Source organism: Hyla sarda, chromosome 6, assembly GCF_029499605.1.
Source record: "Hyla sarda isolate aHylSar1 chromosome 6, aHylSar1.hap1, whole genome shotgun sequence".
NCBI classification, from domain to species: domain Eukaryota; kingdom Metazoa; phylum Chordata; class Amphibia; order Anura; family Hylidae; genus Hyla; species Hyla sarda.
In genome coordinates, this window is record NC_079194.1 from 121,271,105 (window position 1) to 121,847,820 (window position 576,716).

Genomic DNA, 576,716 nt, shown 5'->3' on the forward strand with positions numbered 1-576,716 from the left:
ATAAATCTCACCTCATAGAAATCAGTTTCTATTTTTGTGTGCCTATTATTGTTAAAATATAATAAAAATGAGCAGTTAAAAAAAAAAAAAAATTACAAAAAAAAATCAGATTCTGGGGATTCACCAACCACATCTGCTGGAAATTTTCAGTATGACAGTCCGAGCTCCATTTTTAGAATACAGAGCTACAGACCACCTGCAGAGACAAAATAAAGTTAAATGGGCACTGTCACCATCAATCAGACAGACGGGAGCGAGCGCATTGGCTCCCCGGCCACTGGCTGGGAGGCCACTCCTCCCGCACATCGCCGCCGCCGCCTCGTTGCCGTCGCTATCCCTGCACGCCCGCTGCCGGACTCTGCAGTAACTGCAAGTGTAATGAGGGAACAGGGTATGCGGGGCGCGGGGGGGGGGGGGAGGAGGGAATGGGCTAGTGCCGTAGGGGGGGAGGGGGACATCATGATACCATTTGTCTTTATATCATTGCAGGTGATTTAGAGCTCTGTATCAGACAATGTACTAAACAATGATTTCCATAAAGATATTGTAGTGACCAGCTCTGCTCGGTGCAGAGCTGTGCTTCATAATGCTGAAAGCCCTGCTCACTAATCAGGAGGCAGAGGCGTTGGGCCAATGACCTACTGTGGGCAGGACATGTAAACTGGGCAGCTGCTGCAGTCAGATGCCTGTGATAGTGGTTTACACCCTAAACTAATGTTTTGTTCTCTGATATCCCTATTGCTACTTAGTCCTCCTGTATCTGACCTTTGGCTTGTTTACTGACTCAGCTTCTGTCTTCTGATTTTGTGCAGCGCTACCCTATAGGTTTCACCCATTGCTATCCTGACTTTGCTCTGTGTGTCTGTCTGTGTATTTTTCTATTCTTCTGGTTCTGACCCATTGGCTTGTCTCTGGTTAACCCCTTTTTTGCTGTATTTGTACTATCTTGCCTGTTTGTTACTGACCCAGACTGTCTGACACTTCTGATACCCCTGCACTTTGTCCAGCACAGGGACCATCGCCCAGTGTGAATCTGCAGTTAAATGTGGAATTTCCAAGTAGGTAGGGACAGTGGTGAGGGTGCGCTCTAGGTCTGCACTAATCAGTACAGATTTTTGGACCAATATAGATACAATAAACAAACATAGTGCACAGTCACTTTAAAACCCCATATAGGGCATCTGGGGATGTAATAGCTCCCTCTAGCTTACTTTTGTTCGACAACGGCTGCACAGGTAAACTGAGGACAAGGCAACGAATCAATGCAGGATTTATACTTTTTCATGGAGTTAACTCCAGTTAAATAAATTGACCTTCAACAGTTAATTGAAGCTGACGCTCCTATTCCAGCCCCCCGCCGCACCTGTCAATACCCCGATCGCTTACATCTTAACAACTATTTCTAACTCTCTGTACAATTTGCGCATATGACTTAATAGTAAGGAGGAAAGAAAGTTATAGTTGTTCAGAAGAATGTAGTCTGAATATATAAAAGAAAAAGAAATGAAGGGAAAGACAACAAGAAAAATACCAAGTGCTTTGGTCACAAATGCCACTGGAAAAGGTGGTAAAATTAATTCTAAATTTGATATTTTAATTTTATTCAAAATAAATATCAAAGCAGCGGCAGATAATGAGAACATTTCAAGGATATGTTGAAAGCCATATATTTACCAGTTGCAATTAGCTGAATTTTAACTTGAAAACATTCGCCTCTGGCCCCATTTTGCTAAATAAACAGAAGCTGCATTACGGCTGACTTTGCACATTTCTGTCTATTACAGTAAGCAGCGCCAATTAGATATAATTAACCTTTTCGGGACTGTTTGAGCTCAGGACTCCATGCCATATTTGGTGTATTATTAAACTGAAGGAATTAAATGGTGTATCCCCTTTAGAAACTCATGTCACAAGATATATAGATATAATCAACATAAACTGTCGAGTCACTGTATATAGCCATTATATTGCTTATTTTGTACTGATCCTGGCTAATAGCCTGTATTATATTCCAGAGTTGAATCTACTATTCTATTGGTGAAAAAAAAATAAAAAAAAATTTACCAGCAGCACAGTACAACACTCACATATCATACAAGTTGTTACAGCTGTGGTGAAGTGGATCCACTAAACCTGTGAGGATGGACTTGCTGCGGCAGGCGTCACCCAGGTCGCTACCCGTGATACGACTCGTCCCCACAAGCAGCCGAGGTGTAACGTGGCACAAGAGGATGAGGCAAACATGAAGTCAAGACTGGCAGGAGGTCAGGGCTGGCGGCACTGTAGCAAGGTCAGGTCACGAGTTCAGAAGGCAGGCAGCACAAGAGCAAAAACCAGAAGGAAAAGGGGAGATCTAGCTCACAAAACTTGCAGTTAAAACGTGACTATTAAAAACATAGATGAACAAAGACCCAAGTGCATTAAAAACAGCACGCTGATGTGTTTTGAGCTGCATGGGGGCTCTTAATCGTGGCAGAGTGACAGTGTACAATAGTGGTTTATATACACTGATAGATGAGTTAAAATGATCCACACGTTTGCCCGCGTGGTGCCGGATGGCTGATTCAGCATGTGACGACAGATCCGGTTAATCCCGGCTTACACATGGGAAAAACCTGGTCTGGATATTCAAGTTGCAGGTAGAAGAGATATGCTGCAGTATCCCTAAGCAACGCTCAATCGGAAAAGGATCCGGCTAGAGCGCTGGATGAGTGGTAATCTGCATGCGCAGATAATAGACCATAACAGACGTATGTATATTGCAATATGAGCAACAATGTATGAACAGATGTCCACACAAAAGGACCAACTTATGGCATATCAGATAAAAACTGTCTGTGTAAGGCCTGCATGCAGTAATTTTTCCGCCACGATGTCCCGTCACTGTATCACGTCCGTAATGAATTACAGGCATATACGGGTGCAAATGGGCAGTTACAAAACCCCATAGGCTGCAATGCAATTTAGTTGCGGCCGTCAGGGGTTTTGGAACGGCAGGTTTTCCCCGAAATAGTGACGGAACTTGTGACGGAAGTTCCTAAAATGAACTAATTCATTGTGTGAAAGAGGCCTAAGGGACACAATGTTTAGAGTTCCTGACTGGATGCACAATAAACAAAGCGATTGTAAGTAAGGTCATTTTTGATAAATGCATGCACAAAATATCAATAACTTGCAAATTGCAATAAGGTGCAAGCATGCACATATACAAAACAAGGTTCTTGAGCTGACCATACACATCATAGTATCGGAACATGAGTGCATTACAAGTGTAAAGTAGAGCATATTACAAATGATAATTCATTATAGACACATAGCCTTATTAAATGAGCACATAATACCTGTGATCCAAGGAAGCATGCCACATCAAGGAAAAAAAAGGGGGGGGGGGGGATAATGTTATCTTGAACACAGGAATATCCTGTATAAGCTCACTAAGGAAAATGATACACAATAGTGATAGTGGGGAAAAAAATGATGATATACTTATACAAAATTAGCAACCTAGAGCCGCGACATTTGCTATCCTAATACTGAAAACAAAACAATGAAGTTATGGGATTCACAGAAGAGTTCCTCCCACTAATAGATATACATTAGATCATTGGTGTAATTCAGTCCATTGGGTGCACGGGAGTCCAAGGATAAAATCCAGAATGCCTCCCATGCATATACCAAGCGGGCCCAGTCACCTCCACGACGGGGTTGCTGAACTTTCTCAATACCCGTAATTTGTATGCAGGATGGGTCCCCTGAATGTACATCTCTGATGTGCTTGGTGAGACCTGATGTACATCTCATACCTATGGTACCTTTGGAGGATGTAATGCCTCTCATATGTTCTGCCACTGGAAGTTTTAATTTTATCGTGGTGCACCCTACATATTGGAGTGCACATTCTTTACACGTGGCCAGATATATGACATGGTTGGCATTACAGTTCATGAGTCCTTTAATTTGATAGCTGCGTTTTATAGTGGTGGAAGTGAAGGTTTTAGTATTGCTGACAAATTTACAAGTAGAGCAACATGATTGATTGCATTTATAGAACCTGTAGTTTACAGCCACGTGGCATCATTCCTTATCTCGCAATATTCACTGGGTGACAATTTATCTCGTAGGGATCTGGTACGTTTTACTACAAATCTAACCCCAGTCTGTTTGCAGTGGTAGAATCTTGAAGTAAAATTGGTAGGTGTTTCTGTATAATTTTTCGAATATTGTTAAAGTCCACAGAGTAAGCTGTTGAAAAAGTTAATTTGGACTGAGACCATTCTTGACATGATTTTGAGTTTTTTGATTCATTGGATAGATTATGCAAATATTGAGTTCTAGTTTTGCTATCAGCTATAGCTATTGCTCTGTGTAGTGTTGAAGGTTGGTATCCACGATCTGATAGACGTTTATTGATGTCATGTATGGTTTTATTGTACACCTCTGCTGTGGAGGATGCTCTCTTCACCCTTACATACTCTCCTATTGGTAAGTTCCTGACGGTATGTGATGGGTGGCAGCTTTTTGCGTGGAGAATTGTATTGCCTGAAGTCGGTATACGGTACATACTGGTATGTATGACCTTGGTAGTATTTTCTCCCATCAACGTGACATCTGGAAAATTGATGGTATTATTTTCCAAGTTACATGTAAATTTTAAATTGAAATCATTGTGATTCAGAAAAAGAAAATGCCTCCTCTTGGGTGCCTTGGGCACAGGAGTAAGGTCAGGATACGTAGCAATGGGGTCAGAATACATGGTAAGGCAAGACACAAGTGAATGCTTTCTCTAAGACAGTAAAGGCACAAAGATCAGGCAAAGATCTAAGGAAGTGTGGAAATCAATAGGGTCAAAACAGTTTAGCACCAATTAATTGTGCTCTGGCCCTTTAAGTCTTAAAGAGCCGGTATGTGCGCCCTAGTAGGCGGGGACGCACACGCCGGCAGACACAGTGTGGCCTCTGCAAAATGAAAGAAGCAATTGGATTGGTTGCTATGGGCAACTGGACAACTTTTCCTTTGCACAGGTTTTGATAAATCTCCCACACGTTTTTAACAAATTGTCACTGTCCAATTCCCCCTGTGTTTTAGTTACTAATGTGTCTAAAAACTCTGTATTTTTAAGTACAAAACCTTACTAATTACATGCCATAAAATTACCTGCAGATTTTCATGCATGAAATCTGAAGCAAATAAAATATGTATATACATTCCCCTTCAGTTCCCTACTTTACTTTTAAAAGGTTCAATAAGATAATGACACAAAAAAATTCTCACTTAAAGGAGTATTCCAGGATAGCAAAACTTATCGCGAGATCGCGATTGCCCCAGCAGCGGACCCCCTGTGATCTGAAACTCCTTAGGACAGGGGGATGTTTTTATATCCCAGGGTACCTCTTTAAGTTCACAAGGACTCTGGGCCAGTGCAAACCTGACACAGTGAAACAGAAAAGAAGAAAAGTATGACCGGCACTGCCTCTCGCTGTATATGAGGATCTAGGTGTGCAGATGACTGGCTGTGAGTTGCATATAGAGTAACGGTGGTGCTCTAGCTGGACACTGTGTAGCTCAGCAAAAATATGAAAGATGAAAATAGTTGGCAACTCACCAGTGCTTCTCACTCTTCTTTATTGAAGACAATACTCACATTTCACAAACAGCGGGGAGGGACACAGTGGGGGTATGTGGAAGGCGATAGCAGCCGTTGTTTCGCACGAGTTACGTTCTTCGTCTGGCCTTGACACAGACCTGTGGACAGTGCTATCATCTCACTGATTTCCAGGAACATGTCCCCTACATTGTTTACAAGGCCCAGCTCTGTACATTTAATAATGGTTGTGCCTGGTAAAACAATACAGAGCTTCCACAACAGCCACAGTCAATGATGTGGGGTCCTCTACAGCTTTAATATTGATAGCCTATTCTTAGTATAGGCGATACATTTTAAACAACAAGATAGCTCCAATAAGTGACTAATGTGCAGCACCAGTCAGAGGCACTCTGTATATTTCAATCAGCTGATGGTGGAGGTGCCAGTTTTCAAACCCCGCTGATCTGATATTGGTGGCCTATTCTATACATAATCCATTAAAGGGGTTATCCAGGAAACTGAGCTTATTTCTTTCAAAAACTGCTCCCTGTGTGTCTCCAGGTTGGGTGTAGTATTACAACTTGGCTCCATTCACTTCAATGGAACTGAGCTGCAGAACCACACCCAACCTAGAGACAGACAGGCAGCAGTTTTTGAGAGAAATAAGCTCTGTTTTTTCAATTCCTGTATCACCCCTTTAAGGTCAAAGTATAAAAAAAAAAACTTTAATCAAAAGCTCAGTTTAGCCTCATATGACCACTTTCAAAGGACCAAACCAACTTGGCCATACTTCAGAATGGAATTCTCCCCCGTCTGACAAGGTGCTCAGCCCATACCATTTTGTAATTTCCCACAGAGAGTTCTTTAAACCATACTCTTCTGCTATTACACTAACATATCTTTGTTTAACCATGAATAGTCTTAGCAATGTGCACTAGGCCCCAGCTTTAAGAAGAAGGGGGGGGGGGGGTCCTATGGCCACTGATTCACCAAGGAAGAAGAGAATGTCTGTGGAGTGGCACCTTCATACATACTGAGCCACTGACAACATCATGCCAGTCTGTTTCAGAATTTAGTAGGCAAGTTGTGGAAAACTTGAAGAAGACTAAGAGGGACTACAGCCTTCTGGTCAGCTATTGAATATAAGTATAAAACAGGCATAAGATCACATGCCTCCATAGTGCCTATTTGCCATAAATTGCCTTGTGTCTTTCTGTTCAGTGCCCACTTTCTGCACAGAAGGGAAGTAATGGGGAAATAGGTGACAAAAGGGTATCGAGGGGGCACTGAACAGAAGGTGATAATTGGGCCATTTTGCTGGTCTACATTCCCTATGAAAAAAAAAATTTTTACGCTTGCGATACCTTTGTTCTGTTGATCCTAATTCAGTACCATTCATGAGATTTACAATAGTTTACAATTTTTTTTTACTTTGTGACTCGTTTTTAATAATAACGTGTTTTTTAGCAATACAAACTATCAATGCTGTCCACATAGACAACTGTTTCATTCAATTTTCCTAGGATAAGAAGCTTGGCCTTCTGCCCACACCTGTCCTGTGCAAACTGAGTAAAATAAATAAATAAACAAAAACACCAAAAAATGGGGCAGAGGTACCAAAGGGCAATTTTGCACAGGGCACCATGCAGCCCAGCCCCTAATACACACTCAGTGGACAATGCCCAGGCTCAATAATTTTCCACAGGTCAGTCACAGGTCTTCTTGACACAAAGTCACAGGTATTCTTGACACAACGTGGACTATTCCATACTCAGACCCTTGGCATCGATATGCAACCTTTCATTTACTCCACTCTCTGTCCTATCAGCGCTCTGATGACATACCGTATATACTCGAGTATAAGCCGACCCGAGTATAAGCCGAGACCCCTAATTTCAACCCAAAATCCCAGGAAAAGTTATTGACTCGAGTATAAGCCTAGGGTGGGAAATACCTCATCCCCCCCTGTCATCATCCAGACCCGTCATTAACATCCTCATCATCATCCCCTTGTCATCATCCCACACATCCCCCCTTCATCATCCCCTTATCATCCCACACATCCCCCTTCATCATCCCCTTGTCATCATCCCACACATCCCCCCTTCATCATCCCCTTATCATCCCGCACATCCCCCCTTCATCATCCCCTTATCATCCCACACATCCCCCCTTCATCATCCCGCACATCCCCCCTTCATCATCCCCTTATCATCCCACACATCCCCCCTTCATCATCCCCTTGTAATCATCCCCACCCCCCTTCATCATCCCCACACCCCCCCTTCATCATCCTCTTCTCATCATTCGCCCTCAGTGGTCTTCAACCTGCGGACCTCCAGAGGTTTCAAAACTACAACTCCCAGCAAGCCCGGGCAGCCATCGGCTGTCCGGGCTTGCTGGGAGTTGTAGTTTTGAAACCTCCGGAGGTCCGCAGGTTGAAGACCACTGCGGCCTTCAACATCATCCAGCCCCCTCTCACCCCCTTTAGTTCTGAGTACTCACCTCCGCTCGGCGCTGGTCCGGTCCTGCAGGGCTGTCCGGTGAGGAGGTGGTCCGGTGAGGAGGTGGTCCGGGCTGCTATCTTCACCGGGGGCGCCTCTTCTCCGCGCTTCCGGCCCGGAATAGATGCGTTGCCTTGACAATGACGCACCTCTGCGTCGTTGTCACGGCAACGTGACTATTCTGAGGCCGGGCCCGAAGCGCTTAGAAGAGGCCTCCCCGGTGAAGATAGCAGCCCGGAACCACTATCCCACCGGACCACCTCCTCACCGGACAGTCCTGCAGGACCGGACCAGCGCCGAGCGGAGGTGAGTACTCAGAACTAAAGGGGGTGAGAGGGGGCTGGATGATGTTGAAGGCCGCAGTGGTCTTCAACCTGCGGACCTCCGGAGGTTTCAAAACTACAACTCCCAGCAAGCCCGGACAGCCGATGGCTGCCCGGGCTTGCTGGGAGTTGTAGTTTTGAAACCTCTGGAGGTCCGCAGGTTGAAGACCACTGCGGGTGGGGGAGTTCACTCGAGTATAAGCCGAGGGGGGTGTTTTCAGCACGAAAAATCGTGCTGAAAAACTCGGCTTATACTCGAGTATATACGGTATGCCTATGCCAGCATTACACTCTTTCTTGGCCTACTGCTGGTACTTCCTCCTGTTAGCTGGCAGCCAAGAAATCAATTATTCTTACTGACGGTTATTGGGACAGGGTATGGACCCAGCAACTTCCAGAAGGTCAGCCATCACTGCACTCCACTAATTTAGGCCTTTTGTTAAAAAGAAGCCTGACAAAGAAACATGAAAGCCGCCTGGAATTTGCCAAAAGAGAACCTATAGGATTTGCCGGCTGTGATAAACAAAATTCTCTGGTCTGATTAAATCAAGATAGAATTTTTTACCTCAATTCAAAGCATCATGTCTTGAGAAAACCACTGCTCATCACCTGCCCAATACTATCCCTACAGTGAAGCATGGCATTGGCAGCATTATGCTGTGGAGGTGGGGGGGGGGGGTAGGGTTCAGTGGCTAGGACAGGGAGACTGGTCAGAGTTGATGGAAAGCTGAATGGAGCAAAGTACAAAGTACGTGAGTAAAACCTAAAAACATTAGCGACCTCAGACTGGGCCGAGGGTTCACCTGTCAACAAGACAATGACCATAAGCACATAGCCAAGACAACACAGGAGCAGCTTATGGACGTCCTTGAGTGGCCCAGCCAGAGCCATGACTTGAAACCAATCAAACATCTTTGGAGAGACCTGAAAATTGATTATGCCAACAGTCCCCATCCAACCTGACAGGGACTAATAGGATCTGCAGAGAAGAATGGCAGAAATTCCACACATTCAGGGCTGTAAACCTTGTGGCATCATCCCCAGGAAGACTGAAGGCCCCAATCACAGCCAACATTGCTTCAAATAAGTTCTGAGTAAAGGGTCTGAATATGTATGTCCATGCAATATTTTAGTTTTTCTTTTTCAATAAATAAAAAAAAATCTTACATTCTGTTTTCAGTTTGTCATTATGTACTGAGTGCAGAATCATGTAGAAAACATTTTCTATATGTTTTAGCCTAAGACTGCAAGATAACAAAATAGGAAAAAGGTGAATAGGTCTGAAGATGAATGAACTGTATATACAAAGTATGAATATATTTTAAATAAGCAGATAATCAATGTACATAAATTACTTATTTTGCACTGACTCTGAGTTACAGGCTGCATTATACTCCACAGTGTGAATGTACACAAAATTAAACCATATTTTATAAGTAATCAATGCAGAAATCCAGTGTGGCATTGAGGCAGGATTGAGGGAAATGAAAGGATATTTTTCCCAGTCCTTTATTCTATGTGAGCTAGCAGACAATCATCAGGTACCTAATTAATGAGGCCAGCAGAAGTGTGGGAAGTCTGCATATAAGCAGGAGCGGACTGACAGGCCGGTCCATTCGGCCCTCGTCCGAAGGCCCGGACGGGGGAAAGGGCCCGCTGTCCGCCGCCTGCCACATTAAATAAAAATTATTTTTTTTTATCTAATTGCCCGGCACACACCCAAACCCAGGCCCGGCAGACACCCTGACCCAGAGAACGGTGTTGCTGGCTGCTGTTTGGCATCTCCCAAACAGCCACGGCAGCCCTGTAAGAGAACCGCAGTGGCTGCCTGGGAGATGCGCTTTGAACTCCGGCGTGGCGCCGCAGCGCGTGAGGTCACGTCACCATGGCCACGTCGGAGGTCACGTCACCGCGCCCACGTTGGAGCTCACTGTGCGCCCGCTGCCCTGCTCGCTCGTACAGGGCCCACTTGTCCTCAGGTTCGGAACCCCGCTTTTCCTCAGGTACGGAGCCCTGCTTGTCCTCAGTGTACGGAGCCCCGCTTGTCTAAGTGTACAGGGCCCCATGTGTCCTCAGTGTACAGGGCCTGCTTGTCCTCCGAGGACAAGCGGGGCTCTGTACACTGAGGACAAGCAGGGCCCTGTCCTCGGTGTACAGATCCCCGCCTTTCCTCGGTGTACAGATCCCCGCCTGTCCTCGGTGTACAGATCCCCGCCTGTCCTCGGTGTACAGGGCCCCGCCTGTCCTCGGTGTACAGGGCCCCGCCTGTCCTCGGTGTACAGGGCCCCGCCTGTCCTCGGTGTACAGGGCCCCGCCTGTCCTCGGTGTACAGAGCCCCGCCTGTCCTCGGTGTACAGATGCCTGGTGGGTGGCCAGGTGGGTGGCTTTTGAATTGTATAATTGTATGTATTTTCTACCTGCCTTTCACCGCTCCCTACATGATGGAACAGTCTGACTTAGTTATATGTGAAATATAACTTATATCTCTAAGGCTAGGTTTCCACATGGTTTTTTATTCTGGCAATTTTTGGTAAACTGCCACTGCAGTTTTTGAGCCAAAGTCAGAAGTGGATCCATAAGGGAGGAGAAATATAAGTCCTTCCATTATATTTCCCATTCCTTTTGAAGACACTTCTGGTTTTGGCTCAAAAACTGCAGTGGCAGTTTTCCAAAAACTGCCAGGGAAAAAAACCAAGTGGAAACTGACTGTGCCATCATGTAGGGGGCGGTAAAAGGCAGATAGAAGATGGAGTAGGCTTCCCAGCAGCACAGAGTATTTCAGACAGTCTGCCTCACTACAGTTCCCTCCAGAAATACTCTGTGCTGCTGTGCTATTTCTGTAATAAATCTAAGAGGCCTCAGCCTCACCCAAGCGGGGGGCAAAAAAGGTAAAGTGTGTGGCTTATGAATGGACTAGTTGCTATTTTCTACCTGCCTTTCACCGCTCACTATATGATGGCACAGTCAGAGATGAGTTATATATCTGACTGTGCCATCATGTAGTGAGCGGTGAAAGACAGGTACTCCTGTGAAAAACTTTTTTTTTTTTTTTTAAACAATTGGTACCAGAAAGTTAAACATATATTTAAATTATTTCTATTAAAATGTTATAATCCTTTCAGTACTTATTAGCAGCTGTATACTACAGAACAATTTATTTTCTCTTTAAGGGATTTCTTTTCTGTCACAACCACAGTGCTCTCTACTGACACCTCTGTCCCTTTTAGGAACTGTCCAGAGCAGAAGAAAATCCCCATAGCAAACATATGCTGCTATGGACATTTCCCAAAATGGACAGAGGTGTCAGCAGAGAGCACTGTGGTCGTGACAGAAAAGAAATCCCAAATAGAAGAGAATTTCTTCTGTAGTGTACAGCAGCTAATATGTACTGGAAGGATTAAGAATTTTTAATAGAAGTAATTTACAAATCTGTTTAACTTTCTGGCACCAGTTGATTTAAAAAAAAAGTTTTCCACCGGAGTACCCCTTTAAAGGTGAGTGGAGGCTGGAGGCAAGTTGGACTGGGTATCACAGACAGAGATCCCAAATTGGCACAAAAAGGAGGAGTTCAGTGTTTTAAGGCACTTGGGGGGAGATTCATCAAAACCTGTCCAGAAGAAAAGTTGCTGAGTTGCCCATAGCAACCAATCAGATGATTTCTTTCATTTTTGAAAAGGCCTCCGAAAAATGAGAGAAGCAATTTGACTGGTTGCTATGGGCTTTTCCTTTTCCTCTGCACAAGTTTTGATAAATCTCCCCCTCGGTGTAGTTAAGGTGATTGGCATTGCCATCCCTCAAAGTACCCCATAGCCTCAAGCGCACTGCACCTCCTATTCCTTTCTATGGCAAATATTCATATTTATACTGGGCGGGAATAGGGGAAGGGTGAGAGGTGGGGCCAGGGGTGGAGTCTTGCTGGGGGCCCTTGCTTTATTTGGTCCGGGGGCCCTGGGTGGTGTCAGTCCGCCCCTGCATATAAGGAAAGAAAACAGAATGGTCTGGACTCTTCCCAGAAGACAGCAAGGTGGCTGTCAGTGAGAGGCAGGGGTCCTTGCAAGGAGCATGCAGCCAGGCGCTGTCAGTGACCCACAACAGTTTTTTTTATCCTGCAACCTCTAATAAAGTTGGCAGGGATCACACTATAATTAGGCTAGGCAGAGAGAAGCATGGACAGGCACTATTGCATCAATGTACTAGGCAAGCACTACGAGGATCTGGAGCAGCAGATTGGCTAAACAGACTGACCAGGGGTGCAAGGCCCAAAATAGCAAACAGTAAGTACTAAACAAGAAGAAAAGAGGAGGCTGCACTCACCCTCTGGTTGAGTGCAGCCTACTCTTTTCTTCTTGTTTAGTACACTATAATTAGGGTCAACTTAAAGAAGTGTCATGGGGAAAAACGTTGTCAATCTCTCTCAGAACTGCATCGGGTTTCTTTTTGGCTGTTAACTTTATGAAGTTTTTGAAAATGCTTTGGGATAAACATTTTTAAGTGCCATAAAATGACAGTAAAATAGTGGCTGTAATCTGATTGGTTGCTGTGGCTCAGAATTACACACACATAATCCCCCAGTGGATTGAGAAGCCAGGAGAGGTAATTGTTACGCCGAGCGCTCCGGGTTCCCGCTCCTCCCCGGAGCGCTCGCTTCACCTCCTCCGCTGCAGCGCCCCGGTCACGTCCTCTGACCCGGGGCGCTGCGATCCTGCTGCTAGCCGGGATGCGATTCGCGATGCGGGTAGCGCCCGCTCGCGATGCGCACCCCGGCTCTCCTACCTGACTCGCTCCCCGTCTGTTCTGTCCCGGCGCGCGCGGCCCCGCTCCCTAGGGCGCGCGCGCGCCGGGTCTCTGCGATTTAAAGGGCCACTGCGCCGCTGATTGGCGCAGTGGTTCCAATTAGAGTTATCACCTGTGCACTCCCTATATTACCTCACTTCCCTTGCACTCCCTTGCCGGATCTTGTTGCCTTAGTGCCAGTGAAAGCGTTCCCTGTGTGTCCCTTGCCAGTGTTTCCAGACCTTCTGCCGTTGCCCCTGACTACGATCCTTGCTGCCTGCCCCGACCTTCTGCTACGTCCGACCTTGCTTCTGCCTACTCCCTTGTACCGCGCCTATCTTCAGCAGCCAGAGAGGTGAGCCGTTGCTAGTGGATACGACCTGGTCACTACCGCCGCAGCAAGACCATCCCGCTTTGCGGCGGGCTCTGGTGAAAACCAGTAGTGGCTTAGAACCGGTCCACTAGCACGGTCCACGCCAATCCCTCTCTGGCACAGAGGGTCCACTACCTGCCAGCCGGCATCGTGACAGTAGATCCGGCCATGGATCCCGCTGAAGTTCCTCTGCCAGTTGTCGCTGACCTCACCACGGTGGTCGCCCAGCAGTCACAACAGATTGCGCAACAAGGCCAACAGCTGTCTCAACTGACCGTTATGCTACAACAGTTGCTACCACAGCTTCAGCAGTCATCTCCTCCGCCAGCTCCTGCACCTCCTCCGCAGCGAGTGGCCGCTCCTGGGATACGCTTATCCTTGCCGGATAAGTTTGATGGGGACTCTAAGTTTTGCCGTGGCTTCCTTTCCCAATGTTCCCTGCATCTGGAGATGATGTCGGACCTGTTTCCCACTGAAAGGTCTAAGGTGGCTTTCGTAGTCAGTCTTCTGTCCGGAAAAGCCCTGTCATGGGCCACACCGCTCTGGGACCGCAATGACCCCGTCACTGCCTCAGTACACTCCTTCTTCTCGGAAATCCGAAGTGTCTTTGAGGAACCTGCCCGAGCCTCTTCTGCTGAGACTGCCCTGTTGAACCTGGTCCAGGGTAATTCTTCCGTTGGCGAGTATGCCGTACAATTCCGTACACTTGCTTCAGAATTGTCCTGGAATAATGAGGCCCTCTGCGCGACCTTCAAAAAAGGCCTATCCAGCAACATTAAAGATGTTCTGGCCGCACGAGAAATTCCTGCTAATCTACATGAACTTATTCACCTAGCCACTCGCATTGACATGCGTTTTTCTGAAAGGCGTCAGGAACTCCGCCAAGATATGGACTCTGTTCGCACGAGGCGTTTCGTCTCCTCGGCTCCTCTCTCCTCTGGTCCCCTGCAATCTGTTCCTGTGCCTCCCGCCGTGGAGGCTATGCAGGTCGACCGGTCTCGCCTGACACCTCAAGAGAGGACACGACGCCGTATGGAGAACCTCTGCCTGTACTGTGCTAGTACCGAACACTTCCTGAGGGATTGTCCTATCCGTCCTCCCCGCCTGGAAAGACGTACGCTGACTCCGCACAAAGGTGAGACAGTCCTTGATGTCTACTCTGCTTCTCCACGTCTTACTGTGCCTGTGCGGATGTCTGCTTCTGCCTTCTCCTTCTCTACAGTGGCCTTCTTGGACTCTGGTTCTGCAGGAAATTTTATTTTGGCCTCTCTCGTCAACAGGTTCAACATCCCAGTGACCAGTCTCGCCAGACCCCTCTACATCAATTGTGTAAATAATGAAAGATTGGACTGTACCATACGTTTCCGCACGGAGCCCCTTCTTATGAGCATCGGATCTCATCATGAGAGGATTGAACTTTTGGTCCTCCCCAATTGCACCTCGGAGATTCTCCTTGGACTTCCCTGGCTTCAACTTCATTCCCCAACCCTGGATTGGTCCACTGGGGAGATCAAGAGTTGGGGGTCCTCTTGTTCCAAGAACTGTCTAAAACCGCTTCCCAGTAACCCTTGCCGTAACTCTGTGGTTCCTCCAGTAACCGGTCTCCCCAAGGCCTATATGGACTTCGCGGATGTTTTCTGCAAAAAACAAGCTGAGACTCTACCTCCTCACAGGCCTTATGATTGCCCTATCGACCTCCTCCCGGGTACTACTCCACCCCGGGGCAGAATTTATCCTCTCTCTGCCCCAGAGACTCTTGCCATGTCCGAATACGTCCAGGAGAATCTAAAAAGGGGCTTTATCCGTAAATCCTCCTCTCCTGCCGGAGCCGGATTTTTCTTTGTCTCCAAAAAAGATGGCTCCCTACGTCCTTGCATTGACTACCGCGGTCTTAATAAAATCACGGTTAAGAACCGCTACCCCTTACCCCTCATCTCTGAACTCTTTGATCGCCTCCAAGGTGCCCACATCTTCACTAAATTGGACTTAAGAGGCGCCTATAACCTCATCCGCATCAGAGAGGGGGACGAGTGGAAAACGGCATTTAACACCAGAGATGGACACTTTGAGTATCTGGTCATGCCCTTTGGACTGTGCAATGCCCCTGCCGTCTTCCAAGACTTTGTCAATGAAATTTTTCGTGATCTATTATACTCCTGTGTTGTGGTATATCTGGACGATATCCTAATTTTTTCTGCCAATCTAGAGGAACACCGCCGGCATGTCCGTATGGTTCTTCAGAGACTTCGTGACAACCAACTCTATGCCAAAATTGAGAAATGTCTGTTTGAATGCCAATCTCTTCCTTTTCTAGGATATTTGGTCTCTGGCCAGGGACTACAGATGGATCCAGACAAACTCTCTGCCGTCTTAAATTGGCCACGCCCCTCCGGACTCCGTGCTATCCAACGCTTTTTGGGGTTCGCCAATTATTACAGGCAATTTATTCCACATTTTTCTACCATTGTGGCTCCTATCGTGGCTTTAACCAAGAAAAATGCTGATCCCAAGTCCTGGCCTCCTCAAGCAGAAGACTCCTTTAAACAACTCAAGTCTGCCTTTTCTTCGGCTCCCGTGCTCTCCAGACCTGACCCTTCCAAACCCTTCCTATTGGAGGTTGATGCCTCCTCAGTAGGAGCTGGAGCTGTTCTTCTACAAAAAAATCCTTCCGGGCATGCTGTCACTTGTGGTTTTTTCTCTAGGACCTTCTCTCCAGCGGAGAGGAACTACTCCATCGGGGATCGAGAACTTCTAGCCATTAAATTAGCACTTGAGGAATGGAGGCATCTGCTGGAGGGATCAAGATTTCCTGTTATTATCTACACCGACCACAAGAACCTCTCCTACCTCCAGTCGGCCCAACGGCTGAATCCTCGCCAGGCCCGGTGGTCTCTGTTCTTTGCCCGATTTAATTTTGAGATTCACTTTCGTCCTGCCGATAAGAACATTAGAGCCGATGCTCTCTCTCGTTCCTCGGATGCCTCAGAAGTTGATCTCCCTCCGCAACACATCATTCCACCTGACTGCCTGATCTCCACTTCTCCTGCCTCCATCAGACAGACTCCTCCAGGAAAGACCTTTGTTTCTCCACGCCAACGCCTCGGAATCCTCAAATGGGGTCACTCCTCCCATCTCGCAGGTCATGCGGGCATCAAGAAATCTGTGCAACTCATCTCCCGCTTCTATTGGTGGCCAACTCTGGAGACGGATGTTGGGGACTTTGTGCGAGCCTGCACTATCTGTGCCCGGGATAAGACTCCTCGCCAGAAGCCCGCTGGTTTTCTTCATCCTCTGCCTGTCCCCGAACAGCCTTGGTCTCTGATTGGTATGGATTTTATTACTGATTTACCCCCTTCCCGTGGCAACACCGTTATTTGGGTGGTCGTTGATCGATTCTCCAAAATGGCACATTTCATTCCTCTTCCTGGTCTTCCTTCTGCGCCTCAGTTGGCTAAACAATTTTTTGTACACATTTTTCGTCTTCACGGGTTGCCTACGCAGATTGTCTCGGATAGAGGGGTCCAATTCGTGTCTAAATTCTGGAGAGCTCTCTGTAAACAACTCAAGATTAAATTAAATTTTTCCTCTGCATATCATCCCCAGTCCAATGGACAAGTAGAAAGAATTAACCAGATCCTGGGTGATTATTTGCGACATTTTGTTTCCTCCCGCCAGGATGACTGGGCAGATCTCCTTCCATGGGCCGAATTCTCGTATAACTTCAGGGTCTCTGAATCTTCCTCCAAATCCCCATTTTTCGTGGTGTACGGCCGTCACCCTCTTCCCCCCCTCCCTACCCCCTTGCCCTCTGGTCTGCCCGCTGTGGATGAAATTTCTCGTGACCTTTCCATTATATGGAGAGAGACCCAAAATTCTCTCTTACAGGCTTCTTCACGCATGAAGAGGTTCGCGGATAAGAAAAGAAGAGCTCCCCCCGTTTTTTCCCCTGGAGACAAGGTATGGCTCTCCGCTAAATATGTCCGCTTCCGTGTCCCTAGCTACAAGTTGGGACCACGCTATCTTGGTCCTTTCAAAATTCTGTGTCAAATTAATCCTGTCTCTTATAAACTTCTTCTTCCTCCTTCTCTTCGTATCCCTAATGCCTTTCACGTCTCTCTTCTCAAACCACTCATCCTCAACCGTTTTTCTCCCAAATCTGTTCCTCCCACTCCTGTTTCCGGCTCCTCGGACGTCTTCTCGGTCAAGGAGATTTTGGCTGCCAAAAAGGTCAGAGGAAAAAATTTTTTTTTAGTAGACTGGGAGGGTTGTGGTCCTGAAGAGAGATCCTGGGAACCTGAGGACAACATCCTTGACAAAAGTCTGCTCCTCAGGTTCTCAGGCTCCAAGAAGAGGGGGAGACCCAAGGGGGGGGGTACTGTTACGCCGAGCGCTCCGGGTTCCCGCTCCTCCCCGGAGCGCTCGCTTCACCTCCTCCGCTGCAGCGCCCCGGTCACGTCCTCTGACCCGGGGCGCTGCGATCCTGCTGCTAGCCGGGATGCGATTCGCGATGCGGGTAGCGCCCGCTCGCGATGCGCACCCCGGCTCTCCTACCTGACTCGCTCCCCGTCTGTTCTGTCCCGGCGCGCGCGGCCCCGCTCCCTAGGGCGCGCGCGCGCCGGGTCTCTGCGATTTAAAGGGCCACTGCGCCGCTGATTGGCGCAGTGGTTCCAATTAGAGTTATCACCTGTGCACTCCCTATATTACCTCACTTCCCTTGCACTCCCTTGCCGGATCTTGTTGCCTTAGTGCCAGTGAAAGCGTTCCCTGTGTGTCCCTTGCCAGTGTTTCCAGACCTTCTGCCGTTGCCCCTGACTACGATCCTTGCTGCCTGCCCCGACCTTCTGCTACGTCCGACCTTGCTTCTGCCTACTCCCTTGTACCGCGCCTATCTTCAGCAGCCAGAGAGGTGAGCCGTTGCTAGTGGATACGACCTGGTCACTACCGCCGCAGCAAGACCATCCCGCTTTGCGGCGGGCTCTGGTGAAAACCAGTAGTGGCTTAGAACCGGTCCACTAGCACGGTCCACGCCAATCCCTCTCTGGCACAGAGGGTCCACTACCTGCCAGCCGGCATCGTGACAGTAATCACTTTTCTGCTCATGTTCAACCTTTTTTTTTTGTGGTTTTGTGTTAGTTCCTACAAGTCCATTAAAAATTACATTTCTAATCCTTTTTGCCACCTCTAATGAAACATTTAGCGGAAAATAAGCTAAAACACAAATGGTTCCCACATCAGAGAGCACTTTGTTTCGTTCTCCCATATATTTAGGACAGGCGTTGTCTTAGAATAGTTTGTACAAATTTCCAAACCATGAGGCAGGTCGTTCTCATTTCCATTAGCTCCACTATTCAGCTGGAAAGTTTTTATAATATTTGGACATGAGACCATTTATAGTATAAGTATAATTTATAGTATAAGTATAATTTTTATGAGAAGCTTCTGTTAAGGAGACTGTCCCCTTAATACAGAGCCCTTGATATAGATGACCATGAATGCACCACTGTAATACTTGACATATAGGGTACCCCAGTGAGAAGAGGATATGTGCCCTTCTTTAGTTTTTTTTTTTTTTATATAAGATATTGTTTATATGAGATACCTTTCTCTGATGGGTCATATTCTGGTGCCATTGCCATAAGTCATGAGAGTATCTTCATATTCATCCATAATGCTCCCACAATTACTGTTGGCAACTTCTAGGGATTACCCTGTGCCTATTAACCAGTACCGTATTTTTCGCCGTATAAGACACACTTTTTCTTCCCCAAAACTGGGGGAAAAAGTCGGTGCGTCTTATACGGCGAATACACCCCTATTGCGGCGGTCCCTGCGGCCATCAACGGCCGGGACCCGCGGCTAATACAGGACATCACCGATCGCGGTGATGCCCTGTATTAACCCTTCAGACGCGGCGATCAAAGCTGACCGCCGCGTCTGAAGGGAAAGTGACACTAACCCGGCTGTTCAGTCGGGCTGTTCGGGAGCGCCGCAATTTCACCGGGTTAGTGCTTACAGGACACCGGGGGGGAGGGACCTTACCTGCCTCATTGGTGTCTTCTCCGTTCAGGGATCCCCTGTATGCCGGCGCTCTCCTTCCTCGTCATCACGTCGTCGCGTACTTGCGTCGGCGTGCGTAACGACTTGATGGCGGCGACGGAGAGCGAGGATACCCAGCCGGCAGCAGAGACGTTCCAGAGCGACGGGGACACGGCGACAGCGATGGAGCGACATCCAGGGCAGCGGTGACGGGTCCGGAGCGGCGGGGACACGTGAGTATTACCTCCTATGCAGTGGTCTTCAACCTGCGGACCTCCAGATGTTGCAAAACTACAACTCCCAGCATGCCCGGACAGCCAACGGCTGTCCGGGCATGCTGGGAGTTGTAGTTTTGCAACATCTGGAGGTCCGCAGGTTGAAGACCACTATTGGGTTCAAAATCTTTATTTTTTTTGATTTTGCCCCTAAAAATTGGGTGCGTCTTATACGCCGGTGCGTCCTATAGGACAAAAAATACGGTAATAGCTACATTCTTCTCAGTACTACCATTCACATGGCAACTGTGGCAAAAAGTTGTTCTATACCCCTACTATTTGGCAGTTTAGGTGGTTTTTGAGTGGACACAGTGCCCTTATTTTTCAGAGTTCTTTACTCTGATAATCTGGTGTTTAATGTTGTTTCCACAGTATTTTTTTTTTTTTTACTAGTGACCTTACAGTGCTGCTAGCTGCTAGCAAGTATGAGTTTGTATTACATTTTTTATTGAAAGGGGTACTCCGCCCCTAGACATCTTATCCCCTGGCGATGCGGGGCCGGAGGCTTGTGCAGTCATGGCCACACACCCTAATGCTGTCATGGCTATGCCCCCTCAATGCAAGCCGTCACGCCCTCTCCCATAGACTTGCATTAAGGGAGCGTGGCCATGATAGCACAAGGGGGCGTGTCCATGATGGCACGAGCCTCCTGCGCTGCACCCGATGATCTAGACAAATGCCGGGTGCAACAGGGAGATCGTGGGGCCCTCCTGCGGCGGGACCCCCACGATCAGACATCTTATCCCCAATCCTCTGTGCAGCTCATTGTTTTACTGCACTGCACACTACTATAATCTAATTAGGCACACTAATGATCAGTGCAGTGAATATAGCTGTATTATGGAAGAGGGGCAGAAACCAAGTGCTACAGCCTCTATATATCTCCAGCTAAATATGTGGACTATTTAACCCCTTAAGGACCCTTGACGTGCGCATACCTCATGACACCCTGGTACTTAAGGACCCATGACGTACGCGTATGTTGTGGACAATTCCGGCCCCCGCCGTGCACCGGGCGGGGATCAGACCGGGATGTCTGCTGAAATCATTCAGCAGGCATCCCGTGCAAAGGCCCAGGGGGGGTCATCAGACCCCCCCATGTCGGCGATCGCGGCAAATCGAAAGTGAATTCACACTTGCGATTTGCGCGATTCCGGGTCATTTCAGGTCTATGGTGACCCGGAATAGAAGGGGGATCACAGGTGTCCAAGACATCCACAATCCCCCTGAAGGCATAGGAGTGAGGTGGCAGGGGTGCCACCCCTCCTATCCCTGCTATTGGTGGTCTAGACGTGACCACCAATAGCAGATCGGGGGCGGGGGGGGTTAACTTTCGTTTTCCCCGTCCCCACCCACAATAGGCGAGGCAGGACGGGGAAACCCGGCAGGGACTGGCGCCGAAGATCCACTTACCGATCCGGAGGCTGCGGGCGATGGAGATCGTCGTGCGGTGACAGAAATCGTCGGGCGGCTGGATCCTACGGAAGCCGGTGAGTTGCCTAGCGACATCTGGAGGGTACAGTCTGAGACCACTAGATAGTCTGGATGGTCTCTAACTGTAGCCCTCCAGATGTTGCAAAACTACAACTCCCAGCATGCCCAGACAGCTGTTCGGGCATGCTGGAATATGTAGTTTTGCAACAGCTGGAGGGCTACAGTTTGAGACCACTATCTAGTGGTCTCTAAACTGTATCCCTCCAGATCTTGCAAAACTACAACTCCTAGCATGCCCAAACAGCTGTTTGCTGTCCGGGCATGCTGGGATTTGTAGTTTTGCAACAGCTGGAGGACCACAGTTTGGAGATCCCTTTGCAGTGGTCTCTAAAACTGTAGCCCTCCAGATGTTGCAAAACTGCAAATCCCAGCATGCCCAAACAGCTGTCTCGGCATGCTGGGAGTTGTAGTTGCGTACCTCCAGCTGTTGCATAACTACATCTCCCAGCATGTCCTTTGGTGATCAGTACATGCTGGGAGTTGTAGTTTTGCAACAGCTGGAGGCACACTGGTTGGAAAACACTGAGTTAGATAACAGAACCCTACTGAAGGTTTTCCAACCAGTGTGCCTCCAGCTGTTGAAAAACTACAACTCCCAGCATGCATGGTCTGTTAGTACATGCTGGGAGTTGTAGTTTTGAAACAGCTGGATGTTTGCCCCCCCCCCCCCCAGGTGAATGTACAGGGTACCTTCACACAGGCAGGTTTAAAGTAAGTTTGTTGCTTCAAGTTTGGGCTGCGGCAAATTTTTTGCCGCATTGCAAACTCCTAGCGGGAAACTCACCGTAACACACCAGCGCAAACGTACCCTAAAATCTCTACACCAACACATAATAAAGAGTAAAACACTACATAAACACCCCCTTACACTGTCCCCCCCAATAAAAATTAAAAACATATTGTATGGCAGTGTTTCCAAAAGGGAGCCTCCAGCTGTTGCAAAACAACAACTCCCAGCATTTCTGGACAGCCACTGACTGTCCAGGCATGCTGGGAGTTTAGCAACAGCTGGAGGCACCCTGTTTGGGAATCACTGGCGTAGAATACCCCTATGTCCACCCCTATGCAATCCCTAATTTAGTCCTCAAATGTGCATGGTGCTCTCTCACTTCGGAGCCCTGTCGTATTTCAAGGAAACAGTTTAGGGCCACATATGGGGTATTTCCGTACTCGGGAGAAATTGCACTACAAATTTTGTGGGGCTTTTTCTCCTTTTACCCCTTATGAAAAGGAAAAGTTGGGGGCTACTCCAGCTTGTTAGTGTAAAAAAATAAAAAAAATTTACACTAACATGCTGGTGTGGCCCCATACTTTTTATTTTCACAAGCGTTAAAAGGAAAAAAAGACCCCCAAAATTTGTAACACAATTTCTCCTGAGTACAGAAATACCCCATATGTGGGCGTAAAATGCTCTGCGGGTGCACAACAAGGCTCAGGATTAAGAGCGCACTATGTACATTTGATGCCTAAATTGGTGATTTGCACAGGGGTGGCCGATTTTACAGTGGTTCTGACATAAATGCAAAAAAATAAATACCCACATGTGACCCCATTTTGGAAACTATACCCCTCACGTAATGTAATAAGGGGTACAGTGAGCATTTGCGCCCCACAAGTGTCTGACAGATTTTTGGAACAGTGGTAGGTGAAAATGAAAAATGTAATTTTTCATTTGCACAGCCCACTGTTCCAAAGATCTGTCAAACGCCAGTGGGGTGTAAATACTCACTGCACCCCTTATTAAATTCTGTGAGGGGTGTAGTTTCCAAAATAGGGTCACATGTGGGGGGTCCACTGTTCTGGCACCACGGGGGGCTTTGTAAACGCACATGGCCCCTGACTTCCATTCCAAACAATTTTTTTTCCCAAAAGCTCAATGGCGCTCCTTCTCATCTGAGCATTGTAGTGCGCCAGCAGAGCACTTGACGTCCACACATGGGGTATTTCCATACTCAGAAGAGATGGGGTTTCACATTTTGGGTGGCATTTTGTCCTATTACCCCTTGTAAAAATTTAAAATTTGAGGGAAAACTAGCATTTTAGTGGGAAAAAAAAATCATTTGCACATCCAAATTTCACAAAAAGTCGTCAAACACCTGTGGGGTGTTAAGGCTCACTGGACCCCTTGTTATGTGCCTTGAGGGGTGTAGTTTCCAAAATAGTATGCTATGTGTTTTTTTTTTTTTTTTGCTGTCCTGGCACCATAGGGGCTTCCTAAATGCGACATGCCCCCCAAAAACCATTTCAGCTAATTTTGCTGTTCAAAAGCAAAATGTGGCTCCTTCTCTTCTGAGCTTTATAGTTTGCCCGCAAAGCATTTTACGTCCTAATATGGGGTATTTCCATACTCAGAAGAGATGGGGTTACAAATTTGGGGGGGTAATTTTGTCCTATTATCCCTTGTAAAAAAAATTTTGGGGGAAAACTTGCATTTTAGTGAAAAAAAAATCATTTTCACATCCAACTTTAACGAAAAGTCGTCAAACACCTGTGGGGTGTTAAGGCTCACTGGACCCCTTGTTACGTGCCTTGAGGGGTGTAGTTTCCAAAATAGTATGCCATGTGGGTTTTTTTTTTGCTGTTCTGGCACCATAGGGGCTTCCTAAATGTGACATGCCCCCCAAAAACCCTTTCAGAAAAACTCACTCTCCAAAATCCCACTGTCGCTCCTTCCCTTCTGAGCCCTCTACTGCGCCCGCCGAACACTTGACATACACATATGAGATATTTTCTTACTCGAGAGAAATTGGGTTACACATTTTAGTAAGATTTCTCTCCTTTTACCCCTTGTAAAAATTCAATAATTGGGTCTACAAGAACATGCGAGTGTAAAAAATGAAGATTTTGAATTTTCTCCTTCAATTTGCTGCTATTCCTGTGAAACACCTAAATGGTAAAACAAACCTTTTGAATGTCATTTTGAATACTTTGAGGAGTACAGTTCTTATAATTGGGTCATTTGTAGGGTATTTCTAATAATAAGGCCCTTCAAATCCACTTCAAAACAGAACTGGTCCCTGAAAAATTTAGATTTTTGAAAATTTTGTGAAAAATCTGAAAATTGCTGCTATACTTTGAAGCCCTCTGATGTCTTCCAAAAGTAAAAACATGTCAACTTTATGATGGAAACATAAAGTAGACATATTGTATATGTGAATCAATGTATAATTTATTTGGAATATTAATTTTCCTTTTAAGCAGAGAGCTTCCAAGTTAAAAAAAAAAAAGCAAAATTTTCAATATTTTCCATAAAATTTTTGGAATTTTTCACAGAGAAATGATGCAAGTATTGAAAAAAAAAATTCCATTAACATAAAGTAGAATATGTCACGAAAAAACAATCTCGGAATCAGAATGAAAGGTAAAAGCATCCCAGAGTTATTAATGCTTAAAGTGACAGTGGTCAGATGTGCAAAAAATGGCCGTGTCCTACAGTGAAAATTGGCTGGGTCCTTAAGGGGTTAAAATCTGCCTAACTCAATATCAATAAATAAATTCCTACAAAGACTAATTGCAACAGAGAGCATGTATAGTAAAAAAAAAGTATAATCCTTATTGGAATACATAAAAAAAATACATTTTTTTTTTATAATCTAATTAGAAATATATCATTAGAAAATAAAAAAAGATTTGGGCAGGCCCTGGGGGTAGTCTCAGGGCTGGCCACGGTGGGCCTAGGCTTTTAAGCTGCCAAACTAAATTTCTGGTGGCAGCCCTATAGACAGTGAACACATTCTGTAATGATATGTGCCAGACATCCAGCCAGAATTGTGAAAAATCCCCATATTAGTCAGGCCAGAAAGAGTAAAAAAGAAATGCGTGCACTGCTGGTGTATGGGCCAAACCTGGCCAGGCTTCACATGCTGGGCTCTGGCCGCTTAGGTTAACCCTTTGTGTCCTGACCTGCTTCCTGACTTCTGCACTGTTTCGTGTTTTATTGTTTTGACCCTAATGCCATACACCTTATTCAGCATAAGGACCGGCACCATCAGCTTAAGCATAGACAGTTGGGGCTACCCCAAAAGGAGGTGGGCACCCCAAAAGTCGGGGACAGAGGTTTGGGCCAGTCCAGGGCTGGACTTTTATCTGCCAAATGTAAGAGGTGGACTTTATACCTGGCCAGCATGGTTTTGAGACGCCTATGGGTAGTCTTGGGGACAACCTGCTTGCACCGAGAACATAACTTCCTTGTGTGTACCCATCCATTATCAATGGTTTCTGTATGGGCATGGATAAGAATAGTGTTGAGCGGCATAGGCCATATTCGAATTCGCGAATATTCGCGAATATATGGACGAATATTCGTCATATATTCGCGAATATTCGCATATTCGTTATATCCTCGTTTTATTTTCGCATATGCGAAAATTCGCGTATGCGAAAATTACCATATGTGAAAATTAGCATATACAAAATTAACATACGCGACAATTCGCATATGCGAACATTAGCATATGCTAATGTTCGCATATGCGAATTTACGTGCGCCAGTCTCACACAGTAGTATTACAGCCTTCTTTACACCACACAAGCTGGAAGCAGAGAGGGATGATCACTGTGATGTGTACTGTGAAGAAAAAGAAACAAAAAAAAAACGAATATTCGTAATTACGAATATATAGCGCTATATTCGCAAAATTCGCGAATTCGCGAATATGCGATATTCGCGAATAATATTCGATTTGCGAATATTCGCGAGCAACACTAGATAAGAACAGATTTATTTAAATACCAAAGTCCAGAATTACATATTTTTGGTCACTTCGTATACCATACAAAAATGCATAAAAAGTGATTAAAAAGTCTCCATTAATACAAAAATGGTACTGATAAAAACTACATATCACGGCACAAAAATGAGCCCTCACACAGCCCTGTATAAGTTATAGGTGTCAGAAGAGGACAATTTTAAACATACTTACTTGTATACAAAAAGTTATAATGTTTTAAAAGAAGTAAAATAAACTAAAACTTTTTTTGGTATCATTGCATGGTATGGGCCTACAGAATAAAGTTAATGTGTCATATTTATTGAAAAATGTAGAAACGGTAGCCCACAAAATTTACAAAATGGCGCGTTTTTTATGGCCCACAAATATATATATTTTTTGTTGTAGATTCTATGGTGAAATGATTGATGTCATTATAAAATAAAATTGGTGGCGCAAAAAACAAGCCCTCGAATGGGTCTGTTGGTGGAAAATTGAAAACGTTATGATTTTTAGAAGACGAGGAGATTAAAAAAAGGAAAATGTAAAAATTTCTAATTCTTAAAAATGAAAAGTCCTCAAGGGGTTAATAAATCAAGCAATTTTTACACCTGTTTGCTTGTGAATACATCATAGGTACTTCAACCATATTTATCAAAAAGATGCATGTTCTTCATGAATAGCTAAATAGCATAGATCTATGCAAATTTCATAGTGTAGTCCAGGCTGGAGCGAGTTAGCTCCAAACAATCTTTTGTGGTCATTTTTGGAACTTGAAAAAAAAAAAGTGAATACGAAAAAACAACTGCAAAAGCCAAAACACTTGATTTCATATCAAGCACATTTAGCAAAAGGGCTGGTTAAAAATTTTTGTGAAAATGTTGACAAATGTACACAGAGTGCATGTGAGGTGACTGGATGAGGTAGCACAGATGTCATTGCTAGGGCCAGCTGGCACTTGTAGTCCCACATGCAGTAGGAAGCCTTTATCACAGAAGCTAGAGTAGATTTCTGGTCCTTGGTACCACTCTGGGGGCCGTCGCAAGTAAATAGAAGAGGGTCTGCACTAGTGTGTTGGTATCTGGTCCCTTGGGACACATCCTGGTTAATAATGTCCTGGCCAATGGTGCATGGGGTGCCCTTAATTGTTTATGTGCAGATGAAAATCAAGACACTGGGACTCAGAGTTGTTTGCAAACAGGTAACTTTACTAACTGATAGAACATTACAGGGTGGAGGTACACAACTTTTCGTATCATTCTTTTTATAAGAAGGGACCCAGCTTAAACAGTTTTAACAGTGGTTTCCAGTCATGAAAGGTGGTTTCTGGCAGTGAAGAGTTAACCTGTGTTTAGAGTTGGTTCCTGAGATGGTTGGATCCCTGAAAAGGCAACAAAAATTCACAATGGTTGTCTCCTGGCAGTAAAAGGGTGGCCTGGACAGACCGAATCTCCTTAAAAGCTACAGGCTGAATTTGTTACCCCCTTAGATGAAAAGAAGCTGGTAAAAAAAACAAAAAAGGTCAGAACACAGCTAGTATGCAGGTTGTCTGTAGTAAGCCCATGTAGTAGCCAGGCCTGGTTCCACACTACCCTGTTAAGTAGTTGTAAGATTTAAAGCAAAAAGAATGCTGTTCACCAGTGGGTGGAAGCAAAGAGCATCACAGTGTATGTGATTGGGGCTAGGTTAACTCTTCACCACATGGTATGATATAAAAGTGCAATTCACCATTATTAATAGCAATATAAAGTTACAGTTTAAAGAACATTAGTTACTCTGGTTATGCTTTGTCAGACCATAAGACAACTCCTGTAGTGGGTTACTGCACATGCAGGACAAGTGTTTTACCCTCAATTCTAAGCTTTCTGAATCCTCGCAGTCTGATTTCTTCCTAACCTTGGCCAATTGTTCCTCCTGGGACTTTAAAGGTGCATCTTTTTTCCCCAAACCAGACTCCAAGAATTTTCATGTCTAATTTTATGCTAAACTGGAAAGGGATAGAAGGAGCCGGATGCCATTCCCCAAAGAATATAGCTTCTGACTTCCCAGAGTTGACCTTTGCCCTTAAAGCCCAGCAAACTTCTTGCGAGCCTGGAGTGCTGACACCAAATGATGATCAGTGCAGGAGATTGTCACGTCATCCACGTATACTGAGCACTTGGCCTCATGGTGATCTGACCATGATACGGTGATCCCTATGATCTCTCCATTCTACCAGATGGACTCTGGAAAGCGTTCTAAAACACAATCAAAAAGGTGGGGAAAAAGGACAGTCTTCAGCAGCACTTTACTCTAAATATCTATCAGGTACATAAATGTACATCAGGTTACCATATGAAAAGAAGGTCATGTTTTGGGCCACACAATCCTTACTTATAGCACTTTACCAAAAATAAGGACTAGTGTTGCTCGCGAATATTCACAATGCGAATTTTATTCACAAATATCGCATATTCACGAATATAGCACTATATATTCGTAATTACGAATATTCTTTTTTTTTTCCCAGTACACATCACAGTGATCATCCCTCTCTGATTCCAGCTTTTGTGGTGTAAGAAGGCTCTAATACTACTGTGTGAGACTGGCATGCGAATTTTCACATGTGCGAAAATTTGCATATGCCAATTTTCGTATATGCGAATTTCCGCTTATGCTAATTTTTGTATATGCTAATTTTCGCATTTGCTAATTTTTGCATACGCAAAGTTTCGCATATGCGAAAATAAAACGCGAATATTACGAATATGCGAATATATGATGAATATTCGTCCATATATTCGTGAATATTCGCGAATTTGAATATGGCCTATGCTGCTCAAAACTAATAATGACCATATGGCCCAAAGCTTGTCTGTTTTCCATGTCTGCATGTGAATTGTCTCCTTCATGTTATTTACTTTGACTACTAGCTCCTCTACTATCAAATCCACATGCTCAGAATGGGCATCGCCACAGACATTCACAGCCTTTTTAGATTAGTCACCCACTGTCATTCACCTTCTGGAGGGTACCAGAAGTTACAAGAGGAAGAAATTGGGTATCCTACTACTATGACAGCAGGAGAAGGGGAGATAATGCAGGGGTGGGATTTAAACAGGTTCCCTGCTTGGTGTGAAGGATGCCCGCAGTGTAGCACATCACAGAAAATTATTTTTAGGGAAATAATCAAATATATTAATTGCCAAGTAAGAGGAAAGTGCTAAAGAAGTTTTTATTATGTGAAAATACACCTCCCATTATGACCTCAGCAGTGGTAAGGGAATGCTGAGAATTGTGTTACCCATCTGAGGTGACCCAGTACAGATTCACGTGTTCTTCTGAACTCCTACCCATCCTGTGTGGCAGATGCTGCTCAATGACCGTCATGGGTCCCTTCTTCTCAGAACTCTCTATCATTCACAGTATTATGCACAGCTATGCAATGGTTAATGTAATTTATTTTCTATGCACTGTTACCTTGGGTATCTATTGTTGCTAAGGACCTTGTGACTTATCCGGCCAACGGGATCTCTCTAAATTCCTCCCATATATAGTGAGGTCAGGGTTCATCTCTCTTTTTTGAGCTCCTGCTCTTAGTGCTGAGGTACAGTTTGGTGAGGAGTGAAGTCTGTCTGTGAGGTTGATCTGAAAGGAGGTGTTCGGGACTGACCAGGGGACAGGGAGAGTGAGCCCTAAACTCACCCTAAAACCGCTCTCCCTGCCTACTTACCCACTAACCCTAAACGGTGAGTCGACAACCAGGCGCCGGTCCCTCCCTGAACTAAAGTGCTGGGGCCGAATTAAAAACACACACTAATAACTAGTCGGTCACCAACCAGAAAACTAACAAGAACATACAACTCTATGATATATAAGTTCAGAGGACAAAGATCAGTGAGCAGCACAGAGGACACCATCAACGGACATGAACAGAGGACACTAGATCATTGGACATGAACAGGGGGGCGCAGTGGCCATGAACAGAGTACTCTATAGATCTGTGGTCATGAACAGAGGTCACTATAGATAAGTAGACATGTACAAAACTCAAGCGATCAGAATACAAGAACTGAAGTCAACAGACTGCAGGAACAGACAGGAATATAAATACTACAGGGCAGAATATAGTGAATTAGCAAACAGTTCATAAACTGGATATCAGAATAACGGCAGACATGCTAAAATGAACAAGACTAGACAGAATATAAGTATACAGCAAATCCTGGAGATGAAGGGGATGAACCAGAAGAACTGAGAGCCACTAAACCGAACGGGATCTATAGCTAAACAAGAATATAAATACAGGACACTGTTCACACTGGACACACAAACTGGACACTCCCCTCTACTAAAGGAATAGCCATTAATAATAAATCCAAATAGACTACTGACCAGCGGCACACACACCTCAGTGTGGTCAGGATGCTGGCCCAGTAGGAAAACAAATATAAAACACAGAACTTCACATAAACGGGTACAAGAGCAAACAGTGTGAACAGACATAACAAAAAGGATAGTAAATCCTAAAACCAACAAAAAAACACAGCTTAAAATCTACTAAGAGCATGCCAAATAATATAGCTAAAAGTGCATGAAAAAAACAGATATAGTAGATAAAAGTACAAACAAAGAGTGTTTCACCCAGCCTCCATTAACCCCATGTCCAACATGGTAACAAGTCATGGTATAATGATGTATCACCAGCCAACAGAGACTAGCCTGGGCTGACAATAAATAGACACACCCTAGCAGCTATTGGCTACCAGAGGCCTGGGCTTAAAACAACCAGGAAGTTTTAACTCTTCCCTAACAGGGAAGATAAAACTGGTTACAATACAGCAATATCAATAGGCTGTGTGTGAATACAGACCAATACATGACAGGAGACCTGAGGCCTAGTCCAGTAACCACACATCAACTACAAGTCAGCCCCACTACCAAGGTGAAAGTCAAAGCCTTGCGGTAAGCCTACAGTCTTTGGGATATTGTACAAGTCAAGTCAGCAAGTTAGTCAAGTCCAAGTCTCTAATGTATAGCGTGGGCTATATACAGCACAATTAACTATAAGTCCCAGCAAGCTGATAAGCTTCCCTAAGTTCACCCTGCAACTTCTTCACGCTGATCCGAGCTGTAACGGATTGTACCATCTTTCCAACTTCAGTAAAGCAAACCAGTTAACCATAACCTTGCATTGGAGTGATTATTTGACCCGTGCTTGGCACAGGTGAAGCTGGCCTACCTCAGGTGGTGTATAGATCAACCACGCCCTGGCGTCACCATAAGGTTAATTACCCCGTCCGACACCACACATCATCTATGCAGACTACGACCAGGAAGAGGAGAGTAAAAAAAGGGGGTACTGGACGAGCGCTACTGCTGAAATAAAATTGATGCGGAACGCTAATAAAGCACAGGACAGTTTATTATGGTTTAGAACAAACGGACAACGCGTTTCGGCACCAGCATGTGCCTTCCTCAGGTCCATAAAATGAATACTAAAAGGGTAGCACAATGGGTACAAGGATACATATCAATACCTTATCCATGGAATATATGTCAATATCTTGTACACAAACTACATGTCGATACCTTACACATGAAGACATTTAAGAGATTGTAATAAAACTGAGTATATACATGTGTATGCGTATATATGTAAAAAACGTCTACAGGGTAGTGGAAACCACAGAGGTATATATATGGTGGCTAAAAAATTGTAAAAAATATGTGTACATATCTTATTAAAAGTGTATATGTATATACATATGAACATACCGAAATTAAATATATAGTGTAGCATACGCCCATTATCATGGGAGTCTATGTATATGTCCAAGGGGCCTCAAAGCCTGGCATGCGGTCAGTACATAGTATGCAGGTATGAGTACGAGGAAATACACAAGTTAAAAAAACAGAGAGTTCATTTGTTGTTGATTTCATGGGAACGGATGGTCCAAAAATAAGTCCAACAGTGTCCAAACGTATCGCATATCCCTGATAGGGATGTGCGTGGAAATGAATGGGCATAGACCACATAATAATCATAATAATGTTCCCATCAGTATGCCGGAAATAAAAGTCCTGAATAGGGGGAAGAAGTCAAGATGTCCAAAAGTGGGATAGGTCCAGGGTGGGGAGGGACAAAACAAAAAATATACAAAATATCTATATATGAAAAAAAAAATTAAAAAATTAAAAATTAAAATTATATACAATAAGTATATATAAGTATGAAGAGTACGGGGGGGGGGGGGGGGCAGGTGAATCCTGGATGACAGTCCTGGGTTGGGGGGGGAGACAGGCAGAGATGGATAGCAGGAAGGGAAAAAAAAAAAAAAGGGGATCCTTTGTGCCAGTCCAGGGTAAGGGGGGACAGGCAGAGATAGATTGCAGGGATGAGGAGGGAGAACTCGGACAGTACTTACATTACGGCGTCCTGGAGCCTCTGAGATGTCACAACACTTCCCTCATACCTCAGAGATTCTGCAAGTCTGATTGAGGACCTCTCCAGAGTACCCTGGGAACCCAACTATCTATTCATCACATTGGATGTCACCTCTCTCTACTCGAACATTGCCCACGATCTGGGCCTGAAGATGACAAGAAAATTTCTACTCGAAACAGGCAAGTTTAAGGAAAAACAGATGGACTTCCTGATCAAGAGCCTCCATTTCATACTCACTCACAATGTATTTTCCAACGGGTACACCCTCTACCACCAAATAAAAGGAACAGCAATGGGGACCCGAGTGGCCCCCAGCTATGCGAATCTGTTTATGGGAGGTTTCGAAACGGAACACATCATCGGTTCACTTGCCTTCAACCCCCATATCGTCTACTATAAACGCTATATCGACGACCTACTCATAATTTGGAATGGAGAAACCACGACTGCAAATAACTTCATCCAACACCTGAACAAAAACCACTGGGGTTTAGAATTCACACCAACTATGGATCCAATCTCCGTCGTCTTCTTGGACCTTAATGTGAGCCATCAGCATGACAAGATTATAACTAAAACCCATTTCAAAAAAGTCGACACAAACAGCTTCCTAGACTTCCGCAGTGCACATTACAAAAATTGGTTGACGAACATCCCTCACAGTCAGTACAGGAGAATCTGCCGCAATTGCACCAATACCTCGGATTACAAAACCCAATCAAAAATTTTACACAACAGGTTCAAACAGAAAAACTATCCGTCCTCCATTCTAAAAGAAGCATTTCCAACTAACCTCAACGCAGAACAAAAAGATCTTCTACCATCAGCCGCTCCAAGGAAAGGCACCCCTGAACAAAACATCTACAGCTGCAATTTCATTACGACCTTTAATCAAGACCACAAAAGAATTAGAGATATCTTTGAAAGGAACTGGGGCACCCTACTTGTGGACCCAATACTTAAAAAACTCCTACCTGAAAAGCCGAAACTGACATTTCGCAGAGGAAAGACCATCAAAAATATACTAGCACCAAGCCGCCTCAGAAAAAAGAAAAAAACCTCCGAGACCACTACCCCCACCCCGGGGTCCTTCAAATGTAGGAGCAAGGGATGCCTTTGTTGCCTCAGTATCGAACATGGGAGGAAATCTTTCACGACCATGAACATTGGTACCTCCTTTGAGATAAAAACACATCTAGACTGTGGTTCCTCTTACGTAATTTACCTACTCGACTGTTGTTGCGGACTGTATTATGTAGGCAGGACCACACAGACCCTCAGGAAACGCTTGAACGGCCATCGTCACAATTGCAACATCGGACACCTTAAACAAAGCGTTTCCAGACACCTAATGGAGAAGCACAACAAAGACTTCTCATGCATCAGAATGACCCCCATCGAGCAGATCTCAGAAGATACAGAAAACAGACAGACCGCACTCAACCGCAGGGAGGCATACTGGATTTACAAACTGAAATGTCTCACCCCGGATGGCCTCAACGAGTGCATAGAACTTTAAACCACTCATTCATCACGAATCCCCCCCCCCCTTATCGTTTTTTTGTTTTTTTTTGACACCGCCAACCTCCTGGTTTCCCTCACACCCTTCCCCAGCTCCCCACCTCTACATATGTCCCACCTCCCCCCCCTCCTGCTCCATATCCACCCCTCATCTCTCCTCCTTTCTTCTGCTTCCTCTCTTTTCTCCCCTATCTTTCACTCCTCCTCTCCTCCTTTCACCCCACTCCTTTTCCACCCATGTCTCCCCCCCTCCTCTCCCCAGCATCACACTACAAGTCACTACACATTCCTTATGCTCCCTTCTCTATCTTTTACTCCTTCTCTCCTTCTTTCATCCCACCCCTTTCTATCTAATTCCTTCTTTCATCCCACCCCTTTCTATCTAATTCCTTCCCCTCCTTCATCTTCCCAGCACCACACTGCACTACACCACACATTCCTGACGCTCTTCACTCTTATCCTGCTTTTTTCTGCCCTTTCCTCATTTTCTTACTCTTTTCTGTTCACCCTACTCTTTATCCTCAATTTCTCCCCCTCCTCCTTCATTTCAGCATCACACAGATAACACACCCCCCTGCCCACACAGGGAGCACCACAGGCGCCTCCCTCTGGCTCCGATCGCGCAGCTCTATCAGCCGCCGCACGCCGGACCGGAAGTCACACATCGCGACTTCCGGTTACTCCCACCGGCGCTCCCATATAAACCTGAACGCCGCGAACCACACAGTCACGCCACCACAGCACACCAGAGGCTCCAGGACGCCGTAATGTAAGTACTGTCCTAGTTCTCCCTCCTCATCCCTGCAATCTATCTCTGCCTGTCCCCCCTTACCCAGGACTGGCACCCAGGATCCCCTTTTTTTTTTTTTTCCCTCCTTGCTATCCATCTCTGCCTGTCTCCCCCCCCAAACCAGGACTGTCATCCAGGATTCACCTGCCCCCCCTACTCTTCATACTTATATATACTTATTATATATATATATATATATATATATATATATATATATAATAATTTTTTTTTTTTTTCATATATAGATATTTTGTATATTTTTTGTTTTGTCCCTCCCCACCCTGGACCTATCCCACTTTGGACATCTTGACTTGTTCCCCCTATTTAGGACTTTTATTTCCGGCATACTGATGGGAACATTATTATGATTATTATGTGGTCTATGCCCATTCATTTCCACGCACATCCCTATCAGGGATATGCGATACGTTTGGACACTGTTGGACTTATTTTTGGACCATCCGTTCCCATGAAATCAACAACAAATGAACTCTCTGTTTTTTTAACTTGTGTATTTCCTCGTACTCATACCTGCATACTATGTACCGACCGCATGCCAGGCTTTGAGGCCCTTTGGACATATACATAGACTCCCATGATAATGGGCGTATGTTACACTATATATTTAATTTCGGTATGTTCATATGTATATGCATATACACTTTTAATAAGATATGTACACATATTTTTTAAAATTTTTAGCCACCATATATATACCTCTGTGGTTTCCACTACCCTGTAGACGTTTTTTACATGTATACGCATACACATCTATATACTCAATTTTATTACAATCTCTTAAATGTCCTCATGTGTAAGGTATCGACATGTAGTTTGTGTACAAGATATTGACATATATTCCATGGATAAGGTATTGATATGTATCCTTGTACCCATTGTGCTACCCTTTTAGTATTCATTTTATGGACCTGAGGAAGGCACATGCTGGTGCCGAAACGCGTTGTCCGTTTGTTCTAAACCATAATAAACTGTCCTGTGCTTTATTGGCGTTCCGAATCCATTTTATTTCAGCAGTAGTGCTCATCCAGTACCCCCTTTTTTTACTCTCCTCTTCCTGGTCATAACATATCCGTACACCTTCGCGGTCACGGACAGGGGATCTCGAGCAGCACAACTGCCAGCATCAGTCTCCACTTTACACCCGCCTGGTGAGGTGCTGTCCCCGTTGATAACCTCGGCGGGACATCACACCACCCAGGGTGTAGTGGTTTTCGACCAACTCATCACGCCGCCATCATCCACGAGAGACCGCCCCAACCTTTTTGCCTCTTCTTCACTATGCAGACTACAGCACTGATAGGACATAGTCAGGCAGAATACACAGTAATGTAAGTGATGTCTTCTCTACAGTCTTTCCTTTTCTTTTTCATATGGTATAGACCACAATGATTCTTCCAGCTACATCTTCCCGTCCTTGCAAAGTTTAATGTTCAGGCATTATTAGTTCTTCACTTTTTCAGCAGATCATCATCCTCTACATGAAGACGATAATTAATATAACACTGACAGACATTGTGCCACCTGAACACTGCAACACACTGCACCCTCTGATTATAACCCTACCAGACACTATACCCTCTGTATATAACCCTGCCACACATTGTACCTTGTGAATATAACCCTGTCACACACAGTGCCCTCTGAACATAATACTACTAGATACTGTAGCCCTTGAAACTATGATACTTTAGAAATTCTTTACAATATACACCATAACCATAAAATTAAAAACAGACTGTGCCCCCTGAAATCCATTTTAATAGACTGTGCCCCACAAATATATGAATTAAACACTGTGCCCCATATATAAATGAATTTACTGTTCCCCCATTAAGTATATAATTATATACCATGACTCCTTAAATGCCAGAATTATATCCTGTCACCCGCATATGCCATAATTTTATTCTGTTTCCCCCATAAATACCATAATTATATACTGTACCCTTAGAAATGCTATACTTATATACTGTGCCTCCATAAATGCCATAATTATGTACTGTGCCCCCCACTGTATATATTATACTTACCTGTCCCCTTGTTCACTCCTGCGCTTTCCTTACCAGGTGTCGATCTGGTTTCAGCTAGCCAGGCCTGTCACTGAGATAAGGATGTAGGCAGGATGATTATGTAATCAATAAATAAAGAAGGTTCCAGCTTAAGCTCTTCTTTATAAGGTTTTGTATTTTATTTAATCACGCATGACACACGTAAGATGCGTTTTGGCTATATGCCTTGATCAATTGTATAAATTAATAAAGGTGTAAAGCCAAAATAAGTCTTTCATGTATGATATGTGATATAATAAAACACAAAGTATTATAAAGAAGAGCTTGTGCTGGGACCTTCTTCATTCATTCGACTTGCCTTTAAGGGGGTCGGGGGGGGAAACTGGTGCCAACCAGTATTTTTCAGCTGCTGTATGCTCCAGAGGAAGTTGTGTAGTTCTTTCCAGTTTGACCACAGTGCTCTCTGATGACACCTCTGTCAGGAACTGTCCAGAGCAGGAGATGTTGCTATGGGGATTTTTTCTTTTTTTTTTTTGCTGCTTCGGACAGTTCCTGACACTAACAGAGGTGTCAGCAGAGAGCACTGTGGTCAAACAGAAAATAATTTCAAATAAAAAAGAACTTCCTCTGGGGCATACAGCAGCTGATAAGTACTGGAAGGATTTAGATTCATAAATCTGTGTAACTTTCTGGCATCTGTTCATTTAAAAACATTTCTTTTCCAATGGAGTACCCCTTTAATCCCTGTTACGTTATGCGCTCTGGCCACACACGCTGGCCGTGAGCGCATGGTCCCATTACCTGCTGCTGCCGGTGGGGCTGGGATTCGCATTGCAGGACGCGCCCGCTTGCAAATCCCAGCCCGTCACTCACCTGGTGCTTCTCCTGCCCCTGCCTCTGCCTCTCTGCTCCGGCGTGCGTGTTCCCGAGGGCACACGCGCCGGACCTTTAGGATTTAAAGGGCCAGTGCGCCCATTAGTGAAGTAACACCTGTGGCTCATTGATAAATTCCTCCACCTCCCACATTTCCCTGCCAGATCTTTGTTGCCCTATTGCCTGAGAGAAAGCGATCCTGAGAGTTGCCTTATCCCACCTGTGCCTCGAATCACCTCAGCCGCCATTGTGATCGAGCCGTACCAGGGGTAGCGACCTGGGTGCCGCCTGCCACAGCAAGTCCATCCCGCTTTGCGATGGGCTCTGGTGAAAACCAGCGGCAACTTAGACTCCGCTCCCTGGTACAGTCTGAGTCATCTACCACACAGGTCAAGTGGATCTACTATCATCAGTGTTCCAGTCTAAACGTGAGTGTTACAATCCCATAGCACAGCACTTAGGACTGAGTGTTGCTTGCTACCAACACACTCGTCTGATTATGTAATCATGCTGCCTACATCCTGGAATGAGTGCTGAGCGGTTCCTGCCATGACTGCCATGATACTGTCCCTGTCCTTCAAAGAGAATCTTTAGTAATTCCTAATAAGGCATTACTAAAGATACTACTTGAAGGACGAGGTTAGACTATGCAATCTTGCTGAATGAAGTTCTTTAGAGGATGTTGATAGTGATGTTCTTAGATGAAGAGTCCTCATCAACGTCTTGTTTAGAAGGCTTACTTGTCCATTGCTTGAGTTGACTTAGGCCTTCCGAAGTCAATCTTTGGCGGTAAAGATTTAAGTGGTTTTCTGTTCAGTACACTTTGATACACAGGATTGTCTCCTTCTCACTCTCATGGAGTGGCCCTACAAGTGGCTCTCATACAACCAATAGCGGCAATGGACTAAACTGAAATGAATCAATGATTTACAAAGGTATTCTGAGTGCAGGGGGTACCACCAGGGTTGTAACTTGTAGCTACTGGGCCCCGATGCAAAATCTGCAACAGGGCTCCATGTGCTCATTATAATACTGGTCTAATATAGGCCACATGTGCTTTGATGCCCCCTAAGGCACCAGAGCCCCCATACGACTGCTACCTCTCCACCCCCTATAGCTGCGCCCTAGGGTACCACCGAGCCACAGCTGCCTGCTGGAACCAAGTAAGGTGAAGATACATTATATCTCCAAAAGGAAGCTCCAAATTTCGATTTCTGTTTGGGTTTAATGTAGACAAAAATAGTTCTTAGTACAAAGTAAACCTTGTGATTGTTACAAGGAACACAGATCTTTTCTACAATTTTGACTTATCAAGCACAATTTTAATATGCAAATTAAACTATGAATAAAATTAAGTTAATACCTTTAATATGCAAATTATGGATTGCCATTTACAAGCAGTGTGCGCGAACGGCACCCAATTTGCAAGGGTGTTTCTGCAATGAAGCAGGAGGAATATTATAACACAATAAAATTAGGCTCCTTTGTGAGTTGTGTTTGTGTAGCTCGGTCGTCTTAGTACTATGTGGCATCTGACTGCTCACTGAATAACCTGTTCTTACTAACCAGTCCTCCATACCCTGAGACCAGGGGGAAGCTCAACGTGATTGGTAAGTGTTTTGTATCTTCTCTAACCAACACTTGTATGTATGATAGCATCTTCGAGCTGGGGGTAACATACTGAAATAATTTAGTAGTACTGTATAATTGTATTGCAAGGATCTAAGGAGGCACGTCTTTATTGTGCCAATGTTATTGGTATACTATGAGTTACTGAAGGCTGTGTGGTTGCATATCGGGATTATTGGTCATTGTGAGGTTTACTAGTGATATGAGAGAGGAACTTGGTGTAACATGGTAGCATTGTGAGACTGCTTTATGATATCTTGAGGTAATATAGTTGTATAGCAAACCTTGTGTGGCTTTAAATGCTAAAAAAAAACCTGCAGAATTTTTTGTGCTGCATTACTTTTCTTATGCAGTTTTATAGTGTTTTTCTTAAAAACTGTTTTAGTACATACGCTTATTTATTTATTTTTTTTGCGTTTGGTACAAGTCTTGTATTCATTGATCAACAAACATTTCCTCAAGTGCTTTTTCAAGGCTTTAAAAAAACAAAAACAAAACAAAGTAACTCTCTTCATGTTTGAAAAAATCATGAGTAAGAAAAAAAAAAACACTACAAACCAGCACTGCTGTTATATTTTCATAGTGTTTTATATTTCCTTATTGAAATTTAACATCAGCATTCATTCACTAAAATAAACTACCAGATATGAAGAATCTGGAAAAACACTGCAAAAAAGTTAAAAATTTTTAGGGGGGGGGCTATGTGTGAAGTCACCCTTAGGCTTTTAGAAGTCATTCCTTTATATTTACCATTCCTTTGGAATACACTTCTGACTAGTTTGGCAGTTTTCCAAAATATGCCAGAAAAATACATGTGTGGAAACCTAGCCTTATAGTAGTTATATTTTTGTACATAAAGGGCAGTATTATAATAGTAAAATTCTTGTACACTGGAGCAGTATTAAAGGAAAACGGTCATCCTGTTCACCAACACTTAACCCAATACATTGGGTATGGTGTGGGTGAACAGGAGACCGGTGCAGTGTCTCTGAGTAAAATACGTACCTACAGCTCGGAGCAGTGTCCCTTTGAAGGTCTGCTTCTTTCTTTGGTGAATTGAGCACAATTGATTACGTGAGCGCTCAGTAGGCGCAAGCTCTCACATGACCAGCACACATAAATATTCAAATTCACCCGGCGAGCCAGCCTCCTGTGCGCAATTCACTGAAGAAAGAAGCAGACCTTCAGAGGGACACCGTTCCGGGCTGCAGGTATATATCTTTATTTAAGAGCTGAGGTACTTGCTCTCAAGTCACAAGTGCAAGTAAAAAGTGTAAGTGTTCACACAAAAAAACGTGCACAATGATGTGGTCCATCGCAAGCCCTTCTCCAAAAGGAGAGAGGCCCCCCAATAAACCAAGCCTTTCGCCTCCGGGCCAAAAGGCACCTGCAAGGCTCCAGGTACAATGTCCCCTTTCACTGAAGCTATTCAGGGACCGAAAGTGCTCCTGGCAAACAACTGGGCAAAAACCAAGTTGTCACCGAGGGGCCAGTAAAACCGGCTTGGCATCCCTGCCAAAGCAAGGTTGCCTGGGGCATGGCAGGGAGGTGAGGAAGCTGATGGCCACACACACCTCCCCTAGACCAGCAGGAGGAACACCCAGAAGGGCTACCACAACCTGACTAATCCTAGTGCACAAACAGAACACAAACCATGGACACAGTGATAAAAATAAATACATAAATAAGTGGATGTGCGCTATGTGACACTGCCCTGACATCTAGCCAGATCTATAAAAATTCCTCGATCCTTGCTAGAAGGCCAGGATACTAAGGGTGAGTGCCCAGTAGAGTGAGAGAAAAAGTGTGTGCTATGTGCCATCCTTTAAGTGGGGCAACAAAGTTAATTAGTCACCACTCCCAGGGCACTTTTGCACCTCGCTCTTACTCTACCCGGACCTTAAGGCCAGATCCAGCAGGAACAGGTCTCAAAAGGGATAGCCGCAGCTCTCCACAGCCATCCCTGGTACACCTGCCCCACTGTGTGGTTCCCCATCCTGCCTTGGTGGTCTTCCACATCGCCAACTAACAGGAAAGGTATTATCTTAGTCAGAGACCCTGCATCGGTATCCTGTTCCCACACTATAACCCAGTATATTGGGTTTAGTGTGGGTGAACAGGATAACAATTTTCCTTTAAGCTAGGTTTTCACACAGGGTTTTTTCTGGCATTTTTTTGAAAAACTGCACTACAGTATTTGAGCCAAAACGTATTTAAAAGAATGGGATATATAAAGGAAGGACATAGCCCATGTTCACATGGCAGAATTTCTGTGCCGTATTCTGCATTGGAATCTAGCACGAAGATTTCGCTGCAGCAAAGTACCGTTGAATTCAACAGGATTCTGCTGCTCTGTGCACACAGCGGAATTTCTGTGCCAGATGTTTCTATCTATCTATGAGCAGTATTATTGTAGTTTTATTTCATGTACATAGGGGCAGTATTATAGTAGTTATATTCTTGTACATAGGGGCAGTATTACAGTTGTTTATCTATCTATGAGCAGTATTATTGTAGTTTTATTTTATGTACATAGGGGCAGTATTATAGTAGTTATATTCTTGTACATAGGGGCAGTATTACAGTTGTTTATCTATGAGCAGTATTATTGTAGTTTTATTTCATGTACATAGGGGCAGTATTATAGTAGTTATATTCTTGTACATAGAGGCAGTATTACAGTTGTTTATCTATCTATGAGCAGTATTATTGTAGTTATTATTGTAGTTTTATTTCATGTACATAGGGGCAGTATTATAGTAGTTATATTCTTGTACATAGAGGCAGTATTACAGTTGTTTATCTATCTATGAGCAGTATTATTGTAGTTTTATTTTATGTACATAGGGGCAGTATCATAGTAGTTACCGTATTTATCGGCAGCGGCGCCGGCAATGGGTGCCGCTGCCCCTTCTCTGCCCCTGGCTGTCGCCGACAGCCAGGGGGAGAGAAGGGGCAGCGGCACCCATTGCCGGCGCCGCTGCCCCGTTGCCTCCCCCCATCCCCGGTGGCATAATTACCTGAGTCGGGTCCGCGCTGCTCCAGGCCTCCGTCGTGCGTCCCCGGCGTCATTGCTATGCGCTGAACGGCGCGGCGCATGACGTCAGAGCGCCGCGCCGTGCATAGCAACGACGCTGGGGCAGCGGCGCCGGCAATGGGTGCCGCTGCCCCTTCTCTCCCCCTGGCTGTCGGCGCCGCTTCTCTCCCCCTGGCTATCGGCGCCGGCACCGATAGTCAGGGGGACAGAACGGGCAGCGGCGCCAATAACCAGAGGGTGAAAAGGGCCGACAGCAGCGCTCTAGACCCCAGGAAAGGCAGGGGGAGAGAAGCGGGCAGCGACGGCCTCTCTCCCTCTGCCTTTCCTGGGGGTATATCGGGGTATACACGCGCACACACGCACCCTCATTTTATCATGGATATTTGGGTAAAAAACTTTTTTTACCCAAATATCCTTGGTAAAATGAGGGTGCGTGTTATAGGCCGGTGCGTGGTATACCCCGATAAATACGGTATATTCTTGTACATAGGGGCAGTATTACAATTGTTTATCTATGAGCAGTATTATTGTAGTTTTATTTCATGCACATAGGGGCAGTATTATAGTAGTTATATTCTTGTACATAGAGGCAGTATTACAGTTGTTTATCTATCTATGAGCAGTATTATTGTAGTTTTATTTCATGTACATAGGGGCAGTATTATAGTAGTTATATTCTTGAACATAGAGGCAGTATTACAGTTGTTTATCTATCTATGGGCAGTATTATTGTAGTTTTATTTCATGTACATAGCGGCAGTATTATAGTAGTTATATTCTTGTACATAGAGGCAGTATTACAGTTGTTTATCTATCTATGGGCAGTATTGTAGTTTTATTTCATGTACATAGCGGCAGTATTATAGTAGTTATATTCTTGAACATAGGGGCAGTATTACAGTTGTTAATCTATCTATCTATAAGCAGTATTATTGTAGTTTTATTTCACGAACATTCTGGTCTTTTGTCCACTTGGTAATTATTCTCTGTTTAACACCGTGTTGTCACTTTGCTCCTTGTTCCTGGTAATTAGGTTTGTTTTCATGCTGCATACTACCTGTTACTCATTTTACTCTACCTTCCCTTAATTTTTCATTTCTCTTTTGCTTTCAGGCACACTACCTTTTTGAGTCTGGGCTTTATCAGGTGGTTGCTATGCATTTTTGTATATTGTTCTTGGTCTTGCTCAGACCCCAGGTTCTGTCTTTGTACCACAGAGTTGTATCTCTGTCATCATGACACATTTATGAGTTTTTTAAGTGTTTTAAATGTATGTCTGAATTTTGCATTCATGCATTAATAAGGAAAACCTTTTTATGATTTGATCTATATACACTTCTTTTTTGTGTAAATAATTGTGGTTTTGGTGTAGGATGCTTATTGCCTTGGGGACTTTAGTGTAATTGTATTACTCAGTAGGGGTGACATGTAATAGATTTAAATTAGCATTATTAACCCCTTAAGGACCGGGGCTTTTTCTGTTTTTTCATTTTCAATTTTTCCTCCTTAACTTAAAAAAATCATAACTCTTTAAAATTTTCACCTAAAATTCTATATGATGACTTATTTTTTGCGTCACTAATTCTACTTTGTAATGACATTAGTCATTTTACCCAAAAATCTACGGTGAAACGGGAAAAAAAATCAATGTGCGACAACATTTATGAAAAAACACTATTTTGTAAGTTTTGTGGGCTTCTGTTTTTACGCAGTACTTTTTTTTGGCAAAAATGACACCTTATCTTTATTCTGTAGGTCCATACGGTTAAAATGATACCCTACTTGTATAGGTTTGATTTTGTGTCACTTCAGAAAAAATCATGAATACATACAGGAAAATGTATGTTTAAAATTGTCATCTTCTGACCCCTATAACTTTATTATTTTTCTGTGTTCAGGGTGCTATGGGGGCTCATTTTTTGCGCCGCAATCTGACGTTTTTAGTGGTACCATTTTTGTTCTGATCAGACTTTTTGATCACTTTTTATTCACTTTTTTGTGGTTTAAAAAGTGATCAAAAATGCAATATTTAGGACTTTGGAATTTTTTTGCGCGTACGCCATTGAACTTGCGGTTTAAAAAGTGGTATATTTTTATAATTCGGACATTTCCACACGCGGTGATACCACATATGTGTATTTTTTATTATTATTTACACTGTTTTATTTTGTTACTAGGAAATGCCGGGTGATTCAAACTTTTAATGCAGAAGGGAATACCTGAAAGGGTTAACTTTTTTTTTTTTTTTTACACTTTTTTTTTTACAAGCTGATAGGTGCCATAGAGACCTATCAGCTTGCAATGGCTGATTTCATTCACAGACTGCTGCCTTGCCGTTGCATGGCAACAATCAGAGAAATCGGTGATCGCTCAAGCCTGGATCTCAGGCTTGAATCATTCAATCAGCGACCGGACTGCAGGAAGGAAGGTAAGAGACCTTCTCCTGTAGTACAGCTGTTCGGGATGCCGCGATTATACCGTGGCGATCCCGAACAGCTCCCTGAGCTAGCCGGGCACTTTCACTTTAGTTTTTAGCCGCACGGCTCAGCTTTGAGCGCACGGCTAAAGGGTTAATAGCACGTGGCACCTCAATCAGTGCCGTGCGCTATTAGCGGCGGGTCCCGGCTTCACTATGATGCCGGGCCCGCCACGATATGATGTGGGGTTACCGTGTAACCCCATGTTATATGGCAGGACTGGGACACATGACGTAGCGGTACGTCATGTGTCCTTAAGGAGTTAATAAAACTATTTTTTTATTAAATATATATGTGTGTATATATATATATATATATTTTTTTTTTTTTACACCTTTTAGAATCCTATACAGTGACCCCTCAACATACAATAGTTTCAACATACAATGGTCTTTTCTGGACCATTGTAACTTGAAACCAGACTCAACATACAATGTACAGACAATCCAGATCTGTGAAACGCGTCACAACTGGAGGAACTGACCAATCAGAATGGGCATTTTACTGGTAAATCACCTCTATTACTGAAGTGCATGCACTGACTGGCTGTCTGGTAGCGCCCCCTACAGTACAGGGAGGAACTACAAGTTCTGTACTACTCCTTTCCTGTGCCAGGGTTAGCTGCTCCTTTGGACACCAAGTAAGGGCGGTAGAGATGAGCGCACTTACAGTAAATTTGATTCGTCACGAACTTCTCGGCTCGGCAGTTGATGCCTTTCCTGCGTAAATTAGTTCAGCTTTCAGGTGCTCCGGTGGGCTGGAAAAGGTGGATACAGTCCAAGGAAAGAGTCTCCTAGGACTGTATCCACCTTTTCCAGCCCACGGGAGCACCTGAAAGCTGAACTAATTTACGCAGGAAAAGTCATCAACTGCCGAGCCGAGAAGTTCGTGACGAATCGAATTTACTGTAAGTTCGCTCATCTCTAAAGGGCGGCTCCATTTGGGACACTGTGTGTACTGTATAGAACCCCGAAGAAGCTCCTGTCCTCTACATAAACCATTGTTTCCCAACCAGGGTGCCTCCAGCTGTTGCAAAACTACAACTTCCAGCATGCCCGGACAGCCGCCGGCTGTCCGGGCATGCTGGGAGTTGTAGTTTTGCAACAGCTGGAGGCACCCTGGTTGGGAAACACTGACATAGACAGTGATTTACAGCTCCCAGCAGCTCTTTCTTACTTTTATATGGAAGGACTTTCTTTCTGTATTAGTTATCTACTTATTTATCTTTAATCCTCACCTTTTCCTATTTTATGGAACCAATTACCAGGTTTCCATAGAGTTCTGGCCTCAACCTACAATGGTTTCAACATACAATGATCGTCCTGGAACCAATTAATATTGTAACTTGAAGGACCGCTGTACTTACTAATACAGTGTCCTATAGTACGTTATGCTCTCTTAGTTATACAATTAGTATTTTGATTTAAGTAAAAATAATAAAACACACTGTAGTCCTACAGTAAGCCTATACATCTCGATTCTTCTATTAGCATTTGGTGCAGTCTGGAGAGGGTTAACAGTGAGTGTGAATGGGCTCTACCCCTCCCGTGTGCGTGTCCCTCCCAGGCCGGCTCGTGCGCCCTCTGGCGGTGATCGGCGGCACAGCAGCGCCCTGGGAAGCGAGATCGAGGCTGGAGTTCCAGTGGAAGCTGCGCTGCATTCCTTCCTATTCCATTCATGCTGAGCAGCTACATTGTATCACGGCGCCGGGACTCCGGACATGGCAGCGGGCGCCCGCTCTCGCAGTAAGTAGCCGCCGTGTTCGCCGTGTGCTCTACCGATGGAACTTTTCCTTCTCTTCCCCGGTTCCTGGAGAAGAAGGGGGGGGGGGGGGATCGCTAGAGAGAAGCTGGGAATCTGCAACGTGCTGCCGAGCATGATCGGGGGCTGTGAAACGCAGGAGCGGGGGATCGGGCAGTCTGGTCCTCCCCGCACTGGATCTGGTGCTGGCACTGAGGACTGTAACGTGCCGGGCACCGGGCTGGTGATCAGGACCCCGCACTCCTCACCCCCAGTGATTTATAGGGTTTGTGCCTATGATCCCCATTACCGGGCACGGGGTGGGAGGGTGCCCTGTGCCATGCTGCTGTACTGATTTCTGGGCTGCACATGTATGTAGCGCATACCCCTGGCTGGGTTAGGCACACAGTGTGCGGCGGTGCCCCTTGGTCCGTGCCATGCTGCAGTTGGTGGGCAGGGAGAGGCTGCACTGCGCTCACTTGGGTTGCACTGGTTGGTGGCAGGAGCTGGGGATGTGGTTGTATTGCTGATGTTTTCCTACACAGACTGCAGGGAGAGGGCAGCCAGGATGAGATGCCAGGCTAATAAAGTGCCCGCAATCCTAGGAAGGCGCTGGGCATCTCGGCTGACAGCTGACTAAGTGATATCATGTATACTTTGCTTATTGCCAACCCCTTGCCCATATCTTGAAGTTACTACGCCAAAGCCATACGTCCCTGGCAGACTTCTTGGCACCTATGCCACCCCACTTTCTATTCGCATTCCTATAGGATCATGGTTTGGGATGTTTGTTGTCAATGCAGATGGTGCTGGCAGTTTGGAAGCACTACTACCCCCATCCTCCTCTGCAGCAGTATTGTGTGTATACCAGGACTTGTGGATTGGAGTGGCTCAATACGTTGTGTGCGCAGAGCTGCCCTATAGGTTGGCGCCATACACCGGGTAAATGATCTCTTCAGGGGTTTGTTAACACCTTAGCAGCCAGACGGAGGGGCCTGTGGTGCAGTGAGCTCTGGCAGTGAAAGGGTTACGGTATGTGAGGGGGAAATTGGGCGGAAATCTTTTCCCCGTGTCCCCTCTGCGGAGGATCTCACCCGGGAGGAGCGGGCATGGTGGCGGCAGGTACGGGCAACCGGGCTCATATCTAGACGGGAGAGGAACTATGCCCGCCCTGAATATTCATTCTCTGCAGGAGCGCTGCCAGCTGTGTGCCAGCTTCCCCCCGGCCAGTGCTGCACCTGTGAGGAGACGTGTGGCAGCGCTGCTCCCGGTGCCCCGTGCGCTGTCTACAAATATCCGGGAGGTGTGAATGCCGCCCATAATACCTGCGTCCTCCGCTTGTGCCGGTCCGGGAGGATCTCTAGGAAGGAATGCGCTTTTTGGAGTCTGTGGGATTTGTTGGCACAGGGTGATGTTAACCCCTGTCTACCCATTCTGCCATGTCTAAGACTGGCACAGGCACCACTGGAAGTGTGAGTAGTCGTGTAGGCGGGTGAGTGAGCTTTGCATTGTCCATATCATTAATAAATGCATACACAGGTGTGTGTGTGTATATATATATATATATATATATATATATATATATATATATATATATAATCTCCATCCAGCTTATCCGTGGGTAAGAAATGGGCTTAGGGCAGGTACTTATGTCTGCGGCCCCTGGACTGTGTAGGATGTGATGAGGGTAGGAAGTAATAGACCAGATCCTAGGGGAGACATGTGGAGATTTCTGGAGGCTGTAAGTTCATACATAGTGTTACATGTCTGTGTGTATGTATGTGTATATATATATATATATATATATTATGTGTATATGTATACATACGTGTCTGTGTGTTCTCTCCACAACCTCAATACCCCAAACAATAATTGCATGTATTTACTGTATGTATAAAAAACCAGTGTGTATGGATTTATATATTTTTGTAGTGTATAAATGTGTGGGATGTGTGTGTGTGTGTGTGTGTATGTATATAGTATTATGTGATTGTGTGTATGTGAAACATATATAGGAATATGTCTGTTTGGTGTAGGATTACAAGCCAATACCTTAGGTGTTCACGTATATAAAATGTTACTATCCCTATACTCCCGCAATTATGTATGCATGTGAAAATAGATGAGATATACTAGTGTGTATATATAGATGTGTATAAATTGTGTCTGTGCATATTGCATGGTATGTAAATGTATAGAGGATATATATGTTTATAGACTGTATGTATGACTGGTATGTATGCATATACGTGTGTGTTTAAATGGGCTATGTGTATACATGTGTATGGCTGGAATGTATGTACAGTATATGAAAAGCATATATACACGTGTAGCTGGTATTTATACATATGGGTTTAGATACACATGTGTATGGCTGGTATGTATATGGGCAGTTTATATACACACACGTATGGCTGGTATGTATATGGGCAGTGTATATACACACACGTATGGCTGGTATGTATATGGGCAGTGTATATACACACACGTGTATAGCTGGTATGTATATGAGCAGTGTATATATACATGTATGTATATGAGCAGTATATACATGTGTATGGCTGGTATGTATACGGGCAGTGTATATACACACACGTGTATAGCTGGTATGTATATGAGCAGTGTATATATACATGTATGTATATGAGCAGTATATACATGTGTATGGCTGGTATGTATACGGGCAGTGTATATACACATGTACGATTGGTATGTATACGGGCAGTGTAAATACACATGTACAATTGGTATGTATACGGGCAGTGTATGTACATATGTACAATTGGTATGTATACGGGCAGTGTATGTACATATGTACAATTGGTATGTATACGGGCAGTGTATGTACATATGTACAATTGGTATGTATACGGGCAGTGTATATACACATGTACGATTGGTATGTATACGGGCAGTGTATATACACTGTAGACAGTTGTATGGCTGGTATATACATATGTATAGGATAAATAATCCCACTTGCTGAAGCATCTCGGCGTTACGGTTTGTGGCCGTCATGTCTTCTCCTCCTCCTCCTCGTTTTATGACCCTGCAGAGTATGTTGCTAGTAACTCTCCCACAATGCAGTCGTCCTCATTGCCAAGAATTAGAATTCTATTTTGCTCATTGTTTTCCAGGACAATCATTTATTGTCTTATATAGTCATGAACTCAGAAAAGGCATCAGTCATTTCTTCCCAGACTGTGGCGGTGGATCCTTATAATGGTCCGCACATATGTGCCGTATTGCCTGCCCAGTCTCTGCTATAGAAGAGCTGCAGTTTCCACCCCAATATGTTTGCAGGAGCCTTTATTCACGTTATTGCTTTCTCTACAGTACATGTTGCCCCTTATCACAGTGTAGTGCAGAGATATGGGTGCAGCCAAGGCCAGAGAGGAGAGACATTCCATCTGAAGCACAGATCAGAAACAAAGTTGCAGATCCATCCCCAGCCCCCAACCCATTACCCCCCCCCCCCCAATTTGAGATTTCCACATGTCCTCAGCAAATGGTTCTAAATCCTCCTGCTTTAAACTGTTGCAGCTGCTGGGGCCTTCTGACCCTGGTGCCCTTTAACCTGCCCCGTTTTGAAGTGGGGGTGGTGCACTCTTTCAGGGATAGCAGATAGACCAGAGAACACCTCTCTATCGAATTCTTTTAGAGAAGATATAGAACATCTGAAAAGATCATCGTGCCTATGGGTATGCCCGCTTTCCGTATTCACGATATTTGGCATGCCTCTGCCAGACTTTGCAGGTACCTGCCAAGTGGTAACGAGCGAATGTATGGAAGGCGGCAGCATAGTGTGCATATTTTTTAATGGAGTTGGTTGTCGGTGGTGCTTCGACTGGGGCATTTTAAGGTGACAATTAATTACACGTCATGCCTGCCCATTGATATGGCACAAGCCATGCCATCTGGGCACTAGAGGGTTATTTTTATTTCTTTTTTCTTGCTTCTATTCCTGCCCGGGATGCTCAGCAGTAGGTAGTGTAGTGACCTTTTTCCACAGCTCTTCCTACTGCTTCTCCGCTGTGGTGACCCTTCCATTTCACAACGCCCGTCTTCTCTTTAGGTCATTGACTTTTTCGGTAGAGGATTTATTTTTTATTTATTTTTTCTGCCTGCCGATTGCACAAAGCCGGGTATGAACAGGTATTGTTTTCAGATCATTCTTTATAGGGCTGCAGGACTACAATGCCTACCATGCATTGACTTGCATCTCTTGTTGATGTTGAATTAAATTAAAATTTTATCCTGTAGAATAGTGGTCTTCAAATTGGACCTCCAGCTGTTGCAGAGCTACAACTCCCAACATGCCCGGACAGCCGTTGGCTGTCCAGGCATGTTGAGAGTTGTAGTTTTGCAACAGCTTGAGGTCCACAGTTTGGAGATCACTGCTATAAAGTATAATAGCAAGCGTAACGGAACCTTAATGCTACACACCGGCAGATGGTATCTTCGCCGTCATGGCATGCTGGGAGTTGTAGTTTTGTAGCTGATGAGCTAGGGACCATTTTTATAGATGCCGTTTTGTTTAATTCAGTTTAAGCTCATATGTTTGCACCCAGGTGCATTGTATTGTAAGAAGGCTGGATTTGCTCAGTTTCGGCTTAGGTGGGGGTCCTTGTTTTGCCCCCACTCGTATGACCTGGGTAGACTTGTTTGGTTAGATTTTGAATAAAGCAGTATTGTTCCCTGGGGTGCCGAAAGAGAAATCCCGGGGACTGGTGCTGAGAGCTCGCTGGGAAAGTCAGGAAGGCTGAGTGACCAGGGATGGGCTCGGTGCAGATCTGTTTGAGGACTGGTTTGCCCAGCCATGAGTGACAAGTGGCGCTCTGCGGTGACAGACAGCAGGCATGCCGAGAAGTGTATTGCTTTTAGAGCTGCTTTGGACTAATGTATGACAACATGGAAGCATTCAGCCATGCAGCACAGTGGGCACTGTCTCTCCAAGGGTTTACGTTCTGCTGCAGTCATATGAATGGGAGCTGTTCTCGAAAGAAATTCTTAAAAAGATTCCATTCCATTAATCGGGTATCTGATAATCCGGCGCTTATGTACGATTTAGCAATACTTATAATTTGGCACCTATCTACTTCTGGATTAAAGATATTTTACTATATACACAAAATTATATATTATGATGGGGTGGGATGTATCAGATGGTCTTTTCCTAATGTACACAAATAAGTTGGTCTCGAACTTTCAATTGATTATACACTTCCCCCTACTATCCATCACTGGTGCCCCCGTAACATTCATTGTTGTTTCTAGTCGGCCCCCTACTGACCTATAAGGAAGAAGTGCCATAGTACCATTGTTAAAACTTTGTGTTTCCAAGGCAACCAGCATCTTCTTCATAGACATTTTTGTAATCTCTCATCAGGTTCGATGTTGTCTCTGAATCCTTTAATACATTGTCCTGTATTGTCGGTACCCAAGATCCATTACCAGACCTGCCATATAAGCTAATATATTATTGGTTGACAGGTGAAGTTTCATAGACACGCGGATTTGGGGCTATTGACTTTTTTTTTTTTAGGGATATAATCACTTAGTATATTTGCATTTGTGGGGCACAGATTGGTTCATTTGTTTTGAAATCCCTTTTCGTAGTACAATTTTGGAAATATCTAAATCTTGAACTTTTTCATGGTATTTTGACCACTGGGTGGCGCTGATTTGTATCTGTCTATGCAGGGCACTCCAGGTGTCCAGTCTTACTTTATCGGTAGACTGATTCATGTACTTACTGTATTTATATCTATCCTCGCCCCACCGCCATCTTGAATCCAGTTTTAGATCATATACAAGACTGACTTGTTTCTCCTACCATTATGGGAGCCATCAGTGTGTTGTAGATTTTTTGGATGGTTGTCTCATGTGTAGGACTTGTTCAATATCTACAGTAGGTGACTTATAATATTCACTTCATTTTACCCACTAGGTCGGTAAGCTTTTTGCTCTTATCTATGGAGGGAGCTTTTTGTTTGTACGAAATCTTTAAGTGATGTAAAGTTGGATTATTACAGTGATCCCTCAACCTACAATGGCCTCAACATACAATCGTTTCAACATACAATGGTCTTTTCTGCACCATTGTAACTTGAAACCAGACTCAACATACAATGCTATGGACAGTTCAGATCTGTGAAACGTGTCAATGGCTGGAAGAACCGACCAATTAGAATGGGCAATTTACTGGTAAAACACCTGTATTACTGAAGCGTATGCATTGACTGATGTCTGGTAGCGCCCCCCTACAGTACAGGGAGGTATTACATATTCTGTACTCTTTACCTGTACCAGGGTTACCTGCTCCTTTGGACACCAGGTGAGGGCGGCTCCATGTTACTTTTTTAGGACATTGCATGTACTGTACAGGACACTGAAGAAGCTCCTGTCCTTTACATAGACCAGTGTTCCCAAAGCAGGGTGCCCCCAGCTGTTGCAAAACTACAACTCCCAGCATGCCCGGACAGCTTTTGGCTGTCCGTGCATGCTGGGAGTTGTAGTTTTGCAACAGCTGGAGGCTCCCTGCTTGGGGAACACTGACATAGACAGTGATTTACAGCAGATCCTTATTACTTTTATATGTAAGGATTTGCTTTATCTAGATTTGTTATCTACTTATTTTTCTTTAATCCTCACTTTTTTTCCTATTTCCGGATGACATTTTGGTGGCTTCCGAACCAATTACCAGGTTTCCAGAATTCTGGTCTCAACATACGATTGTTTCAACATACAATGGTCATCCTGGAACCAATTAATATTGTAACTTGAGGGACCACTGTATTAAGCCATTCGTCGTACCTCCGATTGTTACTTTACTAGTCTGCCCTCTTGAATTCAGTCCTATAGCTTTATTGTATCTGTATTTCCGTCCCCTATCTTTTTTACGCTTTATAGTTTTGGTGTATGCCACCCTGCTGTTTGCGCCGCTTAATGGTGAAAGTGACATTTTGGCAGTGACGTCTCCTCTGTATAGATTGCCTGCAGCAGGCATAGTCCTCTACGGTGAGAAGGTGGAATCCATATAACTCCCTGGTTCAGCATCAGTGGAACGTGCGCTCTGTAGAGATACTTGCGCTGTAATATTAACCATATTTATTCCCCAGCCTGGGAAGAGAGGAGGTCCCTTACCAATCATATTAAGCCCTGTTCCACCAAGTGGCTTCTCTGTGTTTTGGCCTGCAGGGGAAATCTTATTGAATACAGTTATGAATAGTTAATATCATACACACATCATCGCTCTGCCGGGTCTGGGGTGAGAGGCTGCTTAACATCTCCGCCATCTATAGACTTAAATTGTTTTTAGCCATTATACGGAGTCAGTCTCTGCTGCCGCTGTGGATTCTCTATGTATTATCCATTTCCGGGGGAGATGTTTATTACATTATCTTCACATACATAGAATGCTTGTACTTGCTCTTTTTTATTTTATTTTACTGTATTGGCATATACATGTGTGTGTTTCTAGTATCAGGGCCCCAATTGATAGGGCTATCAGGTAGCGGCCACACATCCATAGGCCAAGTGATCCCTAGGCCCCGCCCCCATCTCCCTTCCCCCCCCCCCCATCTCCCTTTCCCCCCCCCCCCATCTCCCTTCCCCCCCCCCCATCTCCCTTTCCCCCCCCCCCCATCTCCCTTTCCCCCCCCCCCCATCTCCCTTCCCCCCCCCCCCCCCCCCCCCATCTCTCCTTTTAGTTTTATCATTTTTTGAATGACTCAAAGACCTGGCAAGTCTCCAGATTGGTTGGAGCAAATCGAAGCAGATACGAGATACAGCTTTCTATTTTATATCATGTTGTTTTTGGTGTTGGATAAATACACAGAACTTTTTGGGTGGTTTTTGTGAAACCGTTTTTAGTGGATAAAAAATAAATAAATAAAAGTAACATTTTAGTGTCCTTCTGTGATCCTGATCCCTATTTCTCGGTTGCAAATACATTTCTATAGATTTTAGCAGACCATTTCAGTAAGTAGGTTGTTTCTTCCCATGTATGGCCAGACAATATGAACATTCAGTCAATAAGTCCCCCCCCAAAAAAAAAAAGTAGTTTAATTCAATAAGTCAATACGAATAATAAGAAATCAGTTTTTAGCCTTATTTGTCTTCATATTCAGCATCTGGTTGTGTGGCACTATCATGGGAAGTGTTAGACTGGTGTCGGCATTGAAGGTCTGTGCGGTTTTGTCCGGTTAAATGGCGAACTTCATGAGGAAAACAATTAAAGCCCATGGTGTCCCTCGTGCTCTGTTCATGTAACAGATCGGCTGGGACAGTTTTTCTCATTGTTATGCTAAGTCATGGGGTAAAAGAAAACTCTGCCACTGGATTTGGTTACACGAACAAGGCCCGAGGGACACAATGGGCTTTAATGGTGTCCATTGGGTTTTCCTCATGGAGTCACACATTTTGCGGGACAGTATAGTACAGCAGGTATGGGGGCACCCAACGGAGCCTCCAACACAGGTGTGAACCAAGCCATAGGACCTTATAAGATTGCCTCACCTAGCAGTAAATGAGCCCTGATGTCATAGATTGGTGCTTTTTTACAGAGCCTATTACAAAGCCCGACAATTGAGTATTTGGCTCTGTTTAAAGGGTACTCCGGTGGAAAACTTTTTTTTTTTTTTTAATCAACTGGTGCCAGAAAGATAAACAGATTTGTAAATTACTTCTATTAAAAAATCTTAATCCTTCCAGTACTTATTAGTTGCTGAATACTACAGAGGAAATGTTTTTTCTTTTTGGAACACAGAGCTCTCTGCTGAATCAAGAGCACAGTGCTCTCTGCTGACATCTCTGTCCATTTTAGGAACTGTCCAGAGTAGGAAAAAATCCCCATAGCAAACATGCTGCTCTGGACAGTTCCTAAAATGGACAGAGATGTCAGCAGAGAGCTCTGTGTTCCAAAAAGAAAAGAATTTCCTCTGTAGTATTCAGCAGCTAATAACTAATGGAAGGATTAAGATTTTTTTTTTAATATAGAAATAATTTACAAATCTGTTTAACTTTCTGGCACCAGTTGATTAAAAAAAAAAAAAAAAAAAAAGTTTTCCACCGGAGTACCCCTTTAATAGGGCCCATAGTTAGGTGTTGAGCGTGAGTAGCATAGTGGCTGAGAGGTTAGCACCGTTGTCTTGCAGCTTTGGGGTCATGGGTTCAAAATCCAATCGGGGCAACATTATAGTAAGATCCCAATGGGGACAGAAACCAGTGTAATAATCTTTGTACAGTGCTGCAGAAAATATTAGTGCTCTATAAATTAAACCAATAAAATAAATTGTGTCTAGATTAGCCATCAGTGTACGGGAGCATGTGAAGTACTGATCTATGATGGTGGTCAGCAGTGTACGGGAGCATGTGAAGTACTGATCTATGATGGTGGTCAGCAGTGTACGGGAGCATGTGAAGTACTGATCTATGATGGTGGTCAGCAGTGTACGGGAGCATGTGAAGTACTGATCTATGATGGTGGTCAGCAGTGTACGGGAGCATGTGAAGTACTGATCTATGATGGTGGTCAGCAGTGTACGGGAGCATGTGAAGTACTGATCTATGATGGTGGTCAGCAGTGTACGGGAACATGTGAAGTACTGATCTATGATGGTGGTCAGCTGTATACGGGAGCATGTGAAGTACTGATCTATGATGGTGGTCAGCAGTGTACGGGAGCATGTGAAGTACTGATCTATGATGGTGGTCAGCAGTGTACGGGAGCATGTGAAGTACTGATCTATGATGGTGGTCAGCAGTGTACGGGAGCATGTGAAGTACTGATCTATGATGGTGGTCAGCAGTGTACGGGAGCATGTGAAGTACTGATCTATGATGGTGGTCAGCAGTGTACGGGAGCATGTGAAGTACTGATCTATGATGGTGGTCAGCAGTGTACGGGAGCATGTGAAGTACTGATCTATGATGGTGGTCAGCAGTGTACGGGAACATGTGAAGTACTGATCTATGATGGTGGTCACTGGTCAGCAGTGTACGGGAACATGTGAAGTACTGATCTATGATGGTGGTCAGCAGTGTACGGGAGCATGTGAAGTACTGATCTATGATGGTGGTCAGCAGTGTACGGGAGCATGTGAAGTACTGATCTATGATGGTGGTCAGCAGTGTACGGGAGCATGTGAAGTACTGATCTATGATGGTGGTCAGCAGTGTACGGGAGCATGTGAAGTACTGATCTATGATGGTGGTCAGCAGTGTACGGGAGCATGTGAAGTACTGATCTATGATGGTGGTCAGCAGTGTACGGGAGCATGTGAAATATTGATCTATGATGGTGGTCAGCAGTGTACGGGAACATGTGAAGTACTGATCTATGATGGTGGTCAGCTGTATACGGGAACATGTGAAGTACTGATCTATGATGGTGGTCAGCAGTGTACGGGAGCATGTGAAGTACTGATCTATGATGGTGGTCAGCAGTGTACGGGAGCATGTGAAGTACTGATCTATGATGGTGGTCAGCAGTGTACGGGAGCATGTGAAGTACTGATCTATGATGGTGGTCAGCAGTGTACGGGAGCATGTGAAGTACTGATCTATGATGGTGGTCAGCTGTATACGGGAGCATGTGAAGTACTGATCTATGATGGTGGTCAGCAGTGTACGGGAGCATGTGAAGTACTGATCTATGATGGTGGTCAGCAGTGTTTTTGGTCTCTTGCCTCTATGGAGGTGCTGTGGGATTTGGAATGTGGTGTCCTGGTGTCTTTTGTTACCTTTTAACTGAGGGATGGTGGGAATCTTAGCAATTAAATAGCTTCACAACTTAGGGACAGGGTTAAAGGTCGTCAGGGGAAGCCATGTGACTGTCTGTGAAAAAACTGATCCCATGTGTGACCTGGAGGGATTCGTCTTTTTGTTTGCATGAGTAGAGGGCGGATATCGCCAGGTTGTTGACCTGCTCTGAATTTAGAAATTTCTGCACTCCCCTCCCTCATTTACAAGTCTTTAAAACCAGTTTCTTGTGGACTCCCTGCTGGTAAATAGGGGGCTATCGTGTGGTTGCCCCCAACTGAGTGAAGCTAAAACTGCGAATAAAAGCACTATTACATTATATTTAGTGGAGCTTAATGAATGGCCTCACCCGGCTATTATTCAGTGTAAAATGGGATTTTGCATATAAACAATCATTTAAGTAATACAAATAAAACAATATAGAAAAACCTAATATAATTAAAAATATTTAAAACAATAAACAAAATAAAAAGTTTAAAAACACAGTTACATAAAATATTTAATATTAATATTTGGGTGAACCGGACTTTTCAGACTTTAGTATATGTGATTCACGCCTCTGGTGGGCTTTGGCCGACACACACCCACAATAACATTTTGAGGCTAGAAATCTTCAAAAAACAATAATAATAAAAAATTTCAAAAACGGATCCAGACCTGTATGTAACTGGTGCTGCGTTAATAAAGATGCAGGGTCTGATACACAAGGCTGATATGTTGATGTTGTACAGCAGGCCGCCGCGGCTATTTACATAAGAATAAATGTTGTCAAGTGCTTGGTAATGCCGTATAAATTAGCCACCTAGCTGGACTTTGTGTGTGAACAGAGAGGGCATTGAAGATCAGACAACCATGAATTATGTCACATGGACTGAAGGGTTTAATGTGCCCATCCACCTAGGGACACAATTCTGGCTGCACAGAATCCAGTTAGAAAAAAGAGGGGGTGGGGTGTATAAATTACAGTGCCGATGTTATGATTGAAGAACCCCCCCCCCCCCCTTCAGCCCCCAAGTGAAATACTTCAACACCTTTCCATTGTTTCTGGGCCGAAAAACATCATACATATATTTGGCTTGTCCCTGTCACAGTTTGATGTACTGTATATACTCGAGTATAAGCAGAGTTTTTCAGCACAATTTTTCGTGCTGAAAACACCCCCCTCGGCTTATACGTGAGTGAACTCTCCGCCCTCAGTGGTCTTCAACCTGCGGACCTCCAGATGTTTCAAAACTACAACTCCCAGCATGGGATGGCTGTCCGGGCATGCTGGGAGTTGTAGTTTTGAAACATCTGGAGGTCCGCAGGTTGAAGACCACTGCGGCCTTCGTCATCATCCAGACCCCCCCCCCCCCCCCTTTAGTTTTGTACTCACCTCCCCTTGGCGGGAAGGAAGGGTGAGCTGGTCCGGGCCATCTGTGCTGGAGGGATAGTCGTTCCGGTCTGTCCATCTTCACCGGGGGGGGGGGGGGGGGGGGGGCGGCCTCTTCACGCTTCGGGCCCGGAATAGTGATGTTGCCTTGACGACGACGCACAGGGACGTTGCGCATGAACGTCCCTGTGCGTTGTCGTCAAGGCAACGTCACTATTCCGGGCCCGAAGCGCGGAGAAGAGGCCCCCCTAGTGAAGATGGACAGCCCGGAACGACTATCCCTCCCCACTGGACGGTCCCTGACTCACAGATGGCCCGGACCAGCTCACCCTTCCTTCCCGCCGAGGGGAGGTGAGTAAAAAACTAAAGGAGGTGGGGGGTCTGGATGATGACAAAGGCCGCAGTGGTCTTCAACCTCCGGGCATGCTGGGAGTTGTAGATTTGAAACATCTGGAGGTCTGCAGGTTGAAGACCACTGTTCAGACATTGACAGGCGGTGATGATGAAGGGGGGGATGATGACAGGTGGTGATGATGGGGGGGGCTGATGACAGTCGGTGATGATGAAGGGGGGGAAATGATGACAGGGGGGGGATGATGTATTTCCCACCCTAGGCTTATAGTTGAGTCAATAACTTTTATTGGGTATTTGGGGTGAAATTAGGGGCCTCTGCTTATATTCGGGTCGGCTTATACTCGAGTATATACGGTATATGGCAACTGCTCCTTGAAGAAATGCAATAACAAAAATGTTAGCTAATGTTATGTGCTTACCAAAAATGTAAGTTTATTTTTTTTGGGTGGGGGGGTTAGTTGCTTAGGTTATATTTATATGAGCAGAATGCCTCATTCCCCGGAAGGATCCTTGATAGTCCAAGATGACTTCATAGTTATTTAAACATTTCCTGCTGCCAGACGAAAGGAATGTTTATTGAGATGTTTGCCAAAAAATACTTTAGTCCATGCATTGTATACTCTAGACATGATATCTTTGTATCATAAAGTTCTTAAACCCTCCATGGAACAAAACTTAGCTGCTTGGCTCAGGTGATGACCAGCCGTGGAGCCAGCGATTTTGTAGGTTGGACCTGTTTTTACATAGGCCTTAGGTTCATACTGGGGTCTTCTAGTAAAATTTGTGAAGTCAAAAAATGTATTATGTTTGTTCTTTTAATTCTTGGTATATGACAAGAAGCTAAGCACCCTTACGGTGTCCATTTTAGGACAGCATCAGCCGTCAGCTGTACCTCGCTCATCCTTCAGCGAAAACTGCGTCCCGCCTCCTCCCTCCGTCAGGTGTCAGCCAAAACCTTTGTCAACCTAAACTCTCAGATAAAAATGAAAGTGCTGAGTCAGCAGAGCAGAGCTTCGGCAGACCTGCTAGCACAGACAGTGTGTGATTGGCTGCCAGCACAGCTACTGTGGTTGATGGGAGGCGGTGTGCAGTCCCGCTCCACTGTTTGGACACACTTCTTTACAAACCCTAATCCTCTCATGTACCCAGCTTTTCCCGATTCCTGCAAAACAAACCTACGCTCTCAGCTTTTCCCGATTCCTGCAGGAATCGGGAAAAGCTGAGTATATAACTGTAGGTTTTGCAGGAATTGGGAAAAGCTGGGTACATGAGAGATTAGGGTTTGTAAAGAAGTGTGTCGAAACAGTGGAGCGGGACTGCACACACCCTCCCATCAACCAATCACAGTGTCTGCTGGCAGCCAATCACACACTGTCTGTGCTAGTAGGTCTACCGAAGCTCTTCTGAATCGGCACTTTCATTTTTGTCTAAGGTATGACAAATGACAAAGGTTTTTGCTGTCGCCTGACGGAGGAGGGATGAGGCGGGATGCCGTTTTGGCTGATGATGTCCTAAAATGGACACTGTACACCCTGGTCCTCACAGAAGCATGGGGATCCAGAATGGTCACCCGCTACTGGGGCCTGTTACTCATCAACCATTGAAAGTCATTTAAGTGTAGCCAAGACGTTTCTGCTTCTGGAGACCATTCGACTCTGATAATAATAAACATTCCACCTCTGTTGCCCTTTAACATCCTGTAACCCCATTATATAGTCTTTGAAAAGAAAACAGTACATTTCAGAAGGTGTGTTTGGAATCTGCCACCTACGGCGCATGTGGTTTTGTAGTTGCTTCCTGTAGCATTTTATCTTTACACTTGCACTATACATTCATATATGGTTTTTTGTCTGTTTAGCTGCAGCTGTAGTGTCAGGCTGGTTGGGGCATGTATAGCCGTACTGGTAGACATAACACCCATCAGTGACAGTCGTGCATACCATGAAGAATTATGTGGAGTCCTCCTTTTGTTTCTCAACCACCTGTGTAACCTTTTCAAGGCCCTGGAGCACTTGTCTTCATAGTGTCTCTTCGGGTTATGTTCAGCCAATATTGGAGGATTGTAAGTTTCCCAATATGTGAGGAATGTTTATTTCTTGTGGACCATGGGATAGGAATATGGACACCTATATACTAATATCAGAGATGTGATAGTGGAAGTTCAGCTCTGGTTAGCGTATGCGATTATTGGTGTAAACCAGTGGTCTTCAACCTGCGGACCTCCAGATGTTGCAAAACTACAACTCTCAGCATGCCCGGACAGCCAACGGCTGTCCGGGCATGCTGGGAGTTGTAGTTTTGCAACTTCTGGAGGTCTGCAGGTTGAAGACCACTGGTGTAAACCTTCAGAGGATGGGGCACCACAATGTTAGGTAAAAAGCAACCAGCTGGTAGATCAGTGTTTTTCAAGGAATATGGAGTATGGAAAAGTAGAAAAGGTCCTCTGCCCCTTAAAGAGGTTTTCCAGAAGTAAGCTAAATCCTGGATAACTCTTTAAAGGGGTACTCAGGTGGAAATCACTTTTTTTTCTTCTAATCAACAGGTGCTGAAAAGTAACAATTTGTAAATTACTTCTATTTAAAAATCTTCATCCTTCCAGTACTTATCAGCTGCAGTATACTACAGAGGAAGTTCTTTACTTTTTGAATTTCTTTTCAGTCTGACCACAGTGCTCTCTGCTGATGCCTCTTTCTGTATTGGGAACTGTCTAGAGAAGGAGCAAATCCCCATAGAAAACCTCTCCTGCTCTGGACAATTCCTGACATAGACAGAGGTGTCAGCAGAGAGCACTGTGGTCAGACAGAAAAGAACAACTCAACTTCCTCTGGAGCATACAGCAGCTTACAAATATGTTTAACTTTTTGGCACCAATTAATAAAAAAAAAAAAAAAAAATGTTCACCACCGGAGGACCCCTTTTAATGAAGGAGGTGATACTCTGTTTTGTTCTATTTCTTTTACTATGTGTCAGTTGGAGGGTAATCTGCCACTCCCATATGGTGTACATATAAGAACAACCCATAGGCTGGCCTTATTTAAAGGGATTATCCAGGAAAAAACTTTTTTTTTTTAATATATCAACTGGCTCCAGAAAGTTAAACAGATTTGTAAATAACTTCTATTAAAAAAATCTTAATCCTTTCAGTACTTATGAGCTGCTGAAGTTGAGTTGTTCTTTTCTGTCTAAGTGCTCTCTGATGATACCTGTCTCGGGAACCGCCCAGTTTAGAAGCAAATCCCCCATAGCAAACCTCTTCTGCAGTTCCCAAGACAAGTAGAGATGTCAGCAGAGAGCACTGTTGCCAGACAGAAAACAACAACTCAACTTCAGCAGCTGATAATTATTGAAAGGATTAAAAATTTTTTAATAGAAGTCATTTACACATCTGTTTAACTTTCTGGAGCCAGTTGATATAAGAAAAAGTTTTTTTCCTGGAATACCCCTTTAATGTCATTGGGAGACTTTGGTGGACATCATATTGGAGACTACAATTCTCATTGAGGGACATTTATCAATGTTTGCTTATGTATTCTTTTTTTTAGTAATTTTTTCCTTACTTTTTTTTTGCTTATGTGCGACGTATTTATCAACTGGTTTCAGCCTGTTGATAATTTTCTTTTACGTAAGCAATTTTTCCTTTTTTACTTTGGTAGTAGCTTTTTCTGCTCCATGTTTGAGCTGGAGTAAATTTAGTCAATTTTTAACGCTGTTGCGACTTTTTTTTGCGCGGTTGCGACTGTCGCAGTTAATAAATACCTGACTACCCGTAGTCCATTTTAAAATTATTACTACATAGTAAATTTTAGGAAAACTTGCTTTTCTCGCTTTCCAGTCAAAATGTCGCACGAAAAATCGTGTAGTCGCAGTTGCGACAATTTTGCGACAATTATAGTAAAGAAAACCTGACTAAACCCGTTGATAAATGTCCATAATTGGGAGTATATATTAGGGGTTAGATTTGGGATTCTGGCCTATTTATAATCTGTTTTTCCTGCTTTTGACTAATTGCTTACACACGGAGATCCTGAGAATTCCATTGTCCTGGTTGAGGTCCAGTGTTTGACATGGAACATACTTTCGATGTGATGTCAGCCATCTAGAGAGCATGTTTGTTTGGTGATGTTCATGCAGCGGCAGATGATTCCTATTAAGAAAACCTGCACATTTAGAGAAAAGAGAGTAGGCCTGGAACCCCCTTCACATCAGTCCTTCATTCGTCTTATTGTTAATGTGACCGTGGGCTGATTTTAAGTTGCTATTTATCCTTTGGAAAACTTGACGATGAGCATTAAAGTCTTTATAGGGGTTATCCAGGGATAGAAAAAGTTAACTGCTTTTTTTTTAAACCCCCCCCCCCCCCCAGTAACATCACCACACCTTTCCTCAGTTTGTGTGTGATATTGCATCTCTGTTCCATTGAAGTAAATGGGGTGGGGTTGTAATACTACACACAACCTGAAGACAGGAGTGGCACTGTTTTTGGATAAAAGTAGCTTTATTTTTCTAATTCTGGATAACCCCTTAAGGGTCTCTTCATACGAACAGTATTCTGCTCCGATTGGATGCGCAGGATTTCAAGCTGTGTTAAGTCATTCAGTTTACATTGAAATCTGCAGCAGAAAATCTGCGCAGAATAATGTATGTGTGAATAGACCCTAAAGGGGTATTCCAGTTTTATTATATATATATATATCATCCCCTATCCCAGTGTTTCTCAACCAGGGTGCCTCCAGCTGTTGCAAAACTACAACTCCCAGCATGTCCGGACAGCCGAAGGCTGTCCAGGCATGCTGGGTGTTGTAGTTTTGTAACAGCTGGAGGCACCCAGGTTGGGAGACACTGCCCTATCCAAAGGATAGGGGATAAGATGTATGATCGCAGATGTCCCACCGCTAGGGACCCCTGTAATCTCAGTGCAGCCCCCAGCATTCTGTGCCCGGGCCCTGCTTCCGAGACGGGGACGTGACGTCACGCACCCTCCATTTAGGTCTATGGGAGGGGGTGTGATGGCAGTCACTCCCCCTCCAATAGACCTGAATGGAGGGGGTGTGACCGTGACGTCATGTCCCCGACTTGGAATCAGCAACCGTCACAGAATGCCGGGGGCTGCACTGGGGTCGCGGGGGTCCCTAGCGGCGGGACCCCTGCGATTATACATCTTATCTCCTATCCTTTGGATAGGGGATAAGATATATAAACCCGGAATACCCCTTTTAATGTATGGGGAGAAGTTACAATGAATGTCTCTAAATTTGGAGAATTAGACCCATCCATGTAATGCTTATGCTGTCCATGTAATTCTTTATTTCTCTTATGGTGCCGTTATAGGAGATTAAATACTTTCTAGCACCATGTCAGATCTCAGTTGTTCATTGAGACGCTGATAATCAGTTTATTGTTGGATGATCTTCCTAACAAACAAGGCATGTGTAAAGACAAAAACCAGAGTAGAAAATGTAACTCACAAATGCTACAGCGCTATGTAGGACTACAAGGGCCAGCAGGGCACTATTTACTAGAAGCTGGTGCTCAGGTTTCTGGTATGAGATGCAGATTCTATTACTGCTCGAGGCGATGTCCTAGCACTCTTGCCGCATTCTACCGGAGGAAGCTTTGTTTCCAGGCCACTGGTATGGAGGATCCTGCAGTACACAGAACCGAAGAGTCTTATGATGAGTGATGGGGAAAAGTGTTATAGACGGCAGATTAATTATTGATCCGGCGGCTGTGAAGGCTCTTACATCTAATCCGATGGTACATAATAAATGTTCTTTATTCATATTGGGCTCTTCTATTACTGATCTGATGATATGAGAGTGCTGTGGATTTGGTGTGTCATCTTTATACCCCATTGTATAAATATGTGATATTCAATTAAACGTGCATCCCCGGCTGGTTGGTACGGGCAACTTTTCCTTTGCACAGGTTTTGATAACCCCCCCCCCCCCCCCCCCCCCCGGGTCCTTTCATAGCTGCTTTATTTTCTCTGGTAAAGCGGAGTGACTTTCACCATTGACCCTTCTGTAGAATTGCTGTCCAGATGACCCAGACTCCTGGGTGCAACAATGAAATGCTGAAGATATTTGCTTTCAGAAAACCCTAGTAAAGCTAGGTGACAGGCATATCCGTTGTCACTCAGCTTTCTCAGGAACATAAAATGTTGTCAAAATTGCAAGCTGCATGTTATAGATCAGTAAAAGCAGAGTAGTTTGATATGTAGATTTGTGGGACAGTTTCCATGATAACTTTATGTAGATCTCTGCTCATTTTGGGCTAAGTAGTTATGCGGGCGGTGATTGACAGCCATCTTTGTGTATAAGCTTACATGTGTGAAGAGCTGTCAATCACTCAGTAGGCTCACCTTCTTGACTACTTTGCACATTCTAGGCTAAGTAGTTAAATCAGTACCATGGCAAAAATGTTCCTATCCCCTAACCACAGGTTAGGGAATAAGTAGCTGCTCGCGGGTGATCAGACCACTGTGTCCAAGCCCGCCCCCCCCCCCCCCAATAATCTCTGAAACGTGACCCGGCGCTCAGTGAAGAGTGTATGCTGCAGATGGCACGCGATCAGTTCTCTATGGGAGGGCCGAAAAGACACATGTACAGCACTCGGCATCATCCGTCATCCCATAGATATAAATGGAGCGTGTGCCGTCTAGCGGTAGACTACTCCCGCTCCTCAGTGAGAGTACCAGGGTCCTGTCCCAGAGATTGCTGGGGTCCAACCACTACTTATCCCCTATCCTGTGTATAGGAGGTAAGTTAACTTTCGCTGGAGTATTCCTTTAAGTGGGCGGCCCTGCTTAGTGATTTATAGCTCACTCTACATGCCCACCTATACACACACATATCTGTTAGTCTCTATGAAGGACCACCCACATGACTACTTGGCCCAGAATAAGCTGAGGTTTACATGTATAAATGATATGTTAACCAGGAGCTTTTACCATAAAACTATATATATCAATCTGCTTAGTTACTTCTAGTCTATAACATGATGCCTGCAGATTGGACTGAATTTTCGATGTGACTGGTTCCCTTTAAAGGGGTATTCCAGGAATATTTTTTATTTGACTATGCTACAGGGGCTGTAAAGTTGCTGTAGTTCATAATATAGTGTCTATACCTGTGTGTGATGGGGGTCTCACAATTCTTCTGTGATTATCGCCCCAATATTTATTTTAACAGCACACAAAATTACTCCTGTCTTGAGATTTCCCAGGTTGCAGTGTGTCGAGAACCTGACTAGTGATGTCAGGTATCAGAGGAGGCTGTCCTGCTTCAATTTAGAAACAGCTGTAGGCCCCCTGGTTGGAAAACACTGTGTTACAACAATGGGTGGGGTGGCTGATGTGTTGGGAGGAAGGAAAGTGATCTCAAACTTTCAAGCATGGAACTGTGGGATATGTAGTTTAGAGAACAAAATCCAACAGGAAATACCCAGTTTTGGCAGGTAAGTACTAAAATCACTTTATGGTGGATAACCCCTTTAAGGCTTAGTTTACATCTTTGTCACTGCTTTCATTTTCCATGCAGTGCTTTACCTGATGTACCACTTCAGCTTATAATGAGGGGCATCGGGTTCCATTAAGGTGTTTGTCATTTTGATAGAAAACTTTTTCTGTCATATGTGAATCAGTCTTCAATAGAGGCTCTAATAAACAAGGCTCAAGTCATGCAGGAACGCGTGGGAACGTTCCAATTAGCAGGAGTACTGCAGGACCAGCCCTTGAGTGGAAATCTTGGGTGAGTTCCTGTACTTTTTTTTCCCAGGACTTGACCCATGCCAATAAATATATATATCAATGCCTAAGGGCTGTAAAGGACCTGTAAATTCCCACAAAATGCGAGCCCTGATCAATTAGAGCCTATTACAAGGGTGGACCAACGATTGCTGGATTTTTCTTGCGGTTCTCTTCTTCCATCATTTCGCTGGCCACACATCCCCTATAACATGGGGAGATGTGCGGCTGGCGAAAGATAATTTTATTTTATCCTGGGGGGGAGGGGGAGCGACTTTCGGTGTATACTTTAGATCCTGAGAAGGAATTTATTGGTGAAAATAAAACAATTATATATTTTTAAGGGTAGCATCCCCTTCTTTAGATTGAAAGCCTTTCAGTCTGAGGAAGGGGAGGCTACTCCGAAAACGCATAAGTGTTTTATTATCCACTTTGCTATCTACTTCGCTACCCCTATAACTTTAGGGTAATAGGCGCATGTATGATTTACATCAGCTGAGCATCCATCGTAAAGAGGTGTCTATTGCATATGTGGACCCTAATATAGGGTATACATACACTGCTCAAATGCTTTCGTCTTTACATAGTTGAATGTGCTGACAACAAAATCACACAAATGATCAATGGAAATCAAATTTATCAACCCATGAAGGTCTGGATATGGAGTCACACTCAAAATCATAGTGGAAAACCACACTACAGGCTGATCCAACTTTGATGTAATGTCCTTAAAACAAGTCAAATGAGGCTCAGTAGTGTGTGTGGCCTCCACGTGCCTGTATGACCTCCCTACAATGCCTGGGCATGCTCCTGATGAGGTGGTGGATGGTCTCCTGAGGGATGTCCTCTCAGACCTGGACTAAAGCATCTGCCAACTCCTGGGCAGTCTGTGGTGCAACATGGCGTTGGTGGATGGAGCGAGACATGATGTCCCAGATGTGCTCAATTGGATTCTTGTCTGGGGAATGGGCAGGCCAGTCCATAGCATCAATCCTCTTGCAGCAACTTCTGATACACTCCAGCCACATGAGGTCTAGCATTGTCTTGCATTAGGAGGAACCCAGGGCCAACCGCACTAGCATATGGTCTCACAAGGGATCTAAGGACCTCATTTCCGTACCCAATGACAGTCAGGCTACCTCTGACAAGCACATGGAGCTGTGCGGCCCCCCAAAGAAATGCCACCCCACACCATTACTGACCCACCACCAAACTGGTCATGCTGGAGGATGTTGCAGGCAGCAGAACATTCTCCACGGCATCTCCAAACTCTGTCACGTCTGCCCCATGTGCTCAGTGTGAACCTGCTTTCATCTGTGAAGAGCACAGGGCACCAGTGGGGAATTTGCCAATCTTGGTGTTCTCTGTTAAATGCCAAACGTCCTGCACTGTGTTGAGCTGTAAGCACAACCCCCACCTGTGGACGCCAGGCCCTCATACTACCCTCATGTAGTCTGTTTCTGACCATTTGATTGGACACATGCACATTTGTGGCCTGCTGGAGGTCATTTTGCAGGGCTCTGGCAGTGCTCCTCCTGCTCCTGCTTGCACAAAGGTGGAGGTGGCGGTCCTGCTGCTGGGTTGTTGCCCTCCTACGGCCTCCTCCATGTCTCCTGATGTACTGGCCTGTCTCCTGGTAGCGCTCTGGACATTACGCTGACAGACACAGCAAACCTTCTTGCCACAGCTCGCATTGATGTGCTATCCTGGATGAGCTGCACTACCTGAGCCACTTGTGTGGGTTGTAGACTCCGTCTCATGCTACCACTAGAGTGAAAGCACCGCCAGTCTTTAAAAGTGACCAAAACATCAGCCAGGAAGCATAGGAACTGAGAAGTGGTCTGTGGTCACCACCTGCAGAACCACTCCTTTATTGGGGGTGTCTTGCTAATTGTCTATAATTTCCACCTGTTGTCTGTTCCATTTGCACAACAGCATGTGAAATTGATGGTCAATCAGTGTTGCTTCCTGAGTGGACAGTGGGATTTCACAGAAGTGTCATTGACTTGGAGTTACATTGTGTTTAAGTGTTCCCTTTTTTTTTTTTTGAGCAGTGTACGTCTGGGTAATACACAAGGTGCTGAATTTCGGTCTATTTTTTTTTCCCCTAAATATTTTATTTTTGTCTAAATTATTATTTTTTTTTGGCAGATCAGAACAAAGATTGTTTTCTTGTCTGTCTGCTGATTGCTAGCCTCTTTATCCAATAGTTGTTTTGTATAATAAGGCCCTAAGACAGTGTTTCCCAACCAGGGTGCCTCCAAAACTAGTTTTGCAACAGCTGGAGGCACCCTGGTTGGGAAACACTGCCCTAAGAAATTGCAGTCAAGTTTTATTTATTTTTTTATATACTAATCAGACTTAATACAGTTTAGTAATTCCGGAATTAAACGTCTATGTGCTGTCTAAATACAGGCTATAACCTTGGCGCTTCCTGATTTTTAGTTACTTTTCTGAGATGGCGACTACTGAGAGCGATAAAATTCTGGCTGCGTCCATCAGTCGCTTGGATTCCCGTGATGGAGTGAATGGCTGGGTACATAAGTCACAGGACTGTAAACGACGCAGGCTGTAACCTGTACGCAGTCTACAGAGATACTCCAGGGGAAGAGATTTTGTGAAGTGATGGCTGTGCAGTGCTGGTAATATGAAATATTTAGTACCACTCTGGTGCTCTCGTGACGTTCCCCTCCTGCTTCTGTGGCTGACTCTGCTAATCTGAGGTGTACACGAGTCTTCGTGCCTGTCGTCAGCATTCATTATTAACGTGTTTTTTCCATCACTCCATATTCAGAGTGATAGTTAGGGTGTGAACATTCAAGTTTGAGCTTTTTAACCCCATCTGCCTCTCTGTGCATGTGTATAACAATGGCTGCATAATTAAGTATTCCAAATAATTAGTTCTTTGTCTTATACAATGATAGTAAAATAACATGCATGGCACTTCCATGTTATCGGTAGGACACAGCTCTAATACCCGTACTTTAATTGTAATGAACAACCAGGGCACTGGTCTGAGTAGGAGGCTCTATTGATGCCATATTTTAGATCTCCCATGGCCTCTTGTTTATCTCTTACCTATGCCATGTCCTTTAACTTTCCCAGTAATTTGTTCCCTGATGAACCTGGCACTACCCCAGAAGAAATGCGTTGAGACTTTGTTCCCTCTCCTGTAATATTCTTAACACATTGTGCATTGGGTATGTTGGATACGGACTATATTTGATAATTGTGTTTTTGGTGTGAACATTATGGGGACACTTGTTGACTATATGGTATGTCTTTATATTGCATGCATACTGATCAGTTTTAAATAATTAAAAATTTGTATTTTAATGTATATATGTGTGTGTGTATATATGTGTGTATATAACCAAAGATAGAGGAGGGAGCGGGCACTGTTAACGGACTTCAAGTCCTTTGTGGGTGCTCTGCTTCAATAGGTTCAAACTCCAAACCTTCTCAAAGTACAATCCAAAAAAAGGAAGCGGCGCTCCAAAGTACAAGAAAACGGTGTCCCGCCTCGGCCGGTGATAGGCTGAGGGCGCTGTCATGTAAGAAGCCGGCTTGCTCCTTACATGACATGATACGCTGATGGCAGTGTGATGTTCCTGTTCCCAGAAAGCAGCATGAAGATTGTAGCGGAGAACAGTTATGCCGATAACGGGGGAACGTAGGAAGGTGAGTCAAAGTTTTTGTTTATTTTTGCAGCCCAGGCACAGGAATATGTAAAATTAATCAGTACTGATGTCCTTTATTAATCATTTCCAGCGCCGTGGCACGCAGCTCATTCATTTAAAGCGCCAGCGGCTCTCAGGAGGATGGGGGAGCAGCACCTGCGGGTCACATATGATTAGCTCCCCGATGTGGGGGATAGTGCTGCAGCTAATTCATTGGTGGGGTGGGTATAGAGAAGCAGAGCAGCGCCCGCGGGTCACATATGATTAGTTCCCCAGTGGGGGGGGGGGGGTGTGAGGGAGATACCGTTAAATTCCGTGGGACCGCCATTACAAAAATACCATGATATGCGTTTTTGGTCATACCGCCCAGCACTACCTGATAGTAAACAGTTTAAGGATCATATTGGATGACAACAAGCTGAGATAGTGAGAATTGTATTGAATTCATCAAGTATATTGCGAAAAATATGCAATTTCATATTATACAAAGAATCCATTTAATTTCTATAATGTGATTACCCTATTAAAGTGATTATTTAGTTGAGTTATCCTTGCAGCTGCACCTGTAGGTTTGCTCCCATGGTGATGAGGTTAATACTCCTTTACTTTATAGGTCACCAGCCATACAGAATTTGCAGACATATTTCCCACATTGTCATGTGTGGGAGATGAGTATCAATTACTCGGTCATCTAGACCTGTCTGGCTACAAAGATCAGTGTATCACATTTACACCTTAGGCCGAATATCTCTGAGACACCTGATATGCTGTATGATCAGACAGCTGCAGGTCATCTGCGGCAAGATTTGTGGCATTTCTTAGGAGTTTCCCCATCCCCCACACCATCTTATTCAGTCATTTTGGGAATCTTGGTTGAAAATTCTGGTTTAAAGGGGTAGTCCGGTGGAAAACTTTTTTTTTTTTTTTTTAAATCAACTGGTGCCAGAAAGTTAAACAGATTTGTAAATTCTATTAAAAAAATCTTAATCCTTCCAGTACTTATCATCCTGCTCCACAGGAAGTTGCATAGTTCTTTTCAGTCTGACCACAATGCTCTGCTGACACCTGTCTATGTCAGGAACTGTCCAGAGCTGGAGAGGTTTGCTATGGGGATTTGCTGGCAGTTTCTGACATGGACAGAGGTGTCAGCAGAGGGCACTGTGGTCAAAAAGAAAATAACTTCCTCTGTATTATACAGCAGCTGATAAGTACTGGAAGGATTAAGATTTTTTTAATAGAAGTAATTTACAAATCTGTTTAACTTTCTGGCTGAAGTCTGCAGAATTGTGAATGCAGCTGTGAAGTATGAAAGCAAGGTCACTTAATAGTTTGAAGTTTTCTTTGCTTCTGCACACTTATCATATTGTTTCTGCTTATGAATTACAATGCCCTAATGTAATATTTATATGGCTCAGTGTGGCCTCATAACGTTGTATTATTGAGCCTACATAAATCTCTACACGTAGTATTAGAATAGCTGATGAGCACCATATATGACTGTTCATATGGAAACTATGTGGCTGATAACTTAAAGGGGTATTTTGGGGAAAAAAATGTTATTTTTTTTTCTCTTTTAGATCAACTGGCTCCAGAAAGTTAAACAGATTTGTAAATTACTTCTATAAAAAAAATCTTAATCCTTCCAATAATTATTAGCTGCTGAAGACGAGTTGTTCTTATCTGTCTGGAAACAGTGCTCTCTGCTGACATCTCTGCTTGTCTCAGGAACTGTACAGAGCAGAATAGGTTTGCTATGGGGATTTGCTTCTACTCTGGACAGCTCCCAAGACACTTCATCAGAGAGCACTTAGACAGAAAAGAACAACTCTACTTCAGCAGCTCATAAGTACTGAAAGGATTAAGATTTTTTAATAGAAGTAATTTATAAATCTGTTTAACTTTCTGGAGCCAGTTGATATATTAAAACATTTTTTTTTCCTGGATAACCCCTTTAAAGCAGTTTCCCCGTTACGATATTGTAGAGTCAACTGGAGATTGACGATCAATGAATAGTTAACATATTGAGGGTCTTGGCAGAAGATACATTTCCTTTTTAACTGTGCGCAGAGGACAGATTATAATGTAACATTTGAGGTTTTGGGAAAACGCGAAATAAGAAATCTTCAAAGCGGCATTTGCTTGGGGGGATCCATTTTTATTGGGTAATGGTCTCTTGTGATAGAGGAAGGTCTAGTAAGGGGGATGTATCGCTACTCTTTATACTGCTGTTCTGTCACTCCTCGCGTTCATCAAAGACTGACGTCTCATGTTTTTAACTTGAAAGGCCAAATTAAATGGCTGGAAACACAAACGTAGAGAGATGACTCTTGCCCTTTTCAGACCTGTGAAAATGTTTTCACTCTCTCTCCACTGACCATTACCTTTCTGAAAATATAAAGAAATGAAATGTGCCTAACCCCAAATGACTGTTTAACATTCCCATAATTCTCTGATTTATATTGTTTTGTTTAAAAAAAACATTTTTTTTTTTAATTCTTGGCAAGCTACAATTTTTATGTTTCATGTCACAAATGTAAAAAACTGTATAAAAAAAAAGTCCTAACCTTTTTACCTAGACTTTTTTTTTTTTGGTCTTGTCAAATTTGCTACAGTATTTTATCAGAGACCCCACAGCAGTACAGAGTATTTCAGAGGGATAGTGTGCTGACCTTATGTGAGGTCTGAGTTGCATAAAGTTAAAAGGGTACTCCACTGACCAGCATTCGAAACATTAATTCCGAACACTGTGTGTGCGCGCTCTGCGGGGAGTTGGCCACGCCCCCTCGTGATGCCACGACACCCCCCCTCAATGCAAGTCTAAGGGAGGGGGCGTGGCAGCACATGCCCCCTCCCATAGACTTGCATTGAGAGGGCGTGGCATGACATCACAAGGGGCCGTGGCCGACACTTGCAGCGCGCACACAGCGTTAGAAACGAAGTGTTCTGAATGCTGGTCAGTGGAGTACCCCTTCAAGGCTATGCTGTCATCTATTTGCTAACTCTGCATCTCCACCTAATATGCTTTCACCCTTATCGGCCCCAGTCCTCTATTGGGCCTCACAATCTACTTTACGCTCTTTTTGTGGAACCACTCTCACTAAAAAACAATTGTTCTAAATGTCCTTTTAGCAAACGATGGTTGTCCCAACAAACCTTCCCTCTCTGCCCATCCTGTGGTGGCCTCTGGTCGGATTCAGCTCAGTAAATCCTTTACACCCATTATGTGCTCCCACAGTCTTGGTGGTGGTACAGTATCCATACTACTTGGCAGAAGGATTATTAATATTGGTTTCCCTTATTTGGGCAGATTTCTTAAGAATTACAATTGAAGTACTTCTACGTTTACACAGAAGCCCTTTGGGTTGGTTGCTGGATTGTCAATACGTGAGCTAGAAGAAAATATGCAGAGTGTGTTTCCTCCTTGCTGGGCCTCCCCGGGTAGGACAGGGTGTTTTTGTATATGTAGTTATTATGTGAGGTAAATTTTAACTCCTTAGGCATTGAGGTTGGTTTGTCCAGGAACAAAATTTTATGTCTGTCTAAATAAAAAATAAAAAACTTAACTCACAAGCCCAATTTCCCCGCCTCTGTTTTGATGCTACCAAGTCCCATGTCTCTGCAATTCCTGATCTCTTTCTCAATGCAAGAAAATGGCGGTCAACCTGTGGGGACCTGAAGCAATGGTTGGCTGAGCAGATACTACCTTGTGTCAAGACAGACAAGGAAGCTGAGCAGGCAGAGCTCAAGTCCTACAGGAACGTGTGGGAACTGAGTTCCTGCACTTTTTCCACAGCAGGAACACCATTTCCATTAGCAAGAGTCCTGCAGGACCAGCCTTTGAATGGAAATCTTCGACGAGTTCCCACCCTTAACCCCCCCCAGAACTTAACCCCTGTGTGCAGGGGTATCAGGCATGTGAGTATAGGTTTGTTTTATTTACTTATTTACTAACTTTTTTGTTTTGTTTTCCTTTTTATTTAGCCCAGCCTTGCCACTTTTTAGACATACAAGAAAAAGTCCTTAGATGACCTCTTTAACGCAGAACACCTAGAAGTAGTGTGTTTACTATATCTAGCTTAATGCATTAGATTTATCATACCGCGTACCCCACTGATAAATTTGGTGCCATTTTTGCCTCTTTGTTCTAGTTTTATGCTGACCTTAGGATGGCATCAATACATTTCCATGTAACCAGTGAATGAACATTTAACTTTCTGTTCTTTAGAAAAAGTTTCCAGTTCTCCGAAGTTATTAATGAAGAATTGGTAATTACCCCCACCCCCCTCGTCCTCGAGAAGTATTAATTAATACCCAATCAGAGCGCGGGTTCCTGGCTGCTAATGAGCGGGGACCCAGCTTGATCAATAGTCCCTTGATATTCCTGAATAGATGGATGGAGCGGGGGGGGGGGGGGGGGGGGATCAATGCAGACAAAAGTGGCAGAGACTTAATAATACAGCAACTTGCTCCGATTGTGAGCGAGACATTGCCGGGTTGCTGGCCCAGCTGTGCGTGTTGTGAGATGATTTAACAGCTGGAGTTTTGCATTTTTATCTTCTTTCATGTGCGTATAAGCGGCTGATATTACAGGCAAGCAAGTGGCTATGTTGTAAAGCAATAAGTGACTAAACCAATAAATGACTAAACCCCCCCACACCGCCCCCCCCCCACACCGCCCCCCTTTTGTTTCGCTTACTGACTTCTGCACCTTACCCATTTGTAACCAACAGAGGAGGAAGGTTGGTGGACAATAAGTTCATGAAGCACCAGGTGGACAAAGTCTTCTGGCTGAATCTAGGATATCATTTCCAGGCTGCAGAAACTGTTAAGAGAATTTTTTCGTACCAGAATATGACTAGGGCTTGACCAATGGTGTTTAGTAGACATGAGCGAACTTACAGTAAATTCGATTCGTCACGAACTTCTCGGCTCGGCAGTTGATGACTTATCCTGCATAAATTAGTTCAGCTTTCAGGTGCTCTGGTGGGCTGGAAAAGGTGGATACAGTCCTGGGAAAGAGTCTCCTAGGACTGTATCCACCTTTTCCAGCCCACCGGAGCACCTGAAAGCTGAACTTAATTATGCAGGATAAAGTCATCAACTGCCGAGCCGAGAAGTTCGTGACGAATCAAATTTACTGTAAGTTCGCTCATCTCTAGTGTTTAGTCTCAACTGTTTACGTAATTCAGCATTTGCCTCATTTCCCCCCCCCCCTTCCCATAGAAATTGTTGCACAAGTCTTGCAGTTGACCCCTATAGAACATGATCTATAGCAGTGGTCTCCAAACTGTGGACCTCCAGCTGATTCAAAACTACAACTTCCAAGATGCCCGGACAGCCGTTGGAGTTTGGAGACCACGGATCATAGACACTGATGTTATAGACCAGTGGTCTCCAACCTGCGGACCTCCAGATGTTGCAAAACTACAACTCCCAGCATGCCCGGACAGCCTTTGGCTGTCCGGGCATGCTGGGAGTTGAAGTTTTGCAACATCTGGAGGTCCGCAGGTTGGAGACCACTGTTATAGACTGTTGATCCTAAAACAATAGAGCCCACCACCATGAATCTGTGCCCCTTTAACGGGTAATCTGCTGGAAAACATTGTTTTTTTTTTTTTGTTTTTAAATCAACGGGTGCCAGAAAGTTAAACAGATTTTGTAAATTACTTCTATACTTCCAGTACTTATCAGCTGCTGTATGCTCCAGAGGAAGTTATTTTCGAATTTCTTTTCTGTCTGACCACAGTGTTCTCTGCTGACACCTCTGTCCATGTCAGGAACTGTCCAGAGCAGGAGAGGTTTGCTATGGGGATTTGCTCCTGCTCTGGACAGTTCCGGACATGCACAGAGGTGTCATCAGAGAGCATCTGTGGTCAGACAGAAAAGAGCTTCCTCGGTAGTGTAGAGCAGCTGATAAGTACTGGAAGAATTAAGATTTTTAAATACGGTAGAAGTAATTTGCAAATCTGTTTAACTATTTGGCGCCAGTTAATTTAAAAAAAAAGAAAAAAAAATTTTTTTTCCACTGGAGTACCCCTTTTAAGGAGGATGTCTTGTATTCTTGTATATAGAATTGTAGCTTTAAGTTTGGCACTTATCTAACATACCTTGGTTACTTTTTGAGCCTGAAAAATCACCAAATCCTGCTCACACAGCTGACACCCCGTTGCAGTGTGTCAATCCATGCAATTCTCTGTATGCTAAACTGAGCAGCAGTTTACGTGTCTCCCATTCACTTTTATTGAAGAGCGTTCTTCAATAGACTGTCTTTCTACGAGCAGTGGGGATGAGTCTAGGCCGTGAAGTACACTCCAAGACTGGATAACCCCTTAAAGGGGTTGTCTGGTTTATAAAACTTCGTTTCAAATACCTTATTATAGCATTGAGTTATTAGAGGTGGAGGTATCCTCTTTTGAGAAATGGATCCCACTATCCTGGCAGAGAATGGCTACAATGACGCTTTATTGGAGGACCCACTGGGGGGATTTATCAAAACCTGTCCAAAGGAAAAGTTTCCCATAGCAGCCAATCAGCGTGTTTTTCATTTTTTAACAATGCCTCTGCAAAATGAATCAATCTGGTTGGTTGCTATGGGCAACTGCGCAACTTTTCCTTTGCACAGGTTTTTGACAAATCTCCCCCATTGTGTCCATGTGTTACAAGCACAGCTGTTGATTTTAGTAGACACAGTGTAATACTTCATTTCACACGTGGTGGCACTGCAAGGAAATTTAACACTTGCTGCTGAATTCCTATACATATAACAGCTGGTTACTAAGACTCCCAGTAGTTGGACTAAGTGCCCTATTAGGTGACCTGATGTAAATGTCCGGTGCTCCTATATGGAGCCTTTAACAAGACTCCTCATGTGGGTGGTGCTGGGCAAGCGTTTTGTTGGATACTTCCATCATTTGTTGGCCACACATCCCTTTTTAAATAGGGAGATGTGCGGCTTACAAAAATTTGTTTAGTCTAAAAAATATTATAAAGAATTTAAAATGTTCAGCCAACGAACGAGTGTTTGATCACTAGTCTGCTGATCGCTGGTCCTGTTACACAGGATGATATTGGCTTGTTCAACCTATAAATCGCTCCAGGTAATAGGTTCCCAGCTAGCATCTGCTAACAATAGAGGATTAGAAAAAAACAGACAACCCCTTTAAAGCACGCGCCAGGTCTCTCTATAGTTTTTATTCCTGTAAACTTCTAAAAGGTAGAGGAAATCGGGAGTGCTACCTGCAGCAATGATTTATTTTTTCCTAAAGACTTTCCTTCATCTGTTTCACAACTGATCTCAAATCTCTGACATGTTCCACATCCTAATAAGGTGTACGGCATTACTTTTCATTGCCAACGGCTGCGCGGAGTAGACGCGGTCATTAACATACCTGCTCCAGCTAATTATATACCAATTGTATTCTATGAATCTGCTGCCTGTGGAGTTCTCCGGGGTGTGGTAAGTGAGCTGCTGCACCTGCAGGATTATGTTACTTGTATGCGCTTACTTACCTCGCTATCCAAGGTGTGGAAAGGATGGAAGATATTTTGTTGTGTGAATAGAATTGATACGGGATGTGACGTTTGAGCCTGGGTGTATACACCCCAGTCAGCCATAATGGTCCAAGCACTGACTGGGGTGTCTACACTGACAGGTGAAATGAAGAACATTGATTATCTCATGATGATGGCGCCTGGCAAGGGGTGAGATATATTGGGGGGAAATGAACAGTCAGCTGTTGAAGGCGATGTTTTGGAAGCAGAAAAAATGGGGAAGCGACTTTCAGAAATGCCATGACTAGACTGCAAGGACAGAGCTTATAGAAATCAGCAGATCTTGTGGGCCTTTCTTGGTACAGTTGGGCACCAACTGCGCACGCATTTTATGCACTATTGAGTCCAAGGACATTTTTTCCCCATTTTCTGGATTGGTGGGGGTCTCAGAAAACGACCTATTGTTTGAATTACATTTTTATGTTCGCTATATTATTTAGTAATTTTTGGTCAGTTTCTAATTTTCTATTTTACTGTCTATATCTGGATACTGGCCAGCGGCAGGATGTAGGTGAAACTAAAAGTGCAATCCAATTGCCCAAATCTAGTCTATCTGATCAGGAGAGTTTTGGTGCTAGTCTCAGGAAACAAGATTGCAGCTGGTCAGAATAATGGTAACCCTTTCAAATAAATCTTGCAGTTTCAATTCTGGCCACTATGCCTAAAACTAACCTGTCACTTCCAGTTCCGTAGAGATTACTCTCCAGCAGTGCCTTTCTCATCATCATAGACAGAATTATTGTGAAATGTGACACCAGTCTATCCATAACATAGGTACACCCAATAGCTGTTGCTAACAAATAAACCTCTGCCTCCCTGTAGAATCACCTTTGAAAAGGTCACAGAGCATGCCCAGACTCCTTTCCCATTCAAGTTAATGGGACGGTTTCAGTCTATTGTTGCCTTTGGCCGTGAGGCTTGCTGTAAAGCATTTCTATAAATACTGTTAAAAACAGCTGGGGCAAGATAGTTGTCCCCCTTACTTATCTACAAAAAAAGAAAAATTAGAAAATAAAAAGATGTTTCAGTATCTGGCTCAGGAAAAAACAAAGCATTAGGTGATACATTTACTTTTAATAGTCAGGGTATTTTCCTTGAAATAAGACCCGATTGGACTATCATCTCCTTGATAAATGGTAGTGGGGTCTGAAAGCCTTGTGACCCCTTTTCACAAGTAAAGGCTGACATTGTTGAGCCATCTTATTTTTGCCTGTTGATCCCGGATAAGCAGGAAGCTGTCCCTTTTCCGGAGCACATCACCAGGAATTCATGATCTATTTACGGCTTCTTTTCCTTGGCCACAGACTTCAGAGCGGAGTCCAGAGAACATATTGAAACGCCTCACCAGCTCCTTGTTTCTCTAGGACACCTTCTGTTCTTCATTGATTAGCAGTGATCGCATATGGTCCCGGTATATAAGGGACAATAAGATCTCAATTCCTTTAGTGTTTGTGGCTTTAGTTTTGTGCTGTTGGGACTCTTGGCAGGACCTTACATGAGCACTTATAAATGACTTATGGAATGAAATCATTCATGTGGTAGGAGATATCTGTCCCTTTTGTTGATAGTATGGCTTACCAATACTATTAAATGCTAAAGCAGGGGGAGCAGATTTTCATTGTATACACGCTTTACTTGTAATAAACTACAATTATTTAACATTACCAGGGTTCTTACATCATAGACCTTTATGGCCGAATAATTACATGTATCATCTACTAGGGATCTGGCCTTCATTAGTCCTAAGAATAGGAATTATTTGTTCCCAGAAGACAAGTGACCACCCATTTTTGTGTCATTTTGGTTATTCTTGCAGTGTTTTTTTTTTTAGTCAAAGCCAGAAATGGCTCCAACAGAAGTATAATGGGCCGACAGGCTGCAAATGATGAGCACTGGTCTCTATCAGCTGTACGGTTGGGCTCTAAAGATCAATACATTGTTTGTGAGGCCCATTACATTTATAACTGTTTGCTGCATATCACCTGTTTACACAGGGCGATGTGCAGCCGACAACCATAATTTAAGTAGCCACACAATACATCCTTTTACAAGGGCCAGTTATTGGGAATAAGCGTTTTTAGGAATGCTCATTTACCCGATAATCGGCCTGTGTAAAAGTCCTTCCTGTATGCTTTTGATTCCTTTTGAATTAAAAATACTGCCACAAAAGCTGCAGTATTTTTCCATAAAAAAAACCTCTGCATAATACCACACTTGTAGGTTTTTAGAAAACCAAAATAAGGACCTTAAACACCCCCATCCCTTCTTTTGCTGTCTAGTTTGTAAGATTGCTTCAGCAGAATCAGGATGGTTGGCTAGTATGCCTTTGGTTAAGAAGAACATTTTTTATCGGCTGGGGGTCTTCCAGACCACCTCACTGGTATGATGCCCGATTTTCTTATACCGCTATCCAAACTGTCTGTATACATAAGCAGGAGGAGGCTGTGGTTGTAATTGTGACCTTGACTGACCCAGAAAAAGCCCTAATACAGGAAATGAATGTACTGTAGTGTGGGCTCCGGGCGGCCGCGGCTCATGTAATCCTTTGTTACAAGAGGCTTCCTTGTTATTTATATAATAATTTTATAGGGCTGATTGTTCTCTAATCACAGATCCTGTTCCCAATCCTGCAAACAAAATTACATTTAATAATTAAACCCGAACACAAACAACTGCAATTTTTTTAAAGGAATATTATTTATGTGGGTCCCAGGGCCGAGCGCCAGAACTGTTTAATTGGCTGACAGAACTTACAGGAAATCAGTTTAATGGATGCATGTTATGAAATGCGATTAAGCATCACATCTGTCATGTTAAGCTTATGGCAATGTGACTGTATAAGAACTCTATCATCCAGATATGATGAAATAATTCCAGTTATTGGGTAGCTATAACTTCTGTAATACTGCCCCCTATGTACAAGAATAGAACTACAACACTACCTCCTATGTGCAAGAATATAACTGCTATAATACTGCCCCCTAGGTACAATTATATGTATATACTATAATATTGCCCCCTGTGTACAAGAATATAACTACTATAATACTGCCCCATATGTACAAGAATATAACTAATATAATACTGCCCCTATATGCAAGAATATAACGACTATAATACTGCCCCCTATGTAGAAGAATATAACGACTATAATACTGCCCTCTAGGTACAAGAATATGTATATACTATAATATTGCCCCCTGTGTACAAGAATATAACTACTATAATACTGCCCTCTATATACAAGAATATTACTGTAATACTGCCTACTATGTGAAAGAATATAGCTAGAAGTCCAGATTGAAACTCCGAGTGGAGTTCCATTTAGAAATTCCGCTGGCAATGCCCTTCTGCTGCACAGTGCACACTGCTGAGTTTTCGAGGCGCACATTCCGCCCAGAAAATCCCCTCGAAAAATTCTGCCAGAATGTTGAACTTGTTCAATGTTGTGGTGGATCTTTGCTCCGCAGACATTGCGGTCTATGGATTGAACCTGCGCAGGTGATGTGGAGATCCGCACCACTGTCCTCGGCATGTTTTATGTTAGTAACATCCTACAGTACTAATCCATTTGCAGTAATGGATGGGATGGAGATCTCAACCTTCGTCTGTTTGGGCATGCTGCTAGTTGTAGTTTTGCAACAGCTGGAGTCAGACTAGTTGGAAAACACTGTATTATGGCATAACTACTTAATATTCCATAATAGTGTTAACCCTTTTACTGGATGTGTCAAGTAGGTGATGGCATCCCTCATTCACATCTGTAGTTTGCGGAATCTGTGTGTCAGAAGCGTCACTTCAGTCGTGGTCTATATCTGTACTATTGGAGATGAGTATGTGGGGGCACCCTAAATAGAACCCAGCCCCCCAATCCCTATTCTGTACCTTAGTATTGACCCTGGCTCCTGGTCTCCCCAGGTTTGTGCCCTTTTTTCCAAGTCTGTTGGCAGACTTCACCGGTGCCGCTATGTCTTTTCAGTTTTTTTCGACTTTTTCCTCTGTTTCCGTTGCCTTTTATTTGAAACCATCCTGATGGAAAGTTCCACCCACATCTCTGGTCCTCAATCATTTCTATCCAAGGGCTGAGGCCTGAGCGATGCCGATAGGCAAATGATTTGGTATTAAAATTCTTCACTTTACTGCAGCATTACAGGCGGCTTCGTGTGATTTAATATCTCCAATGTAATTCAGAGAATCCTGGACTCCTCATAAATCGTCGCTCCAGTTCACATGGTTTGTTTTGTGATTGAACCAATGAGGTTTTAATTTTTTGGCATTCGGCTGGAGGGACAACTTGTCGGGGGTGACGCTTGGTGAATAGGAGATCCTGGCGCTTCGGAATAGTAATCTTTTTAGGCCAATCTAATTGTGTTTGGGCTCAGCATGCATCCTTGGCTGATGTGGTGGTATGGAGAATTAGTATAGAGCAGTGTTTCCCAACTAGGGTGCCCCCAGCTGTTGCAAAACTACAACTCCCAGCAGACTTTGGCTGTCCGGTCATGCTGGGAGTTATAGTTTTGCAACAGCTGGAGGCACCCTGGTTGGGAAACACTGGTATAGAGTGATGAGTTTGTACGTATCTAAAACTTTCGGATAACTACAAGCTCCAGTATGGATTTTTGTGTTTTTGGTGCTGTAACTGTTTCTGGACAAGATATGTTCTAGCATCTTTACCTTGGTGCCTTGCTTTCTGTGTATGCCAAGATCTGTAATACTTTGGCAATTAAATGGTCTCACAGTCCTCGTACCCAGTTTAGACTGGTGTGTATGTATCATGTAAACTTGCCTTCTCTATGACTCTGACACAAACCAGTCACAGATATTTCAGACTAAGTTGTCCTGACTTCTGGAAACTTGAGGCCTCTTAAAGGGACAGCGTCAGTTATAAACAAATGTGCCTTGTGCTTTGAAGTCTTATAAATACTCTGCTCTGTGGTATAGATAGTAGATAAGTGGACAGCTTCAGTTCTTTGTGGCCATTATTCGTTCTCATTCTGACATGAAATGACGTCCCTCGAATCTTGCTGGGTGGTGAGACTACTTGTTGCAGTATATGTGCATGGATTGTAACGCAGCAATTCTGATGTATCTGTTCAAGTTCTAACTCTTCAGTCCAGATTTACTTAAATGGTCCAATCAATTATCTTTATCAGAATGGCTCAGGCTGATTGATAAATCTGTCATATTTGTACACTGTCCATGTTAAGTTTATGCCCATTATTAGTTGGCTTACTGTGCACCATAGATTTACACCAGAATTTTGGCACTCCTGTAACTTTAACTGAGAGGTGTGTCCAAAATGTGGCGCTTGTCACTCCCCACAACTGATGTCAAAAGTGCATGAGTTGTTTAGGATCCGGCGTTTAGCAATTGTGCATGCCTGAGAGGGATACACAGCAAGGTGTATTCCCCTGTCTCAACTTCTCAACATAATCAGACCACAGGTGTGCACGTAATGGGTGGCTTCCCTATGTCTATCTCAGGGCTCCGTCTCCTGAGTGTAGTAAACCATATATATAGAAATAGACATAGACTGGGAATTGCACTTAAAAAGTTCTTTATCTCCAAATTCATCCATGTACAAAACAGTAGAGAGATATACAGAACATAATCACCCGGTGCTCAATAGACTGCTCAGAGGTTATTCCACTCTGTGTCTTCAGAACCTTCCATCCCCGACTTGCTGCTTGCTGGACGGTGTGTTCCTGGCCATGTGGACGCTAATTCTGAGGGGGTGTGGAAACGCTCGCTGGCATGCGAGCTGCTGGACGTTTCAGGAGTCTCCTTCCTTTCTCAACGTGCACAGGAACTATGTTGAGAAAGGGAGGAGACTCCTGAAACGTCCAGCAGCTCGCATGCCAGCGAGCGTTTCCACACCCCCTCAGAATTAGCGTCCACATGGCCAGGAACACACCGTCCAGCAAGCAGCAAGTCGGGGATGGAAGGTTCTGAAGACACAGAGTGGAATAACCTCTGAGCAGTCTATTGAGCACCGGGTGATTATGTTCTGTATATCTCTCTACTGTTTTGTACATGGATGAATTTGGAGATAAAGAACTTTTTAAGTGCAATTTCCAGTCTGTCTATTTCTATATATATGTTTTCCCCTGTCTGGCACCTTCCACCATTAGGCGTCTGTCTTGAGATGCCGAATGAATGAAAACTGTCCCTTATAAAAGGGGTACTCCACTGGCCAGTGAACATTTAGTTCCGAACGATGTGCGTGCCGTCCACGCCCCCTCATGACGTCAGATCACGCCCCCTCAATGCAAGGCTATGGGAGGGTGCGCCACGCCCACTCCCATAGAATTAAATTGAGGGGGTGTGGCCTGATGACACAAGGGGGCGTGGCTGGCCCCCGCAGCGCGCACACAGCGTTCGGAACTAAATGTCCCGATCGCAGCCGGAACACTGGCCAGTGGAGTACCCCATTTAAATGAATGGGATCCGTTTTACAATAAGTTTCCCTCTGATGCTTTTTCTACAGTGCTCAGGAAACGCCGCCGGACAACGCTCATATGTAAAGGGGAGTGACACAGTTTACATGTGCAGATGTAAAATTAGGACCCTACATGTGTTGAATTGCTGCTGGTGCCATGTCTGTAAAATCATGGTCAGAATTGAGGTTGTAACTTCAGTGATTAGCTATGGTAGAAAAATAAATTAGCAAAAAATTTCAATTGTGAAAATTGAACAAGTCCTGACAATGTTGGAAATTTTGAAAATCCAAATTTTTTCTTTATTTTCATTTTTTTAAATTTAGGTTTTAAGGTTTTTCCCTTAGTGATAGCCAAATCTGTAGCTGGCAATTTAAACAATTGGAGGAACTCTTGGTCGAGCCCAGTAGGATGGATGTCTGTGAGGACAGTGTACTTTCCGGGTAGGAAGTTCTTGTTCACAGCACAGACTTGGTGCTGCTCTTCTTGCAGCTCTGCTTGGCTGCACTGGTTTGTTTTTGTAGTCAGGTGGGAATGGAGGGCAGACGTTGATAAATTTCCACTCTGTTCTTTGTCCTAGGAATGTATACACTGCAGAGTGACTATTTCCTATCCGTGCTGGAGTAAAGAAATGGCAGGTTATCAGTTTATTCATCCCAGTGATGTAATCCACTACTGCTGAAATTACATTAACTATATTAGGGTGATTGACATGACATCTTTATATTTGGAACATTCTTCCCATCATGCCTTAGAAAGGAGCACATCTACTCTAGCGCACTTTTCTGCCCCTTCTTAATGAATGCACTTTTGTTTTATTTTTGTCATTCACACAACAATATGAGTATAAACAAAAAAAACAGCTTTTGACAATTATTCTAACATTTTTTTTCTTCTTTTTGCAGGTATATCCCGGCTGAATTTTAGCACCATGCCCTAAATGAAGCTTTCAGTGGAAATACAGTTTAATAACCCCTACTTTTATTAAACCCTCCCTCCCCCCCCCCCCCCCCCAAAAAAAAAAATCCTTTAATTTATTTTTTTCTTTGTTATAATATTATTCTTGAAAATGTTGGTTCAGGTTAAAAAACCCTTTTCGTTACATTTATGGACCTTTTTATTTTTGGGGGGTTCCGGGTTTCTTGGAGGTGATGGATCCCCCAAGTCTTTTAGAACTTTTTCCGGAAGTGAATGGAGCTTGACTCACTTGGTGGTGCACAATAAAACTGGGGAAGTTTATTTGGGAGCTGTCAACAGGATTTTTAAACTTTCAAGCAACTTGACACTCTTACGCACCCATGTTACAGGACCTGTGGATGACAATGAAAAGTGTTACCCCCCACCTAGCGTCCAGTCTTGTCCTCATGGCCTTGTCACAACAAATAATGTTAACAAGCTGCTGCTAGTGGACTACTCAATGGACCGGCTTATAGCCTGCGGTAGTGCCTCACAGGGCATCTGCCAGTTCCTCCGTTTAGGTGACCTCTTTAAATTGGGAGAACCCCATCATCGTAAAGAGCACTACCTCTCCAGTGTCAATGAATCTGGCACTATGTCTGGAGTAATTATTGAGGTTCCCAATGGTCAGAACAAACTTTTTGTTGGAACACCTATTGATGGCAAGTCAGAATACTTTCCTACACTTTCCAGTCGAAAACTTTTGAACAGTGAAGAGAATGCAGAAATGTTTGGCTTTGTCTACCAGGATGAATTTGTGTCATCACAGCTGAAAATTCCCTCTGATACCTTATCCAAGTTTCCTACCTTCGATATATACTATGTATACAGTTTCAGCAGTGAGCAGTTTGTCTATTATTTGACGCTACAGCTGGACACACAGTTGACTTCACCCGATTCTACTGGCGAACAATTCTTTACATCCAAGATAGTCCGCCTTTGTGTGGATGACCCGAAGTTCTATTCTTATGTGGAGTTTCCTATAGGTTGCATGAAGGATGGTGTGGAATATCGCCTTATACAGGATGCCTACCTGAGTAAGCCCGGGAAACGGTTGGCCAAAGAATTGGGCATCTCAGAAAGGGAAGACATTCTTTTCACAGTCTTCTCACAGGGGCAGAAAAATAGAGTCAAACCACCCAAAGAATCCGTCCTCTGTCTCTTCACATTAAAGAAGATCAAGGACAAAATTAAGGAACGCATTCAGTCCTGCTACAGGGGTGAAGGGAAATTGTCCCTGCCTTGGCTCTTAAACAAGGAGTTGGGTTGCATCAACTCGGTAAGTTTGCTGCAGTTTACTACTTTTTATTTTTTTATCTCCTTCCTCAACGTGTAATAAAGTGTTTAATGAAGCTGATTCTCCATGTATATGGTGAATTGGGACATATTTTGCCTAAAGGAAAGCTCTCTGTACCATCAACAGTGATAGATCATCCGGGGACATCGTTAGTATTAAGGTGTTAAAGTCATAATCCCATAGTTTAAAGTTACCTGGATAGGGGATTACTAGGTGACCAATGGGGTCTGACAGGTGGGTCCCCCGCTCTCAATGGAGCAGGGCTATGCAATGTTTGGCTTCTTAACTTTGCTCCACAAACACTGAACGCTTGTTGCATATGCACAGTCCAATGCTTTCATTGTAGGGGACATTTCTCCTAAGTTCTGGGGTTTAACGGGGGTCCCAGTGGCCTCTATCAAAATAACTTTAATTGAGGGAAAACCTCTGTAATGAAAATATTGATATGTGTATTCATTTGTCACATTCTCTTACTGTCTGGATTGGTTTTAGGGTCAATTGGGATCTGAGCCTTTCCATGTACCATATAAAGGGGTTATTAAAAATTTGATTAAAGGGGTATTCCAGGCCAAAACTTTTTTTTATATATATATATATATATATATATCAACTGGCTCCGGAAAGTTAAACAGATTTGTAAATTACTTCTATAAAAAAATCTTAATCCTTCCAATAGTTATTAGCTTCTGAAATTGAGTTGTTGTTTTCTGTCTAACTGCTCTCTGATGACTCACATCCCGGGAGCTGTGCAGTTCCTATGGGGATATTCTCCCATCATGCACAGCTCCCGGGACGTGATAACATCATTGAGCAGTTAGACAGAAAACTTCAGAAGCTAATAACTATTGGAAGGATTAAGATTTTTTAATAGAAGTAATTTACAAATCTGTTTAACTTTCCAAAGCCAGTTGAGATATATATATATATATATATATATATATATATATATATATATATATATATATATATATATATACATACATATATAAAAAAGGTTTTGCCTGGAATACTCCATACAGCTTTTTTTTTTTGTCCATCAAACTCCATTGGTAGGTCTTATTCCATTAGTGTACACATTAAAGGGGTTGTCCCATCATTAAAAGTCAATCCTTTGTCCACAGGATCGCAGTGGGTCTGACCTTGGGGACCTGACTCTCCTGTAAGAATGGAGCAGAAATGTGCACTTGTGCTTACTACTTCACAACTGAATAACTGTTTATTCAGTTTTAAATTATTTTAACAATATGGAAATAAAAAAAAGCAAGCATATAAAATACACCATCTGTCCATTCTAATGGAGGCTCGGGTCCTCAAATTTGAGGATGTGATGGATCCCAGAGGTTGAACTCCCGTGATCAGACTTGGAAACAACAAAGAGCCTTGCAAGCTGGAAATGAATTATTACAGGGACCCCTAGGTTGTAAGTTTTTAATGGATTCAGTTATGTTTAAGGCGAGAATTTTAAATTGTATGTACAGTTTTTTTGCTACAACTTTTTTTTAAACTCTTTATGATAGTCAATTTTTAAAGGGTTATTGCAGCTTTATACATCTTATCCCCTATCCAATGGACAGGGGATAAGATGTAAGATCACAGGGGTCCCTCACGAGGGAGGGGCATGGCTGTGATGCCATGTCTCGGAGGCAGCGCCCGGCACAGAATGCCGGGGGCTGCACTGAGATCATGGGGTTCCCTGCGATCATACATCTTATCCCCTGTCCTTTTTGATAGGGGATAAGATGTATAAAGCCGGAATACCCTTTAACATTTTTGCTAATTTTGGCTTAATATCACTCCAGCCTGAACCAGACTTACTGTTTTATCTATTCATCAATAACATGAGCCTTTTTGATAAACTTGGGGAAAGTACAAATGACGTATGTGCCAGCAAACAAAAGCAACAATAACTTGATTTACAGAGACAAAGATAAATTCCACCCTATTTGTCTTACCTTGGTGCTGGATCTTCTTAAAGACACTGGGTTGAGACACTGATAATATCACCTGAACTTTTGCCTTGCTTTCCTAATTCACCTGTGATAAAGCAGTACATATAAACACTATTATTAATTATATATACAGCCTTTAAAATGTTTCTTCAACTTTTCGCTGTGCAACAATACACCATTTCATAACTTTGAACCCATGATATAGCCCAGTCCTAAGAACACCAGAAATATAAATGAAAAAACAACACCTAGGGCACAACACCTACAGTAGCGTCTGGAGAGAAAGATGTGGGAAGGCTGCCATGAGGAACTCCTGGGGGTGACGTCAATCAGTCCGGTAGGGGAATGATACGAGCATATAGAAAGTGGTTCCTCTGAATGAAGGTGCTTCTCCCAGTATGTGTGGGGTTAATATTTTATGATATTGCAACGCGTTTCAATCCCAAACTGGGATCTTCATCAGGCATCAAGAACCCCAGAAAGTCCAGTGCTGCAATTTGTAGTTTGGCCCAGGAATACTTCTCTAAAACAAATGTGGAGAGCAAGACCTCGAATGGAGCCTGCCTGGCAGAATTTATTCTTGGTCTTATTTGTTAGTGATCAGCACTAAACCCGGCTTTCAAATTGCTCTTGGGTTGTAGACACATTGTAAAGAGGCGAAATAACTGCACATATCTCTGCTGATAACAATGATCTTCTCCACTGATAGTTTTCCGACCAAAGCTTGTACATAAAAGCTTACTGAGGAATGGAGAGCCATACCGGTAAATTGCTTCTCTTTTCCAATAATTTTCAAGGAGATTTTTTTCTTCTTCTTGCGGTGTCTGAGGCGTGAGTGGTGAGACCTCATACTTACTAGAAAGACAGGGACTTGTACTTATAGTTGTGCAGCAGATTGGGCATTTCCACTGTCCTTAATACAGCACTGGTGGCAATATTATTTTGAGACCTCAAACTTATGTTTATTCATGTTTTTTTTTGTGATTTTTCAGGCTAGGTTAGTTTACTGCTGGGAGTTTATCGGGAATGATAATCGTTCTACAGATCTAAGTAATAACAGACTTCTGAGAGCTTGCATTTATAGCTGGGGATTAGAGCGAGGGCAGATCACTCCATCAATGAGAGCAGTATTTACACGCAGAACCCACTGCGTCACTTGCAATCATGGCATGGTATATATCTCAAGGGGGAACAGGTGGAGCCCAATGGTGCTTCACCTCTCACCTTTCCCATCTCTCCAGCAATGTTTTATTTATAGTATAACATTTCCAATGTTTTGCTGGGTAAGTAGATTTTTTTTTTTTTTTCATGCTTGAGAAGCCTAATCTGGATAATTAAGAGCACATCCACCAGGGAACATTGTTACAAGTTCTGCTCATTAAGAATGAGCAAAACAAGCAATGTCCTTGTAATAGAAGCTGAAGGATACTTAAAATATTGTTTGAATTTATTTATCTTCAAGTGTACCTGTCAGAATGTAAAGGAATGGAATAGTTCAGTCCCTGAGGAAATGCGAACCTCAATCCTCAACTAGACCATGCCTTGAGCCTTTGCTACAGATTACTTTCCATAGGTCATAAATGGGCGAGTAGAGCTGGGTGGTATGACCAAAAATGCACATCATGGTATTTTTGGAAGTTATGGCGCTCCCACGGTATTTAACGGTATTCGTTTCTTTCCCCCCCCCCACACACACACGCACGCTGGGGAACTAATCATAAGTGATCTGTGGGCGCTGCTCTGCTTCTCTAACCCCCCCCACCCACCCACCCAAATGAATTATCAGCCGCTGCGCTGTCCCCCACATCGGGGAACTAATCATATGTGACCCACCGGCGCTGTAAATGAATTAGTTGTGTGCCGCGGCACTGAAAATTATTAATAAAGGACATCTGTACTTTACCCGGGGCTGCAAAAATAAACAAAATAAACTTTGACTCCCTTACTCCCCTTCCATGTTCCCCCGTTGCACTGGTATCAGTCTTACTGTTCTCTGCTGCGATCTTCATGCTGCTTCCTGGGGACGGTGCTCAGCCTATCACCGGCCACAGCGATGTCCCACCTCTGCCGGTGATAGGCTGAGCACACTTTCATGTAAGGAGCCGGCTGGAGGCGGGACATTGCTGCGGCCGGTGATGCACTGACGGCTCTGTGATGTTCCCGTCCCAGGAAGCAGTGTGAGGCCGTTACCGGAGCAACCAGGGAACGTAGGAAGGTGAGTCAAAGTTTATTTTGTTTGTTCTTGCAGCCCGGGCACAGTACTGATGTCCTTTATTAATAATTTTCTAGTGCCACGGAACGCAACTAATTCATTTAAAGAACCGGCAGGTCACATATGATTAGTTCCCTGATGTGGGGGACAGCGCAGTGGCTGATAATTAATTGGGGGGGGGGGTGGTTTAGAGAAGCAGAGCAGCGACCACTGGTCACTTATGATCATGGGGACAGCCGTTGCGGCTGATAATTCATTAATTCAAAGGGGAGGAGGGGCCCGACCGGCATTGCGGTATGGGAAAAATTCATATAGTACAGCAAAAAAAAAATGAACCGGTATATCGCCCAGCACTATGGGTGAGAATAGAGCCATTCAAGATAGATGTACTCGAATATAGAATCATTAGCCTTTATTGTGTACAGTTGGTCTAAAGATTGGCAGATCTTTCTGGACTTTTGATGCCAATGATCTACTCCGTTGGTACGATACGCCAGCAGTCAAATTACTATGGCAATATTTAGCAGGCAGTTTTGTTTGGCCTCCAAAGTAATATAGTGTAATATTTAGGCACAAAGTCCACTACATTTACATTCCCTATATCCATGACTTCTGAAAACACCACCACCACAAAGACCACCTTTCTAATCCCCCTAGTGACCCAACACTTGAATAATCCAGTAAAGGAATTGATTCTTCTGGAGTAACTAATCCTTATAAAAATGTATGTTTATAGATTTTCCTGTCCTTTACTCTTGCTCAGAACTGTGATCAATATAAAAGAGAAGTGTATAATAATAAATAAAAATAGTTATATACATTTTAAACACTTGCTTTATATACTGTTTAGCCTGTGGGATTAGATTTTTTGAAGGATGCTTACTTGTAGTTGAAGTTTTGCTCGAGCAATACAGCCACAGCCTGACAAACTATGGGGAGAGTGAAATTCCCATAGATGTTTATAAATTCTTATTTCTAGTTTGCAGCTCTGAAGTGCCAATACACTTCGCCTGTTTTCACATATTGGCCTTATCAAGGTATGTCCACACAGAATGGTGATCCTTCAATCCACAGAGTAATATACAGATTTTACACTGTGAAGGGGGAAATTCATGTTCAAAATCTGCAACAGAAACTGACATGGTGTCAATATTAGAGGGGTATTCCGTCTCTATACATCATATCCCCCATCCAAAGGATAGGGGATAAGATGTATGATTGCACGGTCGTCATGCCTCCTCCCATAGACATGAATTGAGGAGGCTTAGTATGACATCACTATTGGCATGGCCGTGACGTCACGTCCCTGTCTCAAAGGCAGCTCCCGGCACAGAATGCCGGGGGCTGCACCGAGATGGTGGGCGTCGCCTGTAGCGGGTCCCCTATGATCATACATCTTATCGCCTATCCTTTGGACAAGGGATAAGCTGTATAAAGCTGGAATACCACTTTAACCAAAATTCAGGTCTAATTCCGGTGTAGAAACAGTCTGCAGCATTCGTAGGAGCTTAATAAAATCTGATCTCCATGCATGATATTCATGATGTTGTAAACTGCTGCGGTTTTCTAAGCACAGATCTGCTAGGTATGCATTTTCCTAAAGCACGGTTTCCCAGCCAGGGTGCCTCCAGCTGTTTCAAAACTACACCTTCCAGCATGCCTGGACAGCCTTCATAAATCATCCCACAGGTGATTGACGAACTTTCGTTAAAGTGGGACGTGAAAATGAAAAATTAGATTTTTTTAATTTTTTTACTAAAATGCTGATGTTACCCCAAATTTTTCATTTGCACAAGGGGTAATAGGTGAAAATGTTTTTCAAAATTTGTAACCCCATCTCTCTCAAGTAAGGAAATATCTCATATGTGGAGGTAAAGTGATCTGCGGGTGCACTAGAGGGCTCAGAAGGGGAAGCGACATTGGGCTTTTGGAAAGCAAATTTTGCTGAAATGGTTTTTGGGGGCCATGTCGCATTTAGGAAGCCCCCATGGTGCTAGAACAGCAGAAAAACACCAACATGGCACGCTATTTGGGAAACTACATCCCTCAAGGAATGTAACTGATCAAAAAGAACTCTAAGAGCCTCCATTTTTTGACCAAGAGTTCTGCTGGAACCTTCTTTTTTGTATACTTTGTATCTGCCACAGCAGCGTGCAACCGTGTATTAGGTAGTTGTGCTGCCCATTTTACTTTTTTTGTGTTTTTGCTATGCAAGTTAGAGAGAGAGGCACCCTCTCTAGCCATGCAGCCCTCTCTGTTTCACAGGAGGTTTTTAAGTTAATAGAGGATCCTGCATGTCACCCAGTCAGAGGCCATATGCCCAGCAGAGGTGAGTGGATTAAGCATGTTAGGGTCCCATCCGACAATAGGCCACCTCCGCGTGGTGAATGGGGGACACGTTTTGATCAAAAAGTGCGCTAAAAGCCTTAATTTTTTGACTAAGAGTGCTGCTGCAACCTTCTTTTTTGTATACGTTGTATTTGCCACAGCAGCGTGCACCCGTGTATTCCACTGTTCTGGCACCATGGGGGCTTTATAAACCCACATGGCCTTCAATTCCAGCCAAATTCTCTCTCCTAAAGCCCAATGGCACTCATTCTCTTCTGAGCCCTGTAGTGCGCCCGCAGAGCTTTTTACATCCACATGAGGTATTTCCTTAGTCAGAAGTAGTAGGGTTACAAATTTTGGGGGACATTTTTACCTATTACGCCTTGTGAAAATGAAAACTTTGGGGTAGCACCAGTATTTTTGTGAAAAAAAATCAAATTTTTCATTTTCATGTTCAACTTTAACGAAATTTTGTCAAACACCTGTGGGGTGTTAAGGCTCACTATATACCCCTTGTTACGTTCCGTGAGAGGTGTAGTTACCAAAATGCGTTTGTGTCAGAACCGCTGTAACCAGCAGCCACCCCTGTGCAAATCACCCATTTAGGCCTCAAATGTACATAGTGCGCTTTCACTCCTGAGCCCTGTTGTGCACCCACAGAGCATTTTATGTCCCCATATGGGGTATTTCCGTACTCAAGAGAAATTGCGTTTCAAATTTTGGGGGTCTTTTTTTCATTTTATCTCTTATGAAAACAAAGTATGGGGCCCATCCTATTGAGGGCCTTTAACTCTATCTCTCCTGACACCCCCCTGCCGCCAGCCTCTACGATGGCTCAGGTGGTAGTGTTGCCGAAACCTGAAAAAGACCCCCGCTCCTGTGGTAGCGATAGACCCATATCCTTGCTAAATGTAGACCTGAAAATGTATTCTAAACTCCTGGCCAATCGGTTAAATAGCATCCTCCCCACCCTCATACATCCCGAACAGGTGGGGTTTGTGCCAGGGAGGGAAGCCAGGGACAACACGATTAAAACTCTAGATATCATACATTATGCACAATCTCATAAGCTGCCCTTGATGATCCTTTCTCTTGATGTTGAAAAGGCCTTTGATCGTATGTCCTGGTCTTCCTTGGCACAAATCTTACAGGATGTGGGAATAGGCCCCACCTTTTCTGCCAAAATGTTAGCACTGTATGGCACCCCTACGCCTGCCTAAAAATAAATGACTCCCTTTCTACTCCATTTTCCATCCACAATGGCACTAGACAGGGCTTTCCCCTCTCCCCTCTCCTGTACATCCTGGTGATGGAACATCTTCTGGCTAGCATAAGAGCAGACCCTGACATCCACGGTGTGTCCGTCAGGGACTTTACATACGAATGCTTTGCCTTCACGGACAATCTTCTGGTGTATATCACTGATCCGCTGGTGTCCCTCCCATGTTTGATGTCCCGCCTGGCTGAATTTGGAGCCTGGTCTAATTTTAAAATCAATTTCTCCAAGTCAGAGGCTCTTAAAGTTTCCTTGCCTGGCCATACAGTGACCTCTCTTAAATTCACCTTCCCGTTTATCTGGCCTAGTGGCGGTATTAAGTACCTGGGAATGTGATCCCTCTGGATCTCTCCCGTCTATTCTCTCATAACTTTCCCCCCTTCTGGCCCGATTCCAGACGGAATTGGAGTCCTGGAACGGCAAAGACTTCTCTTGATTCGGCCACATTAGTATACTTAAAATGAGCCTATTGCCCCGCCTGCTAGATTTACTGCAGACTATCCCTCTCCACATACCTTCTCTGTACTGACGGCAGCTGCAGACGTGCTTTGGGTCCTTTGTGGGGGCCCCTGCTCGTCCTCTGCTTAACAGCCTTACTCTGACACGTCCCAAATCAATAGGAAGGGCTGGCCTCCCTGATTGTCATCTGTATTATCTGACCTGTGCCCATGCGTAAATTCTCGATCTGTTCCACAACAACACAGCCAAACTCTGGGCTCAACTGGCTAAGGACATTTGCCCCACAGCACTCTCCAACCTGCCTTGGACCTGGTCCCTGGCTTCCCAAAATATCCTCCCTATAATCGATAACCCACTGTTCCCATCTGGGTCATCCCTTAGCGGTGCTTTCTTTAAATCCACCTTGTCCAACCCCCTCTGTCTCCTAGCTGGAGTTGCACTCAAGCCTCTGTATGTCCTATTAGGGGATCGCCCATCATCTAATCCTGCTCCTTTTGCCTATCTCCAGCTACAACATTTTTATTCTGGCCTTCCTGTACACTTTACACTTCACCGTAGCATAACTCCCTTTGAGTGTTTATTCCTAGCCTTCTTGTACCCTCGTCATTCCATCTCCGCCATCTATGGCTTATTGCTGTCCCTCAGATTGGAGCCACTTCTGGCCTTTTGTCGCACCTGGGAATCCGAGTTGGGCAAAACATTTCCTCCTGATCAATGGTCTCGGTGCTTCTTTCTCACTCGTGAAGCTGTCATTGCCACGAAAGCCCAGGAGACGAGCAATAAAATGTTATTTCGATATCTGGTGCCGACGACGCTTCATCCTTGGTATCCTTCTGTCCCGAGCTCTTGTTGGTGCTCTGGTGGTTATGAGGGTACTATGATGCATATTTGGTGGAGTTGCCCCAAGCTTCTGCCTTTCTGGCAGTTGATCCTCTGGGTTATCCGGGATGTGACCGGGGTTCAGGTCCCTTCTAGTCCTGAGGCCATCTTGCTTTATATGTTTCCAATGGCGCAAGCAAAATATAAGAAGCCCCTCGAGCAACATCTCCTTCAGGCCGCTAAAACGGTTATCCCTAGATGCTGGAAAAACCCTGACCCTCCCTCCCTTGAAGAATGGTTTGCCGAAGTTACGCACATCAAACATATGGAAGAACTCCTGGTTGTCTACCCTGAGGATGTTACCAGATTCACCGCTACTTGGCTCCCGTGGTCTACTTTTTGCTCCTCCCCTGGTTACCGGCTATTGTGCTAATTCTAATTCCGCCTTCTCTGGTGCACCCGCCTGGGGTTGCATTCTGGGCGGTCTCCGCCCTGGCTGGTCCCCTTTGAGTGTCTGCCTGTTTGGTCTCCCTCTATTGTGTCTCCCCTTCTTTTTGTCTCCCCTGTATCCCTTTAGTGTTCTCTTGTCATGTCCTGTAGACCACCTTATGTCTATAACCTATGGCCTACCTACCTCCTCTTCCCCCGTGCCATATTGCCTGGATTATCCTTGCTCCTCACCTGCTCTAATCCTTTTCTCCAATATTTCTATATCTCAGTCCTGGCGTTAGGGGGTATCTTCATTACACCACCCAGATTTATCGTTAATATGGTATTTTAGTTTTATTATTTTGTACAATACTGTTCTCTGTTTATTCTGCCTTGTCCTATATTTTGGCCTACCAGGCCATTGCCTTATTACAATGCTTGATCATTTGTATCACTGTAATTACTTGCTTCGTTCAATAAACTTCTTTGAATTTGAAAGAAAAAAAATGCATAGATAAGGAATGTTTCCCAAAGTCGGTTTGAATATTGTGAATATGTTCACTTATTATTTTTTTCAGACACCTTTTTGTCCTCCCAATGTATTGTTTCTTGCAAGAGCATGGGATCATGTAGATCAAGGAGGTGCTGGTGTATGTGTGAAACACTGTTATATTGTGTGTGTGTGTTGCTGTTGGACATTACTGTGTGTTTTTTCGGAAAGTTAGTTGATTTGCAATTGTTGCATTTGCCACATTTATAGAATCCTTTCAGAGATAACCATGATCCTGACTTGGTTTCATGGTTTTCCGTAACGGGTTGTTTGGTTGTCGGTACTATTTTGATTCCGAGATTGGGTGCTTTTGTATATATTATCTTTGCAAAGCTGGCTCGAACCGCTGTATGAATTATTAGATCTGTTGGTCTGCAACTGTTAACTGACTTTGGAGCTACAGGTCTGAATCTATCCCTGTTTGCGCGCTCCCCCTCCACGAGGATGGCCTGACATCAGTGTGAATCGGCAGCGCCTGTCCAGGTTTGAGAAGCCAGCTTGAGACCACGGCAGCGAAGACAGCCTGAGACCACAGCAGTGGAGCAGATAAGAACGCCGACTACCAGATACTGGTGATTGGTACACAGTACCATAACTTCTATACTCACAATAATCTGTTGGTTGGGGGAGCCAAACACTCACAACGGAACAGCCCCGGATTTTATACTTGTCAAGCACTTTCATGTTCATAATACTTGAGCTCTGAAATACAGGAACATTGACGCTGTACTTTGCTATGTCTTTCTGAACAGCTGCAACCACACTCGTTAGTGCCCACTGTGACACTGTGTTCACTCACAGTGCGTATCCTACAGCCCTTTCAGGACGGAACACTAACAGACTTACATTTGATATTAATATCTATCGGTGTTCCCCCCCCCCGGTAATATTTTATTATTTTACTATAGGAGCCCCCAGTGGCTTGGTATATATTTATATTTTATTGTTCAATAAATTGATGTTGTTAATTGTTTTTGCCTATTGGTGTATCTGTTACATTGCACATTTTTGGGAGTATTAAGGCTAATTTTTTCACACTCAATCCAACCTCAGTTACCCCCTCTTTTCACATCACATTCACAGGAATATTTCTTTGTACTGATACACTGGGTATTACAATTCTATCCGTTTTGCCTGGAGTGTTGCTTTTAGGCAGCTTTTGTGTACATTCCCACCTGTCATAAATTGGTCGTAGCCTGCTGATGGATGGCATGGAAGTCACAGGGGATCTTACCTGTTTATTGAAGTTGGATAAATCGTCTAGCTGGAAGGAGTAATCGTGAAAACATACCAGTTTTACATTTGTTAAATGTAGTTGGTCGCCAAAGGCTGGGTATTGGCAATCCAGTGGATTCCCCTCTTGGAAGTTTTGTAGGTAAAGGGGTACACGGCTGAATATATATAGGGTGTCGGGATATTGGATTAGCAATGCTGGAGGCTTGACATTCACCTGCAAAACGCTGTTACTGCAGCCTTCTATCTCCGCACGAGGCAGGTAACAGCTGTCTGACATGTTAAAGGGGAGTTTGTTCTGCAGGAGCTCGCAGATCTGATTTTGATTTCAAACTAATTCAATATTGCCGACAAATGATGGAATTGTTACATGAGCGCTGGCAGTGCCGAGAGGATGAGCGGGAATTGACCTCGTACTCCTGGGGCGGACCTGGAACGCTATGGTAGAATGGTATACTATTAACCCTCTAAACACTGCAGCCCTCACCTGCAGTGCCTCATTGCGTTACCTATGCAGCTGAGCAGAGACAATATGGACCTGTTTCTGTAAAATCATAAAATAAAGTGTGTTCAACCAGTGATCTTATTTTGAATCACTAAATTAAATCAGGGACATGAAACCTGTGTATTGATCCGGAATGTATAGTCTCTCCCCTGAGGGGCGGTACCTTCACCTGCTGCGGTTAAGTGTTGAAGGTACCTTCACCTATCTTAAAGAAAACCTCTGTTAGGAAACACTTTGGAGGAGATATTCAAAAACTGTCTACTACAAAAACAGTTTTTGTTACCCATAGCAACTAATCAGTTTTGCTATTAAATGCTTTTTGATTGTCTCCTATTTGAGCCCAGATTTAGTTTTCATATGCATTAGAATTGTGATGCACACCAGGTAAAACAGTTATTAAGGAAGGTTTTCCTGTACTGTACTATCCTAAAGTAAAAAAAAAAAAAAATATTGGCCTAGTTTGTTAAGCATAAATGCCTACTCAAGAAAATTGGCATAAAAAAGTTGCATTTTTTTGCACAACTTAAAAGGGAATTCCAGGCCAAAACTTTTTTTTATATATCAGCTGGCTCCGGAAAGTTAAACAGATTGAAATTACTTCTATTACAAAATCTTAATCCATCCAATAGTTATTAGCTTCTGAAGTTGAGTTGTTTTCTGTTTAACTGCTTTCTGATGACTCACGTCCCGGGAGCTGTGCAGTTCCTATGGTGATATTTTCCCATCATGCACAGCTCCCGGGATGTGACATCATCATTGAGCAGTTAGACAGAATACTTCAGAAGCTAATAACTATTGGAAGGATTAAGATTTTTTAATAGAAGTAATTTACAAATCTGTTTAACTTTCCGGAGCCAGTTGACAGTTCTCAGTTATATCATTTTGAGAAAGCTGTATGGCAATAAATATAGCCATTACTACAGCTAAATCCTACAGTTGGAGGGTGTCACTCCGCTTTCCCAGACTTTGAGTTGCCTAATTTGCTTTGTTACTTATTGATTATTCTTACATTTAGGGGCAATATTCTGATCTGGAAGTGGCTGACTAGCAGTGTTGGCAGCCATATTACGTCACCTTATATATTTTTGATTTTATAGACAAATGCAGACATTATTGAGGTTCATGTTACCTCCATTGTCAGATAGTATGTAATGCAGTTATAATTGCTTTAGTATACACAGAAGGGCAGTTTCTCCACAGTGTTTTTTCTCTTGCAATCTGGAACTGCAATAAAGAGACTCGCTCGTGGTAACAAGAAGTGAATGGCGGAATGTGCTGGCGCCTTTACACCACGTCTTTGTTACATTGTAAAATCCCTTAACTGCCAAATGGATACATGTGACAAAAGCTGCAGATCGTTGGTTGTGTAAAGTGCTGTGTATATGGCACTAGCCTGTGCATACATAAAGTGCGCGGATGCAGCGAGAGCTAATTACCAGCGGGCCGTCTCGCTGCCTGCACGCTCTTTCTCCAACTCATTAATAAGATCAGCTTGTTTGGTTTTTGCTCCCCATGACTTGTCAGTGGGGAAGGGACATTCAGGGTTCCAGGTTTGGGATTAATCTCCCCCTGCTAGGACATCATTAGTGAGGTCTGTAGGATTTACTGAACACCGTGTGGCACTCTCTCTCTCCTGGCACTAATTATCATTTATTAACTTTATGTTGTCACTCAGCGGGCGCCCCCTTGGGAAATTAGCTAAGGAAGGAATCTGTGGAGGGAAGGAATTATCAGGAAGGTGGAAGGATGGGGGGGAACAGGACAGCGGAGTGCAGGCAGAAGACCCTCCTGTACAACCACATTAGGCAAGATCTAGGGTCCCTTTATATAAATATATGTATTCTTACAGTGAGGGGGAGGGATGCAGATACTTAGTTTATAGGATTTTAGGTGTTTTTGAAAGAATACAGCATTTCTAAAGATAGCTATAGACATTACCAGAGCTTAATCACAATGCATGTGACATGTTCTACAAGCTTCCAGTGAATGACCGGTGTCATTTGCGGAATGTCAGCTGCTCTAAATTGTGTCTGCATTCTGTGGTTGATGCTTGCACTGTGATCCGCCGTCATTATCATTCCTACCTTGATAAGTGTCTTTTTAAGCACTTGCTACTTATTAAATTGTCATACGAGTCACTTAACTTTACCTATTCGAAAAACTTCTTAAAGGAGTACCGTACTCTGGAAGGAAAAAATTGTGCCTGAAAAATATACAGATTTTCAAATTGTCCATTAAAAATCTCAAGCCTTCTAGTACTTATCAGCTGCTGTATGCTCCAGAAAGAGTTGTGTGGCTTTTTCTAGTTTAACCACAGTGAGATTTGCTGCCTCCTCTGTCCGTGTCAGGAACTGTCCAGTGCATGAGCAAATCCCCGTTGCAAAGCTCTCCTGTTCTGGACAGTTGCTGACATGAACAGAGGTGGCAGCAGAGAGCACTGTGGTCAGACTAGAGAGAACTACACAACTTCCTCTGGAGCATACAGCAGCTAAGTACTGGGAGGATTACAATTTTTTAATAGAAGACAAATCTATAGATTCTGGCACCAGTTGGTTTGAAAACATTTAGCGTACCCCTTTAATGGCCTTATAACATCACCTACATCAATGCCCATATATGTACTCTCATAATGCAGTTATAGATAGATTTAATAGATTTAGTGATTTTTATCCACACAAGGTCTTGCCCCTGATGGAAATTGAACAGAGAATTGTCATCAGAATCTCTCAGTAGTGCAGCCTCAGGCATTGTGTATGAAATGTTATGTGATCAGATCACAGACTTGGACTAGGACTACAAGGTATTTTCATTGTGCCAAAATAAATGCCATCTCATTCACCAACATTTTTGCTTGACTTGCTGTGATTCAACTTTATCATAGTTGCAATTTGGCTTAAAAAATAACAATAAAAATAGCTAAATCTTAGAGAAGTCCATGCTTGCAATGTTGCGATCTTTATGTTGCATTGACCAGAGTCTTCATGTAGCTCAGGCCTTCGAAGATATAAAAAAAATATGTATTTAGTACACACAAGGACCTTTTGTAATCTGTTCATAGGTCGTCTTTATGTATTGACAATGTCTTTCGAAGACACCGACGACCTGCGTCCCCCGGGGCTCAGCACAAGATCCATACCAATGTATCACAAAATAATGTTGAGCACATTTTGTATGTAAATATGAATTTGAATATATTTTGCAGGCTGCACGTTGACTTAGTAAAAAGCATAATGCAGTCATTGGAGAGGTCTGTGTGCGGGCTTGTAGCGGGTATGTGGGGGGAATTTAAACAAGACTGTAGGGCTGTGCTTGAGAAATGTCCAGACAGATCCTTGTATTTGTACAGGGGCCTAAGAAGAGGCGATGCTTCCTGTGTTGGTGCTCTGTTTTTCTGTATTGTGCTGGTATGATCTGTCCAGACAATTACATTCCAGCATCTCACACAATAATGTTAATGGGTTATTTCCATCATGTAAAATGATGGCATATTACTTTGTGATTGGCGAGTGTCTGATCTCTGGGATCCCCGTAGATCCTGAAAATTACTATTACTGTTATTATTTATTTTTATAGCGCCACACTTGCTAGACTTTTTCATCATATATTTGTGGTAAAATATTTTTCTCTGGATCTCGTTTCTGCTTTATTGAAAAGTGTGAAACCTTTTGTGAAAATACAGAGAATGACATCCTGCTGATTTTAAAATACACTTATAATTGTGAGTATGATCTTTGTACTGTGACAAGTGACATTACTCTGTGCATTATCCCAGTTCATTAGGTAGATCAAAGTAGTCTTTAATGAAGTATTCCAGAATGGTCCCCCCCCCCCCCCCCCCGCCCCACTAATATAGTGCAGTATAGGCTATAATGTAGAGGCTTTTGTGAATACCTGTTTTTATTGATGTGGCATGCATGTGTTGTCTATTTTGATTCCTATTTTCTCTCTGATATGGTTTCCTTTTGAATACATTTCCCATGATACCACTGGGTTCGCAAAGGCAGAGAGGGAGGATTCTTATCACTGCATTTGGTTAGAGTCCTATCTAAGTGAAGCAAGTAATAGATCAGTGAGAACTTCTGTCACCTAGCAATTATTATACAGTATAGTCTCCTACAGCTGCAGCCTGTCTCCTTTTCTGTTACTTCAGCTCTTATACACAGGAGGTTTCATCACACAGGATGCACACAGTAGATGGACAAGCAGTGTGATCAGGAGAGGTGTATAACTCTGCAGGTAATCATTGCACTCAAAGGGGGAGATATATCAAAACCTGTCCAGAAGAAAAGTTGCTGAGTGGCCCATAGCAACCAATCAAATCGCTTCTTTCATTTTTGAAAAGGCCTCTGAAAAAAATGAAAGAAGCAATATGATTGGTTGCTATAAGCAACTTAATACAGAATACAATTGAGTTCCTATGGCTTTCAGATATGGATCTGTGCCCGTACTTTTGGAGCTCCACCAAACTCCCCTATGCACTATAGGTAACACACAAGTGTATAGGGCAATTAGACAAGGCTGCACGCCAACTAAGCTTTACCGTAAAGGTGAGTTCACATTTGTGACATAACTCACGGTTTATGTAGAAATATTCTTCTTGTTCCCAAAAGTGAATAAAAACAAGAAGAATATTTCTACATAAACCGTGAGTTATGCCATGAATGTGTACTCACCTTTGTGGTAAAGCTTAGTTGGCGTGCAGCCTTGTCTAATTGCCCTATACATGTGTTACCTACAACTCAGCAACTTTTCTTCAGGACTGGTTTTGCTAAATCCCCCCCTAAGTCTCTTAGAGAGAGCAGACAATTTGTCTGTATATTAGGGAATTTCATGGTTGTCAGATCTTAGAAGGCAGATCAGAGCAGAAGACCCCGGGAGAGCGCCGGAGGCAGGTGAGGGGACCTCCATCCGCCATCTTGGCTGATCTGATCCCTGCGGCAGTGTAGCGGGCGATCAGATCAGCCATTTAAAGGAGTTCTCTAAGCTAAAACTTTTAAACCCCCGCTGTGCCCGGTCTGTAAAACTATACATAATAAACTTTCACTTACCTGCCTACAATCCTCCGTTGTTCCGATATCGCCGTCCTGTTCTCCGGTCCCGGTCTCTTCCACTTCCTGCGGGTCGGTGACTTCACTCTGCGCTCAGCCTATCAGCGGCTGCAGCAATGACCCGTCGCGGCCGCTGATAGGCTGAGCGCAGAGTGAAGTCACCGACCCGCAGGAAGAGGAAGCTGACAGGGACCGGAGCACGGGTGGCGATATCGGAAGAATGGGGGATTGTAGGCAGGTAAGTGAAAGTTTATTATGTATAGTTTTACAACCCGGACACAGCGGGGGATAAAAGATTTCAGTTGGAGAACTCCTTTTAAAGTGCCGCACTGCCACAGATGCCATGATCTGTATTGATCACAGCATCTGAGGGGTTAATTGCGAACATCAGCACGATCGCTGATGTCCCAATTACTGGTGCGTCCGCAGCTGCTGGACCTGCCGTGCATGAAGCAAGCGCAGTTCCTGCGCTCTCTTCTTAGCCAGGCCATAAATGTATGGCGATGTGCGCGAAGTTTCTCGCTGCAGTGCCATACATTTTTACGGCACATGACTTTAAGGGGTTAATATAAAATGGTATTATGGTTGTTTGTTGTCATGAACAATAGTTGGACATTTTTAGGTGAATATATATTTGTGGAGGCCTTCCTGTGCCCCTTTCATCGACCTCATAGCCCCCCGCGTCCCCCAACCTCCATGGCAGAGAATGAGTATAAATGTTTAGCTGGAGAATCCCTAACGAGGCGGTTTGATTTTAATGAGCTAATTGTCAGTGTAATTATTTATTGACGGCGAGGAAGCGCTCACTGCTGTGGAGGTTTTTTTTGCTGGTGTGCAGCTGTATTTGTCATTTCCCAGAGAGTTTGTTGAGACAAAGCAGGAAAGTAGTAAACAGCAGCAGCAGTCTTTTTATCCCTGTTACATATGCGGGAAGCAGAGAGCGAGCAAGATATCTGAATCTTGGAGTGATGATACACATTCACACCGGTACGGACGAGGGCAAAGCATCAGGGTGGATCTGGTTTTATTTTCCTTTAGCGTTAGTCTTAGTGTAAGTACAGTCCAGTGGCTGAATCATCTGGAAGAGCGACAACCTTTTTTTCTGATTTAGAAATGCTTACAGCATTTCTCCTATCCCCTCCCCACGCCTGTCCACAATTCATACAAAGTATATTTCCCTGTAGGGGGTCAACAGTGAACACGAGGTTAAAGACCAAGGTATATGGGTACATGAGTTCTTTAGGGAGAAAGAGGTTTAAATGTGTTGATTTATTTTTTCTCTATGAACGGTTCCTGGCAACCAGTCATCCCTCTCACCGATTGTTCACAAGCTTAAAGGGAACCTGCCACATTGAAGATGCAATCCAATCTGCAGGCAGCATGTTATAGAGCAGGAAGAGCTGAGCAGATCGATATATAGTTTTACGCAAAATTTCCAGTGTAGCTAGTAATTTTATTCATGGAAAACTCTGCTCATTCTGAGTAGTCAAGTGATCAAGTGGGTGGTCCTGCTCAGTGGTTGACAGCTGTAAGTCACAGTAGGGTGACCCACATGACTACTTATCCCAGAATGAGGAGAGGATTCCACGAAAAAAATTATCCTGAAACTTTCCCACTATGCTGCCTGCAGATTGGACTGTATGTTAAGTTTAGCAGGTTCTCTTTAAAGGGAATCTGTCAGCTCTAGATCGTGCTCAGAGCTCAAGTGTCAAGGAGGCTGTGCTGAGCCGCCTCCTTGACTTGACTGTTTGATGTACAGGTCCCATCTTCAAGCACTGAGCCATGTAAGAAATTAAAGCAGATAGGAGTGGGTGAGGGACAAGGAGGGACTCCTTAGTGCTGTACAAGATCTAGGACTGACAGATTCCCTTCAAACTGTCCAGGATCAGAATAACTTGACTGCTTCCAAAATAGCCGCAAACAAGTTGACATTTACTGAAATGAATAGAACTTTACTGTAATGCCACATACAATCTATAGTCTGTTGTGGCATTGTTTTTTGAAGACTGCCAGCATTTTCCAATCCTGGACAACCCCTTTAATTCAGTAACCGCTATCTTAGGTCTTGATAGTGAAAAAAGGTTTGTTACAATCCCACCCTCTATATAGCTATAAAAAAATTTCTTGAATGTTTTTGTAGGTTCTTTCACAAGCACTTGTGTCCCAATCAGTTTTAATATATATATATATATATATATATATATATATATATATATATATGTATATATTGTGTGCGTGCACTTGTACATTTGTCCTCTTTAGATTTGCAGTTAGCGCACTGAACTTTGATGTTAACCCTTTGGCATTGCCCAATCTCTCTACTCCCCTGCCGCACAGTCACATTCCCTAAAACCCTTTGAACTGCCAGTCAGGGGGCCGAGGGGAGCTGTGGTTGTTGTGGCAACATCTATCATCCCTTGGTGGCAGTGATATAAAGTGATTTCACGGATCACCGCATCTCCCAGCTCCCTACTCCATTCCTGCCATCCCCTTTTAACGTCGACTGGATGAGCTTGTGTCGCTCGGAGGCTCTGGTGGAGCTGAAGCACTGCAGAATATTAACTCATCTCTGAGTGGAACTGCAGGCTTTTGGAGGAATAGAGGGGTGCACAAGTGCCCTGACATGAGCTTTGCCCTAGCCATGTGTGGCACGTAGAGATAGGAAGACCTAGAAAAAAAACCAGGAAAAAACTAAAAGGAGTATTAAATATGTTCTTTTATAATGATGCATAATGTGTTTCTAGCTTCTCCCCCCCCCCCCCCCCCAATCACAGGTAATGTTATTACAGATAATGTTCTCTCCCCCCCCCATAACAGGTGATGTTCTCACCCCATCATCACAGGTAATGTTTCTCCCCCCCCCCCCCCCCCCCCATCACAGGTAATGTCCCCCCCCCCCATCACAGGTAATGTTCTCCCCCCCCCCCCCCATCACAGGTAATGTTCTCTCTCCCCCCCCCCCATCACAGGTAATGTTCTCTTCCCCCCCCCCCATCATAACAGGTAATGTTCTCCCCCCCCCCCATCATAACAGGTAATGTTCTCCCCCCCCCCATCATAACAGGTAATGTTCTCCCCCCCCCCCATCATAACAGGTAATGTTCCCCCCCCCATCATAACAGGTAATGTTCTCCCCCCATCATCACAGGTAATGTTCTCCCCCCATCATCACAGGTAATGTTCTCCCCCCATCATCACAGGTAATGTTCTCCCCCCATCATCACAGGTAATGTTCTCCCCCCATCATCACAGGTAATGTTCTCCCCCCCATCATCACAGGTAATGTTCTCCCCCCATCATCACAGGTAATGTTCTCCCCATTGCAGATAATGTCGTCGTACCCCATCGCAGATAATGTCGACATCCCCCATCGCAGATAATGTCGTCGTCCCCCCATCGCAGATAATGTCGCCCCCCCATCGCAGATAATGTCGCCCCCCATCGCAGATAATGTCGTCCCCCACATCGCAGATAATGTCGTCCCCCACATCGCAGATAATGTCGTCCCCCACATCGCAGATAATGTCGTCCCCCCATCGCTGATAATGTCCCCCCCCCCATCGCAGATAATGTCGTCCCCCCATCGCAGATAATGTCGTCCCCCCCATCGCAGATAATGTCGTCCCCCCCATCGCAGATAATGTCGTCCCCCCATCGCAGATAATGTCGTCCCCCCATCGCAGATAATGTCGTCCCCCCATCGCAGATAATGTCGTCCCCCCATCGCAGATAATGTCGTCCCCCATCGCAGATAATGTCGTCCCCCATCGCAGATAATGTCGTCCCCCATCGCAGATAATGTCGTCCCCCATCGCAGATAATGTCGTCCCCCCATCGCAGATAATGTCGTCGCCCCCCAATCGCAGATAATGTCGTCGCCCCCCCCCAATCGCAGATAATGTCGTCGCCCCCCCCAATCGCAGATAATGTCGTCGCCCCCCCCCAATCGCAGATAATGTCGTCGCCCCCCCCCCCCCAATCGCAGATAATGTCGTCGCCCCCCCCAATCGCAGATAATGTCGTCGCCCCCCAATCGCAGATAATGTCGTCGCCCCCCAATCGCAGATAATGTCGTCGCCCCCCAATCGCAGATAATGTCGTTGCCCCTCAATCGCAGATAATGTCGTCGCCCCCCAATCGCAGATTATGCTCTTCCTTGTACAGCACAAGATGCCAGTATAATGTATGACCCCTGATAGTTTGGGGTCCCAGCACTTGTTTCTTCTTTCCTCCTATGTGGCAGAAGACCCTTTGGTCTCCTCTAACACAATGTCCCATGCACCCCTGTGTTTAGTTATGTATATCATGTCTATTTTGTATGGCCAACTAGAAATTGTATTGTCTCTTTTATTCTACACTTTACATACAATAATAATGTCATTGGTTCCCAGATGGGGAAGTTTAGTAAAAATCACAAGTAGGCTTCCAGTCACTTGGGTAACCAGTCTTCAGTCAGTTTATCTGCATGTACCCATGCCTATCCTCTAGGTTGGGTCTCTTCACTTTCACTCTGGTTACTCTGGTATTGCTTTATGAAATGGTGTCTAGTGACTGTATCTTCCACCTCCTCTCCTTCTCTTGTCTCTGTATTAATACAGTCACAGAGCACTTAATAGCAAGATGGATCTATGGATCGGTGCCAGGGATAGTGTGGTACGCCATCCCCTCCTCCCTGTCTGCAGTGCTAGCACATCATGAAAAGAAAAGCGACTGTCCCATTACTGTAATATATCACCGTTTCACTTAAAGGGACACTCCAAACTGGATTAATGACCATTCAATTTTAATTTGATGGACTACAAACAAACAAATGGTCTTGTTACTGATGATAATCACATAAGTGGATACATATTATAGTTTACTTAAATCCGTATCCGCCAATATATTAGTCTACTACGTGAGAGGGGCCCATAGCACTGTGCATCCTGTTCATGGTTGTAATTCTTGAATTAAAGGTCTGACACAACTATGTAGGCATTGCAACATGCAATTTATATGTTTTTTATATGGTACTGTACTGGCTTCATGAGTAGTTGTCAGATAGTGGATGATACTTATAATGGCAAAGAGAACTGGCAGAAGAAGACTGCTCAGGGTCTCATATTTGCAGGATATATATAATATATAGTGTATATAGGGGAAATGCTGGTTATTCGTGTCTTGCCACATCAGGGATTTACTGTACTGCAATGCATCGATCTGGAAGCTGAGTAAATGGCATTACAAGGGACAATGCCATCCCTATTGGCAGGCAGCGTTGACCTTTCTCCCTCTGGCCAAAATGCTTCATTATCAGCACTTTTACTGTGTGCATAGCTCTGATCTACAGACTCACATTATACAGTGGTTTCTGAGAGCAGAATATTGCAGCGCTAAATATTATCATTTATCTGCTCTGTCACAAGCTGCATAATTTGCTGCTGTCCCTTTTGATAATGCCAAGCTTCCTCTCGGTCTCCCTGCGCCCCCCCCCCCCCCATTGCACCTGCCATATAGCCCTTTGTATCATGTAAAAAACAGTCTGGGAACAAGTAGGCCCATGCAACCTGGCACTCTGCTGCAGCAGCCATGATGAATATTAGCCAAGCGGGCAGGCAGAGCAGCTGGGCAGAGTTGGACTGGCTCATCCAGTGAAAGAGATGGACAGTGCAGCCAGAATGGTTTAACCCTTTATGATTTTTGTTCCTTTATCCTGAACTACAATGATTGTACCTGTATGGCTTTAAATGGCAATAATCTTGCTGGCCATATATAAGGAATACAACCCCAACCTAATGAAATTGAGTCACAAGTAGGACATATAGCCCCTTTAATTACACAATAAAATGATCATAGATACCATAAACCACATTTCTCAAGCATCCAGTTTTTTGTGTGGTTGTCCTGTAAAATGCCCCTTGAAAGGGATGTGGTTGATAATGAGCCCTTAAATGGGCATTCGGGGAAGGGCTTTTGGTCTTTCGGGCTTTCCTATGTGGATCACAGGTGGGGCTATTGGAAACAACTTCCCTCCGTGTTATAGCCTAGGTGATTTCTCTTCATTTACAAAACATTACTCCTTATCCCACAAACAAGCCTTGAAGTCTTGGCTACTAGGGATATCTCTTACCTGCAAACTGCTGTACACCACCTGTTAGGGGAATTCCGTCTCAAGCAACAGAGAGACCAAGACTGAACACAGAAAGTAGTGGCAGAGCTTAGTGTTATGTGGGAAGAAACCCCCGGGCTGTGTGTATGGAAGCAGAGCCTGGCTGCCGCTTCCAGAGGGTCCATGTTGTGATGAAAGGTAAAAGCAAATCTATAGTACTGTACTGTATAAATCATCCCCCAGCACAGTACTAGGTTTGTCACTCCCGTGTGCTGTCCTGTGATTTGCCACGGAAGTATTTAAATACAGACCTCAGGTAGGACTCCCTATACAAATACATACATTAGAGCAAACTTAGCTTAAAGAGGTTGGCTGTCCGGGGATGCTAGGAGTTGTAGTTTTGCAACAGCTGGAGACAAGCTGATTAGAAAACACTGTCCTAGAGAGAGTTGGCTCTGATGATGTGTTGCCATTCAGTGCTCTGGGATAGCTAGGTGACAACAGGAGTGGGACCTGTAATTTTCCATGCATCATTTGCACCGTGTGTTTTTATATTGAGATTTGATGCTTTTCAGCTCCAACCTTGACACCTGCCATCTGCCCTCTCCCCACTGACATTCGCCATGCCTGAAACGCCTTGCTGCTTCTCTTTACCGCAGGAATATATTGTTCAACTGAAGATCAGGGCACCTTTGTGTAGCCTTTATTTCTTTTCTTATTAAGGGAGCGTTGCTTTGAACTTCAGAGCAGGTGTAAGTTTATCCGTAGAGGCCCAGATTAACCCTTCACGTTGCTGATTGTTAATACAGGGGCAGATTTATTAGTACCGTACTAAAGTTAGCCGGGAAAAAACTAGATCATGCCGGAAGAAACATCACACCAAATGGCGCAACTTGTTACAGATCTATTTTGACCCAACGAAGATTGTACTCTATACAACTGTTTTACACAAAGTTATTGATTCTGGGTCATTTTATGCCACTTTTTATCCATGCCTCTAACTATACTCCTTAAGGGTAGGGACACATAGCACATCCGCAGCATATTTCACACTGTGCGAAATACTAGGAGCAGAGACACAGAGCTAACCCGCCACAGCCATAGGCTTACTGCGGGCCCTGTAAATCTCTCTTAAATATGGCCACACCAACTATTATATACCACATAGAAATGTATTCCTCAAGAAAAGATCCCAGGATCCAGCAGATCACTCTCTTTAAAGGGCTTATCTAGGATTGGAAAAACCTGGTTCGCTATTTCAATTGTTCTTTTGGCCAAAATGTCAGTGTCAAAGGTTTATCAAACTTAATTCAAGGGAATAGTGCTCGTGTTGCCCATAACAACAAAAGCACCTCTTAAAAATTAAAGCTAGATTCTAATTGGTTGCTATGGCGATTCTCTTATACATTTTCCCTGGTTGCTATGGATATGTTATCCATAGCAATCGGTGCTGAGAAAGTTCCTCACTCATAATCTCGCGTTGAATTTGATGCCAACATAAGGCATTGAAAATCAAAGTCCTATTGATTAATGGGACATTGCTTTCGGATTCCGCCATAAGGATGAAGATGGTTTATTCTATCGGCGAAACTTGGGTCCATGTTGGAAATTCCACTGTGTGCGCAGAATTTCCTTAGTGGGAATGTAACCTAAGGCCTTGTTCACACGGCATAATTTCCGAGTAGAATCCGGCGCAAAACCTATACTCGGAAATTCTGTTGCAGCAAAGTCCCATTGTCTTCAGTGCTATTCTGCCAAACTGTGCACACTGCAGAATTTCCGTTCTGAAAACATCTGGCACGGAAAACAAATTCTTAACTGTGCTGTGACTGGTTTGCCATTTGCAGCAAGGCCTTCTGTTTTTATTAAGGAGGAACAAACAAGAAAACGCCCTTCAGTGACTTCCCCGACATCTTTGCTCATGACAGAAAGTTGGGCTGTAAATTAGAGGTCACTTAGGAATCCATTAATAGAGCCGCTCTCTTTCCGATTCACTTTTTTGCCTCATTATGTCCTTCTGCTATGGAGAATTGGGCAAATGCATATTTAGAGGAAAATGACTATTTTATTATGTACCCTGGGTTTGCTATCTGTAAGCCCATTTCAGATCTCTGCGGGAAGCCATTGTGGTAGTAAACGGGCTGATATAATTAGTTTACAGACAGATCACTAGCGGGGTTAATTCTGTTGGAAGTTGTACATAATCAGTTACATTTCCTGAACGCCTTTTCTGGATTGCTGCTCGGGTTATTCCAAGTTTAGACTAGATGTCCATTTAGGGGGGTTCTGCCAAATGTGGCTATGCTGCATCTATCAGTTTTATGGACTATCCATCAAAGAATTGGCAAATTATAGTACAAGTTGTTGCATTATGCTGCCTAAGGCTAAGTTCACACCTGTGTCAGAGGCTCAGTTCATATAATCATACAGAAAAAAACACTGTGTGCCCTCCATAGTCATAGGCAGCCACTGACGACGTACCATCCTCCTTATCGACAAAACGTGGCGTCCCTTCAATGGTGACTGTTCCTCCAAGAGGCTGATTAAAATCCTGACCGCAGAAAACATATAAACACTGACCCCCTGAAGTCAATGAGCTCCAGTGGTAGCCACCACACGGGTGTGAAACTATTCTGAGATGTTAGTCACATGACCCTAGTCAACATCTTTGAAAAGGGGAAGGGCTTTTTATTTATTTTTTTTTTTTTTTATTTTTTTTTTCTTCAGGTACCCATTGGGAAAGATTTATCAAAACCTGTCCAGTGGAAAAGTTGCTGGGTTGCCCATAGCAACCAATCAGATTGCTTCTTTCATTTTTTAACAAGGTCTTTGCAAAATGAAAGAAGCAATCTGATTGGTTGCTATGGGCAACTCAGCAACTTTTCCTCTGGACAGGTTTTGATAAATCTTGGCAAAACTACAACTCTCGGCATGCCCAGACAGCAAAAGACTGTCTGGATATGCTGGGAGTTGTAGTTTTGTTGCAGCTGAAGGCACACTGGTTGAGAAACATTGGCGTAGGGGCTGATAGGAGGCACTGAGGCCTCCATTCTACTGCACTCTACCTTCTGCATGGCCATAGGTTTTAAAGGGGGTTTATTCAACTATTATTTATCAAAACCTGCGTGGAGGAAGAGTGGTGCAGCTGCCCTTAGCAACCAATCAGGTTGCTTCTTGCATTTTTTTTTTTTAGAGGCCTTTTTAAAAAATGAAAGAAGTAATCTGGTTGCCATAGGCAACTGTACCACTCTTCCTCTACACAGGTTTCAATAAATCACCCCCATAACCCATGAACAGGACAGGGGGGAACCCTCCGGCCCCCACCTATTGAGATGTACTCAACTTAGCAGTGGCGGCCATTTCAGCCAATAAACGACTCAGGTAGACAATAGCATGTGGCTACCCTAAGGCCATAACACACCATACATTCAGCCTATACTCGCGGTAGAGGCTGTGAACGTGATGTGAATGGGGCCAACTATATCCAGTGTAGACCATACACTATGAGCTAAACACATCTGTGGCACAAATCTCCATCCTGATAAATTGCTACAAATTATCAACCTGTATGGTGTATTACTTCACAGATAGATAGGATACAATGGTAGCGATACACTGATAGGATACAATGGTAGCGATCCATCAGCATTGAGGAGTACCAGGTTTGCACCTTATCTTAGGTTGCATTGCCACCGTGCTCCGACATTCAGGGTCAATTCAGCTCTTTTTTTTGGGTCTTTTTTGCGCCGAACTAATCCTGAACAGGTCGGCGCACAACTAACACCACCAGGTCCCAACAGATCCTATTTACATTTAAGGGGTATTCTGGTGAAAATCAATTTCTAGTGCCAGAAAGTTAGACAGACTTGTAAATTACAAAAGAAAGCAACAGTGTCCGGCACTGCTGGGGTAAACTTGTTGGGATTAGGGATGTAATGGGTCATGTAAGAGAACAGTGTAGAGATATGGTTGTGCTCTGGTTCGCTCTAAACAGCAATATTCCAAACTTCTTAATCCAAGGATAATGAAGAAAATGTAAATTACTTCTATTTAAAAAAAAAAATTTAATCCTTCAAGTACTTATCAGCTGCTGTATGCTACTAATGAAGTTGTATAGTTCTTTCCAGTCTGCCACAGTGCTCTCTGCTAACACCTCTGTCTGTGTCAAGAACTTTCCAGAGCAGGAGAGGTTTGCTATGGGGATTTGCTCCTTCTCTGGGTAGTTTCTGGCACAGGTTGATTCGAAAAAAAAAAATTCCACCTGGGTACCCCTTTAAAGGAGTAGTCCAGCACGCAATTTTCTTATTTTATCCGGTCCGGGCTGTAAAAAAAAAAAAAAAAGAAAACAAACTTTCTCTTACCTGCCCCAGGAGCTCCGGTACAGGTGTTCGGTCGCCAGGCTGTTTGCTTCTTGCTTCCTGTTAGGCTGAAGCTCCGTGTGACGTGCCAGGCTATCCCCGGCCGCAGCGATGTCCCGCCTCGGCCAGTGATACCCTGGCATGTCACACGGAGCTTCAGCCTAACAGGAAGTAAGAAGCAAACAACCCGGCGACCGAACACCTGTACCGGAGCTCCTGGGGTGCGTTGGCAGGTAAGAGTAAGTTTGTTTTCTTTTTTCTTTTTTTGCAGCCTGGACCGGATAAAATAAGAAAAGTGCATGCTGTACTACTCCTTTAATGGGGCGCATCTGGCATTAGGTATTTTAGGGGAGTTAAAAAAGACAAGCAGTATTTTTTTCTCTGCTCAACTCCTGTCCTCCTGCTGAAGCACCCTTTATTGGAGCACAATGACTGTGTGAATTTAGCCAAGATTATAATCTAGATAGATTATAATTATAAAAATGTGAAGTAATTTAACATGCAGATTCAATGTATTTATTTTAAATCGCTTTCACTTAGGGCACTGTATATGAAAAAGGGGGGTTAAGTATGTACCATAATATGAATGTCTGGTAGAACTATATGAATAGTACAGATGGACATAGGACCCTGTCCACAAGAGATGATGATATTTACGATGTAAATAATAATGCGCAAGTTGCAAATTTTATCTGAATGTATTTTCTCTTCTCTTAGCCCCTGCAGATAGACGACAATTTCTGCGGTCAGGATTTTAATCAGCCTCTTGGAGGAACAGTCACCATTGAAGGGACGCCACTTTTTGTCGATAAGGAGGATGGTATGACGTCAGTGGCGGCCTATGACTATCGAGGGCACACAGTGGTTTTTGCCGGTACTCGCAGTGGCAGAGTGAAGAAGGTAAGCGTGACATCCTACACTATATACTATGCATTGGTGTTTGTATGGGATGGCGTTTTGGCAGCTGGTTGAGGCCGCTGCTCCAGTCATTTGCTTGAGAACGCCAATTTGCATTATTGTAACCATTGAGGATTATGCAAAATGGGTAATTTTTTTTTTTTTTTTTTTATGTTTAAGGCCATTTGAGGTATCACTTTCCCCTAAAGTATCCATGTAAAGACATTGTAGGTTTGTATGGGGATTTTTAGGATAAGGAATAATTGAGGCAATGCAATTTGCCGCTCCCTTAATCCCTTACAGCGCCAGTGACATCAGGATAGATACACACATATGGATAGATACACTTCTTTTAGATTTCCAGCACCGGAGATATGTGACGAAAAGTAGAGATGGTGGGTGCAGGGTGGTTTCTGTACTTCACATCACTCATCTCATTGACAAACACTTTAATCTAAAATAGCTGATAACAGCAAACAATAGAGTGTGGTGATAGAATCGGATAACATATAGTCTATGTTCCCCCTGTTCCTCTCTTCCCCCCCCCCCCCCCCCCCGATCTTTATTTTTTTTTCATAGTTGCTGCCGAAAGTCATTGCTAACAGTCACATTTGGATGAATCATAGAAAATTGGCTTTTTAGTATTTTTAAAAAAGGAAACAAAACAGTTGATTTTTTTGAGGTGAGCGGCACTGAGCGTCTCCACTAATCAGATCTAGGATGTGCCGGTAAGCTGGAGCGGCTGTCACATCTCATTCTTTCGGTGACAGGTGTGGGCTTACGAGAACAATACATTTATCAGTCTGACTGATAAGTGGGGGTCGAATTGTAAAATTCTAAATCCCCCCCCCCCCCCCCCCACCCCCGTCTTTTGTTCTCATTGCCCAAATATTCTGTCACGTCTCCGCTGTAATTTTATCACTTTTGTTGGCATGTGTTGTGCATGGAACCTGGAATTTGCATTTGCTCGACTGGTTTCATAGTGATAATATGAGGATTTAAAAAGTGATTTCCGGTGTTGCTAAAATGCAGAAAGTCGTGTTCTCTCTATAACAACTTTTCTGATTTAGTGCGCCTCCTGCTGTTACAAAACCACAACTCCCAGCATGCCCGAAAACATTTATTTTGTGTCTCTTCTGTCACTTCAGCGGGTACAGCTATTCGGATGAGCATAGGTATGGAGACACAGCCTCTATTTATTATTTTTCCTCCATTACCTTTGATCAATGTATTCTAACGTTCCCTGTTATCAGCCATATCTCTGTATGTCTTCGCAAGGTTTTCACACACTGTTGCTGGTATTTTGGCCCATTACTCCATGCAGATCTCTAGAGCAGTGATGTTTTGGGGCTGTCGCTTGGCAACACGGACTTTCAACTCCCTCCAAAGGTTTTTTATGGGGTTGAGATCTGGAGACTGGCTAGGCCACTCCAGGACCTGGATATGCTTCTTATGAAGCCACTCCTTTAATGCCCGGGTGGTGTGTTTGGGATCATTGTCATGCTGAAAGACCCAGCCACGTTTCATCTTCAGTGCCCTTGCTCATGGAAGGAGGTTTTCACTCAAAATCTCACGATACATGGCCCCATTCATTCTTTTCTTTACTCGGATCAGTCGTCTTGGTCCCTTTGCAGAAAAACAGCCCCAAAGCATGAAGTTTCCACCCCCATGCTTCACAGTAGGTACGGTGTTCTATGGATGCAACTCAGCATTCTTTCTCCTCCAAACACAACCAGTTGAGTGTTTGCCAAAAAGTTCTACTTTGGTTTCATCTGACCATATGACATTCTCCCAATACTCTTCTGGATCATTTAAATGCTCTCTAGCAAACTTCAGATTGGCTCGGACATGTACTGGCTTAAGCAGGGGGACATGTCTGACACTGCATGATTTGAGTCCCTGGCGGTGTAGTGTGTTACTGATGGTAGCCTTTGTTACTTTGGTCCCAGCTCTCTGCAGGTCATTCATTAGGACCCCTCGTGTGGTTCTGGGATTTTTCCCACCATTCTTGTGATCATTTTGACACCACGGGGTGAGATCTTGCGTGGAGCCCTAGATCGTGGGAGATTATCAGTGGTCTTGTAAACCTTCCATTTTCTAATAATTGCTCCCACAGTTGATTTCTTCACACCAAGCTGCTTGCCTATTGCAGATTCAGTCTTCCCAGGCCTGGTGTGGGGGAAGCAGGACAGCTCTTTGGTCTTGGCCATAGTGGAGTTTGGAGTGTGACAGGTGTGTTTTGTGTTTGAGGTTGTGGACAGGTGTCTTTTATACTGGTAACAAGTTCAAACAGGTGCCATTAGTACAGGTAACGAGTGGAGGACAGAGGAGACTCTTAAAGGGGTACTCCACCCCTAGACATCTTATCCCCTATCCAAAGGATAGGGGATAAGATGTCTGATGGCGGCTTCCGAAACCGCTGGAGGCCCTCGGGCTAATACAATCCCGACCATGAGGACAGAAGATCGTGACGTCACGACTCCGCCCCTGTGTGACATCACACCTGCCCCTCAATGCAAGTCTATGGGAGGGGCGTGACAACTGTCACGCCCCCTCCCGTAGACTTGCATTGAGGGGGCGGATGTGACGGCGCACAGGGGCGGAGTTGTGACGTCACAATCTTCCGTTCTCGTGGTCGGGATTGTATTAGCCTGAGGGCCTCCAGCGGTTCCGGAAGCCGTTACAGGTGGGTGCCGCATGGTAGAATGCGGGGGTCCCCAGCGGCGGGACCCCCGCCATCAGACATCTTATCCCCTATCCTTTAGGGGGATAAGATGTCTAGGGGTGGAGTACCCCTTTAAAGAAGTTGTTACAAGCCTGTGAGAGCCAGAAATCTTGCTTGTTTGTAGGTAACCAAATACTTATTTTCCACCATAATTTGCAAAAAAAATCTTTAAAAATCAGACAATGTGATTTTATGGATTTTTTTTTCTCATTCTGTCTCTCATAGTTGAGGTTTACCTATGATGACAATTACAGGCCTCTCATATCTTTTTAAGTAGAAGAACTTGCACAATTGGTGGCTGACTAAACACTGTTTTGCCCCATTTCAGCTCACGGGAAGTCTAGAATCTTGCCTTTCACTATGGTTTTTCAATGCTAGTATACAAGAATTCTATTAAACTGTGCCCCTAGTGTTCTTGTTGTGTACTGCCAAAGATTTGTTTTCTTATGTTTTCTGCTAGCAATCACTTAAATTTGAGGAAGGACTTTTTATTATATTTTTGTCAGCTTTTGGTGTTTCATTACTATTTGACACAAGTTATTACTAATTAAAGCATAGAGAACAATTTCATAATCTGTTGTATCTATGTATTTATTTATTAGTATCTATCTACAGTATCTATCTCTATCTACTATATCCATCTACAGTATCTATCTATCTCTATCTACTATATCTACAGTATCTATCTCTAACCTATCTCTATTTACAGTATCTATCTACAGTATCCATCTATTTCTATCTACAGTATCTATCTACAGTATCCATCTATTTCTATCTACAGTATCTATCTACAGTATCTATCTACAGTATCTATCTACAGTATCTATCTATCTACAGTATCTTTCTATCTACAGTATCTTTCTATCTACAGTATCTTTCTATCTACAGTATCTTTCTATCTACAGTATCTTTCTATCTACAGTATCTGTCTAACTACAGTATCTGTCTATCTACTATATCTATCTACATCTATCTATGTATCTACAGTATCTATATATCTATGTATCTACAGTTTCTACATCCATCTATCTATCTACAGTATCTATGGTTTAGTGACTGTAATTATAACCAGGCCATATTGTCTGCAGCAGATTGGCATCTTTCACTTCATATCTGCACGCAATGTGTTAAGGCGTCTTGCAGTGGGCCATAAGTGGGATTGTGGCGTGCTCGGCACATCATGTCGCCAGGAAGCCTCTGCATAGCAGAAAAGCAAAATCTCAATATAGATCTGGCATTTAACCCAGCTGAAAGAAGCACTAGGAACGTGCGGCTGCCGATGGAAATTATTGTCCTCTTCTCTTCTGTGCTTTGCTGGTGAAAATTTTCATTCTTGTTTCCCCCCCCCCTCCCCCCCCTTATTTGGTTGGTGGGTGAATATTTTACAAGAAGTTTTTTTTTTCTATTAATCATTTGATGTATCAAATTATCAGGTTTTATCCTGCCAGATTATTGGAAGTATAGATCAAAAGTGAAGAAGCGCCTGGAAGTGGGCTGAATTTATTTTTTTTTACCCTACATGTTTTTGTATAATTGGCATTTGAATTGTATGGCTGATTATTAAAATAGAGATGGCATGGTTTTTATGAGCATTTCTATGTAGCATGTAGGCGTTTGTGTCTGATCATCTGGGTATAAATTATATGTGTGTATAATTTATGTGTATTATAGAAGATGCTATGAAGTAGATGCTTATGTATCTGACGGTTCAGGGTTGGGGTAGGATCGATATTTGATCTAAAGTGACAAACAGTGACTGCTCTCGAATTTCAGCTATTGAGCTCTAAATAGCAGGTTTGTAATAGGTCTTTAGTGTATCTGAGCCGAGGAGAAGGATAGTGGGGGTAGGGTGGGGATGACTGGCGATCAATGCAGAAAGTGAGCCAGAGACTGATACGTTCAATTATGAATCCGAGAAATGTAATGATTGTTTTGGTATTGTCTTTCCTGGCGCTAGTACTATATTATTTTTCACAAGGCAGTATTTCTTGAGAGGTCTCTAGTTACTAAGTCTTGTGTCCCATCATACAGTCATGGCCGTAAATGTTGGCACCCTGATGTTTTTCAAGAAAATTAAAGTGTAGCTCCCACCATCCATTTTTTTTTTCTGTCCCTGCCTATTGCCCATCTATCCCTAACCCCCTCCCTGCCTTTACATTTTTTTTTAATTATATTAAAATGCCTTTTTGTCTGCCTGGTAGTGTGCTCACTACCAGGCAGACTTCCCCAGCAGGCACCACGTCACTGATGCCTGCTGAGGCCGGCACTTCCGCCCTTAGCTCACTATACAGGGTGCCTCCAGCTGTTTCACCACTACAACTCCCAGCTTGCCCTGACATCTACTGGCTGTCAGGGCATTCTGGGAATTGTAGTGGTGAAACAGCTGGAGGCACCCTGTGGTGAAAACAATAACTTTGTTTAACCATCGCAGCAGTGCTACTTCGGGAGTGGCGGCGGCGCTCTCCCGAACCCCGCTGCTCCCCCACCCCAATCCTCCAGTGGTGAAGACTTACCGGAGGATCAATGAGCTGCCTCCGGACAGGGTAACGGGGGTGGGCGGGCCCGCGTGCGAGGCCAGTGGAGCTGGCCAATGCGTGCAGCCCCAGCTATCAGCGTGCTCGCTGTCGCCTGTTTGATTGAAAGGCGGAAGCGAGCACCGCAGTGACTGGATTTCGACTCATTGCCAGGCTTAAATGAGTCGAAATCCAGTAGTGACGTCACTGCAGAATGCATTCAGCCACTAGGAGGGCGACCCCTAGTGGACGAATTTAAAAGTGATTTTAAACTTGTTTAAAATCACTTTTTTTAATGAAAGTATATTAGAGATATGTTGTAATACTTAAGTACTACAACATATCAATTTTTAGATTTCATGACAGTGCCCATTTAAGTACTTCTCACAGAAAAGGATTGCAGTAACACATTTTTCTATACACATGTTTATTCACTTTGTGTGTATTGGAACTAAACCAAAAAAGGAGAAGAAAAAGCAAATTGGACAAAATGTCACACCAAACTCCAAAAATGGTCTGGACAAAATTATTGGCACCCTTTCAAAATTGTAGAAAAATAAGATTGTTTCAAGCATGTGATGCTCCTTTAAACTCACATTGGACAAGTAACAGGTGTGGGACAAGTAACAGGTGTGGGCAATATAAAAAAATCACACCTGAAAGCAGATAAAAAGGAGAGAAGTTCACTTAGTCTTTGCATTGTGTGTCTGTGTGTGTCACACTAAGCATGTGCAACAGAAAGAGAAGAGAACTGTCTGAGGACATGAGAACAAAAATTGTGGAAAAATATCAACAATCTCAAGGCTAAGTCCATCTCCAGAGATCTAGGTTTGCCTTTGTTCACAGTGCGCAACATTATCAAGATGTTTCCAACCCATGGCACTGTAGCTAATCTCCCTGGGCATGGAAGGAAGAGAAAAATGTATGAAAGGTGTCAACCCAGTATAGTCCGGATGGTGGATAAGCAGCCCCAAACAAGTTCCAAAGATATTCAAGGTGTCCTGCAGGCTCAGGCTCATTTTTAATAATATTATTACATAAAGTTTATATTTTATATTTCACTTATAATTTTTGAGTAGCTCCTTTTTTCTTTGGGTTCATTATTACTTGGAGTCTAACAAAGAGGCTGTTTTGCCTACGTCGCTAGGGGTTGAGGTAGATATATATATTTATTCTTTTTTACATGAATACCCAATTTTGGGCAATACCATACATTCCTAATACTCATTGATTTGCTCATACCCCACACAATAGTGCTTGTTTTCATGTTCTTGTTGTAGCATCAGTGTCAGCACGCACTGTTGACATTTTAAATGAAATGAAACACTATGGCAGGAGACCCAGGAGGACCCCACTGCTGACACAGAGACATAAAAAAGCAAGACTACATTTTGCCAAAAATGAACTTGAGTAAGCCAAAATCCTTCAGGGAAAATGTCTTGTGGACAGATGAGACCAAGATAGAGCTTTTTGGTAAAGCACATCATTCTACTGTTTACCAAAAATGGAATGAGGCCTACAAAGAAAATAACACAGTACCTACAATGAAACATGGTGGAGGTTCAATGATGTTTTGGGGTTGTTTTTCTGCCTCTGGCACTGGGTGCCTTGAATGTGTGCAAGACATCATGAAATCTGAGAATTACCAACAAATTTTGGGTCGCACTGTACAGCTCAGTGTAAGAAAGCTGGGTTTGCGTCCGAGATCTTGGGTCTTCCAGCAGGACAATGACCCCAAACATACATCAAAAAGCACCCAGAAATGGATGGCTACAAAGCGCTGGAGAGTTCTGAAGTGGCCAGCAATGAGTCCAGATCTAAATCCCATTGAACACCTGTGGAGAGATCTTAAAATTGCTGTTAGGAAAAGGCGCCCTTCCAATAAGAGAGACCTGGAGCAGTTTGTAAAGGAAGATTGGTCCAACATTCCTTCTGAGAGGTGTAAGAAGCTTATTGATGCTTATAGGAAGCAACTGATTTTTAGTTAGGGGACATTATTATAGTAGTATTTGTATATATAAAGCGATATTATAGTAGTTATATTCTTGTTCATATGGGGCAGTATTGTAATAGTTAAAGTCTTAAACATAGGGGGGTAGTATTATGGTAGTTAGTCAAATACATAGAGGCACTGTTGAAGTGGTTAAATTCTTGTACATACCGCCAGTATTATACCAGTTGTAAAGCTATAATCTTGTACATAGGGAGAAGTTTTATCAGAATGATATTCTTGCACACAGGGGAAGTATTATAGCGGTCCGTTTTTTTTTTTTTCTCTCTACATAGCTGCGCTATCTTATCAGTTATATTATTTGTGATTATTCCAAAATCATGGCTCTATGCTTAGCAATAACAGCTCACATAAAAAATGTAAAAAAATGTATTTTCATGGAGTCTAATAATTTAGTGGAGTTTCCTTTTAGCTCTTAAGCCTCATGTGTGTTCCTGTGAGTCGCCTTTGCGCACTTATCCCTGACATGGAAAATACTGTGGTCCTAACCTCTGCCCAGCTCCACTTCCTAGGTCTGTGATGATGCAGAGGCTTGTGTTGTGCCGTCTTGGATGACAGCCAGTATCTACCATAGCTTTAGTGGATGAGATACTTAATGCTGCATCATCAGTTATGTGATAGCCATGAGGCAGTTGGTGTATTCCCCCTCCATTCACTGACCTTCCATGAGGACAACCCAGGTGTTTGCCGAAAGATGAGAACCTGCAGAGGCGGCTGTGCCAGCACTCATGAGCTTTTAAGTATGTCAGACCGGAAACAGTAAAACTCGGTAGTATTTATGGTACTTATAACAAATTCACTATTCAGGAGATCAAGGGATTTTCCAGTGATTTATAAATAAAGTTAACAATTTAAAATTATAAAATTATGTTTTTGATTGACCCAGATTTCCTAGGTCTTAAATACCCCTAGGGATCTGTGAGGATCTATTCAGTGTGGCCTGGGCCAGGTATGTTTCTCATCACGTGCATCCTTTTAATTTAATTAAATTTTTGGCTTTGTTAACATGAATTATTGCCAGCTCTTTTGGCTAGATATAGTCTTGGATTCTTGTCTGAAGCATGGGATTATAGACAAGCATACCTCTTTATGCAGGGTCCCCCTCTGGTATGGCTTGCAGAATGCCAAGGAAGGGCCCTTAGGAGCCGCAGTTGGTATAATGCTCACATTATGCAGCAAACAAATGTCTGTTCACGCGTTTCAGCTCCTTGGGACATTAATCAATCACCAGGACCTGTCATGTTTCTTACTTAGGGCTTGGAAAAACAACTGGAGAGGGGCCAGAGTGAATCTTCGATAGAGACAAGCAGCTGATCTCTCACTAGGTCATGCAGATTCTTTACATGTCTTTTATGTGTCTAGCTTCTGTATTTCACAAAGAAGGTCGGCCATAAAGACCAGGTGAAAATGTCTTGTGAAAATTTACCCCTCACTATGTTAATTAAAACTCAACTTTTATTCCAACCAATAAAGGTGAGCAAAAAAATAGGGTGAAGAATAAAAACCCATCACTTTCATACACCTTTCTGTTAAATGTTCATGGCTGCTTTTTAGAGTACCTTTTTCCTGAGCACACCTGCAGTGTGTGCCAAGATGGTTGGTGTTTGTGCTGAACTTTAAAAATAACGTCACTTGACTTGACGTCCTCACTAGTTCTGCTCACTAATTCTGACATCACCTGCTCAGGAAGGGTGTGTCTGAGGCAAGCACAGAGCCCTCCCTCACTCGCCATGCATTCACTTTCTCCTTTGCTGTGCTGGGTCTCTTCATCCATTCACTGCAGGCTGCTGTCTAACCCCCTTCTCTCTATTTTCAGACAGGAGTCTGATAGAACAGGAGTGAGCACAGAGGAGTCCAAGTCCCACCCTCACTTACTGGACTTTGTTCTAGCCTGTGCTTCAACTGTGAAAGATGATGCTTCAACTGCACAGGATTATGTTCTGGATGGTCTGGGGATCCCTAGTTGTATTCTATAAAAAGGAGATACATTTTTTTTATGACATATATTAGAAAGATTAATGTTTTGTCAAGTTGTACAACATATAAAAAGTTTTTGATTTTGACAGAGCCCATTTTAACTATTATTTCTCAATAACCTGTGTTGGTAAAATGAATGGCTGTGGTCCAGTAGGTAGGAAAATCCTAATATAAATTAGCTGATTTGAACAGACATTTTGATTGGCGGGATCATCTCCTATCTGTCAAAAAATATTTGATTTATATAACAGGAAGTAGGCAAAATTGTTAGGCTGGGTTCACATCACGTTTTTGCCATACTGTTTTCAATCCGTTTTTCTAAAGAAAACTGTATGGCAAAGAAACGGATGGAACAGTATGGGAAAAAGTAAACCGCATGCGTTTTTAAACAGTATACTGTTTTTAAAAGTGCATACAGTTCCGTCAGTTTTTATAGAAAAAAACCCATACGTTTTTGAAAATGTTGTACATTTTTAATGGGAGGGGTCTTGGGTGGGGACTTTAGGATTCAAATGCGCATGTGCAAAGTAAAAACGTATAAGTTTTTCCCGTATGGAACCGTATACATGTGCATTTCCCATTGATGTCCATGTTAAAAAAAAAAAAAAGAATGCGGTTGCAGTACGGGTTGACCACGATTTTGTCTCCGGTTTAAAAACCGTACTGCAACCGCATATGTTTTTTTTTTAAACATGGACATCAATGGAAAACGCACATGTATACGGTTCCATACGGGAAAAACGTATACGTTTTTACTTTGCACATGCACATTTGAAACCTAAAGTCCCCTCCCATTAAAAATGGACAAAATTTTCAAAAACGTATGTTTTTTTTTCCCCTATAAATACTGACGGAACTGTATGTACTTTTAAAAACAGTATACTGTTTAAAAACGCATACAGTTTACTTTTTTCCCATACTGTTCCATCCGTTTTTTTGCCATACGGTTTTCTTTAGAAAAACAGATTGAAAACAGTATGGAAAAAACGTGATGTGAACCCAGCCTTACCAAGTACCACCAAGCTTTCATCCCCATAGGTAGATTGGCACAGAACAGAGAGTACAGAAAACTTGAGCAATCCCATGGGGACAGGGTTCCTGGGTTGACAGTTCTTGGCATCATCACACCATGCCTTTCTCTGTTTCATCCTGCACTAATAATCATCAGATTCATCAGATTTTTGGTGACATTTAAGCTTGGATTGGGAACCTACTGTTACAGCTACAGCATATTTTATGTGATCATGGAGTATTTGTAAGTCTCATGACATTCTCCTTATAGTAGAAGTTGGACTTGGTCCACTTAATAGTTCTATTCTATTTATTTTGTATTAAAACTCTATATTTCCTTTCCCAGGAGGCCTCTGAACTTTTATGGTATGCTGCAGAATTTAACACTTTTAGATTACATCATATTTCCTTAGTAAACACACGATAGGGGAAAACCTAAAGCTTTTTTTTTTTTGCAATTTTTTTCTGTTTCATTTTTTTTTTTTTTTTTAACTATCATAACTTGTCATAACTGGACAGATAACACCTATTACAAAAATACTATACCTTTTTTGAAAAAAAAAAGGTAGAATGCAAAAGGTTAGTGGAGCTCACGGAACGCAAAGCTTGAGGTTAACCGGAAGCGGACATATACACCCAGATGTCCCAACTAGAGATGAGCGAACTTACAGTAAATTCGATTCGTCACGAACTTCTCAGCTCGGCGGTTGCTGACTTTTCCTGCATAAATTAGTTCAGCTTTTCGGTGCTCCGGTGGGCTGGAAAAGGTGGATACAGTCCTAGGAAAGAGTCTTTTAGGACTGTATCCACCTTTTCCAGCCCACGGGAGCACCTGAAAGCTGAACTAATTTATGCAGGATAAGTCATCAACTGCCGAGCTGAGAAGTTCGTGACGAATCGAATTTACTGTAAGTTCGCTCATCTCTAGTCCCAACAAATAGAATCTATAGTAAACACAAAAAAGGGGATCGGTCCTCAAAAGCTTCCAGGGGTCCCGAAACTGGTACCTGACACAATGGAATAGGTGGGTGGCAGTATAGAATGGAAGAGTATTATAAAAAATGTTTATATAAATGTATTGATCATATTAAACATAAATAAAAATAAAGAAACAGACAGATCGCTGCAGGGCCTTTGAAGCCACCTCCTGCTAATTATTTGTATAGTAATATAAAATATAATTGAGAATAAAATTTTATATAAAATGACACTGAACTGCACATAAGTAAACAAATTCTATCAGCTGACAAGAAGGATTGGCTGCTCCTGAGACTTATCAAGCCTAAATATATATATATATTCTGCGAGGTCCCATAAAGATCAAACGTGCCTGTAGATAGAAAGGTACAGTAATTCCTGTGGAATAATGTTGGCTCTACGAGTGGCTAATAATGTTCCACAGGAATTACTGTACCTTTCTATCTACAGGCACGTTTGATCTTTATGGGACCTCGCAGAATATATATATTTAGGCTTGATAAGTCTCAGGAGTAGCCAATCCTTCTTGTCAGCTGATAGAATTTGTTTACTTATGTGCAGTTCAGTGTCATTTTATATAAAGTTTTATTCTCTATTATACAGTGGTACCCACAAGTTACAATGGTCGTCCCGGAACCAATTAATATTGTATGTTGAAACCGTTGTTTGTTGAGACCATAACTCTATGGAAACCTGGTAATTGGTTCTGAAGCCAACAAAATGTCATAAAAAATAGGGAAAAAAGTGAGGATTAAAGAATAATAAGTAGATAACTAATATATATATAAAGCAAATCATTACATATAAAAGTAAGAAAGATCTGCTGGGAGCTGTAAATCACTGTCTATGTCAGTGTTTCCCAACCAGGGTGCCTCCAGCTGTTGCAAAACTACAACTTTCAGCATGCCCGGACAGCCAACGGCTGTCCGGGCATACTGGAAGTTGTAGTTTTGCAACAACTGGAAGCACCCTGGTTGGGAAACAATGGTTTATGTAGAGGACAGGAGCTTCTTCAGGGTCCTATACAGTACACACAGTGTCCCAAATGGAGCCGCCCTTACTTGGTGTCCAAAAGAGCAGCTAACCTTGGCCCAGGTAAGGAGTAGTACAGAACTTGTAGTTCCTCCCTGTACTGTAGGGGGCGCTACCAGACAGCCAGTCAATGCAGGCACTTCAGTAATACAGGTGATTTACCAGTAAAATGCCCATTCTGATTGGTCAGTTCTTCTAGTTGTGACACGTTTTACATATCTGGATTGTCTGTACATTGTATGTTGAGTCTGGTTTCAAGTTATGATGGTCCAGAAAAAAACATTGTATGTTGAAACTATTGTATGTTGAGGCCATTGTAAGTTGAGGGATCACTGTATATATTTTATATTACCATAAAAGAATTAGCAGGAGGTGGCTTCAAGGGCCCTGCAGCCATCTGTCTGTTTCTTTATTAAATTTTTTTTTTAATTTTTTAATATCAATAAATTTATATAAAAATGTTTTATAACACACTTTTTTTTTTTTAACTCTATATACAACATGACAAAGACAAAATCCCTAACCTTAAAAAACATATATCCCAAGTAAACAGGAGGAGACCCCCACATACATATATATCAGAAGAAAAATTGTCCGGAAGGGTGGCACTGTCCAATAGAGGGTGCTCTGCTTCCCATGGTCTGACTCAAAAACCATAGATTCAAACAATGTAAAAAGTAGAAGAGCGGCACTCCGGTCAAATTATGAGATTTATTCCCCAATTTATGTTACAAAGTGCAACGTTTCAGCCTCCCCATGAGTCCTTTCTCAAGGCTTGAGAAAGGCCTCACGGTGAGGCTGAAACGTTGCACTTTGTAACATAAATTGGTGAATAAACCTCTTATAATTTGACTGGAGTGCCGCTCTTCTACTTTTTACATTGTTTATATATATATATATCAGATGGTGGTATTTACACAGAGGAACATACAGTATCTACACCATAGCATAAATCCCTAATAATCACCAATAGTATAATCAGTTATATAACCTCTCCAAAAATAATTAAATAGCAAAACTACCTGTAGTCTACATCCTCCTGCAATGTAGGGACCCCCGCCAACAACTCGATGCACATTTCGTGGAGGACCACTTCGTCAGGAGGTGATACTACCAAGCTACCCCTCTGTATACTTGGGGATATGCATTAGGGATTCTGTCTTTGTCATGTTGTGTATAGAGTTTTCAATAAAGATATAGTATTTTTGTAATAGGTGCTAACTGTCCAGTTATTTTGAGTGGTAGCAATGTAGGTTAAGTAGCATTTTGATAATCTGCCTATTGCACAGAAAGACTATATATACCTTTGTTTCCCCAAGATGGCAGCTTTCCTCCAAAAACTTATTTTTGGGGTGACAATGCGGAGCTGCAATACCACATGCAACCAGTATGCAGGTGTGGTGCTGTTTTATGAGCAAAGCATCATTTGTCCCAGTGGGACACAAAGCTATAATCTATCAGTCAGATGAATACAGCCATGCAGTGCCAAAATATGGGGGTATATGCTAGTATTGTAAAATTTACTCTGACATCTCATAATCCGGAAAGACTGATCAACCAGCACAAATATGTGTCACTTGACTCTGCGGAGAAAGAATGTGAGCTATAATTCTGCACTCAAATCCGAAGCGTGAAAGTTGTTGTACATTCAGACTATAAAGATATCTCCAGGGACGCTTTTCCCAGACTAAATACGCATTACATTATGTTCTTATTTTTTTTTTTTTTTTCACACTCAGCGGTAGAATTTAACAGGGGTGAAGGCTGCAGATGTTTTTTTTTTTTTATCTTGCATAGATATTTTTAAAAAATATATATATTTTTATGTCCCACCAAACCCCTCTCAAGTATCACAACATAATTAAAAATTGCTACATATGCAAAGTGTATTATGGCACCCAATACTTAATTTGCCCTTTTTGCTGTTTTGATGCGCAGCTTGTGTGGATGGATGGTACTGGTTAGAGATGAGCGAACTTACAGTAAATTCGATTCGTCACGAACTTCTCGGCTCGGCAGTTGATGACTTATCCTGCATAAATGAGTTCAGCTTTCTGGTGCTCCGGTGGGCTGGAAAAGGTGGATACAGCCCTAGAAGACCCTTTCCTAGGACTGTATCCACCTTTTCCAGTCCACCGCAGCACCTGAAAGCTGAACTAATTTATGCAGGATAAGTCATCAACTGCCGAGCCGAGAAGTTCGTGACGAATCGAATTTACTGTAAGTTCGCTCATCTCTAGTACTGGTGTGTTCTGTTCTGAATCAACAGGTCCGGTTATGCTTTACTGTAGAGCATTGTTTTCCCAACCAGGGTGCCTCCAGTTGTTGCAAAACTACAACTCCCAGCATGCCCAGACAGCCTTCGGCTGTCTGGGCATGCTGGGAGTTGTAGTTTTGCAACACCTGGAGGCACCCTGGTTGGGAAACACTGCCGTAGAGGTATACACAGAATAGTTAAGTGATTTTTTTTTTTGGAGGTACGGTACATCGATGATGATACTGCAGATTATGTATGGTCAATTGAGGTCAGCGTCAGCAGTCTGCCCTTCTGACATTGGCACACAGACCCTTCGCACCCTCCACCCCTGCAAGGCTTGTACTATTGATTTTCCTAAACCCTCAGCAGTCCTTTCCGAGAAGTTGACAGTCTTCTGCAATTGTAAGTGAAATGTGTGTTTTCAAGAATACTAATAGTGTTCCAGCTTACTCACGGAACTCCTCATGTGGTCAGTAAGCAGAGAATGTTCCATGCTAAGTGTATCTTCTTAATGCAGTGGAAGACCTGAAAGTTTGGTGCCAAATTCAGACACCCACCCATGCTGCTATATTTTTCCTTGCGAGGATTAGAGCGGTAAATGACAGCTCCAACGAAGAGGTCACTTTTTGGCCAGGGTAAAATAAAAAGGTAAAGGTGTGTGGGGGGATCATCTTACATTATGATATTGGACAATTATACTTTTTCTGAAGAGACAGTATTTTTGTGTAAAGAACATGGACAGGCATTTTGTTTCAACGTAGAAGCTTAAAGGGGTATTCCAGGAAAAAACTTTTTTTTTAAATATCCACTGGCTCCAGAAAGTTAAACAGATTTGTAAATTACTTCTATTAAGAAATCTTAATCCTTTCAATAATTATCAGCTGCTGAAGTTGAGTTGTTTTCTGTCTGGCAACAGTGCTCTCTGCTGACATCTCTGCATGTCTCTGTAACTGCACACAGTGGAAGAGGTTTGCTATGGGGATTTGCTTCTAAACTGGGCGGTTCCCGAGACATGTCCATGTGTCACCAGAGAGCACTTAGACAGAAAAGAACAACTCAAATTCAGAAGCTCATAAGTACTGAAAGGATGAAGATTTTTTTAATCAAAGTAATTTACAAATCTGTTTAAAGCGGTATTCCAAGCCAAAACTTTTTTTTTATGTATCAACTGGCTTCGGAAATTTAAACAGATTTGTAAATTACTTCTATTAAAAAAAATCTTAATGCTTCCAATAGTTATTAGCTTCTGAAGTTGAGTTGTTGTTTTCTGTCTAACTGCTCTCTGATGACTCACGTCCCGGGAGCTGTGCAGTTCCTATGGGGATATTCTCCCATCATGCACAGCTCCCGGGACGTGACATCATCATTGAGCAGTTAGACAGAAAACTTCAGAAGCTAATAACTATTGGAAGGATTAAGATTTTTTAATAGAAGTAATTTACAAATTTGTTTAACTTTCCGGAGCCAGTTGATATATATATATAAAAAAGGTTTTGCCTGGAATACCCCTTTAACTTTCTGGAGCCAGTTGATATATATATATATATATATATATATATATATAAAAAAAATTTTCCTTTTAAAGGGGTACTCTGGTGGACATTTTTTTTTTTTAAATCAACTGGTGCCAGAAAGTTAAACAGATTTGTAAATGACTTCTATTAAAAAATCTTTACCCTTCCAGTACTTTTTAGAAGCTGTATGCTACAGAGGAAATTCTATTATTTTTGAATTTCTTTTTCATCTTGACCACAGTGCTCTCTGCTGACACCTGATGCCCGTATCAGGAACTGTTCAGAGCAGGAGAAAATCCCCATAGCAAACCTATGCTGCTCTGGACAGTTCCTGACATGGATAGAGGTGTCAGCAGAGAGCACTGTGGACAAGACAAAAAATTAAAAAAGAAAAGCATTTACTCTGTAGCATACAGTTGCTAAAAAGTACTAGAAGGGTAAAGATTTTTTTAATAGAAGTAATTTACAAATCTGTTTCTGGCATCAGTTCATTTAAAAAATAAAAAGTTTTCCACTGGAGTACCACTTTAAGAGAGTGCCAGGAGTCAAAAAAGACATGCTTCTATATGGTTGCAAGGACAAAATTAATGTAGGAGCCTATTCCCAGGGGAACCCTTTTGGCCTCAATACAAAAGCAGCATCCTGTTGTGGTGATATTCCTATTTAATACCATCACACTAAATGGCTGCTGCTTCAGATGTGACAGTCCATGAATTGCAATGGGAGGCGGCTTTGGTTCAGTCTGAACTATTTTGGTCCAGAATTTTGCCCAGTGGAAGATGAGTGACTTCCTGAAAGCATCTTGTTCCTATAGATAAAGTTTTCCAGGCAACGTCACGCAGAGAAGATGGAAGTGATTCACAGTTTTGGGAGGTTGAGAGTATTTGGGAACAGGAATTTAGTAATCCAAAGTCATTTCCGGGACATGGGTGGGTGAGAATGCTCTGAACACGTACAGGAAGCCATCTTCAGCCACCATCATCCTCATTTATATTATAGTTCTATAGTCTTTTGGTATGTGGGAAATGTCTTTGGTGGCTCTTCATTATGGCGATGTGTTAGCTATAAATTCATTTGTCACCTATTGAGGTTCTTCAAAGCAGCTTTTTGTTAGGGCTTTTCTCGTCTGCCGAATCTCGCTGCTCCAGACCATTAGCTTTGTTTTTGAAGCACTTCCATGGTGCCTGAACAGTCATCGGGCTGCACTTAATAGTTTTGTTGGTTCAGATACTGAATAGAGACAGGTTCTTGCAAATTTATGTATATTCCCCATCGGCAACACAGAGGGCTGGTCCCCCTGGCCAAATATAGGATATTTCCTTTCCCCAATTCCATTTACATTGTCAGCTCTTTGGCTCGTTATATCCATATGTGATTTCAGGGGCACCAGCAGACCATCTCGTTTATATGGTAGCCTCCTGAGAACATGTGGGAAAGGGGGATTGGATATGTAGGATTTAAACTGCTTGATCCTTTTGTTTTCAGGGATATAAGCAGGTTCTGGCAATAGGTTTTTCCCCATTAAGTATACATGCATGCTGAGCATTTGCATGCAGTGTTTGGGAAATATGGCTGTCTGCTGAGCATTGTATGAGATCGGTTTAGTTTTTTGGGGGTATATTACTTTTAAGTAATAAATCTTATTCAGCACAGTTGCTGCTCCCTCCATGATTATGCAGTGGTAGATTGTAAATCACTGATATGGTTGAAGCTTAGCCCCCCCAATCATCCAATGAGTGGTTCCTCTAAAGGCCACTTCTCAGGCAGTGTCATTGTGTAAGTCTGCTGTCACAAACTACAAGTCTGAGGAAATGACCATGGGCTGGCATACCTGTGTAACCCAAACTCTTCCTATGTGGAGTCTGCCGGCCTGTTATAATGAGATGCTGTTGTTAGGACCTCCTAGATTTTTATTGCGGTGTAATTGATTACGAGAAAAGAAAGTGTTTTATTACCGTTTGGCTCCAGTAAATGGCTTCGGCAGAATACGGCCGGTGGATCCCCCCACCCTCCCCGAAAACATTTTTTTTTCTCTCCAAGATTGTTACCACAGCTTCTACAACCGCACCGTAAATGTCATGAATTTTTATTACCCTATTTCATCTCACTTTGTGTCCTTGTAAAATTGGGACCAGTGTGTTGTTGTTTTTTTTTTTTTCTTACCTTTTTTGTCCTTCGATTCACTTGCTTGAAATAGTTACTGATGGTGGAGCAAGCCATTGTGCTTGACCAGCTAATGTTTATGAAGCCATAACCTACATTATGAGTAAATTATATCTCAATGGCCTTGCTGGAGGCATCTGTTACCTCATGCCTCCTACTTGTAATGGTTGCATTGATTTCAGGTAATAAGATCTTTGCACAACAAGGCTGATTTTTTTTTCTGCAGCATGTTGCACGTTTTTCTTAAATCCCCAGCATGCTTTGCACTGTTTTTTTTTATTTATTTATTTTTATATAAAGTAAATTTTTTATTACCTTGGCAGTTTCTTTTTTTCCCTTTTTATTCTCGTTTTCTTTGCACATTCCCATACTTCCTGTGGTTTTTCTGTTTTCTTCCCCAAAGTCTCCCCCACCCCCTTATTCCCTCCCTGTTTGCTTTTCATGTTTTGGTGTAATATGTAGCAGATGTGAATCCCTGCACATGTATGTGTGTGTATTTATATCTTTGGGCAGCATAACAATAGTTGCGTTGTCTAAATTGTACGTAGTCACTTTTGTTGTGTTTGGGATAATTGCCGTTTAGTTTCATAACGAGCCAAGGGGGAGTGAAAATATGTGAGGTTTAGGAGACTGGCGGCCATCTTAAGACCTGGGGGGAGGTGGTTATGTATAAAGCTTGAATAATTCCTATATTTACTCTATATTGCTAGAATATTAATGGACATCCTATAACAAAGAACTCTTCCAGTCATAGATTATGGCTGCCAGGGGCATGTTAGTTATCAAGTCTCAATCCTGCTTATTCATTTCATGCCTTCCTTTTTCTTTGCCCTAATTCCTTTTTGTCATAGACCCCGATGATTAGATGGCTAGAGGGCGTAAAGTATCTTCTTGAGAAGACTACTAAGGTGGCTCATGGAGATTTATAGGCAAGAACATGAAAAATAGCCCCCCAACAAAAATAAGAGTAATACTCCTGTGCCACCTAGATTATCCATATGTAGATAGGTTTTGCCTTTAATATGGGTCTGAGAGGTGTTATATGACTTCTTAGGGAGACTGCCAAGTTGGCATAAAAGATTTATTGGCCAGGCAAATGGCTCTCCTCCAAAAGGAAAATGGCTAGCTTTCTAATACCACCTATTGGAAGAACTGTTAGTTAGCTTCTTCTTTTGGAAGAGATTCTGGCTTGGTTGATACCTTGTCATTTTTTCAAGATTCTTCAGATAGGTGGCAGTAGAGAGTCTGCTCTTATACTTCTGGAAGATAAAATCATTGCGTAGAATACCAGAATCATATTGAGGACTGACGGAGGCATGGATGAATGTGAGATCATAAAAAAAAAAAGTTGTAAAAGAAAAGCAAAAGCAATTTTTTAAATATTGGGTTCAATCTATAATTACTACTTAAATACTACTATTCCTTTTTTTCCTCAAAGTTCTTTTTTTTTAATATGAAATGTTAATGATTTTTTTTCACAACAACTTAACCTCAGGGGGGTGGGAGTGCGGGGGCAATATGCTATTGCGTGTTACGAAGCTACCTTAGTACAGTCAATAATATGCCCCTCCAAATGAAATGCTTGCTGACAAATAGTTCTCAAGAGTTTATCTAGTAGAACATGAAAACGCAAACCTTATAATTACTTCCCCTTTAAATTCTCCCAGCCATTGTTGAAGGTTGATTCTGGAGATATTTTCCGTCTTTTGAAGTCACATTTATGGAGGGGAAAAAGGTGTAATGGGCGAACATTTGTTTTTAATTTGTGTTTTAAACAGTTTCTATTTTCTCATGCCATAAAATATCAGCATTTCAAAGGCCCTGCAAATTAATTGAATTTCTTTTATCTGCAGAGGAATGCGTTCTGGTCTTATAGGCCGTTAATGGCTTATCACATTGCTTTTATAGTCCTTTTGTTGTAGCTGAATGCCGAGTGGTTGTTTTTTTCTGTTTTTTTTTTTTTTAATTTTTTATTTTTTTTGTATATGTGTTGAATTTTGATTTCATCTGAATGTAACCTGAAATTTAAATTACTATCTTGGCGATCAGATCTTTTATTAAACCATGCTTTTTAACAAGCCTACAAATGTTGTTTTAATTCACAGACCATGTACAGATTTTATGATTTTCTGTGTTCGCCGAGGTATTCTTTACAGGGACATTTATTGTAAGCTGTCATGTGCTGTTGGTGATGGCAGCCATCTTATGAGTAATGCAGGTAATCATAGAGATGCCGTCATAACTTAATAATAAGATGGTTTGTAGTCTAATGCGGAGTGGGATCTAAAGGGGCTCCTACTTGGGAAATGATCCTCAGTCTTAAAATATTGCAATGTTGCGCGCAGATGTTTTTTTGCATTTTTCTTTGTTCTTATTTCCCCCCCCCCCTTGATTTTGCTCTGTCTTTGTGGTCTCTGCTGCTTGCATGCTCTTCTGCTTCCTTTTGTTCTTTTTTTGCACGTCTGCTTGCTCATCTGCTTTTCTTCTAACTTGCTTACTTGCTCATTACTGTTCTCACTTGCCAGCTCTTTACCTGCACTTTCTCCTGTCTCACCTTGTTCCCAAGCCTGTTAGCTTGCAGGCATGCCCTTGCTTGTTCTTTCTCACCCCCCTGTTCTTTTCTGCTTTTTCTTCGAGAGAGCTCCAATGTAATATCTTCACCAGGCCTCCCACTTATTGTGGGACTTTTATAATGTCTACCTTTCCTCCTTGCTCGCCTATTCGTTTACAAGCTTCCTTTATTTACTCTTGCTCACCTGCAATCTTGCTCGTGTGCATGCTCCTCCTTTTACTGGTGGAACTTAAAGAGCCTATGGAAAATATGTACTAGGGTTTCCACCTACCATGGAGCCTTTATAATGCTAGCATGTCCTTATGTGGCAGAGGGGTCTTTGGGCCCTACAGGCCCTATAGCTAGGCCTCTGCTTCCTCACCATGTTGGTCTCTTAACAGTGTGGAATTAAAAATTTTGGAAATAGGTTTGTCCCTAGATTAAAAGTTATCCCCTTTGCTTCCCAATTCAGTGAGAGGACATTTGACCTCCATTCTTGTTATCATTGGGGTCACAGTGGTCAGACCCTCATGATCACCTACTTTTAGGATAGGGATAACTTTTGCTCTTGGGATAGCCCCTTTTGCTGATTTCTTTGAGGAAATATCCTGTTATGTTTTTAGTCGTGCAGTAGTGGCAGCTACATTTTATAGTTTTTCGGCTATTGGGGTTTATCCAGTGTCTGTCCTACCCTCCACCACTAGTTGTAATGAATGCAAAGACTGCTCACACATTTCGACAGCCTGCCTGTATGTGGATGTGTGAGATAATTATGGTGTATAGGTCACTGACTTCCTGTGCATCCTATATGGCATCTATATTAATATCATAAAGCAGCATTCATATTCCAGCATGCAGCTGCTGAGCAGGGACAGTCGCACTGTGTCCACCTCCTGCGCTTAATGGAAGACCTTACAGTGTGTCCTGCCAAAAGCCTGATGTCATTTGCCATATTTATCCAGCTGACCCCTGGGTGAGGGGTTACCTTAAGGGCATCCAGTTGCACAGGGCTAGTCATGTCTGGGAGCTCGAGCCAGGACAGGATCCTTAAGGTTTTCAGAGGCATCTTCAATTTCCCTGGCTGTGCAATCTCTGCAGAGTGGCAATAATTCATTGTTGCCGTATATTAAAGGTGACCTTGCTTGTCAGCTGGGAAGGGGCCAATGAGCAGGTTATTACTTCCTGCTGTTAAGCAGTTCTATTACACGATTAATAAATATTGTTTTCACTGGTGTTCTGGAGCCATGGTATTTCCCATCTATAGTTCCGTGGACTATTGCTCCATATCCAACAGACTGCCCCTAAAATGTGTAACTTTATTTAGATTTCTGTTATGAATGGAATTCCAGAAATACAGTAAACACTGACACAGGTATCGGAAGAATAGTAAGGAGGAGAGTGGGAAAGTGTAGATATCCTTGTACATCTATCCACATGTATACAGTGTCTTGTATAATTATTCACTTCTTTTGCCATTTTGAAAATTTTTTGTTACAGTTACAATTTAAATGGCAATAATAACAAAAATGTTGGATGGAGTCCATGCTTGGTAGAACCACTTTTTGCTGCAGTTACAGCTGTAAGTCTTTTGGATATGCCTCTACCAGCTGTCCAAGTCTAGAGATGGAAATGTTTTTGTTCTTGGCTAAAAAGCTGAAGTTTTGTCAGATTGAATGGAGACCGTCTGTGAACAGCAATTGTCAAGTATTGCAATAGTTTCCCAATTGGATACAGGTATGGGCTTTGACTGGGCCATTTTAGAACATGAACATGCTTTGATCTAAATCATTTTGTTGTATCTCTGGCTGTATGTTTAGAGTTTCTATGGGCTTTTTGGTTGCTTTGCTGATTAATTGTGTGCCTGGCTTGTCAGTTTGGGTGGAAGGCCTTGTCTTGGTAGGTTTGTGATTGTGCCATATTTTTTCCGGATTCTGATTATGGATTTTATGATGCTCTTTGAGATGTTTAAATGGGCACTGTCATTAAAATTATTATTTTTTGCATATGATACAGCAGGTAAAATAAATAAGATTTGTAATTTACTCCCTGTGAAAACCTTATGTCCCTTTTATGGCCTTACAAATCTGGCCACTAGAGGTCTCCCTTCTGGTCCAGACCGCATTCAGTCTGCTCAAAAACACAGACTTTGGTCTCCTGCTGGACTGGCAAGAGACCAAAGACTGGCAGGAAGTGTGGTCTGGACATAGACAGTGAAGAGCACTCTATCTCTGCTTGTGTATGAAACAGGGAGAACGAGTGCTATTCACTGCCTATGGTTAGACCGCACTTCCTGAGTTTGGTCTCCTACCAGTCCAGCAGGAGGCCAAAGTCTGTGCTTTTGAATGCGGTCTGGACTAGAAGTGAGACACCTAGTGGCCAAATTTATAAGGCCATAAGAGTGACATAAAAATAATTTTTTTTTACAGGGAGTAAATTACAAATCTTATTTAATTTATCTGCTGTATCATATGCAAAAAATACTTTTTATGACATTGTGTCCATTTAAAGCTTGGGATTATTTTATTTGTAAACTAACCTTCCTTTCTACTTCTCCACAACTGTATACATTATTCATAGGACAGGTATGTTAGTACTGATATTAAATTGCAGATAATTGCTAATTATGTGACTAGTGAAGTCTATTGGTCGCACCAGATCTTTGATGTAAATGATTTTGAAATCCATGTAATATTTCTCTCCACTTCCAAATAATGGTCAATTTTGTGTTGGTCCATAACATAAAAACGCAATGAATAAAATTTTAATCTGTGGTTATACTGTGACAAAATGTAAAAAAGTCCTAGGGGTGTGCATACTTATGCATGGCACTGTAGCGTCTGTGGCAAACCAGGACACAAAACAAGGGGGCAATTCATTGATTTTCCCTGGGGTACATTTTTAAGAATATAAGAACAGTAAGCAACCAAACTTCGCCTAAAAGGCTGAAAAAATGTGGTATGTGTCCCTAACATGCATGGTGAATGGGTACGCAATTTGTTCCCCTAAAATAAAAAGCCGCCCTTGTGACTAATCCCGTGACGGAGCTGCCTCACAATCTCTATTACTATAATAAGGTTATTATCTGCCATTCTCAAACTGTGGGCTCTGGTATTTCAGTGTGACCAACACTGCACAACTTTGTAATAAATCAGGCATCAAACTTGGCTGTGGAACTTCACGATCACTCTCCCGGGCAAATTTTTATTTGCTTCAGGCTTTATTTTTTTATTTTTTTTACCGTAGACATTTTCCTAGACTCAGCTCACATTGTCTTTTATCCCAGTAGAGTGAAAAAAAAAGTACGGTAATCAAAAAACAGTTCCATACTATTGCTTTTATTTATTCACATTAAATAAAGACATACAAAAAAAAAAGAAAAATTTGACTTTTTAAATAAGAGACAAAAAAAATGCCCTCATGTACCAGAAAACCAACAGTAAGAAAAACTAAACAAAAGCCAGCTTTGACAGGAGAGAGCTCTTGCTACTCCCATCAGGTGACGCATGACTTAAAACTGTTTAATGGAATGGTGGCTGCTTTTGCACGTGGCCCATTTTATGGAAATCTTTGGGAGCTACCTAAATATTTGCAAAAGTAGCCACCATTCCATTAAACTGTATGAAGACATGCGTCAGCAGATGGGTGTAGCATCTGCTGGCGCTCTCGATAGGGCTGCTCTCTTCTAAAACAGCGCCTCGCCTGTCCATAGGTTGTTTGATATTTCAGCTTCATCTATGCAGATGGGTCTGAGTAGCAATACCACACACATCCTGTAGACAGTTGTGGCATAGTTTTTAGTAGGAATTAACCTTGCTTTTCTAATTGTGGACAACCCCTTTAAGATTAATTTTATTAAATGTTTTTCTTTTATACCATTTTTTTAAGTGGTTAATAAAGTCATTGGCGCCACTAAATGCATTTACACAGCAGGAAGTAAAGAAATAACATTAGGTAAAAACAAATGTGCTGTAACCAATCAGATTTTCAGTTTAATTAGTGTGGACTAATAAAGAGACATACCTGATTGGTCATCACGGTCAAAGTGGTGCGGTGTAACTGTTGCCGGCAGCCTGTACATCAGCAGTGATTAAGTGTGGCCTACTATTATAGTCTATTTCTGCCTACAGTGACAGAGTTAGTAATAGTCCCAGAGGGGCAGGGGACAGGTTGAGGGGTGGGTGGCATTGTCTTGCACATATAGCGATTTGTTGACTGCTGTGCACTAGTGAAGGGCTCGGGGACAATAACCGAATATATGAAATGATAAATGTTTTGTAAGTGGATGTCACAGAATTAATTCCATTTCAGGGATTGTTGACAGCACAGAATCCACTTGAGTTTGTCTCTCGTCGTTTATAATGTCACTGAACTCCACAATGAAATTATTTGGCAGTAATTCAAGCTGCTCTGCGCATAACTCCGGCTGAGTCTCCTACAGTATCCACTGGGGGTGGGGAGTTCTGTCTAGGTGCAATGTGCTGCAGTCCCCAGGGGGGCAGAGATAGCATCCTTTTATATTTTTTGTCCTTAGGAAGCAGTTTTATAGTAGGTATGTTATTGTGTATAGGGGCTGAATCATTGCAGTTATATTATTGTACATAGGGAGCAGTAATATCATAATCATATTCTTATACACAGGAGACAGTATTATAGTGGTTACAATGATCATAAAGTACACTTACGAACTGTTAGTTTTAGGGATCGACTGATTATCGGTTTGGGCGATTATTATCGGCCGATAATCACAATTTTGGGCATTATAGGTATCTGCAATTACCTTGCCGATATGCCGATAATGCCCCGCCGCCCGCACCACTAAAGCACCCATCCCCAACCCCCCCCCCGACCCGCCGCACCGCGTCATACCCCCCACCACACCGTCCCGGCCCCATTGCCTCCCCCATCCCCGATTTTATAATTACCTGTTCCCGGGGCTGGGGTCAACGCTACTTCTGGCTCCTGCTGCGTCCTGCGTTACGCTGTGCGCAATGACGAGTGACGTGACGCGACATCACCGTCAGTGCGCACAGTGATAGCTCAGGAGGACGCCACTGGAGCCAGATGTAGAGTGGAGCCCGGGCCCCGGGAACAGGTAATTATAAAACCGGGGATGGGGGATGCAATGGGGCCAGGCGGTGCGGTGGGGGGTACGATGCGGCGCGGTGGGGCAGTAGGGGGCGCGGAGCGGTGCGGCAGTGGGGGGGGGGGGGGTTGGGGCGGTCTCGGTGGCGGTGATAGGACTCAGGACCCCCCGAACAGGCAGGGGGAGAGAAGCGGGTGGCGGCGGTCTATGGCACCGCATAAGCCGCTGCAGTTCATTGATTTAAAGCTCCCGCTTTAAATAACTTAGCCGATAACTTATACCGGAATATAGGTATAAGTTATCGGCTATCGGCCCTAACCTCCACAGATTATCGGTATCCCCCTCTTTTTGTTTTGTTTTTACTTGGTCAGCACTCTGCCCCTCCCCCTCAGCCCAGGCATTTATAAATTTGTCAGGAAGCTGCATAGGGCCCCATTCTTTCTTGCAGTCTCCCAGTCTCCCAGTCTCTGACTGGGAGCACATGGTAAGTGAGCTTTTACACCTGTTCACACTGGTGTGCTGCTGTGCGGCATCCATTGCTGCCACAGCGCCATGTCTGTGGGGAGATGCAGCCCTGGGACTGGTTTGAGTGGCATTGGGGCTGCTCCGCCAGTGGGTTGTTCCCCCTGTGAGCACTGGTGTTGCGGCACCCCTCAGTGCTACGCCATGTTATTCTAGGGACGTTAGAGACTCGCTACTTACAGGTGGCTAGTCGGCTTGCCCTTCATGATCATAAAGTACACTTTATAGTGGTTATATTCTTGTTGACAGGAGGCAGTATTTCTCTCTCTCGCTCTTTCTCTCTCGCTCTTTCTCTCTCGCTCTTTCTCTCTCGCGCTTTCTCTCTCGCGCTTTCTCTCTCGCGCTTTCGCTCTCGCGCTTTCGCTCGCTCTCTCTCTCGCCCGCTCTCTTTTTCTCTATCTCTATCTCTTTCTTTCTCTCTCCCTGGCCGCTTATTCATCCACTGACTCAGTGTTCCTCAATCTGTCATTTGGCGGTGGCACTCATTGACATTGGTTTCTTTTTCTATTTTCAGTTTTTTGTTATTTGTGTGTTTTTTAAAATTTACATTTTTTTTTTCATTTAGCAGAACTAAAGACATGACTTACTGGAAAATACAAATATGTATATGACTGACTTCCTGTCTATGGTTATTCTGCTTTTAAGTGAGTCACTTACATGTGATATGGATGACCAGCAGCTTCTCCACAGAAATCCTATAGTCTTAAACCGCTGCTTCTTAAAGATTTAAGTCAGCAAATTGACTTCCTCTCCTCAGAATAAGGTCAGGTGTTTATGACTCGGTGCTGGTAGGAGATTTCCCTCAATGGCTGACACAAGAGGTTTACAGCATTACAGTGCAGAGGTCCTATATTGGCACTATAGTGCTATATAGTGCTGGGGGGTTTCACATAGTTTGGGGGGGGGGGGGGCGTGCAACTGGTCTTTAGTTAGAGATGCCTTAAAGGGGTACTCCGGTGAAAAACAAAAAACATTTTTAATCATCTGGTGCCAGAGCATTAAACATATTTGTAAATTACTTCTATTTAAAAATCCTAATCTTCCAGTACTTATCAGCTGCTGTATACTCCACAGGAAGTTCTTTTCTTTTTAAATGTTTTTTCTGTCTGACCACAGTGCTCTCTGCTGACACCTCTGTCTGCTCTGAACAGTTCCTGACATGGACAGAGGTGTCAGCAGAGAACACTGTGGTCAGACAGAAAAGAAATCCAAAAAGGAAAGAACTAAAGAACTTTCTCTGTAGTATACAGCAGCTGATAAGTACTGGAAGGATTAATATTTTTAAATCTGGCTCCAGTTGATTAAAAAAAAAAAAAAAAATTCAATGGAGTACTACTTTAACTGTAAAAAAAAAAAAAAAAAAAAAGGGGGCGGGGGGGATAGCCATGGCCTGCACCCAATTGGTCACTAGAAGTAACAGTGGATGTGGACATGTCATTTCTCAATACTGAGCTGCACAATGAGTCTGGTGTCCCTCTCCCTTCTGAATTCTTGCTTTTTTACATTTCAGTCTTCCTGGCCCATTGTTCCGCACCCCTCCCATCCCCACAAGTATAAACATGTTTGGATCTGGGATTGTGCGGCTAATGAAAAAATGTCAGTGTATGAGAAGCCGTATTGTGCTCTTGCCAGGAGAGGCTGCTCCCATATCTCCTCTCTCTTTAGTTACACATAACGCCGTGGCCTGCAGGCATTGTAACGGAGTACACATACTTGTGTCAGGGATATGCTGGAAAAGTTTTGACTGATACCTGAAAGACCGGAGGCGTTGAGGTCACAAAGGAATTTTAAAAGGGTGGAAAATATGGGGGTTGGTCCGTAATAAAATATTCATATTATACTCTTAACAATATATAGCAAGTACAAAAATTCCACTAATACACCATATACTGTATAGAGGACACAGTCTCAGAATACTGTCATAATACCAATTTAAGAGAAAACTTAGTCTTTTTGTTTTGGGTTTTTGTTTTTACACCTCAACCCCTATTGTTCAAACAAGGATTCTCCTTTTGAAAAGTGTTTTTTTCTGGTATTGTGTTCTCTCCCCTATGTAGGGTTAAGTTTGCAAGGACCTGATTGTTGTATGTTTGTCTTAGACCTGTCGTTCTGAAACGTTTTTTTTTTGCCCGGGTACATGTTTGTGATTAATATAGTTGGTTATTTCAGCTTTATATGCTTTTCTTTGCTTCTTATCCTCTCCCCCAACAAGGTAGTCAACCCATTAACCAGGTACTGTATGCACCCCCCACCCATTCATTATCCAGATACTGTGTAACCCCCCCCCCACCCCCATTAGCCGTGTCCTGCATGCCCCTGCATTAGCCAGGTATGTCTGTTCCATTAGCCTGGTAGTCCCCTATTAGACAGGTATGTCCCACTATTAGCCATGTATGTCCCACTATTAACCAGTTATGTCCCCCATGAGCCAGGCATGCCCCTTAAAGCAGGCAGGTAGTTCCCATATTAGTAAGGTTGGGCTCTCCCAGTAGGCAGTTATGTTGCTCTGTTTCTACTCCTCTTTGGTGGGCAGCTGGGGAAGGTACCCGCTACATCAGCAGTTGTACCTGCACCCGGCACGTTCATCATTTCTGCTACCAGTAGACATTGCTCTCAAAGTGGCTGAGGGCGCCTTATTGCACTAAGATCAGGCAATCGCAGCAGCTTTAGAAGCAGTGACCAGTGGCTGCGGCTGCCATTACAGATTATTTTTTCCCATTTACCCCCAGAACTGCAAGTACCCCTGGCAGTTCACCTACCCCAGGTTGATAACTGCTGTCGTAGACTAACCCATCCCCTATAAAAGGGCCTTCCTTTTAAGGTCAAAACAGCAAACAAAAAGTCACTTTTTTCCCCTTGCTTATTATCACTGATCTTTTTTCATTAAGAAGAGGAGTCTATATAAAAGTCATTGTTGAAGCTTATACACTCCTTATACCGTTACTCCAAGCAAAGAGAAACCTCCAGGCATCGCTATTAAATCTTCATATCCGCATATTCTTACATTATTTTAAATAAGGAATTGCATTTTAAGTGATTGTAGAGACTTATGAAACATATGTTTTTCATGTTTAAGGGAGTGTAAACCATAAAGCGCTACTGTCACCAAGAACATGCTTGAGAAGCTGCGCACACAGTGTACTAGGTCTTCACAGGCATATTCTGTGCATACCATTATAAATACATTGGGCTGCTTTATACTTATCAAAAAATAGCTTTATAATTCCTCTGGGAGTCAGGCCAACAGTCGGAGTGGCGGGGTCCGCTCTGCTTCGGCGCAGCACCGCCTCTCTCGGTTATCATTGCGCAATTTATTGACAGCTGGGGGGATGCAGCAGAGCTACACAGGACCACCACAGGCAGGCAAGCCCTGTTTGTAGGCCAACTGAGTGAAGTAGCTGGAGGGAGGCGCTGCGGACCCGGGCTCCGCCTCGGACTGTTAGTCCGACTCCCGTAGGAACTATAAAGATGTTTTTTGCCATTTAATTTAATACCGGTATGCCTAGAATATGCCTGTGATGCCCTAGTGCACTGTGCACAATATTCACAAGAATATCTTTGGTGACAGCTGCGCTTTAAAAAACTGATTATCCCGCAAGATTTTACTATTTAGTCACTTTTCCCGATAGTCAGATGGTGGAAACTTTATTTCAAAAGGGGTGTGAAGGCTCACCCCAGTCTAATTCTAAGCCCCTCAGAACGTGCAGCTAGTCAACCAAATAAAAATAGCATATCAGGCATGCTGCTCGAGACTACAAAATAGTCCTCTAACTTTTGGGCTGCTGACTAAAAGGAACTGTGCCATCTTGTAAAGTTATCTATCCACAGGACCAAGAACTGGGATCTGTGATCTGCCATTCCATTCATTCTTTAGGGATCTGTGGAAACAGCTGAGAACAGTGGTAGTGACCCCTCTCACAAATAAATACTTGAGCAGCAGGGGTAGGAGATAACTTTACAAGATGGTACAGCCCCTTTAGGGTTAAACAATGTTTACAACAGTCTGTACTGGCTGCTTAAGACCCTTTTTTGTTTTGGTTTAATTGAGTTTCTTTTTTTGCATTCTACGTGGTCTTATAAAAAATCTTTGTGTGTGGACTCTTTCTGTGTTATTGAGTTATAAAAATTATTGTGGTTTTCCAGGCCTGAAGTTTTTGTTTCTTTCCAGTGCTTAAAGGATTAATAAAAATTAAACTATGGAAAAAATAAATTGGGCTTTTCTGCGAATGAAGTGCTGCTTCTGCTGTGCCTCCCAGCGCTGCTGAGCCACATGTGCTGGTTTATTGTGCACAACGCTTTGTGAGATGAGATTTTGTCTTTTTTGTTAATGAAATAAATGTGCTATATATATATATATATATATATATATATATATATATATATATGTATATATATTCCAGAAGAACAGCACTACTACAAAAAATAAAGAAATAAAGAGGGTGCTCGCAGAGACAAGAGCCTTGGTCAGGGGCTCACTCAGTATAGCAATCCAATGATTCCACAGCACACCAAAACGATTATTTAAAAAATAAACAGTGATTTATTCCATATCCAGTGTTGCAAATACGCTACGTTTCAGCAGCCTCTCGCTGCCATTTTCAAGCTCTGAAAATGGCGGCGAGAGGCTGCTAAAACGTAGCGTATTTGCAACACTGGATATGGAATAAATCACCGTTTACTTTTGAAATAATCGTTTTGGTGTGCTGTGGAATCATTGGATTGCTGTATATATATATCGCATGTATAATTGCTATTTTCTTTCATTTATTGAGCCCGCTGTCCATTCCCATACACTGACTCAGCCGGTCTAACCTGAATCGGAGGCCAGCTTTTCATTCTGCATAGTTCTATTCCTTTTTGTATCTGTGTATTGCAGATTCAGAGCATTATCCATGACAAAACAAACCTGTTTCTCCGGATATTGTCCTTTGTTTTTATAAGCCATTCCAGTGGAACGCACACAGCAAATATTCATCTGAAAGAACGCAGACCGCAGTATTAAACGAACAGGCGGGGACAAAGGGTTATTGTGATTGTTTTAAGGCAGTTTATATAGCTCTGTTTTATGAGAGGATTGTCGACTGGATAATGTTTTGTTTGTGCAGCGCAATATGGGAATTTTTGTTGTGTTATTGTTCATGGTGTAGTGCAAATATTGCCTATAGTAACCTATTACAATATTTGTTCACATTAGCAGAATTTCCTTGGCTTATAATGGAGCCATGTGCCAAACAGACAGAGACCAGCAAATCCTGTGGGGCCCCATTAACTTATATGGGCTAGGTTGAGTTTCCAGTATTTAGAGGGTGGTGCTCTTGATGGCAGAAATAAAGGAACACAGACAGAAATCCTGATGGACCTCATGTCTTTTACATAGTAAATGGAACTTAAAGAGTAACTGTCACCAAATAAAACTTTTAATATAGTGTTCCTTGTGTAATTAGAAGACACTTTCCCATTCACTTGCTTATAAAATTATCAACATAAATATGTTATAGAAAAAACAGCCAATAGGTGGCTCTGTTCTGTTCCCTGCCACAATTAATACAGTGAGTTTGGTCTCCTCCTAGCCTGGCAGGAGACCAAACTCAAGAAGTGCTTCTCTGCATGGAGCTTGATTGACAGCTACACAGACTGACAGCTGCACAGAGCCTTAGGGTGGATGCACCCCACGTTTTTGCAATATAGTTCCCGTATCAGGTTTTTGATGAAAAACGGATTAATCAAAACCGGACTAAATTGTATCAAAACGTGTGTACAAATTTCAACCCATATATGGTTAAAAACCGTATACAGTTTAAGAAATGATGTCCGGTTGCATGTTTTTTAAGGAAAAAAAACGTATTCGCTTTTAACTTTTCACTCCATTTTGAATAAAGTTTCACTTGTTTGATTGAAATTCCAAGAAAAAAAAAACTGTGCAAAGTAAAAAACTGGATGGTTCAAACAGAATGGAACCGTACGTACATACGGTTCTGTACGGTTCCCATTGACTCCCATGTTGAAAAAAATAAAAAAATAAAAAAATATATATACGGTTTTATGCAGTTTTTCACCCGGACCAAAAAACGTGGTAGTCTACGGTTTTGGGTAGGGGTAAAAAAAAAGGGACAAAACCATATAAGACGCAAAGCGGACTAAACCGGATGATGTGTTTGACATACGGTGTACAATGTTAAGTCAATGCATATGATTTTCTATACGGTTCCATATGGTTTTTTGAACTTGAAATCGTATACGGGAACTGTATAGCAAAAACCCTTACTTAAACATGCATAGAGCCTCACTGAAAGCTGCACAGAGCATGAGGTCTTCTATTCATCACAGCACTGCAACCATGTGAAGGGAGACAGTGGTCCCCCAGCAGGCTTCAGTGATGTCATGCCTTCTGGGAAAAACCCACTTACTCCTGCTGGGAGATTGCACTGTGAGCAAGAAGAAAGGTAAGATACACAGCTTTTTAAAACTCAGAATTTTTTTTAGGGGTGTTAGGAGTAGTTTAGAAAAGTTTATTTGGTGACAGGTACTTTTTAGGCCTTTTCAAATCAAGTAAAAATATGAGCATATGGGTTGCAGATGTATTTGGGCTTTTGGTTCACTTTGGGCTGGAGGTCAATCCTACCTGTAAACTGAACATTGTGCATGTTTGCCCAGATAACCATGGACTCCTCCATCCCATATGACATATGCCCAGATTTGCTTGGTACAGATGCCAGAACTGTTAGCTACCTTTTTGAGGAAAATCTGGGTTCACATATGTCTGGGGCATCAGGCTCAGTTTTTTGTTTTAGGGCCCAACTGATGGAAAATTTTTCAGTTGTCATCTGTCGTCTTTTTTTGTTTTGTTTGTTTTTCTTTTTTTAAGTGAGCTGGCTAGAAAATTGCGTAAATATGTATTGTTTTATCCGGCATCTGCACTAGTTCAATATGACAACTGATGTCAGGAATGACCCCATTGACTACAATGCGATTGGTTTGGCTCAGGTCTCCCTCAAGACTTTACCATGCCAAAGGCAAACTGAGTCGGATCGCCAGGCATATTGGAAGGAGCCCAATATTTCTGTCATTATTGCACTGATAGGAGTTTCTAGAGTTCTTTGTGGGCGCTTTCATGATGTCCATGTTGGTTGTTAACTTCTCATGAAACAATTTTATTTGAACTCTGTTGATTGAAATTTTAGAAACTTAAGGGCGATGCAAGTACTTTGAAGATTTTTTTTTAACTTTTCTTCTCTCTCTCTCTCTCTCTCTCTCTCTCTCTCTCTCTCTCTCTCTCTCTCTCTCTCTCTCTCTCTCTCTCTCTCTCTCTCTCCCTCAACTCTTTAGACAGAATATCTGCCTTTTTAAGTCTTATCTAAAGTACTGAAGGCCCCTGCCTCCCCAGTGTGAAGGCTTTGAGGTTCTGTTTGGCGCCCCCATCATGCCCGCCGTTACTTTTGTAGTTGAGAGAGACGGCCAAACAACTTCTGATTAATTCATCAAAATAAATAGATACACATTTCTGCGTCTTCACTCTGATTTCTCCTCCTCATTAAAAATGGATGAATCTGGAGCCATGTGCGCCGACTGATAGCGGCAGCGTGGTGTGATCATCCCACCGTTCTATTAACTGCTTTATTTCTAGCCCTTCTATGTGTGGAGGAAAAAGGGTTCATCAAATCCAACAAAACAATTCTAATAAAAATAGACGACAGATCTATATACAGAAAAACAATAACTTCACTTCTCTTGCCTTTAAGGGGAGTTAAAAATAGGGAGAATTTGCTTTGTGTCCAGAGAGGAAGCAGGAATCTGCTTCAGAAGGTTTTTTTGACACCCCTCCCCTCCCCTCCTTTTTATCTACTCTTTAAAGTTGAGAGGTATTTATCTAATACATCACTCCCCCTACAGACAGATTCAGTCTTCCCTTATTAAGCGTGGGAAACACATACCACATGTATACTACATCCCTGCTCATTTTAATGGTTTACTTAAATGTATAAAAAAAAAAACTGGAAAAGTAAACCAATGTTTACAAGAAAATTGTTAGACAATAGATGATAATTTAAAATGTTAAATAAAGCAATTTAAAAAACTGCGGAAAAAACACAAAACAATACGTCGTCTGTTACTGGGAAAGCTGGGTAATAACCAGCTGACCTAGTTCTCACAAAGATTTGTCCCCCTAGTGGCCATTCCTTTGAGAACTGACATGGGGGCCATATTAAGGTGAATACATTTTTTTTCATATCTTTTAAATTTAAATCTAAAAATCTTTTTATATGTAATCTTTGTGTCCGTACAGCTTGCGGTGTGAGCATGTGATAAGAATTTTAAAGCAGGCCGCGTGTGTCAGACAGTCAGGCGTAGGGATAAATCTACCTCTTGAAGAAAAAAATTCTCTGTACAGGATTTGTGCGGGATTAGAATGCATTGCCCAGTCTTTGTACTATACGGTGGAGACTGTGCGTGAGACCCTTTGATCAATGCATCGGAGGCCTCTGTCACAAAGGATTCTGGGTAATAAGCAGCTGCCTGTATTTAACACAAGTGACTCGGACCAATCCATTTTCCCATCTGCTAATGGTTTTTGCTATGTTGTGCATTTATGGTGACAGTCATGGGGCGCTTGGTGCCTAGTGAGTGTACGACCCCGATAATCTACTTTATAGACTGGTGATTACGATACTATGAATGGAATAGAAATGTTCTTTGTATGTCTGATACTTGGATTATTTCTGGTTTTTGCTGTGTAGGCAGCTGGGAGCCATGAATGTATGATCTATTACTTTGTCTGTCTTTGTGCTGATGGGCACTCTTATGGAACTTCCCTTGGCATCTGTGACAGACTTTTCAGTTCTGCAGGATGGTATAACACCCATTTGCCTCACAGGAAAAATAGGGGGCAGATGAATATGAACCAGCAGGGGGTGCCCATCTTAATTTAGTTATCCTAGGGATTACTGGATTATGACATTAAGAGGGATCCTGGATTATGACATTTCATTGCAGTTATCAACCATAGACCCAAGTTGCAGTTGTACCTACTTTCCCATATTACTAGGCTGTCTAAACTCCTGCCACTTAGAAAGCTGGGTTGAAGCCATTATTTCGGCTGTATTTGTGGTCTTCTTTTTATAACCACATTGAATCTTTTCTTTTATATTTGAATTGCTTTTTAACAATAATGTGACCTGTATGTAACATGTCTTATAGGCAGCCTTCACTATAGGCGCAGCTGTCTGTATTTGCGCTCTGCTTCTGTAAGTGGCGCGGCTGCCGAATCCAGCCTTAAGCTCTGACCCTCCAGCACAAACATATTTACAGTATCAGTAACTAAGTTTTAGTTCAGATCGCTGAACATCTGGGATGTATTAATATCCGTGCAATAAAGCCCCAGCTGTGTGATCCTGCGCGAATCCTCGTGTCAGCTTTTCCTTCTCCTCTAGGCACAGCTCCTCATCTTTCATGCAAATACACTCCGTACACAAAATATTACACGGAAACTAAAATCTACCATTTTCCCATACTTGTGGTGTCTAAATGAGAAGTGACATTCTCCAATATCATAAAGACATCATATTGTAACTCTGTCTCTGTCTTTATTGTCTTTAAAGGGGATGCCTACAGCTATGATCAGAGGGTGTTTAGGAGTCTGAGGTAGTCCGAAAACCTTCTTCTGCCTCACCAGAGGTATCAGTTGCTGCTCTGTTTTCCATACTTTACATTGCAGCTCTGCTTGTTTAGATTGACTTCTACCTATAATCACAAACATTGCAGCATGATGGTTAATGGAGAACTGTTTTTCATCAGAGCAGCAGAGAAGATATGTAAGGATCCTGCCTATAGATCCCATAGAAACCTTTTCAACCATGAAGGCTACATGGGTGGCATGTCACATGGCATCCTCTAATTTCTATCCTTTTTCATCAGCGGTATGTTCGGGATGAAGGATGGGATGATGGGTGGTACACAGCGCCATCTGTGACCTATAACCCCAAAGCTCCCAATAATATATTTATTTTGGCCAAGCCTACGTGGTTTATTGCCAAATGGAAATAAGCAGCTGTCATACTACCCAGTGTTGCTTATCTCTTTACTCTAATACATTTGGACGTGTGCTGATTCTATAAGTAAATTTATATGTTCTCCTTCAAGAGTATCTGTGACCAACCCAAATAAATTGAGATTGTTATTATTAAATAGCTCAGGATTCCCTGATCACACAACTTTTTACAGTTTCTTGATATGCTATATTCCTTCCTACGAAGATATGAGGGTTTATAATTAACTTTACAATTTAAAGAAACGGTCAGATGGGAGTGGCCTTAATTTTAATAAAGGCAATGACTGGTGATAGGTGGACGGTACAGTCAGGGGTGTGTATAAGGTATACATACCCTTTAATGTAAACATCCTTGCCCCCTGACTGTATAATCCCACCCATTACCTGATATTCACTTTCATTATTTAAATTAAGTTCACGCCCATCTGACTGATTCCCTGAATTGTCAGACAAACTATAAACCCTTATATCTCAGAAACGGAAGGGTATATCAAGAAACTGTAAATGGGTGTGTGATCAGGGCACCCCGAGCTATGAATGGTAATGCAAACCATTTTTGGGGGGTTGACCACAGGTCCTCTTTCAATTCTATTTGGTAACAAAACTGAAATTTAGACAGTACAATGTATTTTTCCAGTTCTGCTTTTGATGGTAAAGTTCACGTGGCAACAAACAATCTTTTTTTGGCAATATTTAGGAAGTTGTGGCCTTCTTCCTGGCCTTCCTGTGACCCTTGTCCGGGAGCTGTTTCAGCGCTGCGCCTGCAAGGATTGTATTTACACTGTGTAAGCATAAAGTAGCGGCTGCCGTTTCCTCTGTTATTTAATGGAATGATATATAAAAGTTTTCGCTTCCCAATTCTGTCTAGGATATGTGGGGTTGATGTAAGCCTTTGACCTGAAAAAGAAACCACAGAAAACCTCCTTACTAGTTGGTCCTCCATTACTATAATAAGTGCTGCCTGCCCTGTAGTTATCTGATTAATACCATAGTGCAGCAGCAGCTGATGTCCACCCTGCTGGACGTACGTGAAAGCAGTGATCATGGGGATGGGGGTGGAAAGATTTCCGGATTTCCTGTCCCTCATCCCATTAGAGAACACAACCACCATCTTTTCCTCATCCTCAAGTGACTTATAACAGGGAATCATAGATCATAATCTTTACAGCAAATGGATTTTCTGGTTACTTTTCCTGAACTGAAAAACCGTCTTATGTGTAAGGCTAGGTTCACACTGCGTTTTGTACTTACGGTTCCCATATACGGCTGGGAGGAGGGGGGGCTTAATCGCAGCGCCTGCACTCAGCCGTATACAGGAACCGTATTTAATGCATGTCTATGTGCCGACCGGAGTGAACCGCAGCCTCCGGTCGGCTGCGTTTTCGTCCGTATGCGGTTTCTCGACCGCAGGCAAAAACGTGGTCTACCACATTTTTGCCTACAGTCGGGAAACCGCATACGGCCGAAAACGCAGCCGACCGGAGGCTGTGGTTCACTCCGGTCGGCTCATAGACCTGCATTAAATACGGTTCCCCTATACGGCTGAGTGCGGGTGCCGCGATTAAGCCCCGCCCCCTCCTCCCAGCCGTATATGGGAACCGTAAGTACAAAACGCAGTGTGAACCTAGCCTAACATGGAGAAGATCTTGGTGCTTTCTGAGGTGGTGCCAGAGATTGCTAGACTCAGTGGGAGCCGAGCGGTGTTCAACAGTGGGTTCCAAACTATGGACCTTCAGCTGTTGCAAAACTACAACTCCCAGCATGCCCGGACAGCCAACGGCTGTCCGGGCATACTGAAAGTTATTGCAGAAAGCCCACAGTTTGGAGACCACTGTTGACTCTGTATATCGACTGAAATCTCTTTTATCCGACAGACACTTAGACAGTCATAGAGAAATGTATAAAAGGGGTAAAGTAAAAGAATAAAATGTGAAAGTGAAATTAAAGGGGTTATCCACCATAAGGGGATTTTAGTACTTAATTGCCAGAACTGGGTATTTCCTGTTGGACTTTGTTCTCCAAACTACACATCCCACAGTTCCATGCTTGAAAGTTTGATATTGCTTTCCTTCCTTCCACACATCAGCCACCCCACTCATTGAAACGCAGGATGGCATTTATCATTGTAGGTGTAAGTGAAGCATTTTTCTACATCTTTTTTTGGGTGCTGGTAATGTGTAGGAGTACCAAATTTATTAAATGCTCACAGAGCATTTGATACATTTTGTGCAGGTCACATTTTCTGAAATTTCTCTCTTCACATACACCAAAAAGCTAAGCGAAGTTTGGGCTGGTGTAGTTTTAGAGACTTTCCAGTGGCTTTGCGCTGTTTTTTGCGCCTTTTTTTTTATTTATTTTTTTACAAAAAGGTGCAGTTCATAAAACCCTTCCATATCATGTGTATTGCTAAAATCAGTGGATTGCAACCCAAAATCAGCAGAATTGTGTAAACCAAAAGGCGCAAATAAACCCTGCTTGTGCCTTTTTTTCTAGACCAAACAAACAGTCTAAAGGCAATGATAAATGTCGTCCACAGTGTTTTCTAACCAGGGGGCCTACAGCTGTTGCAAAATTGAAGCAGGACACCTGATCACCTGACTAGTGATGTCAGGTCTTGATGCACTGCAACCTGAGAAATCCCGAGACATGAGTAATTTTGTATGCTGTTAAAAATAAATATTGGGACGATAATCACAGAAAAATTGAGACCACCGTCGCACACAGGTACAGACACTATATTATGAACTACACTAACTTTACAGCCCTTGTAACATATTCAAATAAAAAAATTCCTGGAATACCCCTTTTAAGTCTGACTGCTGGAACACCACCACCAAAGTGGAGGCAGTGTGCGTGCTATTCGGTATCGTGTGGCCCATTTGGTATCACTCTCACGTGGCCCATTTGGTATCACTCCTAGGTCAAGGTTGGCACAGCTGATTGGAACCAAAGTCATCCAGTATTTGAAAGAGCGAGCACTTCTTTCTCTTCGTTTCAGCAGTTGGGGGCCTCTCATTGGTCCATCTCCCATCAATGGTACTGACAGTGATGTGTAGTGGATACTTCAGCGACGTTACGTATGACCTTTTTTTTTTTTTTTTCTTCCTCCTCAACAAACACAGTTTTTTCTCCTATGGATACCATGTGGGCTCCTCTATTGTCTGGCTTGTTTTCCCATGACATTTGGTGTAATAACTCCGTGCCCATTTATATGCCCTGCAAGAGAAACTGCCCGCATTCCTCTCTGAGGAGTTGCCCGGGTTGCCACACAATGCCATGCAGTCTGAACGGTTTGAAATAAACATTTGTTTTCTCAGGTTTTTGTGGACGCAACGTGACTGCGGACAATGTCATGTCTGTTTACAGAAAGGGCGGTGCGCGGGCTCTGTTGTGTAATGGATATGTGGGGTGAGACTTTGCCGGAAGGTGAGAGCCCCCATGTTTGTGTAAAGATGGTTGATGCTGGGTATGGTGCCAATTTTATTAAGACTTGAGGGGGAAGCCTGCATCTCTCAGTATCTAGAGCTTTTTCTGATATATGTAGGCCTTTGGTTTGTACATGGCCACAGTGTGGATCATAATGTGGTGCCTATAGCTCACTATGTCCCTGTACTGTACCTTGATATGACTCACGGTGAAGCACCCTATAGTATCCTAGAGAACAAATTTGTATGCTCCTTATGGTGTTCTCGTGGAAGGAGAATTCAGTGTCTAACTGCAAGCAGGGTTTTACAACTTGGTAGTACATTGCCACATAGGGATTCCAATCTAAAATGTAAAAGTGGCCTTGTGCTTATTTACAGGGAAGACGACATTGCTCTTTATTTTTGTAGTGGTAGCCATATTGAAAAAGTGATCACAGGAAGTACTGCCATATACGTTTATTAGCAAAAGGAGCTCTGTGCTGCAGGACAACTTATCCCCTATACAAAGAATAGGGCATAAGTGTCTGAGTACTTGGGGGTCCAACTGCTGTGAGCACCCATGTTCTCCTGCATGGCGTCTCGGCTATCTGCAGGAAAGGAGCTGTGTCAGCCATGGCCCTCTCCCATAGAGATGCAAGGAGGGGGCAAGTTGTCTCCACTTCGAAAATCGCACCTTGCAGGAGATAACACATTTCCGAAGGGTGGGCTCACATGTTCAGGTTTTTATCGTAATGGAGATTTCTAGTCTTCCTATGTAAAAAAATAAAATTAATTATAAAACTAATAACCATTAAAAACTAATAAAATATAAAACTCAACGTATGTATGTTCCAGCATAACTTTTGAATGGCTGTAGGTGTTTAGAGGAAGCATGGTACACATCTTCCCCAATATGAAAGGGTCTCCTGAAGTCCTATACAAGTCTATTGGACTTCAGCTACAACTCCTGATCGCGTTACTCTGGGGCTGTAGAGACTACATGGGACTTTAAAACAAAGTAGATGGGAAATGAGGATGAGATATGATGACGGGAGATGATTTGAGAGCGTCATTTATCATTTTTCTTCTCCCACAAGGTTTACGTAGGAAGACCGGGCAAGGCTGGGTACTCTGCCAGAAATTATATAAAAATCACACATTAATTTTTTTTATAGAATAAAGAAAACATAATTTCAAATATTGGTGATTGTATTTTTCTGTCTTTCTGTTCATTTTTCCATTCTCGTGAGACCCCTCCTCAGAGCTCCATAACGACTCCCCATCCAATTTCCAAGCGCCCGTTTTCGTAATTGCAGGTTTTTTGGTTAAGTGGCTTTTGCGGTGTTAAACTTGAGTAAATGCTCACCTCTACATCATCTCTCACAGATAAAAACACACACCAGTCAACACCGCTAATCTTATGCTGTTTCCTCATTTCAATGGGAGCCGCAGACTTGATTAACTGTGTTGCAAGAGCAAAATTGGGGGTTAGACGCGAGGCGGCCACTTAGCGGTTTAATAGCCTGGATTTGTGAAGGAGAAGCTCTTGCTTTTTTTCAGTATCTATTTTTTTCTTTTTTTTTGGTTAGTGAACCAAGCATTTGCTTTGTATCTCATGGTTATTATGCTATGTCTCAGATTCTTGATTATAATTCCATACAAGATTTTTCCGTACTGTTAATTTAGTGACTATAGTCACCAAACAGATTTCGGTTGTCTTGCTTTTGGTTAGGAGATGTAGTTCTGCATCAACTAGATACCCAAAGAATAGCACAACTCCTAGTGGTATAATTATCTGAAGGGGTAATATGCTATAGATCTGAATCTATAGTTTATCTGTTCCTCTATTCAGTTACATTATGTCACTACCAGTGCTGTATTCAGAATTTACTGCCCCAGTGTTGGGAACATTTTGTTCTGAACGCTGGGTGCAGGCTGCGGGGGTTGTGATATCATGGCCACACCTCCTTGACATCATGTCACGTCCCTTCAATGTAAGTCTGAGGAGGCGTGGCAGCCGCCACGCTCCCTCCCATATACTTGCATTGAGGGGGCGTGGCCGTGATGTCACAACCCCTACAGTCTGCACCCACAGTTTGGAACAAAGTGTTCCGAACGCTGGGGCAGTGGAATACCCCTTTAAGCCTTAGGCTTCAGGACATGGCTTCCACCACCTCAGTGGTGCTTTGAAGAAACTACTGTATTTTGGTATGCAGCTTTTGAGGTGACTAGAGTATTAACTAAAATTTAAAGGGGTACTCTGGTGGAAAACTTTTTTTTTTTTTTAAATCAACTGGTGCCAGAAAGTTAAACAGATTAGTAAATGACTTCTATTATTTTTTTTTAATCCTTTCAGTACTTATTAGCTGCTGAATATTACAGAGGAAATTCTTTTCTTTTTGGAACACAGTGCTCTCTGCTGACATCTCTGTCCATATTAGGAACTTTCCAGAGCAGCATATGTTTGCTATGGGGATTTTCTTCTACTCTGGACAGTTCTTAAAATGGACAGAGATGTCAGCAGAGAGCACTGTGCTCATGATTCAGCAGAGAGCTCTGTGTTCCAAAAAGAAAATAATTTACTCTGTAGTATTCAGCAGCTAATAAGTACTAAAAGGATTAAGATTTTTAATAGAAGCAATTTACAAATCTGTTTTAACTTTCTGGCACCAGTAGATTTAAAAAAAAAAAGGTTTTCACTGGAGTACCCCTTTAAAGACTAGTTTCACTTGGCATTATGCATCATGACGTTGTCTCTCACTTCTATATAGTCTGCTTTTTCAGATCTGCTGACGCCAACACAGACAGAGGAAGCCTTTTGACCATAAGAAAAAAAAAAGTAATTTCCTTTGCATAACAGAATTTGGTTTTAACCATTCAGCCCTTTATCTCTCCAGTGAAAGTGGTTTTTCACCGTTGCGGCACTAGAATTTAGTATCTTGTTTGCTTTACTCGCAGCTTAGTTTGCAGATACTTAGGTTTACTGTAATTTTATACATTCAGGCGTGAGTATTTGCAGCTCACCGCTCTGACCAAACTCTATCCACTAGATACTCTTACATTCAGGAAGTACAGCAAGACTGATATAAAGTCATGACCGAAGAACACTTCTGAAAACAGATATGTAGTAATTGTGAAAGGTGACTGTTTATAATGCAGTATGGGTCATATTAGCTGTACTGCTAGAACTGGAGATTAGAGATCCCAATTTAGTTACCACTAAGATTTTGAGTGTTCACCACTCAAGGTCACTATTAAATTGCCCATAGGCTTATAATGGAAACGGAATATATATTGTTAGGCAAGGTTCTACCCACCTTATATGTGTCAGTCTTTACTGTAATGATGGCGTTCTATTCACATACCAGAATGATAAGCGATATCATAGGGGGAGACAGTGCATGGAATTGTTTGAGGACACAATGAAATTCCTTGATGATCTGTAATACAGGATTATCAGGAAGGGAGCCTCGTCTCACTTTGTGACCCATTCACTTGTGAAAGTCATTTAGATGTTGTCATATGGTGTAAGCCCCCAGGGTTCTTTCTGAAGGACGAGAAGTAGCACGCTGGAATATTGCTTGCACAGCTGTATGTTTTACACAAGCAGCTTTTGTAGCTGTCTGGCCGCCATAGCCCCTCCTTGGGCCGTAGCTGGTAGTCTCCCGAGGGGGCTGACTCGGATTCTTTAAGTGCTGAACCCTTTTAATAATCCGAGTGGTTTTTAATTTATTTATTTCCTTCTTTGGTCGGGTTTGTTAAGTTGCTGAGAGAGTAATGGAAGGAGTTGTAGTGTTCAAAGGTTTGTTTAACTGGCCGGATAATGCAGCATATCCTTTGCCACAAGTCATAGAGTTTATCTACTGGTAAGCGGCACGTGCGCGTGTAGTTATGGAGCGGCATTTTTTACTTCCAGTTCTGTTGCGTAACTTGGCAGGTTGCCATTTAGGAGTCTGGAAAAGCTTTGTGATGACCACATTTGGGGCCATGTTGTCCAGCCCTTCCTACTTATATTACGTTATCCATAGTAACACCAATAATATAGACTGAATGGTACTCTTGTAGTTGCTTTTAAAGGGGTATCAACTGTTGCCAGAAAGTTAAACAGATTTGTAACTTACTTCTATTTAAAATTCTTAATCCTTCCAGTACTTATCAGCTGCTGTATGCTCCACAGGAAGTTATTTTCTTTTTGATTTTTTTCTGTTTGACCACAGTGCTCTCTGCTGACCCCCTTGTCCATTTCAGGAACTGTCCAGAGTATGTGCAAATCCCCATAGCAAACCCCTCCTGCTCTGTACAGTTCCTGATATGGACAGAGGTGTCAGCAGAGAGCACTGTGGTCAGACAGAAAATAAATTCAAAAAGAAAATAATTTCCTGTGGATCATTCAGCAGCTGATAAGTACTAGAAAGATTACGATTTTTAAATAGAAGTAATTAACTTTCTGGTATCAGTTTATATAAAAAAAAATTTCCACTGGGGTAACCCTTTTAAGAAAGAGCCTCTGTACTAGAACAAAACAATCCCCAATGTCTTTGCATCCAGAGCTGTAAATGGCATTAAACAGCAAAATTCCATTAATCTGGTATCCAATAGGCAAAGTGATCTGTCACTGTAAAATATAATAGTTGTTGTCGCCAAGTCCGTAGGTGGTGATGCCGTAGAAAGGAATAAATCTGTAAGATAATAGTGGAGGGGTCTCCACACTCACCAGTAGTTTGCATCCAAATAAAGTCACAGTGCGCATTTCGACAAACAAATGCCTACCTCACCTGTCTTAGGCAGCCGAGGAACACTTTTTTTTTACTTAGCGTGTCCTCCTGTACCTTTTATTTGGAAAACTGTGAAGTTGAATAAACGTGCATATTATTGGTGAATGCCGAGACCTCTACATATTATCTTACAGTTCTGTGAAGTAGTTTGGCATCTCACAATAAAATCAAGGCTAACCTTTTGAGCTATGTTCGAGGGCCCATGGCCAGAAGGGGGCTCTTGACTCCTTAATCATATACAGCAAATATTACGGTTTGAGTATGTTTACACGAGACTGAAATGCTCCAGCTTTTCCTAATTAACTTCAATAGGGAAGCCAGAATCTACAACATATATGTAGCATTTCCTTCCTGAGTATATTCTTTAGGTTCAGGGACAAACCATTGGTAGCAAGTTGTACAATTTAATTATTTTGGACTGTCTGACTTGAGGGCCTCTACCATTTAATAATCCAGCATCTAGAAAGCCCTAGCAATGCTGATAACATTATTTCTTCTTAACCTGTCATTTTCTTCGTGTTTTAATATAAAAATAGATGTAGATATCTAGAAACCTAAGAAAAAAATAAAATAAATTTGCATCGTGAGTGTCTTTTGACTCAAGCTGGTGCTTGAGCCCAGTGTATAAAGAACAGTTTGTTTCATTACAAATGTACTGCGACAGTAGAAGTGTATAATTCATACTATTAGTAGGTTAGGAACAGAATGCATAGCGGCACGCTTTCCCCAGCTGTCTTGTGTGAGCATGGGGATGCTCAGCGATGGAGGTGAGGTGCGTTTCACCCAGTTGTGCGGTTTGATGCATTGTCTGCTTCCTGTTCTCCCATCTGCTGTGTGCTCAGCAAACTGCGGGCAGGTGAGGAAATGAGGAGGAACAGGGCTTCCAGCCTGGCTGCAGAGAAAAAAATGAGTCTGAAAGAAAAAGGAACAGCGATGGCAAAAAGAGAGGAATGTGCTGCACTATTTCTTCCCAGAAGCTTCAGGTGCACTGTGGAGAGGGCACATACATCATCCTGCCACACAAAGATACTCCATCAGCTCGTCCCAGGTGCAAGGGGCATCAGGCTATAAAGTAGCTGCAAGATCATTACACTGGGAATGGCTTCCAGTATTAAACCTTGAATTTAGCTTAACCTAAAGGAAATGTTTCATAAAAATAAAATGACTAAACTTGTTTAAATCAAGTTTTTATGTTAACCATATTTTTAAAAAGCTATGGCAATGTTTTTTCTCATTTTCCATTTAACTTTCTGTTTTTAAAATAATCATGAAAACTTGTAGTTTGCATTCTTGTCCCTAGGGTTAAACTAAATGGAGACTTCCTGTTCTGTACAGATCATTTCCCAGTAATACCTTTAAAAGGAGTACAGTGAAAGGCAAGTAACACTGGACCCACCACCATTCACAACAAAAATAAGCTAACCCCCCCCCCCCCCTGTAGAATGACCTGAACTGAGAGTTCACATTTGAATGCTCAGTAGCGTCTTTATCTGGATGGGACACCTGTATATTGTTGTTTATGCCCCTGGGGCCTGCTATAAAGCAGATCTCTAAATGCTGTTGTAATAATGTACAAAAAAATGAAATAAAAAAAAGTACAAATGGAAAGCAGATTAGGAAAAAAGAATTACGGTAGTTTTTTTTTTATCTGTCTCTAATCATAAAAAAAATCTAGATGCTACATTCCATTTAAAGGGGCCTAATAATTTACTAGAAATAGCTTAAAAGGGAACTTTTCACTGTGATGTCATGTTGTTGAGCCAAAGGAGCCAAGCAAATTTATATTTATAGTTTTGTGGGAAAATATTCAGAATAACATACATGTTGTAGATTGAATACTCTGTTTTTGTGCTAAGGAGTCCTATGGGCCATCTCAATCAAAAGAAATGAGCATGCATACAGAAGTAGCTGTCAGTCACCGATTAGGACCGCCCAATGGACTCATAAATGCAGAATAAGCAGAGAAGATATGAATAAACAAGTTTTGACTCTGTTCTCAATGGGGGAGATTTATCAAAACCCGTGCAGAGGAAAAGTTGCCCATAGCAACCAATCAGATCGCTTCTTTCATTTTGCAGAGGCCTTGTTAAAAATGAAAGAAGCAATCTGATTGGTTGCTATGGGCAACTGGGTAACTTTTCCTCTGGACAGGTTTTGATAAATCTCGCCCAATAACCATGAGTTTGCTCGGCTTCTCCTACTCCATAACGTGATGTCGAAAGATTAAATTACAAGTTCTACGTGACAGGTTCCCTTAAAGTATGGTATAGGGAACATTTCTATAACTGCCTGATATACATTGGATATCAAATCCTCACCATTTTGAAGATCTCGGTTTGCTTTCAGTAATTAAAAACCGTCTTGAGGCAGAACACATGTACTTCTCAATGCTGAGGGTTTGCTACAAGGCATCCAGTCTAGACAGTCCTCTTGTGAACGGACTATGCAAATGATTGTCTAGACAACTGTAACTCTGGCAAATGCTCGCTGCGAGAAGTTTTTGGGGTGTTGCTTCTTTCAGCCTGCCTTCTTTCAATGGTTTCATTCACTGACTGTAGGCAGTAATTTTGAGAATTGTGATACATTAAAATAGAAAATGTATTTAGAAGATTGAATAAGTGTGACAAAGTAGTGAGCATCGGAAGCAGAAAAGCCCTAGAGCCAGCTTCTTCTTTGCCTAGAATTGCCAAAAAACAGGGAGCAATAGTTGGCGTTCTCTGCAACAAATAGAGATGAGAGATCTTTTAGTCTTCATGACTAATGCACTAGTGGATCCTGAATACCAGCAGGTCAGACAGTTCTCAGGTACTGCATCTTAGACCAGTGGTTCTCAACCTTTTTTGCTGCTGTACCCCAAATGGGTGAAAGTATGTTCGCGGGTACCACTCGTGCATAAGTTTGCACAGAACTTACACGAAAGGGGTACCCGCAGACAAAATAAGTCATAAAAGTTCTTAATTTCATAATGTCGTGTGCTTACCTTTCTAATGGGATTTTTAATCCCCTTGTGCCATTATTCCCCCCTTCCCTCTGGTCCCCATTTGCCATTATCCCCCCCCCCCCATGTTAATCCACTTTTGCCATTATTCCCCCTGGGCCAATATATGAGATACATACAATAACACCCTCCCATACTGCGGTGTTACACTTAGTTTAACATGCTTACCAGGTCTGTGTCTATCCCGTTCGTCGGAAGTCCGCACAACGTCGGAGACATCACACATCAGGCCCAGCAGCCACTGCAGCTCGTGTAAAGTGGCCATGGCCCCAGATCTGGCCATGGTACAATATAGTGAGCTGCCGAATCGACTGCGGCGTCCAATCCCCACTCTGCGCTGACAAATATTGACCAATGCATGGCTGGTATTTGTCAGCAAATTGCCGTACCCCCACATAACCCTTGGCGTACACCTAGGGGTACGCGTACCCCAGGTTAAGAACCAGTCTTAGACGACCTCATACATTGGGTCTAAAAGCTTACTTGGTTGTTTTTTCGAAAGCTAATAAAAATTAATTGATTAACTGAACCACAATAATTTAGCTGTCATCTCTTTGCAGCCTTTTGGCTGTAATGTTAACACAAATGTTGTGTTTTTTTCTTCATTTAGGAATTGGCTTCTTTAGCGTCTATTCACACGTACAGTATCCTGCTATTTGATGTTGTGTTCACTCATTTAGTTTACATTAAGCCCTGGAGCATAAAATCTGCAGCTTCAAATCCTGCGCATCAAAGGATACTGTACTTGTGAACAGACCCATAGTATGTTTGTGGTCACGAGATAAACTTTTTGACCTTAATTTTCTGACCCTATGTACCCCTTTAAAGGGGTACTCCATTGCTCAGCATTTGGAACAAACTGTTCCGAACGCTGAAGCCGGTGCCGAAATCTCGTGACAGCTATGCCCTGGAGCCAGGTAGTCAGCTAATGTAGAAATGTACTGGTTGTTTACTGTATGATGTTCTAGAATTCCTTTTAGTTGGGCCACTTAGAAGTTCTTAGCTCTGTTGCAAAAAAAATAAATATATATATATATATATATATATATATATATATGTGTGTCTGTGTATATATATATATATATATATATATATATATATATATATATATACCTTTATGAGTAAAGCAATGAGAACACTGGATTGTAGTTAATGAATAAATGGCCCCCTACACTTGACATAGCACATGGATGAGCTGTTCTGTGCCTGTAGCAGTAGACTATGGTCGATGGTAGGTCATCATTGACGAACCCCAGAAGAATCTGTAGCCTGCAGGTCTCAAGGATTGTAGAGTACAGGACAGTAGATTTGTATTGCCAGGAAGACTTTTTAAGAACCTGCCTACCTTTATTGACGGAGAGGCCGGGAATGCAGATCCCTTCTAGACATGTGTGATACACACTCCACGGAATGACGCTCCCAGCACAAAGACATTCTCAGATAGGGGATTAGTGGGAAAAATACTAATACAATGTTTAGAAAGGGTATTTTACATGCAGTGGCCTGTGACCTCTATAATTCATGGTATGAGAACACTTTTTATTCACCTTTAGGCTGCATTCACACTTCGTTTCTTCGTCATGGGTGCCGGATCCGGCTGGGGGCGGGGAAAACCGGGCTCTCCTGTATCCCAGCCGGACCAGCGCTGAAATCCATTTACTTTAGTCTCCGTTTGACTCCGGTTGGCTAATTTTTGACCCGTATGCTACGGTTTTAGGTCCGGTCACAAAACCGGATACGGGTCAAAAATGAGCCGACTGGAGTCACCATTTGACTCCGGTCGGCTCATTAAAGTAAATGGATTTCTGCGCTGGTCCGGCTGGGGTACGGGAGAGCCCGGTTTGCCCCTCCCCCAGCTGGATCCGGCACCCGTAACGTAAAAACGAGGTTTGAACGCAGCCTATAATGTATAAAAAATAGTGTGTCTCAGATACTCTCATTTTAAAGGGAACCTGTCACATGGTTTTAAATAATTCCTCTCCATTATGTGTTTTCAACCCCTTAGCGCTTATAAACGTCCATATGCGTGTCCCCATGAGCGCGCATCGTACCCGGTGGGTCCCGGTTGCTATAAGCAACTGGGACCCACGCTAATGCCGGACATCGCCAATCGGGCTGATGTCTGGCATTAACTCTAAAAGTGAAAGTAAAAGCATCCCGGCTGCTCAGTCGGGCTGATCAGGACCATCGCGATAAAATCGCGATATCCCGATCAGCTAGGATGCAGCAGGAGGTCCCCTCGCCTGTCTCCTGCATGTTCGAACGGCGATTGATTGCTCCAAGCCTGAAATCCAGGCTTGAGCAATCAACCGCCGATGACACTGATCCCTGCCAATGAATACAATGGCAGTGATCAGTGTATTGAATCAATGTACTGCATGTTATAGCCCCCCTATGGGGGCTATAACATTGCAAAAAAAAAGTAAAAAAAAATATATAAAGTTAATAAAGATAATTTAACCCTTTCTCTAATAAAGGTTTGAATCACCCCCCTTTTCCCATAAAAAAAAGTGTAAATAAAAATAAACACATGTGGTATCGCCGCGTGCATAAATGTCCGAACTACAAAAATATGTTGTTAACTAAACCGCATGGTCAATGGCGTACGCGCAAAAAAATTCCAAAGTCCAAAATAGCGTATTTTTGGTCACTTTTTATACCATAAAAAGATTAATAAAAAGCAATCAAAAAGTCAGATCAAAACAAAAATGGTAGCGCTAAAAACTTCAGATCACGGCTCATATCACCCCATACGCGGAAAAATAAAAAAGTTATAGGGGTCAGAAGATTACAATTTTAAATGTATACATTTTCCTGCATGTAGTTATGATTTTTTTCAGAACTACGACAAAATCAAACCTATACAAGTAGGGTATCATTTTAACCGTATGGACCTACTGAATAAAGATAAGGTGTCAGTTTTACCGAAAAATGGACTGCGTAGAAATGGAAGCCCCCAAAATTACAAAATGGCATTTTTTTTCTTCCATTTTGTTGCACAATGATTTTTTTTCCATTTCGCTGTAGATTTTTGGGTAAAATGACTGATGTCATTACAAAGTAGAATTGGTGGCCCAAAAAATAAGCCATCATATGGATTTTTAGGTGCAAAACTGAAAGGGTTATGATTTTTAAAAGGTAAGGAAGAAAAAACGAAAGTGCAAAAACAGAAAAACACTCCGTCCTTAATGGGTTAAAGTTCTAAGACATTTTTTTTTTTAATATCTAAAAAAGCACACTGATGTAAGACTTTGAGAGTTGGAGGGCAATAGGTATTTTTCAGGTATTTTTTGACTCCACAGAAGCTTTGTCCTTAAAGATCATTCCATTTATTACTAAGCCTTATTTAGTACTGACCTTCCCTCTCTGTTGTCAGTGCCGATCGTGATTTTAACTCGCGTTCACCTATTTTTATTAGCCCTATTACATTGAGAATGTGCTCTCAATTCTCAGAATCAAAGGCGAAGATAAATCGGGTCACCTACGTGCTTTATTATAAGCTGAACGCGCAAAAGCATACATCTACTCATAAAGCCCATTACTTTTTGGTGTCATTAAAGGGGTACTCTGGTGGAAACTTCTTTTATTTTCTTTTTTTTTTTTTTCTATTATCAACTGGTGCCAGAAAGTTAAACAGATTTGTATAAAAAAAATCTTAATCCTTCTAGTACTTATTAGATGCTGAATACTACAGAGGAAATTATTTTCTTTTTGGAACACAGAGCTCTTTGCTGACATCATGACCACAGTGCTCTTTGCTGACATCATGACCACAGTGCTCTCTGCTGACACCTCTGTCCATTTTAGGAACTGTCCAGAGCAGCACATGTTTGCTATGGGAATTTTCTTCTACTCTGGACAGTTCTTAAAATGGACAGAGATGTCAGCAGAGAGCAATGTGCTCATGATTCAGCAGAGAGCTCTGTGTTCCAAAAAGAAAATAATTTCCTCTGTAGTATTCAGCAGCTATTAAGTACTAGAAGGATTAAGATTTTTTAATAGAAGTAATTTACAAATCTGTTTAACTTTCTGGCACCAGTTGATAAAAAAAAAAAAAAAAAATAGTTTTCCACTGGAGTACTCCTGTAAAAAGACATAGTATTAATAATGGGTTAAAGGAAAAACAACACCCACACACCCAGAAAAAAAAAAAAACTTTTTCCTTCTCAGTCATAGGAAAATAACATTCTCCAGAATTTTGAAGAGTCTGTAACAGGTGCAACTGACACTAGGCCCTGGATCAACAATGTCCTAGTTGTGTGAAAACAGCAGAGTGTGAAGCCATCACAACTAGAGAAAGAGCCTGATTGTGTAATAGAGAGAAATTTCACTTTTGTCCATACTTTCTAAAAGTAGCACCTGTCTACAAAGAACATTTGGTCCAGCAAGTGTTGTCAGTTGTGGTTAGCAATCTCTGGGACCAGATGTCCTGTCTGGACTGACAGAGGTTAAGACTTCTCCCCCCCATTAAGCTACTGCTTTGAAAACCTAAGCAAAAAATTTTTCTGCCAGTACAATATTAGCCCCTATGTGTCACACTGTATTCTTCCCCATATCCACAAGAATATAGCTACTATAATATTGCTCCCCTGTGGACAAGGATAAGTGTAAGGATCTGCACTGCCCGGAATTGCTTGGAATTTGCTCCAAAAATAACCTGCAAAATTCTATGTATGGGAATATAGCCACTATAATACTGCCCCCTATGTATGGGAATATAACTACTATAATCAGAAAAAAGGAGTATATATAAGACGCACTCACCCGGTATATGCCAAAGAAGTTGCTTTTATTCCATGTAACGGGGTTACAGCAGTTCGGGTAGGGAATTGAAGATCTAGAGCTCAGCCGAGCTCGGCTGAGCTCTAGATCTTCAATTTCCTACCCGAACTGCTGTAACCCCGTTACATGGAATAAAAGCAACTTCTTTGGCATATACCGGGTGAGTGCGTCTTATATATTCTCCTTTTTTCTGATATATCACGCATGTGTTTTTCCATGTAAGCGCACCCCCTGACTTGCCGCACCACCCGTCCTAAGACCAACAGTTCAGCCCACACTGCACCCGCAGTACCATACATTGTGCTATAGTGCCGGCCCTCTGACTTTTGTATATTGGCTAACTACTATAATACTGCCCCTATGTATGGGAAAATAAATCTTATAATACTGCCCCCTATCTACAAGTATATAACTACTATAATGCCCCCTGCCCCCTATGTATGAGAATATATCTACCGTAATAATTCTGATTTCTATGTACAAGACTATAACTACTATAATACTATTATAAAAAATTATAATCTTGTTCTTGGGGGACTTGTTTTTCTATGTATGAGAATTTAACTTATGCAATATAGTCCCCGAAGAATAAGATTACAATTTTTTTTTGTTAATAAGGCCTTCTATATACAATAATATAAAATTATAATACTTCCCCTTATCTATAAGGAATTTGGCTTCAACAAGATGATGGTTGTTCTTACCTGACTGAAATTACTTTACAATCTGCAAAGGAAAGGGTTAAAATGCTGCCTTCCTTATTTAGTGTAGATTCGCAGAATTGTTCTGCTGAATACTTTGAGAAATTCCTTAACAAACATGGCGGGGACTCTGGAGGTGTCGGCGGTTGCAGTAATTAAGTTTGGAAGTGATTTTTCTGTGGCAGGACAGGTGCTTCATCATGTGCCGCAGGTCCCGGTGTGGGTGCTCCTTTATGTTTTCCCAGCAAATGTGTTTGTTCTCCCGACCACTGAAGGAAGAGGAGAGGATGAATGATTAGTGGTTTGGGAGCGGCAGACATTACGGAAATCCTAGGCGCTCCTGCCTCTGTGGTTTCTACAGCAACTGCTGGCCTTTGGTACCTCATGTTTTAGCAGATCAGTCCCAGTAATTAAGACATGGGGACAATCTAGAATGATTCAGGAGCTATAGGGAAATGGCAGGAGGAGGCGATGCTGAGTGATTGGGACCAGGGACGATTGTGCTGATAAGTGCCGAGATGTTGGCTGCAGGTTAGCAGGGAGAAGTTGGAGATCTGACCTCATTTATCTGTTGTACGGACCATAAAACTGCAGTCATCCATCTGAGCTGCATCCGTCCAGCTGCTGGGCTTTGCTGCTCTCTCTGCAGCAGTGCAGTAAACAAAGTCAGGATTTTTTTCTCCTTTGTGTGATAAAAACTATAAATCTGCTCTAGACAAAAGGCTTATAACATAACGCAACAGATGAATAACATGGCAGAACGTAGTTTTTTTCCCCCCTTATTAATAGCATTGAATACGTATACATATTACAAGATAGGTGGAGTGTCTTATCATTGGGACCCCCACTGATTGTGAAATGGTGTCCCACATCCCCCATTTGAATGGAGAAGCAGTAGGGAATGTGTGATGCCGCTGTATTGTGCTCAATGCTTGACTCTTATTATTGGCCTTTCCATACAGCTTAATTGAGTAACAGTGCATGGGCCCCATTTTCTTGTGATCGTTGGGGTCCCCAGCGTAGTGGCAGCTGACAGTCAGCCCTTCACATCTCTTGTCACTAGGTGATGTGTTGTTGGTGGGAAAACCCCTTTTAATGTAGTCATTTGTACAGCATCCGCCCCATCTTTCATGCTGCAGATATGTGCCGGCTTGTGATCCAGCCTCCAGACCATACTGCACACACACAGGGCTACCCGGCCGCAGCACTGTGTGTGCTGTAGGGTTTGGAGGGATTGTAGTTGATCTGCAGCATATTTCCTGCAGTGTGAAATATGTTGCGAATGCGGTATGTGTATCCCTACACTTAAAAATGCTGTCTTGTTTACTATTCAGATTTTTAAATACCATATCGAGGAATTCTGTCTTTATAGCACCTAATTCATATTTACGGCTCTTGCTTTAAAGGGGTCATCCAGGAAAAAAACTTTTTATATATCAACTGGCTCCAGAAAGTTAAACAGATTTGTAAATTACTTCTATTAAAAAATCTTAATCCTTTCAGTACTTATGAGCTGCTGAAGTTGAGTTGTTCTTTTCTGTCTAAGTGCTCTCTGATGACACCTGTCTCAGGAGCTGTCCAGAGTAGAAGCAAATTCCCATAGCAAGCCTATTCTGCTCTGTGCAGTTCCTGAGACAAGCAGAGATGTCAGCAGAGAGCACTGTTGCCAGACAGATGAGAACAACTCAACTTCAGTAGCTTATAATTATTGGAAGGATTAAGATTTTTTAATAGAAGTAATTTACAAATCTGTTTAACTTTCTGGAGCCAGTTGATCGAAAAACATTTTTTTCCTGGAATACCCCTTTAAAGCAGTGGTCTCCAAACTGAGGACCTCAGTTTGGAGACCACTACTCTGGAGGACACAGCACGTCTATACGTTACATTGACAGACTACTAATTTTGGTGAGAACTGTGTAATACTACTTATCTGCTCTGGTGGTGCTGCAGGAGAACAATTGTTGCCAAGTTCTTCTACAGATTATAATTGATCGTTGGGGAGTTTAGCAACTATGTATCCCATGATGAATAAAACTTCAACCAATCCGGAACACAGGGATGATTGATAAGACTGTTCCTAGATATTGGCTACTATTGTGGTTGGGATCTGGAGCTCCAACGTGAATGTTTTCTGCATCTATAATTCTGTGCTTTGATGCTCAATATAGGGACCGGTCCTAGGACTGTTTATGTAATGTTACCCAGCAACCATGTTCTCTTCTTTATGTAATGTTGAGCACTCCTTTGCCTAGGAGCTTGCTATCCATTTTTTTTTTTTATTTTTTTTTGCTTGCTGTTATCCTCTTTATTCTGGTTAAAAGACTGGAGAAGAAGTGTTTTTTATTTGTTGCTTGTAGACACGAGTGCAGAAAAGGGAGCAAAAAAACAGTTGTTTTAATCTAATTTCCAGACAAACAATAGTCCAGGGACAATGTTAAATTCATGAAACTGATGAAATTTAATGAGGTGATTTGTGTATGGCAGTGTTCTGCAGAGCAGAGTCACCGTGCCAATAACCTGCTGCGGGATTACAGAGAAAAGCCCCGATCACCTGCTCACCTCACTACACCCCGGCCTGCAGCCTGCCAGAACAGGCCCCGGGGATCCGTAGACCTCTGTCTGATGGACGCTGACGGACAGCTGGACCGAGGAACCTGGTTGTCAGGGAAACCTCATAGTTACCAGAAAGGAAGGCTGCGGCGGCTGCATCTAATGTGCACAACGTGTCTGCGTCTCAGGTCTGCCTTCACAGTTTCCAAAGCAATAGGTTGTCTAATGCTCTAAATGAGCAAGTGCTTCAGGAGCAGTAATGTGATTTATAGAAAAAAATGCATGAATGAAGATGCCGCAGGAGCCGAAAAGCTTGAACCGATGTGCTGAGCCCTAGAGGTAGAGGCTGCTAAATGCAGAATGTTATATTATCTGCTGAATTGTCCAATGATCTGGATTACCAGGTGGTTATCCAAAATTATATTTATAACTAATCTGGATTTATAATGGGAAATAATGTAAAAATTTATGTGTGTATTAGGAATGTAAGAAAAAATCGATTCCCGCGATTATCACGATTTTTCACTTGCCGATACTGAATAGATTCAAAATATTTTTGAATCGATTCTTTTAGTGATGTGGAATTTGTATCTCCTGATCCCCGGAACAGCATGTCCCGGGCATCAGGAGATACAAGTTCCACATTTTGTCAGCCGGATCTGCCGCGGCGGCGCTCTGGGTGTACGGAGCGGGCTCCGACTCTTGCCCGCTCCATACTCTGCGGCCCCCGGCTGTTCTCAGTAGCCGGGGGCCGCTGATGCATCACCGCCGCTAATATCCAGCATGCGGTGCTCTGCAGTGTGTATGGAGCGGGCTCCCGACTCGTGCCCGCTTCATACTCTGCTGCCCCCAGCTGTTCTCAGTAGCCCGGGGGTCACCGCTAATAGCCAGCATGCGGCAATCGGCGCCGCTGGCTATTAACCCTTTAGATAGCCGCTGTCAAAGCTGACAGCGGTGTCTAAAGGGACATGTGTATGCTCCCTGGTGGGCTAGATCGCCCCCCCCGCAGCGCGATCGCGGGCGGGCGATCCACTGTGGAGGTAGCCGGAGGGCTTACCTCTGCTTCCCTGCTCTCTGTGACTCTGTCATTGATAGAGCCTGGCTGGACCAGGCTCTATCAATGGATCGCAGATAAATGGAGTTCAATAGAACTCTATTCATCTGTCTGAGGAATCTAATGATTCCTAAAAGACTAATAAAGTGTATAAAAAAAAATTATATAAAAATAAAGTTTTAATAAAAGTGTAAAAGGCATTGTTTTTTAGACAGAATCGGGATATATCGCGATGTATCGTCACCTAGACAGTATCGCGATATATCGGGATATATCGAATCGCCACACTGGTATCGCGAATCAAATCGCCAAATTCTTGGCGATTCACACCCCTAGTGTGTATATGTATGAATGTATATACATATATACATTTTATTATTTTTGCGTATAAAACACACACCACAAGAACACATAAGAGCATTAGAGATGAGCGAACTTACAGTAAATTCGATTTGTCACGAACTTCTCGGCTCGGCAGTTGATGACTTTTCCTGCATAAATTAGTTCAGCTTTCAGGTGCTCCGGTGGGCTGGAAAAGGTGTATACAGTCCTAGGAGACGCTTTCCTAGGACTGTATCCACCTTTTCCAGCCCACCGGAGCACCTGAAGGCTGAACTAATTTACGCAGGATAATTCATCAACTGCCGAGCCGAGAAGTTCGTGACTAATCGAATTTACTGTAAGTTCGCTCATCTCTACAGAGCATGCATTTGTAGGCTGAGCCCTGGCACTCTTACACAGGGTGATATTGAAAATGGTGAAAAAGGGTTATCCATGGTTAGAAAAACATATTTGCTTTAATCCAGAAATTATGTCACTTTCGTCTTGTGTGTGGTATTGCAGAAAGTGGGTGGAATTAAGTTTTAATTCCACACACAACCTGAGGACATGTGTGGTGGTGGTGGTTTGGAGAAAAACCAAAACATTTTTTTTTTAATCCCGGATAATTCTTTTTCTTTGCTTTAGCCTGGGATTTGGAGCATTGTGTCACGTAAAACAGAGCCCTGGCAATTATAAATTTATATGAATAAATGTATCCACACACAATGTTGCACCTAAAAGTGATGTGATGTTTTATATTAAGGTCTTTAGTTCATGTTGGCTTTTCATAATGTCATTATGTTTTATACCTGATAGTGAATAAAAATTTAATTTTAGTGTATTTCATTTATTTTTTTGTGATATATAGAGGTTTTATTTCATTTTATTTAGGTCTTTTCCTAGATAGGCTCATTTTTTTTCTTTCCTACAATATATGCAGATTAAATAAGCTTTTGCTGCTATGGCAGGAGCATTACTTTATGAAAATGAGGGTTACACACTTTCTGTATGAACACTTATGATAGGATGTCAGCCGGAATGGGATTATGATTGATGATGGATTTAGTGCGTCTTGTACGTCCTGGGTAATTGAAGTGCTGGGTAGTTGTTCGACACGTTTCACCCAATTCTTCCCATCCGGCAGTAAAGCCTACGCCACATATTAACAGCAGCTTTGTTAATAGCTCATGTGTGTGAAGTCTGTTGGTTGAGCTCAGACTAAGCTCTAAGTGTGAGGAGTTCGCTCTTAGCAGAGGGTTTAGTGGATGTACCGGACAATTCCTTCATTATTCATGCAGCAGAGTTTTAAGAGCTTCCAGCCATGTTGCTGGAGTCTTGCTTTTAACAACTTAACTTTTTTTTTTTCTTCCTATTATATTTAACTGCATGTTTTGAGCACAGAAATGCTAGGCTATGTGCAATCTCACATGACCAGAAGCGAATGACTGCCCTAAAATTATTACAATTTGGGGGGGGACACCTCGATGGCATGACTTAGTGCCATCTTTCTCCGCCTCCTCCTCTCTTCTGCCCTCTACCCTCTGACCCGTCCTTCCCATGGAGACTGCCTGGTCTCCCCACCCCGGGTCCGTGCTTGCTGCCACCTTGCCCCGGATGACGCTGTGGGACTGGTTGGAGCGGGTGATGCCACGCTGCACTCTTTGATGGCTGACGGGTTGAGGGTTTCGCTGTCTGGCGTCCTTCTCCCTTAGCAGGCTTGGATGACGGATGCGTTCCTCTGCTTCATCACAATTGAATAAGGGTCGGTTGATCTTGTATAAAAGCCTGAGATCACTGAGATTCCTGTTCCTGAATTCAAAACATCGGGACGGGATAAATTGCCATTTTTATATCTGTCATTAATGTACCAAGTTGGGGTTGTTAATAGGGATGTAAGAAAAAATCGATTATCGCGATTTTTCACTTTGCGATACTGAATCGATTCAAAATATTTTTGAATCGATCCTTTTAGGGATGTGGAATTTGTATCTCCTGACACCCGGAACAGCATGTCCCGGGCGTCAGAAGATACAAATTCCACATTTGTGGAGCCGGGCAGGCTGGATCTGACGCGGCGGCGCTCTGGGTGTATGGAGCGGGCTCCGACTCGTGCCCGCTCCATACTCTGCGGCCCCCGGCTGATTTCAGTAGCTGTTGGCCGCTGATGCATCACCACCGCTAATATCCAGCATGCGGCGCTCAGAGGGGTGTATGGAGCGGGCTCCGGACTCCTGCCCGCTCCATACTCTGCATCTCCCGGCTGTTCTCAGTAGCCCGGGGGCCACCGCTAATAGCCAGCATGCGGTGATCGCCGCGGCTGGCTATTAACCCCTTTAGATCGCCGCTGTCAAAGCTGACAGCGGCGTCTAAAGGGATCGGTGAATGCTCCCTGGTGGGCTAGATCGCCCCCCCCCCGCAGCGCGATCGCAGGCGGGCAATCCACTATGGAGGTAGCCGGAGGGCTTACCTCTGCTTCCTGCTGTCCAGTGGCTCTGTCATTGATAGAGCCTGGCTGGACTAGGCTCTATCAATGGATCACAGATCAATGGAGTTCATTAGAACTCAATTCATCTGTCTGAGGAATCTAATGATTCCTCCTAAAAGTCTAATAAAGTGTATAAAAAATAAAATAAAAAGAAAAGTTTTAATAAATATGTAAAATACATTGTTTTTTAAGACAGAATCGGGATATATCGCGATGTATCGTCACCTAGATGGTATCACCATATATCGGGATATATCGAATCGCCACACTGGTATCGTGATTCGAATTGTATCGCCAAATTCTTGGCGATTCACACCCCTAGTTGTTAATCTGTAAATTTATAAAGAATAAAAGAATAAAAAATAAAAAAGCGGATGACTGCGCCAAAATAACCAGTCCAGAGACTAAACTGTATAAATCAATAAGCTGATTGTGGTATAAACTATCTTGGCTTTTTATTTTAGACAATCTCTAGATTTCTCTACGACCATTTGATATTCCCAACCATATGATAGCTCAGCATAGAGGGTACCCAGGGTTGGATAACAGCAGTGATCCTCCTCAACCAGTGGCTCCCCATGCAGAAAGGTGTAGTTTTGTAACATTATTTTGCTACTCTGTCTTTATGGTTGATTGAACGCCTATTCACACTGACATTTCCGAGTGGAATTCTGCTCAGAAATTCCACTAAATGAAGATAGCATTGGTGTAAATTTGTTTATCATTGACCCGTTAATGCAGCAAAACAAACTTGATGTCCAGCCAGAAGACTCGTGCAATGAAAGCTTAAAGGGGTACTTTGCCCCTAGACATCTTATCCCCTATCCAAAGGATAAGGGATAAGATGTCAGATCGCCGGGGTCCTGCTGCTGGGGACCCCCGGGATCTACCATGCAGCACCCACCTTTAGCGGCTTCCGAAACCACTGGAGGTCCTCAGGCTGAGTCCATCTCGACCACGAGGACGGAGCATAGTGACATCACTGCTCCACCCCCGTGTGATGTCACGCTCCGCCCCTCAATGCAAGTCTATTGGAGGGGCGTCCGCACACGGGGCGGAGGCGTGATGTCACTATGCTCCGTCCCCGTGATCGCCAGTAATCAGACCGGAGCGAACACGCTACGGGGACTGATCCTAACGGGGTGCGGCGTGGAAGATCATGGGGGTCCCCAGCGGCGGGAGCCCCGCGATCAGGCATCTTATCCCCGATCCTTTGGATAGGGGATAAGATGTCTTAGCGCCGGAGTATCCCTTTAATATTTATTCCATAATCACAGACAGGTACAGGTGTGGACTTGACGGAAGTGACACTTTTCAGCCTATGTAGAGGCCTTGACCCGTTAACATTGAGAAATTTCCAGATTCTGAAACCACCAAAAGAATGAATATGTTCATTCTTTTGGCAAAATTCTGCCCGGATGGAATTGCCATCAATGGTGATGATACATGTCTGTGTGGTCGTAGGGCTGATGAGCTTTGGTGATTGTCTGCTGCAGGCGGAATCTCTGCCCCAAATATCTTGCATTGTGTAAAGGGGACCTAAGAAAGTGAATAGAAATGAGATTGATTGTCTGGTAAGGCAGAGAGAATCTGCCAGGGACCACCCTGATGACTTGTGGTTCGAGCAGCATGAAACTTATGATCGATTCCCTTGTAAGTTACAGTGAACTATCTTTGAGAAGACCACCCAAAATTGCTAAATGGGCGCCATGCAAAATGTATTGTGGACTTCAAATCTGTTGTACAAAATCTGGTCTATATGAAGGGGTGCCTTCTCAATTGTGGTCCTTTTGAAGAGGCTTTAATATATTTCCTTGTTGGTTATCCATTCATATCTATTGCAGTTTTGTTGGTTGATTGGCCTTGGAAACAGACAGTAAATTAGTTCAGTGATGTGTTCTAATAGCAGAACTCAAGCTGTGTAATTGCGGTCAGAATTCCCACAATGCAATGCTCTCCGGTTGCAAAAAACACCAAAATCACATGACTTTTTAGCCCTTTATGTCTAAAGCTGATATCCCAATTTATTTATTTTTTGTTGGGGGGTTCTCAGCATTTGCCAAAAAGCTTTTAAACAAATAGTAAAAGAGCTAAAAACACCGATATCCACCTAGTGTCAGACATATCATCTAATAGCTGTGCCCCAGTTGTGTAACTGCCATCTAAGCTCCCACAATACTCCTCTTTGGTCATAAGAAAATGTTTTGCTTTAGGGTACGTTCACACGTACAGGATCTTGTGCAGATTTAATGCGCAGGATTTGTAACTGCAGATTAGAAAGTGTGCTCAGTCATTTAGTTTACATTGAAATCTGCAGCAGAAAATTCTGTGCATCAAATCCTGCGCATCAAATCTGCGTACGTGTGAAGTACCCTTAGGGTTTGTTCACGCGAGCGGACCCACGGTGTATTTTATTCTGTTGATCCGCGGCTGAAGGACCCCTGCATGGTGGCTTTATATGTGCCTGCTCAGAGTGGCACACTGCAATGTGAGAGTCGCAGCGCGCATGTGCAGTATACTCGCACATTGCGGCAGTCGTCGGCACGATTGCGGGAGAGGCCACGATGTGTGCAAGTACACCACGCATGCACGGCGACTCTCACACCGCTTCAGTGTGTCTGCTCGTAGCTGTGTATTGCTGCTCCGAGCAGGCACATGTAAAGCCACCATGCAGCGGTCCTTCAGCGGCAGATCCACAGCGTAAAATTCACTTTGGGTCTGCTCATGTGAACGTACCCTTAATGTGTTTTCACCAATTCCAGATCCACTGCGGATTTCAAGTTGTGGATCCATAATTGAAGATCTGCAGTTGCAAATTTTATTAGCCAATCAAAAATACATGAAAATTGCCTTGTAAAATTTGCAGTTGTGGATCCACAATTGCAGATTTTACAACTTAAAATCTCGCAACTGCAGATACAAGTAGAGAACAAAGCTGACAATCACCCATTACTTGAAGATTTTAAGTGCGCATTGTTAAAATAAGGAACTGTCTTTTTTAAATTTTTGGACCCTGATATAATGATTTCTTAGTAAATAAACTGCAGTCAGATTAATCAAATCTTTCCCTTTAAGATGATTTAACAATTACAGTCTTAAACACCATTTAATGTTCTTCTCCTTCCCTGATCGGCCATCGTCTTGTCTGTACATATGTTCCCGGCAGTTTTTTTTCTTTGAGAGGTTGGCGTGCCAGCTATGTGTTACATGGTAATGCTGTTCTATAGAAACTTCCTCAGGGACATATTATCACCATTAAGAGTTTAAAAGGCCAGTGAGGTCTAGGAATATTCCTTTAGGACTTACGGCATATGCACAAGGTGCTTCTTAATTCTTTGGTGGATTTCCAGCAGTAACTTTAAAGTGTTGCTCTAAATGAAGCCCCAGGATACTAGAACTACAGCTAATATGAGCGGGTTAACCACGGCGTACTTCACAGCCGAAGATCATGTTTTTTTCTCATCCCCTTTTGTAAATTCAGCTCCAGAGCTGCAGAAGAAATAAATTAGGAATCTGGTTCTTCTGTGGCATTTTATTTTCCAGATTGCATTTTCTTCTTTTTTTCCCTCCGCTCAGTGTTACAGTGTTTGCATTTGCACTTAGCATGAGGCACGAAACACCACTGGCCTTGGATGTTCGGCTTTTCCTGACTGTTATGCTGAGCGGGGGAAAACATGACTTGTCCTCGGTCCGGCATGCGGCCTTCCATCTGTCAGATTATTGATCCATTTATAAGCGATATTTCACATTTTTAAAAGGCAAGCTTTATTAAAATCTACAGGGGCAATTGATGTATGAGTGTGATTACAATGTCAGCGACTTCTTATTTTTGATCAAAATTTGATAAATAGGGAGGTGCCATGATGCTGTGTTACCGTAATAACTTGCCGTCCTCTCACGATTCTGTGCTTTGTATCACTGTAAGAGAACTTGCCAATAGTTTCATAAAATTGTAAAGGGATTTTGACAGCTTAAAAAAAAAAAAAAAGTAGCCATGTTTTTCCAAGAAACAGTGCCACCTCACCTGGGTTATGTTTGGTTTTGCAGCTTGGCTTCATTGTAGTGAATGAGATTGAGCTGCAATACCATTCACAACCTGTGGACAGGTGTGGAGCTGTTTCTTGGAATAAAACAGACATGTTTTTCTACTCTACAACTCCTTTAATGGTTTAGTCCAATCTTTAAAAAGGTTTGTGGCTTTCTTTAATAATTAGGGCCAAACACTCGTACCATGTACCCCATACCTCAGTGTTATGTATTTTTTTTTTATTATTGCATGTTCTTGCTGTGTAGTATGGTTCCGTAGATGATGGTGGTCCAATATGCCTTAGTGTGCACAGTATTGAAACTTCATAAATAGTGGCTAATGCAAGCTAATAAATTAAACCAACATAGATGTGGGCATCCGTCTCTGGAAATGGTGTTTCTTAGTAGGAAGAGATTCAGAAAGAGACGTGCTATTGGAAAATGCTGAGATTTCCTCCCTCTATCCTGTGGCCTCATCTGCCAATGCACTCGAGGGTTTAATTAGGGGAAGAGAGATATGCCAGGCAGACCCAGTATGGAGCGATTTGGCACTCGTACACTTGGCACCGTGTGCAATTATAATTTTTAGTCAACAAAAAAACAACTGTTTACATTTGTGAAATGGGGGGGGGTTTATAACCAGGTTTGTTGTCTCCACCAGGTGAAAATGTTCCGTTTAAACATGGGTACAGACAGGAATGATGTTCCCAGAGGTGATGTATTGGATAAGCAGCAGAGTCGGCAGTGCTGCCAGTGTGCTTTTGGCAATGACAAGGTTAAAGATTGGATTGATTGAGTTAAATTCCCATTTTGTCAGCTGTCATAGAACCTATTGATATTGTGCTTCCAGATTCCGGCTGGAATGAGCGATCTAAATATATAAGAATGATACAGAGGAGGATTAAGGGGCTGCAATAGCCTACTGGCTAATGAATATTAAGAAATCCTAGTGCCCAGCCACATTCAGGGGTGACTGTAGTCATCCCCAATATCCCAATCCCACAACCTTAGGATCACAAGGGTCCAGGAGAAATTGGGACTTATTTATTGGCTCTTCCACCTTTCCTTATCTTATTCTTAACTAACAAAACTGTAAATATAAGGCCTTAGAGTTTCTTTTTCTATCAAGATAAGACTACTATTGACCTGTTTTAGTAATATTGGTTTATGGCATTGTTATCTAGCTTTTGTAGGAAATTGGAACAATATGGCTTCTTCTATGAACAGCACTGTCAATTAGTTGTTAAAAACAGAAATCAGTGGGTTTGGTTGACACATCTCTGATAGGTATGGGGGGCCTTTATGCATCTGGGCCCAGTCAGTTCTGAGTTAGCACTTACCTTAGACCCCTATCAAAAATGGATAGGGGTACAGGTGATGCATTGAATAACTAAACACATTCTCTATTGTTTGCAGACAATTAATAAGCAGCCTGCACTGTGCATTGGATTACTGACGCGTTTCACGTCTCTTGGATGCGGCGATATATCTAGAAATTACAGAAGCTTTCCCCGGGCTCTTCTGTTGAGATCCGGATTCCATTCATCAGTTCTCTTTTGTGGCTGCTGTGGCTGGAAGCTCAGCACCTGTCTGCGAGGCGCGGGCCTGGCATTGCCTCTTGCAGCAGAGGTTTATCAGCTGTGCTTACATCCAGGATTGTATTTCATTGCTAAAACCTTCACTTTTCAGTCTCAGCGCTGTTAATAGCGGTGTCAGCACATGCAGCTCTTCCAGGCATCAAACTTTCTCTTCAATACGATTAAAGAGCCGGAGAGTCATTTGTGGCAGACGCCGAGCAATTAGAATACTGTATATATAGTAACAACTCTAATATACACTAATATATATATATATATATATATATATATATATATATATATATATATTTATATTTCAAAAACAATGCAGCACTACTTCACCATTAGATGCCCGGTGCCAGCGCCCCGACTCGATCAAAGTCCATGTAATATATAACAATGGCGCAGCACTCCAAAATTGCAAAAAAGTGTAAAAATGTATTCCTTCATGTCAAGATTCAAAGCGACGTTTCAGCTCCCCACTGGAGCTTTTTTCAAGCATGCTTTTTTGATGCTTGAAAAAGGCTCCAGTGGGGAGTTGAAACGTTGCTTTGAATCTTGACATGAAGGAATACATTTTTACACTTATTTGCAATTTTTTAGTGCTGCGCCATTGTTATATATAATATGGGGTATAGCTTGCTGCTTGTTGAGTAACTTTATGGTGGCCCATAGGATCTAAAATCAAATTGTGGCCTTAATATTTTTTCTTTTTGTAGGCAATTCTTGTTTCAGCTTTTAACCTGACCTCATTTTGTACTGCAGTCATTGAAAAATTAGTCTGTGGATCTGCTCCCAAAATGGGCAAAAGGAGCATCTACTATAGACATTACATACAGCAACAACTTAAAATCTAACGCATGTTATCATCTTTTGTTAACCGGCTACAGTGTTTTTCTGGTATCTTGTAGACTTTATGTATTTAGAAGTTATTAGTTGTTCACTGTGAAGCACATTTAATTTATTGGTCGATAATTCTGGGTCAATGATCAAGAGCGTTTGAATTAAGTGTTACGAATACATGTTTTGTTTATGGGATACTTGGTTATTGTTAAATGATCTGAAACACAACGCATCACTGATCAATTTAAAGCCCAATGCATTGCAGGTATAGCGGAGCTGACTTTGTTCAACCCCTTAAAGGAATGTTATTAAAGATGATGCTATAGGTTCACCCTGTGTGAAACTTTAGATTTGGTGTCATCATGTTGGGGTTAGCCAAATAATAAACTCAGATATGTGAAATACAGATGTAGCAGATCTTTGTGGTACAATGTCCTAATCAATGGCAGACAATGATAAGTATGAGAGGAGCATGTCCACAGTTAATGAACCTGGTTTCTTGGTATCATTGTTGATTTATGACATGTATACAGCTATATGTGGTGCTAGATGCCACAATGACCCCTGCTATATTTGTGCAGATGGTTTAGCAGTATTCCAGTTTTTAAGGTTTATTTTGGTTTTGTATTCCAATGGTGCATTTTTTACTTTTTTAATCTTTTTTGTGTCCATCTTTCTCTGAAAACCCTGCATTTTACACATGAGCTGGCACAGCATTAAAAGGAAACAAAGCTGTTTGGGTTATTTTGCATCTTCTCATGTGTCTTCAAGCTGTTTGTAATGGGAAGGTGATCCTCCCTGTCGTCCTACGCTTGGCTTGTCCCCACATTGCTCTCAAGCCCTGTACTTTTCACAGTGTGAGTAGGATGTGTGGACCTGGTCTTCTTTTCTCGAAGAAGATGTAAGAGGAAGAAGGAGGTCATCCTGACTGTGATGTCGGGTCATACACACTGCAATTATCTCCTTCCCTGGACAAGCAATCGCTGGCAATAATTGCTCCTTGCAGGCTCCCTCCCGCATGCAGATTGCGTTCCGCATGGTTACATCGCGCAATTGCTCAGTTCCAGTCTCTGCCATTCTCCAGCAGCAAATCTTTCTGACCTTTTTTTAAAAAAAATCTTTTTTTGTAGGTCTAAACAACATAGAACAGGCTTGAGCTACAAGCAATTCTCTCTCCTTGTCCCTCTTTTCCATATTTTAATGCTACAAAACACCACCTTTTTGGGGTGTTATAACTTTTTTTCCCTATAATATTTGCATGTTAAGAAACCTCTTAAGGTTACGCAATTTAGTTCTTTTGTGTTGCCTCTGGCTACAGCCGTTCAGCGAGCCGCATCCTCCCCTTTTGTCTTGGGGTAATTTGTATCTAGTCTCCAGCCACGCTGATTACAGCCAGCAATCTCCCCGTGTGTGTGTCTGTGTGATTGTGCTCATTGTGATGGCGCAGCTGTGTGCCTCATAGGGGACCTCGCCAAATAACAGGGTTATACGTGAAGCGTGGTTATTACTTGCATCTTATGCTCAGATTCTAAATGAACTGTGGGCTTGGTAAACCTGACTGTATAATGGCTGAATGGTACACATTTGATCCAGTCTTCACCTATGGCCCTTCTGAGGTTCTTGTGCTGGTGACGAGAGAGGAGGGGTTCATCCTCTTTGTCTGCTAAGGAAAGAATATCAACCGTTACATTGTTCTAAGATGTGATCACCTGACTTAAGTATCTGAAGCGAAGCGGCGATAGGGAGATCAATGGTAGATAGGCCAGGGTTACTTTGCCTTGAATACCACTCTAATAACAAAGGCCCATTATAGCAGCATGTTGTAAGCCTGTAAAATCTCCTTGTTGTCTAACCACATTTGTCTTATATACTTAGAATTCCAGGCACAATTTACATTGAAAATTAAAGAATGTAACTACTATAATTTACAAAAAAGTTGAAAAAAAAACTATTTTTGGACATTGTCTTAGTTTTTTTTGCACACCATGGCCCTCACACAGACTACCTTTATTTAATATATAGCAGATTTGTGCACAGTGACTTGCTAAGCAGTGGTGCCCCCCTGTCCTTCCTGTATGCCTATAAGTAACTACTATAATACTGTCCACTATGTACAAGAATATAACTATTATAATTAGAAAATAAAGTAGAAATTTTATGTCACTCACCTATAAAAATTTAAAATTTATTGGATCACTTCAAACTCCCTGGCTTGCGGCTGGATAGGGAACAGAAAAACCGCAACAGCCAAAGCTGCGCGGGGTGATGGTGACAAGCCCCTTCCACAGTATCCCGCTGCCTCCGAGATACCATGAAACGGGCCTGTCGCCATCACCCTGCGTAGCTTTGGCTGTTGTGGGTTTTCTGTTCTCCCCCCCCCGTGTACAAGAATAAAACTACTACAATCCTGCCTTCTATGTACTGGAATATAGCTGTTATAATACAGTCCTCTATGTACAAAACTATAACTACTACTATTACTACTGTCTTATTTACAAAAATATACCTACTATAATATTTACTTATGATACTGCTGTCTGTTCACAAGATTATAACTACTAAATACTACCCACGATCTACAAGAATATAACTACTATAATACTGCTGTCTATGTACAAGATTATAACTTCTATAATACCGCCCCCTATGTAGTGTTGGGTGGTATGACCAAAAATGTATATCACTGTATTTTTCTAAATTATGGCAGTTCATGGTTTCTAACAGTGTTTCGGGGGGGCACCCTGTATCTTTCCTTTCTTGCCCGGAAGTCACGTGACCGCCGGGAGTTGTAGTCCCCTCCCAGCTCCTCACAGTCAGTTCAGTGCAGCTCGGACTACACTTCCCAGAGTCTCTGTGCGGCTGGACGTTTCTCTATGCCATCACACATTGGAGTTGGTTGTTATAGAAACAGTATTGCAGTATGTGAAAAATTCATATCGTAAAGAAAAACCACACCGGTATTGGGTATAGTAACATAGTTAACATAGTTCATGAGGTTGAAAAAAGACCAGAGTCCATAAAGTTCAACCTATATCCCTACTGAGTCCCTACTGAGTTGTTCCAGAGGAAGGCAAAAACCCTCATACTAGAGGTAAAAATTCCTTCCCGACTCCAAATATGGCAGTCAGAATAAATCCCTGGATCAACGTTCTGTCCCTATAAGTCTAGTATACATAACCAGCAATGTTATTACTCTCCAAAAATGCATCCGGACCCGTTTTGAACTCTTTTACAGAGTTCCCCATGACCACCTCCTCCGGGAGAGAATTCCACAGTCTCACTGCTCTTACAGTAAAGAACCCCCATCTGTGCTGGTGTAGAAACCTTCTTTCCTCTAGACGTAGAGGATGCCCCCTTGTTATAGATACAGTCCTGGGCATAAATAGATCTTGGGAGAGATCTCTGTATGGCCCCTGATATATTTATACATAGTTATTAGGTCGCCCCTAAGCCTATGAATCGGTTTACCACCCAGTACTACCACTATGTACAAGAATATAACTATTGTAATTCTGTCCTCTATAAAGAAGAATGTAACTACTATAGTACTGCCCGCTGTGTCCAAAAATAATGCCACTATGTTCAAGTAAATCACTAATATTGAACTGCACCTGCTGAACAATATAACTATTGTAAAATTGCCCCCTGTGGACAAAAATATAACAAATTCTAATGCATAGTTTTTTTCAGTTTTCTGTAACTCATGGAGTTTTCAGTCATGTTAAACTTAAGTAAAACTTTTACCCAGCAGTTCCTGAAAGTCTGCGGTGTGTTTTTGAAGAGTGTGATCTTGTTATTGTGAAGCGTCTCGCTGTAATTACGATTTGATGGTAACTTTCGTCCCCGATGTCCTCCAGGTAATTAAAACAAATGAGGTAACACATCAGAACTCTTCAAAGTCTTGCTTGAAACCTTTGGGCCAGTCTCAAAGCAGCCTGGTGAAGCGGTTGCCATGGCACCTGTTAGGCCTAAGAGGCGAAAAAGTAGCCTACTGTTCGGCTGAAAAATTAAAATAATTGAGCGAGCTAACAAGAAAAGGGAAAACACAGAGCAAAGTTGAGATTTTGGCAGTGAGAGCAACATTTGGAAATATTTCGCTGTTAAATTTGTTATGAAGTTTTTGAGGTTTTAAAAAGTGTCCAGGGACCCGTCTTCAGCCAAAAGGGAAACAGGCCAAATTCCAGCTAAACATGTTGCTGTGAACAAAAATCGCAGTCAATTAATTTAAAAAGCTGCACGCTTAATCTGCGGCCTGATGGCGGAGTCTTTAAGCTTACCAGCTACAATGCAAATATTTTCTCTAACACAGTGACTGATGGAATGCACTAGACAAGCAGAAGGCTGGAGGTGACGGAGATGTACTTGCCGTTGGAATTATGCTCTCAAATATACAAATCTAAATAGTCAGTGATTATTTCTCCTGAGTCTGCGCACTACAGCGGAGATGCCGGAAGTGAGGCATGACGCAACACTGGTGGGACACGGCGCAAGTGCAGAGAAGCACAGTTGCTGCCTCGTTGACACCAATACTATGTGAAGTACACTATATGAATAGTACTAGATGTCAGGTAAAAGATAGCGGCCCTTTGAGTAAGGCAGTACCGAAACGTATGAAGGGGTTCTGAGGTGCGAAAGCGGTATGCCACCTTGGGTAAGATTTTTTTTTTTATATACTACTATCCACTAGTTTTGCATCTTTGGGTTGATCTCTTGATTCTCCATACAGTCATATACTATTCCACCATTTATAGATTCAGGAATATATAGATACAACAAAGTTTTTGTACTCTGGTATATAGGCAATAGGATATACTGTAGGTGGTTGCAATGTTGATGAGCTTTACTAGTTTTGTTCATAAATCTGAATAGTGGCCCAGGTGACAGTGACATTAGTAACTAATAGTTGAGACTGATATAACATATACAGGCATACAAAAATTGTCCAGCATGTTTTCTGAACGATCACTGGTGCAGCATTCATTTTAGCTGAAAGTTTGATGTGTCGCTCGAGATAAGGACGCCACAGTCCATGTGGTTTGCTTGACAGTCATTGTAAGATTGTGCAACCTCAGTACTATCATATAAAAACTCACAATACTTTATTGTGGTAGCTTCTAGCCCATAGGGAAATACTGTGGTTTGGCAAATGTCATGGGGACCCACAATGTTACTGTAACCAAAACGTGATGCAGAACAAGACAGTAATTTGATCCAGCAGTTAGTGTCTAAAATCTACCCCCTGCTAATCTTGCACCATGATTGACACTGCAGCTCTAATTCTTCTTAAAGTGCTGAAAATGAAAGGTCATTAAGAGGAAAATGCTGTAAAAGAATGAACTCTAGTATGGGTTAAACTAAATTTAGCAGAGGCAGATCATGTGACCTATTTCATAATATTCTACAGAAATCGCATGCAACCCCCCTTCTCTTTATACAAAGATCGGCATGACTTGAGACAGTATCAACTTTGACGCAACTATTATCACACACTGGGGAAAGTTATCAAAGCTGACCAAGACCCCTAGCAACCAATCACAGCTCAGCTTTCATTTCTCAAATTTCTATGGTAAACTAAAAGCTGAGCTGTGATTGGATATTGTGGGCAAAGTTTGGATGAATCTGTCCCATTGTTCGGTTCTGAGCATTCTTTGGAAACAACTGTTGGAGAACTTGTGGAATGATAAGTTGGGCCTTGTTGCCTATAGCAACCAATGAACTGAGCTCATTTAACGGTGATTTTAGTTGCCATGGCCGACAAAGTGGTAGTTTTTTGTGTTTTTTAATTAAATACTCCCAATTTTCTTTACCATTGTTTGTTCCTCTGCTTACTGTAGATTTTTTTTTCACAAATAACGCTGGTAATATTTTGCCTAGATGCCACTTTACTCCACTTCTCTCGTCATTCTGGAGCATTCTCTTTGTATTTATCATGCACTCGCCAAGAACAGCCAGTGTGCCTGTGAGTAATCATCGCAAAACCTAAAAACAATCCTTTCCCCTTCTGTCTGCTGTTGGCAAGCTGCATGGGCCCCGCTGCCAGCTCCACGCTCGCTCCACGCCCTCCAAAATGGGGACTTGGGCTCCCCAGCGATTTCCTCGTCTGCTATAAAACGCATTCACCATCTGTACTTCAGGTTTTCATTCTTAAATGGATATTGTGAAACCCATTTAACTGAGTAACTGGTACATTAAAACAATTGTAAAAGCAATGCACACCTCCCCGCTGACTGCAGGCTGCCTTCCATTTTAAGGAACGGATTCTTCCTCCTCCCCGGTTTATAAGTGGAGCTCTAAAGTACAAACCGGCTCCTTTAGAAACTCATTCAGCTGCCGTCTTCCCCCCACTAAGCTTATAAAATTACATTCTCTGATGCGTTTAATCTGCTCATGAATTTATTTGCTTAAAATGTTGAATTTGTCTGCAGCCCTTGTCTCTCTCGGCTGCCGCTAAGCCCAGGAACAATTTATAATTGAACTTTTATATTCTTGTTACATTTTGTCATTTAAAGCGCCAATGTTCCATGTACTTGTATGGACATAAACCCATGGTCTATCCAACAGTTTGGTGTAATTGGTTGTTCCCTGTTATCAGCCATTTCAGGAACACGGATTCTGCTTTCAGAAAGATTTCACGGTTTGTTTTCACAATTTAGTTTTCTATATTGTTCTTTATATTAATAGTTTTATCATTCATTTCAACATTTTAATGGTTGTTCTTGGAAGCACAGTGGTTTAGCTTCTTTGTTTTTAGCTTTAGAAGTTAATGGAGTAGAAAACGGAGTGAAACTCCCAAAAAATAAATAAATAAAAATTTGAAAAAAAAAAAACAAAACATGTAAAATAATGTCACTACCTCAGATGTGCTCTTAAATTTGGCCAAATATCTGTGTAATCTCTATAGAAGGACAGAGGGGGAAGATGTATTTGTGACAACTCTGGCAGTAGAACAGTAGGGAATTCAAATCCAACATGTCACATCCTTGTATAGAAACGAGGACATGCCCATTGAAATTGTCACTTTTAGCTTGTTCCATCCACAAAAAAATAAAATTGTATTTGGACCATGTTTAGATTTTTCTGGAATTTTTGACCAACTTGTACACTATTTCCAATATATGGTTCAGAAAAGACTGCCTTAATCCTGTATCTGCATAGAGAGAGAGAGAGAGAGATGACAGATCTAGGTCTTCTGTTTGAGAGCTTTATCCCACAAGTTTATCCTGCACAGGGGCTGAAGACGAAATTCCACCCAGAAATCCATATGTTAAAAACAGCTGATCTGGAGATTGTGCCGAGCAGCTGCGGCCTATGCACCGAAGTGTGAAACATCTGAATCTCCACTGTACACGCAAATCCTGCTGGAAATAATCAGCTGAGATTACTGGACCCCACAATGCTCACCCGCTATACAATGCTTTCTTTTTGTCAGATACATATGGCGGCCAGAGGGGATTATTCAGTGCTGTGTTAACCCCTTAAACTATCCCCAATTTATTATATAATTTCTTTCAAGGAGTAACTAATGATGGCTTTCACTAGTCCACACCAGCAAAATAGATGGCTATTGTTGGTTGCCAGCCTCTCTCTGTCACAGTCTGTGGCCTGATCTAGGTTTCCATTGGTGTGATGCAGATCTGTTACAAATAGATGACTTCAAATACAAGGCCCGGCAAAGGCCAAACTTACTTTTTATGGGGGTTGTGATCATAGGAGATAAAGTAGTTTTCATATTTGGGTAGGAAAATAAGCAAAAAAGCCAAATGAGTCATTTATACAAATAAAATAGACACATTTTTTTGATATGCACTAAAATCAAGTACACACATAAAGAGGAAGATAATGCATCTCAAAAAGCAGCAAAACTGGATACCCTGCAGTCCAGATGGCAGTAAGGGGGTATTGCACATAAAACAACAATCAAGCAGCATATATAGACACAGACACCAGTCTACATGGTAGCAGCATAATAAATAATGGTAAATAATCACAAGTAAAGTGTATAAAGTGCAGAATACAGACGAAGTAAGGTGCTGTGTGCTGGCATATGTAAATGTATATGTCAGCGATTAAAGTGCATGGTATAACAAAAATAACACATGATACCCACAAAAAGACTCGGAGGTCACAGGAATACTGCAGGGACTGGGATGCCACCACTCCAACACGCGTTTCGGCATGCTGCCCTTCATCCTGGAGTGGCGACATCCTCGGCCATCAGACCTTTTATAACACTAGTCACCAATGGAAAACTGGTAAAATAATAATGCAATGTGGAACACCTGTAGCGAACTTACTGTGATTATTTACAATTATTTATTATGCTGCTACAATGTAGACTGGTGTCTGTCTATATATGCTATATATGCTATATATGATTGTTGTTTTATGTGCAATACCCCCTTACTGCCATCTGGACTGCAGGGTATCCGGTTTTGCCGCTTTTTTGATGCATTGTCTTCCTCTTTATATGTGTACTTGATTTTAGTGCATATCAATAAAATTAGTCTATTTTATTTGTCTAAATGACTCCTTTGGCTTTTTTGCTTATTTTTCTATGTTCAGTTTTGGAGTCATACTAAGGGGTTAACTACTATTAGGGAGGGTGTTACAGTGGTCTCTGCTCTGGGTACCACATATCTACTTTCTCCCTCTCTTTTGGTTTGTCTTTTTATATGTTTATATTTGGGTAGGGTAGAATGTTGTATTTTATTTATTTTTTGTCTTTATTAGCCCCAGACTTCTGAAGAAGCTCTACGGAGTAAAACCTGTCAGGAAGGCTGTGTGGTTTGATTTTAAATCAAGAATAACTATATATAGATGTCACTTGACTTCAGACAGTGTAAAATCACAGCTAGTTAACAATTTTCTTCAGTGTGCCTTTGGGCATTTTTGTAATTAAGGTTCCCTTTACCTACAGAAGTGTGACAATGCACCCATAGGAATACATAGTTCTACCAATGGCAAGTTGGACACTAAATTGGGCAACATAGTACAATAGCTCAACATACAATGGTAATTCGTTCCAAATGAACCATTGTTACTTGAATCCATCGTATGTTGAGGGATCTGTGCAATAGTAATATAGAATGTTATACTCGCGTTTCCCCGCCGCTCCGGACCGTCACCGCTGCTCTGGATAGTCGCTGTCACCACGTCCCCGCTTCGAACCGTCATCGCTGCATTTGATCGTCGCTGCGCACGCCATGCCTATTGGATGATGGGACGGCGTGCGCAGCGACGTGATGACGATGGAGAGCGGCGGCCATGCAGCGGAGCTTAAAGAGGACGGTCCAGAGCGGCGGGGACAGGTGAGTGACACTCACTGAAGCTGTGCTGGATAGCCGTTTATGCGATGGCCCCGACATAAAAAGCATCGTATATTGATGCTGCCTTCAACATATGATGGCCTCTGAGAGGCCATCGTATGTTGAAATTATCGTTTGTCGGGGCCATCGTAGGTCGGGGGATCACTGTATTTAAGAGAAATTTTCTCTCACCAAAGTTTTTATTGCTATTAAGGTGAAAGGAACGGGCAATACCCTCTTACCCTACCCTCTGTTAAAATGTTTTTATCTTTTATAGCTATCATTATACCCCTATAGGGGCACACACAGCCTTCTCAGACCTGTAAATGGCGCATAAGCTGTGTTCCTGCATCACTAGGCAGATTTGGCCAACAATCCCTGCAGGGCATGTAATTAGGGTGTTGTTGGTCGTAACCTAGTTTTTTCAGAAATAAAAATAGACTTACCAACTTGACAAAGGAGTCAAGGCCTTAAATTTACTAGGGATTTTTCTTTTGTAAGTGATAAGTGCAGCTAGTAGTAAATGGCCTCAATGCGTGCAGAAAGCTTTGCTATGATACTGTACATTGTTTAGCTGATGCATTTTCATGGCACTTTTCAGACCCGCACTGCTCCCTTCATACTCAGTCACCTCGGCCGTTCTCCGCTTTTGTTTCCAGCGGCGGTGATTACACTTTTATATATATTTTTTTTTACCGCTGTAATGGAGGTGCCTTTGTCTTACTGTTTTTACTCCTGTGCAAGCGCTTCCATTTAAGGCTGAAAATGGGCCCTAGAGGAGTCATAAGACAAGAATTACAGCATTACATGGGCGTCTTTATGTGTTTTTTTAAACCTGGTCTCCTAATTATAAATAATGACGGAGAGATGAATTGTGGGAATGATGTACCACATTTTCCCGAACCGGCCAGATCTTAACCTTGCAGAAGTCATTACGCTTCATTTAGGCAGCGGTGTGGATTTGATGAGTGAATAGATAAATAAATAGGGATATTGGGACTGAAATGTTCATGAGAATATTGATTATTTATTTGTACAGGTTGAAAATTGGGGAAAAGCTATGATTTTTATTGCTATTAAGACCATGATGGTGGTAGAAAATTTCGATCATTTTTGTTATTTCACGTTAAATTGTGACTCCAGGTTGATCAACTTTGTCCTGTCTTGGGACCTTTTTATTATTCAGCTATATATGTCTATAAATCTATATATGTCTGTGACATATCCTGAGGTCCAATGTTGGGCAGGTGTCTCCATGCAAATTTTTCATACCTAAAGGGGAGAAATCCATGGAGAAAGTCAGCAGCAGAAATTTAAAGGTTATTTTGCGCTATAATTCTGCACCATGTGGATGAGATTTGTCAAATCCTATCCACATGCCTGGTACTGTAATCTGCTGTGGATTTTATCCGCTCTGACAGGAAAAATCTGCAGCTATTTCACTGCAAACTCCAGGACCATCAGAATTATATAAACAAAATGGCTGCCATTAATGTATCATATATTAATGAGATGATGCTCAGGTTGTGTATCGGGAAAACTTTTTGGTTTGAAACTTTGTCGGATGATGAATAGCAGGGAAGGGTGGTAATGGTAGTGGTTCTCCACCTTCAGCTCCATCTTTCTGTAAATGCTTGATGTTTTTTGCTGCACGGCGGCTGTTGTGTTGGAGACAAGTCCAGAACCTTGTCTGCGACCAACATGTGGCAAATGATGATGAAACTTTTAATGACTCCAGCCAGATGAGGGCCGTAATAAGTGTCTGCTACATGCGACTCTAAACCAATTGACGGCCACAAGTGACTCTTAATGTAAGTGTTTTGGAGAAGTGGGGCATACTGGGAAGAGGCTTTTTGTGATTTAATACAATAAGGTTACATCTGGTACATGATATTATTGTAGAATTTTCTGTGTTCCGTTCATGGTTTCTGCTCTGGGAGAAAATCTGGTAACATGATAGAGAAGATACCTCCAGAATACAGAATCAGGGACTACAGGAGGAGAATTATCTGCGTAGGATTGTTTTCCTTTCATAAATCTGACTTTAGATACAGGAAGTTTTTGTTTGTCTTCTAGGAATGGTTCTAGCCATAAGGTGACTGTAGACAAATGCTTGCAGATCTGGACAGTTTTAAAGGGATCTCCTACATTTTCATGTCAATGGTTGTAACGTTATGCGCTCCGGCCGCACACACTGGCTGTGAGCACATGGTCCAGTTACCCGCTGGTGCCTGCGGGGCTAGGATTCGCATCGCGGGATGCGCCCGCATGCGAATCCCAGCCGTCACTCACCTGGTGCTTCTCCTGCCTCTGCCTCTCTGCTCCGGCACACGTGTCTCTGTCCCCTAGAGCGCGTGCCGGAGCTTTAAGATTTAAAGGGCCAGTGAGCCCATTAGTGAAGTAACACCTGTGGCTCATTGATAAATGACTTTATCTTATCCCACCTGTGCCTTGAATCTCCTCAGCTGCCTGTGTGGTTGAGCCGTGCCAGGGATAGTGACTTGGGTGCTGCCTGCCGCAGCAAGTCCATCCCACTTTGCGACGGGCTCTCGTGAAAACCAGCAGCACCTTAGACTCTGCTCCCTGGTACGGTCCGAGTCATCTACCACACAGGTCCAGCGAATCCAATATCATCAGTGTTCCAGTCTACTGAAACGTGAGTGTTACAGATTGGTTATAAATATTTGTTTAAAGGAGGTTTGCACCAGAAATTGCCAGATGTGGCAGCAAATATCTTACACCTGAGATTAACAATGAATTTACTACAGATATTTGGACATATTTCAGCAGAGCTTCTGATGTGTGGAGCATTCAATGATAATGATAAGTTTCAGAGAAAGTCTGCTATTTCTCTATAACAGTGTCTCCTAACCAGTGCAGCACACTGGTTGGGGAACACTGCTCTATAGATTCTATTGTAAGTAGGGGTTAAAATTGGTAGCACATTTGGCAACTTAACCTGGTTATTTAGGTAGATTTTGGCTCAACACTATTCATTTTGACACCACCATAAACATGGAAATTTGGCTTTGACGGGCACACATGTGTTTTGTGGTACTTTGTGTGTTTCAGGGGTACTTTGGTGGAAAACTTTTCTTTTTAATTCAACTGGTGCCAGAAAGTTAAACAGATTTTAAATTACTTAGCTGCTGAATACTACAGAGGAAATTCTTTTCTTTTTGTCTCTCTACTGACTTTCAGCTCTCTGCTGACATCTCTGTCCATTTTAGGAACTGTCCAGAGCAGCATATGTTTGCTATGGAGATTTTCTCTTACTCTGGACAGTTGTTAAAATGGACAGAGATGTCAGCAGAGAGCACTGTGCTCGTGATTCAACAGAGAGCTCTTTGTTCCAAAAATAAAATAATTTCCTCTGTAGTATTCAGCAGCTAATAAGTACTGGAAGGATTAAGATTTTTTAATAGAAGTAATGTACAAATCTGTTTACCTTTCTGGCACCAGTTGATTTAAGAAAAAAAAGTTTTCCACCTGAGTACCCCTTTAAAAATGGACAGGAGGTACGTGCTGCCAGACACATCTGGGGATAGACATGAGGCTACAATACACATTAGATAGATGTTGGGCAAAATTTAGAGATTTGGGCAGGATTATAGGATTATGTTTGGCCAGCTTTAGATTCTGTTACACACAAGCATGATTCAAGAATTTGGTCATTTGCTGCTTGCCTCCATAGAATGGATCTTTAATTTTGGCTGCAGAACAATGTATTTTGAAATGTTTTTTATTTTATCTTCCAAACTTATGATTGTTCGCCTCATGAGGTAAAATGTCATACTATTACCTAAATTGTCACATATGTTTTGATTTTGCATATTATCCTTATGCTGGGTTCACACCTGTGTTGAAGACTCCATTGTCTGATACATGTTTCATTAAGCATACCAGATAAAATTGTATGCTGCTCTGTTTCGTTCTGGTAAAATGCCGCACACTATGACATAGACCCAACAGTGCCTAATAAAGTCATTGGGGTCCACCGTGTGCCATTGGTGTCTGGCATGGAATAGAGCTACTGGTGTCTTTTGTGGTTTTCCTTCAGCTTAGATTAGTATAACAGAAAAGACCATGCAGGTGTGAACAAACCTAGCCTTAAAGGGGTACTCCTGTGGAAAACTTTTTTTTTTTAAATCAACTGGTGCCAGAAGGTTAAACAGATTTGTGAATCGCTTCTATTAAAAAATCTTAATCATTCCAGTACTTTTTAGGGGCTGTATACTAAAGTGAAATCCAAAAAGAAATGCATATTCCTGTGATGTCCTGACCACAGTGCTCTCTGCTGACCTCTGCTGTCCATTTTAGGAATTGTCCAGAGAAGCATATGTTTGCTATGGGGGTTTTCTTCTTCTCTGGACAGTTCCTAAAATGGACAGCAGAGGTCAGCAGAGAGCACTGTGGTCAGGACATCACAGGAAATGCATTTCTTTTTGGATTTCTCTTTAGTGTACAGCCCCTAAAAAGTACTGGAAGGATTAAGATTTTTTAATAGAAGTGATTTACAAATCTGTTCTTGCACCAGTTGATTTAAAAAAAAAAAAAAAGTTTTCCACGGGAGTACCCCTTTAATATGTCTCCACCAACGTAGTAATAAGCAAAGTCCCTGTAATGTCCTTCGTGCATTTCTGATACTTCATACTTCTCCACTGTTTTACTGTGTGACATGGGCAAAGATCAGGCTCACTTTTTTATATGATCAACTATAGTTGTCTGGCCACTGGCTTCTTAAAGAAATCTCCTCCGATGTGGCCGGGCCATTGTTGTAGACAGTAGGGAACTTATATTGGGTCATTAAATGCAATATATCTGAGGTCTTGTTCTATGAAAGAATCTCCAAGAGCGGAGAAGAATCAATATTCTCATTAAGTTAGAAAAGGTAGGTCAGCGGGCCACAAGGGACTGTGGTGGCATGTAACCAAGTTAGGGCTGTCATCTGCAATGTATCTTGTGAAGGAACTTATTTGTGCATTCTTCCTCCACGAGGGATTTAATCTGGAACTTGGGCTGCTTAAGTCAACAAATAAATAAATTGGTCTTATTAATAAGGCAAACCCCACAACTTCCTGTTTTCCCTGTAAATTAAGACATCTGTTCTGTATACAGAATAGAACAATAGAGTTGAATGTTTGACAAACACCGGTCACTTAGAAAACTACTTGCATAAACTGGCTTTTTGGAGAGTTACAGCAGTTATAGTTTTTATAAATTTTTTGGGGAAAAAATTCACAGCAGTTTTTGATGAATTTTTTTGATCCAAAGCCAGAAGTGTAGGCAATTCTTTGCTTTTTTGTTACCTTTTTCCTTAACATTCTTTTCATTTGATGCAATTATTATGGTGCCATTCACAAGAAATTCTAGGTGATCACCACTGATGATACCCATTACAATGGCCCTAAAGGTTGTCGCTAGCTTTCCTCACTATAGGTATAATGGTTTGTCCAATGAACCAAGGGGAGTGGGATGTACAATGCTTTGAGTCTGGCCACGTAGCAAAGTGTATAGAAGGCTGATGATCATAAACTGATAAAATGACTTTAAATACAGAAAATAAGCTTAATGAGTGAACATCACTGTACATGTAACTGCAGTCAGGAGGCCTCTCCGAATGGCTCTGTAAATGACTCCAGTAATATTTTTTCACATACTTCAGAATTGGTTAGTGACCCCTTACTTCTCATCTCTTCCTCTGGAAGCTTTCAAGCCACACAGCAATAAATTTCAGATCACTGCACAAGCAAAAAGGTGATCCTACCAAGAGCAGAGTGAAGAGGCCTCCTTTTTTGAGGTTAATGTGGTGTGATGATTGATTGATGGCCGCCATGGGAAGTACCCAACAGAAGCAGCTCTACAGATTCTTCAAGATAGAAGAATGTTCTTTTTTTTTCTTTAAGGATGAGATAAAAGGTCTTTAGGGATGGAAATATAATCAGATCTGTCTGGATAACGTGTGTGGATTACTTTGTTGACTTCCGATGAAGTGGGGGAAGGGAACCGACTACTGTTCAACACACTTGTGGTTTTTAAATTTTCACCCACTGTCTTAAAAAACTCCATTCCTATTTGCAAGAATATAACTACTATAATACTTTACGTCTACAATAATGTAATGTTTCATTATATTAACCCCCAGAATAAAATACTACTACTATTCTACTTCTTAGTATTTTGTACTGTAACTGCTACAATACTCATCCCATGTACAAGAATAAATACCGTTAACTGCTATAAAACTGTCCCTGTCTTCAGACGCTATTACTTTTTTATATTGAGAATGTGAAAACAGAATTTTTAAAATTATTGTAAATATGTGTTCAAATCCTTCACTCAGTGCTCAGTTGAAGCACCTTTGGAAAAATTTCTTTTTTTTCCCTTAAATTCTGTTTTCACCTTGGCATTATGGGGTATTAAATGCAAAATTATGGTGGGAAATGTTTCCATTTTAGCCCAAAGCCTCAACATAACAATATGTGAAAAAGTTAAAGGGTCTGAAAACTTTCCGAACGCATTGTACAAGAATATAGGTATAAAATTATTTCTCAATATTGATAAGACTACACATGCTATAATACCCCCATATGTACAGGAATATAACTGCTTTGATGCATCCCCTATGTACAACAACATATGGGTGTTTTCACATCTGCTACAGAGGCTCAGATCAGGGCCTTGTTTGTAGATCATAATTTTTTTGGGGCCGTTTATTTTTCAGTAAAACAATGGACACTAGTGGGAAACTTGATTGACCCTATTTTAGTCAAAGGGAGACACCAGGCTCCACTGGTGTCCCTTATGCAGCAGACCAACTTGCTCGGTTTCCCAGCCCTGCATGATGGCTGCAACAGAGACCCTGAATGAGTCTTAGTCGCACATGTGAACTTTGTCTTACTACTATAATAATGTTCAAGAATATATCTACTATAATACTGCCTCCTATATACAACACTATATCTACTATAATACTGTCCATTATGTACAAGAATATATCCACTATAATTGAAAAAAAATAAAGAAAAGTGTGTACTCTGGCACTCACCTATTAAAATCAAACTTTATTGGAGTACATTAAAAACTGCACGTCCCGATAGTGTAGTTTTTAAATGGACCCCAATACAGTTTTATTTTAATAGGTGAGTGCCAGAGTAAACGCTTTTCTTTATTTTTTTCATTTACTGTGTACTCCTTATTCTTTTGTCATTGTACACCCCTATTCATATATGGGTAATATATAATCACAGGGAAAGTAAAAAAAAAAGTGTGTCGTCACTGCCGCCTACCAATTACCGCAGGATGTGTGAAGTGCATCCAACACCCTGAGACCAGGCACAGCTGTCCTTTCACTGCACTCAATCCCCACGAAAACAAGCCTCCAATAAATCCTGCAAGTAAAGAGTGTACAGGGAGGCACTCTTAGACGAAAACAGTGTTTTATTCAGGTATGGTCACAGGTCACTGTGTTGTATCCTGTGACCATACCTGAATAAAACACTGTTTTTGTCTACCAGTGCCTCCCTGTAAACTCTTTTATTGGATATATATATATATATATATATATATATATATATATATATATTTAATGTGTGTGTATACACACACACACACACACACACACACACACACACTGCTCAAAAAAATAAAGGGAACACTTAAACAACACAATGTAACTCCAAGTCAATCACACTTCTGTGAAATCACACTGTCCACTCAGGAAGCAACACTGATTGACAATCAATTTCACATGCTGTTGTGCAAATGGAACAGACAACAGGTGGAAATTATAGGCAATTAGCAAGACACCCCAATAAAGGAGTGGTTCTGCAGGTGCTGACCACAGACCACTTCTCAGTTCCTATGTTTTCTGGCTGATGTTTTGGTCACTTTTGAATTCTGGCTGTGCTTTCACTCTAGTGGTAGCATGGGATCTACAACCCACACAAGTGGCTCAGATAGTACAGCTCATCCAGGATGGCACATCAATGTGAGCTATGGCAAGAAGGTTTGCTGTGTCTGTCAGCGTAGTGTACAGAGCATGGAGGTGCTACCAGGAGACAGACCAGTACATCAGGAGACATGGAGGAGGCTGTAGGTGGGGCAACAACGCAACAGCAGGACCGCTACTTCTGCCTTTGTGCAAGGAGGGAGCAGGAGGAGCACTGCCAGAGCCCTGCAAAATGACCCCCATGCAGGCTACAAATGTGAATGTGTCCACTCAAACGGTCAGAAACAGACTCCATGAGGGTGGTTTGAGGGCCCGACGTCAACAGGTTGGGGGTTGTGCTAACAGCCCAACCCCGTGCAGGATGTTTGGCATTTGCCAGAGAACACAAAGATTGGCAAATTCGCCACTGACGCCCTGTGGTCTTCACAGATGAAAGCAGGTTTACTGGAAATGCTGTGGAGAATGTTCTGCTGCCTGCAACATCCTTCAGCATGACCGGTTTGACGGTGTGTCAGTAATGGTGTGGGTTGACATCTCTATAGGGGGCCGCACAGCCCTCCATGTGCTTGTCAGAGGTAGCCAGACTGCCATTAGGTACCAGGATGAGATCCTCAGACCCCTTGTGAGACCATATGCTGGTGCGGTTGGCCCTGGGTTCCTCCCAATGCAAAACAATGCTAGAGCTCATGTGGCTGGAATGTGTCAGCATTTCCTGCAAGAAGAAGGCATTGATGCTATGGACTGGCCCGCCTGTTCCCCAGACCTGAATCAGATTGAACACATCTGGGACATCATGTCCTGCTCCATCCATCGCCACGTTGCACCACAGACTGTCCAGGAGTTGGCGGATGCTTTAGTCCAGGTCTGGGAGGACATCCCTCAGGAGACCATCCACCACCTCATCAGGAGCATGTCCAGGCATTGTAGGGAGGTCATACGGGCACGTGGAGGCCACACACACTACTGAGCCTCATTTTGACTTGTTTTATGGACATTACATCAAAGTTGGATCAGCCTGTAGTGTGGTTTTCCACTTTGATTTTGAGTGTGACTCCATACCCAGACCTCCATGGGTTGATAAATTTGATTTCCATTGATAATTTTTGTGTAATTTTGTTGTCAGCACATTCAAATGTAAAGACAAAAGTATTTCATACGATTTGTTAGTTCATTCAGATCTAGGATGTTTTATCTTAGGGTTTCCTTTATTTTTTTGAGCTGTGTGTGTGTGTGTGTGTGTGTGTGTGTGTGTGTATATATATATATATATATATATATATATATATATATATTATACACACACATACACAATGTTTATATATGCTATTTTGGGATCACCTGCCATTTTTCTATTAAAGACATTTAAGTGCATTTCAGGTTTATCTTGTTTCAGTAGTGCCAATGCTGTTCCTCTATTTGTGCGTTTACTATGTACTATAATACTGTCCCTATGTCTAGTACAAGAATATAACTGCTTTAATAGAATACTGCCCCCTGTGTTCAGTAAACTAACTGCTATAATGACAACAATGTATAGGTGAACTTTTTAAGGGGTTTTCTGCCTGGTATATTACAGTTCATCAGATACATGATCTTTCTAGTAAATTCAGGATTGTTTTTACCTTTAGTCTGCTCTCAGTTCGGCAGGCAGGCAGGGGTACATTTATTTCCACTCCAAGGGGCTGCTCAGAATGAATTGGTCTCGGCTCAAGCACTCGTGATTGGGTAATAATTGAAATAATAATTGAGATCTTTTCTTGTTGCAACTAGGCAGTATGAAGCAGGCATGACGCCAGGAGGAGCTTGAAGGACAGAGAGAAATCAATGGTTCACAATTGAACACAAAGCAATATCTTGGGGGAAATGCAGAAGGAGCTGAGAGAGGCATTTCTCATGGATTGGGCTAGTTTGGATTGCAAGCTCCTTTGGGGATGGAGCTTCTAGACCTGTCTATCAAGTACAGCTTTAACCGTATCGACTGCAGATACCTCTTTCCTGATTCTCTGCACTACAGTTGGAATAGGGGAGGGGGTTGTGCTTTTTGGTGATGCAGTAAAAAAGGAATTTAATAGGTAAATGTATACATTTTTTATATATATTGGAGGGAACAGCTCACAAGGTGGGGTCGGCAATGACAGTATTCACACGGCAGTAGATTTCAAACGTCCAAGAGGATGTTTATTTAAATGAATTTTAGGCACAAAGCATAGTGCAAACAAAACCTAAGCCTGTCCGGCTCTAAACATCAGGATACCTCTATATCCTACTGTGCGCCTAATGTCTGGCCCCAAGCAATCTCACACAAATGTCCATAGAATAAAGTGGGTTTTCAGCTGCAGATCTGGCTGTGGCTGTTTTCTCCTCTGTCTCTCCAGCAATCAGCAGCCACCAACCTCACCTGAGGACACCTTGAAATAGGGAAACCCCATAGTGGACTAGAGGTGTGGACTGGAGCACTCCCACATCCAACCTGTCCTCCAGTCCAGGAAATCCAGCCCATGAAGTTTAAACAAAAGAGCCGTAGCAGACTAGCTCTGCTAAAGCAGCATATCCTTCTGGATTTCCTTTATCGTGCCTGGCTGAGGAAACCAGGTGAGATATACACCCGATCCACCACTTGTATTAATTGGCCACTGACGCTACTGTGTTTGGACAGTTGTTTAAATACGCTATTTGCAGGATTGATTAGTTATGTCTGCTCTGTCTGAAGAGGATTTAGTTAAATATCCATACCGAACAAAGTATCAATCCCATTCACTAGAAGTAGGCATGGCCAATTGATTTTGAGTAGACAGTCGCAGAGCCCCCAAGACCAGCAGATGGAGCAAACTTTTAAAAACAAAATGTGTAGATAAAAATGAATTTAAAAAAATTATTAAAATAATGCATTCTTTTTTTTTTTTTGTTGCTATTTTTGTTCCTAAATACAGGGGAGCAGTAGCCATATACCAAATTCTGCCGATGCTTCTTCATTACTCCCCTTCAAATCCCCCTGTAACTAGAAACTGGTCTCCACTAAAGGATCACTCACCGCAATGCCTCTTACTGTACGGTGGCCCTATTTTTAAAGTTGCCCAGCAAGCACAGGGCCACAAAAAAAAAAATCAATAGGGAGTCAAGGAGACCACACTAATGTATATTTGCTATTGTCATATTCACTTGGAGTTCCACTTTAATTATATTTGCACTATTGTTTGCACAGTTGACAGTACTGCCCAGCAGTATAAATTGTTCTCACAGTTTTGCAAGTGTATTAAAGTTCTGCAATATTCCCTAAGATAAAGTGCAACTCATTCCGTTAACAAAACATGATTTAGCATTGCAGCCAGAGAACCTCAGAGATGTATCGTATTATCAGACCTTTCTTGGCAGATAAGTACATACCAGTGTGTGTCATAATTTAATATCATCCGTGTTAGGAATGCGAACTGTGTACACAGCATCCAGGAATGTATCTGTCCTGTCTCATGTGAGTAAACAATAGCCCTTCTCATCAGAAGGCCTTGGGGGCTTTGAGCACTTTCCCAGGTCAGATTGAAGGCGAGCCCAGGGTTGGGTACAGACTTGGAGTAAGAACAGAAGACTATTATCCACTGATGTCCTGAGAGGTCCTGCTTATATAACAAATTCACCCTATGTATACTGAGGCACACAGTGTTGGGGTTAGGAACCAACTTGTTTACTAGTGTGTAGATACTTAAATTATAGTTAATTAGAACCCAAGATGGCTGTTGTTTAATCATCCTAAATGTCAGTATGTCAGTCACCTCAATCGTCAAGGTGTCGTCAGGGTGTCATTTGGCAGTTACCACATGCATTAAAGGGGTACTCCGCCCGTAGACATCTTATCCCTTATCCAAAGGATAGGGTATAAGATGTCTGATCATCGGGGGCCCGCCGGTGGGGACCCCTTCGATCTCTGCTGCAGCACCCCAGACATCCGGTGCACAGAGCATGTCACGGCAGGCCACGCTCGTGATGTCACGGCCATGCCCCCTCAATGCAAGTATATGCATGGTGGGTGCAGCACGGAGATCGCGGGGGTCCGCAGCAGCGGGACCCCTGTGATCAGGCATCTTATCCCCTATGCTTCCTATAGAGGATGAGATGACTTGGGCCGGGTTACCCCTTTAAGGTGTCATTGTTCAGTCATCCCATGCATCAATATGTCATTGTTCAGTCACTCCAAACAATTGGAGTCATTCTGGGGGCTTGTGTGTTTATTCCCAACTGATTCCTGAAAATGCCTTCTAATTCCTGTCTTACTGTTGTCAGACTTACATAAGACAAACCGGAATCATTGAAGCACTTGGGTCGAGCTTCCTTACAGTACTAGTGGTCCTCTTGTGCCATGCAATGTCGGGAACCCTGAGGCCCAGCAAGAAGGAGTTAAGCCTGAGTGTGGAGTGTAGCGTCCTGGTGTTTAGCACACTCATTTCTATTTAATAAAGATTAATATAAATAGGATTTCCATTTTCGGACCTGGTGTGGCCGCCAGCAAGAGAATATTGGTATTTTAATTATATCGGCATAATAAAGCGGAAACACGGAGATACTTAATCTAAATCAATGTTCATGAGAGCAGCAAACGTGCAGCATCTCCTGGCTGCTGACAGCTCCTGACACTGTAATGTGAGCGGGGAGAAGTGACTGATATTAATGGTGTGGGCTGCAGGCTTCTCTCAGTCATTTCTGCAGGGCGGCTGTCTTATGTCCTCTTAACCCCTTTGTGTGGGGCGAAAACCACCATTACCACCAGGTCAGTCTAGAAGTATCATGCCTTGTGATTGCGCTTAACTGCTATAATACTGCCATTTATAAACAAGAATATAACTGCTATAATACTGCTTTCTATGTTCAGTACAAGAATATAACTACCGTATATACTCGAGTATAAGCAGAGTTTTTCAGCAAGATTTTTCGTGCTGAAAACACCCCCCTCGGCTTATACTCGAGTGAACTCTCCACCCTCAGTGGTCTTCAACCTGTGGACCTCCAGATGTTTCAAAACTACAACTCCCAGCAAGCCCAGACAGCCATCGGCTGTCCGGGCATGCTTGGAGTTGTAGTTTTGAAACATCTGGAGGTCCACAGGTTGAAGACCACTGCCCGGGCCTTCGTCATCATCCAGCCCCCCCTCCCCCCTTTAGTTTTGTACTCACCTCCGCTCGGCGGGACGTTCGGGTGAGCTGGTCCGTGCCATCTGTGCTGCAGGACCGTCCGGTGGAGAGGTATAGTCGTTCTGGGCAGTCCATCTTCACCGTGGGGTGCCTCTTCTCCGTGCTTCGTGCCCGGCCCCGGAGTAATGATGTTGCCTTGATGACGACGCACAGGGACATTGCTCATGAACGTCCCTGTGCATCGCCGTCAAGGCAACGTCATTATTCCGGGCGCGGAGAAGAGGCCCACCCGGTGAAGATGGACAGCCCGGAACGACTATCCCTCCCCACCGGACGGTCCTGCAGCACAGATGGCACGGACCAGCTCACCCGAACGTCCCGCCGAGCGGAGGTAAGTACAAAACTAAAGGGGGGAGGGGGGGGCTGGATGATGACGAAGGCCCGGGCAGTGGTCTTCAACCTGCGGACCTCCAGATGTTTCAAAACTACAACTCCCAGCATGCCCGGACAGCCAATGGGGTCAGCTATAATACTGACCCCATGTACAAGAGAGAACCACTTTGTTACTCCCCCCCCCCCCCCATGTCCAGATTTCTGTAAGGAAAAATTCAACCATTATAATACTGCGCCCTGTGTATAGTACAAGAATATAAATTATATAATACTGCCTCCTGTGTGAAAGAATGTAACTACTATAATACCACTTTGTACAGGAATCACACAGTGTATTTGCTTCTTAAATTTCCTTCTACAAATCCACAGGGAAATCTGTAGGAAAAATCTATACAGAATATGATACAGAATATGATCCAGATCTGTAGATTCAAGCATCTGTAAAAGAAAAAAATAAAAACTGTATACTTGTATAGTGATCCGCTGCTGCTCTAGTGACAGTGATTCTTTGCTCCCCTGATGATCCTGTTTTACTGGCCTACAGTTGAAATTGACAGGCTGTGAATTTAAAAATCCACACTGTGGGTCCAAAACTATGTGGGGGAGATTTGTTAAAATTCCATCCACAACAAATCCACTTTGTGTGAACTCAATTACTTTCTTGTACATTGGATTCATTGTTAGACTTTAATAATGCTGCACTTCATTTAAAAAAATGTAAGCTTTATAATACTGCCTCCTGTGTGCAAGAATATAACTATTAATACTGTCACCTGTGTAAATGAATAATACTGCCACCTATGTGCAGGAATATAACTACTATAATACTGCCCCCTATGTACAAGAATATAATTACTATAATACTGTCCCATATGTAAAAGAATATAACTACTATAATACTGCCCCCTATGTACAAGAATATAACTAACGACTACTAATAGAATATAACTTCTAACTACTAGAATATAACTACAATAATACTGCTCTATTTGTATGAGAATTTAACCACTATAATATGGTCTCCTATATATAGGAACTACGAGTTTGATCCTGTCATTATTGGGGTGTATTCACTTGGGGCAGATGGTTTCATACATTTTTTTGTGACTGCAATTCTTTGCAATGGGCACTGCAGAAATCCATTTCTTTCCCTTTTCCTCTTTTTGACAGCACTGAGCGGACAGCAGATATATGGAATGGATTTCTAAAATAAATCTGCCACATGTGCTGACATACTTTACTATCCTATGTCATTGTTTGGTTTTGGGCAGATAGGGGGTTAATATTTTAGAGTTTCCTATTACTGACATTGGCTGAATGACTTCTCTGAGGTGGTAATACGGCTAGAATGGGCACTCGGTGAAGGGGCGGTTAGCCATCAAATATGTTGAAGCCATTAGCTCCAATAGCCTGAAGTGGCTGTTAAGTGTGGCTTGGAGATATTAGGGTGACATATAAATAGCCCTCGCTGGGCCCGGCTACTGAGTGTTTCTCTATAAGAAATGATCACTCATTGTGTACTCTCTGTAATCGGTGTGTGAAATAGGATGATATCATGGCAATATACGGAGGCCATATTATATTACTGTTGTGTTCACCAGGTATGATAGCATGCACAGGTAGTCTACCACCGTCAACTAAACAAGACATACGAACAAGGGTGTCAAATAATCTCCATGTCATTTGACCATGGTCAAAGGAACTGTTGTGGCAGCCATATTGGTTTTCACCAAGCTTTACCTAAACAGATAAAACAAACAAATATCCTGATAGAATTTTTGAGTAACAGGACAGAAGATGGAGGACTCAAAAGAATTTAGAGAATAATATTTTTGCGTTGCTTACAGTGCTTTATTCTGAAGACATGCTGACCTCCGCTCACCCTTCACGTTTAGATTTTCAGACATATTTACTGCTAGCGGGTGAGAGCGGATCCTTTCCAGCCTCATGTGTTTTATCTGCCAGAGGGAACTTGCTGCTATCAGGATATTTTAATTCTTCTATCCCTGGAGTTGACATAATTCATAGCTCCAGATATAATCTGTTAATACGCTTTAAATATTTCATCTATTTTATATATTTTATTTTTTTTAGGTTGTAGTCTCAACACAAAGGTCAGTTATAAACATTGTTATTTTTTTTTTTGTGAACTTCACATTTGTTGTAGTTCTGGGTTAAAATGTCAGAATTTCCGATGGATGCTGTTGTTGTATTACATTCTAGATTTAATATCCCTGACTTTTGTGCCAAGGCTGCTGATTGACATTGAGTTGCAGTCTTGGCTTAGAGCCACAGCACCTATTGAGCTTTGGGTAGAAGGTTGTCATCACATGGTACATCATAGAATCGGATGAGACTATGTGGAGGCTCTAATTGTGCTGGTTTGGAAGACATCATGCTGTAACAGTGTTGGCATATGTTTAATTCATTTGAAGACTTGTTGGAGTTTCTAGCATTCTAGCCCATACCGTTTTCACCCTTACCATACATGTTCTTTAACCTATGACATTCTAGCCCATATTATACATGTTCTTAAACCTGTGATTCTCCAACTGGGCCAATTCTACAACAGTGATACAGCTGGTCCAGGATTTCCCTTTTGTCCAGTTCCCAGACTACTATAGATGTTATTTTTTAGTATAATTTTTTTTTAGCAGGAAATAGATTTCTGTACTCCAGCTATTAATCCTGTAATAAAGAGTGAAAAAAATGTCATCAATTGAGTGGAAAGAAGTGGAAATATGCAGGGCCTGGCACATCTGTTTAGCGCCAATGTAAGATACTAGTTGTTTTTATGGGATTTTGCCATAGAGAACAATTACTTTGGTTACGGGAGAATCAAGGGCTTCTCATTTCCTTGGACATCTGTCGAGTTACAGACTTTCCTGGACACTGATCTTTGCCAAGGATGCGTTCGGGAAAAGATGTGTTTTTTTTTTTTCCTCCTCATCATCATAGGTGCTGCTCTGATGATCCACCTGTTGTTCGCTCGGTATAACCGGAGGCATTTATATGCAGATAAAAAATGAACATATGTTGCTGAAAGAAGTTAAATGGGAAACACATATCAAAGGCTTTATTTTTTTCACTTTTGAGATTGCCTAAATGCCGTTTGTGAATTAATGGCACAGTTGATCATTAACACTGTATTTTCCATAGTCCTAAACATCTATATCACACCAATGATATTCTGGTAATATACCTACTAAATACGCTGGCAGTCTCCATGGTAGTGTGATGTCCTCTTCAAGGTATCGATCCCGTAAGAGTAGTATTTTTCTGTCTACAAGATTCTCTTGACTTTAAAAAAGTTTAGACAACAAATATTTGGCCTGATGGCCTCTTGGTCTAGTGTGGGAGTGGATGTTGTATTTATTGCCTGGTGGTCCAGGGATGTGAAATTTCTATCGCCCGACGCCCGGGACTAGCAGTTTTGGGTGCCGGGCAGGTGAATTTGTCCGGCCCTTAGCCCGGCTTCGGGCAAGCAGGGCCGGACCTGACAAGTGCGGCGATCTGCAGTCTGTATGGAGCGGTCACCCGACTCCTGCCCGCTCCATACTCTGCAGCCTGTGTCCTCCGAAGCAGAGCGGGGGAGATGAGAAGCTGTGTATTTGTCTTCTCTCCCCTGCTCTGCAGACGTGCGGGGGGAGATGAGGGGGCGTGGCTTATTTCTCCCCGTGCAGACCTGCGTCCTCTGCCTTCACTCCCCGCACGTCTGCACGGGGAGATGCATGCGGCGCTCTGCAGTATGTATGGAGCGGGCTCGGGATTCCTGCCCGCTCCATACTTTGCAGCCCCCGGCTGTTCTCAGTAGCCGGGGGCCGCCGCTAATAGCCAGCATGAGGCGATCGCCGCGGCTGGCTATTAACCCTTTAGATCGCCGCTGTCAAAGCATACAGCGGCGTCTAAAGGGAGATGTGTATGCTCCCTAGTGGGCTAGTGGGGTGGATCGCCCCCCCCCCCCCCGCAGCGCGATCGCAGGGGGGCGATCCATTATGGAGGTAACCGGAGGACTTACCTCTGCTTCCTCCAGTCCCAGCTCTGTCATTGATAGATCCTGGCTGGACCAGGCTCTATCAATGGATCACAGAGTGCACAGATTAATAGAGTTCAATAGAACTCTATTCATCTGTCTGAGGAATCTAATGATTCCTCATAAGTCTAATAAAGTGTCAAAAAAAAAAATTATAATAAAAGTTTTAATAAAAGTTTGAAAAACACATATTAACCCAGTGGTCTTCAAACTGTGCCCCTCCAGATGTTACAAAACTACAATTCCCAGCATGCCAGGACAGCTGTTGGCTGTCCGGGCATGCTGGGAGTTGTAGTTTTGCAACATCTGGAGGGCCACAGTTTGAAGACCGCTGCATTAACCCCTTCCATGTTAAAAGTTCAAATCACCCCCTTTACCTATATAAAAACATGTAAACATAATAAAAATAAACATATTTGGTATCGCTTCGTGCGTAATTGTAGAACCTATTAAAATATAACATTATGTATCCCGTACGGTAAATGTAAAAAAAAATACCAAACCACAGATTTGAAATTTTTTATAATATCTCAGAAAAAAAAAGTTAAAAAGCGATTAAAAAGTCAGATCAATACCAAGATGGCACCGATACAAAAAACAGATTATGGCGCAAAAAATGAGCCCTCATACAGCCTGGTATGCGGAAAAAAATAAAGCTACAGGGGTTAAAAAATGGCAATTAAAAAAATTAGAAAAAGTCCAGAATTAGTAAAACATGACGTTAACGATACAAATCTGGTATCGCTGTAATCAGGCGGCCTAAAGTATAAAACTAACATTTTATCTGACCACAAGGTAAATGGCGCAGAAAAGAAAAACCACCAAATCTGCAAAATTATCTTTTACTATTTCAATTTCACTTACCTTAATATATATTTATATATTTTTTTGGTTCAGAGAATGTTATTGAAAAATTAAAAAGTGTCATTATAGCAGGTAGTTATGGCTATTATAGGGCGAGGAGGAAAAAACGAGAGCGTAAAAGTGAAAATTGGCCGGACAAGTGGATCGTCATGAGGGACAAGTAGATTTTGCTCCATTTTAGTCCCGTGGACAAGTAGTTTTTTTTATAAAATTTCCACACCCCTGCTGGTCTTAAATAAATGCAGGGGTATAACGTGGTGGTGTAGGACAGTGGTTTTGCAAGTGGTACAGATATCTTATGCCAGCTGCTAAGAAAAAGACCTCTAAAAACTGCTTTTAGTTTCCAACAGTGTCTCAATCACAAATCTTCATACTGATATAGACAAAGGTGGCAGCAGAGAGCACTGTGGTAAGACTGGAAAGAACTACAAAACTTCCTCTGTAGTATACAGCAGCTGATAAGTACTGGAAGGATTTAAATTTCTTTTTTTTAGAAGTCATTTACAAATCTGTTTATTTTTCTGCCACCAGTTGATTTGAAAAGATTGTTTTTCTCTTGAGTACCCCTGTAAGATCTACATGGTTTTATGACTGATCTAGTGTCTGTAAACTTTAGTGGCCTTTGTATTTATATAAGGCAATCTTTACATACAAGGGATAAGGTTAATGTACGGAAGAGCTGATAAAAAAAAGGGGGGGTCCAAATCATTATTTAGGAGGTCTAGTGTTTGATCTGTACATATTTTGGAATCTGATAAAGCGTTTCATATGTACTATTTGTGAGTCAAATATCTGCTTGGGGTTGTTTTATAAATGGTGGGACTGCTTTTTTTAAATTCATGTCTTCTGACACAGAAACAATGACACCGTGCCAGACCCTACTTGGGTCCATCTGGACATGTGTCCTGTTTAAGCGTTCTCTGGTTCCCTTTGGTTTGTCTAACTGAAGACTTTTTCATGCCCCAATTGTTTTCATTTTTTTCCTTCTGCTTTCATGAAGTGATCCTTTTCCTTCTAGAGGCACGTGTCTTCTATACAGTAAGTGCAGCTTGTGATAGTATAAGTGTCTTGTCGTGGATTTGACTTTCTCCACCTCCTGCTCCACTTCTGCGACTTCTGGCTGTAGAGCTTAGGGAATCGATACACTACTGCGCTAAGCTCGTCTGACAAGGGCTGATCTCCTGGGATTAATGCACTAGGAGTCCTTTCAGCCGGAGCTTACGTGGATGTGCTTATAGCAGTCAGCAGTATGAGATGGTGGGACCTTGTCTTATGGGACTTTATTTTTTTTACGGATTGCACTGCTGCACTTCTAAGACAGGGTGACATTCTTATATCAAACTTGTCCTTCTTGTGACCTTGGGAGAGGTTCAGTTAAATGTTTGACATATTTTCTTACTGTAATGAGGTCTTGCCTATAATGTTTATGTGTAACCCATAAAGATGTAGGCCACGAGGATGGTTATTGGACTTTGTCCTCTCACTGATGCTTCCTTGGCATAGGCTACAGTGCAGTCTTTGTATGGCAGCTTGGACCAAGCATATCATCACTTATTAACTCTATCTATACATTTAAAAGTCTTAATAGCCATGTCTTTTTTACCCAAGCTGAAGTTGATAATTGGAAAAGTGAAGCGGATATTAGATGATGGCATTTTCTCAGTTGGACTTGACTTATTCCTCGAACATGTCTAATATATCTCCAAGGTGACGTAACTTCAGTCCAGAGTGGTTGTCACTTTTTTTACAGCCCACTACCCATTATAGCCATAGAGCACGATTGCTTCTTAAAGGGGATGTCCATTTATTTTATTTTTTTACCTACTAATGTTTTTAACAAGAGCAGTGGCTCTTCAAAGCTGAAACAACTGCACTCACCATGTAAGCTATTGTGCTGGGACTGTGTTGTGTAGCTCTGATAGGTCTGAAATGTAATATTACCGTGAGTGGTGACATCACAAGACAATCCATGTAATATTTTGTGACTTTTTGGCCTTAGTTGTAAAAATATGTAAAATAAAACATAACCAAGTTTACACATGGTGCATTAAGTTTGCATCTTTCTTTTATGCTTTGTTGCTGGCACTTTACAATACTGAATGTGAAGCCTCTTTCTTCTTTTTGCTTTCTCTTTGATTTGTGTCTGGAAAGAGTAAATTAAACATTGAAGAAAAAACACATGACTTCTCCCCTCTCTGCTATGGCAGGGCTGTAGCTTAAATAAACTGTTGTTGTGAAATCATGGGGTTTACTTATCTTGGCCATGTGATGACTGAGGAATGTTGGATGTACAATTGGGCAAAAAAGTATTTAGTCAGCCACCAATTGTGCAAGTTCTCCCACCTAAAAAGATGAGAGGCCTGTAATTTTGATCATAGGTATACCTCAACTATGAGAGATATAATAAGAAAAAAAAAATCCTTAACATCACATTGTCTGATTTTTAAAGAATTTATTAGCAAATTATGGTGGAAAATAAGTATTTGGTCAATAACAAAAGTTCCTCTCAATACTTTGTCATTGCCAACAAAGAGTATATAACAGAGGTCAAACGTTTTCTGTAAGTCTTCACAGTAGGGATCGACCGATTATCGGTTTGGCCGATATTATCGGCCGATATTCACGATTTTTGACGTTATCGATATCGGCAATTACCTTGCCGATAATCCGATAATGTCATACCCCCCGCCCCCCCCACCGCACGTCGCCCCCCCCCCCCACCGCACGCCACCCCCCCACCGCACGCCACCCCCCCCCCCCACCGCACCACACGCCACCCCCATTGCCTCCCCTGTCCCAGGTTTCATAATTACCTGTTCCCGGGGTCTGGGGCCCGCGCTACTTCTGGCTCCTGCTGCGTTCCGCTGTGCGCTGCGCAGCGATGTCCTCAACGTGACATCACCGTCAGTGCGCACAGTGACAGCTCAGGACGGGAGCCAGAAGTAGCTCGGACCCCGGGAACAGGTCATTATAAAACCGGGGATAGGGGAGGCAATGGGGTGGGGGTGGCGTGCGGTGTGGGGGTAGTAGGGGATGGCTGGGGGGCAGCGGCGGTGGTTAGGAGGACCCCCGGAATGGCAGGGGGAGAGAAGCGGGCGGCGGCAGTGGTCTCTGATTCAGCCAAAGTCGCTGCAGTTCATTGATTTAAAGCGCCCGCTTTAAATCAATGATCTGCAGCGGCTTCTTCGGGGGTGGGGGGAAGAGAGAAATAGCCGATAACTTATACCGGAATATCGGTATAAATTATCAGCTATAGGCCTGAAAGGCCACAGATTATCGGTATTGGCCCTAAAAAAACGATATCGGTTGATTCCTACTTCACAGGGTTTTCACACACTGTTGATGGTATTTTGGCCCATTCCTCCATGCAGATCTCTTCTAGAGCAGTGATGTTCTGAGGCTGTCGCTGCACAACATGGACTTTCAACTCCCTCCAAAGATTTTCTATGGGGTTGAGATCTGGAGACAGGCTAGGCCACTCCAGGACCTTGAAATGCTTCTTATGAAGCCACTCCTTTGTTGCCCGGTTGGTGTGTTTGGGATCATTGTCGTGCTGAAAGACCCAGCCACGTTCCATCTTCAATGCCCTTGCTGATGGAAGGAGGTTTTCACTCAAAATCTCATGATACATGGCCCCATTCATTCTTTCCTTTACACGGATCAGTCGTCCTGGTCCCTTAGCAGAAAAACAGCCCCAAAGCATGATGTTTCCACCCCCATGCTTCACAGTAGGTATGTTGTTCTTTGGATGCAACTCCATCCAAGCATTATTTCTCCTCCAAACATGAGTTGAGTTTTTATTAAAAAGTTCTACTTTGGTTCCATCTGACCATATGACATTCTCCCAATACTTTTCTGGATCATCGAAAAATGCTCTCTAGCAAACTTCAGAAGGGCCCATACATGTACTGACTTAAGCAGGGGGAAACGTCTGCACTGCATGATTTCATTCCCTGGCGATGTAGTGTGTTACTGATGGTAGCCTATGTTACTTTGGTCCCAGCTCTCTGCAGATCATTCACTAGGCCCACCTGTGTGGTTCTGGGATTTTTGCTCACTGTTATTGTGATCATTTTTACGCCACTGGGTGAGATCTTGCGAGGAGCCCCAGATCGAGGGAGATTATCAGTGGTCTTGTATATCTTACATTTTTCTAATAATTGCTCCCACAGTTGATTTTTTTCACACAAAGCTGCTTGACTATTGCAGGATCAGTCTTCCCAGCCTGGTGCAGGTCTACAATTTTGTTTCTGGTGTCCTTGGCCATAGTGGAGTTTGGAGTGTGACTGTTAGAGGCTCTGAACAGGTGTCTTTTATACTGATATCAAGTTCAAACAGGTGCCAGTAATACAGGTAACAAGCGGATGACAGAGGAAACTCTTAAAGAAGTTGTTACAGGTCTGTGGGAGCCAGAAATCTTGCTTGTTTGTAGGTGGCCAAATACTTATTTTCCACCATAATTTTCAAAAAAATTTTTTTTAAATCAATGTGACTTTTTTTTTTTGTCATTATGTCTCTCATCGTTTAGGTATACCTATGATAAAAATTACAGGCGCCTCTAGGTGGGAGAACTTGCACAATTGGTGGTTGACTAAATATTTTTTTGTCCCACTGTAAATGGCCGCTCTGTCTGCTTTTGGCCTGGGATGGGGGGCGCAGTCAGCCAAATAAAAGCCATCCCCTTCAGTGTCTATGCTTCCTCTGCCTGCTCTGACTGGACCTCAAGGCAACAGCTGTTCAAAGGAATCCCATCTGTCCTCCAGCTTGTCATAAGGATTTGCTCAAACAGCTGCCCCACAACTGGCTGTGTGACCTGCATGGCTGTCATTTTCCTGGCTAATCCTCTGCGCCATGTCACCACCAACAGCTTTTCAGTGGGCGCACGTAGAGGACGACGTCTCACAGAGCCAGAATGCGGTTGAGTGTGAAGGCTGAGGCTTGGTAGAAGTCAAGATCTGAGAGCTTGTTGTTAAGGACATGTCCCTCTCTATATATCATAACTAAACACTTTTTTTTTTTGTGTAATTCCTGTATTTTGTATGCTATTATTAGGCCAAGTCTTCAAACCCTTATTTTCAACACCCAAGGGTTAAACCACTACTCTCCAAGGCTCCGTAGCACCCACATTATCTGCATTTATGGTAATTAGGTTGTCTGGATGTCTTAGTGTTTCTCCACTATTATGCCATGTCCCCACTTGTTTTTTTTTTCCATGTTTTGAACCATATAACAGCAGTTCAAAAATCAGCTAAAAATAAACTATATGCTATACTTTTTAACTTTTGAGTGAAAATGAAATGTTGGACTCTTTTTTTTTTATTTGTTTGTTTATTCTTAATGTTGTCTATTGCCCAAAATAAAGCAGTTTTTTATGCTGTATTATGGCTCCTATTTTGGGTTTTTAAGGCCTCTCCATGAAAATAGCAGTTTTTAGGGCTATAACTTTTGCTACAGCCAATACATTGCTAAAAATACATAAAAAAGACTGCAAAGATGTTGAAAAAAGTGATCAAAACTGTAAAAAAAAAAAAAAACTACTTATATTACAGATGTATTGTTAACAATAGTATTGTAGCTGTGTGAAAGTGGCTTTTACCAGAATGGACAGGGTTTATCTTTCTATAGGATCTGGCTTGACCATAAATTAGATAGTTGTTCATTGGCTTTAGTAGGTGGCATTTAAAACTTAAAGGAAAACTGTCACATATTTTCTCCCGCCCCACATGGACTGGAGGATAGTGCGGGAGATGCTGATTAAAACGAGCCCTACCCTGGTCTGATCCGCGACGCCGTTCGCCCGCACTTGTAGTTTTAATCTCTGTGTAACTGGCAAAGGCGGTGCTTCTGCGGGCTAACTGACACTGACATCAGCGCCGCTCATGAATATTCATCCCTCCATCTGGTTAGGAGCGGCGAAGAGAGGGAGAACAGGAGGGATGAATATTCATGAGCGGCGCTGACGTCAGTGTCAGTTAGCCCGCAGAAGCACCGCCTTTGCCAGTTACAGCCGGATATACACAGAGATTAAAACTACAAGTGCGGGCGAATGGCGGCGTGGATCAGACCAAGGTAGGGCTCGTTTTAATCAGCATCTCCCGCACTATCCTCCAGTACATGTGGGGCGGGAGAAATATGTGGCCGTTTTCCTTTAATTTTTCCTGCAGCTTTCCTAGTGACTACCACCTAGTGTGGCTTATGGTAGCTTTGGCTATCCATTATGATAGGAATTCATATACAGCAGGTAAAATAAGTATCAAACATTTAACCATGTTAAATGTATTTCTAAAGTTGCTGCTGACATGAAATGTTCACCAGATGTTGGCAACAACCCAGTTAACCCATACATACAAAGAAACCAAAAATAAGCTAAAAAACTTAAGTTATTTGCAATAATGTGAAATGTCATAAGGAAAAGTATGATAGGTGCAAAAAGGCATGGCAAGACTAGACAAAAGTTGACATCAATCAACAATTAAAAAAGCAACCATGCCCCTTGTCAGTGCAAATTAATATCAGCAGGATCAGTCCCAAAAAGGTCTTATTGCCAAGTTGCCACACAAGACACATCTCATGAGGGGTAAAAGCAAAGAGCTGTCTCAAGACCTTCCCAATCTAATTGTTGCAAAACATAACAATTGCATTGGTTACAGGTGGTTTTCTAAGCTTCTGAATGTTCCAGTGAGCACTATTGGGGCCATAATATGTCAAAGGAAAGACAATCATTTCACTATAAATTTGCCACGTCCGGTGCTCCTCACAAGAAAAGAATAATCAGAAGAGTTTAGAAGAGCAAACGACCACTTGTGGATAAATTCAAAAAGACATGGAATTAGGTACTGTTGTCTCAATGAAAACTGTAAGTAATGCACTCTGACGCCATGGCCTGTATTCACACTCACCATACAAGACTTCATTACTAAATAAAGAATGTAGAAGCTTATTTAAAGGGGTATTCCGGCCAAATACATCTTGTTCCCTATCCAAAGGATAGGGGATAAAATGTCTAATGGCGGGGGGCCCGCCGCTGCCCCCCCCAATCTGTTTCATTTCACATTTTTGCACATCACCTAATTTCTGAGCTTATTTGCTTTGGTTTCTTTGTATGTCATGGATTACATTACATACCAACATCTGGTGAAAATATCATGTAAATAACACCTTTGGAAATATATTTAGTAAGAAACATGGTGATGCGCTAAATATCTACATTACATTTCTTTAAACCTTTTATTTACTCCATTACTTTAGGATTCTTGGCCCTTCAGATGTTTTTCCGGTCTCCTGTCTACTAGTACATTCTATATGTGTGCATTAGGAAAACTTGTATATGCTTTATCTGTTATATGTATTGCCTTCTGGGTTTGTCACCGCTTTTGTTCATTTAGAGCCGATAAGGTAGAATTTTAAGAAGAAACAAGTGGTGAGGGTGATGTCCAGTGAAGGGAAACAAAGAATAACACAGGGAAAAAAAATGAATAAGACTTTGGCCCAAGTAGGTGGAACGGAGCTGTGCTGCTGACACACAAGGCCTCGTTCTCTTGTGCTTTTCTCTGGCTGCTCTTAGTCCGTGGAACGGTGAAGGGTTTTTCTGAAAAGGTTGCCGCATGTGTTTGAGGCAGATAAGCCCCTGGCTTTGAAGTGTGGCCACGTTGAGCGCCCGCTCCTGTTGCTGCTGCCAGTCATGGGGAATTAATCACTACCACAGAGAGATAAGAGGCGCAGAATATCGTCACATTTGGAACAAGGGGGAACAACCATAGCCCCTCCACCCACCCCCCACCTTTTTTTTTATTTTTTATTTTTTTTAATTCAACATCTCCATTGACACACATTCTGTACACAGTTATAGTATTGGCTTTAGCTCTCAGCCTTTTCAGATCTAATGATGATACTTAGAGTATGGTCTATCTTTAAAAACAATAGTCTTTGTATGGAGAAAGAACAGAGGTGACAAGTAGAGCTAATTTTTTTCCGGGGAAAAGGAAACGGCTTAAATAAAAGGTAACATTTACTTAGAATTTTTTAAATACACACAAGACTGTGATATTTAGTGTAGTTACCAAAACCACCTAAAATCTGATCTCATTCAAAATCATGTGGCGTGACCCAGACCTTAGCTCAAGTCTACAAGTACCAAACCATCACGTCCTTGAGCATTCTCAAGGGGCAACCCCATATGGAGATTAAACGCTACCTACGCATTTCTGTCATCAGGAGCGGTGATGTCATCAGGGGAGATGTATTGGGAAAAGATGTGAGAGATCAACATAAGTTGTGTGTTTGTTATTACCAAGTAAGGTGCTGAATAGATCTACAATACATATTGTAAAGATACCATATTGGCAAAGATATGAACAACACTTATGTTACTGAATGGTGACGGATATGACGTCCCATCAACGGTTGGTAAAAACTAATGCCAATATCACGTTGATAACTGTGTCCCAATCCAGAGTACTGTTTGTGGGTCTGGACGGCAGTATGGTGTTATGCACCTGCAGTCACAGGGATCAGGTCCTTGCAGCTACTATGCACATATATGGAGAAATGTTCTGGTTCTCCAGCTATTCCTTAGACTTTTTATAGATTTTGGACTTTGATTTAGTTGTAACTTGTGCCATTTATTCAAGATCGTTTTACTTCACATTATTTAGTAGGCATTTGGGCCAATTTATAGGCTATTTAAATGTTTATTTTCTTGTGGCTTTGTAAATATGTTGCACAACACTATGTTAAATTTGGGGGAATTTTATACTGGCGTAAGAGAAATAGTGCAAGCTAGGAAAGTGGAGTGAAAAGGGCCCAAATGGCAAAGTCTATTAGAAATTTGCAGAACTTTTTTCTATATGATAACTAAAGGTATATTGTACCCAAAAATATTTATCACCCATTACTGGTCTAACTTTTACATCTAACATCAGTTAACTAGCAGATTACATGGGCATGGGTTCAGTATACTAGTATATATACAATAATATGTTCTACCAGCTTCCTTTAAGATTAATTTCCTTCACTAAGCTCTTACATCCAGCAGTAAATGTCATGGAAACTACACTGAACTTGTTGGGGGTCTTAGCTCTTTGATACTCTGACCCCTAAAATCTTAATAAATCTAAAGGACTCTTGTGCCCATTCACCCCCAGCAAACGTCTGCACCTCTTTCATAGAAGTGGCTAACCATCCCTAAACGTTCCCCCTTAAAAGATGCCTTCCTAATGACAGCCGTTAATCTCCGTTATTTCGCTAATCATAATTAACTAGATGCCAGGAGTTTGCAGCACATCCAAATATTAATATAGTATGACTTATTACAAGATGAGCCAGCCGAATGGGCTCTGCCAGGCCCAGGATACCAGAATTTGGGATAATCCATATTCACTATGCAAGGGAGCCAAAAAGAGAAAAAAAAAAAAATAACACACACACAAATGTGTTTCTTAGTTCGCTTCCATAGATTGTTTGCCAGGTGTAGTCTGGTTACCTCAGGTAAGATATGCTTTAGCAAGCTTTTGGGGATTGCCTTCTTAAAGGTACACTACATTTTACATACACATTCCTGCTCAAGAAATCAAAATAAAGCAATCTGTTCCCCGTTTTCACCAGTTTAGATGCGGGTTGGGAATGATGGCAAGAAGACTACAAATACCCCTGTCCACATGATGTCTTCAGTACCGAGAACCTTATGACCTTCTATCCCTATGGAGTGTTCAGGTGTGAGTGTAGGTGACTCTTTTCAGATACTGTTTTGCCCGCCCCTTCCTTTTGCTGTCTTGGACCCTTAACATTAAAGGCGACATTATTAGGAATCCTGTGGGGGGGGGGGGAGGATTAGCATCAACATTGACTAGATAGATGTCAGAGTATTATTGCTGATCGCTCCTATTCCTCCATACTAGGGAGGTTGGTAGGGAGTAGTAGCACTTGTACCATTACGTTTATTTATTCGAAAGGGTAGACCAAACTGTAAAGACCAAGCTTGGCAATAAGGTGGTGGTGGGGAGCTTCCAGGGGACATGGAAAAGGTTCTTGTTTTAGTCTTTATTAAGTGACCTCAAACCCTCAACACATTGTGGTGATAAATGAGCACTGGGTTCCAGGATGTTGGTGTCTTTTCCCCCCTGGCTTTCCTGGCATGCACTGGAACCCTGGCACTTGAGACTGGGACCATGGTGCAATGACACTTATTGAACCTAAACTTTGTTATATGAAAACCTGACTTTCTTGCACTTGACTAGAAACCAAAAACTTTGGTGGAATCAGACTGACACTTGCGGTACATTGGGTTTTATATGAAAATTTTATATGCGCTGATGTCTGCTGTAGCTCTAGGGAAGACCTATGATACTGCCCCATGTGGTTAATGGTGGTTTTGCAATCCATCCTTGCTTCCCCATAGTCATCAGCTCAAGCTCGTGTCTGTGTAATTTTTCTTTTATCTCTTCAGCATGATTTGCTTTCTCACTGTAAATACTTGTGTAATTCTCAGGTTCCCAATCGGCAGCCACCACCGTCCTCCTCCCATTTCTATTATTACTCCACAATATCCTTTGTTCTGCCTTCCTTAGTCTCCATTGACCCACATTTCAGTCCTCCGCTAAGTTACTTGCGTTTAGAAATTTCTTTATTTTCCCTCATTAAAATATGTAATTTGACAGCTGTAGCCAAAGGGTTTCATTGAACTTTTTTTTTTTTTTTTAGCTCAGATTTATCCTATTTTTTTTTTCCGTCTCCCTCAACTGGCGCTTGTTACAGCTCAATTATACAATTACCCCAGAATTCTCATGTAGAAAGATCTCGCAGAAAACAAAAATATATTTTAATAGACATTTTATTCTGTTATCAGCTGTGCCGATCCTCGCTGTAATTGGGAAAACAAACATGTCTGTTGCTGGGGAGGGGGGGGGGAGGAGACATCACCCATCTAATCTGGCGCTGAAATCTTGTTCCCCAAATTAAGACTCATCTCTGCCTTCATTTGCGGTGTATATTTCTATGTTTACTTCTAAATCGGATTGTTTGGTCCTTGCCTATGAAATTGCAGTAACTTTGAGGTCAGACTTCTATTGTCACACTAAATAACACTGGCGATTTTTGAGATAAAGGGGAGAGTATGAAAGAAGGACTCTTTATATCAGTGATTTTCTACTTGTGGTTCTCCAGCTGTTGCAAAACTACAACATTCAGCATGCCCAGACAGCCGAAGGCAAAACTCTACTGAATGGCTAATAATGTAGATTATATTAAACTCTAATGCAAAGTAACATATACTGCATTTTATGTCATATTTACATGAATATGTTTTATATTTTAGGTGTAGTGCCACCTAATTTAGTCACAGAGCCTAATGGCACCTATAAATGAATACAGTAAGCTTCACCCTGACACCCCAATACTTTCCATGAAATCTCAGTCACATAATGTGCGTATTATAGTCAATTGCTGCCTTTCTCCCCCTTTCACGACTCATTTCTTATCTAATCACCAATGTGGGCCTATGTGCAGCCACAATCAATCTCCTATCTTCATTTTGAAATGTTTTCTCTGCATCATGTGTAATACAATGATAAATTAGTCTTATTTTTCATGATCACTGGGCCACTAGGGGGAAGCATACTATTTTCAATATTAATATAGGGGGAGATTTATCAAAGCCTGTACACAATATTTTTTTATTTTTTTGGGGGGCCTCAAGGTGGATTTTCCCCTTTAAATTTCCCTGCCAAATTTAATTTCCTAATAGATTTTTTTTCCAGCCATGAACAATATGTTTCCTGCATTTTTGACTCACATCATTCCTGTACTATTGATTTATCTTTCACTTAGGTACAGAGTTATTTCTGCATTTTTGATTTCGATCCAGTTGCATCTGACATGACTTTACGCTTGCATTGCTTCCTATGTTTACATTACTATTTCTGAAGCCGCCGCCGCCTGAGACTTTGACCAAAAGTTACAGGATGGAGACAGTGAAATAAAAAGTTCCTGCTCACACATCTTGTGTCTAAAAGTACAACCTATTATACTGTCACCACCATCTCGAGCACCTAGTGTTAACCCACAGCCTTGTCACCCCCCCCCCCCCCCCCTCACAAGGTCAGGGATGTCACCCTCGCACAAGGCTAAGGCCATAGCTTGAATCCTAGTTAATGACACTATGGCTGCCAAAACTGCTTTCAAACAGGTTGCCACCCATCTTTTCCATATATGTCATCACCCACCTTCCCCAAACTCCAGAAAATTGAGTGATAATCCCTAAGGGAGCTGTAATGGTAGTCATACTGTTTTACACAAGTAAAAGAAAACAAATATTTAATATAGAAAAGGATGATGCTATTTTCTTTTTGGAAAAAAAAAGTACCCTCAAAAATTAAACTGTTGGTAGCATGTCTCAAAACTGGTTCTTAAACAGTGTGTCTCCTGTTCAGTATAGAGTTGCCCTTTAAACATATTGCTATAATACATTGCAGTATTTCAGAGCTGCTGCTCTAAGGGAATTTTTATAGCTTCTGGCTGCGATCACACTATACTTATGAATGCCTGTGACCCTCATGTCTTTCTGTAGCCGGCATCTGTCCCAGATAAACATTTCTTATGGAGATCATCCCTGGTTGAATTTCATCCAGCTTCTGACTGCTCTAAATCTCTCATTTAAAAGTAGGTAAAATAAAAGGAACTCTCCACTCATAACATAATGTCCTATTGATGACCCCAGGGTTGGAGACTAGTAATGATACATCCTAAAAATTGTAGGAAGAACACCAAATTTTTCATTATAGTTTTTTCCCGTGATAGATCGTATTGAATTCTATCCTAGCATAGGTGAAACTTACTAGTCAACAAATGTACCTATGTATGGTAAGAAAATAACAAGGGGGTGGAGTGTGACACACATTTGCTCTTGTGGTAAGGTATGTCTCTGGTAGTCACAAGCTGCTACAATGTAGAAACCAGACTGTTGCGGTTTTCTTTGTCAGGTGATCCTTATTGCCTGTTTTAAAAGTCAGGTTCACACCACGTATTTATTGTATGTGTGACTGACTGCCCCATTAAACTTTGTGTAATGCCTACGCCTTGTCAACTGCTCACTGTTGAATCCCACAACTTTATTAAACCTAACTTGTTTGCCAACATTGTCCCTGTCTGTTTAAATCTGGTCTCCATTGAGTACATTTGTTTAGTAAAACTGCCTAAAAATAATCCTCAGATGATATCGGGTGCTGGCGCTGAATCAAAGCCGTGCCTCTAATTAAACCCAGCCCGTGATTTGTTAGCATGCTGGCATATATTTCCATCCTAATGAGCAAACTCTGGGGAGCCAGCTCCCAGCTCTAACCTTGGGGCAGATGAATGGCCAGAAGTTTCCCAAAAGAGAATGCCTTCAAGGGTTTGCCTTGGGTCTTGATGCAGCCTGCCATTACACTCAGCTTACTTTTGCTTTAATTAAAATAAATATCTATGTATAAAATTTATTTTTTTATTTTACAAATTCTGGAAAACTCTAAAGCTTTCCGACCAATGTGGAACATGACTTCATGTTTAATCTCCAGGAGGAACCTCTTCTCAAATAATACACTAGATATTTTATAGAGAATGACAACTTTTCCATAGCTTCTTTATTTTTGAAATGTGTCTGAATGTTCTTTATGGTTTTGTTAGATAGTAGATACATTTCAGTGTGTGTGTGTGTGTGTGTGTGTGTGTGTGTGTGTGTGTGTGTGTGCGTGTGTGCGTGTGTGCGTGTGTGCGTGTGTGTGTGTGTAAACATTTCACATAACCCCACATACAACCCAGAATATTGTACGGATGCTTATTATCTATTGTATCTGTCAGGCTGTTTGTGACCCATTGTGTCTTGTCTAGTCATCCTAGAGACTTTCACCATGCTCTGTTGGAACCATGAGCATAATGTCACCTAATGTCATAATGTCATATGCCGTATACAGAGCCCTCGTTTGCTCAGAACCCAAGCGGGGGCTTTACAGTCTATTGTATTAATATTTACTTTTTCCTCTGGTGCTCGCCTATCTGCCATCCATGTTTAATCATTATAAAGCCACTTGCATTGGCTTCTGTGCTGCGCAATCATTCATGGTGCAGCGATACGCACTTCACGAATGTCAAGTTGCTGCAGCGATTGTAATGTTGTGTTTGCCTAATACTCCATGTGTTTGCCCGTGTCCGTCTAATCTTTTTAATAGCGTTTGGAGTTTATCTGAAGGGCTCAATAGTCTGTTTATCAGCCTCTGCTTCCTCCATTGCAATAAACACGACTGCGGCCCTACAGTGATTTGGATTAGCGCAGAGTATTGACCGAGAAACGATGAGCCTTGCTCTGGGATCTCACAATCTGTAATTAAACAGCATTGTTCAGAGATTCTCCAAACTAATTAAAACATGTCGGATTTAACTCTTTCCAGGCTACAGTTTGCTTGAATTACTGGGGTTTAAAGAGCATCTGCTAATTCTGTTTTGTCTCTTTCCTTTTCCCGTACAGATCCTAGTGGACTTGTCTGGACCATCCTTCCACTCCACACAGCAGTACGAAAATGTTATAGTCCACGAAGGGAATGCAATCCTACGAGATTTGGTGCTTAGCCCTGATCGACAGTACATTTATGCTATGACGGAAAAACAGGTACTATCATTGTGTATATGTCTTTCTGATTATTGGAGGTGCTGGATTCTTTGGACAGTAATTCAACTTGAGGAAATAAATGCAAATTATCAGAAGAGCAGGATCTCTAGTGCCACCTTTTGGATGTAGCTTCCCTGTAAGTCCATGCTTGGCCCCTTAAAGAGCCTTATACTCAGACCCAAAAGACCAAAGCCATGTAGTGCCCTGCTCTGTACTGACAAGAGGCAAAAACCCTAAAACAGCTGTGTACAGATGGATGACTTTGGTTTGGCTAATAATCCATAGTTATATTTCAAGGTTTTTTACTGGGTTGAAAATTGGAAAGCTACCTCAAAAGTGACAAAGGAGAACTTTTGAAGGAGAGCTACCTTTCTTCCCAGAGAACTTTGCCAAAATGGCGTAGAGATTCATCTAAGCAAGGCAGTCTCCCTAAGGATATATATTAGCCTCCCAGACTAGAAAGTGAATGTGTAACTATAGATTAGGTCCAATAGTTCTGTACCAAGTTGTCCAACTGTTGGACTTAGGGCTCGGCGGTATACCGGCTCATACAGAATACCGAAATTTTCGTCCTACACAATATGAATTTTTCCCCATATTGCAATAAGTTTGGCCCCTCCCCCTCGGGAATCCAAGAAATTTCAGCCCAGCGCTGCGCTGTCCCCACATCGGGGAATTAATCAAATGTGACCTGCGAGTGCTGTTCTACTTTCCCCCCACCCCCCCAAATTAATCATTAGCCCAGCGCTGCACTGTCCCCCTACTCACATATGTCACCCGCAAGCGCTGCCCTCCTCGTCCTCCTGTTTGTTTCGGGCCTCCTGCGCTGGCTGGAACTGTGTACTGTGCGCTGTATCTCTGCTGTATCCCTATGCGGCCGTCAGCCTATTACCAGCCGCAGTGATGTTCCGCTTCGGTCGGTGATAGGCTGAGTTCACTGTCATGTAAGGAGCTCTGGCCAGCTTCTTACATGACAGTGGGCTCAACCTATCACCGGCCGAGGCGGAACATCGTTGCGGCCAGTGATAGGTTGACGGCCACATAGGGATACAGCAGACAGTACACAGTTTTGGCCAGCGCAGGCGGCCCGCAACAAAAAGGAGGATGAGGAAGGCAGCGCTTGCGGGTGACATATGTGAGTAGTACCCAGATGGGGACAGCGCAGCGCTGGGCTGATGATTAATTTGGGGGGGGGGGGAGCAGAACAGCGCTCGTGGGTCGCATGATTTGGGGGGGGGGGAGAAATACCGTTATATACTGTGGAACCACCATAAGTTACAAAAGTACCGTGATACACATATTTGATCATACTGCCCAGCCCTAGTTGGACTGCTATCAGCTGGGCTGATGATTAATTTGGGGGGGGGGGGGAGCAGAACAGTGCTCGTGGGTCGCATGATTTGGGGGGGGGGGGAGAAATACCGTTATATACTGTGGAACCACCATAAGTTACAAAAGTACCGTGATACACATATTTGATCATACTGCCCAGCCCTAGTTGGACTGCTATCAGCTGGGCTGATGATTAATTTGGGGGGGGGGGGGGGGGAGCAGAACAGTGCTCGTGGGTCGCATGATTTGGGGGGGGGGGGGAGAAATACCGTTATATACTGTGGAACCACCATAAGTTACAAAAGTACCGTGATACACATATTTGATCATACTGCCCAGCCCTAGTTGGACTGCTATCAGCTGGGCTGATGATTAATTTGGCGGGGGGGGGGGAGCAGAACAGTGCTCGTGGGTCGCATGATTTGGGGGGGGGGGGGGGAGAAATACCGTTATATACTGTGGAACCACCATAAGTTACAAAAGTACCGTGATACACATATTTGATCATACTGCCCAGCCCTAGTTGGACTGCTATCAGCTGGGCTGATGATTAATTTGGCGGGGGGGGGGGAGCAGAACAGTGCTCGTGGGTCGCATGATTTGGGGGGGGGGGGGGGAGAAATACCGTTATATACTGTGGAACCACCATAAGTTACAAAAGTACCGTGATACACATATTTGATCATACTGCCCAGCCCTAGTTGGACTGCTATGGTAGTATCATCGGCTGATTAACTTCCTTTATATGTTTTTACTCTTGTAGAGCCTACGTTTTGGGGTTATTTTATGGCCACTCACAAATTAGTAGATTAATAGGTTTTCTTAGGTTCCTGTATACACTTGAAGTTACTTTAGTGACCCCAAGGTCTTACAGTTTTGCACATTTTTAGTATGGCTCAGCACAGATCTGCTGGTGCTATATCCTTCCCAAGGCTAGTAGGCATAAAGATAAAATGCCTCTTCAAGTGTCTATCCACATCTCCATAGCCAGCTGAGCAAATTGCTAGGCTGCAAAGCCTTCCCACCACGTTCCCCTGCTTCTTCTCTACCTGCTCCAGTTGCCTCTGCTGATTAAATGTAATCTCTAAACTGACAGGTGCCTCCTTTGCTTCCTTCCGAAGGAGCTGTCTCCAGAAAAATATATATTCTAAGGAAAAAGTAAGCAAAGTGACAAGGAATTGTCAAGCCCATGTAGCATCATTAACACATGATGCGGTTGGAGGCTGCATCTTTGGGGTGAGAAAGTAGTAGGAGGTAGTAGGAGAAGATGCAAAGGATTGTGAGGGGTGGGGGTGGGGGGTCTTCAGGAAACTCTCGTTGTTATCCATGTATGTTTGTCTTATGGTTGGAGACTAGATGGGTGACAGCTCTGCGCCTCAGCTCTTCTTTTGATGGCAAATGATGCATTGGAGGGTTTCAGAGCTAGAAGACTATTCATGTCCTTCTCCACCATCAGTATGACAGCCTATGGTTTCTTCATTTCCCTACCCTGTGTTCGAAGATGTAGAAAACAATACCGATGACAGCTATGGGGGTGTTCACACCTCAAATGAAACCTTCCAGAGGAATTTTTGCATTGCTCAGTAGGGTGTCATATAAATAGCCACTAAATGTGGTGCCTATCAGCGCCTAAATCTCATACCTCACTTCTTATGCTATCTTTACATGCGAATGTGACAATAAGTCAGATATAAACACCTACATTTGAAGAAAAGGAAAAGTAATAAGGTAAAACAGACCCTTAAAATGTAAATATCCTCATAATAACCATATGTCTCGTTCTTTACATATCTATCTGTTTCTAAAGTTTGAAACAAGGGATTTATTATAAATAAAGAACCAACTTTTTGTTTGTTATGGGTCACAATGGAAGGCATGCTTAGATGTACCAACACCTACAAACTTATATAGCTAGCATTCAGACTTGACAGCTGCTGGTTTTCTAAACTTTCGACTGTAGCATCTGTTGTAATAGCATTTAAAAGGAGATAATAAAAACTAGCTTATAAATTTGTCACAACTTTTTCTCAAGGAACAGTGTCCCATATATATAGGATTAAAATAGGCAGGAAATGGATTTCTCTAAAAGGATCTTCTCCCACATGTATGATGATAGAGTTTACGAAGGCCAAATAGGAATAAAACCTTGATTGTAAGTGGCACACCAAAATAATCTATCGGGGGGGGGGGGGGGGGGGGGGTCAATGATACCTCTCGTCTTGAATGATCTACCTCAATATTCATGCTAGCTACTGCCATAAATGTATTTTGCACTTTCATGGATTAAGGTTGTTTAGGGTTAGGCAAAGGAGCTAAATTGGGCACTCCAGTCAGTTAAAAGGGGCATCACGTTAGACCCCTAACTATTCCCATTCACTCAAGGTAAAGGAGTGACATGCAAGTAGCATTGTGAGAATTGACTAGACTTGAAAGGAAATGTATAGCCATTAAAAAGGAATAGGTTGGAGGAAGACAAGGGCATTGAGAATATCCTGCAAGAGCTGTCACGTTCACAGTGGGCATGAGGTAGTTAAAGAGTTTGCCCAGGGAATCTTCAAGGGTTCCAAACAATGAACATTTTTGCATGTACTGTCTTAGTGTTTCTAATAAAGCTCATAGCTTGCATAGGGCTAGTTTAGTCAAGGTTGAGACTGCTGATCTTTTTACTGTGAGAACCCACCTCAGGTAAAGCTTTTGAGAAATTTTATGAAAATGCCAAAATATTTGTACCCCTCCCTGCACTCTCTGCCTCCTCCCTTATAACTCTACAAATATTGTTTTAAACTTGTAAGCTTCATTATATATAAAAGAATAAATCAATAAAATATTTATGACAAATTCCAAAATATTGAAAGCCTGAGAGGAACGCCAACGTTCAGGGATAATCCTTCAAAGACCGTGCCCCCACTATTTCCAGCTTTACATTATGCAGAGGAAATACTGTTTTGTCTAAAATTAGAATTTTAATCCAATAAAAAGTATTACTAAATAATGGAAAACTGTGTCCCCCTCCCTTTTTGAATGTTAAAGCTTCATGATTTTTTTAACTCTCTTTATCCCTTGTCTGCTCCTACTTGAACTTTGCCATGCTGTGCGACTATCCCCCTTTGTTAATAAAGTGAAATATTTGATCGGGGGTTACAGTTATCTGGGCAGCAGAGAATGTAATTAAATGCACAGTTGTAAGTGAGCTTGAAGGGCCATGAAGGAATGAAGGATTTTAATCAAACGTAGAAGAGCAATTAATGAAATGCCTGTAACCCTTCCAAGCTGGCTGCTGCTCTCTGGGTCTCCAGCGGCATCCTGTGCCCAGGGTACAATCAGAGGAGGGGGGATATGAGAGATTCTTTCATCTCGCAGGATTCCCTGTGGAATAAGAAAATAGGATTGCTTCTTGGAAGAGGTATTGATCCGGCTATACAGATTTCTTAGATCATTGCTAATACATCTTTAGTCCACTCTGTGCATTAAATAGAAAAACACACGGGAGAAAGAGCTTGTGTCTAGTACCTCTAAATTAAATGAGGATTGTAACACGTGCAATGTGATTAAGCTACAACCTGGCCTTGTGATTCCACCGAGATCTGCCTGCATACTGGCCATTAAACAGTTAATTTCAGATCATAGTTGTTATATTAATATTACATTTCTTTGCTTTTTTTTTTTTTTTTTTGTAAGTTTTTACTGTTTGTTTATGAAGTTTTATTTTATTTTTTTTCCTCCAATTCGACCACTGGGGGCACTGTTGTAATAATATAAAAGGGAGCATGTTAGGCCAGGTTTACATCTGTGCTCTGTCAGCTGGTCGAAACACACCCCCCTCCATTCATCTGCATGGGAGAGTTGGAGAGACACAAACGCTGTATCTCCGCCTCTCCCCTAGAGATGAATGGAGTAGGTGTGTTTTGACCAGCTGATGTGCTGTGTGCAAACTCCACTTAGCTGGGTCCCCGTACGGGAGACCGCTGGGGGTTCCAGCGGTCGGCTCAGACACTTATCCCCTATACTGCAGATAAGTTTCTTACCACTGGACATCTTCTTTAAAGGGTACCTCTCATCAAATAAACTTTTGATATATTTTAGATTACTGAATGTTGAATATCTTTCCAATAGCATGTTAATGAAAAATATGCTTCTTTCTATTGTATTTTTCCCGATCAGTCCTGTCAGCAAGCATTTCTGACTCATGCTGGAGTCCTAAACACTCAGAGCTGCCAGCCTGCTTTGCTCACAGCCAAACAGGCTGTGAACAAAGCAGGCTGGCAGCTCTGTGTGTTCTCCTTTGTGAACAAAGCAGACTGGCAGCTCGTAGTGTTTAGGACTCCAGCATGAGTCTGAAATGCTTGCTGCCAGGACTGGTAGGGAGACCCCTAGTGGTCATTTCTTCAAAGTGGAAAATTAAATAGAAAGAAGCATATTTTTTGATAACATGCAATTGTAAAGTTATTCTGCATATATTAATCTATAATATATCAAAAGTTTTTTTGATGAGAGGTACCCTTTATGCTCCATTCGCTGAATCTGTTAAAATAACGGGACAGGAGTGGAGGAACAAAATATTGCAAGCAGTAATATTTTTATTTTGCTGAGATCCTGCTAATAAACCAGAAAGAATCCAGGTAGACTCCATTAAAGTCAATGCAATCTGTGGGGCCCGTTTGGGATCCATCTGGATCGGTTCGTGTCCGTGTGCAATGGACTATCCAACTCCGTTTTTACACAAGCTGAGACAGTACGGTCTGTACCGGAGCTCCAATGCCAATGTGAACCTATCTTTACATTAAAGGTTCAATCCAATCTGTGGGCAGCATATTATAGAGCAGTAGGAGCTGAGAATATTAATTTACAGTATTGTAAGAAAAGTTCCAGTGCAACTAGTAATGTATTATTATGTAGTCATTTATGTAAATCTCTTTCTGGGTTAAAGGGTTTATCCAGGATTTAATTTTATATATATATATATATATATATCTATATCAACTGGCTTCAGAAAGTTAAACAGATTTGTAAATTTCTTCTATGTAAAAAGACCAGAGTCCATCAAGTTCAACCTATAACCCTAATAAGTCCCTATTGAGTTGAGTTGATCCAGAGGAAGGCAAAAAACCCTCATACTAGAGGTAAAAATTCCTTCCCGACTCCAAATATGGCAGTCAGAATAAATCCCTGGATTAACATTCTGTCCCTATAAATCTAGTATACATAACCAGTAATGTTATTGTTCTCCAAAAAGACATCCAGCCCCTTTTTGAACTCTTTTTTACAGAGTTCACCATGACCACCTCTTCAGACAGAGAATTCCACAGTCTTACTGCTCTTACAGTAAAGAACCCCTGTCTGTGCTGGTGTAGAAACCTTCTTTCCTCAAGACGTAGAGGATGCCCCCTTGTTATGTTATGGGTATAAATAGATCATGGGAGAGATCTCTGTACGGCCCCCTGATATATTTATACATAGTTATTAGGTTTCTCCTAAGCCTTCTTTTTTCTAAACTAAATAACCCTTATTCTGATAATATTTCTGGTTACTGTAGTCCTCCCATTCCCCGTATTACTCTGGTTGCTGTCTCTGACCCTCTCCAGCTCCACTATATCTTTCTTGTACACTGGTACCCAGTACTGTACACAGTATTTCCTTGTCGTGGGCATCTATGCCCTTATTGATGTACCCCATGATTGTATTTGTCTTGGCAGCAACTGCCCGACACTGGTCACTACAGCTAAATTTTCTGTTAACTAAAACTTCCAAGTCCTTTTCCACGTCAGTCGTCCCAAGTGTGCTCCCATTTAATACATAATCTCAGCCCAGATTTTTCTTACCCATGTGCATTACCTTACATTTATCAGTGTTGACCCTCATCTGCCACTTCCCAGCCCAAACCTCCAACCTATCCAGATCCATTTGTAACAGTGCCCTGTTCTCTATTGTGTTTACTGCTTTACAGAGTTTAGTATCCTCTGCATAGATTGCTATTTTACTATTTAACCCCTCTACAAGGTCATTCATGAATATATTAAATAGGACAGGACCCAAGACGGACCCCTGTGGTACCCCAAAAGTAACAGTCACCCAATCAGAATATGTACCATTAATAACCACCCTCTGTTTCCTATCACTGAGCCAGCTACTTACACACATTCTCCCCAGCCCAATCCCTCTCATTTTATGCACCAACCTTTTATGTGGAACCATATCAAATGCTTTTGAAAAATCCACATATACGACATCCAGAGATTGCCCCTGGTCCAGACTGGAGCTCATCTCCTCCTAAAAGCTGATCAGGTTAGTTTGACAGGACTGATTTCTCATAAAGCCATGCTGATATGGAGTCATACATTTATTTTTATCAAGATACTCCAAAATAGCATCTCTTAGAAAACCCTCAAACAATTTACATACAACGGAGGTTAAACTAACAGGTCTATAATTCCCAGGGTCACACTTTGACCCTTTTTAAATATTGGCTCCACATTTGTCATGCGCCAGTCCTGGGGAACAGTCCCTGTCACTATAGAGTCCCTGAATATTAAAAATAGGGGTCTGCCTATTACATTACTTAATTTCTTTAGAACACGGGGGTGAATGCCATCTGGACCTGGCGATTTTGTCTATTTAGATTTTTTTTTGTAGGTGGCACTGTACTTCTTCCTGGGTTAGACAGGTGACCTGTACTGGGGAGTTTACCTTATCTCGTTGTATTTCACCTGGCATTTCATTTTCTTCGGTGATTACAGTGGAGCAGAATTTATTTAATATATTTGCTTTTTCCTGATCCCAGTTTATAATTTCTTCCTCATCATTTTTTTAAAGGGCCTACACTTTCATTTTTAACCTTTTTGCTATTTATATAGTTAAAGAACATTTTGGGGTTGGTTTTACTCTCTTTAGCAATGAGTATTTCTGTCTCTATTTATGAGCTGCTGAAGTTGAGTTGTTCTTTTCTGTCTAAGTGCTCTCTGATGACACCTGTCTCGGGAACGGTCCAGAGTAGAAGCAAATCCCCATAGCAAACCTCTTTTACTCTGTGCAGTTCCCGAGACAAGCCGAGATGTCAGCAGAGAGCACTGTTGCTAGACAGAAAAGAACAAAACAACTTCAGCTGCTGATTATTATTGGAAGGATTAAGATTTTTTAATAGAAGTAATTTACAAGTCTGTTTAACTTTCTGGAGCCAGTTGATATAAAAAAAAAATTTTTCCCCTTGAATACCCCTTTAAGTAGTCCAGTGGGTAGTCCTTCTCAGTGATAAGAACCACCTACTTGACTACTTAGACTAGAATGAGCAGAGATTTACATGAATTAATAAGTCCTATCCCACAAACCTATAGATCAATCTGCTTAGCGCCTTCTGTTTTATAACATGACACCAGATTATTGGACTGTATTCTCAGTGTGACAGGTTCCCTGTAATAAAGTCAGTAAATAGTATGATTTTTGGCATTATTTTCCTCTTGCAGTGATACTTATTTTTTTAGAAAATTGTTTTATGCTATAGAATAAATTACATTTCTCCCTGCCATCCCTTTTAAATGAGTTTGTAATTGTTTTCTGTTTAATATGCATTTATTACACATACATATTGTTTTCAAGAAGCCATTTTTGCATAATTATACCCTTTCGTTTGTAGTTTTAATTTGCTGTAAAATGCCATTAACTGCATGGAGAGAGAAAAACCATCTCCTTGCAAATAAATCCCTCCTACCTCCAACCTGAAAAATTTACATTACCAATGACCAGATAATGTTTTTATGAGAAGGGGGTGACCGGGTGATAATCACTTCAAAGTATTTCTACAAATCCCTGGCGCTTGTTTCTAAACTCCTGTGAATATCAATTTAGGATTTTGGCAAATAATTTGATTAAAGCACATATTTTGCAGTTTGACCCCTGTTGTCTTCTGAATGAATACACAAACGGAATGATGTTACTTCTATCACTACCCTCTGGGTGCTATTTGCATTCCGTTCCAATGGAACTTCCTAGAAATCACTCTGCATAAAGATTCCAAATTTTATGACTTTTTTTATGACTGTGAAAAGGGCCTTTTAAGATATATATTTTTAGGCAATGGCATTTTTTTGTTGGGTAAAAGAATGAACTCCAATCACTGACTGAGTTCTTATCATGCAGGTTAAATGGCTGCTCTGTTGGTGCTACCTGTGATAAGCATCAGTAGACATACCTGGCAGCCCCTTATCTCCATCCATCCCTAAACTTTGTAGCCATGAATGTTTTTTTTAAGAAGGTAGTTGCCAGCTGAATACTTACCGTATTTTTCGCCCTATAGGACGCACCGGCATATATTTTAAAGGTACAAAATCTAGAAAAAAGATTCTGAACCAAACAGTGATCTTCAACCTGCGGACCTCCAGATGTTGCAAAACTACAACTCCCAGCATGCTGGGAGTTGTCGTTTTGCAACAGCTGGAGGTCCGCAGGTTGAAGACCACTGGTATAGGAGGTAATACTCACGTGTCCCCGCTGCTCCGGACCCGTCACCACTGCCCTGGATGTCGCTCCATCGCTGTCGCTGCATCCCCGTGGTGTCCCCGACGCTCCAGACATCATCCTCCCCGGGATCCACGCTCTCCGTCGCCGTTATCACGTCGCTACGCTAGCTGCTCCTATTGGATGACGCGACGGCGCGTGCGACAACGTGATGACGTCGAAGGAGAGCGCCGGCCATGCAGGAGATCCCGGCATGGAGCAGACACCGAGGAGGCAGGTAAGGTCCCTCCCGGTGTCCTGTAAGCTGTTCGGGACGCCGCGATTTCACCGCGGCGGTCCCGAACAGCCCGACTGAGCAGCCGGGTTAGTGTTATTTTCGCCTCAGACGCGGCGGTCAGCTTTGATCGCCGCCTCTGAAGGGTTAATACAGGGCATCACCACGATCGGTGATGTCCAGTATTAGCCGCGCGTCCCTGCCGTTGATGGCACCCAGGTATTCACCGTATAGGACGCACCAACTTTTCCCTCCCAAGTTTTGGGGAAGAAAAAGTGCGTCTTATACGGAAAAATATTGTAAATGGGCATTGTCAGATCCAAAAACTTTTTATATGTTGTTACTGATGAAAATAAAAGATCTTTTGTAATTTGTTTGTTTAAAAAATTTGAATATTTAATAAAGAAAACTGCCCCTGAAAATCCCACCCCTAGGGTTCCCCATATCTACTGGTCAGGATTAGGTACTGAGTAACATTTATTATTAGATTTTTTTTTTTTTTTTTTTTTTGGGGGGGGGGGAATTTGACAGATAAGCTTCAAAAACTGTCATTGGTTTATAATTATCCTTACTCTCATGCTGTCTGTTTTCAGAGAACTTATACAAAGTTTATGCAGATGGTGCCCTGGTTGTATTTGAAATCTGGACTCTAATACTAACTAGTGCCTTTTGTGTTGTGAACATTTGTTTCCAGTAGATGTGTCAGCACTGTGCCGGATAGAAAGAATGTAGAGTGACTTAGGTATCTCTTCCTAATGTTGCATCAGAGTCCTCACAGAATTTTACATGCATTTCTCCCTTAAACTTGAAGAAAGCCGGCAGCTACTTGCATCGATCTTAATCTCGGAAATAAACTCCTCTAAAATTCTTTATCTCCCTCCGAGAGCTGCTTGGAAAGGGACCAAATCTGGCGGATTAAGACAGGGATGCGCTTGGAATGGTCCCAACAGCAAACCTGCTCATTGTGGTAGTCTCGCATTGTTAAGATGCCTCTCATATCTTAGATTTTTTTGATCTGGGCCCAACAACTGAAGAATTATATATTTTTTTATAATTTTCTCAGTTGAGAGTATATAACTGCTGCTTTGTGATAACTAAATGATGTGCCTTTTCCTGAGGTCTTGTGGTTTGCAGGTACCGTTGCCAAAAAAATGTCCTTAGCCATATCCATCTGAATTCAGACTGAAGTGACCACCATCTTGACCGAAAGATCAAAGGGCAGCTGTGGTGGTCTCTTCACTTCAATGTGATGATATCTAGAAAAAGATATACCAGAAATATGACATAGTTTGGTGAACATGTCCAGAAAGTCTCAGTACACCCAACAAGATGTCCCTTGGCAAGATTCAGGCTGAAAATCGGGGCTTGTGGGGATAATATGTGAAAGGAGATTTTCCAATTGACAAAACACCTCCTTTTCCTATGAGGATAATGTTGATGTGAAAGGCATCTGAGGAGAGGCATCTTTACTCTCTATGGCTACCCTTCTCCTAACGTTTGAAAGCTTTATCAGGATCTCTCTGTTTTGTGATATAGCTTGGAACTTCTGGTGCAGCTTTTCCCCATTAAAAATGCAACCTTCATTCAGTGGCGCCTTTTGGTCTACTCTGGTACTAGAGCTTTGCTACAGCTGCACATTTTTCACCTTTTAGCTGCAATGTTATTGTCATAGGCAATGTTAAAGGGGTACTCCGGACTTGCATAGCGAGTGCGGGGGGGTGATGTCACACGGGGGCGGAGTCGTGACATCACGATACTCCGGCCCCTTGGTCGCCACCCGGCTGTTTGTGAGCTGGCATCGCGGCATGCAGCTCAAACAGGTGGGTGGCGAGTACAAGATTGTGGGGGGTCCCCAGTGGCAGGACCCCCGCGGTGAGAAATCTTATCCCCTATCCTTTGGATGGGGGATAAGATGTCTCGAGGCCTGAGTACCCCTTTAAAGAGTACCTGTCACCAAAGTAAACTTTTAATATATGTTATTTTAAGACACTTTGCTATTACTTGCTGTTAAAATTCTCAACCTTTATATGTTTTTAATGTCATTGAAAAAACATGGCCACTAGGTGGCTCTGTTCGGTTCTCTGCGCAAGTCAAACAGTTAGTTTGGTCTCCACCCGGTCTTGCAGAAGTCCAAACTCAGGAAGTGTGTGCAGGGCATGGCGAGGCACAGCTCTCACAGGCTTCAGTGACGTCATGCCTGCTGGGGAACGCCCACTTTCTCCTGCCGGGTGCTCAGACAATGTGAGCAAAGGGAACTGTATGACACAGAGCTTTTTAGAGCTCGGAATGTTTTTTTTAGGGCACAAGGAGTGTTAGGAGTAGTTAGTTTAGAAAATATGGTTTGATGACATACTCTTTAAAGAACTTATAAAACCATATAATGCATCAGATGTATGCCATATTTTCTATGACTCAACATTAACTAGTAAGTAGGCCAACGCTTCACAATGCTTCCAACAATGTCACACAGGTTATTGATCGGCTGCCTTATAATCTCCACTTAACACTCGTTGTATCTAAATCACCAGCTCCATCTTCCTGTTGAGCTTGTACTTTGAAAGGTAGAAGCTCAGGTGATACAATCGCGGACCAGGTGGTGGTGGGGGCATGTCCTTTACATGATAGATTATCTAGCCTACTTTTGTGGACCAATGATGCATTGAATTTGCTTTATCTAGTCAGGTTGAGCTTCCAGCTGTGTGTTCTATTCTTGTAAGCCTCATGCTCTGTTAAATTGTCCTTCTAATGCCCCGCTATTAATGACATCATATTTCATTCTCCTCTGGGTAGGACTCCATGTTCTGCTAATGCCCTGACATGTATAGAAGCGTTGTTTGAGTTGATGGGTCACGTCATTTGTAGTTGTATCTTGTTGTATCTTTTTTTTATTGTGTGTGTATATATATATATATATCTTATTAAATACAATATTTAATTCATATTTCTTATTTAGAAGGTTACGTTCAGGCTAAGTAAGAAACCTTGCGTTTGGGGAGTCGAAGACCCCCTTTGGTGGGTTGCTTCAATATTTTAATTCCAAAAATCATGCCTAGAGCCTCCTATTTAAGAGTAACCCGCTAAATTAACAAGCCAGTCCATGAGGAATGTAATTACCTAGCAGCCGGCAGGCAAATATTAATACATTTCATAAATATCGTTGACTGGGGCTGGATCGGAGGAAAGCATCTGCTGCTCAACCTTTTTGGTTGCTTAGGAGTTAGGGGGAAAAAAAGAGTCAAGAAAGGAAGAGAACAAAAAATAATAAAAAGCAAAAGCAGCATTTGGTTACTGTGCTTTCCGCGGTTTATTGTTAGAGCTGGAGGGAGTGTTCCTCTATCACAGAACACACAGATACATTCCAGATTTAATGTAGCGTTTCTTGAAATCGGAAGGAGCTGTGTAAATGGTTATTGTTTAGGAGGCTAAGAGTTTTTTTCTTTCAGCTCTGCTTTTGCTTGTCTGGGTGTTTTATTGGACAAGTCCTTGGTTTGTATGGACAGGTTTAGGGAGATTTCGATGTTATCATGGGTGTTTTTTTCTTTGTGAATTCTGTTTTGTAGAAAACTCCCAGAGCTGGGTACTTTTGACTTTTTTGTTTCAATTTTGTCCAAAATTTAAAAAAAGAAGTGTATGCTTTATACCTAGCAACAGCACCCCCATGGGCTTTGCCTGGGATTGCAGCTTATACCTCATTTAAATGAACAGAGCTGAGCTGCCATACCAGACCCACGGACAAGAGTGGCACAGTTTCTGAAAATAAATCACTTTTTTTTTTTTTTAACGCTTAGACATCCCCTCCTAAAGGACCAGAAAGGGTTATGAAGTCATATTATTAACATACTGTAATTGGAGGAGTATTCATTGGACAGCAAATAACTGCTCATTGGGGAGCTTTCTATTTTCCTGCCACAAAAGGGCTTCTGATAAAGGGTTTGGTTTAGTTAGCCAAAAATGTATGATTTTGTTTGTGGAATGAGGTAGGAATAGAAATACATAGACATATTAATGGGAATGACCAGGTTAAACACTCTAATGTTACAACTCTCTGCTTATTCCTGTAGAGGGCCTAATGAGAGTTGTAGTTGGAGAGGCACAGGTTGGGCACACTGTTCTAGGAATTGCTGTTACAGTATTACAAGCACAAGCTTAAAGTGATGCATCACCACTTAGGAAAATTACTCTTACATTATATAATGTCCTAGATCTCATAACCTTTTCTAATTCCATTAAAGGGGTACTCCGCCCCTAGACATCTTATCCCCTATCCAAAGGGGATAAGATGTCAGATCGTGGGGGTCCTGCCGCTGGGGACCCCCGGGATCTCGGCTGCAGCACCCCACCTTCATTACTGCACAGAGCAAACTCGCTCTGTGCGTAATGATGGGCAATACAGGGGCCAGAGAAGCGTGACATCACTGCTCCGCCCCTTGTGACATCACGCCCCACCCCCTGAATATTCATTTATAATTTAGGTTGAGACTTTGGAGTCAATGGCTAGTTTTCCATAGAGAAATGATCTTAAGATACATTTTAACATACCATGTCCTGGAACCAGTTAATACTAATTTAGGAGACTAATGTATATTATCTATGTTGTAGAACCTCTTTTCACCATTATGATTTTTCCCTAGACCTCTATGCATCCGTGCCCCCTAGGTCTAATCCAGTCTTGGGCAAATTCTGTCAAATATTTCAGAAGTTCTTTAGAAATGGCAGATCATTGTGTTAATAATCATGCCAACCTCTACAAAGTAAATAGGTGCTGCGATGCCTTGGGAAGCCTTCATGGTCTCTGTGTAGGCTTGTAATTCTCTGACCATGGTGGATGAAGAGTAAGAGAGAAACCGAGGAAGAAAAATAGTTTTGGAAGGTTTAATCTTTCCACAAAGTCGACCATAAATGTCACCCTGAGAAATTAATGCAACTAGTTCTGAAAAGCAAATATACAGGCAAGACACCTAAGACATTGCATCTCTTGTGAAATTTCCCAGTCTCCATGCAAATGTAATCAGGGAGCGTTCCTGATCACTGTGTTGAGTGGGTCTCGTATCTGCGATCTTAGCAATGTTTTGGCTAAGTATCTTCTTTCTCTTGTTCTTCAGGCTCCTGAATGAAACCTATTTGCAGCTTTAGGTTTGGAGAATTGTTTGTCTGATAGTTTATTTTAAAGGGAAACTGACAGCGGGCTCACAAACACTGAACCCAATATACAGAGTTATAGTGCGGGTGAACTGTATTACAACCAAGTATCACTTACCCGGATCCGCTGTCTGATTGCGGAGATACCAATTATTTAAGCCGCCATTGCTAATCTTTGCGCAATGTAGACAGGAACCAGCATACCCAGCCTCCCTGCTGTCATCCCCTCTGCACTGATGTTCCCGCCCACCTCATGAGTAGTCATATCAGTGCAAAGAGAATGGCGGCAGGAATGCTGGGTATGCCAGGTCTCTCCTCCATTGCGCAAAGCCGGCCATTTCCAGATTAGCAATAACTGCTAATACAACGAATATCTCCACTGATTTGGGTAAGTGATACCTGCAGTCAGTTTCCTTTTAAACCTGGAGCCATAAAAGCAAAGATTTAGCACCTGATGCCTCTCATTCCACTATAGGGCAGTGTACAGCCCATCCAAGCAAAACTAGAGGAGTCAACACTTATAGTAATTATTCTAAAAAGAAGGCTTTAGCCTTTGTAGCTGTCAGTATGAATTACACTTGTGGTAGTCCCTCAGACAATGAGGAGCCCCAGTGGACCATGTGCAAATATTTAGCCAATCACATCATAGCTTATCTCATTTATTTGTCATGTGACTTGCTCTAAAGGAGTGATTTTCTTAAAAATAAATAAATAAAATTTCCAATTTTACGAATCTCTTATGATTAATGAACTTATACAATGAACATTAGGGTAGGGTCTCATGGTGAAGATGCCATATGGCCACAATGCAGCTGAAACTGTGTGGACTTGCTGTTCAGTGTGGTTCTCTATTTAATGTTAATGGCAATGAGGTTGTGTAGGCTATTCACTTGCACAATCATGTGAATGTGAATAAATAGATCCTATGGGCACATGATTTTGTAGGTTAACAGCTTGCAAATCCACATGGCTATTAACAATCGATTGAAAACAGCAGCGATTCTTAACTGCATTGCGGCCTCATTTTAGCCTCCCGACTTCTACACTGTGCGCTCCTTTTCTTAGGTCGGGGTAGTATGCAAGCAATTCAAGTTGAGAAGTCCTTCTACTGCTGATGACATTATTGTGGATGTTTCAGCTCTGAGAGTGGTTGTCACACACTTTTCTCAGGCTCTTTAGTAGAAGGTCTCCATTCCTATACAGTTAAAGACGCACGCTATGCAAAACTGCCAGGTCCTGAAGGGCCAAACATAACTTTGCTATTTAATATTCTCTGAAATCAAACCCTTCACCAAGTATTAGACAGTGTATCAGTTTCACATCTACAGTGTGTGTGGGGTAATCTGGAATCTCAGGCCATGTCCATACGACAGACTTTCCATGTCCTTCTTTCTGATAGGGAAGCATGCCATTTCTCTTACAAGGAAGATTACCTGACAGTACCTGTTGTTTCAGGGGAAGTTTTTTGATAAGCTGTTTTGTGTTTATGAGGAGTAGCACTATTTTTGCTTGTTATATTTTTTTCAGTTGTCTCTGAGTTAGTGGGTAGAGCCTAACCTCTATGATGTCTGCCATTCACTGCACACACATGAGGGGACCATGCTCTCCTACATCTCTATAGCACACCCTCAGAAGAAGCAAAAGTACACAGGGCATTATAGAGCAGTACTAACAAGTCTAAGCTGTGAATCTCTGGGGTCAGATCAAATACTCACTGTAACCTCTTGTAGTCTCTTTACAGTCTGCCAGCTTCTGTTTCTCTACAGTCACTTTCCTCTCCTCTATCCATAGACTTTTATGGGCAGTTTATAATTGAACCCCTCAGTTAGCTGATTTTTACTGTTTTTGATAGTGAATTATAAAATAAAATGGAATAATTTTTTTGGAATAAGATTGTTGAAGTCACAGTGACCATTTAAGGATTTTGGGGAATATGATTGACAACAAGCACTGGGTCAAAGATTCAGGCCCCACTAGAGCCACAGTCTGTGCCTTGGTATGCGGTGCTCTTAGGACAGTTACGCAACTGTTTTCTCACATAGGAAAATTTTGTGTTAAGGACTGTAGGAAAAGAGGAGTAATTTAACTCTATGGGTTACAGAGAGTTGAAGATTTAGCCATGCAGTAAATCCTTGTAGTATGGTAAACTTGGCAGATTTACCATTCAGGAATCCTATGAAAACTGAATAACAGCTCCTGTGGATGTTTTAAGAGAAGACATTATGAGTAATGGCTATTATGAAACCAAAGGAGTTGTAATCCAATTATTTACCATTCAGGTATCTGGGAAAAAGTTAAGAAAACTTTAGTTGGAATTGTAATAGAGAGCAGAGGATATGTGGGGAGCACTTCTCAGATGTCTTCAGACCCACGCATCGGCCATCACCAGACTTACCCCTTACATCACAGTCATCTTTAAAGCCGCTTCTCACACCTCAGCTGTCTCAACACACACACCTTAAACCATGACCATCCCTAAACCTACTTCCTATGTTGTTTTCCCCCCATGATGTAGCTATTATCAGTGTTCTGCACATTTTGTCCTCTGGTACATTACATAGCAGATGTAGAATAAAGATCTGCCAACAGCAGAGGTTTATGGGGGATCCCAGGGGGGCACAATGGTGTGCATCCAGTTCTCTGGGGAGCCAGCATAGGTATACAGCTCCAATTCCCTGTTCTCTACTCCATCGGTTCAGTTACTGAGCTGCTTGAAATGAACAATTCATTGTAGTCTTTGGTGCACACGTTGTCAGCATTTACAATCCTGTATGATTAACAGGGATCAGTGTTCATTTCCAGTGCTTGTAAACCTCCTGGAACAAACCACACTACCAGTTTGATTTGCCTTTGAGGAGACTGAAAAAGTTAAAGCTGGGTGACAACCAATATGACTTCTCTTGTAGCTTACATTAAATGGGTTTGACCACAACTTCCCCAGAACCTCGAATGGTCGATCTTTATATTTAGGGAAACATAAGATGGGGGACAACCCTTGTGACTGCTATACTGCCTAGTGCCATCATTTCCCCCACATTTTCTAATGAAAACTGTCCATTGTGAGGGATATAGGTTCTTTTTCTGTATAACTGTGGACACTGTATAAGCTGGATAATGGCTAAATTATGTTCGGCTCTATCTTTCTGTTGGATTTCCATCCATCTTTACCAGTTTTATGAGTAGTAGATCCACCTAGTTACAAACAAAGCATCCCCCATTTCCTTATCTAGGAGTATCTGTTATTCTACAGTGTGGTAAAGAAGGGTCCTATTGAGATGGACTGTAATAGAAAAAGTCTATTTTATGTGCTACATGTTGGGTTACTATAGTTTTATGCCCATTAATTCTGTTTGGATGCTATGCTGGTGAGTTATAAGATTTGTTTTCTTCTGTTCCAGGTCACCCGTGTGCCAGTTGAGAGTTGTGAGCAGTACCAAAGCTGTGACACCTGCTTAGGCTCCCGGGACCCCCACTGCGGGTGGTGTGTGCTGCACAATACGTAAGTATGACTTCTTGCTGGGGAGATCCTGGGGGATTTGAGAAGCCTCTCTGTACCCTGCTGCCTCATGACAGCACCTCTCAGTCTTCTGCTCTAAATAGCTCAGGTCTATTCCCCCCTGAGCAGCCACAGGCTGGGCCTTCACCCTGGAGACTCTGGCAGAGCGAGGCATGGTAATTTAGGCCAGGTGCAGGAAGGACAGCTATGGCATCTTTCATATATACAGATTTCTGCTGTAGGACATTTCTGTGCTAAATATATTGCTGCATAGAAAATACAGTTGTCACAAGGGGAAATAAAGGACTTAAAGGGACCAGTCACAATTTTACAGCAGCTGAAGAGCCATAGATGGCAGACCACTGTCTGAGCTGGTGATAAAGCCCTATTAATCACAATCACCGGATACAATGTAACCACTGCTCGGTGCAATTCTATTGGACTGATTTCCACAATGCTAATATTTGAGGCAGTACAGATAAGATCTGCATCTTATAATAGTTCAGCAGCGATATGAATGAATGATATGCTGATATCAGTTACACATTCAATGTAAGTGTCTCTGGAGAAATGTCATATGAAAAAGGGACTATTGGGCCAGGGAATATTCTGCATTTCATGCCACTACAGTATAAGCCTCTTCCTAACCTGAAGTGGCTGATAACAGGGAGCAATAGTTTTTTTTTTTTTTTTCTTATCATAGCAAATGAAAATGAGATAAGCTTTAGGTCCGATGTCCTTCATTGTTGCAAGTAAACATACAGTGCCTCTTAATGTAGCACAACTAAATCTGCTTTGATAGATAGAGCTTGCTGGGAGTTGTAGTTTAACCCAATGAGTTCTATTATCCTATTTTTAAACCACCAGCAAGCATATCAGTTTAGTTCTGTATTCTGTGGATCTCACTGTCAGTTGTTTGTGTCAGTGACCCTTTATCCAGCGGGATTTCGGTATCCTAAGCTGAACGCATCGTCCATTGACATAATGTCAATACACGCGCAGGTTAAGAGTCGGGTGACGAGTTTTGTTTTCCCATCGACCGTGCCAAGTTTACATGACACACAGAGCATTACAGGGAACAGAGAGCTGTAGTCCCTCGCTGGGATTACTGGCTGCAGTGTATCAGGAGGGCGAGCTGTAGGCCTACATAGAAGGCAATCCACTCTTTCGGAGAGACGTTATATATTTAAAGATTATTCAGTATAAAATAAACAGTTCTACTATGGCATTGTTTCAATTTTGTACTATTTCTCAAGACCCCGGCACGCTACCACCGAGAGTCTACAAATGCGCTCATGTCCAACTGCTACAGAGGTGCAAGGCTTGTTACAGTGTTTTTTCATGTTTGAAGCTGTGATTGAAGGGTACTCCCCTACTAGACACTTGTGCCATAGCCACAGGATATGCCCAAAATGTCTGATAGCATGGGTATTTGCAAGGGTAACTGGCATCATTTTAAATGCAGCTCTGAATGTGAATGGAGTATGAGACTGTTTTAAGGAAGTTGTATTTTTGAGTTATTTAACATTGTGTGCACATTATGGGGTTAAAGATGACTTAGTTTATTTCTGAACTATGTTAGCAAATAGAACATAGATGGTTGATGTACTAACAGCTTTGCCATCACCATAGAATCAGTTGGGGGTTGTCCACCATTGAACAGTTAGACGTCTTCCCTTCCTCAGCTCTGAGTAACAGCTGGACAGGTTTGACACTTAGTGGACTTATAATTCCCCAATGCATTGAGCTGCCAGTCTCTCAACAAGCCGCACTTCATGTGTCCAGTCTGGCAGAGAGCGGACGTGGCAACCGCCGGATGCCCAGGACAGGAGAGCTGTCAGTCTGCAGCACTAATTCCGCTGCTGTCCTCTGCACTGCGCTCTCAGCTGTCATGACTCCCGCCGAGCCCCTGTTGCTTGATGGATAAGATTCTCACCTTAGCCTAAGCTTTTGCACCTCTAAGTCCCATCCAGAGAACTGAGAAGTTGATGTGCAGCCACGCAATGTGACAAGATGGTGCTTTTAATCCTGAATTTTTATGTTTACATTATTACCTCTATACAGTTCATATATTTTTTTTTTATACTATACATTGCAGATGTTCTCGAAAGGACAAGTGTGAGCGTGCCGATGAGCTTCACCGGTTCACGACTGACCAACGCCAGTGTGTCCAACTGACTGTGCACCCCAAGAACATATCCGTCACCATGTCTGAAGTGCCGGTAAACCTCCTATTTATCTATCTTATATCTATCTCCCATTTATCGATTGGGATATATTTGCAGTTGTTTTATTGCTTTGTTTTTGCAGATGGTTCTCCAGGCCTGGAATGTCCCTGACCTCTCTGCCGGGGTAAACTGCTCCTTCGAGGATTTCACAGATATGGAAGGGCACATCGAGGGAGAGAAGATTTACTGCATGTCTCCCTCAGCCAAGGACGTCATCCCCATCACAAGAGGCCAGGGTGAGCTACATGGGCCTGCAGAAAACTTCATATCCTGTTGAGTTGTCGCATACAATGTTTGTGAAGCTGCCATGTATAAACATCCTGTCAGCGGGGCTTTAACACATAGGACGCCATGACTCATCACAATGTTTTGCTTTCCTCTACTTAACCCAGTGTTTTCCAACCAGGGTGCCTCCAGCTGTTGCAAAACTACAACTCCCAGCTTGCCAGGACAGCCTATGGATGTGTGAGCTTGCTGGGAGTTGAGGTTTTCAACAGCTGGAATCACTCTGGTTGGGAAACATGGACTTAACTCCCCTCTGTGGCTTGGTGTCTGTAGGTAGCATCGTATGCAGTAATGCATCATGGGAGATGTTGTGTGTGTACCTGGTGCTCTACCATTATCTGATTACATTTAAAAGAAAAAAGTTAAAAGATGGGGGGGGGGGGGGGAATACTCCATCCTTTAGAACTCAGTGAAACAGAGTTTACTGTGCATCGTCCCTCTGCTGTTTTCTTGCCCAGCTCTCATGGGGGGGGGGGGGTTTAAGCCGCGCTATGAGTGGGTGGTTATAGAAATTGCTGCATGTAGCCCGCCCATCAGAGAGGGGTCATAAGACCCAGCATGAGCAGCCACGGGCGTCAGAGCTTCTCAGCCGAGGGACAGGAGGGAGTAATGTTTTCACGGCCTTAATTCCAACTTCATAAATAGCACAAACAAAAGCCCCTAGTCTGGTTGAAACGCCTACTCAGCTCTTATGGCTTTTCCCTTCGTTCTATCTTAAAGAGCTGGCTTTTGTTGGAGAACAGAAGCCTCCTCTGTTTTTCAATATGTATTCAACCCCCCCAACCCAATTTCCAATCCTTCCAGTAAGTCTTCAGTTTAACCATTGTGCTACAGTTTCTTGTGCAAGAAAAGCTTTAGGTAAAAGTCATGCAGGCCACAATGTGACACATCTGGGGACACATAGCTCGAAATGTCAACGTATGCCACCTTTTCCCCTCTACAAATGGTGCCCCATGCATAGAGTTAGTATACATATTTTTTTACAACTGCAGTCTTCAAACTGTGAACCTCCAGATGCTGCAAAACTACAATTCCTAGCATGTCTGCACAGTGGTTGGCTGTCCAGGTATGCTAGGAATTGTAGTTTTGCAACATCTGGAGATCCAAAGTTTGACCACTGGTATACAACTTGTTACTCTCCAGCTGCAAAATTGCAACTCACATCAGATTATAACAGCCATTGGCTAGAAGGACATGCTGGGAGTTGTAGTTCTGCAGCAAATCAAAACCAATTGGTCCTACAGTTGAGAATCAGTTTGCATATCATTCTCTTAAAGTATTGCCCTAAAATTTTCTTAAAGTGAACCTGTTATTTATAGTGCCCCCTTCGGGAGTTGAGTTATGGTGAAAGGAGAGACTATAAAGGTTTCAAAATAAAATTTTGGTAAAAAGAGAGAATAATTTCCTATCAAGACTCCTAGCAAACATGGTGAGGCTGTGAGAAAACAAAAATCCTTATGGGTATGCCATTTCATGCTTCCTTATGGAATCCTACCCTGCTCTTACCATCTATTAGGAGTCCTGTCAGGATTTGCTCATATAAACCTGTCTAATGAAGACGATAGCTTCTCGCTCATTTTCTTGCTGTCTGATGGGGCAGCAAAAATCACCTGACAGGTTATCCACAGCCTTTATCTTATACCCTCTATTACAACCCCTCAACTGCAGGTTGATTCCACTTTCAGGATACTGTCAATGTCATTTATTTTTCTTTTCTTCCTTTTTTCAGGTGACAAGAGAGTTGTTAAACTTTACCTAAAGTCCAAAGAAACTGGGAAGAAATTTGCAAGTGTCGACTTTGTTTTCTACAACTGCAGCGTGCACCAATCGTAAGAGTTTATTTTACCTTCAGTATAGTCTTCAGATGTCCGCTCATATTTCCAGGGACTAAAGCCATTAGTATAAGTACTTTATATCCCTAGATGGAATACAAATTGCATGGAATTTGGATACTTCTGCAACCATTTTATTGCTCTAAAGCATTTAAAATAACATGGTTTTGAAACAGTAGACAAAACTTGGGTAGGATCAATTTTTTTGTAAAAATAAAATAAAATAAAAAGACTGTACCGCAACCATTCCAAAGCTGTACAAGACCTGATTAACCTTTTTAGTTTCTCAATGCTGGTCTTATGGATATGGTAACAAATGTTTTTTTTTTTACAGATTTATAATATAAAACCATATATGGTTGCCTTACACACAAACCATGGTGTCAGTGTCTTACAATGAATATTGGTTAGGTTGCATTCACACCACTGTTTATGTTTACAGCTACTGTATACGGTTTATATTTTACAAAACTCTATAGAACCATATTTGTTGCTTTATCCATAGACTGACATTGAGATACTGTACTGAAAAAAAGGAATCTGGTTTTGTATGTTTTGGCACAGTTGAGGTTCTGTCCAGTTTGTTTTAAACTGTATATTCAAAGTTTTTTTTTTTTTCTTTTATATAGTATTGTAGTCAATCAGAACCATATAAAACCATATGTCTATACAGTTTCATATGGTTTTTAGCTCATAAAGTTTAGTTATCCTAAACCCTATACATAAACCGTGGTGTGAATGCAGCCTTAGAAAGAGGGGCGAATAAAGTAGTTACAGGATCAGGCTTCACAAAGGGTTTGGTCTGACCATGGCGACACATAGATCTGCATAGGAGCCAATTGTGAATAATAAAAAGTTGCTTTGCATTTTACTTTAGATGCATCAGAGCAATCGTGTCTTTTTATTTAAAAAAAAATGACACCCAGTGGACAAAATGATTATAAAAGTACTAAACCAGTTTTTTATACCAATTTTAAAGATACTGTTATAGTAAAAAAGAAATGTTTTGATAGTACTCCGGACTTTCAGCCACCAAGTCAACTGGTGCTTACAGAACATGCTGGGAATTGTAGTTTTACAACAGTAGAGCCCCAGGTTGAAGGGCCTCTGCATTGTAGTGTGACCTTCATATTTCTTTCTACTCCATTTGTTTGATGGGCACCATTTTATCTTGTAGACCATTGTGATGTACCATATATGATTGGAGGAATGTTTTCGGCATCACTCATGTGCTTTAGGGCACATGATGGTTGTCCTTACATCAGGGGTAAAGGAAGGGATATTTCCTCCTTTTGTAGATGTCCTTTTCATGCCTCCTGTGCCTGGAAGGCTGGAATCACAGTGTCCTTTTATGGTGTAATGAAACATGCCAGGATAATGTTTAGAGAATGGAGACAGAGGTGGTTTCAGGGGGCGGCCGAGCTTCTGCTCCTTTATAAACATGTATGTGCTGTCTCTCATTTTTTCTCCCTTGCACTACGTTGGCTCCTTTATTAGGGATTCACTAATGGAAACTTTCCTGCGCTGAATGCCTTTGGATGCAACTTGTAAAGGAAATTCTAGCTGCAGGCATATTTGTACAGCGGGGGTGTTTTTGTAGTGCAGGGTTTGATAGAACCTTTACTGCGTATGTAAAATAGACCTGACATTCTATCTTCCCTTTAAACAGGGCTGTTCTCAGGATCTGTCCCAGGCAGTGCAGCCCATAGGGAGTCTATGAAGTGGCCCCATCTACTTTCTGTTAACCGTATCTCAGCGCTTTGCTCCTGCTGCATTTGCCTCTTGTTGTCTCACTGAAGAAGTTTTCATTTCGCGGCACTGATGTGATGTTCAGAGCTGCATGACATCCTTGTTTAGACTGTGTCTAAAGCCTAACATAGATGAGTGGTCATTTGACAGCCAAAGGTCAAAGCCATTGCAAATTTAGGGTTCCCTTAACCCCTAGGCGACATGCTTCATACATGTACAGCTCTGCAGCCTGGGCTTTGGCGCACAGTGATGTACATGCATGTCACACTGCACAGTGAGTCTATGAAGTGGGCTTCATAGACATGTGACGGCTGCTGATAGCTCACAATGACAGACATCAGCCTCCTCCCCCTTCCCGCAATGTGACTGAGGGAGGCAAGGTTTATGGGTGATTTATTTTTTTCAAACAAAATACAAAAATAAAAATTGGCCTCAAAGCTAAAGTCCCCTGTGTCCTCAAGGAGTTAAAGGGTTTGTCCTTTCTTTTTAAAAACAGTCCCACCTCTGTTCACTGGTTATGTGTTGTATTGTAGCCCAACTCTGGTGCTCTTTTGAATAGAAACAAGACATGTTTTTCGAATCCTGGGCAAATCCCTTTTCAAGAGAGATCCTAATAGTTGAGACACATTGAAGATTGTAAATTTGTTAGTAACTTATATATTTCTTAAAGAGGCACTGTCATTTTGGAAAACTTTTTATATTTTGTAGTACTACTGATTACTTTTTTAAATATACATTTGTTAAATCAAATGTCAATTTTACTAAAAAATAAAAAATTAAAATAGCCACCACTAGGGGGTCATCTATCTTTATGCAGGCAGACTACTCTGTATTTTGCAGCATACTGAATACCGGCCGTAAAGTGTGTTGGTATCCAATATAGGAGATCACCATTGCACCACTGCAGCCTTCAGCTGTACCTAAACTAAACTCCCATGATGGGAGTTGTAGTTTTGCAACAGCTGGGATACATTCTCTGTAAAACGCTGTGTTAGAGCTGTGTGCCTCCAGCTCTTGCAAGACAACAGACAAAGCATGTGTAAGCATACTGGGAGTTGTAGTTTTGAAATAGCTAAACGCACCACTGCTCTAACACAGTGCTTTACAAACACTGCAGCTACAGCTGTTGCAAAACTACAACTCCCAGCATGCCTGAACAGCCAAAGTTTTCTATGACTCCTCAATGACAGAAGCTGATCAGAAATTCAGGAGTCTGTGAAAGCTGAATGACACACATAGTGACAGGTATGTTGAGTAGCATCCAGCTTTACCAGGAACAGATAGAAAATGTATGCATCAAAACTACTGTGCTTTTATCACTAAAATCCTTGCACTAATTTAGAAAGATCTATTTTTATGTTTAGATCTAAATAAGGATTTTAGTGATAAAAGCGCAGAATTCATAATGTTTTTAGGAATACTGCAGGCAAGCTCCAATAATCTTCCAATAATCTAACCAGAGAGGAAAGAGTTACTGAGTGCTGTGTTGCATACTGCTAGGCTGCTCCCAGACTCAGAGCAGAGGAGTCAGCCTCAGTGAGGGAGAGAGACACAGTCCCCTCGACAAGGCAAGAAGACAAAGCAAGTGAGCAAGATATAAATGCTATTTGTTAGGGATATAGAAGTCCCAGACACATAAACGTTATATGTACATGATCAGGATTAGGTACTGAGTAGCATATCACTTCAACATATCAAGTTTAACCTATATTTCTATTGTGTACCTACTGTGTTGATCCAGAGGACACAATAGGAATATAGATTGGGCTTGATAGGACCTAACTATTAGGATCTATTCTTAAAAGGAATTTATCCACAATAAGAAAAACATGGCTCCTTTCTTCTCAAAACAGTGCCAGAGTTGAGCTGCAATACAACACATAACCATGGGATAGTGGTGGCACTGTGTTTTGAAAGAAAGAAGCCATATTTTTATAATCCTGGAAAAACCATTTAACCACTTAAGGACCCCTTAACTTGACCTTTTCAGCAACAGTTGCACTTAAGTTCTCTTTATGGTAGATTTTGCAAAGCGCACAAAGCCGATGATTCGCCAACTGGCGAATTGACTTGGATATATCTAATATACTAAATTTAAAGGGGCCCTGTCATCATTTTCATTTTTCCTGAACCACGATCAAGGTGGTCCCTAGTGTCTTCTCACTGCCATGCCAGCCTTGATTTATGAATCTTTCCCTGTTTGGGTCTAAGGAACGATCTATCAGTCAAGGCGGATGGTTACTGTGCACTCTTTATCCTCCATGCTTTACACTGCAGCTAGGATTTTGATTAAGATATCTGTATGTAAGCTTCTTAGGATTGTAAATTACAACCTGTACTAAGATGATTATTACATAGCTGCTTTGGCTTAGACTGAAGGTATTAGGTGGAATGCAGGAGGTCTGCTTTAAGGTGGATGTCTGTGTTGTTTTTTTTAATCTTAAAGGAGTACTCTGGAGCAGAGTACTCCTGCTCCGTCCTGCCCGGGCTGCAAAAAAAATGAAAATAAACCATCCCTCACCTTCCTGGGTTCCCGTGGAGCACCATTACAGCTGATTGGTCCTCTGGTCCAACTTCTTCATACTTCCGGGTGTAACGAAGCGTCACATGGCGCTCAGCCTATTATGGGCAGAACATCGTGGCGGCCGGCGATAGGCTGAGCGCCATGTGACGCTTCGTTCACAGGGAAGTATGAAGAGGATGGACCGGAGGACTGATCAGTTGCAGTGGCGCTCTGTGGGAACCCAGGAAGGTGAAGGATAGTTTATTTTCATTTTTTTGCAGCCCGGGCAGGACCGAGCAGGAGTAGACTGCTCCAGAGTACTCCTTTAAGTGTGTGCCACCTTTTATGGAGTTCAATGGTTTAACCTTACACATCTCCTTTTGTATAAACATGCCATTGTGTATTTAGCAGATTTCTGTTTAGGCCTATGAGACTATACAGGTCATGATGCTCTGAATGCCTAGGGTGCCACCAGATCTAGCCCTCCAGCAGTAGAGTTCAGTCATCGAGTCCTCCCTCACTCGCCTTCCAAACTCACCAGAGAGTGACGGCTCTGCGCAGTCTTTAAATTAATATCCGCCGCTGAAATCAAACTGCATAAATTTGCATAAAGAGCACGCCAATTAACATGTTTGTAGGTAAAGCTAAAGGCTTCTCATTTCCAAAACGAGCAGAGAGATGATGCTGGAGACATGGAAATGAATTTCTTCTCTTTTGCAAGCAGCTTAATTAAATATTTCCTCAATGTTGTCGTGTTTGTGTAGATTTTTTTTTTTTCCCTATGTCTTTTTGCGTATTGCAGATTTATATTTAATGGCGGTGGTGGCGGCGAGTCGTGCTAGAAGGGAATCTTGGGGCTCTATAAACGCTTCTCCACAGAGACGGTCCTACCTTGACATACTGAAGTGAAACTCGGCGGGGGAATTCGAAAAGATCCCTTACATTTTAAATGAAAATCTTTGTGGACGGGTGTAATGCATATTCTTTGGCTGTTTACACAGACTGCGACTGCTCTGGAGCAAAATATATATATTTTTTTTTTTTCCCGGCAAAGCCTGCATTGGTTTTTTAGATGAAGGCATTTCCTTGCAGATTTTGCACAATATTTCTGCTTTTGGATCTGCTTGTATTTTAGGGACAGTGCAAAGGATGATAAAGTTTCCTACTTTCTCCATTTTGTATTTGTCGTTTGCAATGGGATCTATCAGAGGATTGGCATTTTGATGATGTAGCGTTAACCACTCTTTAATACTGTCCATTTCTGTGTAAATGTGACCATGACCTCTCCTGACCTGTATTCCCGATGAAATAACAATTCTGTAACATCTTTACGTATAGCTCAGAAATGTATGACTAAATAGCCAATTGGGTGTTACCGCATGTCCCTACACTGTTTGAGATGATCCAATCAAAGCTGACTACTAGATTGTGCAGGGACAAACCCTTAAAGGGGTACTCCACTGCCCCAGCGTTCAGAACATTTAGTTCGGAACACTGAATGTTGGCTGCGGGGTCGTGACGTCACGGCCGTGCCCCCTCAGTGCAAGTCTATGGGAGGGGGCGTACGCCCCCTCCCATAGACTTGCATTGAGGGGGCGTGGCCATGACGCCACGACCCCGCAGCCCACACCCAGCGTTCAGAACTAAATGCTGTGGCAGTGGAGTACCCCTTTAACTGGTAGCACCCAATTGTCTATCCATATATTTATAGGAACCATGGCCCACATTTATCAAACTGCGTGAGAGAAAAAGTGGAGAGATTTTCCCATAGCAACCAATCACAGCTCAGCTTTCACTTTACCAGAGCTCGTTAGCTGAGCTGTGATTGGTCGCTGTGGGGAAATCTCTCTACTTTTTCTCTCACACAGTTTGATAAATCTGGGCCCATGTGTCCTTTTTAAGATCCTTAAAGGGGAGTTCCATTTTTTTAACCCCATTTAATACATTGTATGTATTGTGGAATATGTTTGCATCCACATTTGGTGTTAGATCTAAACCTGCTGCATACATATGTGTAGACTGCTGAAAGAAATGTTATGTTCATCTTTAACAAGAAGTCACAAAAAGCGCAGCTTGTAAGTGAAGTATAAGATATAATGTAGTCTTTTTTAAAAATAAACAATAATATCTCTCTCTCTAAATATATGTGTGTGTGTTACAGTCAGACACTTCCTTAAAGGGGTACGACGGTGGAAAACAAGTTTGTTTTTGTTTTTTTAAAATCAACTGGTGCCAGAAAGTTAAACAGATTTGTAAATTACTTCAATTAAAAAAAATCTTAATTCTTCCAGTACTTAGCTGCTGTCTGCTCCAGGGGAAGTTAAGTAGTTGTTTTCAGTCTGACCACAGTGCTGACACCTCTGTCCATGTCAGGAACTGTCCAGAGCAGGAGAGGTTTGCTATGAGGTTTTTCTCCTACTCTGGACAGTTCCTGACATGGACAGAGGTGTCAGAAGAGAGCACTGTGGTCAGACAGAAAAGACATTCAAAAAGAAAAGAACTTCCTGTGGAGCATACAGCAGCTGATTATTACTGGAAGGATTAAGATTTTTAAATAGAAGTTATTTACAAATCTGGTTTACCTTTCTGGCACCAGTTGATTTAAACAAAATTGTTTTCCACCGCAGTACCCCTTTAACCACTTAGTTTTTCCTACATCAAATGATTATACAGTGCATAAAAAAATAAAATAATAATTCCCAGAATGCAAATCACCAGAGCAAGCTCTGTGCAGACAAGAAATGCTTGGAGGCTTCGGCTCTGAAAACTGCAGAATTGTAAATGCAGCTCTGGTGTATAACACAGGCTGTAACTGAGGATCATTATAAGTAATATATGTACAGCGCCAAGATTAAGTAAAATTAGTAATAATAATTCCTTTATTTCTATAGCACTAACATATTCTGCAACGCAGTACAGAACTTGCCATCACTAAAATTGGGCCCTGTCTCCATTAGGTTCACAATCTAAATTCACTTATCAGTATTTTTGGAAATTTGGAAGGAAACCGCCACCATTCTGCAATGTAATGTGTGTCATAGTGGCTCTTCCAGCAAAATAGTGAGTACAGCTCTGGAGTATAATACAAACTGTATCTCAGGCAGGGGTCAAATCCTGGGAAAAAGTGTGGGAACTCACCAAAGATTTTCGCTTAAAGGGGTACTCCGCCTCTAGACATCGTATCCCCTATCCAAAGGATAGGAGATAAGATGTCTGATCGTGGGGGTCCCGCTGCTGGGGACCCCCGCGTCTACTTAGTGTCGGGTGAGGCGCCGAAGACTCGTGACGCCACGGCCGCTCAATGCAAGTATACGGGAGGGGGCGTGATGCCCTCCCATAGACTTGCATTGAGGGGGCATGGCAGTGATGTCAACTCTGTGTGAAGTTTACTCTGTGCACCGAATGTCTGGGGTGCCGCAGCCAAGATTGCGGGGTCCCCAGTGGTGGGCTCCTGCAATCAGACATCTTATCCCCTATCCTTTGGATCGGGGATAAGATGTCTAGGGGCAGAGTACCCTTTAAGGGCTGGTCCTGCAAGGTTCCTGCTGTGGAATAAGTGCAGGAACTCCATTTCCATGATTTCCTGCAGGACTTGAGCCCTGATCTCAGGATTATTACAAGATAAATTGTGTGAAGTATATACACGGTGGGAGATTTATCAAAACCTGTCCAGATTGAAAGTTGCTGGGTTGCCCATAGCAACCAATGAGATCGCTTCTTAAAATTTTTTAGAGGCCTTATTAAAAGGGAAAGAAGCGATCTGATTGGTTGCTATGGGCAACTCAGCAACTTTTCCTCTGGACAGGTTTTGATAAATCTCCCCCCCGTAACTTCACTTATTATGGGGATGATTAGTGGAAAATGGCATTCATGTGGTTAGTAAGGTTTAATCCATCACCGCACAAGGAACATCTGTTCCAACTGGGTCCTCAGATCCTACGAGGATGTGCGTGTCTGAGTGTGTAAATTTCCATGGTGAAGTGATTGTCTTATATTAAATCCACAAGTGCGTAGAAAGAACAGAGAATTGTTTGTCCAGACAGATGATGACTCTCTTTATGCTGGCACAGTTGGGTCAAAGTTGAAAGGTCAGGGTTGCTGGATAAAGTCATGCAGTGGCTAAAGATTAGCATACATCCAGAGCTCCCGCGGATTGTAAAATATTTGCGCCCAGATCTTATCTGTCTCGGGTGGGAGGTTTGACCCTCACATGCTGAAGAGATGAATGGTGGATATTATGACATCACCGAGCGTGAAATCCTTGGATATGATCTGCTAAGAGGCTGAACATCTTATTGAATGGTTATGCTGATTTTCTTAGCTCTAATCTCTTCTGGCTTCACAGTAAAAGATCAATACAGAATTTTATTTTGCTGTTTAATAGAGTCAAATAGAGGAAAGCCTATTATAGATATGATGATTTTGGCACATATCACTACGTGTTTCGCAGTGTGCGGCTTGAAAGTAGAATTGCTTAGCTCAATACTTGCTAGAGAGTGAAAAGAACGCACTCACCTGTGATAAACTTGCTTGAGGAACTTTATTTCATAAAAGCAGATAGGGCACAGCGGGTAAAAACAGAGGAGCAACCTCGTGGCAACAGACTGTTTCCTGCGCCCAAGTGCGCTTCCTCGGAAGTGCGCTTGGGTGCAGGAAACAGTCTTGGGCGCAGGAAACAGTCTGTTGCAGCAAGGTTGCTCCTCTGCTACTACATGCTGTACCTTATCTGCTTGGACGCAGGAAACAATCTGTTGCCGCAAGGTTGCTCCTCTGCTTCTACCTGCTATACCCTATCTGCTTTGGTGCAGGAAACAGTCTGTTGCCGCAAGGCTTCTCCTCTGCTACTACATGCTGTACCCTATCTGCTTGGGCGCAGGAGACAGTCTGTTGCTGCAAGGTTGCTCCTCTGCTTCTACCTGCTGTACCCTATCTGCTTTGGTGCAGGAAACAGTCTGTTGCTGCAAGGTTGCTCCTCTGCTTCTACCTGCTGTACCCTATCTGCATTGGTGCAGGAAACAGTCTGTTGCCGCAAGGTTGCTCCTCTTCTTCTACCCGCTGTACCCTAACTGCTTTTATGAAATAAAGTTCTGCAAGCAAGTTTATTACGGGTGAGTGCATTCTTTTCCCTCTCTTGCAACTATTGGACATTTACATTGTTTCAGAGAATGGCACCCCCGCGCTAGTTCCTATATAGGTGTAGCCACAGCCATTAACTCTAGATGTGTTCACACAGTAGTGGTGCCGGATGCATCTTCTTTGTTTGAGAATTGTTTAACTGGCTGCTGTTTTTAGATGGGGTTTTTTGTTTGTACAATCCATTTCTGATGCCATTGCCATCAAACTTGTCACCCAGACATGAGCCTTTTAAATACTGGCATCTTCTGTACAATACCAGTTGGGCACAGTGTCACCCACTTATTGCATCAGAAGCAGTGAGCTCAACCTCATGAAGGCTGTACAGTCATGTGATACTTGGTGCCTCTTTTGATTGGTGAGAGGGGTGGAGCACACATGGTATTCTATGTACTAGTGCTTTCACTTGCTTCTCTATATAGCTGAATGTGTCTGCTCTTTGGGGCCCTTCAGGGCTGCAGATATTGTTAGATTTTTTTAAAAGGCATGTCCCTTTTAATATTTTTTTTATTTTTTTAAAGCCATGATAATAGAATTTTAGGCTGAACCGGAGAGGGTTTTGTGAGCACCTTGGGTGACAAAATGATATCTACACAGGCTTTTTTGATATTTAAAAATCTCAAAAGTTTTTTTTTTTTTTATTTTTTATTAGAAGACAGTGCTACAGCATATTTAGAATAATATATTTAGAATTTTTTCGCAGGATAGTATTTTATTAATTCTGTTTTTTAGAAAAATTGGGTGACAACCAATTTGATTACAAGTGCATATCCCTGCAGGGCTCCCACCCAGCTGTCCCAAAGCCCTGAATAGCAAAGCTCCCTAGTTTAGGCAGTTCTATACTTGGCAGTGTATTGGGTGACAACCAGTTTGGTTACAAGTGCAGCTCCCAGCAGGGCTTCCACCCAGCTGTCCCAAAGCCCTGAATAGCAAAGCTCCCTAGTTAAGGCAGTGCTATAGTTGGCAGTGTATTGGGTGACAACCAGTTTGGTTACAATTGCAGCTTCCTTCAGTGCTCCCACCCAGCTGTCCAAAAGCCCTGAATTGCAAACCTCACTAGTTTAGGTAGTGCTATAGTATGCAGTGTATTGTGTGACAACCAATTTGGTTACAAGTGCAGTTCCCTGCAGGGCTCCCACCCAGCTGTCCCAAAGCCCTGAATGGCAATGCTCCCTAGTTTAGGCAGTGCTATAGTTTGCAGTGTATTAGAATCTCTATGCTATAGATCAGCTAAAGCGTAAAAAGAAAACAGCATTTACCCCAATGTGCGTTCAGGATTCTGTAGGCACATGGCCCTGCCTCACTGACATTCAGTGGACCAATAAGATTGCGCTTCTTCGTCTGCACTCCCGGACGTGTTTTGGGTCTTGCGCACGGGTGAAATACTCCATTACCTGGTAGACAAATGAATATGAACTTGGGTTCTGGGGCTAATTGCTTCTTATTGTTAGCAGCCATGCATGGTAATTGATGCCAAGAATGTGCTTTATTAAAGAGCAGTATTTACAAATAGCACTTAACCACTTGTTAACCAGAAGCCTGCAAGTCTGTACAGCCCATGTGCTGGGATTGGCTGCCAGCAATTGCTGCAAAGCTGTATGATGCAATCCTGCTTACAGCCGTGGCTGCCTGGGCATGCTGGGAGTTGTAGTTTTACAACAGCTGGAGAGAAAGGTTGAAGAAAAAACTGTGCATATCCTTAAGGCAGTGTGTGATGTGACCAAAAGAGGTATGGAGGACACCAATGCAAGCTGAATGTGTTTTGCACGTGATAGGCTGATATACTGGCTCAGCAGATAGTACAGCAAGACAGTATCACACACCATAGGTTTGGATACACAAACTCATATGATTGTAACATAGGTGGCAGGCTTACATGCACAGGCTCAGCATGTGGTGGTTTTGCTTTAGATTTTCTGCAGAAAATTCTGTGCCTAAATCTGTAATGTTTAGAATAGCAGTAGATTGGATCAGATATTGAAAATCACAACCCCAGGCTGCAAAAAAATAAATTAAATAAACCTGGGCAGAAAATAGCCTGTGCTGTGGATATCATGCAGATTTTCCCCATTGACTTCAATACATCTGCAGCTTGAGAATTAAAGCATAATAATCCTAAGGGTGTATTCACACATACAGTATTCTGTGCGTGTTTGAAGCAGAGAGCAGATCAGCTCACCTCCCCGGTGGATTCATTGCACGGATCTGTACGGATTCCAATGCACAAAGCAATATAAGGTTGACCAGCACTTGAATAAAATTCCAGCTTTATTGAAGATTCAATGTAAAACAACGTGAACAGACATTTGAACATGTTTATCTGTAATAAAGAGTGGCACTCCACTCGAAACACGCCCTAATCTGCGCAGGATACTGTACGTGTGAATACACCCTTCGAGCACGTTCACATAGGGCTGGGCGGGATGACTAAATATGTGTATCATGGTATTTTTTTTAATTTACGGCGGTTCGACGGTATATAACGGTAGTTTCAACCCCCCCCTCACCCCAATCATGTGACCGGCGCGCGGTGTTCGGCTTCCACCCACAAATCATGTGACCCGCCAGCACTGTTCTGCTCCCCCCCCAATTAATGATCAGCCCAGCGGGGTACTACTCGCATATGTCACCTTCAAGCACTGCCCTCCTCCTCTTTGTTGGGGGCCGCTGGTGCTGGAACTCACTGTACGCCAGTGGTCTCCAACCTGCGGACCTCCAGTTGTTGCAAAACTACAACTCCCAGCATGCCCGGACAGCCAACGGCTGTCCGGGCATGCTGGGAGTTGTAGTTTTGCAACAGCTGGAGGTCCGCAGGTTGGAGACCACTGCTGTACGCTGTATACCTATGCCCGGGCTGCAAAAGATACAGAAAATACATTTTAACTTGCCTACGTTGGCCTTACGCTGGGGACTGGAACGTTGGACAGCCATCAGCCTATCACCGGTCGCAGCGATGTCCCGCCCCGGCCAGTGGTAGGCTGAGCCCACTGGTCATGTAAGAAGCCGGCCAGGATCTGCTGCATATTTTCTGCAGCCGATGTTGCTACCCATTGAAGTTAATGGGTAGCAAAGTCAGATGCACAAAATATGCAGCAGATCTTGTATGTGTGAACATACCCTTATGGTCTATTCACACGTACAGTATTCTGCGCAGATTTGATGCACAGAATTTTCTGCTCCAGGTTTCAGTGTAAACTAAATGACTGAATAAAGCTTCAAATCCGGCGCATCAAATCTGCGCATTAAATCTGCGCAGAATACTGTACGTGTGAATAGACCCTTGGGGCGTCTTCACTCGTACAGTATCCTGTGCATATTTAATGTGCAGGATTTGAAGCTGTGTTCAGTCTTTCAGCTTACATTGAACTCCGCAGCATAAAATCTGCATTTTCAAATCCTGTACCATCAAATATGCACAGGAAACTGTACGTGTGAATACACCCTTTATCAGCCACATGAATAGGTGTGGAAATTGTGCAGATTTTCCACCATTTTCCAATGTCCATAGCATTTCTGCAGCCTGTGTCCTTTCCCTAGTAGGCTTATGTGCACTGAATCTGTAGATGGTATCGAACATGTTAGGCTTGGAAGCAGACAGTATCACACATTATAGGAATAGATATACTGAGTCAGGAGACAGTATCACATATGGGAGGCTTAGATACACAAGCTTAACACACAGTATCACACGACAGGCTTGGGTACACCAGCTCAGCTGTTTCTAAATTTAGCATGCTTTGTTCAGCCATAATAACCTGTTCCAGATTAGAGAATGAAATACCGCCACATTCGACTATTACGGTAACCTGTGAGATTTGTGCTCAGTATAGCCAGTTGTTGCATAGTTGCTCTATTTATTTTAGTGTTTTAATTGTTTATTAGTTTGGCGTTGCAGCAGATCTGCTGTTTACCGCTTATTCTGCAGTTTTCTTTGTAGGGTTTCTCAGTGGAAGCTTTGCGGCCTCCCCTCTCGTGTGTCGGCTTCGCTGAGCATCCATAGATTACGCTGTGCGGTGGAAATATCCCGGCTCTAAATGCATCTCCTTATTAACTCTCCATTTACTTTGCCTAATAGCTACAACATATTCGTTAAACGAACGCATTTACCAAATGTCAAGGCCGTTCATTTAAGGAGTCTCCAGTGTAAATAAAATTATATCCGCTTCTATTAAAATGACTAATGACATCTACATATTCAAATACCGGAACAGACGTTGCGCTGGCGAGTTTAGGGAACTTAAGGAAAACAGCCGCACCGTTTAATAAGCGGTAGATGGCACCGACTGTGTCTGCGGTGTTTGCAGGGCTTCCCATTACGTTGCATAGGCTGAGATGAGCGAGGGAGGGGAACATGGCTGTCATCGTAATTGGATTTTGCCATCTCATTGACTGGTATCCTACAAGCGGATCAATCCTCCTCATGTCGCCGCTGAGTGCAGCAGCAAACATCGCCTCTCTGCATCGGTGTCATTGACTGAGTGGTATATATGCTAAACTAGAAGCAAGGAATACTTAATTGGTGCTATGCAGGTTTACAGTTCTGGATCCCAGGAAAGCAGAGTTACAAACACAGTGGGCTATCATCTGGATTCTTGTCAGTGGTTTTTTGGAAAGCTGGGTGAGCATCAATACAGCTGCTAAAATGGTTGTTATAACATACAACAGTGTTTCCCAATCAGTATGCCTCCAGCTGGTGCAAAACCAGGGCTCAAGTACTGCAGGAACGGGTGGGAACTGAGTTCCTGCACTTTTTCCACAGCAGGAACACCGTTCCCATTAGCAGGAGTCCTGCAGGAGCAGCCCTTGAGTGGAAATCTTGGGTGAGTTGTAGTTCCCACACTTTTTTTTTTTTTCTCAGGACTTGACCCCTGTGCAAAACTACAACTCCCAGCATGCCCGGACAGCCTTTGGCTGTCCGGGCATGCTGGGTGTTGTAGTTTTGCAACAGCTGGAGGCACACTGGTTGGGAATCACTGACCGAGTATAAGATGTGTGCAGAGATAACAGATTTCCTGTACCAGAGATTGGAATGACCCAGCTTTTTTGGAGTCCTGATTAACAAGTCAGCTTAATTATGTAATGACAAAGTATTATATTGCTGCCTAACCTTGTAATACTACTACTCCTATCATTCCTGGTTAAAATGTCCGGTTAAATACCCCAGCACTTGTGTTTTTCCAGAACCTCACTTTGCTTCGTACCCATAGTGTCAAGTGAAACCTATGAGGGATCATTGGGTGAAGTTCTTCAGACAAACTCACTGTATTTCATTGTTTTCCCCCTTTTCCTAGCTGCCTTTCCTGTGTGAATGGATCCTACCCGTGCCACTGGTGCAAGTATCGGCATGTGTGCACCCACAATGCTGCAGACTGCTCCTTCCTTGAAGGCAGAGTGAACATGTCAGAGGTAAGAAAGAAAATCCATCTCTGTCATCACTGCACTCAGTACAGTACAGTATACCATGAGATCAATGTCAGGATCGCTTATAAACACCCTGCACCCTTACAATACCTGTCAGTGCTATCGTTATAATAGGCTGCATTGTCCTGACTCACAAAGGGTATATATCCTCATCATACCCCTATGCCTACTAAGCCGTCAGGGACGAAACCCTATCAGATTGATCTGTTTTAAATGTATTTATCCCATTTATCTATCTAGTTCTATATGTATTAATCTCTATTATGGACATTTATCAACGGGTTTAGTCAGGTTTTCTTTATTATAATTGTTGCAAAATTGTCGCAACTGCGACTACGCGATTTTTCGTGCAACATTTTGACTGGAAAGCGAGAAAAGCAAGTTTTCCAAAAATTAACTACGTAGTAATAATTTTAAAATGGACTACGGGTAGTCAGGTATTTATTAACTGCGACAGTCGCAACTGCGCAAAAAAAAGTCGCAACAGGGTAAAAAATTTACTAAATTTACTCCAGCTCAAACATGGAGCAGAAAAAGCTACTACCAAAGTAAAAAAGGAAAAATTGCTTACGTGAAAGAAAATGATCAACAGGCTGAGACCAGTTGATAAATAAGTCACACATAAGCAAAAAAAGTAAGGAAAAAAGTACTAAAAAAAAAGAGAATACATAAGCAAACATTGATAAATGTCCCTTTATCTCCCATTTATCGATATGTCTATCTAGCTATATCAAATAGAAGCGGCACAACCAGAAAATGTAGTAGAAATAAGTGCAGCGACAATAAGTTACAATAAAAGTTACAGAGCCAAAAATCTTATATAAAAAAATATAGTAAACCGTGCATACATTGCAGTATAACAACAACAAATGGTATACACATGGAATCTATGCTTAAAGGGGTACTCCACTGGAAAACATTTTTTTTTTCAAATCAACTGGTGCCATAAAGTTAAACAGATTTGTAAATGACTTCTATAAAAAAAAAAAAAAATCTTAACCCTTCCAGTGCTTATCTGCTGCTGTATGTTCCAGAGGAAGTTATTTTCTTTTTGAATTTCTTTTCTGTCTGACCACAGTGCTCTCTGCTGACACCTCTGTCCATGTCAGGAACTGTCCAGAGCAGGAGCAAATCCCCATAGCAAACCTATCCTGCTCCGGAGAGTTACTAAAATGGACAGAGGTGTCAGTAGAGAGCACTGTGGTCAGACAGAAAGGAAATTCAAAAAGAAAATAACTTCCTCGGGAGCATACAACAACTGATAAGTACTGAAAGGATTAAGATTTTTAAATTGAAGTAATTTACAAATCTGTTTAACTTTCTGGCACCAGTTGATTTAAAAAAAAAATGTTTTGTAGGGGAGTAACCCTTTAAAGCATAATTTAATATCTTAACACAGTGTTTCCCAACCAGGGTGCCTCCAGCTGTTGCAAAACTACAACTCCTAGCATGCCCGGACAGCCGTCGGCTGTCCGGGCATGCTGGGAGCTGTAATTTTGCAACAGCTGGAGGCACCCTGGTTGGGAAACATTGCCTTAAAGGGGTATTCCAGGCAAAACCTTTTTTTGTATATATATATATATCAATTGGCTCCGGAAAGTTAAACAGATTTGTAAATTACTTCTATTAAAAAATCTTAAACCTTCCAATAGTTATTAGCTTCTGAAGTTTTCTGTCTAACTGCTCAATGATGTTGGGACGTGAGTCATCAGAGAGCAGTTAGACAGAAAACAACAACTCAGCTTCAGAAGCTAATAACTATTGGAAGGATTAAGATTTTTTAATAGAAGTCATTTACAAATCTGTTTAACTTTCCGGAGCGAGTTGATATATATAAAAAAAAGTTTTGGCCTGGAATACCCCTTTAACACCTGGGTATATATTTAGTAAGTTCTGCTTTTAGCACTGATTTCGTATGTGTGCCATGTTTTAGTATACTGCAATGTATACACTGTTTACTTTATTTTTATAAATGATTGGATTTTGTTACTGTATTTTTGCACTGTAAGTTATTGTCTTCATGACGTATTATTAACGGATTGTGTTCACCGCAAGATGTATGACACTGATTCACGGTTGTATGCTTCTCACCTCTTAGCCATTAGGATCTAAGCTGTTGTGAAGTGATGCACAGTTGTATAAATTCCATGTTTGCAAAGACCCCCGAGCCAAGCCCCCCCCCCCCGGATAGTGTCAGCTGGACCTTATTTAACGGAGGGGGAATATTGAAATAGTATGAATACGTTTTAGGCTCCTGTGACCTTCTCAATGTCCCCCTATGCTCCCTCCCTGTTGTGAAGTCTGTATCCCTCATTGCTGCTATTCTTCGTCTGCAGAATATATAGGTCAGCTGTTTCCCGGGGTTGTAGGTTACATATATGGTGACTGACAGCTACGAGGAAAGGATAGTGAGAAGGGGCACACAGCTGTCCTTGCTCACTATATGCGTTTTTAACCTTTCCTAGGGAGATGCAGCTAAAAGGGGGTTGTTAACCTCTCATCTACATGTACGTGTTACAGTATTCCCATTATTAAGAGCTGATCCTAGGCACATAAATACATTGGCCAGCATGACTGATATGCAGATCTGTTCAGTATGTCTGTGTTGATAAAACTGTGGTTCTTAAAGGGGTTTTCTGCTGGAAAACTTTATATATATATATATATATATATATATATATATATATATACATACATACATATATATATAAACTGGTGGCAGAAAGTTAAACAAATTTGTAAATTACTTCTGTTAAAAAAATATATTAATCCTTCCAGTACTTATCAGCTGATGTTTGCTCCACAGGAAGTTCTTTTCTTTTCAGTCTGACCACAATGCTATGTGGTTTGCTATGGGGATTTGCTCCTACTCTGGACAGTTCCTGGCATGGACAGAGGTGTAAGCAGAGAGAGCACTGTGGTCAGACAGAAAGGAAATTCAAAAAGAAAAGAACTTCCTCTTTAGCATACAGCAGCTGATAAGTACCAGAAGGATTGATATTTTTAAATATAAGTCATTTACAAATCTGTTTAACTCTCTGGCACCAGTTGATTTAAAAAAAAAAATGTTTTCCAGGGGAGTACCCCTTTACCTTATTATAACTCATGAAATGTATACAGCATCTTATGGAGAATAGGTGTCCACTCCATGTAATGTCCAATATTTCCCATTACCCAAGATCCAGCAAATCCAGAATGCAGCACTATTTGACCAGAAACTGTCCAGAGCAGCATATGTTTCCTATGGGGATTTTCTCCTACTCTGGACAGTTATTAAAACGGACAGAGATGTCAGCAGAGAGCTCAGTGTTACAAAAAGAAAATAATTTCCTCTGTAGTATTCAGCAGCTAATAAGTACTGGAAGGATTAAGTAATTTACAAATATGTTTAACTTTCTGCCACCAGTTTTCAACCGGAGTACCCCTTTAACCCCTTCTGTGTAGTTATTGTGAGCAGTCTTTCCCTGCTCAGCTTTTTGTTCTACGGCCTTCTATATCTAGGTCAGTCACTGTGGCCCTCCAGATGTTGCAAACCTACAACTCATGCTGGGAGTTGTGGTTTTGCAACATCTGAAGGGCCGCAGTTTGGAGACCAATTAGCTAGGAGATCACCTTAAATTTTGAGAGCTACCATTGTCAGCCATCTCACTGCTCATGACGCTAACTCTTCTGTCACCCAACAGCTCTTCTGTCACTGTCACCCTGCAGTCACTCACAGTAAGAGGGTCTCTTCTTATCCTGTCACTTTGCTGGGACATGTTTGATATTTGGACAGTTTATAGCTTGTTTTTTCTAATTTTCTTTTTAAAAAAAATAAAAAGGTCGGAAATGTAGATAAGAGCTGAGATGTAGCAAGTAGCTAGCGTCTCCTTGAAGATGGGTTTAAACATAGGTAATACTAGTTTCCAGCCTAAGACATCAGTATATGACAGTGTTTCCCAGCCAGGGTGCTTCCAGCTGTTACAAAACTACAACTCCCAGCATGCCCGGACAGCCAAAGGCTGTCCGGGCATGCTGGGAGTTGTAGTTTTGCAACAGCTGGAGGCACCCTAGTTGGGATACACTGGTCTAAGATATGTCTAAAATATGTGAAACACCCTCTTACACATATACGATTAGCATTTTATTCTCCCCTAAACCCCTCATTGACCTATAGCAGACGTCTGCAGGCTAATTCCTGTCCTTGTGCATGAAGCTTCCATTTATAAGTTCCCGGTGGCATAATTGTCTGATGTGAAGTATGGGTTGTGACCAGCTGTAGCAATGGGTCCACTTTAACACTTTGAGTGCCAAATCTAGCATTGACAGGGTTAAGGCCATCTCTTTTTATCCAGCCTGCCGGCAGAAGACTAAATGTTATCTATGCAGTGCATGCAAGGGGCCTTCTGAACTGCTGGGAAAAGAAGCTGCAATTCAGCAATGATTAATGATGTGTCCAAAGCCAATCCAAGGAAATATTTCCTGGTTGTATTCTCTGCCATTATTCCTCGCGTCTCCCTGACAGCCTCTTCCAGCGTCCGCAGATGACCAAATGTGTTGGTAATAAAGGATTCAGCAAGCTGTAGATTAGATGAAGTCTGAAAGGAAAGTGCATTCATGTCTGATCCTCTGCAGTGAAGGGCGGGCTGCGGTGGCGCCATCGTGCATGGACTCTATCGGTTCTGGATTCTGACCCCATTTACTCCCGGCTAGTTGTATGTTCCCTCCAACCACTCTGAATGCTACAGATAGGATCGGGTGCAATTGGGCATCTTGTCAAGAAATGTTTATTTATTTATCCATACTGGGGCATATGTTGGCCTTTTTTCACAATTGGCTGCTGTGCTATTCTGTGTCCAGCCATCATCTACAGGCACAGGCTACCCTGCTACTGATCCATGTGAAGGACTTACCATTGGGTCTGAGCAAGTGGTCCTTATTGGACCGTACATCTAATTTTGTTAGCTGGCAGCCACTATTTACCAGCTGTATCTGTTTATATTATTTTCTCCTATATCCCCTGAGGAACCCCATATTTCTCCACATCAGCAGCTTTGGAGGGGAGGGAAATGCGTCGGGATTGATACGTCCTTGTTGTTTGTTACACAGGCTGTGTTTTGTAGGATACACGTTGTTGATGGGTGAGGGTATTTGAGCTCTTATCCATTTATCAGAGCTCTCTTTTCCTTTGCACCTATATCTGTTTATAGTTTCAATATTATCATTTTGAGGACAATTTATCTTATTTCTTATTACATTAAAAGTTAAGTTTTAATGCGAGCTAACCATTCCACTTCTGTGAATCCTTTTTCACAATACAACACAGAAATATACTATATAGTATACTGTTTTGTTAACAGCTGCTTAGAGTACCTGTTTTAGTTTCACCATTTTTGGTGACCACTGATCATACCAGTTCGGCCATTGTCACTACCAGCAGAACTGTGTGAACTCCTGGCCTAGGGAATAAGGATAGGACTACGATTGAGGTATGTGGCCATGCAGCATAAGGTCACAATGTTGCACTGCTGCATCGGGACTAAGTTACTGTGACATGCCAGACTGCAGAAATCCTATATTGCTGCTAAATTATGGTTTTAGTAGATCAACATTGTGATATTATGTCGGACAGCCACAAGTCTCCATATAGTCCTAGTCTAACATCATCAACCATTTGTGTTTTTTCACTGTGCAGCCCCACTGTAGTATCCCAGCAGCCCCAGCCTAAGTGATTTTAAAGCACAATCATTCATGCTAGGTCCTGATGCTGGTTCAGCATCTGAATATGACTGGATGTTGGGAGTTTAGCGTAATAAGGCCGCCAGCATGTGATGCCGATAAACAAATGAAGCCGCACGTCAGAGCTTTCATCTTAATTACACGGCCCACCGTTCTTCTGCAGACATCATCTCCCCAGTGCAGAGAGCAGGAGGTAGAAGCGTAGGCCGGGGAAGAAGGTGAGCGCTCGACTTCTGTCTTTCTGACTCCGCGGCCTTCTGTGGTGCCTGCAATTAAAAATGAATTATCGTTTAATAAAAAGTCTGATCTCGGTGGATTAGATGACTGGCCCCGACTGCAGCGAGTGAAGGTTGCTTGTGAATTGAGGCTGAGTTCAGTGGAAGGTGACTGAGAAGTTATATTAAGTGAAGGTACTTAATACAGAGATATTATCTATTCTTTGTCTCTTGTCGATTGCTGATTATTCCTCACCTCTGCTTACCCCATGCTGCTCCTCCCTTACGGAACCTGTTTCTTCCAAGAAGGTTTCTTAAGAAGATAAAGTTTCTTTAAAAAAAAGTTATAAATGTTTAAAATATACTCACTATGTTAATTCCTTTCACCTTCTCTGCTTGCTGTCAGTGAGTACATATTAGTTTAGATGAACATCTCGCTTAATTTTGTACAATTCACAGATATGAAGAGCTCACTATAGTGTGTCACACCTCTTATTCTTTCCATTAAAGGCAATCTTTCCCCTGTATGCACTGCAGACACGTTTTGATAGCTGTTAGGGTATAAAATCAGACTGTATATTTCTTGGAGAATAATGGTGGTTGACAAATTAAAAAAATCACCATTTAGTTTTTTAGCCAAGTGTCAAGAAGGCCGAACAGAGCTGCTCAAGTGCCACAGCCTGACACACTTGCTCTCCCTTACCTCCCAGCACCACCTTGGTTATAGGCTTGGAGGCATGCCAGGCTATGGCACTTGAGCAGCTCGACTCTACTTTCTTTTAACTTGGCTGAAAAAATGGAAAGGAGATTTTGGCTAACACTATTAGCTCCAGGAAAGGAACAATTTGCTTTCATGCCCTATCAGCTATTTAACGTCCGTTGTCTGCAGCATATACAGCTGACAGATTACCTTTAAGACATTGTTTGCATGTTGCAGCCAATGTGTTATAGTTCTTTATCGAACATTGAACAGAGTTTACTTATAGAATTATATGTAAATTACCTTAACTTTGTTGATAAAGAACATTAACTATCTTGTACTGAAGTTACATTATTATTTATACTGCAGAGCTGCACTCACTGTTCTGCAGGTGGAATCACTGTGTACATTAGTTAATTAATTTATTTATTTAAGTACCGATCTCGAGCTACCACTTGTATTATTCAAAAACTTCATTCACAATCCTGCAGAATTTCCCACCATTCCTTTCTTGTTGAGAGTCTTGGTATAAAAACCATAGCTAAGTGGAATATAAATGACTAAATTGTTTACATTTAATACGTACCCTTTAAGCTGTGGTCATCATGAGTAATGTAGGCTATGAAACCAATGTATATCAGCAGTAGGTGTCAGCTCTGAAGATCTCTGAGCTGTGTTCTTGTACACATTGAATTCTCTTTAGATGGACTTCAGATCAGTCTCCTGGACTAAAGATGCCATTTAATTGTAAAGCCGCAGCTCGTATTTGTTTCCATCTATCCCCGGAATGCCAATGAAGACTTGAGCGACACACATCCTCCAAAATGACAGAGTAGGCAGCGTCCGCAGCATTCATCCCGTCAGTCTGCCGAGCGCTCTGGCTGTCTGGAGTGTATTTATTGAGACTCTTGACAGACAGTAAAACACGGTGGGATTTGCATAGATCTGAGTAATTGTGAGATGTTCTCACCTTCTGATTGGTCTCCGCCTTTCCATTCCAGCTCTATTTCCATGAAGCATCTTTTAAACCATCTTTTGTGCTGCGACTGACTTGGAGGTAATTCTTGAGATGATGTGGTACATATCCATTTTTCATGTCAGAGCAAATGGAGGATTTATCCAACATCTCTAGAGGTCAAAAGGGATGCTATTAAAGAACACACTGACTGCGGAGAGGTCACCAAAGGACCAATGACATTGACCTTTCCGGTATAATAACTTATAGTATACATTGCACTGATACATGTCCATTACCTGAGAGACTCCTTATAGCATGAAAACTTTTAAAACCACATCATAAAGTCTTTGATAATTCAGAAACAAGATTTGACGGCACTCATGATTTCATGCAGTGGTTCTTTATTTGAGGAGCAGGTACAGCGGGACAGCAACACGCTGGAGCATTCCACAGGGTAGAGCAACACGGTGTTTCGCTGGTGGCTTCTTCTGGCTCTAAGAGCCGGAAGAAGCCACCGGCAAAACACTGTGTTGCTCTACCCTGTGGCACGCTCCAGCGTGTTGCTCTACCCTGTGGAACGCTCCAGCGTGTTGCTCTACCCTGTGGAACGCTCCAGCGTGTTGCTCTACCCTGTGGCACGCTCCAGCGTGTTGCTCTACCCTGTGGCACACTCCAGCGTGTTGCTCTACCCTGTGGAACGCTCCAGCGTGTTGCTCTACCCTGTGGAAGGCTCCAGCGTGTTGCTGTCCCGCTTTACCTGCTCCTCAAATAAAGAACCACTGCATGAAACCGTGAGTGCCGTCTTATCTCGTTTCTGCATTATCAAGTACTTACCTTGGCTACGGACATGCACCACGGACCTAGCTTGTCTGAGGAACAGCCAAGTGCATGTGCTTCTGCTTGAGTGACATCCCAGGTTCATTTGAGTGTTTTTGGTGGTGCTCGTCTCTTCTACTGCTTCAACATAAATTCTGCCTGTTTTTTCTGTGGCAATAGCACCACTTTTGTCCATATGCTGTGCACAATATTCCTCATAGAGAAAAAATTAGTGTCTTCCATATTTCAGGCAGAAATATATCTGATTGTTGGTGCTCAGTGCCGAATATCAGGTCACATCCAATCATCCAGATTTTCTTTTGTAACTTTATTTTTGCTTTATAGCAAGTTACAAACACCAAGAGAGAACACAATAAAATTGAGACCTACGTCTGTTTCACATCATCAGATGCATTATCAGGGTCACATGGGAGATACACACATGGGAGATACAAACCATTGGAAATGAGTAAATATTAAAATAATTAACATTTAAGTACTACAAAAAAAAAAGAAAACAAAGTGTATTTACATAGTATGTTTATGCACCTGGACCAAAATTATTGTTTACAAAAAAGAGGATAGATCATATTTGGTGTTCAAACCAAGGATATCTAACACATTTATGGCGCTTCCATCTGTTCTCCATTTGTAACAAGTATTGGTGTTGATCTGCACCACTTGCAGAAGAGAAAGATAACTGTAAACCCGTGAATTTTAAAAACTCAGCATAACCATTATAGGAATCCTCATACCAGTATGGGTACTGGAAAGCAAGCACATTCAAGTGCATATTCTCAACTGCTATACCAAATACTGCCTCAGGTCAATAGTTGGCATTGTTTCTCAAGAAATACCCTTTTTGTACTGCTGAACCACCTAAGTCTATGGCTATGTTCACAACTGCATTGTTAATTTTTTTTAGTTTTGTGCAATCAGTGGAGCAGGACAATGAAAATGACAGAGGTGCAGAAACGGATATTGTATATTGTGAGGCCCATCGGGCTTATGTTCTCCAATCCGTCATTTTACAGGACAAAATACCGTGTATACTAGAATATAAGCCGAGGCCCCTAATTTCACCCCAAAAACCCAGGAAAAGTTATTGACTCGACTATAAGCCTAGGGTGGGAAATATATCACCCCCCCCCCCCCTTCATCATCACCCTGTCATCATCCCCCCCTTCTTCATCACCCCCTGTCAATCCCTCAGTGGTCTTCAACCTTCGGACCTCCAGATGTTGCAAAGCTACAACTCCCAGCATGCTGGGAGTAGTAGTTTTGAAACATCTGGAGGTCCGCAAGTTGAAGACCACTGCGGCCTTCATCATCATCCAGACCCCCCTTTAGTTTTCTACTCACCTCCCCTCGGTGGGAAGGACGTTTCCTTGACGACGATGCACAGGGACGTCCGTATGCAGCAGTGTGGCGACCCTGCGCGTTGTCGTCAAGGCAACGTCACTAGTCTGGGCCCGGAGCAGAGATGAGGGCCTCCCGGTGAAAATGGACAGCCCGGTACGACTAACCCTCCCCACCGAACGGTCCCTGCAGCATAGATGGCCCGGACCAGCTCATGCTTCCTTCCCACTGAGGGGAGGTGAGTAGAAAAATAAAGGACGGGTGGGGGATCTGGATGATGACGAATGCCGCAGTGGTCTTCAACCTGAGGACCTCCAGAGGTTTCAAAACTACTACTCCCAGCACCAAACAATATGCATCAAGATTTCTATCCCATAGAGGCTGCTGACCTCAAAACTCCAGACAGACTCCAGCAGACTGGTAACCTTTTTTGTAAGCCCAGTGATGGCCTTCAGCACTTCGACTGACATGGGGCAAACTGAAACCTGTGCTGTCTTACCAAAGTTGCCTTAGCGGGTATGGTTTGCTAGGGACTTCAAGCTACCCCTTAATGGGGTATTCCTGGCAAAATTATTTAATCCCCTATCCAAAGGATAAGGTGTCTGATCGCGGGGGGGGGGGGGGCCTGCTGCTGAGAATGCGGGTGCTGAATCTCCAGTTTGTAGAATGCGGGTGCTGAATCTCCAGTTTCCAGGACTGGGGACATGATGTCACGCCCCCTCCCATAGACATGAATGGCGGAGGCGTGGCGTGGCGTCACTTCCCCAGTCCCAGAAATCCGGAGGTTTCCGAAACTAGAGACGCAGTCCCCACATAGAATGCGGGTGCTACAGGGAGATCACGGGGGGTCTCAGCAGCAGGCCCCCCGCGATCAGAAACCTTATCCCCTATCCTTGTGATAGGGGATAAATTTTTTTGCCCGGAATACCCCTTTAATTTCTTATATTGCCTAGCTTTCCACTGTCACATTGTGTGTGTGTGTGTGTGTGTGTGTGTGTGTGTGTGTATATATATATATATATATATATATATATATATATATATATATATAATATAATATAATATAAATATATAGTGGAGGGATATTCCAGGCCCGGAAGAAGTTACATGTGTACTGGCGGCCGCTCCTGTTACATAGAAACCATAACAAACTCCCCTGTTGTAAACTGAATCACGGAAACACTTTGTTTAACAGTCCTGCCAAGTCCATGTTCAGGAGCCTGCCCAGGAAGCCAGAGCACAAGCCACAGGCACTTCTGGCCAGAAACTTAACCTTTTCCTTGAAATACCGGGCTCAGCGGAAGACCTCTATGTATTCTGCTTCACATTTTAAAGTGGTCTCCCACGTTTATGTAAATAGAACACAATCCTTGTATAATGAAACTTTTTAATGTACTTTGTTTTATTTCTGCACCTTGTTCAAGATCTCTACATGCTGTCAGTGAATGAGGTGGATTGGCCAGTTTTGTTGCAAATTGGTTACATGTATGTGAATGAGGTCGTTTCAGTGGTAAACACATGGAATTCTGTTCAGAGGAATCGGACAGTTACAGAAACAAGTACACAAATAATACATCTGAGAATTTGCCATCTTTTCCATTATAAATACAGTAAATATCTAATATCTTTACGGTACTTTCCAGATAGTTTACTACAATATAGCAATGCAGATGGTGTTCAAAGAATTACCTTGAGGTGAATAAAACTGTAACAAAGCCTCAGCTCCCATAAGTATTTAGCCTCTGGATGTAAAGAGGTAGTAGTAGTAAAGAGGTAGTAGTAGTAAAGAGGTAGTAGTGTTGAACATAGATTAGTAAATAACAGCCTTTTCTAGTACCAGGGACACACGTGCCTATACGTGATGCTGGTGCCTGCTCTGAATACTTCTGTATCTGCCCTTGTTCTCTCTACATCATGGAAAGAACTCTCATTCCCCTTCATGTGCTGTCGGATATTTTAGTGAACGGCACACGTGTCTTATAAAATGAATTCCTGGGGACACGTCTGAGCGCTGCATGTGGCTGGATGTGCTGCCCTCCAGGTGTTTCCTGTTTTGCATAGCCAATGCATACTTTCGGGATGATGTGGGACGGCAGACCCGTGAACGTTGCTGAGTGACCTTTATGGTTGAGATAAAAGACTGTGAAGGCTGGATATCACTTTTAACCATGTGGCTGAATCCATTTTGTTAATAAGCACCATTGCTTTTGTTTATCTATTTCTCGGAAAGTCTGGTGTCTCCATTCTTTTCTAAAGTCCAGATCGCCATGTCTTCCTATCTATGCATAAAGATGAAGAATACTTTTTTCTGACTATAATCTCTTGCAAGAATGATGGAATCCCCACACTTAGAGGATAGTTACCCAGCAAATGCATAGATCCCAGATATGACACAACACTGTTTAATGACCTTGTAAAACATAGCTCAGACTTTCAACCATAACATAAAAAGTTGTATACCTTTTGGGAGTCTATAAACCTGGGTGACAGTTTATATGGCAGCAGTATAAGGCCCTTTTCGTTGTCACTCAGCTTTTCTAGACTGTCTTGAGGTAAGAAATGGCTGCCTGATTCTGTCATACCCTCTCCTGGCACTTGATGCCATTCTTGTATCTCAATCAGCCGTCCGACTGTGATCACATAATTCTTTTCAGCCGCGCATGTAACATGTTCATTCCCCATGCCAGGGCCACAGATGCTGCGGCTCAGGTGCTGTGACTGCTTCAGCTTGTGCTCTGTCAGCAGATTCTGTCTGGTCCCCAGGTAGCCGCTCGATCTTTTAACCAGTCCTCTCCACAGACGCAGGTGCAGATTCCTGGCAAGCTCTTCCCTTGTCTTTTTAAACTATATTGCCGTATTGTGGCAGACATGGTATTGCATTCATTCTTACCTAAACACATCAGCGGCACAAATCTAGCTCATGTCCTGATAGAGTATTAGTGTACATAAAATGTATTGGTCCCAACTGCTGGCTGTTTAGATTAGATACAATTGACATATCCTTATCTGTGAAAAATTAGTTTTATTTTCTACCTTGGTAAGAATGTTCCTATTCATGAACAGCAAGCAAGGATCTTGAAATGGTGAGGAATTGAGACCCATAAGTATATTGGAAAGTAGCAGAATGTTGATTTAAAGGGGTACTCTAGCATCTAAAAGCATTTCCCCTATCAATAGGATTGGGGATAAGTGATTGATTTCAGGTGATCCAACCTCCCCCTGGCGATCTCCAGAATGGGGCCCAAATCTCCCCAGTGCTTGGAGCATAGGGACACCACGCACTCCATGCATTCTCTATGCGAGCGCTGGAGATACAAGAGTACAGCAGATCAGAAATGTCTATGTTTTTAAATGCTGTAGTACCCCTTTAACTTGTTGGGGCAGAAATACTACCTGTTACCATCCCAGTGGACCTATGCTGGGAGGCAAAAGCTGGAGAACCACAGGTTCACTGCATTATGATGGCTTTTAGGACCTTGGTCCTTACAAATCCAGAAAGGAATGCCAGGCTGTGCCCCTTGTCTGTATGATTAGTTGACCTGTCCTAATGTGGATGATTTACCTTCCAGTCACACTCTTGTCTTTATCACCTAACACAAGTTAATCAAGCAAGTGTAGCATAAATCCAATAGCTTTGTCACACACTTAATATCACCCCGTGACGCCTCAGCCCTCCAGAGAGGGTCCCTCCAGTGCCACTTTGCAGCTTTCGAAAATTGCATTTTCCTTTGTTTGGGGTTTGCAATGTGCTGGATTTATGTTCCCGTCCATCACAAAGAATATTAATGTGCCCGCTTGTGCAAAATGAAGTCTACATCCTGCTCAGGCTTAAGTGACAAATGAATTGCGCCTGATCGAGAGTGAAGCCGTCCAGGACCTGTGGGGGCAAGTCAGGGGCTGCCCAATGTGTCATGAATATCATTATCTTAGAGACTTGCATCGACTCAGTGGTTCTGAACCCCTTCAGTGCCGGGAGGATTTTCCTGCTATTTGTTAGGAGCCTTAAAAGTACAGTAATCCTCAAAATATACAACAGCATGTAGATGTGTAGGATGATCTGCGAAAATATTTTTTAAAAGAGGTCCCCTGCCCCTATCTTCAGATGGAAGCATTAGGTAAAGTGAGATGGGTAGTATAAAGTCAGAAAGATGTGGCCTAGCCTTGTATTAAACTGTGCCGCCACTAGTGTTATATATGGATCTGCTACATACTTTCTGTGTCCCCCTGAAACAGCATTCAAAAATGAATATTTTTTTCCTACGTTTTTCTTTTCTTCTTGCATTCATTTTAAACAAATATTTACCATCATCCAGGAGAGGTAGCATCAATTTCCCTAGCCCCCGCCTAAAATAACCGGCTCCTGGGACCTCCTCCTCCTCAGATCTTGTAGTTACTTTGCCTCTAGGCCTTTCTGCATCAAAACATGTTATTAGTTGCTCCTGTGGTGGAGTCTGCCCCTGTACTTAGACCGGTGATGCTCTGCTCTCTGGGGCTGCCGATCCTCAATTGACCTTGTCCCGGTTGGGTTGACCATGCAATAAGGCTCTGTGAGTTGCATCAGGATTTTATGCTGATTCTAAAGCCCAGAGGGAAGAGCTCTGTTTTTCCTTGTCAGCTCCCTGAACACAGACATATGAGCGGAGAGATCAATCCTATGCTAGATTAGTAACAATCATGTTCTACCACTCACTGTCATATTTGTAATGGACTCAAGCATTAGTGTAACAGCAGGCTGCCAGGGCATGCTGGGAGTTATAGTGTTTCTGCAGGTAGGAGACTGCTTCTATAGCCCACGATTGGGCAGTAGTTGATACCTGGGTATACGCATCTGCTATATGTTGTTAATAGGTAAATCTCCTGATGAACCCCCATTTAATAGTGCAGCTGTGTCATCACACTAGTGACCAGATGGTCCCAGATTATCCGGGTTGATCTCTGTCTGTCCTGCTCCTTTAGCTTTCCTCGTTGCTTTGCTCTCGTGCCAGGCGCGATGAGTGTGAAACGCACAGAAATGTGCTGAATCCCGTTCATGATAATCTGCAGCCATCTGCTCCCCTGATCACTGCTTTGCTAACTTGGTTTTCCAGTCTTATGAGTAAGAGGAATTTCTGAGTAAATTTTTTATATATATTTTTTCTTCTCTCTTACACATCACCTTCTGCTGCTATTGTGCTGTTTCATCAAGTCTATATATCATGTGCAGCAAACACTTCTTTTTTTTTTTTTTATAAACTAAGGCCTTGGGTATAAAAGCTAAAGATATTAGAGAATAAGTCCAAGGTATAAATGAAATATCCCCTTTACAGTATAAAATTAAAAGGCGGCAATGGTCGCATAAAATGTATGGGTATAATAGTAATTATTGTCACAGTTTTACAATAGTTATAATTTTGTACATGGAAAGCAGTATTATACTAGTTATATTCTTGTGTATAGGGGCACTATTATAGTAGTTGTTGTATACATAGGGGACGGTATTGTAATAGTTGTATACATAGGAGTCACTGTTATAGTAGTAGGGAAAAATATTGTAGTAGTTATTATTTTGGACATAGGAGGCAGTATTGTAGTACAGTGGTCCCTCAAGTTACAATATGAATTGGTTCTGGGACGACCATTGCATGTTGAAACCATTGTATGTTGAGACCAGAACTCTATGGAAACCTGGTAATTGGTTCTAAAGGCACCAAAATTTCATCCAAAAATAGGAAAAAGTTAGAATTAAAGAAAAATATGTAGATAACTAATATAGATAAAGCAAATCCTTATATATAAAAATAAGAAAGAGCTGCTGGGAGCTGTAAATCACTGTCTGTCAGTGTTTCTCAAGCAGGGAGCCTCTAGCTGTTGCAAAACTACAACTCCCAGCATGCCCGGACAGCCAAAGGCTGTCCGGGCATGCTGGGAGTTGTAGTTTTGCAACAGCTGGGGGCACCCTGCTTGGGAAACAATGGTTTATGTAGAGGACAGGAGCTTCTTTGGGGTCCTGTATAGTACACGCAATGTCCTAAAAAAAAAAAGGAACATGGAGTCTCCCTCACCTGGTTTCCAAAGGAGCAGCTAACCCTGGCACAGGTAAAGAGTACAGAACATACAATACCTCCCTGTACTGTAGGGGGCGCTACCAGACACCAGTTAGTGCATACGCTTCAGTAATACAGGTGTTTTACCAGTGAATGCCCATTCTGCTTGGTCAGTTCTTCCATCCATTGACATGTTTCACAGATCTTGACGGTCTGTACATTGTATGTTGAGTCTGGTTTCAACTTACAATGGTCCAGAAAAGACCATTGTATGTTGAAACTATTGTATGTTGACGCCATTGTAAGTTGAGGGATCACTGTAATTCTAGTCTTCATAGGAACTGTGTTATAGTAACTATAGTTTTATATACAGTATAGGGCTAGTATTATAATAGTTATATTCTTCTTCATATTAGGTGTTGTTATATTGATTATAGTCTTGCACATTGCGGAACTAGTTATATTATAGTAGTATCGCAAGGACTGGCTTTTAGGCTGTATATATTGCAGATCCTATTATTGTGCAGCAGTTATTACTAGGATATTAGCTTGAACATAGGATATCCTTCTTGTTTGCTGAATCAATATTATGGAGACCGCAGCTCATCCATTTAACTTGCGCTGCCATCATCATCATTACTTCATCAAACACATTGTAAGCTGCTAAATTGCCGCCTCTGAGAAAAGGATGAACATTAGGAATTGTCTCTAGGTGTTGTGGGCTTAAATGGTGGGCTCACCGTTCAGATTTGTGTTGTTGCCTTCTTATCTGAGCTGATTGTTTATACTGATGACATCTCTACTTATGAGTATTGATGGATCAAAGCCAGGACCTTAAAGAAACTCAAGTCAAGAGCGTTGATCAGGAGAAGGCTCAAGATGAGTCTAAGGAAGTGTAAATGATAGATAACCCCTCTTCTGCCAGCATGCTCTACAGGCTCCTAACAGCTGGCATCTGCCGGATATGGTACAAATGACTCTGGGATGAACCATACGGATGTCCTGGCACATTACGTATGCGGTGGTTAGCACTTCTCATCTCTTAGTTAGATGTTGGATGGAACATGAGCCACACATTACATGTGTTTCCGAGGCAGCTGAATGAACCCGACCAGTTAGTCTTCAAGTTATTTATTTATTTTGTAAATGTGCATTTGATGCCAAATCATTGACTACTTCATATTTATGCCACTTATAAACCCAGCTGTTAGTAGGACCCACAACCACTCAGGAACATCTGTCACACATGTTGTTTAGGGGTCTACTGTCCACCTGGGATCTAGTGGTTGGCATCTCCTCATGCTGGAACCCTAAACACCTTAAACTTCTATATTAACTAAGAATTTTGTGGGTACTCTGGGCAGATTGTATTAATTTATATGACTGGTGACAAGATGTTGGAGGTATACAATGATTTAACATGGCATATGACTATGTAAACAGCATTAAGTAATGGAGATTGGGTTATCAGTTATCATACACCAAAAAAAGGCAACAAAGATCAGTCAAACAGTGTTGTCTATGAAACCTACCATGTAGTTAACAGGTTTGATAAATATTTGCAAATCAGTTGGTTCCAGAAAGTTTCACCAATTTGTAAATTAATTCTATATAAAAATCTTAAAGGGGTACTCCGCTGCTCAGCGTTTGGAACAAAATGTTCCGAATGCTTAGAGCCGGCGCTGGGATCTCATGACGTCATAGCCCGCCCTCATGATGTCACACTCTGCCCTCTCAAGGCAAGTCTATGGGAGGGGGCGTGACAGCCGTCACGCCCCCTCCCATAGACTTGCATTGAGGGGGCAGGGCATGACGTCATGAGGAGCGGGGCTATGATGTCACGAGATCCCGGTGCTGGCTTTAAGCATTCGGAACATTTTGTTCCAAACGCTGAGCAGCGGAGTACCCCTTTAAGCCTTCCAGTACTTAATGCTACAGACCACAGTGCTCTCTGCTGCCACATCTGTCCGTGTCTGGAACTGTCAATGAGAAAATCCCCAGAGTAAACCTCTCCTGCACTGAACAGTTTCTTTGGTATAGGATCCTCTTGTACTGGCAAGAATAGTAAGCTTGCCAGTACTTTGCACCTATAAAATGTTGCAGGTAGTGCTTTTTTAACTAGCTTCAGAAATTTAAGTAACCCACAAATTCTGCTTTTTGAGCTTTGACCTTAATATTATGGTTCAGAACCAGTATACATCGACAGTGATTTTTTGATGAAAGACTTTAAACAGTTCTATAAATTGTCTGTTCAATAGGGATCAAAGTACCCTGAAGTGCACCTAAACTCTCCATTTGCCATGCAGTTGAATGCAATCTATTCTCATTTCATTCTTCCTTTTTTAAATCCTTGCCCAACCATTTTTTTGCTACCTTATCCCAAGTTTCTCCAGTGCAAGTAACCTCCTTTAGAAGTCCAAATACATATTCATAACTGATAAAACACCTCATGGACAGCGGTCCCAAAGCTCTTGTTTGAATAGGACTGCTGAAGATAGCCAAATACCGTACATTGCTCCCATAGACAATGCATGAATTCCAATGTGAGACTCTAAACCCCCATTGTCAAGGTCGTATGAAGTATCAGTGATTACATACTTGTGGATATGGGATATGTATTGTTGGCAACACATGGCCAACAAAATGTCCACTACAATGGAATTGTGAACTTTAGTTTTTTTTCACAAATGTTTGTACTTTAATCTTGTTAATTTTCAAATAAAGGAATATTATTCTTTCCGCTTTTTGGTTTAAACATTCTTTAAGGTTCCATCCTATAAAGCTGACCACTTTTCAGGATAGATGTAGATTATCATTTGTGAACCTCAGGTCTAAAGAATACAAGTTATCATAACAGCCCAAGGAGGAGCAACCAAGGATTGACTGGGATTTTTTTTTCCCTCTGACTTGATCTGAATAAACATTTGCTATTAATTGTAATAATATCCTTTCTTATGTATGAGGTATGTCTCATGAAGCCAATGTGTTTATCTCAAACATTTAGGAGATAATTTATTAAGGTCTGCACTTGGTACAGACAGGCCAAACGTTGCAAAATGTTGTGACTCTTCACGGATGGCGTTTTTTCTCGGGTTGTATCAGGGCTACTGTGTATTTTATAAGCTGTGAAGTTTAGGTTTAATGCTTCTTTAAGGTCAGTGACCTTAATGCCTCGGTCTTGATTGTCCTTCCTAGTGAATCGATAGATTGCTTTTTCAATAATGATGGATTGGACATTTGCTGTGTGTGGTAGGTCCCAGATAATCATTGTATGTTTTCCGTGTACAGCAAAAATCAACCAAGGTTATTTGCTCAATATTCTAGGTAAATTCCTATTTAGAATTGAATGTTATTGTCTTCATTGCTTTCACTGTACTTAATAATTTGCTTGGATCTGTTCAATATATGCTGCTGTAGTTATCACCACCAGAGGAAGGTTATAGCTCAGGAACTGCTGATGTCTCAACCCTGAGGTTTAAGGCTGGGTGAGATGGACTGGGATAGGTGTTAATATAATCTCTCCTCTGTTCTAGGACTGCCCTCAGATTCTACCTTCAACTCAGATCTACATTCCAGTTGGCGTGGTGAAGCCAATCACATTGACTGCCAAAAACCTTCCCCAGCCACAGTCCGGACAGCGCAATTACGAGTGCATCTTCCACATCCCAGGTAGCGTGACGCGAGTCACTGCTTTGCGCTTCAACAGCACCAGCATTCAGTGTCAGAACACCTCGGTAAGTGATTTCTAGATAGATTAATCTCTATTATCTAGTCGTGCTTCTTGTTCTATGTGTATGCACGTGTCTATGTGATGTGCCGTAAATGACAATGATGGAAAATGCCACTTTAAGTAAAATTGCTAGATTTAACATTTGCCAATGTTGCAGTATGGTTCATATGTGATTCTTACATTTCAGTCACGGAGCAGTAATGCCATTATTAGCCTGAGACCAGTGAAAACCATATCCCTTAAGTCAGTGATGGCAAATAATGTTCCTACCCACAGCTCAGCCAGTAAAATTACATATGGAGAGAAGAGGGACCCTGATGTGCTGACATCGTTGTATCTGCATAACTTGTGTTCTAGTCTATGGGTGGTTGATTTCTAGTCTTCATGCATACGACAGGCCCGTTTCAGCTTTGTTTTCCTCCTAATAAACCTATTTACATAGTCTTTATTTCCCAGAGGCGCAGGCAGGATTTTATGATTACACAACTGCAGCAAATGAAAGCAAAACAGGCATAAACATATTGTAATATACAAGAGCAAAAACCGAGCTGTCAGGATGGTTTGTGGGAGCTGCGGTTCTTTATGGTCCTGTCAAGGTTGTGTGATGGGAAGCATCAGTCTGTCCATCTGTGGAGTCCTATGTGTGCTGTGAATGGGTCTGATTGCTGTATTTACACAGTTTCCTTATATATTGGATGTGTGCTGTAGCTGGCCATAGGGGAATTGCTGGATTTCTATGTTCTGCTGTGGTGTTTTGAAGGTCAATACATGCTGTTAAGGGGCTTGTTAAACAATATTTTACAGGATGACTGGTCCCAGTGGTCTATACGTATATCTGGAGTTTATAGGGATATAAAGTGCAATGTGGAGGGAACAAATCTAGTCACTTCTGAGTGGCCATTGATGATTGCTTGTCAGAGATGAAGACGTACAATGTGTCTGTCTGGGTTGCAACATCTTTCTGTACTTCTGCATCTATTGCAGGTTCTAGACATTGAGTTGCATTGTATCAGACTGTGTATTCCTCAAACATAATGGCCATCATAAGGTACTGCACCTAGACACTCCTACTTTTTGGATGCCACAAAGAAACTTATTCAAACTGCCAAAAAGTCACATAAGAAAAGTCAAATCACATGGTCAGATCTTAGTTAAGCTGATAATGGGGTTGTTGAAGGACTACATTTAATGTCTAAATGTGACCAGGCTGGGCGAAATAAACTTATACTCACCTGATGTGGATGGTGACACACTGAAGTGGCTAATCAGCCAATCACTGGTGGGTTCCTGCAGAGGTCAGTGATTGGCTGAGCAGGCATTTCCTTGTGTCGAGACAGAGATCACGTTCTGAGAAGCCTGACTAGCAGCAGCAGGGGATCATGGCAGTTTTTTTTTTTTACTTTCTTAATTTTTTATATTTAATCCAGATTGGTCACATTGAGACATATAGAATAAACTCCAACTACCCATTCAACACTTTATGGTGGCTGTAGACATTAGATTAAAGTGTGTTAATGTGTTAATGAGTTTCCAGGACTGGGGACGTGACGTGACGTCATGGCACGCCCCCCACCATTCATGTCTATGGGAGGGGGCATGACATCAGTCACGCCCCCTCCCATAGACATGAATGGAGGGGGCGTGGCGTGACGTCACTTCCCCAGTCCCGGAAACCTGGAGGTTTTCGAAACTGGAGATTCAGCACCCGCATAGAATCTGGGTGCTGCAGGGAGATCGCGGGGGTCTCAGCAGCGGGCCCCCCGCAATCTGACATCTTATGTTTTTGCCCATAATAAACTGCTGATGATGGGATGATCTGGTAATGGATCATTACACGTACACAGCCTTAGACATTTTTTTGACTAATTCACTTCTTGTTTTTGCTGTTAATCACCAGTATCCATTGGAATTCCTTTAAAATGTTGATGTATACTGCACTACGCTTCCAGAGTACCTATTCAGTTCAATGGACCAAATATAGCAACCCAACTTTCCACATACAACAATTATACATTCAGAAAATAAACTGATCATAAAAAATAGTAGACTCTGCTTGGTCTATTAAACTCAATGGGCACACCTCATGCTCACTGTCATATACATCTGTATACCTTTCTGCCAGTGTCCCCACATTTACAGGCGATGTACAGCAAAAAAAAGGATTTAACCTGTTAAGGACCAAGGGCATACAGGTACGCCTTTGCTCCCTGGTACTTAAGGACCAAGGGCGTACCTGTACGCCCGTGGGAATTTCGGTCCCTGCCGCGCACCGGGCGGGGACCGGACAGGGGTGACTGCTGATATCTATCAGCAGGCACCCCGCGCAAATGCCCAGAGGGGTCATCAGACCCCCCCATGTCGGCGTATTCTGGGTCATACGGGTCTATGGTGACCCGGAATATAACGGGGATCGCGGTTGTCCAAAACACCCACGATCCCCCTGAAGGCATAGGAATGAGGTGGCAGGGGTGCCACCCCTCCTTTCCCTGCTATTGGTGGTCTAAACGCGACCACCAATAGCAGATCGGGGGCGGGGGGCTTTACTTTCGGTTTCCCCGTTCTGCCCACCCAGAACAGGGAACCGACAGAGGACCGGCGCCGACGTCCACTTACCCCGCCGGCGAGGCTGCGGGCGACAATCGGTGGAGGAGATCGGAGTCCGGCGATGTCGTGCGGCTGGCTCCCGGGATCCGACGGAACCCAGTAAGTTGCCTAGCAACATCTGGAGGGTACAGTTTGAGACCACTAAACAGTGGTCTCTAATCTGTAACCCTCCAGATGTTGCAAAACTACAACTCCCAGCATGCCCAGACAGCTGTTAGGGCATGCAGGGATTTGTAGCTTTGCAACAGCTGGAGGGCCCGAGTTTGGAGATCACTGGCAGTGATCTCTAACTGTGGCCCTCCAGATGTTGCAAATCTGCAACTCCTAGCATGCCCAAACAGCAGTTTGCTGTCAGGGCATGCTGGGATTTGTAGTTTTGCAACAGCTGGAGGTCCGCAGTTTGGAGATCTCTAAATTGTATCCCTCCAGATGTTGCAAAACTGCAAATCCCTGCATGCCCTAACAGCAAACAGCTGTCTCGGCATGCTGGGAGTTGTAGTTGCGAGCCTCCAGCTGTTGCAAAACAACAACTCCCAGCATTTACGGACAGCCACTGACTGTCCAGGCATGCTAGGAGTTTAGCAACAGCTGGAGGCACCCTGTTAGGGGTATTCTACGCCAGTGATTCCCAATGTCCACCCCTATGCAATCCCTAATTTAGTCCTCAAATGTGCATGGAGCTCTCTCACTTCGGAGCCCTGTCGTATTTCAAGGAAACAGTTTAGGGCCACATATGGGGTATTTCCGTACTCGGGAGAAATTGCACTACAAATTTTGGGGGGCTTTTTCTCCTTTTACCCCTTAGGAAAAAGAAAAGTTGGGGCCTACACCAGCCTGTTAGTGTAAAAAAAATTAAAAAATTTACACTAACATGCTGGTATTGTCCTTTACTTTTTATTTTCACAAGAGGTAACAGGAAAAAAAGACCCCAAAATTTGTAACACAATTTCTCCTGAGTACGGAAATACCCATATGTTGGCGTAAAATGCTCTGCGGGGGCACAACGAGGCTCAGGAGTGAGAGCGCACTATGTACATTTGAGGCCTAAATTGGTGATTTGCACAGGGGTGGCTGATTTTACAGCGGTTCTGACATAAATGCAAAAAAAATAAATACCCACATGTGACCCCATTTTGGAAACTACACCCCTCACGTAATGTAATAAGGGGTACAGTGAGCATTTGTGCCCCACAGGGGTCTGACAGATTTTTGGAACAGTGGTCCGTGAAAATGAAAAATTTTTAATTTTCATTTGCACAGCCCACTGTTCCAAAGATCTGTAAAACGCCAGTGGGGTGTAAATGCTCACTGCACCCCTTATTAAATTCTGTGAGGGGTGTAGTTTCCAAAATGGGGTCACATGTGGGGAGATCCACAGTTCTGGCACCACGGGGGCTTTGTAAACGCACATGGCCCCTGACTTCCATTCCAAACAAATTCCCTTTTCAAAAGCTTAATGGCGCTCCTTCTCTTCTGAGCATTGTAGTTCGCCAGCAGAGCACTTGACGTCCACACATGGGGTATTTCCATACTCAGAAGAAATGGGGTTACAAATTTTGGGGGTAATTTTCTCCTATTACCCCTTGTAAAAATGTAAAATTTGGGGAAAAACCAGCATTTTAGTGAAAAAAACATTTTTTTTTTCATTTACACATCCAACTTTAACAAAAAGTCGTGAAATACCTGTGAGGTGCTAAGGCTCCCTGTACCCCTTGTTACATTCCTTGAGGGGTTTAGTTTCCAAAATAGTATGCCATGTGTTTTTTTTTTTTTTTTTTTTTTTTTTGCTGTTCTGGCACCATAGGGGCTTCCTAAATGTGACATGCCCCCCAAAAACCATCTCAGAAAAACTCACTCTTCAAAATCCTATTGTCGCTCCCTCCCTTCTGAGCCCTCTACTGAGCCTGCCGAACACTTGACATACACATATGAGGTATTTCCTTACTCGAGAGAAATTGGGTAACAAATTTTGAGAGGATTATATTCCTTTTACCTCTTGTAAAAATTCAAAAACTGGGTCTACAAGAACATGCGAGTGTAAACAATGAAGATTTTGAATTTTCTCCTTCACTTTGCTGCTATTCCTGTGAAACACCTAAAGGGTAAACACACTTACTGAATGTCATTTTGAATACTTTGAGGGGGTGCCGTTTTTATAATGGGCTCATTTGTGGGGTATTTCTAATATGAAGGCCCTTCAAATCCACTTCAAACCTGAACTGGTCCATGAAAAATTCCGATTTTGAAAATTTGGTGAAAAATTGGAAAATTGCTGCTATACTTTGAAGCCCTCTGATGTCTTCCAAAAGTAAAAACATGTCAACTTTATGATACAAACATAAAGTAGACATATTGTATATGTGAATCAAAATATAATTTATTTAGAATGTTTATTTTCCTTACAAGCAGAGAGCTTCAAAGTTAGAAAAATGCAAAATTTTCAATTTTTTCATCAAATTTTGGAATTTTTCACCAGGAAATGATGCAAGTATCGACAAAATTTTACCAATAACACAAAGTAGAATATGTTACGAAAAAACTTTCTCGGAATCAGAATAATAGGTAAAAGCATCCCAGAGTTATTAATGCTTAAAGTGAAAGTGGTCAGATGTGCAAAAAACGCTCTGGTCCTACAGTGAAAATTGGCCTGGTCCTTAAGGGGTTAATGAACCCCTAGTCCTTACTGGCCATTATAGTTGTTTCAGACTATACACAATACACATACACAAATAATAAAACTGGGTGAAGGGCGAACAATCCTCATTCTGGGAATGTTCTTTGAATGTAATTTCATGTAGAGATCTTTTGTGGGATTGTTAATAATTTCAAACAGGTCTAACTTCATTTTAAACATTGCTGGTCACTCATCGATTAGCTGAAACTGAACATTTTCTTAAACTTTAACCTAACAAATATGGGTACTTCTATAGGTGTAACTGATGACAAGATTGTTAACTGTTTACAATGATGGCCAGCAGAATTGTGCATATAGCACTGGAACATAATCACGCCTGTGACTCAGGATGACAATATATATCCCAGGGCCAACTGCTCCCTATAGTGCACACTTTGGATATTTCTGTTTCTTATTTAGGCTGGGAGCTAATGGCAGTGTATACACTTCACGCTCTATTGAGCATTTATAGAAATATGATTAAAGGGTACCTGCAAAGTTGTACTCAAACCCCATCAGGTCAGCTTGGAGAGATGTAGCTCTACTCTGGGCAGTCATATTGCTGTATGAGGTCCAGCAAGTTCTGTGTGTATGTGTGTGTATATATAATATTTGTGTGTGTGTGTGTGTGTGCATGTATATATATATATATATATATATATATATATTTTTTTTTTTTTATTTTTTATTTTTTTTTTGTCATGTAAAACTGATATACATAACAGAGACCGCTGTACTACACATAAAGCATTATGAAGCTGACCTGTGCTTTGTGCATTCCAGAGATGTATTTGGTTGGTGTTTTAGGCCATTGTAGATTATGGATCTTTGGTTACGTCATGGAAGTTGGAGACCAGTTCACATGAAGATTTTCTAGTTTATCATTTACATAATTCATTTCTTGAATTGCATGGCCCGCTTTATATGCACATTGCCATCTGAAATTGTGTGTATTGAGGGCAGAACAACAGATGGAAGCTGGTCAACGGCTTCTTAGAGGAGCCTGTATTTGGAGGTGGAAGGTCTTGCAAAGTCCCTGGGAGATTCCATGCAGAGCCTTAGAGAGCGCAGAAGCTGGGTCAATGAGAGCGTGAAATCCATGAAAGAAGTTCACTTCGCCAAACCTCAGTAGATTAATTGTGTTTGCAAAGCTCTCCAGCCAAGAAAATACAGATCTAATGTATTGATGGACAAGGTGTCTCTGGGGATGATGCTGTTCCAAGCTGCCCGCCAGCCGCCTTCCCTCCTCTAAGCGCACGCTCCGGCTGCTCTACAGACCTTACCTCCCAGCATGTGCATTGTGTGTTCTGTGGTGGTTCTTGCCTTTGTGCATCCAACCACCTGATCCTGACCAGCTACTTTTCTCATATGTGAGTTTATACAGTAATTTCATGCCTACGAATGCATATTGTCTGTGCAAGAAGTACAATAAATATCCGGTTTGCAAAATTGTTTTGTGCTAAAAATGTCAATGTCTCTGTATCCCCCACCATGCCTCAAGATGGAGCTCAGATTTCATTTTCTTTCTACATCGTTCTCTTGTGCTCATTATTGCCCCCTGCTAAGCAATGTGCTTTGTATAAGCTACCAGGAGAAGTGGGGAAAAAGGATGTGACTACAGCTCTGAGCACATCTTTTCCTCACAGTAGTGGTTGTCACCGTACAAGCCCATTCAGGCATTGTCCTTACAAAGCTTAATATCTTTACTGCTCCAACTCAAGTTTGTTTTATACTTCTCCCTATGTACCAGAATACGTACTGTGATACTGCCTTCTATTGACAAGAATATAGCAACTATAATACTGCCTCCTATGTACAAAAATATAACTACTATAATCCTCCCTCCTATGTACAAGGATATAATTACTTTAGTACTGTCTTCTATAGACGAGAGTATAACTTCTATATACATACTGTATGTACTATATGTACAAGAATATAACTACTATAATACTGCTCCATATTTACAAGTATATAACTACTAAAATAATGCCCCCGGTGTACAGGAACACAACTACTATAATACTACCCCTATGTGCTAGAATAAAACTACTACGGTATTCTATGCACAAAAATATAACTCCTATAATACTGCCCCCTATGTACACGAATACAACTACTATAATAATGACTCCCTATATACAAAAATGTAACTACTATAATACTGTCCCTATGTACAAGAATATAACTACTATAATACTCTCCGCTATGTACTAGAATATAACTAAGTCCAAGTGTAAGGCACAGCTCACTCGTACGCCCTTCCTGCGTCTCGGACGAGACTGAACCACAACTCATATAATGGTATGAAAATGAAGAGATGTCCATCGCAGGTTCCAAGCAATGCAGAATTTATTTATTCAGCAGTGACACAACATGATGACAGGTAAGTGACGCGTTTCAGCCACAATCTGCAGCCTTAGTCAATCTCTTCATTTTCATAGAATAGAACTACTATAATACTGCCCCTATGTACTAGAATATAGCTACTATAATACTGCCCCTATGTACAAGAATGTACTCTGGTCCACAAGCCAGAAGAAGCACCGTCAGCCATGAAACTAGTTGTTTGCCCAGGGACTCCTCCGCCTCCCATGCCTGCTGCTTCCAAACACTTGCTATGGAATAAAGTTCTTCTTTTTCACTGCAACTACAGAGGGTGAGTGTGATTTATCTACATTCTATCTTCACGTATTAAAGGAGATCTGTAGTTCTCTGAACTTTATCCCTTATCCAAAGGATAGGGGATAAGTTTTAGATCGCGGGGGGTCCGAGCGCTGTGCCCCCCACGATCTCCTGTACGGGGCCATAGCAATGTACAGGAAAGGGGGTGTTCCGTCCTCGCATGACGCGGCAGCTGGCATGCCCCTTCATGTATCTATGGGATTCATGGAGGGGCGTGCCAGCTGCCGCGTCATGCGGGCAAGGAACACCCCCTTTCCTGTACATTGCTGCGGCCCCGTACAGGATATCGCAGGGGGCCCCAGTGCTCGGACCCCCGCAATCTAAAACTTATCCCCTAGTTCAGAGCATTACAGATCTCCTTTAATTGCTGCATCCTTGCATATAATCTGCATCCACCGGTATTGCACCCGTGATTTAATGCCTCCCTCGAAACTTGGCTGTACATCATACAAGCATTTTATCTGCTAGCTGTGCCACTATGTTGTCTTTCGTTTTGATGTAACTACTTTAATAATGTCCCTATGTACAAGAATATAACTACTATAATACTGCCCCTATGTACAAGAAAATAACTGCTATAATACTGTCCGTATGTACAAGAATATAACTGCTATAATACTGCCTCTCTGTACAAGAATATAGCTAATATAATACTGTCCCTATATACCAGAATATAACTACTATAATACTGCTCCTATGTACAAGAATATAACTACTATAATGTGGAGGGTAGATAGAGAGATAGGACCGCACCGCGGTCACCCACAATATCCGGGAGAGTGTACACTGTGACAGGGGATGTCAGAGGTTTGGTGCGGGGTGGTGCAAAAAAGCAGGAGAGAACAATGTCCAAAATAGCAAAATGAGAAAAAGGTTGCTTCTGCACTCACCCTTCTTGCGCTGCTTCACTGTGTCACTGAGTTAATCCATGTACGGCCGGCCGCTGTACGGGAGATGATTCGGAGAGATCGCTACAGCCGGAGATGAGCGGTGACAGCTACGAGCTCGTTTCGTGGTTAGAACCGCTTCTTCGGGCCCGAAGAAGCAACCTTTTTCTCATTTTGCTATAACTACTATAATACTGCTCTTATATACAAGACTATAACTACTATAATACTGTCCCTATCTACAAGAATATAACTGCTATAATATTGCCCCTATATACAAGAATATAACTACTATAATGCTGCCCACTATGTACAAGAATATTACTACTATAATATTGCCCCTATATACAAGAATATAACTACTATAATACTGCCTCCTATGTACAAGAATATAACTACTATAATACTGTCCCTATATACAAGAATAGAACTACTATAATACTGCTCCCTATATACAAGAATATAACTACTATAATACTGCTCTTATATACAAGAATATAACTACTATAATACTGTCTCTGTATACAAGAATATAACTACTATAATACTACCCCTATATACAAGAATATAACTACTATAATTCTGTCCCTATGTTCAAGAATATAACTACTCTAATACTGTCCCTATGTTCAAGAATATAACTACTATAATACTGCCTCCTATGAACAAGAATATAACTACTATAATACTGACCACTATGTACAAGAATATAACTACTATAATACTACCCCTATGTACAAGAATAGAACTACTATAATACTGTCCCTATGTGCAACAATATAACTACTATAATACTGCTCCTATGTACAACAATATAACTACTATAATACTGCCCCTGTGTACAAGAATATAACTACTAGAATACTGCCCCCTATGTGCAAGAATATAACTACTAGAATAATGCCTCTATGGAATATAATTTTTAGGAAAATGTATCTCTAGCTCTTATTAATGTTCAGTGTACTTGTATGTATGGGAACCCAGCGCAATGATCATCATGAGCAAATGAAGAATCTTTTCTATATCCTTTTGGAGTACTGATCCTCCTTAGCATGTGCTTGGAGGCCTGGGAGTGTAACCTCATGAACTGCCTCTGGGAATTTCATAGTTATAATATTGCCCACTGTTCCCATCACTGTTCTCATAGTGTCATGCACATGTGTGTGTATATTTCATATTTCTATAAAATATATATATATATATATATATATATATATATATGTTTAATCAGTAATCGAAATCTTCCCATTCTCTGTCCATGAAGTCTGCTTTATCACCTAGACACTGAATTTGCAGTAATGTTTCTATTTTATTTTTTCGCCTATTTTGTATTGAGCTTTCTTTCTTCCTCTCTATGCGCCCGTCACATTTATCTTGCTCGCAGACGCGTTTTAAAGTGAGGAGGGAGAATCAGGAGAATTTGATAGGATCCAATTAAATTTGTGCAGATAAAATGATGATGAATTGCAGCCGGGTTCCGCAGAGACACCCTGTACGTTACCGCCGGCCCCATTGAGCTTGCAAGAAGCTGAGGTCATCAGCTGCAGAAAAAAATAGGACACAGCTGCATGTACATGTACTGTGTCTGCAGTCACTGGTGGGGGAGTAGTCTGCATTCTCTCTATACCTGCTAATAAATTACATTGATTATTATAGGAATAAGGGGAACAATGTTCAGTGCATCCTAATTTATACTGAGCTGTCAAGACAACGCGGAAGGCGATTTACATTTCTATTCCTAGAAAAAACGGATAATGAGAATGCTATCGGGAATGGTACAAAGGGAAATGTACTGCACCCCCCCCCCCCCAAACTGTCCCCCCAATCCCAAATAATGAATAGAAATAGATGCCTGGTCATGTGTTTTCTTTTCTTCTCAATGAGACGTGAAGACAGCTAATAGGGGTGCAGAGGTACCAGGTTCAGCCAGGTCCCTAATCTTTATAGCCCTAAAGTCCCCTAATGATGCATACACATATAGCAGTCCTATATGTGGACAGTGTGGCAATGAAGTAGCTTTTATATGTTTTATAATTTGACATGATTATATTGGAACCTAAGAGGTTCCTGTTTTGCCTTGCTGTGCCCAATTTGTAAAATTCTTCCAGTGCTGGAGCCCAGTGTACGATGTACTTGGGTATGTGGCACATCTTATTTTGTTATCGATGTGTCGTCAGATATTTTCCCTTGGAACGCAGGTGAACTGTTCATGTTATATTGCTAAATGATAAATCCAGCTCTGCTGCATCCGTATTCTGGCTGTAAGTCATTACGTAGGTTTCCAAATGCTCACGTAAGGGTCAATTAAAAATGTTTCAATTTTATTTTATATGTATATGTGTTGCATTTGATCGTTTTATATACATAACTATTATTTTCTTGTGGCAAAATGTCAATGACTGGCTTAAGAATATTAATTAGTATAAAGGAAGTGGTATTAATTTTTTGTTTTGTTTTGTAAAGGCCCCCAGCTTGCTCTGTCCTTACATTACACCCCCCTCCCTACCCCATCACCATCTTGGTTGGTCCCTTTCATTCTTATTTTTTGGCAAATGTATTTTGCCGTCGGTGTAACCCATAAATCCTTACTGGCACCTCTCTGCTTTTTATAACCCCACAGAAAATAAATCCTAAAATTAATTCTGGAGGCGTCTGTAGTAAACATGACATAAAGCCGCTAAATCACAATAATGTCTTTTAATTTCTCAATTTTAACTTTTTTTAAATGTTTTTGCTGTTATTAAGATCTACCACTAAGAAGAATATTACCCTCCACCCCCCACAAAACTACATAAGTGTTTTTTTTCTTGCCAAAAAATGAATTTATTATGATCGAGCAGCTAATCCTTTTTAATCAAAACAATTTGTGCTCTTCATGCAGTGTTGGCAGTAAACTAATTTGTAAGTGGTAAGGGTTTTCTTTTCTTTCTTTCTTTTTTTTCTTTTTTACCTTGAGAGCTGTAATATCACCAGTAGATCCCTTTCAATGCCATATATCGGCCATGTTATTTTGATCCAAAACTAAAAAAAAAATTTTTTCCCCTGGGAACCCACCTTAAGACATTATCCACGACTCTTGAACCAACTTAAATGGTCACTGTCCTTTAGGGATCGACCGAATATCGGATTGGCCAATATTCACGATTTTGTAAGTTATCAGTATCGGCATCTAACCTTGCCGATAATGTGTCCAGCGTGTGTGCCTCCAATGAATATATTTGCAGCTCGGACATCCCTGTGTCCCGAAAAAAATTTTTGGGACATAGGGATGCCCCCGTCAACTCTCGGCAGCCCCGCGTTAAGTTTAAAAATGCAGGGGCCCGCCGGGAGATTGCGCATGCCGGGACGTCACTGATGTCCCGTGGGTGCGCCCATAGCAACAGAGATGTGGAGGAGCGTAACATGGAGGTGGAAAATACGCGCTGGCCAGCATGGTAAGTGACCAGCGGCACGTCAGCTTCGGTGCTCAGACCACCGCTCCTCGGTCACTGTATACGCTGTATATGGCTGGAGGCTGTATGTCTGTGGGGGAACTATACTGCCAACCTAATGTGGGGAACTATACTGCCAACCTAATGTGGGGAACTATGCTGCCAACCTAATGTGGGGAACTATACTGCCAACCTAATGTGGGGAACTATACTGCCAACGGAATATCGGTATAAGTTATCGGCTATCGGCCTGAAAGTTCACAGGTTATCGGTATCGGCTCTAAAAATTCAATATCGGTTGATCCCTACTGTCCTTTCAAACAACTCCCCCCCCCCCCCCCCATTTGGTAGCCCCAACATATTTGTAAATCACTTAATTTACCAATAATGACTTCTTTCCCCAGCTCCTTAATCTTGGCAACTAGGTGTTTGCCTCCCTGTAATCTGCCATGCACTGCCTGTTAGGAGAAAGCAGTCTTTAGTATCAGGTAGATCAGGACAGAACACAGGAAGGGGTGTGGCTCAGCACGTGCTGTATGCAGGAGAGAAGGAGTGCTTGAACTGTGTACCTGCAATCTATGATCTTCAAGAGGATCCTTAATGTGCCTGAAAGGTAAATTTGCTTCAGCAGTTAGTTTAATTGATCAGTGTAACCCCTCCCTTGCTGTGCCTCTTCTGTTTGTTTATTTTCTGTCCACATGGCACCTTGAAAAGCCAGTCCATAAGTAACCCCTTTTCTGTTTACATGCTGTCTATTGTACAGTACTGTAAATCTTTCCCAGCCCAGTGCCAGTCTGTTCAGTCTAGTGCACTTTTACCAGAATGTAAGTCCTGTGATTGGACAGACAAGTAAGGGAAAGGGAATAACTTTGTCTACTGACAAACGTCCCAGCTCTGGTTTTTCCCTTGAAATGGAGAGAATGAGAAATAGCTGTGCACCTTGAACGGGACTCTCAGGGGCTCAATAAGAGCAGTGAGAGCACTAAAATCTTCTTGTCACCACTCTGAAAGGTTAATGAAACCATGGAGGTTTATATAAATCTTTTAAAAAGACAGGTACGCTTTAAAGTGAATATTGTGTCCACCAGTTTGGGTTGTTGTATCATAGAAATGTAGCTATTCTCACTGATTCCAGTGATGTCACTCCTGTCCTATCTGCCAGGTTTTGATTACTTAAAATTAACCGGTTTAGTCCCTACAACTCCATATGTTTACCCCTACCTTATAGACAAGAAGAACAGTACTCTGACACAGTTTTCTTTTGCTGCCTTGCAATGCTACAAAAAATCAGTGGGGAAAAATAAACTTTGTTCAGTATACAAGGCCTATGCTAATTATTGTTATACAGTCACTGGGGGAGTAGACATGGTGGCTTCCACTCAAGCTTACCATGCTCTTCCTTTAACTGCAGTGATAATAATGTACTGATACACCTACACCAGTTGTGCAGCCCGTGGCTGGGACCAGAGGTAAACGGCATAAGGCAAAGGGTCAGTGACTGGCTGTAGTGGTGACGTGGGTAGAATATGTCCATGCTGCAGTCAATATAACAAAGCCCATGGAGTACTGAAATGTTGGTTTTGGAAGAGGCTAACGTTGATATATTATAGCTTTTCACCCCTTTTTTCTTTAAACACCATCTTAAGTGGTGGGCCCATTTTTTTTCAATAATTTTCCTAACCCCCATATTAATATTCTGGACAGTTGCAGATACCACTGTGGAGAGCTTACTGTATAAACTAATTAATAAAACAATGTACAGCTCACTTCTTGGCTACCCCTTGTGGTGGCTGAGGGCAAAAAAAAAAGTCAGTTTTTCCTAATCCATAATGGTTTGTTAACAATGAAGTGCCACTTAATTCCTTGTAGAGCCTGTCATTGGCTGAAAAATCTAGTTACCCAGCAGGCCACACTGTTTTCCTTATTTAGTGTCTTAATAAGGGTAGTATTTTGGGTAGTATTAGCCTTTTCATGGCACTAATTGCACCCAATATAATAGCATTAATTAAGATTTGTAGAATCAAAATTACCGTATTTTTCGCCCTATAGGACGCACCGGCGTATAAGACGCACCCAATTTATAGGTGCAAAATCTAAAAAAGTAAAGATTTTGAACCAAATAGTGGTCTTCAACCTGCGGACCTCCAGATGTTGCAAAACTACAACTCCCAGCATGCCCGGACAGCCGTTGGCTGTCCGGGCATGCTGGAAGTTGTAGTTTTGCAACATCTGGAGGTCCGCAGATTGAAGACCACTGCATAGGAGGTAATACTCACGTGTCCCCGCAGCACCGGACCCGTCACCGCTGCCCTGGATGTCGCTCAATCGCTGTCGCCATGTCCCTGTCGCTCCGGAACGTCTCTGCTGCCGGCCGGGTATCCTCGCTCTATGTCACCGTCATCACGTCGTTACGCACGCCGAGGCACATACGCGACAACGTGATGACGAGGAAGGAGAGCGCCGGCCATACAGGGGATCCCTGAACGGAGAAGACACAGAGGAGGCAGGTAAGGTCCCTCCCGGTGTCCTGTAAGCACTAACCCGGCTATTCAGTCGGGCTGTTCGGGACCGCCGCGGTGAAATTGCGGCGGTCCCGAACAGCCCGACTGAGCAGCCGGGTTAGTGACACTTTCCCTTCAGATGCGGCGGTCAGCTTTGATTGCCGCATCTTAAGGGTTAATACAGGGCATCACCGCGATCGGTGATGTCCTGTATTAGCCGCGGGTCCCGGCCGTTGATGGCTGCAGGGACCGCCACGATAGGGGTGTATTCGCCGTATAAGACGCACCGACTTTTTCCCCCCAGTTTTGGGGAAGAAAAAGTGCGTCTTATACGGCGGAAAATACGGTACATCTTGAAATGTCTTTTTTTGGAATATGCAGTATAGTTTCTTTTGTACCCAGAAGCGGTTGAGTGTTCTGAGCTCATGTTTAGTGCATATCTACAGATGACAAAACACTTCACCGGATCAGCAATCAAAATCAGTGATTAAAATGTTGACATTGTGGTTTTTAGAGCCCCCCCCCCCCCCCCCCAAAAGCTTTTAATGCATTTAATTTGTTTCCATCAATATATATCCCAATTTCCTCCATAACATTGTGCCACGCTGGTTAAGTGCTTTATTTTGAGATAGTACACTGCGCTTTTGCTTAATGTCAGTGTTCTGGTGATAAATTGTATATTCAGGTAATGGATGCCTCTGAGTGATTTTTATATTGAATACTGTGTTCTGCACATTAAGCCCATAATGCTAGCAAAGTAGTAGTCATGTAAAGGATTTCCTGTAAGGAGATATTTGCTGGGCCGGAATCCTCAAGAGACTTTGCTTATAAGCAGGAGCTCTCTAAAATATTGAATAATGTGTTTATGTAGGGGGAGCATTATCTTTATGGCCCCTTTCACACTACCGTTATGCCCCGTCAAACTTTTTATTTGTTTTTGGAGTTTGAGGGGCAATAACGGGACCCCGATCGAACCTATTATAGTCAAAGGGGTCTGCCGCTATTTCCAGAGAAAATAGCAGGAGAAAAATTCTCCCGCTGTTTGCAATCTCAAAATAAGGGCTTCACACTGCCGGAGACAAACGGCAGTGTGAATGTAGCCTATGGAGGCTAAAGGTGCCCATCCCACACAGGTAGAGGGACCGACTGTAGCAGTAATGTAATTACCTATCTGCAAATTGTTTATAGTGGGTTATTGGGAATGCAGTTGTCGAACGGATTCAGTGGTTTAAATATTTGAATGGAAGCATCGGTTAAGCTGGCCAAAGACCTTGGTGAAAGGTTGCTGGTCCAAGTGATTTAGAAAGTCAGTAAGACCATTGGCCATATTTAATTTTGACAGGCATTTGAAGAATGTATGTTTAAGGGCTTTTAGTAGAGTATGGTAGATTATTATTATTATTATTTTTTTTTTTTGTGAACTCCTTGACATAGAACACCTTTAGGCCAACTTGAAAGCTTATCCATTCTTCATGAGATGGACCAAATAATGAGCTCATAAAATTGTACTATTACCAGCATTTATATGACCATGATACAAGACCTGTTTTTTGATGCCCCATGTTTATGGTGTTCTGTACACTAAATATTATTAAGAACCAACCTTAATAGGATTTGCCAAGAAATATATGTATACAGCAAACCATGGGTTGGTCTTCAGCATTCAAAAGCTTTGGTAGTGTGACTGTTGCTTTCAGCCTTCTATCTGTATGGTGCATAGCTTACAACAGCATTCTGCATCAGTGACAAGGGCATACTGAGAAAAGGCTACAGGTGCTGTACCCCCTGGTGCCAGAGCACTTTTATAGAAACATACATCGAAACATAGAATGTGTCGGCAGATAAGAACCACTTGGCCCATCTAGTCTGCCCAATAATCTTAATACTATGAATAGTCCCTGGCCCTATCTTATATAAGGGATAGCCTTATGCTTATCCCATGCATGTTTAAACTCCTTCACTGTATTTGCAGCGACCACTTCTACAGGAAGGCTATTCCATGCATTCACTACTCTCTCAGTAAAGTAACACTTCCTGATATTACTGCATAAACCTTTGCCTCTCTAATTTAAAACTATGTCCTCTTGTGGTAGTTTTTCTTCTTATAAATATGCTCTCCTCCTTTACCGTGTTTATTCCCTTTATGTATTTAAAAGTCTCTATCATATCCCCTCTGTCTCTTCTTTCTTCCAAGCTATATATGTTAGGGGCCTTTAAAGGGGTTCTCCGGTGCTTTAGACATCTTATCCCCTATCGGACGACCACAAGGCCTCAATGCAAGCCTACGGGAGGGGGCGTGATAGCTGTCATGCCCCCTCCCATAGGCTTGCATTGAGGGGCGGAGCGTGATGTCACACGGGGCGGAGGCGTGACGTCACACGCCGCCGACCTTGTGGTCGTCGGTAATCAGACCCGGAGCGAACACGTTCTGGGGACTGATTACAAACGGAGTGCCACGTGCCAGATCACGGGGGTCCCCAGCGGCAGGACTCCCGCGATCAGGCATCTTATCCCCTATCCTTTGGATAGGGGATAAGATGTCTAAGCACCGGAGAACCCCTTTAACCTTTCCTGGTAAGTTTTGTCCTGCAATCCATGTACTAGTTTAGTTGCTCTTCTTTGAACCCTCTCTCTAGAGTATGTATATCCTTTTGGAGATATGGCCTCCAGTACTGCACACAATTCTCAAAGTGTGGTCTCACCAGTGTTCTGTACAGCGGCATGAGCACTTCTCTCTTTCTACTGCTTATACCTCTCCCTATACATCCAAGCATTCTGCTAACGTTTCCTGCTGCTCTATTACATTGTCTTCCTTCCTTTAAGTCTTCTGAAATAATTACTCCTAAATCGCTTTCCTTAGATACTGAGGTCAGGACTGTGTCAAATATTCTATATTCTGCCTGAGGGTTTTTACACCCCAGGTGCAATATCTTGCACTTATCCACATTACATTTCAGTGTCCAGAGTTCTGACCATTTTACATTGGCTAGGAAATTTAGATGCCGGACTAGAACAGACTGATCATTTGAGTAAAGGAAGGATCTGGGTTTAGGAAAGTCCAGCTATTAATCTAGTAAAGCCAAGCTGTAATGCTAGGTTTACAAATATGAGGCTCCGGCAAAACTGGATGAAAATTGCCACAGCTGATGCACCAACTGATGCCAGAAGTGCATCATCCAGTGTCATAGCTATCACACCCCCTCCCGTAGGCTTGCATTGAGGGGCGGAGCGTGACGTCGCACGGGGGCGCAGGCGTGACGTCACACGCCGCTGGCCCTGTAGTCGCCCGTAATCAGACTTGGAGCGAACACGCTCCGGAGACTGATTATAAACGGTGTCCCGCATGCATGATCATGGGCGTCCCCAGCTGCGGGACTCCCATGATCATGCATCTTATCCCCTATCCTTTCGATAGGGGATAAGATGTTTAAGCACCGGAGAACCCCTTTAATCTTTTAAAAGCCTTTGGTCACTTAACCTCAAGTGACCCCACAACTCTGCACCAGCACTCACATCTTTCAGTTTTTCCAGTTTTTGTCTGGCTTCAGGATGCTTCAAATTAACTGTAATTTCTCTAATGTTGTATAAGTGCGTGCGTCTATACATGTGGGCACACATACATCATCTTCTCTATAAAATTGTAACTAACCATCAAAAAAAAAAAGTTTCCAGACACTGTTGAGAATTCTCCGGACACAATCTGTTCCTCAAAAAATCTGGAATTTATTTTTTTATGGTTTCTCGTGACTATAATTGCCCATTTCAAGGGTGATGGCGGCTATCTTTGAATAGACTTCTATTTACTCAACTTTGAAAATGAAATTTGCTAATGACAGCCATCTGTAGGATGAGCCGAAGGGCAGGAGAGAGATGTGTTTCTTGTGATTGAGTCGAGGAGCTTTTCCGTGAGTAATCTCGTGGAAAAGCTGAGGCGGTTAACCTGCTGACTGGAGCATACTCTACACTCTTGGCCTGCACTGAAACATGAAGTCATCTACTTTATTGCAGAGCAGATGTGTGACTCTCCACTGGGTGTGTCTCGTACTTACAGCAGATGTTGACTTGGAAGTAAAGGCTGTTCTAAAATGTCAGTCTTTATTATTTTATTATTGTTGTTTTAATTTCAAAAAATTTTTTGCATGTGAGAGAATTTTTTTTAGTTTTCTCTAAACGGCTAAAACATTGACATACACTGAAACTAAAAAAAAATGGAGACTGAATAGAATATTATCAGAGCTAGTTTTCTTGTGGTGCAAGAGGCCCAAAGTGTCCTACATAGGTGATATTCTAGAAGATATGCTTTTATAGGAGTTCATACAGTATATTTTCTGTCTGTTTGTGATTGAGTAGTTCAGATAATAAAAAGAATAGAAGTTACATCCATCCTGGGCTATTTTCTGTGTAATATTATTAACTTAAACCTATCCAAGAATAAAATGGTAAATAAAATAAAAAAGGTCTAAAACCCATCTTTAATATTATCCATTATATTGTATATTTAGTGATGTGTATTTACCTATTAAATAAAAGTACAAATTCTAAAAATTTAAAAAATAAAATTCTAAAAGCCAGAGTAAATTAATGAAGTAGGCGTCATAGTAAAACAATTGCTAACTTTTTCCTCCTCTTCTATGGCTATAGAGCTTGGCTCTTGTTCCAGTCCACGCTCATTCCAGTCTGCTCACGAGTCTGAGATGTTCTGCAAACCGGTCTCGTTTCTGTGTTAATCCGCCTGCGTTAATGTGTCAGGCAGGGCAATCCCTGGGTTCTTGTTGGGAGGGAATGTAATCTCATTTGCTGCCACAGCCAATGCAGCACGAAGCCACAGCTTCAGGATTCATTTTGACCTCCTGCCCTGCTCGATCTCTCTGTAAGTAATTCACGGCATCATTATCTCAGAATTACGGCTTGTCACTTTGTAATATGACGGAATGCGAGAGCCTCCTGCATTGTAAAATGAAATTGACAGCTTGGCAATCAACAAGTTAAATGTTCGAGTTGAGAAGTGGAGGCCGACTTTAGACAGAAGTGAAATACTAAATGGTGGAGATACCTGATTGTAAAAGACCTGACGCATATTAAATACAATACAATACAATAAAAAAACAAAGGAAGATGCAAGAAGGAAATGTAAAAAATGTTTGCCCTTACAGACCGGTTCCCACTCCCATGAGTTGTTGCCCTGTAGTAAAGTGTAATCTCCCATCCTGGGTCACAGCAGTACATGATCTTTGCAGACACTGAATATGCAGGGGGTGTGTATCTTTAGCTGTAACATGGTGTTGATGATGTAAAATGTATTTATTTGAACTTGGGATATATATATATATATATATATATATATATATATATACTTGACCATGCTACATGATGTTTAACTGTAAGGTAAATCATCTTATAAGCAGTGCAGTCATTTTTGAAAAGGAGAGCGCCTCCTTTGTCAGCTGTTCTCACTTATATCTGCTTTTTGGGAATTTTTTTGATAGGCAGTATGGCTGCTCATCTGTTTTTAAGTCCCAAATGTTATATCAGTCTAGTTTTGCTGTGCCGCATACCCTGCAGAGGCATCATCATTCAGGGTTGTGAGAAAGATGTATGGCAGGGTGTCAGCTTTACTGGTACTAGATAAAACAGAGGAGAACGTATAAGAAAACGTAACAGGACGATTGATTGAACTGGTATTTACTAGAGATTTTTATTTTAATTTAGGGGGAAATGCTGTTTAGATTCCCAGAAGTGACCTGTCTCTTTATCAGAAAAGCCTTTGAATTTTTTTTGTTCTAAGAGGTTTATGTGAGGTGCTGAAATTACCATTAAGTAGCTGGACAGCTGTAGGCTTAGATGCATTCTGAAGATCCCAGGGTCCCAAATGAGACATGTCACAGGACAAATTGAAAATGCCAATTTCACTTAGAATGGTGCTACGCATTTCACAACTAAATCCCACTGCCCTCCCCCCCCCCCCTCTCCCCCTCCCTAAGCTTAGCTTGCAAATAGCATTGTGTGTTTTTGCACAAGATTGGAAGCCACTGAGGCAGTAATCATGGCTGCCTACCTATGTATGGATTGGTAATACCCAGGCTGCAGATTGAGGAGGCATTAGATACAGGGTGAAGTGCATCGTCTGACCCACAGTAGACAGCCATTACTTTCCATCAGTATTTTATCTTCTAGATGTTTAATTGTAATTTCTAGTTGTCACTCCATATAAACCCATTCCTGTGCCTTAAATAAAGCAAGCCATTTATCTTAGTGTTCTGGCACTTGAGCTGAAGAAAGGTGGAGAAAAAGTAGGCACGTCAAGCTAGATTGTTAGGGGGGGTGGGTGTCAATTCTGTAATCTGACCGGTCTACCATTAAATAAATTACCATCTCCTTTCATGTGATGAAATGTAGAGCGTATGACAAGAACAAGGTCAGAGGTGATTGGCGTCTTGCTACCTGTGAAGTGAAGTCATTGTGTGATGTCATACAGTCATGGCCATAAATGTTGGCACCCCTGAAATTTTTCAAGAAATTGAAGTATTTCTCACAGAAAAGGATTGCAGTAACATATGTTTTGCTATACACATGTTAATTCCCTTTGTGTGTATTGGAACTAAACCAAAAAAGGGAGGAAAAAAAGCAAATTGGACATAATGTCACACCAAACTCCAAAAATGGGCTGGACAAAATTATTGGCACCTTTTCAAAATTGTGGAAAAATACGATTGTTTCAAGCATGTGATGCTCCTTTAAACTCACCTGGGGAAAATAACAGGTGTGGGCAATATAAAAACACACCTGAAAGCAGAAAAAAAAGGAGAGAAGTTCACTTAGTCTTTGCATTGTGTGTCTGTGTGTGCCACACTAAGCATGTGCAACAGAAAGAGAAGAGAACTGTCTGAGGACTTGAGAACCAAAATTGTGGAAAAATATCAACAATCTCAAGGTTACACGTCGATCTCCAGAGATCTAGATTTGACTTTGTCCACAGTGCGCAACATTATCAAGAGGTTTGCAACCCATGGCAGGGATGTGGAATTTGTATTGTATAGTTCTGTGCGGCGGGCAGGTGAATTTTTCAGGTTCTTAGCCCTGCTTTGAGCAAGCAGGGCCGGACCTCAAAGCCCCCGACAAGCATGGCGGCGCTCACAGGGGAGTATGGAGCGGGCTCCCGACTCCAGCCCGCTCTGTACTCTGCAGCCCCCGGCTTATTTCAGTAGCTGGGGGCTGCCGCTAATAGCCAGCATGCGGTGATCCTGATTGCCGCAGCTGGCTATTAACCCTTTAGATTCTTTAGATCGCTAGTCTAAAGGGACATGTGAATGCTCCCTGGTGGACTAGGGGGGTGGATTGCTTCCCCCCCTCCCCCCCTCAGCGTGATAGTGGGGGGGATTGGAGATCTACTATAGAGGAAGCCGGAGGGCTTACCTCTGCTTCCCTGGTGTCCGTGGCTCTGTCATTGATAGAGCCTGGCTGGACTAAGCTCTATCAATGGATCGCAGAGAACACAGATCAATGGAGTTCACACTAATAAAGTGTGAAAAAAATGTTTAATGAAAGTTTTTTAAACTTTTCTTAAACATTTTTTTCACACTTTATTAGTCCCTTAGGGGACTTTTAGGAGGAATCATTAGATTCCTCATTAACCCCTTCCATATTACAAGTTCAAATCACTCCCTTTTTCTATATAAAAATATATATGAAAAATAAACATATTTGGTATCGCTGCGTGAGTAATTGTACGAACTATTAAAATATAACATTATGTACCCCGTACAGTAAATTACGTAAATGTAAAAAAAATTAAAATACCAAACCACAGAATTGCAATTTTTATAATATCCCAGAAAAAAATTCAAAAGCTATTAAAAAGTCAGATCAATACCAACAGATTATGGTGCAAAAAATGAGCCCTCATACAGCCTGGTATGCAAATATTATTTTTTTTTTTTTTTTTAAAGCTACAGGGGTCAGAAAATTGCAATTAAAAGAAAAATCTAGAAAGTTCAGATTTTTTTATTTATTAGTAAAACATGACGGAAACTATACAAATCTGGTATTGCTGTAATCAGGCCGGTCTAAAGTATCAAAATAACATGTTAGCTCAACCACAAGGTAAATGGCATAGAAAAAAAAAACACCAAATCTGCAAAATTATCTTTTACTATTTCAATTTCACTTAACCAATATTTTTTGTTTTTGCTTCGGAGAATATGTTATGGAAAAATGTAAAGGTATTATAATAGTAGTTAGTTATGGCTTTTATAGGGGAAGGAGGAAGAAACAAGAGCGTAAAAGCGAAAATTGGCCAGGACAAGTGAATCGTCATGTGGGACAAGTAGATTTTGCTCCATTTTAGTCCCGTGGACAAGTAGTTTTTTTTAAATTAAATTTCCACACCCCTGCATGGCACTGTAGCTAATCTCCCTGGGCAAGGAAGGAAGAGCAAAATTGATGAAAGCTGTCAACGCAGGATAGTCCGGATGGTGGATAAGCAGCCTCAAACAAGTTCAAAAGATATTCAAGTGGTCTTGCAGGCTCAGGAAGCATCAGTGTCAGCGCGAACTATCCGTCGAGATTTTAATGAAATGAAACAATATGGCAGGAGACCTAGGAGGACCCCACTGCTGATACAAGAGACATAAAAAAGCAAGACTACATTTTGACAAAATAAACTTGAGTAATCCAAAATCCTTCTGGGAAAACATCTAGTGGACAGATGAGACCAAGATAGAGCTTTTTGGTAAAGCCCATCATTCTACTGTTTACCGAAAACAGAATGAGGCCTACAAAGAAAAGAACAAAGTACCTACAGTGAAATATAGTGGAGTTTAAATGATGTTGCTGCCTCTGACACTGGGTGCCTTGAATGTGTGCAAGGCATCATGAAATCTGAGGATTACCAATGGGTTTTGGGTTGCACTGTACAGCCCAGTGTCAGAAAGCTGGGTTTGCATCTGAGATCTTGGGTCTTCCAGCAGGACAATACATACCTCAAAAAGCACCCACAAATGGATGGCAACAAAGCGCTGGAGAGTTCTGAAGTGACCAGCAATGAGTCCAGATCTAAATCCCATTGAACACTTGTGGAGAGATCTTAAAAATGCTGTTGGGAAAAGGCGCTTTCCAATAAGAGAGGTCCAACATTCCGGCTGAGAGGTGTAAGAAGCTTATTGATGGTTACAGGAAGCGACTGATTTCAGTTATTTTTTCCAAAGGGTGTGCAACCAAATATTAAGGGTGCCAATAATTTTGTCAAGCAAATTTTTGGAGTTTGGTGTGACATTATGTCCAATTAGCTTTTTTCCTCCCTTTATTGGTTTAGTTCCAATACACACAAAGGGAATAAACGTGTATAGCAAAACATGTGTTACTGCAATCCTTTTCTATGAGAAACACTTAATTTTCTAGAAAAATTTCAGGGGCGCCAACATTTACAGCCATGACTGTATATTCTTCTTAGATTTACTTCCTAATTTTCTCTTAATGTTCTTAATGTCTTTATTAAGGAACACTATGGTGAAATTGTGTACATTGCATACATTGTGTTATGGTTAATGTGCAGGGCCTGACACAGACACCTCCTCAGTCTCTTAGCTAGACATAATGCAATGTATCAGTTTTGCCTAGAGTGTTCCTTTAAAGGAAATAATCTTTGCTCATTTTGGGCTAAGTAGTCAAGTGGGCGGTCCTACTTGGTGATTAACAGCTCTCTCAAATCTATACACGCTCACAACCCACATGACTACTTAGCCCAGAATGAGTTATCCTGGAACTTTTCCCCAAAAACTATATATCAATCTGCTCAGCTCCTCTTGCTCTATAAAATGCTGCATTTTGGCCAGTTACCTACAGAAGGCGTGGTCACCCTACTTTTTACAGCGTCAGTCAGTCTTTACTGTAGTTTAAGGATTCGATCATGAACATAAAGGTAAAGAATGAGCACTGCTTTATTTATTTCCTCATGAATATTATCTATAAACAGTGCTACTTAAAGTACTGCTGTATTTTGGGGACTTCTGAAAAAAAGTCTTTAATAATCCAGATATTCTGTCTTTGTATTATATTTTTACCTGATAGACTTGTGTTTCAGGTCTTCAGGATAGTTCCATTAAGCATCCATGAAGGAGGCCTCTCCAAAGGGTTAATGCTGACTGTACCTTTAGCATTGATAATATCTGTCATGGATATAAATGTCATGTACACACAACACAATGTTATTTTTTTATGTTGTGAGACATATTTTACTGGATTACTTTTTGATGGAGGAATATTTTGGTTTTCTAGCGATTGCTTATGCCTTGTTGCTGCTTTTGTCTTTCAGTACACCTATGAGGGGAACGACATCAGTGATCTGCCCGTGAATCTTTCTGTTGTTTGGAATGGAAATTTTATCATTGATAACCCACAGAACATACAAGGTGGGCGCAGTTGTTGTCAGTAGTGCCTTTCTCTTCTCCTGTTCTTGCTCCGAGCTTTTCATAGTAGTTATTTGATTTGGTCTGACATGCTCAGCCGAGGCCCTGAGTTGTAATACATCAGTAATTAGTAAGGCTGTGTCATTAATTCATTAATGAGCGCAGCGCGTGGAATATTGACTCTCCGGTTTGTTCCGCAGCCCACCTCTACAAGTGTTCAGCCCTGCGGGAGAGTTGTGGACTCTGCTTGAAATCTGATCCTCGTTTTGAATGTGGTTGGTGCGTGACTGAAAAGAAATGCACCCTGCGCCAGAACTGTCCGGTATATGAAAGCCCGTGGATGCATGTCAGCACCCCTCAGAGCCGCTGCACTGACCCCAAAATTACCAAGGTATGCAACCATTCCAGTCACCATTGATATTTACCTGAGATGCATCGGGGAGTGGTATTGTTGTGAAAATATTCTTTTCCACATTTCTATTATGTCAAGCGTACACGCACATGATACTAATATACTTATATTCCTTTACTTGGGGGGGGGGTAGTACTATTCTAGTTGTGTTCTTGTACATGGGAGGGGGGGCAGCATTAACTTATATTCTTGTACTTTTGGGGGCAGTAATAGAATACTGCCACTTATACAAGAATAGAACTGCAATACTACCCGTGTACATAGTTATATAACTACCATAATACTGCCCCGTATGTACAAGAATATAACCACTTTAATACTGCTCCTCATTTACAAGCATATACTTACTATAATTCTAACTTGTCTGTACAAGAATATAACTTCTGTAGAACTGCAACCTATGTTCAAGTACAGAACTACAATAATATTGCCTCCTATGTACAAGAATATAACGACTATAATACTACCCCCTCTAAAGAAGAATATAACTACTATAATACTATCTCCTATATACAAGAATATAACTACTATAATACTACCCCCTCTGATGAAGAATATAACTACTGTAATACTGCCCCCTGGAGAATAAAATTATCATAATCCTGCTCCCTAGGTAAAGTATTTTAGCTACTATAATACTGCCCCTATGTCCAAGAATATTACTATTCAAATATTACTATTTAAATACTACCTTCTATGTACAAGAATAGATCTACTATAATGCTGCCTCCCTCTTCAGTAATGTACTTACTATAATACTGCCTCCTATGTGCTTGCCATTTGCTGCATGCAGGTGAGCAATGACTGCCATATTGCTCCTTTGTAGAAGTGTGTGACTACTATAACACTGCCCTCTATAGGGAGCATTAATGTTGTATAGGTTTTTACATAAATATGGCTGCTGTTTATAGAATTAGTTTGCACTGTAAGCAGCAGAGGGCTTATATGAGAATGTTACTAAGTGTGCTTTTTCTTGGTATATCTGCCATATTTCTCTGGCCACTTTATACCATATGAGCGCTTTTCTTTTATATGTGTGTGTGGTCAGCTCTGATAAGTTTAATTTATTCTAATCCAGTCTCTATAATGGGCACATTTGGGAATCGCTGACCTGGGCTGCCTTGGCCCCTCTGTAATATTTCTAAGGGATGAATCAGACTGGAGCGAGATGAGACTCTGAGCAAAGATCTCTAGTTTTGCCTAACACAGCTAAGATCAATGGCTGCCTCCTTCCTGTGATCCTCTGCCTTCACCTCCCGCTTCTGCATATCTGACGGTGAAGCGGTTTTTATTTTTAAGAAGAGATGTTTGTTGTTTTATTTAAAAGTTCCCCTGTGAAACCAATTAAAGGAGAAGCGGGAAGGAGGTGGGGGAGGGATGGTGAGAGAGATGATCTGCATGAAGTTATAACTGTGATACGGGCGGCTGATAGAGCAGGTGAGAAAGGAGGGAGGCATCCAGACATATGGGGTCACACCACTTGTATCAAGTGTCTTCTATACCAGCATGGCAACTAGTGATTCCCTGCTGGAATTTGGTGCCCACTTGCCAGTTTAACATCTGGTACCTGTGGGAATCTTTTGCTGATCTGCTTTATATGCAATATGCTCTTTTGCTGCAAGCACCGTTCAATCTTTTAAGAGCAAGAAGAAGAATTAATTGGCACTGAATATTGCTAAGCCATTCTTCAGTCCCATGTTTTGAGACAGACTGGTTGGCTGGGACCCGCTGGCTTTCTAAAAAGACTTATACATGTTACTCTACATCCCTATCAACTTATGCTTTGCTTAGTCTTCTATTTTTAATATGACCTAATATAATAGAGATAATCAGATTTTCGGAATTGTCACCGTATTCTGCCAGCACTGCCATTCCTGCTGAAACTTTTTTTTTAAAAGTTGTGAACATAGCCATTTTTGAGTTATGTGATTTTGTGATTCAACACTTTCTGCCTTTCTCTTTCCTTTTCACCATTTTTTAATAGATTAATAGAAAAGACCCTTGGTAATCAGGTGATGCTAAATTTTATTCAGTCAATTCACAGGGCATAAATCTTCAAAAGGTCCATAATCTTCATAATGTCAATTATGTGTTTCGAGGTTAGCCTTCCCCCTCATCAAATTGGAGGGGGAGGCTACCCCCGAAATGCGTAATTGTTCTTTGTTTTACTGCATGATCAATAAACAAGTCCCAACCCTGATCCTTCTGAAGATTGGCATCCTGTGACTTGACTGAATAAAATTTAGCATTATATGACATGTTACCCCTGTTTCTGGGACCTTCGGACACAGCAGAAATTTTCCAATTTAGTACCCCATTTGATTTTGTGGTCATAGGCGCATTTATGACCTACATAAACTGGGCGTCCATCTTAAAGAGACGTCTGTTTTTCCTGCATGGGCTTAAACCATATGCTCACGTAACATACAAGGCGCCAGTCTTTGATTTTAGTTTTTTTTCTTTTCTAACGGTTTCTCAATTTTTTTGTTAGTCTTGGAACATTGCTCCTATAGTCAAGATTTTGTGCCATAAAAGTATGTGAAGTGAAGGCCTCTTCACTATAAATGTCCATAGGACACCCCACATGAATTCTTGGGGTTAGCAATATAAACTAAAGCCTTGGGGTTTCTATTCATTTCATTTCATTCTATTCATTCCCGGTCTGGGAAGTGTTATGATAATCTGGTTGGACATGCAAGAGCTTCAACCATACATCCCTGATGTACAGACTTTTCTCAGATCTATTTATCTGTAAGTGAGGAGCAGAATATAAACTTCTTGTAATCACCGCTCAATGATGGTTTTCTGCAGCCGGGTGATACACTCTGAAAAGTTAAAAGTAAAATAAAGGCTAAAGTGAACGTAATTAAAGATGGCCGCTCATAAATCGCCCTTCCTCCTTCCTGCTCCTAACGGCAAATCGGTAACGAGACCCATAATTCCACAGAATGAGATTCTGCAGCCAGCACAGGGAGACATTAATTCCATTTAGTACCCGCAGGTGTGTGACGAGTGATGGGCCGCTCTGGAGGCAGGCAAAATCTGGTGTGAAATTGCCCGTAATTAGCTTGTTATTGGTGTTGCCGGGCCACCTCCCCTCTGCTCATCAGTCATAATGCTGCCTTTGTCACACTGCACCTGTCCGCCTTATTGGAAATAATCGTACTAAATGTGTCTCATCACACTGCCGGGGATCCTCTCCCTGCCAATGAGGCAATCATAAGAAAGGCAGAGGATGAGGCTTTGGCGTATATGTACTTCCCCAACATTGCAGCAGCCACAGAAATAGCTGAAAATAGGGGACTATAGATTGCAGTCTACTGCCACGTTCGTGCTTCATTCTTGCACTTGATGTCACTTGTCCTCCAGAGTAGATGTGCGCAGTACACTGGTTACGGAGTCCCTCCTGGGCCGATTGTCACAGCTTGAGTTTTACTGTTCAGATGTTGCCCTCATTCTTTACTCTATGGGTGCTGTTCCCTATGTCTTTATTGTGTTAATGGTCCCTTAAGTGGCCATATGCTGCTGAACTTTTCTCAATAAAACTGGCATTATTTTGTCCTTGGTTTCAGCAGAGACAGTGAATGCGCCACTTATTTATAGTCTATGTATCTATCTTGTATACTGTATCTATTTTATGCACATGCACAGTTTATCTCCAGCCCAGGTTCCACATCCCCAGTATTCCCTCTTGTTCTGTTCTAGGGTTGGCACATTACACTGGTGATGAAATATTCATGGACCCGCTTGGGTTAGTGTTTCTCGCGCTCTCGCAGTTTCACTCGGGTTCCCGGGCTTAACGACTCCATTTCACTTTGCTGTTCAAACTCAACAGGAATGTGTGTAGTTTTACAAAGAGCCCCCCGCTTGCTAACATTAACGTACAAAACATAGAAGCCTGCGGTAAGAAAGAGCTGCACAGCGGGACAATGACTACTTCATAACCGGCTCTGCGGCAATAACAAAGGACGCTCGCTCGTAAGCACAATAATCCTGGACATTCTATCACTTCCCAACTCAGGTTCAGAAGGGAAGAACTAGTCACTGGCACCTAGATAAAGCACTTACCTTAATTAAAGCCATGGGCAGGTCTTGTTCTTGCACAGTAGGGAGGTTGGTAGCTTGACTGTTGCAAGTGGGTTACACCAACCTACAGTATGTAGTGGCTGGAGTTTCACCACAGAATTGTATGAATATAGATGGATATAAAATGTCTATAATATGCATGTTTTTAAAAGGTGAAACACTTTTTCTGGCCTCCAAAATTTACTAGAAATTCTGATAATCCTGCATATGAGTTCTATTATAGGTCTACTTTCCTCAAGGCCCTCTGCCCTAATAAGTACATTTTATGATTTTATTTATCATCGTTCAATAATACAGAATATATAAGCTGGCTTCTGCCTGGTGCTGTCCATTCTAGATATAATAAATTTTACTGTAATCTAAAATTATTTGGCATATAAGTATCTGATCTGTTTCCATTGTTTCTTAAAGCTGTCTCCTGAGACTGGACCAAGACAGGGCGGAACGCGGCTGACCATTACTGGAGAGAACCTAGGCCTTCGATTCGAGGACATCCGCTTTGGTGTGCGAGTTGGCCAAGTCATGTGTGTCCCAATTGAAAATGAATATATCAGCGCAGAGCAGTAAGTTCTGTCACACCCATAAATTCAGTATTTTCTTCTAAAGTTTGTGAGACTTCTTTGTCTTAACTAATTCACCCTAATCTTATATCAGACCTAGTATGGACTGTCATCTACTACAGGTATTGTTTCATTGGATTCTCTAACTTGAACAGTACAATGTGTTACTCTAGCCTAGCCAATAGACTGGAAGCAGAACACAGATTCAATTTAGTTGTTTGGCCTTCTTATATTATCTTCTACTTTTTTTTAGGATTGTTTGTGAGATTGGTGAGGCTAAAATAATGCCACCCCGTAATGTCACTGTCGAGGTTTGCATAAGAGACTGCTCTAAGGAGTACATGACCACTGCACCTAAGGCCTTCACTTTTGTGGTAAGTCATCTCTAGCAGCCAGGCCCCTGAATTCATGCAATAGTAAGTACAGGCTATGTTTGTATGTACATCGGTCCCCACAGAAGACTTCCAGCCACTGTCCAGTTTCTTAAAGGAGTAGTGCAGTGAAAAATAACTTATCCCCTATCCAAAGGATAGGGGATAAGTTATAGATTGCGGGGTTCTGACCACTGGGACCCTTCGCAATCTCCTGAATGGGGGCCCCAGCAGTCTGCCGGAAGCGGTCGTTCTGACCCCTGCAGGAAGCCACGACCAACACACCCCCTCCATGTATCTCTATAGTATACATGGAGGGGGCGTGTCGGCTGCAGCTCTGTGTGGGGGTTGGCAGACTGCTGCCGGGGCCCCGTTTAGGAGATTGCGGTGGGTCCCAGCATTCGGACCCCCTGCGATCTATAACTTATCCCCTATCCTTTGTATAGGGGATAAGTTATCTTTCACTACACTATTCCTTTAATGCACACCTACCTGTAACTTTAAACACAATGTTAGAGACTCTACATAGACTTATTCAGTCTCACATACAGTATATTACATGTACTGATTCAGAGTTACTGCCTGTATCATACTCCACAGCTGCACTCACACTTCTGCTGCTGGAATCCCTGTGTACATGTGTCTCGTCACTCACCCACTTGTAGTGATCTAGAGAGTAAAGTATGCTACCATTCACTTTTCCTTTCTTGTTCTACTAAAGTCTCTTTTTGTGAGGTGTAAACTTAACTTTAGCAACCAAGGGCAAATAAGCTCATAGGTTGCATGAAAAGAAGTTCCACCACATAGTTCTACCGCAAAATTACAGTTAAGTTTTTAGAGGGAAAAAGCTTGAAAGATATGCGTGAGCATATTAAAGGTCACAGGTCTGTATACCGAGGACTGTATCTACTTCAAGGGAGTGGTGCATCCTTCATGTCTAAAGAAGGTTTCCACATCAAGATTCTTTACTGTAAGAGCAGTGACACAATGGAACTCTGTGCCAGTAAAGTGGTCCTTATGAACTCACTAAATGAGTTTAGAATATGACAAAATTTTGTATGTAGATTATGGCTGTGTGTTAGAGTTCAGTAATCAATACAGGCTTTAACCCAATTTCCAGGCCACTGTTTCACTAGTGACACCCCCCCCCCCCCCCCCAGTACTTTGTCAGTGTAAAATGTAGCAAAGCTGCAGTTCTGATTTTGTTAATATTGTAGTGTTTGGAATATTGACAAAAGTTTATGCTACTTCTTCTTTTTTTTTTTTTCTTCTTTAATAAATAACTCTCTATTATCCAAATCTGCTTTCGGCAGAGCCCACATTTTTACCGAGTGACCCCAGCTCGAGGACCTTTGTCTGGTGGCACATGGATAACGATAGAGGGAAGTAACCTAAACGCTGGCAGCAATGTGTCTGTAGACATCGGAGGACGACCCTGTGCCTTTTCCTGGTATGTATGTCAAAGTGATTAAGTGGGTTGTCGCACCATAGAATATCATACTTTGTATATTTTATTAAAATATAAAATTTTTGCTTTTTTAGGTGCTGTTAAAAAAAATTTTTTTCCAGTGAAGAGTTGTAACATTTACTTAAAGCACAACTTCAATCATTTTGTGGTGGCAGATTAAGTGTTCAAAATTCCCAGCAAATTCGTAGCCCTGTCAGTAGGCTGCTGATAAGGGTACGTTCAGAGGAGCGGATCCACAGCGTATTTTACGCTGCAGATCCGCCACTAAAGGAACGCTATGTGGTGCCTTTAGATGTGCCTGCTCAGAGTGGCGAAAAGCCGCTACGAGCAGACACACTGCGATTTGCGAATCGCAGCACGCATGCGCAGTGTACTCACACATCGCTGCCGCTCTCTGCCTAGCTCATGGAGCAGGGGGAGCGGCCACGATGTGCTCAAGTACACCGCGCATGCGCAGCGACATGCACATCACTTCAGTGTGTCTGCTCGTAGCAGCGTATTGCAGCTCCGAGCAGGCACATCTAAAGGCAGCATGTAGCGGTCCTTCAGCGGTGGATCCGCATCGTAAAATACACTGTGCATGATACGCTGTGGATGCGCTCGTCTGAACGTACCCTAAGTCTATGGGACTTCTGAAAAAGTCTTTAGCCTTTTCACTTTAAGCAGCGGGCAACTTGAAGGCTGCAACATTTCTGGGAATTTTAATCTTGCATCCTGCTGCTGCAACATGATTGGAGTTCTGCTTTAAATGGATATGTAGTCTTTCATTAGTATGATATTATGCTGTTCACCTAATGAATTGATGCTGGAGGACACACATGCTCAGGCACTGTCTTTACAGCCTGGTATCTACATAGTGATCATCTAGTCACTGCATTAAAGGAGCAGAGCCAATGCAGTAGTATTGTGGTAAAGCTGAGAAGACTACTTGTGCTGGGTTAGTAAGATGGGACTAGATTGTCAGCTGCCAGAGATTGAAGGAGACTGATTAATTAATTGAAGTGGAACGATTAATATTAGCATCATGAAGGACACATGGAAGCAAACATTCTAAAAATGATTTTAAAACCTATGTAACAAAATGTCAGGATGTTTGGCATAAAAATGATATAATAACCCCTTTAATATAGTGAAAATTTTTTTTTATAAAAATTAAGGTCACATTTACGTTCAGTGGTTTTTTTTACGTGTTTTTAACACATTTTGAAGGTCAGGGTTTAAAAAAGAGAGAGGAAAGAAAGAACACAAAAACATGCATTTTTACTGTGAATCACAGCGGTTTTGCACAACAGTTACTAACAGCTCTGTTTTAACAATTGTAATAGTTCAATTATTACAATCAGTCAATAGATATAATTTTTTAGCAGTTTTTATACTAAGAATGCAATAAAAAAAAAATTCAGTGAGAGTCTAAGAGGGCTGTACAAGGTTAAAAAGGACTTTGCCGCTTTTTTTTTCTAAAACAGTGCCAGACAAATGTACATGTTGTGTGTGGTATTGCAGCTCAGCCCCACACACCCAGGCTGATAGGTGTCACGTTGGGTCACCAGACCAGCGGTCAGACTGGGGCTTGCATCCATAATATGGCTGTGTGAAACTGGCCTAAAAGCTATTTCTATTCTATATAAATGGGAACCATGCCCCCCTTGGCACCTAATACTTCTCACAGCTGAGGGTTACTGCAACCTATCCAATCTCTATAATGATCTCTGTCCAGTCTATTATAGTATGTTACATTGGAACAGACTATATGGATTGGAGTGGGTTTTGTACTGCTGATGTTAGCTCTTCTACCATTTGGAAAGTCTCCTTGATCCCAGCAGCTTTCACCCTTGTCATAAGACATGAAGATGGCATATCAGCAATAAGCAGAGTGAGCATTGAGCCTTACCGTAGAATGACACGTGTCTACCTGAGGATGTTTTGTGGTGTAAAAAAGCCATTGAGACTCATCAGGAGAGTGTTGAGATAGCAGCACATTGTGACTTGCAGACGTAGATTTAAGTGTGTGCCCCAGGCTGCATCTCGCCCATGCTCTGGCTTCCCTCTGCCTCCGTCTCTCTTCCATAGGATTTCAAGTGCATAATTTCTAGATTACGAATGATAATAGAGCGGGTCTTTAAATATTTTCCTGTGGTAATTGGTGGTTATCAGCGCTAATAGCTGCTGTTTGCGGGGTGAATGTGTGACTCTGAGTTTTAGTTCAGCAAAGCATTTTATGTTTCGACTGCTACATTACACAGCTGCTGCAAAAGAAGGAACCATCTGACTCTGCTGCTGCCACTGCTGATGTCCTCAGATTAGGGGTGGCAAAAACATGTGCTGCCCCCTTCCTACCCATATACTACACCCCCCCCCCCCCCCCCCCATTGCCTATATATATTTCCAAACATTTTATGTCTGCTTTATTCATGAATACAAAGATTGGTAGGAGCAACAGTATGTGTACTGTAAGTTATAGCGTCACTGGTTATGGTTAAAGATCTCTTATTTAGAGGGATTTTCTCATCATAGACACCTCCTGCAATTGTCACCAGCTTCTATTTTATTTTGCCATTGACTGAGCGTTACATAACAGCCATTTAAAAAACAAGTTCACCAAAGCCATTTACCACAGAAAGAACCGCAATCCATTCTGGTAGAGAGGCTAACAGGGCATATGGACTGCTTTTGTTTATTCATGTGTATATTAATATAACCAGCACTATAAAGCATGTGATCAGGGGTGAAACTGTCAAATAAGGCTCAGCACTCTTGAAAGTTGCAGTTGATTATTATCTTTAAGCGCAACGTCATAACCCCATAGGAGTTAATAAAATCACATGCTGCCCTGACGTATCAGTGACAGTAAGTGGTCATTCTATCATACCTGTTTCCTTGGAGCCCTCTTGTCATGGAAAGTTTATCAGACACAGATATTTAATTGAACTGCACGGCAGCTGACACTCTCACCTTACTTGCCATTCCATCTGTAGGAGAACTGCAAAAGAAATTCACTGCAAAACTCCACAGGGACTGAACCCAACAAGCTCTGAGATCCAGATTCACATCAATCGAGCAGTGCTGCACAATCTGACCGTCAAATACAACTACACCGAGGATCCTACAGTGCAGAAGATAGAGCCCGAGTGGAGCATCACAAGGTAATGTCTATCTTCTATCATGGGGTGGGGTGCTTTAGTTAGATGTTTGATCAAGGTTTCTTTGGTTGACTGTATACTGCATTTAATTTTGTCCTTCTGTATTGCAGTGGTGGGACGCCTCTCACCGTCACTGGAGTGAATCTGGCCACCATCAGGGCACCAAAAATACGTGCAAAATATGGTGATGTAGAGAGTGAGAATGTAAGTACCTTCTTGTATCATTTGGCAATTTTGGGTAGCTTTTAATTCAATCAAGAAGGGTATCCCAAATAAAATACCAGATAGGTGACAAGAAGGAGCTTGTATGGAACCTTGACACATACACCCTGCTGCTCTATTCAGTCTGTGGAACTGGAGGAGAGAACAGTGTGCAGCATTTTACTATTGCACTCATATAGACATTAAATGGGTCTTGTGGGACCACTATTCCATTCAAACCTTTCTGAATTGTGGTCTTGGGACCCTCGTTTTGGAAGATTGGTGTGAGTCCCTGCGATTAATGATTTTTAAAACATGACTAGGGATATATGCCAAACCAGACACACCAATCTGTAGACAGCTGTTTTTCACTCTTCATCAGTACGGAGTTCTGGATGGTTGGATGAGATGTCTGAGACCACTCTTAGAAGGTGCTGTTTCTTCTTGTTAAGATCCAAATTTGAATTCTGGAGCAATGCCCATATGAATCCCTCTCCATGTACTGGTCAACACTGCACATTACTCAATTTCATTACTATTGGAGATAAGGGTGGCATGACCATCAGGCTGGTTTCTTGTTTGTTCATACCACCCAGTAGTCTTATAGCATAGGTCCCCAGGATCTTACCCCTGAGGTTTTTTGTAGGTTTCTTGTGAACAGTTGTCCATATGGAACATTTTGTTTTTGACGTCCCTTTGTCTTCTCCATCTAGAACTGCACAATCTACAATGACACCACCATGGTGTGCCTTGCCCCTTCCATTGAAAACCCATTGAGATCCCCACCTGAAAATGGAGATCGCCCAGATGAGATTGGTTTCATCATGGACAATGTTCAGTCCCTGCTTATTGTGAACACCACAGTCTTCACCTACTACCCAGATCCAGTATTTGAGCCCCTGACTACTTCAGGAAACTTGGAACTGAAGCCAAGCTCTCCACTCATCATCAAGGTTAGTGAGTTCTGGGTGATGCATTATATCATTAGTCTTTATTAGGTCATTCCAGACACCTGTCCTAGCCTATAAAACAAATTCTTTCTTCTTAATATCTTAATAGGGTCGAAATATTCTTCCAGCCGTTCCTGGAAATTTCAGGCTGAACTACACAGTGTTAATTGGTGACACTCCCTGTGCACTAACAGTCTCTGAAACGCAGCTCCTGTGTGAGTCTCCAAATCTCACCGGTCAACACAAAGTGACAGTAAGTTCAAGTGCATCAACTTTATCTTTTAACTTTTTAACACTTAGTTTGAAGAACACCTCTTTCCCTTTTAAGAGGTAATAGACTGTCTCTTCTTCCTTCTCAGATCAAAGTTGGGGGGTTTGAATTTTCACCTGGCATGCTGCAAATCTATTCTGATAGTCTCCTGACCTTGCCAGCAATCATCGGCATCGGTGGAGGTGGTGGACTCCTGTTACTCATTATCATCATTGTCCTTATTGCCTACAAGCGCAAGTCAAGAGATGCAGATCGTACTCTGAAGCGTCTCCAGCTTCAGATGGACAATCTGGAGTCAAGGGTTGCCTTGGAATGCAAGGAAGGTAAATATGGGGATGAATAGATTGGGAACAAGTATATTGTGGCGACACATGTTTCTGATTTCCTCAGGAATTTCTGTTCAGACATCTAAGTGTTTTCATATACTGTAATGATGTTTCAAGCTTTAACTTATATCTCTGTCTTGGGCAGATGTTCCATTTTTATATAAGCTAATGGAGCCTTGTAGAAATTCTGTGCTGTCCCTTTAGTCATGTGGATTCTGTAGAGCCCATTAATCTCACCATGAAGTCGCTCACACACCATGTTCTACTGGCCCACGTTTGATATCTGGCCTCATTCTTGATAATGGAGGCCTCATTTTGATGTTCACCTCCTTAGGTTGTTAGATGGAAACATCCAGCATCAAAGAGCATTCCTCTGGGAGTCTGCAGATTGGGGGAGGGGGCTACAATATACTAATAGGGGGAGTTAAATCATCCGTTCCATTTATATCTTGCCATCTTCTGAGGTGGACCATATAAAAGAGATCAGTTGGCAAGACGAGCAAGGGAAGAGGGTGAGACACCCAGGTGTCTCATTATGTGGAGGAAACTGGGACAAGGAGTCTGCAGAAACTCTGGCTGAAGGCAATTTAATTGCCCATTATTTGTGTGAGCAGAATGTGGTGTCACAACCCGGACGACTGCAGAATTAGGGGGCAAAGAGGTTGGCAGTACAAAGAAGATGAAGGAATAAGTTCTATATATGTGTGCCTATATGTACCCTGAAATATATATATACAGTCTATCTAAAACAGGAGATAGAGGGAGCGACAAGGCTGTGCCAAGGATGATCCTCAGTAATATCCTACATCTGCCAGATAAAAGAGCGGGCTTTTAATTAAGCGACATGGTATCTCTACCCATCCTATGCCTTTGAGTTGCTCCGTGGACAGATTAGAGATCTTCGCTTGCCTGATGTCCCCTCCCGCTGCCCCCCCCCCCCTTGCTGCTCCCTCCACCTTTCTAAGCATTTGACAGCTTCGAAAGTTCCTCTCTCAACGCTGCTACATAAATTTAATTGAATTCCTTTCACAGATCTGTGTCTTATGAACCTGATGTAGTCACCATCTTACGTGCACTTCTCCAGTAGGCGACGGCAGGGCTGGTAATGGAGATTACTGGTTATTTGCCTTGTATGATCACTAGACGTTGTGTCTAACACCCGCGTAGGAAACATTCTTTGTTCTCCAGGACGTGGTGACCTGTGAATGTGTATTTGCTGCACTGTGCACAGGAACACAATGTATTGAGGTAACAAGGAGACCCATGTCTGTATGAGATAATAACATATTGCCTACCTGGAGTTTAGGGGGTTCATAAGAAACTAAATTAACCCTGCCTTCATTACTATTCCCCATCATGGGCAAGCATCTCCTTGTGGTTTTCACAAAGCTCCTTAGTTTTTCATGAATGTGGCTGGCGCAGGCCACAAAGTACTTTAATAAATGTCAAGTCTTAATATTATGACTGAAAAAAATTATAATATATCTGTTCTTGTCTTGTAGCCTTTGCCGAGCTGCAGACGGACATTCATGAGCTGACCAATGACCTTGATGGGGCCGGCATCCCGTTCTTGGACTACCGCACTTATGCTATGCGGGTTCTGTTCCCTGGCATCGAAGACCACCCTGTACTGAAAGAGATGGAGGTAGGGATCTATCTGTGGTATTTTTCTAATCCTTTGTGTGGTGAGCGCAAGGCCTCAAATAAATACTCATAACACATTTTTACTTGGCTTTGTTACAGGAAGCTGCTTTGTTCACATCTCTAAATTGGGAATTGGGATGAAATTTCCCGCTCATTATACTGCTATTGTTAAGTGGGTGAAAAAAAAGAGAAACAACTGTACAGAATTTTCTGGATTGTACTACTGGAAAGGGTTTAACCTGTTATTTTGCAGAAGCCAATTGTCCTCAGTTGAAATGGCTATGTAACGCGCCAACGTCAGATCTCATATATGCCTCTTTGTTTTTTGTTTTTTTACTTTGCTTTTTGTGGACCGTTTTTGCGCAGTAGCTACCCATTTAAGAGTAGCATTTTTTATATTGTAAAGCTAAGTTCCAGCATGCCTTGCTTGTTGATCTACTGCATATATATTTTTAAAAGGAAACTAACAGCCTGTCCACCCGCACTAAACCCAATACACCAGGTTAGAGTGCAGGTTAATGGCTTACAATGAGGGGGCACTTAGATTAGTTCAGTGGATTAAAAGTTCTGCTTCCCGGTATCTGTATTGCTGCTGTGTGCAATGCAGGCTAGAAGCCTCCTCAAAATGCAGCACTATACGCTCTCCTGATATCAATATGTGTAGCAGGCTCTAGTGTCACTTGGACATGAGAGTGAAGAAATTAGAATATTCATCAGATGAGCGGGCATAGTGATGCATATTGAGGTGGCAGGGGTGCTTGGCAAGCCGGCTCCCACCTCCATGTCGCACAGCCTTATAGCAATGCAGATTCCAGGAGGCAAAATTTTTAATCCATTGCATCAATTTATCTAAGTGACCCCTTCTTGTAATGCTTTTTACCTGCACTAAAACCCAATGTATCAGGTTTAGTGTGGGTGAACAGGCTGTCAGTTTCTCTTAAACCCTTTAAGGACCCGCGGTTTTTCCGTTTTTGCACTTTTGGTTTTTCCTCCTTTCCTTAAAAAATTCATAATTCAATATTGCGCCTAAAAATGCATATGATGGCTTATTTTCTGCGCCACCATTTCTACTTTGTAAGGACATCAGTCATCTTACCCAAAAAGTTACGGCAAAACGGAAAAAAAAATCATTGTGCGACAAAATTTAAAGAAATACGCCATTTTGTAACTTTTGGGGGCTTCCGTTTCTACACAGTACATTTTTCGGTAAAAATGACACCTTAAAGGGGTACTCCGCCCCTAGACATCTTATCCCCTATGCAAATGATAGGTGATAGGATGTCAGATCGCTGCGGTCCCGCTGCTGGGGAACCCCGGGATCTGGCACCGTGCTATAATTACAGCACAGAGCGAGTTCGCTCTGTGCGTAATAACGGGCGATACAGGGGACGGAGCAACGTGACATCATGGCTCCGCCCCTCATAACATCACGGCCGTCCCCTAAATACAAGTCTATGGCAGGGGGCGTGACGACTGCCACGCCCCCTCCCATAGACTTGTATTGAAAGGGGCGGGCCGTGACGTCACGAGGGGCGGAGCCGTGACATAACTATGCTCCGGCCCCTGTATTGCCCGTCATTACGTGCAGAGCGTACTCGCTCTGTGCTGTAATGATAGCGCAGTGCCGCAGCGGCAATCCCGGGGGTCCCCAGCAGCGGGACCGCGGCGATCTGACATCTTATCCCCTATCATTTGGATAGGGGATAAGATGTCTAGGGGCGGAGTACCCCTTTAAGGGAGATTTATCAAAACCTGTCCAGAGGAAAAGTTGCTGAGTTTCCCATAGCAACCAATCAGATCGCTGCTTTCATTTAAAAAAAAACTCAGCATCTTTTTCTCTGAACAGCTTTTGATAAATCTCCCCCCTTATCTTTATTCTGTAGGTCCATACGATTTAAAATGATACCTTATTTTTATAGGTTTGATTTAGTCGTACTAATGAAAAAAATCTACATGCAGTAAAATTTATGCTTATAAAATTGTCATTCTGACCCCTATAACTTTTTTATTTTTCCGCATATGGGGGCTCATTTTTTGCGCCGTGATCTGAAGTTTTTAGCGGTAACATTTTTGTATTGATCGGACTTATTGATCGCTTTTTATTCATTTTTTCATGATATAAAAAGTGAACCAAAATACGCTATTTTGGACTTTTGAATTTTTTTGCGTGCACGCCATTGACCATGCGGTTTAATTAATGATATATTTTTATAACTTGGACATTTCCGCACACGGCGATACCACATATGTTTATTTTTATTTACACTGTTTTAGTTTTTTTAAATGGAAAAAACTTTATTAGGGAATGGGGTTAAGTGATCTTTATTAACTTTTTTCCCACTTATTTTTTTGCAATGTTATAGCTCCCATAGGGGGCTATAACATTGCACACACTGATCTTTTACATTGATCACCGGTTTCTCATAGGAAACCATTGATCGATGATTCTGTCGCTTTACTGCTCATGCCTGAATCTCAGGCACGGAGCAGTCATTTGGCAATCGGACACCAGGAGGCAGGTATTGGGACCCTCCTCGTGTCCTACAGCTGTTCGGGATGCCGCGATTTCACCGTGGCGGTCCCGAACAGCCCCCTGAGCTAACCAGAATTAGTTTAGTTTCACTTTAGACGCAGCAATCAACTTTGAATGCCGTGTCTAAAGGGTTAATAGCGCTCGGCCCGTTGTTCGCCATGGGCCCGCGTTATAGAACGGGAGCAGACTCAGGACATACAGGTATGCCCTGGGTCTTTAAGTGGTTAATCATATAATTTTGCCTCCAGTTTAAAGCGAGTTTAACTCCAACCATAGAAGACTGCACAGGGAGGAAGCAGCTTTAACCACAACTTTAGAAAACAAGTGGAGCATTTCATTGCTGTGCCTGGAGCCTGTAAAACAATTGTATGAAAGTAGATAGGGGTTTGATTACAAAAACATTTTGGGAAGTGCTGTGACTGGCTGCTGGTTTGCTCAGTGTAGTGAGCGACCTGGGCCGTGGCTGACTGGTAATGGACAGTGATGCCTGTCCGCTTTAAAAGCAATGTGGAGAATTAATAAAATTGTGCTTCCTCTAAATAACAGCACCAGTGCCAAGCTGTGATACCTCACTCATCCTTTACAGAGGTTTGATAATGTTTTTGGTGGTAGACAGTAGTTAGGTTTTTGAAATTCTGAACAACTCCTTTAAGAGTACTTCCCTAATGCACCACCATTCTTCAAAAATAGTTTATGTTTAGTTTGTGTAACAATATAGTTGGTTTAACACACACCTCTTTGGAATGAAAAGAGGTGTCAGTTATTGATTGACAGAAAGTCCAAACCCTTTTACAAAATTGGTTAGATTTAGTGCTTAAAGGGGGTTTCTGGTGGAAAGAAACCTGTCTATAGTGTCAAAAAGTATAATAAAACAACTTACCTATATAATGTTGTTAGCCATAGTGCACAAATCTCTCCGTATCAGCTAAGCTGTTTGGCTTATAGCTGCCATGTCTCAGTCACACACTCTAAAGAGCTCTCGTCCCTGCTACCTCCTCCCCTCCTGTCTGCTCAGGACCAGACCATTGATGTAAAGAGAGCGGGAGAGCTCATATTACTTCTCATTAGAGAAGGCAGCAGGAAACCTTTCTCAGTCACAGAAGTTTGTCAAAACAGGCTCACTGCTGTCTTATCTTAGCTTCCTGCCACCTTAAAATTTAATGAGCAGCGATATGAGGTCCCCTCTTCACATGAATGGTTAGAAGACCGTAGGAGAGGTGGGAGCAGAAACATGCTTTCACAGCCTGTTATGTTATGTCACAGCTACAAGGGCCAGAGCACAGCTGATATGGAGAGATATCTGCACTATGGCTAATAACATTATATTAGAAAGTTTCTTTATTCTACTTTTTGACACTACTTTTGCTGGACAACCCCTTTAATGCATACCATGTATTGGGTATCGGTTGTTAAAATGAATTCCAGCCCTCTTTCAAAAAAAGATTCTGCAGCAGTATTTAGTATGAGCAATTATTATTTAATCTAGAGATGGGTCATATCCAGCTGTCTCCACTGCATATCAAAGATCTATGTGTTTTTATTGAGCTTTTAACATTAATTGTCTGGCTTTGGTTGATTCACTCCTATGCCTCTCAATGCGAGTTTTTCCTTAGGTTGTGCAGTATATCTAAAAAAAGAAATACATTTAGGCACTGCAGGGTTAAGACCAGCAATCAATTCACACCCAGCACACTGGCAGTCGTCAAGTAGATAAGTATGTTCTTGAAGTGCTCTTGCCTTATGATAGTAAATGTTCTATAGTGACGTAATTCATAGAAAGAAATAAGCATGGCACTCACCACTGGTGTCTGAGGCTGGAAGAAGTGTCAATATGACTTGAAACAGGTTGTCCCCTCTATCACGTGCACCCCCCTCTCCCAGCACGTCAGTTAAGATGTTTGTTGTTTCTCTGTACAACAACAATAAACAATAGAAGTTAAGAAGATCCAGTGGTGAGTGCCTTGCTTATTTCTTCCTATGACTTATGTTACCCTGGTTTTTCAATGTGTCTTTTATTGATGAAACTAGTTAAAAATGCTTGTTTCACCTGTAGAAGTTGCCAAAAAACCCTGGTAGTTTGTGGTGAATAAAGTGCTGCCTGACATGTGTACAAGCACCATAAAAAGGCCCTGGACCTAAGTAACTTAGACGTAAGTAATGGCCTTCAGAGGAAATCAGATTTACTAAACAAGATGCACTAGAATTGTGGATCAAATTGCACTAAAAAATTGACGTACATGCCATCCACCAGATGTTTTTTTAAGTTACTTTGAAAAGGGGCCTGGCTAAGTGGAGCCAGAAAATAGGCCAAGTTAATTAATGATGGGTACCATTTTTCAGCATTAAATATTCTATTAAAGTAAGCCAAGAAGTGACGTAAGGAAAGGTGTCTGACATTTCTAGTGTCTACGTCAAATCTATCATGCAGTTTGTTCCACTGTGATAAATTTGATGCAGCTTTTGCCTCTTTCATCTAGTTTATGCGATCTAAAAGGAGAGATTGTTTATAAATCTGCATTGTTGTCATTCATTGACAGCAAGCAAATAGCTTGAAACAGAAGATATCAGAATTTTGGAACTTTTCTTCGTATACCAATGTATAACATATCAACACTGATGGTTAACATATCAAGCATACACACCACCCGAATGTTCAGAATATATAGGTGTTGTTTACCTACATTCTATTCTATTCAGTCAGCTCCATTGCTGTCATTTTGTAAGTAGGTATATTATTCAGGGCTTTACAGCCTGGGAGTCGCCTCTTTCTGTAATACAGACCCTTTTAAATGCTTTTTATGTTTTCTGCCTCTGGGCGATTTTCTGCTAAGAATAGCCCCTGCACCCATCATGTAGATATCCTGAAACTACCCGCACCCCTCCATGACTTCTTGCCAGTAAATTCCACCAGAAGCCAATAGACATCTTTTAGGCATGGTTCAGGAAATGTGCATTTACGTGCACATAATATCAAATATTGATGAGAATAAAAATCATGTTGTCATGGGCGCCCCTCCCCCGGTTCCTCCATGCATCGTCCTGTAGAGTAGATGTGCTTCGTACATTACCGGCGCTCACTCTCCCATCAATAGGATTTCCAATACAGACAGAGGCATTTAGGTGTCTTACATTTTGTGCGCTCGTTTTATAGCTCGATATGTTTAATGGCTTTCCAAATTTACTTTCTGAAGACGACTCGTAAAACAAATGGCAAATTTTCTTGGTCGTATAATCTGCAATCTGTTTTCTGTTGCTCTGCGAGATAAAGTCAGTGAGACCTTCTGTTATTGGGGGTGGGGGGGGGGGGGGGGGGACAGGTAAAGCTAAATCTTTCTCTGCCATTTCCCTAGACCAGGGATACACAACCTCAGAGAGATGCAGATCTACTATATTGTTAGGGGGAAGGTTCTTGAGATCTTATTGGTACCTTCACATACTGTACTGCTAGAATATTAGTGCTATCCACATATCATCACTCAGATAGTGCCCCCTTCAGGCTCCTTTCACACTATAAATTCATCCGTTTTAAAGATCCGTTATAATGATCCTTTAACAAAACCATTAAAAACGGACGTTAAACGGCGGTTTCAAATTTCCATTATAGTCTATGAGATTTTTACATTATCCATTTTAACCCATCATAGCCCGTTATTAATAACAGATGTTATTTTGTGCATGTTTTGTGCACTATTTCTTCTGTTACCTTCTCCCGTCACAAAATAATGTCCGTTCTTAATAATGGGCTATGACGTGAAAGCAGCTTTAGTTATAAATGGCATACATTGTGCCTGCAAAAAAAAGTTCCATCCAGCAGATAGTAACTCCCACTAAGTGCCTGGAAAAATAACTTTTTAGTAGATGGTACCCCTGGCAGTAGTAATGCCCAAGAAGTGCTTTCAGCAATAATTGTGCAGAGCAGAATGAGTCTATTGTAAGCATCCACACTTTACACCCCAAAAATGTACCAAGCAGAGTACCCCAAAATGTAACCATGCAAGCAAGAATGTCCTCAACAGTGCCCGGCATGCCTTGGTGCCCCCCATAGTGTCACCAATAGTAATAATTCTGTTCCAGAGTGCCCCCATAAGTAATAGTGCCCCTCTTAGTACTTTTTTAATAGTAATAATGTTCACCTAACGAGTCCTATATATAATTGTGGCTCCAACAATAATGATGCTCACCTAGAGTGGACCATACGTTGTTGTAATTTACTTCTATTCAAAACGTCTTAAGCCTTCCAGTACTTATCAGCTGTTGTATACTACAGAGATGTTGTGTAGTTCTTTCCAGTCTGACCACAGTTCTCTTTGCTGCCAACTCTTTACATGTCAGGAACTGTTCAGAGTGGGAGCAAATCCCCACAGCAAACCTCTCTTGCTCTGCACAGTTGCTGACATGGACAGAGGTGTCAGCAGAGAGCACCGTGGTCAGACTGTACAACTTTCTATACAAACTATACAACTTTCTCTGGAGCATACAGCAGCTGATATGTACTGGAAGGATTAAGAATTTTTAATAGAAGTAATTTACAAATCTGTTTAATTTTCTGGCACCAGTTGATTTAAAAACATTTTTTTCTCTGGGATGCCCCTTTAAAGTGGTCTGAGGATTCCATGGAGCTAGGTTTTGCATACTTATGCCAGAGCAAGGAATTTTGTCTACTTAATTTACACTAGTATCAAAACACGTACACATTTCTTTACAGCACCAGGCCACTCAGCAAACTGGTAAGCTGGATGGTATTCAGTCGATACTGAGGAATAAAGCATCGCCATAGTAGATGCCATAGTTTAGCTCCACATGGCCATCTAATAGCTGCATGATTGTTCCAGTAAGTCTGTGCAGAGACACTCCTGCATGCGCCTTGCTTGATAATCAGAGTCACTTGCACAGATCAGTGGCTGCCATCTCCCTCAGCAGTTCTGCAGAGTCTGATCCTATTCTCCCCGCTGCAGACTTAGCACGTTCATCCTCAGAAGCCACCGTTACATAATCTGCTGGAAGCCAAGACTTGTATCTCTCCTTTGCTTCCCCAAAGACTTTCAGGCAGCACAAGAATCGGAGACTGTTGATTCCTGGTAATGAGTAGAGGGAGGAAAATGCGCACAATTTACTTTTCATATATCACTGAATCCTCTATGCTAAGTGTATATGTCAGGCCGGATCCATAGATGTACCCTTATATATGTTAATGATGGATATCCCATTCACAGTAGTTACCTTTTAAAGGACCTGTCCAGGATCAAAAAACATTTCTTCCAAAGCAACACCACACATGTCCTTGGGATGTATCTAGAATTGTGGGCCATTTCCTTTAAAACTAATGTGGTTGGACATAGTGTCTCTACCAGCAGAATGAGCACAGCTTTTGAGTAAAATACAGACAATAACTCGACCAGCACAAGACATTTTGTTTAATGTACACAGTGACTCTAAAGCATTATTGATGTTGTAACTCAAAATCAGTACCGAATAATTAATGTAGTGTATGTAGACAGTGAATTAACCAGCAGAATAGTCAGTGCAGCTTTGGAGCATTATTCAAGATGTAACTCAAAATCAGCACAGAACAATAAATGTTGTACATCTTTGCAACACAATGGTTTTTCTAATATACTAATTTAAATAAATTTCCCATTTTATTAAAGAAAACTGACTTTGAAAATCCCACCACTAGGGCTCCCCATACTTCCTGGGACACTGAGGAGTCCCACAGCAGCATGACACTGTCCAAGGGTCTTGGACACAAGATGGCTGATTGACAAGGCTACAGAAGGAACACAGCCTGCAGCAACACTGCTGTAACACAGAGTTTTACCAATTATGTGCCTCCAGCTGTTGCAAAACTCCAAGCATGCCTGGAAAGAAAAAGGATGTCTAGGCATTGGAGTTGTAGTTTTGCAAAAGATGTAGACACACAGCCGATGGCAACACTTCTGTAAAAAAAAGTTATCCAAACACTGTACCTCCAACTATTTCCAAACTACAAGTCTTACTAAAGCATTACAGGACTGCCTGAGGATGACACAAATAAATGACATAGGAAGATCTAGGTTATACACTCACCATATTGTCTTTGGTGGCTTGTTTGATGTATAAAGCCCTATACATCAACAAGAAGGGGCTGAAAGTTGAGGTAAAGTGAGGATGTGTGCCAGGTTGTGGCACTTCAGCAGCTCAGCGCTGCCTCCTTAACACATATCTGAAAAATAAAAAGGGGATTTTATAAGTTTGGCAATGACCATCAGCTCCAGCAGAGGTACAGTTTGCCTTTATACCCTAACACCTATCCAACAGTGTCTGCAGCTCTTAGCAGCAAATACAGTTGACGATTCATTTTACGATGAGTAAAAGATACATAATGTACATGGAAAAAGGTGACTGTAGCTTTAAGCCTGGACACCTCAGTCACATGAGGTTTAGCGCTGGTCCGAGTCCCCTTTAAAGCAATTGAATGACTTTCTACCTCTCGGCAGCAATCAGAGACCTGTGAGTGGATTGGGAGGTAAAGCGTCTGTTCTTCAGAACTCGGCAGGAATACCTGTTTGAAGTAATTGGCATATGAAGAAAAAACCCACTTGGAATCTTCCACCTTTAATGCCCAATGAATATGTTATGAATGCTCCAGTGATTAATATGTCACCTGCTCAGAGCTTTTGTGGAGAGTTTTTTTCCCCTCTGCAAAGGTTGAGGACTCTTGAACTATATGAAACCTGAGTGATAATTTTGCCTAATGGTTGCATTAATCAGCGCCGAAGAAATGGATAAGACGCAAGGAGCGAGCCAAGGAATTGTCGCTATGAGATTGGTAGAGATTACCCCCGACACAGTCACACCAGGATGAAGTGCCCCTATATCGGGCTGAATTTACACTCACCTGTGTGTGGCTTATTACAAAGATGCCATTTATTGCTTTGTATAAAATTCACGATCGCTGAAATGTCACGTACCCGATACTCATTATGTATTTCAAGTAATGCAGATGTTTTCTATTTACTGGTAAATAGATAAAATGTTATTCCATGGTTTTCTCTGTTTCTGGAGAATCTAGATCCATGTTTCCCAACCAGAGTGCCTCCAGTTCTTGCAAAACTACATCTTGGGCATGTTGGGAGTTGTAGTCTTGAAACAGCTGGAGGCACTCAGATTGGAAATCCCTGATCTAGATAGACTTCCTGATTTGTATACATCCTACAGTCTTATATCCGTATTTAGCTAGGCAGATTTTGTATTCTGCAGATATATTATGTTTGTGTGTAAAAGCTGGGTGCTAACCTATGAACGTTTCGCAGCGTTATAAGAGAATCCGCGGTATGGATGAGCACGTATCCCTATATGAGCCTTCCTGAAATGGTTGATAGCAGGGATCAATAGATTATATTGAACAGCACATCATATACAGTCATGGCCGTGAATGTTGGCCCCCCTGAAATTTTTCTAGAAAATGATGTATTTCTCACAGAAAAGGTTTGCAGTGACACACGTTTTGCTATACACATGTTTATTCCCTTTGTGTGTATTGGAACTAAACCAAAAAAAAGCAAATTGGACATAATGTCACACCAAACTCCAAAAATGGGCTGGACAAACTTATTGGCACCGTTAACTTAATATTTGGTTGCACACCCTTTGGAAAAAATAACTGAAATCTGTCACTTCCTATAACTATCAATAAGCTTCTTACACCTCTCAGCCGGAATGTTGGACCGCTCTTCCTTTGCAAACTGCTCCAGGTCTCTCTTATTGGAAGGGCGCCTTTTCCCAACAGCAATTTTAAGATCTCTCCACAGGTTTCCAAATGAGATTTAGATCTGGACTCATTGCTGGCCACTTCAGAACTCTCCAGCGCTTTGTTGCCATCCATTTCTGGGTGCTTTTTGAGGTATGTTTGAGGTCATTGTCCTGCTGGAAGACTCTGATGCAAACCCAGCTTTCTGACACTGGGCTGTACAGTGCGACCTAAAATCCTAAGATTTCATGTTGCCTTGCATACATTCAAGGCACCCAGTGCCAGAGGCAGCAAAACAACCCCAAAACATAACTGAACCTCCACCATATTTCACTGTAGGTACTGTGTTCTTTTCTTTGTAGGCCTCATTCTGTTTTCGGTAAACAGTAGAATGATGGGCTTTACCAAAAAGCTCTATCTTGGTCTCATCTGTCCACAAGATATTTTCCCAGAAGGATTTTGGCTTACTCAAGTTTATTTTGTCAAAATGTAGTCTTGCTTTTTTATGTCTCTGTGTCAGCAGTGGGGTCCTCCTGGGTCTGCTGCCATAGCGTTTCATTTCATTTAAATGTCGACGGATAGTTCGCGCTGACACTGATGCTTCCTGAGCCTGCAAGACCACTTGAATCTTTTGAACTTGTTTGGTGCTGCTTATCCACCATCCAGACTATCCTGTGTTGACACCTTTCATCAATTTCTGTCCTCGCCCAGGGAGATTAGCTACAGTGCCATGCAGGGGTGTGGAAATTTAATTAAAAAAAACTACTTGTCCACAGGACTAAAATGGAGCAAAATCTACTTGTCCCACATGACGATCCACTGGGTCTCCTGCCATAGCGTTTCATTTCATTTAAATGTCGATGGATAGTTCACACTGAGACAGATGCTCCCTGAGCCTGCAGAACAGCTTGAATATCTTTGGAACTTGTTTGGGGCTGGTTATCCACCATCCGGACTATCCTGTGTTGACACCTTTAATCAATTTTTCTCTTCTGTCCACGCCCAGGGAGATTAGCTACAGTGCCATGGGTTGAAAATTTCTTGATAATGTTGCGCACTGTGGACAAAGGCAAATCTAGATCTCTGGAGATGGACTTGTAACCTTGAGATTGTTGATATTTTTCCACAATTTTGGTTCTCAAGTCCTCAGACAGTTGTACATGCTTAGTGTGGCACACACAGACACACAATGCAAAGACTAAGTGAACTTCTCTCCTTTTTATCTGCTTTCAGGTGGGATTTTTATATTGCCCACACCTGTTACTTTCTCCATGTGAGTTTAAAGGAGCATCACATGCTTGAAACTTATTTTTCCACAAGTTTGAAAAGATGCCAATGATATCGACCATCCCATTTTTGGAGTTTGGTGTGACATTATGTCCAATTTGCTTTTTATCCCCCCATTTTTTGGTTTAGTTCCAATACACACAAAGGGAATAAACATGTATATAGCAAAACGTGTGTCACTGCAAACCTTTTCTGTGAGAAATATTTCACTTTCTAGAAAAATTTCAGGAGTGCCAATATTTACGGCCATGACTAAAAATATAAAAAAAAAAAAATATATATATATATATACATAAACATTATATCACTGACTGTTGTGATCCTTCCAACAGGTCCAAGCCAATGTGGAGAAGGCTCTAAATCTCTTTGGGCAGCTTCTGAACAAGAAGCATTTCCTGCTGACTTTTATCCGCACCTTGGAAGCTCAACGCAGTTTCTCCATGAGAGACCGAGGAAATGTGGCCTCCCTCATCATGACTGGTCTACAGGGGGAGATGGAATATGCCACCGGTGTCCTTAAACAGCTTCTGTCTGACCTGATTGAGAAGAACCTGGAGAGCAAGAACCACCCAAAACTGCTGCTGAGAAGGTAGGAATATAGAAGAAATAGTAGTAGAAATATTTAATCTTATGTTTACACCCACCCACCATTTAAAGCTTATATACTGTATATTTTACATATTACATGGCACTACCTTTCTTATTCTGATTTATGAGTTGCATTCTCTTTTTTGTACATATATGTTTTTTTTACATATATTACATTATTTATCCTTAATAGATCCTGAGTTACCGCTCATATTCTTCTACAGTGTTTCCCAACCAGGGTGCCTTCAGCTGTTGCAAAACTACAACTCCCAGCATGCCCGGACAGCCAACGGCTGGCCGGGCATGCTGGGTGTTGTAGTTTTGCAACAGCTGGAGGCATCCTGGTTGGGAAACACTGTTATACTACAATAAGGCGGAATTCTGCACAAAGATTCCTGAGCATTGTACAGGATTCTGCTGCACTGTGCCCACTGCGGAATGTTTCTGGCACAGAAATTCCGATTTCCGTGTCCGCAGAAAGAATGAACAGGTTTCCGCACGGAATGCATGGCCGTCTATGAGACAGCGCATCCCTGAGCGGTCTTAGCAGTCCCGGAATGTCCGCACAGAGATCTTTTGTGCGGACTCCGAAGTGTGAACATAGCCTTACTATTCTACTGGTGGAGTCACAGTATTGCATTACTTTTCCTGAACTGATACAGCGTTACAGCCTATATTATTCTCCAGAGCTGCACACTGGTTGCAGAAAACACTTAGCAGCTTAGTTAAGCTCCTATAATGTTGAGGCAGTTAGATTTCCCTACTTCAGAACTGTACGTTCCCAAAATTCCAATAATTAAAGCGAGCTCTATTCAGATACTGAACAAGCAGTTAAAGGGGTTATCCAGGAAAAAAAACTTTTTTTTTTATATATCAACTGGCTCCAGAAAGTGAAACAGATTTGTAAATTGCTTCTATTAAGAAATCTTAATCCTTTCAGTACTTATGAGCTGCTGAAGTTAAGTTGTTCTTTTCTAAGTGCTCTTTGATGACACGTGTCTCGGGAACCGCCCAGTTTAGAAGCAAATCCCCATAGCAAACCTCTTCTACTCTGTGCAGTTCCCGAGGCAAGCAGAGATGTCATCAGAGAGCACTGTTACCAGACAGAAAACAACAACTCAACTTCAGTAGCTTATAATTATTGAAAGGATTATGATTTGTTAATAGAAGTAATTTACAAATCTGTTTAACTTTCTAGAGCCAGTTGATATATATAAAAAACAGTTTTTTCCTGGAATACCCATTTAATGCAAAGGGATTTTAGCTTTGGATTGTTGGTAGCGATGTTGGTAGCGATGTATCAGCTGAGCCTGCACTTTATTACCTTACATCACGGTTGTGGACTTGACATGCCATCCACTTGTCCAATCCAGTATCCTGAGCACAATGCTCTGCACATGCGAAGATGATTAAAAAGGCTGAAAAAAAAATCAATTGGCGCACAGAGCCGGTGCTGAAAAGAAGAATTAAACACAATCAAATCGATTTCCGAATGCAAAAGCCGAGGTTCTGCTAAAAAAAATACATTATCTTCATTAATTCAATATCTTCCCATCCTCTGTCTATTGATCACAGGCCTGGTGACAGAAATTGCACTTCAAGACTCTGTGACCATCGGATTTGGCTGTAAATGAAGCTCCTAATGTTTATTTATTGCTTTCTACCTACCTGTCCCCGATCCTCAGTGCAGCTCAAGCCAGAATTGCTTAGGAACACAGCGTCCGTACTCAGGCTGACATTCCTCATAAAATACCCATAATCCTGTTCACGATCACCAATATAGTGGGATTCATGTCACAGAGAAATGTGTACTAGAGAATTACTCACTATGTATTTGTGCATCAGTCTCTCTCGCTCTCTGTCTCTATACTATTGCCCCCTATGTAAAAATAACAAAAAAAAAAAAATATATATATATATATAACCACTTTGGCCTCCCATGTATACCATGAGTACTATAATACTGCCTTTATGTTCAAGAATATAACTATTATATTGCTGTCCCCTATGTACAAGAATATAACTGCTACAATACTGTCCCATATTTACAAGAATATATCTACTATAATACTACCTCGTATGTACAAGAATATAATTACTATAATACTGCCCCTATGTACAAGAATATAACTACTATAATACTGCCTCCTATGTACAAGAATATAACTACTATAATACTGCCTCCTATGTACTAGAATATAACTACTATAATACTGCCTCCTATGTACAAGAATAGAACTACTATAATACTGCCCTATGTACAAGAATATAATCACTATAATACTGCTCCTATGTACAAGAATATAACTACTATAATACTGCCCCTATGTACAAGAATATAACTACTATAATACTGCCCCTATGTACAAGAATAGAACTACTATAATACTGCCCCTATGTACAAGAATAGAACTACTATAATACTGCCCTATGTACAAGAATATAATCACTATAATACTGCTCCTATGTACAAGAATATAACTACTATAATACTGCTTCCTATGTACAAGAATATAACTACTATAATACTGCTTCCTATGTACAAGAATATAACTACTATAATACTGCCTCGTATGTACAAGAATATAATTACTATAATACTGCTGCCTATGTACAAGAATATAACTACTATAATACTGCCTCCTATGTACAGTAATATACCTACTATAACACTGTCTTCTATGTGCTAGAATATAGTTACCGTACTATAATTCTGATTTCTATGTACAAGAATAGAACTACTTTAATAATGCCCCTCTATATTCAAGAATGTAACTACTATAATACTGCCTCCTACGTACCGGAAAATAGCTACTATAATACTGTCCCCCATGTATAAGACTATATGTACTATAATACTGCCTCCTATGTACAAGAGTATAACTACTATAATACTGGCCCCTATGCAAAGGAATAAAAATACCATACCACCATGTTACGAATTTGAACAGTTTGGCTAATATTGGCATGTGATTGGAGTTTGCTTTCCTGGTTTACCGGTATATTGGATATATGTCCAGGTAAAACGATTACGCTCAGTGAAATGAATGGCGCGCAGAGTTTATTGGACTGAAATCACCCACAGATATGATCAAAGCCGCCTTGCTCCATTAGCGAGTGTTGTTGTCATGTTTGACAGATGTCTACGAACTGATGTTTAACCCCTTTGGTGCTGCACGTCCCCCAGGACCAAAGGGATTAAGCTGTGTGAATTGCGTCTCCCTGAACTGGTCCTGTTTAATGGCGCATGAACGCATCTCATTACAGCATTTCCTGGCTGCTTAAAGTGATCTTCCCTTTTGAAGTCTGGTTTCTTCATTGCTGGTACAAAACTATGACTGCAGTTTTTAGGCTCCCTGGGGCTGTCTCTGAAAGATAGAAGAGGGAGGAATTTAATTTATATTGAGATCAATGAGAAATGATGCTTGCTGTCTCTGGGTGGCCTGTGGGTTATAATCCACACGTTTGCGTCATATTACTGGTGAAAGTGTCGCTAACAGGACATATCCTTAGGTGCACAATGTGCCGGACATCTGGGGTTCTTATTAGAGATCATAGGACACCATAATTTACTGTAAAACATTTCCATAATGCAATAAACATCTGCATTAACTAAATTTAAAGTGACATTACCACACACCATTTTGCAATATGCACCTGCAGAACAATATAGCTTGTACATAACGTAATTGAATTGCTGTATATTCTGTAGTACTTAGTGTGTTTCTTTTTTTTCTTTCTACGAGAACGGAGTCTGTGGCTGAAAAGATGCTGACAAACTGGTTCACGTTTCTTCTATACAAGTTCTTAAAGGTAAATGCCTTATATTTTCCTAAATGGGGAATGATTGACGATATGATTAATGGAGGTAGCTCCAGTATAATAAAGCAATTTACTAATATGTTGGTATCAGCAATAGTGCAGAGATCTTCCATTATCAGCTGAGCTGTCTGGCTTGAAGCTGTGATGCCCCAGCCACACACTCTGAAGCAGAGCTGCTCCGTTCCTTCTCCCCCCTCCCTTCCTGTCTGCTTAGAACCAAACCATTGAAGTGAAGAGGGGAAGCTCATATTACTGCTCATTAGATTATTTTTTTAAGGCAGAAGGAAGCTTTTCTCATTCGCAGTAGTTTCCCTCAGAGCAGCCTTGCTGCTGACTTATCTGAGAAAGGCTTCCTGCTACTTTAAAATCTAATGAGCAGTAATAGGTGCTCCCCTTTTTACATCAATGATCTTTTTACAACAATATCTCTGCATTTACGGCTTGTGACGTGATGTTACAGCTACAAGGGGAAAGAGCAGAGCTGATATGAAAGATCTGTGCAGTATGGTTAAAAACATTATATTAAGAAGTTGCTTTATTATACTTTTTGACGCCATACACAGGTTGTTTCTTTGTGTTTGATGACTAACTTACTGTATATATATATAATACGTTATTATTGCAGGTAAACCCCTTTAAAGGGGCACTGCACTGGAAAACATTTTTTTTTTTTTAAATCAGCTCACGCCAGAAAGTTTAAACAGATTTGTAAATTACTTCTATTTAAAAAATCTTAATCCTTCCAGTACTTATCAGCTGCTGTATGCTCCAGAGGAAGTTACTTTATTTTTGAATTTCCTTTCTGTCTGACCACAGTGCTTGTTGCTGACACCTCTGACCATTTTAGGAACTGTCTAGAGTGGGAGCAAGTCCCCATAGCAAACCTCTCCTGCTCTGGACAGTTCCTAAAACGGACAGAGGTGTCAGCAGAGAGCATTGTGGTCAGACAAAGGAAATTCAAAAATAACTTCTTGTGGAGCATACAGCAGCTGATAAGTACTGGAAGGGTTAAGATTTTTAAATAGAAGTAATTTACAAATCTACAATGAAAGAGAGTAGCGTGCACTCACCGCGGGTAAACAGCTGCAGGCCCGAGGTCCGGGATCACCACGGCATAGACGGAGACGGTAAGGGGCGCTCAGAGGCCACGCCACTGAGCGCCCCTTACCGTCTCCGTCTATGCCGTGGTGATCCCGGACCTCGGGCCTGCAGCTGTTTACCCGCGGTGAGTGCACGCTACTCTCTTTCATTGTATTGTTTGATACTTTATCTAGTGTGTGCACCCCGCAGGTGCTGCGTTGTTACTTATCGGGTCCGGAGGCTGCATGCGTATACCAGTGGTATTGTATATCTGCATGCTTAAGCTGCATGGTGTGCTCTCTCCCTCTCTAGTGGCTTAAGGTCATTTACAAATCTGTTTAACTTTCTGGCACCAGTTGATTTAAAATAAAATGTTTTCCAGGGGAGTACTCCTTTAAGTAGAAAAATACTCACAAATCCCTTGACAATGTGGACACTTTAAACTCTTCCTTACTCTTAACACCCCTAATATTTGTGTTGCAGTGGCCTGTTCTGCAAAGATACATTCAGTTTAAACTGCAAAATGCTGTGCGAGTTATGGAACACACCACTGCACACAGATATTTAGGGGTTCTGTCTAATACTGAAGAACAGTTAGAAAAGGTTTACCAATATGTCAACCGTTACTACTTCCTCCAGCGCTTTGTCCTGAGGTCCTCTGCTGGCAGACATGGTATGTGGCTGACTGAATGCTCCATATTTCTTGTCATGTTTAACCTTGCTTTATCTACCAAGAGCGTGGGTGGTGCAGGGTGGTTTCCCCTTATGTCTGATATCTCACGGACATTTTGGAAGAGTATAATACGCCTATGTAAATAATACGAAGAGTATAATACGTCTGTGTAATACTTGGAAGCCTCCATATATTGACTTCTCTGCGGAGTCTTCTCGGTTTCTTATACTCTGGGACTTTCTTCATTGTCACTGTAAATGGGAGGAAAGTGAAATAATAACCAGTGGAATCCTCTGCCAGGAATGTTTTGAGTGTTTTATTCTGATTGATTCCACCAGGGGAATGCAGATGGCGATCACCCATCCAGCAAATACAACAACGTATTTCTAAATTGTTGTATTTTTTTTTTCTTTTTCTTTTTCTTTTACACCATATGGGAAGAAATAAATATTGAGACATCAGAACAATCAAAATAAATTCAACAATGTAAATCGAGCAAAGAATATTGTTGCCAAAATGCTTGGTAATTGATGGAATGTTTTTCTATTACAGTACTGTGTATTACATGAGATGTGCTTAAAGTGACAGTCCACTCTTGGAGCCTTCTCTCGGGAAATTGCTCAGTTTACTCCATAGCATAAAGCTGTTGTAGCAATTTCATCTTTATGCCATGTTCACACAGAATTAAAAGGCACATTTTCAGCCGTTATTTTTTAAGTTGCCTTTTTTTTGCTTATTAACAAAAACTGCTGAAAATGTGAGAATAAATAAAATGTGCACACATTTTTTACGCTGTGTAAACCCTGCCTTAGTCACCAAGATTAAATTAATGGTGAAGCCGATTTTGGCACCTCCACCAATCAGCTCTCTGAAGGAGCCATGGGCGCAAGGAAGCACTGTGCTTATCTTACTAAATTTTGTGTTCATTTTCTCACCATTTTAAGATCCTCTCAAAATGGTCCAGTTGCCTGTATTGACCAATCACAGCTTAACTTTAATTTCTCCATCTTTTCAGACAGATGAGGCAACATTCGGTCATAAAGAGATCATCTTGTCCTAGTCCTGTTCTCCACTATACTCTACTCAAGTTGATAATTGTTAGGGCAGGGTCTCACAGGGCACATCTGCAGCTACGAGCAGACACACAAAGGTATCCTACTCTGCAGTCCTTCTGTGACTTCCGTCTGCACATCCTCAGGGCCAAATACGCCACAGATGCACCCTGTGTGACCCGGTCCTTAAAGGGTTTTTTCAAGCATGAAAGTATTTATAAAAAAAAATTAAAAATACTCACGTGCCCTGATTCCATGTCACTGCCAGTCCCTGCTTCTCTCTGCTTGTTATGACGTTCCGTAGTAGCAGGGACTGGCAGTAGCTTTGGGGCAGGTGAGTATTGATTCTTTATATTTAGCAATCCCCCCCGAAAAAGAGAGAGAAGAAAAAAATAAATAAATGGAAAACCCATCAATGTTAGTGGAGTAACCTAACCCTTAAAGCAATTACCTATGGTGATGTATTAGTAAAGTTCCCCTTTAAAGGGGTACTCCGCTGGAAAACATTTTTTTTAAATCAACTGGTGCCAGAAAGTTAAACAGATTTGTAAATTACTTCTATTTAAAAATCTTAATCCTTCCAGTACTTATCAGCTGCTGTATGCTCCACGGGAAGTTATTTTCTTTTTGAATTTCCTTTCTGCCTGACCACAGTGCTCTCTACTGACACCTCTGTCAATTTTAGGAACGGTCTTTGCTCTGGACAGTTCCTGACATGGACAGAGGTGTCAGCAGAAGAGAGCATTGTGGTCAGACAGAAAGGAAATTCAAAAAGAAAAGAACTTTCTCTGTAGCATATAGCAGCTGATAAGTACTGGAAGGATTAAGATTTTTTATTTTTAATAGAAGTAATTTACAAATTTGTTTAACTTTCTGGCACCAGTTGATTTAAAAGAAAATGTTTTCCAGTGGAGTACCCCTTTAACATGTTTAGTGTGCAAAGTGTTTTCTTGAGAGCCACTGCCTGACTCTAAGCTCTGACTGAATTTCTGGACTATTGCCTCTTGTTCTGAAATCCGCTTTTTCTGGAAAGAAATTCAGGTTGATTATTAAGCCATGTATGTGAAGCTTCTCACCCCTTTAGTCATGGCTGAAAGTGACCATTTAGTCTGCAGGAGGCTGGTAAAAGCTCTACGTACTCCAGGGACCTGCTTAATATGTACACATACCTGCTCATTACCCGCTCTTAATGTAACACACTAATAGAGCTCCGCTATGCCCTCCAATTCTGCTACTGCAGGCACCGAATGGAACATCCAGCCAGCAGAGAAACACTCCTACTTCAGGAGCCCAGAGTTCTCATCCGCTACTGACTCTTTCATATTTTCACTGTTGCTTCTCTGCCAAATTGCCACTATACCATACAACTGTAATTTTGTAGCTTTGTGACCCAGCATACCACGCCAAGCATGTGACTCCTAAGCATTTCAGGATATGCCTGGAAATAAAAAGAAACTATTTTTACAAGAAGGAGGCATGTGAACCTGAGTTATATGTATCTAATAGGACTGTGGTTACATTGCCTAGTACTGATTGGGTGTAAGTAAAACCTGGGCACCCCAAGAGTATCTCACCTGCCCAGTGTAATGCCAAATAAGGTTTTATGTAAATAAAGCTAAACCTTTACTGATCACGTGACATTATTTCGCCTTTATGTAATGTATTGGGGAAAAATATGTGGCATACTGTGGCATCGTCACCCATAGGGCCGTGTTGGAATAAAAATAATAATAATAATATATATTTCCTTATACTTCTAGAAACAAGTTTAGATGTAATCATAAGCATACTGTAGCCAATGGGGGACCCCTGTGCGGTGTAATAACACAGAAGACTGCAATACTTCATATGACATCCAATAAGAAGAAAAATTCACCGCTCTGTGCGTTTTGTTTTTGCATTTGGAACCCGTAGGTGACTGATGCCCCTGTATTGTATCTGTCACCTGTTAAATGTATACAATGGGCGCTTTTTGCTGTGAATCTATATACCTGTAGCCATTTAATGCAGGCATTGTAGACTTTGTTGTTCAATTCCTCACCATTTTAAAGATCTCTGCTTGCTGACAGTAAATAGGGGTATTCTTGTTTACATCTAGAGCAGTGTTTCCCAACCAGTGTGTCTCCAGTTGTTTCAAACTACTATTCCCAGCACGCACAGTCAGCATTTGGCTGTCTGGGCATGTTGGGAGTTGTAGTTTTGCAACAGCTGGAGGCACCCTGGTTGAGAAACACTAATCTGGAGGCTGAAAACCTGACCTAATGCTTCTCACACTTGTGAACTGGTGTCCAGTCTAAACAATGCTCTGTGAGCGGAACAGCTTGATGCCTTCTACCTGCACTGATACATGTCCTAAACTTGTGAGAACAGGAGAGAGAATGTGCTACTGCCGCTATCTCACAGAGGATGGTCTAAACTCGATACACTTCTAATCCCTCCGCTGGGAGAATTTTTAGGTCTGCACAATTTTTCTGGATGTAAACAAGAATGTGCCCATTCACTGTCAGCAAACAGAGGTCTTGCAAATGGTAAGGAAGCGAAACACAATCTATCAAAAAGTTGTATATATATCAGGGAGTTTAGATTGTGAGCTGCTATAGGCAAAGACCTGCGAGGAGGATTACTAGGTGTCTGCGGCAGATACTGCATATAAATAAATATTTCTTTAGTATTCTAGTATCCAGTTTTCCCATACAAATCTTATTCTTCGTTCCTAGCATGTGTCAGTAGCATTGGCATTGTTGTAGATCTTGTTGCCAAATCCAGTAAATTCCTAGATTTTGCTGAATGTGTTTCTATGCCCTGCAACATTGACAAACAGTCATTCATGTAAAGGTTGCCTGGAGGTGACAAGACGAATTCAGCCTAAATGTCACCACCTGATGTGATCGCTCCTGCCACATAATCGTTGGGCACCTTTTAGGTTTTGTACCAGTCCCCAGGAGCTCTAAACCCCAGATTCCATTACCCTCCGCTGGGAGGCTTTGGCTCATATTGATCACCCAGCTCCCGATCTATTTCATCCTTATTATAAGTAGCCGGCTTCTTTCTTCTTGATCCTGTACGTATAGCTCGGCAGACCATCTGTTACTGCATTTATAGAGCAGTGCATTCTGGGGAGTTATGAATAAGGCTGCTTTCACACTATAAAATGACTTCCGTTATAAAAAGCCTGGAAATCGGTAGTTATAGGGCCGGTACAAAATCCCTAACGGCCGTTAGAAAATCCCATTATAGTCTATGGGATTTTTCTAATAGCCGTTTTAACCCTTTATCGCCCGTTATTAATAACGTTCGTTATTAATAACGTACGATATCGGGTTAAAACGGCTATTAGAAAATCCTATTATAGTCTATGGGATTTTTCTAACGACCGTTAGTGATTTTGTACCGGCCGTATAACTGACGATTTCCAGGCTTTTTTTTAACGGGCGTTCATAACGGAAGTTGTTTTATAGTGTGAAAGCAGCCTAAGCATTTTACCCTAGTTTTTAAAATATACAGTGTGTTTGGAAAGTCTCTAGACCAGTGGTCTCCAACCTGCGGACCTCCAGATGTTGCAAAACTACAACACCCAGCATGCCCGGACAGCCAATGGCTGTCCGGGCATGCTGGGAGTTGTAGTTTTGCAACATCTGGAGGTCCGCAGGTTGGAGACCACTGCTCTAGACCCTTTCACTTTTTTTTTTTTATATTTCGGAGTTGTAGTTTTGTTGTAGTTTTGCAACATCTGGAGGTCCGCAGGTTGGAGACCACTGCTCTAGACCCTTTCACTTTTTTTTTTTAAATATTTCGGCCTTGTGCTAAAAGGAAGAAGAAAAAAAATCATGCCCCCTTCCCAATCAATCTGCCCTCAATACCCCGCAATGTCAAGGGAAAACAGAATTTTAGAAATTCTAATTTATTGAAAAGGAAAAACTCAGAAATTGCATTGACATAAGTATTCAGACCCTTTTCTCAGTACTTAGTTGAAGCCCCTTTGGTAGTGATTACAGCCTCCGGACTTCTTGGTGATGAGGCCACAAGGTTTGTACTCCCGTATATGGGGATGTTTTGCCATTCTTCTCTGCAGATCCTCTTAATCTCTGTCTGGTTGGGTGGACCATGGGAGGCAGCCATTATATTAGGTCTCTCCAGACATGTTTGTTTGGCTTAAAGTCAGGGCTCTGACCTAGCCAAGGACATTCCCAGATTGAGAGTAAGCCAGTCTTGTGTTGTCTTGCTGTCTGTTTTGGGTCATTGTCTTGTTGGAAGGTAAATCTTCAGCCCAGTCTGAGATCCAGAGCGCTTTGGATCAAGTTTTCATTAGGAATATCTCTGTACTTTGCTCCATTCAGCTTTCCCTCTTTCAGCCACTGAAAAACACCCCTACAGCATAATTCTGCCACCACCTACTCCACTGTAGGGATGATACTGGGCAGGTGATGAAACTGTGCCTGGTTTCCTCCGGACATAATGCTAAGAAATGACACCGAAAAGTAAATCTTGGTTTCATCAGACCAGAGAATCCTGTTTCTCACAGTCTGAGTATCCATAAGGTGCTTTGTTTGCAATCTCCAGGCAGCTTTCTTGGGACTTTTACTCAGAAAAGGCTTCTTTCTAGCCACGGAGCGAACTTTGCTCCATGCCGGATGACTAGCATTGTGGGGCAGAGGCTCCAGCCGTCACGCCCCCTCCCATAGACTTGCATTGAGGGGGCGTGGCCGTGATGGCACGAGCCTCCGCCTCACAACGCCAGTCATCCGGCACGGAGCAAAGTTTGCTCCGTGCCCCGGATGTCTGGGGTGCCGCAGCAGAGATTGCGGGGGTCCCAGCGGCTGGACCCCCGTGATCAGACATCTTATCCCCTGTCCTTTAGATAGGGAATAGGATGTCTAGGGGCGGAGTACCCCTTTAAGAAGAGTCTTGGTTGCTCCAAACATCTTCTATTTAAGAATTATGGAGGCCTCTGTGCTTTTGGGAATGTTCAGTGCAGTAGAAATATTTAATTCCCTTCTCCAGTTTGTGCCTCCACACAATGCTGTCTCTGAGCTCTACAGGCTTTTTTTTTTTTGCACCTCGTGGCTTGGTTTTTGCACTTCTGTGCATTGTCATCTGTAAATGTGAGACCTTATATAGACAGGAGCGTCTTTCCAAGTCATGTCTAATTAGTCAGCTGAATTTACCAGAAGTGACTCCAATGGAGCTGTAGAAACATCTCACATTCCAAAACGAAGTCATAGCAAAGGGACTAAATAATTATGTCCAGGGGTCAAGTCCTGGGGGAAAAAAGTGTGGGAACTCACCCAAGATTTCCACTCAAGGGCTGCTCCTGCTAATGGGAATGGTGTTCCTGTTGTGGAAAAAGTGCAGGAACTCAGTTCCCACACGTTCCTGCAGGACTTGAGCCCTGATTATGTCCCAGACAAATCTTAGTTTTATTTATTTATTTTAAATATGCAAAAGTTTCTTAAATTCTGTCTTCACTCTGTCAGAATGGGGCATTGAGTGCAGGAAAACCGGATTTTTATTTTATTTAACCACAAGGCCACAACACAACAAAATGGGAAAAAGTGAAAGACTTTCCGAATGCATTGTATATTGCAGGGGCGGACATATCGCCTATGCAGCCAGTTCAGCTGCACAGGGGCCCAGCATGTGAGGGGGCCCGCCGCTCTTCGCTGCGGTGCCGCTGCTCACTGTTCTAAAGTGGCTGCGGCACATAATAGTGCAGCAGGCACTATAGACAGTGAGTCTGCAGCCGGCCAAACTGGGTCTGACAAGGGACATCGCGCAGGTGACGTCCCTATGCAGACCCGCACAGGAGGTCGTCGGTGACATCAGTCGTCAGGCCGCCACAGGAGACCTGAGCGCTGCACATGCCAGGTAAGTGTGTGTGTCTGTGTATGTGCCTGCCTGTGTGTTTGGAAATCTATGCTACTTAATGTGGGGAAACTATGCTGCCTAATGTGGGGAAACTATGCTACCTAATGTGGGGAAACTGCTACCTAATGTGGGGAAACTGCTGCCTACCTGATGCTGCAGATTAATGTGAGTTGCAGTGCAATTTTATGGCATAGTACTTTTTTTTTTTTTTGGGGGGGGGGGGGGGAGGCAGGCACATTCTTTGCAGAGGGGGCCCTCTGCTGTCTGTGTCCGCCCCTGGTTTTTAGGTGGTTTGCTTAATATCAAGCTACAAACTTACATGGCTTCTCTTGCAGCTGTTGTAGGATTATCCAGCTCTCTCAGACTCCTGAATATCTAATAGTGAAATTGCTGCTGTATTAGTAGGTAGAGTTACCATTCAGTACTCTGGAAAAGTACCCCATATACCTGTATTTATAGCACTATGGGTTTTCATCCAGATTCCCTAGGAACAAATCAGCCCATTATCTTAAAAGAAGAGGATGTATTGCTACTTGCCTAAACAGTTTTGCTTTTAAAGAGTCTTGGAAAGCTAGGTGATAACTTTCTGCAATTGTCAGTAATATATTTATCTGTTACCTCTCAAGGCCTGAGCAGTTATTTATCAGAAGTGTAATGAGACATTCCCTGCAAAGCGAGCAAAGAGACAGGGAAAAACGACTGCGAAGTATTGAGAAACGTGCGGTATTAGATGCCTGATGAGCTAAATCCTGTCAATAGTGCTCCTCATATTTGTAGCTTTCTGCTAGTGTAAAACAGTGGCTCCAGTTTTTATAGTGTTCATCTATTCTAAATAAAAGAGCCGTATTTAAAGGGAACTTGCAGTAAGTCATGAAAAAACAACTAATAGGCCCATTACGAGAGCCCCCAAAGTGCCAGTTAGGGGAGTATGATGTATACCCCACCTCCTGGACTGCTTAGGGTTAATTCACACTAGGGAATCCATCTGTAGTGGGCGCTGGCAAAAAAAACTGGTGCTAGGATGGCAAAGTATCTCAAAGGGAATTTTGCTGAAAGAATGAACATGTTTATTCTTTCGATGGAGTCTGGGATTTGGAATTTCCGAAGTGGAATGTCCATCACAGAAATCAACAAGGTTACTTCACTCAGAGCTACCTTCTGCAAGTTTAAGGTTTCTTTCATGTTTGTGTAATGCCGACACGTTTCCATCTGTGTTACAGATGCCAGTCCTAAACTAAAAGCATCTTAGTGATCTATGGTACCAGCAGTTCAGGTCATTAGATCTACAGTCGGGCTAGGATTTGTATCCATAATAAGGATGCAACCACGCACTTGTGATAGTAACACTCGAACGTGTGGAACAAACGGCCAATAGCTGGAAACAATCATTCAGCTGCAGTAGTCGCACTTGTCTGAACATCTTGTAGGATTGTCAACCTTAGAAGGTTCTGCTGTTTCCATGTGTTGACTATTCTGTCATTTTTTGTCTGCATTTAGCAATTTTCATATTCAGCCACAGTTGACTATACCTGGATCCCAAAAATGTGTAAAAAAAAAAAAAAAAGGCTGCCTTCAAACCGAATAACAAATACTGGCCCCCCCTCTAAGCTGAACCCAAATTCTCTGCACAGACTTCGATCCCCCTTACTGTTGTTAATCCGCCAGTCAGGCAGTCAGGATCCCCAAAAACTTTCGGTGCCTCTTTATCTCCATAACGATTAATTATTCTTAGCGTGGCCAGGCACAGGCTGCTTCCTCTCAGATCCCCGCACATTGCCTTCCCCAAGTTGAATTAATGAAGCTAAGTTTGCAAATGAACCATAATTCAAAGACAAGCTCGTTGTGGAAGGTCTGGGATGATGTATGCCCACTCCCGCTCGTTAGCAGCTGTCTCTTTAATTACTGCAGATGCTAACGAGTTGCTAACAGCATATGGTGACAGGCAAGTACTTGCACTTTTGCACCAAAGCAGATCTGCATGTGAATGCCGCGCCATAGTCAGGTCCGTGGTGAGCAGGGTTGTTCTTAATATGGGCTGTGTGTAGCTTAGTCTCACCATCTTCTCAGCTCCCAACATCAGGAGCTGTAATTAATTTAAAGTGTATATTTAAGCAGCTGACCGGTATCAGATGGATGTATAAAGCTGGTCATGTTTTCTAAAGGCTCACTAGTTATATAGGATCAACTGCACAATCCAAGTGCAATACGATCAAACCATTTATAGTTACAGGTAAAAAAAAAAATAAACTTGCTTCTAAAAACAGCCTTGTCCATGAGATCAAGGAGATGATCGTTTTTTACTCTTTATCTATGACGTTGCTTGCCTTAAACATTTACTAGACTTAGACCTTATAAGGCTTAGACCTTTCTTTCATTTCTGTACAAATGCAATAAGATTGTTACTATTATTCAACTTGTCTGGGTTTATGCAATAATGAATATTATCCTTTTTTTAGTGATGGGTATTGACAAAAAATCAGGAACTTAACCCTGTGTTTTTGAATATTTAAGGCAATGGAAGCAATGATGGTATCAGGTTGATACAACAAATTTTAGTGGCTTCTACTGATTAATGTTTTAAGGACTACCACGAAATGATGTTGTCTCTGTCAGGCCATGTTCACAGAACTGAAAATAGGCAGAATATTGAGTGGACATTTTGCACATTTGTTTGATTCAGTTCACTAGGACCACTCAGAAATGCGCAGTCTCTATAGACGGCAATGCATTTCCGAGCGGAATCCACAGAATCATTGCACGGTTCCATGTTTCTGTGGAATGCAGAATCTGGATTTCCGGAGCAGAAGTTTCCGCTCTGAAATTCCGCTGTGGAACAAAGCCTTCCTATGTGCAGGTTTTTTTTTATGCAGTAAGCCAGAAATAGATTTGAAAAGAGAAGGCTCAGTTTTTTTCTTCCTTGGCCATCCATTTTGGCTTTAGAAACTGCATCAAAAACCTGAAAATGGGAACACACTTTAATATTTAATGGTAATGATGAAGTTAATCCTAAATTAGGTCCTAGATATTTGGATGCTTATTATCTTTTGACTCGTCAATCTTATTTTTTTTTCTCACAGCTGTAACTAAAATGTTGTCTTCTCTCATCCTGTTTAGGAATGTGCCGGTGAGCCGCTGTTCATGTTGTACTGCGCCATCAAGCAGCAGATGGAGAAGGGACCAATCGATGCCATCACAGGAGAAGCAAGATATTCCCTAAGCGAAGATAAGCTCATCCGCCAACAGATCGACTACAAGATGCTGGTCAGTCTTACATAAAGTGGTACTCTTACTGATTTGTAAAGATCTGACAACTTGTCTTGGGATGATAATACTTAAGTGTGAACTAGGACACGATTGTTACCCTAAAGTACTTGACATAAGGCATGTGGGGAAGTAAACATGGACAGTCATGGGTGGTTGGCCCAAGCTTCACACAAGCTCCTGGTTTGATGTATGTCCTCTATACCTTAGTGTATGTAGATTGGGTCGGCTACTTTTTTTTTGCTTGGTCCCATCACATTCATTCATCTTTACCACAAACATTGCTTGCTCAATGACGTACAGGCTTTGTGGCTGGTCTGAGCCGTAAATAGTGATTTTCCACCCACACAGAGAAGCCGTTCATTTTACATTGGTATTTTTTTTCTCTCTCTTTTTCTCTCGCCAACCTGTCTCTTCCTCTTCTGTGTGTCTCACTAATGTGGCTTGCCTGTTAATGGATTGAAGAATCCTTGTGCCGATGACGGGCTGAGCGATGAGTCATGTTGCCGCTCGCCTCAAGTAAGTTGACACGCAGCACCATTCTCCCCCTCCTTCCGCTTTGGTGGTGGTGGGAGGGGGGTCTATAACTGGGATCCTTCAATCCATTTCATGGCTTCATCTGTATCCAATTATACGTGCCCATACATATTAGGTTTGTGCGGGCAGATCCAGATTGTTTTGTGTTGGGTCAGTGACAATCTAATGTTTATGGGACTGAATGACCCTTATAAAAATGTTATCAGAATTTTCCTGTTCCATTCTATTGTTTTGCTCAAAGATGTCTAGGAGCTGTTCAACTACTGTACCTGCGCCATTAATCTGGCATATGTGCATGTCAACAGGGTTTTGGTACCATGGACACTGGATATGGAAAGATCACATGGAGTTCTAACCCTTGTTATCATAAAGATTGGGTTCCTGAAGCTCCATTTATCATCACTGAGAATGCCAAAGATAGCCGAGCGCTATAATTGTATATCTTCGGCACTCCAATGGACAACCGATGAACCTGCTGTTGAGATTGAGAATGTGCACCTTTGCACCATTCAGTCAGGAGCTTCAAGAGTCCCATTCTGAAGATTGAGGGGTTCCCAGAGATCAGAGTCCCCCCCTCCCCTCTTATACTGACACATTATTATTATAACACCATCATAGAGAATGGTACCTGACTGCAGAAAAAGGAGGAACCATCACCAGTTTATTTAAGCTTTATACATCTCTACATTCTATTAATTCCCCCCAAATGTTCTGTAGTAAACATGTATGCATCTGCTCCACTTGTTTCAGCATCAAAGTCTTCCCCAATAGGTCTAAGTTTGATGGATCTCACTTATGATAATTGGCTCCATAGATGCCCCTTGTTCCGGGTCTTGGAGGAGGGCTGAGGATGTCTGCGCTCTATATTCTTTCAGCAGGCAACGAGTTTAATGAGCATCAATAACAAAAATCTGTACCTCGCACCTGTGTTCTCCACTCCTAAGGGGAACGATGCTTATTAAAGTCGTAAATTCTGGGAAAAATATAGAATAATTTAATTAGTTGATTGCAGGTCGCACTGAACTCCCAGATGCTCCCAGGTTTCTGTCACGATAAAAACTCTTGTTTACAGACGCTGAATTGTGTGAACCCTGAGAATGAAAACGCCCCTGAAATTCCAGTGAAGGTGCTGAACTGCGACACCATAACCCAAGTGAAAGAGAAGCTGCTGGATGCTGTCTACAAGGGGGTCCCCTATTCCCAGAGACCCAAAGCAGGAGACATGGACCTAGGTAAGAGGCTTCCCCCACGATCTCATCCAGGGAATCCATTTTCATTTTTATCTCTTCATGCAATATGCCGGATTGACTGCTTTTCGTTCGGGACCACCCTGGGGCGACTCGCCTATCTTTATTGTCCACATGCAACTTTAGGTGTTGTGCTCTAAGCGCAACACCTAAGAGTAAGCAGCCCATCTGTCATTTCATTTTAGCTTATTCCATAGCGGTCTGCACTAGGGGCGCACCCTGGCGTTTTTCTTTTTCATTTCTATTCGGCAAACTTCGGTGCTCCCATAGAGATATATGGAGGGGGTGTGGCAGCCCCGCTTCAGGCGGGGGTCGTGATGCCGCTCCAGGAGAGACCCAGGAGAAATCTAAAATATATCCCCTATCCTGTGGATGGGGATAAGTTTTTTTCCAAGAGACTACCCCTTTTATGTCTCTTAGTCCCTTACCTATTGGGAGAAGGGGTCCCAAAAGCAGAAAAAATATTGGTAAATGACTGGATTCACGTCATTTTGCTCCATTATGTCCCATGTACTTATCTGAAGTATAGGTACTTGTTTTGAACCTGTTCTTTGAGATAAGGAAAAAAAAAAACTCTCACCTACAAGGAATAAAGGGCACCCCAAACTTTTGTCAGCTATTTAAAGACGCTGAGTAGCTTGGAAATAGGAGCGGCTCAATGTGACTTTTTCTGTTATAGAAGTTACAGGAACTGTTGATAATTTTTGCTGACTGCTTTTGAGTTCCAAAATGTAATGGAACCCAGATTCTTGTAGTAGGTGGAGATGCCATGAATATATGCTTGTAGTTGGGATACTACTTCAAATCCACATCCATCTTATACGGAATTTATTTTTTCTCTTCCATTTTGCAGAGTGGCGCCAAGGTAGGATGGCGAGAATAATCCTGCAGGACGAGGATGTAACAACCAAAATAGACAACGACTGGAAACGCCTTAACACCTTGGCTCACTACCAGGTGCGTAGCTCGCATCCAAGAACCCATCTTGTGTGTGTATGGCCAACCAACTATCTAGTGTCAATGGGGGTTTTGACTACACTAAAGGAAGATGTCGCGGAGTAGAATGGCTGAGCTGTAGCCAAAGGTGTCTGGTTATGGCTTATTCCTTTCTCCACCTTAAGAGAACATGCACCCTTGACTGAACTGAGCATGGATGTGTATGAGGAAGTTGGAAGGAATAGCTGCTGGCTGAATGAACATTCATCTGCTACCTGTTAAAAGTGTATTGGCAGCTTCATTCTGCACAAGTCATTCACAGATCTCTCCTCTTATGACCCGGTCATTACAGGTTATCGATGGATCTTCGGTCGCACTGGTTCCTAAGCAGAACTCCGCCTACAACATCTCAAACTCTTCAACGTTTACAAAATCTCTGAGTAGATACGGTAAGTGCGCGATCCTATGTGAGTCGCATCTCCAACTCTGACCACCCACAAATCTTCAACCATTAATGAAAACTGGTTTAGTAACCAAAAGGCCTGATGGAATTTCCACCAGGGATCCCGCGAGGAATTCTAGGACCATGTGGACTATATTGCCGTCTCCATAGACGGCAATGCATTTCTGAGCAGATCTTCCAAAAGATCCCATCAGAAATGCATGGCTGTCTATGGGGACGGCAATGCAGTCTGTGGGGTCTCCTTGGGAAATTCCGTCCAGAGATTCTACAGTGTGGACTTAGCCTTAGATGCTTATCATTATAGGAATCCTACAAGAAATATAGTCATCTGATAGGAGTGATGCCTAGAAACATTTAGTGATTTTGAGTCACTTGACTATTTCTCTCCCATTCATGTCTAAACCTCATTCAGAATTGTGTTAGTTCTTGTGATCAGACAGCAGTGCATTGTGGGAGCTCAGGAGATAGTTACGGATAGTGCTTAGCACATTGTTTCCCAACCAATGTTCCTTCAGCTGTTGCAGAACTACAACTCCCAGTATGCCAGGACAGCCAAAGGCTTTAGAAAGCAGCTCTGGGTTTAGAAAACAGCTCAGCATTAAATCTGCATAAAAGTTTTAGTAGCGACTATGACGCCATTGCCTGTGATCTGTTTATCTTCCAATAAAGCTTTGTCTGGAGGTCAAGCAAATATCCTCCTTGAGTAACTAATTGAAGCAGCAGAACCTATCTCCAATCAAAGCCAATTGATAGCGACGCTAAAATTAATTATCGCACGTAATTGGCTTTGAAATGTCAATGCTGGAACCGGCGTCTGCCTACAGCGTCTTCATTTGCATTGTAGGTATCATTTGGGGGGGGGGGGGGGGGGGAGAAATCGGCATAGAAATGAAACATTATTCTGTAAAGCTTGTGGGAAATGTTCATTAAACAGATCCGACGCTTTGGTACTCAAGTCTTTGAAGACCAGATAGAGATGTTTAACCAATTCCTTTCCTACATTTCACAGTCCGCCTACTGGCCCACAGTGTAAAATTAGCCATATGTGGAATTCCTATCGCCCGACGCCCAGGACAAGCAGTTCCGGGCAGGGGAATTTTTCTGGACCTTAGCCTTGCTTCAGGCAAGCAGGGGACGGACCTGAAAGCCCTGATAAGCATGGCGACGCTCAGCAGTCTGTATGAAGCGGGCTCCCAACTCCTGCACGCTCCATACTCTGCAGCCCCCGGCTGTTTTCAGTAGCTGGGGGCCACCACTAATAGCCAGCATGTGGCGATCTCCGCAGCTGGCTATTAACCCTTTACATCACCACTATCAAAGCTGACAGCGGCGTCTAAAGGGACATGTGAATGCTCCCTGGTGGACTAGTGGGGTGGATCGCCCCCCCTGCAGCGTGATTGCGGGGGGGGAGATCCACTATAGAGGTAGCCTGAGGGCTTACCTCTGTTCCCTGGTGTCCGTGGCTCTGTCATTGATAGAGCCTGGATGGACTAGGCTCTATCAATGAATCGCAGAGAACACAGATCAATGGAGTTCAATAGAACTCTATTGATCTGCATGATGAATCTAATGATTCCTCCTAAAAGTCTAATAAAGTGTAAAACAAAAAAAATAAGACTTGCATTAACCCCTTCCATGTTAAAAGTTCAAATCAACCCCTTTTACTATATAAAAACATGTAAACATAATAAAAATTTACATTTTCTATCGCTGCGTGCGTAATTGTACGAACTATTAAAATATAATATGTATCCCATACGGTAAATGACATAAATGTAAAAAAGATATATATATATATATATATATATATATATATATATATATATATATATATATATTTATTTTTTTTTGGTTTGGAGAATGTTATTGAAAAATTAAAGTAAGTAGTTATGGCTTTTATAGGGTGAGGAGGAAAATATGAGTGTAAAAGCAAAAATTGGTCCGAAAAAGTGGATCGTCATGAGGGACAAGTAGATTTTGCTCCATTTTAGTACCGTGGACAAGTAGATTTTTATTAAATTTTCACACCCCTGTTGTAGTTTGGGCTAGAAAGCCCCTACAGACATGAGGTACATAGCGTTGCGGTAAGGTCATCACTGTTTATTGGTTCAGCTGCCTTAACAGCCTCTTCTGTGGCACTCTAATGTTCACACGGCAATTGCACACAAATTAGAATTTCGGAATTCTGCCGGAACACAGAATTCAGCCAGAATTCAAGCCCCATTGACTTCCATGAGATTCCACTACAAAATTTAGCAAAATATAAGACTGGTCTAAAATTTTTGCGCGAAGCAGAATGCCCACCAAAGAAATACCACTGTCTGAATGGGCCTGCAGAACCCCATTGGGCAAGTCAATGGTCAGTAAATTTAAGCAAAATTCTGCAAGGAACTTTGGCCATGTAAACATACCCTTACAGGGCCACTAACCCTAACAGCAGTAGCAGCTAATGTCTTCTATAGTTATGTATGTAAATGTATGTAAATAGACTATAGTTAAACCTAACACTGGTCTGCAGTGGCTGATAACAGGAACAAGTAGATTATATACAATGGCACCACAGCAGATAAAGTTTGGGTACGGTGTCCCATCTTGTCTGTTTGTCACCCTGCCTCCATAGTATGTGATGTCTCTGCAGTGACAGCCCTCAAAGAAAGACATTTTCTTTTCTGATGCTTTCATGGGCTGTAAGCTAAATGGATAATAGATAAAAAAATGGAATTGATGAAACGGAAAATGAGCAATAGATATTGCCAGCATTTGGTTATTTGGGAGATTGTGAGTGATTGGTGGGACGTGATGGGGGAGATGTGTGGGATTGTGATTATTGTAATGTGTTGCTGGCAGTGAAGCGACACAAGGCGCTTCATGGAGTTCAATTAGAACAGTCATCTCTTTTCAATACTTTCTCCAAAAACTGTGATCTCTCTGTCTGCTGAGAAACTACAGGACCCTACCATGCCCGGATAACCTCAAACTAGAGGCCCACGCTGAGCATCATGAATGACAACATTAGGGAATCCTTAGGTTGTAGATTACTTTACCTGAAATTGTCTTTTGCTGACCTACCTCTGTTCTGTTACCAGAGAGCATGCTACGGACGGCCTCCAGTCCTGACAGTTTACGCTCCCGCACACCGATGATCACCCCTGATCTGGAGAGCGGCACCAAACTCTGGCATCTGGTGAAGAACCACGACCACCTGGACCAGCGGGAGGGAGACCGAGGGAGCAAGATGGTGTCTGAGATCTACCTTACAAGATTGTTGGCCACCAAGGTGAGAGATTTGGTTTTATTATGGATAATATATGTAAAATGAAGATCATTCTTCTAAAATGGAGGTTACATCCTGTATTACACCCTGTGTGACCATCCCCTTTTGGCACAGAGAGAATGATGCAATGGTTACCTAAAGTAGTCTGTTAACCAATTAGAATGTTTATCCAATGTGCTACTCCCTACTGAAGGATATATCTTGTGTGTACGCTATACAATAAATCAGAGAACTGCTTTGACCCAAAGAGCGAGTCGGCGTCTGTTTTCTCCGTGCACGTATTTATCCAATTTGGAGCAGGACATCAACCTAGAGTGGTCACTTGGAACGCATCCAAAACAGTTTATCCTAAGGATAAACCAATGGTGTATAGATGTCAGCAGAGAGCACTGTGCTCGTGATGTCAGCAGATAGCTCTGTGTTCCAAAAAGAAAAGAATTTCCTCTGTAGTATGTAGCAGATAATAAGTCCTGGAAGGATTAAGTTTTTTTTTATTGAAGTAATTTGCAAATCTGTTTAACTTTCTGGCACCAGTTGATAAAAAAAAAATTCCACCAGAGTACCCCTTTAACCTCTTCAGGACACATGTCGTACTGGTACGTCATGGGACCCTGGTACTTAAGGACCCATGACGTACATGTACGGGCGTGGGAATTTCGGTCCCTACCGCACAACTGGCAGGGATCGGACCGGGGTGACTGCTGATATCGATCAGCAGGCATCCCGCGGAAATGCCCAGGGGGGGGTCATCAGACCACCCATGTCGGCGATTGGCGCAAATCGCACGTGAATTCACACTTGCGATTTTCGCGATTCTGGGTCATTACGGGTCTATGGTGACCCGGTAACTCAGAATATAAGGGGGATCAGGGTTGTCCAAGGCACCCACGATCCCCCTGAAGGGATAGGAGTGAGGTGGCAGGGGTGCCAACCCTCCTATCCCTGCTATTGGTCGAATAGACGCGACGACCAATAGCAGATCGGGGGTGGGGGGGTTTACTTTTGTTTTCCCTGTTCTGCCCACACACACAATAGGCGGGGCAGGACGGGGAAACCGACAGGGACCGGCGCGGCGATGTTGTGCGGCTGGCTCCCTGGATCCTACGGAAGCTGATGAGTTGCCTAGCAACATCTGGAGGGCTACAGTCTGAGACCCCTATACAGTGGTCTCTATACTGTAGCCCTCCAGATGTTGCAAAACCACAACTACCAGCATGCCCAGACAGCTGTTTGGGCATGCTGGGAGTTGGTTTTGCAACAGCTGGAGGTCTACAATTTAGAGACCACTGCATAGTGATCTTCAAACTGTAGCCCTTTAGATCTTGCAAAACTACAACTCCCAGCTTGCCCACACAGCAGTTTGCTGTCTGTGCATTCTGGGATTTGTAGTTCTGCAACATCTGGAGGTCCACAGTTTGGAGATCACTGTGCACTGGTCTCTAAATTGTAGAACTCCAGATGTTGCAAAACTGCAAAACCCAGCATGCCCAAACAGCTGTCTAGACATGCTGGGAGTTGTAGTTTTGCAACAGCTGGAGACACACTGGTTGGAAAATACTGAGTTTGGTAACAGAAGCTAACTGAATGTTTTCCAACCAGTGTGCCTCCAGCTGTTGCAAAAGTACAACTCCCAGCATGCATGGTCTGTCAGTACATGCTGGGAGTTGTAATTTTGAAACAGCTGGAGGTTTGGTACATTCACACAGTAAGTTTCCTGCGTGAAGTTTGAGCTGCGGCAAATTTTTCGCCGCAGCGCAAACTCCTAGCGGGAAACTCGCTGCAACCCGCCAGTGCGAATGTACCCTAAAAACACTACACTACACTACACTAACACATAATAAAAGGTAAAACACTACATATACACCCCTTACACTGTCCCCCCAATAAAAATGAAAAATGTATTGTACGGCAGTGTTTCCAAAACGAAGACTCCAGCTGTTGCAAAACAACAACTCCCAGCATTTCCGGACAGCCACTGACTGTCCAGGCATGCTGGGAGTTTAGCAACAGCTGGAGGCACCCTGTTTGGGAATCACTGGCGTAGAATACCCCTATGTCCACCCCTATGCAATCCCTATGTAGTCCTCAAATGCGCATGGCTCTCTCTCACTTCAGAGCCCTGTCGTATTTCAAGGAAACAGGTTAGGGCCACATATGGGGTATTTCCGTACTCGGTAGAAATTGCACTACAACTTTTGGGGGGCTTTTTCTCCTTTTACCCCTTATGAAAAGGAAAAGTTGGGGGCTACACTATCTGTTAGTGTAAAAAATTTAAAAAAAATTTACACTAACATGCTGGTGTTGCCCCATACTTTTTGTTTTCACAAGCGGTAAAAGCAAAAATGAAAACCCAAAATTTGTAACACAATTTCTCCTGAATATGGAAATACCCCATATGTGGGTGTAAAATGCTCAGCAGACACACAACAAGGCTCAGGAGTGAGGTGCACTATGTACATTTGAGGCCTAAATTGGTGATTTGCACAGGGGTGGCTGATTTTACAGCGGTTCTGACATAAACGGGAAAAAAAAATACCCACATGTGACCCCATTTTGGAAACTACACCCCTCACAGAACACAACAAGGGGTATAGTGAGCCTTAACACCCCACAGGTGTTTGACGAATTTTCATTAAAGTTGGATGTGAAAATGAAAAAAAATAAATTCTCACTAAAATGCTGGTGTTACCCTAAATTTTTCATTTTCACAAGGGAAAATAGGAAAAAAGCCCCCCAAAATTTGTAACCATATTTCTTCTGAGTAAGAACATACCCCATATGTGGATGTAAAGTGCTCTGTAGGCGTACTACAATGCTCAGAAGAGAAGGAGTGCCATTGGGATTTTGAAGAGAAAATTTGTCCGGAATTGAAGGCCACGTGTGTTTACAAAGCCCCCATAATGCCAGAACAATGGACCCCCCCCCCCCCCACATGTGACCCCATTTTGGAAACTACACCCCTCACGTAATGTAGTAAGGGGCACAGTGAGCATTTACCCCCACAGGTGTCTGACAGATTTTTGGAACAGTGATCCGTGAAAATGAAAAATGTAATTTTTCATTTGCACAGCCCACTATTCCAAAGATCTGTCAAACGCCAGTGGGGTGTAAATTCTCACTGCACCCCTTATTAAATTCTGAGAGGGGTATAGTTTCCAAAATGGGTCACATGTGGGGGGGGGGGGGTCCACTGTTCTGGCACTACAGGGGGCTTTGTAAACACACATGGCCCCCGATTTCCATTCCAAACAAATTCTCTTTCAAAAAGCTCAATGGCGCTCCTCCTCTTCTGAGCATTGTAGTGCGCCAGCAGAGCACTTGACGTCCACACATGGGGTATTTCCATACTCAGAAGAAATGGGGTTACAAATTTTGGGGAGCATTTTGTCCTATTATCCCTTGTAAAAAAATTTAATTTGAGGAAAAACTAGCATTTTAGGGAAAAAAAATTAAATCATTTACACATCCAACTTTAACGAAAAGTCGTCAAACACCTGTGGGATGCTAAGGTTCACTGGACCCCTTGTTACGTGCCTTGAGGGGTGTAGTTTCCAAAATGGTATGCCATGTGGGTATTTTTTTGCTGTTCTGGCACCATAGGGGCTTCCTAAATGTGACATGCCCCCGCAAAAACCATTTCAGAAAAACATCTCTCCAAAATCCCACTGTCGCTCCTTTCCTTCTGAGCCCTCTACTGCGCCCGCCGAACACTTGACTTACACATATGAGGTATTTTCTTACTCGAGAGAAATTGAGTTACACATTTTAGGAAGATTTCTCTCCTTTTACCCCTTGTAAAAATTCAATAACTGGGTCTACAAGAACATACCAGTGTAAAAAATGAAGATTTTGAATTTTCTCCTTCAATTTTCTGCTATTCCTGTGAAACACCTAAAGGGTTAACAAACCTTTTGAATGTCATTTTGAATACTTTGGGGGGGGGGTGCAGTTTTTATAATGGGGTCATTTATGGGTTATTTCTAATAAGAAGACCCTTCAAATCCACTTCAAAACTGAACTGGTCCATGAAAAATGTATTTTGAAAATTTTGTGAAAAATTGGAGAATTGCTGCTATACTTTGAAGCCCTCTGGTGTCTTCCAAAAGTAAAAACATGTCAACTTCATGATGAAAATATAAATTAGACATATTGTATATGTGAATCAATATATAATTTATTTGGAATATTCATTTTCCTTATTAGCAGAGAGCTTCAAAGTTAAAAGAATGCAAAATTTTCAATCTTTTCATCAAAATTTTCATCAAAATTCGAACTAACAAAGTAGAATATGTCACGAAAAAAACTGTCGGAATCAGAATGAAAGGTAAAAGCATCCCAGAGTTATTAATGTTTAAAGTGAAAGTGGTCAGATGTGCAAAAAATGGCCGGGTCCTACAGTGAAAATTGGCTGGGTCCTTAAGGGGTTAACTTCCTGTAGATCAACAAAAGCAAATCTGAGATTGGGGGACGGGGGGGGGGTGTATGATAGCAGCAATTGATGGGTAATGACGTGAATTAACTACTATTGTTTTATAATGGTTGTATAAAGAGGAATTTACAAGTTGCTCAATAAACCCCCAATGCACAATCCCCACTAATTGTGGGAGCTGTAAATCTACCTCCGCATTATTTACACCCCCCTCCCCCTATATATATGTTCATACTGCAGTTAGCTGGATATATATTTGTTTAGCAGAGCACACTATTTACGGCTGTTCTATGGATATTAATGGCTACAGGAAAGATTAATTCCCCCTTTAATGAGCTTTTCTGTGGACGCTGAACCTTCAGCAAATCTTCTTCGCTACATAACATCTCCGCTAGTGTAATAACTCGTAATTCTGTGGGGGAATCTGCCGGCACAGAACAAGAAAATGAATTGTGGATGCATGAAGAAATATGTAGGCGATTTCTAAAGGATTCCTGTTGTATTTGTAGGATTCCCAGAGCAGATCAGCAGTTTTATCGCCCCACTCCCTGACAATGTTTTCCAAGGACCATATTAGCATAATTCTGTACATTTACATGTTCCCTCCAAATATCAGTTTGTTTCCTAGAAAGCAGATTGACAATTAATATGGAACGTCCAGACCCCTGAGGGATGTAGGCACCTGGGAAAACCAATTGACAATGCTCAAAGGGAACTGTAATGGTGGCCATATTGTGAGCCACGTCTTCCTAAGAAAGCTTTGGTTGACAGACATGTCCAAATAAATCATTGTACTTCCTTTTATTATCTTGATGATTGTAAGGGTTGTAGTACTTTATTATTTAGCCACACTGTTCTCTTTTTGTTTACAGGGCACGCTGCAGAAGTTTGTGGATGATTTATTTGAGACCATTTTCAGCACCGCCCACCGCGGCAGCGCACTACCTCTTGCCATCAAATACATGTTCGACTTCCTGGATGAGCAGGCGGATAAGCACCAAATCACAGACTACGATGTGCGGCACACATGGAAGAGCAACTGGTAACTCCATTTATAGAAATGAGGTTTACATAGTTCAGCACTAGTGTTGAGTGAATTTACAGTAAATGCAGCCAAATCTGATGGCTCTGCTGTTGATAGCTTTAGTCTGCATGCATTGGCACCATTAAAGTGGTTTGGGTACCTGGAAAGGATGGATACAGTCCTAGAAGACCTGTCATCCTGGACTTTTTCAGGCAACCACAGCACTTTGAAAGCAGCACAAATGTATGCAGACTAAAGAAATCAATGGCAGAGCTGTCAGGTTAGGCCTCATTTACCATTTATTCAACAATATTCAGGACCATAGTTTACAAATCTGTTAAAGGTGTATTTCATTTTATTTTTTCATTCTTAAATTCTTAGTTTTTACTCAACAATTAAAATGTATCTTTCCATAGAATAGTAGGATAGGAGATAATAAGTAGCTGATTGGTGGGGGCCTGGTCACTGGGAATAAAGCACATCACAAGTGCAGCCAGCACTCCGTTCATTCTCTATGGGGTTTTCAAATATTGCAGTGTTCAGAAGTCCCACAGAGAATGAAGAAAGCAATGGCTGTGCATGCTCTTTGTTTGTTCTGGGGAGCATTTCACCTCTTCCTCATGTAACAAACTATCAGGAGAGGTTTTCAGCTCCAGGATGTAAATTATGAGTTTTTTATTCATTGGCAACAAGCAGAAATCTTGTAAAATGTAAAAAAAAAAAAAAATAACAAAATACAGTAGAGCATTGCTTAACACCGCCTTTTTACGGCGGATGACGTGATAACTTAGCGCATTCCGCCGTATATAGACGGCGTTCATTAAATGCACGCTCATGCGGCGCTGATCGGGCTAAATAGCTAAAGTCCTGGGTTGTCTGCCGGGAGACCACTCCCGCCCGACACCCCCGAGCCCCACTTGATTAACTCGATCAGCGATCGGATGCGCAGAGGTCTGGCGGCAGCATCCACCATGATGGGGGTAAGTGCCCTCCCCCTTTCAAGTTGCAAAACTACAACTCCCAGCATGTCCAGACAGTCTGGGCATGCTGGGAGTTGTAGATTTGCAACATCTGGAGGAGTACAGTTTGGAGACCACTGTGTAGTTGTAGTTTTGCAACAGCTGGAGGCACACTGGTGGGTAAACACTGAGTTAGTCTGTTACCTAATTCATTGTTTTCCCACCAGTGTGCCTCCAGCTGAAGCAAAACTACAACTCCCAGCATGCACAGTCAGTTCATGTTTAGAGTTGTAGTTTTGCAACAGTTGGAGGTTTGCGCCCATAAACACCCCTACCCCCCACAATGTGAATGTACAGGGTGGCTTTGCAGTGAGTTTCGTTTCCCAATGCAAGTTTGAGCTGCGGCAAATTTTCCACCGCAACTCAAACTCCCAGCGGGAAACTCACTGTAAACCCCCGCCTGTGTGAATGTACCCTAAAAACACTAACTACACTACCACAAAATAGAAAGTAAAACACTACATATACACCCTTAAACAATTACACCCCCCCCCCCCCCCCCCCCCCAAAAAAAAAAAGAAAAATGCGTTTCCAAAGCAGAGCCTCCAGCTGTTGCAAAACAACTCCCGGCATTAACTGTCCAGGCATGCTGGCAGTTTTGCAACAGCTGGAGGCACCTTGTTTGGGAAACACTGGCGTAGGGTATTTTTGGCAGCGGAGGCAAGAGCAACGCTTGCATCCGTGTCCGCCCCCTATGCAAATCCCTAATTCAAGCCTCAAATGTGCATGGCGCTCTCACCTCAGAGCCCTGTCGTATTTCACGGCAACAGTTTAGGGTCACATATGGGGTATGTCTGTACTCGGGAGAAATTGTGTTACAAATTTTGTGGGGCTTTTCCTCCTTTTACACCTTATGAAAATTAGAAATTGGGGTCGACACCAGCATGTTAGTGTAAAAAAATTACATTTTTTACACTAGCATGCTCGTGTTGCCCCATACTTTTCATTTTCACAAGAGGAAAAAGGAAAACAAGACCCCCCAAAATTTGTAACGCAATTTCTCCTGAGTACGGAAATACCCCATATGTGGGCGTAAAGTTATCTGTAGGCGCACAACATGGCTCAGGAGTGAGAGAGCCATGTACATTTGAGGCCTAAATTGGTGATTGGCACAGGGGTAGCTGATAGTTACAGCGGTTCTGACATAAACGCAAAAACAAAAACACCCACATGTGACCCCATATTGGAAACTACACCCCTCACGGAACGTAACAAGGGGGGTATAGTGAGCCTTAACATTCCACAGGTGTTTGACAAATTTTCGTTAAAGTTGGACGTGAAAATGAAAAATGTAATTTTTTTCGCTAAAATGCTGATGTTACCCCAAAGTTTTCATTTTTACAAGGGGTAATAGTAAAAAAAAAAAAAGTCCCCCAAAATGTGTAACCCCATTTCTTCTGAGTAAGGGAATACCACAAATGTGTATGTAAAGTGCCCTAGGGTGAACTACAGGTCTCAGAAGAGAATGAGCGCCATTAGGCTTTTGGAGAGAGAATTTGGCTGGAATTGAAGGCCATGTTCATTTACAAAGCCCCCCATGGTGCCAGAACAGTGGACTCCCACACACACACACACACATGTGACCCCATTTTGAAACTACACCCCTCACGGAATGTAATAAGGGGTACAGTGAGCATTTACACCCCACAGGGGTCTGACAGATTTTTGGAACAGTGGTCCGTGAAAATGAAAAATTTTAATTTTTAATTTGCACACCCCACTGTTCCAAAGATCTTTAAAACGCCAGTGGGGTGTAAATGCTCACTGCTCCCCTTATTACATTCTGTGAGGGGTGTAGTTTCCAAAATGGGGTCACATATGGGGGGGGGGGGGGGGTCCACTGTTCTGGCACCATAGGGGCTTTGTAAACACACATGGCCCCCGACTTGTATTCCAACCAAATTCTCTCTCCAAAAGCCCAATGGTGCTCCTTCTCTTCTGAGCATTGTAGTGCGCCCGTAGAGCAGTTCACATCCATATATGGGGTATTTACATACTGAGAAGAAATAGTGTTACAAATTTGGGGGGGGGGATTTTTCTCCTATTACCCCTAATAAAAATGAAAATTTAGATTTATTTTTTTTCACTAAAATGCTGGTGTTACCCCAAAATTTGCATTTTCACGTCCACATTTAGTGAAAATTTGTCAAGCATCTGTGCGATGTTAAGGCTCCCTGTACCCCTTGTTATGTGCCTTGAGGGATGTAGTTTCCAAAATAGTATGCCATGTGGGTTTTATTTTATTTATTTATTTTTTTGCTGTTCTGGCACCATAGGGGCTTCCTAAATGCGACATGACCCCCGAAAACCATTTCAGCAAAATTTGCTTTTCAAAAATTTCCATTTTAGGCCAGCATTTTAGTGGAAATGTATTATTTTTTCATTTACACCTCCCACTGTAACGAAAAGTCGTCAAACACCTGTGGGGTGTTAAGGCTCACTGTACCCCTTGTTACGTTCCTTGAGGGGTGTAGTTTCCAAAATAGTAGGCCATGTGTTTGTTTTTTTTGTTGTTCTGGCACCATGGGGGCTTCCTAAATGCAACATACCCCTCAACAAGCAACATACCCCTCAACATGGTCACTCCTTCCTTTCTGAGCTGTCTAGTGCGCCCACAGAGCACTTAACATCCACATATGAGCTATTTACTTACTTGAGAGAAATTGGGTTATAAATTTTGGGGGACTTTTTCTCCTTTTACCCTTTGTAAAAATTAAAAAAAAATGGGTCTACAAGAACATTTTAAATAGTAAAATTTCAAGATATTGGTTTTTCTCCTTCACTTTGCTGCTATTCCTGTGAAACACCTAAAGGGTTAAATTAACAAACTTTATTAGTCAACTTTATTTTGCCAACATAAAGTAGACATATTGAGGGACATTTATCAATGTTTGCTTATGTATTCCTTTTTTTAGTACTTTTTTCTTAACTTTTTTTTTGCTTATGTGTGACTTATTTATCAACTGGTTTCAGCCTTTTGATAATTTTCTTTCACGTAAGCAATTTTTTTTTTTTTACTTTGGTAGTAGCTTTTTCTGCTCCATGTTTGAGCTGGAGTAAATTTAGTCAATTTTTAACCTTGTTGCGACTTTTTTTTGCACAGTTGCGACTGTTGCAGTTAATAAAAACCAGACTACCCGTGGTCCATTTTAAAATTATTACTACATAGTTAAGTTTTGGAAAACTTGCTTTTCTCGCTTTCCAGTCAAAAATGTCGCATGAAAAATCGCGTAGTCGCAGGTGCGACATTTGTGCGACATTTTTAGTAAAAAAAATGTAACAAAATCGCTTGATAAATGTCTGTCATTGTGTATGTGAATTATCGGGGTATACCACGCACCGGCCTATAACACGCACCCTCATTTTACCACGGATATTTGGGTAAAAAAAGTTTTTTACCCAAATATCCATGAAAAAATGAGGGTGCGTGTGTGCGCATGTATACCCCGATATACCCCCAGGAAAGGCGGGGAGAGAGGCCGTCGCTGCCCGCTTCTCTCCCCCTGCCTTTCCTGGGGTCTAGAGCGCTGCTGTCGGCCCTTTTTAACCCCTGGTTATCGGCGCCGCTGCCCGTTCTGTCCCCCTGACTATCGGTGCCGGCGCCCCATTGCCGGCGCCGATAGCCAGGGGGAGAGAAGCGGCGCCGACAGCCAGGGGGAGAGAAGGGGCAGCGGCACCCATTGCCGGCGCCGCTGCCCCGTTGCCTCCCCCCATCCCCGGTGGCATAATTACCTGAGTCCGGTCCGCGCTGCTCCAGGCCTCCGTCGTGCGTCCCCAGCGTCGTTGCTATGCACGGCGCGGCGCTCTGACGTCATGCGCCGCGCCGTTCAGCGCATAGCAATGACGCCGGGGACGCACGACGGAGGCCTGGAGCAGCGGAGCAGCGCGGACCGGACTCAGGTAATTATGCCACCGGGGAGGCAACGGGGCAGCGGCGCCGGCAATGGGTGCCGCTGCCCCTTCTCTCCCCCTGGCTGTCGGCGCCGGCACCGATAGTCAGGGGGACAGAACGGGCAGCGGCGCCGATAACCAGAGGGTGAAAAGGGCCGACAGCAGCGCTCTAGACCCCAGGAAAGGCAGGGGGAGAGAAGCGGGCAGCGACGGCCTCTCTCCCCCTGCCTTTCCTGGGGGGGTATCGGCGTATAACACGCACACAGACTTTAGGCTAAAAATTTTAGCCTAAAAAGTGCGTGTTATACGCCGATAAATACGGTAATTAATTTGGTATGTCCATTTTCCTTATAAGCAGAGAGTTTCAAAGTAAAAAAAATGCTACATTTTCCAATTTTTCATGACATTTTGGAATTTTTCACCAAGAAATTTACCACTAACATAAAGTAAAATATGTTACGAAAAAACTATCTTGGAATCAAATTCATAAGTTAAAGTATCCAAGAGTTATTAATGCTTAAAGTGAAGGGTCAGATTTGCAAAAAAAACGGCTGCATCCTTAAAGGGGTACTCCGCCCCTAGACATCTTATCCCCTATCCAAAGTATAGGGGATAAGATGTCAGTACGCCGCGGTCGCGCTGCTGGGGAACCCCGGGGTCTGCGCTATCATTACTGCATAGAGCGAGTTCGCTCTGTGCGTAATGACGGGCGATACAGGGGACTGAGCCGCGTGACGTCATGGCTCTGCCCCTCGTGACATAACAGCCTGTCCCCTTAATGCAAGTCTATGGCAGGGGGCGAGACGACCGCCACGCCCCCTCCCATAGACTTGTATGAAAAGGGGCTGGCCATGACATCACGAGGGGCGGAGCCATGACGTAACTATGCTCCAGCCCCTGTATTGCGCGTCATTACGTGCAGAGCGAACTTGCTCTGTGCTGTAATGATAGCGCAGTGCCGCAGCGGGGATCCCGGGGGTCCCCAGCAGCGGGACCGTGGCGTACTGACATCTTATCACCTATCCTTTGGATAGGGGATAAGATGTCTAGGGGCGGAGTACCCCTTTAAGGTCAAAATGGGCTGTGTCCTTAAGGGCTTAAATATTTTTTTTCATATCAACTGGCTCCAGAAAGTTAAACAGATTTGTAAATTACTTTTATTAAAAAGTCTTAATCTGACCAGTACTTATCAGCCGCTGAAGTTGAACTGTTCTTTTCTTTCGGACAACAGTGCTCTCTGCTGATACCTCTGTCTGTCTAAGGAACTGTCCATAGTAGGAGCATATCCCCATAGCAAACCTCTCCTGCTCTGGACAGTTCCTGAGACAGACAGAGGTGTCAGCAGAGAGCACTGTTGTCAGGCAGAAAACAACAACTCAACTTCAGTAGCTGTTAAGTACTAGCAGGATTAAGATTTTTTTTTTATAGAAGTCATTTACAAAACAGTTAAATTTTCTGGAGCCAGTTGATATGAAATTTTTTTTTTCACCGGAGTACCACTTTAACCTATCTATACAGTGGTTAAGATTTTATATGTATAAAAAAAACCTCTTTAAACCATATTTTAGTGCATGATGATTTAACCCTTTTACACCCACAAGAGCCTTAATTAGAGATAATGGGGTCCGTTGGGATTTTGATGGTGAGAATAGTTTGCAGCGTGTTTTTTTCTGTCAGAAATACTGGAAACCCAATTAAAGTCAGTGACTATTTGTATCTGTTGTATGAGGACAATTGTGTGAACTGAACCATACACCCAGAGTAGGATACACTGTACAGGTAGTTCCCCCTGCGATTTCCCCAATCGGGAGGAAGAAAATCTCTTTATCCAGAGAAACCTTCTATTTCAGATCTGTTTGCGTGAATATTCTGTGCCAAGTATCACATGTCGTCATAACGTTTTCCCTTGAATAACAAGAACTTCCTTCTGTTGGCTCGTCCCGCTGCCCCCCCCCCCCCCCAATGAAGGTTCTCCCCTCTATGTCCGGTCACCTTTACATGGGCCCCTGTGGGGTTTCCCTCTCATCCTTCGTTCTGGTTTTGTGATTGCATCTCGTCGCTGTTCTCCTGCCAGCGGGACGTCCCCTCGTATGACATTTGTAATGTGGCAGATAAATTGCTTTGGCATGGTTCAATGGCCGCCAGCAATTAGTGACGGTGACTGGAGCAATGTATGTATGTATGTATCTATAGATGGATGTTATTGTTAACCCATTCAGCTCTCCCAGGAAATGTAATCGAGGAGTCAGACTTGTACACTGCTTGCTATAGACTCCTTGCTGTATGTTTTAATGCACGTTTGGCTAAATTGCAGGGAATGCATGTCCTGTTGAATCTCAGAGACCTATTAGCTTGTTAACATATTGCAACATGTTATAGCTGCCAGGTCACATGACAGTATTTTACTCCTGTTTCTGCAAGGTCCATATCCCTACATGCTGCAAAAACCCTCCAAGCTCCAAAAAAAAAAGAAAAAAAAAAAAAAGCTTTTGGCATGTCCCATAGACATGTGAAAAGTTTTGATCTGTGGGGGTCTCAATAAAAGTCTAATTGCAATCTCTGTCCAGTTTCTCTGGATGGGGCTATACGGCAGGGAACACTGCAAGCTAAGGAGAGACAGTCGCTGTAGCATGCTTCTCCACGTTTGTTCTCCTGATCTGTGGGGGTCTTGGCACTGCCTTAGTATCAGATTTTGTCTTTGTAATGTATGATCAGAAAGTAACATTTTGCTGCACTTTTTCATTTGTCACCCGACATCTGATAACTCTTAATTCTGTCCTTCCAGTTTACCACTGAGGTTCTGGGTGAATGTGATCAAGAACCCTCAGTTTGTTTTCGACATTCACAAAAACAGCATCACGGACGCCTGTCTCTCGGTGGTGGCGCAGACATTCATGGATTCTTGTTCCACTTCAGAGCACAAATTAGGCAAAGATTCACCTAGTAACAAGCTGCTGTATGCCAAGGACATACCCAACTACAAAAGCTGGGTGGAGAGGTAAGCAACGTGTAACAGTGGGCTCTGCATAAAACAGTGCCATCCTTACCATGGGCTATGTCTGGTAATGGGGTTCTCTTTCTCCTCCCACAACGCTTTTTCTCAATGCACGCCTTGTATTGAGGATTTACTTCTGTCACTTTTGCAGATATTACGCAGACATTGCCAAAATGCCAGTTATCAGTGACCAGGATATGAGTGCATACCTGGCTGAACAGTCCCGGTTACATCTGAATCAGTTCAACAGCATGAGCGCACTGCATGAAATCTACTCCTATATTACCAAGTACAGGGATGAGGTGAGTACACACTCAAAAAATCACATGGGGGCACGTCTAACAAGAACCAGCAGATTACAGCTGTTTCCCTAAAGCGGAGATCTAGCAAAAGTAGAGCAATTTGAGCTGTTGCCCATTGCAGTGGATTAGGTCACTTTGAAAGCTAAGAACTGGAATTCGGTTGCAATGGGAACACCTTTTGATACGTTTACCCTATTGTACAATTACGCCCATCTTTTGCCACTGTCTAAAAGTGTTGATTCAAGTTGTGAGTGTTCCTGTATATTTAGCTATAATTTTTTTTAGTGCGGTGATTATAATTGTATTGGTAATAATTGTTGAGGCTATAATAAGTGTTGTGACAGCAGCGAAATGTCAGAAGGGGCAGCTATTCAGAAAGAGCAAAGACATAATTATTCCGGGAGGAGGGGTGATTAGCACTGACAGATTACACAGCATAAGGTTGGAGGAACTTTGTTTTATTTATATTTAAATAAAGTTTTGTTAAAGCGTAACTCTGATGATCTGGCAGCAGGATATCTGTTTGTTCTCTGACAAGTCTTGTGCTACGAAGATGCCAGGAGATTTACAGTCTATTGGACTTTCAGCAAACCCCATGCATGACCTGTTAGACTGGAAGGTCATCTGCTGGGACATTGACCAACATTTGTTAAACTTTTAGCATTTAGTATTGAAGGGAAATCACCACATATTATATAGGTCATATAATATGACCTCACCTGGTCATTAGGATACCCACTGGTCCCAAGAATCAGAAAGTCTTTAGTTCTGTCACTGAATTTAGACATGAGAGTTATGGAAACTCTTACTTTGTGTTCTCCATAAATCTTCTTAAAGGGGTATTCCAGGCAAAAACATTTTATCGCCTATCCAAAGGGCACAAGATGTCTGATCGCGGGGGGGGGGGGGGGGGGGGCGGGTGTTGCGTTTCCTGGGACCCCCGTGATCTCCCTGCAGTTCCCTGCATTCTATTCTGGAGCTGAGCCACGCCATGCCCCCTCCATTCAGGTCTATGGGAGGGGGCGTGGTGTGAAGTCACGTCCCCAGTCCCGGAAACCCAATGGTTTCCAAAACTGGAGATGCAGCTCCAGCATAGAATGCGGGTGCTGCAGAGAGATTGCGGGGAGTCCCAGCGGCGGCCCCCTCGTGATCAGACATCTTATCCCCTATCCTTTGGATAGGGAATAAAATGTTTTTGCCCGGAATAACTCTTTAATTTCTCTGTGGACTGACTAGCCCTGATAGGTGTAAAGATCCACCAGTTAGTTGTAATCTATGGCTTGACCTGTCTTGAAGAAAACTTTTAGGACTTGTAGGTCAGTGAGAACACTCAGTTTTTGACGTATAGGAATCACTACGGTTTCCTGGAATTTTCACATGGTTGAAAGTCTCCAAATACTTAGTCATATACTGTATAGACCCTGTGTCCAAAGGTGAGATTTTGGCCTGGTCTGCAAGGTCATCAGTATGATTAGTTACACTGGAGGAGATAAGGCAGCCCCCTCCATTCTTAAGTGAGATGCAAACATAGCTTTTGTCTACTCTTACAAACGGTGAAACATTTCCAAATATTTCTCTTGTCTTTCAGATCCTTACCGCGCTGGAAAAAGACGAACAAGCAAGAAGACAACGGCTACGAAGTAAATTGGAACAAGTCATTGACACAATGTCACTCAGCAGTTGAAGCCTATATGGAGGTCTGGACAAGATCTCTTAGCAGTGGCTACTGAGAGAGAGAGGGACGGAGGAAAGTGCTATAAACTGACCACACTTCAACTCATGTGGCCTTCAAAATCCACGAGCTGCAGAACAGGACTGGAAACTTCTTGAAACAATAAAAAAAAAAAAAAAAAAACTGTATATAAAGACTTTAGAGACCATTTCAAAGAACAACATAGAAGCCTTTATAAATGGATACAAAAAAATTTAAGGGACTCCAAAAATGTCAATACAAATTAAAATATAGATTTAAGACAATGAGAGCTGCCTGCGCGTTCCAAGGGGGAGAGGAAGCTCCATCGGCCATGGAAAAGCTATGACCAGACGGTGGGAGAGACAAAAAATGTCCTGTCCTTTGGCTGCCTACATTTTTATGTTAAAGAAATGAAAAAAAAATCCTCTCTCTCTGGCTTTCGGCCACTAGTGTTACTGCTACATTTGCACAATTTAATGAAATTCCGGGGTTTTTAAAGAAATAATGAAAAAAAAAAATACAAAAGACTAAAAAACAAAAAAGAATGATGAAAAACAATCTGATATGGAATGTGTTTGTGTTCTTGGCAAAAAAATTCAATAAAAAGGTAAAAGAATCCCACCTATCCCCCTTCCCTGCAGAATGGACAAATTAACCCAGAACCTTTGATATTTTTCTAGACTATATTCTGTGCCATGTTCATTTCAATGTTGTTTTAGTGAATAAAATTTTTTTTGAAGAAGAATCTAGAGGTGAGGAGGGGGTGTGGATTTAACCACATTTTTTCTTGGGGGAGGGTGGGGGTGAGGGTTTCAGATGGAAAGCAATTTTCAGTTTTCCTCCTTAACCCCCTGTATCATCTTTTGGAATGAATTGTGTGATTTTTTTTATTTTTAAAAATAGAAATATTGTTGGAAATGTTTGCGATAAAATGGCTGCAGAAAGCACATAGAGATTCACGGCACCTGTTTAAATGAATGTACATATATATGGTTTTGGTTGGCAGAGTCTACCCACAATGCTGTGCTGCATTAGATAATTATGTGGGCATTAATATATATATATATATATAAATATACTGTCTCTGGTTACAATTTATGGTACAGGAACTTGGAAAGTGCTGAGTGGTTTAGTGTTGTCCTAATTTATTACAAATCCCAGTCCTTACACAATGGAAGATGATCAGAACCCGTCAACCCTCCCCTCCCCCCAGTTTCAACTTCAATGAATATTACCAAAACTTTGAAGACCTCAGTATAATAGCCTGTTGCTTTTCTTGGATCATTCAATTTCGAACTTGCATGGGTGGGTTCTTGTCATCAAAAGCAAGATTGATGAATAGTTTGATTTTTGTTCCTTGGCCAGAGGAGTCAGCAACATGTAGCATGGTGCCAGAAGTGGTTTTCTGCGGGACATTGGGGCAGATTTACTCATCAAAATGTGCGAAAAGGGGGCATGACTTAAAACATGCCACATTGAGACAACATTTTGGCACAAAAAGAGGTGGCCTTAAGTTTGACAAATTTCTAAAGATGCATCAGATCTAGTATACATTATGATGTGCCATACTTACATAGTGGTAAGAATGGCACATCTAGTCTAGTTTTAATCTGTCTAAATTTAAATGGGTTTTCCAGAACTTTTACCTTGATGGCTATCAATGTAAATGTCCACAGAAAACCCCTTAAAGACAGTATTACACGATCTTCCCAATTGTATCCAAAGGTTGTATGTACTCAGGGCCCAAGTCCTGCAGGAACTCATGGGAACGGAGTTCCTGCACTTTTTCCACAGCAGGAACACAGTTCCCTTTAGCAGAAGTCCTGCAGGACCAGCCCTTAAAGGGTTACTCCGCCCCTACCCTAGGGGATAAGATGTCTGATCGTGGGGGTCCCGCTACTGGGCACCCCAGACATCCGGTGCATGGGGCAAACTTCGCTCCGTGCCGGATGACTGGTGATGCAGGGCAGAGCCCCCTCAATGCAAGTCTATGGAAGGGGGCGTGGCGGCCGTCACGCCCCCTCCCCTAGACTTGCATTGAGGGGGCGTGACATCATGAGCCTCTGACGGGACCTTATCCCCTAACCTTTTGGATAGTACCCCTTTAAGTGGAAATCTAGGGTGAGTTCCCAGACTTTTTTCCCCAGGACTTGACCCCTGTATGTACTCCAATATAAACCTTTAGTCATAGCTGCTATTTGTAATCCAAAACACCTCAGTGTCTGGGTTTTTGTTTTAACAGTTTGGATTGTTGGTTCAGTCTTACTGCACCCCTCAAGCCTCCATGGGTAATATACATATTACAATTTGGAATATAATCTGCCATCAGTCACTACTGTGCTTATGTGGTCAAGGGCCTGTAGCAATAATTCATATATTTTTCTGTTCAGCCTGATCATTTATCAGCTTCACAGGCCCTTTAATGGTATGTTCACACAGTTCTTTCCCCACATGGATTTCTGCAGGTCATCCATGCTGAAATCTGTATGACATGTACTCACTAACCATCTCCCAATAATTTCAGTGGGATATCCAGGTTACATAATGTAATACCTGTTATGGGGGAAAAGTGTGGCTGGTCGCCACTTGAAGTAAATTCCTCGCAGAATGTGTCCACTAAATTCAGGCTTAATCTGCACGTTTACATTGCAAATCCATGTTAAGAAAAAAAACTTACGTAAACCTTTAGATTTTCTTCAAATAATTGTGTGAACATAGCCTAACACATCTATCCCAATTACTAATTTTGGCCAATTGATTGAAATGTCATGCAGTTAAAGAGGCAATGACATCATTGGGCCATGAAGTGTAATGAGGTGGTGATGTCACTGGAAACCGGATGACTGTATAGTCTTCAGTCATGTCCAAGTTTCATAAATTGACACGTTTCCAGACCATTTAGGAGAAAACTACACCACTGATTTTGCTTCCTCTTGATTCTAAAATGTTAGACCTTTATCAGTTGTTTTTGTGTCCACACAGTTTTTACTAAAATGTGTAGATGTCTGAGATATATTCAGAAGTTATCAAGTTCAGATTTAGATCCATGGAGAGAAACCTATAGATGAGCATAGCCTGGTGGTATATGAGGTATACAGTAAAAAAAATAAAAATAATAGTAAATCTAACCAAAAACGTTTACCAATTCATAGTCAAATAGTAGAAAGCTGCGGACCAGAATTAGTAAAGGCACCACCTGTAGTCAGGCCCGCTATTATAAAGGGTACTTCCGCCAAAGATGTCTTACCTAGGGAAGTCCAGCAGATGACGCAATGAACAGTTTTTGCATGCCAGGGCATGGTGGTGCATGTAGACCAACAATGACTACACAGTTCCAAATCTACAACCCCCATAGAGTGCAGGTGTACTGTCTTACATTCATTAAAGGGGTACTCCCACCCTAGACATCTTATCCCGTATCCAAAGGATAGGGGATAAGATGTCTGATTGCGGGGGTCCTGCCGCTGGAGGGTCTGAGTCGCGACTACGGGAACGGAAGTCCGTGACGTCAGGACTCCGCCCCCGTGTGAAGTCACGCCCGTCCTCTCAATGCAAGTCTATGGGAGGGGGCGTGACGGCCGTCAGGATAGGGGATAAGATGTCTAGGGTGGGAGTACCCCTTTAAGTAGGATCAATCAGTACAGCAAGGTAGCACTAGAGAGGAGTTAATAGACCCTTGTGACCAGCTTATGTATCAGTTTCTAGAACATAGTACTCCACATTAAACATGCCAGTTATTAAAAGGTAAAACCAGAAAATAAAATCTCTGCCTACTGTGGGCAGGTGCGCCAATACTTGTACCATTTTCTAGATTTAATATTAATAAATTGGTCTTGTTCTTGAAACTCATTCCCATTCATTTACTATTTAACAAATGTGGGCCAGGTTGATTGCATCAGTTGACCAAAAGCAAATGTCAAACCTGGCTGCCCAATGTATCAAAATGGCTGTCAGATCAGAATCCCCAAAAATGGAGTATCTCGAAATAGCAGCTGTGCCCATAGGACGAGTGCACAGTGAGTACTGACAGCGTCCCAGTCAATTACAGCACATAGAATCCCCCATCCTCACCCAGTTTAATGTTGTTTTTGCATTAATTTATCCTTTGTAGGTTTGTTACATCTTCTCTGCACCGTGGAGCTCGCGCCTCTCTGTCTGCAGAGGTTTCACTAACTACTGGTCGATTAAAGAGAAACAAACATCAAACACTAATAAAAGCTTTTTATCCATCTACTAAATGTAGCAAATCCCCTGACAGTGCCCGGGAATGTTTCCTCTTTACATCTGTTTATATTAGTGACTTGGCCCTTAACAGAATTAAGGTGGCATCTGTTCAAGTAAAGAGCAGTGCGCCAAGAGCACCATGCGTTTCCTGGTTGGTCAGGTGTTGCCGACTCCTCTGTGGCCTTTAATAAGAACCTTTTGGGGGTCCCCCTTGTCTGATGAAGTGAACATTCACCCCTTACACTGGAATCATTTTTTTCCCCCACAACAGCGCAGAGGAAGCATATTGTCCACTTAACCCCTCCATTGCTGCAGTGAAGTAGAGCAATGGCAGTTTCTGAAAACTCTTGATTGTGACTCGATGCCCGCTGAGCCATCCTATGTAAATAACTTACTATTTTAATGTCGCTCAGATTTAGTACCTGTAAATAAAATCCTCGCATCACAAAGAGATTAAAATTTTTGCTAAATAAAAACCTGACTCGTGTCTTTGCTTCTTCTCTTCCGTGTCTATTTGGGGGGGAAAGAGTTGATAGCAAAATCTATTAAATGAATGTAAATTGTCTGCAGCCACAGACTGAGCTGCTGCTATTTTGTTCATAACACTAGTCCCACTTGTTTGGAATAACTTCCCTGGGGGCGGCCATATCGGAGACACATACTCTTCTGTCTGTATAAACAGTGCAGCAGGGTGTGCGCTCTTTATGGCAGCTGCAATGATTGGGAGGTAATGAATAGAGATGAGCAAATTTACAGTAAATTCGATTTGTCGCAAACTTCTCGGCTCGGCAGTTGATGACTTATCCTGCATGAATTAGTTCAGCTTTCAGGTGCTCCGGTGGGCTGGAAAAGGTGGATACAGTCCTAGGAAAGAGTCTCCTAGGACTGTATCCACCTTTTCCAGCCCACGGGAGCACCTGAAAGCTGAACTCATTTATGCAGGATAAGTCATCAACTGCCGAGCCGAGAAGTTTGTGACGAATGGAATTTACTGTAAATTCGCTCATCTCTATAAATCACCTCAGAACTTCCTGTAGGATGTCATTTTTCTAAGGCTAGACAGAAGTGGTATGAATTTTGAAGTTTATTTTATGTTTGCACATTATTTTTGCGCCTTTAAAAAAAAAAAAAAAATACACAGTTAATTAACCTCGTCCACTGCATAGTCCAGAATGAAGCAGTGCATTTCACAGTCACTTTTGCTAATGTCTATTTTGAAATAGCGCAAAATTCTTGCGCAAAAATGATAAAGCTCCCCCTATGACCCTTTATAAGCTCTCCCCATATATAAGGCTACAGGCTGATGACAGCACATCTATTACTCCGATCCTCTCCCATCCCTGCATCTCGTGACTTATCTTCTACTGCTATTTATTTTTCTGCTTCATGATGATTTCCCGTTAAAGAAGATTACACCGAGACTGACTGATCTTTCCAAGCGATACAAGCCTGAGCTGTGCGCATCTTACTCAGTAGCTTCCAAATCTCAGGAGGCAGAATATTTCCTGCTACATCGCTGGCAGCGCCGAGGTGATATACATCACAAAGCCATCAATACGGCAATCAGCAGGGATTTTGGCGCAGCGGTGGCAAATAATGGAAACAGGAAAAGCACTGGAACTTTGTAAAACAATTGTCTCATTGTCTTTGCTTTTTAATGGAAGAATACACACTAAATGCAAGCTCTGTATATACACTGCTCAAAAAATAAAGGGAACACTAAAACAACACAATGTAACTCCAAGTCAATGACACTTCTGTGAAATCCCACTGTCCACTCAGGAAGCAACACTGACAATCAATTTCACATGCTGTAGTGCAAATGGAACAGACAATAGATGGAAATTATAGGCAATAAGCAAGACACCACCAATAAAGGAGTGGTTCTGCAGGTGGTGACCACAGACCACTTCTCAGTTCCTATGCTTCCTGGCTGATGTTTTGGTCACTTTTGAATGCTGGCGGTGCTTTCACACTAGTGGTAGCATGAGACGTCTACAACCCACACAAGTGGCTCAGGTAGTGCAGCTCATCCAGGACAGCGCATCAATGCAAGCTGTGTCAAGAAGGCCTTGAGCGGGCCACAAATATGCATGTGTCCACTCAAACGGTCAGAAACAGACTCCATGAGGGTGGTATGAGAGCCCCACGTCCACAGATGCAGGATGTTTGGCATTTGCCCTAGAACACCAAGATTGGCAGATTTGCCACTTCCACCCTGTGCTCTTCACAGATTAAAGCAGGTTGAAACTGAGCACGTGACAGAGTCTGGAGACGCTGTGGAAAACATTCTGCTGCCTGCAACATCCTCCAGCATGACCAGTTTGGCGGTGGGTTAGTAATGTGGGGTGGCATTTCTTTTGGGGGGCCGCACAGCCCTCCATGTGCTTGCCAGAGGTAGCCTGACTGCTATTAGGTACCCAGATGAGATCTGCAGACCCCTTGTGAGACCATATGCTGGTACGGTTGACCCTGGGTTCCTCCTAATGCAAGACAATGCTAGACCTCATGTAGCTGGAGTGTGTCAGCAGTTCCTGCAAGAAGAAGGCATTTATGCTGTGGACTGGCCCGCCCATTCCCACGACCTGAATCCGATTGAGCACATCTGAGACATCATGTGCTTTAGTCCAGGTCTGGAAGGACATCCCTCAGGAGACCACCACCTCATCAGGAGCATGCCCAAGTGTTGTAGGGAGGTCATACAGGCACATGGAGGCCACACACACTACTGAGCCTCATTTTGACTTGTTTTAAAGGACATTACATCAAAGTTGGATCAGCCTGTAGTGTGGTTTTCCATTTTGATTTTCTGTGTGACTCCATTACCAGACCTCCATGGGTTGATAAATTTGATTTCCATTGATCATTTTTGTGTGATTTTGTTGTCCGCACATTCCACTATGTAAAGACGAAAGTATTCATATGAGTAGTTCATTCATTCAGATCTAGGATGTTGTATCTTAGTGTTCCCTTAATTTTTTTTGAGCATTTATTATCTGAACTCCTAGGTTGGTCTCCACTGTAGAAGGTGTGTAGAGGGGAAGGGGGGTGGTGACAAGGACACCCCCCACTGGAATGCAGCAAGCACGATTTGTAGTAGACAAGCATTTATTTTCCGCATGCTGGGGCACAGCAAGCTAAGCTGTTACTATCACATGAAGCTTAATGGTTTAGCATGGCAGGGAATTTGCCCATAGTTGCAGAACACGGGCATTAACTGAAACTTAGACATGGAAATCTCTTCACTGGATCCCAGAGGTCTTTATGCCACATCACTAGTTTTCCAGGAAGTCAAGTTGCACCCACAATGGCTGATGGCTCTCATCCGATTCCTCTGTGCCACTATGGGCCTGTCTCACTTAGCAATTTCTCAGTGGGTTGCCATTGTCTTTGTATACAATGGCTCCAGCATCTTAAAAGGGTACTCCAGTGGAAAACATTTTTTTCTTTTTTTTTAATCAACTGGTGCCAGAAAGTTAAACAGATTTGTTATGAATAACGGCCGTTATTTTGTGACGGAAAATGGTAACGGGAGAAATAGTGCATGCACTATTTCTTCTGTTCATTCTCCCATCACAAAATAACGTCCGTTATTAATATCGGACTATAACGGATTTAAACGGATTATGTAAAAATCCCATAGACTATAATGGGATTTTCTAACGGTCGTGTAACGGCCGATTTGCAGGGTTTTCATGACTGAACAGCAGATGGAGCTTTAAAACGGGTGAATTTTATAGTGTGAAACCAGCCTAAGACTAATTTGTGGTTCAGGCTTAAAGGGGTTCTCCAGTATAGAACTTTTTGTTAAAATTCTGCCTAGGCTGCTGGCATGAATAAAAAAACAAACAAAATCTTAGCCTTCTTCCCTCCTCTCCCTCAGCTGCTACAAGGAAGAGGACAGCACCGAAGAACGGGTATAGGAAACTGGAGGAATCAGGGGATGGGCGGGAGGATATGGGATACGTTTTTGTACATGTTGTGTTGTTCTTTTCTGTCTGACCATGGTTCTCTCTGCTCCCCTGTCCATGCCAGTAACTGTCCATAGCAGGAAAGGTTTTCTATGGAGATTTGCTCCTGCTCTGGACTAGAGATGAAACAACAAATCGATTAATCAGCAACTAATCAATTAAAATAGCTGCGAAATAGATTAATCGGTTGGTGGATTAGTTGGTCAGCCAAGTTCACATACACTCAGTGATTATCTCTATGTATATATGCAACGGTGATCCTCGGCAGTCTGTTTAGTGAAGAGGGGGCCAGCACACACTATCTTCTGCTTCCTGCAGCTATCATGAGCCCCCGGTTGTCAGGCTCTGTACTAAAGGCCAGACTCTCTAAAATACAAAACTGGATACAGCCCTCTAGGTAAAATATATATATATATATATATATATATATATATATATATATATATATATATATATATATATATATATATATATATATATATGCTAATAAAGACTGATATGGCTAGTTTGACATATTTATTAGATATCTTTAAGATACAAAACATGTCTATAGCAGGGCCCTTGCCACAGACGTTATATATATATATATATATATATATATATATATATATATATTGCAATAAAATAGCAATAAAAATGAAAATAAAGATAAAATAGAAGTATTGCTTGAATGTGACAAGTCAGTATTTAGTCCATATGAGAGACCACCTGTATAAATTATAATTCACTCGTATTTACAGTGATTGATGTGATCAGTATTACATAAATGAGTTATGCCCACATGAACATATTGGTGCACTGCACCACTCGCCTCCTGATGACCAGCCAAAGGAGCATAGCCTCTGCAGCTTATGGTGGAGGTACCCGATCAATGCAGAAACACTGTGATGTAAGACCCATTCTTCAGACTGGCAGAGACAGGCGCCCAGCCTGAGATGCTTGTCTAACTCCGGAATCTCTGTTCTTGCTGCAGAATGGCACGGATGTACGTCCGGCCATAATGGAGATAGTTGTGGCCCGGTATAGATGGTAACGGTGGTGTAGAGGGTGCAGCGAAGAATAGTGGTGTCCTCGTGCTGAGGATTGTGCGCATAGTATAGTTGTCCAAAAGTAGTGCGGACTGCACTATTCTCCACTGCACCCTCTACACCACTGTTACCATCTATACACCTGATGCACGTCCGCATCTATACTGACCAAATCCAGTATACCAAGACCAATATTGTCAATATTACCCATATACAGGGAGGAATATTATAACCATAGATCTTACCATCATACTGTTAGTGATCAAATCCTGTATACCAAGACCAAAATGATCAATAATCCCAGTATACAAGAGGAAATATTATTACCATACATATTACCATCCATCATACTGTTACTGACCAAGTCCAGTACACAAGACCAATATTACAAATAACACAAGTATACAAGGCGGAAGTATAATGAGATGAGGTAACGGGCCCAGGCCCATTACATGACATTGCCACCGCATTGTGAATCATCAGGTCCCAGAATGGGGAAGAAGGCCGGGACTCAGAAGACAGGAGAATGATATCGGCACACGTCGGAAGGCGAGTCTGTATCAATTACTATTGTCTGCAATTCACCACGTTATAATTTTGATAATTTTTGATTTACATAATTTTAAATTTTACATAAAAAATGATATGACCACATTTCATAATTCATAATTGAGTTATGGTAATACCATTAAAATTACCAACAAGTTAAAGTTTGTTATTTTTATTTTTGTAGCTGGAAAAAGAAAGACATTCAGTGGAGTACCCTTTTAACAATAATATCAGTACAAAAAAAAGAAAAATGTCAGCACCTCCATACAAAATGAAATACGTACGCAGGTGCACACCTAAGCTATTAGTACACACTAATTTTGTGTGTTACCAGTAAAGGATGAGGGACAAATAATACTGCCACACCATAACCACCATTATATTAATACTGAATAAAATCCACTATACAAAAGACCAATATTTCCCCCCATACAGTGCCCATATTGAGGCAGACACCAGCTGTACACAGGCTCTGGAGACCATAAAAGTGATTACAGGTACATCCAGTGGCTCATAGGTGACCTATTCTCTGATCGGAGTGGTCCTATTTCAGTCAAAACTCATCTCTTCAGCATCTACAGGACAAACATCTTAGACTCTGCATATTTACAGTGCGCTCCCCACCTTTACACACTCTCCCCATCCATAGGCCTTACAAAATGTAATAATGTCCCCTTTGGTGTCTCAAACAGTATAGGTGTGTAGGTTAATAGGCCCCCTATTAAGTACCGTATTTATCGGGGTATACCACGCACCGGCCTATAACACGCACCCTCATTTTACCAGGCCTCCGGTGTGCGTCCCCTGCGTCGTTGCTATGCGCTGCACGGCGCAACCGGGGATGAGGGGGAGGCAACGGGGCAGCGGCGCCGGAAATGGATGCCGCTGCTCCTTCTCTCCCCCTGTCTGTCGGCGCCGCTTCTCTCCCCCTGGCTATCGGCGCCGACAATGGGGCGCCGGCGCCGATAGTCAGGGGGAGAGAACGGGCAGCGGCGCCGATAGCCAGGGGGAGAGAAGGGCCGGCAGCAGGGCTCTAGACCCCAGGAAAGGCAGGGGTAGAGAAGCCGGCAGCGCTGGCGGTCTCTGCACCTGCAAAGCCGCTGCAGTTCATTGATTTAAAGAGCCTGTTTTAAATCAGTGAACTGCAGCGGCTTATCGGCGTATAACACGCAGGTAGACTTTAGGCTAAAAATTTTTGCTTAAAAAGTGTGTGTTATACGCCGATAAATACTGTGGTGGCTAACGGGGTAGCATGTGTAGTGAATTGATAGGGTGTTGTAACTGGAATAGAGTTTGTGATACCAGGGTAGTGTTAACCTCCACAGTCCAAGGATAAACAGGTTTATGAACTAAGCGCTGGGTCAATAAATACCACAGATGCAGGGTTATAAAAACTACTTATACTGAAAAGGTCTTGCAGGCAGATGTTCATGCAGAATAACAGCAAACTTAGGGCAATAAATGGGGAATAGTTGCATAGAATGTCCCTTCAGATCACTGGGCACTCTGGGACTTGTAGTTATAGTGCAGCTATGACACCTTAACTTGGCTTATCTTGACTTGAGAGACAACTAACACAGACTCCATGGAATTACTTACCACCAGGGGTGAACTTTGACTCTAGGACCAGAATTGCCAGAGGCTTTCTTCTCTCGTTCCTTGACTTGCGCTATAGGGCCCTTTTGGTGCTATGGTTTTTGACTGACTTGACCTGGACAGCAGGATGCTAGCGGTTTATTGTAGTTGCTTCTCCACAGATTTCTCTGACTTGGATGCTGCACTAACTTTCCTTGGACTTGGACACTGTACAGACATCTACTTTCTCTTCCTTGCCCAGGACCTGAGCCGGTCCCCATTGGAGGTATGGGGCAGGTAAGGTACAGGGATGCTTAAATTGTCCTGACTGAATTCACACTAAATGATTCCTCCCTGTCTAGCCAGACCAGGGGGATTAGGGCTGGACTCCGACTGGCCACAGTGATCACATGACTCCTCTGCAACCTTTCCTTTAAAGGCACAGTACACTTTATACAGGATAAACAGCATGCATTGGTATAACACAAAGAATTATAAAGAACAAAATTAAATGACACGTTCCCTGGAGTTGTGGGCCAAACATAAACCTGAGGCAACATCTAGTGTAGCATTAAATACACTGTATTTTTATAACATGTGTGCCAATCAACATGAATACTGTATACTACATTCATTAAACCTAAATCACATTAATAAAGATCCTATCATTGTATATTTAGCAGAACTCTGAAATATGTTGTACCAGAGAAATTGAGTTCACACACTGCTTATCAATAAAAATTATAGTTTATTATTCAATTAAAACATGATTTAAACAATACCATATGCATGATAAAAGTGCCAAAAGGACAATATCCAAAATACAAAAAAGGACACAGAGGAAAAGTGCAAATTACTATGTAATAAATATCCTTATGTTAAATCACAATAGGTGAGGCACTATTGTACTCTATTTACTGCTGGACATATATATTGACTAAGAGTGTATACACACACACACACACATACACATATACATATATATATATATATATATATATCTATATATACACACACACACATACACACACACATATATATTGCCTCATACTAAGGTCCTCATTCACTAAGACCAATATCACATGTGTTTTTTAGCAGTCAGGCTAACACCTATTACTACCCAGCTTAAATGGGTACTCCGGTGAAAAATATTTTTTTCATATCAACTGGCTCCAGAAAATTAAACAGATTTGTAAATTACTTCTATTAAAAAATCTTAATCCTTCCAGTACTTATCAACTACTGCAGTTGAGTTGTTCTTTTCTGTCTGAGCACAGTGCTCTCCGCTGACACCCCTGTCTGTCTCCGGAACTGTCCACAGTAGGAGCAAATCCCTATAGCAAACCTCTCCTGCTCTGGACAGTTCCTGAGACAGACAGAGGTGTCTGCAGAGAGCACTGTGGTCAGACAGAAAATAACTCAACTTCAGCAGCTGATAAGTACTGGAAAGATTCAGATTTTTTTTTATAGAAGTAATTTACAAATCTGTTTAACTTTCTGGAGCCAGTTGATATGAAGAAAAAATAATAATAATGTTTTTCCCCGGAGTACCTCTTTAAGTGTTATGAATATTCTTACCCATAATAGGGAACAGCCCGTGCACTCCTCTGACCTCCACACATGTTTCGGGATCTTTAATCATGTATATCGTATAGTAATCATGCATCAATTATATCAATTATAATAATAAACTATAACTGTTATTGGTAAGCAGTGTGTCAGCTCAATTCCTCTGGTAGAACATCTAACAGTGGAACATGTTCTGTACCGGGTCACCACATATCCACCAAAGTAGGCAGGTAGTTCCCCCATTAGGTAGGTATGTTCCACAATATTTATTAATTTATTATTATTACCGTATTTTTTTGCCGTTTAAGACACACTTTTTCTTCCCCAAAACTGGGGGGGGGAGTTGGTGAGTCTTATACGGCGAATACACACCTATCGCGGCGGTCCCTGCGGCCATCAATGGCCGGAACCCGCGGCTAATACAGGACATCACCGATCGCGGTGATGCCCTGTATTAACCCTTCAGACGCGGCGATCAAAGCTGACCGCCGCGTCTGAAGCGAAAGTAACACTAACCCGGCTGCTCAGTCGGGCTGTTCGGGACCGCCATGGTGAAATCGCGGCGTCCCGAACAGCTTACAGGACACCGGTAGGGACCTTACCTGCCTCCTCGGTGTCTTCTCCGTGCCGGGATCCCCTGCATGGCCAGCGCTCTCCTTCATAGTCATCATGTCGTCGCGCACGCTGTCCCGTCATCCAATAGGAGCGGCGTGTATAGCGACGTGATGGCGGTGACGGAGAGCGTGGATCCCGGGGAAGCAGACGTCCGTCGGGGACACCACGGGACGCGGCAATAGCGATGGAGCGACATCCAGGGTAGCAGTGACAGGTCCGGAGCGGCGGGGGGACACGTGAGTATTACCTCCTATACCAGTGGTCTTCAACCTGCGGACCTCCGGATGTTGCAAAACTACAACTCCCAGCATGCCCGGACACCCAACGGCTGTTCGGGCATACTGGGAGTTGTAGTTTTGCAACATCTGGAGGTCCGCAGGTTGAAGATCACTGTTGGGTTCAGAATCTTTTTTTTCAAGATTTTGCACCTTTAAAATTGGGTGCGTCTTATATGCCGGTGCGTCCTATAGGGCGAAAAATACGGTATATACTGGAGCACAATGTTGTAGACACCATAAGGCCATATTATGTATTCATTGTATTGAAGGAATCAAAATTGGTCATCTCTTTTCTGGTGCTGGTTCTCATCCTATCCCACTGCGCTGTGCATTCTGGGTGATGTTGAACATACTTGTAGAGATGGGGTAACGGGCCTTGTATAGCACCTGCTATAAGAACAGCTGTGGACCAAACACCTCCCCGCCCCTCCTTTGCAGGCCGCCACTGACAATCACCCCTTTTATCGGTAAAGCCAGCGGCAGCAAGAGACAGCAGAACTAATTAGCCGACCGAGGTAACAGGCGTGAAAGACACCGTGTGACAAGCCAAGGTTGTTAACCCTTTACGGGCCATGTAAATGTGTGTCACCTTGACAGGAGAATGGTTTGATTTATTCTTTGCTCTTCCTTTTTCCCTTGGTATCTACACGTCTGACACCAATCATTCGCACAGTGTTCAGTGGGCTGCAGAAACCTTCTCAGGTGCAAAGAGCGAAAAATTCAGTTTTTTTTTTTATTTAGTTGTTTAATTTTTAAATTCCGACTGTTTGTAAAATCTCAACTTGACATCATTTTCACTCTCCCCCCCCCCCCCCAAAAAAAATAAATAAAATAAAATGATCACCCTTCTATATTGTGACGATTTTTGCCTTTTTTTCTCTAGTTATTACCACGTTTCACAGTGCTGTGATTCTCTATTGGGGAACGTGTTGGAAAAGGGTGTCCAGTTTTATGTATTAGGTTGGCTTTCAAGGGTACCTCTCATCAAATAAACTTTTGATATATTTTAGATTAATGAATGTTGAATAACTTTCCAATAGCATGTTAATGAAAAATATGCTTCTTTCTATTGTATTTTTCCCGATCAGTCCTGTCAGCAAGCATTTCTGACTCATGCTGGAGTCCTAAACACTCAGAGCTGCCAGCCTGCTTTGTTCACAGCCAAACAGGCTGTGAACAAAGCAGGCTGGCAGCTCTGAGTGTTCTCCTTTGTGAACAAAGCAGACTGGCAGCTCGTAGTGTTTAGGACTCCAGCATGAGTCTGAAATGCTTGCTGCCAGGACTGGTAGGGAGACCCCTAGTGGTCATTTCTTCAAAGTGGAAAATTAAATAGAAAGAAGCATATTTTTTAATAACATGCAATTGTAAAGTTATTCTGCATACATTAATCTATAATATATCAAAAGTTTTTTTGATGAGAGGTACCCATTAAATATATCCAGTGATATGACCATGTCCTGGATAGACGACAGGCTAAAATTGGGCAGAGTGCTGGACCTAAGGCAACACGGCCTGGATTCTCCAGATCAAAGAACCCTGCATGCAGCTTTTGTAATCTGGCACTTTTACGCTGGATGGTAAATATGCAGGACGCTGAATGAATATGAACAAGGCCTTACACATTGGTAACATATTGCTATTACCATATATACCATCAGTTATCAATGTGTTGGGGGTCTGATTAATGTGACCCCCAAAATCGTCAGAATGATAGCTAGGGAAGCACACTGGTCCGCCAGAGTATACTCCATTGACACAATAATGGACCCCAAAGGTCCAGGAGAAGGCAACCTTTTGCCACTAGAGTCTATTCCTTATGGGAGAATTAAAAAACAACCTATTAGATCTTATTGATGATCTGTTCTGATGGATTGAAGTGATCCCAACCTATTAGATCTTATTGATGATCTGTTCTGATGGATTGAAGTGATCCCAACCTGACGCTAATACCATTCTTTAAAGCGGATCTATCAGTAGGAAAACAGGCATGTACAGTAAATATAAACTTAGCTAAACAAAGGACTAACATTTTTTATTGCAATAGCCCTTTCTAGCACCAAGATTTAAGCCTTTTTTTTATTATGAAGCTTATTAGACTATAGTGCCCAGGAGGTGTTACCCAGCATGGTAAGAGCTCAGGGTTATCCAGATCATCTCACCAACTACTAGGCTGGAATTTGGCATGGAGGCAGTAAATAGGAGAAGATGGGTGTTCTAACCGTTGGCTTTTGTGCAAGGGAAAGGAAATGGCAATAAGAAAATGTATCCCCGGAATCCTGAAGAGAAGCCCTATCTAGCCATGGGCTAATGAAAACATCTATTTCCCTGCTTTAAAAGGGTACTCCACTGGCCAGAGGAAGTAAATTTTCCGAACGCTGTTTTCACGCTGCGGAGGTCAACAACGCCCCTCGTGACGTCATGACCACGCCCCCTCAATGCAAGCCAATGGGAGGGGGCGTGACAGCCGTTCACAAGGAATGAACTCCTTTCCTAATAAATGTAATTCCATTTACACCCACTGGACCCTCTGTCCCATTTCTTGGGGTGCACCTATAATACAGAAGCAGTAACTAAGTGCAGAGCTCAGGTTGGCTAGTTGCACCTATTCAAGTCTGCGAGATAAAGAAGACCCCCTGCCAGTATGATCAACAGGAGGCTGTCACGCCCCCTCCCATTGACTTGCATTGAGGGTATGTGGTCATGACATCACGAGGGGCGTTGTTGACCTCTGCAGCGTGAAAACAGCGTTCGGAACATTTACTTCCTCCCATTGACTTGCATTGAGGGGGTGTGGTCATGACATCACGAGGGGCATGGCCGACCACTGCAGTGCGAAAACAGCATTCGGAACATTTACTTTTGAAGGCTGGCCAGTGGAGACCCCCTTTAAATGTGTGTATACACCTCAGAAGGCCTCCTGTTGATCATACTGGCAGGGGGTCTTCTTTATCTCACAGACTTGAATAGGTGCAACCAGCCAATCTGAGCTCTGCACTTAGTTACTGCTTCTGTATTATAGGTGCACCCCAAGAAATGGGACAGAGGGTCCAGTGGGTGTAAATGGAATTACATTTATTGGGAAAGGAGTTCATTCCTTGTATATTATCACAACAACCACTCCTCATAAAGTTTTCACTCTGCCGTAAACATGTATTTGATCGGTTTCCCAACGTGACTTTTATTCTCGGACTCTCACCGTTTAGAATATTTCATGGGGAAATCTCTGCAGAATTTCAGGTGGTAAACAAAAAATAAAAAAAATCGTTGCCTCAGGACTGTAATAAATTTTGCTTCTTGGAATAAAAGATATGGGATGGATTTACCAAAACCAGCGTTTCATACATCTGAAGAAAACCCCTGTCAGTGTAGGATTGTAGTGAATTTATAAAGAGATGCAAACCCCGGATAATTCCAAGTGCTTCTGAGGCTGCCCGATGCAGCAACCTCAAATCTATGATAGATCGGAGCTGACATACATGTCAACTACAATTTACGCCTGCTGGCTACCAAGTGTTTGCGTGAAAATGCACGACTTCTCCTCGATCTGCGCCTGACACAGACTTTAATAATCTCCCCCAAAATGTGCATAAAACAGATTATTTGTTCTTCAGAAGAAAATACATTAAAGTAATGTTCAATGTATACAAGATTATATACAGTCGTCACACCAGCCCAGATGATATCAAACACAATACACAAGATCTAATGATACCCAACAATAGAGTACAAAATGACACCTACTGTTCAAAGACCTTTGCGTCTCACTAAAAATAGGAAATGGCTAGAAAGCATGTGTGATACTCATGAACAGGATCATAACTATAGAGCAGTGGTCTCTGATTCGTGGCATCGTAGCCATTGAGAAACTCCAAACATACCCTGACAATGTCACTCAGAGTAAACGTGTTCTCTCATGGTTATCGCTGAGCAGAGATATGCATGACGGGGTTGTCCAGATTCTAATTTTAGTAGACTCCCCTGAGGATAGGCCACCAAATTTGTATCATTGGGGATCTGACTCTCTTTATCAGTAGCAGCAGTGAAAATACTTCAGCATTGTCACAGTGAAGTGACTAGGAAAAAGCTGAACTACTTTAAAGGGGTATTCCGGGCAAAAACATCTTATCCCCTGTCAAGGGATAGGGGATAAGATGTCTGATCGCGGGGGGCCCGCCGCTGGGACCCCCCACGATCTCCCTGCAGCAGCCCGCATTCTATGCGTAGCTGCGTCTGAAGTTTCGGAAACCTCCGGGCTTCCGAGACGGGGACGTGACGTCACGCCACGTCACACCCCCTCCATTCATGTCTATGGGAGGGGGCGTAACGTCCGCAATGCCCATAGACATGAATGGAGGGGGCGTGGCGTGACTTCACGTCCCCGTCTTGGAAGCCCGGAGGTTTCCGAAACTTCAGACTCAGCTACGCATAGAATGCAGGCTGCTGCAGGGATATCGGGGGGGTCCCAGCGGTCAGACTACTTATCCCCTATCCTTTGATAAGATGGGAGGGGATAAGATGTTTTTGCCCGGAATACCCCTTTAAACCACCATCGTCCCTCCAAACAGCTTATCAGCAGGAGTGCCAGGGGATAAGAAGTCGACCAACAGCTATCTTTCCCGATCACTCTATACATATGAACGTTTGGCTCAGCTGATTATTCATGTGTTCTAAATAGGAAAAGGGGGGGTAAGCCGCTGCCAAAGAACTCTGGAGTTGGCTTATCTCACCAAATACAAAAGGTTCAGGCAGTTATAATCCACCATGTCCGATCCTTCTCTTCACCGACATCCTTTAGGCAGAGTAAGGAGGCCTCCATACACATTAGATGGTTAGCCAAAAATGGGTTGTTGGGACAACTTTTCAGTAACGTGTATGGGGGCCTTAAAGGGGTACTCCGGTGGAAAACTTTTTTTTTTTAAATGAACCCGTGCCAGAAAATTAAACAGATTTGTAAATTACTTCTATAATAAAAATCTTAATCCTTTCAGTACTTTTTAGCAGTTGTTTGCTACAGAGGAAAATCTTTATTTTTTTAATTTCTTTTCTGTGTTGTCCACAGTGCTCTCTGCTGACACCTGATGATCAGGAACTGTCCAGAGCAGGAGAAAATCCCCATAGCAAACCTATGCTGCTCTGGACAGTTCCTGACACCATGGATAAGACAAAAAAGAAATTCAAAAAGAAAAAAACTTCCTCTGTAGCATACAGCTGCTAAAAAGTACTAAAATGATTAAGATTTTTTTTAAACAGAAGTAATTTACAAATTTGCTTAACTTTGTGGCACCAGTTCATAAAAAAAAAAAAAAGTTTTCCACCGGAGTACCCCTTTAAAACTGATAGACAATGATGGTCTAGCCTCAGAACAGGCTAAGACTGGACAACACCTTTACATAAATCTTTCTTTCTCTATAGAGTATGAATCTAAAATCCATTGCCAAATGACCATTTTAAGCCGATTTTCACGATTTTCTGTTTGTCCTCAGTGCACAGAGCCCCGCTTGTCCTCAGTGCACAGAGCCCCGCTTGTCCTCAGTGCACAGAGCCCCGCTTGTCCCCAGTGCACAGAGCCCCGCTTGTCCCCAGTGCACAGAGCCCCGCTTGTCCCCAGTGCACAGAGCCCCGCTTGTCCCCAGTGCACAGAGCCCCGCTTGTCCCCAGTGCACAGAGCCCCGCTTGTCCCCAGTGCACAGAGCCCCGCTTGTCCCCAGTGCACAGAGCCCCGCTTGTCCCCAGTGCACAGAGCCCCGCTTGTCCCCAGTGCACAGAGCCCCGCTTGTCCCCAGTGCACAGAGCCCCGCTTGTCCCCAGTGCACAGAGCCCCGCTTGTCCCCAGTGCACAGAGCCCCGCTTGTCCCCAGTGCACAGAGCCCCGCTTGTCCCCAGTGCACAGAGCCCCGCTTGTCCCCAGTGCACAGAGCCCCGCTTGTCCCCAGTGCACAGAGCCCCGCTTGTCCCCAGTGCACAGAGCCCCGCTTGTCCCCAGTGCACAGAGCCCCGCTTGTCCCCAGTGCACAGAGCCCCGCTTGTCCCCAGTGCACAGAGCCCCGCTTGTCCCCAGTGCACAGAGCCCCGCTTGTCCCCAGTGCACAGAGCCCCGCTTGTCCCCAGTGCACAGAGCCCCGCTTGTCCCCAGTGCACAGAGCCCCGCTTGTCCCCAGTGCACAGAGCCCCGCTTGTCCCCAGTGCACAGAGCCCCGCTTGTCCCCAGTGCACAGAGCCCCGCTTGTCCTCAGTGCACAGAGCCCCGCTTGTCCTCAGTGCACAGAGCCCCGCTTGTCCTCAGTGCACAGAGCCCCGCTTGTCCTCAGTGCACAGAGCCCCGCTTGTCCTCAGTGCACAGAGCCCCGCTTGTCCTCAGTGCACAGAGCCCCGCTTGTCCTCAGTGCACAGAGCCCCGCTTGTCCTCAGTGCACAGAGCCCCGCTTGTCCTCAGTGCACAGAGCCCCGCTTGTCCTCAGTGCACAGAGCCCCGCTTGTCCTCAGTGCACAGAGCCCTGCTTGTCCACCCACACTTTCTGTATTTGGACTCCTCACAGAGACACAAAGACAATAGCTGTAGGGACAAAAATATGCACATTTTTAACCAATGTATATTACGAATATACTATATATTGGTATTATTTAGATTATATAAAAAGTTTTTGTGACAGACAGGTACACTTTAACTGACCTAAGCTGCAATAGCACAAACAACCTATGAACAAGTGCAGCACCATTTCTGGAAGAAAACAACCATATTTTCTTAATTCTGTACAACTTTAACACATCAGAAGGCAAAGAATTCATAGACTTGTATACACTTACTTCCTTCTCTTAGGACCCATAATCATCTTTGATACAGGAGCAAAAAAAAAAAATAAAAAAAAAAATTAAAGATTGTTAAAAAACGCCCATAGAGTAGATAGTAGTAATTTGGGTGGTTGACCTTCATCCCTCCCCATTACAATAGTAGCTTTCTCTTCTATCCAACCATTGGAGAAATGGTTAACAAATGAATGAGCGGAAGGTCCACAAGCTATTTTATTCACTTAACAAGATTGAGTCATTAATTTTCATCCTGATAAAGGAAACATATTTTCCTGGAAGAATTCAAAGATTTTTTTTTTCACAATGAACTTATTAAAGAGAAAAATCAATGAGGTTTCCATCTCTTAATTAAAGCCCCCACCATATTACACGATCGAGGTCCTCACCTTATCTTGGGCCTGCCTTTTTTCTGCTCCACTTATTTTGTATGGAAATAAACGTGGATGTTGAGGCATCTTGTAAACTGGAAATCCTAACACCTCTCCTCATTTACTTACATTTGCTGAGCTTGGAGGAGAGCAGTTGTTATTCTCCTTTGTTGCCTTCATTAACTTGTCAAAGCTTCCATGTAGAGAATACTGTATTTTAGTAGAACGACAGTATGTGGACAGAAATAGGACTTGAATTTGATATAACTCTGGACAAGTTCAAAGTGACCAATAACTATACAGTTTTTACTGGTCCCCAACCTTTTGGGTTATTTTCCATTAAGGTCTAGGTGGTGGACTACATAGGAAGGTTTAATTGGACCAAGAGTGGCCTCCCTAGATGCTGAATAAACATGTAAATCTCTTTCAATCATCCAAAAAAATTGTATGGTCACATTAACCCAAGCCTTGCTACCACATGTACTTACAACAGACCCTTTGCTTTGATCTTAGGGGCAAATTTTCTTGCAGCCTCTACATGTCACTGTGGGCCAGCCTCTAATCACCAGTATCTGTAGGGGCCCAGGCCTTGAGCTGTGTAAGGAGTCCCAAAATTTCTGTTAGATAAATAGAAAGAAGAGGTGCGCTCCTAGTGAAATACTGCAGGTTGCTGGAGTAGGCTGTGCAGATTGTTGCACCTTACCATGTGGTGTTGTACTAAGAGTACAACACCTTGGTGTACATGTAGACTCACTACGGAGTGGAGTTGCAAGAGGTGGCAGCCTCGGCGTCCTTTCCCGTAACTTCTAGGTCCGGTGAGTAGAAGCAGGATAAAAGAGGAAAAATTAGGACGATAAATAAGGATGAGGATTGCCAAGATGTATAAAAAGGCAAATTTTATTGGAATACACTGCCTGATGACGAATCCAGTCCGGATTCAAAACTTTTAAGTTGCACCATTCCAATAAAATTTGCCTTTTTATGCATCTTGCCAATCCTCATCCTTAAAGCAAGGCACCAGCCGGAGAGTCCCAATTTTTCCTCTTTTATCCTGCCAAAATTTCTGTTGGCAGCCTGGCCGTAAATTACGAATTTAATCCCATGCTTACACCAAAAAACTAAATTAGGCAGGGAATATAGATGGGACAAGTTAGGATTTAAAAAGTAGATCTTGAAGAAGGTACAAAATTTGGAAACATTTCAGACACCACCGACCACACCATATTCTCTGTCCTGAAGGGCACAGGTAAAGAAGGATGGACGATATTTGTACAACAGGCTCCCCAAACCTTTGTAGGAGCCCATAAGTGCGCCCACCAGAGAAGTGGCTATATTACTGAGATCAATATCAAACCACCAGCATACATAGATCACTTGTGATGCCAAGAAATTGTTATACATATATTTGGGGCAGCTAAACACCCTTGGTGATTCGGAGCCTGTAATGGTGTAAGACTGAGTCTGATCGGCTTACCCTGCCAATAAAAGGATAGTAGCATATTAACGAGTTTCCAGAAGAAACCCTTGGGTATCATAACTGGAAACACATGGAATAAAAATTTGGGGAGATATACCTTTTAAAAATATTGACTTTGCCCGCTAGGGACAGTGGAAGATGTGCCTAGGAATCAAGCAGAGTTACAGTTCTTTTCAACAGGGAATCTAGGTTAACAGGAATATAGGCCTCAACTTCAGAAGTCACCCCCACCCCTAATTATTGGATTTCATGGACTACTTGTAGGGGGCCTGCCAAAGAGGAGGGGGGGGGGGGCACAAACTGTTTGGTAAGAGGCAGCGAAGTCTATTTAGCCAAACTGACCTGAATGACAGAGAAGGAGCCAAAGGGGTCGGTAAGGCTCAACAGGGACTGTAAGGATGGCCCAACATCAGCCAGATACACTAAGGTATAGTCTATGTAAAGGAAACATTTTTTCAATCAAAGGCCCTCTGGGTATGCCTAGTATAGTAGGTGATGTCCTAATATCCACCGACAGCAGGTCTATGGCAATGGCAAACATGAGAGGGGACAACGGGCAGCCTTGCCTTGTGCCTCCTCCAGGATGTAGGGGTTGGAAATTACTTGAGGGGTGTAGTTTCCAAAATGGGGTCACACGTGGGGGGGGGGGGGGGTCCATTGTTCTGGCACTATGGGGGCTTTGTAAACACACGTGGCATTCAATTTTGAATTTTCTCTTCAAACTCCCAATGGTGCTCCTTCTCTTCTGAGCATTGTAGTGCGCCACCCCTGTGCAAATCACCAATTTAGGCCTCAAATGTACATAGTGTGTTCTCACTCCTGAGCCTTGTTGTGCACCCACAGAGCATTTTACGCCCACATATGGGGTATTTCCGTACTCAGGAGAAATTGCGTTACAAATTTTGGGGGTCTTTTTTTTACTTTTAACACTTGTGAAAATAAAAAGTATGGGGCAACACCAGCATATTAGTGTAAAATGTTTTATTTTTTTACACTAACAGGCTGGTGTAGCCCCCAACTTTTCCTTTTCATAATTTGTAAAAGGAGAAAAAGCCCCCCAAAATTTGTAGTGCAATTTTTCCCGAGTACGGAAATACCCCATATGTGGCCCTAAACTGTTTCCTTGAAATACGACAGGGCTCCGAAGTGAGAGAGCACCATGCGCATTTGAGGACTAAATTAGGGATTGCATAGGGTTGGACATAGGAGTATTCTACACCAGTGATTCCCAAACAGGGTGCCTCCAGCTGTTGCTAAACTCCCAGCATGCCTGGACAGTCAGTGGCTGACAGTGTAATGGGGTGTATATGTAGTGTTTTACCCTTTATTATGTGTTAGTGTAGTGTAGTGTTTTTAGGGTACATTCGCACTGGCATGTTACAGTGAGCTTCCCACTAGAAATTTGCGCCGCGGTGAAAAACTTGCCACAGCTCATACTTGAAGCAGGAAACTTACTGTAAACCTGCCCGTGTGAATGTACCCTGTTTGGTAACTACTGAGTTTGGTAACAGAACCTAACTGAAGGTTTTCCAACCAGTGTGCCTCCAGCTGTTTCAAAACTACAACTCCCAGCATGTACTGAAAGACCGTGCATGCTGGGAGTTGTAGTTTTGCAACAGCTGGAGGCACACTGGTTGGAAAACCTTCAGTTAGGTTCTGGTACCAAACTCAGTATTTTCCAACCAGTGTGCCTCCAGCTGTTGCAAAACTACAACTCCCAGCATGTACTGATGCTGGGAGATGTAGTTATGCAACAGCTGGAGGTGCGCAACTACAACTCCCAGCATGCCGAGACAGCTGTTTGCTGTCTGGGCATGCTGGGATTTGCAGTTTTGCAACATCTGGAGGGCTGCAGTTAGAGACCACTGCACAGTGATCACGAAACTGTGGACCACCAGATGTTGCAAAACTACAAATCCCAGCATGCCCAGACAGCAAACAGCTGTGTGGGCATGCTAGGAGTTGTAGTTTTGCAAGATCTGGAGGGATACAGTTTAGAGACCACTGTATAGTGGTCTCAAACTGTAGCCCTCCAACTGTTGCAAAACTACAAATCCCAGCATGCCCAAACAGCTGTCTGGGCATGCTGGGAGTTTTAGTTTTGCAACATCTGGAGGGGCTACAGTTTGAGACCACTGTATAGTAGTCTCAAACTGTAGCCCTCCAGATGTTGCTAGGCAACTCACTGGCTTCCGTAGCATCCAGGGAGCCAGCCGCACGACATGCCGCCTGTGCCAAGCACCGCAGCCGATCGCGTCCTGCAGCCTCCACCGATGGGTAAGTGATCTTCAGCGCCCAGTCCCCTTCGGTTTCCTTTTAAGGTTAATCTATTTGAAATCTTCAATTTAAATGTTAAAAAATATTTTTAATCTTTCAATTGTGAGGCCCTATGATCTTGTCAGGCTGTTGCCACCTCCACACTGTGTCAGTCAGGCATTATATGGTCTCCTCATGCTTTCACCACCTCCATGTTGAGCCATTCAGCCACTATATGGTCTCTTCATGCTGCCGCCACCTCCAGGCTGTGTCATTCTGCCACCATATCGTCTTCTTATACTGATGCCACCTCCAGGCTCTGTCATTGTGGCACTCTGCAACAGTGATTCTAATAGAGACGCCTGCAATCTGAATGTCATACTGAATAACAGTATTAATTCTCTAACACAGCACACTCCCTATGAATGTTATGACAAGGCAAAGTGTTCTACACCCCTATTGTAGCAATGAAATAGATATTTTAAATAGTGATTCGCCGCTAATAAATTTGGACCGAACATAATTTTCCTGAAAATTCGGCAAATCGGCCGAATCAAATTTTTTGAATAATTCGCTCATCTCTAGTAAATATTCCACTGTAATGTCAATAATGATTCACAACATTTTACAGTCGTTTTGGCGGAAAGAGTATATTTTAACAATAGTAAAGCTCTGTAGATTAGCTTTTTCATATTGTCTGCACTCTGCTCCCTTTTCACAGACAACACTTGCTCACACTATAATCTTTTCTCATGGTTAAGGTTCAGGATGATGTGATGCTATGTATGTTGAGAAGTTCTATCCTTTTTCTGTTTATACCTTCCTTTCTAGGATATGACTGTATTGCATTTACATTGTAACCTGGATCTTGTTGTTGTTTTGTATTTACCTTTTCTTCATATAAAAAATGTCTTTTCAATAAAAAGATTGAACCAGTAGGAGCACTCTCTCACTCTGATAGGCTAACAGAAGATGCAGCTGCTAGAGTAGGTGCTGGCTACGAGGCAGTGTTAACAGACTGCTCTAAAGTACCATGCAGAGGATGGAGCAATGCATCATGGTAAACGTAGTCATTGAGCAGGCACAGATGAGGAAGTGGATTGCATTCTGTGCCTGGAAGAGAGCCATGGGGGCCTTAAAGGAAATAACATGTATATCAAGCATGTGATTATCGGCCAAATTGGTAGACTACCGGTCTGTGTAATAGACCCAGCAACCAGCCGACAAAGTCAGTTTATTGAACAATCTTTTGTATTATTCATGCTTAAAATCATTGTTTGTTGGTAGGGATCTGGAATTTCACCAACAGCTGAAGTCCAGCTTCCGCATCCTGGAACAGGATAAAGAGTTACTACCAGGAGACTACTTAGACTCCTCTCCCATGTTTGGCTCAAAGCCGAACAAGTAAGTGGCACAGTGGGTCCACACCTGTTGGGATATTATATCTGCAACATATTTGCAGGGTGTTGTTTGGTTTCTATAGCAGCTGGAGGCCTTCACTAGGCCTTTGTGTCTGCCCCAGGGTAATCTGCTAATAGAGTCTGTCTCCAGCAGAGTCTACTAGCAGAGCGCAGATCATAGTGATCAATGCTATGCTATTCGGAATTAGGAACAAGTGTAGCGCAGATCTGTTGAAGGTCGTAATCCATTGTATGATAGATCATGTGGCAGGGTGGTATGGCTAACCCAATGTTCCTGGTGACTCAACAACAACCTTTGGTTAGTGAAGATGTCTCCATTTGCTGACTAAAGGAATGAGACATCTGGACACTATGATTCAACTATGAAACAACTTGTAAAACTTTACTAAAACTTCTGGTGCAAGTTGCTTTGGAGTGTTACAACTTTGTAGCCAGAAGAATAGATAGTTGGTCACTGTTCCTTTAGTTGTTGCTTTTACAGCAGCAGTACTAGCGTGTGGACATGTAATGATTAATGTAGTTTCTGAAACAACTGTTGAGGATCCTCAAATTTGTTCACTGTGGTGCAATTACAAAGTAGACTTCGCTACTTGTGACACGACAGTGGGGAAGTCCCTATGATGGCAGAAAGGCAGCACTAATTCCCACTATGGGCCAATAAAAGATTAGTATAATTTAGAGAGGCCCTTGTTTAGCTTTCTCCTCTCTAACAAAGAAAGTTCTCCCTCACAGAGACAGAATCTTGTAGAGCGTTATCCACACAGCGTGAACACAAGCAGGAACAGTAACTTGATTGTAGACAAGGTAGGTTAAAGAATTGCGTCCTAGGTGTTGGTATGCCTAGCAATAGCAGGGTCTAGAAAATGTACACACTTTGCTAGCTAACTAGAGCTTAACGCAAGTGCTGGGCTAAAATATACTACTCTGGCAAAAGCCAGGCCTGGCTCTAACAGGTTTACATCCACCCCTTTACCTAGGATAGAGAGGTTGGACTAGGAACCTTTTCCAGATTTCACTGGCTTGAAGCCTTGTGTTACCAAAGCATCATTAACCCTTTACACATGTTACCTCAGTGTCTGCAATAAACTTGGTGCAGTGCGCATAAGCACATTTGCATGCAAAGAGAAAATTTCTTCCAAAAGCAGCACCACACCTAGCCTCAGGTTGTGTGTGGTATTACAACTTGGCTCCATTAACGTCAATTGAACTGCACTGTATTACTACACCAAATCAGCTCTGTTTTTGCAATCCTGGATAACACTTTTAACTCTCCAGGACCTTATACACATTTATGCATTACGAAAACAATTTACTCTTAGCCACCTGACAACTTTCTTAGGATAGTAGCTAGACCATTGTGCTGGGACACTGCAGTTATACCCACAATTACATGAAACTCAGCTTTCTGATATTACTAAAGATCAACTGTGCAGTATTTAGCCAAGGATTTATGGAACATAAAAAAGACAATTTTACCATACAGGACCCCAGTGTGGAAGACACAGATTTTTTGGGTGATAATCGCGGCAACTAGAATGTGTTCACATTGGATAGACGAAAACTATCCAGGGGATGTTCTCATATTGGGGAGGGAGCTCTTTAAATAAGGTTTCCTGTCCTCTTGTTGCCATCCTGTGGATCCCTGTGTGTCTATTTAGCAGTGACATTTGATTTTCGGTGTTCCCGGGCACTCAGTACAAATAACGGAGGTCTGGAGAGTGTTAAAGGCCACCGCGACAATCACTAATGATTTGATAGATCAGTGTAACCTTCCAGCCCAGCGGTGATTATTACGTTCCTGTCATCTCAGTGATAGATCCATAAGTCACCAGAGCAGAGGGTGTGAGTGGCAGCGACAGGAGCCTGCCCCCCCCCCTCTTGCTCGCCAAAATAGCCCATTTATCCAGGTCACAAAAAATTCCTGACATTTCTATTATTCATTGGCATGGTAAGAGGGCTGCATGGATATCCTGACACGGCTGGATGGAGGAAAATGCTGAGGCTCCTTAGAGATATAGTTTTATATCATACCGGCCATAGACTGGCAGGTCTATAATGCTCCTGCCCAACTCATAAAGCTACACAGAGATGAGAAGCATTCATTTAATTCCACACTAAAAATGTGTTGGTATGAAGAGAGCCACAGAGCAGCTAACACTGGCAAAAGAGTGCAAAGGGCAACATTGGCTGTGCAAGCCTTGAATCGTGTGATGCCACTCACAAACATTTTGAAGTGTGTATGGGAGCTCCATGGGGCTTCCAAGTAAAAAAAATAAAAAATAAAAAATTGAAGCTGTAGACTCACAGCTGCACAGACCATAATACTATTAAAGTGAGTTCTATAGTGAAATATAAATTATCCACTATCCAAAGGATAGGTGATAAGTTATAGATTGTGGGAGGTCAGACGGCTGGGAGCCCTCGATCTCCTGAATAAGGTCCGGGCAGTCGTCTGGAAGGGGGCGTACTGACCCCCACCCCGGCCGATACACCCCTTCCATGTATCCCATAGAAATATATGGAGGGGGTGTGTCGGTCAGAATGGCCACTTCTGGCAGACTGCCTGGGCCCCGCTCAAGAAATTGCGGGGGTCACTCCCAGCAGTCTTACCCCCCTGATCTATAATTCTTATTCTCTATCCTTTTTTTTCACTGCACTACTCCTTTAAGGCAATCCCATTAGAGAATCCTTTAATGCCCAGGTAGTTTCTCAACCACTTGGCATTAAAGGGTTCTCTAATTTTATTTAAACATAGCTCACAGGGGTATCCTCTTAAACAAAGCAAATTCAATTGCCCCAATTCCTCACAGTTGCTGTTCCAATGGTGGCCGGTCCCCGCCTTCTCTGATGTGTTCGTACAGTGTGACCCAGATTACAATTAATAATTATCACTTAGCTGGATCCACAATACTGTTGCCGCCAGCTTTACATCCTGGAGGAGGAACCCGGGATACCCAGCATGTCGAGTTCTGCCTACGTTGCACGAAGCCGGCTATTAGCAATAGAGGCAGATACACTGGGTATCTCCGGAACGAGATTGTGGATCCAGGTAAGTGATACTTCATTGTAATCCAGTTCACCTTCATTATAACCCTTTGTATTGGGTTTAGTGCGGTTGAACCAACTAGTGTTGCTTGCGAATATTCGCAATGCGAATTTTATTTGCGAATATAGCATATTCGCGAATATAGCACTATATATTCGTAATTACGAATATTATTATTATTATTATTTTTCACAGTACACATCACAGTGATCATCCCTCTCTGCTTCCAGCTTGTGTGGTCTAAAGAAGGCTCTAATACTACTGTGTGAGACTGGCGTACGAATTTTCGCATATGGGAAAATTTGAATATGCTAATTTTCGCATATATAAATTTTCGCATATGCAAATTTTCGTATACGAGATTTTTCGCATATGCGAAAATATAGCGCGAATCTTACTAATATGCGAATTTAGCAAATATATGACGAATATTCATCCATATATTCGCAAAATATCGCGAATTCGAAAATATGGCCTATGCTGCTCAACACTAGAACCAACTGTCCGTTTCTCCATAACTTTTGTAGTGTGTTGCCCACAAGGTAGTTGTGCACAGATCCGCTTAGTAGGTTTTATTCAAAACTCCAGGGTGTTGTGAAGGGGGCTGAAAACACAACAAAATGTAATTGTAGCTTCACTTACAGATTAATTCAGCAGTCTCAGCCCAGACTTGGAACTGGTGGCATTAAACCCAACACAGTAGAAAACTTTGATACACAATAGCACCATCTCCTCATGCCATGGAGAGCACAGCTGCTTCGATATTTTAAACAGGAGAGAACAATGTCTCACCTCACACTTCAGAAAACAGAACAGGTAAATCTATCAAGTCTGACATATTTCAGATGAATATGTGCACACGTGGTGTTCAGCATGGTGGATCAAAGTTAGAACTCGGCGCCTTATAGCACCACGGCCCTGGGTGCAAATCTGACCCAGGGCAAAAGCAGCATGGAGTTAATCTGTTTGCTTTCTGTTCTCCTCCTTCGCTTTACACCAAATACCATGTAAATTAGAGAGGTTGTCCAGGATTAGAGAAAGATGGTTGCTTCAGAAATACCGCCACATCTGTTCATGGCTCGTGTCTTATCGCAGCTCAGCTCTCTGGAAATAAATGAGGATAAGCTACAATACCCCACAGACAGGCATGGCAATGTGTTTTTGTTATACAGTGCTCCCTCAAGTTACAATATTAATTGGTTCCGGGACGACCATTGTATGTTGAAACCATTGCATGTTGAGACCATAACTCTATGGAAACCTGGTAATTGGTTCTAAAGCCCCCAAAATGTCATCCAAAAATAGGAAAAAGTGAGGATTAAAGAAAAATAAGTAGATAACTAATAGAGATAAAGCAGATCCTTACATATAAAAGTAAGAAAGATCTGCTGGAAGCTGTAAATCGCTGTCTATGTCAGTGTTTCCCAACCAGGGTGCCTCCAGCTGTTGCAAAACTACAACTCCCAGCATGCCCGGACAGCCAACGGCTGTCCGGCCATGATGGGAGTTGTAGTTTTGCAACAGCTGGAGGCACCCTGGTTGGGAAACAATGGTTTATGTAGAGGACAGGAGCTTCTTCAGGGTCCTATACAGTACACACAGTGTCCCAAATGGAGCCGTCCTCACTGGTGTCCAAAGGAGCAGCTAACCCTGGCACAGGTAAGGAGTAGTACAGAACTGGTAGTTTCTCCCTGTACTGTAGGCGGCGCTATCAGACAGCCAGTCAGTGCATGCACTTCAGTAATACAGGTGATTTACCAGTAAAATGCCCATTCTGATTGGTCAGTTCCTCCAGTTGGGACACGTTTCACGGATCTGGATTGTCCGTAGCATTGTATGTTGAGTCTGGTTTCAAGTTACGATGGTCCAGAAAAAAACATTGTATGTTGAAACTATTGTATGTTGAGGCCATTGTAAGTTGAGGGATCACACAGTGCATTTCGCTGCGGATCCACAGCTGAAGGACCCTCTGTATTCTCCCTCCACATGTGCCTGCTCGTAGCGGCAATACGCCGCTATGAGCAGACACAGTGCAATGTGTGAGTCGCCGTGCGCATGCGCAGTATACTCGCACATCGCGGCAGCTCTTGGCCTGGCTCATTGAGCAGGGGGAGCCGCCGTGATGTGTGCGAGTACACCGCGCATGTGAGGCGACTCGCACATTGTTTCAGTGTGTCTGCACGTAGCGGCGTATTGCTGCTACGAGCAGGCACATGTGAAGGCAGAATACAGAGGGTCCTTCAGCAGCGGATCCGCAGAGTAAAGTACGCTGTGGATCCGCTTGTGTGAACGTACCCTAAGAGTGAATCAATGTATCAATCACATCCCCCACCCCAACCCACAAACATAGGACATCTATAATCCTGTACTGTGTATATCATCCCCCAGCACAGTGCTAGCCTGTTCAATTCACTTTTTCCAGCACTATGTAATGGCATAGCAGAGAGTAGTAGGTGCTTTGATTGGCCAGAGAAATAAAGGAAAGAATTCAATGTCTGTGTTCTAACAGCCAAGCTCTGGTACCAGCCTCTGAAATGAAGAGAATGAGTAATAGCTGTGTATAATGAAGGGGACTCCCAGGAGCTCAATAACAGTTGTAAAAGCCCCAAAATTACAGTATATGCCGGCGTATAAGACGACTTGGCGTATAAGATGACCCCCAACTTTTACAGTTAAAATATAGAGTTTGGGATATACTCGCCATATAAGACTACCCCTCCTACCGCGATGTACGGTACCTTGTAGTTCCCCCCACATTAGGTAGGCATCATGTTCCCCCACATTAGGTTGGCAGTGTAGTTCCCCCCCACATTAGGTAGGCAGTATAGTTCCCCCACATTAGGTAGGCAGCATAGTTCCCCCCACATTAGGTAGGCAGTATAGTTCCCCCCACATTAGGTAGGCAGTTCCCCCACATTAGGTCGGCAGTTCCCCCACAATAGTAGGCAGCTCCGCCACAATAGGTTGGGAGTTACCCCACATTAGGTCAGCAGTTACCCCACATTAGTAGGCAGCTCCCCCACATTAGTAGCAGTCCCCCCACAATAGTAGGCAGCTCCCCCACATTTGTAGGCAGCTCCTCCCATGTTAGGTCAGCAGTTCCCCCACAATAGTAGGCAACTCCCCCCACATTTGTAGGCAATTCCCCCACGTTAGGTCAGCATTTCCCCCACAATAGTAGGCAGTTTCCCCACAATAGTAGGCAGTTCCCCCACAATAGTAGGCAGCTCCCCCCACATTTGTAGGCAGCTCCCCCCACACAATAGTAGGCAGCTCCCCCCACATTTGTAGGCAGCTCCCCCCCACATTAGGTCAGCAGTTCCCCCACAATAGTAGGCAGCTCCCCCCAACAGACATACAGCTTCCAGCCATATACAGTGTATGGCTGCAGGCTGTATGTCTGTACTGGTCTGCCCCACAGTGTTCCGATCACCGCTCCTCCGGCCCGGGTCACCATCTACTGCTATGGCCCATGGACCATAGCAGTAGGTGCTGGGACCGGGGAGCAGTGACCGGATCACTTAAGATAGCAAGGCCGGTCACTCACCAGGCCCCGGTCGGCGCATCCTCCTGCGGTCCTCCTGGTCCTGCGCTCCTCTGCCTCTATGGTTGTAGGCACGTGACGTCACTGACGTCCCGTGCGTACAACCATAGAGACGGAGGACTGGACCGCAGGAGGACCGAAGGAGGATCGCAGGAGGACACGCACCGCCGGGGAATGGTAAGTGACCGGCGGACATCCTTATGTCCCGAAAAGATTTTTCGGGACACAGGGATGTCCGGCATATGATTATCTGCCCGGGCCGGCTCCAGTGTGTGGCTGCAGGCGGGGGCCGGCCAGAGCAGGTAAAAATTAATACTGTATACTAAAAACCAGGGGGCCTCCAGCTGTTGTAAAACTACAACTCCCAGCATGCCCGGACAGCCTTTGCCGTGTTGGGAGTTGTAGTTTCACAACAGCTGGAGGCCCCCTGGTTTTTAGTATACAGTATTAGTTTTTACTTGCTCTGGCCGGCCCCCGCCTGCAGCCACACATGGGAGCCGGCCTGGGCAGATAATCAGAAGTTTTCCTATCCCGGACCTCAATACCCGGCGTATAAGACGAATTTTCAGAAGAAAATTCGGGGTTAAAAAGTCGTCTTATACGCCGTGATATACGGTACATTGGGGAAATTTATCCTTAGCTTTCCACCACTTCAATGTTCTAAATGTCATTGCAAATTTAGCTTAATTGCATTTTTGGTGCATTTTTTGGCGCAATTGTTGGTAGAACATCTTTCAAATTTTTCTGCTGTTTGGTGCACCATACACCACTTTTTGCAGTGGAGCTGTATTTATTATTTGCCCAAATTAAATTTAGAAGTGTTTTTTTTTTTGCGCAAAGCCTACTTTTTTGCGCAAACCTCTACCACCTAATAGGACACTTACAAATGTGTCTATGCCAGAGCACAAGCTTACACCAATCTCTGCAGCCCCCTGGTCCCATTGGTGCACCTTTTTAGTAAATTTTGAGCACCTCTGCAAACAATACACCAAGCAAACAGGTGTAATATCTTTACTACCTCACCAATATTGATAAATGTCCCCCATTGTCTCCAATCTGAAGGGTAAGGTTGTTTTTTTTTCTTTTTTTCTTTTGAAAATACTGGTATATTTTAAAATATTTGTTTTCTTAGAAAACTTGATTCACAGGTCTAGGCATAAGGGCATCATGTAACACTATTGCATACCAACTGCGGCATTAATTGAACACTATATTTTATGAGCGCACTGTAGCGGAATTCTGTGTTCTTTAGGATACATTTCTGCTATACAAAGTAAATAATGTCTATTTCTTAACTACTACCTTCCCCTCCAAAAGATGGGAACCGATAACTCTTTCCCAATGTTTTTCCCAGTGTGTTTAAGGCTGGGTTCACACCACGTTTTTCAAATACGGTAACCTTATACGGTTTTCCGCAAAAAAACGCATACGACCGTATCCGAAACCGTATGCATAGAGAATGCATTGTAAACCGTATTCCAAATGTTGTGTACGGTTGCATCCGTTTTACCTCGGATACGGGTTTGCCGATTTTTCAACCGTAGGCAAAAACGCTGTCGACCACGTTTTTGCCTCCGGTTGGAAAACCGTATGCGAACCGTCTGCGGTTCTTTTAACATTGTTGTCTATGAGAACCGTACACAGAATTTCAGAATACGGTTGCACACGGTTTTTCTTATCGGTTTTTGGAGTTGACACATGCGCAGATTGGAATTTCAATAGAACAATAGTAACTTTATTAAATTGCTGGAAAACTAATTCCAACAAAATAGCAAAACCGTTGTCAAAAACTGATGCAAACGGATAGAACCGTACGGGGAAAAACCGTATACGTTTTAAATAGGAGTCATACGGTTGTATAAGGTTGCATACGGTTTTTGCCATACGTTTTTTAGCGGAAAACCGAATACGGTAACCGTATTTGAAAAACGTGGTGTGAACCCAGCCTAACAGGCCTTGACCTGAAGCTTTTTACCTCGGACTTGGGGCATGTCAGTCTTGATATAGGTACACAAATATTATCCCTATAACTGTACATAAAGTTAAGCATTTTAAGAGTATGCATATTTTTTTTTTTTTACCTTATGGGGTTAAAACCTGATTTCCTGAGCTGCTATTGGAACGTTCTTGTTTGGTAAACCACACAACAACGTCGCCCAGTATCTCAATTATGTAAATCTCTGTCAAAAAAATCCACAAGATGTCCTGACCCTCTGGGCAGATCCCGAACACTCTGTACCAGAGTTGATAACAACAGACAAGGTGTAAACCAGTCACATGATCACCGCACATGGATCCTGGCCCCGCAGCACAAGTCAAATTGGCTGCTGCCATAAATCTTGCCTGGCTGCGCATTTATCATACGTCAGTCAGGTCATTTTCAATAAGTGAAACCCAAAATGTTTAACCCGAGGGCCCCATCAGGAAGCAGAGCGAGGGAGGTGGATCTCCTGCTGATGGTGGATGACATCTCACTACATATACATGTCACACAGGCCACTCATACACTGTAACACATCATTTGTCCCGATGCCTCTGATACAATATCCATCTTGTACATATGAACAGACAGTAGATAACAGTCCCGCTGCCCCCATGACTGCTCCCTTCTTTGAACTGATCAGTCCCTGTATATATGTTCCAAATGTTTTTTAAAATACCATGCACAATATACTTGCATGACATTGATGTATAATGTTCTCTACATGTACAATATATACTGTATATATTGTTTATACATTGTATACATAGAGACCGTACTGTACAGTCCTGGTTTTCATGAGACTGAACAAAAAGATAGAGATTTTGTGCTTTAAAAAATAAAATATAAAAAGAGAAAAAATAATATATAACGTGTTTCAGGGCAGAATGGGTGTGTGGCTTAAAAAGTCCTGCGATTTGAGATTTTGGTAGGGCGAGCGCATTCTTTAGATAAAGACTGTACATGTTATACTGTATTTGCATCTTGTATAAGTTTAAATGTACACTGTGTATAGTATTCTCTATGGGCAGATTCAGTATTTTCTGTTATATCTGTAGACTGTATAGTAGATACTAGATGCTAGACATACGAGATGGAAAACACTGAGGATGATCCAGAGGAAGGAAATTTTTTTATAACAACTGAAAATAAAAACAGACCAACCTACTGTAGAATGGAAAATTTATTTCTGACCCTCTTCAGGTATTGAGACATCCCTGCACCAACAACCATACATCAGCACATCATAAAGTATCACACAAAATAGGCTGAGATACAGCAGCTCGGAAGGCAAAATCCCACGATAGGCTTAGATCAATGTTTTCCAACCAATGTGCCTCCAGCTGTAGCAAAACTACAACTCCCAGCATGCCCAGACAGCCGAAGGCTGGGAGTTGTAGTTTTGCAACAGCTGGAAGCACAATGGTTGGAAAACACTGGCTTAGACAGGCTCAGTCCACAATATCAAACCTGACAGGTTTAGATACACTTGGTCACCAGGCAATAATACATGGTATGTTTAGATACATTTACTCAGTAGACAATATTTTACGTAACTGTCTTTGACAAGCAACTCAGCAGTCAGCATTAACAGTAACAGACACGGCCTTTGTTCACATCTGCATTGAAGGCCCAGCATACAGCATTATTTTTACAACAAAATAGACATTTTGGTGTATTCCAAAGGACCACATCATAAGTCAATAGGGTTCATTCAATGCTGATGGGATCCTTCATGGCAGTTTGAATCACGTTTTTCTGCTACAAATAATGAATGAACAGAAGAACACAGTCATTGTCACAGGCCCAGCAGACAGTATAGCACATGATAGTGTGGTGGTGGTGGGTGAGGTTAATGTGCAAATTAACCTTTTCATGATGCCAGGGCACTGTTAACCTAAACACCGTTGAGCCAGCTTCTCCTGGGCCAGCTTACAGAAAAAATTACTTTACTGAGGCAGGATAAGTGGTAAAATCTGTTACAACTCAGATTGGTACAAAGGGAGGTGCAGGGTGAACATTGGAAGCTTATCAGCTTGCTGGGACTTGTAGTTGATTGTTCTGTATATCACTGACTTGCTGAATGGCAACCCACGCTGACTTTAGTGACTTGAATAACTGACTTGTATGACTGAGTTCTATGACTGCATTAGACTGACTTGGATCCCCGGGACTTTAGTGCTTACCAATAGGCTTTGACGTTTACCTCAGGGGATTTGCTTTCGAAGATGTGTGGTTGCAGGATTAGACTTGAGGCCTCCTCAGAACACTTCCCACTCTCTCTTCAAACTTTTTCCAAACTGTACCTCAGCTTAAACTGAACTAGTCTGACCTCTGAACTTCTACCACACTATATAAGGGGCCGATTTGGAGGATTCCATTGGGCTGACAAGTCACATGGTTTTGTTTCATGCACATTCCCCTACCAACAGGTTTTACAGGCTTTTAAGCAACAGGCACATAGAAAATACCAGAACATTAACCATAGCACAACATTGTTGTATATTGAGTCCTGAGTAATGTCGGCCCAAGACGGACACTGAAGGCAACATCTGCGACAAAGGAAGGGCAGTATGCTATATTCTGTACTGGGTCACCCCAATAGGCTTAGGGCTCTTTCACAATTCCCGTTATAGCCTCTAAATCATGCGGGTTATGGTCTCCTGATAACGGGTCATAAATGATCCTATTAATTTCAATGGGTTTCTTTTTACATCCTTTATCATTAGTTACTGTCAGTTATTGGTTTTGCCCGTTATTCTGACAGGAGAAATGACTGTGCTTGCACTAATTTTTTCCCCGTCAAAAATAACAGACGAATAACAGCTGTTATTAATTTAATGTTGAAGTCTATGGATGACGGATGTCCACAAATAGAATCTGTTATGCTCCGTTTATTTCATATTCCGTTATGACCCGTTATTGCTACTGAGCATGCTCCATAAAGTCTCACAACCAGGAAGTCCCACAGGGAAATGAGGGGGTTAAATTTAACAGACAATAACAGATTTTTAACGGATGAAATAACTGACAGTAATGGATGCAACATGTCTTATTTTAGCAGAATATCCGTAAATATCCGTTGTGATCCGTTATGAAGTTTTGTAATCCGTTTTTGCATGATCTGTTATTACATAATAACGGGTCTATAACGGGGCGGCTCCTAAGGGTAGTGTCAAGCTAGCCTTAGATACACAATCTCGGCAGACAATATTACAAATTATTTATCATACCAACCAATTGGATTGCTTCTTTTATTGTTCAGAGGCCTTTTTTTACAAATTGACAAAGCAATCTGATTGGTTGCTATGGGCAACTGGTTAACTCTTCCTCTGCACACTGCCAGAACATGCAGTTCCAAAAACCAATAACCCCCTCCAGGGGCAGACTAACCGGCCGATCGATTCAGACCCGGCCACGGAAAGGACCCACCCGCCCACTCCACAGTTAACTCAGTGGCGTCGCTATGCAAAAAGATTTGGGGCAAGTGCTCCAAATCCTTTGCTTACCGCTTCACCCAACAGCTGTTCCGTGCATCCTTCTACTTGCTCCAGACTGGGCACACAACGCATCAGTGAGGGGCCCGCAGCCACCTTAAATAAACAGAGGCTGCCGGGAGGTTGCGAGGTGCAGGCGCGTGACTGATGTGATGTGGGCCCAGTGGAAGGAAGCATAGGATGGTTGGGACAGTAATTATGTCCCAGTCTATGTCAGTACTGCGGTTTTATATGTATGCACCAAATGCATACCTGCACTATTGTACAGAATCGGCTCTGCCATGTATTTTCTTCAGACATTCTAAATCTTCCAGCTTCTGTATGACCGCAGTAATCAGGGATAACAGAAGAAGATGTCATCAAAAATTTACTTAAAATTTACTTAAAAAGAGTGTGAAAATGTCATCCTGGGGCTGCTAGGAAAATGTGAGGCCTAATTGGAAACAACTCCCCCCCCCCCTCCCCACAGCTGAGATACCTTATGGAGACTTTATAACAATGTTTCCCAACCAGTGTGTCTCCAGCTGTTGTAAAACTTCAACTCCCAGCATGCAAGTATAGCCAATGGTTGTCTGGTCACGCTGGGAGTTGTAGTTTTGAAACATCTGGAGGTCCACTGGTTGGGAAACACTGCTTTATAGACACACATTTCTGTAAAAATTGCACTGTAATGCTTTGTCCTGAGGATATATATGATTTATACCACCTACTGGTCACACACGCAAAGAGCGATGAACCAAGGAGGTCTGGGCCCTCTACAAGCCAAACATGGCCCCTCAACTCCCCCTCTGACCAAAGAAGGTTGAGCTCAGAGATCCAACTATCAACTGGAGATGTGTGTCAAAATGATACCTCATAATGCGGAGGTCTTCCGCTCCCCTCTACATGCTACATTGCATTTGTTGATTGCATTAAAGTATTTTTAGGTCGGCCTATTAAGTTTCTATTCTATTCTATTAAGACCTTTTTGACATACTGTTTTGGTAGAAATTATTTCATGTACCAGGACAAGTGGATTGTCATGAGGGACAAGTAGATTGTGCTTCTGTTTTCCCCTTGGACAAGTAGTTTTTTTTTTTTTTTTTTATTTCCACACTCCTGGATAAATCTTTCCCAATAAGCTTAGATACTTTTCAATGTCTAGAGCTTTATACCAAGACAGACTGGTTCTGGGTGACGCAATTCTCAGTGACCTTGTGTTGCCCTGTATCTGACCAGTGATAATGTAACCAAATGTTGCGTTGAACCATGTCACCCAATGTAGAGCAGTCTGTGATATTCCTCCTCAGCGCTGAGCTATGCCTCGTCTCCCCTGACACCGCGGGTGCAGCGCCTACTCCATGCCCAGCTTACCAATCTGACACCGTAGTTTCAGAGCTGCCATTTTCTGTGAACCTCTAAGTCTTCTGTCTCTTTCTGTGTTTTCCGCCTCACTGAACTGCAAACCACGGGAGTCCTGCGGATAGACAGGAGCTCAGCCCGGCTTTCCAATGAGGGGAGATGCCATGGGGTCAGTGCAGCGTTAACCCTGCCACGTTCCAGTCTAATAACCAACTGCTATATTATAGAAGCAGACTGGAGCGGTGAAAAAAAGAAAGCTTTTTTTTTTTTAACGTTTACTCTCAATTTACAAAAATTGATCTTATAATAAGGATCTTGTGATGGGAGTTCATTTCTTGCTTGACTTCATATTGAGACATATGGCTCCCATAAGTTAAATATTTCCAAGAATTTATGTCAGCTTATCTTCACAAAAAGTCTCTTAAGGGGACAGTAGACTTAAACATGGCATTTCGCAATACAGCAGCATTGTAAGAGAAGTGTCTGAGAGCAGTCACATATGTATGTATGTGTGTGTATGAAGGTTTTGATGTGACAAAGTATTGATCAAAGGGCTGATAGGCTTCTGTTTTTCTGTTTGAGCATCTGAAATTGCAATGTCTCAGTCTGAAATGTCTCACGCCCGTCCCCTCAATGCAAGTCTATGCGAGGGGGCGTGACGGTCGTCACGCCCCCTCCCATAGACTTGCATTGAGGGGACTGGTGTGACATCACACGGTGGCGGAATCCTGACGTCACGGACTTCCGTTCTCGTAGTCGCGACTCAGACCCTCCAGCGCTTCCGCACAAAAAACAGGTGGGTGCCGCATGCAATACTGCGGGGGGACCCCCGAGATGGATAGGGAATACGATGTCTAGGGTGGGAGTACCCCTTTAAGCCAACGATTCTCAAAAAAACTAAAAACCCCAATATTACTGATGCTGGCTATCGTTTCTATGACTAAAAGGGAAACAAAACTTCCAGTTCTTCAGTTCTCCCCAACAACATACCCATGTGATTACAGCCAGTCAATAGTCTCAGCAATGTATTATACAAGGCCAGTGATTGGCTGCAGTGGTCACATTGCTATACATGGCAGTACAGGGTCCTGCTAGAAAGCCTGATTGGATGCCACTTGCTTTGGTCTTGATGGAATCGGTCACCTGTGGGCAATCTGGGCAATGCAGTTCCACAGCATGGTCATTAATTACGGGCACAAGGGATTCCCACGGATGCGTCCTGTCGCAATGCTTGGCTGCAGTAGGCATGCTGCAGTTTGCATAAGGTTGAGCTGTGTAGTGTGGATGATGGCTAGAGTAGGAAACAGGCAGACAACAAAGGGCTAGCTAAAAACTATTTATCCTCAACTGAATTAGCTCAATAAAAATTTCAGTCTAATAGTTCAATGCCTGATTTTTCATAGGTAATACATGACTTGTCTGGCTAGAGCACAGATACACCCTGACATTATGAAGGTCCCTCAGCTTCTAAATACGTCTTTACTTAGACACAAGGTGAGTGTTATTGTTACTCACAGTCCCAAAAGGGCACAGGCTGCCTCACTGACTGGCTCTCGGTGGGATCTTCCTGTTCCTCAACCTTTCTACAGTTCTCAACTGTGGGTTATAGACTGACTATTGTAGCATCTTAGACACAATTAGTTGACCAGTCCCAACCAGAAACCCACCAGGTTCTGAATTGCAGCAAAGTACTTGTATCCATACTCTTATCCTTGCTGACATTGAACAATAGCATTGACAGAGATCCCGAATAATACTTAGGTCCTATGTATTTCAATCCTAGCCTCCATTGCTTTTCCTTTGGTCATATATGTAACCCTTAATTGCCTGTAACAAATACATTAGGTAAGTGCAGGCTGGCTTTTTGTATTGTGAAAAAATTCTCTTTACTTATCTGACTAGACCGTAAGCTTTGGAAACAAGGTTCCAGTATTGTGCACTTCACCCACAACCGTATCCATTGCTGGAGTATTTTTATGATATAGGATTATTAGTGCTTAATGACCAGGAGACTAATAACTGGGCAGACGTTACACAGTACAGAATGAAGTATTATTTGGTTTACCACCAATGCAATGTGTGTTCTGTGTTCATACTGAAAGGAAAAATCCCTAACATAACTGTGAGATGTGGCATTCCATGTCTGCCAGTTTTAGGTGACAAGATTCTGTCACATAATTGGAGATTGGCTTTATGACCTGGCCATGTTAGCCTGTCACTTAAAGGGAAGGCAAGACATATTTTTTTTCTATCAAGTATGACAGGGAAAACGAGACTTTGATGTGGGAGCTGCTAGCTTCTTTCTGAAGATCTGAGACTGGCTTGTTAAATGTAAAGGGATGGATGGTGACATGATGATGCCCATACTATCCACCTATCCATATGTAGTCATTCTGTCTGATGAGAAACACAGACATTTCCAGCAGAAATTCCCAGATAATGATTTCCTAAAGGAAAAACTAATCACAGACCATTAATCTTTATACTCCATTGTCTAACAATATCCCAGCTGCACGACATGCAAACCATACAAGCTAAGCACAGTAAGAATTAAATGGTTACTCCAATACCCTTTGATATTCACATTATTAGTACTGTAAATATATCAACGCTACATGGTAAACACCTAGAAACAATCGCTTTTTGCTGAATGTATACTTTTCTTTTTAAATAATCCTAAATGTTACCCTAGTCATTCATCCTATGTATTTCCGTCAGCTCAGCGGAGCTGAGTGGGACCACTGCGGTAAAAACCGCAGTGTCCCGGTCAGCTGAGAGGATGGTGGGAGGGCCCTTACCTGCCTTCTTGCTGTCCGATCATTGACTCAATGCTCCAGGAAGCCTCAGCAGGCTATGGCATAGCATTGAACACTGTATGCAATCCAATAATTGCATGTAATAGTCCCCTATGGGGACAAAAAAAATGGTGTAGAAAAAGTATTAAAAAAAAGAAAAAGAAAAGTTAATAAATGTGAATTAACCACTTCCCTAATAAAAGTTTGAATCACCCACCTTTTCCCATCAACCTCTTAAGGATGCAGGGCGTACCAGTACGTCCTGTGCCCGCTCCCTTGCTATAAGGGCTGGGTTCACATCACGTTTTCTCCCATACGGGAGCGCATAAGGCAGGGGGAAGCTAAAACCTTGCGCTTCCGTATGCCTTCGTACGTGCTCCCATATGTAATTAATTTCAATGAGCCAGCCGGAGGGAAACGTTCGGTCCGATCGGCTCATTTTTGCGCCGTATGTGCTTTTACAACCGGACCTAAAACCATGGTTGACCACAGTTTTAGGTCCAGGGAAAAAGCGCATGTAGCGCAAAAATGAGCCAACCGGACCGAACGTTTCACTCCAGCCGGCTCATTGAAATGAATTACATACGGGAGCGCATACGAATGCATACGGGAGCACAAGGTTTTAGCTCCCCCCTACCGTATGCGCTCCCGTATGGGAGAAAACATGATGTGAACCCAGCCTTACACAGGGTCACATGCTGACCCCACATCATAGCGGGTCGGCCCGGCACCTAGCAACGGCCGATGTGGTGCCGTAGAATGTGTTTTGCCATAGAATGTGATAGAGTGGCTCAGCACTTTTCAGTGCTTGAGCATCATAGCCCCATCACATTCGCTGACACTCACACACCCACCCCCTACCATTGGTTACTGTGGGGGCTGGGGGGGGGGAGGGTGTGCGCGAATGTCATGTGACATATATTTATCCCCAAACATTGTTCGTTGCAGGATGTCTCCTGCTGTGATAGCTGAAGCTTCATGGGGGACTCGCGCTCGCTTTGCGTGTCAGGCCTGCACCCGTGGCTCACAGTACAAGATGACAGCAGGAGGATGGATGTCTCCTCCTGCTGTCAGCTAGCCCTGCACCCACAGCTCACAGTATAAGAGAACATTGGGGGGATGGATTACAGCGGGGGTACTGAATACCCTGTATCAGCACTGCGGCTGACAGTTAACCCCTTGCCCGCCATAGGGACAGTGCGCCCACGGGCGGAATTAGGGGAACTAGCTATCATGATTCCCCCCGCAGGCGCATGGTCCCCATGGCAGGGGAATTAGTAACATGTCAGCAGCAGCGCTATCATGATTCCCCCGCAGGCACACTGTCAGCTTCTCACCTCGCAGTCCCCACATAAGGGAATGCTGTCCCCACATCGGGGAACTAGTCATATGTGACCCACGGGTGCTGCTCTGCTTCTCCCGCCCCCCAAAAAAGTGGGGGAAGGGTTAACTGTGAGCCACAGCGCTGCACATTCTCCCCACGGGAAATGAATGATTTGTGAGCCGTGGGCGTAGGGCATAGCATTGATCAGTGTATGCAATCAGAAGATTGCATGTTATAGTCCCCTATAGGGGCTGTACAAGTGTAAAAAAAACTAAAACAAAGTGAAAAAAAAGTTATTAAATGTGATTTAACCCCTTCCCTAATAAAAGTAAAAAAATGTAAACAAAAATAAACAAACGTGTGGTATTGCTGCGTGCGTAAATGTCCAAACTATAAAAATATAATGTTAATTAAACCACACGGTCAATGGCGTATATGTAAAAAGAAAAATACCTAAGTCCAAAATTTGCGTAATTTTTTATCATTTTGTATAGCCTAAAAAATGTATAATAAGTGATCAAAAAGTCCCATCAAAACAAAAAAGGTACCAAGAAAAACGACAAAACACGGCACAAAAAAGAGCCCCCACACATCCCCGTATACAAAAAAAAATAAAAAAGTTATAGTGGTCAGAAGAGGACAATTTTAAATGTACTAATTTTTGGGCACAAAGTTATAATTCTTTAACAGAAGTAAAACAAAATCAAACCTGAATAAGGTGTGTATCATTTTAATCGTATGGACCTACAAAATAAAGATAAGGTGTCATTTTTAGCAAAATGTGCACTGCATAGAAACGGAAGCTGCTTAAAATTAAAAAATTTGGTTTTGCCGTAGATTTTGTCGTGAAAGTACTGATGTAATTACAGTGTGAACTTGGTAGTGCATAAAACAAGCCCTCATATAGGTTTGTTGTTGAAAAACTAAAAGCGTTATGATTTTTAGAAGGTGAGGAGGAAAAAACAAAAGTGCAATTTGAAATTTGAATGCACTTTCTTTTTGGTTTTACCACATTCTAATAGTCCCTTGTTCCAGGGATTATCATGGCTCAAACTCTATTCTTCAGGTACAAACTGGCCATCCAGCTGGAGTTCCCTTTGGGCACTCCAGCAGGGATCCCTCCTCGCTACATAAATTTTGTGTAGTCTTTGCTAAGCCAAAAGGCAGAGACACTTCCACAACATCATCCACAATAACATTACACTAAGTCTAAAGCTATGTCAGCTTATATCAAGGAGGATCTTTATTTAAAAATCTGTCTCATCTATTGGAGCAGGTTTTTTCTTTGTGTTTATAAGATAGATATCTGTGACATGATTATTGTGGTCTAAACAGATCAAGGAAAAAGACAGGTACCTGCTTACACTCATCTCTTTTTAAACATGTTTATGCTTTTTAATAATTTCAAGGGGGCTCCCCACTTCACCAATTTTGAGAATACTGAAGAGAGGACCACATTGATGGGTGCTACAAATATCTGCTAATACCTTTCGGTCTTTAAATTCTTTCAGCATTTTGTAGATTTTCTGTGATGTCCTATTCCAGTACATTCTAAATTACCAAACGATATATTCTGACTTTTCTAGGTTCTGAAGACCCATTGTCCTCACTAGAGATGAGCGAATTTTTGAGAAATTCGATTCGGACAATTCGACTAATTAAAAAAAAAAAAAAAAAAAAAAAAAGATTTGATCAGAATAAGTTCTTGACAAATTTTTATTAGTAATGTATTTTAATGATGTGTTTAATAGTGTGTGTGTGTGTGTGTGTGTGTGTGTTTGTTTCACTTTTTTTTCTCTATTTTCTTAAATTTCTTAGGTAGTACTACTAAAGAAGCAGAAGTACCTGTGCTAATAGACAGATCACCCCAGGTGTCCCTCCTGACACACGCTGCAATCATCCTGTATAATGTATAGATGTGGGCAGCTTTCTCGCATCTAGATAAGACGATCGCATTGGGTATCAGGAGTTACACCTGCTGTGATCTGTCCTTAACTGCAGGTACTACTACTCCCAACATGGAGCACCTGCATTAATAGACAGATCACAGGGGGTGTTACTTCTGACACCCTATCCGATCGTCCTGTATAATGTATAGATGCGGGCGGCCGGACGCTCTTCTCAGGTCCCACTGTAGTATGAGTATATGCTGTGTATATATCTATTATTCATATTTCCCACAGAGAGCTCTTACTGGCTGGAACCATCTGCCTGCCCACATAAATTGATCCCTGTTTAAAAATTAACATTAACATTTTTTTTTAATAATTTTTTTTTTATACACCCAAGAATGGAGTCTACATTTTAGGCTGCTTTCACACTATGAGTATTCACCCATTATTAAACATCTATTTAACGCCTCTGCTTACAGACTCCCGCAGCCGGAACTACTGCTACTCCCATCATGTTAATTATACAATACAGATAACAGATGTTTAATAATGGATGAATACTCAGTGTGAAAGCAGCCTAAAAATGTAGACTCCATTCTTGGGTGTATAAATAATTATAAAGCCACAAAAAAATAAATAAATAAATACATAAAATAAAATGTTAATGTTAATTTTTAAACAGGGATCAATTTATGTGGACAGGCAGGGACCTAAAAATGTAGCCGACAATAATAAAAATGTAGAAAGGGGCCATTTAAATGTAAAAATAATATATTTAAACATTTTTTTTTTATTAGTAATGTATTTTAATACATTAATAAAGTGTGTGTGTGTATGTGTTTCACATTTTTTTTCTCTCTCTTTCATATTTTCTAGGTAGTATTACTACTCCCAGCATGGAACACACTGTTCCATGATGGGAGCTGTAGTACCTGTACCAATAGACAGATCGCCCAAGGTGTCACTCCTGACACCCGATGCAATTGTCCTTTCTATTGCAGAGATAGAGCAGCTTTCTATTGCGCTCGCATCTCTGCACTATACTCCAACTGGCCAGTGATGTGAATAGAATTCACATCACTTATTCATATTTCCCACAGATAGCTTTGATTGGCCAGATGTTTCCAGCCAGTCTCAGCTCTCTGCGGGAAATATGAATTTAGGTATATATAAGGCATATACTCATACTTCAGTTGGACCAGAGAAGAGCGCCCGGCCGCCCGCATCTATACATTATACAGGACGATCGCATTGGGTGTCACAAGTGACACGCGTTGCGATCTGTCTATTAATGTAGGTACTACAGCTCCCAGCATGGAGCAGAGTGTGCTCCATGTCGGAAGCAGTAGTACCTGCAGTTGAGGACGGATCACAGCAAGTGTCACTCCTGACACCCACTGCGATCGTCCTATCTATTGCAGAGATGTGAGCGCAGGAAAAAGCTGCTCACATCTATACATTATGCAGGATGATCGCAGGGATGTCGCCAATGAAGAAATTTGTTATTTCGAATCGAGTCAAAGTTCGGATTCGGTCCGAATCAAATTTTTCATGAAATTCGAAGCGAATTCGATTCGCTCATCTCTATGCCTCATGTCTGTTCTTCCAATGGAGGAATACACATGTGAATGGCCCCATTCCACTGTCTAGACCTTTGGCCATTTAAAAGGGTACTCCACTGGAAAACATTTTTTTTTTTTTAAATCAACTGGTGCCAGAAAGTTAAACAGATTTGTAAATTACTTCTATAAAAATATCTTAATCCTTCCAGTACTTATCAGCTGCTGTATGCTCCAGAGGAAGTTCTTTTCTCTTTGAAGTTCTTTTCTGTGTGACCACAGTGCTCTCTGCTGACACCTCTGTCCATTTTAGAAACTGTCCAGAGTAGGAGCAAATCCCCATAGCAAACCTATCCTGGACAGTTCCTAAAATGGACAGAGGTGTCAGCAGAGAGCACTGTAGTCAGACAGAAAGGACATTCAAAAAGAAAAGAACTTCCTCTGTAGTATACAGCAGCTGATAAGTACTGGGGGGGGGGGTTAAGATTTTTCAATAGAAGTAATTTACAAATCTGTTTAACTTTCTGGCACTAGTTGATTTAAAAAAAAAAAAATAATAATTTCCAGGGGAGTATCCCTTTAAGGTTAGAAATCTCCATTGGCTTGTTTGTACAAAACTATAACCACATATATAGTTATATTATATAAATGAATGTATCTACTATAATACTGCCCCCTATGTTCAAGAATATAATTACTATAACACGGCACCCTATGCCAAAGAAAACAACTATTATAATACTGTCCCATATGTACAGGAAAATACAGTTACTTCCTCCTATAATAAAATGAAGGAGCCCCTATAGTAGTACCATCTCCTATGTTTTCTCTTATGTGAATTACACATCTCTGCAGAACATCATTACATTCCAGGACCCTGTAGAGTAATTCCCATTTCTTTTGTGTCTCTCGAGGATAAACCTTCTTGTGAAAGAAAGGACTTTGCAGAAAGTAACTGGGACAGGTAGTTTATATAGAAGAGATGGTGATAAATCAGCAAGATCTAAATATTTCAGGGGCCACAATGTGGTGACAAAACGCCGCTTCTCTCTATCATCTGCCGAGGAATGAGAGAAATTGTCTTCTCCAAACCTCCAGTAATTACCTCTCGTCTGTATCTCTGCTCCTTGCGCCTTCTGGGACTCCAAGAATAAATGGAAATCATTTCTTGTAGAGAGCATTTTTCTGTTTTTCCCCTGTCCCTCTGCCGCTCACCGGGTTATCTAATTCTTTTTTAATAAGCCGCATAGGATTAAAAAGCAGATGGTTTTCATTTTTTTGGCCAAAGCAAAATAATTGAAGGCAGAACAAAGAATGCAGAATTAAAAAATAAATTAGAGAAAAACTATATATTTTATTATTTATATTTAAATATGGTATATATTTTCTAATACATTTTTTAGAGTATCAACAAAAATTTATTATTTTAGTACTAGATTATTTATGAAATCATTAGTTTAGTTTTTTCATAAATGAAAATTGCACAACCATGTGGCTATATTCTAAAGCTTGCTGATGTCCCTTTGCTTTGCAAATATCATTTGCAGCATAAGTTTACAAGGGGGAATTTACCATTGGTTTGACACTGTTTTTTTGGTGGTAAAAAGCCACACATTTTTTTTTTGCAAAATATGTCAACAGTATTAAATGTCGCTAAATTTTGCGCAATGAATAAAATCATAGGAAATGATGTACTGCAGTGAAATTATAGGAATTCTGTACCTGCCCATTTAAAGTGCAACTGTCATGAAATCTTGGTGCAATAACCTGCACACAGCCTTTGTACTGTGTGCAGGTGTGTATAGCAATGTTTTTACCTGATATTTGCAGGCTTTCATGATGTCAAAAAATGCATTTAATCAAAGCCACTGAGGGTCGGATAGGCGTAGCGTGAGGTACGCGATGCCCCGCCGCCATGCCCACCCCCATGCCTACCCCATATGTCTGTGCATGCGCCCTTCAGCTAATCTAACGTGCGCGCCGCTGTGTGTCATCCAGCAAGCGCTTGCTCCCCCAGTGAGCGCTCGCTACTGCCGCCGTCTTCCTCCTCAGTGTGCCTGCGCAGTGCTAGCTGCAGAGAGCGAGCTTCCTCTCTGCACCTAGTTTCGAGAACTAACCTGATTGCGTGCTGTTCCGCACAGGCGCACTGAGGAGGAAGATGGCGGCGGGAGCGAGCGCTTGCTGGATGACACACAGCGGCATGCACATTAGATTAGCTGAAGGGCGCATGCGCTGGGACCTGTGTGTCAATCACACAGCAGTCACTGCGCTGACATACGGGGTAGGCGTGGGGGTGGGCGTGGCATCACATATCTCGTGCCACGCCTATCCGACCATCAGCGGCTTTGATTAAAAGCATTTTTTGACATCATGAAAGCCTGGAAATATCAGGTAAAAACCATTGGTATACGCACCAAGATTTCATGATAGTTGCGCTTTAATGCATTTGGTGCATGTACACATTAGCACCACAAAAAATAAAGGTAGACAAAAAATACTTACCTACACCAACATGATAAATTCCCCCCCAAGTGTATGAACACATTTATAATGTAAAAGTACCATTTTCTATGCCAGTGAACTGTTGGTTGTCCTGTGCCATTTAATACCAGTTAAAAAATTTTTACTTTAAAGGGGTACTCAAGTGGAAAACTTTTTTTTTTTTTTTTTAATGAACTGGTGCCAGAAAGTTAAACAGATTTGTAAATTACTTCTATTTAAAAATCTCAATCCTTTCGGTACTTATTAGCAGCTGTATGCTACAGAGAAAATTATTTTCTATTTGAATTTCTTTTTTGTCTTGTCCACAGTGCTCTCTGCTGACACCTCTATCCGTGTCTGGGACTGTCCAGTGCACCATAGGTTAGCTATGGGGATTTGATCCTATTCTGGACAGTTCCTGACATGGACAGAGGTATCAGCAGAGAGCACTGTGGAAAAGACAAAAAAATAAATTCAAAAAGAAAAGAATTTGCTCTGTAGCATACAGCTGCTAAAAACTACTGGAAGGGTAACAAGTTTTTTTTTATAGAAGTCATTTACAATGTTTTCAAAATTTACAAATCTGTTTAACTTTCTGGCATAAGTTGATAAAAAAAAAAATGTTTTCCAAAAATTATTCCAAAAATAATGTTTTCAGGAGTACTGCAGCCTTAGACAACTTATCCCCTATCACCAGTGTCTGATCGCAGGGGTCCAAATGCTGAGACCCCCCACGATCTCCTGTATGGAGCTGCGGTTCTCCCCTTGCAGGAGGCTTGTCGACCGCAGCATGACGCTGCGGCCAACACGCCCCCTTGATGTATCTCTATGGGAGAGGTGGTGATGCAGTGTTCATGCATTCCTGCCTCTGCCATAGAGCTGAATGGAGGGGGCGTGTCTGTGGAACCTTTTAGTGTATAAGTTAGACACCAGCCGCACACAGGATCTATTTACCATATAAGTAATATCCCTCACAGCTGATCATGTAAGATCTAGGAGGAAAGAAATGTCACCAACTGACTTGTTGCAATGGTGGCATCTTATTACAGTACCATGCTTGCTGAAATCCAGTGAGAACAATACATTCCTTGACAAATATTTGTAAAGGCAGGCTGCATTGGTAGATGGATGATTTTCTACACTTGCAGCAATGAATTCAATGCTTAAATGTGAAAAACATTTTTTCTTTATTAACTGGTTCCAGAAAGTTAAACAGATTTGTAAATCACTTCTATTTAAAAATCTCAATCCTTACAGTATTTATCAGCTGTATGCTCCAGAGAAGTGTTTCTCTTTTGAATTTCTTTTCTGTCTGACCACAGTGCTCTCTGCTGACACCTGTCCATGTCAGGAATTGTCCAGAGCAGGTTAGGTTTGCTATGGGGATTTGCTCCTGCTCTGGACAGTTCCTGACATGGACAGAGGTGTCAGCAGAGAGCACTGTGGTCAGACAGAAAAGAACTTCAAAAAGAAAAGAACTTCCTCTGGAGCAGACAGCAGCTGGTAAGTACTGGAAGGATTAAAGGGGTATTCCAGGAAAAAAACTTTTTTATATATCAACTGGCTCCAGAAAGTTAAACAGATTTGTAAATTAATATTAAAGAAAAAGAATAAGTGCAGCTCACAATTAATACACTAATCCGAGGTTAGATTGGGTAGGCGCCTATACCCTAGGTGCAAGGAGAAATTTCTATAGCAAAAATATTTACCCAAAACCTCAAGGAAAGTGTATAAAAAATTATAATGAATGGAATAGACCGTGCTTCAATTAGCAGTAATATTTATTATAATATCACATCAATTATATAGAAAAGATTAAGATGATCCCCTCACAGGGCCCTATGGGGGGATCGAACAATAAAATAAAATACACTAAAATAATTCCTGATGCCTCTAATGTGCGTTCATATAGCAGATAAAATATATCTTAACAATATATGATTCCTTGTAAGGGTGTAAGTATAATAAATCACAAAAAACTGTACTTTCAAAGAGGATGAATGGTAATTAGTATGAATGGCAGTTATTATGGAACAGTGTTGCAATATTATCCTTCTGGTATAAAAATATATCAGGATTGCGGTAATTCACCAAAAGCAGAGATGTTAAAAGTTCAGATGTTAAAAGTTCCAGCAGAGTTAGATGTGGTAAAAAGTCTGTGGACTAGAATGCCGGTATTAGTCTGCGCTGGCAGGCGCTGACTAGGGATATTGCCGGTGGCAGCTGGTCCGGACAGCACCGGACCCGTTATGTTAAGCTGCCCGTCTGTATGCACAGGATTGTAAAAGCGCTTTAGGGGTAGAAATGATGCGCTCACCGGTATCTGATGTTTAGGCAGTCCATGTTAAGGTCCGATCAGGGGCAAGGGCTGTTTGCCGGTTCTCTGATGTATTCCAGTAGTTGGCCTCGTGGAGTTTGGCATGTGACGTCACTGGGAGCTCTGCTGGAACAACGGCCTCACCGGAGTGGAGATGGAAATGGAATAGGAGCCGTAGATGTTGACCGCAAATATCCTCTTGCAAGGTGTATTAGATAAAACTGCAACTGCCAGGTATAAAGTCGCACATAAGGATGGCATCTACTTCCTAGATGCGTTTCAGGGTACAGAAATGTCGACCCTTTCTTCACATTCCTACTGAAGAAAGGGTCGACATTTTAGTACCCTGAAACGCGTCTAGAAAGTAGATGCCATCCTTATGTGCGACTTTATACCTGGCAGTTGCAGTTTTATCTAATACACCTTGCAGAGGATCTTTGCGGTCAACATCTACGGCTCCTATTCCATTTCCATCTCCACTCCGGTGAGGCCGTTGTTCCAGCAGAGCTCCCAGTGACGTCACACGCCAAACTCCACGAGGCCGACTACTGGAGTACATCAGAGAACCGGCAAACAGCCCTTGCCCCTTAACATGTACTGCCTAAACATCAGATACCGGTGAGCGCATCATTTCTACCCCTAAAGCGCTTTTACAATCCTGTGCATACAGACGGGCAGTTTAACATAACGGGTCCGGTGCTGTCCGGACCAGCTGCCACCGGCAATATCCCTAGTCAGCGCCTGCCAGCGCAGACTAATACCGGCATTCTAGTCCACAGACTTTTTACCACATCTAACTCTGCTGGAACTTTTAACATCTGAACTTTTAACATCTCTGCTTTTGGTGAATTACCGCAATCCTGATATATTTTTATACCAGAAGGATAATATTGCAACACTGTTCCATAATAACTGCCATTCATACTAATTACCATTCATCCTCTTTGAAAGTACAGTTTTTTGTGATTTATTATACTCACACCCTTACAAGGAATCATGTATTGTTAAGATATATTTTATCTGCTATATGAACGCACATTAGAGGCATCAGGAATTATTTTAGTGTATTTTATTTTATTGTTCGATCCCCCCATAGGGCCCTGTGAGGGGATCATCTTAATCTTTTCTATATAATTGATGTGATATTATAATAAATATTACTGCTAATTGAAGCACGGTCTATTCCATTCATTATAATTTTTTATACACTTTCCTTGAGGTTTTGGGTAAATATTTTTGCTATAGATTTGTAAATTACTTCTATAAAAAAATCTTAATCTTTTCAGTACTTATGAGCTTCTGAAGTTAAGGTTGATCTTTTCTGTCTAAGTGCTCTCTGATGACACCTGTCTAGGGAAATGCCCAGTTTAGAAGAGGTTTGCTATGGGGATTTGCTTCTAAACTGGGTATTTCCCGAGACAAGTGTCATCAGAGAGGACAGACAGAAAAGAACAACCTTAACTTCAGAAGCTCATAAGTACTGAAAGGATTAAGATTTTTTAATAGAAGTAATTTACAAATCTGTTTAACTTTCTGGAGCCAGTTGATATATATTATATATATATATATATATATATATATATATATATATATATATATATATATATATATATATATATATATTATATATATATATAAATATATATATAACGTTTTTTTCCTGGATAACCCATTTAAGATTTTTAAATAGAAGTAATTTACGGATCTGTTTAACTTTCTGGCATCAAATTATAAAAAAAAATTAAGGTTTTCCACAAGAGTACCCCTTTAAGAGTTGGGGGCCCGATACTTTTCTCCATTTAGTCAGTTTAGTCTCCATCAATTAAGTTGGACAAGGCAGCAGCGTCACATGTGTTTCCCCCCTAAACACACAGCAAGCTCTACCACCTAGATCAATGAATACTATTACAAAAGACCACTGTAATTGAGCATTGTTACACTATATAGGAGTGTGTACTGTATGTACGTATGTGAGACAGTAATTCCCTTCAGGTCACTGAGACAATTTTATACAAAATGAGGATTTGTCTCTTTCAACTTTCCTCAATCTCTGCTCCATTACAATCTACCACAAAAATAAAATTGAGATCAATGTTTTCACCCCACAGACAATAACGGGAATGTACAGCCATTACCAGATCCATCTGCTACCTTTGGTCAAAGCCAGAGATGAATTACGATGATCACGGCTGGAGTTCACATCACTGCTACATCTCCCAGGGTACGTTCACATTTAGTATTTTGGTCAGTATTTTTAGCCAAAACCAGAAACTATTTGCATTTTTTCGGTGTTTTGATCCCAGTCTGGGTTTTGGGTAAAAATATTGATCAAAATACAGTGTGTGAACATAGCCAGAGACACATTGATAAATGAAGGTGATTTGCTGGGTTCACACAGTGGGGGGTATTTATCCATTTTGCCTGGTGACAGATTCTTTTTACCCTTTTTTTTTCACTTTGGTTTTCGTGGACATGCACCAAATTTATCATTTGGTGCAAGTTGTTAGTAATTTTGGCTCAAATGTTGAAATCAGCTGTTCACAGCGCCTTCTACACAGAACTTACCGCCACAGAGGAGGCGTATTTTACCCTGTAGAGCAGCCATTTCGGGGTCCCTCCTGCAGTATATCAGCAAGCGACAGGAGTTATTTTATTTTGTGGGGTTTATAGCCACCATGTGAAATGGATTTTATTTTCAACTTGGGTTGTTTTTTTTTTTTGTTTTGTTTTGTTACTTTAGTGCAGTGGTCTTCAACCTGCGGACCTCCAGATGTTGCAAAACTACAATTCCCAGCATGCCCGGACAGCCGTTGGCTGTCCGGGCATGCTGGGAGTTGTAGTTTTGCAACATCTGGAGGTCCGCAGGTTGGAGACCACTGCTTTAGCGCTTACCTTTCCTGAACCTGTGTGGCCATGTCCAATGCTGGCTCAACGGAGGGTGAAGGTCCCTCAGAGACAACTTTGTCGCAGGATAGTATTGAGCAGCCCTGGAGGCGTCACTGCTTTCACAAAAACATTTTTAAATGTATTTTGACGCCTTTACATTTTCTGACATTGCTAAGTGTGTTGTCCATGTGCAAAATTTCTTGGCGGGGATTTGCGCCAAATAAACGGGATTTGCGCCAAGAATGCGGCAAAGATCGAATGGCGCAAATTATGAATTACTGACTAAAGTTGAAATCACACACAGGACCGTGTGATTTTGAGAAAGTTGTAAAAATGACAGTGGAGAAGATGCGCCAAACTTTGGAGCAAAAAGACACTGCGCCAAAGTTTCGTGAAAAAAAAAACCACATAAATCCTTTGATAAATACCCCCCAGTGTTCTCTGTGTTTATATTGTTCAGGGCAGAAAGAGCAGGAAATAAACACATTTGAAAAACTGCAACAATTTGCGGTTTTTCAATATGGTCATTGGCAGTGTGGTTTTAACATGTAAAATATTTATACATGTTTCCCATGTTAAAACTGCACTGTGAACTTTCCCATACTAGTTAGGGGCTGTACTGATGGCCATATTGCTTGTGACTCTATTTTCCCAGAGTTTAAGATTGCAAATCTTCTACATTAAATTAAATGGATCCCCTTTTTTAACTGATTAAAGCCAGATACTGAAACTCCTAATATGTTTCTATTTTCTGATTGTATTTTTATTTTTTTGCATTTAATTTTTTGCCACATTATTAAAGGATAGTCATGTTACGGAAGCTGTTTTCTAACAGCTTTAAGAGATATACCTTACAGCATGCCAAACAAATGACTGGAGCTGTCCAATTGACATGAATAAAGAAGGTTACTGGGCAGCCTTTGTGGAATAACCTATGCAAAAGATCTTTCCACAGGGAGAGGGAGGCTGAGCTGTGAGCTTCATCTATTGTCTTCTCTATCTACTGGTGTCACCTTTCAAGGCAATGCTAGACATGTCATACATATTAGAGAAGAAAATCTTAAATAGAAACAGGAAAAAAACGAAATTTTTTAAACTTTTGATTGGATGGGATCGAAGTGTTGAGATCCAGATTGATCACGAGAAAGAACCAGGTGACACGTGCATTTAGCATTCTTTCTTGGCTGACACGTAACCAGAGCAGACATGGGGCCGTCCTGTACAGAGTGTTGGAGAGAAGCCTATGGCAGTGCGCTTCTCTCTCGACGTCTTTTCATAATCTGAACACTCAGATCCCGACTGATAAAAACTTTACACATGTGCCTAGGACATGTCAATATTTTTTTTTAACTGACAGCTGCACTTTGAAAAGTTAACATAAAAATAATTTAAACAATAGATTATTTGCTGCTGACACATTCCCTTTAAAAGTACATTCATACATACATAATCCACTGTGGGTTTTCCTTAAGCAGATTTTGTTGCTACCGATAGACTTCTATGGGTCTGCAGCAAATCTGCAAGTGGAATTTCCGCTGGAGAAATGTGAACATACCCTAAAGGGGTCATCCATTATTAGAAAAGAGCTGATTTCTTCAAAACACTGCACCACATGTGTCTTCAGGTTGGGTGTGGTTTTGCAGTTCAATTTTGCATAAGGGAATGGAGGTGTGGTGCTGTTTTTTGGAAGAATTAGTTCTGTTTTTCTGCTAGATAACCCTATTAAACATTACAGGGGTTATCCACCATAGGGTGATTTTAGTACGTACCTGCCAGACAGTAATGAACATGCTTAGGAAGGATCTGTGCTTGTCTTGGAGGCGGAGCTAAATGGCTATAAGCATAACACTGTGGCTTTCTTTTTGTGAACTGGCTATTTCCTGTTAGAGTTCCCTCCCTCAAACTACATGTCACATAATTCCTTGCTTGTAAATGTGAGGTAATTTTTCTTTTCCTACACATCAGCCACCCCAACCATTGAAACACACCTGTGCTCCCTTCAATGCAATAGAATTCACTGCAGAATGATCTTCCTCCAACCCAGCGGTCGCTCCACCCATTGAAGCAAAGACAGACTCCCTCTGAACACCTGACTGGCGATGTAATGTCTCAGGCCAAACTTTGACCTGGGGACACCGGAGACAACAGTAATTTTGTATTTTTATGTATAAATATTTGGCCACAAATCACAGAAGAATTGCAAGACCACCATGAAACACAGGTAAAGACACTATGTTATGAACTACACTAAAATTTACATTCCCTGTAGTATAGTCATAAAAAAAACAACTGAAATACCCTTTATAGATATAGAAATGGATAGCTTAATAAAAGAATGGCCATACCTGCCATTGTTAGAGGCCGAAGTGCCATCCCCTTTTTGCCCTCCCAATGATCTGTCCCCAAATGCTGCTTACCACCTAGCTTTCTCATAAAGAGAAAACAATAGAAGATGGAGAATTTTTTAATTTTATGAAAATAATTCACTTAGGCTATGCTTAGACTTACTGTAGCTTTCTGGTATGTATTTTGGTGTGTATACCAGCACGTTTCAAGCGTTACTATACATGCCAATAAAACAATTGTAATGCATGCATGTTGTTTTCAATGGGAATACATGCCACAATTCACACTGTGAATTGCGTTGCATATTTTTTTGCACACACATTTCAAATACACCAGAATTAGTGACATAATTTATTTCAAGCATATTCCTCAGGAACACATTGGAGATGGCGGATGACAATTGGCTATTCAGAGTCCAGGACCACAATTAAAAATGTGGCCCAAACTTTTAAAATTTACAGCAGAAAACCAGAAATGTGAGGCTACCACAGGAAATTCTGCCACATACTGGATGGCATATTCTTCCCCGTAGGCCAGGCTTCATCCATTCGGTTAACATGAACTGCCCACTTGGTCACTCGATCCATTGCGCCTTCCAGTCAGAAGAGACATGCAGAGATTACAGGTTGTTAGGCATTATTCTCTCTCCTTATAGCAAAGGGTTTGTGAGAACTACTGCCTCAAGTTCAATCTCATTTAAGCATTTAAACTCCCTAGAGAGGTTGTGGAATTGATGCCAATAGCTGGAAGGTTTGTCGTTTATATGCTGTTGAAATAAAGCAAAAAAAATAAAAATTTACAAAAAAGTACCTTCCATTTTATCCCTGGCTTTCAGCATAAAGTTATCTTCATCTGTATCTGCACTGACAACATAAACTATCAGTAAGAGAAAAAAAATCTCAAAAATTCCTGCTGCATTTATTCCTATCTGCTATACCGAGGTTAAAATGTATTTACCTCAAAATCACAAAAACATACTGTAATGCTTGGTTTTTCATGGAAAACTGTCTGTCACAGAACAGTATATGAGTGGAATGGAATAGGGGAACCAAAATCATACAGAAATATCCAACACTAGGACAAATTCAGCCCCTTAATGTGCAGATTAAGCTCGGCACCAACATGGCTACTGCAGTCGTAAAGATACTTTGTGAATAAATAATTATTTTTTTCATTAGGCATTAGACAGTGTGACCAGAGCCACGTGCGGATCGGTCATTGTCTCCCTTTCAGTCATACGGTTGGAAGTCAGGATGTTATTTAAATATCATTTTTGTTAATATGTCTGGTGCCGGCGCACAGAATACATTAATTCTTAGTTAATGATGGAAAACGCGCTGCATAATTAGATAACTAATCACACATCAGCAGCATGTCGATTATATGAACTTCTCCTCACTTCTTATCTAGCACAATGAAAATAATTGGCCTGTAAAAAGAAATAAAAAAAAGGCCAGGTTCATCACAGGAAACGGTTTTATGTGGATTTTTATAGCTGCTCTGCTTTTTCATTTTTACATCCACTGTAACAAACATCTCACACCTAATAATAACAATATACGTCCGCTAATAGCATTTATGAATATGAAAATGTATGTGAATTGATTTAAATATGTATGAATGGATTTGGAGTCTAAGGCCAAGTTCACACGGCAGAATTTCCGTTCCAGATCCGCATTGGAATCCGGCATGGAGTCCCATTGAATTCAACAGGATTCTGCTGCGCTGTGCATACGGCGATATTTCAGTGCCAGATTTTTCCGGCACGGAAATTCCATTTTCCGTGTCTGCACAAAGAATGAACACGTTTATTCTTTGTGTGGAGTCCGACAAGAATGCATAGCAATCTATAAGATGGTGCATTCCTGTGCGGCATATTATGCCGGGGCGCCCCGCAGTGTCTGGAATGTCTTCATGGAGATTCTCCGTGCGGACATTCCTTTGTGTGAGCATAGCCTAAGGGTATGTTCACACGTAGCACATACACTACGGATGTCATCTGCGGATTTTCTGGTGTGTTAAATTAGGGTGTAATTGCTAAAATTGCAAGAATTAAACAAAATGCAGCTTAACTGCAGCTTTTTTAGAAGTACTGCATATGGCCAGCCACAACTGCAATGCAACCCGCATCAGCAGCAAATCCCGTTTACACATCGTTGGATGTGTCCAAATTTTCTTTATTGGCCACCCTTGATAATAGACTGTGTTTGCATTTTACTGGCAGACATGCATGTGACCTTTACATTTTCAGCTCCCACACTACTTTCTGGTAACAAGCAACAGATACAAAAAGTAATTTTTGTATCTGTTGCTTGGGTTCTAGATATATAGATATCGAGTGCTGATCTCTTTTACATTTTCCCTGATTAGAGCGATGTGCAGCTGATAATAACCTAAATGATACGATCAACTGATCGATGGTACCTCAGTTTTGTCATAAATGACCTGAATGTTTTTCTCATTAAAAGTTTTAATGATTTTGAATAAAAAACAACAACAAACAAAAGAGCATGAGTCATGAAGCCAATGAGTCAAAAAATAAACAAATGAGGTCAACAATAAAAGAGGACATGAACACGTGCAATAAAACAACAAAGCACCGCAACATAGGGTTAGAGGGCATTACTAAAATGATAACCATCACAGTGATAACAGGCATAAGCAAAATGACCCCACTTTACTTAGGCTGCAGAACGTAAGAGGAAGAACCAAAGGACCTCCCATAAGGAAAGTCAAAGGAAAACAAAACAAAAAAACAAACAAACAAACAAACAAAAAAACACAATAGAGACACAGAACAAAAACACAGAGCAGCAAGACAGGACAGACATGAAACAGAAACACACCAGGGGAGAAGGAAGGGATGGAAATCAGGAGACCACTGGGCTCCCAGAGATTAGCAAAGTCTGATACTCAGGGGTAGCTTGAAAGGATAGCCAGTCAAACCAGATCTTAGTATATATAGCATTCATTGTCTGCAGGGGACAAAAGCAATCAGTTCCTACATACGCTGAAAATAATTACATTCCGCTAACCCTTCACCGATGGTAGGAAGATCAGCCGATCTTCATTTGTGGGAAATGACGGATTTCGCAGTCTTCAGAAGATAAAGCAATAGAGACTTCCTGTAGGAGGAGGAGGAAATGTCAAACATGAACAGTAAAGCCGCCTCAGGAGAGTTCGGCACAGTGATGCCAGTAACCTTGCGGGAAGTTTTGCCTACCACATCCCAGAAAGAATGCAAGTAAGAACAATCCCACCAAATATGAGACATGGTGCTGGTCGCAAGGCCACATCGCTAGCATGCCTCAGACACAGATGGATACCAGTGGGCGCAGTACCAGCGGGAGAGGATCTTATAGTTGGTTTCTTGTGTTCTATTGGCGATAACTGATTTATGAGAAAGAAGAAAACACTTCTGCCACTGTGCCGGAGTGAACTGCTTATCCAGCTCAGTCTCCCAGGCAGAGCAGAACGAGGGTAGAGAAGAAGAATAGCGGGTTAGAAGTAGTTTACCTCCGCATACCATAGGTTTTCTCTATAAAGGGGGAGTAAGACAGGAGCGTTCAAAAGGGGTTAGGTCCCGATGCAGACGGGTTGAGCGTAAGACAGAGGAGTAGAAATGCTTCAGTTGTACATATTCAAACGGCCTGCGAGGCAGAGAAGTCGTGTCAGGGCAGATATCAGAAAGGGGGAGCACACTCGTAGAAGAGAGCACATGAGTAAAACGCAGCGGATTCAGCTTAACCCCTACCCAAGAAAGAACTAGAGGCAGCACCTGGAGGGAAGCCTGGATGATCAGTAATGGGCAGCAGGGGGCCTATAGGATCCACCATAGATCCACTTGTTTGTGAGCACTTAAGGGCAGAGAGCATCTGCCGTGTGGTAAAGGAAAGTAAAGACAAGAAGGACGGGGTGGGGGTCAAGTCCAGGGAAGCCCAGCCAAAGCCAGAGGTGAAACATTGTGCGCAATATGCACCCAGAGTTTAGAATCAAAGCTGTGCAACAAATCCAGTAAGCGAGCATGCATAGCTGCCATATAATACATGCAGCAGTCAGGCAGGCCCACACCCCCAGCTTCCTTAGGACAAAAAAGCGTCAACCAACAAATGAGGGGACGACCCAAAGCCTGCACAATAACACCAATGTTTTTAGAGAGATTGTGCAATTCATGGTAAAATTGTGCATCATTGTGACTGCAATTTCATTAAATCATGGCAAAAATACAGGGCTACCACTGATGCAATGTGTGAACGCGGCCATTAACACAGTAATCTATGCAACATTTTATGTAAATTTAAATAATGCATTTGTCTTATAAGCAGAGAAATGCTTTAATTTACATGAGAGCACAGGGAAATGTCTGAGAGACTGCCAGAGGCTTGCCACTTTTCATTAAGGTTAGGTTCACATAGCCGCCCTCTCCCGTTCTTGCTGCTAAACGGACCATATTAACAAACGGATGCAAATTAACGCCATTAAGTGGCATCCTGTTGCATCAGTTTTTAATCCGTTTGTATCCTTTATTGGTTGCTCACATCTCTTCTGAGCATAATCAGAAGTAATAATGGATCAAAAACAGATTGAAAAAAATGGATCCAAAAGGGATGACATTATAGGCTCATCCATTTGCCATAGACTTCAATGTTAAATTTCATATATCCATTTCTAATCCGTTATTTTTGACAGAGAAAAAAATACTGCATGCAACGTCTTTTCTCCGCTAAAAATAACCGAATAGGAACCAAATGAGTGCAAACGGGTGAAAAACGACTGTAAAAAAATCCCATTGACATGAATGGGATCTATTTACAGCCATTTGCAAAAAGCTTGAACAGATTTGAAAACAGGCATGAATTAACAGGTACAGAAGTTAATGTGAACGAGCCCTAACATCACAGCCTGACTATGGGGGAAAAAGTTCCATAGCAAGCAAGATTGGCATTTTTACAAGTGTGGTCAATTTTCAGGGCCTCTTTCCAGGGGGCTAAAAGTCACAGTAGAACACTTGCCCTATTGGCATCAGGATTGGGTACTGAAAATTATTGTGGGAAAGGCAGAGTTAAACAGAAGGGCCAGAGATTTTGGGCATGCCGACTGAATCAGTCGGTGCTAGGACCGCATGGACATTGCTGAATATACCCATAAATCGCAATGTATTCTGCACAGTATTCTGCCATAAGAATGAGCAAGATCATTTTTTGGGCAGAAGGATTTTCAGTGGCAGAAGCTCCGCCACTGAAATTCTGTAGTGTGCAGAAGAATCCCATTGACATCAATGGACTCTGCTGCACTGGAATTTCTAACCCGGATTATGCTAAAACAATTCTGTAGTCTGAACATAGTCTTAGGCCATGTTTACAGAAAATGTGCAGAATGTCTGTCCAGAAAATACGGGACCTGTAAACTGTCAGTAAGTGTTCACAAATGTAGCAGCAGGGGGGCATCTAGCTCAGAGAAGACAGCTAAGCTCATATATGCTTGCTGCCCATTAAGCAAGCATCAAGAATGAAGGGCCAGTGCTGTGTGCTTGCACCCCAGGCTAGAATTTACTAGCCAGCTCCTGGTTTCCAGTCAGGGTTCGTGTGGGTTCACCCCCCCCCCCCCCCACTCCTCCCATGGATTTCAATGTAACGTACATAAAGAGGTCTGATCTTGCATTTATGTTTTTAAGGCCCTTTTACGAAGGCCGAGGGCTGGATTATGACAAAGGCTGATATCCTTCATCTGCACTCGATTAATAATCCTTCACAAGGGTCAATAAACTACAGAACGGGCCACACAAATTATGACCCCATTTACAGAGGGCGACATATACCCAATAACAATGATTTAAATGGCTTCACAAAAGATTCCATCACGAAAATGCTTGTTTGTCGGCTGATCGCGGGCCCTCTGAATGCTTATGCCTTTACTTTCTTCATTTTACCTCCTCATCTACCGTCTGTGGGTTAGTAAGAAGACATAGTAGAGTAACAAATGACTACAGGGTCAGACTACAAGATGTTTGTTGGTAGTCTGTTGCCACAGAGGCACTGGTCTGCATATGTGCTACATACATATAACATATTGGAAGACTATTAACTTGATTTTAGATGTGCTGAAGCGATAAAAAAAATAGGTCTCGTATAAGATACCTATTATACATTCTAAGACACTTTATGGATATGTCTAAGAAATTTACCAGACAAATAACATTTTTTAAAATATAAATGACCCCCATCACATTTCTCTAGGCGTCCGTATGATTGATATCACCGTACTATCTCATAGTGTGACTGTGCAAGGAACCGGTGTGCTGGTGATGACTACATGAGTCTTGTTCGTAATATGGTGTTTTGACAGCCGACTGATGTCCATATTACTAATTCATGTCACTAAGTGACTGTGTGAGCACGGGACAATTGGAAAGAGGTAATAATATTATGTTGAGTGTTTACTCTATGGGGAGAAGCCACATTTCCCCTGGTTTCATACTTGTTATTATGCAGAATATTCAGGCACTGACAACGCTGAGAGTGACATTTATTGAGTCACCTTGCTCGAGCAGAGTGCTTATAATGAAGGGAAATCATCACTTATTGTGACTTCGAGATAAAAGAGATGGGTCTGTTAGAAAGGTGGGAAGCTTACAAGGAGGTGATTACAGTTGCGTAACTGGAGGTCAGAGCTGGCGGAGGGCAAACACAGAATGACCCAGAGGGTGAGGTAAAAGAAAAAAACTGTTCTATAAACTTCCCATATGTGGGATGCATTCCTCCATTGTATTAAACTATGCATACCAACAAAACACAAAGTCAAGTATCACAAACTACAAGTTTCCACTTACCTTGAAGTGATGTCCAACCATAGAGTTGTCATCCAGCCTTATCAAACTGATGGCCTGTCCCCAGTATATCAAAATTAGGATTGGGGGGGGGGGGGTTCAAACCACATGTTTGAATGGCTTGTGGTGCTTATGTTTCAATGTTTATTTCTGTTAGTACTTGCATCGCCATATTCTGCTAGTCCTTTGCACCACCAATACAAACAGTACACAATGTAAGGACAAGCACTAGTAAACAATGAAGAAGCTAAGGCCCCTTAAACAGCTTGTGGAGTTTTGGTAACCCAGAACAGAATATAGCATCTCGCCCACTCTGTGTGGCAGATGTTGCCTTTGTTGCCTTCAGTGTCCGTCTTGTGCCCACATATACTCAGGACTCTATATCTACTACAGCTATGCCATGGTTAATGTGTTGGCATTTTCTATGTATCTGTTGCTTTAAGCCAGTTAAACCTTAAAAACCCTGTTAGGGGAATGTGTAAGAGGTGAACCATGTTACTTATCTGCCCAATGAGAATGCTCCAATTCTGCCCCTTATATAGTGTGGTAGGAGTTTAGAGTTCAGTTTAGATGAGGTGCAGTTTGGAGAAAATCTGAATTGAGTCTGTGAGGTGTTCTGAGGAGGCCTCAAGTCTAATCCTGCAACCATGCATCTGCTAAGGAATAACCCCAGTACCCAGGTGAATGTCAAGCCTAGCGGTAAGCACGTAAGTCCCGGGGATTCAAGTAAAGTCAGTCAAGTCAGTCATACAGTCACTAAAGTCAAGCATTGGTTGCCATACAGTAAGTCAGTCATACACAGCACAATCAACTACAAGTCCCAGCAAGCCGATATGCTTCCAAGGTTCACACTGATTTTATCATCTATCCTGCCTCAGTAACATAGTAACATGGTTCATAAGGTTGAAAAAAAAAGACCAGAGCCCATCAAGTTCAACCTATAACCCTAATGAGTCCCTGCTGAGTTGATCCAGAGGAAGGCAAAAAACCCTCATACTAGAGGTAAAAATTCCTTCCTGATTCCAAATATGGCAGCCAGAATAAATCCCTGGATCAACGTTCTGTCCCTATAAATCTAGTATACATAACCAGTAATGTTATTTATCTCCAAAAATGCATCGGTCAGCACTCACATATGAAAGATAAGGCGCGCATGCGCTGGGACCTGTGTGTCAATCAAATAGCGGTCCCAGCACTGGTGTACATGGGATAGGCGTGGGGGCCACGAGGCATAGCAAACCCCTGGCCACACCTATCCAACTGTCAGTGGCAGCATATAAAAGGGTTTTTTGATCTAATAATAGCCGTAAAAAGAGGGCTAAAAGTAAGGCTGGAGACATATTTTACACACCATACACACACTGTGGTTACGTTATATGCCCCAAACCTCATGACAGGTGAGCTTTAATTTCACACCATCAAGCATAAATTACATATGTATGTGTGTGTGTGTGTATATATATATATATATATATATATATAATGTATATATTTACATTATAAGCAACAAAAAAGAAAAAAAAGGCAGAAAAAAAGATTTTTGAGCCTCAAAATACAGTGTGTGAGCATAGCTTTAGGCTGAATAACTTTAATAGAAATCTGTAAGCTGCAATGTTCCAAATTTCTGACACTGTTAGATAGCTGTTAGTGCAAGGAGACCCATGGTACCTTTCATATCTGTGTCCTTGTTGCCATTGTGGTGCAAAGAGTGAAAGAGGCGTTTTCTAGCCACTGAAGTGCTGAGACCTGCAACACCTCCTTGCTTTCCCTCATCATTGATTGACAGTCAGCTGGAAGCTGAGCTGTATTTCCAAATCTCGTTCCTGTGCTGTGCGCACAAATTATAAACAGGGCTCAGCTTCCAGCTAACTGTCAATCAGGCAGGCAGAGTAAGGTGGTGTTCCAGCCCTCAGCACTTTTAAGTCTTGAGAACACCTCTTTGACTCCTGGCACCAGAGAATAAAAGCATTTTTATATGTTATGGAAGCACAGCTAGATATATGAAAGGTACCATGTGTCTCCAGCTATCTAACAGTGCCAGCAATATAGAAAGTGAATTGCAGCTGACAGATTTCCTTTAAACCATTCAAACTAGCTGTCTTTCAGAAGGAAAAGAGAACATTTTCTCTCTAGTGGCACCTATAGATACCCTATATGTCCAACCCATAAAAGATCCTTGAAGCATGACTGGATATGTTATCCAAACCAAAGTGCTCTGGAAAAGGGCTATGCATCCATCTGTAGACAGCCCTTTCAGGATTTTTGCCCTTTCATGAGTACACAATTGTACTGGTTGGCTAGATAAGGTGTCTTTGATACATCTTTTAGCTGTACTGATTCTCGTTGAGAAAATCCAGCTGTACATTGAGACTTACAGGCAATGATTCATGATAAAAAGTATGAAAACTCACTTGTCCAGAAGAAAAAACTGTCTCTCTCTAATGTCACCAAACCATAGTCCACTCAAAAGCCGGAGATTTCGGGCATGCCGACTGAATCAGTCGGTACTAGGACCGCATGGACATTGCTGAATATACCCATAAATCGCAATGTATTCTGCACAGTATTCTGCCATAAGAATGAGCAAGATCCTTTTTTGGGCAGAAGGATTTTCAGTGGCAGAAGCTCCGCCACAGAAATTCTGTAGTGTGCAGAAGAATCCCATTGACATCAATGGACTCTGCTGCACTGGAATTTCTAACCCGGATTATGCTAAAACAATTCTGTAGTCTGAACATAGTCTTAGGCCATGTTTACAGAAAATGTGCAGAATGTCTGTCCAGAAAATACGGGACCTGTAAACTGTCAGTAAGTGTTCACAAATGTAGCAGCAGGGGGGCATCTAGCTCAGAGAAGACAGCTAAGCTCATATATGCTTGCTGCCCATTAAGCAAGCATCAAGAATGTCTTTTTCCTGGAACAATATTTACGCTTTAAATATGAAAATGTACTTCAGTTGTGTAGTTAAAAATCATGCTATTTGCTGGAATGTAATAACCAAATACGTCATATGAAATAGACAGTAGTAAACTGATTGAAAATGTCTGAATCTGTACATAGTAGGCTAAAAACGTAAAAGGGGAAGGCAAGCAAAAATAACCCGCAGAAAAGTTTTAGATGTGTCTGAGTGTCCGCTGGATTCTCTGAGCTTGGACAACTACCGATGTCCAGAAAAACAGAATACTATATTGAGGGGAACGCTATAGGCAGTGCTGAGGTAGCAGTCACACCAGGATCAATATGCCCCTCTGCCACATAACAGGACACCAGTATTATCAATGACACATGGGTATTATCAATGACACAGGAGTATATCATAACAGTACAATTAACTTTTTAGGTGTTCCCAACCACATTGTGAAGCAAAAAATAAATAAATACATTAAAAATATCTTAAAACATTTTATAGGTTACTTACCCCTTACTTGAATCCATGTCAGTTATTGATGATCACACGATGAGTTGCCACAACTGGACATTGCACCCGGTGGTCTATAGAAGGGAGAAAATACAGAAATAATCATGTATTAGGACGGTTTCTGATGGTTTTAATACATAGTCAAGACAATCCCCATTTCATTTAAACTCTGATCAGTGTAGATTCCTATAGTGATATAAGTTCAGGTCAACAGATCCACAGTGGTGCAGTGGTGTTGTAGGAGGTCATAATGTGGATATGTGACATGAGATCTGCAAAACTGGCAAAGAACTAATACAAAAACAGGCTGCATGCCGCTTGGTGCTATGTAGATATGGAGTTGACAGTTTCTTAATAAGGGGCACAAAACCAGACTCATTGCTCTATTATGAAGGCAATGGTGTGTTATTTAAATGGGCAGCCCACAAGTTTCTATCACTGTTCAGAGGTAGCTTTATATATTTATATGCTTTTATGTATGTTTATATGCACTTATTATTTACATATTATTTACAAGCTAATTACTTTCTATCACTTCCTATGGTGATAAATGGCTGTGATGCCTTCAGGAAACGGTGCGATCAGCAGCTTGCCCCAAAGGGACAAACGAAGGTCAAAAAGAAATGTGAACACACACATCTGAAATTGTATGGTAGAGCTCGCAGTGGGATATTACTACCATATGGATGTAAGGTTGTATATACTGTATATCTGTTTTAATTATCAATATAGAAACAAAAAAATTGAATAATGTTATCTGTATTCTAATTTAAAAGAATAAATAGAATATCTATCTATGCTCCTCTTTTCTTCCCCGATCCTGTTGAGGCTGGTGCATTTCTGTACACCCATTCCCCCTTTGTGAAAAGTCAAACCACAAAGCACATCTATGGCTGGCGGCGGACCTAGGTTACTCTCATTGAAGCATTGAAGCAAAGAAATTGCCTGTTACCTTAGGTCGATTTTTCACGTGCTCCTAAATTGCTTTGTATTGACACACTGTCACAAGGCGATCGTCACATTAACCTGCTGAGCCTGGGACCCGTCCTACATGGGTAGGAATCCTCTTGGGTTCATCTGCCCCCAGGCCCCTGGCACTATGACCTCACATCCCTAAGAGGTTTCATTAGTTCTTTTCTGCTCTCTGCCAGATTCAAATGTATTCTTTCTAATAGTTTTTAAGTTTGTGTCAGAGGAATAGCTGGAATTTAGAATGCTGGGACAATGTGCTTTGCAACAAGGCTGGTTTCACAGGATAGTGATAAGGGTACAATTTTGTGCCCCAATTATGGCTAAGAGGAAGTTGTTACAGCATGCCATTTTATCACAAAACTGTTTTACTATTACTATAATAGTTTTACTATTTACTATTAGTAGTACAATAGTACATTGCACTATTTGATTTTGACACTGTAAAATGATTGATTCAAAATAAATACGCAGTCTGTGTGGCCTCACACTTTTTGCAGGTAAATACATCACAATATAAAACACATATAAAACACATTGGGGGCAGGAGTATCTAGCAAGGCTTCCATGCTGAAAAATTTGTCATTTCTGTGTTTTAGGCACCTTGTATGGAAAGAATGTGTGGCTTCTTTATTAAATGGCTTGGCTTCCTTAAAAAGGGGGCAGGGTTTTGCCTCCGCCCCCAAACATCTTATCCCCTATCCAAAGGATAGGGGATATGATGTCTAATCGTAGGGGTCCTGCTCATGGGGCCCCCGTGATCTCCCCGCTGCACCCATGTACCAGATGACAGGGGTGCTGAAGGAGAGATCACGGGAGTACCCTCCGGCAGGACCCCCGAGATCAGACATCTTATCCCCTATCTGTTGGATAGGGTATAAGATGTCTAGGGGCGGAGTACCCCTCCCTGTCTAAAAATCAATTTTCAGACCAATTTTTTTTTATGCGCTACCAGTTTTACTTTGTAATGACATCAATCATTTCATTACAAAATCTACAGCAAAAAAAAAAAAAAAAAATATTTGTGGGACAAAATACAAAACAAAACAAAAAAAAATACGTAATTTTGTAATTTTTAGGGATTTCCGTTTCTACGCAGTACACTTTACGGTAAAAATATTTATTCTGTAGGCCAGTGTTTCACAACCTTTTTCGTCTCAGGGCACCCCTCCAAAAAAACATTTTTCGCAGGGCACCCCGAAAAGCCGCAATGCACACAAATTCCAATATCTATTTATCAGTGGGTATGTAGTTTAAAGTGCTTTATACAGCAACTCACATGTGATGTCTTATCTGATCAGCATCATTCGTCTGGTCCAGACCATTTCTTCCAGCCAAAACTCTTCACCGTTAAACCTGAAAAACAATTCTATTAGGCTCTGCACTTTACCAGCATTAGCCTCCAGATTCCCCTTTTACAAGTGCAGAGGTATACAGGGGTGTATAGCTGTAAAGGGGTAACAGAGGAGTGTACATGGGAGACAGGTGTGTAGAGGAGTATACAGGGGTAACAGAGGGGTGTAGGGGGTGATAGAGGGGTTTACAGTGGAGGCAGAGGGGTGTAGAGGAGTGTACATGGGTGGCAGAGGGGTGTAGAGGAGTGTACATGGGTGACAGAGGGGTGTAGAGGAGTGTACATGGGTGACAGAGGGGTGAAGAGGAGTGTAGAGGAGTGTACATGGGTGACAGAGGGGTGTAGAGGAGTGTCCATGGGTGACAGAGGGGTGTAGAGGAGTGTCCATGGGTGACAGAGGGGTGTAAAGGAGTGTCCATGGGTGACAGAGGGGTGTAGAGCAGTGTACATGGGTGGCAGAGGAGTGTACATGGGTGACAGAGGGTGCAGAGGAGTGTACATGGGTGGCAGAGGAGTGTACATGGGTGGCAGAGGGGTGTACATGGGTGGCAGAGGGGTGTACATGGGTGGCAGAGGGGTGTAGAGGAGTGTACATGGGTGACAGAGGGGTGTAGAGGAGTGTACATGGGTGACAGAGGGGTGAAGAGGAGTGTAGAGGAGTGTACATGGGTGACAGAGGGGTGTAGAGGAGTGTCCATGGGTGACAGAGGGGTGTAGAGGAGTGTCCATGGGTGACAGAGGGGTGTAAAGGAGTGTCCATGGGTGACAGAGGGGTGTAGAGCAGTGTACATGGGTGGCAGAGGAGTGTACATGGGTGACAGAGGGTGCAGAGGAGTGTACATGGGTGGCAGAGGAGTGTACATGGGTGGCAGAGGGGTGTACATGGGTGGCAGAGGGGTGTACATGGGTGGCAGAGGGGTGTAAAGGAGTGTACATGGTTGGCAGAGGTGTGTAAAGGGGTGGACATCTGTGGCAGAGATGTGTAAAGGGGTGAACATGGGTGGCAGAGGTGTGTAAGGGGTGGACATGGGTGGCAGAGGGGTATAAAGGGGTGTATATGGGTTGCAGAGGGGTGTACATGGGTGGCAGAGGGGTGTAGAGCAGTGTACATGGGTGACAGAGGGGTGTAGAGGAGTGTACATGGGTGACAGAGGGGTGTAGAGGAGTGTACATGGGTGACAGAGGGGTGTAGAGGAGTGTACATGGGTGACAGAGGGATGTAGAGAAGTGTACATGGGTGGCAGAGGAGTGTACATGGGTGGCAGAGGGGTGTAGAGGAGTGGCAGAGGGGTGTAGAGGAGTGTACATGGGTGACAGAGGGGTACATTGATGACAGAGGGGTGTACATGGGTGGCAAAGGGGTGTACATGGGTGGCAGAGGGGTGTAGAAGACTGTACATGGGTGACTGGGGCGTCATGGGTGACAGGGGTGGACAGGAGTGACAAGGTGGTAACAGGGGGACAGAGGGGTGTACATGGGTGGCAGAGGGGTGTAAAGGAAAGTACATGGGTGGCAGAGGGGTGTAGAGCAGTGTACATGAGTGACAGAGGGGTGTAAAGGGGTGTACATGGGCGACAGGCGTCGGGGGTAACGGATGGACAGGAGTGACAAGGTGGTAACAGGGGTGACAAAGGGACAGAGTGGTGTACATGGGTGGCAGAGGGGTGTACATGGGTGGCAGAGGGTGTAGAGGAGTGTACATGGGTGACAGAGGGGTGTACATGGGTGGCAGAGGGGTGTAGAGGAGTGTACATGGGTGACAGGGGGGCGTCGGGGGTGACGTGTGGACAGGAGTTTTTTACACTAATATTTAGTCCCCTTTGGGGACTATTACATGTAATCTTTAGTTTGCATACACTGTTCAGTGCTATGCCATAGCAATGCATTGATCAGGGTTACATGTTACATGTCCCATTGGGGACTATTACATGTAATCATCAGATTGCATACACTGTTCATTGCTATGCCATAGCAATGCATTAATCAGGGTTATCGATGGCGAGGAGGCAGGTAAGGGCCCGCCTGCTGTCCTCTCAGCTGTTTGGGACACCACTGTTTCACTGCAGTGATGAAGTGCACACTTAAAAGTTAAAGTGAAAAATGAGTGCATATTATTTAAAAACTTGTTAGGCCAGCACAAGATACTCAAAAAGAAGAGGAGCTGCAGAAGGAGGAAAAGTCAGAAGTAGCTGCTGGGGAGCATTGTGACAGGTGAGCTTTTTTCATGGGGTCCTGATGCTATTTAGGGGCTAGAGGTGGGCATAACTAATATATAGGGGCCAGAGGTGGGTCTTTCTACTATATAGGGGACAGAGGGCCTAATACTTTATGGGGGCCAGAGGTGGGACTAACTACTATGTGGGGGCACAGAAGGGACTTTATACTATATGTAGGCCAGAGGTAGGCCTAACTACATATGTGGGGGCCAGAGGCATGTGTCTTACTACTACTATAAGGGGACCAGAGGTGGGCCTACTACTATACCGGGGCAAGAGGGAGCCTAAATCTGTACAGGACCAGTGGTGGGCTTAAATACTATATTGGAAACAGAAGGGGCCTAGTGATATACTGGGGCACAGAAGTGGGCCTTATATTCTTGGGAGGCACTTACTACTATATGGGGCACAGTGGTGACCCTAATATTATGAAGTGGGCAAAAAGTTGTGCGTAATTACTATATAGTGAAAATAGGTGGGCCTAATACTAAATGGGGGCCAAAAGTTGCATAAAACTATATGGTAGTACGTAAGTGGGCCTAAAACTATATACGCACATGGAGAGGGGCACTGTTAAATGGGCACTGTCATTTGCAAAAGCTTTTTATATAATGTAGATAACATTATATGTATATTTGTAATGTACATTGGTTAAAATTTTTTTTTATTTTAGGTGAAAATATTCTGCCATTTCCATGCAGCTATGGCCTGTATGTCTTGGATGGGACAAATTACGGAAAGTGAGGGCGGAACAAGCAGGGCTCAGTGCAGGCTCCTGGCTTATAAATCAGCCTGCTGCGTGAGCCTGAGGCATGCCATAGAACCATAGTTCACAGAGCCCTGCTTGTCTCCCCACACTTCCTCTAGTTTGTCCCAGCCCAGACACAGCCTTTTTTTTTTTAACCAAAAATACACACATTTTTAACCAATGCATATTAAAATATACATGTAATGTTATTATCTATATTATATAAAAAATTTCTGTAAATGACAGTGCCTATTTAAGGTCTACAATAGCATATGGAAATGCAAGAAATGCATGTAACATGATCTCTCTCAAGACTGATTAATTAAATGGGCACAGTTATTAAAAAATCTTTTCCATAAGATAGAGCAGGTAAAATAAATAAGATATGTAATTTAATCCCTGTAAAAACAATTTTTTTATGTCACTTTCATGGCCTTCTAAATCTGGCCACTAGGGGTCTCCCTTTTGGTCCAGACTGTATTCCGTCTGTTTAAAAGCACAGACTTTGGTCTCCTGCTGGACTGGCAGGAGACCAAACTCAGGAAGTGCTGTCTAGGCAGTGAATAGCACTCCTCGTTTCACACACCGGCAGAGAGCAAGTTCCATTTACTGCCTATGGCCAAACTACACTTCCTGATTTAGTCTCCTGCCAGTCCAGCAGGAGAGCCAAGTGTGTGTTTTTGAGCAGACAGCATGTGGTCTGGACCAGAAGGGAGACCCCTAATGGCCAGATTTATAAGGCCATGAAAGTGACATGAAAATAAATTTTTTACCTGCTTTAATATTTTACCTGCATTATCATAGGCAAAAAAATAATTTGAATGACCGTGCTCATTTAAAATCCATTCTTCACATTCCACAAGATGGTTTCAGTGAAGGACAAAAAATGGACACCTTTAACCACTTAGGGACCCAGGGCATACAGGTACACCCTCATCCCTGGTACTTAAGGACCCAGGGTGTACCTGTATGCCCATGGGAATTTCAGTCCTTGCCGGGCAGGGACCAGACCGGGATGCCTGCTGGAATCATTCAGCAGGCACACCGTGACAATGCCCAGGGCGGTCCTGAGACCCCCAATTCGGCAATCGCCGCAAATCGCCGATGAATTCACACCGGCGAGTTCGGTTTCATAAATGCCTCCATTACACTGATAATGCGGCATGGCCCCCCCAAAGTGATCCCGCCCATGATCGGTTTTACAAAGTGAGCATTTTTGGAGGCCTACGTACCGCTCAGGGAGCTGTCGATAGATGACTTTTCCAATAGATCACCCCTTGGGGCAATCCAATAGTACCCTAATTTCCCATATACCCACTAAAATATTTAAACTTTATTGTTAATTGAATCAAAAAATATATAAAAAATATCCACACTTTAAAAAGGTATCAGAGCAGTACTCCCTGGTTTGTATCCAAACACTGTAAGTATCTCCACTGAGACTATTATCGTTTTCTTTCGCTAAGTGTGCCTGCAGCTCACACTCCAGCTTCCTTCGGAGACTGCTCTGATTTACTTAAAAAACACCCTACTCAGCCCCCCCCCCCGACATGTTTCGCTACTATGTAGCTTTGTCAAGAGGTATGGGGCTTCTGAGTATGGGCAGCGTGTGTCGGGCTCTTTATTACCTCTGTTTGTAACGTCACATCCCATATTGATGGATCCCCATCCAACTAAATCCTTTCTTTTTAATCCTTGTCCTCTGGTTGGTACAAATTCCTTATTGACATAAGCTTCCTCCAATGAGATCTCGGTTCACTCCTCCGAATCCCATTGGTTTTCAATGGATAGGTATCTCAACCAATCCGTATCTTTGTTTGTAGTTGTTGTCATCTGCGCGTTCTCCTCTGCGCTCGGACTTAGTTTCAATTGCGCCTCATCTCATCTGCGCACTCTCGCGTGCGCGAACTGTTTGTCATCAAAAGCGGAATTCTCAGGTGTATGTGAAAACATCTCCTATTTCTCACTCTGCGCGCTATAGTATGCGCGAACTGTTAGAGTTCAGATCATGGTAATTCCCTCTCTTCTCCCTACAGATTACTATTTTTATTATTGTTGTTTTTTGAGGGGATTTTATTTCTACAAAGGGCAAAGAAGTTCTCACCGGATCAGATGGATATTAGGTTCTAAATTAGAGTTGCCGATGGTCCTCAGCATCATTAGGTGGGATAATGGATAATTAGGATCTTGGTGGAGATTACTATTGTTTCTATTTCTAATTTATCTATTTCAATATTGTTTTGTCAATTTGTATATGTATTCCTTTATCTTTCTCTCCTTTCTGGATCTGAGGGGTTCCTTATTTAATTTTGATGATTAATGTACTGATAAATACTAAGTTATATGTTTATAAGTTGGACCTATTTTCCATTGCTCTGTTTTTTATTATTTATTATTATTTATTTTGAGTTTTTACCGGGAGGCCAGGTGGGGTGGGCGAGCGGAGGGGGGGGGGGGGGGGGGGGGTATTTCCATACTCAGAAGAGATGGGGTTACAATTATTTTTTTTTTGGGGGGGGGCATTTTCTCCTATTACCCCTTGTAAAAGTTTTAAATTTGGGGGAAAACTAGCATTTTAGTGAACAAAAAATAAAATCATTTACAAATCCAACTTTAACCAAAGTCGTCAAACACCTGTGGGGTGTTAAGGCTCACTGTACCCCTTGTTACATTCCTTGAGGGGTGTAGTTTCCAAAATAGTATGCCATGTGGGGTGTTTTTTGCTGTTCTGGTACCATAGGGGCTTCCTAAATGTGTCATGCCCCCAGAAATCATTTCAGTAAAACTCACTCTCCAAAATCCCATTGTCGCTCCTTCTCTTCTGAGCCCTCTAGTGCACCCACAGAGCATTTGACATACACATATGAGGTATTTCCTTACTCGAGAGAAATTGGATTACAAATTTTAGGAAGATTTCTCTCCTTTTACCCCTTGTAAAAATTCAAAAACTGGGTCTAAAAGAACATGCGAGTGTGAATAATGAAGATTTTGAATTTTCTCCTTTACTTTGCTGCTATTCCTGTGAAACACCTAAAGGGTTAACACACTTTTTGAATGTAATTTTGAATACTTTGAAGGGTGCAGTTTTTATAATGGGGTAATTTACAGACTATTTCTAATATGAAGGCCTTTCAAATCCACTTCAAAACTTAACTGGTCCCTGAAAAATTTCAATTTTGAAAATGTTGTGAAAAATTGGAAAATTGCTTTGAAGCCCTGATGTCTTCCAAAAGTAAAAACCTGTCACTTAAGGTGAAAATGGGTTGGGTCCTTAAGGGTTTAAAAGGGGTACTCTGGTGGATTTATTTTTTATTTTTTTATTAACTGGTGAAAGAAAGTTAAACAGATTTGTAAATTACTTCTATTTAAAAATCTTAATCCTTCCAGTAATTATCAGCTGCTGTATGCTCCACAGGAAGTTCTTCTCTTTTTGAATTTCTTTTCAGTCTGATCACAGTGCTCTCTGCTGACACCTCTGTCCATGTCAGGAGCTGTCCAAATTATGAGTAAATTCCCATAGCAAACTTCTCCTGCTCTGGACAGTTACTGACATGGACAGAGGTGTCAGCAGAAAGCACTTCCTGTGAACACAACAGTTCAGTGTGAGCAGCGTGCGGGTGTGTCCCTTATTGAGCTCCACAAACTTCCAGCAGATCAGACCAGAGCAGGTGATCCATCTGCCTTCCCAGGAGTGTGTCAGGCTCCTGGGGAGAGCCTCCCTGCATGGAGCCCAGGGCCTCCACCTCCCGTTCTTCAAGGCTGGCGGGGGGTGGAGAGCAAACAGCAACAGCCATTCCGGCCCGGGGGAGAAGATCTGGCAGAGTCTGCAGTAATGCAGGCTCTGCTCCCCCGGCAACGGGTGCAAGCCAGAAATCTGGTGGAAGGAAGGCACGGAGGAAAAGCTTGGAAATGTGGGCTGAGAGAGGGCCCAAGGAATCGAGCGAAATATACTGCTCCCGCATGGCCGCACGGTTTGCGGAATATGACCAGTGTGGCAAGGAGATGAGGATGGCCAGAGAGGATCTTCGTGTTGCTCAGAACCTGGCGAACACAGCATCCAAAAAGAATAGGCCAGAGCTGAAAAAGAGGATTACGGCTCTGAAGAGTGAGATTGCAAAGCTGGACGAGAGGAGAGCAGAGATACTTGAGGGGAGCGGTCTCTTAAAGGAGAAGCTGGTGAATGGAGACCGGTTTGCCGCCATGAAATCCCCAGGTAAGGAGGAGGTGGATGATGGGGAGAGTAGTGGCGGTGAAGAAAGTGAGAATGATGGTGAAGGTGTAAAGGAGGTGGAAGAAAATTCACAAGTGGTGGAGATGGATGCTGTTCCTGTAGCTACTCCCTGTGACACCCAAGACAGCTACATCGAGCCAGCACAGGTGGCACTACCATCAAGTGATAGTGAGGAGGATGATGTGGAGAGTGCGGCTGGGGGTCTATTAAGGGCGATTGTTATGCAGGAGTCCCCAGCCCACCTCCAGAACTTTACCTTTGGAGACGACCAGTGTGAGGATGTGGTGGTGAAACGTAAGGCAAAGAAACAAAAGACCCAGGAAACAGTGCAGTACGTGTTTGTTCCTTTCCAGCAGTCTGGGCCAGCTGCAAAGCTGGTTCAGGCTGCTGGGTCCCCCAGACTGCCAGACTCTGTTTCTGTGGTGGAACGGAGCCAGCATAGGGGATACAGCATGGCGTCAGAAAAGGCTGCGGACGCAATAGATATGAAGCCCACCCATCTTGCCAGTAGGAAGGGGCAGGATGGGCTCATGGTGGGCAGTGGCGGGGTAAGCTATGCTGCCGTGTGCTCGGGGGGCGGTTCCCCGAGTGCTGTGGGCATTACCGGCACTGCGGGGCACTTCCCTGTGAGGGGGGGGAGTGTCCGGGTGCCGGTGGAGGAGAATGGTAGGTCTGTGTGCTCGGGGGGCGGTCCTCCAAGTACTGTGTATTCTGTGGGCGCTGCGGGGCACTCCTCCGTGAGGGGGGGGAGTGTCCGTGCGCCGGCATCATCCACAGAGCCCGTGCAGTCGGGCAAAGCAGGTGCTGGCACTGTGGGAGGAGCTGGGGTGTGCCCGGAGATGCAGCCCCGGACTCCGGAAGTGACTTCAGCCAAGGAGAAGGAACTATCAGCATCGACCCCGGCAGCTAAGCCAGAAAAGAAAAGTGTGATAAAACCTGCAACACTACAAGTCCCAGCCAGCCCAGAATCTGTTAGTCAGCATAAGAGTGCAGGATGTGAGAATGAGTGTGGAAGTCTTGTGGATAAGAGGAGTGTCAGTGGAGTGAAGGATGGTGGGAGTAGTTGTGGTATGAATGGGAGGTCTTGTATGGATGTAAATAAAGATGGGAGTAGTGGTGTGAGTGGTTATTCTGATGGTTCTGGTTCTGGGTCTGGTCCGGCTGCCCCCCCGGTAGTGACTGCTCCTAGGAGCTATGCTAATGTCACTGCCGGGGGTTCAGGGGGGTCCTCGTCTCCGTCCGGCCCTGGGGGCCATTTGCAACAGCGCCTCCTGGAGGCTCTACGCAGGGGTGACAGGTCGATCCAGGTAGAGGGAAGGGGTGAGGTCGACCTGTCTTTCTGGATAGAGAGGCATGGTTTGGGGGCTTTCCGAGAGAGGAATGGGGAGGTGGTCTGGTCCCTCCCGACATCCGGGCAGGACAATAACCGTAGGAATGTGGTTCGTCTGATTTGGAGGGGCGAGGATGCGTGCCCACCTCGCGCAAAAGTGGTTGAGCTCCTCCTGCAGATGGAATTCAGGGCGAATGACATCTTTGCTCTGATTCACCCCTATGGTTCGTCTGAGTTTGATGTCAGTTTCGTTCGGCCGGAGGGTCTTGAACTCTTCTGGTCGAACTACGAAGTGGCAAAAAACGAGCCCGGCTGGCGGGAGTTCGCCGTAAAGGCGATTTCCCGTCAGAATGCTGTCAAGAAGGTGACCGTTTTGACCCGTAACGAGTCACTTTCTTGTTATGATATCATGACCTGGCTCGGACGGTATGGGGATGTGACGGACATGCCCAAGAAAAACTTGGATGAGCACGGGATCTGGTCCGGGGCCTGGACGTTTTCCGTCAAACTCAAGCGTTCAGGGAGTACGGTTGCCCACATTCCGTCAGCCGCCTTCCTTGGACGTGATAGGATCCAGGTCTTCTACCAGGGGCAGCCTAAGGTCTGTCACAGGTGTGGCAGCCCCACCCACTTTAGCGCAGCCTGTACTGTGCAGGTCTGCGCTTTGTGTGGTGGGGTGGGTCATCTGGCCGCATCCTGTCGGCAGATCCGGTGCCACCTGTGTGGTGTCCTCGGACACCCTTTCAGCCGTTGTCCTAGCGCCTTCGCCCATGCGGCGGCCGCTCCAGCTGAGGAGAGCTGTGACGTTGCCTCGGCTGGGGAGGGTACGGGCAGGGATGGGGGCGCAACAGGGCTAGTGAGGAGGAAAAAGGGCCCTGCCAAACTAAGGCGGGAGGAAAATCGTAGAAGGAGTAGGGAGCTGGAGAGTGCCCAGGTGGCGGGGGTAGCTTCAGTCCCTGCTCCTGAAGCTGGCCCTGTAACTGCTGAAGCCCTGGTGGAGAATGTGCTGGATGAGGAGATCAGGAGACTTCACAGAGAGGAAAGCAATATGGCCGACCCTTCCGATTCCTCCCACTATGAAAGTGTGGATGAGGAAAGTGGGGTGAGGCCCAAAAAGAAAGAAAAGGGCAAAAGGAAAGGGAGAAAGAAGAGGTCAGAGCCCTCTGAAGCTCCTGGTACTACGGGCCAGGTCCAAAGCGGAAGCCTGGCTGCCCCCCCTCTGATTGACTTGTCAAACCGGTACCTCGTCCTCGATACCATCTCCTCCCCCTCCTTGGAGGGGGAAGGTGAGGGCGGGGTGCCTCGGGAGAAAGAGCCTCTGGGGGGAACTGGGCCCTGTCCTGTCGAGGCACCTTCCTCAGAGGGCAGGGCTAGACCGGGGCCGGACGGACACGGGGACCTTATGGACCAATCGGAGTCTAAAAAAAGATGTAAGAGTGGTCCTGCCCTTTCGTCGTCTTCGGGGGATGAGGGGGCTAAAAAGAAGGGGAAAAAGAAATAAAGGGTGAGGCCATCTAATTCAATCACCCTGTATGGCGGCACTCACCCCATTGACGCTGGCATCTATTAATTGTGCCAGCATAAAGTCGGATACGGCTAGATTTGCAGCCTTTGATTTTCTCGGCCGTGTTGAAGCCGACATTTTGTATCTGCAGGAGACCAGGTTGTCAGATCTAGCCTCCCTGGTAAAAGCCAGGAGAGAGTGGAGGCGCGGCCCCTCCCACTGGTCTCTTGCGGCTGAGTCGTATAGTGGGGTGGCGGTCCTTTTTACCGCTCCTGTTGAATGCCGACGGGTTATTGAATTAGAAATGGGGAGGTGCCTGATCTTAGATGTCTTCATGAAGGGACAAGAGCTCCGACTCATTAACATCTACGCCCCGCAAACTAAGCGGGGCCGTAAAGATCTCTTTATGAGGATTAAGCCCTTTCTTTTTACGAGTCGGCAGGTGATCTTTGGAGGGGACTTCAATAATGTCACGAGGTCCCAAGATAGGAGAGGCTCCAATGGTCCGCTGACTTGCGATAGTGTGGCACTGATTAGCATAACTAGAGAAGCTCGCCTAGAGGATGCCCACATCCGGAGCCCCTCGGGCCACGCGGGTTTCACCTATCATCAAGGTAGTCGCAGGTCTAGAATAGATAGGTTTTATTTGAAGGAGGAAGCCGTCTCTTCCGCAGTGTCCGTGGTTGAGGTGGAGTTCTCCGATCACTGTATGATTTTGTTTTCCCTGAATGTTTCAGAGACCCCCCGGATGGGAAAAGGTTATTGGAAGCTGAATTCGTCCCTCCTGGAGGAAGCGGAGGTAAGACAGTCCTTTGAGGATTTTCTTCAGAGTCAGGTACCTTTACTGGACCTTTGTAGTAGTAAGTCAGAGTGGTGGGAGATATTCAAGAAGCGGGTTGCGGGGTTCTTCCGCCAGCTCTCGAGCCTCAGGTCCCTGAACAGGTATCGCTTGTATCAGGGTCTGAGGAGGAAACTCGAGCTTCTCGTCTCGACTGGAGGTAGCCGAGAGGATATCTCCAGAGTGAAATCCTTGCTGATGAGGTGTCAGTACGATAGGCACGCATCTTTGGTTTTTGAGAGGGATTTCGGGAAGTACCGCTCGCCCGACCCTTACAGAAACTGTAAGATGTCAGTGAGTAGTAAAGTCATTTCAGGACTGATTGATAGTACGGGATCTCTGAATCGGTCCAGATCAGGGATCTTGGAGGTCGTCAGATCCTTCTACTCGCACCTCTTGGGAAGGAAGGATCTAGATCGAGACAGGATGTCGGCTTTCCTGGCTGAAACCATTCCTGAGCCAGGGGTAGACCCCTCTCTTGTTGTTTTGGCAGAAGAAATCAGGGAAGAGGAAGTGAGACTGGCGATCGAGGGGCTTGCCCCTAAGAAGTCGCCAGGTCCGGATGGCTTAACATCCGAGTGGTACAGGACCTTTAAGGAGTCTTTAGCTCCCCTCTTGACTGAGGTATTCAATGAGTGTCTCTCCTCGGGCACTCTGCCGAAGTCAATGAGGAGGTCAGCCCTGATTCTTCTCTCAAAGGGTAAAGATCCCAGCCGAATTGAGAATTGGAGGCCCATAGCTCTTCTCAATACGGACAGGAAGCTTCTGGCCAAGATACTGTTTAATCGGCTGGTGAAGTTTGCACCCCGGCTCCTTTCGGGGACTCAGCACTGCTCTGTTCCAGGCCGAAGCACCTTAAGTGCTGTCCTTGGTGTCAGGGAGGCAGTGGAGCGGAGTAGTGCGGGTTTCTGGAAGGGGTACTTGCTGTCCCTGGATCAGGCCAAGGCGTTTGATCGGGTGAACCACGAGTACCTCTGGTCCGTCCTCCTGAGATATGGCTTACCGAGTACTTTTGTTAATTGGCTTAAGATCTTGTATGCAGGGGCAGAGAGTTTCCCGCTGGTGAACGGTTGGTCTGGCCGCTCTTTTGAGGTGGGGTCCGGAGTCCGTCAGGGTTGTCCTTTGAGCCCGCTTTTATACGTGTTTGCAATCGATCCCTTCGTCCGGAGGGTAGATTGTGGGCCGTTGGCGGGAGTCGGGATGAGTCTGGCGGAGCTGGATGTCACCCAGAGAGTGGTGGCGTACGCTGACGATGTCACTATTTTCGTCTCCTCACAGGAGGAGGTCGATGTGGTGATGTCGGAGGTGGACCGCTACTCGGAGGCATCCGGGTCTAAGATCAACCGGGATAAGTGTGAGAGTCTCTGGCTGGGAGGGGGGGATCCCACGTTTGATCTCCCGGACACCCTTCCAGGGCCCCAAGAATCAGCAAAAGTTTTAGGCATCACATTCGGCCAGGATGATTATCCCACCAAAAACTGGGATGGTAAGCTCCAGGATGCCGCTCAGAAGGTGGACCAATGGAAGGGTTGGTCTATGACCCTCAGGGAAAGGGTACACCTGATCAAATCGTACCTGCTCCCCTTGTTTATCTATCTGGGCAGCGTATGTATCTTGCCAGAGGCTTACTACACTAGGATCTACAGCCTGTTTTTCCAACTGTTATGGGGGAACAGGATGAACCTAGTCAGGAGGGAGGTTACGTACCACACGAGGAGACTAGGGGGTTTATCTATGGTAAACCCTGTGGTGTTCTTTACGAACACCTTCTTGAAAGCTAACATCGCAAACCTCTGGAAAGAGAGGGCTCCTCCGTGGGTACTCTCCTGCAGGGAATGGTTTCGGCCTTTCTTCCAGGAATGGGAGAGAGGAGGGCGAGTGAAGGACCTCCGCACGCCCCATGGATATCTTCCGGCTTATGCTACCCCGACTCTGAAGGCGATACGTCGGTGGGGTCTGGGAGTGTGGGAGATCAGGACCCAGTCAAGGCAGTTCCTTGACAAACGGGTTCTGTTGACCCATTTCCAGAAGCCTCTGGCGCTCAGGGACTGCCCAGGTCGGGATCTGAGGGTGGGGTTGTACCTTTTAAACATGAAAAGGATCCCCCAGAAGTTTTGGGACTTGGCCTGGCGCTGCTTTCAGGGGAAGCTATATGTAAGGGACAACCTGAAGTGCAGGAACTCTGATGACCGGGGATGTCCCCGAGAAGAGTGCGGGGACACGCTGGAAAGCATGGACCACTTCCTGCTTCATTGTCCCTTTAATATAGGGGTTTACAACAGGGTGGGCGCTTCCATCGGCTGGAGTCAACTTGCCGGCCTAACCTATCCGGAGTGGGCTTATGGGGCATTCAGGAACCTGGGTGGCCGAGATCGGGGCACTTTATTCTTAGTTAGTTTAGTGGTTAGGTACTACACGTGGAACGCACGGTGTTTAGTGTCGACCCAACAGAAAATCCTCTCCGAGGTGGAGGTCTGTAGGAACATCACCGGTGACCTCGGGAAGATCAGGTCTTTGGAGTATGGCAGTCTTGGTACCAGTAGGGCTTCTCTCCTGTGGAGAGGTTTTTCTTTTGATGTGCCCTAGGTACTAGACCTTTTTAGGTAGAGTACCTTTATTTTGGTTAGGGGCAGTGTTATAGGGATAGTGATAGGGTGAGAGCAGGGTCAGTTTTAATGGAGGGATAGAATTAGGGAAAATTGTAGGGGGGAGTTAGGGAAAGAGTTTAAAATTTTTTTGATGTATCAAGTCTGCCATCCTTCTTCCTGGTGGTGGGCTAATGCATGCACACGCTAGCTTTTTGTTTTGTTTTAAGCTGATATGGTATGAAGGGCTTACAGGCGACCAAACTTGGGCCAAAGGTAGCTTTGGTTTAGTGTGTATATGTTAGTATGTATAAGTCTGTGTGTAAGTTGGTTGGGAGGAGTGCTAGGTGGGGAGGGTGTATTTGTGGGTGGTGGTGTTTGCTTTTCTTTTGGGGACCTGACATGGGTCAGTTAGGGACAGGACTTTGTGTACGAACGGTATGGACTCTGACCCATGTGCAGGAGGGGTGGTGTGGGAGAGGGTACAGTTTTAGTGTAGGGATTTTGGTAGGGTTTTCTATTGTTTTTGTAGGTTTTCTTTAGTGTATATATATTTATTTTTAGTTAAATACTATATTATTATGTTCATGTGATTTTGTATGTATATTGTTTATATATTGTTTTCATTTTGTTTCTATATTACAGCATTACAGTAGTCATGGCAGTCGGACCAGTTATTATGTTACGTGGTTCACTTGATTTTCTCATGTTGTTACGTTGTTTTTTTTTTTTGTTTTTTTTTTTTTTTTTTTTTTTTTTTTTTTTTTTTTTGTAGCCAGGTAGTGCTAAATTTTATGTTTATGTTTATATTTTGCTAAGCCAAGTTGTGCTTTTGTATTTTAATTTTAATTTATAATTTTTTTTTTTTTTTTTTTTTTGTTTTTTTTTTTTTTTGTTTTTTTTTTTGTTTTTTTTTTTTTTTTTGTTTGTGTTTCCCGAATATGGATGATTTTGAGTTGTAGCCAGGTAGTGCTAAATTTTATTTTCATATTTTGATAAGCCAAGCGCTATTTTTTTTTTTTTTTTTGTTCATTTTTGTTATGTGTGTGAGTGTGGTTCGGTTAGGTGGGTTGGCATATTTTAGGTTTTTGTAAAGCTGGGCTGGCCGGTTAGGCAGGGTTTTGTTTTTGTTCTTTGGTACCAGTGTATTTCTTATTTATGTTATAGCTGGTTAAGCTTGTTTTGTGTTTTTGTATAAGTTTTGTACTTTTATAATAAAAAAAGAGTGTCAGCAGAAAGCACTGTGGTCAGACAGAAAAGAAATTAAAAAAGAAAATAACTTCCTGTGGAGCATACAGCAGCTGAGAAGTACTGGAAGGATTAAGATTTTTAAATAGAAGTAATATACAAATTTGTAGCTTTCTTTCACCAGTTGATTTAAAAAAAAAAAAATGTTTTCCACCAGAGTACCCTTAAAATTTTTTAGGGAGGAAATTGTAATGAAAACCAACATTTTGGAGGGGTTCGTTTTCACACAGTACAATTTACGGTAAAAAGGACATGTGTTCTTTATTCTTTGGGTCAATACGATTAAAATGATACCCATGGCTAGATACTTTTATATTTTTGTACCGCTTAAAAAAGAATCTAAAACTTTTTGTACAAAATCAGTAATCTAAAATCGCCCTATTTTGACCACCTATAACTTTTTCATTTTTCCGTATATAGGGCAGTATGAGGGCTCATTTTTGCGCCATCATCTGTACTTTTTTTTAGATACTCCATTTGCATATATAAAACTTTTAGATCATTTTTTATAAAAAATTTTTAATAAAATGTGACAAAAAAAGCATCATTTTTGGACCTTTTTTTATTTTTTACGTTTACGCCATTCACTGTATGGGATCATTAACATAATATTAGAATAGTTCGGACATTTACGCACACGGCAATACCAAATATGTTTATCAAAAAAAATATTTTACGCTTTTTGGGGGTAAAATGGGAAAAACTGACAATTTTCATCTTTATTAAGGGAGGGGATTTTTTTTTTCTTGTTTATTTATTTATTTATTTTTTTTACACTTTTTATGTTCCCATAGGGGACTATCTATAGCAATCCTTTGATTGCTAATACTGTGCAGTGCAATGTATAGGACACAGCACTGCTCAGTATTATCAGTGATCTTCTTCTCTGGTCTGCTCGACAGCATGGCGGCCGGAGGTCCCCTCACCTTGCTTCGGCCGCCATGCTGGATGATCGGATCACTACGGCAGCGATGCGGGCGATCCGATCATCCAATCAAAGTACCGCAATGCCACAGATGCTGTGATCTGTATTGATCACGGCATCTGAGGGGTTAATGGCGGACATCCGCGCAATCGCAGATGTCGGCCATTACGGGCGGGTCCCCCGGCTGCTGCTAGCAGCCGGAATCTGCCGTGTATGACACGAGCACCGTTCCGATGCTCGCGGTCATACACAGGGCGTAAATAAGTCCCGCTAAGCCAGGACGTACATTTACGTCCGTGGTCGTGAAGGGGATAAACCTAAACTAACTTTTTAGGCCTTAGGCTAAGTTTCCACTTTTTTTTTTTTTTGCAAAATGCAAAGAAAAACGCCAATTCTGCCGCATGGCATTTTTTTGGTCAAAAAACGCTGCGGCCAGATGTTAGCTGTAAGTCAATGAGAAATCGCAAATTTCGAATTCCACTTTGCGTTTTTTCACATTGGCGTTTTTTTTAATCCTTTTGGCGTTTTTTCACTTTTTCTGCGTTTTTTTCAGCTCTTTGGCGTTTTGAAAAAAAACGCTGTAGTTCCCTCAAACCAGCGTTTTTTGTCAAAATCGTGGCGTTCTGCTCCAATAGAAGTCTATGGGAGTGAGAAAACGCCAAGAAAAATGCTATGTGGATTTTAACTTTGGCGTTTTTGCAGGCGGTTTTTAATCTTTTTTGGACTTTAGCGATCCAAAAAAGTGATGTAGATAGCTGTTTTTAATAAAATTTCGTAGGGTACGATTAAAATTTTTTTTTCAAAAATATACAGTAGTGAAGGAAAAGATTGTATCTAACGAAATGTATATTATTGAAAAAAAAAACTTACTTTTTAAACAGGGATCAATTTATGTGTGCGGGGAAATAAAAATGTAGCCGACAATTATAAAAATGTATTGTGTGTGTGTTTTTCACTTATTTGCTTTATTTTTTACATTTTTTTAGTTAGTACTACTACTCCCAGCATGGAACACACTGTTCCATGATGGGAGTAGTACTACCTGTACTAATAGACAGATCGCCCCCTGCGATCTTTCTGTATAATATATAGATGCGGCGGCCGCTCTTCTATGGTCCCCTGGCCTGACGTATATTTACACCTATTCATATTTCCCACAGAGCTGTGATTGGCCAGATGGTTCCAGCCAATCACAGCTCTCTGTGAGAAATAGGAACATGTGTATATATACGGCCCTGCAGGGGACCATAGGAGAGCGGCCACTTCTATACATTATACAGGAGGATCACAGCGGGCGTCAGGAGTGATACCCGCAGTGATCTTTCCATAACTGCAGGCAATATTACTCCCAACATGGAGCACACACTGCCTCATGCTGGGAGCTGTAGTACCTGCATTAATAGACAGATCGAAGCGGGTGTCAGAAGTTACACTTGCTGCAATCTGTCTATTAATACAGGTACTATAGCTCCCAGCATGGAGCAGAGTGTACTCCATGTTGGGAGTAGTAGTGCCTGCTTAAGGACACATCACAGTGGATGTCACTACTGACACCCAATGTGATCGTCCTGTCTATAGCAGAGATGGAGCGACTGTATACATCGCTCACATCCCTGCTCTGCACTATACTCCGGGCCGGCCACTCATTCATTCGTCTTTTCCTCAGAGCTGTGATTGGTTGCAACCATCCGGCCAATCACAGGTCTGGGAGGGAAATATGAATTTCTGTTGACATCTGTGGCCGGAGTATAGTGCAGAGAGCCGAGCGATGTATAGACCCGCTCGCTTCTCTGCTATATTATGGACGATCGCATTGGGTGTCAGGACTGACACCCGGGGAGATATGTCTATAGTACAGGTACTATCACTCCCAGCATGGAACAGTCTGTTCCATGCTGGGAGTAGTAGTACTACATAAAAAATGTTAAAAATGTATTTTTTAAAAAGTGAAACACCCACTTTATTAAAAAATAATAAAAATTGGGTTATAAAATATATACATTGCGTTTAATAAAAATGTTTCCATCACTGCTGCATCCTTTTTTTTTTTTTTTTTTGGTACCCAAGAAATTTTGGGTACCAAAAAAAAAAAACGCCAAGGTGCAATTTCCACACAAATGAAAAAAGAAACGCCGAAAAAAATGCCAGAAAAAACGCAAGAAAAAAACGCATGATGACGTCACTTGCACTGGCGATTTTGCAGGCATTTTTTTAATCCCTAAAAACGCAGTGCAAAAAAACAAGTGGAGACTTAGCCTCAGGGGGAGATTTATCAAAACCTGTCCAAAGGAAAAGTTGCTGAGTTACCTATAGCAACCAATCTCATCGCTACTTTCATTTTGCAAATGCCTTGTTAAAAATGAAAGAAACTGATTGGTTGCTATGGGCAACTCAGCAACTTTTCCTCTGGACAGGATTTGATAAATCTCCCCCTTAGGCTGCTTTCACACTATAAAACGTATCCATTTTAAAGATCCGTTTGATGTTCTGTTAGGAAAACCCTGAAAATCGGCCATTATACATCCGTTAGAAAATCTCATTATAGTCTATGGGATTTTTACATTATCCGTTTTAACCCGTTATAGTCCGTTATTAATAACGGACGTTATTTTGTGACGGATGATAGTAACGGGAGAAATAGTGCATGCCTACCCTAAGAAAGATTTATCAAAGCCTGTGCAGAGGAAAAGTCAACCAGTTGTCCATAGCAACCAGATTGCTTCTTTCATTTTTGAAAAGGCCTCTGAAAAATTCAAGAAGCAATCTGATTGGTTGCTATGGGCAACTGGTCAGGTTTTTCTATGCACATGTTTTGATAAATCTCCCCCATTGTGTGTGTCTGTGTATGCATGTACAGTGACCCCCTGACCCCCCGACCTACGATGGCCCCGACATACGATAATTTCAACATGCGATGGCCTCTCAGAGGCCATCGCATGCTGAAGGCAGCATCAACATACAATGCTTTTTTATGTCGGGGCCATCGCATAAATGGCTATCTGAAGACTGCTTCAGCTGCCACCGGATAGCCGTTTACGGTGCCCCGTGAGCTCCGGTGATGGTCACTCACCTGTCCTCAGGGCTCCGGCGTGTCCTCTTCGGGATCCCCTGCATCGTCGGCACTCTCCATAATCGTCATCACGTCGCTACGCACGCCGTCCCGTCATCCAACAGGAGCTGCGTGCGTAGCGACGTGATGGCGGCGACGGAGAGTGTGGTTGCTGGGGAAGCAGAGGCCTTGCCGGAGCATCGGGGACGCGGCGACAGCGATGGACGGCAACATCCCGGGCAGCGGTGACAGGTGAGTACAACTTTCTCTAACAGTGGTCTACAACCTGCGGACCTCCAGATGTTGCAAAACTACAACACCCAGCATGCCCGGACAGCCAACGGCTGTCCGGACATGCTGGGTGTTGTAGTTTTGCAACATCTGGAGGTCCGCAGGTTGTAGACCACTGTCCTATACTTTACATTGCACGGATCCCTCAACATACGATGGTTTCAACAAACGATGGTCCATTTGGAACGGATTACCATCGTATGTTGAGAGACCACTGTATAGATATGTCTATTATACTATATTGGTTTGAAAAGAAGGAAACAAACAAGTGTCCAGTGCTTACATTTTGCCAGCCCTTGCCACCCGTATACATTTATTTAGCTGGACTCCATAGTGTGATTCACTTCTCTATTGAGTTATACCTACATAATTGACTACATACAGGCAACTAAAGTGAATGGGCCGGCTGCAGTGCGCCACGGTATACATCGGTATCCCTTGTACCATGTACATAGGATGCACCACATTACTTCAGTGTGACCCAAGCTTTACACATGTCCTTGTTACAACCTGAGAAGTTTTTTCATAGAAACCGATTCTGAATGAACAGTCAATTATGGGCTCAGGTGTAACATCCCTTAGCAAATCCCATTCTTTTGCAGTCACCTTAGTTCAGTGTTTCACAATCAGGGTGCCTCCAGCTGTTGCAAAACTACAACTCCCAGCATTACATGCAGGGAGTTGTAGTTTTGCAACAGCTGGAGGCACCCTGACTGGGAAACAGTGTCTTAGTTATTTTAGTGTTTACTTACCTGCAGCTCTTGTGTTCATAGCAGTGAATGGACCAAGCTGATATCCAACAGATCACATCAGCTGCAACTTAACATCACCTGTGACCACTGACTACAGCTACTGTGCTCATCAGCACCACCTAGTGGCTGGAGTCTATATTAGATCACAACTATCACATTTTATTAGGTTTTTGTGATAATAAAGAGGAACATCTCTATGCATACAACTAGAGATGAGCGAACTTACAGTAAATTCGATTCGCCACAAACTTCTCGGCTCGGCAGTTGATGACTTATCCTGCATAAATATTAGTTCAGCTTTCAGGTGCTCCGGTGGTCTGGAAAAGGTGGATACATTCCTAGGAAAGAGTCTCCTAGGACTGTATCCACCTTTTACAGCCCACCGGAGCATCTGAAAGCTGAACTAATTTATGCAGGATAAGTCATCAACTGCCGAGCCGAGAAGTTTGTGAGGAATCAAATTTACTGTAAGTTCGCTCATCTCTACATACAACTTAAAGGTATGTTATGTTTACAGTGCACAGTCCAATATGTGGGTGCACTACCTACTCCCTTAACCCCTCAAGGACGAAGCCCATTTTTATGTGGGGGTCCTGCCGCTTGGGGACCCCCGCAATCTCTCATGCAGCACCCACCTGTTTCAGCTGCACACAGCGCTGGAGGCTCCGTGTCTGAAGCCTCACGACCATGGGGCCGGAGTATTGTGATGACATGACTCCGCCCCTTGTGACATCAAGCCCTACCTCCTCAATGCAAGTCTATTGGAGGGGCGGCAGGAGCCCCACAATCAGACTTATGCTCTGGATAGGGGATAAGATATCTTAGGGCCGGAGTACCCCTTTAACGACCAGGCCAATTTTTGATTTTGCACTTTAATTTTTTTCCTCCTCCCCTTCTAAAAATCATAACGCTTTCAATTTTGCACCTACAGACCCATATAAGGGCTTGTTTTTTGTGTCACCAATTGTACTTTTTAATGACATCAAGGATTTAATGAAAAAATCTACCACAAAACAATAAAATATATATGTGGGGCGAAATAAGAAAAAAAACACGCCATTTTGATACTTTTGGTGGCATCGGTTTCTACGCAGTGCAATTTTTGGTAAAAATTAAACCTTATCTTTATTCTGTAGGTCCATACGGTTACAAGGATACCCAATTTATGTAGGTTTATTTAAAGGGGTACTCCGGTGCTTAGACATCTTATCCCCTATCCAAAGGATAGGGGATAAGATGCCTGATCACGGGAGTCCCGCCGCTGGGGGCCCCCGTGATCTTGCACACGGCACCCCATTTGTAATCAGTGCCCGGAGTGTGTTCGCTCCAGGACTGATTACCGGCGACTACAGGGCGGGCGGCGTGTGACGTCACACCCCCGTGTGATGTCACGCTCCGCCTCTCAATGCAAGCCTACGGGAGGGGGCGTGACAGCTATCACGCACCTTCCCGTAGGCTTGCATTGAGGGGCGGAGAGTGACATCACACAGGGGCGGGGGCGTGACGTCACATGCCGCCTGCCCTGTAGTTGCCGGTAATCAGTCCCGGAGCGAACACGCTCCGGGGACTGATTACAAACGGGGTGCCGCGTGCAAGATCACGGGGGTCCCCAGCGGCGGGACACCCGCGATCAGGCATCTTATCCCCTATCCTTTGGATAGGGGATAAGATGTCTAAGCACCGGAGTACCCCTTTAATTTTAATACTTTAAATAACTACATGCACTAAAATTAGTATGTTTAAAGTTGTCATCTTCTGACCCCTATAGCTTTTTTAATTTTCTGCATACGGGGCTATAAGAGGGCTATTTTTTTGCGCCATGGCCTGTTATTTTTATTATGTTTAGCTTTAAACATTTTTGTTTTGATGGGACTTTTTGATCACTTTTTATTAATTTTTTATGGTATATGAAGAGAACAAAAATGCACAGTTTTGAACTTTAGTGTTTTTTTATGTATACGCCATCAACCGTGCGGTTTAGCTAACCTTATATCTTAATAGTTCGGACATTACGCATGCAGCGGTACCACATATAATTATTTATATTACATTATTTTATTTAAAAAATGGAAAAAGGATGGTGATTCAAACTTTTATTAGGGAAGGGGTTAAAGGGGTTGTGCGCTGCCCTGCCTTTCGGAGCTCTGCACGCAGCGTCCGGAAGTTCATTACTCCGAACGCTGTGTGCGGGCTTCCGTGTTCGCGGCCGTCGGGTGTGACGTGACGACAGCGGTCGCGCCCCCTTCCCATAGACTTTCGTTGAGGGGGCGGGCGTGACGTCACGAGGGGGCCGGGGGTGACGTCACGCCCGGCGCCCGCGAACACGGAAGCCCGCACACAGCGTTTGGAGTAATGAACTTCCGGACTCTGCGTGCGGAGCTCCGAAAGGCAGGGCAGCACACAACCCCTTTAATTCACTTTTATTAACAGTTTTTTTACACTTTTTTTTCTTTAGTCCCCATAGGGGGCTATACCATGCAATCTTTTGATTGCATACACTGTTCAATCCTCTGCCACAGCATAACATTGATCAGTGTTATCGGTGCTCTGCTTTTCCAGCCTGCTTAGCTGGCTGGGAGCAACAGGAGACCGATCGGACAGCGAGGAGCCAGGAAAGGGCCCTCCCGCCGTCCACTCAGCTGATTGGGACCTGCAATGTCACTGCGGATGCTCCGATCACGGTTAAAAAGGTATTCCAGGAATTATTTTTATTTGACTATGCTACAGGGGCTGTAAAGTTAGTGTAGTTCATAATATAGTGTCTGTACCTGTGTGTGACGGTTTTCTCACAATTCTTATGTGATTTTCACCCCAATATTTATTTTTGCCAGCATACAAAAGGACTGCTGTCTCGGAATTTTTCCCAGCTTGCAATGCGGTCGAGACCTGACCCACTAGTCAGCTGATGACAGGGAGCCTGTCTGCTTCAATGGGTGGAGGGATCAATCTGCAACTAATGCAACAGCTGTCGGCATCCTGATTGAAGACCACAGGTCTGCAGCTCATTTATGTTTCAATGAGTGGGGTAGCTGATGTGTGGGAAGGAGGAAAATGATATCATGGGATTTGTAGGCAAACAAGAAAACTGAAAACAGGAAATACAAGTTCACAGAAAGCTAGCCACAGTGTTATGGTAATCTCACAGCATAGCCATTTAGCCCAAGACACGCGCAGATCCTTCCTAAGCATGTCCATTACTGTCTGCCAGGTACGTACTAAAATCACCTTATGCTGGATAACCCCTTTAACCCTGCATTTTAGACACCATGATCAACTTTGAACTCGGCATCTAAAGGGTTAATGCCGGGCATCGGCCCAATCGGTGGTGCCCGGCATCAACCGTGGGTCCCAGCTGCCCGTAGCAACCGCGACCCACCGGGTTTAAAGCGCTCTCTGCTCGTGAGAACTGTTTTAACCCTGTTAACAGGACCAGGGCACAAGGGGATTCCTGTACACCCTTCGTCCTGAATGGGTAAAAACTAGACTATATAAACATTTATCAGACACTGTATATTTTAACTTGAGACGTGTTGGCAGTGTCATTACAATGCACAGCAGTTCAAAGAGGTAGTTGTTCTTCATTAAAGGCTCATTTATACTACGCAATCTCTACCCAAAGACATTCCAGGTGAAAACAGACATGCAATGTCCCCATTGACAGCAATACAGTTATGCAGAATGCTGCCCAACATTTTCATTTGTGATGTCCCAGTACAGGATATAGTCCCGTACAGTACTTGGGCCCTGTCAGGTTGAGTCCCTCTGTGTCCTAGGGGCCCTCCTGCAGTGTTTCCCCCATAATAATATTTGTAATGTATAGTGTTATGTGTGTTATGTATTAAGGACCCTTAAGGACATTTGAGTTGTCACATGATAATGTGTTCACATGATGTGTAATGTTACCCAGAGAGCACCAGCAAGCCAGATAACCTGCAGTTTGACCTATGGGCTTCTGGCTCAGCCCCCCCTTTATAAGAGGGGCAGCAATTTCAATCTCTCTCTTATCACTCCTGCTGAGGAACAGTAAAGACTAGACATCTCAGAGCTAGTGTCCAGCATATCTGGAGGCCTCAAGCCACCTACAGCCACATTCCAGTAAGTCAAGTCTATGTCTGCTGTAACTATCTACAACCCAGTCCGGTCTAAATTCAAGTCTATCATAGTCTGCGTGGCTCAACTAAAGTCTATCAAAGTCATTGCAAGTCCCAGCAAGCTGTGAGGTCCTTCTGTGTTACTGGCCACCTCTCTGGGATCCTGGCCTAGCTGTAAAGACTATTTCCATCTGTCTACCTCAGTAAAGCTACCGTTAACCCTTACCTGGTCTTTCACTATTATTGCCCTGCATAACATTGGGATAGCGGTGCTACCGTTCGGGTGGTTACTGGGAAAACCCCCGCCCTGGCGTCACAAACATTTAGGGGTTAATAACACCTTGCCCCTGGGCTACAACAACTGCCCTATACACCCCACCATCACACCCCGAGACACCCCATGGCTTTGCCACACATTCTTTTAGTGAATTCAATTTAGGGAATTAAAATTTCCGCAGCACAATTTTCCTTCACAAATTCTGCAGTTTGCATGGTTTGGCAGAATCCCATCGAGACAAATTCTGCTCTGAGAAGGTCCGCTCAGAAATTTCGTAGTGTAAATGTGTCCTTAGGCTATGTTAACACAATGGAATTTCCATGGAATTCCACATTGGAATTATGAGATTCTGAGATTCTGCAGCAGCATTGATTTCAATGGGATTCTGCTGCACTGTTCACATGGCTGAATTTCTGCACCAGAAACATCTAGAGTGGAAATTCAAATTCCGGTGTCTGCATAAAGAATAAACATGTCTATTCTTTCTGTGTACTCCACACAGAAATACATTGCTGTCTATGACGCTGACATGTTCTTTCAGCGATATGCTGTCGGGGCAATGTCTGTATGGAAATTTTCTGTGTGGACATTCCCCCAGTTTGAATATAGCCTAAGAGTTCAGTGCATAGAGAGGGTTAGGGATGTTAGCTCATACGGCCGGAAGAAGCACGCACTCACATGCGAAACTGCCGGCGTTGCCTCCAAGCGCTACCAACATGTGCCGATGCTGAGATCCAGCACCCCGTCATCCGGACCCCCGGACGCGTTTACCTCCGCTGAGCGGTGAGTGCATACACATTTTCTTTGTATTTGATTTATTGATACTTTACCTTGAGTATATGCACTCCGCACGAGGCACTGAACTAGGTCGCCAGGACTGAGGTACGCAACAGATACAGGTGAAGTTGCCCTTTAGTGTGCCCTCCCCTTTCTGTTTCATTAATTATTTTATATGTTTTAAAACAAAATTCTTTTTCATGTTTATGTTATTTTTTGTTATTTAATTTCTATTTTTAATGTTTGATTTTCCTTTTTTTTCTTCTACATTTTATTCTATTCTGCCAGAGCAGAGAAAATCATAAACTAGCCCTCAGTAGCTGCAAAGGTCACAGGTTAAATATGTAGTTAACCACAATTTGCATACTAAGTAGGTTAAACATACTAAGTAGGTAAATATGTGGTTTACCACATATCTAATCTGTGACCTTTGTAACTACTGTTTATTGATAATGATTATTTCAGCTCTGCGCTGAAAAGAAAAAAGTCTGCTATGTAGAATTCAATAATTCCCTTATGTATCACAAAAATAAAGAAATAAAAGATGTAAAACTGATACTGTGGCCATGCCTGAATTTGTAGGCAACAAAATTTAAATGTTTTAAAACAGTGAACAATTTCTGTGAGCGGGGCAGGGAACTGAGAGCCCTGGCCAGCCGAAAAATATTGAATGCTATAAACTGTATATATACCAGTCTAAGAATATTATTTGTCTATTCTAATCTTTACTGTAATACTAAATTACAGTATTCTATTCATTTTCACAGGCTGCTTTGCATGTTAATATCGGCTGGCAGGGCTCTCAGTTCCCTGCCCCACACCACAAAATTGTTTACTGTTTTTTAATAAAAAATAATTTTGTTTTAAAATATAAAAATTTTGTTGCCTACAAATTCAGGCATGGCCACAGTATCAGTTTTACATCTTTTATTTCTTTATTTTTGTTATACATAAGGAAATTATTGAAATCCACAATGCAGACTTTTTTTCTTTTCAGTGCAGAGCTGAAATTATCATTATCAATAAACAGTAGTTACAAAGGTCAAAGGTTAAATATGTGGTAAACCACAAGAGCACAGTCAATTGACCTACTTATTATGCAAATTAATTGTGGTTAACCACATATTTAACCCGTGACCTTTGCAGTTACTGTGGCCTAGTTAATGATTTTCGTCGCTACTTGCATCCTTTCTTGGTGAAAAATCCCAAAATGTCATGAAAATTTTGAAAATTTTGCATTTTTCTAACTTTGAAACTCTGTGCTTGTAAGGAAAATTGATATTCCAAATACATTTTATATTGATTCACAAATACAATATGTCTACTTTATGTTGGAATCATAAAATGGACATATCTTTACTTTTTGAAAAAATTAGAGGGCTTCAAAGTATAGCAGCAATATTAAAAATTTTCATGAAAATTGCAAAATCTGAAGGGACAGATGTTACAGAACTACAACTCCCAGCATGCCTGGGCAGTCTAGGCATGCTGAGAGTTGTAGTTTTGCAACATCTGGAACATTTGCAACAACTGTAATAGTGGTCTCCAAACTGTGGCCCTCCAGATGTTGCAAAACTACAACTCTCAGCATGCCCAGACAGCCTTTGGCTGTCTGGGCATGCTGGGAGTTGCAGTTTGGCAACCACTAGAAGGGCAGCAGTAAATATGGCTTTACTGCCACCTTGCTTTCCCCCCCCCCCCCATCACCTCCCTACCTTCGCCGCTGATCTCCGCTGATGCCACCGACGATCGGCGGTCCCCACGGCATCTTCTCCTCAGGTACCGGCCGCCATCTTCTCCCCCTGTTCTGCCCAACATCCAGGGGTGGGCAGAGTGGGGGGTTTCCATGGCAACCCCCATCTACCACTGCCATTGGTCAGCAGCTGACCTAATGGCAGGGGATAGGAGGAGATCGCAGCACTGCAACCTCGCTCCTATTCCTCAGGATGATCGGGGCTGTCACTGACAGCTCCGATCATCCCTATTTTCCGGGCGATCGGGTCACCAGAGACCCGATCAGCCCGGAAATAGCAGAAAATCACATGTCTGAATTGACATGCGATTTCCTGCGATCGCTGACAAGGGGGGTCTCAGGACCCCCCTCGGCGATGTGCCGGGATGCCTGCTGAATGATTTCAGCAGGCATCCCGGTCCGGTCCCCAACCGGCTAGAGGCAGGGACCGGAATTCCCACGGGCGTATCCATACGCCCTCAGTCATTAAGGACTTTAAAAACGCCCGCCGTCCTTAAGAGGTAAAAAAATTATAAAGACACCAAAAAAAAAAAGGAAAATCAAACATTACTGTCTTTTTTGTTTTTGTGGTACCCAACAAAAAAACACCTGCAGGGAAACTGCCAAAGGGGTAAAAATGCAATTTCCACACAAAGGTAAAAATGCCAGAAAAAAGGCCAGAAAAACTGACAAAACACAGGAAAAAGCTGTTGCAGTTTTTCTGAAGTTTTTCCTGGCGTTTTTGCTGGAGGGAGTGAGAGATTTTTCGCTTTTAGTCCCGATCAGTAACTGTTCCATTCAATGTCAACCTGTGGAAAAGAAAGCTGTCAGTGAATAGAACAACTTATTATTACCTCTGCTGATAGAGTTGCTTTAAATTGGGGGCAGCTTTTTAGGAACTCTCCAGAACAGCATATGTTTGATATGGGGATTTCCTTTTACTCTGGACAGTTCCTAAAATGGACAGAGATGTCAGCAGAGAGCACTGTGTTCATGATGTCAGCAGACAGCTGTGTTTCAAACGGAAAATAATTTCCACTGTAGTATTCAGCAGCTAATAAGTACAGGAAGGATTAAGATTTTTTTAATAGAAGTAATTTACAAATCTGTTTAACTTTCTGGCAACAGTTGATTTAAAAAAAAAAAAAAAAAAAAAAAAAAAAGGTTTTCACCGGAGTACCCCTTTAAGGACAGATCACAGCAGATGCGATCATCCTATCTAGATGCGGGAAAGCCGCCCACATCCATACATTATACAGGACAATCTCAGCGGGTGTCAGGAGTGACACCCAGGGCGTTTTGTCTATTAGCACAGGTACTACTACTCCCATCATGGAACAGTCTGCTCCATGCTGGGAGTAGTAGTACTACCTAAAAAATGTAAAAAAAAATTGAGAAAAAAAAGTGAAACACACACACACACACACACACACACACACACACACACACACACACACTGTTTATTAACCCCTTAAGGACACAGCCTATTTTGACCATCAGGACGCAGCCATTTTTTTCAAATCTGACCTCTGTCCCTTTAAGCATTAATAACAGTCACAAAGAAAAAGAGGTAGCTATCGGGCACTACAGAGCAATTTTACCCAACCTGTCATAAAGGATAATTAACTGCTGGTGTAATACCTGCTGCTGTGGGATCTGGGGCGGTGCAGCTTTAAAGGTATTTTGCAAAGTGTATATTCAAATACTTCAAAGACAAAGAACAAAATGTATCGCACTCACGTATAGACACACGTATAGAGTCCCGAAATTGCAGACTTTTATTCCATTTAAAGGTGGAGCAGCATACATAGGAATAGCAATTCCATGGAGCGGGAAGTGAGAGCAGCTGCTCTCAAGATGCAGGGGCACACCAAAGGGGTGGCAACTAGTTCCGCGTCAGCCAACGCTTCTTCCAGCCAGGTGTGTGCTGAAGAAGCGGAAGAAGCGCCGGCTGACGCAAAACTAGTTTGTTGAGAAAATTTAAAATCTTCAAATTTTACACTAACATGTTCTTGTAGACCCAATTTTTGAATTTTTACCAGGTGAAAAAGGAGAAAAAGCCCCACAAAATTTGTAACCCAATTTCTCTCGAGTAAGGAAATACCTCATATGTGGATGTAAAGTGCTCTGTGGGTGCGCTAGAGGGCTCAGAAAGGAAGAAGCGACAATGGGATTGTGGAGAGCAAATTTTGCTGAAATGGGGGCATATGTTGCATTTAGGAAGCCCCCATGGTGCCAGAACAAAAAACCCACATGATATACTATTTTGGAAACTACACCCCTCAAGGAATGTAACAAGGGGTACAGTGAGCCATAACGCCCCAAAGGTGTTTGACGACTTTTCGTTAAAGTGGGAAGTGTAAATGAAAAAAAAAAAAGTCCACTAAAATGTTTTTTCCCCAAACTTAAAATTTTTACAAGGGGTCATAGGAGAAAATGCCCCCAAAAATTTGTAACCCCATTTCTTCTGAGTATGGAAATACCCCATGTGTGGAAGTAAAGCACTCTAAGGGGTGAACTACAATACTCAGAAGAGAATGAGCCACATTTGGCTTTTGAAAAGCAAATTTAGCTGAAATTGCTTTTGGGGGGCACCTCGCATTTAGGAAGCCCCTATGGTGCCAGAACAGCAAAAAAACAAACAAACATGGCATACTATTTTGGAAACTGCACCACTCAAGGCACGTAACAAGGGATACAGTGAGCCTTAACAACGCACAGATGTTTGACGAATTTTCACTAAATTTGGATGTGAAAATGAAACATTTGATTTTTTTTCACTAAAATGCTGGTGTTACCCCAAAGTTTTCATTTTTATAAGGGGTAATAGGAGAAAAAGCCCCCCCCCCCCCAAATTTGTAACATTATTTCTTCTGAGTATGGAAATACCCCATATATGGGTGTAAACTGCTCTATGGGTGCACTACAATGCTCAGAAGAGAAGGAGCACCATTGGGCTTTTGGAGAGAGAATTTGGTTGGAATAGAAGTCTGGCGCGATGTGCATTTACAAAGCCCCCATGGTGCCATAACAGTGGATCCCCCCCACGTGACACCATTTTGGAAACTAGACCCCTCATGGAATGTAATAAGTGGTGCAGTGAGCATTTACACCACACTGGCGTTTGACAGATCATTGGAACAGTAGGCTGTGCAAATGAAAATTAAAATTTTTCATTTTCACGGACCACTGTTCTAAAAATCTGTCAGACACCTGTGGAGTGTAAATGCTCACTGTACCCCTTGTTACATTCTGTAATGGGGTCACATGGGGGGGGGAGTAATTTTTTTACACTAACATGCTGGTGTAGCCCCCAATTTTTCATTTTCATAGGGGGTAAAAGGAGGAAAAGCCCCATAATATTTGTAACACAATTTCTGCCGAGTACGTAAATACCTGATATGTGGCCCTAAACTGTTGCCGTGAAATACGACAGGGCTCCGAGGTGAGAGAGCACCATGCGAATTTTAGGCCTAAATTAGGGATTTGCATAGGGGGCGGACACTGATGCAAGCGTTACTCTTGCCTCCGCCGCCAAAAATACCCTACGTCAGTGTTTACCAAACAAGGTGCCTCCAGCTGTTGCAAAACTCCCAGCATGCCTGGACAGTCAATGACCATCCAGCAATGCAGGGAGTTATTGTTTTGCAACAGCTGGAGGCTCTGTTCTGGAAACACATTTTTATTGGGGGGGGGGGGGAGGTGGTAATTGTGTAAGGGTGTATATGTAGTATTTTACTTTTTATTTTGTGGTAGTGTAGTGTAGTTAGTGTTTTTAACGGGCAGGGGTTTACAGTGAGTTTCCTGCTGGGAGTTTGAGTTGTGGTGGAAAATTTGCCGCAGCTCAAACTTGCATTGGGAAACTCACTGTAAAGCCGCCCATGTGAATGTACTTTATACATTCACATTGTGGGGGGAGGGGGTGTTTACGGGCTCAAACCTCCAACTGTTGCAAAACTACAACTCTAAACATGAACTGACAGACTGTGCATGCTGGGAGTTGTAGTTTTGCTACAACTGGAGGCACACTGGTGGGAAAACACTAATTTAGGTAAAAGACTAACTCAGTCATTACCCACCAGTGTGCCTCCAGCTGTTGCAAATGGCTGTCTGGGCATGCTGGAAGTTGTAGTTTTGCAACAGCTGGAGGCACACAACTACAACTCCCAGCATGCCCAGACAGCCGTTTGCAGCCGGGCATGCTGGGAGTTGTAGTTTTGCAACATGCGGAGGACTACAGTTTGGAGACTCCCAGCATGCCCAGACAGGCAACATCAGGAGGACCACAGTTTGGAGACCGAGACCACTACACAGGGGTCTCCAAACTGTGGTCCTGCTGTCTGCACATGCTGGGAGTTGTAGTTTTGCAACTTGTAAGGGGGAGGGCACTTACCCCTGTCATCGTGGACGCCGCCACCAGACCTCTGGACCTCCACGCACCCGCCGAACCCGACACGCACCCGCCACACACTTGCCGCTCCTGCACACCCGATGCAGCGTTCTTGCCTCCCCGCCTCTCCCAAAGAACTCTATGGGGACGGGGCGGGGAGGGGGCTTAGCCGCCGATATCTCAGGTGGATGCTACATGCATTAGCGCTCACACTGAGTGCTAATGCCGGGGCCCCGTTTAGGAGGTTGCGGGGGGTGGGGGGGTGGGGGTGGGGTGTCCCAGCAGTCGCCCCCCCCCCCTGTGGATAGAGGATAAGTGTTTTTCGCTGCAGTTGTCCTTTAAGACTGAGTGCCTAGGGAAGCATGAGCTGTAAAGACCGCCCTGGCTGATGGTCCTTTCTGTGCTGCCATTTGTGCACTGGGCTACAATGTGACTTATTATAGAGCTACTGATATCTTAACTATTAAGTGACAGCTGCAGTCCCCAAGATTGTATACAACTCAAGGGGGGGGGGGGGATTTATCATGTAATGTATTCCTGCAAAGGTATAAATTGTAGCTGAAATCCATGCCATTTCCGAGCTGGTGTAGATTTCTAAGGCTTCTACTCGCACCACTGAAGAAATCCAGCGCAAAGGAGATGCTATTCTTAGTAAGTTCCCTCCCCAAATGTATTACTTTGAGCTTCAACTTTTTGGACACATAAATGTAAGGGGGGGGGGGGGAGGAATATCCATGAACCCTAATTTTAGCACACTTAAGGTAGGTTCAAACTACGGTCATCTATCAGGATCCCACGGAAAAAAAGATGCTGACGTATACTGTTAAAGGAAGCAGTGGACCCCATTGATTTCTATGGCAGAACAGAGTCCTCTATAGCAATTCTGTTTGGCACCTTTGCGCTATTTCAAAAGGGCAGAAGCCCGTGTTTTTGAGTCTGCTGAAAATAGCTCATAGATGCCTTTAATCAACAAGTGGTGGTACAGTAAAACCCTGGCCTTATTGTGAAGTGCTGTGGCTTTCCACTGTACCTGTGCTTGCTGTGGAACCACAGCAATTCAAGGTGAAGCCAAGTGCTGCATTTTGCTAAGTGGTTTTTGGCCACACAACAAAAGCAGGCCACACTTAGTAGATGAAAATACACCCTTAGGGTATGTTCACACAGTGAAATATCCGTGCGGAATTCCACCGAAATATTCTGCACGGACATTTCGCAGCACATTTCAATGGGATTCTGTTGCACTGTTCCCACAGTGGAATTTCCATGGCAAATGTTTCTGCTGTGGAAATCCCGATTTCGGCATCTGCAGAAAAAATATTCTTTCTGCCGATTTCGCTCGTAAAACTTCTGAGCAGTCCTAGCACTGGCAGGATTGTGCAAATGTGTGGAATGTTTGCCCCTTATTTCTGGACAGACATTCAGCACATTTTACACTGTGTGAACATGGCCCTACGGATTCTCTTCCCAGAAAAATTTAAAGGAACCACGTGGGCATTGCTGGTCCCCATAGCCAGCAATGCATTCACCTCCATATTCATCTGAAAGAATGAACAGGTTAATTTTTTCGGTGGTGGAATTCCACTGCGGAAATTCTGCAGTATGCACTGTGCAGTGGGACTCGGCTAAATCGGACTGTTGGTAGTGTGCAGGGACAATGCTATTGTTTCTTTCCCAATCTGACTTTGGGGGTGAAGAGACACTACTGCAAGCTGGTATGTTCACACTAAGGAAATTCTGCAAGGAATTTCCTCACAGTTTTTTCTCAGTGGATACAGAATTTTCTTGTTGAATTTCCTTATTGTAGATCTGCACTGCCCGGAATCGGGTTAATGTTGTGCAGGATTTGCTTTTTAAATTAACTCCTGAAATCCAAAGTCCCATGGATTATTTCTCAGAAAGAATGAACATGTTCATTCTTTCAGGAGATTCAAATTCCACATTAGAAGTTCGGTCGTGTGAACTGAGCAGCAGTCTCAACCGGAGGCTGAAAGAACAATGGGAATCTGCTCGAAATTTTCTCTCGCAGCCCTTAGGCGTGAAACATTAATGCCAGTGAATGCTGAAGTATAAGGAAGACGGTGATAGGCAAATGATCCCAGTGATGGCGCTTCTCCAGAGTAAAAAGATGCACGCACTTGAGAAAGGGTCTGGTTCGGACCCGAAACACATTGAATGTGCTATCTTCCTTGTTGTATGCTATTTATCTTGAAATAAATCTTTTTACTCTTGAGAAGCGCCATCACTGGGATCATGTGCCTGTCACCGTTCTCCTTATACAGTGTGTATAGTTGAAGCTCCTGAAGCTATCGGGTCTGCCCAGGGTTGTTGACAAATGGCCATTTAACTACATGCTTCTTTAGGCATTGTGCTGTTAGTGCAAATGCCTGCGGTAAGCGTGAATTGATTAATATATTGTCTTCCTGAGCTGACATTGCGATAATGCAATAGGACTGCACCCAGGATTGTTTTCCTTTTATTTAAATACAGTGAAGGCTTAAGGGCCTTCAGTCCTAAGCCCTAAGGGTAAACCTAAGGGTGTATTCACAAAGTGCAGTCATGCTGCAATTTTAATTGCAGTTTTCCTAAAACTGTGGCAAATTGTTTGGTTGTGGTTTTGACATCTATGTAGAATGGCTTCTTTAATAAAACTGTATTGTGGCCTAAAAACATATGGTAGTCCTACTATGGTTTAGACTTTTATTTATTCATTTATTTTTTAAAGAAACCCTGCAAAAACACTGGACTTGAGGTTAGGCTCAGACTATGGAATCTCCAAAATTCTGAGGGCAGCTGAATTGTTCGGCGCTACGACCACCTTGATATTGCTACCCCCAGCCAGCAGAATCATTATTTTGGCAGCTAAATTGCGGCATTCCATAATGTGAAACTCACAAAATGAGAAGATGCATATAGGAAACAGTATGTTCAGATAATCTGCTGTAGAATCTGCTACAGAAATCAGAAACACATCCTTGGATTTCTGCTGCAGATTTGCATGTATGCCATGGGTTGGATGTGGTACAGCAACATTTAATTCTGTGTCAACAAACCCTAAGGAATGGCCTATGCAAAAATCGGGGCAAAAGTTACAAAAATAAATTGCAAAACGAACAACTGCTGGTGCCGCACACTTATGCAGAAAAGCCCTTTAAATAAAATCAAAGTTCCACTAACAACCTGAACCAAGAAAAAAATTGTATTTCAATCACCAGGATTTCCATGAATATCACAATTTAGTTCTGCGGCTCTTTTCTGGAATATAATGTCAGTGCACAATCCCAGTTTGTAATTTTTTGCTTCATTGCATAAATTCTCAGCTCAACTCTTGCATTTCCAGCTCATAATTTTGTGTTATTGGAGTCTATAAAAGGGTGTAAGTAATAATAGGGTGACCTCATTCTCTGCCCTATAATGTTCCCTGGTCTCCAGAGAGCCCCAGCAATTCTAAAATCAAATAGAAAGAACTAACTGTACAACATCAGGTGAGCCCCGCAGCACAGATCTCCAGCCGCTGAGACACCAGACCAACGACATCATGGGGCCAGTGCCGAAAAGTGTATGTAATGGGATCGTAATAAAATGTATACCCAAGGTTGTGCTTCCTTAAAGGAGAAACTATTTTGATGTTTCTTTCCCATTGACTGTTCAACATGGTAGCAACACATGGACTCATATAAAGCAGCATGCTCTATACCCCTAAGGTTATTTCCCACCCATTTTTAGTCATGTAATAGCTAAGCCCCACCAAAGATGGGTAATTTATATAATAAGATAATTTTTCAACTCTGTTTTTTATTGTCTCCATATAAGAGGCCTGGGATGGGCTGACATTTCAAGTTTTAGGGCAATAGCCAAGGGCATATAGGTGGGAATAAACCCATACCTGCAACACACGTTTCTGAAGACAGGAACCCCTGTGGATGTGAATCCGCTAAACCTGTGTGATAGATGACTCGGACCATACCAGGGAACGGAGTCTAAGGTGCCGCAAAGCCAGCCTCAAAGCGGGATGGACTTGCTGCTGCAGGCGGCACCCTGGTTGCTAACCCTGGCACGCCTCGACCACACAGGAGGCTGAGGAGATGCGAGGCACAGGAGGGATAGGGCAACAGGAGGGATAAGGCAACTCTTAGTCTGGATAGCAGAGGGTCAGTGCAGGCCGCACAGTAGCGTAGTCACAGTGATGCAGGAGGTCAGTAGGCAGGTGGCAGAGTAGCAAGGTCAAAACACAAGAGCAAGAGATCTGATACACGGCAAGGCAATGCAGAGGAACACTGCACAAGGCAACAAAGATCCAGCAGGGAACTGTGGAGGGTGGAGAAATTTATAAAGGAGCCACAGGGGGATTACACTAATGAGGATACTGGCCCTTTAAATCTTAAAGCTCCGGCGTGTACGTGCCCTAGGGGACGGGGACACGCATGCCGGAGCAGAGAGGCAAAGGAAGGAGAAACACCCGGAGAGTGACAAATCCACATGTCAGTACATGGGGCAAGTGACGCTGGGAAGGCGGGAAGGCAAGGCAGGAAGGGAAGTTGGCAGGATGACCCTAAATCACATTCAGGATGCAGCCTATCAGCAGCCAGTCACCCCTGTGATGTCACAGCCCTATATAATCGGCGGCCATATTGCGGCTCGTCATATAATTCATTGCACGGCACAGAGATAGGATGGACGTCCTGTGTGTGTGTGTGTTACACAAAAAAGCTCATTCCAGCAGCATTTAACATCCTCCTAGTCACATCAGCGTTCTCGTGGACGGAGAGCACTGTTTTTTTCACTGAAAAGGATTTTTACTGCAGCTGCAGGCATTAACCTCCCAGTCACTTTCTTGAGTATTGTATTACAGAGAGGGGCATAGAGCTGTGTGTTGCCTCATATATTTTAATAAGCTGCATCAACTTCATAAACCTTAGCAGAGGGGTTAAGGGTACTGAAGCGCATTTTTCTGCCCTCATCAGTGCATACCAAAAACATCTAAGTAGTGTACTATTTTGTACTTGTTAATCTGTCAAGAGCCTACATACTGTGAAAGGACAGACAAAAGTAATCACCTGCTGGTATTTTACAAAAATTACAGTTTTTAGGTGCACTGTAGCGCATTTTTCTGCCCTCATAAGTGCATACCGCATACGTATATCTAAGTAGTGTATTATTTTGTACCTGTTAATCTGTCAAGGGCCTACATACTGTGAAAGGACAGACAAAAGTAATCATCGGCTGGTGTTTTAAAAAAAAAATACTGAGTTTTTAGGCGTATTGTAGCAAATGTTTCTGCCCTCATAAGTGCATACCGCATACGTACATCTAAGTAGTGTATTATTTTTTACTTGTTAATCTGTCAAGTGCCTACATACTGTGAAAGTCCAGGCAAAAGTACTCACCGGCTGGTGTTGGATGTGGACATGCACAGAAGAGTAGCAGAGGCCTAAATCCTTCAGGCAGAGGTCACAGCAAACTAGGGGCAAGTGGCAGCAGGAGTCGCAGCGAGAGGCCTGAGCTCCCGTTACCAGCTAGCGGTCATGTCTTGACCAACAACCCATCTGCCATCGTCGATTGGTTAACACGGTCATCCACTTCATCACAAGTGACATCTGACATCCCCAGTCAACAGTCATTGGGGTTCCTCAGACACAACCCTCAGTTGGCATGGCCCGGGAGCAATCCCTGTCCTCCCTTTGCCTCTGTCCTATGCTTTTCCCTCTCCTACAGAAGTATCTTATGCTGTGGGTTCAGCTCCACTATTCACTGAGGACGATCTAAAAGAGGACAATCAGCAGATACTGCCCAGGTTTCCAGGAGACAGCGGCAGTAGCAGTCAATTAGTGGGGACTGTTGGTTGGGAAAATCAGCTACTCAGCGGTGTGGCAGTTTTTCATCAAGCATCTGGAGGAGGTTCACATAGCCACATGCAAGATTTGTCGCCAGGGACCCAATGTTGGCCTCAGGGCTCTGCGTCAACATATGTTTCACCACCATAGCCTGGGAGAACCGTGGCTCCGATGTAGTGGTCCAGCCTGCTGCATCACCCAGTGGCACGCCGCTCCCTCTTTCAGCCAGCCATGGCTCCACCACCTCAGCCGAAGGGAGCTGTGTGTCATACCCTCCTTCTGTCGCTCCAGATGCTCCTGCTCCCCCCAATTTTAGTCAGCCATTCCGCCAACAATCCATCCGCGAAGCCATGTCCAAGGGACAACAGTATGCGCCCACTCATCCAACGACGCAGAAGCTGAATGTGCTCCTGTCTAAGTTGCCGGTGCTGCAGTCCCTACCTTTTCAAGTGGTGGACTCTGCACCTTTCAGAGAACTGATGGCTTGTGCTGAGTCGAGGTGGAGAGTGCCAAGCCGTAAGTTCTTTGCGAAGAAGGCAGTACCAGCCCTGCACAATTTTGTGGAAGAGAAGGTGGTCCAGTCCTTGACCCTTTCGATGTGTACCAAAGTGCATGGCAGCGCCAACGTCTGGAGCTGTAATTATGGTCAGGGTCAATACAGCTCTTTTACAGCTCACTGGGTGAATGTGGTTCCTGCACAGCCACAACCCCAACTTGGACAGGTCACATCGCTTCCTCCTTCCGCTTCCGCCGTTGGTCCTGTGACAGTGTGCTACTCCACCTCCTCATCCTCCACTGTGTCTTCAGCCTCCACTGCTCAGACAAGTCTCAGTGGCCCTTCAGCATACCATGTGTGCAGGGCACAGCGGTGTCACGCTGTTCTTCACATGGTTTACCTTGGCGAAGAGAGTCACACAGGGGAGGAACTGCTAAAAGTCATTCGTAAAGAAATCGGAGCATGGCTTACTCCACGAAAACTGGAAATGGGAACCATGGTGACTGACAACGGGAAGAACATTTTGCATGCGCTGCAACTGGAAAGGCTAAGCCATGCGCCCTGCATGGCACACGTGCTCAATCTGGTTGTGAAGCAGTTCCTGAAGTGTTCCTTTGCAAAACATCCTAACAATAGAAAGGAAACTTTGCATGTTCTTTAGCCACTTGTACACCACAAAATACACCCTCCTTGAGCTGCAGAGTCAGAATGGTATCCCACAACATAGTCTGATTTGTGATGTTGCCACGTGTTGGAATTCCACCCTCTATATGTTGGACTGATTTCTTGCTGATCCAAGTGGATAGGGGTACTTCCCTGTGTAACTTCAATGTGAACCAGTGGCAGCTCATACGTGACACCTGCCGTTTGCTCAGGCCCTTTGAGGAAGCCACATATATTAGTAAGTCGCCAGGATTACGGGATGAACAACGTCATTCCACTGCTTCATTTCCTACAACAAGTGTTTGAAACGATGGCTGGTCAGGGCAATGGAGACATTTTGCCAACATCTCACGGCCACATGAGCCCTGTGGGGGCTGAACTGGAGGAGGAGGAGGATTAGGGGTACAGTGGAGCACAGTTTAGATGTTACGAGATGTGTGGTGTTTCTAATCATCTGACAAGAGAGAAGAAGCATGATCAACTAGAGGAGCTAGAGGGTTGTTTTGAAGGCGAGACAGAGGACCCAGACACACCGTGGCAGTATGCACTGGAGATTGAGGCAGGGAGTCCCTCCGAGTCAAATTCACAAATGGCACGATGCATGCTCAGTTGGTTGCATAGTGACCACCGAATTGTTAACATTCAGCAGCGGGATGACTTCTGGCTCTCCACCTTATTGGACCCTCACTACCGACACAAAATGGGGGCCTTTTTTTACACCCACTGGGAGGAAGGACAAAGTGACCTACTACAGAGAGATACTATGTAGTCAATTGGCAGATACCTATCGACGACATCGTTCATCCACTCGCAGGTCTTACTCGGGGAGCCCTCTGCGCTCACCTTCCACTGCCATGGCCGCTGGGGAGGGGTGGGGTGGCAGGAGCAGTACCAGCTCCATCAGCAGCAGCCTGAATCTACAGTTGCTGATGAGTATCTTTCTTCACCCGCATAGTGAAGCAACTCATCAGCAGCAGGTAGACATGGAGAAGGACCTGAACCAGCAGGTGGTGGCATACCTTGATATGGCCATGCCAACAAAGATCTTGAAGATCCGCTGGACTTCTGGGCAGCCAAACTTGATTTATGGCCGCAACTAGCGGAGTTTGCCCTGGAAAAGCTGTCCTGCCCAGCCAGTAGTGTGCCATCAGAGCTGGTGTTTAGTGCGGCAGGAGCCATAGTCACCCCAAGGAGAACTCGTCTGTCCACGAAAAATGTGGAGAGACTGACCTTTGTGAAGATGAATCAGGCATGGATCAGCCAGGATTTCCACCCACCAATGCCAGATGCATCAGAGTAGATTGACCATAGTGCTACACCAGCACTTCACAAATATGGATAGTGCCAAACAGATTTAAGGCACTGCTCCCCATTTACAAACATTCCAGCCACCTTCATCACCGGGTACTGGTATTGCCACCCACTGCACCACTCTGTCACCGGGTCACTTTCAGGACTCCTGATGCTGCTGCTGCCACCTCCAGGCTATTTCATTCAGCCACTATTTTGTCTCCTTATGCTTCTGCCAACTCCAAGCTGTGCCATTCCGCCACTATATGGTCTCCTCATGCTTCGGCCACCTTCAGGCTGTACCGTTCAGACACGATATGGGCTCCTTATGCTTTCCCCACCTCCAGGCTGTGTCATTCAGCCAATATATTGATTTCTGATGCTGCTGGGACTGTCTTGGATATTATCTAAAAAAATGTTATGGTAGCACTTGCAAACATACATGCTCAATAGAGATTTCAACATTGAGCTTTTAATGTTAGGGGTTGTGAAGCCCTTTTATGTACGCATCCTGCTGCCTGATCCAGGCTGTTTGTTTCAGGAACTACTTGGCTTACTGATGCTGCTGGGCCTGTGCCTAACATTTTTTGATGTTAGCACTAGCTAACATACATCTTCTATACAGATTTCAACATTAACATTTTAATGTTAGAGGTTGTGAAGCCCTCTTGTAAACTCTTGCTGATGCCTGCTCCAGGCTGTGTGTTTCAGGAGCTACTGTGCTTAGTGATGCTGCTGGGCTTGGGCCTTAAATTCTTTGATGACAGCACGAGGTAACATACCTCTTCAATAGAGATTTCTACATTGATCTTTCAACCCTCTTGAGGAGTACTGCTGCTGCCTGCTCCTGACTGTGTCTTTACGGAACTTCTTGTCTTTCGTATGCTGCTGGGCGTGGTCCTTAAATATTTGGATGCACTAGCTTACATACATGCTTAATTGAGATTTCCACATTGATCTTTCAATGTAAGGGGTTATGAAACCCACTTGTGTACTATTGATGCCTGCTCCTGACTTTGTGTTTCAGGAACTACTTGGCTTACTGATGCTGCTGGGCTTGGGCTTTACATTTTTGGATGTTACCACTAGCTTACATACATGCTTAATAGAAATTTCAACATTGATCTTTCAATCTTAGGGGTTATGAAACCCTCTTGTGTAATCCTGCTCCTGACTGCTCCTGTCTGTGTCATTCAGCAACTACATGGTTTAGTGATGCTGCTGGGCTTGGGCCTTACATTTTTGGATGGTAGCACTAGCTAACATGCATCTTCAATAGATATTTCAACATTCACCTTTTAATGTTAGGGGTTGTGAACCGTTCTTGTGTACTCATGCTGCTCCCTGCTCCTGTCTGTGTCATTCAGCAACTACATGGTTTAGTGATGCTACTGGGCCTAAGACATTACCCATATATGTTTATGGTAGCACTAGGCACCATACATCTTCAATGGAAATTTCAAAATTCATCTTTTATTCTTAGAGATTATGAGGCCCTATTGTCTCCTCATCTGCCGCCAACTCCAGGCTGTGCCGTTCAGACACTATACGGTCTCCTCATGCTTCAACTAACTCCAGGCTGTGCCATTCAGCCACTATATGGTCACCTCATGCTTCAACCAACTCCAGGCTGTGCCATTCAGACACTATACGGTCTCTTCATGCTTCAGCCAACTCCAGGCTATGCCATTCAGCCACTATATGGTCTCCTCCTACTGATGCCACCTCCAGGCTCTGTCATTGTGCTGCCATGTGACATGTGACTCCTTGTTAGATTTGGTCCTTTGTACCCACACGCCGGGGCCCAGGTCACTAAAACTTGGGAGTTAAAAGTTCCATTTCAAAACCCTCAATTTCAATTCTCTTGAATCACTCACGGCCTCCTTAAACAATACTGTTCTGTTGTATCTTTCTGTGTGGCACCCGTTGGATAGAGTCACGGACAGGCAACCTCCTTAACCTCTAGCCTCTCTCCTGGGTTTTTTGGCTACTATCTTTCCCTAGCTCTCTCTTTATGGTTCCTTATTCATTTGTGTTATGTGGTGTGCCCCCTCCCTTCTTGTGGTCTGTTGGTCCCCATTCCTCCTGTCCTTTCCCCTTTTCCCTCGTCCCCTCCCCCCTCCCCTAATTTTTCCTTGTTGTCTGTTGATAGTACTGGAATAGCTGGAATTGGTGCTTAATATAGCTTTACCCGTGTTTTCTGTAACCACTTTGTTCCACCTTGATACATGTTTCATAATATGTTTTTGCTATTGTCTTGTGCTATGGGGACCTGTTTTCCCCAGACCTTGTCATTGTATGTTAAAAAAATCTTACATTTCTATTTAAAATTCTTAAATTTCAATGGCCTCATCATTCTTTTACCAACTCCAGGCTGTGCCATTCAGACACTATGTGGTCTCCTCATGCTTCACCCACCTCCAGGCTGTGTCATTCGGCCACTATATGGTCTCCATATATTGACTGTGTATTGTAGGAAATATGTGGGTATCCTTGAGTTACTCTCCCAGCATTATTGCCATGTTGATACCAGACCAGTAATAAAAGGAACATTGCCAAGGACTAGCAGAAACAGGGAACTGTGGATACTGACCACCGGCTGTTGGAATTGACTGACTATCCCAGGTGGTAGATTTACCATTTTGAAGTTCCTCAGTTCCAGTAGGCTTTAAGTTGTTCATTCTTTGTTGTGGTTCTTCAGTTGCAGAATTAAGTTGTATCATGTTTTCCTCTTCCTCCGATGAGCTAATGTCACTGAAACACACAATATTCATATTGTCATCTAATGAAAGATCCTTTTCTTCAGAGAACGTATGTATCATTTTATTGTTTTAAATGTTAGGTGGTATTTCAACAATTTCTGATTATAAAGGAATTTTGTAATCATGGACACAGGTAAAAATAAGTATTTTTAAGCATACTGTAGCACATTTTTCTGCCCTCATTAGTGCATACCACACACCTACATCTAAGTCAGTGGTTCTTAACCTTGTTGGAGGTACTGAACCCCACCAGTTTCATATGTGCATTCACCAAACCCCTCTTAATTGGACAAATAAAATATGATTTTTTCAAATTCAAAACATAGGAGGTATATATTTAAGTATATATTTATACATAGGTGCAAAATGAACAAAACCATTAAGAACAAAGAACAAAACTGTGAAGATCATGTTAGGCCGGCAGTAAAGTCCCACCACATTAGGTGCAATAAAGTCCCCCACATTAGGCTGGCAGTATGTTCCCCCACAATAGGTGCAATACAGTCCCCCACATTAGGCCGGCAGTATGTTCCTCCACATTAGGTGCAATATAGTCCCCCCCCATTAGGTGCAAATAGTCCCCCACATTAAGCTGGCAGTATGTTCCCCCACATTAGGTTGGCAGTATAGTTCCCCCACATTAGGCCGGCAGTATGTTCTCCCACATTAGGTGCAATATAGTCCCCCACATTAGGCTGGCAGTATGTTCCCCCACATAAGGTGCAATATAATCCCGCACATTAGGCCGGCAGTATGTTCCCCCACATTAAGTGCAATATAGTCCCCCCCCACATTAGGTGCAATATAATCCCCCACATTAAGCTGGCAGTATGTTCCTCCACATTAGGTGTAATATAGTCCCCCACATCAGGCTGGCAGTATGTTCCCCCACATTAGGTGCAATATAGTCCCCCACATTAGGCTGGCAGTATGTTCCCCCACATTAGGTGCAATATAGTCCCCCCCACATTAGGTGCAATATAGTCCCCCACATTAGGCCGGCAGTATGTTCCCCCACATTAGGTGCAATATAGTCCCCCACATTAAGCTGGCAGTGTGTTCCCCCACATTAGGTGCAATATAGTCCCCCACATTAGATGCAATATAGTCCCCCACATTAGGCCGGCAGTATGTTCCCCCACATTAGGTGCAATATAGTCCCCCCACATTAAGCTGGCAGTATGTTCCCCCATATTAGGTGCAGTATAGTCCCCCAAATTAGGCCGGCAGTATGTTCCCCCACATTAGGTGCAATATAGTCCCCCACATTAGGCTGGCAGTATGTTCCCACACATTAGGTGCAATATAGTCCCCCCACATTAGGTGCAATATAGTCCCCCACATTAGGCCGGCAGTATGTTCCCCCACATTAGGCGAAATATAGTCCCCCACATTAAGCTGGCAGTATGTTCCCCCACATTAGGTGCAATATAGTCCCCCACATTAGGCCGGCAGTATGTTCCCTTACATTAGGTGCAATATAGTCCCCCATATTAGGCTGGCAGTATGTTCCCGCACATTACGTTGGCAGTATAGTCCCCCACATTACGTTGGCAGTATAGTTCCTCCCACATTAGGTGAAGTATATTCCCCCACAGACATACAGCCTTCAGCCATACAGTATAGCTGGAGGCTGTATGCTTGTGTACTGCGCCCCACTTCAGTGCTCCTATCACCGCTCCTCGGGTCCGGCCATAGCAGGACTGGAGGATCACTGGTCGGAACACAGAAGCTGACACGCCATTGGTAAACACTTACCAACTGCCAGCACGCGTCCTTCTTGCTTCTTCTCCTCGCTCCTTTGCCATGGGCGCACGCATGGGACGTGACGTCCCTGCGTGCGCTAGCTCCCGGCGATCACCGCGTTTTTAAAGTAAACGCGGGGCTGCAGGGACTTAACAGGGCATCCCTGTGTTCTGAAAGCATCTTTCAGAATACAGGGATGTCCCGAGGCAAAAACACCCGGCGGGCCTTCCCGCCGAACCCTGGAGACTGTCTCACCGAACCCCTGGGGTTCGATCGAACCCAGATTAAGAACCACTGATCTAAGTAGTGTACTATTTTGTACCTGTTAATCTGTCAAGGGTCTATATACTGTGAAAGGGTAGCCAATAGTACACACCTTCTGCTGTTCTAGACAAATATTCTTTTAAGCGAAGTGAAGCGTATTGTACTCCCCTCATATACGCAATAAGTATGTCAGGCAGAGTAGTGAAATTTCAATAACAAAATCAATATTATCAATTTCAAAATCTTAAATTTTAAGTCAAAAATCATAAATTTCAATGGTCTCTCCATGCTGCTGCCACCAACTCCAGGCTTTGCCATTCAGACACTATATAGTCTCCTCATGCTTCAGCCAACTCCAGGCTGTGTCATTAAGGCAATATATGGTTTGCTGATGGGCCTGGGAATAAACATTTTGTTATGGTAGCACTAGCTACCCAAAATCTTCGGTTTAAACTTCAGAATTCATCTTTTAATCTTAGGGATTGTGAAGTCCAAGGTTCTACTCATGCTGCTGCCAACTCCTGGCTGTGCCATTCAGACACTATATGGTCTCCTCATGCTTCAGCCAACTACAGGCTGTGTCACTCAGGCAATATTTGGTTAACTGATGCTGCTGGGCCTGGGTCTGGGCCTTAACATATTTCATGGTAGCACTAGCTACTATAAATCTTCAGTTTAAATTTCAAAATTCATCTTTTAATCTTAGGGATTGTGAAGCCCTAGTGTATACTCATGCTGCTGCCAGCTCCAAGCTGTGTCATTCAGCCACTATATGGTCTCCTCATGCTTCAACCTCATCTAAACTGTGTAATTCAGCCACTATATGGTCTCCTCATGCTGCCAACACCTCCACGCTGTGTCATTCAGCCAGTATATGGTCTCCTCATACTGATGCCACCTCCAGGCTCTGTCATTGTGCCGCTCTGCGGCAGTGATTCTAATAGCGACGCCTCTGATCTGCATGTCATGCTGAATAACAGTATTATTTCACTAATCCAGCACACACCCTATCCGTGTTACAGCAAGGCAAAGTGTTCTACACCCCTATTGAGACTCTCTGTAGGCCAGAAATAGCTGTTTTTAATAGCGATTTGCCGCAAATAAATTCAGATCGATACAAATTTTTGGGTAAAATTCAGCGAATCGCCCAAATCGAATTTTTCAAAAATTAGCTCATCTCTAATTGTTATCTGGGGGGCCAGATCTTCCATGATGCTGTGTGTCATTTTAGATCACATGCCATCTTATTATTATTATCTACAACAATTGTGTAAAATCCTTCCAGGTGCTCAGAAGCTACCACTCTCAGCAGGGCTTTGACTGTCGCAGCCTGATGTAACTTTTTCCAAAACCTGGGGAGCTACATGTTTTTTTAGATTCTATATGGGTTATGCTATTTGACACAGAATATTCCATGTACCACAGTATTTTTGGCCCCGAAAACTCTAAGACACTATACAGTGCATGTAGTAAAGTCCAATACTCATGAATAATTTCCAGTGCCTGGATAAACTAAAAATCCATTTTATAATAAAATTATTATTATTCATGTATATTTGACAGTCTAGCCATTGACCCATTGCATTCCATGCACCCAGGACTGGACTTGGAGACCCCCGAGGGGCATATAAAGCTTTATTGTGCATATGTATCAATAAGTTTTAGAGTATCGTTAGAAATGGAGCTCTCACTAGTGTCACTGGAGTATTACTTGTTATAATTTCTATATTTGCCCGCCTATATTTTTCCCAATAGCACAGTATGAAGGTTTCAAGCAGGGGTGTAGCTATAGGGGGACAACAGTCACTCATAGTCTCCTTTGGCACATAACAAAAAAATACTAGTATTATAAAAGGCATGTTAGGTGTGTACCCAGTTACATATTTTTCATTGGGGCCTAGGAGCTACAATTGACATCTCCAGTTGTAGAGGCCAATGGGCTGTCTACTTAACCACCAGTGACGTTGTGAAAGATTAGGCAAATAGCAAGCCTTATCATTTAAGTGGATTCAGGAGCAGACCCAGCAGACCTATCCTTTATAGCAGCCATGGTGGCATGACCCTAAGCCTCATTTGTTCAGTACTGGGCAGGAGTTCCTATGTACAATCACACAACCTTGACGAAAGGGAATGGAATCAAACTGAGCCCTCATAAAAAACACTGAGGGTTGAAGCAGGGAGCTATAGTTTCTTTGGAAAACAATGTACAAGAAGTAAACTCTTGTTTGCAGAATCTGGCTAAGCAACAAAGCCTCAGCACATCAATGTGGGTCTGCAGGGTACGAATCCCAATGGATCCTCCAAGGGTTTTCATTATAATTGTTATTGTTCCCTCCTACTCTGTATAATGAGTGTTTTCTGATTATAAAGCCATAAAACGTATATTAACAACAAATCAATAGAGCCCAGTAATTGTATGTATGTATATATATATATATATATATATATATATATTTATTTATTTTTTTAATTATTATTATTTTTTTTACAAAATTATAAAAAAAAATCCCTGAAAATGAAGATTGCTTATACTGTAAATCCAATATTCCTTTTTCCCATTTTTAAGTAATTAAAGTAAGATGGGTGGTAAAGTTTTAAGATATAATGGAAGATTTGCTTTTCTTTTTGCAAGAAGCACAATCATATGACCTTGAATTATACGTAGCTAGCATCGGGGCAGACTATGCATTATTAATCATATACAAATCTGTGCCTAGGGACCCTTGTAAGGAGAAACGTGGTAAACACTGAGTGAGAGTTTTCTGCCTATAAACCCATCCACTTTTATTGTCGTACCATCAATCATTTTGCAAACGCTTTGCCACTTACATAAAGCTAACTGTCTATTTAACACCTATAAACCAGCAAATTCCAAATATTATAGGTCTATACTCAATAAATCTCCAGGATCTGCTTTTTTTTTTTTTTTTTAAAGCCTCTTCTTTTGGTGTCTTAAAATGAATCTGACAGCTCCACACAATGGAATCATTTTTTTAAATCCTTTTTGCAGAATATATGGGACCAAAAACCATTGTACTGCTATCAGTAGCTTTGGGATCCGTGGTAGTAGTGGTGAGGTGGCAGATATGAAAGGGAGCATGGGCATTACAAATCTCAGGTAATCCCTCCTATATTCTCTTACTATATTCTTTTCTCTGGTTTTTTTTTCTCCCCTCCATGCTCTTTGGGCATATTTCTCACCCCTGAGTTTGCTTTTGTCAACTCTGGTGATGGAAATCCTCTACACATTCTTGACACTCAGTTGCGAAGGGTTTGTGACCAGCCATCCTCATGGGTCCCATGGCAGCCCCACAGTTTTATATCCGCCCATGCATGTTATGTATGTAATCTCTGTTTATACTAAGAGATCACAAACAGAGTGCATATAATATTATTGATGACATTGCCTCCACAAGACCAGCACAGTCCTATCCTGAAATACTCTATGCTTCTGGTGATCCCTGTACTGTTATAGAATATGAATTTTGGAACACTTTCTATTTTGCCAGGAAAATGTTAAAAAGACATGCCAATGTGTCCAAGCCCAGCCAGGCATGGGCACCATTCATTTCATCCATCTTTAGTCAGCTAGTGACTACGTTTTATCAAGTGTTTATAAGTTTTGGTTTGGACTGAAAAATGCGTCTTGCAACTAATTTTAGCCTGTGAAAAAACTCAGATACATACGGAAAATGACCTGTATGTAGTCATTAGCTGACTACACTCGGAAAGTGGATGTGGTTTTCTATATATATATATATATTTTTTTACCATGCATTTAAATTATGAAATGATTATGGCTATGTTTCTATGTTTTTTCCCATCAGCAAAATCACCAGAAAAATTGCTACAGATTTTTCCTGCGTTTTGGCAGTTTTTCTGGCATTTTTTGCTGATGTGTGAAAACCACACTGTGGGATACCACTCCCTGGGAGTGTTTAAAGAGGTAAGTAGTGATGCATAGCATTACTACTTACCTCCTTTCAACTGTATAGAATACAGCAGAGCATAGTTCACCAATGTATACTATACAGGAACCAGGACTATATTGACTGGAGTCCTCCTCCTAGCGGGGCTGGACTGTTCTTGCACAGCTGATGCTCCCTAGCTATAGATGGCTCTGTTGCTGTAGTACATATGCATTATGGAAAACTGTTTTTATGCACATACTTTGGCAACCTACCAAATAAGTGCCAAAAAAAAGGTATAAAGTTTGTCATATTGTTTTTGAGACATGTCCTATTGTCATATATTATTCTGGCATTGTATATTATTCTGGCATCTAGAGTTGTGGCGTAACACAAACAGTTACTGCTATGTACTCCTGTGTCTCTCTCAGTTTGCTCCTGTGAGACCTTCGAAGAGCAGCATTCTTGTTCTCACCAGAGCAGGCAACTACATACCATCACAACCCCTGCTTTTTTAATAGAGTTGTCTGTTAAAATAAAAAGAAAAATGGGGGAGGGAGCACAACAGGCAATACCATCTCAGGATAGAACATATGAAAAACATGGCACTCGCCACACTGTCATCTTGAGCGTAGTTTATTGTGGCACAAATGATACATCAGATTAGGCTAGATTACAGACCTCTGGGGGGCCTAAAACCAGTTAATGCAAGCCTGGTCTTTGTCAGAGCCACCTGCACTCCTGTTAGCTCCTGTTTTTGCAAGGCCTGCATCAGTATAGGCACCATATAAGCTCTAATAAATCAATGTTTCTAATCCCTGTTCCAGTTCACACTGGATGGATACTTTCTTCTACATATTAGCCTTAAAGAGAAAGGATAGAGCTTAACAAGGGCCTTTTTGTTGTAACACTCACGTTTCAGAAGATAGGAACCCCGATGGATGTGGATCTGCTGGACCTGTGTGGCAGATGACTCAGACTGTACCAGGGAGTGGAGTCTAAGGGGCCACTGGTTTTCACCAGAGCCTGCCGCAAAGCGGTGTGGACTTGATGCAGCAGGCGGCACCCAGGTCTCTACCCCTGGCACGGCTCGACCACACAGGCGGCTGAGGAGATGCGAGGCACAGGAGGGATAAGGCAGCTCGTAGTCAGGATGGCAGAAGGTCAGGGCAGGTGGCACAGTAGCGTAGTCAGGAATGTAGCAAATGGTCAGTAGGCAGGCGGCAAGGAGCAAGATCACGTCACGGAGCAAAGGATCAGATACACAGCAAGGCAATAACAGGAATGCTTTCTTTCAGGCTCCAGGCAACAAAGATCCGGCAGGGGAGTGAGGAGAGTGGAGGAATTTATCAATGAGCCACAAGTGAATTACACTAATGAGCGCACTGGCCATTTAAATCTTAAAGCTAGGGGACGGGGACAAGCGTGCTGGAGCAGAGAGGCAGAGGCGGGGGCAGGATAAACACCTGGTGAGTGACGCACTGAGGCACGCATGCGGGTGCGTCCTGCGATGCAAGTCCCAGCCCTGTTGGCAGCAGCAGGTAACGGGACCATGCGCTCACGGCCAGCATTTGCGGCTGCAGCGCATAACTTAACATTTGTCTTACACTGATCTTTAAACTGGCCAAATTGCCAGGTCAGTGTTGTCTGTCTGCAATGTCAGAGGGATTTCCTGGATGCAACTTTCTGAGTGTTGTGTCAAAGATTGCAGCCAAAGAGTGAGTTCTATTTTGTACCTTTCCCAATGGTAAATTAACCCATTGAGATCCTCATATTAGTAACTTGGATTGAGACTAAGGCTATCCTTTATATAAGATAGGGCCAGGGACTATTGAAATTAATCAGAATATTAGGCAGACTAGGTGGGCTAAATACGAATGACATATTCAATGTTTCTGTGTTTCAATGTTTCAGCAGGTATATGCTCAAAAAATTGTGTTGTTCTTTCTAGTCTGACCAAAGTGCTCTCTGCTGCCACCTCTGTCTGTGTCAAGAACTGTCTGGAACAGGAGAGGTTTGCTATAGGTATTTGTTCCTTCTCTTTACAGTTCCTGGACAGTTCATGGACAGAGCTGGTAGTAGTTCATATGTGGTACAAGCTTCATGCAATCCATAGCTTGGAACAAACTGTTTCTACTTCCACTGAGAGCAGGATTGCATCCATAACAACTGCTTAGACTTTAACCTCTTAATCATGCATTCAGTGGGCTGGGAGCACATTTAGATGAACATCCCCTTACCTGCCCCTACACGAAGGTAATCTGATCACTAGATTATCTTCACGAATGGGCAAAAAGAGAATATTTCGATAAACGCGCTCCCAGCCCATTGCAAGTTTACAAAGATTATCACACACTGTATATTGGTGTTTGTTATAAGGACTGACAATTTTATTCAAAAATCTGACTGCATAGTGCTATCACCAATGGAATATATAATTCCATTTAGACAAAAGCAGAAGTACAACCGCGCCGCGTAAAGACTTAATTGACACAGAACAATACAGTATTTGTTGGCATTAGCAATTAGATGCAAAACACTGACTGCACAATGCTATCCCCAACAGCATGAAAATTACTACTTGGATACAATACATTCTATTCTCCCCAATGTGAAACATGCTGACTGTCACTATTCCACTACTATCTATTTTCCCATACTATTTTTTTTAGTAACTTTAGTTTGATGTTCTTTTCATTTTATCTCTACCCCCACAAATGAACATCATTTCCTGGCTGGGGAGTTTTATGGCGGCTATTGGTCATCACCTCTCATCCCTGTCTCACAAGTATAGTCACTCTGGGTTGGCTATGATACAGAGCAGCAATGGGAAGGAAATATGGTGACCCACGGTGTATGGCGGGACCACGGGGTGTAGTGGTGTAGGTAGGGATGTCCCGATACCCTTTTTTTGAGACTGAGTACGAGTACCGATACTTTAATTCTAGTACTCGCCGATACCAAGTACGAGTACTTTTATTTTAAAGGGAATCCGACAGCATGGTGATGCGGTTTCTGGCACTGCTTACCGTGCTGATATGTGGTTCCTTGTTGTGTACAATGGAGGCAGCTGCTGTAGTATGAGCCAAGATTTCTCTCTTCTCCATTGGACAGGCGCCCCCCCACATGGTGAGTAGCGGTAGAAACCGGGTCACCTGCACTATCTACCTAAAAATTGAAGTTAGTGCAGGTGACTCTGCTGTAAGATTGCCTTTAATAGTAGTTAGTATCCACTTGTAGGTAGTACAGATAGCTGCAGACATTAGTAGCATCCCCCCTGTAGACCGCAGGCACACCCCTGTAGACTGCAGCCCCCCCTTGTAGACAGGCCCCCCCTTGTAGACAGCACCCCTCTTGTCAACCTTGTAGACAGTGCCCCCTGTTTCCCACTTGTAGACAACAGGCCCCCCCCCTTGTAGACAGTGCTCCCTCTTGTCCCCCTTACAGACAGCAGCCCCCCCCCCTTGTAGACAGTGGGCCCCCTCCTTGTAGACAGGGAGCAGGTCAGCACCTTATAGACAGTAGGCCTCCCCCTTATAGACAGCAGCCCCCCCCCTTATAGAAAGCAGGCCCCCCCTTATAGACAGCAGGCCCCCCTTATAGACAGCAGGCCCCCCTTATAGACAGCAGGCCCCCCTTATAGACAGCAGCCCCCCCCCTTATAGACAGCAGGACCCCCCTTATGGACAGCAGCCCCCCCTTATAGACAGCAGGACCCCCCTTATAGACAGCAGCCCCCCTTATAGACAGTAGCCCCCCCCTTATAGACAGCAGCCCCCCCTTATAGACAGCAGCCCCCCCCTTAAAGACAGCAGGCCCCCCCTTATAGACAGCAGGCCCCCCTTATAAAAAAAACAGGCCCCCCCTATTGACAGAAGCCCCCCTTATAGACAGCAGGCCCCCCCTTATGGACACCTCACCTGTGGCTTTCCTCGGGTGTTGCCGCTCCGCTGTCCCGTTCTCCCGATCGCATCATTGCGTCCTATGGAGGAGCATGTGACAGACACATCACTCTGCTTCCTCCATAGTGTTACTCTGGGCGCAGGGGAGGAGGAGTGACGTGTGTGTCACATGCTCCTCCATGGAACACCATGATGCGATCAGGAGAACGGGACAGCGGAGAACGGGACAGTGGCCGCACAGCAGCAGGTATCGGACAAGGTATCGGGGGCATTAAACAAGTCCCTGATACCATGCAAATGCCGAGTATCGTCCCCAATACTGATACTAGTATTGGTATCAGGGCATCCCTAGGTGTAGGTGGTGGGGCCAGATGGTATTAACCCCTAGGGAAAGATGTTGTTAACCCCTAGTGTTCTTGACGCCAGAGTGGTTTTCATGTACCGGAACCACACGAACGGTATCTCTGCTATTCCAATGGCTAGTTAAGGAAAGGAGAATCCACAAACAGTCATGGTTTAATGGAGGCTTCACTGAGTTATGACAGATGGAATTATCTTAACAACTATGCCAGATTCCCAGAGCAGAGAGGTGACCAGAAACCCAGAAGGATCTTGCAGCTTGCTGGGACCAATTAGACTTGGCACAGACTTTAGAGATTTGACTTCAGGCTTGACTATAGGCTGGACAATTTTTAGTGACAGCAGACATAGATTTTTGACTTACTGGAATGACTGTAGCTTTGTGGTCTTCCAGATGCTGGTCACTAGCACTGAGATCTCTGGTGGTTGCTGTGCTAGGTAGCAGGTGGTAAGCGAGAAGAGAGAATTGTAATGGCTACCCCTTTATATAGTGGGGGGCTGGACTAAGGCCCATTGGTCAAGCTGAGTGTCATAGGTTAAGCTGGTGCTCTCTGGATAACATCATGTGACAACAGAACATAACATGTGACATTCCACAGGTCCTACAGACATCTCACAGAATCTTACAGGTCTTTTAGACTAGCTATACATTAGGGCACTGACTAGAATCCTATGACAATAAATGACACTTATAATAACAGCAGGGGAGACACTTCAGGAGAGCCTGCAGGTCATTGAGGGACTCAACCTGACAGGGTCTATGTGTAGTGCAGGACCATGTCCTGTACTGGGACATTACAAAAAATGGGTAAATAGAGAGACAGTAGTGCTGCAGTAGAAGGGTAGAGTTGGGCTACTTTGGAGGGACAAAGAGGACAGAGAAGTATAGAGGTGTAATATCCCAGAGGAAGGATAGAGAGGGGTACTATTGAAGCAGGGGCACCCCTAATGAAAGGAAGCACTTATTATCTCCAACACAGCCCAATTGTCAACCACATATCACTTCTTTACATAGCAGATCACTTTAAGCCAATAGGTCCACCAACAGTGTTGTGAGCAAAAAAGCCTTCAGCATGAGCCAAGGATGAGGCAGGGAGGCGTTTAGAGCATATGCAAGTAAGCACCAGGTAACAGTACTGTCAGAGGGATATCACTGTCATGTAGTGTTTCACAAGGAGGGCGGAGGCAAAAACACGGTAGCCTTGCAAGTTTCTTCTTTGTGGATATTTCTGCATACAGAATAGGCTCCCAAGACTCCTGAATGGAACCTCAGGACGCTTCCAGGGACAGCAGTGCCTCAACTGCAATCTAGGACTGTTCCACTGATGTGGGACAGATTAAAAGGCCTGGTTAGGTGGCAGCAAAATCCAGTTTCAACCAGTCGGGCTCCCTCACAGTTTCTTCCCATATGCTGTGTGACACTGAGGCAGTGAAAGGGTGTTTTTCTTTAGCTGAGCTACCAGAATTTCTCCCCTGGTGACTGATTAATGAGAGCAGGAGCGAGGGAGCTGATTTAGGGCTGGGTTCACATGACGTTTTCTCCCATACGGGAGCGCATACAGCAGGGGAGAGCTAAAGCCTTGCGCTCCCGTATGCCTTTCTATTCGCTCCCGTATGTAATTCATTTCAATTTGCGGGGCCGGAGTGAAACGTTCGGTCCGGTCGGCTCATTTTTACCCGGATCTAAAACTGTGGTCAACCACGGTTTTAGGTCCGGTTGTAAAAGCGCATACGGCGCAAAAATGAGCCAACCGGACTGAATGTCTCACTGCGGCCGGCTCATTGAAATGAATTACATACGGGAGCGCATAGAAAGGCATACGGGAGCACAAAGTCTGTGCTTTTCCCAAAAGACAGCAGGATAGCTGTGAGAGAGAGGCACAGGTCCTTGAAGGAGACACACAACGTGGACTGTGACGTTGTGATAACATGAGTGGAGTACTTTCCCTAGTGCAAGAGACAGTCGGAAGGGCCGGCTGACGAGGACATAAGAAACCGCAGAGTGTGAACAGTAAGTAAGGTTGCAAGAACATATATTTTTAATTGGCAGGGATCAGCCCACTAGTTGACCGACAGGGACTGTATTGTGTAGTTAGTGGCTAGATGGCCTAGGCTTATCTTTTGGTTCCTGTGTTATCTTTTGTTTTTTCTGTAACCTGTTCAAATAAACCTGACTGAGAGTCAGTTGCATACAGAAGTTGGTGCGGACCTGCTTTAATGAAGTTAAAACATATTCTTTTGGCTAAAGCAAAGGACGATTCCAGAGCTATATCTCCCAGCTGTTAAAATAAAGCTTTTATACAGTGGTTGTGTTTATTGCATTCAGAACTTAGAATGTTTTACATATGAACACCTTATGGGACTGACTCTCAGGAACCAGACATCACATTTGCCCAGTTGGCCTTCTTCAAGGTAATCCTGAACTGCAGGCTCTAATTATGGAGGCTTTTTTTTTTTTTATTAAGTTCACACGTTAGGTAGCTGTACTTGTTCCAGTTTGGATCTTGTTTTGTAAGATATGAAATAGCCATATGGTCACAGTTCAAACATATGGTCCCCATTGAGATCCAGGGGCGCTATACAAACATATGGTTCTCATTAGATTGTTTTTCAGGTATCACTGGGATTTAGCATTACAGAATTAAACAAGTTGGAAAAAAAAGTATTTCCTCTCCATTCAGAATATTGCTAGAAATGCTAATACTTATCACCAGGGGCCTGAATCTCCGAGCTCTCCAAATCTTTCCTTTAAATATCTGTAGACATTATAAACTCTACCATTTAGAGGCTACTGGGGGAGATTTATTAACTTGTGTGAAGAAAAAGTTTAAGGGGCTATCCACCATAAGGCGATTTTAGTACGTACCTGCCAGACAGTAATGAGCAGGCATAGGAAGGATCCGCGCTTGTCCTGGGGCTAAATTGATGTGTTGTGAGATTACCATGAAGCTGAGGCTATCTTTTGTGAACTGGCTATTTCCTGTTGGAGTTTGTTCTCTTAAACTACAAATCTCATCATTCCTTGTTTGTAAGTGTAAGGTCACTTTTCTCCCTCCCACACATCAGCCACCCCACCCATTGAAACACACCTGTGATGTCTTCAATGCAATAGACCAGTGTTTTCTGACCAGCTGTTGCAAAAACAGAATGATCTTCCTTCCACCCAGTGGTCGCTCCACCCATTGAAGCAAAGACAGGCTTCCTCTGAACACCTGACTAGTGATGTAACGTCTCAAGCTGCACTGCAAACAGGGAAATCAGACAGTAATTTTGTATGCTGTTGGAAATAAACCTTGGGACAAATAAACCTAACAGCCCCTGTAGCATAGTCAAATAAAACATATCAGAACTTCTTTAACCCCTTAAGGACACAACCCATTTTGGACTTAAAGGGGTACTCTGGAGGAATTCTTTTTTTTTTTTTTTAATCAATTAGTGCCAGAAAATTAGATGGATTTGTAAATGACTTCTATAAAAAAAAAAATGAATCCTTCCAGTATGAAGTTCTTTTCTTTTTTAATTTCTTTTCTGTCTGACCACAGAGCTCTCTGCTGACACCTCTGCCCATGTCAGGAACTGTCCAGAGCAGGAACAAATCACCATAGCAAACCTCTCCTGCTCTGGACAGTTCCTGACATGAGGTGTCAGCAGAGAGTACTGTGGTCAGATAGAAAATAATTTCAAAAAGAAAAGAACTTTCCAGAGCATACAGCAGCTGATAAGTTCTGAAAGGATTCCAATTTTTAAATAGAAGTAATATACAAATCTGTTTATCTTTCTGGAACCATTTGATTAAAAAAAAAAAAAAAATGTTTTCCACCAAAGTACCCCTTTAACCTGTTAAGGACCAAGGGCATACAGGTACGCCTTTGCTCCCTGGTACAGGGCAGGGACCGGACCAGGGTGACTGCTGATATCGATCATCAGGCACCCCGCGCAAATGCCCAGGGGGGTCATCAGACCCCCCCCCATGTAGGCGATCACAGAAAACCACAAGTGAATTCAAGCTTGTGATTTTCGGCTATTACGGTCATGCGGGTCACATGTGACCCGCTGACCCGGAGATACATGGCGATTGGGAGTGTAGGATAGGCCCAATGAATGGTACGCCATGGATGCAGCAGAAATGAGGACATTTTGGGGCCTCTTGCTGCATATGGGCCTGGTAAAAAAAAACAGTGTCAGACAGTACTGGAGCGGGGATGTCCTATACAAGACCACGCTTTACAGAATGGTCATGACACGGAGGCGGTTCGAGGCCATTCGGAAATGCCTGCATTATGCAGATAATGCGACATGGCCCCCCGAAGTGATCCCACCTATGACCGGCTTTACAAAGTGAGGCCGCTCATCGATCACTTTGGGGCCAAATTTTTGGAGGCCTATGTACCCCTCAGGGAGCTCTCGGTCGATGAGTCTCTTATCAGTTTTAAGGGGAGACTCATCTTCCGCCAGTATATTCCCTCAAAGCGGGCGCGGTATGGCGTGAAGCTCTATAAACTTTGTGAGAGTACCTCCGGGTGCACTCTCAAGTTTAGGGTGTATGAGGGACGAGATTCCCGTGTTGAACCCCCAGATTGTTCCCCCACTCTGGCTGTTAGCGGGAAAATCATTTGGGAGCTTGTGCACCCATTGCTGGATAAGGGTTACCAAGTGTACGTGGACAACTTTTATACCAGTATCCCTATCTTCACATCCCTTGCCGCCAGATCCACGTCCGCTTGTGGGACCGTGTGGAAAAACCAGAGAAGCCTCCCTCTAAAGTTGATCCAGACACCTATGCCCAAGGGTGAGTCCCGTGCCCTTACCCATGAAAACCTGTTGCTGGTCAAGTATAAGGATAAGAGGGATGTCCTTATGCTGACCACTATTCATGGTAATGGCAGCTCACCTGTCCCTGTGTGAGGTACCACAACACCGGTCCTCAAGCCCAATTTTATTCTGGACTACAATCGGTATATGGGGGGAGTTGATCTTTCTGATCAAGTCCTCAAGCCATACATGGCCATGCGGAAAACACGGGTATGGTACAAGAAAGTTGCGGTCAACATGGTACAGGTTGCCATGTACAACGCTTTTGTACTGTCCCAGTACGCTGGCAACATAGGGACATTCCTCCAGTTCCAAGAAGAAGTCCTAAAGGTCCTGATCTTTGGCAACCAGGAAAGAGCAGGCCGGACTGTCACGATGCCGGCTGGCAGGTAGTGGATCCTCTGTGCCAGAGAGGGATTGGCGTGGACCGTGCTAGAGGATCGGTTCTAAGTCACTACTGGTTTTCACCAGAGCCCGCCGCAAAGCGGGATGGTCTTGCTGCGGCGGTAGTGACCAGGTCGTATCCCCTAGCAACGGCTCAACCTCTCTGGCTGCTGAAGATAGGCGCGGTACAAGGGAGTAGACAGAAGCAAGGTCGGACGTAGCAGAAGGTCGGGGCAGGCAGCAAGGATCGTAGTCAGGGGCAACGGCAGGAGGTCTGGAACACAGGCTAGGAACACACAAGGAAACGCTTTCACTGGCACGATGGCAACAAGATCCGGCGAGGGAGTGAAGGGGAAGTGAGGTGATATAGGGAAGTGCACAGGTGTAAACACTAATTGGAACCACTGCGCCAATCAGCGGCGCAGTGGCCCTTTAAATCGCAAAGACCCGGCGCGCGCGCGCCCTAGGGAGCGGGGCCGCGCGCGCCGGGACAGAACTGACGGAGAGCGAGTCAGGTACGGGAGCCGGGGTGCGCATCGCGAGCGGGCGCTACCCGCATCGCGAATCGCATCCCGGCCGGAGGCGGTATCGCAGCGCCCCGGGTCCGTGGAACCGACCGGAGCGCTGCAGTGAGGAGAGTGTAGCGAGCGCTCCGGGGAGGAGCTGGGACCCGGAGCGCTCGGCGTAACAGTACCCCCCCCCTTGGGTCTCCCCCTCTTCTTGGGGCCTGAGAACCTGAGGATCAGACTTTTGTCCAGGATATTGTCCTCAGGTTCCCAGGACCTCTCTTCTGGACCACAACCCTCCCAATCCACTAAAAAAAAAGTTTTTCCTCTGACCTTTTTAGAGGCTAAGATCTCTTTGACAGAGAAGATGTCCGAGGAGCCGGAAACAGGAGTGGGAGGAACAGATTTGGGAGAAAAACGGTTGAGGATGAGAGGTTTAAGAAGAGAGACGTGAAAGGCATTAGGGATACGAAGAGAAGGAGGAAGAAGAAGTTTGTAAGAGACAGGATTAATTTGACACAGAACTTTGAAAGGACCAAGATAGCGTGGTCCCAACTTATAGCTAGGGACACGGAAGCGGACATATTTAGCGGAGAGCCATACCTTGTCTCCAGGGGAAAAAATGGGAGGAGCTCTTCTTTTCTTATCCGCGAATCTCTTCATGCGTGAAGAAGCCTGTAAGAGAGAATTTTGGGTCTCTCTCCATATGATGGAAAGATCACGAGAAATTTCATCCACAGCGGGCAGACCAGAGGGCAAGGGGGTAGGGAGGGGGGGAAGAGGGTGACGGCCGTACACCACGAAAAACGGAGATTTAGAGGAAGATTCAGAGATTCTGAAATTATACGAGAATTCGGCCCAAGGTAGAAGATCTGCCCAGTCATCCTGGCGGGAGGAAACAAAATGTCGTAAATAGTCACCCAAGATCTGGTTAATTCTCTCTACTTGTCCATTGGATTGAGGATGGTATGCAGAAGAAAAATTTAATTTAATCTTGAGTTGTTTACAGAGAGCCCTCCAGAATTTAGACACAAATTGGACGCCTCTATCCGAGACGATCTGTGTAGGCAACCCGTGAAGACGAAAAATGTGTACAAAAAATTGTTTAGCCAACTGAGGCGCTGAAGGAAGACCAGGAAGAGGGATGAAATGTGCCATTTTGGAGAATCGATCAACGACCACCCAAATAACAGTGTTGCCATGGGATGGGGGTAAGTCAGTAATAAAATCCATACCAATCAGAGACCAAGGTTGTTCGGGGACAGGTAGAGGATGAAGAAAACCAGCGGGCTTCTGGCGAGGAGTCTTATCCCGGGCACAGATAGTGCAGGCTCGCACAAAGTCCACCACATCAGTCTCTAGAGTCGGCCACCAATAGAAGCGAGAGATGAGTTGCACAGATTTCTTGATGCCCGCATGACCTGCGAGATGGGAGGAGTGACCCCATTTGAGGATCCCAAGGCGTTGGCGTGGAGAAACAAAGGTCTTTCCTGGAGGAGTTTGCCTGATGGAGGCTGGAGAAGTGGAAATCAGGCAGTCAGGAGGAATGATGTGTTGAAGAGAGGGTTCAATTTCAGAAGCATCTGAGGAACGAGAGAGAGCATCGGCCCTAATGTTCTTATCAGCAGGCCGAAAGTGAATTTCAAAATTAAATCGGGCAAAGAACAGAGACCACCTGGCCTGACGAGGATTCAGCCGTTGGGCAGACTGGAGGTAGGAGAGGTTCTTGTGATCGGTGTAAATAATAACTGGAAATCTTGATCCTTCCAGCAGATGCCTCCATTCCTCAAGTGCTAATTTAATGGCTAGAAGCTCTCGATCCCCGATGGAGTAGTTCCTCTCTGCCGGAGAGAAGGTCCTAGAAAAAAAACCACAAGTAACAGCGTGCCCGGAAGAGTTTTTTTGTAGAAGGACAGCTCCAGCTCCCACTGAGGAGGCATCAACCTCCAATAGGAAGGGTTTAGATGGGTCAGGTCTGGAGAGCACGGGAGCCGAAGAAAAGGCAGACTTGAGTTGTTTAAAGGCGTCTTCCGCTTGAGGAGGCCAAGACTTGGGATCGGCATTTTTTTTGGTTAAAGCCACAATAGGAGCCACAATGGTAGAAAAATGTGGAATAAACTGCCTGTAATAATTGGCGAACCCCAAAAAACGTTGGATGGCACGGAGTCCGGAGGGGCGTGGCCAATCTAAGACGGCAGAGAGTTTATCTGGGTCCATTTGTAGTCCCTGACCAGAGACCAAGTATCCTAGAAAAGGAAGAGATTGGCATTCAAACAGACATTTCTCTATTTTGGCATAGAGTTGATTGTCACGAAGTCTCTGAAGAACCATACGGACATGCTGGCGGTGTTCTTCTAGATTGGCAGAAAAAATCAGGATATCGTCTAGATATACAACAACACAGGAGTATAGGAGATCACGAAAAATTTCATTAACAAAGTCTTGGAAGACGGCAGGGGCGTTGCACAGGCCAAAGGGCATGACCAGATACTCAAAGTGTCCATCTCTGGTGTTAAATGCCGTTTTCCATTCATCCCCCTCTCTGATGCGGATGAGATTATAAGCACCTCTTAAGTCCAGTTTGGTAAAAATATGGGCACCTTGGAGACGATCAAAGAGTTCAGAGATGAGGGGTAGGGGGTAGCGGTTCTTAACCGTGATTTTATTAAGACCGCGGTAGTCAATGCAAGGACGTAGAGAGCCATCTTTTTTAGACACAAAGAAAAATCCGGCTCCGGCAGGAGAGGAGGATTTACGGATAAAGCCCTTTTTTAAATTTTCCTGGACGTATTCAGACATGGCAAGAGTCTCTGGGACGGACAGAGGATAGATTCTGCCCCGGGGTGGAGTAGTGCCCGGGAGGAGGTCAATAGGACAATCATAAGGCCTGTGAGGAGGTAGAGTCTCAGCTTGTTTTTTGCAAAAAACGTCCGCAAAGTCCATATAGGCCTTAGGGAGACCGGTTACAGGAGGTACCACAGAGTCACGGCAAGGGTTACTGGGAACCGGTTTTAGGCAGTCCTTGGAACAAGAGGGCCCCCAACTCTTGATCTCCCCAGTGGACCAATCCAGGGTTGGGGAATGGAGTTGAAGCCAGGGAAGTCCAAGGAGAATTTCAGAAGTGCAATTGGGGAGGACCAAAAGTTCAATCCTCTCGTGATGAGGTCCGATGCACATTAGGAGGGGCTCCGTGCGGAAACGTATAGTACAGTCCAATCTTTCATTGTTTACACAATTGATGTAGATGGGTCTGGCGAGACTGGTCACTGGGATGTTGAACCTGTTGACGAGAGAGGCCAAAATAAAATTTCCTGCAGATCCAGAGTCCAAGAAGGCCACAGCAGAGAAGGAGAAGGCAGAGGCAGACATCCGCACAGGCACAGTAAGACGTGGAGAAGCAGAGTAGACATCAAGGACTGTCTCACCTTTGTGCGGAGTCAGCGTACGTCTTTCCAGGCGGGGAGGACGGATAGGACAATCCTTCAGGAAGTGTTCGGTACTAGCACAGTACAGGCAGAGATTCTCCATGCGGCGTCGTGTCCTCTCTTGAGGTGTCAGGCGAGACCGGTCGACCTGCATAGCCTCCACGGCGGAAGGCACAGGAACAGATTGCAGGGGACCAGAGGAGAGAGGAGCCGGGGAGAAGAAACGCCTCGTGCGAACAGAGTCCATATCCTGGCGGAGCTCCTGACGCCTTTCGGAAAAACGCATGTCAATGCGAGTGGCTAGGTGAATGAGTTCATGTAGATTAGCAGGGATTTCTCGTGCGGCCAGAACATCTTTAATGTTGCTGGATAGGCCTTTTTTAAAGGTCGCGCAGAGTGCCTCATTATTCCAGGATAATTCTGAAGCAAGAGTACGGAATTGTACGGCATACTCGCCAACGGAAGAATTACCTTGGACCAGGTTCAACAGGGCAGTCTCGGCAGAAGAGGCTCGGGCAGGTTCCTCAAAGACACTTCGAATTTCCGAGAAGAAGGAGTGTACAGAGGCAGTGACGGGGTCATTGCGGTCCCAGAGCGGTGTGGCCCAAGCCAGGGCTTTTCCAGACAGCAGGCTGACTACGAAAGCCACCTTAGACCTTTCAGTGGGGAACTGGTCCGACATCATCTCCAAGTGTAATGAACATTGGGAAAGAAAGCCACGGCAAAACTTTGAGTCCCCATCAAATTTATCCGGCAAGGATAGTCGTAGTCCAGAAGCGGCCACTCGCTGCGGAGGAGGTGCAGGAGCAGGCGGAGGAGATGATTGCTGGAGCTGTGGTAGTAACTGTTGTAGCATAACAGTCAGTTGAGACAGCTGTTGGCCTTGTTGCGCTATCTGTTGTGACTGCTGGGCGACCACCGTGGTGAGGTCAGCGACAACTGGCAGAGGAACTTCAGCGGGATCCATGGCCGGATCTACTGTCACGATGCCGGCTGGCAGGTAGTGGATCCTCTGTGCCAGAGAGGGATTGGCGTGGACCGTGCTAGAGGATCGGTTCTAAGTCACTACTGGTTTTCACCAGAGCCCGCCGCAAAGCGGGATGGTCTTGCTGCGGCGGTAGTGACCAGGTCGTATCCCCTAGCAACAGCTCAACCTCTCTGGCTGCTGAAGATAGGCGCGGTACAAGGGAGTAGACAGAAGCAAGGTCGGACGTAGCAGAAGGTCGGGGCAGGCAGCAAGGATCGTAGTCAGGGGCAACGGCAGGAGGTCTGGAACACAGGCTAGGAACACACAAGGAAACGCTTTCACTGGCACGATGGCAACAAGATCCGGCGAGGGAGTGAAGGGGAAGTGAGGTGATATAGGGAAGTGCACAGGTGTAAACACTAATTGGAACCACTGCGCCAATCAGCGGCGCAGTGGCCCTTTAAATCGCAAAGACCCGGCGCGCGCGCGCCCTAGGGAGCGGGGCCGCGCGCGCCGGGACAGAACTGACGGAGAGCGAGTCAGGTACGGGAGCCGGGGTGCGCATCGCGAGCGGGCGCTACCCGCATCGCGAATCGCATCCCGGCCGGAGGCGGTATCGCAGCGCCCCGGGTCCATGGAACCGACCGGAGCGCTGCAGTGAGGAGAGTGTAGCGAGCGCTCCGGGGAGGAGCTGGGACCCGGAGCGCTCGGCGTAACACGGACTTCCCAAGGAACTGAAGTAATAGGTGCCAGGATCGTCCCAGGCCAACACTTTCCAGGTGAAGTCCCCCACACTGGAAATAAGGGACAATCCCAGAAAAAATGCAGTGTTTAACAGGAGGGGGATTCGGAAGGACACAACCTATCAATGTGACACTTGCCCTGATCATCCGGGCCGGGCATTAAAAACTGCTTCAGGGAGTATCACACTTCCATGCAGTACTAAATTTTCCCTTTTCATTTAAATTTTCCATTATTTGACCCCAATGTACCAAGTCCAGAGTACGTTGCAAATTTTAACACCATAAAACCACTAAATTACCCAAAAAACTCTTATCTAAAAAAACAAAAAAAACTGATAAGACCTATGGGGGCATTTTTTTCTCTGGGTCATGGGTCACTGAGTCACTATCATCGGGGACTTTTTATGTTGCCTCAAATGCGCAGTGCTCTCTCTCCACCTGAGCGGGGTGCACATTTGAGGCAACAGGTTAGGGACGGCCACACACGTCACATTCCCAGAATGATGATTCAGAGCATAGGGTTTGGGGTGGGCATATTTTTTTTACTTTTGGCTTTGCTCTGGGTCATCATTCTGGGAACATAATCTGTTTTATAATTTTATGTCCCACTGTACCCCATTTTAGTTATTTAGTGTATCCCAGTTATTTACCCCATGTAATGCCCCTTGAGGGGGGGTCCCACTGTTCTGGCTCCATAGGAGAAAGCCAAAGCTCAAGGACCCTGGCTGATCTCCGGCACCTCTGAGACCGGTGTGCAAGCTGTTTACGCCCAGACATGAGGTATGTCCTTACTCCAAAGAAATGTATTTACACATTTACAATGACATTGTCTCCTTTTACCACTTGTGAAAATGAAAAATTTGGGGTAATCCCAGCATTTTAGTGTAAAAAAAAAATAAAATTTTTTAATTTTCACAGCCCATTTCATGAATATTTATCAAACACCTGTGGGTTGTTAAGACTCACTGTACCCCTTGTTATTTTCCTTGAGGGGTGTAGTTTCCAAAATAGTAGGCCATGTGTTTTTTTTTTTGCTGTCCTGGCAGCATAGGGGCATCCTAAATGCAACATGCCCCCCCTCCCCCATTTCAGCAACATTTGCAATTGTGACTCCTTCTCTTCTGAGCCTTGTAGTGTGCTTCCATACTCAGAAGAGATGGGGTTACAAATTTTGGGGGGCATTTACCCCTTGTAAAAATGTAACATTTTTGGGAAAAACCAGCATTTTAATAAAAGAAAAAATTAATTCATATACATATCCAAAGTCGTCAAACACCTGTAGGGTGTTAAGGCTCAGCGGACCCCTTGTTACGTTCCTTGAGGGGTGTAGTTTCCAAAATAGTATGCCATGTGTTTTTTTTTTTTTTGCTGTTCTGGCACCATAGGGGCTTCCTAAATGGGACATGCCCCCAAAAAAACATTTCAGCATTTCATGTGCTTTCCAAAAGCCAAATATGACTCCTTCTCTTCTGAGCATTGTAGTGCACCCGCAGTGCACTTGACGCCCACACATGGGGTATTTTCATACTCAGAAGAGATGGGGTTACAAATTTTGGGGGGCATTTCCTCCTATTACCCCTTGTAAAAATGTAAGTGTAATTTGGGGGAAAACCAGCATTTTAGTGAAAAAAAAATAAATTAATTTACACATCCAACTTTAACGAAAAGTCGTCAAACACCTGTGAGGTGTTAAGGCTCAGCGGACCCCTTGTTACGTTCCTTGAGGGGTGTAGTTTCCAAAATAGTATTCCATGTGTTTTGTTTTGTTTTTTTTGCTGTCCTGGCACCATAGGGGCTCCCTAAATGGGACATGCCCCCCAAAAACCATTTCAGAAAAACTCACTTTCCAAAATCCCACTGTCGCTCCTTCCCTTCTGAGCCCTCTACTGCGCCCGCCGAACACTTGACATACACATATGAGGTATTTCCTTACTCGAGAGAAATTGGGTTAAAAATGTTAGGAAGATTTCTCTCCTTTTACCCCTTGTAAAAATTCAAAAACTGGGTCTACAAGAACATGCAAGTGTAAAAATTTTAAATTTTGAATTTTCTCCTTCACTTTGCTGCTATCCCTGTGAAACACCTAAAGGGTTACCACACTTACTGAATGCCATTTTGAATACTTTGGGGTGCAGTTTTTATAATGGGGTCATTTGTGGGGTATTTCTAATAAGAAGGCCCTTCAAATCCGCTTTAAAACTGAACTGGTCCCTGAAAAATTCCGCTTTTGAAAATTTTGCGAAAAATTTGAAAATTGCTGCTATACTTTGAAGCCCTCTGGTGTCTTCCAAAAGTAAAAACATGTCAACTTTATGATGCAAATATAAAGTAGACATATTGTATATGTGAATCAATATATAATTTATTTGGAATATTCAGTTTCCTTACAAGCAGAGAGCTTCAAAGTTAGAAAAATGCTAAATTTTTCAATTTAAATTTTCATCAAGAAATGATGCAAGTATCGACGAAAATTTACCACTACCATAAAGTAGAATATGTCATGAAAAAACAATCTCGGAATTAAATTTTAAGTTAAAGCATCCCAGAGTTATTAATGCTTAAAGTGACAGTGGTCAGATTTGCAAAAAATGCTCCTGTCCTTAGGGTCTGTCCCCAAGGGGTTAAGGTGTTAAGCAGCTGCCCACAGCAACCTATCAGACTGCTTTTTCTTTTTTTAGAGGCCTTTTTAAAAATGAAAGAAGCAATTTGATTGGTTGCTATAGGCAGCTGGACAACTTTTTAGTTTGGAGATTGTGAGAAATTCTAACCGATATGAATACTTGATGAGTGCAATTACTTCATAATTGCCTGCCTTTTGTTGCTATTATTCTGCATCTTCATCCCCCCCTTTGCAGGAATAATAAGTTATTTGCCCATTAATAGCAGTTTGTTTAGTATGGACAATCTGGTCTCATTATTGTGCTCCATTAATGGGTTGTGAGGGTTCATATCAAATTACCCAGTTGTACAATTGGGCACTACCACACTAAAATGATGGAGAAGCCCAGAGGTCAACCCCCGTAGCCCAGAAGTTTTTGCCTGTTCATCTCATATTAAATATGCCATCTGCTGGATCACCATGTGGCCCAGGACATTATCAACCCACTGCTGAGTTTTTTTGCTGCCCACCTCTTAAAATTTGTGAGCCTGTGAGCTTGGATATCTATATCCAAAAGCTAATTGATGGGTCTAAATTTCATTAGATGATGCTAGAAGCTCCAATTCTTTAGAAGGGTGACCCTGCTGGACATCTGGGCTCAAACTGTGGCCCTCCGGATGCTGCAAAACTTCAACTCCCAGCATGCCTGGACAGCCGTTGGCTGTCCAGGCATGCTGGGAGTTGAAGTTTTGCAACATCTGAGGGCCACAGTTTGAGACCACTGCTGTAGAGAGTTTATCTAGGAGATTCTCATTTTAAATCAATCAGTCTAGCAAATATGAAGAGTTAAATCTGAAGCAGCAGCTGCACCTGTTCATTCTAAGTGATAAAAAAGCCCCTTTCACTTACAGCATTTAGTGCAATTAAATCATCTCTCCCACGATAAGGATCCTTCAGATTCTTATCTGATTTACAAGAAGATTCAGTCAAGGTGCAAATGACAGACATTAAAAAGGCATTCAATACAGCGGCACAATGCACACAGATCCAGGGATAAGAAATTTAAAGGGCTTAGGATGTTATGTACTGAATACAAGGCTGCAGCATAAAAACGTATTGTCGGGATGATCTTACAGCTTTACAGGTTAATGGGTTATATAATAAGACTCTGATTAGGGAACAAGACTGGCTTTATGCTACTGGCTATAAAACGGGTCAAAGTACTTAATAGTTGTACCTTGATAGTACCCCAGTGGACATCTTGCAGCTGGAATAGGGCACTTGAATTGGTGAAAGCCCAAGCTCCAGGTGGCTCTAACCCTCTTTTACATGAGTAGTAAGAACCTTTATGGGGTTGTACTTTCCACATACGCCAAAGCATTAACAGGACAAAGGAGGGAAATGATCCACCATTTATAAGTGAGGTCAAACAAGCTCTTTTGTTCTGGAATGGGAATGAGGTAGGTACAAAAGGTTGGTATGGAATCTAAATCACTTACACGCAAAGGTCCATTGGAAAGAGACATTTTTTTTAGCTTGACATTGCCAGAAAAGCCCTTTTTACCATATTTCTAACCTCATAAAGCTGCCTGGTCACCTGTAAGTGATGTGATTGTGAAGCAACTACAGTGCAGAACATTAACTATATCTCATTGGTGCTGCTGTAAATGGAGAAAGTTTATCTCTATTCTAGGTCTTGATTTATTCACACTACGGAATCTCCAGTAGGAAAAATTCTCTATAGAGATTCTCCGTGTGCGGCCAGCGCCGACTGATTCAGCACTGCGCGGACAATGCCGTCCCCAATAGACGGCAATGTCTTCCGCAAGTGGATCTGCCTGAAGAATGAGCACCACCATTCTTAAGGCGTAAATTTGAAGGCAAATTTTCCGCTCACAAATTCTGCTTCAAAAATTACAAAGTGTGAATTGGTGGACGAAAAACCCATTGGGGGAGATTTATCAAAGTTGTCTATGTTTTGCATCAATATAGACCAAACTACAGAGTGTTAGGTCGGTCTATTGTGCGCCTAATTTATCAAAAGTCGCACGGCTCAGACTTTGGGATCTATGCTTTTAGACTGTATTTAAACCTGCTCCAGCATAGTCTGACATTTCACCGTACTTTCAGCCGATGCGACTTGCTGGTGAAAAGTCGCTTTTGATAAATTCAGCACCAATGCATTTTTCTGGATAAAATAGACTATGTTCTAAAAATCCTCTAAAGCAAAAGTTGATAAAAAGTCACACATATTTAGACTGCAGCTTTCTGTGCAACAAATTTAGACAGTAAAAACCAGTCTAAATCCTTTGGTAAATCTCCCCCATTTAAGTAAGCAGAACTTCTGTCTGCAATTTCAAAGTGGAATTGCAGGCATAAATTCCGTAGTGTGAACCTAGCCTTATGTGTGATAGAAGGATGTAGTGGGGACACATAGAATTGTAAACCAACCCATAAGAATTGTGCCTTGTATCAAAGTGGTTGCTAAGGCCTATTACTATTTTAGAACCTGAGTATCTAAGGTTCCTTTAGTAGTCAAATAAATAATGAAAATTTTGATCTCTAAAAATGTTGCAGATTTTATCGGATGTGCGCCATGTTGCAGATTTGCAAATGATCCAAAAAGGTGCAAGTATGTTCACCAAAAATCCTTCACTGGGGCATAGAATATGCAGCACTGGAATAAAGGGCAACAGCCACACACAAAGCATCAAAGAAATGGTCCAGCAACCATGACAGGTCTGAATGTTTCCTGCACACAGAAGCGCAAGAGCAGAACATTCCAAGGACTTATACTTTATGTTACATACAGTGAACATGTTGCAAAATAAGTGAAATGTCACATCTCAAAACCTTAGCACAGCATTTCTCCAGGAATGAAACTCCATGGACATTGAACCCCAGACCTGAACTGGCCTTATCTGCTTCACATGACCTACCAAATATTGCATATCCAAAAACTGAATCAAACTGATAAGAAGGGAAAAGTGATGTTATATTGTTATTATACACATACAGGAATCCTATATGTCAACGTGCCTATAGGCTTTGCAGGACATTTTATTGTCCTTTCTCCATTGGGAAGATTTAAACTTCCCAGCGCCTTATGCTAATAATGGCTAAGAAGTCCTATGGGCGTGTTGCCTCCCGAAGTAGTCACCGGATCCCAGGCTGTAGTCACAGCTATTCATTCTTAGGCGTGACTGACAACCCGGGCATGGGCAACATCACCGTTGTTTACATCGTAGTCTTGCACAAGTCCAGAAGTGGCAATTTCCCTGGACAGGCATACGTCTTCCTCTGTTATGCTACAGATTCATCCTCACTTTGCATCAGCAACCTATTAAGCATCCTCTGTAGTCTGCAGATTGCCACTTGTAGGCTTGTGCACACCTTTCAGTAGAAATATTTATGTCATGGTTAGGCTGGGTTCACATCACGTTTTTGCCATACTGTTTTCAATCAGTTTTTCTAAAAAAAAATGTATGGTAAAAAAAAGATATGGAAACGTATGGGAAAAAGTAAACCATATGCGTTTTTAAACCGTATACTGTTTGTAAAAGTGCACACGGTTAAAAAAAAACATACGTTTTTGAAAAATGTATTTAAAATAAAACATTTTTTTTAAATGTTAACAGTAGGATGCAAATGTGCATGTGAAAAGTAAAAACCGTATATGTTTTTTTCCGTATGGAACCGTATACTTGTGCTTTTCCCATTGACGTCCATGTTAAAAAAAACTTATGCGGTTGCAGTACGGTCTTTAAACCGGAGACAAAACCGTGGTCAGCCACGGTTTTGAGTACGGGAAAAAAACGTATTGCAAGCAAACCGTCCGCATCCGGTTTTCAATTATTTGTCTATGTATACGGTTTTCAATATGGTTCCATACGTTTTCAATAATGAAAATGTTTACGGGAACCGTACTTGAAAAACGTTGTGTGAACCCAGCCTTAGTTAAAGGGGTACTCCGCTGCTTAGCGTTTGGAACAAACTTTTCCGAACGCTGGAGCCGGTGCCGGGTGTCACGCCTCCTCCCATAGCCTTCCATTGAGGGGGCGGAACATGATGGCATGAGGGGGCGGGGCTATGACACCCGGCGCTGACTCCAGTGTTCCGAACAGTTTGTTCCAAACACTGAGCAGTGGAGTACCCTTTTATGACTGGCGCAAAGGCCTTAAAGGGGTACTCCAATGGAAAACATTTTCTTCAACTCAACTGCTGCCAGAAAGTTTGTAAATTACTTTGGAGTACTTGTAAATTACTTTACTCTATTAAAAGTCTTAATCCTTCAATTACTTATCAGCTGCTGTATACTACATAAGAAGTTGTGTAGTTATTTTATGTCTGACCACAGTGCTCTCTACTGATAACATGTCAGGAACTGTCCAGAGCAGGAGAGCACTGTGGTCAGACAGAAAAGAACAACTCAACTTCCAGTCGAGCATACTTCCGGTGGAGATAAATATGTGGATGTGTAACACTCATAATTTTACAAAAAAAATGGAATATGGGTTCACTACTGTGGTAGATGTAAACAATGACATTAGCTAACCCTCAAAACTGATGTAAAATTGAGACATTAGCCAGTATATCCTTATATGAAGGACATACCTCAGCCAAACTGGAGGTAACCGGGGAGCAGTCTAAAAGTCAGACATCTTATCCCCTATCCTTTGGATAGGGATAAGATGTCTAGGGGCGGTGCACTCCTTTAAGGCCCTTTTAGACAGGCTAACTAATAGACTATGGGTATATTCACATAGCAGGATTTCCGCACCAATTCTGCGTCCACATTAATTTGGTTGGTTTTTGACTTGGGCAGATTTCATGCGGAATCAGTGCAGATTCCGTGCGGAATCCATATGCTCAAATTCTGAAGTGTGAATGGGAGTGAGAAATGCCATTAAAGTCTATTGGGCTTTAATTTAATATGGAATCCACATGCAGAGTCCGTGTGGAATTTCGCATGTGGAAATTCTGTCGTGTGAATATACACTGTGTCAGTCTCGTTGACAGCACTTGTTTGAGGTAGTGTTTATACTCACAAATCGGTCAAAAATGTGGCAGTACTTGCTCCATATTAACACAAAGATGTTAATAAATATGTATAATATTTATTTATATAATTTATCACTCTTCCTCTGTTCTATAAAATTAATCTTTAACTGTTTCCTTTAAGAAGCCTATTACAAGGCTGGACTATCATGGATGCCATTACAGAGCTAGCAGAACTGCAGCAGGATACCGCCTCTGACCGCCAGGGGGGGTGTCTGCTCCAGTAAGGAGGGAGGGAGGAGTACAGGGCAGGCCAGACAGGTACTAGTGGTGGGGGACTCAATTATTAGGGGGACAGACAGGGCAATCTGTCACAAAGACCGGGATCGCCGAACAGTGTGTTGTCTGCCTGGCGCACGAGTTCGGCACATCGCGGATCGGGTTGACAGGTTGCTGGGCGGGGCTGGAGAGGACCCAGCAGTCATGGTACATATTGGCACCAATGACAAAGTAAGAGGTAGGTGGAGTGTCCTTAAAAATGATTTCAGGGACTTAGGCCGCAAGCTTAAGGCAAGGACCTCCAAGGTAGTATTTTCTGAAATACTACCAGTACCACGAGCCACACCAGAGACGCAGCGGGAGATCAGGGAGGTAAACAAGTGGCTCAGAAGCTGGTATAGGAAGGAAGGGTTTGGGTTCATGGAGAACTGGGCTGACTTCGCTGTTGGTTACCGGCTCTACCGTAGGGACGGGCTACACCTCAATGGGGAGGGTGCAGCTTTGCTTGGGGAGAAAATGGCTAGAAGGGTGGAGGAGTGTTTAAACTAGGGACTTGGGGGGAGGGAACCTACAGCAAAGAGGGGGAAGATAGTGTAGATAGAGAGGTGGGAATTATAAATGTACCTGGGGGTGGAGCGGAGGGAGGGGTTAGAATAGTTAATAGGAATAGGCTTCATAGGAAAATAAAACTTACACCCTTGAATCCCATTAACCCCAATAACATAAAGGATGGAAATGTAAAGTGTATGTTCACAAATGCCAGAAGCCTAGCAAATAAAATGGGGGAGCTTGAGGCCTTGATACTGGAGGAACATATTGATATAGTTGGGGTCACTGAGACATGGCTGGACTCCTCGCATGACTGGGCTGTCAATCTGCAGGGGTTTACATTGTTTCGCAAGGATAGAATGAACAGAAAAGGTGGTGGAGTCTGTCTGTATGTAAGAAGTGGTATGAAAGTCAGTGTGAACGATGCCATAGTGTGTGATGATTCTGAGGAGGTGGAATCACTGTGGTTAGAATTACAAAAGGAGGGGAATACTGAAAAAATAATATTTGGGGCAATCTACAGACCCCCTAATATCAATGAAGAGATCGAAGTTCAGCTTCATAAACAAATAGAGAGGGCCGCCCGGGCAGGTACAGTGGTAATAATGGGAGATTTTAACTATCCACATATAGATTGGGGTCGGGGGCTGGCTAAAACTACAAAGGGGCGACAATTCCTAAATTTATTGCAGGATAATTTTATGGGCCAGTTTGTGGAGGACCCAACAAGAAGTGATGCCTTGTTGGATCTGATCATTTCCAACAACGCAGAGCTGATTGGTAATGTAACTGTGCGGGAAAACCTTGGTAATAGCGACCACAATATAGTTACTTTTGACTTAAAATGTAGAAAAGAAAGACAGGCGGGGAAGGCAAAAACATATAACTTTAAAAAGGCAAACTTCCCTGGGCTGAGGGCTGCAGTACAGGACATAGACTTGGGGGAGGTGTTGTCAAATACTGATACAGAAGGTAAATGGGACATCTTTAAATCAACTCTAAATAACTATACAGCTAAATATATACCAAAGGGGAACAAATATAAACGATTAAAACTAAATCCTACATGGCTGACAAATGATGTTAAAAGAGCAATAAACAACAAAAAAATAGCCTTCAAAAAATACAAATCTGATGGGTCAGCGATAACATTTAAACAGTACAAAGAGCTTAATAAAATCTGTAAAAATGTAATAAAAACAGCAAAAATTCAAAACGAGAGACAGGTGGCCAAAGAAAGCAAAACTAATCCTAAATATTTTTTTAGATATATAAATGGAAAAAAAACAAGGACAGAGCATGTAGGACCCCTTAATAATGATAATGGGGAGGTTGTCACAGGCGATAAAGAGAAGGCGGAGCTACTGAATGGGTTCTTTAGTTCTGTATACACTATGGAAAAAGGAGCTGACATTGGCCAGGTCAGTGCTGGCAACACATCATGTAATGTACTGAACTGGCTTAATGTAGAGATGGTACAAGGTAAGTTAAGTAATTTAAATGTAAGCAAATCTCCAGGACCAGATGGATTGCACCCAAGAGTTCTTAGAGAGGTAAGTTCAGTAATATCTGTACCCCTGTTCATGATATTTAGAGATTCTCTGGTGTCTGGTATTGTGCCAAGGGACTAGCGCAAGGCGAATGTGGTGCCTATCTTCAAAAAGGGCTCTAGGTCTTCCCCAGGAAACTATTGACCGGTAAGTTTAACGTGCATTGTGGGTAAATTGTTTGAAGGACTTATAAGGGATTACATACAGGAATACATAGGGGATAAATGTATTATAAGTGATAGCCAGCAGGTTTACTAAGGATAGAAGTTGTCAAACCAATCTAATTTGCTTTTATGAAGAGGTGAGTAGAAGCCTTGACAGAGGAATGGCTGTGGATATAGTGTTTCTGGATTTTGCTAAAGCATTTGATACTGTCCCTCATAGACGTCTGACAGGTAAGTTAAGGTCTTTGGGTTTGGAAATTTTAGTTTGTAACTGGATTGAACACTGGCTCATGGATCGTACCCAGAGAGTGGTGGTCAATGATTCGTACTCTGATTGGTCCCCGGTAATTAGTGGTGTACCCCAAGGTTCTGTACTGGGCCCGCTGTTGTTTAATTTATTTATCAATAATATAGAGGATGGTATTAACAGCTCTGTTTCTATCTTTGCAGATGACACCAAGCTTTGTAGCACGGTACAGTCTATAGAGGATGTGCATAAGTTACAGGATGACTTGGATAGACTAAGTGTCTGGGCATCCACTTGGCAAATGAGGTTCAATGTGGATAAATGTAAAGTTATGCATCTGGGTACTAATAACCTGCATGTGTCGTATGTCTTAGGGGGGATTAAACTGTCAGAGTCACTGGTAGAGAAGGATCTGGGTGTACTTGTAGATCACAGACTACAGAATAGCATGCAATGTCAGGCTGCTGCTTCCAAAGCCGGCAGGATATTGTCATGTATCAAAAGAGGCATGGACTCAAGGGACAGGGACATAATACTCCCCCTTTATAAAGCATTGGTACGGCCTCGCCTGGAATATGCTGTTCAGTTTTGGTCACCTGTCCATAAAAGGGACACTGCGGAGTTGGAAAGGGTGCAGAGACGCGCGACTAAACTAATATGGGGCATGGATCATCTTAGCTATGAGGAGCGATTAAAGGAGTTACAATTGTTTAGTCTTGAGAAGAGACGTTTAAGGGGGGATATGATAAACGTATATAAGTATATTAATGGCCCATACAAAAAATATGGAGAAAAACTGTTCCAGGTTAAACCCCCCCAAAGGACGAGGGGGCACTCCCTCCGTCTGGAGCAGAAAAAGTTTAGTCTCAAGGGGCGACACGCCTTCTTTACCGTGAGGACTGTGAATTTATGGAACGGTCTACCTCAGGAATTGGTCACAGCAGGAACAATTAACAGCTTTAAAACAGGGTTAGATACATTCCTGGAACAAAATAACATTAATGCTTATGAAGAAAAAAAAAATCCCATCCCTTCCCCAATATCGCGCCACACCCCTACCCCTTAATTCCCTGGTTGAACTTGGTGGACATATGTCTTTTTTCGACCGTACTAACCATGTAACCATGCAGAAGATCGCTGAATCAATCCTGTGGCCCTTTTACTTCCATCATTTGTTGGTTGCACATTCACATTTACATGGGGAGATGTGTTGCTGACTAACAAGGATTCAAAACCCAACAAAACGTCATAAATGTTGCTAGAATATTAACCCCTTAAGGACCCAGCCAATTTTCAGTGTAGGATCCGGCCATTTTTTGCACATCTGACCACTGTCACTATAAGAATTAATAACTCTGGGATGCTTTTACCTTTCATTCTGATTTTTAACTTTGAAGCTCTCTGCTTATAAGGAAAATGAATATTCCAAATAAATGATATATTGATTCACATATAGAATATGTCTACTTTATATTTGCATCATAAAGTTGACATGTTATTACTTTTGGAAGACATCAGAGGGCTTCAAAGTATAGCAGCAATTTTCCAATTTTCCCCAAAATTTTCACAATCGAAATTTTTCAGGGACCATTTCAGTTTTGAAGTTGATTTGAAGGGCCTTCATATTAGAAATACCCCAAAAATGACCCCATTATTAAAACTGCACCCCTCAAAGTAAGTGTTTCACAGGAATAGCAGCAAATTAAAGGAGAAAATTCAAAATCTTTTTTACACTGGCATGTTCTTGTATACCCAATTTTTTTTTAATTTTTACAAGGGGTAAAAGGAGAGAAATCTTCCTAAAATGTGTAACCCAATTTCTCTCGAGTAAGGAAACGCCTCATATGTGTATGTCAAGTGTTCGGCGGGTGCACTAGAGGGCTCAGAGGGGAAGGAGCGACAGTGGGATTTTGGAGAGTGAGTTTTTCTGAAATGGTTTTTGTCACATTTAAGAAGCCCCTATGGTGCTAGAACAGCAAAAACATACAAAAAAATAAAAACACATGGCATACTATTTTGGAAGCTACACCCCTCAAGGAACGTAACAAGGGGGGCAGTGAGCCTTAATACCCCACAGGTGTTTGATGACTTTTCGTTAAATTTGGATGTGTAAATGATTTTTTTTTTCACTAAAATGCTAGTTTTCCCCCGAATTTTACATTTTTACAAGGGGTAATGGGAGAAAATGCCCCCAAAATTTGTAACCCCCATTTCTTTTGAGTATGGAAATACCCCATGTGTGGACGTCAAGTGCTCTGCTGGCGCACTACTATGCTCAGAAGAGGAGGAGCGCCATTGAGCTTTTGGAAATTTGTTTGGAATGGAAGTCGGGGGCCATGTGCGTTTACAAAGTCCCCCGTGCTGCCAAAACAGTGGACCCCCCACATGTGACCCCATTTTGGAAACTACACCCCTCACAGAATTTAATAAGGGGTGCAGTGAATATTTTCACCCCATTGGTGTTTGACAAAATTAAATTTTTCATTTTCACAGACCACTGTTCCAAAAATCTGTCAGACACCTGTGGGGCATAAATGCTCACTGTGCCCCTTATTACATTATGTGCGGGTGTAGTTTCCAAAATGGGGTCACATGTGGGGGGGGGGTCCATTGTTCTGGCACCACGGGAGGCTTTGTAAACACAAGTGGCCTTCAATTCCGGACAAATTTTCTCTTCAAAATCCCAATGGTGCTCCATCTCTTCTGAGCATTGTAGTGTGCCAGGAGAGCACTTTACATCCACATATGGGGTATGTTCTAACTCAGAAGAAATGGGGTTACAAATTTTGGGGGGCTTTTTCCTATTTTCTGTTGTGAAAATGAAAAATTTAGGGTAACACCAGCATTTTAGTGGAAATTTTTTTTTTCTTTCATTTTTCCATCCAACTTTGAAGAATTTTCATAAACACCTGTGGGGTGTTAAGGCTCACTATACACCTTGTTATGTTCCATGAGGGGTGTAGTTTCCAAAATGGGGTCACATGTGGGTATTTCTTTTTTTGCGTTTCTGTCAGAACCGCTGTGAAATCAGCCACCCCTGTGCAAATCACCAATTTAGGCCTCAAATGTACATAGTGCACTCTCACTCCTGAGCCTTGTTGTTCACACGCAGAGCATTTTACGCCCACATATGGGGTATTTCCATACTCAGGAGAAATTGCATTACAAATTTTGGGGGTGTTTTTTTCCTTTTAACGCTTGTGAAAATAAAAAGTATGGGGCAACACCAGCATGTTAGTGTAAACATTTTTATTTTTAAAATAAATATAACAGGCTGGTGTAGCCCCCAACTTTTCCTTTTCATAAGGGGTAAAAGGAGAAAAAGCCCCCCAAAATTTGTAGTGCAATTTCTCCCGAGTACCGAAATACCCCATATGTGGCCCTAAACTTTTTCCTTGAAATACGACAGAGCTCCGAAGTGAGAGAGTGCCATGCGCATTTGAGGGCTAAATTAGGGATTGCATAGGGGTGGATATAGAGGTATTCTACGCCAGTGATTCCCAAACAGGGTGCCTCTAGCTGTTGCTAAACTCCCAGCATGCCTTGACAGTCAATGGCTGTCCAGAAATGCTGGGAGTTGTTGTTTTGCAACAGCTGAAGGCTCCATTTTGGAAACACTGCCATACAATAAGTTTTTCATTTTTATTGGGGGGGACAATGTAAGGGGGTGTATATATTGTGTTTTACCCTTATGTGGTGGTGTAGTGTTTTTAAGGTACATTCGCACTGGTGGAGATTTACAGTGAGTTTCCCGCTAGGAGTTTGCGCTGCAGCGAAAAATTTGCTGCAGCTCAAACTTCAAGCAGGAAACTTACTGTAAACTCGCCCATGTGAATGTACCTGTTACGCCGAACGCTCCGGGTCCCCGCTCCTCCCCGGAGCGCTCACAGCATTCTCTTATTCACAGCGCCCCGGTCAGACCTGCCGACCGGGTGCGCTGCGATAATGTTCCCAGCCGGGATGCGATTCGCGATGCGAGACGCGCCCGCCCGCGATGCGCATCCCGATTCCCTTACCAGACCCGTTCCTCGTCTGTGCTGTCCCGGCGCGCGCGGCCCCGCTCCTTAGGGCGTGCACCAGGTCTTTGCGATTTAAAGGGCTGGTGCGCCACTGATTAGCGCATCAGGTTTTAATCAGTACCTTCACCTGTGCACTTCCCTACTTATACCTCACTTCCCCTGCACTCCCTCGCCGGATCTTGTTGCCATTGTGCCAGTGAAAGCGTTTCCTTGTGTGTTCCTAGCCTGTGTTCCAGACCTCCTGCCGTTGCCCCTGACTACGATCCTTGCTGCCTGCCCGGACCTTCTGCTACGTCCGAACTTGCTCTTGTCTACTCCCTTGTACCGCGCTTATCTCAGCAGTCAGAGAGGTTGAGCCGTTGCCGGTGGATACGACCTGGTTGCTACCGCCGCTGCAAGACCATCCCGCTTTGCGGCGGGCTCTGGTGAATACCAGTAGCAACTTAGAACCGGTCCACCGACACGGTCCACGCCAATCCCTCTCTGGCACAGAGGATCCACCTCCAGTCAGCCGAATCGTGACAGTAGATCCGGCCATGGATCCCGCTGAGGTCCCGCTGCCAGTTGTCGCCGACCTCACCACGGTGGTCGCCCAGCAGTCGCAACAGATAGAGCAACAATGCCACCAGCTGTCTCAACTGACTGTGATGATACAGCAGCTACTACCACAGCTTCAACAATCATCTCCTCCGCCAGCTCCTGCACCTCCTCCGCAGCGAGTGGCCGCATCCAGCCTCCGATTATCTTTGCCAGATAAATTTGATGGGGACTCTAAATTTTGCCGTGGTTTTCTTTCGCAATGTTCCCTGCATTTGGAGATGATGTCGGACAAGTTTCCAACTGAAAGGTCAAAGATGGCTTTCGTAGTCAGCCTTCTGTCTGGGAAAGCCCTGTCATGGGCCACACCGCTCTGGGACCGCAATGATCCTGTCACTGCCTCTGTACACTCTTTCTTCACGGAGATTCGTAGTGTCTTTGAGGAACCTGCCCGAGCCTCTTCTGCCGAGACTGCCCTGCTGAACCTGGTCCATCGTAATTCTTCTGTTGGCGAGTACGCCATCCAATTCCGTACTCTCGCCTCCGAATTGTCCTGGAATAACGAGGCCCTCTGCGCGACCTTTAAAAAAGGCCTATCCAGTAACATTAAAGATATGCTGGCCGCACGAGAAATCCCTGCTAACCTGCATGAACTTATTCATCTTGCCACCCGCATTGACATGCGTTTTTCCGAAAGGCGTCAGGAGCTCCGCCAGGATATGGACTTTGTTCGCACGAGGCGATTTCTCTTCCCGGCTCCTCTCTCCTCTGGTCCACTGCAATCCGTTCCTGTGCCTTCCGCCGTGGAGGCTATGCAAGTTGACCGGTCTCGCTTGACACCTCAAGAGAGGACACGACGCCGCATGGAGAACCTTTGCCTGTACTGTGCCAGTACCGAACATTTCTTGAAGGATTGTCCTATCCGACCTCCACGCCAGGAAAGACGCATGCTGACTCCGCACAAAGGTGAGACAGCTCTTGATGTGAACTCTGCTTCTCCATGTCTTACTGTGCCTGTGCGGATTTCTTCTTCTACCTTCTCCTTCTCAGCTACGGCCTTCTTGGATTCCGGATCTGCAGGAAATTTTATTTTGGCCTCTTTCATCAACAGGTTCAACATCCCGGTGACCAGTCTCGCCAGACCCCTTGACATCGCCTCTGTTAATAATGAAAGATTGGACTGTACTGTGCGTTACCGCACGGAACCCCTTTCAATGTGCATCGGACCCCATCACGAAAAAATTTAATTTCTGGTCCTCTCTAACTGCACTTCAGAAATTCTTCTTGGATTACCGTGGCTTCAACGCCATTCCCCAACCCTTGATTGGACCACCGGGGAAATCAAGAACTGAGGTACTTCTTGCCACAAGGACTGTCTTAAGCCTGCTCCCTGTACTGTCAGTCAAGACCCTGTGGTTCCCCCGTTATCTGGTCTTCTCAAGGCCTTTCTGGATTATGCTGATGTTTTTTGCAAAAAACAAGCAGAGACTTTGCCTCCTCACAGGCCTTATGACTGTCCTATTGACCTCCTTCCTGGTACTACTCCACCCCGGGGCAGAATCTATCCTCTGTCTGCTCCGGAAACTCAAGCCATGTCGGAGTACATCCAAGAGAATTTAAAAAAGGGGTTTATCCGCAAGTCCTCCTCCCCTGCCGGAGCCGGATTTTTTTTCGTTTCCAAAAAAGACGGCTCCCTACGCCCTTGCATTGATTACAGCGGACTTAATAAAATCACTGTAAAAAAACGCTATCCCCTACCTCTTATCTCGGAACTCTTTGACCGCCTACGAGGCGCCCACATCTTTACCAAGCTGGACTTAAGAGGTGCATATAATCTCATCCGCATCAGGGAGGGGGACGAGTGGAAGACTGCATTTAACACCAGAGATGGACACTTTGAATATCTGGTTATGCCCTTTGGCCTTTGCAACGCCCCTGCCGTCTTCCAAGACTTTGTAAATGAAATTTTTCGTGATCTTCTATATACCTGTGTTGTGATTTACCTAGACGATATCCTGATTTTTTTCTGCTAACCTAGAAGAACACCGCCAGCATGTCCGCATGGTTCTTCAGAGACTTCAGGACAATCAATTATATGCCAAAATGGAAAAATGTCTCTTTGAATGTCAGTCTCTTCCCTTCCTAGGATACTTAGTCTCTGGCCAGGGACTACAAATGGACCCAGATAATCTATCTGCCGTATTGGATTGGCCACACCCCTCCGGACTCTGTGCTATCCAACGTTTTTTGGGGTTTGACAATTATTACAGACAATTTATCCCACACTTTTCCACTATTGTGGCTCCTATCATGGCCCTAACCAAGAAAAACGCCAACCCTAAGTCCTGGCCTCCTCAAGCGGAAGACGCATTCAAACATCTCAAGACTGCCTTTTCTTCTGCTCCCGTACTCTCCAGACCTGACCCATCTAAACCCTTCTCATTGGAGGTAGACGCCTCCTCGGTGGGAGCTGGAGCAGTACTGCTACAAAAAAATTCTTCCGGGCATGCTGTTACTTGTGTTTTTTTTTCTAGCACCTTCTCTCCGGCGGAGAAAAACTACTCCATTGGTGATCAATAACTACTGGCCATAAAATTGTCACTTGAGGAATGAAGGCACCTGCTGGAGGGATCCAAATATCCAGTTATTATATACACTGACCACAAGAATCTCTCTTATCTTCAGTCTGCCCAACGGCTGAACCCTCGCCAGGCTAGGTGGTCGTTGTTCTTTGCCCATTTTAACTTTGAAATTCATTTTCGCCCTGCTGACAAGAACATTAGGGCTGATGCCCTCTCTCGTTCATCAGATGCCTCTGAAGTGGAAGCTTCCCCGCAACACATTATTCCTCCGGACTGTCTGATCTCCACTTCTCCAGCTTCCATCAGACAAACTCCTCCAGGGAAGACCTTTGTCTCTCCACGCCAGCGCCTCAGGATTCTCAAGTGGGGACACTCCTCTCACCTCGCAGGCCATGCTGGCATCAAAAAATCCATCCAACTCATCTCTCGATTTTATTGGTGGCCTACCCTGGAAACTGATGTTGTTGATTTCGTGCGGGCTTGTACAGTCTGTGCCCGGGACAAGACCCCTCGCCAGAAGCCTGCTGGTCTCCTCCATCCTCTGCCTGTTCCTGAACGACCTTGGTCTCAGATTGGTATGGACTTTATTACTGACTTACCTTTATGCCATGGCAACACAGTTGTTTGGGTGGTCGTTGATCGATTCTCCAAAATGGCACATTTTATCCCTCTTCCAGGTCTTCCTTCGGTGCCTCAGTTGGCGAAGCAATTTTTTATGCACATTTTTCGCCTTCACGGGTTGCCCACGCATATCGTCTCGGATAGAGGCATTCAATTTGTGTCTAAATTCTGGAGGGCCCTCTGTAATCAGCTCAAAATCAAATTAAACTTCTCATCTTCTTATCATCCCCAATCCCATGGGCAAGTAGAAAGAATTAATCAGGTTCTGGGTGACTATTTGCGACATTTTGTTTCCTCCCACCAGGATGACTGGGCAGATCTTCTACCATGGGCCGAATTCTCGTACAATTTCAGAGTCTCCGAATCCTCCGCTAAATCCCCATTCTTCGTGGTGTACGGCCGTCACCCTTTTCCCCCCTCCCCACTCCCATGCCCTCTGGTTTGCCCGCTGTTGATGAAGTGACTCGGGACCTCTCCACCATATGGAAAGAGACTCAAAATTCTCTTTTACAGGCTTCATCCCGGATGAAAAAACATGCCGATAAGAAAAGAAGAATTCCCCCCATTTTTTCTCCCGGAGACAAGGTATGGCTCTCCACCAAGTATGTCCGCTTTCGTGTCCCCAGTTATAAACTGGGACCACGTTATCTTGGTCCTTTCAAAATCAAGTGCCAGATCAACCCTGTCTCTTACAAACTCCTTCTTCCTCCTTCTCTCCGTATTCCCAATGCTTTCCATGTCTCTCTCCTTAAACCACTCATCCTTAACCGCTTCTCTCCCAAAGTTGTTTCTCCCACTCCAGTTTCCGGGTCCTCTGACGTTTTTTCGGTGAAGGAAATTCTGGCATCCAAGACGGTCAGAGGTAAAAAATAATTTTTGGTTGACTGGGAGAATTGCGGCCCAGAGGAGAGATCATGGGAACCTGAGGACAACATCCTGGACAAGAGTCTTATCCTCAGGTTCTCAGGTTCCAAAAAGAGGGGGAGACCCAAGGGGGGGGGGTACTGTTACGCCGAGCACTCCGGGTCCCCGCTCCTCCCCGGAGCGCTCACAGCGTTCTCTTATTCACAGCGCCCCGGTCAGACCTGCCGACCGGGTGCGCTGCGATAATGTTCCCAGCCGGGATGCGATTCGCGATGCGGGACGCTCCCGCTCGCGATGCGCATCCCGATTCCCTTACCAGACCCGTTCCCCGTCTGTGCTGTCCCGGCGCGTGCGGCCCCGCTCCTTAGGGCGCGCGCCAGGTCTTTGCGATTTAAAGGGCCGGTGCGCCACTGATTGGCGCATCAGGTTTTAATCAGTACCTTCACCTGTGCACTTCCCTACTTATACCTCACTTCCCCTGCACTCCCTCGCCGGATCTTGTTGCCATTGTGCCAGTGAAAGCGTTTCCTTGTGTGTTCCTAGCCTGTGTTCCAGACCTCCTGCCGTTGCCCCTGACTACGATCCTTGCTGCCTGCCCTGACCTTCTGCTACGTCCGACCTTGCTCTTGTCTACTCCCTTGTATCGCGCTTATCTCAGCAGTCAGAGAGGTTGAGCCGTTGCCGGTGGATACGACCTGGTTGCTACCGCCGCTGCAAGACCATCCCGCTTTGCGGCGGGCTCTGGTGAATACCAGTAGCAACTTAGAACCGGTCCACCGACACGGTCCACGCCAATCCCTCTCTGGCACAGAGGATCCACCTCCAGCCAGCCGAATCGTGACAGTACCCTGTACATTCACATGGGGGGGCAAACCTCCAGCTGTTTCAAAACTACCACTCCCAGCATGTACTGATCACCGAAGGGCATGCTGGGAGATGTAGTTATGCAACAGCTGGAGGTACGCAACTACAACTCCCAGCATGCCGAGACAGCTGTTTGCTGCTTGGGCATGCTGGGATTTGCAGTTTTGCAACATCTGGAGGGCTACAGTTTAGAGACCACTGCACAGTGATCTCCAAAATGTGGCCCTCCAGATGTTGCAAAACTACAAATCCCAGCATGCCCAGACAGACTGCTGTGTGGGCATGCTAGGAGTTGTAGTTTTGCAAGATCTAGAGGGCTACAGTTTAGAGATCACTGTGCAGTGGTCTCTAATAGTGTTGAGCGACATAGGCCATATTCGAATTTGCGATATTTCGCGAATATATGGACGAATATTCATCATATATTCGCTAAATTCGCATATTCATAACATTTGCGTTTTATATGCGAAAATTTGCATATACAAGAATTACCATACGCGAAAATTTGCATATGCGAAAAGTAGCATATGCAAATTTTCACATATGCGAAAATTCACACGCCAGTCTCACACAGTAGTATTAGAGCCTTCTTTACATCACACAAGCTAGAAGCAGAGAGGGGTGATCACTGTGATGTGTACTGTGAAAAAAAAACAAAAACGAATATTCGTAATTACGAATATATAGTGCTATATTTGCTAATATTCGCGAATTCGGGAATATGCGATATTCGCTAATAAAATTCGCATTGCGAATATTCGAGAGCAACACTAGTCTCTAAACTGTAGACCTCCAGCTGTTGCTAAATTACAAATCCCAGCATGCCCAAACAGCTGTCTGGGCATGCTGGGAGTTGTAGTTTTGCAACATCTGGAGGGCTACAGTTTAGAGACCACTGTATAGTGGTCTCAAACTGTAGCCCTCCAGATGTTGCTAGGCAACTCGTCGGCTTCCGCAGGATCCAGGGAGCCAGCAACATGACATCGCCGCCCGCCGATCACTGCAGCCGATCGCCGCCCGCAGCCTCCACCGATGGGTAAGTGGACTTCGGCGCCGGTCCCTGTTGGTTTCCCCATTCTGCCCCGCCTATTGTGGGTGGGCAGAACGGGGAAACCAAAAGTTAACCCCCGCGCTCCCGATCTGCTATTGGTTGTCGCTTCTATACGACCAATAGCAGGTGGATAGGAGGTGGCAGGGGTGCCACCCCTCCTATCCTTTCAGGGAGATCGTGGGTGTCTTGGACAACCCCGATCCCCCTTATTTTCCAGGTCACCATAGACCCGTATGACCCGGAATAGCCGCAAATCGCCAGTGTGAATTGCCGGTGCGATCGCCGACATGGGGGGGACCCCCCTGGGCATTTGTGCGGGGTGCCTGTTGATCGATATCAGCAGTCTCCCTGGTCCGGGCCCCACCTGGCGCACGGCGGGGACCGAAATTCCCACGGGTGTACCGGTACGTCCTGGATCCTCAAGTACCAGGATATCAGGACGTACCCGTACGCCCTGGGTCCTTAACAGGTTAAAAAAGGAATAAATGCACAGAATATATGAAAGACAGACAAAAAAATTAAGTAAAAAGTATGATGAGTGCTTTATGGTCTCATTGCAACTATGTAGTGGTTGTGGTCCCCGCTGCCAAGGATTGTGCAGCACCGTTTATGCAGCTTATTATGGCTTTCTGTGGTTTTGTGGCAATACAGGTAAAACAAAGGATATTTATAGGCTTCTCCCCTATTGACATGTGTTTATTTGCTCACAGCACACTTCCATTTAACAAAAATGGATGAAATACCCTTATAGATTTTATTTAGCATTTTTAATAACACAGTGTCCCAGTGTCAGGGATTTGTGTAGCACATTTAAAGAGTCAATCGAGTCCTTGAAATGTACTCACCATACAGGTCTTTTGTGCTGATGAGGCATCAAGGTTTAGTTATTACACGGTTACTAAGAAGAAATCAGTCAAAGACAAGCTACAATGACTGGGGGATATTACACAATTATGCTTTATAAAATCAATTCGTATAAAGCAGCAATGACTGACAGCTTTTCCGGCTGATATTATTCTGTTGTAAGGGATATTCTTAACTGCTCGCCATAGGCAGCTTATGGTTATACAGTCATAATAATCTGGAGTTAAAAATAACAAGTAGAAAGCAGTAGTGCAGCCAGACAGATCTGAATTCCTGGAGTAAGGTAATAGATTCTCATATATTGTATGTATACAGTTATAGCAGCAGGGGGATGTTATGTTGAATAAATACTCGGCTGGGTGCCTAATATTCCATGCTGTGCCCAGTGCAGGGCTTCAGGGGGTCGTACACAGAGTTGGTTTTAATGGATAGCAAACTGGATTATTGTCCAGGACCCACATTTACTAGAGGTCACTTAGGTTGGGAACCCTAGGAGTGAACTAAAACTAGTCAGTATTATTTAATTATACATAATAGTTTTATTTGGTAATTGAATTGTTATTTTATGTTGGCACTAAAGTGCCTCTGTGCTTTTCCTGTTTTGTGGAACCTGGAATTAACTTTGGATTTTTTTTTTATCCATTATGCCTGTACTGCTGGAATAACAATAATAACATTAACTTACCTTCTGCCGCTTCCCCGGAGCCACCAATATCACTGGATCATCCTTTATCCCCATTCCTCTACAGGCTTTTGGTGCCTGATACGTCAAGCTGCGGTTCAGCTAATTGCAATGATGTCCCATCCCAGCCCGTGATAGGCTGAGTGACAGTGTCATGTAACGGGCCTGGGCCCTGCCTTCTTCCTGGTGTCTGGGCCCATTACATGACACTGCAGCTCAGCCTATACATGGCTAAGGCAGTACATTGCTGCTGCCAGTGCTTAGCTAAGCCACATTGTGACGTATCAGGCCCCGAAAGCCTAAAGAGGAATGGTTTGTGTAACATGTCGGGTATCAAAAGCCAGAAGAGGACTGGGGCCAGAAGACAGGACAGTAATATTGGTGGCACCAGGAAGGTAAGTTAATGTTTATTGTTTTTATTCTTGCAGCCCGGGTATAATGGATTTCCTTTAAAACTGGTTTTGTACCATTTGATTTTTCCAACATGCCCACTACTTTGAAGGTGTCAAAGGTTTTTACAGTGACAAACAAAAATTAAGACACAAGCATACATTTTAACCCCCTCTAAAAGTCAATACTTTGTAAAGCCACCATTTTTAACAATAGAGGAGTGTGCACTGTTACAAATGGATCTGGATAGGTTGGAGGTTTGGGCTGGGAAGTGGCAGATGAGGTTCAACACTGATAAATGTAAGGTTATGCACATGGGGAGGAAAAATCCGGGCTGGGATTATGTATTAAATGGGAGAACACTTGGGATGACTGAGGTGGAAAAGGACTTAAGAGTCTTAGTTAATAGTAACTTTAGCTGTAGTGACCAGTGTCAGGCAGCTGCTGCCAAGGCAAATAAAATCATGGGGTGCATCAATAGGGGCATAGATGCCTACGACAATGAAATAATTCTACAACTGTACAACTCACTAGTCAGACCAGACATAGAATACTGTGTACAGTACTGTGCACCAGTGTACAAGAAAGATATAGTGGAGCGGTGTAGAGGGTTCAAAGACGGGCAACCAGAGTATCAGAATTAGGGTTATTTAGTTTAGAAAAAAGAAGGCTTATTGGCGACCTAATAACTATGTATAAATATATCAGGGGGCCGTACAGAGATCTCTCCCATGATCTGTGATTTCCCAGTACAGGACATGGTCCTCTACTAGCCTTAGGCCCTGTCAGGTTGAGACCCCCAGTCACCTTTAATGTATAGACAGGATCCTAATGTATAGATAGAGCAGAGGACCTGTCAGAGGTTATCTCAAGTACCTGTAAGTCTGTCACATGTTATGATATGCAGTCACATGATTTGCTGTCACGTGTTCTCCCAGAGAGCACCAGCTTAACCTATGACCCGCAGCTTGACCAATGGGCTTTAGTCCAGCCCCCCCACTATATAAAGGGGCAGCCATTACAATTCACTGTCTTTTGATATTTGCTGAGGAACAGTTAACACCAGAGATCTCAGTGCAAGTGACCAGTTACCTGGAAGGACACAAAGCTACAGTCATTCCAGTAAGTCAAAAGTCTATGTCTGCTTTCACTACAAGTAGTCAAGTCCTGCATATAGTCAAGCCTCAAGATAATTGTCTCAAGTCTATTACAAGCATAATTGGTCCCAGCAAGCTGCAAGATCTTCTGAGTTCCTGGCCACCTGTGTGCCATATGCAGTACCCCCCCCCCCCATAGTCTGAACTGTGTCCAAGTCAAAATCGCATGCTTTTGCGAAAAAGTGCCCCAGCAAAGTGTCCGAGACTGTGTCATTGAAACATGTTTATGTGCTGGCGCTGAAGACGTAGTTGGGGAGGTGAAAATTACAGTATTGTCAGTGGTAGTCTGTGTGCCAAAATGTCTGTTGGCGTGGAAACAATGTTGTGGTGTCCAGCCCAAAATGGAACGTGAAAGGTTTGTTGCTTTGTTGCCAGGGGGGCGGATGAAGAGGATGCACTGCTGAGTCACTTCCAGTCCCAGGCCCTGCTGATGACGTCCTTCCGGATGGCGGCCATCTTGTCGGAGACCACTATAAAAGGTGAAGCGGAGCCCGACCTCTTCAGTCTACAGGAAGTGCTGGCAGTGAGCAGGAGTCCCAGTGATCTACGTGTGCCGGGAATCCCAAAATGGAACCGGAGCCCATTGCCGAGGGGACCAAAGCAGGAAGATCCCTGGACACAGCTGCGCCACAAATTCCGGTGATGGCGCCCAGCTCCGGAGGTTCCGTTCAAGTACCCGCTGCGGCGCAGATTTTACTAATGCCTGTGAAAAGTAAGTTGCTGATACCGGGGGGCCCATGTATACACCCTTTAGTGCCCAGCAGCGCCCTTAAAGATTTGCACCGTAAGGGGAAGGCACTAGAAGGGGGGTCCCTCCTAGTACAGTCCAGGCCGCTGCAACCCCACACCAGGCCTCTTAAAGGGCCGGTAGCCAACAAGCCATCAAGGGGTACAGCCATAGGAAGAAAACGATGGGCTAAAATTAGAGCACATGCTACTGTGCCAACTACAGATGGCTACTTTCTCTGTCTCAGCTGTACCGCATCACTAAAGAAGCACAACCATCAGGGCAAGAAGACTTTCCCTGCCCCATATCAACAAATCAGAATCGTACAAAAATGATGGACAAAATGGACAGAGAGGTATGAACAAAAGACTTGAAGGAAGTTGTTAACAAACTGATTCTAGGCAGCATAGGCCCAAACATTGAAACGGCCTGTCAATCTACCTACCCTCTACAAGATGCCTACGTCCATAAAGTCAAGTTGCTGAATCAATTGCCTGGGGGCCTGACCCGGCCCACTCTAGCAACCACAGAGCTGAGGCCGGGTCTACAGGCCTTCGCAGGCGTATTCAAGGAGCCCACTGTAGCTCCACCATACTTGTCCAAGTCAACAGATCCCTTTGGTCTACTCCCTCCAAGTGCTAAAGGAGCAGTCATCCAGGAGGAGTATCCTGATCCACCAGCGATGGATCCCAAGTACCAAAGTCACTCAAGTCAACGTTCCAGTACAGATGTGCCCACATCTACTCCTATGAGTAAGGAGGTTTGGCCTGACCATCATACACCAACTAATGTACCCAGGCCTACTCCATCTGTAAAGGAGGTGTGGCCTAACCAATGGGTACCCACGAAAGTGCCTGGGCCTACTCCTGCAGTGGCTGAGGTTTGGCCTGAAGAGCAGGCACCAACTAGTAATCCCTTTGTGGCGCAAGCCACTGCAGTGCAGGTGGTGGTTACTGTAATCCCCACCATCACCAATTCCAGGTTGTCCCATGTGTCCTGGGACACCCATGTCAACCCCATGCAAGGGGCCCAGTCTCGCAACCCTAGGTTTATCTCACAGCCTAGAACCCCACCTGGTAGGCGAGACTGGGAAAGAAAGCTGAATAGTAACTTTGTGTCCAATAAAAATAACCAGACTTGGTCTCAAGACTGACTGACTGTTGTACAGTAGCACTTTGTTGTTTCAGATCCTGCAACAGTTCAAGAATTGTGCCTGACAAGACTTTGTCAAGAAAAGTTATTTTGTTTGCAACCAACCATAGTAAGTCATGTGCCCGAGAGACTCCTTGGGGTAGGAGATTTTATATAGCTGCATACCAGTCTCCTCAGAACCGGGACCCTGAGTTGACTGAACCATGAACTCCTTTTGTACGTGGACTACTGAGCAGTACATGAATTGTTGTGTAAATACTAAGAGTAATATATTTTGGTTCAGTAAAAATGGTTACGGAGGTACACTGAAATGTTATGGTCCTATATTGTGTTATCAATGTCCGATAAAATGTATATGTTATTGTACACCAAAAGTCATTGTGGACAGTCATTTCTGATGTCTGGTTGTCTCCTTACGGGGGTTTGTCCTGATGTAGTCGGGAGGAGCACATGTCACCCCTTCACCAGCATCTTATACATAGTCAGTACACATAAACAGTACACATAATGTACACATAAAAAGTACATATAAATATTGTATACCTCAGTCACATACAGTAGTACTGAAGCACTCAACATTTCACAGTCTACTTAATGTCAAATGTATTTAATGTAGTTTATCATTATGTTCGTGTGCAGGATATTTTCCAGGCCAGAAAGTACTCCTGATACTCACCTAAATGCACGTAGTAAGTACAAGGTAACAGTAATGTCATAATGTTATCTGTAACAGTTGTCTAGCCTAAATATGTCTAGAAAAAAACTAATAAAAGTGTTCTGTGGAGATGTGGTTTAAATGCCAAGGGACCCCAGTAGCCAAGGCATTGGGCAGAGAGCATCAGGTAACCCAATCCGAAAATGTCTTAGTCTAAAGTTCTAAGTCTAGTCGTGTATACAATGTCTAGTCATGCATAGTATGTTATATACAATGTCATGTTGTGTATAGTTAACTGTAAAATGCATAGTCCAGTTGTTATATGCATAGTCAAAAGTCCTTAAAGAAATATATCCTGTTCAACCACAAGTCAGAGTGTGTATGGACAATTTAAACAAAGACTCTAATGTATCCATTATTTCACCAGCCTGAAATGGACATTTGTTCACACAAAATGCCTCAGGACTGCATCTGGCCCCACGGCCACTTTGTCCCTCAACTCTGACAGCACCTACGTCGAGGACGACTTATGTTAAAGGACAAGTCTCACAGTAAACAATTGTTCAGCTTTTAGTGCAGAAGGTAAAGTTATATAGGTTTGTAAATCACTTCCATTACCAATGTTGCTTAGAAACCAGCTTTATCTGCATTCTTCTGTCTGACAGGAAATTCAGCTGTTCCAGGTTTTCATGACTTTCGACCCCCTATTCAGGCTGTTATCAGCAGCATCCAGGGGCCGTGACGTGACAATTACCCAGAAAACCCCTGTGCTGCAGAGAGCTCCCTGAGCTCGGCCTTAGCCCCTCCCATCTGATGAATATTCACACTGTCCTCCCTCTGTTCTGCAGTGATTGGCTGAGCAGCACTGCCTATATGCCGGCTGATTCAGATCATAGTTCTCTCCCCTCTCCTTGCTAATGTTTTTACACTGATAACGGCGGAGAGGGGGGAGGGGAGGGAGCTGCCAGCGTAGGGCTGTCACACTGAGAATGGAGGGGAGGGAGAGTAGAGTTGTCACACTGAGCACTGGGGAGAGAGGAGTGCAGGGCAGAGAAGGGGGGGGAGGTGATTGTGCCAGTGTAAAGCTGTTTCATTGAGAGGAGGAGGGGGAGGGAGTGATTTTACAGTGTAAAACTGCAGCTTCAACTCCAGGGTCCCTCTCTCTGAGCACTGAGATTACATTTTGTTTCCTCGTGGCCACCCTGCTGTATAGGGCTATGATTGGAGCTCAGTGTTATGTGGGAGTGGCTAACATAAGTTAGGGGTGGTAACAAGTTCTCTGCTCAGGCAGCTGAGAGCAGGAAATGTGAGCAGTGCATGCAGGGAAATGTAGTCTTTGAGATCACAGGCATAGCCACCATAACCAGGAAGTAACTGGAATTTATGAGCTGAATAGCCAGTGAATGGGAGGGCGGAAAAAAAAATCACAAACATGTCAGAGAGGTGGTAGGTGAATATACTATGGAATGGCTAGGTATTTTTTTTTCTTTGCTGCATGGGATATCTTCTTTAAGTAGGGCGGTTTGTGATGTCCCAGTACAGGACATGGTCCTGTACTACCCTTAGGCCCTGTCAGGTTGAGATCCTCAGTGACCTGGGGGCTCCCCTTCAGGGTATCCCCCTGTTGTTTCCAGAATGTTGTGTATACTGCTTTTAACCCCTTAAGGACTGAGTGTTTTTCCGTTTTTGCACTTTCGTTTTTTTCCTCCTTACCTTTTAAAAAATCATAACCCTTTCAATTTTGCACCTACAAATCTATATGATGGCTTATTTTTTGTGCCACCAATTCTACTTTGTAATGATATCAGTTATTTTACCCAAAAAGCTACGGTGAAACGGATTTTTGATTTTGATGTACTTGTACTTCTGGAAAAAATCATAACTACATGCAGGAAAATTTATACGTTTAAAATTGTCATCTTCTGACCCCTATAACTTTTACATTTTTCCGTGTACGGGGAGGTATGAGGGCTTATTTTTTGAGCCATGATCGGAAGTTTTTAGTGGTACCATTGTATTGATCTGACTTTTTGATCGCTTTTTATAAATTTTTTAATAATATAAAAAGTGACCATAAATATGCTATTTTGGACTTTGGAATTTTTTTGCGCGTACACCATTGACAGTGTGGTTTAATTAATGATATATTTTTATAATTCTGACATTTCCGCACGCGGCAATAACACATATGTTTATTTTTATGTACACTTTTTTTTTTTTTATGGAAAAATGGGCATGATTCCAACTTTTATTAGGGAAGGTTAAATGATCTTCATTCCCTTTTTTTCACTTTTTTTTTTGCAGTGTTATAGCTCCCATAGAGTGCTATAACACTGCACACACTGATCTTTTACGTTGATCAATGGTTTCTCATAGGAAACCATTTATCAATGATTCTGCCGCTTGACTGCTCATGCCTGTCTGGTGTCCTGGTACTGGACTTGGTCCCGTACCTTTGTCGTAAGTCCCCACAGTCAGAGTTCCTCCATGCTTTCGGGGCTCGCCTTGTAATGCTATTCAAAAATGTATATATTTAATATATTTTGTCATAGTGTAATAAAAATGTACAGGACCTTAGGTCATGTGATTACTAGTGAAGTGTGTTAGGCAAGGTACAAGGACCTTTGGGTCATGTGATGTGACCATAATGTTTTGGGTCAGGACCGACAGGTCTGGGAACCAATAAGCTTTGATCCTGCCCATTCAGTATATAAGGGCGCTGTATCCAATAATCTTTCTCTTTTCTCTTTCCCTTGGGATATGAAAGCAGGCGCAACTCCGTACAATTCTTCAAGTCAAGTTAGGCCTGAAGCCTTCAACTTCAGCAGCCTTCTAAACCGTGAGTTAATCCAACTCCAATCTTACCAATCCTACGTGACTACTGAACCTAAACATACCCCTAAATTCAGTGGAACAGTGTACAGCAAAATCAAAGCTTATTTCACTAAAAAGTCCCAGCCAACCTGTGAGGAGCCTGTATCCCGGTCCTCTTGTGAAAGACTGTTAATTTGTTATCTGCTTCTGCATAAAATCTGCAGTAAAGTTATTTCTAGTTTACTACAACTTCTGCTATGGACAATCCTTTATTCCTCCCTATCATTCCTGGGACGGGTGGCGGTAGGACATATACATAGAGGAAGCCTGCACCCTGGCATCATGACAATCAAGGGTTAATGCTACACCCTGCATCACTACTCTGCAACACCCCTGTTCACCTTACACCCCTACAGCTTACCACCACACCTGGATCTCATGCACTGAGCAGTCATTCGGCGATCGGACAGCGAGGAGGAAGGTAGGGGACTCTCCTGCTATCCTACAGCGGTTTGGGACGCCTGCGATTTCGCTGCAGCAATCCCGAACAGCCCCTGAGCTAACCGGCAACGTTTTAGTTTCACTTTAGACACGGCGATCAACTTTGAACGCCGCGTCTAAAGGGTTAATATCGGTGCCGCATGCTATTAGCCACGGGTCCCGGCCGTTGTTAGAGGCCCCGCGTTATAGAACGGGAGTGGACTCATGGCGTACAGGTACGCCCTAAGTCCTTGAGGAGTTAATGTATAGACAAGATCCTAATGTATAGCTAGAGCAGGGGACCTGTGAGAGGTTGTCTCAAGGACCTGTAAGTCTGTCACATGTTATGTTATGTAGTCACATGATGTGTTGTCACATGTTCTCCCAGAGAGCACCAGCTTAACCTATGACCCGCAGCTTGACCAATGGGCTTTAGTCCAGCCCTCCCACTATATAAAGGGCGGCCATTACAATTCGCTGTCTTTTGATCTTTGCTGAGGAACAGTTAACACGTGAGATCTAAGTGCAAGTATCCAGCTACCTGGAAGGACACAAAGCTACAGTAATTCCAGTAAGTCAAAAGTCTATGTCTGCTGTCACTACAAATAGTCAAGTCCTGCATATAGTCAAGCCTCAAGATTATTGTCTCAAGTCTATTACAAGTATAATTGGTCCCAGCAAGCTGCGAGATCTTCTGAGTTCCTGGCCACCTCTCTGGGAATCTGGCCTAGCTGTGAAGATAATACCATCTGTCTTAAACTCAGTAAAGCCTCTGTTAAACCATAACTTGTTGTGGACTCTCCTTTCCTTAACTAGCCATTGGAATAGCGGAGATACTGTTCGTGTGGTTCCGGTACCAAAAACCACTCTGGCGTCACGAACACTAGGGGTTAATAACATCTTGCCCCATGGGTTAATACCATCTGATCCCCCCACCTACACCACTACACCCGTGGCCCCGCCATAGACCGGTAGTCCACCACAGATCTATTTACCCAGGACTGTATCTATAACAAGGGGCCATCCTTTACGCTTAAAGGAAAGAAGGTTTCTACACCAAAGGAACAGTGAGACTGTGGAATTCTCTGCCAGAGGATGTGGTCATGGTACTCAGTAAAAGAGTTTAAAAGGGGCTTGGATGCTTTTTTGGAGAGTAATAACATTACAGGTTATGGATACTCGATTTATACTTTATCGGTTTTATACAATATTTTTTATTCTAGGTGGTATTTCACAACTCTATCAATACATCTTGATGCATCTTATTCATATCAGGGAATATGCAATCTTTTATCTCTGTTCTTTATCTGTATACTGTACATGCTTGCTGCTGGTTTTCCTGTTCGCTGTGTACTGGCCAGTACACTCATGTTATTACCACAGCATACGGAATTCTCTTTGGAGCATCACTCACTGTCCTTATATTGCATTTTTTATTTACCTCCTCTTTTTAGTTACTTATGTATTTCTACAGTCATGCATTAGCATGTCTATGTCTACTCTTTATTTATTTCTATTTTTATTGGCTCCGTGGTTTATTTATTCTAATGTATCATTATACTTACTAGGTTGTAATTGGCTTTGATTATCACTATTTTTCATTAATTTTTTTTCGGTTACCATTATTAATTTTCTAGCATGTATTATAACACGTCTTCTTCTTAGTAATATATTTATTTTGTAATATTAAATTACACAATTAACTTTATAATTATCCTTTATTATGATTTATGAATGTAGGCAGTATTCTTTAGGGCATGATATTTTTCTCACAAACTATTTTGCATAAGCACTGACTTTTCTGCACGGCTTACTCTTTACTATTTACTCTATGCACTCTGGTCCCTTAGCCTTCTTTGCTCTGTTAAGTCATTTGGTGCAGTATATGCTTCTCTGTATACATCTTACATAGTTTGTTGTTCTCGTTAGTTTTCCTTTCATGTCTAGCATCACTTTATTTACCAATATATGTTAATAAATTAAACAGTTAAAATAGGTTTCATCATCAGAAAACCCCTATAGTTCAGTAAAACTATTATATGTTAGACACAGTAACAGGAAACAGAGCTATAATATCCGGTGACTCAGAGGGGTCGTCTTCTCTGATTTTAGGTGTAAATGTAGGTAGGTAGTTTGGTAGGTAGGTTGTTTGGTAAACAGGTAGTTTGGTTGCTAGATAGGTAGTTTGGTGGGTAGGTAGTATGGCTGGCAGTTAGATAGTTCGGCTTGTAGTTAGGTAGTTTGGTTTAGAGGTAGGTAGGTAGTTTGGTTGATAAGTTGGTTATTTGGCAGGTAGGAAGGTCCCCCTGACCCCACTTGCCTTTGCCAGGGCAATATGTGCATCAGCTAGCTTCTGTCTTTGCTGGGCCTACACACATCTAGGCCACATGTAATCTCCAATAAATTGCTGCTTCTAATCCCTGTTCCAGTCCATGCTGCGAGGATAAGTTCTTCTATACTTAGCCTTTAAAAAGGGAGATTTATTCAAGTAAGAATATAGCTGAAGAAGGGCCTTTCTGTATTACACATAACTTTATACAGGCCAAATGGTCTGGTCAGTGCAAGTCTGTCTGCTAAGTCGGAAAGACCGACAAACCAACAGAGACAAAAAAGGGAGAGAGGAGGGGGGCCACAGGGAGACCACACAAAAAAGAGAAAAAAGGTAGAAAAGAGGAAAGAAAAGGGAGGGGGGGGGGGACACCGTATTCCATATTATGGTGGCTGTCTATCCATAAATTTATCCCACTGGTCTCACACAGCCAGAAACAGGGGGATGGTGTTGTTCAAGGAGGCAGTGAGGTATTCAAGAGAAGGGATCTCCCGTATCCTAGCTTAGAGCTCAGTTTCTGTCGGGGGGGACAACGTGAGAAAAGAGCTTGAATGGTTTTCTGGTCAAACCCCCGAAGGAGAGGTGTAGCAGGAAGACCAGGGGATCAAGAGGAACAACAGTTCCCAGGACTGTAGAGATCAATTTTTGCACCTGAACCCAAAAGGGGACTGTCAGAGGACAAGCCCAGAAGATATTGAAACCAGTAACCAAACCCACTCCACAACGCCAGCACTGGGGAGGGTGGGGGGGGGGATAGCAGGGTTCAGCCTATTGAGAAGGGCCGAGGGGGTGATACCAACCCATAAGCATCTTAAATTGAGTTTCCTTGTAGGCCGTACAGATAGAAGCTTTTGAAGCCCATTCACAAATTAACTGCCATTGAGGGAGGGTGATGGTAGTGCCAAGGGCCTCCTCCCAACGGGTCATATAGCGATGAGAGGGAGGGGGACTGTCCGGTGGGGACAGTAGGAGGGAGTAAATACTAGAGAGCAACCCCCTCATCTGAGGACCACCCCTACATAGCCGCTCAAAGGCAGTGGGAAGGGAAACTGTCAACGAGGTCCGTCCAGAGGAGAAGTAGTGGCGTAGTTGCCTATAGTGGTGGTCCTCAGAGGTAGGGAGGTCCCAGCGCGCAGCCAGTTGAGGAAAGGATAGGAGTGTGTGGGTACGGGGATCAACCACATCAGCCCAACAAAAGAGACCTCGAGAGCCCCCTTCCCTAACCATACAGGAAGATAGGCCAGGAGGGAAAACAGGGTGGTAAAGAAAGGACTGCAGGGGGGAAAAGGAAGAAAGAAGACGAAATCGGCTAGAGAAGTAAGCCCAGACATAACGGGAAAAGGACATCGGTCCTAGGAGGGGGAGGTCAGGGGAGGGGAGCAGAAAAGTCCACAGGAGGGAGTTAGGGTGGACAGGTGCAAGCCATAGTTTCTCTAATTCCATCCACTTACTGTAAGCATGATTAGAAGACCAAGATGCCAGGTGGTGAAATGGGCCGCCCAGTAATATTTAGTCACGTCCGGGACCCCCAGACCCCCATGGGACCGACTAGCCAGAATTACGGACATTGGGAGGCGGTGAAGCTTGGCATCCCAAATGAAACGAAAAATCGCAGACTGAAAAGAGTGCAGCACAGCTAGGGGGACCCGCACTGGTAGCGTTTCAAAAAAGTAGAGCAGTTTAGGGAGGATAGTCATTTTGACCGCCGCAATGCGCCCAAAGAAATATATTGCGATCTCTACTTTTCCAGCAGAGCACGCAACTCGCTGAAAAGCCGAGGGTAGTTAGCAGAGTACAGTAACAAGTAAGTAATAGTGGAGGGAGACCAACAAAAGGAGTAATTAGCTTTTAAGAGGGAAACCAAAAGAGGAGGGAGATTAAGGGGCATAGCTTCAGACTTAGAAAGATTGACCTTATAGCCAGAGACAAGACCATAGGTATGTAGGAGTTTGTATAGCAAGAGCAGAGACAGAAGTGGATTAGTGAGAGTGAGCAAGACATCATCAGCAAAAAGACAGATTTTAAAATCTCTGCCATGAAGTGAGACACCAGAGATGTCCGAATCCCCCCGAATTAGGGCAGCAAGAGGTTCTATGCATAAGGCAAAGATCAGGGGGGATAGCGGGCATCCCTGCCTAGTTCCATTGCGCAAAGTAAAAGACGGAGAGAGAGCATGAGGGAGTTTGATAGAGGCAGTAGGAGAGGCGTATAAGCCCCGCAGTGCTGTAAGGAAATTGCCTGAGATTCCAAATTTTTGGAGGGTGACAAACAGAAACAGCCATACCAGCCTATCAAAGGCCTTTTCAGCATCCAGACTCAGGACCAATGCCTGCTCCGACCTCCGATTGACAATATCAATAAGGTCCACTACCCTTCTCGTGTTATCGCCGCCTTGCCGACAGGGGATAAAGCCAACCTGAGCAAAGGCGATTCGCTAACATTTTGGAGAAATTTTGGCCTTGATCTGTTCTTTGAGTTGAAAATCAGCTACACAGCATATGACATCTTGGAGAGGGCAGTTAGAAGGGCGGGGGCGCAGAGCTCGGTGAGCGCGGTCAAGCTTGATCCTGTGAGACTGAGGTTCACCCAAAATCCTGTTGAAAATAGCTTCTAGGGTAACATGTAAGTCCTCCGCCTGAGTGGCCTCAGGAAGTCCAAGGATTCTAAAGTTATAACGCCTATCCCTGTTATCCAGAGTTTCAACGTGAGAGTGCAAATCACAAAGGAAGTCAGACTGGGCCGCAACCGTAGACTGCAATTGAGCAAAATAAGATCTTGTAGAGTCATGGGCCCCCTTCAGGTCCTCGACTCTGTTGGAGACATGTTGAAGGTCCTGACGAAGAACTGAGATTTCCGCCCTGCATGCATCCTTGCCCTGCATTCATCCTCCTTAGTAGGGAACTGTGACAGGAGCTGGCTAAGGTCCTGGAGGGTCAGGGTGCGAGGTGGGACCCCCGAGCAGTCGGGGTTGGAGTCCAGGCCGGTATCCCAAATGGGGGTGCAGCAGCAGTCTGGGAGCCTCCCAAGGTCCCAGAGTCGAAGGGTGAGCCCTGCAGCAGGGCAGGCCTGGGGGCACCCACACCAGGTTTGTTGGAGGCCATATCCCTCTGTGGCTTAAGGGGGAGGCACAGCAGTCCGGCAGGGGAGGCAGGAGAACAGGCACCCCCAGCAGCTATACGTGGGGTGAGGCAGCAGCCTGGGCAGCCAGAGTCACAGGAGGGGGACCAGCAGAGGAGAGGGACTGGGAAGGGGAGAGCGGGCCCACTGAGGAGTTGGAGACCCCTGCAAGGGGCGAGGAGGCTTGCAGGACCGCGACCCAGGACAGCCTCCCCCGCGGTGAGGGAGGGGGATGGCTATGGGCCTGAGGGTCCAGGAGAGACTGGAGCAGGGGTGAGCTGGAGCCGCGTACCTGTGATGCAGGAGAAAAGCTGATGAGGAGCGGAGATCCGGCAGCAGGAGGTGCTCATGGACGAGTCAGCTGTGGCAGCAAAGCCCCTTCCGGAACAGCAGCACAGGAGGAGACCAAAGATGGTGGGCGGTAGGCAGCACCGTTGACCGCACAGGAGCAGAAGTCCGGAGCAGCAAGGGAGAGGCAGCGGAGACCCCAGCAAAAGGTGCGGGCAGCACAGGGCCAGACAGAGGATGCGCCGCCAGAGCCCCCACAGAGCGGGACTGTAGGACACATGCCAGGCCCAGGGATGCAGGCGGCGAGCCCGGGGCGGAGGAGGAAGCCGAGTACAGGAACCGGGTGATGGAGGTGGACCGGAGCTGGGGGTCCAGGTCGGTTGGGGGGTTCCTCCGACGTTAGCGGGTGCCCCTCGTTATCGGGCAGGAGACAGCAGGGAGCTAATATAGCTAATAGGAGGCCACAAGGTACGGGAGCTCACAATTCAGGCGGGCATCTCTAGCAGCGGCAAGCCACGCCCCCTTTGTAAGTAACTATTTTACTTGTTCTGTAAATTTTATATGTTTTTTCTTGGAATCCTAGCACCATAAGTCTCATTACTGTGCATTGTATGTGGCAACAACTTCACTGACAAAAAAAAATTGTCAGAAGTTAGTACCTCTCTGCCACGTGACGCAAATATCAGGAACTACTACAGTACCTAAGGATAGGAGTAATGATCACAGTGGGGAAAGTGGGGGTTGGGTTAACTACAAAATAATGGACCCTAGACCACACCTCAAACTTACCTGCTTAACCCCTTGGGGATGGAGCCCATTTTGACCCCAAGGACCAGAGCATTTTTTTGCAATTCTGACCACTGTCTCTTTAAGGATTAATAACTCTGGGATGCTTGTACTGCAGAGATAGTTTTTTCGTGACATATTCTACTTTATGTTAGTGGTACATTTTGTCGATACTTGCATCATTTCTTGGTGAAAAATTCCAAAATTTTATGAAAAATTAGAAAATTTTGTTTTTTTCTAACTTTGAAGCTCTCTGCTTGTAAGGAAAATAGACATACCAAATAAATTATATATTGATTCACATATACAATATGTCTACTTTATGTTGGCATCATAAAGTTGACATGTTTTTACTTTTTTAAGACATCAGAGGGCTTCAAAGTTCAGCAGCAATTTTCCAATTTTTCAAGTAAATTTCAAAATCTGAATTTTGAAGTGAATTTGAGGGTCTTTATGTTAGAAATACCCCATAATGGACCCAATTATGAAAACTGCACCCCTCAACGTATTCAAAATGAGATTCAGAAAGTTTATTAACCCTTTAGGTGTTTCACAGGAATAGCAGCAAAGTGGAGGCGAAAATTTAAAATCTTCATTTTTTACACCAACATGTTTTTGTAGACCCATATTTTTTATTTTTACAAGGGGTAAAAGGAGAAAAAGCCCCTCAAAATATGTAACCCAATTTCTCTCGAGTAAGGAAATACCTCATATGTGGATGTAAAGTGCTTTGTGGATGCACTAGAGGGCTCAGAAGAGAAGGAGCGGGATTTTGGAGAGCAAATTTAGCTGAAATGGTTTTTGGGGGGCATGTCGCATTTAGGAAGCCCCTATGGTGCCAGAACAGCAAAAAACACCCCACATGGCATACTATTTGGGAAACTAAACCCCTAAAGGAACATAATAAGTGGAAAAGTGAGCCTTAACACCCCACAGGTGTTTAACGACTTTGCGTTGAAGATAGACGTGAAAATGAAAACATTTTTTTTTACTAAAATGCTGATGTTACCCCAAATTTTTCATTTTCACTAGGGGTAATAGGTGAAAATTGCCCCCAAAATTTTAAACCCCATTTATCTCGAGTAAGGAAATACCTCATATGTGGATGTAAAGTCATCTGCAGGTGCACTAGAGGGCTCAAAAGGGAGGGAGCGACATCAGGCTTTTGGAAAGCTAATTTTGCTAAAATGGTTTTTGGGGGGCATGTCAATTTTAGGAAGCCCCTATGGTGACAGAACAGCAAAAAACACCCCACATGGCACACTATTTGTGAAACTACACCACTCAAGGAACGTAACAAGGGGTACAGTGAGCCTTTACATCGCACTGGCGTTTGACAGATCTTTTTAACAGTAGGCTGTGCAAATGAAAAATTACATTTTTCATTTTCACGGACCACTGTTTCAAAAATCTGTCAGCCATCTGTGGGGTGTAAATGCTCACTGCACCCCTTCGGCTGCAGCGGAAAATTTGCCGTATCTCAAACTTGAAGCGGGAAACTTGCTGTAAACCCCCGCCCATGTGAATGTACCCTGATAGACTGACAGACCGTGCATGTTGGGAGTTGTAGTTATGCCACAGTTAGAGGCACACTGGTTGGGATTGGGAAACACTGAGTTAGGTAACAGACTACCGATGTGTTTCCGCACCACTGTCTGTTTCCTAGCTCAGTGTTTTCCAACCCATATGCCTCCAGCTGTTGCAAAACTACTACTCCCAGCATGCACGGTCTGTCAGTGCATGCGGGGAGTTATAGTTTTGCAACAGCAGGAAGTACATGGGTTGGGAAACACTGAGTCAGGAAACAGACAATGTTTCCCAACCAGTGTGACTCCAGTTGCTGCAATACTACAACTTCCAGCATGCCCAGACAGCCAAAGGGCATGTTGGGAGTTGTAGTTATACAACAACTGGAGGAGAACAATTTGGAGACCACTTTGTAGTGGTCTCCAAACTGTAGCCCTCCAGATGGTGAAAGACTTCAACTCCAAGCATGCCCAGACTGCCAAACTATAACTCCCAGCATGCCTGGACAGTCTCGCCATGCTTTGAATTGACATCCGGAGCACTACAGTTTGGAAACCACTGTATAGTGGTCTCCAAACAGTGCCCTTCTAGATGTTGCAAAACTACAACTCCCAGCATGCTTTCCAGGTATGCTGGGAGTTGTAGTTCTGCAACATCTGAAGTTACAGAACTACAACTCCCAGCATGCCTGGACAGTCTGGGCATGCTGAGAGTTGTAGTTTTGCAACATCTGGAAGGACAGTGGTCTCCAAACTGTGGCCCTCCAGATGTTACAACTCCCACCTCCTGTCAGACGCTGGTCCCTGGTCCTCGTTCCCCGTGTAAACCCAGGTAACCGGCGCCGGCGGTCCCCGCCACCAACTTCCCCCGCTCTGCTCCGACATCCATGGGCGGGCAGAGCGGGGGAAATGAACGTTCACCCCTGCCCTGCGATTCGCCGATCAGTCGTGATCAGCTAATCGCAGGGGATAGGAGGAGGTGGCACCCCTTCCACCTCGCTCTTATCCTTTAGGATGATCGGGGCTGTCTCTGACAGCTCCGATCATCCCTATTTTCCGGGCTATCGGGTAATCAGAGACCTGATGAACGATCTGAATTGATTGGCGATTTGAGGCGATCGCCAACATGGGGGGGTCTCAGGACCCCCCCCCCAGACATTTGCATGGGATGCCCTTGGTCCTTAACCCCTTAAGGACCCTTGACGTACGCGTCATGGAGAATTCCGGCCCCCGCCGCGCACCGGGCAGGGATCGGACCGAGATGCCTGCGGAAATCATTCAGCAGGCATCCCGTGCAAACGCCCTGGGGGGTCATCAGCCCCCATGTCGGCGATCACGGCAAAACGCAAGTGAATTCACACTTGCGATTTGCGCAATTACGGGTCATTACGGGTCTATAGTGACCCGGTGACCCAGAATATAAGGGGGATCATGGTTGTCTAAGACACCCACGATCCCCCTGAAGGCATAGGAGTGAGGTGGCAGGGGTGCCACCCCTCCTATCCCTGCTATTGGTGGTCTAGACGCGACCACCAATAGCAGATCGGGGGCGGGGGGGGGGGGTTAACTTTCGTTTTTCCCTATCCTTGCCCACCCACAATAGGCGGGGCAGGACGGGGAAACGACGGGGACCGCCGAAGATCCACTTACCGATCCGGGTGGGCGACAGAGGCTGCGGGCGTCGGAGATCGGCGGGCAGCGATGATGTGCGTCTGGATCCGACGGAAGCCGATGAGTTGCCTCTAACTGTAAGTTTGGGCATGCTGGGAGTTGTAGTTTTGCAACAGCTGGAGGGCTAGAGTTTGAGACCACTATATAGTGGTCCCTAAACTGTAGCCCTCCAGATCTTGCAAAACTACAACTCCCAGCATGCCCAAACAACTGTTTGCTGTCAGGGCATGCTGGAATTTGTAGTTTTGCAACAGCTGGAGGACCACAGTTTGGAGATCACCTTGCAGTGTTCTCTAAAACTGTAGCCCTCCAGATGTTGCAAAACTGCAAATCCCAGCATGTCCAAACAGCAATCAGCTGTCTCGGCATGCTGGGAGTTGTAGTTATGTACCTCCAGCTATTGCATAACTACATCTCCCAGCATGCCCTTCGGCGATCAGTTCATGCTGGGAGTTGTAGTTTTGCAACAGCTGAAGGCAGACTGGTTGGAAAATACTGAGTTCGGTAACAGAACCTAACTGAAGGTTTTCCAACCAGTGTGTCTCCAGCTGTTGCAAAAGTACAACTCCCAGCATGCACGGTCTGTCAGTACATGCTGGGAGTTGTAGTTTTGAAACAGCTGGAGGTTTGTACAGGGTACATTCATACGGGCAGGCTTACAGTAAGTTTCCTGCTTCAAGTTTGGGCTGTGGCAAATTTTTCACCGCAGCGCAAACTCCTAGCGGGAAACTCACCGTAACACGCCAGTGCGAATGTACCCTAAAAACACTACACTAACACATAATAAAGGGTAAAACACTACATATACACCCCTTTACACTGTCCCCCCCCCATAAAAATGAAAAACGTATTGTACGGCAGTGTTTCCAAAACGGAGCCTCCAGCTGTTGCAAAACAACAACTCCCAGCATATCTGGACAGCCACTGACTGTCCAGGCATGCTGGAAACTTAGCAACAGCTGGAGGCACCCTGTTTGTGAATCACTGGCGTAGAATACCCCTATGTCCACCCCTATGCAATCCCTAATTTAGTCCTCAAATGCGTATGGCGCTCTCTCACTTCGGAGCCCTGTCGTATTTCAAGGAAACAGTTTAGGGCCACATATGGGGTATCTCCGTACTCCGCACTACAAATTTTGGGGGGCTTTTTCTCCTTTTACCCCTTCTGAAAAGGAAAAGTTGGGGTCTACACCAGCTTGTTAGTGTAAAAAAATAAAAAATTTACACTATCATGCTGGTGTTGCCCCATACTTTTTATTTTCACAAGCATTAAAAGGAAAAAAAGACCCCCAAAATTTGTAACGCAATTTCTCCTGAGTACAGAAATATCCCATATGTGGGCATAAAATGCTCTGTGGGCGCACACCAAGGCTCAAAAATGAGAGCGCACTATGTACATTTGAGGCCTAAATTGGTGATTTGCACAGGGGTGGCCGATTTTACAGCGGTTCTGACAAACGCAAAAAAATAAATACCCACATGTGACCCCATTTTGAAAACTACACCCCTCACGTAATGTAATAAGGGGTACAGTGAGCATTTACGCCCCACAGGGGTCTGGCAGATTTTTGGAACAGTGGTCCGTGAAAATGAAAAATTTTATTTTTCATTTGCACAGCCTACTGTTCCAAAAATCTGTCAAACGCCAGTGGGGTGTAAATACTCACTGCACCCCTTATTAAATTCTGTGAGGGGTTTAGTTTCACAATAGGGTCACATGGGGGGTCCACTGTTCTGGCACCAGGGGGGGCTTTGTAAACGCATTTTTGGGACTTCCATTCCAAAAAATGTTTTCCCAAAAGCTCAATGGCGCTCCTTCTCTTCTGAGCATTGTAGTGCACCAGCAGAGCACTTGACGTCCACACATGGGGTATTTCCATACTCAGAAGAGATGGGGTTTCAAATTTTAGGGGGCATTTTGTCCTATTACCCCTTGTAAAAATAAAAAATTTGAGGGAAAACTAGCATTTTAGGGGAAAAAAAATTATAAATCATTTTCACATCCAACTATAACGAAAAGTCGTCAAACACCTGTGGGGTGTTAAGGCTCACGGGACCCCTTGTTACGTGCCTTGAGGGGTGTAGTTTCCAAAATAGTATGCCTTTAATTTTTTTTTTTTTTTTGCTGTTCTGGCACCATAGGGGCTTCCGAAATGTGACATGCCCCCCAAAAACCATTTCAGAAAAACTCACTCTCCAAAATCCCACTGTCGCTCCTTCCCTTTTGAGCCCTCTACTGCGCCCGCCGAACACTTGACATACACATATGAGGTATTTTCTTACTCGAGAGAAATTGGGTTACCAGCGGGCTACTCTGTTTAAGTAACTCTGTGAATTAAACCGTGCTATAAACAGGCTGCAGGAGCTGGAAAAGCAGGAAGTAACCAGGTGGGATAACTTCTTTAATAACCAGGCTATTCTTGTTTTTTTTTTTTTTGATTCTTTCCAGGGTTATATAAATATAATATGGTGTTGGCTTGGAAAATAGGGGGGGGGGGGGGGGGACATACTTACCTAGCCCAGGTCCCCTGCAGGTCCTGTTCAGCTCTGTACAGTTCGCCGATCTCCTTGCTCCCAAGATGAGCGCTTGTCGTGGGGCTGTGTCCTATCTCAGGAAGTAGAAAAATGTTGCGGAGGTACAATGGCTATCATTTCTGGACATGCTGGTTAAAACAGGTATGCACGCAGCAGCTGGGTCCTTGATGTGTTGAAATGAGAAAAAATAGACAATCACAATTGTCTAAGTGACTTTAACAATGTTAAAAATGTAATGGTTAGAGCATCTCCAAATTGGCAGGTCTTGTGTGGTGTTTTCAGAATGCAGTGGTTAGTACCTACAAAAGAGTGGACCAAGGAAGGACAACCTGGAAACCAGCAGTAGCAGGCAATCAAGACTTGCTTTGGAACCAAAAGCTAGACTGTTTGGACTGATTCCACAAAGAATAGAGACTATCAAATCAAATACATGTGAGCATGCATGAATGGAAGAAGGTGGCCTTGTCTGATGGATTGTGGCTTTCAAGAAGAGATTCCACCAGATGCACTATGAGAATAGGGCGAGCTGGCGAACTGTGATGCTCTGGACAGTGATCTGCTGAGAAACCTTGAGTCCTGGCTTTCATATGGATATTATTGTGATAAGCATTACCCACCTAAACATTGTTGCAATTTGAGAACACCGCTTTATTGCAGCAGTGTTCCCTGATGGCAATGACCACTTTCAGCAGGATTAATGTTCTCTGCCACATTGCAAAAATTGTTCAGGAAGAATTTAAAGAACATGGCAAAGAGTTCCAAAGATGTCAATTCAATCAAACATCTGTGGTATAAGCTGGAAAAATAAGTCCAATCCAAGGAGGCTGCAACTCACAATTCACAGGACATAAAGGGGTACTCAGGTGGAATTTTTTTTTTTTTTTTAAATCAACTGGTGTCAGAGCAGCAGAGAGCACTGTGGTCCAAAAAGAAAATAATTTCCTCTGTAGTATTCAGCAGCTAATAAGTACTGGAAGGATTACAATTTTTTAATAGAAGTAATATACAAATCTGTTTAACTTTCTGGCACCAGTTGATTTAAAAAAAAAAAAAAAGTTTTCCACCAGAGTACGTGTTTTGTGTTAGATACCACAGGATACATCCAGAGGTCAAGGGGCACAAGGAGTCTACCCATGATTAGGCTTTAGGCAATATTAGGTTTTTGTGCTATAGCTAATCAATGTATATAGACAGAGGTACTGACAAAGCAAAGTAAAGAAGATAGTGACTAGCAATTCAGGGTCAAAGAAGAGAGAGATAATGTTGGGTATCAGGAATAGACTTAGTCGTGTGTGACATGTGTGATTTTATATGGTATATCCCCTACACTTTTTAAAGGGGTCTTAAAGGTGCTGGTGGTTTTGACACCTGAAAAAATCTGTTCTGATCTAACACTTGGTGGCAGAACATATAAATGTTTTTTGAATGGGCAGTGTTAAGACAATTATCGACAAGGTTACATTTGCACTGTATGACTATTATTTTGGACTACTATTATGAACTATATAGGGGGTCTACATTGCTATTTAGGGTCTGTAGAAGGCTAGATGGCAAACCCTATAAAAGCAAACAACATATATTACCAGGTATTATATTGCTTTTATTAATTAAAGTTTGATTTAATTAGAAATGCAACAGAATATTATAAAAAAAATTAGCTTTTTACCCCTGTGCAATGACAGTTTCCTTTGATTCACTGCCTAGTCAGCACTGCCACAACACATCAAAACTTGCAAAACGCAGCAAAATTCAGTAACAAGCAAAAAAAAAAAGAAAAAAAAATTAAATAAATAGAAAAATGAAGAATGAAGGGAGAACATGCTGCTCGGATCTCCTTTCATAATGCACAAATCTTTTTGCGTGGCTTCAATCTTCACAATATTGGGAGCATATTAAATGGTGGTTTGGAGGCATTAAGCATTGTTTCTAGGGGCCAAAGTTCACTTGTCAAAGCCTGTTCCAAACACACTAATCAGAAGCATATGCAAAGCCCATGCAATTAACCTGCGGTCCCGCAGCCGAGCGCCTTCTCCGTGCCTCATTATTTTACGCCACTCTCCTTTCTCCATTAATTCCAACACATGCTCGATAGAGACACGACGAGGGGAGCTGGGATGGGGGTGGCATAAATACCCATACATTGTGTATATATATATATATATATATATAAAGATACATGTGTGTGTACTTAATAAATATAAATAAATACTATTTGTGCTTGGAGCTTCACACTCTATACGTACACACCTGGATGGAACAACATCAAACTCAACAAACATAGAAACATAGAATGTGTCAGCAGATAAGAACCAATGTGGCCCCTCTAGTCTGCCCAATAATCGGAATCCTATCTATGGTCCCTGTTATATGAAGGATAGCCTTATGCTTATCCCATGCATGTTTAAACTCCTTCATTGTATTTGCAGCGACCACTTCTGCAGGAAGGCTATTCCATGCATCCACTACCCTCTCAGTAAAGTAATACTTCCTGATATTACTTTTAAACCTTTGCCCCTCTAATTTAAAACTGTGTCCTCTTGTGGTAGTTTTTCAGCTTTTAAATATGCTCTCCTCCTTTAGCTGGTTGATTCCCTTTATGTATTTAAAAGTCTCTATCATATCCCCTCTGTCTCTTCTTTCTTCCAAGCTATACATGTTAAGGTCCTTTAACCTTTCCTGGTAAATTTGGTCCTGCAATCCATGTACTAGTTTAGTAGCTCTTCTTTGAACTCTCTCTAGAGTATCTATATCCTTTTGGAGATATGGCCTCCAGTACTGCGCACAATACTCCAAGTGAGGCCTCACCAGTGTCCTGTACAGTAGCATGAGCACTCCTCTCTTTCTACTGCTTATACCTCTCCATATACATCCAAGCATTCTGCTAGCCTTCCTGCTGCTCTATTACATTGTCTTCCTACCTTTTAAGTCTTCTGAAATAATTACTCCTAAATCCCTTTCCTCAGATACTGAGGTCAGGACTGTGTCTAATATTCTATATTCTGCCTGATGGATTTTGCGGCCAAGGTGCATTATCTTGCACTTATCCACATTAAATTTCAGTTGCCAGAGTTCTGACCATTCTTCTATTTTTCTTAAATCCTTTTCCATTTGGCGTATCCCTCCAGGAACATCAACCCTGTTACATATCTTTGTGTCATCAGCAAAAAGACATACCTTACCATCGAGACCTTTTGCGATATCACTAATGAAGATATTAAACAATATTGGTCTCAATACAGATCCCTGAGGTATCCCACTGGTGACAAGACCTTGCTCTGAATATTCTCCATTGACTACAACCCTCTGTTGTCTTTTACTCAGCCACTGCCTGATCTACTCAACAATATGTGAGTCCAGCCTCAATGACTATAGTTTATTGATAAGTCTTCTATGTGGGACAGTGTCAAAAGCCTTATTAAATCTAGATATGCAATGTCTACTGCCCCTTTGCCATCTATTATTTTAGTCAAAAAGAAATCAATAAGATTTGTTTGACATGATCTCCCTGAAGTAAACCCATGTTGTTTTTCATCTTGCAATCCATGGGATTTTAGATGTTCCACAATCCTATCCTTTAGTAGGGTTTCCATTAATTTCCACACTGTTGATGTCAGACTTACTGGCCTATAGTTGCTTGATTTCTCCCTACTACCATTCTTGTGAATGGGCACGACATTTGCTAATTTCCAATCTTCCGGGACGACTCCTGTTATCATTGATTGGTTAAATAAATCTGTTAACGGTTTTGCTAGCTCACCACTAAGCTCTTTTAATAATTTTGGGTGTATCCCATCCGGCCCCTGTGATTTATTTGTCTTCACTTTAGACAGCAAACGTAGAACCTCTTCCTCTGTAAAGACACATGCATGAAATGATTCCTTAGTTTTCCTCTCTAAAGGAGGTCCTTTTCCTTCTTTTTCTTCTGTAAAAACTGAACAGAAGTATTAATTAAGGCAGTCAGCTAGCCCCTTATTCTCTTCTACATACCTTCCTTCCTTTGTTTTTAATTTAGTTATTCCTTGTTTTAATTTCCTTTTTTCATTTACATATCTGAAGAATGTCTTATCCCCTTTTTTCACAGAGCTAGTTTTTCTTCTGCCTGCGCTTTAGAAGTTCTTATAACTTGCTTGGCCTCTTTCTGCTCAGTCTTGTAGATTTCCCTATCTTAATTGCTTTGGGTTGCTTTATAATTACTAAATGCTAGTTTTTAGGTTTTTAAGATTTTGAACACTTCTGCTGAGTATCACAGTAGTCTCTTTTTCTGACAAGTCTAATGCAATTTTCTGTTGCCTTCAAGAAAGCGTCTTTTAAGTAGTCTCTTCTCTCCTGAACTCCATGTAATTTGTTCCAGTCTGATAGGGACTCATTTATGACTAATCTCATTTTTGAAAAGTCTGTTTTTCTGAAATCTAAAACTTTTGTTTTTGTGTGGTGGAACTCCGTCACTGTTCTTATATTAAACTACGCTGATTGGTGATCACTAGATCCCAAGCTTTCGCCAACAATAACATCATATACCAAATCCCCATTTGTGAATACCAAATCCAAAATGGCCTCCCTCCGGGTTGGCTCCTCGACCACTTGTTGTAGAGATAATCCCAGCAGGGAATTTAGAATATCTGTACTCCTGGCAGAACTAGCTATTTTGGTTTTCCAGTTTATGGCCGGAAGATTGAAGTCTCCCATAATAATAACTTCTCCTTTAATTGTCATTTTTGAAATTTCTTCAACTAGTAGATCATCTACTTCTTTAACTTCGCCAGGTGGTCGATATATTACACCTACACGAGTTACTGCATGATTACCAAACTGCAACGTAACCCAAACTGACTCTATGGTGGCCTCACTAACTTGAATTAGGTTAGATTTTATGCTATCTTTCACTTATAGGGACACTCCTCCTCCTTTCTTGCCTTCTCTGTCTCTTCTGTATAAAGAGTACCCTGGTATGGATATGTCCCAGTAATTCTTTTAATTAAACCATGTCTCAGTAACAGCCACTAAGTCTACATTCTCAGATGCCATTATTGACCCAAGTTCATGAATTTATTACCTAAACTGCGGGCATTTGTAGACAGGACTCTGAGCTTGTCATTTCTTAACCTTTGGGCTACTGACATGCTCTGTCATTGTTTCGGGGGGCAATTGGACTCATGGATTTTCACTCTTTTTGCCACCCCTTCCTAGTTTAAATAATCCTTAGCAAATTCTTGGAATTGTACATTTGTTCCTTTGAGAGAAAGATGCAAACCATCTTTTTTGTACAGTTCCTTTCTATTCCAAATGGAGCTAACTATTCCAAGTAAAGCGGTCAGATCTGTGCCTGATTTCAGCCAATTTCCTGCCGTGATTTCAGCGACTTTTCACCACTTCCAGCCTAGTTATTTTATACTATCCAGAGACCAGAATACCTCGAGAATGCCTGGGAAAAGGAAGAAGGTAGTTCACTAGGCTAAACTGACTAAATTCTACTTTTCCCGCGATGCGGGAGACCAGCAAGATGGCGATGGTGGAGAATAGGAGGAGAGAGGATCCCCTGCAGCCCGGAGCAGGCTGCCTCTAAACGCCTCTCGCCTATACACAGCCTGAGACGCTCCACATCAGACCCTGAACTGAGGTCTCTGGAGACTAGAGGTGACCAGTCTTCCATGCCCTGCAGCCCGCATACCTTACCGGTGCTTCTGGACGCCTGTCTCTCGGTGAGTGTACAGCCCCATACGAGCACAGGAGCCCCAAGTCACTCCGCTCCTTCCTCGCCCTCCTGCATCCCTCTCAAACAGCGCCCACGGCTTGCCAGCCGTAACACTGCAGGACAGGCACTTCCTCAGCTACTGGACTCTGCTCCAGCTGCCTCCGGAGGAGAAGTGCTTATGGCCCTGCAGGTTGCTAATGTCACCCTGACTGACAACGCCATGAAAGAAATAATTCTGCTGCAACGCCAGTCCTTGCTAGCTAATATTCAAGCTCTCATTCACCCCTTCCGTGCTGACTTGGGGGACTTTGGTAATAGGGTGGACCATCTGGAAACCAAATTCGGGGACTTTGCTCCACAATGACCAAATTGATGCTCACAATACTTTAGAAGAAGAGGTCACCATGATGAAAGCTAAAATGGCCAACCTAGAAGATAGGGGGCAACGCAACAACATTAAGCTCCAGGGCATTCCAGAAACTGTGTTGCTAAGGAAATCCCACATTATGTCCACTCACTTCTGAAAGCCACCCTGCCGGGCCTCCCCGAATGGGACTGGGAGATTGACAGATCGCACCGCATTGCTCACCCCAAACACCTTGCAGATACTGTTCCAAGGGATGTCTTGGCACAGGTGCATTTTTTCAGAGTAAAGGAGGAACTCATGTCATTCTCCAGGAAGAATGGAGGCTTACCTGCACCATTCCATAAAATTCTTCTCTTGCTTGACCTCTCGCTGCGACGCTGCAACTTCGCAGGAACCTGTCTCCAATCCAATCACAACTGCACTGTGACAGGTGAATATGCCGTATAGATGGGGCTTCCCAGTTTGCCTCTTGGTTCACTGCAAAAATGAACTCCATGTGATCAAATCTCTTGAAGAAGGTACACAATTACTCCGGAGTTGGAACATATCTATCCCTACACCACCTGCTTCTTCCACGTCTAAACTCAGAGATGACTGGGCTACAGTTCGTTGAACTGCTGGATGTATAGAAGGACATTACTTCTCTCCGGGATGCCACTCACTTGTCCTGGTTTTGTTGGATGCCTGCGGCGAGAGGCTGCAGAATGGACTTTAACCCCACTGTGACAGATGGCAAACCATATTTCCTTCTCATGATCAGTATATTGCATATCTATACGTTGCTCTCCCTTTGCTTTGGTTTTACAGTCATTTCCTGAACTTGTCCAGCAATTTTCTGTTCCCTACTGTCCTGCCTATGTGTGCAGAAGAGGACTGCCCTTGCTGGGAGACGATTCCTCTTAAAGATGTATTGGTATTCATTCAACTTACCTGATGTTATATTTACTACTTTATAATGGTGTTACCAATTGCTAGCATTAATGCCAATGGCTTGAACAGCCCGATGCGTAGGGCTCATTTATGGAGGGATGCTAGAAACCTGAATAGTGATGTTATCTGTGTGTAAGAAACACATCTACTGTCCTCGGATACTTACAGACTATCACATAGGACCTTTCCTGTTATTTATCATTCTCACTTCCACAGTAAATTCAGTGGCAATAACTGTTAGGAATACAGTAGCTTTCTTTTTGATTGAGCACCACTGTGACCCCCTATGCTGATTTATTATTCTACTTTGCACGCTCAATAATGACACATATATACTGGTTTCTCTGTACGCTCCTAACACCACTCAATTGCATTTCTTCCGCACTCTGATGCCAAAGATTAGCCAGCTCCGCAAGGGCAAATTAATTGTGTGGTGATTGCAACATTACAGTAGACCCCATGTTGATACTACCTACCCCCAACCTGGCCGCCCTATCTCCTTAGCCGACTTTCTATGGAAGGAAGATATTTGTGATGTCTGGTGGGCACAACACTCTCTAGAACGGGACTACACATTCCATTCTGGGGTCCATAAAGTTTATTCCTTCATTGATATTTTCCTTGCAGATAGGACCGTCCTCCCACATGTTACTAATTCCACTATAGAGACCATCCAATGGTTTGACCATGCAGCCATCACACTTTCCCTAGCTGAGCACTTAAATCACTGAACACTTACCTGTGGCGCTGCAACCCTTTTCTTCTCTCACACCCTGTCTCTAAGACTCACATTGACAATGACTTGATTGAATTTTTTTGCACCAATGTTTCTCCCTTGATACAACCTAGCACCCTGTGGAACTCTCATAATGCCTTCATCAGAGGCTCCTTCATTAAACAAGGAGCAATCCTAAAAAAAGGGAGCAGCAAATGACTGAAACTCTCACAAACCTACGACAAGTAGAATTAGAGAACAAATCGAACCCTTCCGTAATCTTAGCACAGAGACTCAGGGATCTCAGATTAGATCTTCGATCTCTTCTTCTCTCCTCTTTTGAGAAGTCGCATCGCAAAAGCAAGGCGACTTATTACACTCAAAGTAATAAGGCGGGCAAGCTGTTGGTTGCACGCCTAAAAGCTCAGCATACCAAGAGCAGAATCCCATACTTATTTCACCCTCGAACTAAAACCAAATTGTGTACTCCATCTGAAATCGCTGATGGATTTCGGGAGTACTATGAGACATTATATAATCTGAAAGACTTTACCCCAGCCCCACCCCACTTAGCAGACATGAGCAACAATTTTTAAACTCCATCCATCTACCCTCCCTCCCCTCCCATTAACTTCTTCAGATCAATGCCCCCATCTCACTCCAAGAAGTGGAACTCGCCATCAAGTCCCTCCCAAGAGAAAAAACCCCAGGCCCAGATGACTTTGCCAACCACTGCTACAAACATTACAAATCCGTTTTGTCCCCGCATTTACGTAATTTATTATAGAGTGCTCTAGACATATGCCCCTTCCCTAAAGAGATTATGAAAGCCCTTCTCATCACTATGCCTAAACCAGGCAAATCCCCCAATAATCCCCAAAACTTCCGCCCTATCTCCCTAAATCTGGATGTTAAACTTTTTGCAAAAATAATAGCCACATGATTAGCTACTTTCCTATCCTCCCTTATTAATGCAGATCAGACGGGTTTCTTACCCACTAGGCAGGCATATTTGAACATGAGACGGATGTTGGGAGTACTCCACTATGCTGCCTCTCATAACATGCCCGTGCTGGCGCTGGCTTTGGATGCCGAGAAGGCGTTCGATCGCCTCCGGCGGTCGTTCACCTTCTCGATACTAAAATGACTAGGATTCGAGGGTCCTGTTGTCACCACCATTAGGGCTCTCTACAATAATCCCACAGCTAGAACTTATGTTAATGGAGCACTCTCTCCTGAATCTGCTCTAACAAACGGCACGGGACAGGGTGCCCCCTGTCTGCTCTCACATTTATCCTGGCTATGGAACCCCTCTCTCAGGCCGTACGGGAGGACAGTCGCATTAAGGGAGTAGAAATCTGAGGTAAACCACACACGATATCTCTATATGCAGGTGACGTGTTCCTGACCCTTACGGATCCGGAATGCTCACTTCGAGCAGTAATGGAACATATGACACCTTATGGTACACTTTCCTATTACCATCTAAATTCCTCTAAAACTCAGGCCCTCTCCATAAATATCCCAGCCCACCTCATTTCCAGGTTAAAAAATAAATATCCCTGGGTACGACCTTGACTAAATCCCACTCCCAGTTATATAAATTAAATTATGTCCCTCTTTTCGCTAATATACAAACGGACATGACTCACCTTACTAAAAATGACATATCATGGGCTGGGAGAATTACCACATTTAAAATGCTTTTACTGCCAAAATAGGTTTTTCACACAAGCACACAGTATGCTTACTAATTTCCTCTGGGCTAGTGGTAAACCCAGAATTGCCCGTTCCATACTTACCAGAAAAAGAACATTAGGAGGGTTAGCCCTGCCCAACCTGAAATTCTACTATCTGTCGACTGTAGTATCCACATTGAAGGGATGGTTTAGGTTGAATGATTCTATTCCCTGGATACATTTAGAAGGAGTTATGGCCCGGCCGTTTTCTTTACGAACTCTATTACAGACACCATTTTGGAAGTTGGCTGTACCCAAAGTCTTGTGCCACCCTTAAAAAATTCCCTACCCTTGACCTTTATGCAAGCACTCCTCCTCGTCACAGACGTTGGCTCTTGGATAACCCAATGTATTTCCACGCTAAAATATTTGTTGGACCCTGACGGTTTTAAACCATTCCAGTTAATTTGCACGACATACTCCGTTCCACCATCTGACTTCTACAAATATGTCCAACTATGTCACCTACTGAGTAATTTACAACACTCTGACTTGAAAAGGGAACCAGTAGCCTTCATTCAGGTGTCTAGTGAACAAAAGGGCTTAAAGGTTTTAAACAACATACTTCCACAAATGTCACTCCTTACGCTCCTGGGAAAGAGATCTTGAGAGGATCTTTACCACAGATGAATGGACATCTGCTTTCAAATTATCCCATAGGTATCTAAAATGCACTTTTGAAGCAATGGTGAAAAACTACACTGAGATGGTATTGCACGCCTGATAGACTAGCTCTCATACACCACTCAATATCGAATTGATGCTGGTGGGGATGTGGTTGCAAGGGCACTTTATTACATATACTCTGGAATTGCCCTCTGATTCATACATTCTGGGTTAACTGCAAGAAAATTCTCACAGACATATTACCCTGCTTTTTTCAGTGGACCCCACAGTTTGAACTCCTACTGCAGGGAGTACACCAGCTTCCACAACACTACAGAGACCTGTTGTGTACAATTTGCGCAATAGCAAAAACTGTCTTATTGAGATACTGGAAATCTCCCAACATCCCTGACGCCCAGGAGGTGGTAACAGCTATCAACCTTACTTGCTCTTATGAAAAGATAATCTCTTTAGGTAATACCACCCACCAGGCCTTTCTACATAAATGGTCACCGTGGCGGGCATCGAAACATGCCAGGACATTTGAATATGAGACGCCCTCATAGACCGCTAGCTTCATGCTTTACCTGCCCACTACCCTGCGACCACCCCCCCATACCCTTTCTCCCTCCACATCTTGCACAAATTTCACACAGATCCTTTGGCTTTATTAGTAACTCTCAGATAATTTCCTATAATCGTAGGCAGGGAACCTGACCTCCTAATTTACAGCTGTACCGACATACAAATACAATTACCTTCAAGATTTAACTAAGGACAGATTTTCTTTGTTATTTGTTCTGTTGTTACCAATGTTACACCTTTTTGTGTGATTTCTTGTTACAACCGGGTATGCCCGGCTTTCTTTTGTATTTGAAAACTCTAATAAACACGAATTTTGAAAAAATAAAAAAGAGGGGAGGGAAGAGAGGGGTCCGGAAAAACGTCACATGTGCCCACCTAGAAGTGCAGGGGCAGAAGTACTCACACCCCTCGCACAAATACAGCCTGATAGGCTTAACACTTGTGCTTGGAGCTTCACACTCGTGCTTGTGGTTACATTGATACGCACACACCTGCATGGAACAACATCAAACTCAACAAAGCGGTCAGATCTGTGCCCGATAACCGCGACGGAGGCCACGCCTTAAGAGGTTAAAAAGTTAACCTGGTAGGATAAATAACCGAATTCATAATTGTAAACCAATACCACAACAACTAACACAAACCCATATTTAGACTCTAAGTTGAGACAGAAAAGTAGGATCTGCGAACTAGCTGTCCTAGTAACCGATGCCTGGTATGGATGAGCTATGATAGTCACGCCCACTCTGAAAGAAACTAGCCGGTACTGAAACAGGAGCAGGCTGACATGCTAGCTGATCAATGCATCTTTAACATACTTCTGACATCAGGACATACTTACTTATGACATCATAAGAGTGAAACTGTTAGATACTTGTCAGGCATAACATGAAGCTATCCAAGTCCCTGCTATTGAGAGGCAAAAATAAACTGTTAGCAATGATATATAATACCAAAACTGAATGACAGACCTTTGGTGATAATAACCTTGTGGCGCCATATCGCCTGTACACCAACAGGTGTGCCTGTAGATTAGTGTTGAGCAGCATAGGCCATATTCGAATTCGCAATATTTCGCGAATATATGGATGAATATTCGTCATATATTCGCTAAATTCGCATATTCGTAATATTCGCGTTATAATGCAAAAATTAGCATAAACGAAAATTCGCATGTGCGAAAATTGGCATATGCAAAAATTTTCAGAAACGAAAATTCGCATGTGCGAAAATTTGCATATGCAAATTTTCCCATATGCGAAAATTCGCACGCCAGTCTCACACAGTAGTATTAGAGCCTTCTTTAGACCACACAAGCTGGAAGCAGAGAGGGGTGATCACTGTGATGTGTACTGTGAAAAAAAACCAAAAAACAATATTCGTAATTACGAATATATAGTGCTATATTCGCGAATATTCACAAATATGCGATATTCACGAATAAAATTAGCATTGCGAATATTCGCGAGCAACACTACTGTAGATATGACAGGTCCTAGGGAACCATCGTGCCAGTAGACGTGGCAGGTCTTTGCATAATCATCACACCTGTAGACATGACAGGTCTTTGCATGTCCATCGTGCCTGTAGACGTGACAGGTCTTTGCGTAACCATCGTGCCTGTAGACGTGACAGTTCTTGCGTAACCATCGTGCCAGCAGATGTGTCAGATATGAAGGGTAAACAACTGCTTATGTGTAATGATGTTCTCGAGTGTATGTACAGTATAATGGTACAAGCCTATGTACAGTAAAACTATTACTGAACGTATGGTATGGCTACGAAACATCTGTACAGTATGAAAGCTACAAGCGTATGTCCAGTATGAAAGCCAAGAGTGTATGTACAGTAAACACTATGAGCATATGTACGGTAAACCGTATGAAGCTATGAGCGTATACAGTAACAGCTATGAGCGTATGTTCCGTATAAATGACACAAGCATATGTCCAGCATGAAGGCTATGAGTGTATGTACAGTAAACACCATATAAACCTATGAGCGTATGAGCAGCACAAGCTATGAACATATGTATGGTAAACAGTATGAAGCTATGAGTGCATGTAGTAACAGCTATGAGCCTATGTTATGTTTGTGTCATTCATATGGATGTACCGTATAAGTGGCACAAGAGTGTGTACAGTATAACTACGAGCATATGTACAACACACATGGTACAAGCGTATATACTGCATAACAACTACTAGAGTATAACAACCACTAGCTTATGCACGGTATAACTGGTACAAGCATATGTGCAGTTACAACTACTAGTGTACGTACGATATGAAAGACACAAGCGTGTGTACGGTATGACAACCAACGTATATACAGTATGAAGCTATAACTGAATAATGCTACGAGCGTATGTACAGTGGTACTACGAGCGTATGTAAAGTACAAATGCAACTGGCATACGTATAGTGTAAGTTCTACGAGCGTTTTTATTTTTAAATTTAAGTACAACCTAAATGCATAAAATGACAACTATCACTAGTATGAGGATATATACCTGAATACACTATTATAAAACCATATATGAAATGACTAGCATCAGGACATACTTGTGAAAAAACAAACAAGCATAACACTAAATTGCAGCTCTAACAGGTCAGAAAGCATTGAGCATATCACTGATGCTCCGTATATTTGGTCCCCGCATACTCCCCACATACTTACTTTCTACTGAGCTGCGCCCCGGCACTCCAAGCGCAGGTCGCGGAATAACTGTTGTGCGGACTCTCTGTCTCCCCATTTTATATATGAACAGTACCTTTTGCGGCGACCTTCGTGCTGTAGGTAAGTCACGATATTACCAAGCGGTCGGCCAGGCATCTCGTCGCGAGGCCGGTAGCAGACTACGTAATCCCTCAGGAAGCAGAGAGGTGAGGAGCCATAGCACTTCAACACGTGGCGGGAGAATCAAACACAGCACCGCACAGCATGTCTATCTGTTCCGAAAAAACATCACGTGCGGCCCGCCGTTAGGTGCAGGGGCGTTATATACCCCTGCCCTCTACACACATCTCCTTAACACCCGCCTAGAAGTGCGGGGGCGGAAGTACTCATGCCCCTTGCACAAATACAGCCTGATAGGCTTAACACATTATACAGTGGTCCCTCAACATACGATGGTAATTCGTTCCAAACGACCCTTCGTTTGTCGAATCCATCGTATGTTGAGGGATCCGTGCAATGTAAAGTATAGGAAGCTGTACTCACCTGTCCCCGCCGCTCCGGACCAGGTCCTCACCGCTCCCGATGCTGTCCAAGGGGCTCCCGATGCTGTCCCGCTGCTCCGGTGTCTTCTTCGCGATCCTCTGGCTTCTTCCGCATCTTCTGCAGGGTCCGGGCCTCGCTTTCTGGTGACGTTATTACGCTGCTGCGCCGGCGCGGCGTGCGTAGTGACGTAATAACGACGCCAGAAAGCGAGGCCCGGACCCCGGACAAGATGCAGAAGTCGCCGGAGGAATCGCGAAGTGAACCCGGAGCAGCGGGAATAGGTAAGCGAACCTGCCCGGGATAGCAGTTAATGCGATGGCCCCGACATATAAAAGCATCGTATGTCGATGCTGACTGTGTGTGTGTGTATGTGTGTATATATATATATATATATATATATATATATATATATAAAATCTTTTTTTCTTTTTCTTGCAGATCTTAAATAGGCCTCTACGTGACTCTTCTGCTAATTACAAAAATATATAGGAAAAAAAATATTTGTGCAGCTGTTACACTTAACTGGGTTATCCAACCCTCCGCGCATGCAGTACTACTGTGCCATTAAAGTTGTTAGCATGAATCCAGATTGTGCACGAGATGTGTTAGATCCATGGCAAATGTGAAATAAATACCATTATTTCTGCCTGCTCATTAAGGATGACCACATCTGCTGTAGAAGCCGCATAGGCAGACTGGTATTTATCAAGGTTTAATGCTATTAGTGCTTGTTTGAAAGAGTTGAAAATGATTGTGGAAAAGTTTCCTCTGGATAAAGAGCTTTTTACTGGGTAAATATAACACATTTAAGTTAATCTCTACTTTTATCATTAAAATTTTTTTCAATATTTTGCATTGATTTATTTCTTAATATATTTTAAAGTGGTCTAAGTCATAATTTTCTAATAGAGAGCTTTAAAATTGCCTACATATTTAGGGCTGTTCATATACGGTCCGAGCCACCCTGAAAATGAGCACCGATTTTGTGGATGAGCGCTAATGAGGGAGGTCTGCACGAACAATCGCTGGATCTGCATGGGGAGATGTATGGCAGATTACTTTTTAGGAGGTCAAAATGATCAACTGCTGAAAGAGCGTTAAGAGAAGAGGGACAACGGCCTCTTCGGCCTATAATCGCTCATGTAATAGGCTGCTTAGAGGAGTTATATGATAAAAGTCTGGCTGCTAGGCACCACTAGGGGAAGCTTAGGAGCTTACAGCATGCTTTTATACGTTATATCGAACAATGAAACTGTACACAGTAAACCCAGAAGATTGTATTAGTGGTGCCTTCATGGAATCAAGAATTTTTTTATTTATCTCTGACTATGTAGGTGGTTTGGAGCTTTGTATTACAAAATTCAGTTTTTACTGCTATAAAGATGAATTAAAAAAGGATCAGTGCTGAATGTTGAACCTATTTGGATAAAAATGGGCATTGACTTTAAGTTGTTCCCTAATGTTAGACTGCTAAAATCTTTCAGCCATTGATATTCCTGGAAAAGCTTGGTCAAAGCCTTTACGGCAGGCATTCCAACCAACATATGGGGCTGAGTTACCTGCCTCATCTAGTGCCTGAAAAACCAGTGTCCAAACAATCTCAGGCCCTTGCAGGTGTGTATCCCAATAGAGGTAAAGAGGTAGAAGTCACACCCAATCCTTAAATGGCCATTCTCATTAAAACAATTTTTTTTGCTATTGCACTCCTTATGGTAAATAAAAAAATCTTTCTAATGTACTTTGTTTAAAAAAAATAAATAAAAAAAAAAGAAGTTTTCTATGTTTTATTTGTGTTTAAAACAAAAGCTGCCACTAGGTGTCTCCCTACTTGTCCAGAGCACACTTCCCCCATCTTTTGCACAGACTTTGGACTCCTGCTGGCCTGGCAGTAGTCTAAAAACAGGAAATGCTGAGTGGTCTGTATGCAGCCTTATCCAATCAGAGTTCACCACACACACTGAACTGCTCTGGGCTGTGTGTAGCAGAGTGAAGGAGGAAGTACTCCCCTGTATTGCTTCAGATGATGTCACAGCCTGCTGGGTAACACCCCTTCCCAATCTGTGAATCTGAGACTGAGCAGAAAATATAGAGCAATATCAAGGTAGAAAACTTACAAATAATAAAAATAAAGGCAAGGGGGAGGGGTTATCATGATGGGGGCAGTGAACTAGGTGGATTATAACATTTAACAAGATCATGAGGTACTCTTTGAATGGGCACTGTCAGATACAAACACTTTTTATATGTTGTACATCTTGACAAAACATTAACCTTTCTAATATACTTCATAGGAAAATGTTATTTCCTTTTTATAGAAATCATGGCTTTTTCTAAGCTGAAGCACAGGCATGGACAAAGTCCAGTAAGTGAGGGTGCGCTAGCACTCCTCTGTGCTCTCTCCAGTCTAATAGGAATTTCCGTGCTCTTTCCTGTCCTATCAGAAAGGAGTGAGCATATAAAAAGTGTTTGTATCTGACAGTGCCCATTTAGGTGGCTAGGAAGTCCAAAAAGTCCTCTACCACATAAGAAGATATTGTTTGTAAGTTAAAAAAATTTAGCACTGGAGCCTAGGAGCTTTAAGTTACACCTCTAGGTCTTTGATTTAATATACATTTAAAGGAGTTTATAACAATTGAAGCAAATACTGTACATTATTTTATTTTTGCAATTTTTCTTAATTCTTTAACATGTCTACTAACACAAACGAAGGCCTCTGGCAGAAATTCACGACAATTGGGTCATAAAAAAAATCTCCTAAGCACATGGGGTGCAAAGATTAATGTCCATTTTACTGGGGAGCCCTATCTGTAAATATAGCCCATCGAAAATATATATGGACACTTTCCTGAAGCTACAACAACTCCTCCATATCTATGAACATTCATGAATATCAGCTGCTATGTGAGAATTTCCCCATGGAACCATGACCACCACTGATCAAAAGTCCTTTTTTCAAATAAAGGATTGAATGGAGTGTCATCCCCGGGTAAAAATTTGTAGACATGTGCAGAAGAAAAATTTTCGTTTTTTTTTCGTTTCGTTTTTTCGTTTTTTATAAAATTTTCGGTTCAGCAATATTTTCAGTTTTGATTTTCAGATACATACGGTATTCGGGTCTCCAAGTTTCATTTTTTTCGGATACATTCGGTATTCGGGTGTCCGGTGGGTTATTTTTTTCGGATACATTCGGTAGTCAGGTGTCTGGGTTTGATTTTTTTTGGATACATTCATATTCGGGTGGATTAGATTTTCCGTATACATTCGGTATTCGGGTACATTCGGGTAAATCTTTTTTAAGCAGGGGACCATTATCGGGAGTGTGTGCAGGAAAAGAGGGCAGCCGCAGAGATCGGAACATTGGAAGACAGGTAAGATAATATAATTTTATGTGATTTATATTAATACAAAATGTAATGTTGAATGAATGAATGAATGCTGTATGAATGATTGATGTGTTTGATCGATGTGTTTGATTGTCGGGTGATTTATATATAACATGATGTTATACATAAATCACCCGACAATCAAACGCATCGATCAAACTGTTGCAAAACTACAACACCCACCCAGCATGCGGCTGTCTGGGCATGTTGGGAGTTGTAGTTTTGCAACAGCTGGAGGCATATTTTGGCAAACACACGCATTTGCGCAATGCTTTTTAATTCATTTTCAAATTCCGCTGGCTTTTGTCAGAAATGGGTTACCAGGTCAATGACATGCATAGTAATTGCCGTGGGAACATTTTTCATTCATAAAACCGCAGACTTAATTGGATAATTGCAGTGTAGAATGTTTGGTGTCTTAAGCGTTCTACACGGCAATTATCCAATTAAGCCTGCAGTTTTATGAATGAAAAATGTTCCCACGGCAATTACTATGCATGTCATTGACCTCAATCACCCGACGATCAAACACATCAATCATTCATACAGCATTCATTCATTCATTCATTTACTTATTCATTCAACATTACATTATGTATTAATAAATTATTAATACATACAGAAATGTTGAATGAATGAGTAAATGAATGAATGAATGAATGCTGTATGAATGATTGATGTGTTTGATCGATGTGTTTGATTGTCGGGTGATTGAGGTCAATGACATGCATAGTAATTGCCGTGGGAACATATTTCATTCATAAAACCGCAGACTTAATTGGATAATTGCAGTGTAGAATGTTTGGTGTCCTAAGCGTTCTACACGGCAATTATCCAATTAAGCCTGCAGTTTTATGAATGAAAAATGTTCCCACGGCAATTACTATGCATGTCATTGACCTGGTAACCCATTTCTGACAAAAGCCAGCGGAATTTGAAAATGAATTAAAAAGCATTGCGCGAATGCGTGTGTTAGCCAAAGTGTGCCTCCAGCTGTTGAAAAACTACAACTCCCAGCATGCCCAGACCGCCGCATGCTGGGTAGGTGTTGTAGTTTTGCAACTGCTGGAGGCACCCTAGTAACAGTAAAACAATAACTAACAATCAGAAACAGTGTAGCGCAAGGAACAATAAAAAAATTAGAAAAAATTCTTTACTTTCGTTTTTTTACCGCATGCATTCGGTAAATAATTAATGCATTTGTTTTCGGATAACAAATGCATTTGTTTTTTTACCGCATGCATTCAGAGAATAACGAATGCATTCATTATGTTGCTATTCGTTTTATCGTTGTTATTTGGAAATATTAAAAAAATGCTTTCCTGCATTCGGAATGGCCCGAATGCACGAAAACGGCAAAATTCAGTAAATTTAACATTCGTGCACACCGAATTGCACATGTCTAAAAATTTGCACTGGTACCAATCTTTTTTTTTTTGACCCTTTCAAACTGATCCATTCAGAGTTAAAATCATTGGGAATTAGATTTCCAAATAATCATTGAATCTTCTAAAACAGAAATCCTTCTGATTTCAGGCTCCTGTCTGGTTCATATCAAAAGCAGCAATTTCTCAGCCCAAGAACTGAGTAACCGACTGCTAAAAGCTCAACTTGAAAGATAAATCTCAGGAAACTAGCTTCAATAAACGAAATGAACAAAGTTCTCACACCATCCTCCACTTCACTACCTGTCATCGGCTTCTCTGGATTCAACTTTGTTAGAGGTCATTGGAAATATTTTTGAAAAATTCTTGGGGAATGAAAGGGGTTAAATATTGCCAAGTGTGTCCAATTATCATTTCTATCCGAGCGGATGCCAGGAAGAGAGGCTGCCATATTGCTTGAAGCGAGGAGAATTGAGAGAGAATATACAACATCGGAATAGACTGACATCTGCTATCAGACACTACAAGCTGTTCTTAAATTATTTCCAAACAGGGGTTTACAGGAAGAAGCCAAAGGCCAGAGAGGGCTTGCAGGAGGAGAACCAAGATGCGCAATCTCTATTCACATAGCTTTTACTGTTTATTAACTGATGTTTTTCGGCTTTGAACCAAAGGCTGAATTGCACCACATGTCTACTTTGTCTGCAGCTTAAGTCTTGCATTACTTTTATTCCAGAAATTTAAAAAAACTACATATTTATTTTCATTATTTTTATTTTTTTTATGGTTGATACCACTGGGATAGACCTTGACCTTATGTCAGTGTGCCTGATATGTTTTCCTTGCCAATAATCTGTCAGATAAACTCCATTCAGTTATGTGAAGTTCTGAGGACCTGTGTGTAGTGGCTATGAGCATCTATGTTTACAATTATAATGTTTTTCCTAATTTGGGCAATATTTACACTCTATGGAAACATTCCTCAGTGATTTTGGTCCACATGAACATGATGGCATCACATTGTTGCTGCAGGGTTTTCAGCTGCACATTGATGATGCAAATCTCCCATTTTTCCACATCCTAAAGCTGTTGGCCTGAAATCAGGTGACTGCGGAGGCCACTGGAGTACAGTGACCTCCTTGTCATTCAAAAACCATTTTGAAATTATGTGAGCTTTGTGACATGGTGCATTATCCTGCTGGAAGTAGCCATTAGAAGAAGGGGACACTGTGGTCATAAAGGGAAGGACAAGGTCAGAAATAATTGATATGGGGGGGGGGGGGGACGGGTTAAGGGCCTGGAGGGGGGTCTGACCTGTTTGGGGCCAGCTCTCACACTGAACTTCCTAAACTTCTGAGAACTCCGGCGACTACCCTCGGAGACGAGCAATCCCTGTGACTGGCTGAGTGGGCCATCACGCTTGCTCATCTTGGAAGGTGGGGGCTGGAGCCCTTCAAGGACTGGTGAGTAGCCGTGCTCCAGAAAGTAGATTGCAGGGTCCCAGTGGTCAGACCCCCCCCCCTTTGCAATCAGACACTTATCCCTTGTCCTGTTGTGCATTCAGAGTTTTGCACTTTCTTGCCTTGATTAGGCAAAACATGAAATGAAAAGACTGAAAAGCAGATATCTGTGGGTGATATTTAGAGCTTTGGTTGTAAGCCAGTTGGTTGTAAGCCAGAAATAGATTCCTATGCTCACAGTATAACTTACCTGACCTGTACGATTGGTAGACAAAACAATACTTTTCTTTGAGATCTAGAACATTGACCAAATTGGAAGAAAATATTATTTTGCAGTAAGAAATCTAAAATTAGCTTCTTAGCACCAGGAGAGCAATGTTTTATAAAAGGTTATTATTTTCAGCAACAGCGAATAAAGTCACATATCATAGTAGTTCCATGACCACATAGGTAGGATACTAATCTTTATCATTTTAAACTTAAGTCCTGGAAGGATGACAGTTTTAGGGGCCCTTATCAGATCTACAGCCATTGTGGTTCCTGGCCTTTCACACAAATGATGTCTATCATGTATTGTTTCATGGTAAATATGAGTATTTCTCTAAAAACATAGTATAACTTAAACCAGCTGTGCATATTTCATTATATGCCCAAAGATGCCCAGGTTATAACAGTGTTGTCCATCTCACTATATACAAGAAGATGTATGACGTATACCAGCTGTACATATATAATTATATACAGTATATACCCAGGTTATACCAGCATGGTCCATATCACTATATACAAGAAGATATATAACTTATACCAGCTGTACATATATAATTATATACAGAAGATGTCTAGGTTATACCAGCATGGTCCATATCACTATATACAAGAAGCAAACAATGGCGGAGCAGCACTCCCAGTAAAGAAGAAGTGGGTGCACGTAGACACAAGCCTGGTCCCAGGCACTGTAGAGAGTAATGCTGCAGCACTCCAGCGTATATGGTGAAAAACATATGGTTTATTCCATCCAGACAGGTGTAACACTTTTCTGCCCTCATAAGTGCATACCACATACCTACATCTAAGTGGTGTACTATTTTGTACCTGTTAAACTCTCAAGGGCCTAGATACTGTGAAAGGACTACCAAAAGTACACACCTGCTGCTGTTCTAGACAAACACTGTTTTAAGCGTAGTGAAGCGTAATTTACTCCTCTCATATACGCACTAAATATGTCAGGCAGAGAAGTGCCAGGACGTGTACAGAGGAATGGCAAAGGCCTAAATTCATCAGACAGAGGTCACAGCAGACTAGGGGCGAGTGGCAGCAGGAGTCACAGCGAGAGGCCTTATCTCCCGGTATCAGCTAGTGGTCGTGTCTCAACCAGCAACCCATCTGCCGTCATCGATTGGTTAACGCGGTCATCCACTTCATCACAAGTGAAATCTGATACCCCGAGTCAACAGTTGGTGGGTTCCCCACACACAACCCTCAGTTGGCATGGCCCGGGAACAGTCCCTGTCCTCCCATTGCCTCTGTCCTATGCTGTTCCCTCCCCTAAAGAAGTATCTTATGCTGTGGGTTCAGCTCCACTATTCAGTGAGGATGATCTGATAGAGGACAGTCAGCAGCTACTGCCCAGCCAAGAAGTGGAGGAGACATTCTGCCGCTTCCTCTGCTAGGCGGGCAAGTTGTGATGAGGAGAGTGACGTGGGAGGTGGTGTTGTCAGACACTTGATGATGAAGCCGATCGCAATTGGGAGCCGGGAGCAGAAGGCGCTTCATCATCATCATCATCATCATCATCATCCTCATCATCATCAGAAGAAGGGTGCAGGTTGCCCGTGAGGCAGCAGCTGAGCCAGCAAGTTGGTAGCATGGTTGGCAGTCAGCATGGTGGCAGAAGTGGAAATTCTGGAGCCAAACGTGTCTGGGGGGAGACCACCTGCTTTGCGGCAGCCTACCTTTCCAGGAGGTAGTGAAACAGGGTTTCCTGGAGACTGCGAGAGTAGCAGTCAATTAGTGCAGACTGTTGGTGGGAAAATCAGCTACTCAGCGGTGTGGCAGTTTTTCATCAAGCATCCAGAGGAGGTTGATACAGCCACATGCAAGATGTGTTAGCAAAAGATGAAGCGTGGCCAGGGTCCCAATGTTGGCACCACAACCCTATATCAACATATGCTGCGCCACCATAAAGCACAGTGGCTCCAATGTGGTGGTCCAGCTTGCTGCATCACCCAGTGGCACGCCGCTCCCTCTTTCAGCCAGCCAAGGCTCCACCACCTCAGCCGAAGGGAGCTGTGTGTCATACCCTCCTTCTGTCATTCAAGATGCTCCTGCTCCTCCTACTTTGAGTCAGAAATTCCGCCAGCAATCAATCGTCGAAGCCATGTCCATGAGACAACTGAATGCGCCCCAATGGCGGAGAAGCTCTTTTCCAAGTTGCTGGTGCTATTCAAGTGCTGGACTCTACACCTTTCAGAGAACTGATGGCTTGCGCTGAGCCGAGGTGGAGAGTTCCAAGCCATAATTACTTTGCAAAGAAGGCAGTACCAGCCGTGCACAATTTTGTGGAAGAGTAGGTGGGCAAGTCCTTGAGCCTGTCGGTGTGTACCAAAGTGCACAGCAAGACCGACGTCTATAGCTTTAACTATGGTCAGGGAAAATACATGTCTTTTAATGCCCACTGGGTGAATGTGGTCTCTGCACAGCCACAACACCAACTTGGACGGGTCATGCTGCTTCCTCCTCCAAGTTCTCAGGTCGTTGGTCCTGTGACAGTGTGCGACTCCGCCTCATCCTCCACCATGTTCTCAGCCTCCACTGCACGGACAAGTCTCAGTGCCCCTTCAGCATACCATATGTGTAGGGCACGGCTGTTCTTCACATGGTTTGCCTTGGCGAACGGAGTCACACAGGGAAGGAACTGCTAAAAGTCATTCATAAAGAAATTGAAGCATGGCTTAGTCCACAAAAACTGGAAATGGGAACCATGGTGACTGACAACGGGAAGAACATCTTGTCTGCGCTGTGACAGGGAAGGCTGAGGCATGCGCCCTGTATGGCATACGTGTTCAATCTGGTTGCCAAGCAGTTCCTGAAGTGTTCCCTCCATTTGTAAGATATCCTAACAATGGGAAGGAAATTTTGTATGCACTTCAGCCACTCGTACACCACTCGTACACCTTGAGCTTGAGTCTGATTTGGGATGTTGACACATGTTGGAATTCCACCCTCTATATGTTGGACCAACTATATGAAACAGAGAAAAGCCAGCACTGATTTCTTGATGATCCAAGCAGATAGGGGTACTCCCCTGTGTAACTTCAATGTCAACCAGTGGCAGCTCATAGGTAACACCTTCCATTTGCTCTGGCCCTTCGAGGAAGCCACATTATTAGTCAGTCACCAGGTTTAACCCCTTAACGACAATGGATGTAAATGTACGTCATGGTGACGTGGTTCTTAGCACACCATGATGTACATTTACGCACCGCCATAATCGCGAGCACCGGAGCAGTGCTCGCGTCATGTGCGGCAGGTCCCGACTGCTATCAGCAGCCAGGGACCTGCCGGTAATGGCGGACATCCGTGATCGCGCGGAGGTCTGCCATTAACCCCTCAGATGCTGTGATCAATACAGATCACGGCATCTGCAGCTGTGCGGTACTTTCAGTGAATGATCGGATTGCCCGCAGTGCTGCCGCAGGGATCCGATCATCCAGCATGGCGGCCGGAGGTCTCCTCACCTGGCTCCGGCCGTCTCCCGGGGTCTTCTGCTCTGGTCTGAGATCGAGCAGACCAGAGCAGAAGATCACCGATAATACTGAGCAGTGCTATGTCCTATACATAGCACTAAACAGTATTAGCAATCAACTGATTGCAATGAATAGTCCCCTATGGGGACATAAAAAGTGTAAAAAAAAAACAAAGTAAAAAAATGTAAAATAAAAAAGTAAAAAAATTTGAAAAATCCCCTCACCCAATAAAAAAGTAAAACGTCAGTTTTTCCCATTTTACCTCCAAAAAGCGTAAAGGAACATAATTAATACACATATTTGGTATCACCGCGTGCATAAAAATCTGAACTATTAAAATATATTGTTAATTATCCCGTACGGTGAACGGCGTGAATGTAAAAAAATTTAAAAAAGTCCAAAATTGCTGCTTTTTGTCACACTTTATAAAAAAAGAAAAAAATTTATAAAATGTAAAACCTAAGCAAAAGCAGGTACTGATAAAAACTACAGATCATGGCGCAAAAAATTAGCCCTCATATCACCCCATATACTGAAAAATGAGAAAGTTATAGGTGGTCAAAATAGGGCAATTTCAAACATACTAATTTTGTTAAAATGGTTTGAGATTTTTTTTAAGCGATACAATTATAGAAAAGCATATAACATGGGTATAATTGTATTGACCCACAGAATAAAGAAAACATGTCATTTTTACCGGAAAGTATACAGCATGAAAACAAAACCTTCCAAAATTTGCTAAATTGTGATTTTCTTTTCAATTTTCCCACATAAATAATATTTGTTTAGTAAAATAAGTGATGTTATTACAAAGTACAATTGGTGATGCAAAAAACAAGCCCTCATATGGGTTTGTGGATGGAAATATAAGAGAGTTATGATTTTTAGAAGGCGAAGAGGAAAAAACAAAAATGCAAAAATAAAATTGGTCTGGTCCTGGTGGAGGACCGCCAGCTCGATGCTTACCAGACTCGGTAATCAAAAAATTTAAATAAATGCAAATCAAAGTAAAGAAAAATTACATAAAAAATCTGCCACATCCAGACGCTCTGCAGCAGTGATTCTAATAGCAATGCCTGTAATCTGCATGTCATACTGAATAACAGTATTATTTCACTAAAATAGCACACTCCCTATGCATGTTAGGACAATGCAAAGTGTTTTATACCCCTATTGAGGCTCTCTGTAGGCCAGAAATAGCTGTTTTTAATAGTGATTTGCCGCAAATAAATTTGGTTCGAACTGATTTTTTTCAGAAAAGTCATCAAATTGGCCGAATCGAATTGAAAAAGATGGCTGGTCAGGGCACTGGAGCCGTGGCGCCTACATCTCATGGCCACATGAGCCCTGTGGGGGCTGAACTGGAGGAGGAGAGGGAGGGGCACAGTAGAGCACAGTTTTGGTTCTGCAAAATAGGCTGTTTTACAAGTCAGGAAGCGAGACAGAGGACCCAGACACACCATGGCAGTATGAAGTGGAGATGGAGGCACGGAGTTCCTCCGAGTCACTTGCACAAATATGATGCATGCTCACTTGCTTGAGTAGTGACTGCCGAATTGTCACCATTCGGCAGCAGGATGACTTCTGGCTCTCCACCTTATTGGACCCTCGCTTTCGGCACAAAATGGGGGCCTTTTTACACCCACTGAGAGGTAGGACAAACTGACCTTCTACAGAGACATCCTACGTAGTCAGTTGGCCAATGCCTATTGGCACCATCGTCCATCCTCTTGCAGGTCTGACTCGGGGGGCCTTCTGCGCTCGCCTTCCACTGCCATGGCTGCTAGGGAGGGGAGGGGTGGGGTGGCAGGAGCAGTACCAGCTCCATCAGCAGCAGCCTGAGTCCACAGTCGCTGATGTGTACCTTTCTTCACCCGCATAGTGAAGGAACTCATCAGCAGCAGGTAGACCTGGAGCAGGACCTGAACCAGCAGGTGCTGACATACCTTGACATGCCCATGCCAACACACCTTGAAGATCTGCTGGACTTCTGAGCAGCTAAACTTGAATTGTTGGTGTTTAGTGCGGCGGGGGCCATAGACACCCCAAGGAGAACTCATCTGTCCACGAAAAATGTGGAGAGACTGAGCTTTGTGAAGATGAATCAGGCATAGATCAGCCAGGATTTCCACCCACCAATGCCTGATGCATCAGAGTAGGTTGACCATGGTGCCACACCAACACTTCACAAATATTGATAGTGCCAAACAGATTTAAGGTGCTGCTCCCCAGTTACAACCATTCCTTCGCATCAGACCTTTTTTCCCCCACCTTCATCACCGGGTACTGGTATTGCCACCCACTGCACCACTCCGGGTCACTTTCAGGACTCCTGATGCTGCTGCTGCCACCTACAGACTGTCTCATTCTGCCACCATATGGTCTCTTCATGCTTCTGCCACCTCTAGGCTGTCCCATTCAGCCACTATATGGTCTCCTCATGCTGCCGCCACCTCCATAGTGTGTCATTCAGCCACTATATGTTTTCCACATGCTGCTGCCAACTCTAGGCTGTGCCATTCAGCCACTATATGTTCTCCTCATGGTGCCGCCACCTCCAGGCTGTGCCATTCAGCCACTATATGGTCTCTTCATCTGCCGCCACCTCCATGGTGTGTCATTCAGCCACTATATGTTCTACTCATGCTGCCACCAACTCCAGGCTGTGCCATTCAGCCACTATATGGTCTCGTCATCTGCCCCCAACTCCAGGCTAGTGTTGCTCACAAATATTCGCTATTTTAATCGCGAATATCACATTCGTGAATATTGCGAATATAGCACTATATATTCGTAATAACGAATATAAATTTTTTCCCGCATATGCGAAAATGTATGCGCATATGCGCGAATATTGAGCCCTCCCTTCTTTAATGGTATAGGGAACTATGACTAGTGCATTGTGGTCTATGGAGATCTCACGGCATGTATAACAGTAAAATAAGCAAGACCGTCTCGGCAGCACAGTGGATTGGGAGGTTAAACTTTACTTTCCTGTAAAAGCTGCTGAGTTGCCCATAAGCAACTAATCAGATTGCTTCTTTCATTTTTCACAAGGCCTCTGCAAAATGAAAGAAGCGATCTGATAAGTTGCTATGGGCAACTCAGCAGCTTTTCCTGGAAAAGTTTCTGAGTTGCCCATAACAACCAGATTGCCTCCTTAATTTTTCAGAGGGCTTTTCAAAAATCACAGAAGCAATCTGGTTGCTATGGGCAACTGCACAACTCTTCCTCTACACTGGTTTTGATGAATCTCCCCCATAGAGGCCTTTTCAAAAATGAAAGAAGCGATCTGATTGATTGCTATGGGCAACTCAGCAACTTTTCCTCTGGACAGGTTTTGATAAATCTCCCTCTATGGGGGAGATTCATCAAAACCAGTGTAGAGAAAGAGATGTGCAGTTGCCCATAGCAACCAATCAGATTGCTTCTTTCATTTTTGAAAAGGCCTCTGAAAAATGAAAGAAGCAATCTGATTGGTTGCTATGGGAAACTCAGCAGCTTTTTCAGGAAAGTAAAGTTTAACCACAACACTGTAACACTGTAACAATCTGTCCGACCCAGGACTCGAACCAGTGGTGGTCTCCCATTCCACTGTGCTGCCAAGACAGTCCTGCTTATCTTACTATTTTACATGCCGTGAGACCCCCAAAGACCACAATAGACCTATTGGTTTCAATGAGCAAAAAATCACAGAGTTAATGCACTAGTCATAGTGCACTATACCATTAGAGAAGGGAGGACTCAATATTCGCGAATATGCGCATAAATATTCTCATATGCGCAAAAAAGAAAAAAAAACGAATATTCGAATTTCGCGAATATATGAAAAATTTTCGTCCCTATATTTGCAAAATATCATGAATTCGAATATGGCCTATGCCGCTCATCACTACTCCAGGCTGTGCCATTCAGCCACTATATGTTCTCCTCATGCTGCCGCCACCTCCACGCTGTGTCATTCAGCCACTATATGTTCTACTCATGATGCCGCCAACTCCAGGCTGTGCCATTCAGCCGCTATATGGTCTCCTCATCTGCCGCCAACTCCAGGCTGTGCCATTCAGCCACTAAATGGTCTCCTGATCTGCCGCCAACTCCAGGCTGTGCCATTCAGCCACTATATGGTCTCCTTATGCCTCCGCCACCTCCAGGCTGTGCCATTCAGCCACTCTATGATCTTCTCATGAGTCCAATACCTCCAGGCTGCATCAGTCAGCCACTATATGGTTTATTGATGTTGTTGGGCCTGGGACATTACCTAAAAATTTTTATGGTAGCACTAGCTACCATAAATCTTCAATATAAATCTGAAAATGTATCCTTTAATCTTAGAGATTGTGAGGCCCTATGGTCTCCTCATGCTGCCACCAACTCTAGGCTGTGTCATTCAGCCACTCTATGGTTTACTGATGCTGCTGGGCTTGGGACATTACCTAACATGTTTTATGGTAGCACTAGCTACCATACATCTTCAAATTAAATCTGAAAATGAATCCTTTAATCTTAGAGATTGTGAGGCCCTATGGTCTCCTCGTGCTGCCACCAACTCCAGGCTGTGTCAATCAGCCACTATATGGTTTCCTCTTGCTGCCATCAATTCCAGGCTGTGTCATTCTGCCAGATGATGGCTGTTTATATATAATTATATACAGAAGATACCCAGGTTATAACAGTATGATCCACATCACTATATACAAGAAGATATATAACTTATACCAGCTGTATACAGTGGTCCCTCAACATACGATGGTAATTCATTCCAAATGACCCATCGTTTGTCGAATCCATCGTATGTTGAGGGATCCGTGCAATGTAAAGTATAGGAAGCTGTACTCACCTGTCCCCGTCGCTCCGGACCAGATCCTCACCGCTCCCGATGCTGTCCCAGGGGCTCCCGATGCTGTCCCGCTGCTCCGGTGTTTTCTTCGCGATCCTCCGGTGTCTTACGCATCTTCTGCAGGGTCCGGGCCTCGCTTTCTGGTGACGTTATTACGCTGCTGCGCCGGCGCGGCGTGCGTAGTGACGTAATAACGACGCCGGAAAGCAAGGCCCGGACCCTGGAGAAGATGCGCAAGACACCGGAGGATCGCGAAGTGGACCCGGAGCAGCAGGAATAGGTAAGCGAACCTGCCAGGGATGCTTAAACTGCTATCCGACAGCAGCTTAAGCATTTTGCGCTGTCGGATAGCAGTTAATGCGATGGCCCCGACATATAAAAGCATCGTATGTCGATGCTGACATCGACATGCGATGGCCTCTGAGAGGCCATCGTATGTCGATTTTATCATATGTCGGGGCCATCGTAGGTCGGGGGGTTACTGTATATATAATTATATACAGAAGATACCCAGGTTATACCAGCATGGTCCATATCCCTATCACGAGCTGTACATATATAATTATATACAGAAGATACCCAGTTTACACCATATCACTACATACAAGAAAAAGTGAATTCAGGTAGAAAAAACAGACATGGTCACACATCTACAATCTTGTATAATGATCTAATTGCTTCTCAGCATAATTTCAAAAACTAACAGGTTGTTAGTATACGTTTTGATCAAAAAGTACAAAGCCCACTCGCCACGTCAAGGCCACCTATTTAGAGTGGGTCCCTAACGTCCCTAGCATAAGATGGCGTAGCACTGGGCGGCGACCACCACCACCACGACACCAGTGCCCACAGGGGGAACGACCCACTGTCAGAGCGGCCCCAATGCCACTTAAACCAGTCTATGGGTCGCACTTCCCCACAGACACGGCACCACGGCAGCAACAGACGCCGCACAGAACCACACCAATGGTGGTCGCCGCCGAGGGCTACGACGTGGCGAGTGGGCTTGTACTTTTTGATCAAAAATGTTTACTAACAACCTGTTAGTTTTTTATATTATGCTGAGAAGCAATTAGATCATTATACAAGATTGTAGATGTGTGACCATGTCTGTTTTTTCTACCTGAATTCACATTGTGTTTTCTATTCCCTCCTTTTTTTTGTTTGAACATGTGTCTGCACTCTTCCCCACCCCCTCAGCCCGACCCTATATAAATAGTAGTTAGCTACACAAGGGCCATTTCTTTCCTAGCAGCCTCCCAGTCTGACTGGGAGAGCATGGTAAGTGTGCTGTTACACCTTGTTCACACTGGTGTGGTGCTGTGCGGCGTCCGTTTCCGCCGTGGCACCATGTCTGTGGGGGGGGGGGGGGGATGCGGACCATAGACTGGTTTGAGTGGCATTGGGGCCGCTCTGCCAGTGGGTCGTTCCCCCCCGTGGGCACTGGTGCCGCGGCGGTGGTGGTCGCAGCCCAGGGCTACGCCATTTTATGCTAGGGACGTTAGGGACCCACTCTAAATAGGTGGCCTTGACGTTGCGAGTGGGCTTGTACTTTTTCATCAAAAATGTATAATTAGATCATTATACACGATTGTAGATGTGCGACCATGTCTGTTTTTTCTACCTGAATTCACACTATATACAAGAAAATGTTTAACTTATACAAGCTGTACATATATATGTGGTAGCCCAGTATAGAAGTGGCCCTTCTGTACACTACTGGCTCTATCAGGTGGACTCAGTCCCAGTCCCCTGGCCTCCACACTCCTCAGGACTCTCATCATTTCTTCTGTGATATAAAGAGTTAATGTATCATATTCATGTTAATGTGCCTTTAAGCATTTTTTCTAAGCCTGTGTAACCAGGCAAGGTGCCAGTGACCAGGTGACTTGTTGGTGAATTATGGAAGTCCTCCAAATTGCTTCTTTATATACTTGGGAGGAGCTAGCTTAGTTCAGTTGTTGCTGAGGAGCAGTACAGTCAAGACCTGAGAGTGTCTGGTGTCCTGATTGAGACCAAGGACTAACCCCGCAGCCATGCTTCCACCAACAGTGAACCCCCTTCAGGTGAAAGTCAAAGCCTGGTAAGCAAATACAGGGGAAAAGTCTAGTCAGCATAGTCAAGTCTAAATTCAGTGAGGGACTGCATAATTGAGTCCAAGTCCACTACAAGTCCCAGCGAGCCCGCAAGTCTCCTAAAGTCACTGGTCATCTTCTTGGGCCTAACTGAGCAGTAAAGACTATAAAATCTGTGTCACGGACCGGCAGGACTGGAAGTGGATCCTCTGAACCAGAGAGGCGATGACGCGGGTTGTACCAGGGGACTGGTTCTAAGTGGTTACTGGTTTTCACCAGAGCCCACCGCAAGGCGGGATGGACTTGCTGTGGCGGTAACCACCAGGTCATATCCCCCAATAGCAACTCGACCTCACTGGTGGCTGATATGGCGTGGTACACAGGGAGCAGGCAAGAGCGTAGTCGGATGTAGCAGAGGTCAGGGCAGGCGGCAAGGATTCACAGGCCAGTATACGGTAGCAAAGGGTTCGGCAACTGGCAAGGCAATAAACACTGTAGGGAACGCTTTCTCAGAGGCACAAGACACAAAGATCCGGCAACGGCAGGAAGGGGCAGGTGCCTTTTATTGGAATTGGACAATGGGAGTTGTGGAAACAGCGCACCAATTACCGTTGCGCTGGCCCTTTAAATTTACTCAAGTCGGCGCGTGCGCGCCCTAGAGAGCGGAGCCGCGCGTGCCGGGACCCAGGAACCAGGGACGCCGCTTGGGGAGCAGGTGAGCTGAACGGGGACGCGGCGCTTGAGCGGGGACCAGCCGCCACGCTAGCCGCATCCCTGCCAGAGTGAGACCCGCGCTCCTGGTCAGTGTGTTTGACCGGGAGACGCCGGGACACCAGAAGGGAGGACACAGGCAGCGGGCGCTCCGGTCCGGAGGTGGAGGCCGGAGCGCTCGCTGTGACAATCTGTCTGCCTCAGTAAAGCTGCTGTTGTTCCGTAACCTTGCATTGGAGTGATTATTTGCTCCGCACCTGGCCCAGGAACCAGCGGCCATACCTCGGTTGGTGTAGAGGATAACCACACCCTGGCATCACGAATACCAAAGGTATGCCCTAAGGGTAATGTGGTGACCCACAGTGTATTATGGTGGGACCATGGGGTGTAGTGGTGTAGGTGGAGGGGTAAGATGGTATTAACCCACGGGTCAAATAGTTGTCAAACCCTAGTGTTCCTGACTCCAGAGTGGTTTTTGGGTACTGGAACCACACGAACGGTTTCTCCGCTATTCCAATGGCTAGGCAGTGAAAGAAGAGTCCACAACAAGTTAGGTGTTTTAATCTTCACAGCTAGGCCAGATTCCCAGAGAGGTGGCCAGGAACACAGAAGGACCTTGCAGCTTGCTGGGACCAATTAGACTTGTAATAGACGTTAAACAATTATCTTGAGGCTTGACTTTATACTGGACTTGACTATAGGTAATGACAGCAGACATAGACTTTTGACTTACTGGAATGACTGTAGGTTTCAAGCCTTCCAGGTGCTGGTCACTAGCTATAGCACTGAGGTATCTAGTGTTGGCTGGTCTCTGTAAAGACTGATGGTAAAAGAGAGAGAGTTGTAATGGCTGGCCTCTTATATAGAGGAAGGCTGAGCCAAAGCCCATTGGTCAAGCTGCGGATCATAGGTTAAGCTGGTGCTCTTTGGGTAACATCATGTGACCACATAACATAACATGTGATATTCCACAGGTCCTTCAGACATCTCACAGTTCCTTTTAGACTAGCAATACACTAATGCACTAACTATAATCCTATGACAATACATTACACTTATAATAACAGCAGGGGAAACACTGCAGGAGATCCCCCAGGCCACTGAAGGACTCAACCTGACAGGGTCCTAAGTACAGTGCAGGACCATGTCCTGTACTGGGACATTACAAACACCCCTACTTAACATTAGTCACCATTGAAGCAGGTTCTGTCAGAGTTGAGGGTCGAGATAGCCCTGGGGCCGGATGCAGGCCTGAGGCATTTTTGCACACGTCCATTCCAGACTGGTAAAATTTCTCTGATAACATAAGAGTCTCTGTATTAATTGTCCATACATGCTCTGACCTGTGGTAAAACTATGACTATGACTAATACACATTACTTTACTTTAATGACCTTTTATCTATGCATTTGCTGACTTGACTATGCATAATAGCACAACATGACATTTTGACTAAGCAGGTAACATAACACTTATGATTAGACTTACGATTATACATATTAGACAATTTATACATGACTAGACTTAGTACTTTACACTAGACATTTGCCGATTGGGTTGCCTGAGGTTCTCTGCCCAATGCCTTGGCTACTGGGGTCCCTTGTCATTTAAAACACTTCTCCCAGAAC

The 576,716-nt window shown here is 43.1% G+C and overlaps 1 protein-coding gene and 2 long non-coding RNA genes across 7 annotated transcripts; 1 reads left to right on the forward strand and 2 right to left on the reverse strand.

Annotated features, from left to right (window-relative positions):
- Positions 1-46,467: 46,467 nt before the first annotated feature.
- On the forward strand, positions 46,468-373,493 carry PLXNA1 (plexin A1). Of its 4 annotated transcripts, none has more exons than XM_056524879.1 (33): positions 46,468-46,600; positions 85,403-86,733; positions 114,723-114,905; positions 222,961-223,101; positions 241,693-241,793; positions 243,889-244,012; positions 244,101-244,254; positions 246,033-246,132; positions 260,812-260,926; positions 280,264-280,464; positions 305,552-305,648; positions 305,846-306,036; positions 310,555-310,706; positions 310,957-311,077; positions 312,388-312,524; positions 315,518-315,685; positions 315,793-315,886; positions 316,597-316,836; positions 316,943-317,086; positions 317,193-317,427; positions 318,933-319,075; positions 330,956-331,212; positions 334,958-335,024; positions 346,818-346,964; positions 347,430-347,483; positions 348,574-348,733; positions 349,602-349,705; positions 350,037-350,133; positions 353,234-353,424; positions 358,723-358,892; positions 366,570-366,782; positions 366,931-367,081; positions 368,670-373,493. In XM_056524879.1, the coding sequence occupies exons 2-33, from the start codon at positions 85,567-85,569 to the stop codon at positions 368,763-368,765; spliced, it is 5,715 nt and encodes a 1,904-aa protein (XP_056380854.1). In that variant the 5' UTR covers positions 46,468-46,600; positions 85,403-85,566; the 3' UTR covers positions 368,766-373,493. The 4 variants fall into 4 exon arrangements, with proteins under 4 accessions (XP_056380854.1, XP_056380852.1, XP_056380855.1 ...); XM_056524877.1 differs by lacking the exon at positions 46,468-46,600 and adding an exon at positions 47,959-48,087; XM_056524880.1 differs by lacking the exons at positions 46,468-46,600; positions 347,430-347,483 and adding an exon at positions 47,959-48,087.
- On the reverse strand, positions 84,850-90,780 carry LOC130276054 (uncharacterized). Its single transcript, XR_008845003.1, has 3 exons — positions 90,688-90,780; positions 88,704-88,785; positions 84,850-85,115 (listed from the first exon to the last, which is right to left on the reverse strand). It is a non-coding gene; the product is annotated as an uncharacterized LOC130276054 (long non-coding RNA).
- On the reverse strand, positions 325,951-437,230 carry LOC130276053 (uncharacterized). 2 transcript variants are annotated; one of them, XR_008845001.1, is made up of 6 exons: positions 437,118-437,230; positions 436,166-436,239; positions 334,140-334,579; positions 332,536-332,664; positions 327,674-327,809; positions 325,951-326,682 (listed from the first exon to the last, which is right to left on the reverse strand). It is a non-coding gene; the product is annotated as an uncharacterized LOC130276053 (long non-coding RNA). The 2 variants fall into 2 exon arrangements; XR_008845002.1 differs by lacking the exons at positions 436,166-436,239; positions 437,118-437,230 and adding an exon at positions 336,723-336,922.
- Positions 437,231-576,716: the final 139,486 nt, after the last annotated feature.

What these genes read in the sequence shown, in the direction of transcription:
- PLXNA1 (XM_056524879.1), top strand. Translation starts at nt 85,567, where the DNA reads ATGTTGGTTCAGGTTAAAAAACCCTTTTCGTTACATTTATGGACCTTT. An exon ending in TTCTATACAAGTTCTTAAAG is followed by an intron (nt 335,025 to 346,817) that starts GTAAATGCCTTA and finishes CATCCTGTTTAG; the next exon opens with GAATGTGCCGGTGAGCCGCT. An exon ending in AGCAGGAGACATGGACCTAG is followed by an intron (nt 348,734 to 349,601) that starts GTAAGAGGCTTC and finishes TCCATTTTGCAG; the next exon opens with AGTGGCGCCAAGGTAGGATG.